We start from the raw sequence: 576,716 nt of genomic DNA on the forward strand, positions 1-576,716 counted from the left end.
TAGTTCAATGGCACAAAACTTCAGGGGAATACCTTTTTTATCCTCCAGATTAATCTAGAATGTAGATACTAACTGATAAACGCGAACAAACACGTCTGTCTGTACATTCCTTTGTTCAGATTATCTCATAACCTGGCTGATACCCGGCTGATAAACCGTCCAATGTCATAATAACCTAGAAAACGTGCTTTTTGCGTCAAATATGAAAATATTTACATGTTAATAAAAGATGATAATGTTAATTGATATTATCTACTTAGTTGGAGATTTTAGAACGATATGAAAATCTATCACCGGATAATCTAAGAAAATAAATCTATCAATTTGTAGTCCACTAACTGTTCCTTGCGATTCTGCCCGCGTCCCGAGAGAACTTCTTCCCGCATAGCTCTGAAGTGGACAAAAAGTGTTTTTTATTGAGTGCTTTAAAAAGTGTATTGTATTAATAGCTTCTGCCAGCGGTTTCACCCGCATCCCATGGGAACTACTTCCCGTACCGGGATAAAAAGTAGCTTATAGCCTTCTTCGATAAATGGACTATCTAACACTGAAAGAAATTTTCAAATCGGACCAGTAGTTCCTGAGATTAGCGCGTTCAAACAAACAAACAAACAAACAAACTCTTCAGCTTTATAATATTAGTATAGATAATTTGAAACAATGTTGAATTGTATAAGTTGTAATTTAATTATAATTAAATTGTAATAGACAGCCTTGTTGCTGGGAAGTTTGTTCTTCAGCACTTCTTCTTCCCAGCCATAACACTGGGAAGTGGTGAAAGGGGGGCGTTTTGGGGGTGCTGTCCTTTTGTATATTTGTCGTGAAAAAGTGCTAAAAACTAGCCTAGTTTCAATAAACGTTTTTGACTTTGACTTTGACTTTTTACATTACCAGCTGCAAAGTTTTTCCTCAATACCTGAATGGGTATTTGATCTGAATTTTATTGATTCTACATATAGTATATTTGACATACCTACTAGATATTACAATTTTCCTGTTTATAAAATTTATTGAATATGAAAGTCTAGTATTAAATAAACTAATCGTAAATGTGAGATGACCCGTCGATGACGTCACTGTTTTTATACATATTTTCTTCTAACTAAATTATCTGCATGCCATTGGCCTTGGTTTCCGGTATGTACATATAAAATTTATGAGAAAAATGTTATAAACATATTTTGTATTTAGTTGGGAATTTACGTTCAGTGATAATGGAAATTGGTCTTTTTGATTAAAAATATTATTAAGTTTGGGACTCTTAGCAGTTCTGCGTGGGCCCACCCGTTCCCTAATAAAAAGTCCTAGACTATCTGTCTAAGAAATTTAACTGAAATTGGGTCAGTAGTTTTGGCGTGAAAACCAAACAGTCAGACAGAATAACATTTCTATATGTAGGTAATATTACTGAGGATTACTGTAAAAACCTATTTTTTATATAAATACATACTGATATGATAATATAGCTAGCACACAATTGTCATGACAACCACAAAATCCTTATGTAATACCTATACAAACGTAAGACATATTAACAAGATAAATATGTCACTATCCGAAAACACTCTATTTTTACACTATCGGCCGTTCCGATATATATTTGGGTCACGAACAAATCAACCAATCAGAGTCCTTTATCGAATCACTACCAACAACTCGAATGCGTCTGCGCATACAGAAAAAAAAAACGGTTATTTTATCGCTAAAGTGAACGAAACGTAAACATGACATAATTGCGCTAAAAATATATTCATCGTAATTATTTGCGGTGATAAGATACTAGTAATTTAAAAGTTATTTTGTTACCTTCTTCTTATTGAGATGACTAGATATTTTCAAAATCTGTATTTTCTCTCCACTCCATTCAAAAACGAGAGCAGGTTTTCAAAACCTGGGTTAAAAATGGGCAGAAAAGTATTTAGATAAAAGCTGGACGTTTCCTGGCCAATTCCCTGTGCGTATAAATAGCAATGCTAATACTTTCTAGGTTTAAGAAAAAAAGTATTTAATCTTTATTTTTCTTTTATTTATTTTTTTCCTTTACGCACCCAGTCCTGAAAATCAGGTCATCATCCTCCGAGCCTTTTTCCCAACTGTGTTGGGGTCGGCTTCCAGTCTAACCGGATGTAGCTGAGTACCAGTACTTTACAAGGAGCGACTGAGCCATCTCTGACCCCCTCAAACCAGTTACCCGGACAACCCAATACTCTTGAAGATCATCAGGTAAACCACGGTAAATCTTATCTTTCTAAAGATGTCTTAGGAAGTTGTGGGAACAGAAAAAATCCATTAATTTTATTTCTTCTTATCGACCTCTATTCTTATCGTCTTCAAGGCAAAATCTGTGATTACGAGTGCCCTAGATTCAGTTAAGCTGCGAAAGTTATAGTTCTTTTTATGAATATACATAATGTATGTTTGTAGTGTGTATGATTTTATTTAGCCATGCTTTTTCTCACATACCTAATTGGTATACAATTATTGGCTTGTGAACTTTCATTTCATATGGTACTTTATTATGATAAAGCGATTTTTTATGATATTTGTTTCCTTAAACACACTAATCTGAGGAACATATTAGATAGCCCATCTACCGTGGAAGGCTGTAGGCTACTTTTTATCCAGGTAGCTACGGGACACGGGTGATAACGCTGGTAGAAGCTACTCAGTTATAAAAATGACTTAACTGAAAGATAAGATTTCGGATCGCTCATTCATTTGTCTTTATAATTTAGTCTTGAAAAATAACTACATATATAAATTACATACAACTGAAATAAACTGGATCTTCATTGCATAAAATTACCTCAATGTCGCTTTATCTAGGGTAAAGGCGGGATAGATGCCGCAGTGGGATAGATGCCCCATTTTTAAAAAACCTAACTTCCCATGCTCGCGATTAAGAAACAATCGTTTAACTAGAAGCCACAAGCACCCCGCACCTAAATTAGCCACGCGCCATCGAGGGGTGAGGTCGCGTTTCGCTCGTGTGTGAATACATCTCTGCGGCGAACTTACAGCGAGCGTAAAATTTTTAAAGGTGAGTATTTGCTGTTGTATAACTTTATAAGTAGATATTAATTCCATCAAATTTTTTATTACGTATGTATATTGGTTCATGAAGCATACATTTTAATGTAAATAGTTGCTCTATTGTATTTATTTATTTAAAAAAATACTAGGGCATCTAACCCTGTCAAAAAGGATAGTTGCCCTGATTTTTTACGGTATAGGTGCCCCTAGGGGCATCTATCCCTCCATACACCACGTGTACCCTGAATGTATTATGAGTGCTTTGAATATATGTTTTTCATGTGTTTATGTATAGGTATTTACACTTTTTATTGATTACGAATGATTTACAGTTCAAACAGTGAAGATGAAGACAATTCACCTAAGAACAAAGTTAAGGAATAGAAAACTAAAGGTTTGCCGGTGAAGAAGACTAAAAGAGATGGACAGGATGAGCCTAAAGATACAAATAAAAATAACTGCATAGAATGCTTTGAAAACTATGAACAAACAAAGTCTAAATCCGACTGGATTCAATATGTAATGTGTCAGTGCTGGTTACATGAAACCTGTACACTTTTCAGATTTTTTTGCTCGAGATGTAGAAAACTTAAAGCACTGTCCGGTTAAATATTATGATGCTAAGTATATTGTGTTATTTTGGTTTTTAAGAAAGAATGATTTTTATGATTTTGCATGTTGAAACTAAATAATTAATATTTTATAATAAGGGTTTAAAATATAAAATACATTATTTTTGTTGAACAAAGACTTTTAGAATTTTATGGTGTTAATTTTAATTAATCTGATAATTAATATAAAAAGATTTTAAAAACTGCAAAACACTTTTCATTTCAAATAAATTAAAGTCAAAAATTATATGAATATTATTAATATAAATATACTTAAACAGTATGAAGGGCATCTATCCCGCATCGTAGGCATCTATCCTCGCTAGTATTTTCAAGGTGGGGCAACTATCCATAGGGGTAGGCATCTATCCCCAAAAATTGAGGTCTACAAAAAGCTAAAATCTGCAAAACGTGTAGTATATAGGTCCAAAAAGACAAATCACAAATAAACATAAAGGATTAAACTAGTTACATTCATAGGTGTTATTAATGTAGAACCAATATTTATTAAATTATAAGCATATTTCAAAAAGTGGGGCATCTATCCCGCCTTTACCCTATTTATGCCACATCCTTCAACGACTTAGCCAATTAAAATATTATAAACCCTAGCCTTACGAAACAAGGTCTTATAACACAGACCTTGGATTCGCACTTATGACCATTAATTTGAAAAAAAAGGAATAAGGATGATAATGATGGCATAAGGTGAAATGTCGACACATTATCATCGACTCCCAAAAATAATTATGCCTGTTTACTCATTATGAAAAGTGCTGGAGTGGCGACCACGGACTAGTAAGCGCACGCAGCGTAGGACGTCCACCAACAAGGTGGACAGACGACCTTATAAAGGTCGCCGGAAGACGCTGGATGCAGGTCGCTTCCAACAGGTATCTGTGGAGATCAAAGGGGGAGGCCTATGTTCAGCAGTGGACGTCCTATGGCTGAGATGATGATGTTCATGACTCATTATGAAGTTCTAAGTAAGTCTACAATTCAGGGAACTAATTTACAAAACCTTATCAACAATAACAATCCAAATAATAACTTATTTTTGGTAAAACCAACAGTTTCGGACAACCCGTTACGACTGGCACAGAGATCAATTCTTGAACTCTACAATTGAATACTCCATCACTTTCTAGAACGATTGTATGAAAGCATGAAAACATTATTAATTTTGAACAACACATATTTTTGCTGTATTGTTTTATAATATCTAATGAGCATTCCAATCACCTAACATAATGTTAAAACGAAACAAAATAGACAATCGCTGTGGCATCTGAAGACAATTTGTTATTTAGTAAACTGATTCTATTGTCTATTGAGTGACCGGTCAACAGTGTTGTTTGTTGTTGACAAAACGGCTAGCCCTATTGTATAAGCCCTAGTAGGGTCTTATTCAAGTCCTGTTACATGCCTTACATTGCGTTACTATGTTGTAGTAACGATGACTTGGTAAGGACAATGTCGAGTAAGGCCGCTTACTTTGACAATAGGCGAAACGTTTTATTCATTTCGTACAATAGAACTACGTAGCTATTTCGAATATGTAACGATATAGAGTTTGTTTGTATGTTTTATTCTCGAGAACTGTGATTTCGATTTTTTGTGAGAATTCGTGAAAAGTAGCTTACGTCCTGTGATTGTATGAATACTATACTTATCTGTACCAATGTTATAAAAGTTAAATATACTTTAAGAATATTTCACTAGACAGGTACGAAAAAAACATTTTCGATAAGTTTTTTCTTAATATTTTCGTAACATGCCAAATCATTAACGTTAAATTAACATATTTTTAAGGCAGTTTTTACTTAATTTGGGTATATTTTTAATTAAGTCCAATAAATTATCGAAGTCACTGACATTAATTATTGGTGTTTTGTAGCACTAAATGTTTAACAATATATCTAAATTAAAGAATATAATGAAGTCATATAATCGGTGATGTATTTTTGTCCAGTTTGGAGGTTGCCTATGATATCTGGTTGATACCCATATTGGGTAGTTATAACGTAAATCTGTTTTCAAACAGAAACTATGGTCCTCATTAGTCCCGCCTAGGGCTGGCATCCGTCCGGGTTTCCCCGGATTTGTCCTCGTTTGGAGGCCGTCCGGGGGCCGTCCGGGCGGGGTTTCAAGAAGTGTCCGGGGAAAACCCGGACACTTTTCATGTAAGGAAACACCTCATTGAATTTAAGTATATGTTAATAGTAAATGGATTACAAAGTACCTAATACTATTTTGTAAAAAAAAAAATTGTACTCGTTCGGGGAAATGTCCGGGTTTTTTTAATGTTTGTCCGGGTTTGGCGAAATTTGAGCTGGCAGCCCTAGTCCCGCCTATATTTTACTAGCAGACACTGTCGAAATTACATTTCACTTTACTCTAAAATTAATAATAATTTCCAGTAATTCCCAGTCATTCCAAAATATTTCCACTTTCCATGGAAATTTGATTAAATAACCCACTATAAATGTCTCATCAACAATTAAAAAAATCCCCAGCATAGACCAATTACAAAGAATAAAACATACGAGAATCAAAGTGACGTCATTTTTCCAATATGGCGCCTAATGACATAACAAGAAAACCAGTATTATTTAACATTATTATATAACAAAATCAATTTACAGTCATTCACGTGTATTTAATAGGTTTTACTATTATTACCTTATTAAAAAAAAATCTCACGTGTTTTCTTGATTTCTTGTTTTTTTGTCTGTGGTCATCGACTTAGATATTTGGTTTTTTGGCGGTCGTATAAAGGTTTATAGTAGGTGTTTTCTTGCGGTTAATGACGTCAGTGGTCATAGACTACACTTCTTTGATGCAAATTAAAACGTAAGCAATAAGTTGGGTAACTATATAGAAATACTCCTGCACCCAGACAATAACTATAACATAAAATAACAATTAATAATAAATAACATATAATAACTAAACCTTAATAATTTCGAATTAAATATTTCGATAAATATGGGTCATGGAACATTGAAAGAATTTTTCAAATCAGTCCAATATTTTCCTCTTCAAAAATAAATGCCTAAACAGAAAGTCACGAAATTTCCTCGACCTTATGACTAAGACATTGTTTGTTTGTAAAAAACTTGAACACACACTTACTGCAAACCGCAAATACTACAGAATACTATGAAATATAACTATAGTAATATTATGAATGAAATTTTTCCCGAGCAAATGTATAAGGTAAAAATGTTGAGTAACTTTCAACTTGAAACACAATTTATTATGACATTTTATTACTATTATTTTTCGTAGAACATTTGCATTGTCATCACAACACACCGCAGAAATATCAAGCTGGTCACACTATTTAAATTAATATTATAAACCTTCATGTTTGGTTATGGGGAAGTTTGTTACTCTTTCACAGAAAAACTACTGAACAATGTTTTTTACCGAAACTACTTTACTTGAGACTATACTATGGTCACACAACCTGATTATTAGCAGTTAAATCCAATTTAAATGCCGTATTTTTCAATATTATTTACTCCTTCGTTCAAAACAACAAAATTATTTCAATATCCGAGTGGACTAGAAGGAGGATTATAATTTTGATCATATTTGTTCCTGAGTAACAAAAATTAATTAAAGTGACTGTCAAAACATTTTTTCCATAAAAACAAAGACATTTTACATAGCTTTTAATACAAAAAAAATAACTAAAGTGCATATTTTGTTCGCAAACACTACATCTATTCACCGCCAACGCCATCTATTGATATAAAAGTGCAAACTAAAATGAACTTCCAGTTTCCGTGAAAATTCCTACGTTATCGAGAAAAGTGATGAGATAATCACACTTTTATACTAACAAATAGTTATTTTAGATATTATTGAAAGATTTGGATTATTATTTTTTTATTAAAGTATGTTTTTATCAATAACCCGGTGATAGGAGCATTGAACTCTTCGCCGTTATAAAATAAAATCTTGTTTTCGTTTCTTTTCTAGAAATTACTATAGTTAAAATATTTAGAATGTCCTCTCATTATGTTAAAATATATAATTTATAGAAAAAAAGGGTTATCTGCAGTTCACACGGTAGATAACTAATTTCTTTGCCAACCGGCAGTAATTTCCGAAAGTGTTTATATTTTAACTAGCTTCTGCCAGCGGTTTCACCCGCATCCCGTGGGAACTACTTCCTGTACCGAGGTAAAAAGCCTATAGCCTTCCTCGATAAACCTCGGACCAGTAGTTCATGAGATTAGCGCGTTCAAACAAACAAACAAACTCTTCAGCTTTATAATATTAGTATAGATTATTATACCTGATAATTACGGTTATCTTGAGTCAAATATATTTAGGTAGGTATATAACTAACCTATTTGTTTTATCATTGTCTCCATGACAATTAGAGTAATATGTATAATCGAAATAATTAATTAAACTCACTATCTTAACAAAATAATATTATTTTAGTAACTTAGAAGCAAATTACTTAGTAACAGCCGCACGAGTCAGTAGGCCAGAGGTTAAGCAGCATCGACCGCGGTCAGTCCATGGATGGGTGACAAAGAGGGACTTTTTTGAAAAAAATAATTTGTAGATTTTTGACAACCACTACAAAAAAAGCAATAAGTCTATATTGAATGAAGTTAAGTACTGAAAAAAAAAAATTATACATTATAGGAAGCAGGAAAATGAAGAAACTAGTTTTTCAATAACAAAGTCTAAATAAATAACAGAAAAACTCTGAATGTTATGAAACGTTTCTCGGAATCTCGTGTTGTATTTGTATTTGTATTGAATACTCAACTAACTCACGTTAAAAACATACAATGTCAAGGCTAAATAATCTATACTGTATGTTTAAAATATTATTTATTATGTAACTAGCGGTTTTCCTCAGTTTTACCCACTTCCTTAAACTGAGACCTACCCCACACACTTGTAGACGCTGTTTTATACTTGTCATCGTCATCAAATCAGTTAAGCCGTTTAGTCTGACAAACACAATAAATATTCATAAAAGACATTGTTCATTGACCTTCATAAAATATTTCGATAGTGAGTCATCAAATCTCTTAAAATTAGAAAGTTCCCCGATTTTCCAAAAAACCGAAAATTTAATTTGACCATAATAATATTTCTAGCTACACTGAGTTTGTCAGGAAAAACCATACAAATATGCTTGGTATTACGTTATGTTTTTGCATTGATAACATTTTAATTAATTATTAATCACAAAAAGATAAACAAACGTACCTATGTTTCTGATTACTCATACTGACGAAAATAATTAAAAATTCAATAACACAAATATAGATAACCTTAGCCTGCAACAGAACCTCTTTGACCGATTGTAAATGTATGACGTGTCACGACTCACGCTTGACTGTTTCGCAATAGTTCCTTATTCGACGTAATAATTGTGAGTAATAGGGAACAATCTAGTATTGTTTACACAATCATTAAAAGTAAAGTCCGAACATGTACCTAGACTTATGTTTACCCCATTATGAGATTGATACTTGAAGATTAAAAATAATTTGTTTAATTATGTCTACGGCGTAGCAAGTTCGTAGCGCGTAGCCCCCAAAAGGACAAAACAGACAACTACGCATTATGACGATAAAATGCCATATTATCTTGTTTACGTATTGCAAACTAAAAATAAATGTAACAAAAACAAAGGTAACAAAGAAAGATTAAAGATAATCGTCAAAATAGAACAAAAACATTAACTCATGCTGACAATACAACACAAAACTTTATTACAACAACCGTCAAAATAATCGAAGCAATTAACAAATTCAAATTTACCCAACTACACTGTAATAGAAAAACGTTCAAAATCTTGTCTATTACTCTAAATTACGACACGTCATTGCCCAAAAGCGTACCGAGCGACTTATCGAATCAATCAAATAATTTCATGGAAAACTCAAAACGCGACAAACACATGACTCAATGAGCGAATTAGCTAAAAAATCGGACACATTGACTCAATACCGACTAAAGTTATTACACGGACACAGTCAGGTTACGTAAATAAACGAACACTAGCGCGAAGCACGCACACAGGCGCACGCTGACTCACACTCGCGCGTTGTGTCAGTGTGTGCGTGCTGCAGGCTGGGAGTCGCGCGACCCCACTACAAAATTTAGTCGCACTGTAGACTTCGCTCAGTACAGACCTGCCCAAGCGAGGAGTTACATAGCGCCATACGCAGTGGATATTTCGTCATAACAACATTTGTGATAGTGAAAAATCATTCAGGACGTGAAAAGTGGGAGTGAAACATTTTCCTAATATTGAATATTATTTACTGTTTTGAAAACTAACTGTGAACGGAAAGAACGTTGTGAATTTACTGTTTTGTGGATTATGATACATCGTACCCACAATTTGGATAATTCCGGATAAGGAGTGCAAAAACACCGCAAATATTTTTGTAAGTATCTCTATTGTTTTTTGATATTGTGTTTAGCAGGTTTTAGCAAAAACTGAATGTCGGATAATATTTTAAACTTTTCGAAAAAAATTACAAGTCCTTTTAAATTCCAATTTCCCATTTCCTATTTTGTTTTCCAACTACCTCCAAATTCAGAACTCCCAAATGTACCACAAATTAAAAAAGCGCGAAATAAAATTACAAGTAAAAATTTTCAGAAAATAACACAAAATCGTTATCGAGGGAAACAAACAAAATAAATATGTAAATGAAAACAAACAACATTTTCCGGCCTGAAAAAGAAAGTTTTCATCAAATGCGCATTTCAAACAGCCATTTGGAATATGATTCAAAAACCGTTCCTTTTTTGAAATTAGAACAGAATTCTGGAAATATTAGCTAAAATTTGAAATTCGAAGTGAGTTAAAATTCGAACACGGAATTTAATAGAATTCAAAGTTGGCACATAGAATTCGAATCTGGCAGTTAGAATTTTTTCCTCTTTCCTCTTGAAGTCATTGACTTGTGTACAAATCTGTTTACTCGTCTGCTAAGATTCGTGCCAAAACGGTTGTGTTAATCATTTTATTTGTTCAATACTTACGTTCTTGAAGATTCTCAATGACGGGCCAAACGTTTCACCTTGTTTTCATTCTTTTGTTTGCGTTTGTGCTTCCTCGGTAATGTTTTCGTCTTAATCTACGTATACATTGTTTTTAACGATTGTTTACGTGCCCTATCCTGTGGGCTTGTGATCTAGAAATTATTTATCTGATAAATGCGTTTAATTGCTGCGTCATTGGAAAAAATATATTTTTTTAGTTTTTTTTTTTTTGTATTTTTTTCTGGAAATTTCGTAAGTGTTTACAAAATTTATAAGTACGATTAATGCATGTTTTTAATTGCGGTATTGCGTTGGTTGTGTTGTAAGCTGCGGCTGGCACGGTTCTGTCGTAAGCTATTGTGTGGCGCTTACACAAGTGGTTCAAGGTTCCAATCCGGTGTGCATTTGCCGCGGATGTACGGAAACTAGTTTTTTTTGTGATGTTTGTTTTTATTAAATTAGTAGGTATGTGATTTTTTTAGATGGACTTATATTTTTACTTAAAAAAAAATAGTAGTTAGAAATAATATTTAAATCACTTTATTTTTCAGTGCAGTAAAATATTAAATTAATTCTAATCAACACAATTTTAATCATCTAAAAAATACAAAATGCAAAAATAGAAATTCAACAAGCAATAAAGTGCAGTTAAATCTGTAACAACAGCCCACATAATATTTTTTCTCGTTAAAAACCAAGCTTACAAACAACCATAGTACCTATACCTTCTACATCAAACCTTTACATTTTTAAAATCAAAACACGACCACCAACATACAAACTCGACTCATACCATAAACTACACATGTAGCTATTCCCACCCTCACAAACACATTTCCCTGCCACCTGTTCACTAGACATGCAGTACTAGTGCACCAATCGATCGCCACTAAAGGTCGCCAAACGTGACGTAACAGGGTGTCTATTGCGCAATAATCCGCAACAAAACGCCACACAACGCGTATTAACATTCACGACCATAAAACGAACGAGCCCACCAAAAACCCGCGAGTTCAACGAACCCACTGACAGATGTCAAACACAAAATTCTGTATTTTTCTTTTACATGACAGCTATCGAAGGTTGAATATGTTTTTGCTTTAGCTTTGTCTACAGTTTACAAAACTTCCGTAGAATGTTACTGAAACGTATAAAGCTGTAACTTATTGAACACAAAGGCGTAACTAACAGGCAAATAGATTTATCACGAAATGCATTAAAGGCATATGATGTAATACGGAACTCGCTGCAAGGTTGTACGGAAAGCAATATAAAAGGCCACAGCGTTTATTTAATCACACATCGGCATGAAATTATCTATATCCGAAAACAATTGAGTCATTCGAAATTGCGTATGAAAGATAAGTACACATTCCGACATTACTGAAGACCGTCACCTAATTAGCCGAAATGCTTTATAAATATTGGAATAAGATAAAGAAAACTCCAGCCAGGGTTACAAAACTTATAAATGTATGACATTGGGACATAACCCTCGACATGTTTGCCTGGATTATGCTTTTTACACAACGCACGGGTTACGTAAGTGAGTTTTTTTCACGCGCAATAACAAGAACGATAATTTCATCGGCGCGAGGACAGGCAAAGATAACTTGACCTATTTTTTTTATCTCGTACACTGCGTAACTGTAACCCACTTAGTGATGGACACGTGAGTGTATACGACCAATTGCGACGAAGTGGACCAGTGACGTGCAGCGTGGACACTCGCTCCCAAATATGAGTGATTGATGACTCCAACGCTAAGACGCGACACACGCCGGAAACTGGATCAAATCCTCCAAATTCCCAATGCATTTGTAATATTTTTTGTTGTTATTTTACCGGGTATTCCCTATGAGTCATGTATGATAATTACTGTCGATATTACGCCTGACCAATGCCGATAATACACCCGAACATTATCATTCGTCGCCTGACCTTACCGCACGGAGCACAACATGGCTCCTTAAACAATACTTCCGCGAAGGTTTGTTATGTAACACCAACCGCTATGTTCGACGAATCTAGCACAAGGAAATAGGTTAAGTTATTCTTAATAATCTAGCAATTAGCAGGTATGGAGCAAGGACAAATAACTAGGTCTCTTTGTTATAAAAACTGATTCACTTCAAACAATTGTTATCAATCCTTATCTTTTATTTAAAAAGACAATTTCTACCGGAAAAGCGGAAAGGCCTTGGCACGTTTATAAATCGGAGTTACGAAATGTAACCTTGACACCAAACCATTATCGTGAGTCGACCGATAGAGGCCGCATGTGCCGAAATAGCACTCCCGCCTTTAATTAGGTCTTACGCGCGAAAAATCGGTCAAGTATACATAAATTTTCTTGTAAAATGTTTGAATTGTATCCAGAAGACGCGACCTCGCCTGTAAGTCAAAATAACTTAAAGGATCCGCCAGTAGACTGCTTCTAAGACATAACAAATGACTCGGCGAGTACCAAGTTTTCAAAACATTCACATCTTGACATAATTCATAACCACAGACAATGAGCCATTGGCGCCAACGGCAACGTCATGCACATTATGCAACAGTTTTCTATTTCTTGTTAGTTTTTCACTAACACTTGCTCCGGGAAATCATAACAGTATTATTAACCTTATTCGATGGCCAACGATTCATTTACCTAATAAAAAATATGCCATCGTAGTCGCAGTGATAATCTTAATTGTGCAATTGCACAGCAATAATTCTGTTAAAAATATTTCTATCAATTAATGGTTGGCGGTAACCGTCAAATCAAACATGGCCGCCGTCCCACTTTTCCCGCGCAATAAACGGCAAGCGCGTGGAAAGTTACCGCTGTACTACTTTCTCTACTTTTTCCAAGATGGCGGCGATTATACATATTATTTAAAGTAAGGTCAAGAGAACAGTTATTTATTTGCAACCCGTCACGAATGCTACAACAAATTAAACTTGACATTGCAACGATTTATTGCGAGTTTTCGCATGATTTTATTGTAATGGCAGCGGTTCAAAGTTCTTAGTACAGTTGACATTGACTTTGCTAGTCATCAGACTACAAAATGTAGTTCCTCTGCAAGCGGGAGGGATTTTCCGCGCCAAATCATACGATTTAACGAACAAAAAAACAAATAACCGCGTTATTCATCAAAACAATAGCCCCACTGTCAAAGCCAAGGGCACCACCATTAAAGGCAATTAATAATTAAATTTCACGTTCTTCGATCACGTTGCAGTTTATATAACTATGTAGAGAGGAGCAAACGTGCTTGGGTCGGTTCGTTGCGCAACACAACGTGAGGTTCAAGTACAGTCGCCACACGTGCTCACGGCCGCGTGACCTAACGCGCTTTGGCACGTGTGACTCAGGTAGGACAATCACGTCGTAAGGTCACCAGCACAGGGCTGCCTGAACTTTGACATGGAACTCCAAATCACTGATAAAAACCTGCTATCAGAATCCGGTGAACTGAAATATTAGGAGGCCGATAAGCAAAGATAACTGTTCACGTCATGTGAACAACAAATACTGAGTTATGTTAGACGATTAGCGAGATTTATTTAGATTCAGTTTTACATTTCAAGTTGAAATTCCGGTAACAAAATCGGAAAATTATTTAAGTCATTCGTTAAGCAACAAAGACAAACATTAACATTAATTAGATTCAATTAATAGAAAATAACAACAGACATTTCCATTAACAGCACGAGACGCGTCTATTTCTAATTCATATGGCCGTTCTAATGACATAATCATAGACAACCTCGTGTCCTGGCACGTGTCTAGTCTATGACGCTAATGTTAGTGTGTGCAGCCATTTGCATCATTATGCAATTATTCGCAGAATTTAACAGGAACAAAATACTATATTATTTTATAATTATATGTATTAGTATTGTGTAATACTTTAAATATGGACAATGTAAATAAATTAGTATCAGTGTTTGTGCAATAGAACTTTGTACAATGAGTCAGTGCGACACCTCATCTCATTATGAAACGCAACTGATAACTGAGTTATAGGAAACGTTTTAGACGTTTTATTGCAAACACGTGAACAAATTCAATATTTATGATAATTTATGCGAACACTTGAGCGAACGAAATTGCGTCTTTTTGTAATATTAATTAAAACATGAGTTCAGGAAAACGTGGCCAAATATTGGTATCTTAAACAGCCGTAACCTTTTCAATGCCAGACGCGCCAACCATATAACTATGTTAAGTAGCTGATCAAAAAACAATATAAACTAAACTATACAGTGCACACGTGACGAACAAACTGACGCTTTTAGAACAACATAAAAGCTATTTTTATTTTATAAATGGAGTATTTACACGTGTGAGTGCGATCGGCTCCCTCGACCTACAACACGTGCGATATTGCGTAGGTCCAGCCCTAGATAGAAAAAAACGTTAACACAATTCGAATGTAGGTGTAGGTAGATAATATTAATGACGTTTGCAATTAACGAAACATTATACCAACTCGTTTTACGAACATAATCAACATTCCGATTCCCGTTACGGCATAAGTAACCAAACATACTTCGATGCCGAATAGTTCCCATGACTAGAGCTACATTTGATAACCGTTACACAATACGTTTACAACTATCAAAGCGGGTTTTGACAATCGACAGTTATTGCTAATCAAGTACTTTCTCGCGGTTACCGCTATCCGAAAACTGGGACCGTACGGTATTACCGAAAACGGTTTTTATGCTCATCACCGCTGTCTAAAACCCGTAATACTGTTATGAAACTACTATTAGTGTGTCGTCATCATTTTAGCGGTTTTTTTAGTTCGACGGTTTTGGTAATCTGATGAGTTGTTTGCAGTTGAAGTGGTAATTGGCCTGTCAAGAATGTTAATTTTTAGTTTGATATTATCTTTGCTGCTTAGTCAAAGTGTAGGTCGTAAAATTCATAATTAAATGGCCACGCCAACACAAGCTAGATAGAACGTGATATAAACAAATTTCCTCATTAAAAAGTAACGACAAAAAGTTAACAATGCATATATTTTTATATCCAATGCTAAATAGTAACAGTTCGTTTGGAAACGGTGTTTAACTGTCTGTGCTCCGCCAAGCGTCAACGATATAACGGACGGCAACATTTTTCTGTTAATCTCTTTGCAAATGGAGCAAAAACATTATAATTTACTGTATAACAAAATACCTCCATATACCCACCAATTTGCAACAAAAGAAGAAACATAAATTCCTAATTCGAATTTAAAAAGGTCAACCGTGTTCCGACCACAGATTACAACTAGGTGTATTTGTTTTAACGACCACATTACCAATAAAGTACCGTAATATAGTTATGACGAAACATTTCCATGTGTTACGATCACGAATACTGTTTTAAATTAACACCTAATAAAAAGTGGGCGTTCCAAACGGGCCAGCCGACAAAAAATATTTGAATAGTTATATGTAACTGTACAATATAGTAATATTGAAGTAACGGAACACACATACATCTTTTATTCATACGAATGTGTAACACATACCGCACCGATTACATATTTGTTTGAAATAAAGTCTCGTTTTCGGAATGACCTTAATCCAGTTTAATTAAGCTCAACAAAGATCCCACTGTCATTTTTCAATAACAATGTAGGTATATCAATTAAAGTTGGCGTGATTATTTGAACAGTTAGACGGAATAACGGAGCGCTGGCGCATCTGGGCCGACCTACTGACACCGATCTTGACGTGTCGTGAAACGGAACGTATCAATAACACAATCAGACTTTTTAGCAACCATGGTTGATGAAACAACTCATGTCACTTAAATTGTTAATATAATTTGACGTTTTGGTACTTATATCGAATGCACCAACGCAGACGTGTCAAAAAATAAGTTACCGAGCAGCCGGATGACAGTTCGAAATTTGAATTTCTGTAGGAGTAAATCGGTCAGCATTCGAAATTCAAATTCTCGATTTGTGTCCTAATAACGAGACCACGTTTTGACATATTTTTATTTAAAAAGTCAAATATAAACTTTAGAAAATGTAGATTTTCTTATAAAATGTCTCACATATTTCTTGAGTTCTGACCACGTGTTATCAAACGTGATCGACATTTTTTTCCATGCACAACCCAATGCAACTCTCATTGTTTTAAAATCATTTCAAAAAACAATCAAACTAAGTTGCCACAATAGGCACTTACAAATGATCCTTACCATTGTTAGTTTCGGATAATAAACGTGATAACAATGTGTACTGGTACATTTTTTTACACTTCCTGTGTTATTCGCACATAATTGATCGATAAAATCGAATAATGTCAGCGATTTATGTAAATCGATTGTCCTATCGAGAATAGTCGGGCGTTACATAAAGGTGAACGACATTGTACCGAGTGATGGTCCGGGCACATCACGCGCTCACTAATTGTGCTAAATATAACCCACGTTAGAATCAACGTGATTCTTACGAAATCTAAATATTATTGTTCACTTAACCCTAGTCAATGAAATTTATTAACTCCGTCACGTGTTTTAAGCATGGTAAGCTTATTTCGAAATACTAGCTTGATCTAAATTCGTCTTCATAAAAAGGGTTGAATCACTCTTGGTGTTTCTTATTCTCGCAATTTACTCGTGTAATCATCAACCGTCTTCAACTTTTAAAAGTGTTCTGAAATCATTCTATTTTTAAATATTCGTTGAAACGTTACTAAGTTACAGCAAAACTGAACGTTTGGCAATAGGAAGTGAGTTTTGTAACGGAAGAAATCCGGTGTAACCTTAAAATTGGATTTGTAACATTGTAACACGCTAAAATTAAGAAACACGACTTATTAATGAGTTTGGCTAACATGAAGGGAGTAAAAAGCGTTGAATGTGGCAACATTATTTCACAAAGGTGATCCACGTGCAACAACAGCGCAGCGGCGGGATCTTGCGACATTCAGTTTTTGCAACCAACCGATTTTGTAACAGCTACATTATTTAGACAACTGCAACGGTTAGCGAATTTTTTTACAAACTGTAACTAACGTAACCTTCTGCTTGTTTCAGAACCACAGTGATAATTCGTGCGGACCCATCGACGTCCGCCGAAACATGGTTGCCGAGTTCATCCTGAGTCAGCAGCAGCTGCTGAGTGGAGCGGGGGGCGGAGCCCTAGGCCCCGTACCGCCGCCCTCCCGTGCCCCGCCGCCTCCCCGCGGCCGCCACTCTGTGTCCCCACACTTCCCGATGGACCAGAGCCAAGGCCCCGTGGGTAGCCCTGGCGACCCAAATGACTACTCTCCCTTCGAGTTCAACAAGCGCAAAGAGTTCTTCGGTCAGCGCAAACAGAGGGAGTTCATCCCCGACAGCAAGAAAGACGATGGTTACTGGGACCGTCGCAGGAGAAACAACGAAGCCGCCAAACGCTCTCGCGAAAAGAGGCGCTTCAATGACATGGTACTTGAACAACGCGTCGTCGAGCTCTCCAAGGAAAACCACGTACTCAAAGCACAGCTCGATGCGATAAAAGAAAAATACGGAATATGTGGCGAAACTTTGATAAGCATAGACCAGGTGTTGGCAACTCTCCCCACTTGCGACCAGGTCCTCTGCGTCACAAAGAGGAGTAAGTTGACCACCAACACCCTGTTCCCCGCGCCGCCGCCGCCACCCCCGGCGCCGCCCGCGTCGCCGCCGTCGCCGCCGCCTCAGCGCCAGCCCGAGCCCTACCAGGAGAGGCTACCGGCCCCCGAGGCGTACTACCCGCACCCCGCACACTACGAGCCCCCCGGCTCCGTGCTCAACCTGTCCAGATCTCGCCGCGTGCCCTCCCCCTACGAGCTGTCCTCCCTCTCAGGCTCAGGGGACGAGACCGCCGAACAGTACGCGCCCGAAAACAACGGGCTGCCGCTCAAACTTCGCCATAAATCCCATCTCGGCGACAAGGACGTCGCCAGCGCCCTGCTCTCCCTCCAGCACATAAAGCAGGAGCCCGGCCCCCGCTCGTCACCCTCGTGGGACGGGGAAGGCTCGAGTGACGAGCGAGACTCCGGGATCTCGATCGGCGCGGAGTTCAGGCCGCAGCGGCCCGAGGACCGGCTGGCGGCCGAGGAGGAGGACGCGCACCTAAAGGCGGAGCTGGCGCGGCTGGCCACGGAGGTGGCCACGCTCAAGAACATGATGCACCAGAACAAGGCACGCGCGCACGAGCACTGAGCTGCCGCCGCCTGCGCCTGGACCGCGCAGCCGCCCCCTCCCGCCGCGCCGCGCCGCGCCCCGCCTCCCACTCGCTCGTACAAACTGTCTCCCCTCCCCAGTAGAAGAGTTACCACGTTGTAAAGAGATGAATATTATATTTGTATGATATGTGCAGCTGTAAGCGGCTAAGCCGCGACGCCTATTTGTAATCCTTCCTAGTAGTTGTATGTCGTGGTCGGTGTGTAGTCTGTACTCGTGTAGGGTAGGCAGAAGTAGTGGCAGGTCGTCGTAGACGCGCCTCCTGGACCCTTTCATATGAAAATGAGACTAATTATGTTCGGTTTACAGACTTTTCGAACAGATAAAACGTGTCTACTCAGTGATAGGATATAAAAAATGCATTTTTAGTGATGAGCTATGTATGTATATGTAATTAAGTTAAAGAAGTAGATCTGTTTCATCTTTTCGAAGACTCGATAGTGAAAAATCGATGGCTAAAGACTATGTTCTTATAAGTAGTTCGTAAGTTATGATCTAAGTAAATTTAAATCCAACTTAGATGGTTATTTATAAAAATTAATGTATATTTCTCATTTCGGATTGCCCCGTTAAGTTTTGAACCAAAAAGATGATAGGTCCTCTGGTTAACTGATGAGAAATCGCAAATAATTTGTAAGAAATAGATTCTACATTAAAGTCTATAATAACAGATGTAATTGATTAAAATCAAAATTAAGAATACCAGTGCCTTTGACAATCACACCTACATTTATAAATAGCTAACTACCTAAAGGAATATTTTTGTACACTTTTAACTAAAAAAGAAAATGGCGATTTCATGTTTCGGCAACCAACGGTCGCTACTACGGGTGCGGTAGTCACAACAACTCGACAGGCAATTGTTTCCTATCGACAACTGAATAGAGTGCGTAGCATTTGACGTATTTGTTCGAGAAAAGACTGAGTTGTTGTGAGTAGCAAGCCCATGGTAGGACGCAAGAATAAATTTTGAAATGTATCGAATCCTAAGAAAGCTAGTTGGCAAGTATTCAGTAATATTGTAAGTTTAACTCCTAGTATTGCTCTAAAGGGCATGTGATAGGACTGAGAGGAGGTATACTAAGTATTTATTTATTATTCGGACCGAGAAAGAGGATTTTACAATTTATTATCTTTGTATAAGAAACTCTATACGATATAAATAAATTGTGTACATTACAATTAACTTAATGAATTTTATTTCATCATTTACCTTACCCATATCCTATTTTCTAAACAAGCAAAAGGCTTTCAAGCAAATACACAAACACATACATATTTTGTCAATATTTCAATGATTGACAACATAATAATTAACACACATGGTGAATTACATAACTACAAACATACCCTCATCTGCCAGCCTGACTTCTACGGTCTAACTCCTGAACTACAAATGGCTAAGTATTGGTAACTAAGTAAGTATAATTAGTTATGGAAAAAGAAGGTTTATACTATAGTTCGGCCATTCAGAGAATGCGTTCCTGACACGTCGCGATTGAACTGACGACGTAACTTTGCAATGGCGTTGCAGTTACGATAAAAATATTTTTGCTGGTTGTTTACCGTTTTAACAATTGAGGAGCATTAAAACAACATTATTATATCAATAATCAATGAATGTAGTTACGTCGTCAGTTCAATCGCGACGTGTCAGGAACGCATTCTCTGAATGGCCGAACTATAGAAATATATCTTTATATATCTTTTATATATCTTTATATATCTTTTATTGACTTGACGAAGCTAAATGAGCTAATGTATCTTAGCCCCAATGGGGTAAGAAATCCTAACCCCGATGCATAAGCTCTATTCTATCTTCTGGGTATCACGAACAGTTTTCAACTACAAAAACTACATCAAAATAGGTTCATCCATTTAAAGAAATACGGTGCCACATAGTGACAGGCATAAAATACTAAAATCTCTTTTACTTATATAACTGGTATACAATGTACCTAAAAGATATTTAAAAATAACACTATAATCAAATTAAATCCACCTGTTAAGTTAACCTAGTTTCGAAAAACAATAAGTCAGTAAAATTGATCTCGACTATAAGAGATCGCTGATTAAGACTGAACTGCATTTCGTATCAAATTGTGCAATGTGCACGTTTGCTCAATACTCGTGTAATTATAAAAAATGCATAGTCTAAACTTGAATACAGACAGTGTAGGAAATTATATTTCATACTAGACAATTCCCCCGGTTTTACCTGCATATATTTGGGATCGGCGTAACGTCTCTTCTTATCTGACATCATCTTACAAGGAGCAACTGCCTATCTGATCTCCTAGGCCCTTTACCTGGGCAACCCAATACCCCTTGGTTGGTTATCAGACTTACTGGCTTCTGACTACCTTAACGAACCTGCCGAAGAAGTTCAATTAAAGCCGTAGCACCCACTACTTATACGCCCAAAAAGACCGCAATAGGTACTCAATAACCCCGGAAAAAACAAGAACCACAAAATCAGTTTAAATCAACCATAATAGTTACCGGAAACAACCATTACAGTTATTATCTGAACCATGTAACATAACTAATAACAAAGGATCGATGTATTCGTCATCATATGACGTCAGTTTATAATTGAATTTTCTTAGTAAAGATAAAAATAAATGGAGCGATGCGGTTATTATGAACGCAGGTATTTAATAGTATATAGTGGTTATGGGATGATACGCATGCAACAAAGTGTGTGCTAAGTATGAATGTAGATGGATGGAGAGGAAGAGGAAGACCTAAGAAAAGATGGATGGATTGCCTGAAAGATGATATGAATAGGAAGGGAGTGAGTGTCAGTATGACGAGTGACAGGGGAAAATGGAAGAAAATGACATATTGCGCCGACCCCAAGTAATATTTGGGAACAGGGCAGGAGAAAGAAGAAGAAGTGGTTATATGGTGCAAATTGCACTTAGGTTTTTTTGGTGCATCGTACTGAGACCCAAATTATCTGAGTACGTGTAGAAAAAACGGTAATGTTTTGATGACTATGTGTAGTCCCATATAAATTGTAACGTAGCTACTATATTGTTGACCCAATTTTAATAAATGCCATAGCAAAATCACCATTATGGTCTGGATAATGTAGGCAGGAAAATACGGTTAACCCAGATTGAATTGTAATCTGCTATTACATAAGGTACCTACATTAAAAGTAAAATAAGTTTTCGGCGTTTCAAATGCCCAATGGCGTTAAAAAAAAATAAAAAAACTCTCCGTCATCCTCCGAGCCTTTTTCCCAACTAGTTGGGGTCGGCTTCTAGTCTAACCGGATTCAGATGAATACCAGTGCTTTACAAGAAGCGACTGCCTATCTGACCTCCTCAACCCAGTTACCCGGGCAACCCAATACCCCTTGGTTAGACTGGTGTCAGACTTACTGGCTTCTGACTACCCGTAACGACTGCCAAGGATGTTCAATGACAGCCGGGACCTACAGTTTAACGTGCCATCCGAAACACAGTCATTGGTGTCTAAGATATACTTAGAAAGTACATACAAACTTAGAAAAGTTGCATTGGTACTTGCCTGACCTGGAATCGAACCCGCGCCCTCACACTTGAGAGATTGGTTATTTACCCACTAGGCCACCACGACTTAAAAAACACTCCGTATGTATTAAAAATGAAAATTACCAACAAGTTCTGTGACACAAACCTTCATCTACTTACACGGTGTTAATTACCAACAATTAGTGGATGTTATCTGTGAGAACACCACAGTAACCTGCTTGCCTCTTTGCAACCAGCGCGTGAAGGCAGCCTGATGCCATCAATAGAATAGGAGTATGAACACAACATGAAGTTTCTTGCCGGCTCTTCTCCATGAGAATAACTCTTTGGAACCGTACAACTAGTGTGACGTTTCATAGGAGTCTGCAAAGGCCTTTCCCTATCCCTACTATAATATTATAAATGCGAAAGGAACTCTGTCTGTCTGTCTGTTACGCTTTCACGTCTAAACCACTGAACTGATTTTAATACAATTTGATACAGAGATAGAGTTGACCTTGAGAAAGAACATAGAATAGTTTTTATCCCGGACTTTTGAAGAGTTCTCTTGGAAACGCGATATAACCGAACTCTACGCGGGCGAAGCCGCGGGCGGAAGCTAGTTTGAAATAAAAACATTTGCTAATCGCTTTGGTAACCCGTGACTTGCGAGTGCAGGATTTGCTTGTCCGAAGTTAGCTACAAAAGTATGTTACTTCTGCGTCCATAATTACGACAACCATTTTATATTTTCCACCTTACATTAAGTAATATGAATAGTTAAAATGTTATATTCGGATGCAGATGTGATAATTAATATTATACGAGATATTAAATACCAGTTCAAAAAGTTATACATATACTTATTGATAAAGGGACGCGGGTCACTACTAGACGCTAAAAATTATAATAAATAAATTCAATCTTAAACGATTACCTCAAGAATATTATGCTAGATTGTTCTCACACTAGGTATATTTTACCTATGTAATAATAATAAAACATTAGCCCAGTGATGTAAGTTTGTTTTGTCTACATTTCTTCACAAATGATTGCCTACTTCAGATTGAACACAAGGCCTAAGATGTGTAATCATCGCGTTTGTGTGAGCAAATGTTATAACGAGAACAATTTTATATTTGTTGCAATTACTCAAAAGTTACTCGTTTATTCACATGGAAATATTTAAATAGACTGAAATTTTTTTTTTTCGTGTTATGTCGTTTTAGGGTTTTCTGGTCAAATCTTAGTTTTATAATAAAGTGTAGTCAGGAAAACTAGGGGGAGATTTTTTTCTACCAAACTAAACTAAACCAAAGTGTGTAACTTCTCTGGAAGACGACCCCAATATAGATGGAAAAAAGGCTCGAGAGATGATGATGTAACCTCTCGGAAAAAGACTTTCACATTTTTATAATTTTAGCAAGCCTCTCTAAGTTTTTTTCTGGATGAGCCACCGCAAACATTTCAATATAACATTCATTCTAATTGAAACAGACTGTAAACACTAGTTTCGAACACTCTAAATATGTCACCTCTGTCTAGAAACTTGAATTATGCTCGTAAACAAAAATATAAAAAACTATTCACGCAAGAATACAATGTATTGTCCCCGAAAAATGTCTCAATTATTTTCAACTAGCTTCCGGCTGCAGTTTTAGATGTTTCCGAAAAAACGACCTATTTCAGGAGTACCGCCTAACCCTGCGCCAAAGTTCATCTCAATCTATTCAATGGTTTTAGTGTGAAAGCTCAACATACATACAGACAGCTACATTCGCAAAAAAAATATAAATACCTATGGACTTAAATCTATTTAACATAAGTGTCCACTTCAATAGACTAGACTAGACACAATAATTCGCAATTTAACTATTTTTTTCACAAAAAAAGTATTTCAGAACATATCGTAAAATGTTTTGAAAAAGATATCGGTCAAGGCCTGAGCCACTTTCTTCACATTATATTATCTGATCGCCAAAACCATTGAGGTCAGACGGTTTGTAATTATCTATGTTTGTTCGTTTTATTGGGTCTAGCATTTTTGAATCTGAATTAGGATAGTCTAGTCTAAGTCTGAATAAATAATAGGGTTATTGTGTGCAGGTAGATGGATTTTATCTGTGGACTTTCAAAGATTGATCGGTTGATACAAAAGTAGGTTTTACTAACACACCATAGTCCGACATTCTTATTTAAAATGAAATAAGCCACCGCCTTGTGGATTGCTCTTTCATTTCGCTAGGGGAAAAGGAAAAGATTTGCACTTTTCTTGATGTCCTTACACCATATTTGTTACCTAAAAACTGCGATTAAAAGTTAAATTAGGCCAAGTTAACTACTGAAAACTTTGACCCTCCCTCTGGTAAATATATTGGTTAGTTTGTGGTTTAATTAAGGTACAACAAATGCATGTTAGGAGTATGTTCTCCTGTTTTGTCCTACGTATGTTCCCCACTTTCTGTAATTTCACATTTCACCTTGTAATTGCAATATTGAAATTGCATCATATGTCATGCAACTTATCCTGTCCCCTTTCTATTGAGTAATATCTCCTGATTTATAGCATATGGGTTTCTACCCCAATCGATACTTTATTTGACGTAAAACATCAGGTGATCTAGACACACGGCAGTGTGTCCGCCAAGTTCGATTTAATTTACATTATATTTATCGTAAGGTAAACAGTATAGTATTTCCTTATTGGAAATTACTAAGTAGAAAAAAGAATAATATCCCTTGGTAAGAGGTTTGCCAGACATAAATCTTACAAGATATATCGCGTTATTCGTATCTTCCTGGTTCTTTCTGCCGGGTTCCCAAGTTATCTGGGGTCGGACCAGTATATTTTCCTTCCAATCCTCTCTGTCATTATTCATGTCAACTTATAGATAATCAATCTATAATCTTTTCCCAAAATTAGCCGTAATTTTGTATTATTCTACCCATTTATACTGGACACCAACAATTTTTTTTTCAACCCAAAAGACAACCCACGAAGACTAAACTTATCAGCATCACAAACACTACAAAGAACGCGTAACTAAACTCTGAGATAACAGTTAGTCACTAATCTAATATTAGTTGACATCACATTCCTGTTCGCGAATACCTGTGCCACGTAACCAGTAACCCGGTTACACAGAAATAACCACTACGCCTTTGTTCCTGCATTTAATTTCAAATTACGACTTGTCAACAAAATGTTTCAAAGACAATGATGGATTGCATGTTTTTGAAAACTGCAGAAAACTTTTCGTCGGGGCATGTGAATTTTCTCTAATTTTTTTTTTGTTTATTAAATTGATTATAAACATGGCTGACATTTGAACATCGTTGGTTGTCGTAACGGGTAGTCAGAAGCCAGTAAGTCATCAAATGACCCCTCCCGCTGTGGGTTAGCAGCGGCGAGGGAGTGTCAGACTCTTACTGACTAAAAACCGTCGTGTTCCTTCGTAGGCCTTTCATGTGCCAGGGCCGCGGTATCTCTTTCGAACAACCCGCAGCAAGCCAGTAAATCTGACATCCAGTCTTACCAAGACTTGAGGAGGTCAGATGCTCCTTGTAAAACACTGATATTCAGCTGGTTCTGGAAGCCGACCCCAACATAGTTGGGAAAAGATGATGTGATGTGATCATAAACACTTTTTTAACACAACTTTTACTTTAGCCCTTTTACATATCTGACAATGGGAGAAATAGTGATGTATCTAAAATACTGTTTTATAATGTTAAATATTCAAATAGCATCTTATTATCTAGTCTACATAATTAGCGTCTTAAAATAGATGACCCAGAAATCCTACAGACCAATTGTTATTATTGATACTACTACCAAGAGTTAAGTTAAAGGACAATAATTCATATAATTATCTATTTCCAGATTATAGTGGACATTGCAAAGGATATTTTGGTAAATAACCAAAATTGATTAAAATCATACGAACCAACAGCGGCTTTGAATATTTTCCATACAAATCACACTAGCTTTAGCCAGAGGTTTTCCCATAGGAACTGCTCTGCGCATTCGAATAAAAAGTAGCCTAGTTCTGCCTCAATTAATCGGCTATGTATCACTAAAAGAACTTTTCAAATCGGTCCCGTTATTCCTGAGATTAGCGCATTCAAACAAACTCTTTATAGATTGATTTAACCAACGACGTCATAATCTGTATGCAGTACAATTATATAGTGTTAAGTACATAAAGCTGATACATAACACATACATTCACAACGTCAGTTGTAAACAAATATTATCTATTAACATTACATGTATTATTGTTGCATAATGTTTTTAAATCATGTAAATACATATTGTCAACTCTATTGCTTTCAAAGTTAGGGGATTACCCTAGTCCTAAGGGAAACCTCAGTTCAGAAATACATAGAGGTAATGAAGGAATGGCACGAAACGGACGTGTGGCAGGATATCGTTCTATATTTAGTTATTTTGCGGGAATTATTCAAAACTTTTATCTTTTTAAATTTTTTATCGAATACTTCCTTAAACTGTTTGGTGGTTTCATGAGAATTCTGTCAACGGAGGCTTTACTATTATGAATTAATATAGGTACGTAATAACAATAATTTCATATCACTTCCATTAAATATGCGAGTTTTCTTCAATAGAACAGTTTGCAATTTTGCAGTTATGCTCTAATCTAGACACACGGCAGTGTGTCCGCCAAGTTCGAGCAAAAAAAGCGACACACCGGCCGTGGGTTATATTACACGAACCATTTCGGGCCAAATTCGACCCCCCTATAACTCAAAATCTATTTTATTTAAGCATATCAAATTTCTAGTATCTGTTGATACCCCCTCACTTATCTAAAATACAAAATTTCATTAATATACCTATTGTAGGTCTTGAGATATTGACGTCAGAAAATCGCTATTTTTACTATACACTCACTGACTGACTGACTCACTCATCAAAAACCTAGACCACTTCCAATGGTCGTGTTGACTTGAAATTTGGCATGGAGGTAGGTCTTTATGTCAAGGTAAAGGCAAGTTTTAATAGAAAATTAAATACTTGATTCATTGCGTTTAGTCGGTTTATAACAAGGTGCGTGAAAACTTGCCAAGTAACATCATTAAAAAGTAACTATTTTTAACTGAGGTATGTGTATGGAACTTGGTACTTATTCAGATCTCACTTCTTTTATAGGCGAAGCATTCCCCTTTTATCGAACTTGGCAGTATTTCACATTTTTGTTTTGGGTGGGATTCTATCTTTCTTCAAGAAGAAGGCTCTAAGAATAATAAGTAAATTGTGATCAATCTAACCAAGGGGTATTGGGTTGCGCGGGTAACTAGTCTCCCTCATCAATAGTTTTAAATTTAAAGTCATTATAACTCATTTAAACTTTATTCTACTACATAATTAGATAATGACAGTAAATTATATACATTTACAATATTATGAAGATCTTTTAGGCTTATTACACATTGAGTGACTTGTGCAACCAGTTAACATCATGTATTAAAATTAAAGTTAAATTTATTATAATAGAAGTGGTAGTTATAATATCTATTTTAGTGAGAAATACCAAGAATAGCTTCTTACACAAATATTTCGATAAGCCTGTCATGTTTGCCCTATATTAGGTAGGAATGACGTAAGGCCTAAATTGTTAATGAATAATTTACATACGTCATTATGTGAGTTCTAGATAATATCTGAGTCAATGTGTACCAAGCCTATCTATTATCAATAAATATCTGTTTAACCTAGCTTAGCTAGAAGATCACATAGTTTAACGATATTTTGTTTTATATTCAATAATAAATATTCATTGATGGTAGGCAAAAAGTAATTTTCTTCCACTAACACGTGTTTTGATAAAAGATAATATTACGTAATACAAGAAAATACACATGATGAAACATTAAAAAACAAACACACGATTAATATACAAAAACAACATCAATCTGCAACAGATTAAATAATATCTAAACATTAAATAAACGATAAAAGCTTCAGTTTAAATTTTATATTATTTAAACACTTATAAATATAGAGATACATTTAATGTTAATACAGAAGCACCTCTGCTTATCCCCGCGGATTCAGCTTGAAATAATCATCCGTCCATCAGAAACGACACCTGTTAAAAAACTTAACGCAAATAGCTGAGTTATGAGCGTTAAATTTGTAACAACACACGTCCATAGCGCGCGACGTCCACGCGTCGACTGAGGAAAATTTCACTGTCGAGCGAGCATACCCTAGTGCTGTCTCATTCACACTTCTTTAGTGAATGGGGTTGCTCGCTGGGGCAGTGAAAAGCATAGCTTCACTCGGTCGCTGTCGGCATCATCTCCCCGCAGCCAAGGTTGTGGGTAGCATCCAAGACTGGTAACGGTGCTGTTGGTGCTCGAAGACGAGCTGAACTCAGCTCGTTGCACTGTACCCACAGCTCCAACTGGAATTTCAAACCAAATAGCCATTTCAGTAAGAATTGAACATGTTTTTTGGCAATATTTAATGGTGAGTTGTCATATCGGGAAATTCATCAATATTGACTTACTTGACTCAGTTTTGAGCAATGGTAATCATTTTCCTGTTCTAACTAGAAAGAAATTAAAATATACTCTACAGCTAATCCAGTACCTACTTAATTATTTACAGCACCTAGTCCTAATAACTATATTCCCAACTAGAATCAATAATTTTCTCAGGCCCTCGTCGCAATAATGTTGGGTGTCTATCCATGACTACTCTAGCTACAGCCAAAATAATCCTATTTCACATTAAAGCTATCTAAAGTAAGTACTTAATACAATTTTTTCTGGTTATATAAGAGTTACCCACCTCATCAAATTACAGAAAGTTACGAGCGATATGGTGCTGACATATTGAAAGACTTCTTTATGTACTTCTTTCATATACTTCCTTGTATACTTCCATAGATTGTCCTTGTATTTATTAATGCAATCAGTAATCGAATTATTATCCAAGTCAGTTTGATTTGCCCAAATCATCTTTGAACGCTGGATCCAACCCGCTCATAAATCCTTAAGTTACTCAATTATATAAAATGTAGAACTCAACCCTTAACTTTTCAACCAGTTTCCAGACCTTTCATTAACCGTAACCTAACCTTCTTCAAAAGACCTTAAAAGACCAGTCCCTATTTTGATCCCTAACCCAGTTCTAAAAATTGCACCTTCCACGTACCTCAGGAGGCATCTTCTCCGGCGGATGCCGACAGGTGCCGCCACAGTGCAGCTGCAGAAGCAGTTCTGCTATAGCTGCGGCCGAGGTGTCGATGACTCGTTGCCGGCAGACAGCCACCGCGTGGACGAAACCACCAGGACCGACAAATTCGTGCTCCATGAACACTGTTTTGTCGTCCCAGAAAATCGCCTGGAAGGTATAAGGTAGGGAAAAAGTTTTAATTCTAATTCTAGTGTTATAAATAAAATTATGATGTTTTACGGTGTTTTCTCCCGAGCCCATATCCAACTATGTTGGGGTCGGCTTACAGTCTAACCGGATGCGGCTGAGTACCACTGTTTTACAAGGAGCTACTTAATGCCAATGTGACCTCCTCAACCCAGTTACCCGGGCAATCCAAATTATGGTGTTTTAGACGGTAGTGTTCTAACACAAATTATCTTGGGTCTGGGAAAATGTGCAAAGCAGCTAACCTTCATCATTAGTCTATCGACGGTTAGCATCTGTTGCAATTCATAATTACCTGTTTTTCAGATTGAAATAGTTGTGCAAACCCTTTTAAACATTGCATCATCATTTGCTAATAAGTAATCAGCAAGAATTCAAGTCCAGATAAAACAAGCCTCTTTAAGGGCTTTAAGGTTGGCTGTAAGAAAGCCCAATTGCGGGTTAAGCTCGCCGTTGTACATAACCTTTCCATATTTTTTGTAATATGTTTCGTATATTAAGTGTGCAATCAACAATAATAACAATAACGCCTCTCCGACTCAAACCTGTTCTTTCTGGCAGTCTTACCTTAGAAGTGATAGTGAATTTAGTAAACGGCTTCAGGAACCGCCTGTATCTGATGGTGGCAGCGGCTTGGACCACGGCGCCGCCCGCCGCTTTAATGTTCGCGTATAAACCGGTTCGCTCATAGAAGTCTGCCCTCGCGAAGTCCAGTTCTCGAAGGTAGCGAGCGTTGTTCATGTGGTAGAGAAGCGTGTCGATGTCGTTTACGAGGCACCAAGCTGGAATATAAGTAAGTATTGGGATGTTGTTTGTGCAGTTCTGAGCTTCTGAGGAAATTTTCTGAAGTGAGAGTTGTTGGCGTTTAAACAGCAACTGTCTTGTTGGGAATCTAGTCTAATCGATCTAGAAAAAGTAAAAGTACCATTTGAAATTTTGTACACCATCATAAGGCAAAACATGAGTTGATACTACATATTCTAAGACCTATGCTTTTTAACATGTTTTACAAAACAAACTATTTTTGCTCCGATGTTCGTTGAGACGTCGACTAAAACCTATTCTTCTGCATAACAAGGTGTACCAAATCACCGTATTCCTCAAGCATCTATTGAAGTTTACCTTCAACCTCCGTAGTATCCATGATGCAAACTTTCTTCTTGAAGTATCTCGCCTTAGCCACGGTGTACATCATCCTCGCGAAGTACGCCACGTCTATGCTGCCGTACAGCAGCAAGGCTCCGGCCACCACTGCTGCAGCCCATCCTGGCACGCATACTGTCCACATTGTTACTCTGGAACAGTGGTTTTGGAGATAAGTAAAAACTTCATGCTGTTCTGTTTGAAAGACTTTCTTGTCGATTTAGGACACTTTTTGGTACAGGAACCGTGAAAGTCGTCCATAACAAGGAACATAAGGATTGAGAACCTCCTTCTTTTTAGGAAGTCGGTAAAAAACGACTCTTAAATATTTGAAGAATAAATCAAAACAATTATAGTGAAACGTGGGGTGATTCTTGGTTTGCAAATGTTTTTTTATTTAGTTTTTGTTTTTAGTTCATTCTAAAAAAAATTGAAGAAACGACTTCGTGATATGATTACCTAAAAGTTACCTACTAGTGTACATTTGTTGTTTTTGGGACATAACATAACATAGAAACGGCCGCGTAAACATCCACCATGGCGCATCACGTAAAGAAGCCATTTCCAATTAATAATAAAAGCAATTCGATATAACAAATGGAAATGAGTTACTCTATAAATAAACGGCAATATTGTCAAGGGTAAAACCGATCGATATTGAGTGGAGCGTAAATTACTAATGAACTGTACGATCCCAATGTATATAACGATGTAAATAAGCATGTAGGTAGGTGATGGTGATTATTATTAATAACTTTCTTATCTACGCATTGCGTATTCTGTTACATATTACGATCATTGTTAGGGCTTTATAATTAACTAGATTACATACTTGTTGGCTGGACTTAAGTCTTATTTTATTGTATCACACCACCAGACCACGGGACTATAGAGTGCCGAATGTTTGGAAGGCGAACGTGGGGCCGAAGCCAACACGCTGAAGCCGCCCTTTTGAGACAACTTTAATGAAATGGTTTTGTTATTATTATTTGCATTCCATAATGGCTGGTATAGACGTTATAAGCAATACAGAATCCATGATTGCTTTTGATCGATTTACTCTGTTAAAGCTATGACCCTCTTATAGAGACAGCAACATAGAAAAAAGCATTCTATTGAAATAATCGTCATCTCAGCCTTAGGATGTCCAGGACTAGTGCTGAACAGAGGATTCCACCATTGTTTTCCAAGAAGACTGGTTAGAAGTGGATTCATCTAGCTCAAACTGGTGAAATCCTTACTAGATTTTTGTTATAAGGTGTAACTTTGTGGTATCTACATACCTAATGCCAAATTAAGATCTATGCTATGACCTGGTTTAGTACCCTACATTGTAATTGATTAGCTATTTTAATCATGACCTTCACGATATTATTCAATCACGCAGATATACATATTCACATGCTAATATATTAAAATTTTATGAATCATCAGAAAACTGCATCTTTATTAGCAGTTTGTAAACGCCTAACGGAAAACGTATAGCAAGGTGAATTTCGATAAAATTTTGCTAGGATGGATATACAAAAAGTGATTGTGTTTTGGTAGATGATATTATAAAGAAAGCCGTTAAGATTTAATAATTGGATCATTTGTATGTAATTTAACTTGTAGTGTGGCTAATACACGAATGAAATAAAATGTAAACGATATTCTATATAAAGGATTACTTCAAAGACTTACTTAAGTAGTTTCAACTCAAGGGTTTTATTATTTTTGGTAAAGCCTTGTTAAAATTAAGACATACCTACATGGTCTTATATTTTTGGATATGACCTTATAAGCACTTACCTACTATTTGCTTTTAAAAGAACGGATAGTCAGTTAATTTCGGAATTATTCGGTAGGCACATTCTTTAGGAGTATATTTCCATAGTATCTTTGTATGTTACATGCGTAATAAACCTAGACTACGGATAAGGAGGTAGGTACGTATTACCTCTATGGGAAGAAACTCTAGCTTTATCGATCAGCTGATTCTATACCTGACTATGACATATCCTGTATAATTCCTAACAAAAACTATAATAATTACGCACGTTTTACCTCTAAACCCAGTATTGTAACGCATTTGCTAAATACGCTAAATAATTAAACAAATATTCAACATACCTTGAGCCTCGAGCCGGCAAACTACACGTACAAAATTAAAACACCATATCCGTGAAAACTATTGTAAATTCATCACAAATCACGCAATTACTTCAAGAACAAGGTATTGAAATGACTATTTATCAATTAAATTGCATTTATTATCATTTAAGTTGATAAAATAACCTCGGCCGCGATGTCAGTAAGAATTTTTTCACCAAAGACTAGAAAAATTTATGACAGTTTTCCATGCGCGCGCATACCGATCGATACATTGAGAAACTGAAGTAGCCGCGAATTTTGACAATATACATTTTTTTATCTGGTAGGCTGAGGAATTGAACTTTGTATTTCGTACAAAGTCCGTGATTTAAAAAGTTTACAAGGTGATCCGCTTTAATTTTGAAAGTGGACCCTAGCTTCTGCTCGTTGACATCATGTAACGTTTCATAAATGTAAAATAGTCCCTAGAAACTTTTCTACTACTTTTGAGCACTCATTGCGTGTTGCATTCTATCCAGATTTAATCCGCAGATATGCTCAGAGATATGCTCGTTTAAGCCTTTTGAAACTTTCGTAACCTTTGTCTTATTCCGTCACAAAACTCATCTAATTCAGTTTAGCAGTTTTAATGCCAAAAGGTAAGCAAGACTGAAAATGCATTACGTAGGAATAGGAAAGTAGGTAATTATTTTTGAGTTTGAGTTAAGAAGGTATTTGTAACACTCTAGGGAAAACTTTAAGAAACTATTTTTTGCTAGCATCCTATTATTTGCATTTTTAGCAGCCTAGATTTTGAGTTTGCTTACTACGATTTTGGTTTTAAATTACATATTGCAGAGTAATCTGTGTGGCAATGTTAATCCCTACATAAGTCTTAATCTTACTTACCAAACGTTGACTCAGCACATTGTTGATTCGTTTGAGTAGGCACAAAGGTGACTATAGTCGAGTCTACCTGCAGTAGTAATTAGAGTACCGTTAGGTTACCTAGTGTTACATCCATCAATTTGTTAGTAGGTATACATATATCTCTACTTATAATTTCGATCTGTTCAATAATTTATTGTAACTGTCAATAGAAATAGATGTAGCGCCTACTGATTTTCATGAGAATTATACGTTGAAACTTTGAAGTTTAGGCACCTACTTAGTCACAATTATTTATTGGAACAGTTAAGTGCAAAATTTACAATTAATAAGCAGAATATAAAAAAACTTAATTAGGAAATTCGAAACTAAATGTTATAATAAAAATGATTAACCCGTTTTATGTCGGAGCGCAGATGGGAGACGGTTGATGTTCTATTGTTTTACAATAAGCTACATACAAGCGGTTAAACAAATTAGTAGCAGCAAGCAGCTAATATTCGTAGGTAGTTTGTTTAATGTACAGGTAGGTAATCTAAAAAAATACCCATTTGTAATCCATGTACCTAAGTATGTCTGTCTATTCTGCTTAGTTTATAGGAGGCGTAAAGTCCACAATCATACAATCATTCAGGTATGCAGGTACTTATCACCAAAAACTATTCACGGCCAACGAAATCTTACAAAATGTAAAGTATACAACCCCTCCTACGATTCGACATTTCGTCACAATTTCGTGCCGAACAATGAACACGACACTGACCAAAATTACTTGACCTCTCTGAAGTACACCATTTCAAACGAAATGAGAGTTCAACATAAATGGTAGTCCGGTACGTGCCGGGTGCTAGCATACGAGACGACACGCCATGTCGGTGACCTCGAATCAATGCTTTTGCTCTTTCACTCTTACTACAAAAGAGTGCGACAGCGCTACACTATCCGATCCGAGAAATGGATAACTGTAGTGACGTGTCAGACGAGGGAGTGTAAACAGCTCGGAATTATTTTATGTTAAACTTAGTCTTTGTTTAAAATAGTTACAAAATGAGGGAGTTTAAATATGATGTGATACTTTTGTTGCAATGTGTGAGAGATCGGCCGTGCCTATGGAACAAAAACTTAGAGAATTACAAAGACCGTTTGGAACGGAGGAACGCTTGGGAAGAGATTTTCAACATTTTGGATGACACTTACGAGGAAATGACGCCAGAAGAGAAACGCATCACTGGTAATGGAAACAAACATGTTTTGTATTGTTTACGATTTTTCTAGTTTATTTGTGAACTACCTAATCATATCTAAGTATGATATAGATATTAATTTGCCAAATATCAAACAGCTAAGTCTTATTTAAGGAATCTAATGTGTAAAATGTAATGACTATTTAAAAATTAGGATTACGATCGGGCAATACCGTGACTTAGTTAGCAGGCTCGTTTCAGTTTTTTTTTTGTTTGTAGTCATAAAATGTAGTTTGTTGTAAATAAAAGGTGTACCTATCACGGTACCTCTTACTTATCATATTCCTTGTTTTCCAGGAGAACTAGTTCTAGCAAAATGGACAAACATTCGAGACACGTTCTTGAAGAGTTTGAAAACGAAATTGGGCAAGCCCAAAAAGAAGTATCTCCTTCACGACCATTTAGAATTTCTGGTCACATTACTACCTGAAGAACGTCAGAGGCAAATTAATTCTGAACCTTTTATGAAGCAAGAACCAGAGTGTTTTAGTGCTAGTGCTGACCTGCAGCCAGAAACTTCCACTGGTTTTACAATATCCAACGTGACAAGTTATAGAGAAAAGGGCGCGAAAGATTCTGAATACGACTCTAATGAGCCTGATTACAGTCGTAAAAGCAATCGTGTTAAAAGAAAGGCCCACAGATTCGTCTTTGTTGACGGTGTAAAAGAAAAAGATGGCGAATATAGTAAAAAGAAGCCCAGAAAGAGTAGTGTGAAAGATGTTAATGAAGATGTTTCGGTTAATGATAGTTTTACAGACATAGATTTCGTGGAAGTCGATAATAATGATCCGAGGATTATGAATGAGGATGAGGCCTTCTTTGCCTCATTGTTGCCTACAGTTGTAAAGTATAATGAAGATGAAAGGCTGGAGTTTAGGATAGAAGTTCTTGGTGTTATGAAAAAGTTGAAGGAAAAGAGAAATTGGTCGACTGATTAGAACTCTTTAGTCTTGGTTAACTTACTATATGAGGAAAAATAATTTCATATTGCCCATCAGTTAGTTATAGATCATCATTGTTTAATTACTTGTTTAAAAAACAAAAAATTCTGAATGAGCCTCGAAGATTATTATTATGTTGATTTCTTGAACAAAAAGACTGAATAAATATAAAATTACAATTAACGGAAGTGTTATATTATTAGTATTTTTTTAATTAACCCCCTTAATGCAAATGAAGCTAAGTTATTCCAAGTTGAACCTATGAACATGTATGGTTATTCCTGGCAAGTTTAATAGTATAGGAATCTAGGGTAAATGTAATAAAGTCACAATAATGTTTAATAGATAAGTTTTAATGATCATTTCTTCTGTAGCACTTTTAAAAATAATGTTTACAATATGTAATCACAAAACGCAATCCAATTAATTAAAAAATAATGAAACTCCTAAACGTTAATTATTAGTTTCCCTTTACAGCTAATAAATTTAAAATTCTAAGTGAAAAATATAACAAAAACGCATCTGCAATACTGTATTTATTTCCGTTCGGACAATAATATCGAAGGTACGACGCTGCCTACAATATTATATGAACAATTAACAACATGTTGGAATATATAAAAAATTCGAACCTTACTTTTTAGAAATGGCAGATTTTTTTTCTTCCAAAACGAAATAATACATAGGTTTCAAAAACTCTCGGATAATATAAGTCGTATTATTGGATCTGTTAATTTTAGTGTCTTTAGCGGAGGCACTCGTGACGCAACCTCGCGACGCATCGGACGCGGGTCGTCCCGGCCGTCGCACGCTAATACCACTTACGACTAAATTAAGTTTTACTTTGGGTTTTACCACCCATCGAGTGCACATAATTACCCATTACAATTTTCACTATACGACCCAAAACAGGTCGAAACTCACTAAATTCACTAAAATTTAAACACCCCCATTCCACTATTTACAAATTCGGAATGAATCTTGCTTCTAAACGTCAAGAATTTAGTTTTTTTTTTTTTGAAAATTATTCACATTTTATTCTGTAGTAATAGAGACAAAAAAACATTATTCGTCATCATTATCTATTATGGCTTTTTATATACACAAGCGGTAGAATACTGCAAGGAAAATGAATGTTTCGGCTTTGAGCCGGTCCGGTGACCAGCGAGCGGCCGGCCTGCGTAACACGTATAACGCTATATCATATCGGTACTATAGTGACTAGACGGTCCCCTAAACAAAAATTGGGGATCAAAAGTTTATTTACATGTTTTACACTATGGATATCAAATTCACACTAGCTTAACACATTGCTACTATTAAATGTTTATATATTATTAAATACAGCGATAATAACGCCCTTTGGAAACGTAACGTAAAAGCACAGGTGAGTATAGACGCCAAGTAAACTATTGGCACCCAAGTATTTAGATAAACGAAATCTCAAAAATAATTCAAATCACCTGAAGTTAAAGCTCCCATCGTCTTTTACTTTATGAATAGTTCACTTTGTGCTGTGTCACATGGAAGTCGCTTACAACTAAAACTATGCGCATATACTACAATATTTAAAATCAAAAATATATATTGGCTCGAATCAAAATGACAACGCGCTAATGAAACAAATCGTTCGTCAACATCAGTCTAGCATCGTTATGAAGGGCTATGTTATCAATTAATTAATACATCTACACCGCTAAAAGACGATTAAATTCATATTTGAGTATGGCCTGTAATCACTAACGGAAACACTTACGTCTATTAGAGGTAACCTATAGAAATACAATATTATACAATTACATATCGATACAAAATATTATGTATATGGATATATTACAAGAAAAAAATAACAATACAAAAGAAATCGTCATTCGCTATAGAGATAAAAACGAATTTGAACTTATCGGTGACATAACTTAGAAAATAATAACACGTAAAGGAACTCACGAAGAATCAATCGATCAACTTTAACAAAAATAATTAAAATGGCGTATCGAATGCGCTGTGAACTTAGCTACCGGTTTTATTTTACTTATAAAATTATATACAAAACAATGTCAACAACGTTTTTTTTTTTTATAATACACCTAAGAAGTGAAACCTCGTCAGTGAAGAGATCGCTTTTCAGTCTGGCGGGGCAGACGGAGTAGAGTGCCACAGCCGTAAGTAGTAGGCAACGCCTCGCGCCGCGTTCAGTTGGCGGGCGTGAAGTCGAGGTTGGGGCGGCGGTGGCGCGGCTTCTTGGGGCGCGGCGGCGCGGGCTCGGCGGAACAGCAGTGGCAGCCGCGCTTCACCACGCCGCGGGCCGAGGCGCGGCGGCCGGGCGAGGCGCAGGCGGGCCGCCCGGGCGAGGCGCGGCGGCCGGGCGAGGCGCAGGCGGGCCGCCCGGGCGAGGCGCGGCGGCCGGGCGAGGCGCAGGCGGGCCGCCCGGGCGAGGCGCCGGCGCGGGTCTTGCCGGCCACGCAGGCGCGGGCCGCGGGGTAGGTGCGCAGCGCGGGCGCCGGCAGCTCGTCCGCCGACGAGCCGTCGCCGCTGCCGCGCCGCTCCAGCCCCCGCGCCTCCTTTATCACCGAGTCCAGTCTCATGTGAGCGCCTATCCCGCTCGAATCAGTCGAATTATTCTCCTCGTACGACGGACTCTTGCAGCATTTATCACTGTCGCTGCTGAAGTCGAGCGGCCGTCGAGTCTCTCGTTCTGATGCGGAGTTTGACTCCCAGAAAAGTTCGGTCCGTTCGGGGGAGGATCCCTCGTCTTCGACGTCGCCGAAGTCTCTGGAATCGTCGGCCATCATTTTGGCGTCTTCGCTGGCCATGAGGCCTTCGTCCATTAGGAACCTTGAGGTCTGTTCTCGTTTATTTCCGTAGCACACTCGTCGGATGACTTGTGTGGTGTTGTTGCCCGTCGCGTGGACGATAGCAGATGCTGTGTTAGAGAGGTGGAGTTCTCTGTTATCGTTGAGGATATTGTCAAATCTGGTTAAACCGTCATCTTTGACGAGTACTGAGGACAAATTGATGTTGTTGCCGTGTGAGTGAGGCATGGAGTTGATCATGTTGTCGATGTCTGCATACTTGACGTTGTGCGCGCCGCTGGTCTCGGCCGTCGCCTGCGAGATGACGGTGGTCTGCGGCGCCGTCATCAGTACGGTGCCGGGCGCGCGGTTCGCGTGGAATATTGTCGATGTTATGTGTCGACCTTTGAGCCCGCTTATCGTGAATGGTTGCACCTGCAATATGAAAATACAAACTTAAGTTGAAGTTCACGATTTCAGTAAACTGGATAAACATAAATAAAAACACTACTCACCACTCCATCATCAGTGGGCTCACTATGGAAGGTGGTGTTAGGATGTGACCTGGCGAACTCCTCTTGATCGAGCGCTATGGTGGCCTGCATGCCGTCCTCGCTGACGGTGACGATGCCGACGTCGTCGAGCCCCATGGCTAGGTCTTGTCGCTCGTCGTGCAGGTCTCCGCGCGGGAGCAGCTGGTCGGTGGCTATCTGATCATCCATGTCCGGCTGGGGGATGCTGCTGTGGTGAAGGAGTGGTTGTGCTGGAACATAATTTGGATTGTTTAGAAATAGCGGTGTTATACTGTGATATGATTACTTTTTTTCATTGCGAATCATTATTAGAATAGAATATTATTTCTTGTTCAACAATAGGAATATGTAGATGTAGAGTACACACACACAAACAGATGGTGCAATTGGCGGACAAACGCTGAAACATTTCGTACAGAAAACCTTTTATATATATCATAGTTTTTTTACAACCTTGAATAACCGTCAAAGTTAACATTTAAATATCGTTCGATCTACTGAATCGCAATAAATATCCCCTGTAAAAGTATCCATTTAACACCATTACACATAACCATCAACAGACAATTTCCTGTAATCTTCCTACTAGTGGACTTACGCGTATGCGAATGATGTGGATGGTCCTGCGTGTGGTCATGCGCCGGCGACGCGGCAAACAGTAGCTCGGCCTCCGGGAACAGCTCCGAGGCTGAGGGCGAATCCACTCCCAGGTCCTCGCACTCCTCCGACAGAGATTTCTGAGAAAGATACTCCTAGTCCATACATGCGTATTGGGTTAATAAAAGAATGAAATAAAGGAGAAATAATAAAAAGAAAGTGGGGAAGACAAGTAACATGAGAATGAAAGTAAAATAAGAATGAACATAAGTATGTGTGACATGTCATGTTTATTTGCAATAATCCGTGTGCTAGGTTTATAGATTTTTCTATCTCACATATTGTCGTCAAGATGCATCAATTGAATGTACACAGCAGTCAAACTGTGATGTCTTAATTTATTCAAACGAAAATTTATGACAGCATCTTTGGCGGTTATTAATATGGAACATCTTCCAGCCCAAATATAACACCAGAATCGCACGATGTTAAAACAGGACTATCCCGGTTTTTTGCTTACTAAATACATTTAAAACATTAGATTAGATGCAATTGTGATAAGAGTTTGATGGAATCTTTATATGCCTTTCACAAATATGGCCCTGTATGTCCAGTAAATGTAGGAAAATATGATAATTTACCTGTAGTCGCAGCTCATGTTCCAATATGGCATATTTATGTCTCAAGGCTGCTGCAGACACGTGAGTCAATCGGTGTTGTCTGTGGTGCGAGCCGTCAGACTTCTTCTGCACAACCTACAGCAGAACAATGCATTAGTGTCGTATTTACCATCTATAAATTATTGAAAAAATATTAGGTTTTTAGTTTAGGTTGTTTTTTTTTTTATATTAAGTAAGGGTTGTTTTATTTTTTTATTTTTACATCAATTTATTTTTTTATAACAGATATTAATTTTAAGCATGAAGCTACAGTGATGATTGGATTCCAAAGCCTACATAAATGATACCTGCCCAACATAATTAATGGTTCCGATGACGGCAAAGCAAAGCTTTCCATTTTAAACACTTCGTATTAGAACAATAATATACCTTAATACTATCACATTAAGATTTAAACTTCACAACAACTAATAACGATGAAGGAACATTTCCAATAACAGTAATGAACCGAATGAAGGGGACATGCGTAATGCGGGGAATAGACTTGACAATGTATAACATAGTTGGATAGACGTTTCTCATCATGCAAAAATTATAAACTAGACGCTAGAGAGTGTTGTTGAAATGAAGCTTACTCCGAGGTCAGGAGTTATGACAAAATAAAAGACAAAGACTATTTAATGAAGAGGGGAGGCAAGTTATAAACACCTATTAATGTTTTCTCCGTGTTCGAGTAGCGGCGGCGCCGGGTGCATCATTCAGATGTGACATTTGCTTTAGAGCCAATACAACAGGCCATTCATTAATATTTGACTGTTTGTAATAATTTTGAGAAATGTCACATCTACATGAGGCATAATCAAAACGGCACACCAACGAACGAAGAACAGCTGACAAAAATAAATCGATGCGTGCATTCTACTAAAGAGGCGACTAATCGGTATCAGCGTCGGTTCTACGATACGGTGTACCTGATGGTAGGCCTTATCGTCGCAATCTGACGCGTCAATATCGTAGCCGCATCGCGGCGAATCGTCGTGCGAATCGACCATGTAAGACTTTTTCGAATCGACGTCGAACATCTTATCAAATATCCTTTGGGCTTCCATATCGGGACTGTATCTATCTGGGATCGGGTCCTGAAGTGGCAAAATGTGTGTCATACACGATGTGGACGACTTTTAATACAATTTGGAACTATCAACGGATATTATACATATATTAAGAGATAATAGTTCCAATATAAGTAAAGAGGGTATACTTACAAGTACGGTTCGGTCCATGTTGTCGGTGCGGACGACCTCCTCGTAGCTGTAGTCGTGCGGGTCTGCTGTTGCCGGAAGATGCCAGGGCTCCCCCTCGGGACTGGATCCTCGCTCAGGCTTCACTTCCTGCGCCTCGCGGTCCCTCCACGGCGAACTGTTGGCTCTAGTCTCCACTAACTCGGGAGGAGTGGGGGCGGGGGCCGGCGAAGCAGTGCTGTCTGGTGGTTGCACTGTTGTTGCAGTCGCCAGGTTGAACGCTTGAAGATTATGCAGCGCCGCAGTTGGTAAGCGGACATGCCGAACCCCTGGCCGAGTCAGCACTGGTTTTAATCCAGCTGGGCCTATTAGTCGTTGCAACAACAAAGCGTTGGTAGCTCCGCCCTCGCCACCGCCAACTGTCAACAGCTTGGGGCCTCTGTTAGTCACAATAGCGATCTGCTGGCCTCCTTTTATCATGGATACTGGCAATATGTAGTTAGCAGGCATAAGGACAGCAGTGGACGGTTTGCCAGCCGTACCTCGAGCCACAGTGATGGTTTGACCGTCAGCTACGATGACGTTTCGTTGCGGCTGCGGCCTTGGTTGCGGTGTGGGCGGGGCTTCCTGTTCGAAGGTAAGCTTGCGGACTACTTTACGAGGGCTATCTTGTGGTGAATGACTGTCAACACAGCTATCGTTGCAGTCGCCCTGTGAAGTGCCACAACTGCTGTCTTCAGAGCCCATCGTTCTACATGAGTCATCTATAGGACTCATGTCCCGCCCTCGACGGTAGCTGGAACTCTTCTTGCGTTTCGAAGACCCTGGATTCGAAGGTGGGTTAGTTCTACGACGCGGTGCCGGTTTGTCTTTGTCCGGAGAATTTTCAACCTGCTCTTTATATTCAGCTAAGATGTATAGAATCCGTTGAGTTGTTTGTTCATCTTCTGCTGGTTTCTGAGTAGATGGCTTCGGAGGTGTTGTATTTAGTTTTAATGTGTTGGGAGGATTCGACGAAGCTTTTGGTCTAGATTTAGACTTTGAGCCAGATTTGGATTTCGATGTAGCTGGCGCATCAGATGTTGACGGTTCGCTGGTGACAGTGTGTGGGATTTGACTATGAGATGATGACGAAGGTGACGAGTCAGCAATGCCTGAAGAGTCTGGAGATCGTACGAAGGTGGTGGGAGTGGACGTTGATCCCGAAGCTTTTCTGTTAACATAAGCAACGTTTAAAGGTTGTGTGTTACCGATCGAGTACAATACTTGATGTTGTTTGTGTGGGGCTGGTTGCGAACGTGACGACTCCGCTCCAGCTGAGCTGGTCGAAGCTGTCTCCGTAGAAGCTTTCGAAGCTTTTTTACTCTTCGATTTAGTAGTCGGTTGTACCGTGCTTCTCTCCTTAACTTGCTCCAATACTAAATCGAACTCTCTCAGTTGTTCCAATGTTGAGGAACTCATAGACTCGGTTGAGGACTGACTTTCACTAGGAGTGGCTTTCACCGGTCTGCTGGTCGTTTGAGCTTGTGCAGGTAGCCTTATAGTCTGCTGCCCAGCTTGAGGTGCTGCTGTTAGCACCAGTTGCTGGTACACAGGCTGATTTGTACCAGAGATGACATTCCGCTGTATTTGGAAGAATGATGGCCTTACAAGTCTTCCTCCGGACACCATTTGTGGAGCTTTACTCAACATGGGCAATTTAATCCTCATTTGCGTTAACACAGGCTGTGGTTGCGGCTGCGGAGTATGTGCATTATCATTTGCTGGCATATGTGAATTATTTTCTTCAGAGGGTTCAGAGTTAGAGTTAGCTTGAGTTTGAGGCACAATCTTTATTATTGACGGCTCTCCCATCTCTCCTTGTTGTTTATTATTTGATTCATCAATAAGGTCCGAACTAGGAACAGTTATCAAGTTGATGGTCTGCCCACTAGGAAGGTTTACAGGTATTTGACGAGTGTATATGACCCCACCATGAATATTCATAGGAGATATTGTCTGCTTTATTTGTTGTACTAAGTTCGGCTGTGCTTGTGAAGTTGATGTTTTTCTCAAAAGCAGTGGTGGACTTCCAATCTGTGTTATATGATCCAAGTTCATGGCGTTATCATTGGCTTGACATTCTGGGTTTTCACTGCCGGGAGACATAGCGTTACCATTGCTGATTTCACTCTTCTGTCCGCCATCTTGATAGACTTGCTTGCCAAATGCTTGGTTAAACTTAGGCAAGCTAGTGCCTTTTTCAGGCACATTTGTTTTAGGTGAAGAGCTCTGTATGAATTTCGCGTAATTTTCTTCGTACACTGACCGCGATTTAATTTCTGAATCTTTGCTGTTTGCGTTATGTGTTGGACTCATTTCTTGTGACTCCATGTGCTTTGACTGAGTGGGTTGAAGATTAGGGGTCTCAACAGGCTGCAGTCTTAACACCATGCTTCGTTGATGTGGTCCATTCAGCTGTATAGGTTTTCCATCAGCTGATTTGCAGACAAACTGCACCATTTTTTGCTCGTTACCTCCTTGAACATTTGTAAGGTTCGTCAAAAGATTGACTCTTTTCAAGAGCTGTCCTGTATTTGCATTTTTCTGATTCCCTGCATTCACTATGTGGAGGAGTTGATTTCCTTGTTGTATTCCATCTACTAGGGATAGTCCGCTGAAGGAGTTAGTTTGGGATGCCGGCGTTCCATTTGAAGTAGGCCCAGGAGGTACAGTTTTATTCTGCACAATATGCAACACTGGAGTTGCATTTGGTGCATTTATTACGGATTGTTGAGTATTATCGACTAAAGTAATTTGTTGATGGTTGCCTGAAGCGCTTTTTCCTTGAACTATATGTAAAACCTGTGGTGTTACTTGCGTGTTGGTCGTTTGTTGATTGTTTTCTGATCCATTGGTTTGATTCAGAGGCGGTGGTAGTATTTGCGCTAAGGCCTGCTGTAATGCCATAGCATTAATTGATGTGGTCTTTTGAAAATTGTTTGTAGATGCCTGGCCAGAAGTAACGGTACCTTGTCTGAGTTTTTGAGATAGCATATTTACTAGAGCTTGAGCTCTATTACCTGATATGGTATCTGTGCCTGAGGAGATGCCTGCCGCATTCATTGCGTGGGCTATTTGATCTGTCTTATCTTGCGAACCATTCTGTTGCTGCAGATGTTGTTCTTGTTGTTGTTGCTGCTGCTGTTGTTGCATTTGTTGTTTTTGCTGTAATTCTTGTTGCTGTTGCATCTGTTGTTTTTGTTGCAACTCCTGTTGTTGCTGTTGCATTTGTTTCTGCTGCAGCTCCTGTTGCTGTTGCTTCTGATGCTTTAGTTGTTGCTGTTTTAGTTCTTGCTGTTGTTGTTTCTGTTGCTTAAGTTTCTGTTGTTGCGCCAGCTGCTGTTGTTTCAACTCCTGTTGCTTTTGTTGTTGTTGCTGTTTAAGCTCTTGTTTTTGTTGCTGCTGCTGTTGTTTTAGTTCTTGTTGTTTCTGCTGTTTCAGTTCTTTTTGCTTTTGTTGCTGCTGTTTCAACTCTTGTTGTTTTTGTTGCTGCTGTTGCTGTTTGAGCTCTTGTAGTTGCTGCTGCTGTTGTTGTTGCTTAAGTTCCTGTTGCTGTTTGAGCTCCAAGAGATGCTGCTGATGTTTCAATTCTTCTTGTTGCTTCAGCTCTTGCAGATGTTGTTGATGTTTTAGCTCCTCTTCTTGCTGCTGCTTCAGCTGTTGCTGTTGCATCTGCTGCAATTTAAGTTGTTCTTGTTCCATTTGCATTTGCTGCATTTCTATTTGCTGCTGTTGATATTCCTGTTGCTGCTGCTGCAACTGTTGCTCTTGTTCAAGTTGTTGTTGTAATATTTTCTGTTGTTGCTGATATTGTTCCTGTTGTTGTTGTTGTTGCAACTGTTGCTGCATTTGCAAATGTTCGTCCTGTTGTTGCTGGTGTTTCAAGTGTGGATATGTCTCAGGTTGCTTGTCCATGTAATTATAGAGCAATGTCGTATTAGGATTCGGTTCTAGTGGTGTTATATGAGAGTGGTTACTTTCGTAAGAATAATCAACGTTGTTCATCATATTCTTTTCGAACAGTGGTGGATAGTCACTATTTTCATAATTGTCGTTTACCTCCTCTTTGATTTCAGGCGCTTCTTCCATTTCTATTTTGATTTCTGGTTTTATATCCACATCGACAGTGTAATTACTGCCCATGGGATAGTTCATGGCTTCATGAGTCGGTACTGGCATGGACTGTATGTGCTGCACGTACTCTTGAGCTAAAGGCATACTTAAATCAGCAGTTGTTAGTTCCGTATATTCAGTTTTTATTACTGACTGCGGGTCGTCGCTGGGGCTGTTTTCAGCCGAACATTGAGATGGACTTACGTTAGAAACTTGAGTTACTCTCGGATCACAAGTCACTGGGTTCTGTGCCGCCGCACTCACTGGCAATTGACCGACTTGCACAACCTGGACAGTGGCATAAAATGGCGCTGGCTGCATAAAGTCCGGATCGGTAAGTCCATATGGAAACTCTGAATCAAACAAACCATCAGAATAATCACCTTTTTCTTGCTCTTTCATCCAATCATAAGTTAATTCAGTCATCGTCTTCTTAAAAAATGATCTTACTTTCTCTCTCATTTGAATGCATCTCATATTGCGTTGAATGAAATCAAGTTCATGTTTATATGTCGAGTTAATTTGACTATGCACACGTTTACAGTTACCATAATTTTCGGACAGTAAAAGCGGCTGAGTTTGTTTTACGTCCGACAGAGTCGCAGCCGAAAATTTTGTACCACATCCGTCCTCCAAATTTTGTATGACTCTGCCGGACCCCTCACCAAAACCCATATTGAAATTGGTTTCATTTATGTCGCAACATACATAGTCCGATTCTTCGCTATTCGCGGTGCTAATTTCATCAGCCAATGTCTGCTTACTTGGATCATAAATACTAACTACAGTTTCTGTGTCTCTGAATAACGTATTCTCGTTTTCAGTTTTCATTCGTGGAACATGGCATATGCCTTGTATGGGCCAAGATTTTAATATGTGATGCACGTCTATGTATTCTTTATGGAATGGCCGCGAATATGAAAATGTTACAGAACTACAGTAATCAAGCAACCGCTTAAATTCTTTGCTATAAGACGAGTCTCCCATTGTAGCGATTGTTATTTTAGGATAATCAATATTTTTGCCTTTTCTATACTTCTTCTCGTAGACCTTTACGTCTGTCATGTCAACCTTCCGTTTCAAGTTCTTTCTGTTTTTCTTGTCAAAATCTATTCGGTTTGTGAATTTCTTTGAATATGTTCTCTTTGGCATATTAAGTTTAACATCTATTTCTTCTATTTGATCAACTTCATCTAGCTGTTGTGTTACTATTATATTTTCTGCAGGAGACGAGGTTTCATCATCGTCGCTGTCACATAAGTTTGATAAAACAGAATTAACTGGAAACAGATAGCATTTTTCCATCTTTTCATCTTCGTACTCGATAACTCTTAGTATCGGGCCGGAATCATCACCATGAAGGGTGTTATTTTCGAACATCTGTAAATTTGTATATTTAATTGGTTTTTGTATCACTGACTCGTTTATTTCGTTCGAAGTACCGCCAAAAACTGATTCAGCGAGGTCCTTGTCATCTCCAACGTCAATGATGCCTTTTACAATGTATTGTTTTTCGTTTATCATAACAAGATCATCAACTGTCTTTCCTACAAAAATTTTAACCTCCTCTATGTCTGCAGAATCACTATTTGATGATTCTATACTGTTGTTAAGTACAATCTCACTTTCTCCACTCTGTGTCAAGATAACATTGTCATCAGTCTTATTTGCACTCTCTTTAAGTACTTTAACTGCCTCTTCTGTTTCTAAGATATCTTCCTCTGCTAAATTGCTTTCTTCGGGTTTCAAATTGGTGTTGCTAACATTTTCATTGACTTCCTCACAAATTACTTCTACATCAAAACCAGAAACATTGTCCATAACTTCAGAATCTTTGTTACTGTTGTCATTTTGCACTTCATAGCTGTTAACTGATGGAATTTCATTTGTAGCATTTTTAATAATTTCACTCGTGAGTTCTTCACAAATTACTTCTACATCAAAATCACTAACTTTGAGGCTGGTTACTTCACCGACACATTCACTGTTTGCTACACCTGTGTTTTCCGGAATAAATTCTGTCAGTTTACTCACCTCATTTGTGTAAGTGTTTGCTTTATCTATTTTCGTAATTTCTGGTGTTTTATATTTTACAGAAATATATTTAATTTGTTCTTCAATTATATGACTATCGAACGTATTTTGGTTACTCAGTTCTGGCTTTTCCAGTTCTATATCTTTGTTTTTGTCCGTTACTTCTGTTTCTACAAGCATAGCATTAAGTTGTTTGCGTGTATTGTCTTGATCATCGTCGGTTTGTTGAATGACAGAATTTTCGTCTAAACTAACGGACTCTGTAATGGGTTCTCCTATTTCACATTCTGCAACTTCCAGTTTAATGTCATCTTCGCAAATATTTTCCTGCGTTGAATGGTTGTTTTCCGTTTCTGTATCGACGTCAATGACTTGAATTGTGTCTATCTGCTCTAGCATAGTATCAGCTGTTTCTACAGAATTTTGTCCTACTTCATCAAGACAATTCTCCTGGTTGATTTCTGCCCCTTCAACTATTGTTTCACAGTCTTCAGACATATTCTTCGCAGTTATGTCTATTTGCTCTGATGTTGTCGTGATATCTTCACAGCGGTTGTGCATTGCTGTTTCTACTACTTCTGGCTGTTTATCAACTTCCACGCATATATTGTCCTGCGTCGTATTTATCGCTGTGATAGTCGTATCGTCTTCTACAGAGACGGAATCCATGGACACGGGTGTAACGTCTTCACAAATCATATCCTTGTTTATTTCAATCACAGGTTCAGCATTTGACGCTTCAGATAGATTGTTTTCTTGAACAGCCTCCGTTGTTTCAAGTGTGGTGTTATCTTCTTCACAAACATTTTGGTGGATAAGTTCAGTCTTTTTGCATTGTGTATCGATGTCTGCATTGTTATTCTCTAGGATAATTATGGAGTTATCCGATTCTGCATTAGCATCTGCGCTAACTTCGAGAGCTATATCTGTATTTTCCAGATCAATTTCAGTTTCTTCGACTACCATTTGTCTAACAGCATCATCATGAATATGTGCAACTGGCAATTCTGGCTCTTTTGAATGAGCGGTGGTAGTTTCGTAATCTTGTTCAGACTCTTTCAATTTTATATTTGTTTCATCTGAAGTTTCTATTGGTTCTGAAATTTCTAATTCTGTGCCAGCGTCTTTGATGATATTTTCAGTTATCACTTCGGACTCTTGCCGCTCATTATTAGTGTTTATACAATTATTAACAATAATGCTCTTTGTTTCTTTCAGCAATGTTTCTATGTTATTACACGTAATTTCAATAACCAATTCTGGCTCTTCATTACTTGTATCGATATCTCCAGAAATATTTCCTACGGTAACTTCTTGGTCTAAACAGTCATCATTACCAATTATCGAGTTGTCTGTCATCGGATTCATGTCAATATCTAGACAATTATTTTCTTCTACCTTACCTTCATCGTCCAGTATGGCTTCATTGTCAATGTCCTTGTTGTCGCTGCATATTCTTATCAGATGGCTTGTATCTAGTTCAGTGACTACAGTTGTTACTAGAATATCCTCACTGGCATCTGAATCTTTTGTATTATTTGAGTCGTCATAGGTGTTGTTGTATGTACTTTGTTCTGTCAGTGTTATTGTGTCACTATCTTCTTGAATATCTTCAGGATCTTCTATACAATTTTCAGCTATACTTTCGGATAGTAAATTAGGATTAGTAGCGCCTTTTGTACCTTCCGCATCTTCATATTCTACTTCAGATATTATGTTGTCACCGCCACTAATGTTTTCTGCGGTGATTTCGGTCACTTCTGGTAGTACGTCAGCATCAATTTCAAAATGTGTTTTATCATTTTCAATGTAAAATTCAGTTTGCGTTGAATCCGCTTCATGTAATATGGAAGAACTGAGAGACTCTGTTTTGTCTTCTACACAGGATAACGTAGAATCCGCTTCAGCTATGCTGACGTCGAGGTTCGCGTTAACTATTCTTATATCTGTATTGGTATCATCATGGTTTGCATCAGCGTTATTCTGTACATCCTCGATGGATCTACAGAATAGTGGTGAATTGTCCTGAGAATTTGTTACTTCCAGAATATGCTTATCCTGCACCTGTATATTTATTTCAACATTATTATAATCATATTCCTTTTGCATTACCTCAACTTCATCGGTGTCTTGATGACAATTTACTACAGCTTCTACTGGTTTTCTCGTCAATTCATTTTCACTATGTTCCTGGCTTACGTCACGAGTTGTTTTTGATATTTTGCATTCTGTTTCAATAGGGTCAAGACTCTTCCGTTTCAGGTTTAGTAGAGTCCTTCTCCTATGAGAATTTGCATTCTTGGGTTTAGTTTTATTTAATCTAGTAGATGTCACTTTATCTAAAATTGATTGATCCTCGAAAAGCTTCAATACTAAAGTTGTTAAAGGCTTTACTTTAGATAGATTTGTTTCACTTGAAGATACTTGAGAATCTGCATACGGAGCACATCTCTCAATATCTTTGATATGATTGTTTTTATATTGTAAATGGGTATTAGGTTTAGTCAATAACCATTCACTCTGACATGTCAATTTGTCTAGCGGTATTTGTTCGTTTTGTTTAGCCATTTCAGGTTGACTGCACAATGAGGCAATAGTCTCGTATGCTGCCATTACGGGGGAACTACTTCTGTCATTGAAACTCAATTTTTCATTTTCTTGTAGAGCATCAAGCACTTCGTAATCGGCAAGAATTGAGAATGATCCGCAACGCGACAACGGCACCACATCTATTGCAGCATCTTCAAGTACATGATCTTCCATATCTATAACGTCATCAGAAAGTTCATCAGTAACTTCAATGGGCCGTTCAGTAAAGCTTTTAACTATGTCATCACACCTGACTAATTTAATAAAGCATTTCTTCAGCATTTTCAAATTTTCGTATTTCCTTACTAGTTCGTCACACTTAGTCAACTTCACGAAACATTTTGGTAATATAGGGGCTGTCATAGATTCATTGCTAACAGAATTATCGCTTTCTGCGGCTAGAGGAGCGCCTGAGAATGAAAGTATCATGTCTCCAGACTGTGATGAATTTTCAGCAAGATCTTCAATACCAAGATCTTTGAAAAGTAGATTCTTGAATTCTATAATCTTTTCTTCGACTGGCTTGTTCGAATCAACAAGCGTTTCAGGTGCAGTAATTCTGTGTGTGACTGTAAACGGTTCAACGATGGTTTGCGCGGGCATCAGTCCAACTATGGTTTTCTCATCTCTGTTATTAAGATCTGGAACGATCATATCTTCATCATTGGATGAATCATCAATTTCAATGACTTCTTCAGGTGCTGCTGTTGTAGGTTGTAAAACTGGTTTAATAGTTTCTGGTACTTCGGTTATTGATTGAATTATATTTTTCACATCCGATTGAGTAGTTTTTAGAATTACTGTCTGAGGAATAGATTGGATATCCGGCAGAATTGTTTCTTCTACATTAAACAGAAGATCAGATTGACGATCAGATTGACGCTCAGATGGAATAGCAGGCAAAATGTGTAATGGAGCAGGCGGTACCATTTCCTCGTTTGCAGGTTGAATCTCAGACTGATTCAAAGGCTTAGCTGTCGCAGTAGCAGGTTGAATTGGCTGAATCACAGGCTTAGCAGTCTCAATAGCAGGTAGAATTTCAGAATCATCAACAGGTGGCATGACTGGTTGGATCACAGTCTGTGCGACAGGTTGAATGTGAGAACGCTTAGCAGGTTGAATAACTGAAAGTTTCACCGGTTCAATTTCAGACTGGACAACAGACTGAATCACAGACTGTTTAACAGGTTGAATAACAGACTGTATTACAGGTCGAATCTCTGATTGCACGACAGGCTGGATCACTGATTGCATCATGGGTTTATCACTAGTCTGGGTCATGGGTACATCACAAGTCTGGACAGAATTATCAGACGCACTGACAGGTTGAATATCAGTCTGAATGATAGGTTCGCTTGGTGTAGTAACAGGCTCAACCGGGACTTTACTGGTCTGAGCAGCAGGCTCATTCTGTTCAACATCACCAGGTATGTGAGAGACGGGTGGAAGTGAGTTCACCAAACCAGATTCCTCAACATTTACTGTCGTTTGACTTGATTCTAAGTGGTCAGGTGTTGATTCTTTATTTTGAACTTCTTTAAATTGTTCATTATATGAGGCGTTTGAATTCTCTCTTTTCAATTTCACAACACACTTTTTGTCGAGTATCTTCTGATGTTTTTCTAGAAGCTGCTTTTCCATATTATTCACTTTATATTTACCAAATTCAGTGTTTAAATGTTGTGCTATGTTCATTTTCTCCTTTGGACTATCTTCATCTGAATCGCTGAGTAAATCGATAGTTTCAACGACGTTATCTAGTTTTGGTTTAGGCGCCGCCAATCGTATTTCTTGTATACGAGACTCTACTATTTTATCTGGATTCGACTTATTGGATGTCGACATTTGTTTCACGTTTAGAGTATATCGCTTTTTGTTGGAGATATTGCTTAATAAAACTGCGCGTAATGCTGGGTCCTTGAACAATGTGTTAGTGTCTACATGAATTTGCCCATGAACAGTAGCTTTGAATACTTTTCCGCAGGGTAGTTTGATACGCACGCACTTCTTCGTCGGATCTCCCTTATTTAAATGTGGTAAGTCTTCAATTTGTATGGAATCCATGTAAGCTTTAGGCAGGTCAGTGTTTATGCTGCTGTTTTGACTCTTATTCTGATTGGAATTAGTATAACTTCTGTTCTGCGTCTGATTGGGGTTGTTTGTGTTTTCAGCGCCTTTAGTAACTTCATCATCCTCTTCATCGAGGCAAATAATGTCATCGTTCTCAGGTTCTTTCGATATCTTAGTATTTGTTTGGCTTACATTAGTTTCAGTTATCTTTACCGCTGTAGCTTGTGCTGCTTCAGGAGTCTTAATTACAGGCTGCGACGTGAAGCTTCCAGCATGAGGTGCTGATCTTTCAAGCTGGTTCGCGTTGACTTCAGACGATTGCGACGCGGGTATTTCAGGTGTCTGTGAGGCAGATCTTTCAGATTGCATCAACGGACTGGCATCGGTGCTAAACATTATTTCTTTGCACTCTAAATCTAAACGTTGGGTTTCAGCGGTGTCCTTTATTCTGTCTTCTAATTTCTTAATATAACTCTCAATTTCATTCATTATTTCGTTATTTGACGTAGATTTCACCGTCTTGGAAGCTAAATCAGAGGATTTGAGAGCTTCATTCCTAGTGGAAGGTTTCTTTATAGTTTCAATTATTGTCGGAACCTCATCTTCCTTTGCTTTCAGTACTAAACCATTACTGTCATTATTCTCACTACCGTATTCTTGAGGAATAGGAGGCACGTCATTATCAGGAGTATCAATAACCTCATTACATAATAGTGGTTTCAAAGAATCGTCTTTTTCTAAAATGCTTGGACTGGAACAGTAGTCACTTTTAGCATCATCCATGATATCATTATCAATGTTTCCTAGAATTTCTTCAACGTTCGGAATTTCCTCCAAAGGCGGCACAGGCCCGCTCAGAGACTTGGGTATTTTGCAAGTTAATATTTCTTCCTCAAGATCTGTTAGATCTGGTATATCACTTGGTAGATCAAGCGCTTGAGACTTTTCTTGAGTTTTAAGCTCAGTTGATGTCACTTTAGCATTTCTCTTAGGCTGAATTTTAATAGGTTTCTTCTTGATCTCAGTTTTCTTTATTGCTTTGTTCACTATCTTCTTTGGTGACCGTTTTTTAACTATGATTATTTTGTTTAAATTCGCTCCGGTGCAGCTGACGGTGTTGTTCACAGTTGCTGTAGTCGTACTTGAAACTATTCTAGGTGTGGGTTTTAGTCTCACTCTTAATTTCTTGACTGGAACCTGAAGTGACTTGACTTTCTCAGCAACTGCCGTGTTTAAATTAAGGTCTTTATTCGATGATCGTAATAGAATACGTCGAACTGGAATTTTATCTTTATTCTCCTTGCAATTTTCGCTGCCGACAGTTTTATCTGGTTTTTCAGTTGTGTTAGTTTCCAATGATTCTCCATTCCTAACTTTGATGTTCATAGACTCTAGTTTAACGCTTGGAATTTTATTGACAATGACATCTGAAGTAATTTTAATTTTCGGTCGTTTCTCTTGGGTTTTACATACAATGGGTTTAATGACAAGCGGAGCATACGTTAATGGTATAACTGTTTTATCGATTCGATGACTGATATTCCGATTAATGATAGACAATCGTTTCTTTTGCAGTCGTTCTTGATCTTTTAACACTTCATTGACCATATCTCGTTCGAAAGACATTTTTGATTGGCTTCTTGTTATTTTCGGTTCGGTTTTCTCAGCTGAAGCTAACTTTTGTTTTTCTTGTACTTCAGACAATACCTTTCTTTCACAAACATTCTTATTAGAATTAATATCCACTTTTTCCTTTTCCACCTTCTGAGTATCACTGGTTACAGTCTCAACTTTATTAGTCTTTGGCTCGGGTTTAGTGTCCTTTGAGGCATTGTTTGTCGTTTTATGTTGAAATTCTTTTCTAATTTCTTCTTTATTTGTTCTGTCACTATCGGCCCTGTGTTTGGTCACTGTTTGGACAGTAATTTCAGGTTTATTAGAGAGCGTTACCAAAGGTGATGCCTTCACTTGTGTATTAGGTGCAGGCACCGTGACAGCGTTTCCTATGATCAGTGGCTTCACAACCGGTGCAGCGAACTGCGTCGTCTGATATACAGCCACGTTTGGTTGCTTATTGTACGCCACATACGAACTCTGCGGGGCAGTAGCTTGACGAGGCGGGTTCTTAACCGCGCAGTGCTGGTACACGAGATCTGATCCAATGACTCCAATGACGACGTTCTTTGCCGCAGCTTGTTGCGGCACAGCAGCCACAAATGTATTCGCCTGATCGACATTACGCGTTTGATTTGGATTTATGTTAAAGCTTGGTTCGTTCGTTTTCGGTATCGTAACAACAGTTTTAGGCTGTTGGCGTAGGATGTCACCTATTTTCAGACCTACAGGATTTTTTATAACAGACTTCACATTGGCCGATTCCGATTGTTGAAGTTTTGTATGATCAAAAGCAGTCTTAGGAATATCACATCGTGCTTTTGGCGCTGGTTTCTTATGCACCGGTGTTGAGTTAATTACTGAAGGATTTATGAGCTTTTCCTCTAACATCGCAGGAGTTATATTATGCTTATTAATAGGGAAAGCTTTATCTTTCAGTCCTTGCATGGGTGTTCTGTAACTATCTTCGTCAGATGATAGTTCCCCAATTTCTTGTCGCAAATCATCATCCATTAATTCTTCAAGGAGATCGTAATCAGAGTTAGGAATACCAGAAATAAATGGGTCCTCTTCTTTATAATACGAAGCAGTAAACTGTTTCTCATGATGTTTGTTAGGTATTTTCTTAAGTACATCAATTTGGTCTTTTGAGTGGCTTGGTCTTTTCTCAGTCTGAATATGTCGTTTTGTTGTTTCCGTTTGAATCGGTCTAGTTAAGTTTGGATTGGCATGAAGAACACTATTGTTCATTAGACTTTTCTGAACAACCTTTTGTGAAGATTTCGTATATGTTTTATTTTTATTAGTCTTGATAACGCTTTCTGTGTTAGAACGGCTCAGAATTATGGGTGTGTGGGTTCGTTGCGGTTGATCAGAATGCAATGCCGGATCTGACGAGCCTCTAGATATCACTTCTGTAAAGGCTCGTGCATCACCAGAGGAATTCACTTTCACTATCCTTTGCTTTCGCAAACTCTCTGATAGCGATTTATCATAGGCCTCTTTGTTCAAAGCCATATCAAGGGCATTCGGTCCTCTGCTTGGAGTTTTATGAGACAAAATGGCGTCCATTACTTTCTCCCAATCAGTTCCCTGCTTATCCACGCCAGATTTGACAGCAGTTTTGTTCTTTGTCGTCTTAGTTTCACTGTTACTGTGAGGTTTCTGATCAACGGTCTTAGTACCATTAAGTTCAGTCTTGACCATGTTCAAAGGTTTTGTATGCGGTATTCGCAAATCGATATTATTTGCATTGGATGGTTTCACACTTGGACTATGTTTTGTTACTTGTTTGATGTTAGTGTAAGAAATGCTAGGAGCGTCTAACATGTTGATTTTGTTTGACGACTGACTAGTGCTAGGAAGAGAATAGTTCAATGGAGGTATGTGATTGGTAATCGTTTGTGGGGGTTGTACCCTCTCCTTTATATTTTCAACTTTAACATTTTCGACCTTCGCCGGACGATTATTTAGTTTAGTCTGTTGTCGTAGAAGGAGCAGTAAGTCCTGTTGATCTCTCTCAGTAAGTGACGAACATCTTGTAGGTGTCGGAGGATCCCGCGGTCGTTCTACTGGCATAGTTCTGGTTACTGGTTCCGGTTTAATTGTAAGTTTAGGGTTCGACTGAAGTATGTTGGCGATTATTGGATTTTGCTTTGCAGCATTACCAGGCTTTGATTTCTCTTGATTTTTCAGTAAACTTGGTTTGGTCCTTGGGGGCGGACATGGCGATCGGTCTACTGTAGACGGTACTGGATCGCTTTTTAAACTCAGGTATTTCGCTTTTGCAGCTTTTTGTTCTGATATAATACGATTAATCTCGTCTTCGTCAGGAGGGTGTTGCAGCGTTTTGCTCTGATATTCTATTAGGGCTTCAACAACGTTCTTTCCATTTGCTTTCGTGTCCATTTTATTTTTATGTAAATAACTGAGACGCGAGAATGTGTTTAAAAAGTTATCCGACTTCTTTTGGGTTTTGGCACATTGTGGAGATGTCTTGGGTTGAGGTTTAGCCGGCATTATAGGTGTCACCCTGTTCATAGGTTTCACTTCTTTCTTCACTGGAACGTTCCGAGTGGTGTCTACATCAGCCCCTGCGTTGATAGACTCTTGCAACTCTTTAAGGAATATATGAAACTTCTGCTGACTTGGCGAGTCAACAGATTTCGGTTTATTACTGGTTTGAGCAACATGAGAGCGTGACGGAGTGGTCTTCGGCTCAGCACTTGTAGCAGACCTGACGGGACTTTGAGGAATTTTATAAGTCGGCGGTTTCTGCGAGACTCCAGGGTTCGGTAATCTAACCCCACTTGTCTGGGCATTGTTCGTCAAACTGTTGTTGCTCTTAGGACTATACTGTATAACCGGTCTTGCAATACCAAAAGTTTTTGCACTGAGCAAGCTATTTACTTCATTTCTCAGTTCCGCGAGCTGTTCAGACTGTGTTTGGTTCATGAAGACTTTAGGTTTCTCTGGAACATTGACTGAGCTGACTTGCGAAGATGGCTGTGGACTTGGTACTTGAGGCGTTATAATAGGATTCTCAGCTCCTTGCACATAACTGTATGAATGTACGACATTTGGCTGCAAATTGATTCTCTTTTCATTCTCCAAAAGGGTTTTCTGTCTCCTGTAGTGTAGTAATTTAGTTAGGCTCTCTTTAACTGTTTGACTAGCTGGACTCAAACTGGAAGTTGGGTTGCTTGGTGAACTATCTCTCGATTTCGTTCTGCTTACCACAGTAGGTTTTGTAATTTCCATTCTGTTGTCATAAGTTGGCGGTTGAGTCGGCATGCTAACAGCGATTTTACCGTTAGCATTATGATTATCCATATATTTCACGAGGGGATTTTTACCTGGACTCTTTTCTGGAGACTTTAGTTCGTCCATAGAGAATAGGCCATCAAATAGGACATCAGTCTCGTTGTTTTCCGAAATGACGGAGCACTTCCGTTGGCTGTCATAATCACTATCACTGACGGAAGGAGTGTTAGCAACAGTGTTGGTACAGTCAGTTCCCCCGACTGCATGCTTAGTAATCTTCATACCAATAAGACTGGACAGAGAAGAAGTCTGAACCACACTCGGTGGCTCTTTCTCCTTCTTCTTCCTGCTTCGTTTCTCTTTCTTTTTGGGTTCTTTTTCTGTCTTCTTCTCTGTGCTGTGTTCTCCCATATCGAGAGGATCTTTCGGCTTCGGTTTTGATTTAGATCTTTTACGCTCTTTACTTCTTTCTTTGCTGTGTGGACGTTCTTTCTTTTTCTTTTCTTCTCTCTTGGCTTCTGCCACGAGGCTGAGGGGGTCAGAGTCATCTTCCGAAGATAGTGGTTTCCTGGTCTTTCTATTTAATTTCTTAGTTTTGATAGGGAATTCAGTGTCGTCGTCTGATTTGGCGCTTTCTGTTCGTTCGGGGTCATCTGCGTCTTGCCATATTTCCTCTGGTTCTTGGTATTCCACTAGATGCTCATAGCCTGTTGACAAAAAAAAACACATAATTAAGAATTGTTAGATAAAAAAAACAAAAACTACTGGACCAATTTTAGAAATGTGAGTACATAACATAGGCTATAAATTATTCGGGTACGGACAGTTGTTCCTTCATATAAATAACTAGCAACCCGCTCCGGCTTCGCACGGGATAATTCCTCTTTAATCACTCTATCTATTAAAAAAAACCGCATGAAAATCGGTTGGGTAGTTATGAAGAACTTAAGCGTAAAACGGGACGCTGGTACAGAAAAAGCTATTTTATTTTATACTGACTATTTTATATGAGAAATTTCTTATGAATAAACACTATTATTATATATTACCTTTCTCAATGCCGTAGTACATGTCTCCATCATCATCGTCCTCCTCTGGCAGGTGCTGGAACTGGCTGGGGTCCAGGTTGAGGTACTTGAGCTCGGTGGTGAGGGCGCGGGTGCCGTTGTTCGTACGCTCCATGTATGTGCGGCAGTTCGATAGCAGCACATCTCTGGAATTCATAATGTTCATGTTAAATAACGAAAGAAAATATAATATAATCATCCATAACTAATATTATAAATGCGAAAGTAACTCTGTCTGTCTGTCTGTTATGCTTTCACGTCTAAACCACTAAACTGATTTTAATAAAATTAGGTATGGAGACAGAGTAGACCTTGAGAAAGAACATCGAATAGTTTTTATCCCGGACTTTTGAAGAATTCTCTTGAAAACGCGATATAACCGAACTCTACGCGGGCGAAGCCCCGGGCGGAAGCTAGTTTATTCATATATCAAAGTGCGCCTTAAAATACAACACTATTTCTTTAGATCTAAACATATATACTACCATTATAATTGCCTGAACTAGGTTAAAAATGTGCACAGGTTATCGCCAAAGATGACAATTTATGAAGTGTGAACACCATAAATCAGCCTTATAATTGCTATCGGCCTATCCCAATATTCAATCTATCTTTTATTTGATTACTCAAATTACTACTAAACAGAAAATAGAGGAACAAACCTGTCAGTATCCCAAGAAAGAGTCTTCAGTCTAGGTCCAGACAGCAGCACGGCGATATCCGTACAAAGCTCAGGGCTGATGCCTAGGGCTTCGCCCTCGCTGAATATAGCCGTGGACAGCACATTCGCTCGATTCTGCGTGTGTTTGAGGTTGAGGGTCTCCGAAGTCTTGACGAAGTTGGTCTGCGAGCGAGAGTCGCTCGCCCAGCTTCCGAATTCTGGGTTCGGTGCCTCTTTTGTCTCGTGGACGTCCTGGAAATGAGATAAAGGCTCTTGAAATCATGATTATAAACACTTAACGATTTTATACAAAAAATAATTAAAAGGCATGAAGTTTATGGCTTCAAGGGATAAAAATAGTATGAAGGTAAGGGAAAATGTATATGTTGTTCTTAGTAAGTTAGTTAGTCAGAGGTCTTAGCGGCATCGGAACATCGCTTCTGACAGCCAGCTGGGAGCCACATGCGCGTATCTAGCTACTACCTACGAAGTAAGTAGCGAACTGCCATTTTAGCGAGAACTATACTCACTGGGAAATCGTGTGAAACTTTACGCAGTAGAAAACGACAGAAACGCACCGGTAACGCACCTGTATTTAGGCCTAAGTTCACCGATAGCATGAGCGTCAGTTTTCTTAAAACAACTCTTTCACATTTAATTTCCAAAGTTAATAGTCCTTTTAAGGAAACTGGCGTTTATGTTATCGGTCAACTGTCAACTTGGGCTTTTTTAAGTTACCAGTGTCCTCGACGCGAGTGGCGGCGCAGCTTTGATACGTTCGTAGCTGGCGGGAGTAGGGTGCACGGAGAAGGCCGTCAGCAAGCACTCGCAGCGGAGACGCTCTGATGCTGACAGTAATGCCCCCAACTGGCTGAACCATGACGCTAGTGTTTGTTCCGCTGAACGAGTCTCCTCTTCCTGTAAACATAGTATAAAAAGATAGAAGATAAGTAAAGATGTTACGTAAAAGTGAAGTTGTAAGAGTATGAATGCTGTAAAGGATGTTGGGATTAAATATGTAATATTAGTATAACCGCGATAAAATCCGTAAAAGTAATTTTATTTAAACGAGTATAGGAATTTTATACAAATAATATAAACCCAAATACGAGGCAGTTTAGATTCTCACAGTTGTCGAGTTCTCTCGACCTTCTCTCGTCTCCATCCTCGACTTGGACGATTGGATCGCCGACGAACTTACTCGACGGTTTTAAAGTACACGTACTTAGGGTGACACACGAGCGAAGAAGGTCGTCGAGCCTTAAGTTCGCATACTTATTCGCACGTCTATCACCCACTTTAGATTTCCCCTAATCTCTGGATCAGCAGAATACACTTTGAAAATTATGTTACCAATGGAAAGCTACATTATTTTCTCCTCTTTTGAACACCACTATACCTTTTCAGTCTTAAGTTTGAGCCTCTCTAGCTCATTCATGCCGGCGGTGATGGCTCGCACATACAGCTCGCATACAAACGGCTTCATGTCCTCCGTGCTCTGTAAAGATGGTTTCGTAAATTACAGTTTATTATTTTTATTTAAACGATAAAAAAATATAAGACAGGGGCTGTGGGATTGTTCGAAAGAGTTACCGCGGTCCTGATACGCAAAGGGACAAAGAAACATCAGTTGCAACTGATTAAAAATACTAGTATGCATCCGCCACCTTCTATGGTAACTTACTACAGCAATGTAATGTAATCGTTTAGGAGCAAACTTATGTAAGAGTGCTGGTACCCATAACACAAGTTAAATCTTAACATGGGTACCAGAGTTCACGTCAATGCTGTATTTAAATAAGGGATGAAACATGTTGTAAAAGTCTTATGTTATAGATAGTGTATGTCCAATTTTTGTGAAAATAAAGTTAATTTTTAATTTTATTATTTATTTAACTTCTCCAGCGGTTCGTGTATGTGCGTACATAGAACTCTGCAGTTCACAGTCGACAGCTTGACGCTGTCGCCCCTGACTGCTTCAAGCGGTCCGTGTGTTGGCGGTCAAAGGGCTACTGGTACTCACGTGCGCATCGACAGCAGCGGCGAGGGTGTGCAGATGGCGGGCGGTGGAGGCGGGCGCGGCCAGCGCTCGCGCCGCGCACGGCAGGCTGCTGCCCAGCGCCCGCACCAGCGACCGCGCGCAGCAGTACAGCGCCGTGCGAGCCGCGCCCGCGCATGTCGGCACCACCATGCACCGGGTTATTATCACCTGAGGACAATAGCGACCCATTAGAATGAAGTTCAGAAGTTCATTTTTGTAGGCCCTTAAAACAAAACTTGTGTTTCAAATAATGACCTCCAGGCCAATTGTCGGCTTCTACGACTTTTCTCTATCATCATTAATCAATCAGCCAGCCGCGCAGCTGGCTGTACTTTTCAGCTGATCGCTTGCTAATCGATCATAATATGATAGAGCACGAATATTTGCGCGGACACAAGTGCACTCCCTATTCCTTCGCTCTCATAACCCGATGTGACGGCAAACCAAAACGACCGAAGAGAAATCAAAAGTAGGGATAAAAAGTAATTGTGTCCTGCGTCCTACCAACGAGTCTAAGCTACCTCCCCACCAATATTCAATCAAATCGGTTCAATCGTTCTACATTTTCAAATAGTGCAACTAGCACGACTTTCTTTTATAAATACAGATTTAAATAAAAAGCCAATAAAACTTGCGTCAAATCTTTATTACAAACACTAAACTCAAAAAAAAAATTGATTCCCCAACAAATCCCAAATTATGTTGTTGATCATGCATGCAACAAGACACAGACGTATCGACCAGCCCAGTGGAGTTAAATCTAATGAAATATTAACAAATTCCGAGAGCTGTAGTACTGAAATAGCACCGTAGATGTCAAAGAGTGAATGTGTGGCTGCATTTAAAGGTTAATGGTACCTTGAAAGCTATTGATTGGGCTGTAAATTCTTTTAATGTTTTACCTAAATTTTGTATAAAGTTTGTAATACATAATTTATTAAAAGTTATGTTTGCCAAAACAAATAGGTTACAAAACATGATACAAGTTCTTCGCTGCGGTTTTGTCGTTCCGGAAGACACACTACCCGCAACCGGATTAAAAGCGTAACGTAAGTCCTTGCTGTGTACTAAATTTCATTTAAAGTGGTTCAGTAGTTTTGGCGTAAAAGACAGAGACACTTTCAGAATTATAACATTAGCAAGGTTGTTAAAAGAATGTCATGAACAAAAACCTGTAGTTACCAGGAGTTCAGGTGTAAAAGTTTTGTTTTTAACCAACTTCCCAAAAGGGAGGAGCGAGGTTCTCAATTCGGATGTTTGTATTTTTTTCAAAATGAAGATTTCAAACACACCATGAATCTGAAAACTCTGTTTTTATATACTAATTATCCGTCAAAAATTACATACCTGTGCAATAAGCGTAGCGACTTCTTTGGCGTTCTTCCATAGTTTCTTCTCGCGTGGCGAAGTATCGAGCCGGCTTTGTAACCTCTCCACCAGCTGGTAGCCGTTGCGGAGAGGAGTTTGCTTAGCCTGGAAATATGTGATTTCGTCAGTTTTTTGTCAATGTATATGCATAATCCGCCATATTACATTACGGCTAGCCGTTATCAAAAACGTCCATTTTGAAATGCGACATTTCAAACAAAATGATGAGAGCATTTAAACGGTAGTACCGTGAGTCTAATTCCAGTGTGCAATGCGCCTTTATAAAGACCTCTCGATAATAATTTCACCTGTAACTAAGTTTTGAATATACTATGTTTCTTGTTACATAAGCCTCGTGTAATATCCAACAGCGTGTGGCTATATACGTCTGTGAAAAAACATAACGATCCTTCTGGCGCAGTCGGGTAAAACGCATACTTTCTTTCACTCTCCTTTTTTTCAACTAATCTGTTATTTAGTTATTTTACATTGCGTTGTATATAATCGTTCAAAAACAATGTATAATACATATTCGTTATTTTACATGGCACTGTATATACTCCTTAAAAACAACGTGGTAATATATCTAGCTTCATCTAGTTTGTAGTCTAAACTTATTTATCATCTCGTGACCTTGTCGTGTGATGAGGTCACAGTTCCGTTCAAGTTCAAAGCTAATTGGGGAAACCCGAAATAAAACGTCATTTGTAAACATCGCTTGATATCTGCATATCAAATGCGGTTTTTTACACATTTTTATGAAGGCGGCAGTGTTTTATATTTATGTCTCGTTTACACGCAAGTATTACGGGTACTATCCACGATTAAATGTAGATTTTTTCCTACAGTTAAAGGGAATCCCTATCACCTTCCAGTCATGTGAAAGCATAACAAATAACTAATTTAAATACATTTTGACGTGATAACGTCTTTAAAATCGTTTTAGTCGGGTGACATATTCAGAAACTTGTGTCACACCAAAACCTCACGAGCGTGATCGCAGGTATAACGAGAGAGAGACGGACCGATCTCCCGTCTCATCTCGAGCGCTGCCAGTCATTCCGTGAAACTTGTCACGCGGAATCCTCACGAGCGGAGGCTGGCATAGCGTTCGAGTGGACCGATCTTCCGTCTCTCTCACTCAAGCGGCATACAAACGAATGGAGATTTTTACACCCGAAATTTATCATCAAAAGTGTGAATAAAACGATAGATGTAATTTAAAATTTGAAAAAATTGTTATCTTCATTAATTCCTTACTTCCCAAAAACTTATATCACCAATAAGACGTTATCACGTAAACATCTCGATCGTAAACCTACTTTACAAACAACCAATTTTTTTTAAAGAAGATGAAGCCTGTGCCCTGCAGTAGGACAGTTAAATATTTGTAAAATTCAATATAAGTTCTTTAAATGTCATCAGAATCGATTAGTTTTACCGTAAATGGGCAACAAACTAACAAAATCTCTTCTGTATTTTTAAGTTCGCTGGCCGCCGCTCTTTCCTTGAAAAAACTAAATTTGATAGAAACATCGCTTTTGTTAAAGAGCTAGGTGTCTATGTATTTTGTATTTTCTATTGTTTTATGAATATATTTTAGTTCGTTCCCAGTATTTGTTCGTTTAATTCTAACAGTGTACTCACCAGTTCGATACAGCGCGCACGTTTGTCTCGTTTATGTAGCAACACAAACTCTATGTCAGTGAGTAACTCCCACACGTCCACTGTAAACCCTGCTTCAGACTTCAGGATGTCTTCAAACGACGGTTTGTTATCCGCCTTCGATTTATCTGTAAAAGAGTCTATGTGTAAATCACTCTAGCTTTCAGCAGAGAAAAGTATTTCGTAGCTTATGAAATCGGAGTTAATTTTGTATGTAATCGAAGGTAACACGGCGAAGAGGTGAAAATGCAGCGACCCTATGCATGCTGCATGTTTGGCTATGGCTTGCCAGCATACTTCTTTGGTCATTCAGTGTCTAATAACTTTGTTGCTTTGAAGCATACATTGACACAAATTGATTTGCTGTGTCCTATAGGGTCCGCAATTGTACCTAGCTCTAAGCCATATTGTAACACCTACTCTATACATTGTGGAATTAAAATACATAATAATATGAATATGACCATTTCTATGTCACTAGTAGCCACTAAGTAGCAGCAACATCAAAGAAGCTCTACCATTTACCCTGTCAAATTAGTAGTGATAATTCCCCGTGCCTCAGAAAGCATGTTACTCTATGGCTCCTGCGTCAGAACAGCCGTTACGGCCGATTTATCAGCCTACACAACGACATGTACCAGGTACCTGTGACATCAGCAACTGGTTGAGTGTACCTGTGACATCAGCAGCTGGTTGCTGGCTGGGCGGCTGGTCGCTGCCGTCAGCATCAGCGGGCGGGCGGTCGCTGCGCACGCGCTGCATGACGGCGGAGGACAGTGCCAGCGCCAGGTCGTCGCACTTGGAGGCCGCCAGCTGCCGCAGCCGCGTCACGAACATCACGCCGCGCTCCTCCTTCAGCCATTCTAGTACTGTGGGCAATAAAAAAAATACAAGCATGAAAGGCTAGGAAGTAACAACATTTTAATGGAAGGCTAGACTAAAAGGGCAGGGGACAATTTTGAACTCAGTATTCAACTTCAAGTTCCTCTGTGTTTTACGTGAAGGCATTTTAAGTTGTGGGTACCAGCTGTCAGGTTACTGGTAGTTGTTACAGGTAATCAAAGGCCAGAAAGTCTGCCAATCAATGTAATGAATGGACATGGAGATAACTAGTTAGATGAGATCAGATAAGGATTGATCTATGTATTACATTGGTACTGAGCTGTTAGTGGTTAGACTATTAAGCTGACCCCTAGATAGTTGGGTAAAAGTAAGGTGGATGATTATGTGTCTTTACAACATAACTATGAAGGAAGGTATGCCCGCTCACCTTCCTGATCCGAAGGCGGTTCCCCCCTGGGGTCCAACAGTGCCCTAAGCACTGGATGTCCCCAGGGGTTCTCCAAGATTTTCTTGAACCATTCCCCCCGCGCCACAAGCTGCACCTCCCAGGGCGGCGGGCCCGCATCTCTGCTGCCGCCAGGGTGCTCTGAGCACTCCTTGATGAAGGCATTGATAGCTTCCTCAAGGCTACTGTGTTCTTCTTTACTTTTTGGGGATTGCCATTCCGTCTGTTGGAAGAAATTATAGTTAGATATGTTCTTTTTCATTACAATTATCAGGGATAATATACACGATAATCTACGCAAAAAGTTTCTTAGGATGCTAAGGAACTTTCCACTTTGAACTTTCGCTCGCTGTCCTGTTGAAATTCCATAAAATAACCACACACGGATTCACTTCTATAGGATCAACACCAAATATCGTTTATTCAGACTTGGCTGCAAAAAAACGCATTATGAACGTCAGAATTTAGAATTTACAAAAGACAGCCCTCAAAACGCCCACCCTTCACCAGTTCCTATGTGTTTTTGCTGGAAAAAAATGGCGCAACAAACTCCCCGGTAGTATTAAAGAGGCTATTGACCACTGATAACACAGTCTGTCTACTTTGTCATGAAGTGTCTCACCTGCAGCACGAGCCTCGCAGTGTGCCTCTGCAGCCAGCTCAGCAGATGCGGGTGCGTCGAGGGCGCCGAGTGCTGGCAGAGACTGTGAATGCGTCGCCACGCCTCGCACAGGTGTTGTGTGCGCTCGCGGAACTCACAGTCGCCGCTCAGCCCCGCCTCGAGCGACTGTGACATAGGGGTGAGAAAAAAAAAAGATAGAACAAACAAGTATAAAGGCACTGCTCATTTGTTAAGAAATCTCTTCCAGCGAGCCCGCTGTGGCAGAGTTAATATTCTTGTTAAACATGAGAATTGTTAAAGACATGGACCATCATAGGATAACTTTAACCAAATCATCACAAATTACTCATACAGTAATTTAATAACGAAAACTTGTATCAAACTGTTAAATGTAGGTAATCTATGTTAACAAGACAAGTTGATCTCATAAGAATTGGTTAACCTAAGAAAATATGAGTACCTAACTCTACTTTTTATTTTATGAAACCCAGCTTAAATATAAATGAATAAAATACACTATTAAGTTCATCTATTATTAAATTGCTTAAGATAACAATAGATTAAAAGACAGGAAGCTTCAAATGGTAACATTAAGTAAAATCGACAAAACATTACATGCACAGAAACTTATTAGAGTTCCACTTATTTATTTTTGTATGTAATTTACATAATATTTAGTTTCAAATAACGAATCCCAGGAGTTTTGAAACAATGAAATGGACTCATGTACTGACCTGCATCTATATAAAATAAAAAAATCATCATATCAAAGTTACTCTGGCACAAATACTTAAGTTCACTGTTCCAAAAAGAATACTAAGGAAATACAAACATTCCTATTGCTCAAATATGCGCCAACAAGTTTATAAAACAAAATGTCATTCACACTGTAATACATAACAAGAAACTCTGAATAGACATACAATAAGACAGCAATTAGAATGAAAACTACAGGTAACTTGGGTTCAAGTTACTGACTAAATATTATTTAGTCACTAACTTAGGTAGAAATCATAGAAGCATCGTCTTGAAAACTTCACTGAAAAAATTACAATTTTAAAGAAAGCTCAATACTATCATTCTGTCTCATATATCACCTGTAAATATTTGAGTCAGAAATTCTTTTAAGTCAGACTTAAAAATTAAATAATTATTTGAGTATTTCAGGTTTTAGGTTAGTATTTCTTTGATTAGCTAGATCTCTTCATTTTATAAAAGCAATGATGCTTCCTAAAGTTAAATAAAGTGCCTAAGTATGTCTCCTATACACTACATTCTTAGAAAAAAGATAACAAGTTGCTTAACCTAAAACATCTGTCATCAAATAACTTTTGTTTGACATGCAATGTCTACAAGTTTTCATATAAATCCAAACCTGCTGTACTGCAACTATGTTGCAAAATAACAAGTAACCAAGGGCCCGATTCTCCTAATTTTACTTAAGCGCCATACGATTCACGTTAGACTCGATTCGACTGAGATCCAATCCCGACTCGATTACGATTGAAGCGTATGTGGCATTCCGCAATTTTTTCTTTGAAATAAACGTTTTTAACCTTTTCTGTCATTCAATAATGAATCATTTTTTCTGCAAATGATTTACGATTGCAAAATGATTGTACAGCAAACTACCGTATAGACCAAAATGACCAAAATAGCAGACCAATCGCACACCAATCAAATGTCAATCGAATACGATTGGTCTTTTATTAGTAGCAGAATGCCCGATATGGTTAAAACTGCTATTGCGATCATATTGCGATTCGATTTCTATTCGATTTTGACATTATTAACTTAAGAGAATCGGAAGTCATAGATTACTTTACAATTGTCTATTGAATATAGATATAACTTTGTCATATGTGATAGACATAATTATAACACTAGAAATAAAAATAAGATAGCTATCCCGCAGTTTAGATTATCTAAAGTACATACATCTTTCATGGGATATTGTGTCAAATGTTATAATAAAATACCAGACAACATTCTGGAACTAAATGACATGCGGTTTAAAACTCATATAAAAGCCACACTTTGTAAGCAAGCATATTATAAATTAGAAGATTACATTCAAGATAAAAATGCTTGGAAACATGCTGGTCCTGCTCCATAGGACATACTGACAATATCTAATTAATTAACAAATTAAAATTACACCAGCAAATAAAATTGTATTCATCTTTTGATTATTTGTTTGTAACTTTGTACCAAAATATAAACCAATTTGTAAATGTGAACACCATGTAGCATTTTAATTGTCACTTTATCCTCATTTGTCTTTGCGATTCTACATGATCTTCGCATGCTTTTACTGTATGTATCAATACATACAAATTGTAATACTATATTATTTTTAAAAAGAGTAACCATGGAGTTTCTTGCCCGTTCTTCTCCATAGGAAGCTACTTTTGGAATGGGCAACTAGAATCAAACTTAGTTATAATTTTGACGTTCATAAGTGCTTGTAAAGGCCTAAAAGAAATAAATGATTTGACTTTGACTTTGTTATTGTACGCTTAGGAATAGCTTCGTAAAGCAGTTCTATCAAACGAAAATCTATCGATAATCTAAAATTAAAATTATTTTTCAAATCAGACTAACGGTTCTTGAGATGAGCAGGCCACAAACAGCTTTACTGTTAGTATACATGTATTGGTTGCATAATATCTCATTTGAGACTGATTACCATTACTTCCAAACTACCTAATCAACACTTTACAAAGACATACCTATAAAAAAACTTTTACAAAAACATCAATTTTGAAGATAAATAAGAAAACAGAAACAATAGAAAATAATCACTGAGTAGTGATCAATATAAGTTGTATTATCAATTGTTGAAGTGATCGATTATTTGTTTTGATTCCTCTCAAGCAATCATTCCATTCAAGTTGTTGTTTACATAGTTGATTGTACCATACATACTTACATGTAAGATTATATTTTCCTTCTATTAAAAGTGAAATATTACATCTTTACTAAGAGCCTAAAGAGAAAGGGACAGAAGCTCAATTTAAGACTGTTTACATCTCCAGAATATCTGATTCTGATTTATCAGGTCTAAGCGTTAATATTAAATTACTGTACTTAAATCAATACCTACTTACTTGCAGTTAATAGTTTATTAATGCTAACTCATTCCCTTGCTAACAAAAATCATACAACATTTGTTTAGCATCCAAATAAGAAATATGCAGTATGGCCCTCATAAGAAGTCAAACAGGATAAAAATATACTATGACTCACTTTACTGTTGAGTTGACAAAAAGTTTTAAAATATGTATGGCTTCTCAATTACTGTAATGTTTTGAAAGTTCAATGATAAAAATAATAATTTAACATGTAAGTATTTAAATAGCAACTATGTATGATAACCAAATAAATTATATTGTTAACATAAACCATGACTATAAAATATGATCTATGGATGAGTTCAACTAAATTGGGCAGCAGTAATCAGGTCAGTAATAAACATAACATTAATAGACAGGGAAAAAACTGAATTTAACAATTGAAAGAAACAATATAATTCCACAAATCACATGAATATATAAAATACATACTTGTGTGTAAGGATAAGTCATGTTAAACCCCAAATTAGACTATCACACATTTGTTACTCTAACCTAAAAGAAGTCAAGGTCATTCAGTTTGTCTTTAAAAATAAAAATAAAATAAAGTAATCTTTATTGTATTGACTGTGTAGGTTACAGGTGTTAGGTACATAGTTATAGTACAACAATCAGCCCGTTTGGGCATACAATAATTAAAGCCCATGCGGGCAGCTACATTATTATTTATTACATTTAACAAATTAAATAAATTACAATTTATCATTAAATCTAGAAATTTTGTTATTATTATAATTTATTACATAAATTCTAATTACTTATTTATCTATCTATATATACTTATTTATCTCTTCCATTATTATAAACCAGTTAGTCAGTTCATTTGTATTTAAAATAAGTAACTAAATATTACTATATACTAACTAACTTTATACCTAGCTAAGACTTTTTCTAATTGCTTACATATTAAATTACAATGAGCATCTATTATTTCATTCTGATTAGCACTGTATCTACTAACTGAAAATGCAATAGTATCATTTTTCAGTAATCAATTTGAAGTGTTTATTCTTCTTATCTTGCATCCTGTATCATTTTAGCATACCCTTTTATTGGTTACTATGAAATTCATTTACATATTATCAAGTTAACAACACACATGACTTTTATTAATCACACTAAACAAAGATTTGCTGCAAGAGATTTTATTAGAAATAAGAAGGAACTTCTTCTGCCATGTATTTACTTTATACATAAATAGTTAAATAAATAAGTACACCATCATTATTTATTTACATACTATCTGTACTCTCACAGTTTCACCCGTGTTCTGTAGGAAATACTGCCTGCATCCGGATAAAATAACCTGTTACTCTGGGGTTATGTAGCCTCTCAATTATTCAGTAGTTTTGAAGACTAGAGTATAAACAAAAAAAAACCGGCCAAGTGCGAGTCGGACTCGCGCACGAAGGGTTCCGTACCATCCAAAGTAATATTCTATATATATTTATGGATATCGAGCAAAAAATCACGTTTGTTGTATGGGAGCCCCCAACTATTTATTTTTTTCTAGTTTTCAGTATTTGTTGTTATAGCGGCAACAGAAATACATCATATGTGAAAATTTCTAGCTATCACGATTCATGAGATACAGTCTGGGGACAGACGGACGGACGGACGGACAGAGGAGCGAAAACAATAGGGTCCCGTTTTACCCTTTGGGTACGGCACCCTAAAAAGATTCTTCTTTATTATATGTACTACATGCATAAAACTAATACCATAACATTGTTATTTAACTTGAAACTATGAATCACCATAGTCACATAGTTATCAAGTCTAATAACATTAAGTAACAATATTATCACACAGGTGATAAAGAATTTGGCACTCAGAACAACCATTTGTTTTGCCAATTTTATATAAACATACAACTGTATATTCTATCTTGTTGATGTTATGATAGTTTTTCTTGTAACACCATAAACTTAAATTTTAATTTATGTTTTTTGTTTAGTGGAATGACAAGAATATTAATCACTGCCACAATCTACCTTTATTGCAGTAACTAGCTGTTGCCCGCGACTTCGTCTGCGTTGGCAGGATAGAATTGCCAAAGTACTACTCATCCCAAAGGTGTATTTTTTCACATGACAGCATAATAAATATGCAATGTGAGATTTTCTGTGTAAAGATTGATTATTATAGGCTGATCAACTAATATAAGTAGAACATTCAAATACTTATGTGTTATTATTGCACACGCTGTTACAGAAATGTTAGCAGAAATAATGGTTCATTGCTCATCCCCCCTAGGTGATAGCGTGATGATATGTGTAGCCTATGTCCTGACCCGACCTCTTAGCATGCTATTCATGCTAAATTTGAAATAAATCTGTACAGTTTAAACTTTCCCATAATTTTATAATATGTATAGATGTGATTTTGACTTCAGAAATGCGATGGTAGATTGAGCATTTGGACAATCTAATTTGAACAAGAATTATACTTATTCCGGGAAACCAAAAGAATCGATTCACCCAAGAGTAAGTCCAAGCTTATTTAGCTTTACAATGGATAATATTAAACTTAAAGGTTACGCTCACATGGCAATGGACATGAATGTGTTGGTACGTAAACATATTCTCATAATTATTAATGTTAACCGATGACCATGCATATTAATACTTGGAATATAACTTGAATAAGCTGTATAATCAAGATCAATTTTTGCGACTCTACCATGTTACAATATTTTTGATTCATAAACAGAGTATGGACAAAGTACACGGCTAGTATAAGCAAACAGCTGATGAGCATAACTTCACACGTTCATTATAATCAACGCGAAAATGAAACCGTCATATATTTTACTAAAATAAACATTCAGGAGCTACGTGACTCTCCGATATTATGATATGGCTGTCTGTCATCATTTAACTACTGATGATCACAAAGTATGTACATCATCAATTGCATCAATTAGCACTATTACATTAAATAAAGCCGCTACGATATGCTTATATGCTGAAAGTGATATTTTTCCACATAAATAGACGTAAATATACAATATTATTGAAGGAAAAGAACTCTGCCTACCATGATTTTTCACTGTGCATACACTTGCAGCATCTTCGGAAATTAATCATTTCAATAACTTTTTACGGCCTGTTAACCGTTTCTAACATAATATTCTTTACATAAACGTAGCTTTTTGAGAGAAATAACGAATAAATCACCGAAATATAGAAAACAAGAGTTTATAGAAGACAAATATGGCGGCCACAGTGAACTCTACCAGCACAACGGCGTCGCATTAAATACGCTAATCTTGATGAATATAAGAATAAAACTCACCTTGTAAAGTTCAATGTAATATGTTTTGCCTTTTGGGCCACTTGTTTGATTACTTTTCACGTCTTTTCCATCATTTGTAGAAGTCATTTCTTACGAAAATATCGCGGGGAGACATTTATGCGCTTGTTTTCGTAATTGTATGTACCATTAAGTATGTACTGTCAAAGTCAGTATTACAACACGAAAATATGCCACAACTTCTCTGTTGCATATAGCAACCCTAAATGCAAATTTCAAGGAGCAACCACGTGCGTTTAGCCAATAGAATTCTTTCTTACTTCGTGACGGCTTGCACTGGACTTAGAGATTTTATGAATATTTTCATAATGATTTGCGATTTGCATTTGATACATTCAATAAATTATCCATTATCTCGAAATCTGAGTATGTTTGATTGATCAAACCTATAAAGGAAGTAGTGATTGTTTTGAACGCCCGATTGCAAGGGGCTTAAAAAAGACGAGAGTAAGCCGAACTCGAAACCAAACTCCCTTAAGTCCTCTCATATGTACTCTCTTATGTAACAAAAAGATATGCACATATATTCGTCAAAAAGCCTATGATGTGTTTTTAAATAAAAGGAGGTAAACTCATTTCAAAATTGTCAACACTATCCATATGGAAGCATGGCACCACCAACGAGCTTGATTTTTTATTTGATTTCTATAATCACTGGATATTAACAACTTAAAAATTAAATAATCTGTTTCCGAAATCCCATACAAAGATAGGGTATGCTCAGATGCTCAGATTAAGTAATACCATTAATCTGTTGTGATGAGTTATGCTGTTCGCAGCAGAGCATTTTTATACAAATACTTTGGAACTCGCGTTCTTTTCGAATTATATTATCGAATCAGCTTGTTCGCGATAACATCATTCGATACAGAGGTTTTTGACTTGTTTTCGAAATAGCGTACGACGTTTATTTTTGTTCGTAATAGCGTGCGCCGCCGCGCCGCAAAAATGTCATTCGAATCTTCGAAGAACACTCTCTTATTATTACGGCACCTTGTATATTATACTCATTAATTATTTATTTATGTAAAGCCGTGTAGGCTTTAAAAGCCAGTTACATAAATCGTAGAACACATCATAAAAATATTTGGGTTCTCTGAATGGGTACCTTTCAGCGGGGCCCAGCAGGGCCAAGGTCTGTCGGGGCTGCGGGATTGTTCGAAAGAGTTACCGCGGCCCTGGTACATAAAAGGCCTCCGACGGAACACCTTGGTACCTTGGGTACCTTGGTAAGGTTCTCGGATTAGGGTTAGGGTTTTGGTAGTGATGTGCTAAGGTGAGGAATAGAGGAAGTAAGAAAAAAAATCTATTTCAAGGCTAATCTATATTCTATGGTGATAAAATATTTTTTAACGTTGGCAGTACTGTAGTACAAAGCAAAGCGAGTTGTGTCAAGAATTACTGCGTTTTTTACGAAAAATAATCTCAAAATATAGTTGTAAAATGTAGAATTCATTGTTCATGTAAAGTAAACTGAGTATGCAATTATATTTTACAATATTTCATAAGTTATCGTTCATACAGCCGATATGCTCGCTAATAAAAATTGATGTGTCAAAGTGCACGGGAATAGAAGAGACGATAAATTATCACTTTTTAGGCTTAATTGGACAGTGTACTTTATTGTTTAAGCATTATTTTGCATTCAAAATGTATAATGAAGTGTAATCGGTGGGTTTTGGAGACAAAGGTGGAATAGGGCGTGTGATCCGACTTGGCACATCTGGCGAGCCCTCTGGATCATTTCCCTTCCTTTCTCACTAATTGGTAGACTATTTACTGTTGTCTGAACTTCTTAACCCACACATTACCTATATTTTCACACAAAATCCTATATATATTGAGATTATCTTTCATCGCTTATAAAATATATTAGTGCTTTATCTCGATAATTTAACGAGATAGATTAAATTTCTAATTTCAGTGAATTAAAACATTAGATGTACATATTAATTAGTTTGGTGTTGATAAGCGAACAGTCTGCTTAGTGTTGTGATGTGTGTATCAAGTAATTATAATTTAATATCATATTGTGAACCAATTGAGTGATAAACTAGTAAAATGGCTAAGAAATCGGATAATACCGGCGGAAAGTTGGTCACCGTTTCTGTCGTTGGACTTTCTGGTAAGAAAAGCAATTTCATACATTTTTTTTTTTCACTATTCCTTTGTAACTTCTTAAAACCTTTGAAAATCAACCATTACTCATTATCATGCAGAGTTCTTCTAATTGAACTCAGAATAATCTTGAACTAGTGCAATAGTGACCTTAAAGAGTAGCTTGTGTTCTACCTTACAAGCTACACATAATGTGTTTTTCATAGTCAATTGTTTCTCTTATTAGAAATTTACTATGCTTAATCTGTAATCCTCTATAAGTCCATTATAATGGGCTATAGAACCATAGTTGTGAGGAAGTTTAAATCAAACCTTTTATTGTATGTATCAGTAGTTATCGTAAGTAACCAGTAGATATTGATTACTATACCTTTCTTAGTTGTATTTTCCAAAGAGCAAGTCAGAGCTTGATCTAAAGCACACCTTCAAATGTTCATTATATCTAAAATTCTATCAAGTAAGCAAATTCAAAGTAGTAAAACTATCTACCGGACCATAGACCATGTCAATCATCATCTCCCATTTCCTGAGCCTTTCCCCAACTATGTTCATGTTGGCTTCTAGTCTAACTGGATGCAACTGAGTGCCAGTGTTTTACAAGGAGTGTCTGCCTATCTGACCTCTTCAACCTAGTTTTGGGCAACCCAATACCCCTTGGTACCTTACACTATGTCAATATTAGTACTTAAAGATATTCAAATACAAGCATGGTTTTGCAAATCTACATAAATTCTAGAGCTGTTTTTTTTTTCTGAATGCTATTGCATACAAAGGCTTTGTATATTATATTTTTCAGAAAAGAAATATGAAAGGGCATTGTGTTAGGTTTAGTAAGAGACTATAAGGATATTATGATGAACCAACAATAATTGGCAGATATTTTATTTCTCTCTCTGCTATGGGTAAATAGCCATCAGCTTGGAGAATTCGTTCCTATTCTGTGCAAGATCTCTGTATCAATTTCATCACTATAAAATTTAGTTTTGAAATATTTTACAAGCATATGTTTTACAGAAGAATATGAATATATCGACGACTCCTAAGTATACTGAGTCAACTAACAAATTTTGCGAATTGCACTTTTTTGTGTATTTACAATATTGTTATTGTTATTTGTGTAAATACACAAAAAAGTGCTATTCGCAAAATTTGTTAGTTGACTCAGTATACTTAGGAGCCGTTAATATATGTAGTGGCCCAGCTGCAATAGTGTACAACAGTGGCTCATCAGCACCGAGAACTAGTCCTAGCTACTGGTGGTCGGGTCTCTCACAGAAATACATTGAACATACTGTGTTGATCTTTGGTAATTGCTGCTATTCAGAATGCCTCTAATCTTAATCTAAATCTAGGTGAAGTTTAAAATAGTTAGTTTGAGTAACACATACAGCATTCTCCACAACCTGTGTTGTAAACAAAACTAAGAAGAAACCTTGATGGGAAATAAGTTTATCTTATCGTTTATGTGAATTGTAATTATTATGCTCTGTATTGTTATTTCCTGTGTGATTTTCTTTCACATGATATTGTTTGTGTTCTACATCGTGAATCTATTCATAATAATGATACTTTCATTATCAAGAAACATGTTGTGGTGTTAAAATTACCACTAATGGAGACAGACCTTATCCATGCTGGTGAGATTTGCCCATACTAACTACACTGGGCATGTGTGTTGGTGAGCGGCAAAAGTCTTGTTCGATTTTTATAGTCAAAGTCATTTATTATTTGCAAGTAACAATATAAACAATTTTGATAGTATTTAACAAGCTTTCATTCCCCTTCTTCATATGTTGTTTCTATCTTTTTTGAGTTAACTTTGTATACAGATGACTTGTTTTCTTTCAAGATGTATCATTGTGTATGTTTGCTTCAAGTCCATCACATGATGTGTGAGGTAAATGTATTTGTAATACCTTGATGATTAACATGCTTAATTACATACTCCATGACATCAGCTGGTATTATCGCATACACATAGTATCTTATCTCTTTTGTTTTGCCAAGTACACTCATCCTAGGTTTTGTAGTGTGTAAATAGGTTTGTTTTTCGGATATTGTTACTTTTTGTTTGTTTCTGAATGATGCTTTTCTGTTTAAGAATGAGGCTTTTTGGCATACTCATAAGTACTTTTTTCTAGTTATGTCTGCAAGTTCAGCACTCTGAAGTGATTATCGCTATAGTATATACAGTACAAGTATTGGTTCACATTTTAGTTAGCAGCTTATAGGTAATTGTGTTTGCATGATGTCAACAGTAAGAAAGGCAAATCCTTAAATTACAAGAGACTAATATTCTATTCACAATATAGATGAGTTATAGTTCTTTAGTTTATTATGATTATTATATCAAAAATGTAATGAATGAAAGACAGAATTCATAAGTATATGAATGCCTTACAAGTTAGTTTGTCAATATTGAAGTACCTACATAGCAAAACTCGATTGAGTTGAGGGCCAGCGTTTTTTATGACCTGAGAGGCTACCCACTCGGTCTCTTAAATGTACGACTGGTGCTACCACCCATGTGTATGTCACCATCGCAAGGCTTTCGTCTTTCATCAAAATTCTTATTATTATACTAAAACAGAAAGAGGAGAGTTCTCTCAACTTTAATTTCCCATTTCTTTGCACAAATTAACGAACCTAGTTCAGAAAAAAACAAATAATATAAAACATGCTCGAAAAACTAGCAAAGTGTAGTCCAAGGGAACAGTGTTCTCAAGTTTACGGCCTAGAATCAATGTAAGCGATCTTATATTCAATAAAACTCTGTTCCATTCAAAGTATTAGAGCAAGTGATTGTCAATAGTTTGTCTATTGTTGCATTGTTATCTACCCAGCTTCCTGTTATCTAGCGTAGGTGTCAAGTACATCGTTTGTTTTGTTGGGAGAAAGTTGATAAAATTTTGTCATATGGGCAGTCGCCGTGTAAGTTTTATTGAGCTTGTGTTTATGTTTCTACCAGCTTCCGCCTGCGGTTTCACTCGCTTTCCGACGGAACTATTTCCTGTAACCAGAAAAAGTATCCTATTAGATACGATGTTACTTTGATTTAAGCAAAATAAAGCTACTGCTTAGTTTTATCTAAATCGGTTAAGCCGTTTGCGCGTGTGGAGCTGACAAACACATAGTTCATACATACACATTCATAAACATTTGACTTTACAAAAATATCAGTAGTGAAAATGTACCTTTGTTGTATACGCTTCCGAGAATTTTTAAATTGAATTTTGTGAATTAAGCAAATTCGGAATAACTAGTTGAATAGTTACTGAGCTACCAAGAACTTTATTTTATTCGTGCTGTTTTCTGCTTTAATGGTTAGTATGTACTTAGGAATGATGATGTTTTCCTAGCTAGATGATTGTCGGCCACGGCGGCTGTTCTCATTTAAGTACATTAGCCAGCTGAGCATGACATATAGTGCACAAGCATTTGCGAAGACATAGGTGCATTCCCTATTCCTTCACTCTATGAGAGTGACCCCAGACTTGAGAGAGATCAAACACGGGACCACCATTGACGTGCTCTCCGATGCACGGGTGTATCAAAACAAAAGTCCATACTCCGCTCTGCTTTGTAAAAGTTTCTAAAACCTACAAAGCTATTTCAGCTCGTCCCGGGAATCGAACTTGAGACCTCGTGTACACCAGCTATGCGTCAACTAGATCAACGAGGAAGTAGTATGTATAGCAGTCATATGTGACAAACGATGTCCCGGGCAGCGTAGACAACATCTGCAATTAATGACTTTGTTATTGTTATTAAATGTTTGTACGATGGATACTATTTCCTCGTTTCCTCATTGATGATGATTGTAATCACATGTCCGCTAACTTCTCCTCTGGGTGCGCTTGTAGAGATAAGCTACTTACTACGTAGAGCACCAGCCTCTCGATTACGAGGGTGGAGGGTCGATTCCAGGTTAATTTTCTAAGTTACATATATGTAGTTGCTCTCTGAGTATATCTTGGACACCGAGTACACCTGAATAAAAAAAAAGATAGGTTCCGGGTGCTATTGACTACCTAGCGAAAACATAAGAGAATCTAGAATTGTAAACAAATGAACCGTGAACTCCGCAATCTGTCTTGAGCATGCGTGGTAATGATATTTCTTCTTTGCGTGAGAAGATGCCTTGCTTATTTTTCCTTACTACTATTATTTTTAATGCGCAACTCTGTCTGTCTATGCCTGTCAGACTTTCACCCCAAAGACTTAACTGATTTAAATGAAAATTGCTAAACTGTCTGGGGCCTGTACGACACAGGCTACTTGTTATCCTGCTGCGGGAAGTTGTTCTCCCGGGACCTATAAATATACCGTACAGCATTCGGTTTTACCTACACTTGCTTCTTATAAGAAATATATTAGAATAAGACCAGTAGATTCTTTGATGAGACCCTGAAAATGGCATCACTTTGTCTTTGTTTTTATTCTGTCTCAAGAAATACGTAAAATAAGGGCACCGGGTGACGATCATGTTTTTGTAGGTTAATTGACTCACAGCAATAATTTATTAGCATTAATATCCGTGGTAAAATACGCTAAATGTCACAGCTTGCGAAATAACTGACATTAAATGGGGCCAGTATAATAATTACGTTAAAAACGTTGCACTTTCCCTTTCAAAGGTGCAAGTGATGTCTTTGGTATTAAAATGTTTTAAAAATCAAAACTTTCTTTATACTTACGTATTCAGTGGTTAATGATCTGTAACCCTTGAATCGATCCTAGTCATATTATAAATGCGAAAGTCTCTGAAGATATATGCACATTTCTATACATATTAATATACGATAAATTGGCAGCTTATACATCAGAATAAGATGTTGGCTTATTCTCCTCTTCTCTTTGTTCTGGAAGTAGTTCAACGGGACGCAGGTTAAACTTTTAGCGCAAGCTAGTAGATACAAATGACTGATCATCATCATCATCATCATCTCCTGAGCCTTTCTCCAACTATGTTGGGGTCGGCTTTCAGTCTAATTGTTAAAATAAATTGTTAAATAAATAAAAGTGTTGCATGCCAAGTTAGGCAGAAGACCTATAGCTAGAACTTTTAACCTCTGTCAAAACTGGTACCACCTGTGTTCTATGCAAATAAATGTTTCTTTCTGAGATACTAATGACTATTATGCAGAATAAATTATTCTCTCTCTTCTTCCCCAGGTACCGAAAAGGAGAAAGGGCAGCTTGGCGTCGGCAAGTCCTGTTTATGTAACAGATTTGTACGCACGCACGCCGATGACTATAATGTTGACCACATCTGTGTACTGAGTCAGGTAAATATAATTCAATAAATAATAATAATAAAAAAACGCAAAAAAAGAAACTATTATTAACAGGTAAATAACAATATCACGTGCTACGCATAATACATGCTATGTAAATTAAGTTCATTTAAGTAAGTCATTGGAAAATGTTATGGTTCCTGACATGATAACTGAATAGAAGCGAACCATCGCATCTATTCAGTTACCAATTGGAAACAGTTAAGTGTGCACTAACAGAGTACTGATTCCGAGTTATGTAAATTTACGCGCTCGATACGTAATTATAACCTGGCTGAAGTAAAGAGTCGTATGCTACATGACATGATTAGAATATAGCGCGTTCATTCATTTTTCCGGATAATGACGTTTACTATTTCACAAGTGAGCGCGTTTATAGTACGACCAAGTGCCGATGACAAAAATGAATACTACCTAATTAAGTTGTATGATAATTTACGCATCGAGAAAGTTAACTTGCAAAACTCGCACTAGGCACTCAGATATGTAAAATATATGCAATTTAAGAGTTACAACTTTACGTACCTACGAGATTATCTTATTAGTGGTAGTAAATGTAAGTAGCCCAAAATTTTAAAATTCAATTATTAAATGTATCTAAACAAATATCATATTGCCTTTAAAATATTCTGTCGGACACCTACTTGGGGTTACTTCGACCCCGAGTAGAAACTGGACAGTTCGATGCACGTACTCAGTCTCATGGAAAATTAAAAAAAAGGTACATTAAAAATAGAACTTCGTATAAAAAAGTTAAACGTATCGTCGCGCCTTTCTACCATAAACATTTTAAACGCTTTCGATCAGGGGCCCGATTCTCCTAAGTTAATAATGTCAAAATCGAATAGAAATCGAATCGCAATATGATCGCAATAGCAGTTTTAACCATATCGGGCATTCTGCTACTAATAAAAGACCAATCGTATTCGATTGACATTTGATTGGTGTGCGATTGGTCTGCTATTTTGGTGATTTTGGTCTATATGGTAGTTTGCTCTACAATCATATTGCAATCGTAAATCATTTGCAGACAAAATGATTCATTATTGAATGACAGAAAAGGATAAAAACGTTTATTTCAAAGAAAAAATAGCGGAATGCCACATACGCTTCAATCGTAATCGAGTCGGGATTGGATCTCAGTCGAATCGAGTCGAACGTGAATCGTATGCCGCTTAATTAGGAGAATCGGGCCCCTTTTTTTTTTTTTTTTTTTAGCGACGTAAAATCATCAAATGACCCCTCCCGCTGTGGGTTAGCAGCGGTGAGGGAGTGTCAGACTCTTACTGACTAAAATCGTCGTGTTCCGTCATAGGCCTTTTATGTACCAGGGCCGCGGTATCTCTTTCGAACAACCCGCAGCCCCGGCAGGCCTTGGCCCTGCTGGGCCCCGCTGGGGTTGCTGACATCTCTTTGAGGAGCGCGTGGAACAACGCGCGCCGTCGACACGGGTCTGTCGTCTAGAAAGACAGAGGGACGATGAGCCACCCGAACTCACCGCCCACAGACCCACGCCTACGGTGGCCGGGAGTCATCTCGCGACACCCGGCGCCCATGGTGTCTACCTGGTCCAGCGCGGCGGCCGGGATGAGAGGTGCGAACTCTCTGGCGTTCCGCCTCCTCCTTCTCGAGCATGACCGCTTCGCAGAAGGAGGCGACGGCATCCCATTCCCTCTCGCCCCGGACCATGGCCTGAACCAGGGCCGGACGCGAGAGGTCGCCGCCGCCCAAAGCCTCGACGAGGACCCGGCGGTGCCCTTCCCATGCGGGGCACACCTGGACTGTGTGGTCCACCGTGTCCTCGGGGCTGTCCGCACAATGGTGACACCCGGGCGCCTCCTCACGACCGATGCGGTGCAGGTACCTCCCGAAACAACCGTGTCCGGTGAGGACCTGCGTCATGCGGTACGTGAGGGCGCCGTGACTCCTCCCGAGCCACTCCTCAAAGAGGGGACTTACCGCCACGATGGTGGCGTGCCCTAGAATCGGGCCCCTGAACCTTAACTTTGTTAGGCTGGGGGTGCATTGGACCACGCACGACAGAGTACATATTACAATGTAAAGGTTATAGGTACTTCCAATAAGTTTTAAAGGGTTATTTACAATTGGTTGGCAATCAATTAAGTTTGGATATTGCATCCTAGGCCTCTTAAACGATAAACTACATGCCTCAAACTAAATTCCGGTTTGGTTCAAAATTTTCATTCGACATTTCGCGTGGTTCGTGCAATTATTAGACCTGCAGCCCACATGTTTATAAGGAAGAAAGGGGTATAAGGAGGGTCATTGCCACCAAGTCACCCCCTTTTAAATATCAACGTTCTACAGCTAAATTATTAGCCAAAAACCTGACTGAATACAACAGTGACAAGATTTATTTACTCGTACGAATCTCGATAAAAAGCGCCTTCACACCAATAGATAGATTAATGACTTGTAGATCTCTTGTCGCCAAAGTGTTACTTGTTTTTTCTTGGGGCTTATTAAATCCGCCTAAAAAGTAGTGACGGCCAAAATCGTCATTTGTTTAAATAGGATAATTATAATACTAAGAAAATGAGCATAATTTCTAACAATAATTTTATAATTGATAGTGCATTCTCCTTGCATATTTCGCCACTTTCAGTGCATATTAAGGTAATTCAATATATTTTTTCTAGAGCATTTTATTCAGGGGTCCTACGTTCAGCAATCAGTGACAATTGGCTGATTTAATTATAATCACTGAACAGATTATGAAGATGAAACTCTTTGAAATACTTATCGCAATATTTTGTCCTCAGTCTGACTTCAGCGGGCGCGTGGTGAACAACGACCACTTCCTGTACTGGGGCAGCGTGCAGAAGGAGAATGACGAACAGGAGTACAGGTTCGAGATTGTCGAGCAGACGGAGTTCGTGGACGATGCCTGCTTCCAGCCGTTTAAAGGTTCGTGTTTTAGTTTATCTTACGAAATAGGGCTCCTTTTCTTGAAACAGACACGGCGCATAAATTATTTCAATATGGCAATCATGCTTAAAGATATACAAAATACTGTAGTTAATCCTCTAAATGTTTGGGCAGGTTTTTTCATAGATAAATTCGTCAAAGTGTCGATTTCTTTATTCCGACAGTTGCTTATATTTAACAAACTTAGCTCACCCGTTTAAAAGTAGTCTATTAGTCTTCGATAAATGGGCTATCTAACACTGAAATATTTTTCAAAGCAGTGTAGTAGTTCCTGAGATTATCAAACAAACAAATCCTTCACCTTACCATTAATGTACTAATGATATTCCAAATTAACCCATTACTTCTTTTCCTTCCAGTGGGTAAAACCGAAGCTTACGTAAAAAGATGCGTGGCCACGAAGCTCCAGTCGGCTGAGAAGTTGATGTACGTGTGCAAGAATCAGCTGGGCATAGAGAAGGAGTACGATCAGCGGCTGATGCCGGATGGCAAGTTGTCTGTGGACGGCTTCCTGTGTGTCTATGATGTCAGTCTCGTGCCGGGACGGACTTGGGAGAAGCAGGTGGGTAGTCGCGTCATGAATATGGATGTTATAGTCATATTTATATAATGTTTTTGATAGGGTAGATAAACTTGTTACTTTGGGGGTGACTCTTTACAGTAAACAGAGAAAACTACCGATTCTCGTACGAGTGAAATTGACGATTGACAAAGACGAAATATCTTACTACTTACTAACTTACTATACTTCAATGTAATTTGTTTGTTTTCACATAGTAGGGTGCTTCTTGAATATTTAAAAAATATTTAAAAAATCACATAGTAACTACTCCCAAAGCAACGTATATTTTTTATTTATCAGTATCAATAACCAGACGTTTTCTTTCCCAGAATGAAGTATTAGCAGCAATCCTCCAGAACATTCTAAAGCTAAAGAAACCAGTGGTCTTAGTGACTTCGAAAAACGACGAGGCTTGTGAGCAAGGAGTTCGTGAAGCCGAGAGACTGGTCCAACGCAAGGAGTTCAAAGGCAGCATCCCTATAGTGGAGACTTCCAGTCATGATAATGTGAATGTAGACCACGCCTTCTTCTTGTTGGCGCAGATGGTCGACAAGTCTAAGGCTAGGATTAAGGTGAGTGTACTTGATAGTATTTGTAAACCCTTGTACCCCGAGGACACGGTGGATCACACAGTCCAGGTGTGCCCTGCATGGGAGGGGCACCGCCGGGTCCTCGTCGAGGCTTTGGGCGGCGGCGACCTCTCGCTGCTGACATCTCAGGCCTGGTTCAGGTCATGGTCTGGAGCGAGAGGGAATGGGATGCCGTCGCCTCCTTCTGCGAAGCGGTCATGCTCGAGAAGGAGGAGGCGGAACGCCAGAGAGTTCGCACCTCTCATCCTGGCCGCCGCGCTGGACCACGTAGACACCATGGACGCCGGGTGTCGCGAGATGACTCCCGGCCACCGTAGGCGTGGGTCTGTGGGCGGTGAGTTCGGGTGGCTCATCGCCCCTCTGTCTGCTTAGACGACAGACCCGTGTCGACGGCGCGCGTTGTTCCACGCGCTCCTCAAAGAGATGTCAGCAACCCCAGCGGGGCCCAGCAGGGCCAAGGCCTGCCGGGGCTGCGGGTTGTTCGAAAGAGATACCGCGGCCCTGGTACACAAAAGGCCTATGACGGAACACGACGGTTTTTAGTCAGTAAGAGTCTGACACTTCCTCTCCGCTGCTAACCCACAGCGGGAGGGGTTATTTGATGATTTTTGACGTCGTTAAAAAAAAACCCTTGTAGAAAGTTCTAGAATATTCGAAAGCTACAGGACCCATAGTCCTGGTGATGATGAGGTTTGTGAGCAAAGAGTTCGTAAAGCTGAGAGGCTGGTTAATCGCAAGGAGTTCAAAGGCATTTGAGGCTTATGAGAGCTTCTGAGATAATTTTGCCTGACTCCAAACATGACTATGTACTTGTTTACACACTTCGGTGTTTGAATAAATATGATCACATTAAGCTCTGATCTGAATACCTCTATACAACAAATAAAGGCTCTTTGTCCATAATTATTCTCTGCATTAAGATATATAAATTAATTCTAAAGGTGTTTTTATTTGAACTAGGTGGCAAACTACGCAGAGGCGTTGCGAATAAGACGAGAGACGCTGGACTTCGTGACTGAGGCCTTCACCCAGCTCATCAGGATGCATGTGCAGGATCACAAGTAAGTCCATTGATTGAATGCTGGCTGTTCCTCGCCGTTCCTCTTGCGTCCCGAACATAATTGTCGTATCTATCTATCTATCTAGATAAAAAGTAGCCAGACGGACAAAGTTACCTACTCTCGCATTTATAATATTAGTAAGAAGTACATTTATATATAAACTAGCCGTTTTCCCGCGGTTTCACCCGCGTCCCGTGGGCTGCTAGCTATCAGCTACTGCCCGCACCGGGATAAAATATAGCCTATGTTACTCGCAGATAATATAGCTTTCTAATGGTGAAAGAATATTTAAAATCGGTCCAGTAGTTTTTGAGTTTATCCATTACAACCAAACAAACAAACAAAGTTTTCCTCTTTATAATATTAGTATAGATATGTACAACATTGAACATTGCATTATTAGCTGTTATAACAATAGTTATACATACATATTATTAACAAGAAAACTATTCTGAATAGGGTTGTTTCCTTGTATTCATTTAGTTAAAATTAAATAAATGCTCCGAAAGTTCACAAAACTAGAAACACGATAAGCTATATTATATTATTTATAACTGACCATATATTTTTTAATTAATTTATGAAATTTTAATTTAGAGCCTGTGACGTCACGCCATTAAAAACGACGAGAAGAGACCGATGACGTCATCCTTTCTATATTTGACAATGACAAGTATTTGACAGTGACAGATATATCGAAATAACCTCAGAATTAATGTTTTGTTTATTTGCTTCTGTGAAGTTCTGTGTGTTAATTGCATTTAAGTGATACAACTGCTAAAAAAATACGGAGAAACGATTTATGAAAGCTGATAGTTCCAATCTGCCAAGAGTAGACTCTTTTATGGTCGCTCAATTCTTTACCAATCAATAACCAAGATTTTTATTCAGCGGTACGTGGATGAACAGTTTATTTAGAGCACTAATGGTCGTATTTCCACAGTCTCGCACAACACAAACCTTGTAGACATTCATTTAATTTAAGTTTTTTGAAAAAGCATCAAATCTTTTCGAACGCGGACACAAACATAACCTCAATATAAATAAACACAAACTTTACGTTTCTTTGCACCATTTCATTTTTCCGCGTACACAACTCAAAACATTTGAGGTATTTTATTTTTGTTCAAATGTATAAAAATAATCTATATGTATAAAATATTATAGTTTAGTAGCTATTTTATAAAAATACATTATTAAAATTAAGAAATCCATTAGTTGGTATGTTAGTTTTTTCTCGTTAGATGTGCTTTAAAATGTAAAGGAATGAACAGAGAACGTTGACGTCACAGTCACGTGATCTAGCGTTTTCTGAGCAATATTTTAAGACAAATAGAAAAACATGTAATACATAAAAAATAAAAAGATTTGAGACGAAAAATGAAAGAGAGGGTGATCTTAAAATTATTTAGAAGCTATCTAAATAGATTTCCGAAAATTGGAAACAACCCTATTTGTTACCATTGGCTAAACTTCGTGTAATTTTGCAGGGAAATGTGGTCTGCAGCTAGCAAGAGATTATGTCATTACCCGGAATGGATCAAGTTTGTGCAGCAGTTTGGAAACGACGGGACACAAGTAAGTAACAACTATGCATCTCTTCAGAATTGTTTTTTCTGCTTGTATGTTTAATTCCAAATCTAATCAACCAAATCAGAATCTAACAATCTATTTACATCGAAACACTCTCGAATTCACTTCATCTGACTTTACTTTTCCCAACTACTTTTTGTTCCTGATTACTCGTAACGACTGCCAAAGATGCCAAAGATATTCCAATGACAGCCTTTCGAAACACGGAAGAACTCGTCATGATAAGATGATAACCCCATTCACAGACCAACCACGCCAAGCCTTGCTGAACCCTATTATCTATAGACTCGTGCGGTTGTTTCTTTGCAACGACTCTTCCAACAAATTCTTAATTATTTCATTATATAATGGCGTTTGTGTAGGTGGTGTACCGTCGTCACATCCGAAGACTGAAAGAAGAAAGGGCAGCTAAGAAACTTCGAAAGCAGCTGGCTAAGTTGCCCCAAGTACTGTCGAGAATGCAGCTACCCACTGAAGACTTGCAAGAGAAGTAAGTCTGACAAAGATGTTATACAAACTAAGATATTATATCTTTGTACTAAAAACGACGTAGTAAATACACTTAAAATTCGGTCAATCAAAAATATTATTTATTTATTTAAAATACTTTATGCACATTGTACAACGGCGGACTTAACGCCTTAGGCGTTCTCTGCCAGTCTACCTTAGGGTGGTGGTGAAACAGAAATGGTAGTTTCAACACAGTTTGAGCATTAGTGCAAGATAATGAAAAAATAGAGAAGAAAGTGAAGAAAATGAACTAATGTAATGATTCCGCCAACTTGCCATGGATGTGATCCTCCAAGCCAACTATGTTGGGGTGGCTTCCAGTCTAACCGGATGTATGTATAAAATAAAAAATATCAATAAGGCCTAGCCTATGCCTTATATTATGTACCTACATGTTTTTATTCCAATGTGCATCACTTGCCTGGAGGAAGCATGGTGACTCGCTTATTCCTTGTCTGTGTAAAACATGCCTTACTGTGGGAGAATAACGTCCCTTTATCAATAACGTTCAGCCTTTTTATCTTCCCACTCCTGGGCACAAAAAAAAACAACAATACAAAGGCAACAAAAATGTGGGACAATAAAAAGCCTGATGATGATTGGTTGCTCAACCTTTTCTTCTCTTTCAGCGACTGGCCGATGGTAGTCCGTCAGCTGCGGTCCCACCGTGACTTCTCAGTGTACTTCAGCGAGGGTCGGCACCAGGACTCGGGCTCCGAGTCAGGGTCGGAGCTGGACAGCCCCCTCGCTATTGACACCACGTTGAGAGTCGGAGAGAGGGCTAGATATCAGGTATGTATTGATATATACGTTTATTCATGACATATTTTGGGTAAATAACAGTGCAAATAAATTGCGATCTCAAAAACAGCTGTTATTTATTTTATTCCATAAATAAGTAGCAACAATGTTATAAATTATATGAATAATATAACGTTTTCCTTCTCGCAAGATTAGTTTGGATGGCATTGTAAATTGAGATTAAATAGGATCCTTCGGGAATACTGACAAAAGTGATATCAAAAAGTGGGATGCACCAACAATAATCTTTAATTTTACCTATATAAAAGAAACACCTATAACAGTGTAGTAAAATATATCATATCATTTATTGCATTCCATAATGTACATTAGATGGAAAATGTATAAAAGATTATTTTAATCTTTTTAGACATTGGGTCAATCGCAGAAGATACCGTACGAAATACTGGAGTCTAACGAGGCAGCCGCCGTTTTCAAGACGTACTTACATGAGGCTCAGGAGGAGCATAGGAATTACGAGTAAGTTCATTCAAAAGCTATTCTTGAAGAAATTGCTTAAAGTTTTTAATCAAATTTCTTTCAGGAGTTATTTTTTATTTTACATATTTTTGCTAATTTCTTGTTTATTTGTCTGTGTGATAATATGCTTTCAGCTTCTAAGTGTTTTATTTGAGATATCTGAATTACTCTTATCTCATACATTGTGGACACACGATTTGTCTCCCAATTTCTTGTTAGATTTCGTATCAGATCATCGCACACAAAAATCTTTATTTAAGTTTCACATTTCTGTACCTTGTATTTAATAACTAAAATCATGTTTTTTTTTTTAATTTCGTTTTATTTCTCCCCTACACAGATGGTGCCAACAATTCAAGCGTCTCCTCGAGGAGACAGGGTACGTGACACCCGGCAAGCAGCTGTCGGAAGTGAGGGTGCTGCTGATGGGGCGCGAGTGCTACGAGGCGCTGTCGGAGGAGCGGCAGCAGCGCGTCTACGACCAGCACCAGCGACAGATACAGAGACGCGCTAAGGACAACTTCCAGGTGAGGCTACAGGCTACAGGAGACAGGGTACGTGACACCCGGCAAGCAGCTGTCGGAAGTGAGGGTGCTGCTGATGGGGCGCGAGTGCTACGAGGCGCTGTCGGAGGAGCGGCAGCAGCGCGTCTACGACCAGCACCAGCGACAGATACAGAGACGCGCTAAGGACAACTTCCAGGTGAGGCTACAGGCTACAGGAGACAGGGTACGTGACACCCGGCAAGCAGCTGTCGGAAGTGATGTATACTGGCGGTACTTCACAGTTTCCACCCACAGCAAAGAAACTAATGAATACATGGCATAAAATTCATTTGAGGCAATTTCTTGGCTCCTCAAGGAGAGCCATCAAACCTCAGCGGGGCCCACCAGAGCCAAGGCCTGTCGGGGCTGCGGATTGTTCGAAAGAGTTACCGCGGCCCTGGTACGTTAAACGCCTATACGCTGCTAACCCACAAAGTGAGGGGTCATTAGACGATTTCCAATAAAAAAAATGGCGATATCTTGACACATTATTGGAGAACGCAGTAAGAAATCCCGTAGCGGCATGTCTAGCAAAGCGCTCTTAACACTTGCACATTGTCTTCTAAAAGAAACTTAACTATAATTTTGTTTGCAGGAGTTACTGTTGGAGCATGCAGATCTATTCTACCACTTCAAAAGCATATCGCCAACCGGTACGATCACGCAGGAGGACATCAAAGAGATCACTGACGTACTTCAAGATGACTTTAGGTAAGTTTTTTTTTTTTCTGTAGTTCTGATGTTCATCAAGGGTACTATAATCAAGACTAATGTGGCAGCCGTTGAGAGCCAACAGTGTTTCTAAATTATAAAAATGACCTACCTGACGTCTCTTTTGGATCTGGTCTCCATAACACAAATTCTGTCTGGTGGTTTTTATATAAATCTGAGTATACAGACCTGAGTGCCAGCACATCAAGCTACTCTAATATGCATTTTTATCCCAATCAACATTGGACCTTGTAATTTTAGAGATAACATTAAAAATTCTGTCTGGTTGTTACATATTTGCTTTAGCAAATGTACTCCTTCAAAATAATTATTAGAACATTGTGTAAGGCTTACTATACTTTAGTCAACAACATTGGTTCCTTGTGAAAATAAACCTTAATCTGAGTGTACTTTCTTTTTGAGTCTACCACATAGATTCTTGACACTTTGAATTTAAAAATTGTGTGGTCCTGAAAACCTATTTTTATTTTCCCAGATACAAGATGCTGGATCGCATGGAGCAAGACCGAAAGCTGATGCTGTTCCAACATCTAGGCTTTGTGCACTGTCCGATGCGCGAGCACTGTCCAGCCGGCGCCAACTGTTTAGACGCCACCCTGCCTGTTATACTCAATACTAGAGTTGGGTGAGTTGGGAAAATTATTTTACATTATTAGATATTGGAGTATATATTTTGTACTAATATTGTGAAGAGGAGAATTTGTTTGTATGAGTCTCCAATTTCATGTATACCGTCACTGTTAGTTGTTCACTATGTTTTATCCGGGTGAGGGAAGAAGTTTCCACGGGACGCAGGTGAAACCGCGGGAAACAGCTAGTATATTATTGTGTAGGTGAAAGTATGTGTCTATGTTTGTTGCTTCTTCGAGTCTAACTAGAGATCCACGGATTTTGATGAAACTTTAAAATACTATAGTTTATTAATTAGAATAACATAAGGGATACTCTTTATCTAGTTGCGGGAAGTTGTTCCCCCAGGAAGTTGCTGGCGGAAGCGGTTTTGTTGTATAATTAAGTAATCATAACAAGTACAATAAAGATAATATTTTGTTGGCAGATCTTTGACATCGACTGGAGAGTCTCAGTGTCACGCGGGACCTCCGGCCGCGCCCTGGGCCCTCACTACGGACTCCAATCAGATCAACGTCATTATCTTAGGCGTAAGTATTTATAAAATTTAAAAGTTGTAATAATAATAGTGAAAGTTATTTATGTGGGGGTAGTATTTAAACGCAAATCAAAAAATATCCTTTTTCTATGCAATAAGATTCCGAATTTCCATCAAAATTACTGATTGCACAGCAAAATATTCAACTCAAAATATTACTAAACACACTACAATTTATTTTCGCAGCGTACAGCGATTTTTCCTAAAGCAAAAGCTTTTTCATCAATGCACAGCTAACAATCTTAATGCACATTAAACATGTTAACTCTTTTTCTTTTAAATATAGCTTCTATTTTTATATTATTTACAGCAGTTTTTCTGAATAAAACAGCATTTTATTGGTCACACTCATCTTATTATTTATTAATTCCCACATAATGATATCAGCAAAAAAATATAAAATTAAATACAAAATTGTAATTTATTGAATTATTAAAGCCAGTGATTTATTTATTTTTTTTGCCCAATAGGCACATTTTTAGCTTCTACAGGTGGCGCCACGTACTTGAGTCGGATCGCAAGTCCGATGATATGCTTGCACATATAGTTCTTAAAAAAAATGGGGCAGGTGCATTTTCAGTCATTGTCAGTACTTCCTTTTGGCATACATTTCATATAAGTAGCCATTAAAAGGCAGAACTATCATATTTCAGAATGTTTATAGTCAGAATCATCTTTTGGCATAGTTTTGGAATTTTCATTTTCCTGTAAGAAGCATGCAAACAAGCCTGAAGCATGCAAGCAGGCAGGTGTAAGCAGGCATGCAACATGGAAGTAAACATGCAACATGCAGCAAGCATGGCTTCTGGCACGGCTCCGGCGCTTCGTGGCTCCGGCGGTCCCATGCGAGCTTATCGTCGCAGATGGTTTTCACGCTCGCCGACGCGGCTGAGGCTGGCCGGCCCTGCCGGCCAGCAAGCCGAAGCCGCTACCTGCGCCTCAGCTCGCAGGCCGCCTCGCCCCTCCGCGCCTACGCGGTTTTGAATTGCACTCTAGGGGTAGGGCAGACAAGACTACGTGGAGTCGGTTTTGCAGCGATTCGTTTTCGTTACTAGCTTCAATTTTTAAAACAATGTTTTTTTTTATTTGAAGGTTATAATTGGCAAATAAATTGAATCTAAATAAAATTCTACCATCTTCATAGTACGCTGAATGAGATTTCAGTTCATTTGTTCTGCTTTTAGAAATAATGCAATGTGACAGGGTTTTTTTGTTATAATAATCATTAAATTTGCCGAGCATGGCTTCTTGAAAATTAAGACAAATATGATGAACAGGTTTTGTTGTACTTACTGGTTAATATGCTACTGGGATAGTTATTTTGCTATGAAATATGGAAAATTTGCTGTGCAGTCAGTATTTAATGCTTGTATGTAGTATTTTTGTACAAGAATAAATTTAACTGTATTGCATTATAAGGAAAAAAGTAATGTCATATTGATGTATAATTTCGAATTATCTGCAGTTTGAGTTTTGTTAAACATTTAGTTTATTTGTAGTGAAGTAAGTTATTTGATGTAAAAAAGAATATAAATGATGAGTATTTATTGATAGGCGATTATTTATTTGATATGCAATTTATAATATCCCTTTATGTGGCCGTTTTATAGTTACGTCAAAACGTGTATGTATGTATATTAAATAATTATTATATAAATTATTACACATACATATAATTTGGAACACACTATGAGAGATAGTACTATGGAAGTTGCTGGGAGTTTGTTGCGCCATTTCTTCTTCCCAGCAAAAACACATTAGAAGCGATGAAGGGTGGCTGTCTTTTGTAAATGTTGACGTTCAAAATGTGCTGTTTTGCAGCAAGTTTGAATAAATTATTTTGAGTTTGACATATAATTCGATGCGACGGTATGAGTATCTGTATAGTTCGGCCATTCAGAGAATGCGTTCCTGACACGTCGCGATTGAACTGACGACGTAACTTTGCAATGGCGTTGCAGTTACGATAAAAATATTTTTGCTGGTTGTTTACCGTTTTAACAATTGAGGAGCATTAAAACAACATTATTATATCAATAATCAATGAATGTTATAATTTTGTGCCAAACTGAGTGTCAAATAACTTGGTAAACAATATTTTTCTAAATCTATACTGCGCTATTACAAGGTTATGTCAGCGGTTTATATTTTGTAGTGCTGTGCTAAAAATAACAGGCAAGTATCGTAATCTGTTCTTATACAGTTATAATATAAAATAATACGTTTTGATTTTCTTTTTAAGAATTGGAAAATAATGGACTATAAGACTTAATTATAACGTTTATGAAATATAAAAATAAAACTATGACCAAACCGCATTTTTATACTTAGATTAAAAATGGTAACCCCAAATGGCGTTATGGGCCGCCATTTTGTGACGCTAAAACAGTCGTCCGTTGTCGTTTCGTGCGCATAGACCACGTTTTTCAAGTGTTTTCGATCTGTTTTTATTTGATTACCCGGCTTTTGTTAGACCGAGATATCAGGATTGATTCTGTTATTGATAATAATATAATTATACATGTAGGCGAAGATGATGATGAAGACACCACCTCCTCAAGCAAATCGGAGTCTGATTAATATTCTGTTCGCACATTCAATTCAATGTACTTGTAACAAAGAATAAATAAAACAATTTTATTATATGAATATTACCTTTTTTTGGTTTCCACTTAAATAACTAAAATATAAAACAAATGATTCCGCCAATTTAAAACGAAAATAATCTTAAAATAATGCGGCGGTTCATTTTGAAGGAACGGTAACGAACTCAGTGTTATGTTGTGCCCATCACTAGTCGTGACTAACTGATAGGTGTCAGGAACGCATTCTCTGAACGGCCGAAGTATAATGTTATTTACTTTATTTTTTATTTTTTTTATTTAGCCATTTACAGTAAATATATGAAAGCAGTAGAAGTAACATACAATAGTACAATAGGTACAGAGGTTTACTATCGCGGCACCCAAGTTAATTCTCACCTCTAACATTTCAAACCTCAATATAATTCTCTTATTCTTCCCCCAGTATTATTCTATTTAATCTTGTTTATCTGTCAGGTGGAAGGCATAGCGGGCGAGTTCGGCAAGCGGCTGCTAGCGGGCTGCGACTCGGAGCGTCGCGTCGGCGTGGCCGGGCACAGCTGGCGCGTCGAGCAGAGGCTGCGCACTGACGACTTCAGCGCTGAAACTACCTGCATTGATGATTTTGCGCCTAATGGTGAGTTGGAGTTACATATAGTAAGATATAGGTACCCCCTAATTATCCGGGAGAGGATACTTGTGATTTCAAATGTTAAGTATAATTGGTAACTAACAGCCTTTTCAAACTGGTAGATTTCGCGCTACACCGAACGACCGAACGATGGCACGCTGGCGTTCGATTTTTCGACTCGGAAAAGCCGCCAGTGTGAAAAAACTTTTCAATTTAACGCGCTGTATCTTCTGTGATTTTGTGGGAGGAAAAAAATACTGGTGTTTTTTTGGTCCCCTTTTCTATGTGTACCTGTGCCGCGTAAATTGATTAGTCTTTTATTGATCTAGATATCACTGCTGGATAACTAGCCTCTTCTCCCACGGAGAAGGATTGACGTTATGTATCTTAATTATTATATTTGCAGGATATTTCTGTGTCTACCAAGATCAAGAATCCTTCGAGTACATCAGAGGCTGTGCTGAAAAGACACTGCTTTCGAGCTTAGAACAAGAAGATAAACTGCCTTTCCAGGTAAAATATTACATTCCATAAACATAACTATGTATTTAATAGTTAACATAAAATCGATTAACACGTTTCTCCTTGCCATTCTAATATATTGTTTTTAATTCCACACATTATCCATTGCGGGTTTTCATAATCTATCCGTGTTATGCGATTAAAGATTCATGTATAAAACAGATAGATAATGATGTATGTATCTTTGTTCCAGGGCTTACCGCTAGTAGTGATGTTTGTGCAGGATGAGGGCATGGACAAGAAGGAACTTACGCGATTGCAGGAAGAGGGACAGAATCTGGCTGACAAGTTAGTATATTTTGAGTATTATTACTATGTGGTACATCTGAGCTAAATTGACAGCTCAAAGTTACTCTGTTGGTCTATTTATTGTGCTTTTTGGTACGGAGATATTCTCAAGCCTGATAAGTAGTTTCTTCGGGAAACGATTGGTACCGCGACGATTGGTTAAATAGCCGACTGGTCAAATCAAATTACATAAAAATCATCAGGGCATTGATGGAAATCACTATGGAGATTTTGTTTTGTAGAGCAAGCTTTTTAATTCTTTTTGAATTTGACATAAAGGTCTGATTTTAAAGCTTTTCTGAATATAATTGTTTTTCTCATTTCCAGCCTACACTGTTCGTACATGGAGGCGACAGTGAACGAGCTGGGCACGGAGGGTCTGACGTCAGACGCGGTGCAGGAGCTGGTCAGGGCGAACAGGGAGAAGGCGAGCTACGCGCATCTCTACAGAGACGTCATCGTCTGCTTCGACTCCGATATCAGGTAACTGTGTAGTAGCAGAGTTAGAGAGAGAATGAGTTAGAGAAAACTTAAAACATAAAAACGTTTATTCAAATTAGGCTGATAAATCAGCACTTTTCGAACGTCAAAAACAAAAGACAGCCCTCAAAATTCCTCTTCACTACTTCCTATGTGTTTTTGTTGGGAAGAAGTGGCACAACAAACTCCCCAGCAACACATGTCTGTCTGAACCAGAATTTATACAGAACAATTAGGGAGTCAGAAAGACAGTGAATAAGAGCTAGAAAGAGAGACATTGTCACCTAACAGTAGCCCTATCATTGTGAACCTTTTGGATGGAGCGAGCCATCATGAACCTTCGCGACAAACGAGCCCGCGCCCTCCTCGTGCAGCCGCGCGGCTTTCGGCACCATTGTCGACGTAACGCCATTCTACAGTCTACATAGAAGTTAGTTTTTGCACATAGAATGAATGCTTGAGAGAGATAGTGGAATGGAGAGGAATGGAAAGAGATATTTGCACTTCAAATAACTAACGTTACAAATCTATGTATATAAAAGAAAGTCGTGTTTGTCCACATTTTATAACTCAAGAATGGCTGAACTGTTTAATCTGAAAATTAGAGCGGAGACAGCTTAGACCCGTGAAAATGACATAGGATAGTTTTTGTCATCATCCAACTTCGGTAAACAGTCATATCGGGACGCGGCTATATTAGCTAGTATACAATAAAAATGACTTTCTACACTATTTACCACTTACCACTTGTCTTCAGGATAATGGTGTGCATGTTCTGCGACGACCCGTACTCCCCCGAGCGGGTGCTGAGCCCGCTGCTGCTGCACCGCGCCTGCTTCCTCACCGGCGACCGCTCCATCGTCATCGAGACCTTCCTCGGCGACTCCAAGCGGAAAGTCGAGGTATGTACACCAGGGGCCCGATTCTCCTAAGATAATAATGTCAAAATCGAATAGAAATCGAATCGCAATATGATCGCAATAGCAGTTTTATCAGGCATTCTGCTACTAATAAAAGACCAATCGTATTCGATTGACATTTGATTGGTGTGCGATTGGTCTGCTATTTTGGTGATTTTGGTCAATACGGTAGTTTGCTGTACAATCATTTTGCAATCGTAAATCATTTGCAGACAAAATGATTCATTATTGAATGACAGAAAAGGATAAAAACGTTTATTTCAAAGAAAAAATAGCGGAATGCCACATACGTTTCAATCGTAATCGAGTCGGGATTGGATATCAGTCGAATCGAGTCGAACGTGAATCGTATGGCGCTTAAGTAAAATTAGGAGAATCGGGCCCCAGCACAGCATACTCTGCACGAGTACTCCTCCGAGCGCGTGCTGAACCCAACTGAAGCCGTCAAGAAGACATCATCGTCATCAACCGTTTTATCGTCCCACTGCTGGGCTGCGGCCTCCTCTCGCTCGGAGAAGGATTGAGCGTTAATCACCACGCTTGCTCAACGCGAGTTGGTGATGCCAGATTTCATAGTCAGGTGTCCTCGAGATGTTTTCCTTCATCTTTAATCATTCACAAATTTGTAAAAGTTGAATTGGTACTGGCTTGACCTCGAATCCGCGCATTCATACTTGAGAGGATAAAAAAATACAAGACATAGATAATAAAATATAACAATACTTATAACATACAAAACAGTATGTTTTTTTTTCGGTAAAGGAAAGGTCAAGAACCTCGGAATATTACAAAACCATGTTTGATTATACAATTTGTCAAGTTACTAAGATGCTTTTGTAACAAAGGCCAATGTTTCGCAGGTAATAATCTCAAGCTTCCACGGCGCGAGTCAGTTCCGAGAGGAACTTATCCACGGCTTCATACTCATATACTCCGCTAAGAGGAAGGCTAGCTTGGCTACTTTGAAGTAAGTTTGTTTTGTACTAAAGAAATAGCTTTTAGCCTCTTTAAATAAAGGCTTATTTCGAAAGCCGATAACTTGAAAACTATTGAACTGAAAAATAAATATTATTAGCAAAAACAATAATTTAGTTACATGATACTAACTTCTAGAAGGTTTTATTGCCTAGTTTTTGTATTAATTTGATTTAGTATTAATTTGAAATAGTTTTTACGACTTATATTTTTATAATTTTCATGCGCCTTACAAATAAAGCTATACTCCGTTTGAGTAGGTAATTGATCATATAATTATTGGTTATTTATTGCATTTAATGATTTAAAACTGAGTTTATTAATCAAAAAGTCATATCAAGAATGTTTATCTTGAATGGAGTAAATAATAAGATTTTTCCTCATCCCCAGCGCCTTCTCAATGAACATCCCGAACCTGCCAATACAAATGGTAGCAGTCACCGATGGTGGAGGTTCTGCAGCCAGCACATTCTTCGGCACAGATCTGGGTCATGCTCTCATCACTGAGGGCAACGCGACGGCAGACCGCCTGTGTGCACACTTCACTACTTACACTTCTAGTGCTGAGAATAAGTGTAAGTTATCATCATCATCCTCCTGACCTTATCCCAATTTTATTTGGAGGTTCCTCTCAACATGTCAATGTCAAATGATGAACATCTCGAACCTTCCCATACAAATGGTTGCGGTCACTGACGGTGGAGGTGTGGACGGTGGACGGATGCGTTCGTGGCGGCTTGGATTGAGGGCTTATTTGACTTTACTAAATTTAGTAGCCTAATTAGGTTTGTCTAATTAGGTTTCTAAATGATTTAGTGGGTCAGTAGCTGTACTTTTTCCTAAATTTATAAACCTACCTTCCTAAATGAGATTACACTTGTCTGAATTTAGTAACTGCATCATTTAGACGACTGAAGTTAGTAAAGTGTAATAAGCCCTTTAGGCGACTGTGATGGCGGCCGAGCGGCCTGAGAAGCCGAGCGCCGACAGCTGGTCTCATGTAGTGCGCGCATGGCGACTCAACTTTGCGAGAGCGCTTCTATTACATCCAACCTTTTCATTGCGGCCGCTATACGAGTTTCAAGTTATATCAAGAATCTTTGTCTTAAGTGCCCACTCAAATGGAGTTTCACTTTACTTACAAAGTTGTTTTTCCCTTGCAGCTGCGTTCTACACGCCGTTCTTCAAGGAGGTGTGGGAGCGTAAGGGCGAGATCGAGCGAGCCTTCCGCATGGAGCAGCCGCACAACCTGCCCGACGTGGCCGCCGCCCGCCCCGCGCCGCCGCCCAGGAACCACTCCTACCATCTCAACCATATGTGAGTACTGAGCATGCAGCAGCCGCACAACCTGCCCGACGTGGCCGCCGCCCGCCCCGCGCCGCCGCCCAGGAACCACTCCTACCATCTCAACCATATGTGAGTACTGAGCATGCAGCAGCCGCACAACCTGCCCGACGTGGCCGCCGCCCGCCCCGCGCCGCCGCCCAGGAACCACTCCTACCATCTCAACCATATGTGAGTACTGAGCATGCAGCAGCCGCACAACCTGCCCGACGTGGCCGCCGCCCGCCCCGCGCCGCCGCCCAGGAACCACTCCTACCATCTCAACCATATGTGAGTACTGAGCATGCAGCAGCCGCACAACCTGCCCGACGTGGCCGCCGCCCGCCCCGCGCCGCCGCCCAGGAACCACTCCTACCATCTCAACCATATGTGAGTACTGAGCATGCAGCAGCCGCACAACCTGCCCGACGTGGCCGCCGCCCGCCCCGCGCCGCCGCCCAGGAACCACTCCTACCATCTCAACCATATGTGAGTACTTAGCATGCAGCAGCCGCACAACCTGCCCGACGTGGCCGCCGCCCGCCCCGCGCCGCCGCCCAGGAACCACTCCTACCATCTCAACCATATGTGAGTACTGAGCATGCAGCAGCCGCACAACCTGCCCGACGTGGCCGCCGCCCGCCCCGCGCCGCCGCCCAGGAACCACTCCTACCATCTCAACCATATGTGAGTCTTACCTTCCTCTGCTTGATTGTTCGAAAGAGTCATCCCGTCCCTGGTACATAAAGTGCTTACACTCTCACACGCTGCTAGCCATATGGGAGGGATCATTTGATAATTTCTCATAAAAAAGTCCGATTCCGATCCGATCATCGTAATGTACCAGCATACATTAAAATACATATTTACGGACTCTGGCCTTTCGGGCAAGTTACCTGCTCGTCTCGAGTATTAGATTGGAGTTATAAGTGACCTGAAACCACATGTTTGAATAAAGAAATTCTATTAAAAACTTCTTTCCTTAGGTGGAGTCTGGGCCATAATGTGTGTAAACATGTCTACCCACCATCAATCTGATGATGAACTTTTTACCTTCAAACGAGATTGGAACCTAACCATGTATTTTCTTACAGGAGAGAACATAAGCTGACGAATTCACTGGACCTACTGATCGGTCCCGACTCACGCGCAGACATCGATTCTGAATACAGCGATACGCTCAACAATTCTAAGAATAGAGGATTTCTTAAAGGTACAATAACTTCCTATTGACTTTTCAAAAAAGATGTGTTGTGAGTGTTTGGATTTCAAAGTGTGAATTTGATTGGTGGTTTTATAAAAAAAATCAAAACAATCAATTTTTGTATGGTGTTTATTTGCGATGCGTGTGTGTGCAAACCATGGGGAACAAAATGACAGAAATTATAACGGAAAATCTACTAAGAAAATGGCCAATGGGCGTTCGGGGGACGAGAAACGCCGTCTTTGGAACCCCCCCATTTTTGTAAAACCTAGAAGGGGCCTGACCTACCTGCCATACGGCATCTCCGCTCATCTTAGTTACGCCGTGGGAACTTAATGGTAAATACAAAAAAGTAAAGGGTTTATTTTTCGTAGGTTTCAGCGTATATCCCCCGCCTAGTACGCCACCGGAGCCCGCTCCCCCAGACCACAGGATGCATGCAGATCTATCACGTAAGTTGTACATAAAACATGTATATTTTTTACATAAGAGAGCAATGTCTGTTGTGGTTAATAAAAAACTTGGTGGGGCAACAGCAATATTGATAGTAAAGTTTTGTGGAGTCGCGGAATACATGTATGTTTGTCCAACGGCTATTTTCTTTAAGGAGATCAGCCAGCAGCACCGGACACGTTATCACAAGCATTATTGCTGAAACAGGTTTACTCTCTATTCCGACACTCCTATAGACCCATGAGACAGCAGACTAGAGAAGGTAGGAATAAATAAAGCGTATTTAACGTTTCTTGTTCTCTAGTCTTTACTTTTCCTTTAGTCTTTACAGCAGTAAAATGCATAGCAGTCTATTAAAAAATAACCTAGAGACGAGCTTTATTCAAAGATTTTTTTGCAAGTTGTGTTGCTGTTGCCTCACCAATAACATAAAACCTATTTACCTGAATTGTACTGAATATAAAATAAATAAGTAAATACTGTTATAACGCAGCGGATCTCAACTGTTCGGAGGATTCGCTCAGCACCCACGAGTCAGGTGATTGCATGACGACCGATAGTCGACCTTATTGTTAATGCAAAACGGTTTATTTTTGTGTGTAGCTGTAGATATTAGGGTTTTAATTGTAGATTTTTTGAGTGGTTGATTTTAATATTATGGTATGAGAGGTGTGTAAAGAGTACATTCTACAAGGAGCAATTTTTCAATCTCCCAGGTGATTTTTATCTTAAGAATATGATTGACGTTTTGCAGCTTTTGAAAGTATGTCAATCTGTCATATTTATTCCTCAGATAGAAATTAACTGACGATTAACTGATGAAAAATCGGCACTAAATTAGTGTAATTGAAATCAACCACTTATGTTTAATTTAGAACTTTTATGTACAAGGAATGTATCTTTTATTTTGCATGATTTATTATATTATATTATTTTTTTGTAACACACATTTTTGTTTAATTTAAGATATAGGATAGTAGTTTGTATTGAATATTGTGAAGTTTTCTGTTTGTAAATAGATTTTATTATGAAAATTAAAATAAATTAAACAAATAGACACATAATATGTGCATGCTGATTTACTATTACTTTAAAATTCAAATAATCGATAAGATTATTCACATAATTCTTAGTGTAACACTTCACACACACACACTCTTTATTCGATACAGAAGTAACTTGACGATTAACCGGCAAAAAATAACTTAGACTTCATACAAAAATTGAAATATCTACACTCCCTACCCTTAATTTAAAGCTAATGCCCATTTTCACCAACAATCTCTTAATCTAAGTGCCACTTAGAATAAGGGCTCTCCCAATTTTGACATAAATAACTATGGATAAGGGATACCGAAACTTTGGTGAAAACGAAATTCTTATTAAGTGTTCCGTAAATGCTCTTAGGGGATCCCTTAATTTAGGTATTTGTTGGTGAAAATGGGCATAAAAGTATAGTCTTTTCAAACGACACCATAAACATTTAACTGTAAATATTGCATCATTGGCAATCGTTGTATTTGTATAGCGCAAGGATTCCATTTTTTTTTGCTCGCGCGTGTATTTTCAAGTTACTTTGTCGAATCATTGAAACAAGAGTTTTTTTTTGTGTCGTCCGATTACCTTTCTTACATAAAGTAGTTAATATTGGTTGAGGATATATACTTGTCTTTGGTACATATATCTATGACAGTTGTTTGTTCCAATCATAGACATAATATTAGTAAACAGGACTGCGCATATAAACCCAAAAAACGAGCCGAGTGAAACAGTTAGTACGGAGGCTGTCTGTCCCTTTCTAATAGGGTGACTATGAGATTAAGCTATGTGAGACAAATCCGAATTTGCTAAGATTATTAAACACAGATTAGTATTGAAGTTTTAACTTACGCAGTTTATAACCTTAAGATACTAATAAAGGCTTTTAATAATTAGCGGAAATTAGCAGTATAAAAGCAGGAAGATTCGAAGTGAAGACTGTTTTTTTTGTATTTCTACTTCATATATAGACTGCTGAGCCATTTATGTCGCCTTTCTTCATTTTTTGGGAAGCTATAACAATAGTACAACAGTTTTAAAATCCATCACCCATATTTTGACTCATTACAAGAATTCATGGGCACCCTAGTTGTTTGGTTTACGAAAATGTTATTATTAGCTAACCTGTGGAACGATATATTGCAACCACCATAGGATTCACTTTTGCAAGTAGAAACGCAACACTTTTTCACCATTTTAATAGTTTAAATTGATTTAATACAAAAAAACATAAACAAAATTTTAAATGCTGATTACACGCCAAGAATGTTCAGGGTTACCGCTAGAAAATAAAAAAAGCAAAATAAAAATTTATGTTGTTTATGTTTTAATAATAAATACGAATAAATTAATGCGATTGTTATTTATTTGTTGACTTACAATTGTTAAAATAAGATAAAAATATAAGTGATTCAATTGTTTTTGGGAAGACAAAACTTTTGATCACAACATTTTTTTATGCTGGCAAGGTGTTAGAAAGAGACAAACAGCCTCCGTTCGAACTATCCCTCTTGGCTCGGATTTGCCTCTGTGTATTATGCAACCAATTTAGTACCTTATTGCGTTAGAATAGAGTTCATTTTCGTAAATATATATTTTGAGCGTGCGCAATCTTGTTTAGTAATATTATATCTATGGTTCCAATCTATACATGTATTGTTTTTCTACTTAAAGATGGCGGCGGTTTGTGGCAGCCGGCCAGCTACGGGCACCGCGCGTTCACCACGGGCCGGACGCGGCCGCACCAGCCGCCGCCGCGCGTCAGGCACTCGCAGACTTTGAAGGTAAAGAAGTCTTAAAAAACTTATAACGTTACAAGTTATTTTGTGTACTAATAAATTGACAATATCGTTGTAAGCCTATTTAAACCTAAAATACTCATTACAATATAATGAGCCATGATAAAAGATAACCTGTTTCACTCTCTGTAATTTTGAAATGTTATCACTTGTGCAAAAGTAAAATTATTCTTGGCAGAGTTTTTAGCTTAATGTAGTCCTGGGTATAAACAATAAAACATTAGTTTCCTATTTGTGCTTGCAGCGGTACATAGATTGTTCTTTTTTTTAATTTTGAGAGTAAACAATATTAGTTTACTGGTTCCTTCGGGTGATTACCAATTAACCCGTTCTACTTATTACAGCAACCGGGCAAGCTGGACATGAATAACTACACAATGGTTAGCGACGCGCTACAGCACATCACTATTGGACCTCCCGCCCATTCCAGATCTGATAGAAAGGTGAGACATAATGCTTGTTCATTTATAAATACATTGACATTTTCATAATTAAATTAGCAGCCCTTTTTACCCGATTGCGCTAAGCAAATCAGCCATGTATGTTCGTGGGTCTGTACCTTATCTTTGTGGTACCGTATAGTGAAGACCGAATGCATTGACCGATTTTTATAAATGTCACATTGTCAGCACAAGACTTCTTTAACAGTCGATTAATTTTAATACAGTCCACACTATCACATACAAATTAAATGCCATTTGACTTGTCACTATAGCAGAAATGTAATACTTTCCCCAATTGTATTTTAGTTTTTGTTAATATTGTGTTGTCGCCATAGACCCAGCGTACGGGTTGGACGCACTCGAGCGGGCAGCAAGGCGGACATCATCATCATCCTTCGGGAGTCAGCTCTGAAACTGAACTAGACGCGCAGTATGCACAGGTACTTAATAAAACACAATTAAATTAGTAATTTGTTTATTATAAATGTAATTTGTCACCTAGAAATGTCTCAATCTAGACGTGGTAGCTCAGTGGTAAAAGCTCTTGCCTCTCAAGCATAAAATATGTAAATATGCCAATGATTGTGTGAAGGAAAAATCTCCGAAACCTGGACTTAAAAGTCGGAAATCGCCCATCCGTCTTGAGCAAGTTTGCTCATTTCTTCTCTATAGAAAAAGCCGCAGTCCTGCAGTGGGACACTAAAAAGGTTGATACTGATCTTATGTACAGAGTAGTCATCATCATCATCGTCCTGCCCTTATCCCAATTTTATTTGGGGTCGGCGCAGCATGTTTTCTTCTTCCATACTCTTCTTTCTGCCGTCATCTCACAAGTAACATTCTTATACCATATCTACTTTCACACAATCCATCCATCGTTTCTTTGGTCTTCCTTTTCCACTATATCCGTCCACGTTCATACTCATCACCTTCCTCACAACATGACTCTCATTCCTCCGCATCACATGCCCATACCACGACAGCCGGTTTCCAAGCAGTTTTTCTGATACCGGCGCTACTTTCAAACTTCCTCTTATAAACTCATTCCTCACTCTATCCATTCGCGTAACGCCACACATACCTCTTAACATTCTCATCTCTGCCGCATGCAATTGTCTTTCATTCGTCGCTTTTGTGGGCCAGCACTCTTATGTACAGTAGTATAATTGATATAATTATTGTAATTGTTGCAGATCAAAGAGACTAACGAATATATGGAGGCTCCATCTATGATGAGATTAAGAAGACATCGACGGCACGAAAAGGCGCCGCTACATCAGCCATGTAAGAATTACTTTATATTGATTAATCATATTATTTTTTATCATCTTTCATGATTTTGTTGAATAATTTATTTTAATTAGTGCAACAATGTTCATTTGAATTTGGTGAAAACTCAGTAAACATTATAAATTCCCATTAAGAAGCAGTAACACAATTTGTCTGTTATTTAAATAACGTATAGCTAGACGTTTGATTGATCCACGATTAATCAGTTATCTGCGAATATACACACCATCTAACAAAAAAGCCATTATTGCAGCGTTCTCGGAGACGGACAGCTCGGGCTCGAGCTCGGGCTCGGGCGGCGGCAGCGCGGGCGCCGCGCGGCCGCACGCGCGCCGCCGCCACGCCGCGCACCACGCGCCCCGCCACTACAAGAAACGGTAACATGTATTTATTACAAGTATCTAGAACTAAACTTCTTATATGGGCCTTCTAGACGCTCTGCAGACCCACCGAGCTGCTACTTTTGATTACTTATTGTCCAATCAAGAAAAACTAGTTTTAAGTCTAAATATTTCTCAAATTATTACTGCGCATCTAGAGATCTGTTCTTTTTGTGCCACAACTTGGTAACAATAGGCGCCTTAACAATTATGGTTAACTTAATATTTTATTTTATATTAATAAAAACCTTTCTTCTATCGGTTATTGCAAATGGAACTTAAGTTCTTATTTAGATCAACTACACCGGCTTTTCAGCATTCTTCAAATGGCAACACCAAATCAAAACTGGCACTACTATCATGACTATTACTGTATACCTGTACTTTCCGCGCTTTGCTGAAATTACCTTTATGTTCAACAGATCGCTAGGCAACCTTGTAGCCGTCCAAAGCCCGCGCGTACCTAAGCTAGGCATGTTCGTGGGACCGCCTGAGTTACCCACCGGCTACAGAGCGAGGACGCAAGAAGATAAAGGTAGCATATATAAAGATAAAAGAGTTTATTTTAGTTGCTACAATTTCGATTTATTGCAGCGATAAGCTTGAAACAATAATTTCGATATGTTAAAACGATGGTTGACATTGATGATATAAAATTGCGGCTGCGATTTTCACTACCTTCCAATAAAAAAAACTGTTTGTGTGTTTCAGAGCATAGCCATAGCATAATGGCGAGTGCTCTTGACGTCATATTGAGAATAGTGTTTGTGCTCGAATATATCTCCGTCGAAATAAGTTGGTCACATTTGTCTCACCAGTACAATATGGTATCGGATCATGACGTCATGATAAGCACTGGCTATTATATAGAGTTATATTTCAGAACACACATATAGAGAATTGACGATAAACACCAATAATGAGTTGCATACTTGCATATCGTATTTAAAACTGTTTTCTGTGTCCTTAGCTGCAAGTGAATCAAGCGAAGGCAGTTCGGACGGCGAGACCCGGAGGCCCAGGCCTCTGCCACCGCCGCCACACCACGAACCTACACACAAGGTCTGTTGAACATAAACTTGTGATTGTAAAATACACAGAATAGAATAGAGTTTATTGTACCTTTAGGACGAAACAAACGAAACATGTAGGTACAAGTATAATAAATAGCCTTCCTTATCGCTAAAAAGCAAGTTCCATCCCAACCATCTTTGGATGAAAAAAAAAAAACAGTAAAAGATTATTTTTAATTTTCAATTAAATTAAATTTTATGACAAGTCAAAATATTTTAAAAGGTAATTTTCTATTTCTCTGTTTCCAATCCGAATACTTCTTCACTACTTGAAAACGGTCACGAAACCAAAGAAAATCAAATGAAGAATAAACTAATTTTATAATGATCATTCTTTCTACCCTCAGATGCTATCAGGCGAGTATCCATCGTCAGCGCAAGACAACTCATCGTCGAGCACGGCGGACACGCGGCGCCGTCATCATCCCTTCAGCAAGCACGACCGCAGGCATAAGGTAGATTTTTACTAGATTTGTTATACTGCCTGAAAAATTGGTCTTCTTTCAACAATGTATAAAAGCCGTGCGTTGTTAGGAAATAAATAATATAGGTACATGTCGACATATTTAACAATAACAATTACTGATTTTTATAACATTAGAAAAAATATTTTACTGCTTTTTATACACAAAGGGTTTATCGGGACTGTTAGTATGACTTCACTATCCATTTGTCGGTCTGTCGTGATGATGTATTTAATGTCTTTATTCTGAAAACTAGAATAAAGACTTTTCTTTTAAATAAGCACATTTTGTTTCAGGAGTTCTCAAAGAGCAAAGATTCAAAGAAGAATGCAGCACAAATCAACAACACGCAGTCAGTACAAAACTGGGGTCCACAGGTAAAAATATCAATCCTTGCTTATACTCTCATAATGAAAACAATTGAAAACTAGAAAAATTGTTTTGCCTTCGTCAGACTCTTTGTAGGACAGACAATCGGCCCGATTTTTGTAGGACTTTCCGAACAGGGGATTTCTGAATAACTTTTTGTAGGACGTGTGTATTGTACTTTTGCTATCAGTGTATTATATTTTTCGTTCCGATTATCGGAGTGGTATTTATTTATTTTATAACACACTTATTTTAGTGTTAGTTATTTACAAATTGAATGTAAAATGAAAGTAATTTATATTTAACTTATACAACTTCCCAACTAACTTTCGGTTTTTACCGCAGGGCGGTCACGGCATCCCTCTATTCGTGGAGAAGTGCGTGGAGTTCATCGAGCGCGAGGGGCTGGCGTCCGAGGGGCTGTACCGCGTGCCCGGCAACCGAGCCCACGTCGACATGCTCTTCAACAAGTTCTATGAAGGTAATGCTGGGAATTAAGTGGTATTATTTGGAAAATTTACAGGTTAATTCTCCCAAAAATGCAAATTATCCTAAATATCAGCAGGGTGTTTTTTTGAAAAGTAATTTTCACTCGGGGGAAAAAATAAGTATATGTGTGTCTCGGGACGCTCGACATTATTGAAACTTATATGTATGTAACAAGCGGTATAATGATACAAGCGTTATACACACATGTATGTAATATACCTACATGCAGTTGTAATTCTGTAGGGAGAGATAGGACCAGCCTGTCGTGGTTGAAAGAAATGGAAGCCAAATTATACTGCACACCATTTGCCCATTCGCGCGGGACTAAAATTACGTCACATTATCTTCCGTGTGAACAACTACATGGAAATACATTTGTTCTATTTGAGCGTATGTTTTACAAATATATAATTTAATACTGTGCGAATGGCTCTTACAGTTTTGAAAAAAACTTTCAGATCCAAAGGTAGACCTGGACTCGCTAGACATCCCGGTGAACGCGGTGGCGACTGCACTGAAGGACTTCTTCTCGAAGCGTCTGCCGCCGCTACTCGATGAGGCTAGCATGGCACAGCTTGAAGATATTGCCAGTAAGTATACAGCTTTTAGATTATAACAATACACTTTTTTACATTTTTAATGTCTTTTTTTATTTTTATTTAATGGCTGTCGTTGAACATCCTTGGCAGTCGTTACGGGTAGTCAGAAGCCAGTAAGTCTGACACCAGTCTAACCAAGGGGTATCGGGTTGCCCGGGTAACTGGGTTGAGGAGGTCAGATAGGCAGTCGCTTCTTGTAAAGCACTGGTACTCAGCTGAATCCGGTTAGACTGGAAGCCGACCCCAACATAGTTTGGGAAAAGGCTCGGAGGATGATGATGACTTTTTTACATTTTTAAATGAAATATGATTTGTAAAATAATGAAATAAAAAATTGTACTAAACGGGAGGAGTGCAACGGATCACATATAAAGACAACATTTAACACAAATTGCGACATCCTTTAATATAAGAATAAATTCGGATACTGTAGGATTAAGTGCCCTCAAGCTACTGCGTACGGGACCGTCTTGCTGGTCAGGTTTGATTGTTTCACAGCGACCGATCGTTGGAGGGGCTCGAGGGCTGTTGGCGACACTCGTTATCCTGCCGCGCAGCACTCGGAACTGCAGTTTCGACTGCCGCGCCTTCGCTGCGCTTCCAGCGCTGGGTTTATTATGTCATCATTTGCCAAGCCTTTTCCCTAGCTTTATTGTAATAAGGTTAACCTTGTTGCAGCGATGCGAGGCTGCATCGCAGGCGGCGTGGAGCTGAAGGACCGCAGCTGGCGGCTGCTGGCGCTGCGCTCGCTGCTGCACTCGGCGCTGACGCCTCTAGCGCGGGCCACGCTCGACTACCTGCTGCATCACTTCGCCAGGTGTGTACTGTGCCATGCAGGTGCAGCGACGTCACTCCCTGACACTGTGGGCATATCAACAGAACAGGCAGTTCTCAATGGGGATCATGTTCGCATGGGATGGGGATCGGGAGTCCATTCCCTCACTCTGTTAGTGGATGGGATGGCATTCCGACGCGACTGGAGAGAGATCAGGCGCAATTGCAGAATTTTGAAATTTGAGAATCTACTATTCACTATCTAATCTACTATAATATCATATGTCACTAGCTTCTGCCAGCGGTTTCATCCGCGTCCCGTAGGAACTACTGCCTGTACTGGGATAAAATATAGTCTATGGCACTCAGTGAAAGAGTTTTGAAAATCCGACCAGCGATTCCAAAGACTAGCCCCTACATACAAACTTACAAAATTTACTTCTTTATAATATTAGGTAGTATAGATAAATATAACATCCAACATTTCCAGGGTGGCGGACAACTCAAAACTGAACTCGATGGACAGCAAGAACCTCGCGATCTGCTGGTGGCCGACCCTGCTGCCGGTGCAGTTCTCGGATATGGGCCGCTTCGAGATGACGCGGCCCTACCTCGAGGACATCGTGCAGACCATGATCGACCAGCACCCCTTCCTGTTCCGAGGGCAGGAGGCCTTCGTCATGGTGTGAGGACAGTGTGTAAGTTGCTTTGTTTCTTTGTAACACTGTACTGGTGTATTTGTGGATAAACTGTAGGTCCTGGCTGTCATTGAACATCCTTGGCAGTCGTTACGGGTAGTCAGAAGCCAGTAAGTCTGACACCAGTCTAACCAAGGAGTATAGGGTTGCCCGGCTAACTGGGTTGACGAGTTCAGATAGGCGGACGCTCCTTGTATAACACTGGTACTGCGTCCGGTTAGAATGGAAGCCGACTCCAACATAGTTGGAAAAAATTCTCGGGAGATAATGATGACAATAAATAAATAAAATAAAATTACATCTTTGGTATCCATTATACAGTCGGAAGTCAATCCACCAAGAAAGTCTGACATCCAGTCTTACGTACTGGTACCGGATTGCCCATGTGATTGGGTCGATCATGTAAAATAATGGTAAAATATTATAAGATTTGGTATTCAAAGAAAACTCTTGGAGTCTTGACTCTTTGAATTTAAAATTCAGGTTCTATTCTTTTGTCTTTATTTAACTTCCAAGTGAAGACAACTTATAGCAGTATTATCATGAACTAAAACTTTTCAGGAACCCACAATGCAGGTTGCATTCGTGATGGACGACGTGTAACGGGCAGCGGCATTTGTGCGGCTCGCTTACCATACGATACTTAGCGCGTAAGTTCGCCTACACCCGCGCGTGACGTCACCCGCCCCGACGGCGACGGTGACGTCACGACGGACACAGACCCTACTGCGAGGTATTAGAAACTCTATTACACTCGCAGTAAAGTCTCACATTTATTGGCAAGCTATTGTTGTTCTAAAGTAGGTTTTTACTATATAAAAATGTCTGTTGATCGGTATTCCACGTTAGAACAATAACCTTATTTTTCCATGCGGTTTTTCATATCAATAAAGCTTAGAGATTGCGTAATCGTCATTGCTTGCATTTTGTGGACATTTGATTTTTATCGATATTAATTTTTAATACGATGGACTAGTGAATCAGTATTTTAAATAGATGTTTATCAAAATTGTACCGCATTTGTAATAGTTTTAAGTGGAAATGCACAAAAGTATTTAAACAAAGTGTTTTCTAAACTTAAGTAACTGGTATGATATTTAAACGTTTATATTTGTAATCAATTAATGGCAACACCATGTAATGAGCACATTCCGTTCAGAAATATTAAGTGTTAAATAATTAATGGATAATATGATTAATGATAGTGATTACATAACCATGGGTTAATCGGTCGACACTAAGGATTGGTATAGAGAAATGCTTAACGGCGCTTGTTTTTTAAATATTTTTTTATATGGCAACTGATTGTGGCGTCATGTGTCTCTTGGTCCATTAGCTATCGAGCCAAGTTTTTACATTTATTTTTTTTAAGATAAACCAAAATCCCAGTGTTAGCATATTTTAATGAAATTAAAATTTTATTTTAGAACTTGGATCTACTTATGAAATGTAGAGGACACATTTAATTTTAAATAACTCTAACCAAAATTATTTTTTTAATATTTGAAATTAAATAACGCTTACTGATTTAATTTTTACTAAGGCCGTTTACAAAATCTTGCCATTATTATAAAAAAATAATAATCAATTTTAAAATTAATAAGCATCCATTCATTGGGAAGTAGTAATCACAAGAATAAATATTATAGTTGGTGTATTTTATGTGGATATTCAAAATAACTATCATCACAATGGAATAAGGTCTACATTACAATGAATATTTAGAAAAAAAATAATTCAGGTCCGATCGTTAACCAATGAAATTCACACGAGGGAGAAGACAAGTTGTATATATTTAATTCGTAATGGAATTATTACTTGTTTTGTCAAAAATTCAGAAATATGTACCATAAAATTCATCAACTATAAAAAATAGTTTCAATACAAAAGGCAGCTTCTTTTTTCTTAATTTTAGAGACTGAATACCAGCTAGTTCCTTTGACACTGAATCCAAATTGAGCACTTAATTTTAAAAGAATATTACTTAAAATTAACTTTGATTAGCGGGTTTTAAGTTGTTTATTTTAAACACCAATATTTTAAAATACTTATGAAGTCTGGACTGGAAATAGGTATGGTAAAGATTAATTAACTGCGTTTTTTGGGGTGTATTGAAACCACTGTTTGGTTCTAATTTCACTTATCACTGGCATAAATTGTTTAACATCGACATCTTTTGCCATACATACAAATCGAATGTAATACTGCACCCTGAGTTATATTTTATCTATTGTATACTTTTTGTGTCGATGAAGTGGACCGAAATTCATATTATTCATGTCTATAAATGAAACTGGTCCTTTTATTAAACAATTGCCTATACATACCACCTGTGACGAATATACACAGTCAGTTGATTGTTTTACATGTATGAATTTTATCTAAAAATTGGTGTTTAAAATGAAATCAACAAACCAATGTATAGCGGATGGCCTATTTTGTATATTAAGTGTTAGATAGACTGACGTAGTATATGTGTATCTCACTATTATTTAACACCTATGTATGTACACTTTATTTATATCTTCCATATTTCCATACTAATCTTATGAAGTAAATAACCGTTCGTTTGTAAGTGATGCGTGGGGACGGATGAATTTGTAGTCGATAAATTGACATGTTTCCAGGTTCCGTATCGATAAAACGAGTTTGAAAAACATGGACCCGATGTCCGCTAATAATGATCACTGCATACAAAATGAATTACTCAGAATAACTGTACTTTTTCTGCTAATAAAACTTGATGTATTTATTAGTAAAAAGTCTGCAATATTATTTCTTACCAACGAACATAATGTATGATACGGAACCCCACGAGTATAACTCGTCCATTTGTAATGTAAAAACATATTTTTTTCATAACTTTAAATATGAGTATTACTTGTTGCAGTTCTTATGCCATTAGACATTAAGAATGTACGTGCACCTTTGTTTAATTGTACTTTATTCATTTCCAAAACTATATTTCTAAAAATATTCTTCTTAAAAAAACTTAATTTAAAAAATTGTATTTCATGATATTAGATATTGTAACGTGGATTGCTTGGATATTTTTTCAGTGTTTAAAAGTACTTTGTTGTATTGTCAATGTATTTTTTTAAATAAATAGGGTGAATGTTATATTTTGTGTCTATATCCATTTTGTTGGCATTTAAATGCGTCCAGAAATATACAAAGTTACTTGTAACTTTTCAATATTTATTTTAGAGATACATACATCACAGTTTGATATTAAATGATTGTAAAAGTTCTGAAATATTTAAATGCCAATGAAATGTGAAGTATTCTACCTTGATTTACGTCTTAAAATGTTTGGTATTACAATGTCTTCGACTATAACGAACTCTTATCGTAGATTTTACTCAATTCCATTACGTTGATTTGCAAAAGCAATTTCGGATTTGTACTAAGCATCGCGAGTAAAGTATATGTAACTATTTAATAAGTATATTTAATATATTAGGTGTCTTCAATAAGCATAGTTAAGAATGTACGTAAGTTTTTAACGATATAATGTCATTATATGATTGTCTCGCTCGCACTCGCGCGAGTTCCGTAAGCCCGAGCGCGTGCGAGCGAGACAACAGTCATGTCCATTAGGGGAATGATGTGAGGGAATTTTTTATATTTTACTATGAATCGAAAAAGACATAGAGCCTACCTGTGTTTGAATATTATTTTTCTAGAATTTTTCACCTTTCTTATAGATCTCACTTGCGGTGATACACCCTTTAATTTTAAATTATTATTTTTTTATCGTGATATTTCCCCTAATGTTTTTTTGAAAATGCAATTTCTATATAAATATTCGATGTAAATATTGTACATTCATTCATTTTTATTATTTTTCTTAATTTATTTATTGAGATATTGTTTTATCAAAGAGTTTTAAAGCCATATATTTGTTACTCCATGCAATATTATGAGTGTTTTTTTTTTAAGTTGTAACATTGAATTTGTTTAATTTTATTTTTGAGCACATGTTTTTCTAATGGATTTCGTGAACGTGCCATTTTATTTTAAACGTGCGGTGATTTCGGAGATTCCTAAAACTTTTTGTAATTGTCATTTTTGGTAGTAAACGCTTTTACGTTCGAAATTCTTTCCTGTAGGTTTCTCGAATGTTCTACAGTAGAAATCAATGTACGCTTAGCTCTGTGGCCTGGCGCCGCCCGTGTGCTCGTTGTGGCTAGGTATTGAAGTAGTGGGGGTGCTTGTGTAAGTTATCATCTAAGGAGTGAGATAATCGAGATTGTGACGAGCGAGGTAGCTCTCGCAAGTGTAAGATTAGAGTGGGGATTCTAATTAAACGTGAATCGCTCTCGGAAGCGGGGTTTTTATACAGTATTATTAAGCATTTAATCGGCTGACTGAAATCGTATAACAGTATTCCACCTAGTATTGATAGAATGGAGGTGTGTTTATCATATATTCATTAAATGTTGCTTAAGATTAAAATTTTACATCCGGCCTCTACCAAAGCGGAGACAAGTAGAGGGAGCGGAGCAGTGTTTTAATGAACTAATAGAATCTATCTGCTCAGTGAAATGTGATAAATGAAATTCTATTGATTGTTTAAAAACTCTGCTCTGCTCTTCTCGTCTCCGCTTAGGGTGGAGTCTGGTCCTTCTAAGTAATTTACTGTCGCTACAATAAATGACGGTAATAGTTAGGTATTTAAATACTATCTAAAGTTATTTTTCATTCGAAATATTCTGATTATTCAGGACTGTTCTATCAAAAAATCGTCTGCATTTAATTTGTAGTGGTTTTACAACATAGCAGCATTTATCCCCGCTTGCCAGAGGCAGTCACGGAATATTATTATAAAAGTAGTGTGATCAATGTTGTGATATTATGGGTGAAGTGAAGGGGGCGCCGGGCCACGCAGCGTGTCATATGCTATGCGTCTCAATTACTGAGAAACACGACTCAAAAGGAATGTGTCATATTTTATAATAAATAATCATCTATGTAATGAATTGGTATTTTTATTTATTTTACCCTGTTCCTTCAATGGTTTAGAGTTATATCTTAACTAACATCTAAAGTAAATAACTTTAAGAAAGTAAAAAATGAGCTTGTTAATTACTTAATTATCATTTTGATTTGCGTACCTACAAATACACACATACTAATTACACATGGATATAGTCTTACATATTTACTTTTCTATGACTAAACGGTGATAATACACCAAAAAAAGAGAAAACATCTAAAATATCAAATGGATAACAACGCCTAGTGCCAATTTATGAGTGACATACATTCTAGCAAACAATAACCAGTTGTTGCTAAAGCAACTCGATTCGCTAAAAAAATATTCAGTGCAGCAAGCAAAACTGCAGCAGACTTAGGATGAACATTTTAGCACTCAATCAAAATCAAGTAAAAGTTTCTTATTGATTACTAATATACGTACAAACACTGCAGGGTCCATGGCTACGCCCTAATGATATCCGAAGGGAAATAATTTTCACCATCTCAGTCCAATAACTAGCATTCAAAGGAGAATGAGTGAAATGTTTGGATGTTGGTCTACTTTTCCTCTATTATGAGTCGTATATCATTTGAAAGGTCTGTTTAAGCGCAACATTTCGTATTAACATACCTCTGACGAATTGTCAGTACTTTAGAAACGAGAGCTTATTTAAAATTAAACTTTCAACAAGTTAGTGAATTCCTTATAAGTCAAAATCTAAAGTCATTTATTCAAGTAGGCTGAAAATCAGCACTTTTTGAACGTCAAATTTACAAAAGACAGTCCCCAAAACGCCCGCCCTTCACTTCTCTAGCAATCAGTTATATTTAATTACTTATATAATACTTTATTATATACTCCCCTTATACAACATGTACCTAACGTAATTAACGCACACCCTCAAACACCCTAATTAGAATATTATGTTATAATCATAATACATACACTGAATTTTTAATTTAACATGTATATGCATTGTTATTTACTAAATTAGTTATACCAATTCTTGGAGAACTTTTCGGTCATACTACTACGCACGCAAATATCGCGCCGCGCGCCGCTCGACTCGTCACAACACAACGAAACTATGGAAAAAGCCGACAATACACGAAGTCTTATTATTTTGAGTTACGGTCTATTTGAATTTGTTTTGCCTGTACTGGGTTAATATGACAATAATTTCCGTAGTTTTAATAATTTTTGGGATAAAAAAATTACCTATATTAAAAATGATATAAATCGATTCAGTAAACGATTCTGAACAAACTAATTTCAGGATGTGCGTTAATTAAGTTACATGTTGTATACTCCCTTTATGTACTTCCTTTTATACTTCCTTATGTACTTCCCTTATGTACTCCCCTTATGGACTTCCTTATGTACTAATTCCATATATACTTTCTTATATACTCCCCTTATATACACCTCTTATGTACTTCTACTTAACTCATGTACTCAGCTTATGTATGTACTTTCTTATAGAGTGTGTCGTACCTTATCACATTAAATCCTATCACATATACTTTATGATATTCTATGGCGAATTGTTTACTTACAACATCATGTGTAAAGCAGAGATAAAGTTAGGAGTATCCGTATCTAATGTTTTGACCAGTTGACAGCTGTCAGTTTTCAAGGGAGAATTTTAGTTCCTTCTTTTTTATGACCGACTCTTAAATGGTGTTCTAATTTTCGCACATTTTTATTCTATTTACCTTCTTTGTTTGAAAAAAACATTATTTTATTTTTGCAAAGTTTAAAATACATGATTTTGAGTTTGAGTTTACACGTTGAATTTAACATCCATAATAATTCGACCACCCAAGGTACACAGGATGTTCGGTCGGAAGTGACGCTTCCTTGCGGAACAATAAAACCATAGAATATGTTTTGTGCAAAAGTTTATTATATCATTCAACAGGCATGCTCTTACGTCATACAACAGTTATTGCATCACAGTTAGACTTTATGTACATAAACGTGACAACTTATATTATCAATTATTTGTATTTTATATTAATTAAACTATAATATCATTGATAGGTACATCAGCAACATATTTTTCCATTTTGAACCTCAAGCTATCTTTGGTACATGCATATCTCAATCAAGGTTTAGTTAGAGTATATACCTCTATAGACGGATTATTACAATAATATCTGGAAAAGTAGTGCTCAAACCAAATGAGTAATTAGCCTTCTCTACAGCCCCTAATTAATTTCTTGATCTTACGACAACACTTACGTTGTATAGAAAATAATATGTTTACATTATCTGCTTTATGGAGTTCTAGGAATTATCAAAAAAATACATGCAAATTATAAAGTGTTGATAAAATATTTTTGATCCACATCAACGGAGAACAACCTACAAAGGATGTCTGGTACTGACACTAAGTTCGTTGTGCAGCTATAACAAGTCCAATTTATCAGAGAGTCCTTGTCACTGTTTCTTCACACACATCCAGCCCCCCAGCAGCCGCACCAGGGTATGGAGCCATCATTGATGGGCGCCGACAGCTTCCTGGACTTGTTGGTGCACGCAGACCCCAGGGAGTTCACCGACGAACACATGCTGTTGGTCCTCTCGTGCTCAGAGTGCGAAGTTGTCATCTCCTGGAGAAGAACATTGTGTTTGATGATGGAGAATTTGTTGAGGGTAAGTGATGAGAAGGTCTGTTTGCCACATGCTGATTTTCGATAAAAATTATTTTGTGTAAAAGCCTTTTATATTCTAGAATTTATTAAAAAAACAACGGATTTTAGTATCTTCAATTAAGTTCAGAAGAATTATATCAGCAGTGACAAACAATTGAAATATTATTTCGAAACTGTCGAGAAAAGTTTCTGGATTTTGAAATCGAAATCAAAATGTATGTGAGAGACTTTCCGAATTATCCAGATCAAGAGTCAACCAGTCCACCAGGTTTGTCCATAAAATAAAATAAAAATAGAATAAGAGATGAATAGTTTGACAATGTTCTAAGTAAAAATACTCGGTCTTTATTTTACCTGATAACTATCCCGCTTGTACCGCGGGCCTGAACTGGATGACGACAGTGTGTTCCTCGGCCTGTGTCTAGTGCAGTGCTTATGCTTGCCCGGCTCCTGAACCTCTCCCTCAATAAGTCTCTCGTTATCACTCTCCACGTGAACCGTCCCGCCATTCTTTGTCGCTCCATTCTTCATTTCCTTCTTCTTATCCCTTCTTTTTCTCTCCCTCTTTTTGAACGTCAGAGAGAAGCGTTTACGCTTCTTCATTTTTGGGGAGTCAGGTCTTTGAGGGGCTGTCGATTTCTCTCTGTCAGATCGACTCGTGTCGTCGTCAGGCGGCGGCGCTTGAGACTCGGAGTCAGTCTTCAATGTTAACTCCGTTCGAGTGGAAGAATCAGGCTCACCAGATTTATACGCTACTTCTTTCTCTAAGTTTGCTAACTCCATCCTTCTTAATCTCTTTGGTAATTTGTTAACTGTAGCGTATATTGGCTCTTCGTTTTCTCCGACGGGCGCTGATCGCGATCGGGAGAAGAAGTCGAATTTCTTTGGCTTAACTGGTATTCTTCTTTCAACGAAGACTACCGTACTAGCGACCTCTGTGGTGGTGGTTTGTACGTCATCACCAGATTTCGGACTGGGGCTGCTCGGAATGGGTGTTGCTCTAGGATAGTCATACGTAAGTTCAATATTTTTCTCAGTTACATACTTTTTCGGAGGCTCTTGTTCTTCAACAGTCGGTGCTCCTGACATTTGTACCCCTGTAACTGCTAAGGCAGGCACAGGTTCCTTTCTCTGACAGCAGCACTTCTGTGTGATGCGCCTCGTATTGCACATGAACACGGAGTTCTGTTGTATGTACGTGGTCTGTATAGTGGGGCAGCCCTGGACTTCTCCTAGTAGGTCTTCGACGTTTCCTCCGGTGTGGAATCGGGGAGGTTGGTAGGGGGCAACGACGAAACCTGGTGGAGGGGGGCCTGCGACGTGGTAGGGGGGAGAGGTAACGGATTGGAAGAACCTGGGTACCTCGGGTGGTGCGTCGTGAACCAGCACGTCCACCACTCGCTCGTGTCCACTGTCCGCTATATTTGGCTGCATAGTGTTCGCGCTTTGCGTCGTTTGTGCAGATTTCACTACGTTTGGGAGCTTCCTCGGAGCCTCCTGTTGGCATTCATCGCATGTGCATGGTGACTCCGCGCCGCTCTGGAAAATAACATTTTTTTTGTCAATTTTTTTTCACAGGAGAAAATTTGTTTTTGGCTGATAGGAACTTTCAATCAACACAAACTTTGTGTTTATAAAAGCGCTGTTCAAATACTGTTGCAGACTTGGCCAAAATAAACACAGATTCGTAACAGACGAGACTGATCTCGATAACACTCGGAACTACAGACGTTTCTTTCAATGTTTTATTTTATAGCCGTCTTTTCAGGTTATAAAAATACATTTCTTTGACGTTATGTTCAAAGCTGATAGAGCAAGGCTAAGTTTTGGTTTTCTCAATAGTAATATCTACTATAAGTATTTATTTAATGTTGTAAGTACCTAATACGTCTGAAAAAGTCCCGTCCCATATCTCAAAGAATTTTGTACTTGTATTTAGATAATTACTGACGAAGTACTTAGGAGACAGTAGGAGCATAGTTAACTTATTTTAAAATCTTATCAGTTTCTATTCTTACTTTAAAGAAAAACACCCATCCGCCCACTAGAAAGGACGGTAACATCTATTCTTACCAACAAATATTTTAGTTAAAATTAACAATCTACTAAGATATTTATAAAACAGAAGCTGGTCATCAAGGTCCGTGGAACATCTGTCGTCAAAGAATATTTAGTCATGACCCGATTCACGTCATAATCCCAAACTGCGTCGCTCTCGTAAATGTCTCGTGTTTATTTATTAACGTTTTAAATTAACTTAATTGACAGCCTGTATTAAAAGTGCTTTCACATTAGTGGTTTTATTGGAGTATACGCCCGAAATATCTACGCGCGGTAGAAAACCTGTTGTCGTTTGAAATCAATTGGTTTTGATGTAGCGCGTCGGTAACGTGTCTAGGAAACCAATTGGAAAATCCGTTAGTGTGAATGCGCCGTACAACTGATATACATAATGTCTGATTTACCTACCTATTAATTTTTTTGGTTTGAAAGTGGATGATAGATACAGTATCTACCTACAAAGTAGTGTAATTTAAAAATGTGTCCCGACATTATAGTTTAAATGTGCTTTTGTTCAGTTGTATATTGTTTATTAGCAACAAGAACAACAAAAACATATTGTTGGAAAATACGATAGTTTTAAAGCGCTGTTAATGCAATCTTGTCTTTAAACAAAAGTTTACCATGAAAACGAGGCTTTATACTAAAACAAATCGTTATAAAAGGCTATCAATATTTAGTACGGCTCATGAATACACAATTCTACGGAACGTTATGAATCTATAAACCGATTGTCTGGAGTTGGTACTGCAGACGTATGGTCAGTTCAAGGAGGCTATTCTGGTAGTGAAGCAGTACATAATATTAATGAGGAAGTATTTTAACAGAAGCCCGTATTGACTTCTCAATGGATACATAGATAGAAGTGAATATATAATATACATATTGATATCTATTGCATGCTATAATAGGTAAACAGTAGGACAGTTTCATTCTCGCTATTTTATTAGTCTGTGGATGTGTGACCAATTCATAATGCTAATGAGGGGTTCCGTTAATTACCGTAAAGCACATAAAACTTGTGATGTCGCTAAGTCATTGGTGTCCAATTTTAATAGATTTTTATGCTTAGATACACTTCTGCTTTCTTATATTTCTTCGACCGTCTACCAGATGAAAATTATTTCTAGTAGGCGGTAACTTAAAAGTCTAATGTAATAAATATCTAGGTAATTTACCTACATGTCTGCAGAAGTCTCTTAACATTAGCTTGTGACTATCGAACATTTGTTAAAAGTTAGTAGTTCACTGCTTCAGATCAAAACGCAGATACCAGTAGGAGCAAAACGAAGAAGGATACATAAATTCTGGGTCAGCACAGAATAATTTAGTTAGACAAAACTTAGCGACTGATTTGCAGCTGTGACCTAGCCGAAGTTGTTTATTGAATAAAACAAGGCCAAGCAAAATATAGTTTGTGTGAAAACAGCTGCATCTGTGCATCGGAAGACGGTAAACTGGTAAACTATGAGTCAGGACATACAAGAGCTTCGTCGAGAAAACATTTTGAATTTTGAGAAAATGTTTTTAACTACCTTACTGAGGGGTAGCCATGGGGTATTGGGTTGCCCGGGTCACTGGGTTGAAGGGGTCAGATAGGGCAGTCACTCCTTGTAAAGCACTGGTACTCAGCTACATCCGGTTAGACTGGAAGCCGACCCCAACATAGTTGGGAAAAAGGCTCGGAGGATGTTTTGATCTAGCTTCTGCCAGAGACTAATCCACGCATTCAGATTAAAGGCCCATATCCTAGCCTTCCTTGATAAGTGGGATATCTAATACCGAAAGGGTTTTTTCAAATTTCACAAACACCTGCTGTGTTAGGACTTGCTGAGGTTAGCTTGCTCAAGCGAACAAAAAAAATTATTCTCTTCAGTTTATACGATTAGATACGACGACATACAGTATACTATTAACGAATTGACCTAAATATGTCTAGGTATCTTACGTTTTATTTATTTTGCTGCCGCATCAAAAAGTAAAGAATAAAAGTGAATGCATTAAAATTGCAAGAACTGCAACATTATTCAAACTTAGTATTTGTGATTTTTTACATTATTCTAACTTAACTACTTAAAGAAAGAGCTACATTAGAAGCCAGAATTAGAAAATGTAGTTGATTCAGTCGTAAACCTAGACTTTACTCTCAGCACTGAAGTGTTACAATTGGAAACTATTCAATTCATGAAAGCGAAAGTACATAATGATTCATTGGTCTATTATAAACACGAACTCATTCAAGTACTTTATAATCCATCAATGAATGCAGACTCAAGAAGATATTATAAAAATAAGAAAAACCTTAATCATTAACTAATGTTATGATCAATGATTTAACTGAAGGTACGGTCAATTTAAAAGAAGTATTCCTATACACATGAAAAGGAAAAAAATACTTGCGACATAAAGACAAACACAAAGATGTAAAAACCTCATTAGACCCAAAAACTAAAAAACAAAAGAACGTTTGAACGCACGGGTATTAAAAATAAACACGAATCTTATGACCACAATACACTTTACAAACTGAAGCATAAAATCACTTATAAACCATGGAAATTCCTTCGAAATATGGACCTTAATTTCCAAAAAAAACAGTAAAAAATCAAGGTATACCTTCATCACAAACTGTCACCCGAAAAATCACGGGACGCCCAGCGTCGCACGCGCCGGCCAAAACGCTACTGCGTTTATTTATAAAACAACATTACGTTTGTACAATATTTTCTTACACATGAATTTTTTGGCCGGCCTTGACTCATTTCCTATCTATAAAGCTAAAATATTTTTTCGAAAACCACAGCATGGCTTCCTCAATTGTTAGGTTGAATTAAAATAGACTATAGGTAACAGTGTCGGTACTTAAATTGTCTTTCCCACCTTTGCGGTCTTCCCCATGCTATCTGTGGTTTCATTTACTGGATATGGGAATTTGACATTACATACTTGAATGGTGCTAATAACAAAATTCTATCCTACTAAGTAAATTAACAGATGGAATATCGGGAACGGTTGTAATCAGTCATACTGGCTGATATTTCAATGGTTAGTAAAATACCATGTGGATATAGACGAATTAATATAAGATTCATCGTCCTCCGAGCCTTTTTCCCAACTATGTTGGGGTCGGCTTCCAGTCCAGACGAAGAACATTAATAGTGGTAAACAAAAGAGAAAAGTAATGATCATTTAGTAGAATAATCGTTTCAATTATAATAATCCTCTTTAAGGATTACTTAAAATAATCGTTTACTTTTCTCTTTTGTTTTAGTCTAGTTATTATTTCCTTCCTAATCAATCTTATAAACTTACACTAACTTATCATATACTTAGGTACTTCTTCCGTTAAGTATATAGTATGGTTATAGGATTATGTACTCAAGTACAGAATAGTACATGACGAATAGGAAAGCAGTACCCATACTTCAAAATAGTTTTCTTTATCGACAAGGGAAGAAATGGCTCCTTAATCTTATAATATTCAAAATTCTTGCAATACACGATGTCCAAAACCATGACTAATTATTGTTATAAGCGTCCAGCCGTCCAGCATACTTGAGGAACCAGCACTGTTTGTCAGACGTCTATTTTGGTCGCGACGGCTATTCTTAACGAACCGTTATGGCTCGCGGAAACTGATTGATACGTCAAACATTTTGACGGATTTTTGAAGCTTCTGACGTAAGTAGGAAGGCTAAATGGAGTTTGGTGCTGATTTTGGCAGGTATTGTTTGACTAAAGGGTATTTTTAGTTCTGCCATGAGGTAATTGAAGATCTATATCATACCTAGAAACACTTCGAAACATCCTGGCTCTAAGTTTTCCTTTTTCATAACCACCATTATCCTGCTTCCTTTAAACCAATTTTATTTGGTTATTGCAGAAGCCTCCTTCTCCCATATTTTCCTGACGTCATCTCACTAGTGATATACTTTTTTACCTCTATAATCAGGCAATTAAAAAAAGGGATATAAATGTTTATTTTTCAGCGTATTTTGGATATTTTAAACGTGTACTCAATACAATAACCACGATTTTGATTTCTTGTTTGAACATCTGAACTATTTATTTCAATAAGCCCATTAGACTGCTAAATAAGATTTCTTAGACAAATAAGCAAAGTTAGGGCTAATGCACAATTTGATGAGCTCTAATGCATTAAGGATAACTAACAGCAATACAGACAGACTGTTTATTGTTATGTGTAAAGGCAAATTGAAGTTTGACGACTTCAGACTAAAGCGTGTGTTCATGGTAAACTTTTATTTATAAACAAAGTTGCATCAATACGTTGCAGGCAACACTGTACGTTAAGGTTGACAATGAAAGTTGAAAAGTTCTCACCCGACGCAACAGTTTGAATTCATCAACAATGTTGATCAATTGTTGCTGCAGAAATGTTTACCATGAATGAGGCTTAACTGAGTGTATAACATTTGACTAAAGTGTAATTATTGCCAGATATCCTACAAGAGAGATAAAAAAATAAGAGTTACATATTTGAAAATATTTGGAAAGATATAAATTAATATTCTGGACTAGCAAGACAAGGCAACAGACTTTCCCTCTTTCCCTTGTTATTTGTATTAGTTAGCCAGAAAATGACTTTAAAAGCGGCCTTTGACAAAAATTATGGCTGATGTAACAAACTAACTGATTGAGCTATTTACAAATATATATTTACTGTCTCGTCACGTATTGTTTTAAGCAAAATGAACCTCAATTCTTTTAGTAAACAATTAATCGCCAACAATGACAGTTTTCCGTGCCAGTTAAATAGTAGAACTGAATAGGTCATTGTCTATTTCGTAATCATATTGTACATAGATTACCTTAATTGATGAAATGATTGATAATTTTGTTAAATTATCGCATTTCATGAAATGTTCTACAGGCTCACCATTGCTGCCCAAACCACGAGCTAATGATAAGAAATATTTTCTCGATGTGGACAACTAACAGCCAGTTTCTTCATCAAAAGTTAAAGCCAAAGTAAAAGTCAAAGTAATGTCTAAAGTAAAAGTAACGGTCAAATTCAATTTTTCTATTAGTTTTGCTGTCACTTTAGCCTTGAAAAAACGTATTTGACCGTTACTTTTACTTTAGACATTACTTTAACTTTTGATGAAGAAACTGGCCGTAAAAGTAACATAATCTAAATAAAAAGGTTTTTTTTTTTTCGAAGAAAGATGAAAATTAGTTCTGAATTTCATATGGAATCGGACATGTTTCTCAAGTTTTATTGTAAAAGCCTAAATACTAGATATTTAGCTATTACTAGCTGATCCCGCGAACTTCGTATCGTTCAAACCTTCCCTGGACCTCTACAAACATTCTAAAACCAAAATCAGCTCAATCGACCCAGCCGTTCTCGAGTTTTAATCAGACTAACGAACAACAATTCATTTTTATTTATATAGACTACAAACATTCTAAAACCAAAATCAGCTCAATCGACCCAGCCGTTCTCGAGTTTTAATCAGACTAACGAACAACAATTCATTTTTATTTATATAGATAGATAATGAAATTGAATTGAATTTTGCCAATCATGTGTTTAGTGATAGATACTTTAGAAGAAATGCTTTTGGTGTTCGTAGTCTCCTTTACAATTTTTTGATGATAACTATCATATTCTATTTATTCTGCAGCTGCATCCAGTTAGACTGGAAGCTGACCGCTACAAAGTTGGGAAAAACCTAGGCAGTAGATGATCATGGTTCTGCATACCTTGTCCTGTTCTCCCTCCTCTGGCACGACGCTCAGGTCATGGAAGGCGACGGCTCGAGCTGAGCCATCCACGCTGACGCAGTCGGGGCACACGCTGCATACCGACACGCTGTCCTGCCAACCGATAATGTGCTTTATTTACTCAACATTTAAAGCTCATTATTGTGTGAAGCCAAAAAAGAAATAAATTGTTTTCTATTTAGTTAATAACTACTTCCTATCCGTGATAAGTTTGCTGGTAGTTTTTTCTGCATAGCAGGGTATATTTTGAAGAACACTAATTATGAATGCTTACATACCTACTCTTTCTTTAAAACTATTTGGTATTCATAAAGTAGAAATCATCAAGATTCAAAAGAAAACAAACCGTCAATGTCAAAATCAATTTTTCGGCAAAGTATTTTTTTATACAAATTTTTAGAAAGCACTCTTCAAAACTCACCAACCAAATGAATTTTTTAGATCTACCAGTTGAAGTAGGGGTGATAATATTTAATTATTTAGATACTAAGACGAAAATCGATGTTTACAATAGTTCTGTTCACATCAGGGAGTATTTTGCATCGGGCTGGTGTCATTTAAAGAATGTTATTCTATCCAGAAGCACCCTAGCAACTGTGAAGACCTTAAATGACAAGTTATTCGTAAATCTCGCAGAACACATCAGCTGTTTAAATTTGAGTGGAGTACAAGATCTGACCGTGCAAAACCTCAAACCACATATAAGCAGATTTGTGAACCTAAAATCTTTAGACTTAACTTTCACAAACATCTACCTATCAGACATAGGCGAAGTGTGTCCAAAAACTGTTAGAAACATCGGTATTAACTTCTTCAAATGTCCCAGCAGTTATAAAAATGAACGTATAAACGAAAAATGCAGAGAAATATTCAAAGAAAGACAGTTCAAAGTCATTCACTTCGTCATCTTCGAGTTTATTGTGTCAGCGTCTCCATTGAAGTTCTTAAATGGCGTTCCTCTGGTACAAGACTTGAAATTAACAGTGTCTGATAATTACAAAGACTTTTTCGATTTAAGTCATCATGAAACCAGCTACAGCAATCCATATGAAATTGAAACGAATTTCTCCAAGCTGACTTACTTATTCCGAGATTGTGCTGTGACTCATAAAATGTCCGCACAATTGGACGGAATATCGAGATTAAACTTCAACCAACTGGAGTATATTTTTGTGATGTATTTGGAGAAAATCGCAATTTATGTGTCGCCGATATTTTCCAGCATATTTCCAATACAGAATTACATGAACCATTGCAACGATTTCAAACTTGAAATCAGCTCTTACCTACCGCAAAACTTTATGCTGGATGGCAATATTATATTTAAGGCGTGGAATAAAGCCACTACGACTTTTGATGATGTTTTCTTCAAAAAGCTAATGTTGGAGTTAAAGGATTATTTTCCAACTTACATTTGTATGCATAATCAAACAAAAATGCAGATTGTCAAAGGCCCAAGTAATTGGTACTGTATCGACAGCTGCGAGAATTTTGAGAAAAAGTTGGATTATGTTCCAGAAATGGTCACTCTAACTGATTTCTGTCGTCGAGACGGCGTGGTAATGAGATGTCGACGACCAATTAGCTTATGTAAGGAATCTAAAACGATACGGCACTTAACATTTTTGAGGATAAACAACATACCACTTAGGAAGGATTTTTTTACCCACCTATTTACTGCTTGTCCCAAACTGGTAACTTTGGATATTTATGTTGAAAAACATGGCATGATCCGCGGCTACACACAATCTCTGTCGAAGGCGATTCATTTAGCAAAGTTAAAGAATTTCATGTTGACTTCCGAAGATGTTGAATACGAGATTATCTTTGAGATTTTGAGTCACTGCATCAGTTTGGAGAATGTGCACATTTGTGAATATGAGAGAGCTGCTAATGACGACGAGGTTGTTACCGCAAATATTGTTAAGTTTATAGAGCAATGTGTGAATTTGTACAGTTTGTTCATTGAAGCTGACATGTCTGGCGAGGGTCTAACGATGCTGATGGCTCCTTTGAGAGTAACAGCGCAGACTTTAGAAAGAAACCATCTCTGTATCGAAGTGTGTGAGTCTTATTGTGGTTGGAATCCATTTGTAGATGTTTTTAATCCAAGTCCTTTACATATTCTTAATTGATATTTTGTTTTATATACTGTTAAACTTTGATCAATAATAATTGTTAATGAATATAAATACAACTTTATCATGTTTCATGGTCATTTGGTTTTTCTAGGTATACGAGACTGACAATATCTTAAAAGAAAGGCCCCCATAAACTAATGTACCGTAAGTAAATTACTGCATATATTATTAGATGTTTATTGTTTAGATGTTTAGTATATTGCGATGAAATCAAAAACAACAATTATCTCTTCTTATCTTTTTTCTTTCATTCTTGCAATAGACGTACACCAACATAATTTAGAGAGGTTTAAGCTTCCCTTGTGGCAAACCGGGTTCCCAGTATAAATATAAACTAAACGTACGTCCGAGTGTTCAGGCGAAGACCGTCGGTCCCGCAGCATGCTGTCCAGCCGGTCATACTCGTAGCGAAGTGCTGATATCTCACGCTTCAGCTGCTCGTTTTCACGCTTTAGTTTTTTTATGTCCGATTGACCTGTGGAGTAAAGTGGGCAAAATTGTGAACTTTATTTCTATGAAAATAAAGCATGAATTGCGGGGATATCAGGGCTCAGGGAATCCTTCATGGAAGAGTATTCACTTAACTATAGGTCACGACAGGTTCATTCACATAGAACTTAATATTGACTTAATTGGCCCAATCCTTGTATAGTACACTACAGTGGTCATGGTGTATGCTTTATCAGATGGTGAACGGCAAATAACTGATAAGTCAATGATGATGACAACGCTTGGTGACTGTCATATTACTGAATGATTTGATAAAATAGCCTCGGAATCCATGCCCTATTATATTTAGGGTATTAATAAGCCGAGTGACTGTAAATTACAATTTTAAGTGTCAAAATTAATTAATTTGGGTTATATAATTAGTAAGTGAGCGACTGACTGTAAGTGACAAAAAATCAACAGAATAGTATCTTAGAAACATTAATTTGAGTTACTTAAAATATATATAAAATGAGCAGCTTCATAATATTTGAGCGACTTAATATTTGTTTGAGTGTCAACGTTACGTCCTGCATTTTTTTCAATATTTGGCAAATGTATTTTTTATACTGAGCAGCATTTTATCTTAAATGAAATGTTTCGAAAACAAAATGTGTGAAATAAATTACATTAGACACATTTCCTAGGAAATCTGTTAGGAAAGCTGCTTCTGCTAGGAAATGTATTTCTGTGAAACTTAATCAAGAACCATTTTTTTCAATAAAAAGTATGCACGTAAAATTACCTCTTTCAACTTCGGCATTGATATTGATAGTGCGCAGACGCAGCTCCTCGTTCTCGTACAGCATGCCCCGCGAGGACTTCCGATCCAACCTGCCGGCAAATTATTATTGTATCTCCAGGAATTAGTGGTTGGTCTAAAATAAATTTTCTCTAAAACACGTTTGTTGATATCTTAAACTATGCTGTAGGACTCAGGATAAGATCCGAAAAACAGTTTACAGTTCCTGGAGTTTAAAGAAATCCGTGATATACTAATTGCCATGTCGCGTGTGTAGAAGTTCAAAGTGAATGTGTGGTCATGACTGGATTATCGGAAATGTCTGTGTAGCGAAATGACACATGAAATGGGGAGATGATCTCTGCAATTTATTCATAAATTTTGCTATTGGGACATATAAGACGATTTGGTTCATGCTTTACGAGAAACAAGGAGATAGAAAGAAAATATACTACATAGATTTGGGGATTTGCTTTTTGTCAAGTGCCAATAGAAAGCAGACGAAAAGCGTAGACATGTTGATAATATATTTTGTGCTCCTCTGCTTGCTTTCTACGTATTTCTTCCCCAGACAAAAAAGAAGAATATAATAAAAGCTTGATGATGCGAAAGCGAGAAAGAAAGGTGTGATGCTCAAGATGACAATGCTTGAAATGAACCTTATAATTTTGAGGTTTACTTAACAGCTTCTACTGGACATAGTTCCTCGCAAACAAAAACCCTCGGATTATTTCTAGCAGAAGCTATGTCCAGAAGAAGACTGTTTAGAAGAAAAATATACAAAACTTAGTGCGCTCCAGCCTCAAGGGTGCTTACAGAGTCATTCTTCTTTACGCCATTTACAGTGCACATAAAACGGACACGATTACCTATCGTCCTCATCCTGTAACTCTTTAGTCCTGGCCATGGACCTCTTGATTCGCCACAACACGCGGTCTTCCGCCAATCGGAGCCAAAAGGTCCCACCGACCCTTCTGAGTTCCAACTGCCCTGGATACGCCCCATACACCTTTTGTCTGTCTAAGTTTATGAAAGTTAGGCACTGGAAATTTTCCTTGGTCTTCCCAATGTGCACTATAAACGGGTGATGTGATGGTGGAAAGTTAGAAGCTTCTACTGTGATCATGCGTGGAGTCAATGATGATGAGGGTGTGGTTTTGTATTTGTATTTAAGAAGTCTTTGGCTGAGAATTTGATAGACAATTGCGTTAATTCCACGCTAGAAAAAAATTCTTATAAAATATAGGTATCTGTCTACTTTTCGTCTTCCCCAAGGTCTTAAGGATGCGTCATACATGGGCGTATTAATGAAAACGTAAAGCGATTGGAAGAGTTTCCAAAAAGAAATTGAGTTTGTCGTTTTCGCTTCGCTTTGCGTTCGCATCCAGATCGCTCACATAGGGCACACCGTAAGTGTCAATATAAGGTGTATGTGTAGCTAGCACTCACTTTCGGTTGGGTTTGACGTTGACATCTTTTCTGCGCGTACGCAACATGCTCGCTCCTGTCATGCCCGACATCTTGCCGCTTGATAGCCATGCGATGATTAACACCTGTAACAAAGAACACATTTTTAAAGAACTAGGTTTAAACTTGATTTAAAGTATAAGGTCCAAGTTCACCGAAAACATAAACGTAAATTTTCTTATTCAATCCTCAAGTAAACTGTCGTTTTAAGAAAATCTGACGTTTATGTTGTCGGTGAACTTGGACCTTAAAGTTTTCATAGCAATTGTGTAAAATCGCTTAGCCCTTTGTTATTAGGTATGTTTGTGTTTATTATATCCTATCCATATTAATCGACAGAGCCACCTCGGAGCCGTTCAAGTTTGAAAAAGGAGTCAGGCAAGGCTGTATTCTGTCACCAATTTTATTCAATGCCTATGGAGAATACATAACAAGAAGAGCCTGCGAAAACTGGGAAGGAGGTATTGCCATTGGTGGCACTAAACTCACTAACCTCCGATACGCAGATGACACCACCCTTCTGGCCGCGAGTGTGGCGGAACTGGTAGGAATCCTGGGCAGAATGGAACGCATCAGTCTAGAGTTAGGCCTGAAGATCAATCACAGTAAAACTAAGGTCATGATAGTGGATCGCAGTAAAAAAGTAAGGCTCACAGGTGCTCTTGGTCTTGAGATTGTTGAAGATTTCATCTATCTCGGCGCAAGCATCAGCAACACCGGACAGTGTGAGAGTGAAATCAGAAGACGCATAGGCATGGCCAAAAATGCAATGTCTCAGCTGCAAGGCGTATGGAGAGATCGAAACATTTCCAAAAGAACCAAAACTAAATTAGTTACCTCCTTGGTATTTTCCATCTTCAGCTACGCCGCTGAGACATGGACCTTGAAAAAGGCAGGCCCGTATTGATGCATTCGAGATGTGGTGCTGGAGGAAGATGTTGCAAATTCCGTGGAATGTTTTTTGCACAAATGTATCAATCCTGCGTGAGCTCAACATCAAGACGAGTCTGTCGACCATTTGTATGCGCAGGATACTGGAGTTTTTCGGACAAATAGCCAGAAAGGAGGGCCACAACCTTGAACAGCTAATAGTCACCGGGAAGGTTGATGGCAAACGACCTAGGGGCCGTAGTCCAACAAGGTGGTCAGATCAGGTTCACTCCGCTTTAGACACCCAACTACACAGCGCTCTGCATGATGCGAAGAACAGGCATAGATGGCGGGACACCGTCAGAGAGAAGTTAATCCTAAGAGGACTTCACGACCCTCAGCATTGAGGAATACGACGCAAGGAGGAGGATCCATATTAATTTATATATCTGAAGAGTTTAGTTAGTTTGACCGTGCTAATCTCGGAAACCGATTTGAAAGAAGGTTTTTTGAATTTAATGCTCCGCAAAATTGGTAACATCCGTCGTATCGGGAAAACATTGTCAGTTAAAAACATAACCGCCTTTTGTCGTAGTCGGTAATTTTTTACAGTCGAGTAATGAAAAAAAGTTTTTTTTTTATAACTACACGTTCCCGACACATTTCCGTGGCGTAAAATTACTAGCATAACGTAGCAAAGAGTTATCACGGCCCAAGGTCGCTTTGCATGGCTTCCTGAAACCAATATGTGGCTTCCTACGATGTAAACAAACCTCTTGCACGATGATTTCAATTGTTGCGCAGTATTTATGTAATATTTTTTCATAAAAAAAGATTAGATAAATTATCTGTCTATAGGTATCCAAAATTAAGTCTCGAATTACGAGTGATTTTCTTACTATCTTATATAATAACATCCGCTCCTAATATACGATCTGTATTGCTAACTAAAGATATAATGTTGATATTAGCCCCATACAAGTAGATAATATCAAAATCCTACCTCTAAGCAAAAAAGATAGATGGCATATTGGGAATGGCAGTAATGATTTGTTTATCTGCTAGGTATTCTTTGCACTATCTATTTATCGCAGACTATTTTCGGGTAAGTATATCAGTTATCACCAGACTTATATTAATATCATAGCAATGTATATCAGAGCGTGTGTTAGTTATAACTATTTGGTTAGGCGCTAAGAATCAACGATTGACGACCAGCTAATTGTACCTATATTCTATCTTGACATGTAGGTATTTATAAAATACTGTTTCCCGCGGTTTCATCTGCGTCCCAAGGTAACTACTTAAAATAAATAACACCCAAAAGATAGTTTTCTATTGGTAAAAGAATTTTCAAAATCTGTTCAGTAGTTTCAGAGATTACCCCTAAAATGGCACAAACTCACAATTTATAAACTTTATCCCTTTACAATATTATAGTAAATACAATTTAATATTTAAGTCTACCTTTATTTAACTGAAGCTTCAAAACTTACGCAACAACTTATAGTTCGGCCATTCAGAGAATGCGTTCCTGACACGTCGCGATTGAACTGACGACGTAACTTTGCAATGGCGTTGCAGTTACGATAAAAATATTTTTGCTGGTTGTTTACCGTTTTAACAATTGAGGAGCATTAAAACAACATTATTATATCAATAATCAATGAATGTTATTACGTCGTCAGTTCAATCGCGACGTGTCAGGAACGCATTCTCTGAATGGCCGAACTATAGTTGCTCAACTTCAAAATGCTTTAATAACTGTCGATACAATTACTTAAGTTTCTTCTACAACCAAAATATCGACAAATATAGTTACAATTCAGGCTACAACTTACTAAAAATTCCAAGACAACACATTAACACGAACACAACTATCACTAAACTAAAGTAAGAAACTTAACAGTCAATAGAACACCGGCCTACCAGCTAATCCGACTTGGAATAAGCGGTAAATCGCCTTACCTCATTCGGTAATGCGATTAACTGATATGCTGACTTCGGCCGGTATACTGAACCCAACTTGTAAGAGCCACTCGGCTTGGGTCATGCGCAGTGGAAACTGCTGACGGACAGAAGTTAAGTAGGTGCTAAGTTCAAGATACAGATCATCTTGCCAGTGTCTGGGGTTTGAGACACTTTAAAATTTACAGGTTTTTACCTGGTACTTTGGTAAAAGTGATACCTGTACCATCTTATTATATTACGTATACTATTTACTCTAGTTAAAGTACTTTAGTTAAATTAAGTGTACCATCTTATTATAAACGTAGTCTTAAAAAGAACTGGCTTTAGATTTGGCTGCTGGATTAATTATAAACCATTAACTTTCTTCATAATGATGTTTTACATAGAACTTAGCATTACATTGTGACATTTTCTTTTCCCAGTAGTTTGTTAATATACAAACTCTTCATCATCCTCCGAGCCTTTTCCTAACTATGTTGGGGTCGGCTTCCAGTCTAACCGGATTTAGCTGAGTACCAGTGCTTTACAAGAAGCGACTGCCTATCTGACCTCCTCGACCCAGTTACCCGGGCAACCCGATACCCCTTGGTTAGACTGGTGTCAGACTTACTGGCTTCTGACTACCCGTAACGACCGTCAAGGATGTTCAATGACAGCCGGGACCTACAGTTTAACGTGCCATCCGAAACACAGTCATTGGTGTCTAAGATATACTTAGAAAGTACATACAAACTTAGAAAAGTTGCATTGGTACTTGCCTGACCTGGAATCGAACTTGCGCCCTCATACTCGAGAGGTTGGTTCTTTACCGACTAGGCCACCACGACTCCACGACTAATATACAAACTCCTAACACATGATAAATAACATGTAATCACGCTGTACCTGCGGATTTCCTCGAAATAGTAGAAAATACCGCACAGTGAAAATACACTCTTCCCGGGAATCGAATCCCGTACGTAGCAGTTGTATTTGCGCCCACAAAACTTGCGAGGCAGCCTGTTTATAAAAGTATAACCAAGAATAGGAAGTAAGTTACCTACTAACTTAAAAATACATCTTTTAATATTTAGATACATATTTTGAGGTGTAATTATTGATGTTAATTAATAAACAGAACTTTAAAGATTGGTTCCTTAATAAATTTCAACTACGACGAAATAGGGGCTGCAGCTTTTTGCATTAATGACTAATACAAACTACTAAGAATGAGTACGCTAAAAGTACTCTCCGTGAATGGGACTTTACAAACAACAACAATACTAATAATGTATTCAAGTTGCATCAGATTCTCGCGACACAAAATTCTTATCAGTTATGCAATGTACAAAAGTTATATATAAACTAAAAAGCTACTCAGTTCACAACAATTACTATAATACCTACAAAAATACTAATATTTTCCTCAATCACTGTTTCCCTACCTAAAATATTACGCAATGCAAATAAAGTTGGCGCAATATGGAGCCCGGACTGCGTAAAGGCTGATTTACATTGAGTCAGTAACTGACGTCAGTGTAGACGCCGAAAACTGACGCGTGCTATTTACACGAAGTCAGTGTAGTGTCAGTGTTTCGTCAGTAGTACTGTACTGACTTCAAATCAATTTACACGATGGCAGTACCGGGTCAGCACTGACTTGTCAGTGGACTGACGTCAGTCACTGACTCAATGTAAATCAGCCATAACATTGATGTCATCGACCGAACACTGTCTCTGTGTGCGTCAGAATACTCGCTTCTGATTGGTGGAGCGCCTCGCAGAAAGTGAACCTCGCAATATTGCCACCATTTTATGTTTCACCTCAATGTTGCGACGCAGTTGCGCACTACGCTCCGTGACGAACGGGTGTTTCATTTGTTATTTTATATCTGTTCTATAACGTTGTGATAATGGACGCGAAATACGACGTGTTTCCCAAAGTGACGGATAGGAGGGACATAGTGGATTTTGTGAAGGAAGTGGAAAAGTATCCTTGTTTGTACGACAAGACTTTGCCGGAATATGCTAATAAAGTGCACAACAGGAGAGCCTGGTCGGCGATAGCTAAACGTTCGAACACATCAAGTAAGTATTTTTTGTTTGTTTATTTCTCATCAGTTTTGTATTGATCTGACTGCGCAACTTGCAAGTGTTAACTAGGTCATTTAGCCATGTGTTGTGTTTGTATTATTTTCGCGCCATAATCAAAATTATTTCTTAAAGAACCCCTCTGGTTGGGTGTTTGCCTTTCAAGTAAAATAGTACCCTGTAGAGAATTCCATAGAGTTCAATTGTGCTCAAAATAAATTGTGTTGAATACAATAAAGCGTCTTTTTTTACTAATTTGAATAGTGTTGAAATAAAATATTGACAGATAGAGTTTATTGTACGGTCAGCATTTTTAAGTTTTATATAAATATTGCATAAGTATTTGTTTGTGTCACAGATATTTAGATTTCAACAATAGTTATTTACGTTACGGAATAACAGTTTGATGAATGCTGATGAATGCCTTTTACTGAATGTAAATAATTATTTGTCCTCGTTACTCATTAAATGCCCCCTAGACATAGTGACCTAAATTATTTATTGCAATGTGTTGTGTATTAAGTTAATAACAAGGAAGGAAGAAACCGTATATCAGAGTTTAATATAGTACAGAAAAAATACAGTTTCGGTAAAAACATAGCTGGTTAAAATGAAGCTAATATTAGCGGGTTAAAATAGATTTTACGGTACTATTATTTTCATGCGCAGGTAGGTTTTTGCCCATACTGAAGTAAAAAAAAAAAACATTTTAATCTCCAAAGACGCTGGTCTGGGAAAAATTCAGGAAGGTGATAATGATGATGATGAAAGGTGAAAGACCCTGGTCTTCATAAGATAGTCTACAAATTGAATAGAAAAATTATCTGAAAATTCCCAACTTTTAACATTTTTTTTTTTATCTAGCTTAACATCAAATTAATCCCATCGTCTTTGATATATTTTTTAAGATTAAAAGACAAGTTTTCACTTGTCCCAAATATCAGTTAATGTTGCAATTAATGACGTCACACAGTTTTCAAGATAAAATCATTCACCATAGTCATGAAATGTTATGAAATACCTAGGAAGCACTGAAGTTTATCGAACACTGAGTTTTTGTGTTTTGTTGGTAAATTGAATTTACTTAGGTAGGTATAAAGATTAATGCAAAAAAAAAACATCCCGACGAATTGAGAACCTCTTCCTTTTTGGGAAATCGGTTAAAAATAGCTCAATCTGTCGTGCTTTTACTCAAAATTACTGAACCGATTTAAATTAAATTTGGTACCAGACAGTCTAGAGCCTGAGGAAGTACACACAGAATACCTGTGTAAAAATATTACAATTCATCGTCATTCGACGTAGCGACGCGAAAAATTGCTCGTCACGCTTATTTTCTTCCTCAGGTAGGATTAGCAGAGTTGTACCATATATTTCTGCAATCTTTTTGAGCTTAACTCCATTCTGTTACAGCCTTTTTTATCGTCCCACTGCTGGGCACAGGCCTCCTCTCTACACTCTCAGGTGTCTAAGATTACTTAGAAATTACATACAAACTTAGAAAAGTTGCATTGGTACTTGCCTGAACTGGAATCGAACCCACACCCACATACTCGAGAGGTTGGTTCTTTACCCACTAGGCCACCACGACTTCGTCGAAGTCATTGTCGAAGTCAGCCATTCATTTATCATTAATAATAATTAATCAGAAAGGGTTGCCTATAACTGTGGGAACAACAATATGACACTACATATATATAAAGAATTCGAAAGAAATAATAGAATAACCGTGCAAGTTATTTAATATTTAAACAAATATTTTAATTTCTATTTCTTTTTGTTACAGTACCCGATTGTCGAGACAAATGGCGCAAAATACGAATATCTTACATGAGATCTCTCAAGCAGCAAGTTAGCGACAAGCCCCCAATGAGGCCGTACTACCTTACCGAGGTCTTGCACTTCCTCACGCCTTTCCTCAGTGTCCGGCCTAAACATAACGAAGCCAAGGGAACAGATTCCTACGAAGCTAAGGAAATAGACCCCAAAGAAGACATGATGGAGCTAGAAATAAACACAATAGAAAAGCAAGAGTTATCAGATACCAACAGTTCAGTGTGCTCCGACCCAGAGATAGAAGAACATAAAGTTAGGGAAATAACCAGAGTCACAATTAACGATAATACGATACCAAATATAATGAATGGTAGGATAGAAAATAGTCGTGTAAATCAAAATGGTGGTGGTAGAAATAGTTACAGTGATGATAACAACACAGAGTGTTCTCCAAGGAAGATGTTCCTATTGTCTATGTTACCTGATATAGAATCTTTTTCGGAGCCTGAAATGAGGGTTTTCAGACGGGAGGTGATATCAATAGTTGACAAAATAATAAGTCAGCGATATTAAATGGTTCAAATTTAATTTTGTGTTTTATTTTTTGGAATAACTGACAGATTTGCCACAGTTGAATGTAGTGGCTTTATGCTCATTCAAGAAGGATCAAAGTATCTTTAGAAACATATTACATATATTATTGCGTGCCTTGTATCGAGGGATTAGCCCAGTATTGACAACATATATACGATACAAGTGATTTATTAAGATTGGAACAATATTATACATTAGACCTGATTTACTGGACTGCGATAGGCTGATGATGATGATGATGATGATGAGACCTGATTTCTCTGTTAAACTAAAAATAACTATTTTTTGTTTTAGAAATTGTAACAAAAAAATTATATTAATCATGCCATCAAAATCGGTTTACGGGTTACGTATAATATCAATATTGGAATAAAGTAAGTGCAAGGAACGAAACCAAGATTGCCGCAGACCAAAAACTTTTTTCTCAATACATAAAACAATTTTTTTTTCAATAAGTATATTTCTTTAAGGACAAGATATTGGGAGTTTAAACATAAAGGTACATATCGCTGCTTCAATTCAAAACTACCATATATAAAAATTACACTTTTTTACAGCAATCGACTGAGCAAACGTTCTTCACCTAATTATAAAGCGTGGTGACTTGAAAAGTTCGGGTTTTAGTAGGGGTTTAGACCATTTATCTATTACTTTTTCGGGTCAATGGTTTAAGCTTAGCTAAAGCTGTTTTTAAGACCACATTTTATAATTAGTTCAACGATATAGGTACACCTAATTAATTAAAACATCCTTATCGTTATAATATTTTCCTGTATAAATATGTGAAACAGGCAAAAAAGCAGTACCTACTTTGTCCTTTGTAAGTATTTTTAAGTATTTATTATTTGGTTGTATCTAGTTATTATAAAATAAAAAATATATATATTTCTGATTGAAAAAGCGAATAGTTTCATTTTTAATCATTTTCCAATGCGGTTAGTACTTCAGACTGAACATAGGTGGGTAAGTATTCTTTCAAGACCGCGTTAGAAAAGCTGCAAAATCATACCAGAAGTCTGTAATCTGAAAAAAGGCCGTCTGTTTCACGCTAGAGGATTCACTTAAAATGGAACATTATCAGTACTTGACATATTTCGACAGACTATTCTTATTGCTGGTATAGTTATCGGCACAAATCTTGAGCTCTGACCTACATCTGCGCAGAAGTAATTTATTGGGTCCCTTTTGTGGTATGAAGTGAGGCGCGGGAGCGGGCTAAGCGGTGATTGGCCCGCAGCGCATCGCGTCATAGCCGTCACTCGGGATTGGTTCTTTGCTAATAAATCACTTCTGCGCAGATGTAGGTCAGAGCTCAAGATTCGTGCCGATAACTATATAAGGTTACTCTCTGCTATTTATAAATACTGCAATACATAAATATACATATTATTGATTATGTGAGAGGAGATGCTGTTTGTTGGAGAATATGATTTTTACCTAGAGTAAAATGGGCTATATCTAATTTATCTGGGTACGGGCAGGAGTTCCCACAGGTCGCGGGTAAAACCGCGGGAAAACCGCCAGTCTTCAATATAAACACCATGCGCAATATTGTACCATTTATAGCCAGACATAACCTTTGAGCCATTGATTTGTGTCTCTATTTGTGTCATTGATGACTGTCGTGAAAGCGTCCCAAACAAAATTGTTTTAACAATATTTATCCACGATGATTTGTGTCTTTTTATCTACATTACCTAATAAGATAAGAATCAAAAACTATTTATTTACATAATATACAAAATGTGTTTTATTTACACTTCAGTAAGGGTGGGTGATGCAAGACAATGGTTATTATAAGTCAGCATGTTACAAACATTTCAAATTTAATTAGGGAAGTCCACATTATTAGTTAATGATTACAAATATGTCAAATAAGGTTTGCCAAGTCATTCGTAAGGATTAAGATAATATCTTGCACCATAGATTGAAAGACAAATGATAAACAGGGATCGTTAATATAATACAGTAAACTTATTTTTTTAAATAACTTTAAGCTTTGTGGGAACCAAATGGTGGGGGTGATATTAAAGCCACGAAATTCGGAAATTAATTTTAATAAGAACAGTTTTTGAGCTCCTATTCTTTATTCTAATGAAGAGTTACTAAGTAATTCTTCTAAAAATATATTAACTCGATCTAATAATTACATACTTAGGTATAAAGGCGCGTCTAGAAGGGCTACATATCGTGCAAGATTTGGCTACAACACAGGCTCGTAACATTACAAGCATTTTCGGCCGATAAGTATTGTCCGAGAAATCATCAGCATCAGCTATCCTATTGTCGACATGGTTCAGCCATAGATTACTCGGATGTCAGGGTCCGAAAAACATTTTTTGTAATAGCCTGGTATTTTTTGCAGCCATAAATTGCACAGAAGTGTAGCTTGAGCTTGTTTACACGCGCCTTAAATACCTAATACTCATTAGTTGATGACATAGCCTGCTTTATTGCGAATTCAAGATGGCGTTGCTTTCACGCAAGTGTATCGTATAGTATCATCAGCCAAGCATTTTCCCAACTATGTTGGGGTCGGCTTCTAGTCTAACATGATGCAGCTGAGTACCTGCGTGCCACAAGGAGCGATCGCTTATCTGACCTCCTCAATCCAGTTACCCGGGCAACCCAAAACTCCTTGGTAAGTCTGGTTGTCAAAGTTACATATTGGCATCTGACAGCCGGGACTATAGTTTATAGTGCCTTCCAAAACATAGTCACCAATGGACACAAATCTCCAAGATAAACTTACTTTGAAAGTACTTACATACTAACTTAGACAAGTTGCATTGCCTGTCCCGGAATCGAACCCTCACTCATACTTGAGAGGTTGGTTCTTTACCCACTATGCCACACAATAGCATCCTTAGAAATAAATCCATATTAATTAGCTAAGCACGTTGTTGTAGTCTATTTGTGAACAAGTTCTAGTACATTATTAGTTACGCAAGAAACCGGGGAAGACAAGCTAGTCCTATAATGCAATAAAGGGTGGACTGGGTTACCATGCTACGTGATTGATTCAGGACATTTTCTAGGAGTCTGTGTTAATAAAAAGATATAAAATGAAATTCAACGGGCACATAGATCGAACCCTCTCTCGAGAACTGGGTGAAATCGCGTAGAGAAAATTGTCAAAAAATATTACTTAAACGCCCTATTGGTCTTTCCGATTGCAGTTGCAGCTGCTCAGTAGGTCCCTATCAAATTCCCCATCAAATTTTTCTTCGGCATTGTTTTTGTGTAAGTTAATTCGTTGGTGGGATTAGAAAGACTGCAAGTCGCTCCAAAAATAGAAAGTATCATCCTTTTTGAATTTCTTCTTGGCCCTCAAAAGTAATCTCTAGAAATCCTCAGATTTTCTTCTAAGATTGTTTCTATACTTCCTGGTTACCCTAGCTAGGCTTTCAGTGGTACAGTTTAAGTGTCAGTAACGAATGAATGCCATTGTGTGTCGGTCTGTCACTAACAAAGTGCTATCTTAGTGTTGTGACGTCATTGTACTATGAAAAGTGCTAGATTTTACCGCGGTTTTGTTCGTGTATGTGATCGGTATTGTTAGGGTTTATAAAGTGGTAAAAATACGATATTTATGGCGAGTGTGATACAAACATCACCCTTGCTTATATTGTACCTAAATGCGAAAGTAATGCTGTCTGTTTGCTCACAAACTACTGAACAGTTTTAAATGAGATTTGTTCAGACAAGACAGTCTTAAGTCTGAGGAGATAGACTACTTTTTATTCGGATGCTGAAAGAGGGGAGAGCTAGTGTTTAATATTTTGAGAGAAAGAAAGAAAAAACACTCCAAACTAACTACTCAGCTTAGTTCTAAACTTCAAATATTCTAGCTCGATTAATTATTTTCGAGCTTCGCAAAGTTTGTCTCATCGAGCCAGATGTTTTAAAACGTTAACTTGGCTACAAAGTTTAAAAGGCCTGATCTAGGGTCTAGTTAAATCATAAATTACCTACCTAATGCCTAAAATGAAATCGAAATCGGTTCAATAGTTTTTTTTGTGACAATGCGAAAAATAAGATGGGAAAATTACTTTCGCATTTTTATGTAAATATAGATATAGTTTTTTTATTTAAATATAATAAACTTACAGGTTTAAAATTGGAAATAATGCTGTTCAGATAAATCATGTATAAAAACTTTCGCATTTATCTTAAAGCCTTGTAAACTATAGGTACCTACTAGATAAAGTACTAGATACAAAAACAGTCAATAAAAAACTGAAAAATAAAATTGTATGATCCAAATGCAGATAGACAGGGCTGTCTAGCTAGACATAAACTGCTCGTTAAATATAGGAGTTATTAGTTTATGATATCATATCGAAGTTTGCATGAGTAACATAATTTAAGTAGTACATAATTTAAAAATAAATTGATTAAAAACAAACATAATGCACTTTGGACAAAGATTACATAATCCACTAAATGTAAAACTCACTCATGATAGTCACACTATAAATGAAGTATCTAAAGCTCGCTTTCTCGGCTTAATTATAGACAGTAAACTAAATTGGAAAGAACACATTGATGCACTATGTAAAAGAATCAGTAGTCAAGCATATGCTTTGTACCAACTTACTCCAATCATCAACACGGATGTGCTACTCTCGGCTTATTATGGTCTTGTTGAATCTATCCTCAGCAGCGGCGGCCCTAGCCATTGCGAGGCTACGTGCGGCAGGTCTATGCGAGGCCCTTTGTCCTACGTGAAAAGTATGTGTTGCGAAAGTAAGCTGGTGTTTTGATTTAGCTAAACGTCATGTTTGAGGAGAAATGCTTAAGTTAAACAAATTAATAAAATTTAATTTTACTACAGTTTATATTTAAAGAATCACAAAATTAACAAATATTAAAATGATCTGATGCTTGCGACATCTCTTAAGACTAAAATCTTTAATTAAAGCAGAATAATGGAATGTATGTGCAACGTCATTTTCGATCGAAGAATATAGCAAGGGCTGAAAGGCGATCTTGTGTTATCGAATTCCTTAAACATGTTTTAATAATTTTAAGCCTCGAAAAACTGCTTTTTCGATATGAATATTTTATTATTCGAATTCTCAAGACTATTTCGGTAGTGGGATAAATTTCAGTTAAATTATTTTCTAATATATATTTCAGCACCGAGATAATATTCAGCTCTTCGTATAACTGATTCAGGGCCGTCTCTAGCTCATGTAGCGTTCGGGTGCAATCATGACAAAAGCGCCCCCTATGTATTGAAAGATTGTGACTTGAGTAGTTCGAACGTCGTAAATAAGAAGGTTCATACGGAAACTAGGAGTTGTTTTCTTGTTAATAAAAGGACTTAAAAGCGGCGCTACCGTCTAGGTTCAGTTAAAAAAGGATCAATGAAAAAATAAATCAAGTAAAATTTTGAACTTTGGGTCACTGAAGCACCTAACCTTGTACAACAAACAGCAGCGGAAGGTGAAGCCGCGAGCGTAGCGAGCGCGAAAATTTTGATGTTTGGGTCACTGAAACACCTAAACTTGTATAACAAACAGCAGTGGAAGGTGAAGCCGCGAGCGTCGCGAGCGCGAAAATTTTGAGGTTTGGGTCACTGAAACACCTAAACTTGTATAAGAAACAACAGTGGAAGGTGAAGTCGCGAGCGTAGCGAGCGCGAAAATCGTAGTTTTGGGACATAAAACTACTCTAATCAAGTTAGAAGGAAAGGTACTGCGAAGTGAACAGTCGCGAGCGTAGCGAGCGCGAATTTTTTAAATTGTTTGTTTAAGGACTCTCAAATTAAACTCGGAATTAAGCACAAATAAAAAGAATTCGTGACTGGATCGAGAGCCAGTGGTTTTTGTTACTTTGGTGCCAACTTTTTGTTAAATTGAGGACTCAAAAAGTAAACGCAGAATGAATTAGAAGTAAAGAAAAAATGCACATTTTTTTTCTTGGACCAGATTTATATTTTTTAATAATTTTTTTTGTAGCGCGAGGCCCCCCCAAGCGCGAGGCCCTGTGCGATGGCACAGTTCGCACACCCCTAGGGCCGCCACTGATCCTCAGATATGGCATTATCTTTTGGGGCAACTCAACAAACAAAGAAATGGCATTTAAAATGCAAAAGCGATGCATACGTGCTATGTTTGGTATCCAAAGTACTGAGAGCTGTAAGCCATATTTTACAAAACATAAAATCCTCACATTACCGTCACTTTATATTTTGGAAATCGCTTTATTTGTTAGAAATAACCCCCATCTGTTTCCTCGAATATCGGACGTTATATCACGAAATAGCAGGGATAATAATAAACTCTGTGTTCAGCGAGCAAAGACAGCGCTACTGTATAAAAGCGTTGTATGCAGAGCACCAATCATTTATAATAATATTCCTAAACGTGTAAAAGAACTAAATACAGACCAGTTTAAGAAAACGTTTAAAAAAATACTGACAGAAAAAGCCTATTACAATGTCAACGAATTTTTAACAGACAAATCGCTCTAAATGCACCTTCTGAAGCGTTTCTATTTTAAGTATTTTGAATTGCATGACATTTATACCATTTTTTTTTATTGAAATTAATACCTAATTTTTGAGTTATTGTATTATTATTCTTTGTTTTTGTTGTTTTAATAATCTTATGGTAGTTTCAAACTAATTTGTACACCAGCTATGGTCAAACATGTTGAGCCAAAGAAGACTATGTAACACCTTTAATAGCATCACACTATGTATGTATATTATCTACACATGTTTTTGCAAATAAATGAATTTGAATTTGAATTTGAAAAAAGTAGGCTTTATAGGCTATAATAAGGCGGCCAACCGTCCCGCAATGCTTGACGAAATCCCGTTTTGAAATTATTAGTAAAATAGTCCCGCAAAACGTTGTATATGTCGCAGGGATATGATAAAAACGGGGATTTGATCAATTCCCTAAGGGATTTGATCAAATCACGGAGGATGTTAAAATAACAACACGATTTTATCTTTTCCCTAAACAAATCTAGTGAATTGAACAAATCCCTAAATTGGTTCAGTGAAATGACAAAAATAATTTTGCTTTGATATTTTAAAGGTTAATAGGTTAATAGTTTAAAGGTTACATAATTATGATAATCAGGTGTATGTAATACAAGGAAATATTGATATAAAAAATCACCATTACTCAGAACAATATTATTTTTGTCATTTCACTGAACCAATTTAGGGATTTGTTCAATTCACTAGATTTGTTTAGGGAAAAGATAAAATCGTGTTGTTATTTTAACATCCTCCGTGATTTGATCAAATCCCTTAGGGAATTGATAAAATCCCTGTTTTTATCATATCCCTGCGACATATACGTCCCGCATGTCCCGCATCCCTATTTTTCTACCACGCTTCTACACAACACCCACCTGCGCGCACGCTCAACAGTGCAGGAACACAGATTACTAATAATATAATCTCGTTCTCTTTATTTCTACTGAACTCGTGAGGCCTAATGATTTTGAAAATAAGACATTAGTGCACGCTGTGACACGATATTGATAGGTTAAATTATAGCTTTTTGCTTACGGTTTTTATTTTATCAGTTCCGTCCGATCATTTTTCAAACCCCCCCCCCCCCCTTTTCACGAAAGGTTAACTCCAGCATTCAGTTTTCGGAAAGTTGGCCGCCTTAGGCTATAAAGTTCTATCGATATTGAAAACATATTCTGTAAAAAGTGGTACGTAGGTGATAAATATATCCAAAATGGATCAATGTGAACTGTGAAGAAATATGGAATAGAATAGATCACCGGGGTAGGAGAATTTTTCTATTTCAAGAGGTAAACATATGGGTTAGTGGCTTGGGCGCTTAGCGGCCGAAGCACCTGTGGACGACGCCCTCGAGAATTGCTTTTAATTAAAAAAAATCCGAATTAAAAGTGTAGAACACTGGCCCCAAATGTGTATGTTGAATGCTTATAGCAGGTAATGTTCAGAAATTCCAAATAGACTGTTCTCCTCGATGTCATTAGAATGCATTAGAAGCTCAAACTAAAACACAATTTTTTTTATTTCAAATAGGCCTATGAAAGCTCTTTCGAAACGTCAAAGTTAAGTGCACCAGATAGATATCCATAGTTCTCTAAATAAAATATACACCAAACATTGAAAGGAAGGAACTAGAATGTACTCTTCAGAAGTGATGAAGGTGAAAAGTGAGTGATAATGATGCTGGACTTTAGTATCATCGGTGCATCGCTGCTCATCACTCGATACAGTTTCAAGCGCAGGGTAAGTTTTGCAGTATTTTCGTAGAAATTGCTAGATTTTGGGATACTTGAGTATAGTAGGAAGGGAAATTGCGTCCTGTTGGGCATGCAATTTTCTTTTTAGCACTAATTTACTAAATCCTTAGTCGGAAAGGGAAGTTTTTCAAGAAACATACTTTTTTCCAGAGTGTCAGCCTCTTACCGACTAAAACCCTTCATGTTCCTCTTAAGACTTTTATGTATCAGGGCCTCTCTTTCGAACAATCCCGCAGCCCTACAAGAAACACCCTCCGGTCGATTTAAAACGCTGCCAGTCATTTATGCTATTAATTTCCTTATATTCAAAACGATCTAAGATATCGTATAGAATCATTGCAAAAGCAACATAAAATCAAGGACACAAACATGAATCAAATCGTCTACCTATGAAAACTAAAATTCATCATCTAAATTAAATGCCCACACAACATCTGAGTCAAAAATCGCTAAATATAGGTGTCACACGCTTGGTTCGATAATAAGCGATTTGTATACGCTTTCAGTCCACACTACAACGTATTATTGAACGAATAATCCAACGCGCAGATCGCTTCAACTGCGACCATTGTTACTAACCGGTAACGACCACGTTATCACCACACCCTTATATAACACTATCGAATTAAATAATACCATATTCATTGCCGTGTAACTTCGCGAGTGTGTGTCTAAAGTGGAAAGTTAAAACGCAATGTATGGTGAAGTCTCGAGTGTTTGGGAAGTGTGGTTGTGTAGTAATGGATCGGAGTCGTCAAGGCGTGTCGCATAGAGAGGGGAGCGACGCGTCGAGCGAATAGGACAGCGATATCTCGGAGCGGGCGACGGAGCGAAGCGGACTGTCACCGGTGCACGGGAAGGGCGCGGGCGGCTGGCGTCAGTCCCGCGCCGCGCCTCGCTCGCAGCGCCCGTCCTCGCTGCCGCTACCGCCTGCGCGCCCGCTCCACAATGAAGGCAAAAGCTAAAGGTGCTCGAACCAAAAATATGGACAAGCTGATAGCAGCTGTCCAGGCAAGGGAATGTTTGTGGGACAAAAGTTACAGAGGTCACAGGAATCGGTTTAAGTTGGAGCGGTATTGGAACGAGGTGGCCGCGGAGGTTGGGACGACGAGTGAGTACAGCGTTTTGCGTTTCACTCGCTGAAGGTTAATGGCCGGTGAGCGGGCTCGCTGCAGCCCGCTGTTGATAATATTCCGTTTGTTGTGGTTTCGCGTCACATTGATAGCAGATGTGCGCGATAGATGGTTATGGCGGAATTACATTTGAAGCGACGGCCATTAATCTTCTCTTAATATGATGTTTACTTATATTCGTTTTGTATTGCTTTGTGATTTATTTAGAAAAGGTAGTTTGGATAAGAAATAATGTTGGAAACTTCGCAAATGTTGTTGGCAGTATTCTGAAATGGATACATACCTACATAATAGGAACTTTAGATCTCCGACCTTGACCTAAATAGAAAGTGCTTTCAAGTCCAAGGTTATTATGTTAACCGTTGTATTACTACGTCACAATTGCAGTACCCTTCTTAATAAGTAACATAATTTAGACAGGAAAATTGGTAGGAACATTCCATTAACGTATTTAGAAACTTACACAAATTATTATAATTCCTAAACGTTCGTTACAAATCTAAGAAAATATCCTAAACATTCCAGGTCTCAACTGCCGCAAGAAATGGAAGAATCTCAAAGATCAATGCAGGAAAGAGATGAAGAAACTACCAGCAGAATCCGAATGGCCACACTTCCAGAAGCTCAAGTTTATTCATCACCAATTCATGACTGAGGATGAAGAAGGTGATGGGGAAACGACCGCTGATGAAGTGTTTAACTCCCTTGATGAATCTATTAAAAGACCTAAACTAGGATATACAATGAGGAAGAAGTTATTAATGAATAAGAGAAGAACTATTGATGTGGATATGAATAAGCTGATAGAACTAGTGAGAGCAAGGGATATTATTTGGAACAGGTCTTTGAAAGGACATCATAATTGGTACAAACTTGATGAGAGTTGGAAAGAGATAGCTCAGGAATTAGATTGCACTCGTAAGTATTTTTTTTTACATTTTTGTAGAATTTTAGAGCTCTTCGAAATTAGTTTTTATGGGATACAGATAAGACGTAAGCTTTCTCTCATCCTTTAAGTTATACCTATAAAGGGTTACTAATTGTAATTCAACGTAGGTATATCCGGAAGGAGCTGATAGTATGGTTCAAATTAGGCCATTCTTATGTACGAGTGAAGTTCAGTAGTTTCCGAGATGTTTGCTAAAAGAAACCTGCCTACAGCGTATTGTTTAAAAGTTTCAGTAGTGTTGTAGGATTTGCTTACCTAGTAGGTAAGTACGTGGCATATAACGCCAAATATTTCACACACTATAAAGATACAAATATAGAGCCAGCGTTAACTTTCCTATAAGTATAAATAAACAAACAAAATAAATGAGTTTGATTTTATTTTACTCAGATGCTTAGTTTAGGAAACATTCAGACGCATTACACCGTTAATTTTTGACCATTTACAGCCAGTTTCTTCATCAAAAGTTAAAGCCAAAGTAAAAAGTCAAAGTAATGTCTAAAATAAACGGTCAAATTCAATTTTTCTAATAGTTTTGCTGTCACTTTAGCCTTGAAAAAACGAATTTGACCGTTACTTTTACTTTAGACATTACTTTAACTTTAACTTTTGATGAAGAAACTGGCCGTTAGTCATTGTCATCAAAGTTTGTATTGTACACCATGTAACTTACAATATGTTTATCAATTTCCAGGTGACGAGGCGAGATTAAAGTGGAAATACTTGAGAGACCAAGCTAGGAAAGAAGTCAGGAAACCCATGGGATCAGACTGGGAGTATCTGCCCAAGCTGCAATTCCTTACCAACCAATTCAACGATTACGAAGGTACAGAGATTCCTGAAGACTCATACACACAGGACTATGATGCTGACCAAAGCGGTAGTTTCTTCCTAGAACAACCAGCAGAAGTAAATGTCAAAGAAGATGAGTTTGACGAATTTGACACAAAACCTGTCATTATGGAGACAGATTTCTATGATGATGACGATGACGCTCAAAAGAGTGCTATTACTGAATCTAATGAGCCAACAAAGGATGAAGATATAGGTTTCTTTAATAGCCTTCTTCCTCATGTGAAGAAATTATTACCAGCCAAAAAGCTGATGCTGAGAATGAAAATTCAGGAACTAGTTTATAACACAGTTTATAACGAAACTTAGTTTTAAATACTACTATATAGAAGCTTATTCAGAAAAATAAGAATATAACAGGTGCCTACACAAGGTTAGCCTGAAGAATGTTATAGTGGTTAATTTTTGATACTTTTGAAGAAGTGCAATTTAGCATAGATATTTTTATTTATACCGCAGAAGCAATAGAGTCGCCTTTGAATGAGAACGTACAAAACATAATTATTGACATCTCTAAAATAAAAAAATAAATATTAAATGTGTAGTATGATTGTGGCCATTTTCCGATAGATGGCGTTGAAGTCAACGTTTGAAGTTCATTAGTTTTTTTGAATAGTTTGAGTTTTTTTGAATAGAAAGTTCGAAAAATAAGAAATTATTTTGTAGAAGTATCCTCAACTGTTTTAGCTAAAAATTGACAGTCTTACTTATAAACGTGAATTAAATATAAGTAATACTTAAGGGCTGTTTAAAAAATTCTTACTTATAAACATTGCTTAAGCATTTCTTAACTAACATTTAATCACTACTTAAGACTTTAAGTAGTGATTAGTTAAAATGTTGCTTAGACGGTGATTAGAGATTTTATAAGTAAGGGGGTGAGTCATTACATTTCCTTCTTGGGTTTAATTACGAGTTATACTTACTATTGTGGAATGAATCCGAAAATAAGACTTAATCTTACAATTAGTTTTTTTTTATATCATTGCAATTCAAAAAAGCATAATCAAAAACGTGTAAGACTGATTTTTTATTTTTCTGAGTAAGTTTAATATCTAAAATAAATACTTTTAAGTTCGAAAAATAAGAAGCTTTTAGTTTTTGATTCGTTGTACATTTCATTTTTATTTTATTTAGATTGAATGCTATTTATTAGTATTAGAGGATAGGTACTTTATGATTGTCCGGGAGAATGATGGTGATGATAAACGGCCGATCTCAGTATTTTATCTATCTGTGGTTTTATTTACTAGAAATCCACTATTGACATGAGCCCGATACAAGTTATGTCATATTCATATATTTACTAAGCAAAGTGTCAGATAGATAGAATATTAATGACCGCGAGTGATTACAATATGCTTATACTTTGGATATTGTAAAAAAATTGGATACATGCGACTATCCTGGTAAATTATAATGTTCTGGTTAACGTGCCGAAAAATATGTTTCTATAAAGATGATGAAAAGTCACAGACTAAGAAGGAAAATAAAAAAAGGATATTAAAAAAAATTGGATACATGCGACTATCCTGGTAAATTATAATGTTCAGGTTAGCGTTCCGAAAGATATGTATCTATAAAAAAGATGATAAAATAAAAAGTTGTAGACAAACAAGGAAAATAAGAACCGAATAAAGGTATCAACAGATCTGGAATATTTATTTTTATTGGTATATGTTGGAAACAAATCACAAAATATACAGAGTGTTACAAAAGCACCTGTATTCAAGCTTAAAAGGGGCTAGATAGCTCCTTGTAAAGAGTCAGTTAATCGTGTTTTGTTTTTTAAATCAAAATGTCGATTTTTCACAAATTGTTTGCTCTGTTACAATAATCTACATTGGATCTTATTTACATTTGAACGATTTTTTTGGCTGTGATAATTTATTGTATTTTTTGGATACTTTTGTAACACGCTGTGTAAACCTATTGTCGATTTTTATTAATGAAAACATCACATAATTTTATTTAAGTTAGAACATGACTGTTATTATATTAAATAGTGATAATATGATGATAGATTTTTCAATAAATACAAAAATATATATTCACAGCTTAAAAAGTATTTATTCAATACATACATCTTCGTATTGATCGCTATTTAAGACTCTTTTGTATAAAAGATAAGATATTCATAAGAAGCTTTACAATATTGTAATTTAAAAATATGTATAAGAAAGAAAAATAAACAACCTGGACAAAATAAGGTAGTGTTTTTTTTCATAAGTAATTAGGTTCTCTGAAATTAGAGAGATTTTACTAGGTAATAATTTCTTGAGCATACATTCCCTACCCATTGTTAACTGTTGATCATTAGTTACCCTTAACTGCATCTATTATAATCTAAATAAATTATTTAGACCGGCACAAATAGGCTGAAAACTAGTAAAAAATATTCTAATGGGTGAATGCTTTTTCTATCCCCATAATTTATTAAATTATTTTAGAGAGCATTATGTAATAATGCTCTTTGTCTGTTTACATACATTAAAATAATTTTACATATACCTCTAGGCAAGGGAAAACTAACTCGATGATTGAGAACGGACTTCTGTTGTCGTCCGCCATATTGATTTTAAAACACCATTGTATCATAACAATTGTCCGTTTTTATGCAAAATGGAACCACTCGACAAATTTCATTTTTTACTTTTTTTGAAGAATACTAATGTAAAAGTGGTCTAAATTCTTATACAAAAAAGAACCACATGATTTCCTCCTTAGAAAGAAGGTATATTAAAATTTTGTATAAGAATTTAGACCACTTTTACATTAGTATTTTTCAAAAAAAGTAAAAAATGAAATTTGTCGAGTGGTTCCATTTTGCATAAAAACGTACAATTACACTACAGTGCACAGTGCATATAAAACGTCACAACATGACGTGATTCAACCTGCACCGCCCAAGAACATCCGTCCAAACTCTAAACATGATTAAGGTGAATGCTTCAACTGGTAGCTGGAATTTCAAACATAAAATGGAGTACCTAAGTTAAAGGTTCAAATGTATTCCTATGAACTTTGTAATGCAAACTATAATCACATTTGAATTGTGAGACTTTTGGAATTTAATCTCCAAAAAAATTCAAAATAATAACACACACGTATTGTTAAAAGTAGATACTTATGAGGAGCTAACTTATCATTCGCGGTAATAATATATCGTTCTTTATTTATTATTTACGATTTCCCGCGATTCACAAGCAGCGTCCCATGAGAACTTCTTCCCGTATACGGACAAAATATAGCCCATGTTATTCGGGAAGAGTGTAGTTTACCAATCGGTTCAGAATGAGCTTTTAGGTAGTTTTAGGGTACAATCAAAAAATAAAATGATTCCTCTTTATTATATCTATGTATTAGTGTAGATTTCCCTTTACCATTCGCATTCACCTTAAAACCTTCGTAGTGTTTCCATTTGCACTGTTATGTGTTGCCATGGCAAAATATCCGGATGATTACGTATTGACCTGGGGCCCGATTCTCCTAATTTTACTTAAGCGACATACGATTCACGTTCGACTCGGTTCGACTGAGATCCAATCCCGACTCGATTACGATTGAAGCGTATGCGGCATTCCGCTATTTTTTCTTTGAAGTAAACGTTTTTATCCTTTTCTGTCATTCAATAATGAATCATTTTGTCTGCAAATGATTTACGATTGCAAAATGATTGTACAGCAAACTACCGTATAGACCAAAATACCAAAATAGCAGACCAATCGCAAACCAATCGAATGTCATTGGAATACGATTGGTCTTATATTAGTAGCAGAATGCCCGATAAGGTTAAAACTGCTATTGCGATCATATTGCAATTCGATTTCTATTAGATTTTGACATAACTAACTTAGGAGAATCGGGCCCCAGGATTGTAACGTCATTAGACCATATTAAGACCCGTGGGTGTAATTGTTTTGGATATTTTGGGAGATATGAGAAGGACTGTTGTAACACTAACCGTCAGTACACAAAGCTCCATTAAAATTAAAGCTTCATTAAATCTATTGCTAACACTTTTTATCATTTTGACAAAGAAAGAGTCAGCAATAGATTTAAAGAAGCATTAACTTTAATGGAACTTTGTGCAACTGACGGTGAGCTTATTTATAAGATAAAATAAAACTGTATTTTTACAGTAACTTACAAAACAGTTTTCACATACTTATCTCAATAGAAGTGATTCAATCACGTCATGAGTCTAAAAGAAAACTAGAACAGATACATACAATTTTGAAAAACTCATTTTTGGAGCGTGTAAACAAATGGATTTGGCACGTAAACAAATTAATTTGTATGTAATTGATTTGCTGTCTGTAGTGAGTAAAGTCTTTAATTATAGATATTAGATAGAGATAGATATTGACAATGTTCACTCGCATAGCCCGATTGGGCGGCAATTCGACACGACTGGAAAGAAATCGGGTACCTACAGGACTAATATTTCCGTGCTCTCAGGGTCATCTTCAAGGTAATTATAATATTTTTTTATTTATTTTTAGGCACAAGAGTAATAGATATAGAGATAGAAGTATTATACCAGCTGTCAATTTTTTCGATACTCCTGTATTTTGTCGGTTATTTCACATCGGTTAATGGAACCGTTTAAATCATCCATGATCCGTGGGAAAACGTGCGAAGACGGCGATCGCCGTCCGGGAAGCGATGATATGCACGCAGAATCGTTAAATAAGTATATTGTTTGTTAAGTTATTATAGAGGTCTGATATTATGAATTGCGCTTTTTTAGTAGCTCTTATATGTCTACTACTACCTATCTTAAATTATCCAAAATGACCGATTAGGAAGAAATTGAACTTCTGTTTTGATTGTACCTACCTGATAGTTTTGGCAAAGATTCGAAAATAACGACGCTTTGTAACAATATAAAAAGCTGTTCTTTATTAATTTAAAACATTCTTTGAATACTAGAATCAAGAGTCCTATCAATTTGCTAGACAGAACGAATAGCCTCCAAATTGGGCCGTTTAAAATTTGTAAACGGTGGCTTGATATATCCGTATTGAGTCGGATGCAACCCAATAGGAGAGATCGGAAATCAAATTGGGTCGATTTGCACCGATTACTAGGAGGCTGGGGCACGAACTTTCGATAGCTATTTAAACGACTTCCCAAAAAAGATTGGCTTTTTTATTTATGTCTATCGATTTTTCCACATTTTCCTTCGAAAGTGTTCTTTCGAAGTGGGCATATTCCTTCCAAGTTAGAATCAATAACTTTTTTTTGGCACGAATTTTTGCAAATTGTTTTCCTACTCCTTTGCGCGTTTATAAATACTCTTTCGAGTTGCTTCGATTCAGATAGAGTTCTAGAATATTATAACGTCACAGGAAAGCTCTAAATCGAGAGAGCTTTTATTTGTTTATATCTCAATTAAGATCCTTTTATCAATACTTTACTGAAGAAAGAAATGACTGAGTCCCGATGTGTTATTTGAAAGACTCGATTTCAAATAACACAGTTTTGAACTTGTTGAAAGAAATCCACATTTCAGAGGAAATAATCTAGTAAATTTATTCCTCAACAATATTTAAATAACACCTCGCAGTTGTGGGTAGTGCGAACATTACACTTGTTAACAAAATAAATTGTTGTTGGTTTACGCGCATCTATCATTAGGGGGTAAAATGTATGTAAACGTTTGTAAATAGTGACTGGTTTACAGGTTGAAATACTTACGCGAACATCTCGATTTTATGACGTGTTATATGTTGTATGACGTCATTGTACTGGTGACTCTTCTTAGATCGGTCTTTCAGACGGATCTAAGAATGGGAAATGGCAACAATTACCTAGGTATTGAGATGAAAATCGTTTTCATAAGATCAGTTAGATAGAAATGCGGACTTCTATAACTTATATGTCCTTTGTTAGTTAGTAAGTTATCTTAAAGAAAACCAGGTTTATTTTATTTAGGTCATTTAAAAAACAACGTAAGATATTATAGTACCTTTCGAGACAGAAATAAAAATATACATAGTGCCATGAAATATTTCCCACGGTCTGGCAAAAGCTACAATTTCATAAACAACCAATAACCGAATCCTCATATTTGATAATAGAATAAACAGGAACATTTCCTGCGAAAATATCTAAAACATTTTCAATTAATAATTGAAAAGCTTTCATTGTTGGCAGCCGTTAATTGAATCGGAACGGCGCGATAAAACCGTCCACGGCTCGCTTCTGGAAAACAATATTAAATGAAAGGTTCCTTCTAAGTTAGGCTCATATTTAATTTTATAAAAACAATAAGTTAATTAGTTATTTGACATTAAGTAAAACAGCTACATATTTCTCGGTTACTTATGCATTGAAACTATTTTCAGGGCTAAAGGTCAAAAGTTAAATGTCTTTTTTTTACGACATCAAAAATCATCAAATGACCCCTCCCGCTGTGGGTTAGCAGCGGTGAGGGAGTGTCAGACTCTTACTGACTAAAAACTGTCGTGTTCCGTCGTAGGCGTTTTATGTACCAGGGCCGCCGCGGTAACTCTTTCGAACAATCCTGCAGCCCAAAGTTAAATGTCTCAAGTAAGTAATTAAATCATGCACTAAGTTTCTTCTCTGCCATCCATTACCTACTCACATTGTCGTGGGAACTACTCTGCTAACCCGGGTGAAGTAATCTGCCTCGATCAATGGGTTATCTCAGACAGAAAGAAATTTTGGAATCGGTTTAGCAGTTCCTGTGATTAGCGCACAAACCGACAAACAAACCAATAATTTCTTTAGTTACATATCAATATTTCAGATGATACCCCAAGTCCATTGCATGAGAAGCAACTATTAATATAAGAAGACATTGTTTTCTACTCAACTAAATTTAAAAAGAATCCTCTTATAGTATATTGCTAAATAAAACTTAGGTATCGATCAATCGCGATCCGAATTCGCAATCGCATCCATCACTCGATCAGTGAACTGCATTATCCTGAACTCAGGTCATTCACCTTGAGTCTGTGTATTTCTGCACTGAAATATTAAAGGCTTTTTGTTGCCATGTTGATGGAAATGCATATAAAAGGACGGATTTATGGAAATTGTTATTGTTGTATGGGATTTAGGTCATGTTGTAAAGTCTGGGTTTCAATTGCACTCAACTTATTTATTGTTGGTATTAAATGCATTATTTGAGTGTTTATCTGTATATATGTAAGCAATATAGAAAGTAAACTTAAACTGAAACAGCAAATACAGTCATGTCCAGAAAAATCTACATATATCAAATCTAAAAGACTTCGATAAATTCATTCCCATCGCTGTCTACTGGGAGCTTGTCTAAGAGGCTGGTCGCATTGCCACGTTGAATGGCAATGCTTAGCTTAATTATACTCTGTTCAAAGCATCTAAGATACGTACTTAAATTTCTATGGGCAAATTCATACATGATTATTGCTAATATTAAGACGTCGTGAAACATTCTAAATTGTACTACTCTTAAGACAAAGCCACTCAAATATTATAGCAATCAAAGACAACAGATTATTGGCAAACTAATACTTCTCCTCAAGAATTTCATATTCTCAAGAAATGGCAATAAGACCAAATAAGCTGTATTTTCATTGCAATATGTAGATCATTGAAGCTCGCTTACATCTTAGATGCTTCGATACAAAAATTGCAAGTGGCAAAGAAATTGTAACTGTTGTTTGTTAGTTTCAAGTTATATGTTTTTTTTTACACTACGCTATAAGTTTTCTTCACCAAAACCTTTGAAAATATTGTACCTGCTTGCTTCAGTAGCTACCCTTTAAAATGAATGATTTTTAACTTTACTTTGAGTCATTGAACCGCTGAATTTAGAAGAAGTACATAACATTTATATGATTTTCTTTGTTAGAGTTCCGCGTAGAAACAAAATAAGACGGAGGCAATGTCACTAGAAGAAGCTAGTCTTCGATAAACCTTTCTTCCTAAGAATGTCGTTAATTGTATTCTTATGGGACTTGAAATAAATTTCAGTTTTGTATGCGAAACTTTGTACAAGAAAATCTTTGACCTCGTTTCATGCTTTACTAGCCGGTCACGGTTCGTTTATTAAAAACTTCCTGCAAGAAAAATTATGTGCTTCTTTGTTAAAAAACTTAATAAATCTAGTTTTTACTTAATTTTCTTTGATAGTCTTGGTCATCACTGCTTAAGTTTTAGGGTAGCAAACAAATCAAGTTATTGTATCCTACGTACGGTACCCTAAAACGTGTGCTTTATTCAGATGTAACACAGAACATAGATATAAAATCAGCATTATATTAAAAACCAGTAAGTCAGGGTTACCTAAAGCTGCATGTAAAACCAAACAATGACCAATTAGTCAGCTTTACGAGCAATTCCAATCATTTACCGACCCGTGACGTATGACAGACGCCTGTTATTGGAGATATTATAACGATTTACGTACGGAACCCGTTTGGCAGGAGCCCAACTCGCTGCTGCCACATCAAACAATTATAGTGGTCTCTTAGTAATGGATTATGTTTCTGGGTGGCAGACTGTTGTAATATAAAGAGACTTAAGTTTTTCGATTTATTCGGATAATATTTATTTAATAGTATAAACGCAAAACTGAGTAATTTCCAACCGACTTTCGATAAATGTTGAAGATTTGGATGTCTGTATTTTTATAGTTAAGTGTGTATTTTTTCACGCTAAAACGAGTCAAAAGGCATGGAGTTTGCTGGTATACATCGATGATGAAGGTAGTCTTTCTAACCGGTTGCAGGAGGTTGGTTTTCTAGGAAGTAAATGAAATTGCGGGGAATAATTTTAAAAGGGAGATGTAAACTAATGTACTTAAACATTGCCAACACGGATGCGGTGATTTTTTATGACCCATTCAAAGTTCTTTCATCTCAAAATTAATGCGATTATGTTTAAACGCGTTACTCTTTTTAATGTGTTTCGCCGATTAGGTTTTACACAGCCAACTTTGATGCTGAAGACTTTAAAATTATTTTGTTAAGTCATACTTATTCATGAGAAGTGTGTTAATTTTATAATGAACCATCTTCCATCAGAGGTTTCATCGACGTCGAGACTATTTACTGCAATCGGGAAATCTATTTCCCGCAACCGGGTAACAAGTATGACCTTTCTCAAGCTCTGGATTACCTGAGTATACCTGTCATTTTATTCGGTTCTATAGTTTTCGTTTTCTTGAAATCCGGCTTGACACGACATATAAATGTATATTGGCTAAACATGATTGATCAAGAGTGTTTATTAACTCGAGGAGACATAATTTGGAAAATTATTTAAATGCAAAATAGCCCATGTATCAAGGAATCTTATAAGCTTACTCATAAGGCTATCCTTTCCGTTAATATTAACATAGTTTCCTGAATACGCGAGTGAAACCGCGTAAGATATCGTTTACGGAACCCGATGCGCGCACGCATATCATCGAGACTAGCCATAGAGCACGATCATTACTTCTTGGCTCCTGTTCAACTGTCGATGAGTTATCGCGATCGTTTTCAACAAACTACGATTCCTGATAGGTGATGAATATAGTTTTTAAATGGTGATGGATATTCTTGATGATTCATGCCAATTTTTCTGTTGTACGTAAGTCAATTTGTCACTTATTTGTTGGCTGTTTATTGTAATTAGTGGGGATGTGTTGCTGTTTGTTCATTATTGTAAACACGTGAGTAATTAAGGACCGAAAGGGTGATTTTGTACGACATGATGAGGTCACATTTAAATACATATAGGTACATACATGTACCAGTAAATATACAATTTCTTATCCACAATCACTTAGTACTAGCTTTCATAGCAAACAAATTCTTCAGCTTTATAATATTAGTATAGTATTACTAGGGATTTTAAGACATACCTGTAATATAAATACAATAGTACTTAATAAGGCTATTCAAAGAGTTTATACCAAAGAGAAAACATGAATGTTATTCACAAATGTTATTTCGTAAGTGGCGTCCAACAAAAAACAGAATCGTTCTTCCGGAATTTATATTTAACCCCATCGAATTCCAGTTTCTTTATGTGACCTTACGAATTATATGCTTGTTTAAGAAAATTCTTCAACACGCTTTTAGAATGTTTGTTTGTCCTGTCTAATCTCGAAAACGGCTGGAACTACATCGAAATTCTTTTAAAGATTTATGGTGATAATAACATATTAAACCGAGTTTATTTAATTACATAATTTTTGAAGCGAGGCCGAGGAGATCGTGGAAAATGTATGCGGTCAAAGTCGGCAGCAATTTCAGTGTAAAAAAAATTATGAGCGACGTAAAATGCCTACTGAAAAAATATGCTTATTCAACGCGGCGAGTTGTGTCATCCGAAATAAAATTACCACAAAAACAAATAATAAAAAAGTGCCACTTTAACGTACGTTGTCAACGGGATTTAAAATTAAAGCGGTATACTATTTTTGTAGAAAGAATATTAGTCATAGTAGAGGGAGTATTCTGGATTCTCGATGCGTACTCGGTAGTAAACGTAGTTGATAAACAAAATACAGTCGACCCTCGTTAATTCGAAACTCGAGGGACTCTTAAAATATTACGAATTATCGAGTTTTTGAAATATTATATGGTTCGAAATTTGTGAGAAAAAATAAATAAAACTTCGAATTATTAAGTGTTGATCAATTATTATTTGTTAATTGCTATTTTATAAAAATGTCAAAAGTTTAAAGACACATTTGTGTGCATATACTTATGTATTCATAATATGAATGAATTAATCTTTCGAAACAGCTCCGTCATACTGCTTCAAAACAGATTGCTGCTACTCAGACTGCTCTCTGACTCTGACTTACAATCTTTCCGCCTCTTCCTCTCTGCAACTTTGAATTCTCGAGTGTTGGATGACTAAGAATTCAAATTAACGCGTCGTTTTGTTATATAGCAATGCTTTTTTCGTTCGAATTACCAAGTGCATAAAAATGTATTGGTTTAGTTCGAAATATAAAGAGATTTTGTAGGGAACTCGTGATAACTTTGAATTAACGAGAGGTTCGAAATATCGCAGGTTTGAATTAACAAGAGTCGACTGTATTGTAATTAATATGTCGAGACATTTATGTATCAGGTAAGCATTCTTAACGTTCACAAAAGATATTCAGAATACCAGCATCAGGTATTTTAAGGTGAGTATAGACTACAACACTTACTTGTACAGAACGGCGAGCCGCTCTAAGAGATGTTCTAGTCTAGTGTATCATCCTTTTACGAACAAAACGTCGAGCACGCTCGCCTGTTTGTTACAAACCAACGAGCATATTGGTGTAACATTTCGTCGAGCGTATTGGTGTAATTACATGGAAATGCTTTGGTGACTGAGTCAAAGTCAAAGTCAAAGTCAAAGTCAAATCATTTATTTCACTTAGGCTTTCACAAGCACTTATGAACGTCAAAAAATATAAATAAAGTTGATTCTAGTTGATTCTAGTTGCCCATTCCAAAAGTAGCTTCCTATGGAGAAGAACGGGCAAGAAACTCCATGGTTACTCTTTTTAAAAATAATAGGTATTACAGTTTGTATGTATTGATACATACTATAATAACATGCGAAGATCATGTAGAATCACAATAGACAAAGAATATGAGAATAAATAATAATAAAAAAAGGTTAAAATGCTACATGGTGTTCACATTTACAAATCAGTTTATATTTTTGTACAAAGTTACAAACAAACAATCAAAAGAATAACACAATCTTACTAGCGGGTGTAATTTTAAATTCGCAATAATTTGATACTGTCAGTGCGTCCTATGGAGCAGGACCAGCATGTTTCCAAGCATTTTTATCTTGAATATAATCTTCTAATTTATAATAAGCGTTTTTACAAAGTGTGGCTTTTATATGAGTTTTAAACCGCATGTCATTTAGTTCCAGAATGTTGTCTGGTATTTTATTATAACATTTGACACAATATCCCATGAAAGATGTATGTACTTTAGATAGTCTAAACTGCGGGATGGCTATTTTATTTTTATTTCGAGTGTTATAATTATGTCTATCACATATTTTATCAAACAAATGTAGGTTTTTCCTAACATACATGATATTTTCATATATAAATTGGCAAGGCACGGTCATAATATTAATGTTTTTAAACAGTTCCCTAAGAGATTCACGACCACGTAAGTTGTACATAGCTCTGACAGCTCGCTTTTGTAAGATAAATATGCATTCAATGTCAGCAGCTCGTCCCCACAGCAGAATGCCGTACGACATGATGCTGTGGAAGTAACTAAAATATACCAGTCTAGCTGTTTCTACGTCCGCTAGCTGCCTCATCTTTCTAATAGCATAGGCGGCCGAGCTAAGACGACCCGCAAGAGATGTTATGTGGGGTCCCCATTGTAGTTTTTTGTCAAGAGTGATTCCCAGGAAAACTGTCTGATTTATAAATTCTAGTTTTTGACTATTGAGTATTATGTCACATTCACTACTTTTTACATTTGGCAATGAAAATCGAATGCATTTTGTTTTTTTTTTTCATTAAGGGCCAAGTTATTTGCGTTGAACCAATTTTGAACCTGGATAATGGAATTGTTTACGTCGTCTAGGTTACGTCTACGCCGATCAATGTTAAAAATAAGAGGGGTATCATCGGCAAACAACACCATCCTAGGTTGATTATCAAATAGATAGGGCAAATCATTAATATAAACTAAAAAGAGGAACGGACCTAATATGGAACCTTGTGGTACGCCCATTGCCATCATTGAGCCCAGTGAATTTACGCCGTTTACTTGAACTTTAAGTTGCCGATCGTTTAGATACGATTTTAATAACTGGAGGGATGTATCTTTGATTCCGTAATGCTCTAGCTTCTGCAAAAGCGTTTCGTGATTTACACAGTCAAACGCTTTTGAGAGATCGCAGAAAATTCCAATGGAGTCTTCAGCTTCCTCCCAAGCCCTAAAGATGTGCTTGATCAAAGTTACACCAGCTGAGTTACACTGAGCTTTTGCCTGTATTGTACCATTCGCTACAACGTTATATTACACAGAAATGCTCCAGAAAATGTTGTAGTCTATACTCCTAGTACCTTAACATAGCAAAACAGAACTCCCCTTCAGTGCAAACTTAGGATATAAGTGTGTTATAAAAAAGTTGTGCAAATGTGTAGTGTTATCAAATTAGTCAGGTTTTTTGTAGTTTTTAAACGAAACAATAGGTTAAAAAAAAGATGTATTTTAACGCACATTAAACACGTTGTCAAGCAAGATGATAGATATTATAAATACCATACGTGTGAGTATTGATTTATTACATAAACAATAACCAGAATAATGGAAAACACACTCAAAGTATTGTGAAAACGGTTATTGTAGTGTTTCAACTATGTTTGAATTTCAAATTGTTTATTTGAAATGATTGAAAACTTACGTAATGTTATTATTTTACAGTTTGCTGCTAATGGAGATTATGTAAGCCAGTTTAGTTTATGAAAAGCTAATTTTGTTATGTAATAATATTGTACTAACTAACTCTTAAAATAGGAGCCGTGTACAAGTTTCTGGAAGCCCTATTATTGAAACGTTATGAAATTATGTAGGTTGATGGAAAGAAAGAAAGAACATTAATTGACACTAATCAGACAATATGTAGTAGGGAATAGAAAAAAATAACAAAAAAAATGGTGTTGAATAAATAAAATATGAAAATCTCCAGAATAAGGCCGCGTCGGTATTTTTAATCGAAAACTTGTAGCGGTGACAAATGCCAAGATAATTGCGTTAAATCATATTTTTAGAATAATTTGTGTAATAATCTGTATTTTAATGGAACAAGATTTTTAAATTGGCTAAAATATGTATAATGTTTTTGGATGACTGTTTTTTTTTTCAGTAATTACTATGCTGAAAATACATTCTTATTCAATGTCTTCTGTAGTAAAACACTTATCACTTGGCTTCTCCAGTTTTTTATATTACAAAAATAAACCTCCATCATGTCAAAAATCACGCGAAACTCTATACTCTAAATCAGTAGTTTTTTTGATTTTTGCGAATACATAGACAGATATACCTAACTTATACCTATGCAAATCCGGGTGCAAAAGCTAAGCCTACAGGAAACGCAGTTTTGCTCATAGAAATCGAATGGTGTTATTATAGTAAGTACAGCCGTATGGTATGAAATGTGTGTACTTTAGATAATTGAGATACCATGTGTGAGAGATAAAGTAGGGCTTTGTACTGAGCGATCTCCTCAAGTACCTACCTATATTGAGAAATATGCGAAGTAAGCATAGTAAGTAGGGCAATGGGATTATTAGTATTATATGATAATCATCCTCCGAGCCTTTTTCCCAATCATGTTGGGGTCGGCTTCCAGTCTAACCGGATTCAGCTGAGTACCAGTGCTTTACAAGAAGCGACTGCCTATCTGACCTCCTCAACCCAGTTACCCGGGCAACCCGATACCCCTTGGTTAGACTGGTGTCAGACTTACTGGCTTCTGACTACCCGTAACGACTGCCAAGGATGTTCAATGACAGCCGGGACCTACAGTTTAACGTGCCATCCGAAACACAGCCAATGGTGTTTAAGATATACTTAGAAAGTACATACAGACTTAGAAAAGTTGCATTGGTACTTGCCTGACCTGGGATCGAACCCGCGCCCTCATACTTGAGAGATTGGTCCTTTACCCACTAGGCCACCACGACTGCTTATATGATAAGATAACGATAATAATGCAGGTCTAGAAAAAAAATGTAGATTTCTATAAACAAAACGCCCAAAATAATAATTATCTATTGTTTGGGAGTCCCCTCAAATATTAATTTCATTTTGATATACTTTTACAGTGGGTACCTAAGTAATTTTGTGAATATTTCAAGTCTGTCTATTGGCGTTATCAATATATTGATAAAAACGAGAAAAAAGTACATGTGTATTATATTGATGAGCATAATATGATCATGTAACTCCAAGAATCAAACCTTGAATTTTCGGCTCATCGTATACCCATTTACAACCTCTATACCATCAAGACATTTTTAACCATTCCATAACACCAATCATTACGCATGCTAAAAACCCAAGTGTTTACTCTATGAAGGTTAACCGACCATTGTTTTTAGGGCACGTTAAAGAACTTCAAGGCGTGAAACGGGACAGATGGTGACGCTGCCATAAAATGCAGCAGACGTATAAATATAGCTATAGAACTGCAATAAAGTGCACTGGACTAAATGTAAATATAGCCAGCAATGCGCCTGTGGGGTCATTGGCGTGCATTCTATTCTAGTGAAGTGGTCTAGTAATGCTGAAATTTTCGTTTAAATATTTTAAAGTGTGTGTTCGATTTTAAGTGTTTTTTTTTTAAAAACTGATATCTAAATATGGTTTCCGAGGAGCGCAATTTTCCGTGACGGTAAAAAGTTTAGCGCTACCTATTCCTTACGATGATGGAGGGCTTAACGATAACTTATTTAACAAGAGCCTTTGTGAACAAAACACTAGGACAGAAATTCAGAAATTTAAAAAAGGCGGCAATTTAGAAAGGCAAAGTTATTTGACAAGAGCCGTAGTGTTTTGTTCTCTACTAAATTGAATAACTTGATAATTTAATAACTTGAATTCAGCTCACAGATGCCTTGCGCATTCGCATTAGTATTTTTCAGCAAACTTCAGCGCTGCAAAATGTATTGTCAAAAGCGGTATTTGTGGTTTAATTTATTCATATCAACTTTGTGGATACCGTAGTTAATAATTAATTTATGACACTGTTAAACATGAAAATGTCACTTGTACATAATATTCTCTCAATATTGGGTCATTGACGCATGTATATGGGTTACTATGGCTATTAACGCCAACGGCAGCTGATATCATTCACATATGTGCCAACGAGACGAATTTAGTTGCAAGTTCTGATTATTATCATAATATTTAGTTTATCATCAGGCACAAAAATATGTGTACTAGTTTTTCTATGATCATCAGCCTTTTTATCCTTGTCCCACGTAGGGCAAACGCCTATTCTCGTATAGAGATGGAATGAGCGTTAATCACCACGCTTGCTATAGGTGGATTGTCTATTTCAGACCTGTCAAGTCCAAGAGTCCTTAGTATACCTAAAAGTATAATGCAAAAAATACATAAAAGATCCAAATTCGTTTTAAAAATAAAAAAGGATATTCGAAACACACAGACTGACTTGAATTACAATTTTTTATTCAAACAATGAACTAAAATCTCTTTAAAAATCGACTGGCTGACTCATTAATGACTTTGTATTACCAAAAAAATAAATAATACAGTGTTGCCAACATCAAAACCAAGCTTCATACGAAAACACAGGTAGCATTCACACTCGCTCGTAAAAGTCGGATAAAGTAATTATCTCTGAAGATTTATGGACACTGAAATTATTTTAATGCACGGAAAAACTGTGAACATGGACTTATAAATTCGGAACAAAGAACTTTTCATAATACCCAATATTTTTATACTAGCTGATTCCCGCGGTCCCATTCGCGTTTTGAAGAAACTACTTCCCGCATCCGGATAAAAATTGGCTTCCCTCGATAATGGGTTATCTACGACTGAAAGGTTTTTTTAATGCTGGATATTAACACGTTCAAACATACAAACCCTTCAACTTCATGATACGTATAGTTCTCATTTTTTTTTTTTTATTTATTCCTTTCTATTAATATTTTCCTTTCTTTTTATTTATCTTTATATTTGTTATTTAATTGTATAGTTTTTCATTTACTCACGTGAATGTTTTGTGATTGCTTGACAAGTATTTAACTGTCACGGAGCTTATGTAGAAGCTTTACGGCAGTACTCCAAGGCGCATACGTTGGTTCCTGGAAATATATAAATAAATATATTGACTAATTACTCACAGAATCACTCTTATTATTGTATAAACATAATATTATTCTCCACTGCGTGGCTTCTGTACGTATTCGTTCACGATTGACTCAATAACTACTGTCAAAATTTTCCCCGAGGGATTCATGAAAAGGGTTTTTTATTAATATCTACTAATTTACAAGCTGTTAGTGGTTCACGGTTTCATCTGCTTTTAATTAAATAAAGAGTATAGGCCATATCATATTAAATATAAACCCAGGATTAGTAATTTAACCAAAAATAAATAATAATTGGTTGCATCTCTTAAAATTAGAGAAAATATCTCCAAAAATAATCTACAACAGCAAATCAGGTTATCGAGTGATAATGTATTAGTCAGAAATTAATTCTCTGCTCTATTTGCCAAAAGTCTACGAGCGTTAAATGAGTTCCTAATATTCTATCTGGCGAAACGTTCGCGTTGGCACCCTCATGAGTTTTCCTACTAATATTACCAGTTAATCTATATTTAGTTTGGATTTGTGTGATTTAATAGGTACATCTCCCTTTATTAATTTAATAGGCTATTTTAATTTTATTTCTTATTTCAAAAATGACTAGCTTGCGGCAGCGGTTTCACCCGCGTCCCGCATCCCCGTGGGAACTATATCGGGCAACCAAGTTCTTTTTCGATACTTTGACTTTCTAATATGAAATAGTTTTCCTAATCGACCCAGTGATTGTTGAGAATATCGCGTTCGAACAAAAATCTTTTTAACCGACTTCCCAAAAAGGAGGAGGTTCTCAATTCGTCGGGATCTTTTTTTTTTATGTATGTTCACCGATTACTCGAAGACGCCTGGACCGATTTGCAAAATTTTTTTTTAGCTTTATAATATTGTATAGATAGGACTGGTAAGTTAGGTGACATAAGAAGGTCAGAAGTGACAGAAAGAATAACCAGTGCCCCAATTTTTCACGACTTTATATTCAGAAAAAAAAACTTGTTCCCTAATGACAGAATTTGTTTACATTTTTTTACCACAGTTTAGACTTCTGAAAGCAAAAGTTATTTACATTTGCAGCCTTTTAATTGAGTTTGAAATTAATGTAAATAACATTCAATGTTTATATTATACAAACGTCAAGATATTTAGGTCAATATATATTATGGGTTTTATGCTGAAGTTTTTCTAAGGAATGATGCTTTTATTAGGTTTATTCGTTTTATTTGTAATAAACAATTTGAAAATTGGTTCAAATCTCTTTCGTGTGGATTGTATGGTAATATAAGTTTATGGTAGATACTAGACACTGATGTGGGTTTGTAGATCAACAGTGGGTGGGTACTATTACTACCTACTTATTAAAAGACGACTGTACCTATAGTTTGATAGGTTTTCTTTTTAGTGTGGTTTCTGGTAAATGTGCAAAAAAGTTCCAACCGCGTCTCGAGGGCACTATTTATTTCTCGGACACGGATAAAAGTGGCTTATGTTCTCCGGCTCTAGATAGTGTGTGAGAAAATTTGTAATCAGTTCATTATCATTTTCAAACAGACGGACTTATCTCTCCCCACCCTTCAAGTACGCTCAAAATATAAGGAACAGAGTCCAAAAAAAATATGAAGTCACTGACGCCCTTTCTTATTTCTTGATTTACTCGATTTCTGTATTGTAAAGGTTACAGAAGTGATTAATATGTCATACCACATTTATAGAATTTTCCATGGCCTTTAAAACTGGAATTTATATTTTCCGTTACGATGAATTATGGGATTTATACACAGATGATAAATATTCTAAATCCGCTCCAATCTGGCACAAAATCAAGGAAAAATCGAATAGCGATAATGGCTATTTAAAAAAATACTGGCACACGCTATATTTGTTTCATCAACATTCAATTTCGTCGTAAATAAGAGATAAATAAAATAATGTTGTTATTGGTGTTATTTATTTGGAAAATATTAAAGCCCAAAAGTTCACCGACAGTTTTTTCTTAACGACTTTTATTTGAATTTTCAAAGTAGCTGGTTGTTTATGCTGTCGATGAACCCTAAGTTCTAAATGTGGTGATCGATTTTTTTATTGTTTTGAGCACCGAATAATCAAAAAGCTTACTCGTCAGAAATCCTCTTTTTAATTATCTACAATTAGCGATCATCGTCTATTTGTAAGATGAATCGAACCTGACCGAACATTTTACGATCGAAAGTTCGAGAATATTAAGTACCTATGCTGTATGCACATCCATATATCACTGAAAATTAATTAGAAAATACTCAACTAAATATTCTAGAACATTTAAAACTTACATTGTATCATCAAAAGCAATAGGATTGTTTTATTGAACAGTAAAATTGGTTGAAAGCGGTGGTCGAGCAATAATTTTTAACGAGCATTGTAAAGCATGCGCTTAAACGTCATTAAAATATATTTTTAAATGCATTTTTATGTTGATCTGGCGTAAAATTATGTGGGACAGTGACTGTGTTTTATAATATATCCAGTCCAGTATCCAATTATGAGTCTTTCATAATTTTTGTACTTAAAAGATATGTATATTATGCGGTTAGAAATGATATTACGTATGGGTCCAATCCGAAGGTTTAGTTCACATCGAGAATGAAGGAGAATGCACATGTTTGCGAGAAAACGGCGTAGAATAATATAGAACAGAATAATACATAATATATATGTCGCAGGGATATGATAAAAACGGGGATTTGATCAATTCCCTAAGGGACTTGATCAAATCACGGAGGATGTTAAAATTACAACACGATTTTATCTTTTCCCTAAACAAATCTAGTGAATTGAACAAATCCCTAAATTGGTTCGTTTTTATCATATCCCTGCGACATATATATAAACTACTTTTAGAAGATTAACGAAATAGTTTTGACAGAAAATAATTTCTTTCACAGACAAAGATCATTTCCTCATTTATGTCATGAAAAATCCCTTGTAGATAGGTACATTTAACACGGTAAGCTTTAAGTACTCAATTATTTTTTAATCTCTATTTCATTATTATTCTTTATTATTCTTTATTGTACACAAAAACATATAAAAAAAAAAAAACACACACACAGAGAAGACATGTACAAAGGCGAGCTTAACCCAGAACTGGGTTCTCTGACAGCAAACCTTAGAGCGATAGAGAGATGCGATAGGGAAGAGAAAATTTAAAGTGCACAACATTAAACAAAACAAAGATGTAACTACATAACATAAAATATATACCTATAAATAAAACATAAAATATAATAAATAAATAAATACATACATACAAATAAGGTCATGTTGACAGGAAATGTTCTTTAGTTCGTCTCTTGAAGACATCTAACGACTTGCTCTCACGTATACTGTGAGGCAGAGCGTTCCAAAGCCTCACAGCGCGCACAGTGAAGGATCCATCATAACGGCTCGAAGTATGAGGAGGGATACGGACTAGGAGAGATACAGAGGAGCGACAGGGTTTGCCTCTGGGAACAAGGAACTCAAAACGTTCCCGAAGATAGCTCGGAGCGTTGGGATTATGAAGAAGAGAAAAGTATATTTCATCTAGAGTACTATTACTCCAAGTATAAAGTGGTGCTCCTACAAAAAGCCTGGATGCGTAATGGAAAATTCCATTGCGTGCTCACCATCGTGACAGGTCATTGAACTCGGCTGAAACAAAGCTGTGCTTTTTACTTTATCAGTGTTATCATTAATAGTACATAGTGTTATATAGTACTTAGAGATAGTAGGCAAGCTTTTTATTTTGTAATGTCACGCGTTTTTGTAAAGAGGTAGACTTTTCCTTGATCTAGAGAAGTCTCAACAATATGTATGTTTTTATTTTTTATTTTTATTTTTATTTTATTCATCATGGGACAATAAACAGCTACAATATAAATGTTACAAAAATAATTACTTATAATTATATAAACAATATGATAGAGTATCAGAACATATTTTGACCGATATCCTAATTATTGCAAAGCTATCTATATAATATCTATCTATATCTATATAATATTGTTTATCTAAACCAGTGGTTCTTAACCTTTTTGACATGAGGGACCACTTTAACTAAAGTTTGTCTTGCCGGGGACCACCTCATCGGTTTACCTAAATTAGCACTAATTTCTTTATTATTTATCAAAAAAAAAACTGAATTTTTGGGTCAGTTCTACTCAAAGCTAAACGTATGTCGGCAGTTGTGTAGGTAAGCAAATGCAAATAAAGAAAACTTTGCCTATGGAGTTTCCAAATGCGCGAGCGAAGCGAGCGCGAAATTTTTATCGGACTTAAACCAAATATTACGTAAAATGTAGCCCAAACGTACTTAACTTTTTGGTTCTTGACAAATGCAAAAATAATATGCTGAATACGCGAGCGAAGCGAGCGCGAAATTCTGTCGGACTTAAAACAAAAATTTCGTAAAATTTAGCCCAAACGTACTTAACTTTTTGTTTGTTGACAAATGCCAAAATAAGGGCATACAGTTTCTGAATACGCGAGCGAAGCGAGCGCAAAATTTTAACTATTTTTTAAGACTCAAAATCAAAATTACGTAAACTGTAGCCCAAACATATATTTTCGTGAACTAGGTACGACACACCCGTTATACGTCCATGCCAAAACCCCCGCTCGCAATTATAAGTCGATAAAAATTAAGTTAGATAACGTATAGCAACGTCGCGAAGCTAAGCTTCGCGGACCACTTGGAATGCCTCCAGGGACCACCAGTGGTCCGCGGACCACCGGTTAAGAACCACTGATCTAAACCAATCAAACTGCTTTTAAGATATTCCTGTGAATATAACTTCAATGTTGAAACTATTATTCCTATCAATACATGATCGTTCGCAAATCTAGGTGGAAACCTTCGCTGATTAGATCTAAATGAATGTTACAGGTAAATAGGAAAAATATTTGTTTGTGTCCTAAACGCTCGAAAACTACCTAATGAACAGATTTGATTTCTTTTGCTGTTGGGAAGCTTTCCTATCTCCGGGAAGACATGGGCTATATTCTATCCGGGGAAGGGCAGTAGTTATTGAGGGTTGCAGATAAAACCGCGTTAAAACTCCTAGTCAGAGATTTTAATTTTGCTCTACTAACCTTATCTGTACATTATAAAGGTTAAAGCTCCTATTTCTGTGTTATACAGGAAATGTATGAAATAACAAATAAACATTTTTGTAATATAAATATCTGCATAGCAGTTTTGGCACCTAGCTGATTTCATCACAGCTTTATGGAGTAATAAATTATTGGTTTTGTTTATGTTACAATTGGATACAATTATGCGTGCGTCAAGTATATCTTAGACACCAATGGCTGATAAAAAGGTGAAGGAAAACATCTTGAGGAAACCTGGACTATTAGTCTGAAATCACCAACCCGCATCGAGCAAGCGTGGTGATTAATGCTCAATCCTTCTCCGTGTGAGAGGAGGCCTGTGCCCAGCAGTGGGACTATAAAAAGGCTGTAACTGTAACTGTAACTGTATGCGTGCGTCGAACGAAAGAGAGCCCGTGCACTGCAAACTTTTAGTGAGCCGATAGTTTTTTCGAGCTCATAAAGACGCAGGACCGACATTTACGCGCTCTCCGATGCACTGGTGTATCAATCAGAACCGCTAGACTCCATGCTACTTTGTAAAGGTTACTAAAACCCATATAGCGATTTCGGCTTGATATGGGAATGATATCTCACCAACGAGGCAGTTAAAATTAATTAGTTTTGTAATAGGAATCTCAACGACTCTGAAATGATGAGATGTATAATAGTGTATTCTCGCTATATTCATGCATAGTGCCATCCTTAAAACCAGGTCAAGTTCTTATTAACAGTAGCTCGGGAATAACCTTCAGTTGAATGAGAATAAAAAGAGTATGTTGCGTAAAGAGTTCGATACAAAATAAATTATTTATTTATAACAAGGTATGTCGGTATTTGTGGTGTAAAAATAACATCAATGTTCAGTAGATGGATTGGCCACTTTATCTTGTTAAAAGTGATGAATGATTTTATCAGACAATGCTGGATTTCTGTGTTGTATCAATTAGGTACATTTGTCTGCTATATCTAGTCAGAATTAAGTGTCAGATAAGCCAATTAAAATTGGATCTTTTTGGTCCTATCTGTCGCGCTTTCACACCAAAACTAATTCAAATGCAATTTCGCACAAATACATGATTCAATTCAATTCAATTCTTTATTTGCGTTCCATATGTAATACAGGTGGTATTTTTATAAAGTTTAAACAATATATTAGAAACAACATGGACCCAGTAGGGCACAGCATAAAGAGGTAGGAGAGGTTTGCAGTACTTATCATTATTACAAAAAAAAAAAACTGAAATATATTAACATGTTATATTCTTATCTTATTATGTGTGCGTGTGTGTGTGTATGTGTGTTTGTTGTTATGATTATTGGCTGCAGGAAGTATTTCCCACAAGATACTGGTGAAAAAATGCAGTTTGTGTTTGTGGCCACTCTTTAAATTTTTAAACACTATTGGCATACTTAATTCAAAAATTTTAAACCATCAACCGAGTAATTTACCTCCTTCAACTTTCAGTACTTCTAAAGTTACTGTATTTTCTCATAAATACGAGTCTATTGGCGGCATTAAACAGAAATATAGCAAGCCGTAATAGTAATAGCCGTAACAAAGGGCCAGTTAAGGTTAGTTTAATTGTTACTGTTTGGGTTAAGCTTGTTATGGGTTTAACTGCACCTTTTGTTTGTATACCTTTTGCCTTTTGTAATGGCAAGTTATGTGTTACCTTAGTTAAATCTAAGTGGGCATTTTAAATAGATATATTGTTATATGTATTTATGGTTTTTAAAGTTACTACCTATTCCTCTCTTTTCCACCCATTTCCTCAGAGAACTACATTCCGGACTCAGATAAAAACTGGTCTTTGTCCTTTACCAGGCTCTAAGATTATCTACCTTTTTACCAGCGAGGTCTCATTTAAATTGGTTTAGCAGTTTTTGCGAATAGATAGGCAGACAGAGTGACTTTTGCATCAGAAGTTGACATCGATGAGAAGCTATATATACCTAGCTATGTAATACTAATTCTACAACCTAGACAAAATTGATTATACTATGATTTAAATTCGTTTTTAAATACACAGTATCAATGAACCTAATACACGAACAGACCAAACGTAGAATGACTAAGATTAAACGTATGTGCAATGAAAAGACTATAAAATCATGTTTAGACGTTCAATTACATAGAATCATATTCAATGATTACACTTGACGTCATCCTATTATATATTGTTATTGGATTTGAAAATTTTACGACTGGCAATGAGGCAAAAATGTTTTGAGTTCATTGGTGGTACACGTGGGTACATATTGTTTGCTCGAATACTAGGCTAAAAGATAAGGGTAATTGTAGGAAATGCAAAAACTATTATAAACAAGTTCCACATTCTTTAACCTCAAAAAACACCTTTCACCAATTTCTAGTGGTATGTTGATTGTGCAACTAAGAACACTTAAAATGTTTGGCCATATCATCCGCAATGAAGACTCAATGGAACGATTAGTTGTGCAAGGGAGAATAGAAGGACAGCGTTCTCGTGGACGATCGCCAACCAGATGGACAGACCTCATAAAATCTGTAACATCAAGCTCAATTGTGGAGTGCGCACGGAACGCCACCAGCAGGGAGAAGTGGAGAGAAATCGCAAGGGCAGCCGCCAGAGACAATCCATGATCACGACCACTCTGCCAAGAGTGTCCGATTAAGAAGAGAGAGTGTTATGTTTGGAAAGATGAAGCGACGATGAACAAACTTCCCGGCAATATAGCGCCTGTTACAATTTATTGGTTTTTGAATATTTACTTTAATATCTACAGTTATAGTTATTATGTATCTCACGCCCTATATAAAAATTATCCTATATTCATTTTAATCGTGCGTGCACGAGTACTTATACCTGGTTATGTTTCTAAATCCATACCTTCTACTGTATGGGATATTAGTCCACTAAATAAAACGATACCCATTACAAGCATATTAGTTCTCAGTAAGTACACTATAAAGTTCTCATTTAGTACAGGAAGAAACTCGTATAATCTTAATACGAGCATAACGTTTTCAGATTAGCGTTCTGTACCTTGTACAGGATGTTTGCTTTTCATAACGAGTTTCTTGTACTTGAGTACTTAAATCTGATTTGGTGCACCGAAGTGAATTAGTGAGTTTAATTGTGCGTGTGATTTACTGGATTTACTGAACAATTTTAAAAATATTTGACTGTTGGAAGGCTAATTTAAATCTTGAAATCTATGCTGAACTATTTTTATTTTTATAATATTGCCTCTATATTGCATGTCAATTGGTAAAATATGGCTGATCATTTAGATACCCTTATGTAGCAACATTATTGTACACATATTTGCAAAAATAAATGTCTTTGTCTTTGAAAAAAAAGTACACGATGTACGGTGGTATAGGCTATATTTTATTCGGATACAAGGAGTGTTAATTAAAAAGCTACTTGATATTGACTTTTATAAGATTTTCACAGACATTTCTTCTTGTAATTTTCAAATGCAACACTAAATGATTATTTACCATTATTAAATTTGAAACCAAAAATAATACTAATTGCCTTGATTTCAAGCATCATTAACCGATTTATACTGATTTTCAGTAAGTACATCTTAAATCAGTATCTACCTAAGTTCAGCTCGGCGTTCCGTGCGATAATTGGACCGTGACACTTGAGTTGAGCTGAAGTCAATTGCCTGTATGAATAGATGATCTAACTGAGAAGCTAAGATTAGACTTTGACACCTAGATGTACATACCGAGTGTGTACGTGCCAGAAGTGTCTCTAAGGATGTGTTTTAACGATTGAATGGTAAATTTTATCACCATTCTATCAAATTATTTTACAAAAGAAAGATAATAGAAAGTTTTAAAGCTATTTACGTAAAAGGGTCGATGGGTAACGAAAATGGTTGAAAAACACTTTTAACCTTTTTGAGGACTCGAACCTTTTGCTTTCTTTATTTAATAACTTTTCTTTTGCACATGATATAACAACCAATTCTAAGATGATAGAGATCGCAAGGGACTTTCAATTGTAGGTATATATATTTTTTTAATTTTGAAGTTTTTCCACAAACTAACACGACTTGGCGGACCTCCTGCTTGGGTTTCGGGTTTACTGCATTAAAGAATATGATAAAAAACCATCCTGCGAAATGATACCTATTAGTTACAATTATTCGTTACTTCAGTCTACACGCAGCCTTAAATTATTAAAATTAACTGTGACAAGATAACAATTGTCACATCAGCGCCACTCAAATGATGAGGAGTGAACATAATCGAGATATTAATGTCTGACATTTGTTTTGTAATTACAGAAGAATTCGTGGCTGACAGACAAATGGTTGTACCTATTGTGTAATTAACAGCCGTAAGGTTTGACTGATGAAAACTTAAGCGGTTCTTCGCTCAGTCAACCTGTGGATGGATTATCTTAGATTAGACCTTAGCGAGTTGACCATGCTTCGTGGGTCCCGGTTATTATTTGTATCTACTCCTTCGACATTGGTTACGGGCAAAAGTGTGACAACCTGTAGGTATTTCCAAGGGTTATCTGTATACCTAGTGATCTTTCAGTCGTTGTGTCGTGGAAATCAGAAGGTAGTCGCTGTTTGCAAAACACTGGTGCTGAACTCTATCCTGTTAGACATATTTAATCCGGGAGCTTGAAGAAGTTCTCTTGGAACGAAACCGTGATAAACAATTAGGTAGTTTAAAAGAATAAATTATCAATAATATGAAGTTTAACCAATTACAGCTGTACTAATCCGTCCCAATAACCCAGATGTTGTTAGGAAAACGCTAGGCGGATGTTATTTCCCGATGATTCATAATGAAATTGGCAGTGCAATTCATCGTAATAATATCTAAACAATATACCAATAAATACTGAAGCGATCTAATAGTTCCAACAGTTAGATATGTTCTGCGGCTGCCTGCCAGAATAGTGTGTCATTCAGTTATAATAAATATAGGCTGCATTGGAATTTAGAACAATACTTAACTGTTTTATACGACATTGTACCTAACTGTACATATATTATACTAACTGCTTTCTGCGGTTTCACTCGCGTCCCGTGTACTTACTTCCCATACCCAGATAAAATGTAGCCGTTGTCAATAAGAGTAGTGTAGCTTCCCAGGAGTGAAAGATTTTTTAGGGTTCCGTAGCCAAAATGGCAAAAACGGAACCCTTATAGTTTCGTCATGTCCGTCTGTCCGTCTGTCCGTCTGTCCGTCTGTCACAGCCGATTTACTCGGAAACTATAAGTACTACAGTGATGAAATTTGATGGGAATATGTGTTGTATGAACCGCTACAAAAATATGACACTAAATAGTAAAAAAAAGAATTGGGGGTGGGGCCCCCCATACATGTAACTGAGGGATGAAATTTTTTTTTTCGATGTACATACCCGTGTGGGGTATCAATGGAAAGGTCTTTTAAAATGATATAAAGTTTTCTAAAAAACATTTTTCTTAAAGTGAACGGTTTTTGAGATATCAGCTCTCAAAGTCGTAAAAAGTATGTCCCCCCCCCTCTATTTTTATAACTACGGGGTATAAAATTCTAAAAAAAATAGAGGTGATGCATGCTAATTAACTCTTTCAACGATTTTTGGTTTGATCAAAGTATCTCTTATAGTTTTTGAGATAGGTTGATTTAACTGTAATTTACGGAACCCTTCGTGCACGAGTCCGACTCGCACTTGGCCGGTTTTCTTACTACATAGTATGCAATATAAAGTAAAATCATCCTCCGAGCCTTTAAGTATCTTCTAGAAAAAATCTTTATTATAAAAATCTTTACTATTGTATACTATGTAGTATACAATATAAAGTAAAATCATCCTCCGAGCCTTTTTTCCCCAACCATGTTGGGGTCGGCTTCCAGTGACAATATAAAGCAAAATAATGAAATAAAAATATAAGATAACCAATTTTTTTTTTAAATGAAACTATATAGATATGAACTTGTGTATGTAGTACAGTAGATAAGTTTATGTCAACGCAGCTACGCACTAGGATTGAAACTTTAATATTAATCTTGCTTACATAACTAGATCAATACAGACAGACTGAAACATATATCGATATAACAGGTGAGAACTACGCACAAGTAAGCGATGGTCGCAGAATGTTAACTGTATACAAAAATACACTAGTCTAGGTATACAAAAATCTATATCATTTTAAAGCCGAAGGGTTTGCTTTTTTGCGCTAATCTCAAGAACTAAGTAGTTGTATAAAATCTCTATAAAATGTAATAAGTTTTAGATAAAAATGTTGATGTTTCTAAATTATGGCTGAATTATTTATATAGATATTTTGGGTCTATCCTATATTTACAAATCTTGACACCCATAAAAGATGAAAATAAAAAGTAATTATTCAAAGTAGGGTGAAAACCATCACTTTATGAAAGTCAATTTTACAAAAAACCGCACGTAAAATTGCTTTGCCTTCACCAGTTCCTATATATTTTTGCCGAGAAAAAGTAAATAGTGAAATAAACTCTGCAGCAAAATTATTCATTCTTTCCCTTCTGTATTTGAATTCTCCATACGCCTGTTGTCTAGGGCTGACACTAAACGCTATTTGTGTCTCAACCTTGACACCGCTTGCGACACGAAACTAAACGCGTTTCGTTTTATTAGCCATCCATATTGATACCATTACTCCTATAGGCTAAGGCTACTGTATTTTGTACGCGAAAATCTAGGAGTATGTTAGGGTGTTTTTCAGAAAAGAATACCCTGTGACGCACAGGAAATATTTTTTTTTTATTTCGTGAATTCTATTATATTTACTCTAATATTAAAGAATATATTGTTAACTAGCTAAATCTGCATTTTAAATTAAAATTATAATATGATTTTAAGAAATATTAAAGTTTTTCTGTCAGCGTATGATGCATAGTATTCCTGAACGTCACAAAATATAATTAATTAGAAATAAAACAAACAAGTATTAAAACGAAATCAACTTATGGTAGCATAAAGATATACTTAAAATCTTTCAAAAACAAACAAAACGATAGCATAATTCTATAAGATTATTAAATAATCAGCTAAATAATTTCACTTTCGTCACTTCTTGGACACATCTCACTAGAAAAGTTGTCATTACTAATGATACCCGCTACAATTTCCAAAATCAAGCCTAGTGAGAAATTTTAGATACTAACAAAATACTATGATGCCAAAATAAACGCTATAAAATGAAAAATATATATTTTAAAACCATTTTTATAACATTCAGAATATGGGACAGTGACTATTATGAAAATTTCGTGATGGATAAGAATAATTTGAGCAATGTCCACACTGCCGATTTCAAAACACAATTACAAAGAATAAAGTATTAACTCACAAAATTTTTAGATATAATCCTTTACACACACATATATAAACAAAACCGATTAAATGTAAGCCTTTTCGTTTGATACCTACCACACGCGCGGACAGGACGCTCCCATAAATTATTTAATTGTACACTAAGTTTTACAATTCAAGATCGTTACGATTTTGTTCCGGTAGTATGTAACGTGACGCACAGGAGGTGACGTTTTCATCTCACGAGACTTTTAAAATTGAAAATAACTAATATTTATTTAAACTACCTCGTTTTTAGCCTTACTAATCTAATAATGATGAGTTGTTTATGTTTTATACAGTATTATAGAGTTTAGAAAACAATTTATTAACCTTTTAAATACTGCCACTATCCGGAACAAAAATTTTGCGCACCGATGACACCAACATTGTCGTCACAGTTTTAGCCTTACCTGACTTTAAAACGGCAATGGCGGAATCCTAATACGATCATAAAGTTGCCAAGAAGGTAGAAAAAACACAAATTAGTAGATTTTGTCTTGAGTACGATATCAAATTCACCGTGACGAAACCGGATTTTCCGGAACAATGATTTTCGTAGGACAACATTAAAATAATGATATTTCTTAAAATAACAATAAATTTATGGCATAAAAATTAAAAATACGTTTTTAGAAATACAGAGACTAAGAGTCCTCTTCAGGTTTATTTTGAATATAAAAATAACTATCCACTTTTTATGCTACATATTGATTTAATTGTACATAAAAATATATACCTAAATTAATCAAAAACTCACTTTCACACGTTCCATATAAAAAAATCAAAATAAAAATGTTTGAATGTGTGGGACAGGTCGATTTTGCTAGGGTCAAGTTTTCTGAAAAACACCCGTTAATAAATTACATCATACTTGCGTAGATTGTGAAAAAGACAGTTTTGATGTGCATCCGTCTAGAAGTAATTATTATCATTACTTTTTCGCGCAAATTATACATAGCCGATGGAATACAGTTATCTGCCTATATAGCTTTTGCTGCATACATATTGACAACATTTCCACTGACTTTATCGTAACGAAACACATCTGTATTTATTATTACTCGTTTAAAAATAAGGCAGAAATTCACATAACAATGAAAATGTAAAAAAAAGAATAGTAAACAAAATTGACTCATCCAAATGATCCAGAAATACAGACAAACAAATATTCACAAAGATAAACACACAACTTTGTTAATGAAACATTTCAGTATTTTTAATTTTACAAAGATTTTCAGATCGTATTGTCTGGCTGGTGAAAGTTATGACGGCAAAATATTTTTAGAGGAAAAATTGCAATACAAGTTGTCTACATAATATGTTTTAAAAAACTTGTAAAACACTTGTTGTCATTGCAGCTACATCCTGTTAGACTGGATGCCGACCCCAACATAGTCAGGGAAATTTTAGGCCGATGATGACAGACTTTTCATACACTATTTCGTATTTTCATCATCATCATCATCAGCATCTCAGTCATAGGACGTCCACTGCTGAACATAGGCCTCCCCCTTAGATCTTCACAGATACCTGTATTTTACAGTTGACTGAATCACACTGTAACACTAATATTATAAATGTGACAACTTGTATGCATGGATGCTTGTTACTCTTTCATGGAAGAACTCCTAAGAAACTTTACATTTACTGTCTTTTATCCAGCCAGAGGAAGAACTCGGAATGGGGGGAAACCACGGGGATCAGCTAGTGTAGTGAAATATAAGATCATTGAAAGTACTGAAATTTTACAATGTCGTTATTCTGGTAAAGCCGGGTAAAATATAATACGCAGGTATAAATATGTGTCCACCTGCCAACCTTCTTCAAAATAAAAGCGTGATATTTTTGAATCTATAAGAGAAGTTAAAAGTATCTTTATTTTTAAGATGATTGAGAGTTCAATGACCCCGGTCATCTGTAGCATTGAGTTTGTTCACCTGAGTGACCTATATGGGATATTTTGTTTACTTCATTTAGATACTATGTTCTGTTTCTACGTTTATTTTTGAATTTTACCATTACCATATTATACATAGTTTATGGAAAATACTGCTAATAACATTCGTTTAATCTGCGTTCAGTATCTATTTTGTATTTTGAAGAGGCTACTGCCAACGGTATGACATGCGGAACGACTTCACGCATGCGGATAAAAAGTAAATGGGCTATCTAATACTGAAAGTCCTTTTCAAATCAGACCAGTAGGGTCCGATATATTATTTCAATATTTTTTTTTATTAATACATTAAAATGCACAGTGCATTCACACACTAAAAAGTACATGCTTACCAAATACATAAACCTATCTAAATTAAGGCAGACTTGTAGAAACATTGATTTACGTACCGACAGATTCATTACAATTCTGACCGTGTCAGACCAATTAACACAGACAATGCAACATACAAACGAACTTAAAAGTGAAAACAGTTCTGACCTTATTTACGCGCTTATTATGCAAGGGTCTAATTTTATGATTACGATTCACTTTTGGTGGGTTGATTTTAGAAATTACTGAAAATGATTTGAATTACAAATTATGTAAGGTGTCTGTCTTACTTAGTAGTTTAAAGGATTGTTTTGCATAATCCGTTATAAATATTAATGGGAAAATTGAAGTATGTATGCCTTTCTAAATTAACGTAAAAATACTTTCAGCTTCCTTTAAGCGTCTCCGCCTACCTCGAAGCCAGTCCTAGCAGTTTCTCCCGCATTCCAAGAGAACTATTTCTCGCATCTGGATAAAAGTAGTCTGTTATTTACATGTATAAATAAGCCATATTACCTACTGCTAAGTTTCATAGAAATCCATTCAGTAGTTTTTTCGTGAAAAGTAACAAAAGCATACACATTCTTACAAACTATCGCATTTACGTTTTATATTAGTATGATAGCCAGGATTTAAATGTATTCGTTAACTGCGGTACATAAAAGGCAAAACTGAAGAAAATTACCTCATATTTCTTCCACTATTTAAAGTACACTCACTAAACAATAAAATAGGTAGCACTAAAGCATTTCTAGTTATAAAAGGTAACGTTCATGGCTGTAAAACAGTTTCATAAGGTTAGCAACCCCATAGAGGTTTATGGCTAATAATCTAGGTTTGGGTGTAGGTTCATGGTGTTTCTGAACTTACTAAACTTAGTTATTTATTTATTTATTTATTTATTTATTTGGTTTATCAACAGATGTTACAGCAATACAAACATAAAATAATACACAATGGATCTTAGTTCTACTGCACATCCAATTACAGATAAACACAACATGCACATTTTCTTTTGCAAAGCACACTAATTTTACAATTCAAAAAGACCTAAAGTAAACTATATTATATAACCTATACTGTGTTAGTTTTACGGATAAATGTTGCCAGTGTTTCTGTGTGGATATCATTGAGGTCGCTATATGCATTAACTAATTTACACATCCGTGGAATAGGGGAGTTAGTACCAAACTTAGTTCGTCGGAAAGGGGGAACTAAAGGAGTAATCGGCTTCCTTGGTAGTCTACGTGGGACTCGAAGGGAGAATTTACTTAGGAGTTTAGGGCAGTCAATTTTATTCCTTAATAGTTTGAAGATAAACCTTAGGTCTAGGGTATCTCTTCGTTTTTCGAGGGACTTCATTTTGAAAAATTCTAACTTATAGTTATATGACTTCCTTTTAATGTTTTTCCCCTTTGAAAATCCGAGGTAATTTAAAAATCTTTTTTGTACTCGCTCTATTCTAAGGGAATGAACAGCAAAGTGAGGACGCCAGGCAGTACTGCAGTATTCCAGAACGCTGCGTACCAAAGTGCAGTAAAGTAATATTTTCGTTTCCGATTTCTGGAATAGTTTGCTGTTTCGAATCACGAATCCTAAAGCGCGCAGACTTTTTTTTATAATTCCGTCGATATGTGGTACAAATGTCAACTTACTGTCTAATGTAATACCTAGATCTTTGATACAGTTGGTTTCCGCTAGCGGGGTGTTACCTATGATGTATGTTGTATCAATGTTACGCAGTTTACGGCTAAACTTGATGTGCACACACTTTTCACAATTCAACTGCATTTGGTTTTGGGAACACCATTCGGATAGTCTATCCAAATCCTCTTGCAATAAGGCAGCATCTCGTGGGGATGTCACTGCCCTTACAATTTTCATATCATCCGCAAATAAAAAAGGAGTGGTATTTTGGAAGCATGTAGTGATATCATTTATGAATATATTGAACAGAATAGGACCCAGATGCGACCCCTGCGGGACACCCGATGCAATAGCGTAACGGACTGAGCGGAAACCGTTAATAACAACATAAAATTCTCGATCACTCAGGTAAGTTTCGAACCACTTCAGAAGTACGCCATGAACACCGTACATGGAAAGCTTTTCTATTAGAATTTTATGGGAAACTTTGTCGAATGCCTTGCTGAAGTCCGTATACACAGCGTCTACCTGAATACCAGTGTCCACCGCTTCAGATAATAATTCTATATATGAAACAAGATTTGTACATGTCGAACGAGCTTTAACAAACCCGTGTTGGTCCTCACTAAGGAATCTTTCAAAGTAACGCTGCACATAAGGACAGAGCAAGGATTCTAAGACTTTACCAAAGATGGACAGTATCGAAATCGGTCTATAGTTTTGAACTAAATGAATATCACCACTTTTAATTACGGGCACCACTTTAGCGAGCTTCCATGCTTTTGGAAATTGTCCTGAGCTAAAAGATCTATTAAATATTGCCGTCAGCGGAACCACAAGACTTCTTGCACATTTTACTATAAAATTTGGAGGTATCCCGTCAGGACCCGCACCTTTGGATGTATCCAACTGACTTAGTTTTTTTAATATCGCTTCGTTACCCACCTTTATGTTTGAAAAATTGTCATGAGTAATAACACATTGAGTATGTGCTTGATTAACGGTGTCTAGGGGTTTGGGGTTACTGTTATAAACCTCTGCATATGCGGTTGCAAATAAATTGCAAATTTCGGTGCCATCTGACGATTCAGTAAATCCGTTAGTAATGGTAGCTGGGTAATTACTCTCACGAGCACGTTTATTTTTTATAAACGTCCAAAAATACTTTGGATTTAACTTTATGGAATTTTCCACTTTATCTATGTAACATTTATAACATTCTTTAGAAAGTAGATCACAACGTTTAGCTAATAATTTGAATGATAAAGCGTCTAGCGGGTTATGATACTTTTTAAAACGTGTCCTAACTTTATTTTTTTCCTTTAGCATTTTTATTAATTTTACACTGAACCAAGTCGGGTACTTATTATTTTTTTTACGAATTAGTGGCACGTAAGACTTGATGGTTGTTTCCAATTCGTTGTAAAATATCTTAACCATATCGTCTACAGTCTTACAGTTTCCAAACTGTTTGTCCCAATTTATACTATTTAAGTGATCATTAACAAGTGCGTAGTCAGTTTTATGGAAATCCCTCTGTTCATTATTTTTGTTAGCTTCTAGTTTAACTGTTCTGATGTTTGTTAACTGTATTTCTAAAGCAGGGTGATGACGATCAATCGAACTTAATGGTATGGCTTTTTGTACACTGCAAGATGGGATATTGGTTAGTACGATATCCAGGATTCTGCCATTGTCATTGGTGACATGGTTACATTGCTGGAAGTTATTAACAGCGACAAAATCGGTCAACACATCGCCAAGAGCAGATGTGTTGCTTACTGGAAGAGAATTATTAACTGCGACCCAATCAATATTAGCAATGTTGAAATCTCCAATGACACAAGCATAAGCATCTGATTTGTCTAAAAAGTTATTACAATTTGCCACGAAGTAATCAAGTACTGATTTTGTGACCGGTGGAGGAAGATAAACTGCACATAATTCTATCCGGTGCGGTATATTAGTGTTTAGGTCGATAGATATCCAAATATCTTCACAATTGCTCTCTCTGCACGATAATCTTTGAGAATTATATTTTTTTAATACGGCAATCAATACTCCCCCACCGTCTTTTTTGCGACTAAAAGTTGCAGTCTCTCTATCTCTCCTGTACACAATATACCTATCATCAAACAATTCACTAGTATACACATTGCTATTCAGCCAAGTCTCCGTCAATATTATTAAGTCATAATTCGCTATGCTCACAGAGGTCAGAAAATTATGTGTTTTACTACGTAACCCCCTAACATTCTGATAAAATATATTCAGCATTGTTAAAGACTTAAACTAAAAAACATGAAAGTTGCACAGGCCAAATAACATTCACACGAGTTTTTCAAGGCAAGTCTTATCCTTGATAACCTTATACTCGGAAGTGCTGTCCTTACGCATTAAAATACGGCCGCCTCTCACCCAAACGAACATATATCCGAGGGCTTTAGCTTTCACTCTTGCAGCGGCATGAAGAGCCTTGTTAGACGGTGATAGGTGTTCTGTGATAAAGATTGGTTTTTTCTCACCCGCTATTCCCAAGTGAGATGAATGTTAATGAGATGAGTTATTAAATGAGCCTTCTTTTATTTATCATTATATTTGTAATTAAGTACCTACCTATGTAATTATTATAATGGTAGGTAAATAGGGTTTATTGAATTCCTTTCAAAATTGTATTTATTTGATTTGCAATAATCTTTGTCTATAAAAGTTAAAGCCCTTTCATACTGGCGGATTTTTTAGCCCGTCTACGTTAGACTTTTGACTACTTCCGATTGGAAAATTCGCTACTGTGAAAGCGCTTTAACGGCCGTTTTCAATATTCTATCTATCATTGTATGAGGATAATGTCCAATTCCTATCTCTAATAAGCAAATCCGCAGATAGATAGAATATGGGAACGACCGTTAGTGATAGAGATAATACTGACTGTAAAATTTCTGTCGTCGTTGATGATTTTCAGCACCATTTACACAATAAATAGGTGAAAAACGATGACGGCTTTATTACACCAGATCCCTAAGCCCTGCTTATCCGAAGTGTTAACACAAAACCGTAGATTAAACAGGAAGATAGTAATGATAAAAATCTTGAGTGACGCACGCGCAGCCATTCGGCCGACTACGTTACCGTATGTTTACAAATGTAATTCTAACATCGTGAACTATTCGGTTTCGTATACATGCTTCTATGTACGTACATACAAAAAGAAGAACGTTTTTAGACTAAATTAACTGTGAGAATAAAGTGTTATGGGTATTTGCTAGTTTTGTAAAGTTTTAACGTAAACATTCCTCTCCACGTATATACAGTAAAAAAGGAACGTTTTTAGAGTAAATTAACTGTGAGAATAAAGGTTTATATGCACCAGAAAGTGTGAAAATAACGTAACAGAATTTGCCATGAGGTGTCAAGGGAGCTCCAGCAGGGCCTAGCAGGGCCAAGGCCTGCCGGGGCTGCGGGATTCTTCGAAAGAGTTACCGCGGCCCTGGTACATAAAAGGCCTACGACGGAACACGACGGTTTTTATTCAGTAAGAGTCTGACACTCCCTCACCGCTGCTAACCCACAGCCGGAGGGGTCATTTGATGATTTTTGACGTAGTTCAAAAAAAAGGTGTCAAAGGAGCTTACCTTTTTCTTTATCAATAAATAGATCTTGTTCTTAAATGCTCTTATACTAATCTCTATCGTATAAATAAGTAGTCATAGGTATCTATTCAGGAAAAAGACCAAACCAACATAATTGTAGTTACTGAGAAAATTAATTAATGGAAGTACAGATCGTTAAGTTTATGCTCTAACTAAAGTTCTAAGTGCTAGTAACATTGCGTTTAATTGCCCTGTCTCGTTCCATAGCCATTTACTCAGATATTGATACTTTATGAACCCATGAACTAAGGCGTAAAAATCTGGAGCGAATTTTATGTTTTGTACAGACTAGTTCAATCTGTCTTTCTTCAATAGATTTTCAATCTTATTACGATGGTGGAAGTTTAACGTTAGATTGGTGAAATTTGACAGATTCGGGTAGGTTGACCTGCTGGCGTCTATACCTTACTGAAATTGATAATCCATAGTTTGTGATGACGGAAAGTTTGAGTCGCAATGAGCGGGTTGTTCGAAGTTCAAAACGCGGGTATTTTGTTTTTCTTTGCTTCGTAATTTTTTTTTATATTGTGATGGCACGCGAAACTTAAATTTTCTTACTTTAATGATTGAAAATAAGAATGTTCCATAAATAAATAACCATAAAAATAATCAAGTACGAATTGCGAAAGAATAAAGAAAAATACTTTTTTTTCAATATTAAAACTCTGTCACTAGACTTTTTGAACACAAATAAAAGGAAAATGTGTTGATAAAACGAGTTACATCTGTAGTTTATAATATCATTCAATTTTACCCTCCACGCATCAAATCGTATGTAAACAATCATAAAAGCATAACTAAAACAGCTGGCCTGAATAAAATTAACCGTACCTGAATGTTTAAGAAACTCCGCGAAGAACAGTCGGAGCAAAATCCAAATAAAACACAGAAAAAGCACTTTTTAAAACAACAATAAAAATTCACCACACAACCACTAAACAGACGACGATATAAAAAGAAGAATGGAACTTCGAGACATCGTTTTTAAAGACCCAGTAACCGATACGAATAAACTTTCGAAACCGCGACCACAACGTTACTGAACCAACTCGGTTGGTACGCGAAACACAGAATACGTTGGATTTTCACTCATAAAAATAACTCCGAGTACCTAAACGTTGATGAAAAACATCGCTTTTCCGTGTAAAGCTAATCAACGTGTTTTAAGAACGATCACTCGTCACTTTCCGTTCATTCTTCATTTACGCACCATTTTTTTTTCGTTCCAATGTTTTTATCAAAGCTATTTAAATCCGTAAATTGGGAGCAATATTTATCACTGAGCACAGATTAAATAAGAGTTCTAGAACGCGCGCTTGTTTTAAATTTTACAACTGTCATCGAGACATGAAAAATGCGCGCGCTAATCACTGTCATTTGTTTTCGTCAAGGTATTTTTTTTATTCAGCCTAGTTAAAAACTTTGTACGCGATAATCGTACGATATCTTTGACATCGCGTGTAAGACTGGCTAAAATTAACGCGTGTTAGTGCATCGCGTTCGGCCGTAGCCGGCATCGGTCGGCGATGCGCCTCGATCGATCGATGTATCGAAAGATCGATATTGTGCAGATGTTTTCTTTGGGTTCCGTATACGATAAGTTTTGGTGACGTTTATTGTGTGTATTTTAGCATTATTTCGCGTAGGTGCGGATTTTAGGATGAGCTGTCGATCAATGTGCGTTTCTGAATTGTAAGAGAGTAATGGGTGTAAATATTTTCGGGTAAGCATTTTTTAATAGCTTTGTTGCTACACATTTTTGTGCCAAATATGTTGTGATTTTTTTGTGAGTTTTCGTAGTAATCTGTGAGAGTAGCAATAGATAGTTTTGCATACAAATAAAGACAAATGACGGCTTCGAGAGTTGTCAGTATTATTGATGACCGCAGTGGTCACGGAGAATGACAAATGTTTCTAGTTCACACAAGCAAATGATCGCGCTATTTGGACATAACTATGACATATTGCTAACTATTTTTCATGTTTTGTATACAAATAAGGCAATATTACAAACTTTTGAATTTGAAATGACATAAAACATTTTTTTTATGATAGGTAGCGTTAAGGTTTTGAAATTATAAAAAGTTAAAATAATTAACACATTCTACATATACATAGGATTATTAGGTGAATTAGTTTTCATTATTTACCCAACTTTTCCTTTACATACATACAAACAAACACTCTTACTTCTACCCAGCGTCTAGACAAATTCTATTTCAGTAGCTACCAACTCCGCATCTAAATACAGACTTAAAGGGTTTTTAATTACATCACCGGTATGCGGAACTCTATTCACCATGAATGAGAACCCGTGATTGCACCATTTCTCTATGGGAATGACGAATTAGCCATGATGGATGGATAGAAGATCATTGTTATGGCATTTTAATGGGTAATTGTTCGTAATTGTATCGCAATTTGATTTGTTTGCTTTGCTATTTTACTGTGGGTGTTATGTGTGATTCATTTTATTTGTGTTCTAGCTGTTGGTAATGAGGAGATAATGCTGAATAAAGCCCGGAGCCTGGAAGTTGGTGATTGATACACCCGGGCCTCGGAGAGCACGTGTTAATGTCGGTCCTGCGCCTGATCTCTCTCCGGTCGTGTCGGATTGTCGTCCCATCGGGCTGAGTGAAGGAATAGGGAATACACCCGTGTCTGCGAAAATGTGTATAATAATATGTCCTGTGCAGCTACTTGATCTCCAGAGAGAATAACCACTATGGTCGACAATAGGTCTGGGTGCTATAATTGTTTACCCTTTTACCCTGTCTATTTACTTTAAAACTTAAAACACAAAACTCATAAAGCCCTATAAACTAGTAGGTACAAAAAGAACTATCTAATTATTAATTACATGAAAAGCTTCCAGCGTCGCCTGGATACAGCTGAATTTATATGTAAATGATATTAATAAAGTTCGCACGGCGGGCGTCAGACGCCATGACAGTCTGTCATTTGTCTTGTGAAGTTTTGTCGTGCTCGCTAGGTAATAAGTTTGCGGTCACCGACTTTTCTTTATGGGTATGATGAAGATAGCGTTTTTAAATCTATGTAGGCCAAAATGAATATAGTTGTCCAAAAGTAGTGAAAAAGTAAAGTAGTGCTGAAGATGTAAAAGGTATTACGATGAAGTAAAAGTTTTTAATATATGTTCCATTTTCATATTCTTAAGAGCTGCTTAACCGAACCCATTTTTTTGTGTCCATGGAGTTTCTTACCGGTTCTTCTGGGTAAGATCAACTCTTTGGTGCCATTTGCCTAGTTTTTACGCTTATTACTCCTCTTAATAGGTAAGTCTGTTTGGTCTTCGTAAACTATTTTTTCACTTTGGTAGGTACAGGTCGCCATGGTCGATCAACTCAAATATATGCAGCTAATTACGAATGAATCCCCTAAGAATAAATAAAGGTCAAATCCCTATCGCTTTCATTAGAATATCGTATTTCGTTACCGATGCCCTTCGAAGCAAACCATACCAAAATTGACACGTATTTAGGGCGGAATCATACAGGCGGAATGGCTTTCTGAATTCAGATTATTAGTCAAGCAATGCATCACAAATTTTATCTAACACGTTCTTATTTTAGCAGAATTAAACATTTTCAGATTAATCTTTAATGAAGTCTGTTCTGAATGCAGAATCTGAAAGAATTTGAACGTTCAGATTTCTATGCATTTTTAACTCAATTCTCATATCTTCAACATATTATAGAAGCTGTACCAAGATTTTGAATTTTCTACGTTGCACTGTATTGAAAGGGAAGAAAAGAGAGCCCTCTCTTTTCTTTTCGATAATTCTGGTTTCTCAATACGATTGCGATGCCCAAATTCCGAAATTTAATTTCAAAAATAACCAAACTCAATTGACGAAGACTTTCCGGCTGTATGAGGCCGCCCTTACGTGGGAAAACATTCAGCTGTTCCGATTCCTTGTTCTTAATTCAAAGAACGCTCCACAAATAAATTGTTTGGATATAATTTTCCAAATCTCATAATTGTATTCTGAGTAATAATAACCACGTCTTATATGTATGATTACAGTCTATTTTTGTTTCATTCATAAAAATAAGTAAGCTTCGTGATTATGGAATATGGCCAGAATACATAAATATGATTTCTTTTTCTTTATTCAAACGTTTACCGGATTACGGCCAGGATTTTTTGCTTTTGGATTTTCAAAATAAGAACAAGACTGCATTTGCCTGCCAGTTATTTACTCTTCAATGTAGTTTTTATTTAAACGTATATTTTAGTAGCACCCGCTGGACAGATATAAAATTGAAAGTTTTGAATTTTCCTATACCCTTGAAAATATAAAGAGGGTGTTTAAAAGCGTAGTGTAACAATGCATGTTTGTAGTCTATGGATATTGTCGATGGGGTTATTGAAGGGTTCTTCAGTTCCCCCTTTAACCCTTTAACTTATGAGTGCCAGGGCTTTCGACTAAAAATAGGCTTTTATGAGAGACAAGGCCCTTCTTGGAAGGCTGGTAAAAACTGACTTTAATTTTAATTACAAAAAAAAAACTGATTGAGCAAACCAAAGTTGTTTTATTTTTTCTACATTCTTTAAACAAACCTGGTGCTTTTTAAGTAACTTTGGCAATGTGTTAAAAACTGTACTTTCTTAATTTAAGTTCCTAAAGCATTGAAAAATCACATTGATATAATTTATGACTATATACATCATTATTGTACATTAAGTGGTAATATCAGGTTCTTATAACTTTTTTCAATCTCATAGGCACTTAAAAAAAACTACGTACTTTCCACGCGTGTCTAGGAATATCGTTGTACGGTAGAAACAATTTCAGTAGCATTTCGAGCGAGTAGTATCTACGGTTTGTAGACAACGTGCCTCTGAATATTCAGCAAGGAAATCCCGAGGACAGTCATAACTTCCACCTTAGAATATGATAAGCACTGGAAGGGAAAACTTGGGAGATTTCCTGAGACATGATGACACTGATGCAGTCAAGTAGGTGCGTTACGGGGTGCGATAAAAAGTAGGTATTGGCGGAATTTATAGCATTCCATTGGACTAAACGTTGTATGAACTTTTTTTTTTTTAAGTTACTTGCAACATTAAAATTTTCCCAGTAGCCTATCCTTTTTACTATCAACAAAACGGTAGTGGCAATAAAAGCTATAGGTATCTTCATTACTAATTTTCTGGCATTGCTGTCTACAGCATCTTTATATTATTTTTTGGTTTTTGTGGTATATAAACAGGCGCGTTTTCTCGTCATTCCCTCTGAAAGAATTTGATAGGTGGGTTTGACAGGCAGCATTGGCTGGTTTGATAAAAACGCTCCATTAGTAAAGGCTCGAACACCTGGAGTTTCGTATCCTGTAATCCCCTAATCCATGAACCCTACTATAGCAGGTCGTGTCACTTTATATGCGGTGTTGTTTTCCTTCGTACTTTTAAATTATAGAGCAATCTATATGTCTAGACGACCTATCATGTGAGTTCACAAAATAATTACTCAGTTTCTGAAGCAATTTGCGAGTCTACCCAATCTGTCGGTTGCAAATCTACTGCAAATATCTTCAGAACCAAAAAGCATCATGTTAAAATGCAACAATGTATGTTCTTCAGTTAAACTCGCAATCATCATTACAAATGTTAGATACCTACTAAGCGCTTATCGCAATTCCTTATTTGGTGTCGGCCTAGCATCTCTTCCTTTTCTTAGCTACGAAAGTAATGTCAAATGGGAATTTGACGTTATCTCATAAGAAGCACTTTTTGCTACCATATCGTCTTTCACACAATCCATCCATCCCGTTTTGCCCACATCCTTTTAGGAATTTCTTTGCGCATCCGAATAAAAAAAAGCCTACTAGCCTTAAAAATCCGAATGTTAGTTCCTGAGATTAGTGGATTCAATTTTAAACAAACAACACTATGGGAATAATGAGTAAAATATCTACTGGTCGTACAAAACTATCAAGAAACAGAGAAATTCTTGCTAAATATGATTCATGATGCATAGGTACTCCCATTTCCCTGAAATCATTATAACGGGGTAAACGCTTCGTCCTCCCCGGGGATCATGTATTTATCTGCGACGAGATGGCGAGACACGACGTAATAGCATTTCACATACAACATAGTTCGCTCATATCTAACGTATGTATGGATAAGCCCTAGCTTAGGCCTCGCCGGCCATTTTAAAAGCCAGGCTTATTTCGCACCTAACTTTTTTAGCACAGCCTTTTTGCCTATAAACAGCATTGTCTGCTGTGCGATTCTGTACCAAGCTTCGTAGGCCCCTCTCTGTCTGATATTTCCTACCATCTGAGTCTACATTATCGATTGTATTAATACATGCAACTGTACCACTCTAACTTGAACCTTACTACCGAGAATCGACACCCCTAATTGTACTGTTGAAGTACTAGAACAGAGAGGGACGCGAGGGTCAGAACAAGCTGGTAATGGTACACGCAAATCACGCACACATGGACACACCCCCGCGCAGCCGCAGAAGCGGCGCGCCACCCCACCCAGCGCACTTGTCCGAGCCGGCAAAATTCTTCTACACCCCCGTGGTGAACAACCAAACGCAACAACTTGTACGAAAAACAATTATTTAAACAGTTTAAAACGTATCTATTTATATTTATAAAGCAGTGTATAATTTCAGCTTTAATTGTTGCTTAGTGTTTCGTAGTTTTAGCTGTCATTTTCCAAAAGAAAACTCTTATTGTGATACGTCCAATCAAGGAATTCGAATACGGAAGGAAAATGGCGGATCGCGAGCCGCGCGTTTCATTTCGAATATAGAACCTAATCGATATCTTAGTTTTAGTTCTTTATTCAAATCTGTTTTCGGATCGAGAATGTTAGTGAGGACTTTGAATTGAGCTATTTTGTACGCGAGTGGTGGGACGTTTAAAATCGATATTTCGGCGATGTCGGTTTGATTCAAGGGTAGTTTTACGCTGTCCTCGTTCGTAGACTGTTGTACATGTCACAAAAGAAAGAAGAGGAGTAGACTGGCGTCGGTGGAGGTCGACATGACGACGGAAACTGCGACGCCGAACCAGGTGAGTGGTGGGATTTTGCCGCAACGTCGCGGCGCTGGCTTTGCTAGCTCGTGTCAAGGACATTGGCCTCCAGAATTGCCCACCTGGGAGTTATGTAATAGTTCACTATGCATATTTTTATTTTTAGAGTTACTTAAAAATAAATGCTGACATTTTGGCATTTTGGAGGTGTCCTTTTATTTTTTTTACTTAACTAAATGCTAATCGTATCTATATCTAAATGCCATTTTTCTTAGTGCATTCAGTACCTACAATGGCGAAATAATTAAAGACTTTAAAATATTTAATTTACATGTATTTTCTTTGAATGTAATTTATGTTTATTTATTTTTCCGTCTACTTTGATAGACAAAGAAAAAGAGAAATTTGGTGTATATAAGAATGTTGACCATTTATTAAAAATAACAAATAAGTAACATTTTTATCAGTTTCCTTTGAAAACTTTTGCTCGTGTGGCCGTACACATTTAATACAATAGGTACTATTATTAGATTACGTATATTTTCTCCATATTTGCATAAATGGTATTTGAGCCTTTAAAAATAAAAGCGCATATCTTATAAAAAAAATGTTTTTCACACTTGAGTCAACACGTTGGCCTTTTTACGCTCGTGAGACGCAGGCGCAACGTCATATATTAGTTATTTTACCAACCACAGTTTTCTGCTGTTGTCGCAAAATTAATGAAATAAACATAATTATTATTTATTAACGAAAGATCTCCGAAAAATGTAAGGTATTGATTATTTATTAGCTACTTATCCATATTGATCCATATTTTGTAAAAATAATGTGTAAAAGCAATATCCAAAGTTTTATTAAATCAACTAGCTTTTGCCCGCAACTTCGTTCGCGTGGAATAGTGACTACCAGCAGATTTTTGATTTGACCAATAGATGGCGCTATATGTCCGGAATAATTTTATTTTTATTTTTTTTGTAATAAAAACTGTCCTATGTCCTTTCTCAAGTTTCAAACTATGTCTGTACCAAATTTCACACAAATCGGTTCAGTAGTTTAGGCGTGAAGAAAAGACAGACAGACAGACAGACAGAGTTACTTTCGCATTTATAATATTAGTTTGGATTAATGTTACATTTTCTATATAGGTATCTCTCTTTTTACATTAAACTTGAGAACACTACGTTACTTGAGAACCTCCGTTTTTTGTCGGTTAAAAAGATTAAAGTCAGTAGTTAGGTACAAACATTGTAATTATGACAGAATTATTAGCTATATAAGTAACTTAGTTTGTTGTACAGTCAGTTGGTCACAACGATAGTTCAACGGATGACCTTTTAAGAGTTCAGCTTAACTCTTCAGAACTAAGTACATTTGACTGCGGTTTGTATTGCTGCGGAGCATGAAATGAATTCTGAAGAAAGCTTGTTTAGAAAGGGTTAAGACTTTTCACATTATTATAAAACCTAGTCTTTAAAGGCACCGGCTTTAGAGATTAACCACCATCTTAAAACCGTTGATGGTATGAACTGGTATGAACCCAGAGATAGTACTTTTTTAAACCACATTATTATATTAAAATACACACGATATTGAAATTACAGCGAGGACCCATCAATTTAACGTGCTTTACGAAACTCAGGAACTCGTCATGACGAGAGGGCGGAGAAGTCGGCGCTTCTTCTTCATATTATCATGACGAGCATTGCTTAACATAATCGTCAGACCTGTGTGGCTGTAATTTAAATTCAAGCCTCCTTCCAAAAATATCCCTAATTACAATATATCAAACCTATTAATAACCTTTAATAAATCTGAAGGTTTTGTAACCTGATGAGAGCCTAAGGGCACTGGGTGTGCGCTCATACAATTTGTCGGGCTATTAAATCCGGCCTTGACTCTTTTGTAGCTTATAAAGTATGGCTTCATGGCACATACTTATGTTCTTACGGGACTGGATTTGATTGGATATAAAAGTGCACGGCACAGGTATTTGAATAATGAGAAACTGTAAGGTTTGAACTGGGGTTCAATTATGTGTTTATATCTAGTTTATTTTGCACTTTTGATCAGTCATCATCAGCGATGTTCACTGAAATTTTTTACATAGCAAATACTATTTAGCTTTCGTAATGAAGAGTATGGAAAATGAACCGTGTTGCGGAGGGTTGTAAAAATTGTTGAAATTGTAGGTCCCGGCTGTCATTGGAACATCTTTGACAGTCGTTACGGGTAGTCAGAAGTCAGTAAGTCTAACAAGCAATCTTACCTAGGGGTATTGGGTTGCCCGGGTAACTAGTTTGAGGAGTGACTGATTATCTGTCAGTCACTCCTTGCAAAACACTGCGTACTCAGCTGCATCGAGTTAGACTGCAAGCCGAGCCCAACATAGTTGGGAAACGGCTTTCCAATTAGTCAGATAGAATGTGCTCTGAGCTGTGCTCAGCTCTCTAGCAAAATTAGCTATTACCAAACACAAACACCTCTAAAAACACAACCTTGAAAAACAAAACCTTTTTAACCAAACCAAAATACAAAATGGGTTCACCAAGCCCTTATTAACCACGTCACCGTAAGTTGACTGCTAACGACCCGTTTTAATTCAATTAATGCTAATATGAAGTCATAATTGGCGACATCGAGGTGTTGTCAAGGCTTTTAGGGTTAATCATCGGGAGACACGATACTAATTAGTTAGTTATTAGCTGAATAGCAGGCTTTTGGAAAATTGGTCTAGTTTTTTCTGCAATTAGTTTTAATTTTAGGTGTCTATTTTACCCACCTACATCATAATAGAGAGACAAATAGAGAAATAGGTAAAATAGTAAATAGTCTTGCTTGAAATCTAAGACTATCCGCATACTGCAAACTTGTATGCGGCCGATAGTTTTTTTGGGCTCATAAAACTCAGTATGAAGATGGATGGTAGTACGCACATTACAATGAGAAGATATTTAGTCGACATCATACCGAGTAAATACATTGATTGATTTAACTAAAAAAAATTGCCTGCAGTTTGTGGGGACTCGCAACCTTTTTTTTGAAAAGTTTTACTACAAATCATAAGTAGGTAATTTGTAAAACACTTCCCAACTTTTACAGCCCCAGCTTGACTTGCAAATCTTAATTTAAAAAAGAAACATTATAATAAAAGTCAATTTAAAAGTATGAACTTTCTCAAAAAACCGCATAACTCATGCATAAACCATGTCGTTTCCCTTTAACTGAGGTTCGTAACTGTTGGTTAGGGGTACAATCTCTCTAATAACGGAGGGTTAAAGTTATCGGGTTTACCATCTAACGGGAGTTTACTTGGTAGAACTTTTTAACTATATTTATTTAAAACTAGCTGCTTGGTGTCACTGGAAACGACTTTAAGTATCTACTTACCAATATTAAATCCAATTGGTACAACAAGAAACAGTGAACAGGCCACTCATTTTTTTAAATAAATAAATCAGTTATTAACTTCTTTATGTTTAGATAAAAAACAAGCTAACATATGACAAAAATATGGCCATAGTCTTGTTCAAAGTATTGCCATTCAAAGAATTTCAGAGTAAGTAGTTAGTTTTCTTTTCAACAAAATCCCTGTAGGTACTATTTATTTTCTCCTTTACAAAAACTTGATTGAGCTCTTATCAATTAAGTCAGCAGCTTGTAAACCCTAAATACACGTAGACTAAGTTGCAAATAAAATGCAAAAAAATCCATAAAATAAAAGAAAAACGCTAAATCCTATTTAGCTCGCTTACGTGTAATAATGTCGCCTGCTCTACTTTTACATCGCTGCCTCCCTGTGACGTCATCAGGGGGTGATATGTTTCGCATTGTCCCCGATCACTATATACAATAGAAATAGTCCCTTTGTCCCGTTGTGTCAGATATTATATTGTTATTGTTGTGAGAGGGACAACTGTTGTCATTTATTAGAAAAGTTTGCAATCCGCTTGCGCCCACGTCCTAGAGAAACTAGGTTCTTAGCCTAGAATAGCAACCGGGTAACATTAAGCTTGTGTCCAAAGAGATTTAAGGCAATAGTCAATGTCTTTGCCTATGTCCTTTCTCAGGCTCTAACTAAACTATCTGTGACTATCTAAACCGATTTAAAAGCTCAATAGTTTTGGCTTGGAAGCTCGACAGACTGAGTTACTTTTCCATTTATTCCTATTTATACGGGAAGGACCTAACTTCAGAATGGGGGTGGAATATTTAAATATTTTCTCGTCTATAGTACAGGACTGAAGCCATCAGCCATCTGATTGGATGTCTAACCACAAAATGGCTGCGCGTCGACGCGTTTGCTGGACCACAATGCGGTCTAGCAATAGGCATTCAAATAGGCTCGTTAATTAATTTGCTATTGAAAGTTGTGTTTATTTACGTTAGAACCATTTGGAAAGTTTGCCTTACAGTAAAAGTTTGAGAAAATTTAAGGTTCAAATTGTGAAATTGATATTTCTAAACCATCATTTTATTTTCACTTATTGGCAGAATTTGCAAACTGGAGTTCCCAAGTTGACGACAAAAAAATGGGCATCGAAGACCTAAGAAGAGTTTTGTAAGGACTCAACATTTTCTCATAGTCACGGCTTAAAAAACTACCTCTACTACTCTATTAAAATTCTGTGACATCCCTCATCTTATGGGGTGCATAATAATCGTGCTACCATAACATGCAGTATGCATTTATTTCAACTTTCCAGATATGTATGTAAATTAAATAAAAATGACGTGTTATTTTTACAGCAAATAAAATATCGTGATAGTAGTTCGGTACGGTCATTGATTTTTATAACAAAAACATTGATATAGTTTTTGTATATCAATGGACAACTACTAGTTTTTTCCTGCAGCTTCAACTCTGTCCTGGAAACTGCTTTCTGTACCCGATAAAATACAACATGTAACGTAATTAACGCACACCCTCAAACACCCCAATTAGAATATTATGTTATAATCATAATACATACACTGAATTTTTAATTTAACATGTATATGCATTGTTATTTACTAAATTAGTTATACCAATTCTTGGAGAACTTTTTGGTCATACTACTACGCACGCAAATATCGCGCCGCGCGCCGCTCGACTCGACACAACATAACGAAACTACGGAAAGCCGACAATACACGAAGTCTTATTACTTTGAGTTACGGTCTATTTGAATTTGTTTTGACTGTACAGGGTTAATATGACAATAATTTCCGTAGTTTTAATTATTTTTGGGATAAAAAATTACCTATATTAAAAATGATATAAATCGATTCAGTAAACGATTCTGAACAAACTAATTTCAGGATGAGCGTTAATTAAGTTACATGTTGTATAGTCTATGTCACACGGGGATAATGTAGCTTCCCAACAGTGAAATATTTTTTCAAATTGTTTCAGTAGTTCCAGAGTCTTTTTGAAACCAACAGACAAACTCCATATTGAGATTATTGTCGGTCGTATGAGGCAAATTCACTAGTTTGGTTTTTTTTTTTATCACAAAGTCGTTGTTAAATTCGTGGATTCGATCAAATCGACTGATTTTGATGTGTTCAGTTTTTGACAGACCCGGTACAAGACTTTGTTTTATAAATGTAATGATAGTAATATTCACACTTTTTATTGTGTTCGGCATTTATTTAAGTCTACTCTACTATTTAAGTGTCAAATAAATTTTGACTTATATAAATGAGTTCTTTACAATGACATAAAACGTATTGCTTTATTACATCTTTAAATACACAACTATTCGCAAACAACTTCGTGATTATTCCTCAAACAAAACCTATCAGTTCTCAATAGAGGATGCCTTGAGGCTGTGAGCTGCAGATCGATATCCTGAGAGCGTCCGGAGGAACACGTCAGCAAGATGTGACCCAGTTCGTTATAGATTTGTCTGCCTAGTTAGGCTTTCATTATGTGGCTATGACCTGTAGGTAGGTAGAAATCTTATGGCCTTTGTCTTTACTAATATTAGATTACGGAATCAGGCGTTACTTTGCGGAAATCCAAGGCATAAAACAATTGTATTGCGGTATTATCGCTAGGTACATATTTTTCCTAAAATTGTATTTATTGAACTGGGTAATGTCAGGATTTCTACTCTAGTGGACTGATTCCGCTGAAAGTATTAGATACATTTATTGGGAAAGACTAACAGCTAAGTTTTAATCACGTTTGAGCAACTTTTTTTCTGTTGCAACGATGTGCTGATGAAACGCTTGTCAGAAGCTAGTATCATTAAAATAAACAGTTACCACTAAATGAAAATGAAAAGTACAATATTTTACATTTCACGAAAAATTCTTTAAAAAGAAAAAAAAACTAACTTCAGAACAACCCAAAACCGCACAATACTTCGCCGTTAAAAAGAAAACATTTAAAAAAGGAATCTCTCACAAAACCGCCGCCGCCATTGCTGTACCATAGACAAGTATGCTATTTGTCAAGCGTCAACTGTTTGTAGTCTCTGGGTAGAAGGGGGAGTTTTGTTTGTCTACGGCCCATTTGCCTTGCTGTCTGTTCATACTTTGTTTTTTAAGTTATGAATATTAATGGCGGTCTTAATGAGAATTTTCTTACGAAAAAATGGTTAATGGTGTAAGATATTTCTCTTAAAAGATTAGCCTGGTTTTGTCTCTGCGTTAACATAATGAAATGATTACTACATACATACAGTAATGTTTTACAGATTTTTCCATGGAAAAAATGGTCTCATACCTATTTATTTTCAAAATTAAAGTTGTTTAATTTTAATAAGAGGCTTGTTTGAATAAGAAGCATTATACAAGACGTCTCCTTTGATTGATCAGTTAGACCCTCTTTCTTTATGTTTGTCTTTGATATTGAAGGATCGGCGGCATTATTATGTTTTGGGTTTTCATACTAGTCACAGTATGTATGAAAATTATTTACGAGTACATACATATTAGCGTAGCTTTATACATCGGTGTCATCATCATCATCTGCCTAACCTTTTTCCAACTATGCTGGGGTCGGCCTTGGCCTTGGTAGGACTGGTTGTCAGTTTTACCTACTGGCTTCTGACTATACGCAACGACTGTCAAAGATGTTCAAATGACAGTCAACGAAAAACTTTTTTAATCCCGAACCAATCTCGATCAGACTTGTGCACTAAGAATAATTGATTTTATCTTATCAAGTTCTGGGTATGTAAGATAAGTTGATTACTTTGTCCCGAAGTAGTGTGACCATGGGGCGTAATGAACGCCGGGACATTTTCACCCTATTACAGGAAATTGAACTGGGAACCCTTGACAAAATACAGACAGTCAGATTTCCCCGTTTTGATGGAACTCGAAATTCGTGGGGTAAGTTCAATGAACTGAAAGACTGACTTATTTGTTTGCATATGTTTAATTATTAAAGATTTTTTGTACCGAAATAGGGGTTTTTATATAATGTTGTGCCACTATTTATCAAATAGTCATTATAAGTTTTTACTTCTTTAAAGAATTCTATGTAATTAATTGACCCCTGATTGCAAAGTCCCAATCGACCCCCATCATCGTCTCTAATGTAAACATCTTAATATCAACAGACAGATGCAATCTTTCCAATGATACATAAATCTCAATACATTCAATCACTCAAAGTTCAGTAGAAGAAAACAACACAAACAAAAACATAATACTCCTTTTTACCTGACCCTTGTAAGTAACCCATATGAATTTGATCGACGATCGCCCAGTGACTTCGCATACACTACACAGCCAAGTTTTAAATACATGTCAAGACTTGACCATCCATCACTCCCCTTGTGACGTCACAAATGACGTCAGCAGTACTGAGGGCACTCACAGTGACATTTATAAACCCTTGGAGGATATTGATTTCAATGGTTCTTAAGGGTTGTATTTTGGGGCGGTTTTGTTGAAGTAGTAGCTAAATTTGACTCAATTGAGGTGCTTACGAAAGCGGGTGAGTTATACTCGTGTGTGTACAAGTATAAGAAGAATGTCTTTGTATGCTTAAGCTCGAACGCTTAGTAGTGACCGAGACGCCGCGTCATACGAAGACAATGTGCGAGTACTTTTACACACATAAGTAAACCTCCCCCGCTTTCGAAAGGATTTCAAAATTGAGTCTACTGCTATAGAAGTAATAATCTCTTTCCCCAATACATGGGTATTTTTCTTTGAACGCGAAAATAATTGACATTTTAGCTAGCCAGCATAAAAGGATAAGGGACATTCTGTGACCCCCGCTGATATTACCGATTTCTGTTATTCTTATAATGAACATTGGCCAAATCGGCTTTTTCCTAATGGCTATTTGTGAAGGGCTATTGTATTTATTGCAAATATTGATGAAAGATATTGTATTTATTTAGGCAAAATTGATTGATTGATTCAGTATAATTTTTTTTCTTTTGATTAATTTGCGCCTGAATAAAATACCAGACAACATTCTGGAACTAAATGACATGCGGTTTAAAACTCATATAAAAGCCACACTTTGTAAGCAAGCATATTATAAATTAGAAGATTACATTCAAGATAAAAATGCTTGGAAACATGCTGGTCCTGCTCCATAGGACATACTGACAATATCTAATTAATTAACAAATTAAAATTACACCAGCAAATAAAATTGTATTCATCTTTTGATTATTTGTTTGTAACTTTGTACCAGAATATAAACCAATTTGTAAATGTGAACACCATGTAGCATTTTAATTGTCACTTTATCCTCATTTGTCTTTGCGATTCTACATGATCTTCGCATGCTTTTACTGTATGTATCAATACATACAAATTGTAATACTATATTATTTTTAAAAAGAGTAACCATGGAGTTTCTTGCCCGTTCTTCTCCATAGGAAGCTACTTTTGGAATGGGCAACTAGAATCAAACTTAGTTATAATTTTGACGTTCATAAGTGCTTGTAAAGGCCTAAATGAAATAAATGATTTGACTTTGACTTTGACTTTGAAAATTTGGTAGAATTAGCTGTTTTCCCGCGGTTTCCTAGGGAATCTTGTTCTAATGCCCGGATAAAATAGGTATAGCCTTTTTTATCTTTCCTAAAGTAAAATAACTTTTCTAATCGTTTCAATGGTTTCGGAGCCTTCACGGTACAAAACAAAAAAAAAACCTTTATATTTGTAGTAGATATAGATTTGTGAATTCAATATGTATAACTATAGAGTGAATACATACAATTTCAACATAACTATTAAATAAGATTTAGGTACTCCTAAATTTTATAATCCATATTCACACATTTCCAAAAAATCCTAAAAAAATATACAACGTTACCCACATGCCTCGAAATATCGACATTTCCAAAACGAACGTAATCGAAGCAAACATATCTATTGATTCACAAATCACCATGGAACCCCTTACACCCCCGTGCATAGGGTTGCAACCCCAGCTCAGGGGTGTGATATAATTGCTCGCGTGCATTCTATGCTCAAGAAATATAGGGTTGCTGACTTTTTGTTCTTTGAATTCATTAGAGACATTTTTTTTTTTGAAAAAATATGACACGTGACTTTTGTAGGTGGTACTTGAGTTTCTATTGTTTTGATTTTAGATGATTATAATCATTTGTTTGACAAAAGCTGCGCTGTATATTTTTATGTGAAGTTTGGATGAGAGAAACATTGCACATTTTATCGTTTCTTTTTTCGTATTTTTTCATGTTCGAATTCAAGTTTTCAAACTTTTAACTGGGTAACTTCCATCGGTGACTATTTTTTTTTGTTAGTAATAAAAACAACATCTAAAAACATTCTCCAAATGCTTATTTGGTTGTACTTCAATAGTAATTTTTGGGAGATGTTTTTTCAGCGGTAAAGTTTCTACTCTAGATGGAATATTTTTAGCCATTTACTTATTAAAATGAACACGAATATTTTTCATAACCCTGTGTAAGTACACAGAACTATAAAACTTTAATGCCCACAACGAAAATAAAATGGATATTAATATAAATTAAAATGCTGTACTTCTTTTGTCAATTTCACCCCTCTAGACAGTGTTAAACTTTACTTGGTAAAAAATCGATGACAAATGTTTTGATGATTGATAGCGTTTACGGTTTTTTAGGGGTATGATTTTATACTTTGAGCTTTGTAGGATCATTTTCAGAAAATAATGGTTTCTTATTGTGGGTGTTTAACTGTCCTAATGACCATTTAATTTACCCACATTTACCTAGTGAGATTCATCTTTCGCACATCAGTATGAACCAAATTTTATTGTGATAACATAAATAATAAAAAACATGTTTACCGTCTCGGATGTAATACTCGTTATGCCAGTAAAGAAAAAAAAATCTGGTATCCACATTAAAACTATTCTAATTTTGTTATATAATTTACTCTATGACATATTTTTAACGAAATTAATATAGAATTCACAGCGTAATTGACGTAAGTCATGCACACACATAGCTGGATAGTATCATAATATCGTGATTAGTGAAATGGGTGGATACGTGAATTAGTGTTCTAGCTTGCGCTAGCGGATTCACTCGTGTCTTCTGGAATATAATCCGCGCACGCAAATTAAAGAAAGCCTATAGTCTTCCTTAATAACTGGGCTCTAAGACTGACAGTTATTTTTTAATCGAACTACAAGTTCCTGAGATTAGCGAGTTCAAATAAATAACTCTGTCTAGATCAACCAATAGCACTACGTAATATTTAATTGTATGATTCAATACTTATGTGCAGATATTAAAAAGAAAATATAACTTAAAAGGCACATTTTATTTTAATAATTATATTATAAATACATGTACCTACAAAAATATTCTCAATGGTTCGTCTTTTTAATGAGTTGCAAAGGGTTTTAACCCCTGCCATTTTAAGTATATCCTATATTACGTATAGGTACTCTTATTTTACATATTAATTAAAACCTTCACGCTATGCATTTCGGTGGTGAACACACAAATAGTATTCCACTCTTTTTTACAGCTCGTTGAGATTCATCAGAGAAACCACTCGCGTATAATGGTAGGGGGTAGGCAGCATTTGAAGTAGAGCTCAAAATATTGAAAATGCAGTGGTTTGAAGCCTATTGAGAGGGCTGTAATTACTGTGGTACAGATTTTAGGGGTCGTTTTAGTGGTTGTTAATTCGGTTGGAAAGTGTGGTGTGGAGAGAATATTTTCTGCTCTTTACTATTCATGGGCTTAGTAGATGAAAGAGGGATATAGCTGTTTATGTTAGTTAATTTTAAAAACCAAGCTGTTATGTATAGGAATAGTAAAAAAGACAGCATAAACATTGAAAATACTATTTGGAAACTATTGACTTTACTCATTAATTTGTCACGATATGGAGTGTAGAAATGTTCGGCACGTCTCACTTACGAGAAAAAGCACAATAATTAAAAAATGAAAAGGCTGAATTCCCTATTTTGCTTTCTTATTTAGAATCAAAGGAAAGCTAGATTGATCGTTTCAGATATTGGTTTTCGCACCCGAATCAATGTGGCGTATAAATGAAATCGAAATGAGATGGATTTCTCGTGAGAACAATCTGTCTAGGCTTTCTAGAAAATCAGCTGGTATAACCTAGATTTCCAAAGTTAGGCATAAAGTATTAAGAATTTGTATTTAGGTTGTATCAGAGAAACAGAAAAGAAAAACTTATACATCTTATGCTGTTGAATCAATCAAAAAAAACTTCTTCCCTGCTTTAAGTCATAGGCATGGTTCTTTTCATCATCCCCAATAAGAAATTGGAAAATGTACGAGAAATAAGAGAGAAATAAAAGTGTGATGGTAATAGGCAACTACATACTTACCTAATGAAATGAGAACTGGATTGAATTAGATTTTACCGAAACTACCTATGCCAGAAAAGGCCTGTAATTTCCACGTTCTACCCAGAAATAATAAAGGAGCCATTGAAGGAGTGATAATCATAATAAAACAGTTGCGAAGCGTTGATGACGTCAGACCCTGTGGGGGGGGGGGGGGATCTTATGTTTACACGCCCTAGTCTTGGGAATATAGGCACAAGTTTATGGCATATAAATATGTATTTAGATATCAACGTCTTCATGTACCTACATTAAAAGCTTTTATCTGATTTCTTGTGTTTAAGTGTCCCACGTTGGGCGCCAACAATAATTTCTGTAGACGCAAATTAAGTTTCGTAGGTAGCATAAAAGCATCAAAAAACGTTAGAATCAAATTAATTTAAATTCATAAACATAGCGTAAGGGTTAATTTAAAAACTGTTTTATTTTAATCACTGAATTATTTTTAGATGTCAAGTGCCTTAAAATAACTAGCTAAGTTATATTTTAGACTCAAGATATATTTCAAAAATAGGCCTATGTAATATTCCAGTCAAACCAATGTTTCTCAGAAAAAGCTAAACGTTTTATAATGTCCCTCGCTTCGGGGAATCCCTTTGAATAGAAAATGGCGTTAGTTATAAAAGGTACCATTTCTGGAATAACATAATTTGTTACTGCAGAATTTTGACTTGTACAAAAGTGAATTACATAATACATTGGCAGTTTTTACAAAAAGGTACGCTACACTTAAGAAACACCTCTTCTTGAACGTCTTCACTTCTTCTTTTGAGAATCTTCTTTCTTCTGCCTTGCTTCTTATTTATTTTGGCTCGGCGCAATATCTTTTACTTATATCTTAGCCTTCATACTAAAATTTACTCCCTTCTCATTCATGTTGTTCCATCTATTCTTCCAAAAGATCCATATTTTCTTGTTTTCTCTCTATTCATCCACATTCTTCTTCAAAACCCCTAAAAATACAAAACACATAAATTGTTTATTTTCCTACATTCATAATACTGTCTCCACTCTAGCAGTTTATGGCAAGATCGATACGAGGCTAGATTTATATCACATGGATTTAGACACAGCCGTTTTCTGCGAATCCATGTTAAAATACGTAGCATTGTCAATTTGTAGTCTTTGTAGACATGATTTGTTTTTTAAATCCGATACGATCAATCCAGCTTTTGTTTCCAAAGGGTATCGTGGTTTATTTTGTGTGTTTGTACCATTGTTTGTACACTGAAAAATACCTGTGTTTCTTTGTAATATAATCTTCTATGTCATCTACAGTCTACACTATCCTTATACTTATTATTTTTGATATGAAATAAAGCAAAAACAAATAAAAGGCCTAAATAACAGTTTTCTCCTGAAAGCAATGATGAGGGTCCAACTTATTGCTATTTGTTGACTTGCAAATATTTTTCGTACTCACCGATACTCTTCATTTCGTTTCAGATATACTTCTTCAAAAGAGACTAGAGCTAGTTGATGATGTAATCAATCCTTTTTACATATAGTTTTAGGATTAAGTAGCCTCTGCTAATGACGCAGTATTAAGTTCAATGATACATAACGAAAAGTGAAAAGTGATTATCCACGTTTATCTGTCTTTCGAGCGTTCGCGCCAATACTATAGAACTGATTCAAATGAAATACACAGAGAGTCCAAAGCCTGTTTAAGGATATAGTGCTATTTTTACGGAAAGTTGTCTCCGTGGAAAAAACAGGTGAAACTGCGAGAAACCGATAGTCAAGGAGAAGAATTCCCGGGAAGGCTGCCTTTAAAAATTCTTCTACTATAAAATTTGAACTGCCTACTCGTAGATTGAAAATTTTCATACTAGACTAGGTACAATTTCGTACTCCAACGCTTTTGACCTCCAGGCCCGGATCGATCCAGGCTTCAGACGTTTTTAGACAAGGCCGCTTTACAGGCTGACCTTTGCTGTACTTTATGACCGCAGTTAAAATCTGATATAGCTTCTTCAGGTTAAGTTAAAGTACCTACTTAGTTTGAAGATACAAGGAGTAGTAAAACGGTGTTTATTAATATAGGTACTTTGTTGTGAGAAGGTATAAAACCTTAAGTTACATTAAGTTAGTACTATTGCTGTATGCTAAGAAAATTTCGATAAATAAGAAACTACAGATTTGCTTTTTGACCAACATATTATTTGAAGACCGATGGGTGAGCTGTCATTTGATCTGGCATCTAGAAACTAAAAACTATTCCAAAAACACTTGCATTTGGAACTGTAGCATCATTAGATATACTAGTAAGGAATGTAAATGCCATCAAAAACTTATATTTTGATACAGGAGTGAAAATATTTTGGGTATGTGTAGACATCGCATACACATGTATGTATTTGAGAGAACTAGCAAGTGACGTAGTACTATATAAATCCCCTGTGACGTATGTCGTGACAGGCCCTAATAAGAAACGAAGGCTTATTTCAGCCTGCATACCTATCTTATACAAACTTTTCTTTTAGCTTATTACGTTGATCTAGATTCTAAGGGTAGAATTTATTTGAAAAGTTTTCTGTAGATCTCTCGCAGTAGACGTCCACCAACAAGGTGGACATACAACCTTATAAAGGTCGCCGGAAGACGCTGGATGCAGGTCGCCTCCAACAGGTATCTGTGGAGATTTAAGGTTGAGGCCTATGTTCAGCATTGGACGTCCTATGGCTGAGATGATGATGATGACGATGTGTCATCGCAAATGCTTGTGCACTAATATGTCCTGCGCAGTTGGCTAATCTCCTTACATGAGAACAGTCGCCGTAGCCGATAATCGGCTAGGAGGACATCATCACACGGATTTAAATTTTCTTAAAATTTTTTTTTTTCAACCTTCTGGCCAACTGTCTGCCGACTATTTAGTCTGTAGTATGCGCAAAGACTAAAATCGATACTTCCCATCCAATTTATTCTCTACAGAATACATAAAAAGTCAATACTTTGAGAGATAGAACCTTCGTGGACAAAAAAGGTGTCCCTTGAGACCTTATGTTTATAGCTGGGGTTGATGTGGATGCTTTTAGAAACTGTGAAAAAGGGATCGGGGATAATGGATTTGAAGTTGCAAAGACTATAGTAATTATGTAGGAAAAAAGTGCTGAATGTATATGTATAGATTTTTATGTATTCGTATTTAGAATTGTATGTTAGCTCACGGCTTTAATAATACTGCTATTTTTCTTAATTAATTGTATTTAATTCCAGCCATACCATTGTTATTCCCTTATCCATAACTTCCAGCAATTCTGTAAGCTCCTTTAAAAATCATACTTTAACACTTGACATAACTATGACCAAAACTGCAAGCTGAATTCAACTCTAATAGCCTATATTAAAGTTGTAATTGCTCTGTTAAAAGATCACATCAACAAGATCACATCAACAGCTTCCAGGCATAAGCACCAACAAAACTGCAAGCTGAATTAAACCATTGCTCCATGTATTTAAAGTTGTAATTTCCTTGTTCACAGGCGGACGCGAGCACCGCGTTCCTGCGGGCTGCGCGCGCCGGCCAAATCGAAAAGATCATAAGTCTCCTAGAACAGGGCGTTGATATCAACGTTAGCAATGCTGTAAGTATGTCTTTATTATGGATACATTGATATACAAAAACCCAAGATCTCGAATAAAAGTTACGCTCGAAAGTGTCCCCGAACACGAATTCTGTCTCTTTCTATAAGGTACAAGCATACGTTATTGCAAGTTCAACTTTACTCGAGTTGCTTAAAGTCGTTATTACAACGCACTGTTATTAAAGCAATAAATAGGACATAGAAAATGAGCGCACAATTTTGATGGTGCGCTCATTTGGTGAGGACGTATTTGAGACGTATGCATCTTGGGTTTTTTTTTTGTATATTAATGCATGGAGAACAAAGTAACTAGCGGAGGTGCCATAACAGAAAATCACCTAAGAAAGTAATGCGAAAGTGATGCAAAAAGCGAGTGAGCGAAAGACGAGGAACGTTACTGCTTTATTTTTAACGATTGTTTTATTTGCTTTATTTTGAACGTTACTGATTATTTTTTGTAATACCAAAAATCGTTGACAGATATCTCAAAGAGCCTGAAAGGCTCTTTAGTTCATTCGTAACTAATCGTTTTGGTCATGGCCACTGTACGAATTTGACCTGGAAGAAGGCGCCTGACCTACCTGCATTATGGCACCTCCGCTCATCTTTCCTTACTCCGTGGTCTTTATGGTGTCATTTCACATGATATTATGATATTAATATGGCGGATTTAATATTAACGAGATGATGGTGTGAGTTAACCAGATGTTTTACTATACTTGTGTGTTAAGCACATTGTCTTTGTATGCTTAAGATAGGGAGTGCTCATCCGCTTTCATGAAAACATACACATAGGTACATACATACCTGTAACATGAAACTTTTAGAAGTAAAATAAACGATTTTTTTAATTGTTTGCGAATAAAGCAAACATCAACATGTAAACATGTAATTCATGCTGTAATGTAATTTAAATAAAAATATATTATTATTATTATAAATGTATGTCTCTTCCAGACCTCGGGACTATAGAGTCCCGGATTTTTGGGAGGCGAACGTGGGGCCGAAGCCAACACGCTGAAGCCCTTTTGAGACAACTTTAATGAAATGGTGACACAAAACCGACGATTATCCCTGTATACACTATAGAAATGTACCCAAGGACAATCCCCGGTTCTGTGCTAAACTATTGCTAACTATAGATGAAAACTACTTAGGCTATTGTGATGGGATGCTAATGGACTAGGAATGGGGAAACTACGGGAGCTATGGCACCTGCCGATGACAATGTATTAAATACATGTTAAAATGGCAGGTGGAGACTCGCCAACTCACTTACTGGGCCCCCGGGAATCTGTCACTGAAAAGCAACAAGAGGGCAACAGGGACATGAGCGGCTGAGAAGGGTGAGGATACCTCGGCGGACTTTAAACGCAGATCACGCGCTCCCTGTGGGTCCAGCATCACCGGCCCACTCGCCACTTACCACGAGGCACCTTCCCTCCGAGCAGGACTAACCTTGCTCTAGCGACTCCACTCTGACCGGCCGATGAAGGCAAGCCAAGAGGCGGGAGACCTATCCCCAGTCATGCTTCACTCCGGCAAGCCGGAGGTGGGGGACAGTATACTCTCCCTGGAGCACTCGGATATATAGCCCCGCGGGGTCGCTACTCCCCGTCATCCGCCTCAGATGCCCTGCGGGGCTTATTATTATTATTATTATCGACTGACAAAAGCTTCCAAGCTCATAATTATGTCTAGGTAGGTAGACGTTTTTAAACTAATGCTTATGAAATTTGAAAAATCAAAATTGAATCGACATTTTAGCCATGTTTATAACCCAACATAGGATCAAATAGTACCTACATCCCTACACACTTACATTATGTATATACAGACAGTAGTATGGCAACACTGTGACGTCATTTGCCATGAGCATCACTCGAGACGTGGGCGGCGACGTCATTATACGCAGACTGTATTTACATAACTTTGTACACATACATAAACATACTTTCTAGTGTAGTATGTAATTCTGAAAGTTTCATGGATTTTTTGCGAGGTAGTTTTTTATGAAAGTAGCTGTTTCGAGGTGTATTAGTATTAAAGCAGTTTATTTTTGCATCTGCATATAGGTTTGATGTTTTCACATGCTGTGCCGACGCTTAATATTAGGTCTTTACCTATGAAATTGCCGTTCTGCGGTAATGGCCATTTCAAATCATAATATTTTTTGTTTGGCTAAGAATTGTAATTTCAAATTAAGTTTATTAAAAAAAAAACATGGAATTCATCTTCCAAAAGTAGTCATTAGTTTACTGATTAGTGCTACATTGTCATCGCATTTCAATCTTCTTCTTCATCGTGGATACGTTAAAAAATCAAGTTATTATGGAATATGAGTACCGTGGTGCAGCAACGCGGCACAAGCGGCACGTAACATCAACGACGTTTACGGAGCTAAACGTACCTGTTATTGGTGTGCTCGCTTCCGTTTTGGAAATTTCCATCTGAAAGTTGAACCGAAGACTGGTCGACAACGATGAATTAAAGGCGATTATGAATTGAAGCTGATGATACACAATCTACTGCTAAAGCTTTCGACGTTAGCGTCAAAACAATATTGATCCATTTGCGTCAAATTGGCAAGGTAAAAAAGCTTAACAAATGGGTGTCCCACGAACTCAATGAACACTAGCGCGAAGTACGCGTCGAGACGTGCCTTGCACAGCTCAACAGACACACAAATGAATGATTTTTTCCGTCGTCCGCCAGTCACCAGACCTTGCGCCCACACACTACAACTTTTTCCAGAATTTGGATAAGTTTTTATCGGGTAAAAAATTCAGTACCCGAGAGGCAGTAAAAAATGCCTTTGAACAAATGGTTGCCTCCCATCCAGCTAATTTCTTTAAGAAGGGCATCAATTTACTGCCACTGCGTTGGCAAAGAAGCATTGATTGCATGGGTAATTACTTTGATAAATACAAATAAAAAATACGTGTGGCACTCGGGGACTGCCGCGGTAAAGCTATTGCATAGCATTCTGTATCAACTTATGCAATTATAATTATTTATTTACACGTGCATTGAAGCCAGATGCATTACCAACTTGTAATAATTTTCTACACTAAAACAATGGTATTGAAATCGAATCATTCAGAAGCACGAAGGAAGGTATTTGAAAAGTCTTTTGTCGATAAGTTGAAGAAAAAGTGCATTATGTACTTAGTAATCCGATAGCGAATATCTTCTGTTAAGTTATGTCACCCTAGTACTTGTGACAAAAAATGATTCGATTTCAATACCATTATTTTAGTGTAGAAAATTATTACAAGTTGGTAATGCATCTGGCTTCAATGCACTTATGATTTCCTAGTACTTGCCCGTCGGAGTGGGGAGCGTGAGGTTTTTTCGTTACGGAATTTCTGGATTTGGTCTCCGCGCTCAAGGCCTGCGATAGAAGCTATGCAATAGCTTAAAAATACATGAAAAAAAAAACGTTTACATTTTTAACTAGGATATGATCTGGAATAAAAAAAAAGGTTGTTTGAGGGATCATCAGATAACGTGAATGAGATCAAGTGACTAAAACCCACCATGTTCCTTTAAAAAAATCCCGTAGCAGTAAACAATTGCCATTGACCAAAGATATTTTAAGATGTAATTTTACGAGGTCTCATCGCCACTACCAAAATAAAAAAGCGCAATTTCTGTACGTTAGTAAAATTATATGGTTTTATGTAATTTTGTTTGTCATTATAACTCCAACAAAAATATTTTGGCTTACATTACTAGCAATAAAGACATAACTAAAAATCGTAATCAGGCGTAATAATTTGCGAAAGTAAACCTGCAAAGTTTACCATCCTACAATGTACATAGAAAGAAAACTCTACAGCTCTTAAAATACGGTTGAGTTTTGAATAAACTTAGTTTAACATGTAAATTAGGGCTATTTTCCGTATATTTGAGGTACGCACGCGAAGCTGTCACGAATGGAGATATCATACGGTTTAAATGAACTAAAACTACTAAATAAAGTGTGCCAAATTCTGTTAGTTCGGGAACTAGCTTCTGCTTACATTTTCATCTACTTCCCGATGGAACTACTCGAGATAAAAAGCTAATTATCATCTGTCTAGCCTTTTCCCAACTACATATGTTGGGGTCATGACAAAGTGGTTACTCATCCATCGCGCTAAGCGTTGATTAACTTTATGATCAATCGATCTAGCCACGAGGTCTTAGGGGTTCTTCTTGAGTATCTTGATTTAGCCACGAGGTCGTCAAAAAACGTACTTAAATACAAAATAAAATCATGTTTTCTGTTAAAGAAGTAGGTGTTTGTGTTTATTAGTGAAACCGCATAGCGTTCAAAGCGAACAATCTTCGGTTTACGAGCTTGCGCACAGGTAAACAAGAGAAAGAGATTAGTTATTTTGTTTTAATAACCACGTACGATTTTCCAACAGCCGGAAATCAGTAGAAACACATTCTCTCACTAGAGTTATAGCAGCTAAAACCTAAGTTGGCGTGACAATTCTCTTGGCGTGCCAACACGGATTGAATTGCGTGACATTTTATACGCGACAGACCAACTATATTTTTTCATTATATTATATAAGTGTGATTAGGCTATGCTGTTTAATTAAATTCTTGCTTCGTAGTTAATTTTCTGACGGGACTGACGGCCTTAGTTATGTGTAGGTACTGGGAGATTTTTTCCGAAACACATTTTGAACTGATTTATGGGCGTTACAGAGTCTGAATTAGTCTAGTCGGAAAATAAAATATATGAAAATTACAATTATAATATATCAAAACTGGACTATGTTCAAAGTTTCCATTTTTTTGAAACGGAATAACCAACAAAAATACCAGCAGATCAATTGAACTACAAATTAAATCTCTTAAAATACAATGAAAAAAAAAAGCTTCAAGGTAATCGTTCACCCTGTGAAGCATAATCCTTACCTCTCTTATCTCAAACAAAATATCTAAAGTTTATTCAGCATCTTAATAATAAATCTGTCCTCAATAAAATCCCGGGTACAATATCCTGCAACCTGTATTTGAAGGATCTTGAACCAGTTTCCAATCCTTGACCTATTTACGGTACAAAGTGACCTATTGGCCTATTTTCCTGTAGGTGTACTGCTAGGCTCAAGGCTTCCGTGAATTGTCCTTGAATTTATTGTGAAATGGGAAATTTATTGAGATCCGGGGATAGTTATCCGGGTTTACATATGGTTTTAATGGGTATTTGTTAGCATGAATTTTTGTTCATGTCTGTTCGTGAAAAGGTTTAGAGTTTGCCCAAGTAATTTGGTTGATGAGATCAGATACGCAGTCTCTGCATGTAAAATACAGATAGAAGATGAAGCCGATCCCATCATCATCATCATCATGTCGTCCAAGCAAGCCGTATCCGGCAGCGGCGACTCCTAAATGTGTAACCCGGTTGTCGTTGTTATGATAGGCTCTAAGCCGATTCCAATACAGCTGGAAAAGGGCTAGGCTAATGATGATGTGCTAAAAAATGACAATACGTGTAAGCGCCATATTCATAACATTTTAAGATGTGTGAGAATAAGAAACTTATAATATTTTTACGGCAAAAAAATCATATTATGTACACAATTCAGACCGCGCCACAGCAACAAGTTCCATTAATATATGTTCGCCTTTATACATAATCCTATTACATACGTGACCCGAATAATAAACCAGACACACACAAAATGTATTCAGAATATGGTAATCATAAACTAATGGTTTTGTCCCACGCTATTGACACGCTCTCAAAGTAGGTCCTATATCAAAAATATACATAAGATTTTTCCTTCATTGTTACTAGGCGTTCGTTCCATGGATTACATCCACCATTGTATTACCAGCCTCATAGTTTCGGAAAATACGTTACAGTGTTGACTCGGTTGTTATTTGTACATACATACATCTTTGTCAGTCGTTGCTTGCAATAAGAAGTCAGAATATCTGAACAACAGTCTTTCCAACGGTTATGGTGTTGCTTGGGAGTCAGATAGGCTATCATCTTATACCAGCCTATTGGCATCCACTGTTGAACCTAGCTTCCTTAATAAGCGCCAATCAATCCGGTCTTGGACAGCCCATATTTATCGACTGCCTGTCTCGTTAAGCAGTTGTTCTTGTTAGTTTCGCTCAACTTAGACTGAAAATCGATCAAATAAAATTATATCCATGCCCCATACAGATGATGTCTACAATATTTATTCATTCATATTCATATCATTTATTTGCGTTCTACAAGTTTGTCAAGGTGTTACAATAAGCTTACAGCTACTTACATTTGTGGATCCTGTTAGTGCACAGCAACATTGGGCATTTAATGCCAGTACATTAAAACTACCTCGTTTGTCCCCAGAACGGTCTAAACGCCATACACCTAGCTTCCAAGGATGGGCACGTGGAGGTGGTCCGAGAGCTGCTGCAGCGCGGTGCAGCAATCGACGCTGCCACGAAGAAGGGCAATACAGCGCTGCACATCGCTTCGCTTGCGGGGCAAGAGGCAGTCGTTAAGTTGCTGGTGCAGACTTCAGCACAGGTAAGAATTGTTATTAGGGAATAGGAGATTTTTTTAGTGATGATTTTGAATATGTAGGAAGGCCCAAAGAGAATGGGGAGTAGTCTATATTTTTGCTACCATGCGTTTAGACTACCGTGTATTTTTATTTCTAAGATTTGATAGATAATGAAGTTAAAATTAAAAACATCATATTCGTTTGCATATTCGGTTAAGGCAACGAACATATTTCACAATAAATAACGTTTTACATAGTTATAATATTCCAAAAGTATTCGTCCAAGGTCTTGAAACACATTGAAAACTTCCCCAAAACATGTAACCCAAACACATAAAACAGAAAATGCAGCAGAAACCAAAGATGAAAGACTTTTATTACACCGAAACGACCTCAAAAAACTCAATAATGATAAACAAGAATACGAACATTGCCAAAAACACGAAGCCAAAGTAAAAGTTCAAGGGTAAACACAAAAGGAAAAGATAAATAAACATGCCATTAAAGAAACTGGAACGAGCAGTACAAACAGTGCTAAAAGGGATTTATCAAAGGAAAAGAAAATATTGATATTTATGTAACGTGTGGACAGCTGGATATGACACGAACTTGGGAAAATGTGATCAGTCATGATTATCGAGTCCAGAAGAATAAATTACTTTTGGTAGCAACAGAAGTTATGATATTGTAATTAATCTTCTCGTATATTGTTAGTCTGGCAACATTACACATAATAATATTCGAGTATTCCTCAGCTATTCTCTAATAAGTTTTAGCACTCCAAATTTTTGGGAACAGTTGATCAGAAAACATTATGCCATTAAAGTTTATGTCGAAATATCCACTATACCTAGTCCTGCCGGACTTTTTAAAGAGATGAGTACCTACGTAAGCGCTTGTCGTTATAAGACTATTTGAACTACAACGGTCCAGTGAGCTTATTACCATTCATGAACTTAACGAGCTTTCATCAGGGTGAATGTGAAATACATGTTACGCATTGCCCAAGATTTATGCTTATTGAGGGTGATTAGATACATTTGTTCCTTGAAGGGTGAGTGGACTCCCCTTTGCAATGCCTGCGATAAATTATGGTCTTTTATGGCCATTTCGATAGATTGTTATTGAGATTGATTTGGAAAGTGATCGTATTGAATACGAAAATAGTTTTTTTTCTTCTTCAAATCGACTTTATGATTTTTCTCATGCTGAGTCTTTGGCATAAAAAATATTTTTATGGAACTGCTCAGTTTCTTTTTTTATGTCGAGTGCGAGTTAAGAACTTGCAAATAAATTAGGCCGCCTGTCTTTCTTTTATCAGCAAAAATAACTCAAATTGAGTCCGATCATTAATATTGCTGCTCAAAATAAAGCAAATTGATCACTGTAATGTATTGTCTGTCCGTATGATATTTTAAAAGGATTGACTGACAGGTACAATAACAAATATAAGTGAAACACTTCGCCAATCGACAGTTTTAAAAATATTTTGATGTATTGGGGAATATAAATCGGTTGGCTTAAGTGCAACATTTTAATTTTGTGCGTTATTCATTTGTTGTAATTTTGGATGTTTTGGTTATTTCCATGGGTTTCGACAGGTCGTTTATTTACAGGCCTTATTACATTGTCATGTTTTGGGGAAATTTTGAAATCACGTGAATGATTATTTGAGGTTTCCTACTTACCTAACCTAACCTATAGACACACTCGGTTTAGTTTTGAATTTGGATTCTCTGAATCTGGGCAGTCCTTGTGTGATTGCATACTTTCCACTTTACCTTTACGATCTTATCTTGTGTGTTTAATCTAATTATTTATTTTGTTTTGCCAGGTCAACATCCAATCCCAGAATGGCTTCACACCATTATACATGGCTGCACAGGAGAATCACGATGGTGTCGTGAAATTCCTGCTTGCTAATGGAGCCAACCAGAGTCTTGCTACTGAGGTAAGCACTGAATATAAAGTACTCGATACTTTTATTGTTTTCCACAGTACGTATTCTTATGAAAAAGCTCATATAAAGGCCCGTTTTTGGAATCTTGTCAGTCGTTTTAGGGTGAAATGGCCAATTGCTAACTACTCCAACATTTTCGTTTTAAACACATTCGATGATGAAGAGAACCCGTTTCAAACCAGTACATTGTACCTACAGGAAATACTCGATATTGATTTCTCTTTCGGATCTCTGTTTCATTCTAGAATTAACTTTATCGGTTAAGTTTTAGGGTGTAATTTCCTCTCAGCATTCAATGTCCACTTGTCTTCTAGGATGGCTTTACCCCCTTAGCCGTGGCTATGCAGCAAGGCCATGAGAAGGTGGTGGCAGTTCTCCTAGAAGCTGACACCCGCGGCAGGGTGCGCTTGCCAGCGCTCCACATCGCTGCCAAGAAGGACGATGTTAAAGCTGCTAATTTATTACTTGAGGTAAGAGAAGTTAACTCTTTTAAGAGCTATCTAGTTCTTTGAGATTTCCAACTGTATTCTTCTACATGATCTAAGATTATCATGTACTAACTACCTACCACTAATGTGGTAACTTTAACATAAAGTATTTTTTTCTGCCTTCAATACATTCTTCTGCTCTGTGTTTTGAAGATTATAGAACTTGTACAAAGCTTTTTACCTAAACATCTTTCTGTATGTATACTTCACTTTCGGTTTCTGCAACAAATAAACTCTAATGTCAAATTTAGTTTTTAAAAAGTCTCAAAAGGTCACCTTTCATAAAATCACCTTTTCTCCAATCAGAATGAACACAACCCCGACGTGACTTCGAAGTCCGGCTTCACTCCGCTGCACATTGCTGCTCATTACGGCAACGAGGCAGTCGCCAGACTGCTGCTGGCTAAAGGAGCTGATGTCAACTGTGCTGCTAAGCACAACATCTGCCCGCTGCATGTTGCTGCTAAGTGGGGTAAGACCACTAATAAAGAAACTGTACCTGACGATGTTTTGTGAAAATCTCAACTGCGTATTACCCGTTATCTCGTTACTCTTGTTAGTTGTATTCAAATGGTTGCAGGAGACGTTTTAATTGAATGACTTAATTATGTGGCAATATGTACTAACTATACATTTTTAAATCAATTTCCTCAAGTTTGAGAGATTCTGTAAAGTTAGAAAGTTCACAAGACCATGATATTTGCAGCTTCCAAAATTATTGAAAGCAGAAAATCTATTAATAGATTATAATCGTTTGTAATCGAAATCTCTTCCACAAAGGTTTAATCACCTTTTAACTCAGATCAAGTCATTCAACCACCATTCTTGCAGGCAAGGAAAATATGGTGTCCCTATTATGCGACAACGGGGCTAACGTAGAGGCGCGCACTAGAGACGGGCTGACTCCTCTCCACTGTGCCGCCAGGTCTGGACATGAGAGGGTCGTGGAGGCATTGCTGGATAGGGGCGCTCCTATCACCAGTAAGAGTAAGGTAAGAGGGTGTCAAATTGATGAACTTTTTTAGTATAGGAAATATCAGTATCTATAGTATAGTTAGTAGTAGTTTTTTAGTATAGGAAATATCAGTATAGTATAGGTACTGAATTTGTCTACTTAAAATTGTTTGATGTCTGAAGTCATGCTGACTTTGATTTCTCACGTAGCATTCTAATTTTTCACAAAGTAAATTATTATAATTTAGATTCACGTTGAACCTCGAAGTCTTACCTTTCATAACAACCAGGACATTAATATTATTCGTGGCATAGATACAATATAGATTTCTCCTGGAAAGAAACCGAAACATTGTCTGTTAATGTTTCTGTAACTGTAACTCTGTTTTTGTTGGAAATGTAAAACTACGTACCTATCTTACCTCTGCCAGTGAAAATCAGCATAATTTGTTACATAGGATGGATGGCATTTGAAACAATTTCAAATTACGCTTATTGCTTAACAAGTTTAGACTCAGTCTTCTACACCACTAAAACCACATTCTCCCCCCACCAGAACGGCCTAGCCCCCCTCCACATGGCGGCACAAGGCGACCACGCGGAAGCCGCGCGCGTGCTGCTGTCGCGCCGCGCGCCCGTCGATGACGTCACTGTCGACTATCTCACAGCACTGCATGTGGCTGCCCATTGTGGACATGCTAAAGTCGCTAAATTGTTGCTGGACAGGTAAAAATTATTTAAAGTAAGAAATAGGTAGCAATTATTTTGTTATCTGATTTTAGGGGTTCAAAGTCATTCGCATGATTTATGAGGAGTGTGTACTACTGTGTACAATGTTCCTCTCACACAGAGAAGATGGAAATACAACCTCTTAAAAAAAAACCTCTGACAATTTACCTGATAATTTACTGAATTGTCGATCCCAAATAAATTGGGATAAGGGCAAAAGGCTCATGATGATTTTGGGGAATTAATCTCTTGCAATAATGCTAACATTACCTAGTACAAGTGGAAAGAAATCTCATTTTCTATTTGGTTCATAGGAACGCGGACGCGAATGCGCGTGCTCTAAATGGTTTCACACCACTGCACATTGCCTGCAAGAAGAACAGGATCAAAGTGGTGGAACTGCTACTCAAGTATGGTGCAAGTAAGTATACTAGCATTTTAACCTAACAGAAGTGAAAGGGAGAAGTGGAAAAACAATATATATCTTTGTTTCATCCCTCCTATTTGTGACCTTAATTTTTGACCATCTAAATTGTCTCATCATACACCGCTAACCTTCTCTTTTCTTCATATTTTACACTTTTTATTCAATCGTCATTTCCTCAAATATACAGTATACGACCTTCTTACTTAAAAACTCCTCCATCCACCAGGTATCCAAGCCACAACAGAATCAGGTCTGACTCCACTCCACGTGGCAGCGTTCATGGGCTGCATGAACATCGTGATCTACCTGCTGCAGCATGAGGCCAACCCTGACGTGCCTACTGTTAGGGGAGAGACTCCTCTGCATTTAGCTGCGAGAGCTAACCAGGTATGGTTACTTAAATTGGAATATGTCTGGGCCCAATTTTAAGGCGGCTGTTTAAGGGTCCAAAATCAATCAAAGCATTGACTATGAAGAGGCTTCAGATTTTTTTATTTACCTAAACCTACCTTTTTTTATTTACCTTTTTAAATATTCCATTTAAAAATCAGTCAGTTTCAATGACAAATTTTTCAAAGGCAGTTACTGGTAAATAATAAAAAAATGCTTACCGGATAAGAGCCCTTCAATATCTATTTCTGATCCTTTCAAATATGACATTCATATTTGTTTTTGTCTAAGAATATATGCAGGTCTATTATAAAAGTTTCAGTAAAAAAAAAGCCATATCATTAATTCTACTCTTTTTCCACAGACGGACATAATCCGCATCCTCCTCCGCAACGGAGCAGCAGTAGAGGCTAAAGCTAGAGAGAGACAGACGCCCCTACACATCGCCTCTCGTCTCGGCAACGTGGACATTGCAGTCTTGCTGCTGCAGCACGGCGCTGACGTTAGAGCTATGACTGCCGATCATTATAATCCGCTGCATATTGCTGCTAAACAGCATAATCATGATGTAAGTTAAGAATTACCAATTAAGTATGTTTTAGTAGTTTTGTCCAGATAAATTGTATAACTGGTTTCCAGCCTAGTCTATTTAGTATTGTTTTATATGGAGCAATACCGCTTGACTAGACTAATATAATCAGTTTCTTGGCTTCTTGCCTCTAATGCCTGACAGCATACGGAACAAAATCTTCTAAGACATTTTTGAATTTGTAAAATTACAGAAAAAGTATTTTGGAACTGAGCAGTTTTCATGACTCTTTAAAATAACCTGGCAGTTAGCGTTTTATATACTTATATTAATCAACATCGATTGACTGGCAGGTTGCAGCGGCGTTGATTGAGCACAACGCTCCACTCACGGCTACTACCAAGAAAGGATTCACGGCACTCCATTTAGCTGCTAAATATGGAAACTTGAAGGTAGGTTTTTGACGTGACAACGTCTTATAAATCGATGGAGCCGGCTGCACGCACGAAAAAACATGACTCATGCGGCGTTACCTCGCTCTGAGGCGTTCCATCGCACAATCGGCCTACGCGTTCGGCAGCGTTCGACATCTGTCTCTCTCCCACTTGAGTGAGCGATGCGTCCGCGTAAACAGCTGCTATTCAATAATATATTTACATATTTTCGTCAAGTATGAAGTGCAGTGAAAAGTGAATGTGGTGTAAATTGTTTATAGCAACGATAATTGCGACGATAAAGGTAATGATTCTTTCGATATTAAATATATGTTCAGTGATATATTGTCGAATATTCGTGCTTTCATAATTAAAATAAATAGCATCAGTCCGCTAGTGCAGCGATTGTAGGTTATGCTATAACAAAACTATAATAATAAGGTAATAGAACTATTTCACGATGAGTAAAAAATCAATAGGCATGATGACAGTAATCAAAAATCATTAAAATAATATATTTATTAAATTAAACTTGAAGCTTGGAATATAAAACGCGCATTGTTTTCTTTATTAATAATGTGATTAATATGTATTTTTATAAAATAAAATTACGAAATAAGGCAATCCGCCATGATATCTTGAACACCAATCAGAGCTCGTGACGTCATCTCTGAAAACAACTCGCGCGAAAGCGCGCGAACGTCACATTTCGCTATTGTGAACTTCCACTGCGATCTTTGTTTTTAATTAAATAATTGTTTATAACACGAGTTATGGAGCCCGGATTTATCAAGGCAAACAGCGCTAATTTGCCTAGAATTGATATCATAATGCTAGGAGAGTTTTTCGCATCAAATAAAGATTTTTGTTCAGCTGAATTTAGAAATGTTAAAAGTACAACGTAAGTATACTAGTTTAATTAAAAAAACTTCTATGTAAGTGTATTAGTTTAATTAAAAAAACTTCTATGTTAGAATATTAGTTTAATTAAAAACAATTTTAGTTATAAATAATTCCTTAAAATTACTTTTGACAATGTATTTGTTATCAGGTGTAAATGTTAATGAAATCTATTATCATGGTTCTACCCTTTATTTATAAATTGATTTTTCTTTTAGGTCCTCCAGGCCATCCTATGGTGATGACGCTGTGAGTTACGTACAGCTGAAACGCAAAAAATAAAACAAAAAAATAAAGTTGGTCCCTGGGCAATATTGCTTTTGAATCTCGCCTTGCAAGTTTAAGCCACTTGTTTCGTATTTTTTTATTGTGAGGAACGTACACAAATAACTTATCAGGAGTTGTTTTGGATGTGTTCTTACACTGGGGGACCCCACAACACCTATGCACTTTCGAATTCATATTTAATAACACAAAAAACTTAATTATTGCACGAGCGTTGTTTACTTGCGTCTTGTAATTTCAGTCGTGACGTCACAAGTGACGACATGACACTGACAAGCGTTTTCGCGCCGGATTCAAAGTGGACAGAGAAAAATGCAATTATTTGATAAAAAAACTTCGCATTTTCTTAAAATTAATAATTTTTCATATACAATAGACGTATACCTACATCATACAAAGGAATTTAAAAAATTGTCATCATGCCTATTGCTTTACTATTCGATCGAAATAATTATGGAGCATAGCCAGTGTTGGGCAAAATGAAATCTAACTACTGATTACTAACTACAACTACATATTGTAGTTAGTAATCAAAACTGCAAATTACATTAAATAATCGTAAAAAGTAGTTAAAAAATTTGATTACTAACTACAAATTGTAGTTGCAATCACGATTACGAGATTACTTTTTATAACTACCTACACATTTTAAATAATCAATCGCGCGTTCATGTACTGACTTGTCGTTTGCTAGTTAAGTACAGTTACCGGCACGGAAGTCGAGCCCTGACTTTCACCTGCGCAGAAGTGATTTATTGGGTCCCTTTAGTGGTATGAAGGGAGCGCGGGGGCGGCGGTAAAGCGGTGATTGGCCCGCAGCGCATCGCGTCATAGCCGTCACTCGGGATTGGTTCTCAGCTGCGGTTGACGTACGTCAGGACGACGAAACACTTCGGGCCAATTTAATTGACACCAATTTTTATAAAATATATTTTTCTTTTTTATAAAAAATGTTTTTCATTTAATTAAAGAATAAATTAAATTCGAGGTAAAAAATGTTAAAAAGAAAAGTACCAAGGTACGAAGTAGTTTTTTCTTGTCAAACCAGAAAACCTATATTTTAAATTAGAAACACTTTTGATTATCTAATTCCATCCCAATTTCCATTTCTCAATTAAATCAATCAATATATTTTTTTTTCTTTAAATCACTGAGCCAGTATGAAATTACTTAGGGAACTTAGGAAAAAATAAATAAATATATTTAAAAAAAAATTGACATAATTGTATTTATGCGTACAAATAAATGTAACTTGATCAGTTCAATTATGATTTCCATTAACCTCCTTCTCTACATCCATACAAAATATCTATCAAACAAATAAAATGAAAATTTTCTTTTGAAAAATGCAACCATTCCATCAGTATTTTCTTATGACGTTGTCACGTTCAACTATCGTCAGTAAACCGACTTTACAGACAACCAATTTTTTTACAAGTCTTAGCAGTTTAGGAGTACTTAAATCATTTTTAGGAAAACCTTCTCAATTGACATTTGTTGAAACAGTCTGAACTGTTCCCTTTTACACTATATTTATGTCATTGTAAAACATGTGTTTAATCGTAATGATCACAAATTATTAAATGCGTTTTCCCCTCCTAGGTGGCAAACCTCCTCCTAGCTCATGGTGCCTCTCCCGACCAAGCTGGCAAGAATGGCATGACTCCACTCCACATCGCGGCGCAGTACGACCAGCAGGCTGTCGCCACCACGCTCATGGAGAAGGGGGCTGATGCTAAGGTCAGTTGTAATCTTTTGTCTACCCTCGAGTTGTTTTTATAACCTCGTTTCTGCACATTTGGTGAGAGTTATGTCAGTTTAGACTATAAATGTAACAATATGATACTCATTGTTTATGAAGATACAAAAATCGCACCAGGTGGCAAATCTGCCCAGTCAAAACGGTAAGATGATAGTCCAAGTATTTTTTTTTATCAACCTCTGTGATGATGATCGAAATTGGGCAAGATGTTTATTACTCTTCTACTCAACGCAAAAGCAGAAATTGTCACTCTGTAATGAAACCATATCTACATACTCCACCTAATAATTCCATATTTCCAAAACCAGGCTGTAGCCAAGAACGGGCACACTCCTCTCCACATAGCGGCTCGCAAGAATCAGATGGAGACGGCAGCCACCCTGCTGGAGTACGGAGCCCTGACCAACGCTGAGTCCAAGGCTGGGTTCACGCCTCTACATTTGGCTGCTCAGCAGGTAATAGTTCAAAGCACATAGGGTCTATATAGGTTATTGGAACCATGTGATTTCCTCACTAGAAATAGTTTAATTTTGAAATTAACCCTTTATATGTAAAATTCAAAGTATTTGTGTCTCTGTTTAGTAAATAAATAGGTTGTTGAAATCCGCCCTTAGTCCATTAGATGGATTTGAGAAAACTATTATACATGAAGTTATTCCGTTAGCTATCTTTCTAAATGCCTCATAAGGAGAATTCGGTAAGCTGGATCTTTGAGAGTTCGTTAATCATGGTTGTATTAGGGTCTATTTTCTTGGACATAATATCGCATCACAAGTCTTCCGAATAAATATCATCCTTGATCTATCTATAATTATTTTTATCTATCAACATAAACTTCAACACTTTCTTTTCAATTCTGCTTATTTCTCCCAGGGTCACACAGAAATGTGCTCCCTTCTCCAAGAGCACGGAGCTGAAGTAGACCAGCAGGCGAAGAATGGACTGGCAGCGTTACACCTGGCAGCTCAAGAGGATCGAGTGCCAGTCGCTCAACTTCTCGTCAAGAATGGAGCTGAGGTACGATATTTATTTCATTAAAAAAATGGATAGACTTTTTAATTTCTTTGTACTTTTGTATGATATAATCTTGATCAGTCCACCAGCTTCTGCCCGAATATTCACCCTCGTCCCAAAGGAACTACCTATATACTTATGCGCCAGGCTAAAAGTTAGCCTTCATTTAATTCTTGCATAAAACCTATATTATACTCAAGTATTATCACATTTATCACACTTCTAGAAGAGACTGATCTTCAAAAAATAAATATTTGAGCGCTGGTCCTGATACTCTCCTTAATAAAAGTATTTAAAATCAACGACATTTGTATATTCCAATACCTTAATATCAATTCTTCTCATTATCAGGTGGATATCTGCACTAAAGGCGGGTACACACCGCTGCACATCGCCAGTCACTATGGCCAGGCGAACATGGTGCGGTTCCTGCTTGAGAACGGCGCGTCTGTTAAAGCTCAGACTACACATGGGTAAGATTTTAAACTACTTTAAAGCTTCCACTGCTCCAAGGCTGCCTATCCATTGAAGCGGATTGAGACTACGGTGTACAAAAATGGAGAAACATTATCCAACTTGCTGTTCCCGTGGTTCCACCCACTATCCGAAGGAATTTCATCTCGCACCTTTGTAAAATGAAGCTTATTGTACCTTCTCAAGCTTAAAACTAATTACCAAATTTCGGTTCAGTAGTTTTGAAATGAAAGCGCGTTAGATTTCAGAATTTTTAAGTCCTCAGCAAGTGCAAATTTTAAAATTTCAATGTGTTTACTACAGATATACAGCGCTCCACCACGCCGCTCAGCAGGGGCACATTAACATCGTCAACATTTTGTTGGAACACAAGTCCGATGCAAACGCCACTACCACGGTAATATACTAAGAATATTAAAGTAGATAAATAGATAATGCTTTATTGTACACCAGGAAAATTAACAACACAGGAAATCAGAACACAGTAAGAACAGTAAAATTGTCCTATTATGTTAAAAGTTAGCAAAACTAAAGATGTAACATATAATATTACCAAATACAAAAAATAATCATACTTTAACTAGACGTACGTCTTCTTGGATATGAGTGTGACATGAAAAAAATACGAAGATTTTGTAAACATTCCTTCATGAGCTCAACAATTTTTTTTACTTCCCAACAGAATGGCCAAACTCCTCTGGACATAGCTTCGAAGCTCGGCTACGTGACGGTCATGGAGACACTCAAGGAGGTGTCAGAACCATCCATAGCACCTGTCTCCCAGGAGAAGTACAAGGTGGTGGCTCCAGAAACCATGCTGGAGACCTTTATGTCGGATTCTGAAGAAGAAGGAGGTTAGTACAACATTTTCTTTTATTACACAGTCTTCGCGTTTATGTATTTACAACCATTTTATCTGATGACAGCACTAGAATCGCAATATGGTTAAAAATAGCAGTTGAGGGATCTCTTAGCTAGATAAGCAAGTGTTGCATCTAGACCAGTCCCCTAAATGTGATTGTTCCACTTGTTTCTGACTTTTTAAGCTAGTAGAGATTTATCACGCATGTCGGTTTTATGGTTTTGTTTATTTCATAAAGATCATATCAGCGAATAATACTGAATCAACGTATCTTTATCATCAAAGCATGGGCTTGAAAAAAGAAATTGCATTTGAAAATCTAAAGTAGAAGAACAATATAAACTTTTCTTGCACATTTCTGCAATAAACGACCGATTCCCCCATATCCTAAAAAACGTTCGCTCTACAAAGGCAAACAAAGAAATATTATAATTCCTTTTTTTCTTTTCAATCCAGGTGAGGACACAATCCTCAACGACCAGCCATATCGCTACCTGACAGCAGACGACATGAAGTCTTTAGGAGACGACTCTCTGCCTATCGACGTGACTAAAGACGAAAGGACCGAGTCTGCTATGAGTCATAAGAATATTATGGAATTGTCACAAGGTAAGATAAATGTCTACATATAAAAATACTTCTACTAGTGTCCTAAAACTTTTCTGCGAGTATTGCACCAAATGTGCCGTAGCCATTTGTTTAAATCACTACTCAAAAGAGCACTCAAAGGGTAATCCAACAAAGAAAGTTATGAAGAGGTAATTTTCCATCAAGTATTTGTCTACAGGCACCATTTCTATTAATGCATACCTGAAAACAATTGTGACACTGACAGTAAAATATCTATTCCAATGGCCTCTCAAGTATTACTAATTTTATTCTAAAGCATATTCCTCTCCTCACAGGCTCAGTGAACGGCATGCCATACCAACCACAACAAGAAGTGGTGGTGAAGAGCATCAGCCGCTACAGCACTGCGCAGGCGCCTGAAGGGTATTGCTACAATGTGGATCCTACGCAACCCAAGTCAGTATTGTGTTACAAACACTAATCATTATTTACCTAGCCTTTGTAGATCTATTTTGGAGTTGGACTCCAGTCTTAACATGATGCAGCTGAGTACTAGTGCTTTACGTGGAGCGACTGCCTATCTGATTACCTCAATCCAGTTTCTTGGCAAACCCTTAGTTATACTGCTTGTAACGACTGCCAAGGATGTACAAATGGCAGTTGTCACCCACTTATTTAATTAACATACCTTCCGAAACACGGAGGGACTCGTTAGATCAAGATGATCATTCATCTACAGATCGATCGAGCTCTTTATATCTCTTAACTTTTTATTGAAACCACTACAATACACAGAAGCTCTGTTCCCTGAACTAGGTGGTTAGCCAGTATCTCAGGAAACAGTTCCTTCCCCAAATACAGAAAACTTGAATACTGCTACACTATAATAAATAAAAATTGGAGCTATTATATTACTAAAGGTTTTTTTAAGTACATTTTATATTCCAAGCATAACTGATGCAATATGTAATATCGTTCCACAACGCGGAAGCTCAAATGTACACAAATCCGAAATAACAATAGTATAGTAATAACGCTTTTAGATTTCAATGAAACGTTTTACGATGGTAACATTACTATTTCAGAATGTAAACATTTATAACAAAATTGTTCGCTCTCTGCGCATGCTCACTCGGATCTACAGGAAAAAACTGCAGTGGAAGAAGTAAGTAAACAATTTAATATTTTTTTCCTTACAACCTTTATACAAACAAATGAAATATGATGCGATATTGTTTTCAATTATGCTCTTATGACTTTTTTTGTGACGTTTCGTCTTATAGAACAAACATTAATATCCATCCAACATAAATAATTGTTATGTAGCCATTTTTTGTCACAAATACCAACAACAACAATTTCTGGAGTGTGATGACTACAGGACTGGATTTCATCATATAATTTTTCTTCAAATATTCCAGCTTCCTAGTATCGTTCCTCGTAGACGCGAGAGGGGGTGCTTTACGCGGTTGCCGCGGGGGAGGGGTGCGGGTTATTGTGCCCCCACTCTCTGCACAACAGCCTACTAGGATTACTTGCAGGTATGTTCAATTGGTAGCTAATATTTATAAAGAAATAGTTTTAAAATAAAATTCCAAATAAGAATAAAACATCCAAAAGAAAATAGGTCGATAGAAGTAAAAATGGTAGTTAGAGCAGAGAGTAAGATAGAAAGAGATTAAAAAGCAAAGAAAGATATAAAGGAATTGATAGAGATTAAATAATAAAAACGTAACGGTAAAAAAAGCTACTAGGTACTACATAATTATGCTGAAATTCTTGCAGGTACTTGAAGCCATCCCGCATCAACCACATGCCGCCCTTGATGGAGGGAGAGGCGCTCGCAGCCAGGGTCCTGGAGATGGGACCTGTCGCTGCTAAGTTCTTAGGGTATGTTACATCCTCTACAAAAAAATATTTAAATTAGATTTTGTCGAAAAACATATAGACGATTCTAGCATAAACTTTCACATGTCAAACTGATAGATATTCACAAAACCTGTGGAACTGAAGAATATGTACTAAGTAGCTTGACTATGTAACTATGCAAACTTGTGTTTCATGCTCTCTCTTGAGGACTATGGCTGCCTAGTGTTTATTTTTACCTTGATTAGAAGTCAACATATTTTTAGTGCATGATATTCCATACATTGTGTCCTTTTAGAAACTTCCATATCTGATCAAAATTTTATTACACAGACCAGTGATCCTAGAAGTGCCCCACTACGCCTCCCTCCGTGGCAAAGAGCGTGAGATCGTCATACTGCGCTCAGACAACGGCACCAGTTGGAGGGAACATAACGCTGATGCTACAGACGATGTAGTACAGGACATCCTGCATGAGACTCTTGAAATCGAAGGTAGGTTTTTTTAGAATATTGTAGAAGTTTCCTCTCTAAAACAGAAGTTATAAAAGGAAATGAGTAACGTTTGTATGTAACCAGCTAGGAATAAAGTAAATGAAGGAAAGCAAGTTTATGTTGCTGAGTGTGCTGCAAGGATCTGATAGAATGTTGCTGATAATGATTTCAGTTCAACAATGGGTATCAATTAAATTCATAATTCTTAATAATTGACGTGAAAGTCGTAAATAATGTTTATACATATATATATAACAAAATAATTGGTTAACAGAATCTCAATATAAAAGACCGTACTATATTTTTTACAGATACGAACGAAGACGAAAAAGGCTGGGATGCTCCCCGCGTCACTAGAATCCTGACACATGACTTCCCGCAGTACTTTGCTGTCATATCTCGTATAAGACAGGAGGTGCACGCTATTGGACCTGAAGGTAGTTTAGTAACACAAAACAACACAAAAAGTAGCAAGAATTTTAACTTTATATTTGAATCGGCATCTCTTTTATGAATATAAACGGCATTTGTTCGTGTTTGGAGCTCCTATCTATACGAATGGCTCTATTTTCCGAACCACTTATTTCATGACTATCAAACAATTGCAGCCAATCTATTCAAATTTTAAAATGACACGGACACAGGTTACTTGCTGCATCAAAGACCTAATCTTCTATTACATACAGAAAAATAATAATTAAAATCAATTTCTTATCCATAGGTGGCATGGTATCCAGCTCAGTGGTCCCACAAGTACAAGCCGTATTCCCTCAAGGCGCCCTCACCAAGAAAATCAAAGTCGGCCTACAGGTAAACCTATTCAAACCACGAACAGGTGTTAAGGATAAAAATCTCAAAAAGATCACTGTCAATAACGTTTCTAAGAAAAAACGATTCTCTCTAATTTGGTAGTATTATAACCTTAATGTATACTCGAATGAATTTAATCTTTTAAGCTGACATAGTCAGACAAGCTTATGAAATGTAACGTATACTTTAGATAAGGATACAGTTTCACTTAATTCAGTGTTAGCTTTAGACACTGTGTTCATTAATGTATTATTATTTGTAAGACTTATTTGTGTTCTCATTGTAAGTTAGTCATTAGTTTTAGGTTCGGCAAAATATTTCTGATACTTGTTGCAATGTGGTGGTGGTAACATCAATCAAGTAATTTTAATCATCATCAGTTTCTATAATGCACAGATTACTATGTGTGACTCTCGAATTTGTAGCCTTAGTTCCATCTAGGGAGTTTCTGGAACTAAAACTGTCAGCCTCTCTTGATGATGTAAGAAAAGTAACTTTCTCATACAGAGAATGAACTTACAAGGGACTTAAAGGTCTAGGTTCTGTACTCAGTGATGGGTATTCAGTACACTTAGAAAATACATATAAGTTAGAAAAATTACTTTAGTGCTGGCCCGACCTGGAATCTTTTACTACTTGTACTTGAGACGCAGGTGATTTAACCACTACTAGGTCACTAGTGATGAATTATAATAGTTCCATGAGTGAAGTAGATGGCAATTGTTTTTTTCATCTATCGAGAAATACATTTCTGCTCATGTGGATGGGCTTGGTGTGAACTTCGATTACATTCAAGATCAGGTTCAGATAATTCAATTATAGTATTTGTTTTTTCAAAGAGGCTTGACTAAAATATGACTCCTCAAGAATCAGATTTATATTTTGCCAAACACAGTCTAGTCATTGCCATATTAAAACAAAAGTACAAATATGAATGCCAAATTTTTTTATTAACATTATTTTGTATCCGTTTATTGGTAAAGTATCTTTATTTAGCGATTTATATTATTATGATGTATCATCACATATCGTAGCCATACATACAGCTCATTTATATTTTAATAATTATATACGTGATTATAAACAATAATTAGCTATGACCTGTTTCATCGATTCTGAATCTAGAGAATTTTGTGAAGATGTTAGTGTCTTTTTAGAAGTTAAAGCTGATTTTGAAATTTAGAGAAAATCATAGATTTGATGAGACAGGTATTTTGCCACTAGTATAAGTTTCTACGTTACTCCTATAGGGATATGTCATACCCAATAAATTTAGAAATTCACTTGAACTATTTATTGTAGAAGGGAGTTTCAATAAACCATTGACAATTAATCTCGTTTTCAATTTAAGCAAAATTGAATTCTATGAAATCACAAGAGAGTCGAAAATCGTAGGTCTTTCTCACACTGCGAATGTATTGGATTTTCTCTAGTTGGTCTTTAGGCGACATTTTAAGCATGATTGAAATAATTAATGAAGAACTATTATGAATGACTATGTGATATATAATTATTTAGCTAATACCTATGTGTGTGTTATAAGATATTATTATGTATTTAAATAAAATTGGAGTGACGTAATTTAATTAGTTAAGTAGTATCTTAAGGATTGCTAAATTTATTGGGTAATGTCTTTCTATGCTTTATATTGAATTGTTACTTGGATTGTTATGCGAATTTGTACTTTATTTCCTAAAGACCAAACGTGAGACTTGCATGATGTACATATATTTTGTGTTGCTATATTATTTTGAGCTTGTTTATTATCAGAGTGTGTTGCATCTTGATTTAATGCGCATGTGTGAGAAATAGATGAAAGTCTGAGTTGAAATTATATAAATGTGTATAATTTAATTTTATGCTTTTCCTGTGATTTCATAATGTTCATATTTGCTTAATTTTGCACCGACCGCTCTTCACCACCCTCCAACCATTTCGTTTATAAGATTATAGCTGGTTTGTTAATACAGTACAAAATGAAAAACTACCACATAAAGTACATACGAAAATAAATACGTATGTGATATATTCTGCTTGAATTATCCTGTAAAGTGGTAAGTACTGATTTAATGTATTATTTTCCGACACCGCCTTTTAATTTAAAACTACACCAGCATGATGCTTTGGCGACAATTACGTTTGGTCTTTGGAATGTGATAAAAAATCTAGCATAACCTACATAACTCATATAGTATCTTATACATACATATCAGTGATATAGTTTTAAAAGAGTTATTAAACACTGGAGATCATCATGTGTTAAAAACGGTCAAAATATCAACTTTACAGGCACAAATAATCGATTCAGAACTTACTGCAAAGCTACTCGGTCGCGGAGTAGCGGTATCGCCAGTAGTTACTGTAGAACCGAGACGAAGGAAATTCCACAAAGCAATCACCTTGAGTATGCCAGCTCCTCGTCCTCATACCCAGGGTATGACGAACCAGTACAGCACATCTTCAGCTCCAACGTTAAGGCTGCTCTGTTCCATATCAGGTACAATTAAAATAGTTCGCTTGTATTTAAAAAGGCCAATCTGATTTGTTACTGAAACACTTGACTTGACGTAAGGTTTTCATCAAATACCCTTCGACATTATATTTCTGTTAAAATAACTACCAAGTCATTTTAATACATAACGATGGTTTTAAAAATATATATAATTTCAAAAAAATATAAAAACGTGTGTTTCAGTAATAAATAGATTAATGCAAATGTGTTGCAATGGAGAATGGCTTATGTTGGCTATATCGACGACATGCTTTGCCAAGGAAGGTAAGTGTGCCTACAGTTAGGTATACAGCTTACAAACAATACCCTATTGGGCTTTAATTTGTGTTTGAACATTATTGCAACTTTAAAATTATAAAAATATATTTTATATATTATTGGCAAATCAACACCATAAACTTCAGCAACAAATATCAATCACAAATTACGGTTTTGCAACGGGAATTGTGGACTTTGCTTTTAAGTTCGCTTAATATTAAATCGAAAAGGAAATATAATTCTAATACCAATATTCCATTACAACACATTGGTAATGTAGGATAGACAAACAGAAATCATTACAAATCGATTTGTAGGTAACGAATATAGTTCTACATGAGATCGGTAGACTATAGATTTTGACATTTTAAATTTTTAACTAGAGTATTGATAGTTAATCGGAATTTTATAGTCTTTTTTATCTTAAATCATATTGGTTAGTGTAGAACAAAGAATTAAGGGTTTAGTCTGACTCCCCATTTTATAGAAATCAGGATGAGCATGTTAACGAGAAATAGCGTAGTTTGAAATCATTTCATTCGAAACATACATGATAGTGGAAGGGAAAAGAAATTATTTAAGACAGTGCAAGAAAGCAAACGCTTATAGCAAATACACAAGCAGCTGTTGGGGCCACGTCCCTGTGTTCGTAATGTGCGTGTCTACATTGTCTTTGTTCTCGTGTGTTTGTGTGTGTTGCACGCTCACCGTGTGTGGCGCTAAATAATGTGCTGCCACCTATCGGCGCGCTTCAACAGGGGTATTTCGCAAAAGATCTCTCGAAGGTAAAAACATTAGAAATATTATACAAAAACAAAATCAAAATGTCGGTTTAAGTTTCGTTTGTTTTATTTGAACCGTTAATTTGTCTGAAACTCTTGAACTTATCGTGTTTTTATTTCTCATAAAATCATTGTTTTACGATACTTATACTCGGCAGTGTCGTCTGTTCGAGTATAATTATCAGATACATTATTTTTTTCCCTCTATCACTTTTTGAATGCTTTTCCATATCTTGCTTCTCATACATTCTTCCTCTATGCACGGGCTGAAATTTTTACGCTTTGTTAAGTCACGTGCACTCTGTATCATAACCATAAAATGAATCTTGGGACGTCAAGAGTTTGCACAGCAATACGATCACAGAAACATGTCGGTTTAGAACGAACTTTACTAACATATCTAGAACTCAAGGAACTGCAACTGTATTGGCACATTGTATATGGTTGAGACACGATAAATACCTGTTTTTAGTATAAGCGTAAAGATAAAATATTTCGATCCGGTGCCATCTTCATCCTCATGATCATTCGACGTCAATGTTCCCTTTTTCGTTACTTTGCTTGTAAGAATCAGAGATTTATTTCCAAAACGGCCTATCAGTTTTGTTCACATCATCTTCTCTTATTTTGTCTCGTTCCTATTTCTTGTCATTGTTTCACTGGACACGTTTTTATTTCCATGTTTTCGTTAAGTTCGGTTGGATTTTTGGATTTTATTTCAGTGAATGTCCTTCGAGAGATCTGTTTTCCGAAAAACCTGAACAGCAATTTTGATGATTCGTTTTTATAAAGTAAAGTAGATTTCATTTTCATTTTGTGAGACAACAGCACTATTTATAAGAAACAGGTGACAGTTCACAGTGTGCCACATTAGTCACTTTTTCATTTTATAAACGAATAAAATGGTACGTTATTTTATTATTTGTTTGTGTGATGTGTTGTCTTTGCTTGTTGTGTGTTTGCTATAGGCCGTTTTGGAAACATTTTATGTTTAGTTTTTCTTTATTGATTTGTTATTGACCTGTCTTTCTTATTTCTGATCTATCTTCTACATCGGTTATTTACATTACTTATAAAACTTCTGTGTTCTTATGTTTAGGTTTAAAATACAAAATTATCTTGACTTGAGACTTGAGCAATGTGAAATATGTATTTATTACTACAATTGAATCTTTTTATATAAGTAAATCTAGTCGATTTTGTAGAAAAATTAATAGACTGTATAATATCTATGACAAACATGTACTGTGTAGATAAATATTTACAAGCCTGCTTTGGCATGCATAATAAGGTAGACTCATCATCATGGCAGTTGGAAAATAGCGTATTAGCCGCAAATTACTGCCTCATAGCTTTCATCTGAACAGACAAAGAAAAGAGCATTATAATTGTAGCAGTATAAAGTATATAATTGCAGAGCATGTATTTAGTTGTATTAAAGCTTATGGGAGATAAAATGAAGATTTTACGATGGCAGGTGGAACGAATCGTGCGCACTGGGAAGATGTTACTGAGAATACTCCTCTAACGTTTGTGAACGACTGTGTTTCGTTCACAACTACTGTGTCGGCTAGATACTGGCTGATTGATTGCCGACACGTTGAGGATGCTACCAAAATGGCAACAGAGCTATACAGGTAAACACATACTCAAAAATGATCGTAATTAATATTCATGAATCTCTATTATGTGAAGTAGTTCAATGTAGTGCAAAATCTAGCTTTAAAATAGAGTTGGTTACTTGATTTCTAATTAGTACCTATGCTTCTTAAATAAGAGTAAAATGTTCACTAAAATCTTGGTTCAAAGGACCAAATATAGTATAAGTGCCTACGCCAAGTTACAAGTAATATTCAAGCTTACGAATAAAAATACTCAAGTTCAAAATAATTTCAGGGAAGCAATCCACGTGCCATTCATGGCCCGTTTCGTGGTGTATGCCAAGCGCACTGATGAATGTCAGGCGCAGCTCCGCATGTTCTGTGTCACAGATGATAAGGAGGACAAGACCTTGGAGCGCATTGAGCGGTTCATACAGGTTGCTAAGAGCAGGGATGTTGAGGTGAGAGAATTTTAAAGATTACTATAATCATAATATAAGTATAAAGTTGAAGAATTTGTTGGTCTGAACGCCTTAATCCATGGGTATAGCCAGCCCAGGGTGGTTCAATAGTCTAAACTAATATATTTAACTTGCAATGTACCCGCAGTTTTACCCCGGCTAATTTAAATTTATATAATCTTCTATCTTTTCTTGTTCTTCTATCTTTTTATTATAATAGTACTTTAAGTAGTTTAAGTAAATAATTACACATAAGTAGGTATTCTAGATTGTTACAAAACAAAGGCGATGCAGAAAAAAAGCTACTGGGTGAAACCTACATTTTCTTTCTAACCCTTTTCCGCAGGTCCACGAAGGTAAACCAGTGTACCTAGAATTTGGAGGCAACTTGGTACCAGTAGCGAAATCAGGAGAACAGCTGTCGATACCGTTCCGTGCGTTCCGGGAGAACCGCGTGGCCTTCCCCGTCATGATCAAGACGCAAGATCTGGAGCCTATCTGCAGGTGCCAGTTCATGAGGGACCCGAAGGTGCCGAAGGGTGAACCTTCGCCGGCTCCTGTAAGTTGTTTCATAAAATTGTTCATTTAGAAGGATGCGATTAATTTTTGTATGTTTTACCAGGTTAACCCTCACAGGCTAAGTCTCAAATGTTAATCTTTACTAAAATCTTTCTGTCGCAGCAATTTGCGTAAGTGATATAATAAAGTTAGTTACTTATTCCATTCTGAGACTACCAGAGGAATAATGATATTATTAATTTTAAAAGTTAGCGAAAAAAATTATAATTCTGTTAAGATTTAATCTTAATTCGATATAAAAGTTATTCTAGTGATGTTTTGTTCTTTAGAAATCTAGAAGAACTGTTTCTTCAAATATTTATAATTGTGACCAGATCGCTGTGCTCAACATTATGGTGCCCGATGAAGAGAGGACTTCTCCCATCCCGACAGAAACTGTGCCCATGCGCACAGAGGAACAGGAACTCATTTGGAGACAGAGGCTTAGCGATCCAAGGTTTGTTTGCATTTGAGTTAAATTTTATCACTTCATGTTTATTCTTTAGTAAAAAAAAAGGTTAGTAGTTTTGAAAAGAAGTAACGTTTGAAACTTAATTTGTATAAATGTCTGCGATAACCATCAAACGTAGCAATTTGTTCTAGCTAGGTGTGCAGGGGCTCAGCTCACTGTCAGAATCTTGAAAATTTCGATTAGAATTACATAGGTATTATTTTAAGCATCTATCATTACGACCCACGAAAGTAAAATAAAAACTGCACTGATTTTAATCCTCTTGACTAAACTCCAATTTGATAGAAAATTCAGCTTTAGCAGCTCATTACAAAAACCAAAACTAATGCTATCAATACCCAATTTTCACAGACTGGAAGACATCTGCAATCTCCTCGGCAAGGATTGGGTAGCGTTGGCCTACGAGCTTGGAGTCAGCGTGGCCACCGTCAACCAGATCCAAGCCAAGAGGATCACGGCGGCTGAGCAGGCGCAGCTCATGCTGAAGCTGTGGAAGACGCAGTCGGGAACTAAGGCCTTAGGTGAGAGGGTTAAGAATTTGGATATAGAATATGTAACTGTCTCGTTTATAGAGTGTTGGAGTCATAACTAAGGATGCAAATGCGATTTTGTTTGGTAGAGGTGAATGCTATTTTTTGAGTAAGTGATTCTAACTTATGTTAAGTGGATAAAGACGTTACAAGTACCAAATAATATAATTCTGGTATTGCAAATCGACATATTTTTCTCATTGTAGTTTTATGATTGTTACATAATGTGTAACTTTGTTTATAACAACGCCCAGAATTATCATATTCTCTAAGTTTACATTTTTTTACTGATTAGATTTATTTACTGACAAAATGATCTGTTGCAGATAATGCACTGGAGCTGGCGTTATGTCGTATCGGCAGAGATGACATCATTGCTCCACAATCAGAATTGACAAATGAACGACGAATCCAACGAAATATTTACCAGGAAAGACAAGCTTCTGAAGAAATCGAAGCTTACAAAGGTATCAGTTTGTTACTACGATTCAGTAAATTACTTATAAGAAAAAGATTTTCAAACCATAGACTTTAAGTACAAAGTTAAATCTAATTTATGTTTTGTAGCAGAAGAAGACAATAAACTCAAAGATAGGATATACGATGAAGATCAAATAGCTGAACATAGAGAGTCTGAGCACGATCAGGATGAAGCCAAGTATTCGCCTGAGGAGAAGTCCATAGTTGAAAAGAGTGAAGTTGAGAGAACTCCTACACCAAGCGAAGATAGTGAGGAAGACGAAGGTACATTTTATTTACCTACTTAAATATTAAAGTATGATTGTTAATTATAATTATTACAATAAAATATAAACCATTCACGAAAGGTATTAATGAAGTTAACTTTATTACAGACGTGAAACGCAGTGTAGCGGAAAGAAAAGAACAAATAACGAGAAAGTTGAGTTCTAGCAAAATACCTGCCTCAAAACAGAAGAAAGAAATTAGAGAAGAAATTATTGAAATTAAGACTCAAATAAAACCGGACATCAAGAAGTTCCAGGATATAGAACAACAGGTATGATTCCTTTTTTAGAATAAAGTAGTTAAATAAAAAAACACGACTCCAGTATTTGTATTATAGTAGCAGTATTTATTATCTGTTATACTTAAGTATTTTTATTTATTTTATAGGTAATGGAAAAAGAACCAAAATTAGAAAGAACACGATCAAAAACTTCTCCTGACACGGTTGAAGAAGAAAAAGATGTTGACGTCCAAGAAGTTGTAGAAGTGAAGAAGGAAGAGCCTAAGCCAGTAGAACGGCCAGTCGAACAGTTCAGAAAGTTCGATCCGTCATCACCAGCCAAGCCAACTCCTAAACATTTACAAAGACATATGAGAAATGAGTCAATGAGATTCCCATCAGGAGATTTCTCCAACGTTACCATCACTCCAAGAAAGTCAGTGACTGCTGAAACTACTGAAGTGAAGGTGACCGAAACGAAAGATACTTTTACGAAAGAAGCGATTTCCCAAAAAGAGATCGTCACATCAAGAGTTGAAGAGAAATTAGATGATGGTGATAAGTCTCCCGATTTAGTTGTGGAAGAAGAAAAAGATATAGCTGAAGCTCCATTAAAAGCTAAAATTAGCTCTTTCGAATCAAAAATGTCAAAAGAATCCTCAGTCGAATTACCCAAGACTACAGTAAAATTAACAAAAGAAGCGTTGAAGAAACATACATTAGAACAAGATCAGGGTATTGAGTACACTCAAGAATTTGTAAGAGAACAGTCCAAACAAATATCTAGTATGGAAACTCATGTAACTCACAAAGTATCTGTCGAGACTGAGAAACAGGTTGAAACGGTAAAATCTGTAAAAGAAACGATACAACATTTCGATTCCAAGATAAAACTAGAAGAAAAATCCAAACCATATCATAAAACAATGAGAACTGACTCTACTTTAGTACAAGTATCTTCAGAGGAAGACAGCGAGTTTTTGAAGAAGTCTACTGACTCAGAAACAGAGACTGAATCTCAAACTACCGTCAAGGTAGACAAACTAGAACAAAAAAGTAAATTTAAAATTGATAGAGACGTTTTTGATAAGAAGCCTGATGGCACGGGTGTGCCTAAAGACGCCAAAGATAAAAAAGATGATGAAGACAAAAAATCTGGGGATGATGATACGAAAGATGACCAACCTTCGATCATGAGAGAGCAGAAGTTAGAAAAGCAACTTACTCAAGAATTACGAGCCAAAGTCAGTGAAGAGGAGATCACGGAAACTTTGGAAGAAAAAGACGTTTCTGTAAGTGAAACATATTCTAGAGGTAGAGATAAGGTAAACCAATTTAATTCACATACCTATCTCTATATAAAAAATCTCATTTACCTTGCAAAGTTTCACATCAGGTAGTTTTTTTTTTTTCATTTATAAATTATAATTTCTTGTATTAATCCATTGTAGGTCGAACAGCAAATATCGGTGACGAGTATAAAATCAGACCTAAGCAGACACACTAAGACTGATTCCATGGGTTCTGAAGCTACTGACATGGTTAGTAAACTGACATCCCAAGAGTCGCCAGCACAATCAGCCATTGACAAGGCTGATTCATTGGCTGACATACAACAGAGTACAGAGAAAGATTTCAGCTTTGTCTCACAAACTGAATCTAAGGTATGTAATTTTTACAAAAGCGCTTATGTATTTACAAATATAATTTTAAATGTAAATAAATCTATATATTAATTGTGAACGAGTAGTGATGGCCACTTTCCAACATTATATTATAGATGAAAATATCATGCTATTAAAAAAAAATAGCATTTTATTTACTTTTCGATTTAAGTCAATATAAATAAAAAGTAGGCTCTTTTAAACAATATTCTGTTGTCACCAGGTGTATTCAAAGGATTCCAAACACCGCAGTGACTCATTAGACGAGGCGTCACAATTCTCAGACTTGGATGACCAGATTGGTACAAGTCCAGCTCACAGGCCTCACATAGACAAAGATTTAGAACAAACCATAACCAAAACTGAAACTATTACTGTAACTACTAGTCTAACAGATAGAAAAGAAACTAGAGATCAAACTTTAGAATTTTTGAAGTATGAAAGTGAACATAGTTCGCAAGTTCTTGAATCTGCTTTAGCGCCAAAGGAAGCAGAAAAGGTAATTTGTAGAATAATATTTTTTGTGATGTAATTTTAATTAGATTCTTAATTTTTGATGATTGTTGCAACTGTATACATTTTATTTACTTTTAGATATCACCAAAAGAATCACCAGTCATAAGTGCAAAAGCGCGACAATTTATTGAAACAGTTCCAGAAGACGATTCTGTACAAGAATGTTTCTTCTCGAAGCGTATCTATTCTGACTCCTTAGAAGACTCAGAGCATACTGACTCAAGACGACATTCAGAAGCTGAGTCACTAAAATCAGACCAGTCTGATGTGAAGGCTAAAGTATCTTCATCTGATTTTGATGAACGAGCAGAATATGAAGAAACTATTGACTCTGGAAGTGGATTTGGAGATGAGAAATTCGAAGAAAGTGTCGGCTTCACTTCTATGAGAATCGATCCTAAAGTGGTCGACCTTGAAAAACAAGATTCTGGGTCTGATAAGGCCGATGAGTCAGAACCCGTTTTCAAGAAAATGACACCAAAACGGTCTCATTCGAGATCTGAATCGATTTCAATAACAAAACTAAGCGATTTACAACTCGACTTGGAACCTAAAACGAAACATGAGTTCCAAATGATCGTGACCGAAGCTGAAGAAGTAGATCGATCAGACAAAGATGAATTATCTGACAAAATCTCTTCTGAGAGTAGCAGGGAAGTAGAAATCTCTGACAGAAAATCTTCAGAGGGTATTTCAGATAGAATTAGTTCAGAAGATGCTGTGACAGAAAAGAAGACTTCTTCTGAAGAGGATGCGACAAGAGAACGTGAACCTGTATTTGAACATGGAAAAGAAGTAGTGACGGCTATAATTGAGACTGTAAGAGAACCTGAAACTGTTGAAATGAGAACTCAAGTTGTGAAAGATGATGTAGCAGATAAAGGTAAAAAACAATTCAGTACTAGAATAAAAAATATTTTTATAATTATCACATTAAATTGACGTTGTTTTATTTCAGTTGACGCAGTGAAGCGCCAATCAGTCACATCTGCTGGTTCTGGATCTGTCAGTGAGCTACGTTTAGAAGAAAAACGTTTATCAGACGCTCACAGTCTGACTGAGTCCAGGGACTATACATTTGAAGAGTCCGAGGATGACATTGGAACTCAAGGAACTCACGTAGACATGTCCAAAGAAAAGGTTGAGATTAAACCTGAAAGTGAGACTAAGCCTAAGGCTGTCCCAAGTCAGTATCAATTCTAAATACCTACTGTCCTGGTAGTTAATAGAACTTCTTGTGTGGCAGATAATAATACAAAACTAATTGTTTTAGGTAAAGCGGAACAATTAAAACTGGCTAAACTGACTCATGGAGACTCATTAGATGACGTCGAAGGTTTCCCAGAAGATCACGTTACTGATTATGTTCATAAACTACCACATATTGCTGAAATGGGGTATGTGTATGTTAGTTGTCATAAAATGAATATTTTTGTAAGTGATTCATTTGTATCTAATTTATTTATACTTTATTGCAGTTCTGTCCAAGATAAAGACCTCACAAGCGATTTCTTGCGTAAAGAAAGAGAGGCGCAATTGAAACGCGAAACTGTAAAAGTAGTAGCAACGGCAGTTACTGAATCTGTATTACCACAACAATTAACACAAATCACTAGTGATGTGACCATACCTGCACCGCTAGACAAAGTGGAAACTACCACTGATCTAGAATCTATTTTACCCGAAAAAGTTACAAGTGCTGTAGTAGAGTCTGTTAAATCGGAAAAAGTACTGACAAGTGTAGTACCCGAACCTACACAGACTGAAAAAGTTGTAACTAGTGTTGTAACTGAAACAGTGCAACCAGCAAAATCTGTGACAACCGTCGTAACAGAATCTGTCCAGCCAGAGAGGGTTGTAACTACTATTGTTACAGAAACTGTGCAACCGGTAAAAGAAGTAAGAATAGTTGAAACAGTTCAATCAGAACACGATCAACATCCTAGAGAAATCGTTTTTACCACAAGACAAACTGAAACTAGCTACACAATCTCGTCTAAAGACGAACCAACTGTTGTATCAGAAGTCAAGACTTTTATCAAAGATGGTGCTACCACAACGGTTGAGGAAATCATCGAAACTAAACAACAGGTGATAGTAAGAGAAGGAAGTAAATTTGATGTATCTAAAATTAGAACTGATACACTTGGTCACTTTGATGTCGGAGAAATAGATCAGGCCAAGAAATTTGTGCCCAAAGACTTAGATCTAGAAGAAACTACCGAAATTACAAAAGAACAAGTAAAACCGGTGATTGATGATATTCTACATAAAGGCACTATTGCTGCTGCGGCTAGGAGCCCTGTGCTAGATAAAGATATTAAGACAATTACTAAAGAAATCGTAGAAACTGAGAAACGTTCCTATGATGCTAAAGTTCCTCACAAAGAGGAGCGAAGACATTCCTGTATTAGCCCAGCTATATCCCTTGAAAGGATTGCTGAATCTGAAGTTGAAACTGAGGAAGAACCTCCGAAACCAGTCAGCCTGGTAGCAGAGACACAAAAAGTAACGGAAATAAAGACTGAATTGAAAAAGTCAGACTCAGCTATGAAACAAATGGCTGATAACATAGAAATAATTATAAAACAGGCCTCTGAAGATATTGATCTTTCTTCCGAAGAGCATGCAGCTGATGACGAAACTCAAGATATCGCAGGCCGAGTATCTGTTGATTCTATAATCGAAGAAGCTGTGACGACTGTTGAAGGATATTTAGATGAAAAAGATGCAAAAGAACAGGAGATTGAAGCTAAGAAAGAAATTATATATGAAGAAACTAAGAAATTCGCTAAGGAAAGACCTGGCTTAATCAAATCATTATCAAGAGATAGTGGTGAAATTGTAATCATGCCAAAGAAGAAACACCCCAGAACATTCTCTGTTCAAAGCTCTCCTGAAGAAGTTGAAGAGCAGATATATACTGATTCTGAATCTGGTAAGTAAAAAATAAATTCAAGGCATATTGTTTAGAACGATGTCATACTTAATTTATGTGTGTGAATGTTTTCAGATATGGACAAAGCCAAAGTTCTAGAAATTATAGAACCCAGTTCAGATATTGATGGCAAAACTCCTGCGTCTAGCTTCGATACTAGGAAAATTCGTACTGACTCTCTGGATGACGCCGACGACTTCCCTGAAAAAGAGGTAAGCTGTAAGCCTTATATTAAAACAGCAAAGTAAACTTATGACAACAAATGAAAAAATCTACCGTTAATAATTGATGTTACAGGCTGAATATTTCGGTGAGGATGATAAATATATGGAAGATGCACCTGAATCATTCCAGGCAGTCAAATTTGATGATACAGCTGTTCATAGCGATATGGCTGGTCCCAGCACTAGTTCTCTTCGTGGATTAGATGAAGACGACAAGTTTACTGAAAAATTCGTCAAGAAAACTCATTTTGTGGATAGTCTAATGCGCTCAGATTTAGTATCAAAATCTACCACAGAGTCATCGGTTACCACGGTTATATCGACATTAACAAAATCGTCAGATGAAGATCAGAAGTCTGTTCTTGAAGATGGAACGTCTGCTGATTTCTCTAAGATCAGTGGAGCAGACTTAGTAAAAGATCCTTCCAAAACGTCTATGGAAGCTAAGGATGATTCTAAGTTTGAGGAACAAATTGAAGACCGTGGTACTCCTGACTTGTCCAAAAAATCTATAGACTTAACGAAAGATTATTCAAAATCCTCAATTGATAGCAAAGATACTTCCAGAGACTTTGCTACGAATGAGTTATCTAAAGACTCTACTGTAGATTTAACCAAAGACTTTTCGAAAGCTTCCGTAGAAAGTGTAAAGGAAACTTCAAGGTCCATTGATGAGAAAACATTCTCTGAAGACCATTCGTCTTTAGATGTATCCAAAACCCTAGCTTCTGACGCTTCAGAAGGTATCACAATAAGCAAAGAATTTATTGAAGAGGAGAGATCAGTTTCAAGAGTTGTGAGGGTTTCCACAAGCTCGTCTCAGGAAACATCCATTTTAACGGAAAGCAAATTATTCAGTGAACAAGACGAAAAATCATATGAAAGAGCAAAACCTTCCGATAGAACTGAACAAGATTTTATTGGGGAAATGGAAGAGAAGATTGCGCAACTGCAGTCAGAATTCAGAAAAGAAGAAGAAAGTATTAAAGATATGGCTGATTCAGAACCTGAAGTCAAGGTTGAGAAACATGTTGTTACCAAAGAAATTGTTGGTGAAGATGGAGTAAAACGGATTATTGAAGAGACACATGTGACAACAGAAACAGTTGAACATATAGTCAAAGATATGAAAGACCTTGGCGGAGACCAAATTAAAAAAGAACTTTTAGATGATCAGGTTGAAGATGCTGATATCCTGAAAGAAGCGAAAGACGAAGTGCCTGACATGAAAGAGCTAAATAGAAGGTGTTCTAATCTTCTCGAAGACATTTCACAAGGAGCTCTTATTAGGATCGACTCGACTCATGTCACTCACGGTGAGTGTTTTGTTTTCACTTACATCTGACAATTTAACATTGTTATGATTAATATTATCATGTACATAATAATTTTTAAGCAACATATTTTCTCGCTTATTATCTTTTGCATCTTTTTTGATTATAATCCTAAAAACCCTTCATTTTTATAGATCTTGTTTCGAAATTCTCCAAAACTCCACCACCGTCCCCAGTTGACCTGACCCTCAAAGAAAAATCCAAAACCGACGATGGTACTGGCGAAAAGCCTGCCGGGCTACAACCTAAAGGTAAGATTACTCGAACTAAATAAATAGAAAAAATACAATAATTAGTAACAAGCTTGTCAGAGATCATACATGTCAATATTTATATCGCTATTATATCTTTTATAGAGTATACAATTTTGCACATACGTAACATGCAGTTTAATACAGAAAACATTATTTCTGAAAAATACACTTAACGTATCATGATTTCTGACAAGTTTCCAATAGGAGTGGCGTCGTAGTTAGTATTTGCTACAAATACACTAGAGACCAGCAATCACTAAGTCACGATCAACAACAGAAAACAATAGTATGCTAATAACACTTCATGACATATCATCAACACGAATGAATAAGCAGACTTTGTCACTACTAAAACATTAGTGAAGATTTAGCTACAAATTGTGCTAGAAGTAGGTGCTAACACGACCCTTGAATTTAGGCTCCGATTCGTCGTTCCTGGACGCTAGCCGTCAGTCACCAAGAGCTTCTTCAGCCGGAGACAGTGTCATCAGCGAAACAGAAGCTCATCAGAGTGGTCAGTAACTTGTATTTGAAACATCCTATTAAAAATCAACTGTAACTTTAAAATTTTGAGTATTATCAACAATCTTTAATATAAAGTCCCTTAAAATGGACTACGAGTAAATTATTGCAAGCTTATTGCAGTAATGTAGTGGCAAAGTAGAGTCATAGCGAAACTTTACTCTTAATTTATGTAGTAACAACCATTATAGACTGCCTTATTTGCCACACTCTTTATTTGTACGCCAATTATCGCATGTGTCGTGGTTAATTTTGTACACTAAGAACTTGACTTTGTTTCTAAAGACTTAGGAACGAAGCCAGTGAACGGGCAGCACTAAAGTAATAATAGAATGCACTGAGGCTGAGCAACATAACATAGATTTTAATGCGATCCCATCGAAAATAAAAGATAAAAGAAATGAATTAGTTCAGTTGCAAAAGTCACTTAAATGTATGCAAATATTCGTCAGCACAGTAAATTTTACTTTCTTTCTTGCGGAGCCCTTACGTTGCAATAGGTAAGTGGACCCACAAGCAACCGAAACATCACTTTATTTTATCATTGCTTCTTTACCCGAAGAACAACTTAATTTCTCGTTTGATTCGCAATTTTTCATCTATTTATCATTCACATTTGAGTAACGTTTCGCTTTGAATCTAAATCTTTATTTATTTTTACCATTTTATCATCTTGAGCTTCCATCGCTATTTTCTAAATATCTTCATCACATTGACATTAATCTGCAACATAAATACGCTTTTGGTGCTTCTGGAGCATAATAAAATGGTCACTGTTTTCAAAATTTTGAGCAAAGTGCACACTAACTTCAATGTACGCGAATAAACATTCGGAATAAATTCAAATAAATATCCACCACGTTTTTAATGTTCAGCACAGACGATTTTCTGTTCAAACCAAAAAATAAATGATTGCTAATTTATTTTGTATTTTTTCTTTGCAGAGGTACTGATGGAAGCGTCTAAGGCACTCACTGCCGCCGCCAGGCCCAAGTCTCCAACTAAACATGTAGCAGATAATATGACTTTTGTTAATGTCGATCAACCGACCATCACTAGTGGCGCTATAGAACTTGTTGATCGAACAATTGAGAAAAGCATAGATGTCATAGATCAAATTAAAAAAGAGCAACTTGCCGTTCAAATGGAAGAAATGCAGAAGTCCACGTCAAGTGACACGTTCTATAGCGAATCTAGAGTTGAAACTTCATCTTCGTCAGTACATAAATCATTTGAAGGTGGCGAATTGAAGTTCCAATCCATTGATCCCGAAGCTGTTATGTCTGACATGGTTGCCAAGTTTGGCACCAAAGATGAGTACAGCACAATTCTAACGCACAAGGAAACTGAAACACGAAAGATTTCTGGCCAAGAATTCTTTTCTGAAACGAAGCAAGTCTCATCTTCAGATGATGACTCGCTAGTTATTAAAACTGAAACAAAACATGAATTAAGAGGACAAGAACATGAAATGAAAGAGAAGACAGTCATTCGGAAGGAAGGAGACCAAACAGAAACATCACAAAAGAAATTAGAGAAAGCTCATGAAGCTACAGCAAAAAGATCGGACACTGAAACAAAGACTGTTAGAAGTACAGATGACGCAGACATAATAAAAGTTGAAAGAGAGTTTTCAGAACAAGGACTTTACACTGGGCGCCAAACCAAATCTGAAGAAAAGATGACTGCTATTAAAGATGAGACAATCAAGAAAAAACATGATGTTAAAATATCCGAACGTGATTTATATCATGAACAATGGGGAAAAGAATATTTCACGGAGCCAGGTGAATTAGAAAATATCGTTGAAGATGATGATAAGTCAAGAGTGGCTTTTGTTGATTCTACACTTAAGATTGTTGAGAAGGATGAAGTCGTATCTAGTGTAGAACTCTCTGAAAAGGGTAAGGTTGTAAGTTCAACAATAGAACACCATAAAGAAGAATCTGTAATAGAAAGCAAAGAGCATGATGATCTTAGCTCTGATGCTTCCCATGCACCGAGTTTTAAGAGTGAACCAACTGGCAAACGAGATTCTTCGGAGGGAAGCCCCAAAAGTAAATCGAAGTCATTTAAGAAAGACGATGAGACATATGAAGTGAACTTTATAAAGGAAATCAAAGTAACTACATCTCCAGTAAAGAGCACATTCAGCCGAACTGGAAGTCAAGACACGCATTCAGAATCAGAAGCCGCACCTGAATTACCTCATGACGATAGAACTGGAGACACGCCGAAAAAAGAGAAACTTTCTAAGTCTCCCATAAAGTTACCGCAACAACAAATTCAAGATCAAGTTTGGGAAGTTTCTTTACAAAAAGCTGATTCATTTGAGGTAGCTGATGAGATACCAAAACCCAAAATAACAACAAGTGTGGAAACGTCAAGTACCACCACAAAGAGTTCAGACAGTGACACTATTTTAGAGATCCGAACGGTTGTTGAAACAAGAACTGAAGTTACCAAAACATCCAAAACTGACATGTCCCCGATAACATTTGAGCTATCTGATGAGATAAGTACGACATCTAAAGACATTATGATAAAATCTGGTGAAAGCGTTGATACGGAATGTATGATAAAATCCTTAGAGTCACATGAGGGTGAAGTTTTACAGAAATCTATGGATTCTACTGTAAGTGCTGAAACCCTCCATGCGTCCGAATTTTCCACCGAAGCTGATTCGGCTTACTTAACAGGAACTGATCATAGACGAGAAGAAATCAAACTAGTAAAAGAAAAAAGCCTGGAAGACATTTGCAGTAGTGGATACGACACAGATCTCTCCTCTGCCGAGTTTCATGCAACGAAACTCGAGTCAGAAAGGGTGGATTACGATTCACTCATGTCTGCTCAACCACTAACCGACTTGTCAGTTTTGGAAAAAACTATAGATGAAGTCAAGCAGTCTCTTGAAGCAGCGCAAGGCGAAATTATTAGTGAGAAAAGTGATGGAAGCAGTAAATACAAACAGTCACCCTCAGAATTCCAGTTTAAACTCTTGATAAGTCCCGATAGACCTGAAGTAATAACTGAAGAACAGCATGACGATCATGATAAAACAATTGTTTCTAATGAAAAGGAACATAAGGTACTGGATAAAGTTGACAGCTCGTCACCTAAGGTAAGCTCGCAAGATGATACCACGACGTCTGATGAAGAAAAGGACACTGTTCATATCAAAGAATCGAGTCCACCATTAGACAGTGCTGATATTTCAATCAGATCAGACAGTGGTCCTCACTCTATTATTGAGACTGATAGTGAAATTATTCTTTACGACAGAGATAAGTCAATCAGTAGTCTCGAAGTTAAACTAAGGGAACAGAAACATATAAAATCTAAATTGGGCGTAGGTGATCGGCGCTCAGCATCTGAAGTAGAAGGGTGGTCTAGTTCAGGAGAAAGTCACTACCATAGCTTTGAACATTCAGAGAGCAGGCCACTATCCTCCGATATTGAAGTAATGATGACCGCTCAAAGTGGTACTGAATTCGAAACTGCCATGACTAGCCATGATGTTTCATCGCAATCCTTGAGGACGTCTAAGGATTATTTCACAGCAGGCAGTTCACTTGCTTCTCGAGATAGTATGAAGAGCTTAGATTCTGATGGATCTAGCCACGTAGCCAGTATTGATATTTCTGATGCTTCGGAAACTCTCGTACCTTCTGCTAATGAGTTAAAAGAAGAACTAATGGAAAGTAGTACGTATGTTGAACAATTTCTCCATGAAGCAGAAAAAGATCCGGAAAAGATTAAAGACGTAAGTGAAGAGGAAGGGTCAGCCGATGAGGAAGATGGTAAAGTTGATGTAATTGAACCTGTCGGTAAGATGAAGAGATCACACGAAATGAGATTCCAACCTAAAGATTTAATACCCGAACATTTTCCTACTGAAAGCGCTTCAGAGAGTGTAGATATTGATGAAGATTCTATGAAAGACAAAGATGGTTCTGATACCACCATTTCAAGTCAATTGAAAACAGACGAGATTTTATCATCGTCCATATCAAAGTTAGATATGCCATCATCTCAATCAGATTTAGACCTAATTGAAAGTAAAGAAGTAGTAACAAAGGTAACAACGCATTCACAGGAAGCTATACCATTCTCCGTTACTAAAATAGAAAAACCCCAGAGAGAATTTGTTGATGTGGAGAGTGAAATTATTCCCGTTGGATCTTCCGAGTACGAGGACATCGTGAGGCACGGAAGCATTACACCAGAACCTAAAAAAGTTTCGAAAGAAGATGTTACTATAACAAAGAAAACTGTTCACGAATCTGAAAGTGCACCGGGCGGAGAATTACATGAAGTAGTTGAGGAATGTCAAAAGAAAATAGTAAAAGAAGTCAGTGTTATTCCTTTCCCGAAAACAGAAATACCACCTAGTCAAAGGGAGTTTGTTGATATCGAAGATGATATTATACCAGTTGGATCCAAACAATATGAAGAAATTCTGAAATCGAACAGTGATTCATCTGTCCCTAAAACCAAAGTTGAAAAATCGGTTGCCAAAACACCAGATTCTCAGCTGGACAGCAAACAGACTTCAACGTCCAGCTTACAGACTCATGACCATCAATCCCTTCAGTCTACACCTCAAACTCCATTATCTGCTCCAAGTCAAAGTTCCCTTTCTACAGATAATGGTAGGGAATATGTCCTAGATGACATGTATGATATATCAGAAACCCCCGAGCTTAGATCAGATCTAGCCGATACTAGTAAATCAGAATTAGTTATAACGACTGAAGAGAAAACACTACATACTTACGAAAAAGAACAAGAGTCTCCCACTAGTGATGAATTTGAAATGGTCGATAAACCAAGTGAAATGGATGACTTTGTAGTGATTGAAGAAGTAGCTAAAGAAGCCCAGGAAACCGACACTGAAGGGAAAAGTGTACAAATAAAAATGCAGAAGTTTGAAAAACGGCATGACACAGAGATTGAAGAATACTTGTCTAAAACATCCAAAAAGCAGGATAGCACCAGCAGTGCATCAGGGTCTTTATCTGATGAAGAACTATTACAATATGAATTAGAACAAAAGAAACTACAGGCTCAAGAATTAGCAGAAATAGAGGCTGGAAGGCGATGGATACAAATGCAATTCGAAGGTGATCCCAGATATGACTACGAAAGAGTACCTTTAGAAGATATCAAGGAAGAGGAAATGACTGATTTCGATGCCAGCAGAATTGGCAGTTTGACTTCCCAAAAAGAGTCAATAGGTAGTTACGGTAGTTTTAGAAATTCGTATGGAAGCCTATCTGAATCTGAGATGGCATCTCGAATAAGGTTTAGGGTAAGAGGCGATAATGATGATATTTCTATCAGTTCATTGCAAGAGTTTGAAAATCTAGAGAGAGCGTTAATGGAGCAATACCAGCAACATTCTTCATCTTCTCAAGAATCTCTCAACGGTTCTTTGCCAAGACGCTACATTCTTAGTAGGAGTCAAGGTGATGATATTTCAGTGTCAAGCTTGAAAGAATTCGAAGGCCTAGAATCAGCTTGTTTAGAAGCATTGAGGGCTGAAATACTTGCAAAACAAAAAGAGGCACTCCTAATGGCCGATCCAAAAGAAGTAAGTGGTAGTTTCTTGGAACGAGAGAAGCGATCGTATAGCGGAAGTTCGGAAAGTAGTCCTCCACAGAAAGGTGGTAGTCCTAGCCAAAAAAGTGGTAGTCCTTCTCAAAAAGGTGGAAGTCCTTCGCAAAAGATAGGTAGCTATGGAAGCCCAACACAAAAGGTTCTTACTGAATCTGCTAGTATAAGGAAACTGATTGATCAACAAATGGCTATTGAACAAAAATTACAGCAACAGATTACACCAAAAGTAATTACCGTCAAGAAATTCGATGATAGAGGAGCGTTCTTTGTCCCTGAACCCGAACCTGGCACATCAGAACAAGAAGGTGAGACTTCAGGAGAAGTTACAGAAGAGTGCAAGAAATCTTCATCTTTTGTATGCGCCGCAGCACCCAGTGACGGCTCTGCTGAATCAATACCAGGAGATTGCGAAGAAATGATGAAATTATTAGATCAAGAAGAGAAAACAAAAGAAAGTCAGGCGGTCACTAGAACATTCACAGACGGTGGTGTAATAGAAGTTGTTAGAACAACAACAGTTATTCAACAGCGATTTGTAGATGGAAAGAAAGTATCTGAAACTGTGTCTAGCACTGACGGTGAAGGTGCTGTTGACATACCCTCCAGACAAAGGGCTCTAGAAGAAAGTGCCATGTCTTATGGGTCAGAAATGTCCTCATCTATAACATCTCAGCCTTCAGAGATGGACAGTTTAATGACAGTGCTAGAAAGGCATACAGATGGGGAAGTGGTGACTGTAACTCATCAAACAATAACGTTGGAAAAGCCTGAGGATATTGAGTTCTCGAGGGAGGGAAGTCTAGTGCGTGAGCTGTCGCCCTCCTCTGGGAGATCGGTGGCTCACAGCGTAATCTCGTTCTCCGGTAAACAATTTACAGATCCCGCTAGTGGCTCGTGGAGCGGCCAAGATGAGGAGTTGAGCTCTTCTGGCAGTTTTAGCAGGTTCGTTTGTTTATTTACTTCGAAATTCAAATAATTAAACATAATCCTTATTCCAAGTAAATTCTATTTTGAAAGCGTCAGATCTACATTCCATGACTGTTTCTATCAGGGGCGCCCGCGCAGACCTGATGCTAGGCAGCACAGACAGCCTAGAGGCGACCAGTTCCAACGCCACGCGCGCCACCTACAACTATGAAGTCGACACGCCAATGACTGGCAGTCTCACTTCTGGAGGTGAGTGTGACGATTTGAATTTTAGTAATTTTCGTCATGTCCGAGATTCAGGGAAAGACTGTATTTTTGGAATTTTAATTTAATAGGCTGATAAAAAACTCATTCTCATTTTAATACCTGTTCATTGTTTGAATTGCACCCTACAACTGTGTATATCGGATGCATTTCTATATAATCGATAACATTTCTACATTGTATTTAGTAGAAATGAAATCTAGGTATTAAGGTAGTTGAATCTCGGACAATTTTATTACTAATATTATAAAACTATTTTTACTTTTATTACCTTCTTATCATGTCTTCTCCATTGGCTTCCAACTTATTTCTTACCTATAAGTGCCAAATATTTATCTATCCCAAAAAAACATTATTATCATTAGGCTTACATAAATCAAGATTATTTAATATTTCTGTATATTTACTTTTCCTTTATTTTACTAACAGCATGAGCTACCATATTCTATAATCATCTCTTTGTATTTTACAGAAAAGCTTTCCCCTCATCCCCGCTTTTATCTTTGAATCTTATCAAAATAAAATTAACTATCTCAAAAATGTTTCAAAAAATCTCGGCACTACCAAAATTTTAATGCCAAATTTTCCATCTACAAAATCGAAACTCGAAAATTTGGCATTTGTCATCGAACCTAGAAGTCTTGTGAAAACATTTTTGAGACACTTAAGTTTTTTGGAATTATTTTTTATTTATACATGTTGCTACCCCGCCAAGCTTGATACTAATCAGAAAGATAACAGCGGTGCCCCCTCCAGGGTCAAATACCATGGTATCATCCCTGGACACGTTGGATCCCATCACGGCTGTCCAGATGGAGAGCCTAGAGCACCAATCCACTAGTGAACATTATTCTCATGATTATGAAGTACAGGAGCCAGATTCTGACACTGAACGATTGGTAAGTTAAAACATATCAATTTATTTATAAGAAAAGACTGAAGAATTGGCTAGTTTTTTGTTTTTAAGAAAATTTTTGTGTGGGTATTGGTTTCTTTTTTCAGTTTTAGGTGGTTGTACCTAAGGGTAGGCCACAAAGAAATTTATTATGTAAAATGTCACACAACTACTTTTCTGCCTACCTGTTCTCTGATGCATGCTTTTAACAGCCTCAGAACCGAAACTTTTGTTTTGTTAGAATCACTGAAGTACTGAATTTGACAAAAATCATATAGAAGTTGAAAATACCTGTTTTAAAACAGAAAATTAGATCTCACTCATTGCAAATTCCACTCAATTTTAAAAACCGACTTCATCGTCACGATCATTCACAACATCCTCTCAATCACCTAAATTGTTCATAATTTCATCAGCTCACTATAGGTTTCTATTGATTTCCAGGAGTTAGACAGCCGGACTCCTAGGGCTAAGGAACGTACGATCATGTTTGACAGTACCGACACACTCAGTGCTGTCAGTGGTGACGGTTCTGTCAAGGAAGCTGCTGTGGAAACACCAGCACCAACTTTCTATATCGGAGACACTCCTATTATGAGAGGTATGTCTTTCATCATGAATTTTCATGCTAGAGTTAATATTACTTGTTATTGCATTAAAGACAGATGGACGAAAAACCAGGAAGGGAAGGAAACAAAACAAATAATAGCACAATAACATTTTACGCATTCCAAAATAAAGCTACTATACTATTTCCTGTATTCTTTGTCCTGAGTCGTTATTCTTTCTAGGAGAACGAAGAGAAGACGAAGACGGTCAACCAGCCCTTTCTGGAAGTGCTCCAGCATCATTACCAACTGCTACACAACCATCACCGCCCATTCCTGCTCAAAGAAGGTAATACTGTCAACAAATTCTTAAATTACTTCTTCTGCCTATATCAAAGCATTTCTTGCTTTCATATTTTGATTTAATTTCTTTCTAACTTCTGCCATATTTTATTTCCAAATCAAGCCTCTATTTATCATCATTTACGCAGAATTATTCTTCTTTGTCATTTCATACTTTATTATTGAAAGCTTCTTCTTTTACTTTATCATATTCTATACGATTTTTGCTTCTAACTTTATTGTTTAATAAGACATAAATATACCTACTTAATGTAACAATATTGTCATTGCAGCTGCTATTGTTTAAGTCACTCTCAAGATAGTCTCGAAAGAAGGAAATAGGTACACTATTTTCCTATTGTATTGCTTCTTATTTTCATTTGCTTTTTCACAGTTAAACATCACATTTATGACCATAGTATTATGGTTTGTTTTGCTTCATTCTACAATTCATTTGATATGATTTTTCAGTGTGCCATTGCTGTATTATTAGGTACATGTGTGGCATGTAGTGGAGGGTGAATTAATTCAGAAATGTTGAAGATAGTAGCAGATTATGAAGAATATATAAAAAAAATATGTTTTGTACAGTGGCGTAGCTTGCCTTGTCGGGGCCCCGTATAAAAAATTGTTTGGAGGCCCTTATATGGCACTTTTTTTATAACCTCTTCCCTTTTCTGTTAACTTTTTCTTTTCTCAGCGCCGCTGGGATAATCTATTTTCCTTTCACTCATTTAATGCACATTTATATAAAGCGCGTAAATAAACAGTGCACTGCACTCCGTGCGGTGGCGGCGTAGCATCGGGTGGCACCCGCGGCGGACTAACTATTGAGCACCCAATAATCATGGATTAAAATTGTAAATAAAAGTACTTAAAAATCGTGTAGAAATCATTCGTGGTGGTTTTTGCTAGGTTTAATTTAACGTAAAGAAACCGGAAACGGGTCATTGCAAACTTATAAAGAGCTATTTTTGAAATTTGGGATATAAAAAACCCAAACATGTTTTATAAAAACCGGCCAAGTGCGAGTCGGACTCGCGCATGAAGGGTTCCGTAGGTACCATTATTTATAAAACGGACAAAAAAATCATGCTTGTTGTATGGGAGCCCCCCAAAATATTTATTTAATTCTAGTTTTCAGTATTTGTTGTTATAGCGGCAACAGAAATACATCATCTGTGAAAATATCAGCTCTCTAACTATACCCTAAAAATCAGTGTGAAATTTTTAAGTTTTGAGAAAAAAATAATTTAATAAAATATTCCATAAATAGTCCCATGAACGATGTTTTCGTAACAGCGCCTAAACAATCTTTAAAGCATTTTTTTCATATGAAGGTGTGAAAAAAAGAAATTAGAGAGTATGCCATATTATTTTTAACATTTTTATCTTTTTTTTGAGATTCGTCACATTGTAATAGGACGTGGGGCAATTTTGTATGGATTGCGATCCGTCTTCTTTGAATAGCATGCAGTGACTGGTAGTGAACCTAGGCTTTGCAGATTAGAATGGCACCCTCAGTGACTTGTCCCTTCTGCCCGTGCCATCCTGGTCGTGCAGTTATGTGTCGACCGAGATGGCACCCCCCGAGACTTGGTACCAGTGGTGGACCGCCCTCTCCCCCCCCTTATGCTGCTACTAACTCCGTGGTTTAATATCCAATGTAAAGTACAACAACGTACACGTAAATCGCGATATCGATGAAGGATTCCCCGCTGAGTTGAAGATGAAGTAAGTAAAACGGGGAAGTCCCGCAGCCCGCCATAACGATGTAGAGTGTTGTTAACTTTTGAACGCACGCTTAAGGCGGAAAAAAAAAGAATTGCTTTTCAGAATTTTGATATTTGTAAAATAAAATAAATTAGGAAGTTTTTATTTTTTGTCCTTACACAGTTTTGGGGCCCCCGTGGTCCGGGGGCCCCGTATAATTGATACGGCAGATACGGCGGTAGCTACGCCCCTGGTTTTGTAGAAGCTAGGTATTAGTTGTATTTTATATTGTCATCACCATTTAAAAACTTTGTACAAGCTGTTGCACTGAATTCAAATAATTGAAACAATAATTTGTAGATTGGACGTAGAAAACTCAATGTCTACTAGTATCTTCTTCATTTCATCATCTATCGAATATTTTACCAAAAAAATATTAAATTTACTTTTTAATTTCAGATCATTATCAATGCTCGCGAAATCTCCTCCATCCAGCCTTGAAGACACTAAGAAATAAACGTTAACCTTGATTAGGATGACACTTTAATGTGTCTAGATGTTCACGCATAACACTTTTATTTCCTTTCAAGTTCCTAGCATTTTGTAAGCTCTTACTAACTCCTGCTTAGGCAACAATGCACCAAACGCTCAGAATTTTATTAACAGAACTTAGACTCCTTTTATTAGTTTTTCGATGTCCAGTTTCTTTTGAAACTTTAATGGTTTTAAATTACCTATATATAATGAAACCTATATCAATGATTACGAGGACCCAACTATTAAAAAGTCTGATAGACTTTGATTCCTATTCATTAAATGTGACAAATATCACCGACTGAGACTTGAAACTTTTATTGGTACAAGATAATGATAAATCATTATTAAGGACTTGTGAGCTTTAAGCTCAAATGACCCCATAAGTAAGACAAACGATGAAAACCAAGAATTGACGAAACCCTATACTGATAATACTCGGAAGTTTAAAAAAGATTTGACGTATTTTAATTACAAACTTATTGTACTCAAACTTTTCAAAGTAGACAAATATTTGACTCTGTACAAAGCGTCTGATGTGATATCTCCTAACTAAACTGACTTGTAGCACTCGCAATAAGTCCCGTCTGAGTAGTTGACTTCTAACAAAACAACATCGGTACATATGGCAAATATTTGACCAAGCATTGGCCATATTTACCGAACATTTTGGATACTATTTTGGTACTCAACTTTTGTACTAAAGCGTCGGCGACGACACGGTCCATCTTATTTGACCTATAAACCAATAGCTTAGCCTTAGACATCAATATGCTTACTCATGATGTTTAATGTAGAAGTATTACATATTTTATAAGTAAACTAAGTAGGTATCTGAGGAAGGATTTTGATAACGCATTGATTGGGAATTCCGTTCACGTGAAAATAGGCAAACTATAGGATCTACATATTCGATTCTTGCACAATTTCTTACGTAAGTAGATAGATAGAGATACAATATAGGCTAAGATTGCTGACTCTGCGGCCAACTGAATTTATTTAACTAGAGCGGCTGACATGCGATAGGAAGCAACCTGAATGAAAAAAGTTTTGTCGATTTTGTATTTTCATATTTACCTCGTAGGAGAACCTATTATAAATTAATAATGATCTCTTCATTTTCTAGTCACATTATAGTTTTTAAGCAATGATTTTATTAATTTTAGGGTTTCAAATCTTAATATTCTTATTTAAATCTAGTCCTTTGATTACATTGTTTGATCTTTTATTTATTCATAGATAGTTATTTTAAGATAATCTTCAGTTTGTTGTTATTGTTATTTCCATATAATTTATTAGACTAAGATTTGTATTGTATGTAATTAAGATTTGTATATCGATTAATATGAAAACATATTGGTAATCAAATGTAGTATAGAGTCGTAATCATTTGTCGTAAATGTATAAAGACGGTCGTAATTATCACGTGTGTTTTTATATTAATTAAGCGTTTATACATTTCAGTTGGTCGTAGATAAAATTACTTCAAAGTTAGAGAAATTTAACGGGGCTTGCTCACTTCCAAAATTTTATTATTATGGATTACGTAAGAACTATGATTTATAATTGTGATGGTAATGCTAGGTTTTTGACCTGAAGTAACATGTTTTGTATGAAGTTTAGCGGCAGGATAGCGTTTTTCATCGACAATACGACACTGTTATATTGAATAGGTACTACATTAGAGAAATGGTGTCGTGTAATCAGTTGTCGTAATGTTAACCGATTGTCGTATGGTGTTTGAAGGTTAAAAGTCTTAATTGATAGAGTATTTAATCTAGAACTATCGTCGATAGACATGTTATGGGATGAGACTGAGAAGAAAAAGTTAGAACCGAAGTGCTTAGCTAAATACACTGCGAAGCTGATTCAAAGCAATTGATTTTCATATCAGCTCTGAAGGTCCCTTTTATGATTAGTCGTAAGGGTTCGCTTAATGTAACTATTTATAAAAAAATAGTTATTTTTTTTTTAAGTCTGTGTGCTTAAGATGTCGATATTAAGAATTTTAAGCTAGTCTACAGTTGCTATGCTACATATATTAAGTTTAAAAAAAAGAATTAAGTTGCAATGTTCAATTGTTTCACGTTGTATTTGTAATATTGCTGAATATTCTATCGATTAAATAATTATTGAATATTAAATAAAAACGCTATGTCTCATATTTATATGCTGTGTTTTATTTATATATCTACCTTTCTTACCAGATGACTGCAATAGTTTAAGCAATGAAACACCATCTTTTTATAACTATAGTTTATTAACAAAAATATAAAAAAACCTAAACAAAAAGATACAAACCATTAACTACAGTGTGATATGAGTATCCACATTAGTTTTATACAAATTAATCTTTTTTTAATAATTGCCATGCTTTCTTTGCTCTAACATAAACACGAAATTTTGGATATTTGTTCCTCTTTTACGCAAAACTACTGAATGAATTTTGATGAAACTTGGCAGTAACGCATCTTATACGCGTATCATAATATCAGGCTACTCTTTATTAATGTAACATCGTGTTTTAATCAAAACTTTGATAAATACATAGATATAGGCTTCAAACATCGCATCTGGTACAATATACCTACCATTGATAAAATCTATTAAGAAAACATGGAGTTATTTTCTAAAACGACAAATATACAACACAATTTCTTCCAACAAGTGAAAATTCTTCAAATAAGAAATCGCTTTTTCCTACATAATTAAGTCTACGAATATTACTTGATTTCTCATTCAAATTATTTTCACTCCTTACAAACTAAAAATGCTTATATTTACTATGGCATTTTTTAAATAATTTCATTTAGTTTCGTTGGATACAGGTGAAATAACAATTATAGAAATTGAAATATAAGCAATTCAACAATTATTTAAATAGAATAAATAAGTTAAAATAAATTAGATAAGTCTTTACTTTGGTGGTAAAAAATATATGCCTCATGGATATTTTGTCGCCCTCCTTATAGCGATCTATTTAGCAAATTCTTTTATTTCATCAATTGAAGAAATAATACGAAAAGTATATTAAATTTTCGATCAATAAAAAATTTGCATCATTTTTAATAGTAGGTATTATGGTCGAAAATCGTTTGCTCATGAAAAGGGTAGACTATTTAATGCTGTTAGCACAAAGTAATTCTCGTTAAAATAATATGACTGGATCCAGATGTTCACAGGGAGTCGAATTCTGACACGTCACTAGTCTGAAAGGAAAACAGAAAAACATCATTTCGTAAAAAATGCTAGCTAGACAGATGTTTATTTTTACCGACAACATACTCAATACTCAATGACTTTATTGCATACTATAATGTGTACAGGCTGGTGGGTAAAATTAAAAAAAACAATTATGGACCCTGTCGGGCACAGCAAACATAAACGGACCTTTTTCTTAAAAAAACTGTTTACTCAATTTTATGAATTTCAAGAAAACTTATGTTTGTGTTGTCGGCGAACTTTTTTTTAAATATTATGTAAGAAAACCTTAACGCTTTTGACGAGAAAAAGGCTGGAAAGAGTGTAATTGGTCAAAACATTAGAGAAATAAAGCTTGGGTGCAAGGGGAACTCTTAGGTATAAGTACCTTAGTCCATGAGGAAACAAAAAAAAACTACAAAACAAGTGAACTACAAGAACAGTGCAGGATACCCACTAGGTCAGGTTTGTACAGGTGCACGTGCGGCAGCAGGAACGTGGAGCCCAGGTCGCGCTCAGCCATCGTGTGCTCCTGTCAGTGCAGAGGAAATGTGCTTCAGTTGTGTATTTATTTATAGATATAGATATATGTACCTATATAGGCAGTAGCATGAGAAACTTAAGGGGAAGTACTTAATTGTAAAGTATATATAATTTAGAATATAGTAGGACAATATAGTAGGGTAGGGTACTAAAGCAGAGTCTCTGGCTTTTTTGTAGCAATATTAAAAAAAGGAAAATGGGTTTGGAAATTATTTGCAAGGCATTGCAAGGAATTGAATTTATACAAATATCGATCTCTATTAATCTAAGACACAGGCTGTTATATAAGCTATAAACTATGTACAAAGGATAAGTGCGGATCAGGAATAAGTAACCAACATCAAAATAAACCTTCTTAACTGAATTGATTTCTAAATAAATAATGATGTGATGATGATGATGTCCTCCTAGCCGATTATCGGCTACGGCGGCTGTTCTCATGTAAGGAGATTAGCCAACTACGCAGGACATATTATAGTGCACGAGCATTTGCGCAGACACAGGTGCACTCACTATTCCTTAACTCTCATAGCCCGATGGGACGGTAATCCGACACGACCGGAGAGAGATCAGGGATCAGGAGAGATAAATAATGATGTACCTGATGTGTAAGACGCGTGGAAGAAGCCGCCCTACCCGTGCTAGCTGGTAAAGTTCCACCTACTGATCTGGCCTCTGATAAAGTCCTGGAAGAAAATAACAATATAAAGAAAAGAAAATAACATAATGATGTATCAATTTTTAGCAATAATTATCTTGAGAACATCGATCTGAGTTTTATCGGGCGCAGTCGTGCCATCTACATTGTGAATATCGCAGCTGTGTTGGTTAACGCGTTATAAGATAGGTGTCGCTGAATCGTAAAATTATAACTCTTCTGTGCAGTAGGATAAAAAGGCTGGCAACTTACAATTCACCCAGTCTTCTTTCAGCATCAGTCCATTCTGATAACTCTTCTTGGCTGAAAAACCATACGTTTCTTTCATTATCAAGCTTTCTTCTTAAAAATACATCTATCTTTTTAAGAGATTTGGCTGGACATTGGTGTTAGCAGAAGCTAGTACAAAATAAAAAAATGCATCTCTTTGTCGTGTGAGATTCCATAATATTGATACCGATGAAGAGCGGTAAATAGCGAATCATTTTATCTAACCTTTTAAGTAAAATAATGTTTACCTGTAAGACTTCCTAAGCGTATCAAATCTCGCTAGCTCTGCCTCCAGGTCTCCCTTAGTGACTGAGGACATGTCGTCCCTGTCTTCTTTCATGGCAGCCTCATCAGGTCTGATGGTAGTTGATACCTTGAAACCTGCTGATACTAACGCTCCTGAAATACGAAAAAAAAAATTACTATTAATACCTATTTATTTCTCTTATAGGTTATCGTGTGCCATTATGTATTGGGTCACATTTTTTTAGTATTTGATTGAAGGCTCATCCATCCGCCATGAGCATTTATTATGTTTTTGATAAGAACAATAAGTACCTTGTTTGTTATGTCTATCTTTATTCGCGCTGTACGAAGATTCCAAACTGTGCTTCCTCCTCATCTGTAACAATTAATTTCATGTAAAACCCTGGTACTCAGCTGCATCTAGTTGAACTGGAAGCCGACTCCAACATGGTTGGGAAACGACTCGGGAGATGATGAATGAATTTCTTTACCTCATCATTGGTGTTCGTTGCTCCAGATTCCAGGTAGCTGATGAGTTTGGCTTCATTACTCAACTCTAAACTTCTCTTCCTGGCAATGTTTTCACGGCTGTGAAAAGAGATAAAAAATCATATAAAGATGGTTCACCCAGCATCTTCGGTTGTTTGACTTTGAATTCATGATTGATTTCATATAAATGAAAAAAGTAAAGATAAAAGATAAAAAGATAAAAGATATTTTATTTGTAAAACATGAGTATACAAGGTGTTAAAGGTATAATAAATAAGAATCATCATGTTTTGCCGTTATTAAACAGCGTACAAATATGATTGTAATGATGCAATTATAATCGATAAAGAAAAAATGTCATAATATTAGGTGTTTAGGAAGTCTGTCAAGCTATAGTAGCTCCTCTCAATTAGATATTTTTTCAAATGTATTTTAAATAGTTTTAAATTCAAAGTTTTTATTTCTTTTGGTATTTTATTATAGATAACTGGGGCCAAACATAGAATGCTATTGTGCATTAGTGTTGTGTTTGATCGAACTACACATAGTTTAGTGTTATGTTGTTTTAATAATATTTAATTTAGATTGGAAGATAGGTGGAAAAGACTGTGATACTGAGCAATGATAACGTCATCAATAATTCTTATTAGGGCAAAAAGACCCGCAGTCTCTTCTTTCTCCATTCGATATGCTATCCCATTGATTTCAAATTATACCTGTCTCCATGATGTGGATGCAGCCTCGCCCTGGGTATCATGACGGCAGGCGCGGGGGGCGGGGGAGGATCGTGCGCGGGGGGGTCTGACATCACGTTCTTCTTGCTTGTTGATGGCCTCTGGAATGTTTTAGAAAAATAATAAGTGCTTTAGTAAATAAGTTATCAAGTAAATAAGTTAATATCCATTGTGAAATACATAGTAAATTGAAGCTCTAAATAATTTTGAAACCTTTTGGTTATAAACTGTATTTATTGCTATCCTTATTCACGATATTTTTTCTTGTCTCATAAAATAAGTATCAATTATCAAATTGTCTTACTTTAGCAGGTATATAAGGCAGCGACGCATTCTGTATACTAGAATTGTCACCCGACTCCCCTCGTTCGCTGATGAGAGCTCTCCTGTCAGCTCTCTGCTTTGGCATAGCACCCTGAAATTAAACCGTTGATTAATTAGCAGGTTTAAAATGGCAACTGGATTGGGAAGTCCAGAACATTTTTAATCACCTTTGAAGGCAACCTATTGATTATAAAATAGTGCTTGACGCAGGTTTTCAACTGGTTTTAGGAGTAGATGGTGTGTGAATTTATTATAGTTGTAGCTAAGTAAAGATTTGTTAAGTAAAGATCATCAAAGTGATCCTTGAAATGAGTACTTAAAATCTACCAGTGCACTAAGATTCTAAGTGCATACCTGATGCAAGCTAGGCATGCTCTGTATGCAGGCGACGATGGAGCGCTGCGGGCGCTCCCGGCGCGCGCGCCGCGAGCACGCCAGCACCGCGCATACCGCTAGCACGACCGTCAGAAGCGCGCCACACACCACCAGAGATATTAGTACCACTGGAAGAAAATGTCAAGGAGGTATAAGAATATGTACATATTCTTTTCTACTTTCATACATCAACATCACACATTTGAGTATGAAGTTGTAAGGAGAGAAGACCACACAGTTTTCAACTAATATACTGTAATAACGAACTTATTGATTGTCTTTATTTCTTTAAGTGGATGAAAGGAAAAATGTCATTAACTGACACGATATAAGAAACTACAGTCCTGTTCAACATTATGCCAGGCAGCCAGTGCCGAACGCTGGTTAGAACATTATTATTTTACCCCCGCACTCAGAGACATTTAATGATTACTTAAGTCAGATTCTCATAGAAATTCTGCACTAATTAATGGCTTAAGTTACCATTAAATGTCTCTGAGTATGTCCATTAGTTGTTTATGCTCTCAGAATGGATAATGAATACAAGTCTATATGGTTTTGCTGAATAGCTTTATAAAAGATGACATTTTAGCATAAAATATCCAACTATCTTTAAAGTTTACAATCAGAACAGATTCAAGTAACAAACCAACATCAGATCGTAATAGAGATACTAGGCTCACCTTTAAGATTGATCTGGCAGGAGCTGCCGGCGTACCATTGGAAGCATTCACACAGCACTCGCCTGTCGTCTCGAGAGTAACACGCTCCGTGGTAGTTGCATCTCTCACAACCAACAGGCTCAGCTGTAATGTAATAGATAAGAAGACTTTGAATCCTGAGAACTTTGATGGTTTTACTTTATATAAAGATATTTGTTATAGCTCTTCTAAGCAGAAATTACGCTTACCACTGCCTCATACAAGCTTTATAATATGAATGCAGAATGAGATAATGGGACCTGTCATTTCAGCTTAGACGAGCTCTCCAAATTCTTTGCAAGCATGTCAGAATGACCAAGCATGATCAATGATCGTAGTCTACCTCTATCTAACAAACAAGAAGGACCTCATACATATGCATAGGATGGTGTTTGACTTTCCGGATACGAAGACTTAAAAGTCATGATATAGAATGGGCCATAAGGCTTCTTGCCTTGTATATTTCAATCACCCCTCAGCTACTCACCAGAACAGATCCTGCCAGGATACAGGGCGTTGACACTGAGGTCAGCAAAGCCTTCAAGACAGCTGCAAGTATAGGTGCCGCGAAGATTGAAGCACTGCGCATGCTCGGAACAATCGTGGAACTGACCGCTCACACACTCGTCGAAATCTGAAAGAAATGTAGTTGAAGGTACTTCAAGCCTGTCAAAATTAGACCGTAATATTAAAATGAAAGAATCCAAGTTCTGATCATCAAAATACTCATATTATTACTTTATTTTTTGCTATTCAGGGACGCGATCGATCACTGAATGAATTCCCTACCCTAATTTGCGTTTTCAATATAAGCGTTTGTCCATTTTTGAACGTGGATCTTATATATAAGTTCCTATTTCCCAAGTGAAGTTCAAAGACGAAACATAAGGGGTATTTTTAGATTATGATGCGATACTGAAAAATAAATCATGAAGGTCTTACCGCTGACATCCAACCGGTCCATGAGCTCACTGGCTGCGTGCACCTCTGTTCCTCCCAGGCTGTAGTTATTGTTCCTCAAGTATTTCTCTATAACCTCCTTGAGCCGGCTCTCGTGAGCGTTGTCTGAGAGCTGAAATGTAGGAGTTTTGAGAGCAATCATGTTTTTGGACTGAAACTTACTTCTTCAGGGCCATTCTAATCCTTTTGGATCCGATTAAGAAAGTACATGAAGGAGTACATAAAGAAGGTACACAGGAAGGGTACACAGGGAAGGTACATAGGAGGAGTATAGAAGGGAGTATATAGAAAGATAACATTTAAAATAAAAAACCATGCATTTTCTATATTGGTTACCATTACCTGCACATAGAAATCATTCATGACACCCTGATACAGGTCTCCTCCTGTACTCTTCAATTCCACTGGATGGAAACCAGTGATATGTACTCCATGGTACACATCTCTCAGGTCTGACTGCATGATCATCCTGTTGATACCTTCATGAGTAGCCACTGCCAACTCCTGGTACTCCTTAGTAGCATTATCTGACAGATTCTGGTGGAATTCCAGACGCTCATTGCCCTTGGAGCCCAGAGCCAGCTTGACTGAGTAAGTATAGGTTGCTGTAAATGGACAAAATAATTCGTCTTTGAAACTTGAACAGTTCTATATGTAGAGTACTTATGTACTACATGATATGGTATACTGATAGTTAAGGACAGCAACAATTGTGACTCTGAATTTTTGATGATTTTAAGTTTTGAAAACTCAGTACTACGTTATATCTTTTTGTAAATACTTACGTTTACAAGGTCTGTCAGGGAACATCCGAGCAAAGCCAGGTCTGCAAACACATTTCATGATTCCATCTATCCTCTGGCAACGCTCGTTTCTGGAAGCTTTGCAATCCGGTTGGCATTCCTTTCCATATGCTACACCTATAAATTAAAAATTCTATTAGTGAATTAATCAATTTTGATAATGCTTAGTCACTTAGTAAAATTTTCTCCTTTCTTACCATTTGGATTTACATTTGTAGTCTCCAAATATGGAGTGCCTGCTAACAATATCTCTCCAAACAGAACTTGTGATACTCCATTGTTATTTACTTGCTCATTTCTCGTAACATCGTAGTCACCTGTCTCTATGTCAGTGTTAACAGGAGGCGCTTGACCACCGTTCTGAGATTTATTCATCACCACGAAGAAAGTATCATTGTCATTCTCAGGTTCATTCTCATTTTCAATCTTCTGGATAATATTGTCGGTTGTATCAGTATCTCTTATGATAAGATTGTCATTTTCTTCAGATGACATAGTTATATCGTCAAGTGATACTTTGGTCTTTGATACAATTTCTTGCACTGGTGTTGGCTGTACTTGTGGTATTGGTATGTGTTTAGTGACAGTTTCTATTATTGTCGTTGGCTGCACCTGCGTATGAACTTCTGTCACCACATCCACAATTGTAGATGTTTGTGTATTCGTTAATATCAATGTCTGTGTCACAGCTCCCTCTGATTGGCTGACTAGACTAGTCTTAGTGTGTGTGACTGTCAATGTATGAGTTAAGTTCACGTAACCAATACTTGATACTGTTCGAGGTGGTTCTGACAATGTCTTAGTAAGAGTTACTACAGTGGTTCTGAATTCGGTTTTAGTTGGTATAACTTCATCTGATATTTTAACTTCATTGCCAGCGTGGTGAGTAGGTTTGATAGTTATTACCTCATCTATGCTCGGAGTTGGTATACTAGATGGGACACTTACTGGAATGCTGGATGATTCTTGTTGCACCAAGCTTGTGACTTCTAGTTCAGATATGGTAGGCACAATATAAGTACTTTCTTTCATAACTTCCGTTGGTCTTATTAAATCTTCATCGATTGATGATTCAGAACTTTCAATAATACTTGACGGGACAATTGGAGGAACTCGCGTAATTGGTCGTACTATCTTTCTTATCGAAGTATGTCTTGTAGGGTACAATATCTCAGGGCGGGTTAATGTTCTGGTTGGTTTTATGACAATCGGTGTAGGCTTAGTAGGCAACTTGTACGAGTACTTGCTAGTGGTAGTTTTCTTCTCATCAATTCGTACCGGGTATGGTTTACGAGTTCTATTCTTGTTACCAAGAGGGATAACCTTCATTTTGTCTGTAGTTACTTCTTCTTGACTTGTTTCTGGCGAGGAATCATTGTTTTCAGTTACCGGTGTTACTTTGGTAGTAGTGGTTGTAGTTGAAGTTGACTCAGTGCTAGATTCTTTAGATGAAACCGCTTCATCTTCAGTAACTGGTTTCTCATAGCTAGTTTCATCTTGACGTTCTGAAGAAGTTTCGGTTTCGTAAGAATATGAATTTTCTGAAGAAGATATTTCCGAGGAATCTGGTGCTCTTGACGGTTCTTTTGTTTCGGGGAATTGTATTGATGTGGGGTTGAAATTGAAGCTTGATGAGAAATCAATGCCGGATGATGTCAACCAGCCTGATGATATTGGTGTTGGGAAGACTACATTAGGTACTTCCGGAATACTAACAGTAGGTTGTGGTAATTCAATAGGAGTAACGACTCTTGACGGGATATCTCTTGGAGGTGGAAGCAACTGCGATGAAGGTTGATCACGGTTGTAAGTAGGTCGCCTTATATTGTTCAAGATATCGTAAGCAGGTCTATAAGTCGATACTTCATCTCTATTGACTGGTTTTCTGACAGGTCTTTGAGTAGTTACTCTTGGTGGGATAGGCCTTGGTGCTTTCGTCCTATATGGTGGTGGGGTTCTAATCGGAATTGGACGAGGCGTCAAAGGTACTCTCGTTGGCAGTCTGATACCTGGAGGTGTTCTCGGCGGAGGAGGACTCATTCCCATTATCATCTCATCATTTGTAGAAGGCTTAAAGTTATAATCCATAGTTGGAGGTGGTGGAGATAAGTCAATGATCTCGCTTGAAGAACGATTCAGCTCTAAGTTGGATAAAGTAAACGTTGGCAGAGTGGTTTTCTCTGTCGCTTTTTCAACAATCAAGGGTTTTTTGTCTTGAATATGAACAGTTGACGTTATAATTGATTCATTATGCACGTGTGTATTATTGAATCTATTAGCAAATACTGGTCTAGGTGGCCGTTTATAATTAACATCTGGCACTGTCACATACGCAGGCTTTGAGAATGGAGTAGGTTTGAAAGTAGCTGGTTTACTCATTTCTTCTCCCATATTTAAGTCTAAATTATCTTCATATGATACGTTAGTGGCATTTTCCATCATATGATTGATTTGCCAGTGCGGTTGCTGTAATTGATGGTCAAGAACAACAGCAGTGTTAATGGTAAAAGGTCTTGGTTTATTGTGTGAATTCTGCTCATAAATTGGTTTCATTGTGTTTGATTGGAAGCCAGTTTGGTTATAAGAACTAAATGGCTTCTCCGTTTGTGTGCCAGGATTAAAGTTAACTAAAACCTTATTGCTTTCCTCTTTCTGGACGTTCTTCGGTGGTTTAAATACTTCATCTTGTAGAAGAGTTAATTCAGTTGATGTTTTCGAATTATCACTTGATGAACTGACTACAGGAATTTTCATAGATTCTGAACTTACTTCTCCATCCATTTCACCAGGGGTTTCTGGTTCTTCTTCGCCATCGTATATTTCTTCAGAATTCTCATACACTGGTTTTACTCTTTCTGTTGTCAGTTTAGATTTAGACGTGGTGGTTTCATCGCTATTATCACGAATTGGAATGTCATAAGCTGGCTGTCCCATACCTCCGAAATTGGAAGGAATGAAGTTAATATTAAAAGGCTTAGTTGTAAACGGTGGGTTAGTAGAGAATGGCTTTTCTGTTGATTGAGGTTTTGTGAATGGTTTGCCAATATTAAATCCTGAAACTGGACGTGCATTCTGTGTCCAGAACTCGGTGGGTGGCTTTCCAACGCTAGTTATTTTCTGTCCAAAATCAGGCGCATTATTTTTGTCGTTATAATCATGAATCAAGGGTATGATCTTGCGGGTAGTAACTTCTACTTTGATATTATTGATATTGTTTTCTTGTAAAACACTTGAATACCAACCATGAGAGTTAGTGGGAATATTTGGTATCAACTTTGCTGGTCTTTTAAGATCTCCAGATTTGTTGTTGTCTGGGTATTCAGTCACTGGCTTCACATTGTCGGTTTCAGTTGACGGTGTTGAGTAGTCATTCATCATGGGGAAATTGGCATGACTGTTTAGAGAAGGTGGTATCGATGGACCTATAGGGTTTCGTGAGATTTTGTCCCCATAATTCTGGTTTTGATTCCTGATTTCAAAGCTCTGTTGTTTGTTTTGGTAATTCTGATTAATGTTATCTTTATTTTTGTTTGCGTAGTTTTGATTGATGTTTTCATTATTCTGATTCTTGTTTTCATAGGTTGGTTGTTTATTTTGGAAGTTTTGGTTAATATGTTCTTGATTCTTATTTCTATTAACATAGTTCTGATTATTATTTTCATAGTTCTGTTGGGGATTTTGGTAATTCTTATCTACGTTTTGTTGATTCTGATTTGAGACACCATAGTTCTGATTTTTGTTTTCATAACTTGGCTGCTTATTGTCATTATTTTGATGTTGGTTTTCAAGCTTCTGCTGTTTATTTTGATTTAGGTTTCCATAGTTTTGAATGTGGTCATGTTTATTCTGTTCTTTATTGTCGTAGTTAAGTTGTTTATTCTCATTATTTTCTTGCTGAACTGCATAGTTTGGATTTTTATTTTCATAGCTCTGACTTAAAGTTATTTGACCACGATTAAAGTTCGCATAATTTTGGTTTGATTGTCCATAATTATTCTTATTGTTATCGTATGTCTGTTTGTTATTATAAATAGGATTGAAATGACCACTTATGTGTTGGTTTTTGTTTTCAGTGGTATCACCTTGACTGTCGTAATTCTGAGTTTTATCTCCGGTTTTTTGTGTTTTGTCCCCATAGTTCTGACTGTAATAGTTGTTACCAACTATCGTAGACTCCGCTATATCAGTTGAACTCTTATTCCATCTGTTGTCTCCAACGGATACTTGTGGTACTCGACCATTGTCACTAAATACGGGATGACTGTCGCCTTGTAAATTATATGTTTCTAAGGGAGTAGAATTATCTTCCACTCTAATAGCAAAGTTTGTACCAATAGGTATATCTGTATTGAGTTGGTTTACATGTGTAGAGGTTCCAATTGGCACGGCAACACTGGATCCAATTACTTGTCCGGCTTCATTGTTACTAGCCACGTTAGTAGCTGTATTCAAAGTCACGGTGTATGTATTATCTTTATTTTCATTTACTTGTTGTGTGACTGATTTGTTGACCATATTCGGAGAAGTTACAACAGAGAAAGAATTGTGTGTTGGACCAACAGTATTTACTTTAGGAGGCTGCATATTGTTCGTAGGAGAAACAAAGTTGTTATAACTGGGTGATGCTGGTGGAATACGAATTGTGTATGTAGGAGTAGGCTTGCTGTTCGGTATTTGGGCTGCGAAGTATATTTCAGATGTCACTTTAGGCGGCAACTGTTCAGGCACGGGGTGCTGAATATTCAGAAACACTTTCATATCCTGCACTGGTTTGGTATGAACAATAGGCCTTTGACTGTACGGCTTACTCTTATCATAGATGTCTTGACCGTAAAATTGCTTTTGCGGTGTCTTCTGTGGTGGTGGAGGTACAGCCAAGAAATTCTCGTACTCTTTGTCAATTACATCTTTTCCGTCCTTCTGTTTATCTTTATTCTTGACTTGATTATATTTATCAAAGTCACCATTCGAAGGGTTGTATACGTTAGGGTCATAAACCGTTATCTGAGGACCAACTTGGACATGAGTTTCTTGATTACTAGTTGGGGGCGGAAGTTTATTGAAATCAATTGGGCGCTTGTTATCCTTCCATTTTATTTTAAGGTCATTTCTGTGCGATTGATCCTTATAAGGTGGCAGATTGGGTTTGTAATTTTCTGAAATAGGATGAAGGTTAGGTTTTCCAGCATATTGTTTATTGCTATTAGGTGCTACATTATGTACGTTAGTCATCTGAGGCGCATCAATGCTGAAGCTGCCGAAGTAACCTGGTTCAGGATATGGTAGCGGATCATCGATGTAATCTCCAGTTTTATGAGGTTCCGAAGATCCAGCGAATACCAGAGCGGTGGAGCTGCCATGTGGAATCAAGACATTTGCAACCCTTGAAGGTTGAATGTCAACTAAGAAGGGTTTATTTGATTCAGTGTTACCTGACACCATATAACCATCCTCAGTTCTTATTTGTGTGTTCACAACTTCTGAGGAACTTGGACTGTTATCCGGTACGTCATCTGCGTTAGCTTCATTAACAGGCTTGTAGTCGTTATTATGTTGATGTTTTGGAGGATTTGTCGGTTTACCTAATGAAGGAATGTAATCTAAGAATGCTGGTCGGCCATGATTGCCTAAAACAGTTCCAGTATTTTTAATTTGCTCAGTCTTCATTAAATGGTCATGTATGCTTGCAGGCATGCGATACGGGTACTGGTCATTGGGAGCGTTGTTTTGAACATTAAACGATTGCATTGGTCTTGGCCTGTTTGGCTTAGGTTTCTGCTTTGGTGGTTCTGGTGGCCTCAGATCATAAGAATCATCACTCTGAGGTTGATCACCAAGGGGCTTTTCATTAACAAAGTATTGTTCATTAGCTGCTATAAAGCTGTCAATAGGAGGCGGGTTGACCGAGTTTTGTAATTTTATTCCACTTGCGGCCAAGGTTAAAGGTCCACCCACGGCTGGCTTACCAACAATGACATCTGAATTGGCCGTTATTATTTCGCCAGGACTAATGGGTATTCCGCCATTAACAAGTGGACTTTCGTGAACTATTTTAGGTGGGACGATATGGGCTTTAGGCTGCTTGTGTTCCGCTGCCCACGCCAAATTCTGATGCAATGTAGCATTAGTGAAAACCAGTTGAGATTCAGAAGTTTCAAGTTCATCTACTGGAATGTAAATAGGAAAGTTACTTTGTTTAGCCTCTAATTCACTGTCTACTCTCTTATTTGCATTATAAGCTGTTAATTTAACAGCGGGTTTGATAGTTGTGGTTGTAGTTTTATTGACAGTATCTTGTCGTTTTATGAAACCTCCCGTCATCTTTTCAATAACAGGAGCTAATTGGGTTAAACCTTTAATTCCTAGAGTTCCTAATTTTAACAGATCAGCAACAACAAACTTATTTTTATTCGGTTTTTGCGTTTTATCCGGTTTATTCTTTTCGGGAACCTTAGTGCTTACTTTGTTAGTTTTTGTTGGGGTAGGAGCTTGTTCGTTAGTTAGCAACTCACTTTCTTCAACTGAATTTGAATCTTTTTCATCTGAATAGTCGTTGATTACTTCAGTGTATTTTTCGACAACTTTATCAGTAGGAGCTAAATGTGAGTTACTTTCATATTCATAAGGTCCATATTGGGTTTTTTTATCCATAGCTTCTTTGTTCGTTGGCCTTAAATCTAATTTCGTGGCACCGTAATTAGTAGTTTTCATTCCATATCGGCTGGATGTTGCAGAGTAGTCTATGTTGCTGTATTTTGTCTGCAATCCTTCCGTTTTTGTGTTGCTGCATGAACACGAACTTGTGCAAGGAGGGTTACTAACTTCAGAAGGTTGAATGACATCAAAACTGTTGCTTTCATCTTCTTCGCTGTCGATACGTTTGTCGATCTTTGGATAACTGCTCATAAACATGTTGGTGACAGCTGAAGGTTGTATTGTCTTCACTTCCATATATTTGGTCTGAAAAATATTGAAACTTTCATTACTATCATGCTTTTCAAATATCACAAAAATGGTAACAATTTTAGGAACATTTTTATTTGGGCCCTCAGGATTTCAATCGTGAGAAGTTATGTGTGATCGTTTGTCATATGTACAGCACAGGACACTAACTACGTTGAAGGTAAGATTAAAGGAGAAGAAAAGTTAAAAAGAAAGTGCTAACTACTAAAGTAAAAGGTCTATCAGCATAGGATCCAATGGCTTGGAAATTTAGGAACTGTCCAACCAGGGTCCCAATTCTTACTTTTGTTGGCTTTAAGTCTGGTATAACGTCAGAATCGTAAAGATTGGTTAAAGATTCAGTTGTGACAACCGATACAATAGTTTCAAATGTGGAGATGGCACTTCTTTTATTTTGAACCACTGTGGTTAAGTATGTGTATGTGGTCATACATGTCTTGATGATATAGTTATGTTGCATGAGTTGGTGTAAAGGAAAGAGTGCACTGATTTGCTGACGGCTGACGACAGTAGCGACGGCAGATGATAGCAATTGTTTGGATGCTGAAGATGAACTTTGATGCGGTTGTAACGTAGTTGCGTGTATGAGCTTAAATTTGCGCTGAGAAAAAAGCGTAGATGAAGATGAAATGAATTGCAATGAGATATCAATTAACTTTAGTATTGCCAAAGACTGATTTATAAATCATGTGCAAGATTTTGAAAAATACTGCTAATTAATGTGAAAAAAAGTGCAACAAGCTATCTGATGATTTCTGAATTAATCTTAAAAATACAAATTATTCGTTATATGCTGTACCTGATCTGGTTTTCCATCAGCATTTTTATCTTTCACCAACACTTCCACACCATTAGACATGATCCTTGTAGCTAGATTCTTTAGTCTCCTTTCATCTTCTTCCGTCTCTTTTTCAGGTAATTCCATCTCTCTTCCAGGTCTCCATGGTGTATTGTCATATACTATACCATTTGCATTGAATGCTGAAATATTAATAATGATAGTTAAAATCAAGGATTTTTTTCAAAGCTGTTTCAATATTGTAGATATAAAAAATTACAATGGATTATATCTTTTTAATGAAAATATATGAAATGCAGCAAAAGTATATTGAAAGCTAAATGAAGATATTTATTTGATAGTTAATGAAAATAATCATTTTGCCAACACTGTACAATCAGGTGATACGCAAAGCCCTTTCTACAGCATTCAATATCTGAAAAACAAACAACATTTGTGCAAAGCGTTAGTAATAATTAATTTTCTACAATCTAACTATTTTTACAATTGTCAGAATAGAAATTACATAAAACATAACATAACGTGCAAAAAGGGATGATACTTCAACAAAAGTTCATTTGGACTAATGCAAATAAAATAATGTACAATGAAATTCAATTTCTTTTGACTTTAAAACCAAAATGGTCTAAATACTTGGGCTTAAAAAAGTCGTATTTCTTTTATTTTGGCAATCCATGTAACCAATAGATTTGCAATATCGTCATAGCTCTATTTCATTTGCTAGCATGCTACTATTGCAATTATGCGGAATCGCGTGACGCTTGCGTGCACCGGTGTCGTTTCAAACAGAAGTGTTTATACTTTTTACTGTAATATCTTATGTAATTTCTACAATGGATCAATTTTGTATGTCTATATCTACAGTTAATTTTGCAACGTCTTCATTACTCACTACTATGTCTAGTGCTGTTACTGTGTTAATTACTACTGTAGTGTTAATTTTATTTGTATTTACATCTAATTTGTTAGTTTTAATGCTAGATCTTCTTGAATGTTTTTCGTTTAAAAAATTGCTCGATTTTGTTTTTCTTCTTCAAAGTTTTTTTACTTACCGCAATATTGTGAGTTTCATTCAAGAACATCTAAGCTGTTATTTTAAATTAATGAAACACTAATTACACTCACCTCCAAATTGGAAGTCGCAGGATGTGGGTATGGAACCATCCGTCATTGGGAAGCTTCGGGATCTTCTAGTTTCTGGTGCAGTCCAGTCGAGGTCATGACGTCATCGCGTCTTTGTCAAGTCCTAGTCAGAGATTCTTGTCTGGAGTTGGAGTGAGGTATAAGTGGAATGGATGTGTGGTGTAAAGGTTTCTTTGTAAGTAATTTGGTTTATTGTAGCTATGCATGGTATTTGTCTTATGTGTTAATTATGTGGTACATTTCGTGATTTTTTTATTCTTAAAATTTAATTCGATAGTTGTGGCTTGTGTAAGGATTTAATGAATAGAAAACCAATTAATTTTTCAAAATGTTTATTGTTTCTAATTTTAAGTCGTATTTGCAATGTACAGTCGTAAGCGAAGGAAGAACGAGTATTAAAAGATATTTATGATAATCATAATCTAGGCTTATTCTTAGGCAGTGAGTAATCGTTACCCAACAATTTTTTTCCCCAACACATCGATTATGGTAACATAGGAAATAACATTTTTGGTGAACTTAGAATAACATGTTAATATCTAGTCAAGTACAAAAGAGTATTTCGTCCTTAAAACTAAACTAAATCTATAAGGCACTATTCCATAGTTAACTTACTATGATACAATCGAAATAAATAACTAAACCATTACTATACACCTAACCGTTTGTATCTTTCACGAGACGTCATCAATTGAGCTTTGCCTTAGGTCTCTAGTGGCAGATGGGCTTGCTAATGTCACGACATACGTTGGTGACGCGTCATACCTTATGTGCTTGCTTACTTCTCCTACTATACTCTCAAGACTTTGCGTTTCAACCTGGTTCTCCACCGAAACATTGTTAAAGTATTTATCTGTATCAGAGACTATACCACTATCTGAATAAGAGCCGGTAAGTTCGCTAATCGTTGGCAGTAAGGATGGCAATACTTGAACGTTATCGTAATATATGGCTTCACGTTTCCTTACTGTCTGTGTGTCATCTGACACAACTGTTGACAGGACTGTGCTGAATTCACCAGGATGTCTGCCTGACACGTATAAAGTCACTACACTGGTATGTTTTGGAGGGCTAGGAATAGCGGCCGGGGCAGGCTTGGGGCGAGACCTCCTACGAGAAGGAGATGCTGGCGGTGGTGGTGGAAGGTCTTCCTCATTATCTTCTGCATCTTCAGAAAAGTCCTCATTACTGTTAAGATCAGAAAGAATATTCGGTTTGGGACTGTTACTGAAGATGTCATTGTTCAAATTGTTTTGTTGGTTAAGATTTGGTGACAAATTAAGGTTGTTGAAATTATTTAAACCACCTAAAGCAGAAAGATCGCCTTGACCTAGACCTAGTAAGGGATTGGCTGTTTGTAGGTTAAGAGACGGTTGCTGCTGTTGTTGTTGCTGAAGAAGAAGTGGCAGTAATAGGGAATTTAACTGTGGAGCCTGAGCTAGTGCGGTGGGAGTAGTGACTACTGTATCAGTAACGAATTCGGTGGCAGTTATAACGTTAGTGGTGGGATCCACAATTGTCGTCAATATAGCTTGACCTCTGAACGTAATAGGCAACACCGTTTCCCTGGCATCAGTAACTGTTGTCACATAGGTTGTTGTACGAGTTTTGTATTCAGTAACTGGAGTTTGGGGTTGCTGGGGTATCAAGCCCTGACCTTGCAGTGCAAGGAATGGGTTGATCGCTTGTTGTTGGTTGCCTAACAACAGTTGTGAGAGCAGTAGGTTAGCTAAGGGAACATTGGAGTTTATCTCAGGTGCAATAGTCTGTGTAACAGGTTCTACGTTGTAAACTGTGCTAGGAAGTATATGTGAGAATGAAGTTTTGCGACCCCGAATAGTAGTAGGAGTAAAAATAACTGTAGTTGTAGGAGTTTCGTGTAGGACATATCTTATTATTTTAGTGGCTCCATTATCAGCCAGCTCGGTAGACTCTGCAGCAAGGACAAGCTGTTGATTACCCAAAGGTCCGACTGAAGTAGATACTTGGTTCAGTAGTAATGTTTCTAGACTAGGTGTTGCTGATAGCAAGTTTTTGTACTCTGTAATTTTTCCGTTCACAATTGGCACTGTCACTTCAGTAGGTATTTGATGAGTGATGGTGATCTTTCCATCGTTTAGAATATTTTTAGCGTTGAAGCGTTCGCCGCTGATGTTCTCGAAAGAACTCCTTTGCCTGCTTGAAGCTCTGCTAGTGGTAGTGCGTGTTCGCGATCTTGAACTTCCAGAGCTGCGAGAGGTACTGGTTCTAGACCCTGATGAGGGCTTCGTCAGTCTGGGAGCCTTCGGAGGTTTCGGTGGTTTTGGCCTTGAAGATGATGTCGTTGTCCTTGACGAGGGTCGCGACGACGACTTTCCTCTTCTATATGCTGGTGTTGCTGCCGTCGTAGTAGTTCTGGTTTCTCCGCGGATAATGAATGGTTGTCGTGCACCAGATTTAGGAGCTGCAGCAGTAGTAGTTCTAGTGCTAGAAGTGCGTCCACTATATCTGTTACCGGGCCTTACTTTTTGAGTAGTTGGTTCCTCGGTTTCAGGTTCAGGGCGTCGAGTAGTTGTAGTCTTAGCAGTGCCTGGTCTTCGGAAGTTGTTATACTTTCTACTACCGTAATCAACTTGACGCTTTGTACGTCTCCTGAATGCAAATGGCCGTATTTGTATTATGTTTCTCTTAGGAGCAGCAGTGGACGGTGGCTGTGCCACTTGACGTTCCTTTCTGTCTGACGAATCGTAATCATTATCTTCCTCAAATTCTTCTTCTTCCAATATTTCTTCGCTATCTTCTACCTTTTGTTCATCTTCCTTGATTTCTTCTTCAGGTTCTGGTTCGGGTTGTCTGAACAAGTTCCTTCTCGGGAATAAAGCGTTTGGTCTCTGTCTGCGTAATGATAATAGTGGACTGGCGGTAGTTCTGGTCGTGGTTCTCCTTGTTGTTGTGGTTAGTCTACCGCGAGGGGTAACCGCTCGCCTTGCAGACGCTGTAGTAGACCTTGGAGTAATAGCAGTACCAGGTTGTCTAGGTACAGGTGGTCTCCTAAACCTTAGAAGAGGGTTGTTTGTAGTTTTTACTGGTGATTCAGTAATCTCTTCTAATGCTTCTGTTGCATTTTCTTCTTGTTGTGTCGCAAAGGTTTCATCGTTTTGGTCAGGAGGGAATGTTATTGAAGCAGTTGGTCTTATGCTTCTACCAGGTGGAAGCCTTGACGAAGCAGTCGGTCTTATTCTTGGTACAGCTGATCTGCTTATATAATCTAAGCTGTTGGATCTCGCGGAACTTGATCTGAAACCAGTTCTTCTTGAAGTAGGTTGAATGCTTCCCCTTCCTCCAAATCCTCCAGACCTTGATGCTGATGGTACGTTAGCTGATGGGTTATTGGCGCTATTGCGTCCCGGGAATCTCTTTCCAGCATTTGCTGAGCCAGGGTAAGCGGATTGTTTTCTTCCTCCGCTGTATCCTGACGTTTTCACAGATTTCAAACTTGGAGTAGCAGTTATAACAGGTGGGGTAAAGTCTGCACGAGTAATGGTTGTAGCTCCACTAGATAATGGCACACGTTTTGGAATAAATGTCGGTCGATTACGTGAAGCAAATGGTATAATTACAGGTGTAGTAGATGGCTTTTTCGGAGTGAATGTTAGACGTGATTTTTTCCTCGTATTTGTACTGTCATCTTCCTCTTCTTCTTCCGATTCATTTGCGGATTCAGTCGTAGGCTCGGGTTCCGCGACAGAGCTCTCAATCACTTCAGGAGTAGGACTGATTATGTTACTTTCTGTAGTGGAAGATGCATTTCCAGCTGTAGTAGTTTCAACGTTTAATGATTTATTATCACTTGTAACAACAGTCGAGTCTCCAGATATAACAGCCACTTGAGAGAACAGGATCTTTTTATCTCCTTCAGGAGCTGCGGTAAATGGTTTGTCCTCAGGCTTGACTTCAGCAAACAAGTTATCAATGTAAGTGCCTAGAAGTACTGTTGGTGGAGCCGAAGAAGCATCAGGACGTTTTGTCGGTATTATTTCTTCTTTCACTAAAGTCGGAGCTATGTGTGGTTTCTCACCATTATCTTGTATTAAGTTTTGATCAGCAGCACCTACAGGTACCTTTCTGCCTAGCTGATTGTCTTCAACTAGCTTGGTGTTGTCAATAATATTAGTTACAGTTTCCAGACTACTCCTGATTTGAGATGTGTTGCCTGCATAGAAAGTAGTGAAATATGTGTATGTTGTGTAGAAAGTAGCTTTGCCATCATCTGGTTCCAGATTATCTGATACCGCAGAAGGTTTTAATTCTACTTCTAGTTCTTTGGGAGGCAAAACGGGTTCGACGTCAATAGGTGTTGTGTCAATAGGGCTTACGGTAGCTACTGATTGAGCAACAGGCGTAATAACATTAGAAACTATTTCCTCTCGACTTGTGATCGTTGTAGACTTGTCTTTGTAGAGAGTTGTCCAATAAGTAAACGTTGTGTAATATGTGATTGGTAGATTACTTTCTTCTTCAGGTTCCTTGTTAGGCATTATTGTTTCAGTAACGACGTTTGTTATAGTTTCTAGGCGACTCTTTACTTTGCTGGAATCTTTTCCAATATACATTGTTGTGAAATATGTAAAGGTAGTGTAACTTGTTTGCAATAATAGTGTGGGTGAAGGTAAAATTTCCTCTATGTTGCTCTCCGAGCTGATCTGATCATCTAAGATTATGTTGTTGCTATCAAGAAACTTACTTTCTCCTTTTGAAGACGATGATATCACATCAGTTACGAAAGAATTTTCAGATTCCAAAGGATTTGATTCTACACTAAACAACATATCAACTTCGATTGGACTCGGATCTGGCGTTTCGGATTTGGTCTCTCCAGAAGATTGGTTCTTATCTTCCTCCATACTAACACTAGTTTCCATAGAAGAGGTTTCTTCTTCTGCAGGCGGTATCGCCATTTTAACTTGTTTGCAGTTTCTGAAGTCGAATTGAGCTCTAGTATTTTCCATATTCAATGGGTTAGCTTTGGTGGGAATCAATTCATCAGGTCCAACGTAATTTGTGTATACTTCATTTCTGCTGCATACATTAGCGTCAGTGCCAACATAAATCGTTGTAAAGAATGTGTAAGTTGTGTAATAAGTCTTTACTGCATCGGGCTTAATGCTTGCGACAACATCGTCGCCTAATGATGGTGTGGGTGTCTGAGAACTATAAATATCATCTACTTCGACCGACTCAATGACGTCTTTATTCTTAACAAGATCGATGATGCTGTTTATCGCAAATGTTTCTGTCGGTCGGCCAATACCCACACTGGTTGGTGCAATCTCATCTTCATTGAACGCTCCTAATAGTGATGGATCCATTTTAGAAAGATCAATTGTCGATGTAATAATGTTTGTAACAACTGATTTATGACTAGCAACACTTGAAGTTTGGTCACCAAAGAATGTAGTAAAGTACGTGTATGTCGTGTAAAGTGTCTTGTAAATTACATCAATTTCATTTTCAATATCTTTTTCTTGTTGGGTAGTTGCTTTTTCTGTAGTAGTGGTTGTTTGTTCAGTACTAACTGATACTTCTACGTGACCTTGAGTTGTTGTCGTTCTTTCAGTGGTGGTAGTAGTACTAGTGGTGGTTGTGAGTTCTTTTTCGTCAACAGTCTCCTCAGTTTCTACTTGTTGATTTTCCTCAACAGTTGTACTGTGCTCTTCATGAACAGTAGTTAATGTAGTCTGTAGTTCTTCCTGTTGTTGCGGTGTAGTTTTAGGAGCTTCGGTTATAATCTCTGGTTCTACGGGTGGCCTGTCAGGTTCTTCAGGTATTGGTTCTGGAACCTTTAGTTTAGTCTCAGAGGAGTAATTAACTTCAACATTTACTACGGCAGTAGGTTCAATGTTAAGGTTGGTTCTACATACAACATTTGTTAGATAGCCAATGTTACTTTCAACAACAACGTCTGATTTGATAGACGTAGTTGTTTCAGTACTTTCTAGTGGGATGAAATAAGTCGTCAGATATGTCAACGTTTTGTAAGCTGTAGTCATGGTTGACTGTGTTTCCAGGCCTTCAGTACAAACTACTTCTTGAGTGTCTTCGTTTGTGTCCTCGTGAGAATCTTCTTGCGTGAATTCATCCATGTCAGGTACCGTAAATTTGGACTCAGTCGTCGTTTCAAATTCCTCAGAGGATTCTTCACTGTGTCCACTTTCTGTGGTAGTCATAAATTCTTGCGGCATTTCTGTGGTCACTTCTTCTTCTTCCTCTTCTTCTGGTTTTTCAGTAACTTCAGCAGCTGTGTTTTCAGATTCTTCCTCTGAATTCGTGAACAATTCAGTCATATCGCTTTCAGTAACTGGCGATTCTGTAGGCGCTTCAAGTATGGTTGAGGATGGGGACAATGTTACTAGTGGTTCAGTAGCTTGCGAATTATAATCATTGATAGGGATAACACCTAAATCTTCTGTAACACGAGTACTTTCTGTTGTAGTTACAGGTGGTTCAGAAGGCTGAATTACATCTACATTCAAATCAAAGCCATTATTATATTGAACGCTTATAGAGTCTGGTACCTTATCATCAACTTCATACAGAACCTTTTTCAGACTTTCCTCGTCATTGAAAAGAGCTTTCTCGGACCTGTTCTCATCAACAACAGCTGGGCCAGTAATTCTAGTTGTGGCTGGTGCTTCATGGGCCTTGAAAGTGGATGAAGCTACGGGGATATCAGCGGCAAGGAAAGTGATTTTGGTAGAGAGTTTGTCAATGCGGTTAGCGGATGGGAAAACATTAACTTCGTCAGGATTTTGGGGTCGACTTGTTTCGGTGTTAGGACTAAATATAATGACGGTGTCACCTACGACAGTCGTGAAATCAGCAAAGCCAGCGTAAGTAAATGTTTTCTTAGGTCTGGGTTCACTTTTTTGCCCAAACAACTTTTTAGGTAATTTCGTTTGCTGCGCCGCCTGCTGCTGAGGACGGCGAGACTCGACATTATCTATATAATAAAATATCGGCGAAAATTCGTTCTTAATCGTAAACGTCGGTAAATCGTAATTTGGCTTAACTTTAACTACGTTTGCTTCGTCTAAAACGTCCGGTTTTGAACGCGGTTCTTCTTTAATTGGTTCTGAGACCGGTTCGTATGCCTTACTTTGTCTGAATGTATTTACATTTTCAACAACGGATGGCTCTACTACAAATTCAAACTTTTTATCGTTCTCAATGGTTGGACCGTCAAGGTAATTTAGGAATTCATTTTGAACATAACGCGGTATTTCTTTTACAGGTTGCACTCTGCGTCCTACAGGCTCTTCATATATTTGATTATCAGCCTGACTTTCAGGAGCAGTAGGATTCCAGAATTTAAAACTTTCTTGTGCTGGTTTGCTAGCATATACTATTTCCATTTTACTGCTTGGTGCTAAATAGTCAGTGTTTTTGAGTACAAACTTTTCAGGGTCAATGAAGCCTAAATCTTGCTTGACGTTCCATTCGCCATCGAAAGCGGAATGAGCCCGAGTCGGTTTAACAATAACCGGGTCTTCTACATTGGTTGGCTTATTATAAAGTACGAGTGAAGACTTCGTCAGTAGCTGTGCGTATATACGGCCGTTATCTAAGGTGGTGCCCAGGATCTGGGTGGCGTACTCCGTGGTGACACCATCTTGGATGAACGTCCTCGCTGTCGATGTCAGTAAGCCGATGAGTGGTTTGACACTGTGGTACCTCCCGACCTTCGTGTTATAGTCGTTCCTCTTCTGGTTAACGAGGAGGACGGTTAAGTCTGCGGTCAAGAGTCATAGTCAGCGTCATGTGGGATAGTGTCGGAGGTGCGGTTTATTTTACAAAGTCCGTTTGAGTTGATCCACGACCCACAGGATTAGATTTGAAAGAGAAAGAAAAAACATACAATTAATAATGCAATTTAAATAGAATAGAAATAAAGATGCTAATAGAAAACAATTTGCATACAGTTAGCACTAATTTTGTACAGCTGTTTTTTGGTTTGAGGCTTATAATGTTTTTTTTTTGCGTTAAATCTTCAAAATTATTATCAATTGACATGGAACATAATTTTTTTTCTATACGTATATAACTCAGCCCAACTCAATGTTAATAATAACGGCTAAAAATACAACATCGACATCATAAACCACAACAAAATGTACACAACATATTTTGTGTTAAAATAGTTGAAAAAGGTTAAGAGTAGAAAAGGTATAATAGAAAATAGAATTGCAATATTATAGTTGTAATTTCAATACTTTTAAGAGATTTTATTTACGTAGCATTCAAAGAAATCATTCAAGCAAAGTTATTTTTACAGAAATTTTGTATACATTAAGGACGAAAACTCACCCCGGTTTTCGGGGACGCCTTCTCGTTTTATTCTGGAAGATTCTATTTGTTCATCTTGATTTATTTCTGTAACAAAGAAAGTATACACATTAGAATGATATACCGAAATATACGACGCATATGCACTAAGTTTCTAATAAAAAAAAATAATTAAGACTTCCAAAAAGCAATCAGTATACACTTCACGCATTCAGATAAAAAGTAACCTTAAGTAAGCCTTCCTTAATGAATGGACTATCTAACTCGAAAATATGTTTAGCTCCTGACAAACAAACAAACTTTAAAACAAGTAGCTTGATATTATTTATTTATTTGAATCAATAAATATACAATACATAATTATTATGGCAACTCGGCAAACGTAGTGTAGGACGTCCTCAGGCACGGTGGAGTGATGACTTGCGCAAGACGGCTGGCAGGAGCTGGATGCGAGCAGCCGAAAATCGATCTCAGTGGCGTGCACTTGGAGAGGCCTATGTCCAGCAGTGGACTGCTACAGGCTGATGATGATGATGATGACATAATTATTATAACATTGAATTAGGCACTAATAAGTAAATAAAAAACTTAAAGTATAAATTGAATAAATTGTGACGTAAACATAAAAACAATGTTGACCACCAAAGATTCCCAAAACAAAATGATCGGCATTGTCGCTTAAGCAACTGCAGATAATAAGCACAAAATGCACTAGTTCCATAATCCGGCTTGGCTCGGTTTCATAACAATTTGTTACGATAACCTAGATGTATTGTAGAAAGTGACTAAGTATAGCAAGGTTGGGCGGACTCGTGAATTGGTTGAACGTAAAAAAATGTGTATTGCAAATGTGTTTTGTTACGGTATTTTGTAGTAGTAATTTGGGAGAAAAAATATGAACATCTTAAACGAGAATCTCCTCCTTTTTGGGAGGTCGGGTAAAAAAATTATGATCGTCGATTTAATAACCTTGGAAGAGTAGAGTGGTAATAATCCCCTCCCCCCACAATATTTCAGCAAACGTATTCTATATATTACACATAATAATGTAGGTACCCATGTACATCATCCTCCGAGCCTTTTTCCCAACTATGTTGGGGTCGTCTTCCAATCTAACCGGATGTAGCTGAGTGAGTGAGTGTGAGTACCAGTGCAGCTTTACAAGGAGCGATGTGTACCCATGTACATACTACGAAATTAGTGTATTATGTACTCTATTCTCTCCAAACTTTTTGTCGTCACGGAAAGCGCGAACGCTGCACATAAATCAATTTTAGGAAGTTTAAATTAAGAAATATGATGACAACCTAAAAAAAAAACTTCTCGAAGAAAGTGTAGCTATAATTTTAATAACCATCACTCAGTTTAACGTTATTAATTCGTCGAGTGTAAATGTGTTGACATCCGACAGGTTATAAATCATCATTACGGCGAGTTTTTATTTCAAAACGAGTAAATTATGAAGTCAATTAACGTACAAAATTGAATTTATTATATATCTTCATGTTAACAACGTAATCAAATACACTAAAGCAATTTTTATTGACGAAGAAATGTTGCACACAGTTATTTAGCTAAATAACACAACGTTATGAGAGCATTTTTACCATACTTTTGCAATTTGAGGATCATTAAACCTTGACACTTATTTGGTACTTCTTATCTCACAAACCATTGATAAAAAATAAACCGACCACTGCTTACATTGGTGGAGGCCTACTTTCAGCGCAAAAATATTTTATTATCAAATACTATGACTAAGTCCCTGTTGATATTGAACATCCTTGGCAGTCGTTACGGGTAGTCAGAAGCCAGTAAATCTAACACCAGTCTAACCAAGGGGTATTGGTTTGCCTGGGTAACTGGGTAGAAGAGGTCTGATTGGCAGTCGCTTCTTGTAAAGCACTGGACGGTACTGGTACTGGTACTCAGTTGAATCCGGTTAGTCTGGAAGCCGACCCCAACATAGTTGGGAAAAAAACTTTTTTACAAAAAAATTAAACCGACTTCCCAAAACACTAAAAAGCAAAAAAAAACTAAATTTAGGTGCATCGGCCTAGAAGTCGGTGTCTAATGGATGTTACTAAGTTAATTTTGCCACCGACTTCTAGGCCGATGCACCTAAAATTAGTTTTTTTTTGCTTTTTAGTGTTTTGGGAAGTCGGTTTAATTTTTTTGTAAAAAAGTTTTTTTTGTAAACTAAATTTAGGTGCATCGGCCTAGAAGTCGGTGTCTAATGGATGTTACTAAGTTAATTTTGCCACCGACTTCTAGGCCGATGCACCTAAAATTAGTTTTTTTTTGCTTTTTAGTGTTTTGGGAAGTCGGTTTAATTTTTTTGTAAAAAAGTTTTTTATAGCTGTGTTTGTAAATAAATAAATAAATAAATAAATACATTATTTACAGCTTTTCAGTGATACGAATAGTTGTCACTATCCATATAAGTGGGAAGTTCTCATGAATACAAAGAATATAAGTCCAAATACGAGGTATTTTAGGTTTATTTGAGGTCAGCTCCAAACCTTCACTGTTGCAAAGGTCTTGTCAATACAAATAATTTAAGCCCAAACACGAGGTAGTTTACATATTCAGTTGTCGAGTTCCCTCGGCCCTCTCTGGTCTCCATCATCAGGTCAGCTCCAAATCTTTACTGTTGAATAGTGCTTTTAGGCGTACACCTGAGTGTCAAGTTTTTACCCTATGTATGCCTATGTTGCCCTCGATTTCTCAGGGTTTCCATCATCAGATCCTGACCTGATGACTATGGGACCAACTGGCAGCTATTCCGAGTCGAACAAAAAACGAATCACGTAAATCGGTCTATAAACCTCGGAGTAATCGATGTACGTACATAGAAAAAAAAAAAAACATACCGGCCGAATTGAGAACCTCCTCCTTTTTGGGAAGTCGGTTAAAAAGGCTCGGAGGATGAAATACTATGACTAAGTATTTTACATAAGAATTTCACTTACGAAAGTGCACATCGCAACCGCCCTTTGGGAAAAAACATCAACATTGCACAAAACCACAGACAAAGCCTGCGGGTAACCCAACTCTTCGCAATTTAAAAAAAGAAACAACGGCCAAGAGTGAATCGGAGTCGCACGCGAACGTTTCCGTACCTATATATATTTTTTTTTTTTTAACGACGACAAAAATCATCAAATGACCCCTCCCGCTGTGGGTTAGCAGCGGTGAGGGAGTGTCAGACTCTTACTGACTAAAAACCGTCGTTCCGTCATAGGCCTTTTATTTACCAGGGCCACGGTATCTCTTTCGAACAACCCGCAGCCCCGGCAGGCCCCTAAAAAAAAAAGAACTGTTACGCGCGGTTTTTTCTCACAATTAGCAGATGCGTTCAGATATTATGTCGTCTATGGTATGTCTTGTAGATTAGACATGGATAGTTTTAACCAATTCTTTAGATGTAAGATTTTCCGAGATGATTCGAGTTTGATGAAATGCTTTTAAGTTTATCTGATGATGGTAGATATAGCTTTATACATGGTTTTGGATTACTTAAATGCATCTAACCGAGATATGTTAAAGTGAAGGCGAGTTAGGAATATGGCCGGGTATTTTTTGAGATAACGGGATAAAATATGGCCTATTTAACTCGAGAAGAATGTAGCTTTCCAAGAGTGAAAGAATTTGTCAAATCAGATCAGAAAGTTTGGAACTTTTAGGGTACAAACAAAAAAATGTTTCCTCTTTATTATATGTATTAGTATACATAGAATTACTGACTAAGAAAGAATAATTATTACTTTATTTATTTGAAATTACGCATACTTCCATCAATTTCATAACCTGTCATCGTTAACTATTCTGGGTTGTTCCCCTTACGCACATTCCTATAGCGTTTTCACTGACACAGTCTATCAGGATGTCAGGAAGTACGCCTCGTGAATACAAAGCAGGACTCTTTGCAGGTCATTGGGGGGAATGCGGGTCAGTGGAGGAATGACCCAGTACGTGGGGTACTGGGTGGGGGAATAGCTGGTCAGTTTGGTGATATGGGTCATTTTGAACGGGGACACGTTACGGTAATAAGTCGTATTGGAATGCGTTAGCGTATTTTTGTATCGAAACTAATATTATACGCACTATAGACATACAAATCTAAGCTATGTGTACGTAAGATATATGGTATCAGGGTTGAGAAGGTCAGATAGGGCAGTCGCTCCTTGTAAAACACTGGTACTCAGCTGCATCCGTTTAGCCTGGAAGCTGACCAAAACATAGTTGGGAAAAGCGGGAAACCGGGAAAAAACGTTATAATTGTAATATTGAACAGTTAAATGTGAAAACTATCAACAGTTATACTTTCTACACAACATATTGTAGTTCTCAAGTTCATCGATTGTTGATCGGTTACCACGGTGATCGCATATTGAAGAAAAACAACACTATTAACAATATCGGGAGCTTATCTCTAGACTAAAGACAATAGTCTATGGTTAAACAGGTCACTCTCCATAAGTGTTGTAAGACTAAAAAAATATTGAGGTCGGCATAAAATCAGAGGTAAGTAAAAATTAAGAATGTTAAGACAAGGTGATGACGGATCCAACCATGGAAAAGCCACACGATTTGATCGACCATAAGGTTAAACAATAGTTCTTTACCATGGTCTATAAAATAACAATTTTACTCTGCAGTCCGTATTTTGGAAGGCACATGCAAATCTTCTTTGCGTCTACTATAGTTCGGCCATTCAGAGAATGCGTTCCTGACACGTCGCGATTGAACTGACGACGTAACTTTGCAATGGCGTTGCAGTTACGATAAAAATATTTTTGCTGGTTGTTTACCGTTTTAACAATTGAGGAGCATTAAAACAACATTATTATATCAATAATCAATGAATGTAGTTACGTCGTCAGTTCAATCGCGACGTGTCAGGAACGCATTCTCTGAATGGCCGAACTATAGACTACAGACATTATTCATCGGAATTTCCTCAAAAATCCAACAAAATTTTACGTAACAACTTAATAGCCGACAAATTGACCAAAACCTATATCCAGGCTTCATTAGTCACTTACATAACATCACCACGAAAATAAGAACAAGCAAAAATCTTCTAACTCAAACAAAATGCCATTTCCCCATTTCAACATACTTCCGCACTTCAATTTCGTCTCGGCAATCATTTTTTGACAATACACCAATTACCCGAAAAGTACAAGCCAATTTAACATTTACTTCTTACAATATAGAGGCTAAATTCCTATCACAAACATCACGTAGTAGTGTAAACTTGTGAGAACAGGTGTACTCTACAAAAGAACTAATTACGCATAGAACTGTCAAAACATTAATTATTTCGCACGCTCTCCTTTCTAAAAAGTTGATTGGCACATACCTGATGTGTAGCAGAGGCCCTTATTTCAAGGTGATAAAGTTCAAACTTGAATAGCACATGATTTGAAAATTGTTAAGTAGTTCTTAATTCAAAATACGTAGTGATGGGAATTTTGTAAACTTGGGAATGTAAATATGTTTCACTCGCTCTTTCATTCATGCTCGTTATACAAACTTTTTGCGCAATTATTTTTTGTAGGTATATATTTTTTAGCTGAAAATAAGCGAAAGTATACAAAACTTCGTGAAATATTAGTCTTGTAAATACAAACGAGTCGACAAAACTTTACATCACAAATGTTATCGATAAAACAGTTCATCTCTTTAGTCGCAATTTTCTTATTTCAGTACATTTCACTTTTACTTGCCCAAAAGAAAGTACGATGTTTCTTGTTTTTATCTGCTTTCGAAATGCCGGTTACTATCTTAATAAGATCACTCACTCAAAATTATGTGGAATAATGTAACTTTATGCTTTTGCAATTTGAAAATATGTATTTCATAAACACGCAATAACAGCCATCTTTGTTTTTCCATTATGGAACTGTCAAAGTTTAAATTTGAATTTCGCAGGTCTGAGTTTGAAATTCGAATGTCTGGAATAAAATGCGCCTGTTTTTTTTTTAATGATGAGTTTTTCATTCGAAATTATCGTAAAACTAGCCTCTTTCCCGCGGTTTCACCCGCGTCCCGTGGAAACTACTGCCCATACTGGAATAAAATATGTTATGCGGGAAAAATGTAGCTTTCGAGCAGTAAAATATTTTTTTAAATCGGTGCAGTCGTGTTTTAAGTTTATCCATTATAAACAAACAAAAATATTTTTTTCCTCTGTATTTATGTAGAGATGAAATTGGATTAAATAAATGGAAAATAGATATATCTTCGCCATTACTACACTACCGCTTCCTAAGTAGCTTAGCGTTTCGAAATGAGTCCTCAACTTTATGGCTAATGGCGGGAAAAGTGTCGAGTAAAAACTTGCCCGAGGGAGCGAGATGACAATGGCGTTTTATGTGAGTGTGAGAGAGAAGGAATGTGTGTCAGTGGGTGAGCAGGGCTCGAGTCAACGCACTTGCAGTTGCACCGCTGTGGTGCAAAAACAAGTGGTATATGTGTTTTTAATTATTTTCTTAGCTTTCAGAATAATTGAGTGAGGTAAAAAGGTGTTTATTGTGATTGAAATTTTCTCCTCGAATTAAGAATTTAATGAAAATCCAAAACAGTCGGTCAATCATTTAGATGGAATATATATGTTACCGTAAGATTACAAACATCGTTAGATTACAATCTATCTCGAGAGATTGTAAACTGTCGAATTATTGTGAACCGTAACATCTGATTGCAATTTAACGCATTATTTTTCGCTATATTATAATCTATCGATGAGAAATTGTCAAATTGTCAACTGTCCGAAAGCTCTCTCTGATTGGTCAGTCTTTTTGTAAGATCGACCAATCACGACCAGCCGTTCTGTTCCCATGGAGTTCCCGTAGAGTTAGGAATGAAATAGAGGTGTCAGTTAAATAAAATAAATGCTCTTCAAAAATTCTTCAAGTATTAAATTTATATAAAAATAACTCTTATAAAAATACAGTTAGATATTTTGTCTTCAAATACAAACTAATGTTTAAAAATAAAATAAAAGGGGTGCTAATTAAACAGGCTTCTTTTTAATATCATTATTCGCCCCCAAAAATGTATGTTGCCTTCTAAATTACTAAGTCAGCCACAATTAATAAAGCGTTGAGCATCTAAATAATACTATCTTAGCCACGAGTTATCTTCCACTCTAAATACAACTCAGCATGATGGTTATTTTTTTGCATCTAAATTTGTAGCATGCATTCTAACAGTAAACTTCTTAAATACTATTAAATGACATCATAAAAATATTTATTTACCTTCTAATTTTTTAACTCGTACCTACTGAGTTTTTTGTTTAAAATATAACACATCCCATATTAATTGACCCAGCATGGAAGTAAGCATGCAACATGCAGCAAGCATAACTTCTGTCACGGCTCCGGCGCTGCGGGGCTCCGGCGGTCCCATGCGAGCTTATCGTCGCAGATGGTTTTCACGCTCACCACCGCAGCTTCGGCTTGCTGGCCGGCAGAGCCGGCCAGCCTCAGCCGCGGCGGCGAGCGCTAAAACTACCTGCGCCTCAGCTCGCAGGCCGCCTCGCCCCTCTGCGCCTACGCGGTTTTGAATTGCACTCTAGGGGTAGGGCAGACAAGACTACGTGGAGTCGGTTTTGCAGCGATTCGTTTTCGTCACTAACTTCAATTTTTAATTCAATTTTTAATTGTGTGTAATTTGAGTCTTAAAAATTAAGTACAATTTTTGATTTTATAAAAAATTAAACCGTCACTTATTTTTGCACGTCAAAGAGCTGTGACACCGGGAGTTGCAAAGAACATTGTCTTTTTTGACGTTCTACCAATCAGCGCGCAAGATGCATTCCGTTCTACGCCAGTTGACAATTTGACCGCTCTACATCGCTCTCGATCTTACAAAAAGACTGACCAATCAGGGAGAGCTTTCGGACAGTTGACAATTTGACAATTTCTCATCGATAGATTATAATATAGCGAAAAATAATGCGTTAAATTGCAATCAGGTGTTACGGTTTACAATAATTCGACAGTTTACAATCTCTCGAGATAGATTGTAATCTAACGATGTTTGTAATCTTACGGTGACATATATATATGTACTCATGCACAGCAAAAAAAAAACAAACTATTTGATCGACATGGGAGTCAAACACAGCAAATTATACCTACTCTTAAAAAACATTTTAACAAGGTAAATTTTTTTTTTTATTGTACCGATTTGTCGGTCTCTTAAATGTCGCTAGCCTAAAAAATAGACAGACTGGTTAGCTTTTATGGTTTCCTACCATTTAAGTAATGGGTGCCCGTCTCAATGGCAATTAGCCTGAATTCCTTAGCTTAGCAGAGTAGGTACCTATAGATCAGGTTACAAGTTTGCAAGCGATACAGCTCTTGAAAACAGAGTAAATCTGTGAAGAATATGAGGATCTAGTCACGAATCAATCAATTTTGTAGGTATTGTTCCGTTTTGGATTACAACAACATTATGTTATTTTATCTTTGAATTACAATTTTACGAGTAATCGATGTCAACATAATACAAACTAACAAATAGAATTTAGATGGATCCTACAATGTAAGTCGCAGGTTAACACAACTTATGTTTTTACATTTTCGTGATTTGTACAAATCCTACTTATATTATAAATGTGAAAGTTTGTGAGAATGTATGGATGTATGTTTGTTATTCAATCACGCAAAAACGGCTCGACCGATTTGATTGAAAGTTGATATGCAGATAGGTGATACCCTGGATTAACACATAGGCTACTTTTTATCAACACACCACGCGGGCGAAGCCGCTGGCGGAAGCTAGTAAGTACATATAAACAATTTTAACTTCAACGCCATATACCACTGAAAAAGGTATCTTACCTTTATACGATAATCTCCCGATTGTTAATGCATGTAGGTTAATACTAAATAATAATAAAAACCTTCTATTATACTTAACCGAGAAACTAGCAAGATTAACAGTTTCTTAAGCCCACTCCAGATCAAATGATACTTAAAAATCTCCCAAAAAGCATAATCATCATATCCACATTAGCTTGTAAAGTTTCAAAATATTTTCTCACGTTTAGCCATATTTTAACGTTCCATATAATATACAAATTATTTTCACAACTCATCGTCCGTTGATATACTTGTTGCGACACCCTGACCCGTTCACATGTTATTCACGAAAATTTTGATTGTTTTAGCCGACTTTTGTTGAACATTTGTAAAGAGTTGGTATTTTAATTGGTGATATTTTGTAAGTTTAGCTTAGTTTTTAAAGTATTATTAAAGTCTAAAATTAAAAGTCTAAAATTGCTGAGGAATATCGCGCCAAGAACAAACCATTGTTCGTTGCTTTCTTGGACATGGAAAAGGCGTTTGATCGAGTTCCAAGGGATACAATTTGGTGGAGTCTTCGCAAGAAGAACGTCCCCGAACAATACATTAGTATCATTGCCGACATGTACAAGAATGCAAGATCACTGATACGAACGACGGTGGGGGAGACAAAATCAGTAGCGGTCACGGAAGGTGTTCACCAAGGCTCAGTCTTAAGCCCCTTCTTGTTCTGCTTGGTTTTGGACTCGCTCACCGAGGCAGCACAAAGCTCAGCAGCGTGGACATTTATATACGCTGACGATGTGGCCATCTGTACTGAGAGCCGTGTTGAGTTAGAGGAAGCGCTTCTGTCATGGAAGCATCAGTTGCAGGCCGGTGGCCTTGTGCTGAGCGTTGCAAAGACCCAATTCATGTCCCTAAATGAACCAGATCCTCGCGACAATAACCCAATTTCCATCGATGGGCAGTTGGTCACCATGTGCGATCAATATAAATATCTGGGTAGTATGATGCACAGTTCGGGAAACCTGGAATGCAACGTTCAACACCGAATAGCGGCTGCATGGCTGAAGTGGCGAGAAGTAACTGGTGTGATATGTGACAGAAGAATGCCGGTCAAGCTCAAGGGTTTAATCTACAAAACCATCATACGTCCAGTCCTTACGTATGGCAGCGAAACATGGGCTGCAACCAAAAGGCACATACATACCATCCAGGTTGCCGAAATGAAGATGTTGAGGTGGATGTGCGGCGTCACTAGGCTCGATCGTATTCGTAATGAATACGTGCGAGGAAGTTTAGGGGTGCGTGATGTCGCAGATAAGTTGCAGGAGAATCGGCTACGGTGGTATGGCCACGTAAAGAGAAGACCACCTGATTACGTGGGAAATTTGGCTCTGCAACTTTCCATCCCCGGTCGAAGATCGAGAGGGCGCCCCAAGACCAGATGGCGGGACGTAGTGTCGAAAGACATGAAAGAGTGCCAGGTGTCCGAGAGCGACGTCATGGATAGAGCGAAGTGGAAAAGAAAAATAAGGAAAGCTGACCCCACCACCATGTGGGATACATAGCAGGAAAGAGAGATTAAAGTCTAAAATTCAGTGAGGTTTGAGAGATAAACTTAATGTAAAGATGATGAACCTATTTTTCAAATTAAATTAAATAGTTAAAAAAAAATACTTTTTTATATTTATATCTGTTTATTTCCAAATCATAACACACAATGTTTTTACGATTTTTAAAACTAAACCATTAAGAAATCGACAGCCATTTCAGTTCAAAACTTGCTTCACATTAACCACGACTTTTGTTAACACAACAATTTGAAATCAATTAAAAACTAACAATGTTAACTACAAAACAAAATAATAATAACTAAACAATATTACGACCTAATTTAACTAGAATTCAGTTGCAAAATCGATACTAGATAGTTGAAATAACCGGTGTTTATACCGGTTTTCGATAGATAGGCTTTCATTTCACGTCACTATTCTGTAATAATTCACTGAGTATTGAGAAATGACCTTGTTCGTATATTTGTCTTGTCAAATGATTAATATCTTGATTGACTTGTAATTAGGTATCATACATTGCAGGTTACAAAGAATAGACATTCATGATTTACGGCGCTTAATTTATCATCTGCCTAGCTTTTTCCCAACTATGTTGCGGTCGGCTTCCCCTCTAACTGGATGCAGCTGAGTACCAGCATTTTACATGGAGCGACCGTCTATCTGATCTCCTTAACCCAGTAACCCGGGCATCCAGATACCCCTTAGTAAGAATAGTTGTAGGTCTTTCTGGCTTCTGTCTACCCGTAACGACTGCCCAAAGATGTTCAAACAAATGACAGCTGGGACCCACTAATTTACTTGAAATATCTACCTATTGGTATCTCCCAATGATATAAGTAATTAGAATATCAGTGAATCTCTTACATAATTAACCACATACTTAATTATTAAAAGGTCAATAGCAGAACATCTTATAATGTATGCAAATTATTGAAATCCCAACATAATTAGAGCGTAGAAAATCTAGTTTTTAGTTCTGATACAAAAGGTTAACAACATAAAAGTCCTTGAAAAAAGCCTAATGATTTTATGTCTTCGTAAATTAAGTTTAAAAAAATTATGAAATTTCAAAGTGCACCTACCTACCAAAACGAATACCTACATATTTTTAATCAGTGTTCCATAACTAATTGATGTAAGACAATGCTTTTGATTTTTAGCTCGATTATTAGGTTACCTACGCCCAATAAGTGCTAGTTATAGAAAAATAAATACAATAAAATTGGTTATTATAATGTCACGCTTTCCTCTTTTGGGAGGTAGTCAGAGCCGTAAGTTGGCGCTAATGATAGAATTCTGATATACTTTTGTCAGAATTTGGTGTCTTTTAAAAATTGTGTTTTTGGCAATAGCTTAAGGATTTAAAACACAGTACTATTGGATGTAATCTGTTAATTTATGAGTTTATTTTTATATGGTCTCGTATATAAACCCTTTGGGTAATTAATATGTATATCGTTTGTACTCCTTGGTACATAAAAACACATTTTTAAATACCGTTATTAAACAAAACGGAATTAATCAAATGTTATTTCCACCTAATAGTTAAAATATTCAAAGTTGAACTTATCAACCACGATTTTTGCCACAAAAACTAGTTTTTGTTTAATTAAAAAATCAATGGAGTTTTAAATAATTATTTTCGTAGAATATGGTTTTGATTCTCCACTCCTTAAAACAACAAATTGTTATATTCGTCATTTGTTATAAAAAAGATGGCTGACCTAATGCGGAAGAACAAACCAGTTGAACTTTTTACAATAGCTGACCTTTTTATGTATATATTTCTTCTATAGTTCAATGGAATATAAAAATAACTTGGCGAGTTGATTAATTCAAGATCAAAGCGTTTTTGATATAATTAAAAAAAAAAACATCACGCTTGATACACATCACACACGTCAATATCGTGGTTCAACAGTTTAGGTTCAATTTCAAGTTATAGGGAAAACTTAGTCAAAGCTAAACTTCATAGCTGTTTTAAGCCATCATTTTTTTTTATTAGTCTGTGTTATCCCACTGCTGGGCAAAGGTCTCCCCCATTGCCTTCCATCTGTCCCTATCGGTCGCCATTTGTGACCAGTCCTTATGGAAGTTGTCTAGGTCCTCTCTCCAGCGTTTTCTTGGTCTTCCTCTTGGTCGCCTACCAAAGCTAAGCTACCTACGCCTACCTAAGCTATCATAATTTACGAAAAAAAGTTACTTTATAAATTCCATGGGAACTAAATACAGAACCCTACACTTAAAATTAGAAATAATTATACGAGCTATCATCATCAACCACTAAACGACCGACTAAAACAGATTAGCTTTACACATAATAAGGCATTAAAATTCCCAGTTCCATTGCAACACTGATTAGCATTACTAAACCCATAACGACATTTGTGCGTGCACTCTTAGGTTGGATGTCGACACCCCATGTGACCTCACGATTAGTCATCTTAACCAAATCTAGTCAAGGACAAAATCGAGTTTTGAATTGCCATCTTTTGAGAAAAAAAGGTCAAGTTCCGGGTCTGTTTTATGATGTTTTTAGGTTGTGATGATAAACGTTCATCATTTAATTGAACTATAAGATATCATAAATCTTTTAGGAATTTTCCACGAAATAATATGGTTAGACTGGAAGCCGATCCCAACGGAGTTGGGAAAAAACTCGGAAGATGATGGATCCAAAAAAAATCACTATAAGACCTAACTACAAACTTTTAGTTGGTCGATAGTTTGATGGGACCGATAAATCAGTATAGAGATAATGGCACGATCACATTATTACGTAGGTATATCCGGCTGCTATTGGATTCACGATTACCTTCAAAATGAACTAACAGCTATCTACCTATATTATCTATACATATAGCTGTCAATCTATCAATCTAATAGTTTAGTGCTCGGGGATTCTAAACCAATGACCCCACTCACACCGGCGCGCCCCGTCCATTCACGCGTGCTGTTACAAAATTGCGAGCAACGCCGATAGGCTCCATTGAATGCTCGGAAGTAAACGCTTCCTACACTCGCGAATCTCTTGGTAAATGTTACGAGTTACGCAACGGTGTGATATAAGGTCTTGCGCTGGGAGCCATGAGATCCAGCTATTGTTTGGGGATTTTCGAAATAGTTATTAAAATAGTAGTTTGATGTCTTTCCCTGTATGACTCAATTGTTTGGATAGTGTGATTTTTCGTAAGTGATATTCACCTATGATTTTCTGTGTGTAATAAATGACCAACATACAAACACTTTTAAAATCGCCTATAACTATTTGTGCTCCTCAAATATTTTTCAGTCCCCTTTTTAATGTTCCTCTAAGCTGACGCTCAAATTACCTTTAACTGCTTGCAAATATGGTAAACTTCTATGTGTACCTATGTTATTTCAAAATATATATTATTTAATGTACATATATTAACTTAGAACCTATGTATCTACAGGTTATCTTATTATCTTGCAAATGCTAACTGCATGATATCTGATATCTACAAGATAAACAAGTTAGCAAAGAGCTGTGTGGGCAATTGCAGGTCATCATAGACTGGCCATAGGTTAAAGAGCTTTTCAATAAGTTATATAGACTTAGATGTTATTGCGAATATAAGCATAGACTAACTAACTTAGAATTGAATTGTGGATAGGCTTAAAAATTACGCAAAATAAATAATCTACAATAACATAAGTAATGTTTTATTTTAAATAAAATGAACTGCTGAAAAACTGGTTGCTAATTAAATGTTTAATATTATTAGGTAGCTTTACCATGTTTCCAATGTATGGCAAAAATTTAAATACAATTCATACCAAAGAATAACCTGTACTACGAGAAACCTTCCACATGATAGCTGTATGTGATAAAATAATGATCCCTATTAAATAATCAATAGCATTATATGCAAATAGTACAGAGCGCTTCCCATACACCGCCATTGTTCCAATGTGACCCAGAAACCATAGTGAGTGTCTGACTGACCTTCTGCAGTACAACACTTGAAAATATTCAGTCAGGTGAAACAGTTCCTGGCTGCTGCACTAGATGTTTCACATGGATTCATTTGTCTCTCGAGGGAATTATTTAAATTGTTTTGAGAAAAAACAGTAAAAGTTTTATTTACTCATAATTTAAATCGTGAATAAAAATTATGTAAATAAAAAAAACATAAAAATCATTTTACTACGCATTACAATTTTTTCATTTAGGTACCTACACAATTAATAATACGGTGCAATTTCAAGTTGGATTGCATTAAAAAAGACATCGAGTATTGCCAATTCTAAAAAACCGATTACTCCAATTTCCATAAAAGGAACTGACATTCCACATTTAAATCTATTTTATTCTATTCGCGTCACAGACTGCACACTGGTCAGAAAGCGACATCCAAGTGAAAGTAGACAAAAAACTATTTTATTTTAAATTTCACATTCCGAATAATTTCGTTCACACGCCTAATGTGATAATCTTGCGTTCATGGTCTGACTACCGCGAAATTTTGTTACTATAGTTCGGCCATTCAGAGAATGCGTTCCTGACACGTCGCGATTGAACTGACGACGTAACTTTGCAATGGCGTTGCAGTTACGATAAAAATATTTTTGCTGGTTGTTTACCGTTTTAACAATTGAGGAGCATTAAAACAACATTATTATATCAATAATCAATGAATGTTATAATTTTGTGCCAAACTGAGTGTCAAATAACTTGGTAAACAATATTTTTCTAAATCTATACTGCGCTATTACAAGGTTATGTCAGCGGTTTATATTTTGTAGTGCTGTGCTAAAAATAACAGGCAAGTATCGTAATCTGTTCTTATACAGTTATAATATAAAATAATACGTTTTGATTTTCTTTTTAAGAATTGGAAAATAATGGACTATAAGACTTAATTATAACGTTTATGAAATATAAAAATAAAACTATGACCAAACCGCATTTTTATACTTAGATTAAAAATGGTAACCCCAAATGGCGTTATGGGCCGCCATTTTGTGACGCTAAAACAGTCGTCCGTTGTCGTTTCGTGCGCATAGACCACGTTTTTCAAGTGTTTTCGATCTTTTTTTATTTGATTACCCGGCTTTTGTTAGACCGAGATATCAGGATTGATTCTGTTATTGATAATAACATAATTATACATGTAGGCGAAGATGATGATGAAGACACCACCTCCTCAAGCAAATCGGAGTCTGATTAATATTCTGTTCGCACATTCAATTCAATGTACTTGTAACAAAGAATAAATAAAACAATTTTATTATATGAATATTACCTTTTTTTGGTTTCCACTTAAATAACTAAAATATAAAACAAATGATTCCGCCAATTTAAAACGAAAATAATCTTAAAATAATGCGGCGGTTCATTTTGAAGGAACGGTAACGAACTCAGTGTTATGTTGTGCCCATCACTAGTCGTGACTAACTGATAGGTGTCAGGAACGCATTCTCTGAACGGCCGAAGTATAATCATGTTGTCATAGTAAATTGAAATAGACAACGTCAATTTGGCGCGCTTTTTCGACGCCATTTTGAACTTTATCGCAAAGAAGTAACGATGTTGCTACCAGTAAAAACAAAAAATATTGCACATGTTTCCTTGCTCAATTTTGATGGTTTCTTTTGTTGGTTTGTCTGCAAATCATTTCAAGATGGTCAGCAATCAAATTTTATTGTGTAACGCTGAGGTTTAGCTTGTAAAGGTCATTTACCTCTTAATGTATGTATCGAAGTCATAACTGATTTTATAACCATCATACTGTTATGAGAAATGCCTTACGCTAGTCATAGTTTTTACGGTTTTGAAGTAAAAAGGGGCCAACAGTCATGAATCACGTATAATTTATAATTATGTACCTTTGAGGAATGATTAATACCTTAAATGGAAAGTCAAACAGAGAAAGAAGAAAGTTCGTTAAATTTTATAAATCGAATCACATTCTTACCACGCCTCCGAAATTCAAAATGAGGTAAAAAGTGATCGAACTTAACCCATGCGCCTGCGATCGGTGTCGCATAGCAAATTCACATAACTTTGTATTTTATTATCATTTTGAACTATATTTGTATACATTTAAGGGGCAATTTCGCTTGTTTTTTACCTTCTACTTATAGAAGGCGACGTGAATGTCAAGTACATGAAATCGTTTATAGTGGTTCGCTAATTTTCGGTCACTTTCGAGGCCAATGGCATTGGTGAACATCATAAACTAGTCTATAATAATTCAATGTGTTTACACAAAGATAGACCTATTCGAAAAATGCTTGAAAAATGAAGTTTGTCTGGTCATCACTTACAAAAAGTTAATTCATTATATTCGGGTCATAGTGCCGAGTCGAGAGTGAAACTGCATTTTTGATGTACCCAGTACCCACCCACAGATGCCGGGCGTCTGACGCACAGTGCTTCAAACTTTACACTTATGTGGACAAAAATACTTTCGCAATGAGCTTTTGTTTTTTTAACACACTTTTTTATGACTTTCTTGTGTTATTGCGAATTTTGATACATATGTACTGTTTTTTTCGCTTTTATGATACTTAAACTTTACCTTGAATCCATTAACTGTGAAATCGTGCCGTTATTTTCAAGTTCATTTTAACAATTGAGTTTTTTTCTTTACTTACAAAATGCACATTGATCAACAATTTATTGGGGTTTATTGACTTAAAGTCCAAACACAATACTTACAACCGACATTATTTATAAATAAAAAAAACACAGCATCATGCAATTTCGATTACTCAACCTTAAAAAACACCTTGACAACAAATACTCATAAAAATCACATTAATTCAATAGTTATTTTTGTCCATAAAAACACACGTTTAACCACAGTGCATTACCAGTTACATAGTCTAGTTAATTACAGCGTACTAACCATAAGATTATTTATAGTTGGTTTGAGCATTCTGGGTCAATGCGGCTGATCAGCCGATGAACGAACGTGGTCATTTTGAACTGGCCATTGACTATGCCTGATTGCTGGCTTTACTTGGTACTTTGTAAGCCTTGATCTTGATTGAAAATTTATGCTACTACTTGATTATAGATTGTTCACTGTGCTGATAACTGGCCAACAGTGGGAAATGATAAGGGCTTGTTGTGGTAAATTGTAAAGATATGTCTTTGCGCCTTGTTTTGCGTCTGAGCAAAATCTCACAATTTAAAAATGGTACACATTATGTGATTATGAATATTAGTGAATCTAAGATTTTTTGCGCAGCTGGCTAATCTCTTAATATACGAACAGCTTTGGCCGAAAATTGATGTTTGACGATGAAAAATCATAAGCGTAGTGCTTAAGTATTATATTTTTTCTTCTTTATCGTACGACATTAAAAAAAGAAAGCCTCATTCACATGGTCATAATGTGCTAACTGTATAATCAACATTGAAAGAAAAACCGGTTCAAAAAACTCGAATCACGCACCAAAATTTACTTTCGTCCGATATTTTCCTACAGTTAACTATGAAGTGCTATAACACTAACAGTTAACTGAATAAAACCTCTGAATAGTGACGTATTCGTCTATAATGCCTTTCGTTTGTAAAAAAGAATAATATAGCAAACATTCTTTCACAACTCAACAAAATCGAAAGTGTTTGAAAAGTGTGAATTGGGAAAAAAAACTTGCGCTTGCATTGCCAATTGTCGACCTATGGATAGGGTTGCCAGATTCTTTAAAGTCGTTTACCCAGAAAATTGGGAAATGAGCTTATCCTGTGATATTTTTCTTCGAATCAGTATTTAACCTGCAAAAACATAATAATTAAACTATAATTCATAACGTACGATAGTTTTTTATGCTCTCTCATTATCAATAACCTTGAGAACAATATCACCATATTTAGCATAATAACCCAAACGCCCACTAGACTATTATCCATTGTAAATTGCTTAATAAACATACTAACGATATAATCTGATGTAACTGTACCGAATTATGAATACCAATATTGATTTAATACATAGATTAGTCTCGAAATATCGGTCAATTTACTTTTGATATGAAATTTTAATTGCGAGCTTTATGTTTCTTTATTATTTTATATTTTTTCTTGCTTAGTATGTTATCAAACACAGTGCAAAACATAATTTTTGATTTTGACATGAGTTTCATCTAAAAGGAATTATGACATATTTACTGATTCCTGACATAAATTAAAATCTCCCACAAACCGGGGTACTTAAGATTTATAACCAGGCAACCCTATACGATCGGGGTCATAATAAAAGCGAAAAGTGCCAAACAGGTTCTGATTCAAATTTGGGTTTGTGACAGGTTGTTTTCTCTTGCCCTGAGGAGGCGCGCGCGCAGCTGTGAGAAATAAATGCCAGGCACGAGTTTGGCAAACACGAACACTTTATTTATTTAATGTTTTCTCCTGAAAGACGTTTAAATAGTGAGTTAAACTGTCTTTAAGTTTACGTTGGTTAGATATTTTTATAGGAGGGGAAATCTTTTTATTCTTGTACGCGAAGTTGCTCTTACGGGATGAGGGTGAAACCGGTGTAATCAATATAGGGAAGCAATTTTTTGTTTGTATTTATTACTACGGGACCCTAAAACTGGAAATGCATGTTTTTTCAAAAAGTCAAAGTACTACAGACATACTTGCAGTTGCAACGCAATATTTTAAATCCTAGCAATTACGTATTCGTTTTATTGCGGCACCTGACTTCACGGATTTAAAATTTTATATATTGTAAGTTTTTTTATTTACTTTTTCCTTAACTTTAAAGACTACATCCTTGTTAATATGCAGTCGGAGCTTTTGTGTCATCAATGCTTTCATCTGGGAGTCTCGTAGACATGTTGATGACTTTTCTCTGAGTGACTTTCATCACTCTAACTTGCTACTCTGACTATCGTGACTTAGATTGCATATTACCTTACAACCGTTTAAACCAGATATTTCGTTAACCAATAACTAAATTATGACATTTTGCAGGAATTCCAGTAACAATTTGCTAACTAGGATTTATTACTAGGATAACTTATTTCCGAAGAGCTATGACTACCAAAAGTTGTAAAACCCTAAAGCTTATGTAAGGTTACATCCTACATCGATAAATGGGTATCCCACTAATTCTTTATTTTTCGAAACTGTTTTTGAGATGCACTCATTCAAGCCCACACTCTTCAGCTTTATATAATACTAGCTGTTGCCCGCGACTTCGTCTGCGTTCTCGTGCATTTAATCGTTCATTGCTCATCCCCCGTAGGTGATAGCGTGATAATATATAGCCTATGTGTTGAACCGGCCTTCAGGTAATAGTCATGCAAAATTTGATTTAAATCCATGCAGTACTTTTTGAGTTTATCCGGGACAAACATACAGACAAACAGACATACAGACAAAAATTCTAAAAACTACATATTTGGGTTCAGAATCGATTATGGATCACCACCCGAGTATTTTTTTTTAAATATTCAATGTACAGTTTTGACTTTCCTATCATTTTATTATATGTATAGATTACAGACAGATAAGTATCTATCTGTCTAACCTTCACATAATACATACTTATTAATACAGCAAAGCTTTAAAACAAGTTAACACACAACCACACTGCATCTAACGAGTACAATACGTAGGTTAATACAGAGCAGAACAGGAAACCCAGTTGATAGGAAAGTAAGGCCGACTCGAGGTCACAAGCAGACTGATCTTATTTGTGTTGCGTGTTTAAAGTAGGGCTTGTAGTCAACCCTTTTAAGATAAGGCTATATTGCCTTGCCTTTTGTCTATTGTTATAGCGGCTTAAAAAAATTAATGGTTAAAAACGTAGAAATCATTAGAAGAATTTTCTAACAATTAGGTATAAACACGGGTATGATATGTAGTTCAATCATGAAATTCCAGTTCATATTTTCCGGCTCCATCATCAGATCAGTTCGACAGTACCATAATATTGTAACGTCATCAGAACTACATATATACAGCTGCCAATGTTAATGGCGCTTCGGTCATTGGAAGATGGTTTAATAAATTTTCTTAGAACACATACCGACCTAATAAAATCATGTTAAAATAGTATTACCTACACCAACTGGAAAATTAAGCCACCTAGCACATCTTTTCACTACAATCCAGTCACCAATCATTATTCTCAAAGCCTATACATTCCACATGCCGTCTACTCTCTCCAAAACCATTAAAATACTATTAGAGGTTTTCTAAAACAATCTATCGGATCACTGATGAATGCCATGGGCAATTGACACATTCTATGGTGTATGTAGTAGGTAATAACGTTGGCGATTTCACGCGAAGTACCTAGTCTTATGGAAGATATTTCTCTAATAGTGGGTATACAGTTTAGCTTTTGAATAGTGAAGAATTTCCTGCAATTTTCAATGGGGGCTTTTCTGTATCATAGTTTAGCTTCATATACTCAGAAATAATTGAGTACTTATATTCTGCCAGCGGTTTCACCCGTGTCAAACCCGTTCAAACGAATAAAAAGTAGGCTTCCTCTACAAAGGGGTTAACACTGAAAAAATAATTGTAATAGGACCAGTCATTCCTGAGAATAGCTCCAAATTAAACAAACAAACTATTAAACTTTACAATACCTAACAGTTATGATCGTTAGGTGTAGATTACTTAATGCTGCGCAAGCTGTATATAATAACTTCTTTGCCCGGGTTATAAGTGACCCACTTTAATCAACGCCAGCTTTTCTTCTCAAGTTTCCCTCATTTCCTCTGACATTTCAATTTTCTTGCGACTTTCCACAACATCACCTAAGTCTTCGTCTAACAGTAATGATGATCGCCAATTGTCCCGTTGATCGGCGCGTGCGCACCTGTCCAACACAGCCATTAATGGCCGCCTGTCACACCGCACCGTAACAAATGCGTAGGGAATCGATTCATTGAACAATATAGTTGTGAGCACAAAATTATACGGACAATCTTTTATTGTGTTTTCTAATTTTTATTTATGTCTTGTGGACATCTTATAACTTTCACCAATGATGGGTTATTTTAATCGAAATGTTTATTGTTAGATTTCACAAATATATTTATTGGTAGCTTCTGCCAAGTATCGCCGTATTGTGGTTTTCTCATAAATATTATAACGAAAGGTGGTTAGAGACAGTTTAACTTTCTAGATTAAAGCTGACTTTTCACATATAAACGTGAAGAAGTATTTTTATGTATCTCTTTTAGTACGTGTTTAAATACCTGCATTCTAGCTATTTCTACTTCTTGCTGTGAAACTAGGTACTTTAAATACCTGACATATAGCCTACTATATTAATGTATTTTACCCGGAGACAAAGGATGAATTTTAAAAATCGGTTCAGCAGTATCAGAGCATTTATATATATTAGTTGACAGGACTTAAACTACTCCACAACAGATCGTCTTATCCGCCATATGATCACAAACTCAAGCTTAAACGCTACATAACGGTGTGATAGGAGGAAATGCGACGGTAATGTATCCAATACCACAGATATGTGGACCGTTTTGCTCAAGCATTTTCTATAGCCTAGCACATTGGTATGTAGAATATGCTGATATACTTAATGATAGAATGACAGTTTGATATAGATATACTGGTATTTACGGCGACTTGATACTTAAAATATTTGATAACTTTATAGGAAAACACTTTTAGAATCGCGGAAGTTTCTTTTAAGAATATAAACTTTATTGTTTCAGTTTGTTTGTAAAAAAATATGATTCATGATTTATCTCAAAAACAAATATGTATGAAAACCGTGGTTCTGGTGGTCCTAGAATATTATACGGAGCTTTTACGCGAAGAATTGCTAACTATAAATGACTAGCTTGTCCTCGCCGTTTTACCTGCATTTCATAGGAACTACTGCAACCGGAAAAAACGAAGTCAAAGGACTTTAACTTCTTAGGTTTTTGACTACCTTTAAATTAAATCGGTTTAGTCGTTTTGGTCTGAAAGAGCAACAGATAAAATTACTTTCACATTTATCGTATCACTAAAGACTGGCAAAATATCTCTAATGGTACTTTCCACATACTTCTGTAGCCACGCCTAGCCGGTCTTTGGGAAAAACCTATCATAATACAACATGATGATCATGACACAACAATGTGCCTTTCTACACGTAATCCTTCGTATCGAATGTTCGAGGCGCCTCAAATACCAAGGCTGAGCGACCTCAGTGCAAGGCTCTGAGCAGATAACAATGCAGTTGTGTTTTATATGTGTTTAAGATCATATATACGAGTTATATATGAGTCTGGAAAGTAAGGATGATATGTATAACTTAGCCTTTGTATCCTGTAGTTAAAATTCGGATTCATTGCGACATCTGCTCACCCTTTTCCCAACTATGTTGTTCAGGCTTACAGTTGTAGCTGACCAGTGTTTTACTTGGAGCGGCTGCCCTATCTGGCCTCCTCAGCCCAGTTATCTGGGCTGCCCGTGTGACTTGAGATAGCTTTTTCAGGAGGGTCAAAATCACTTAATTATTGACAAAAGTTACGGAACCGTATCGTGAAACCGTATTGCATTTGTTCTACCGTCACGTTGATTCGAGTTTATTACCTGAAACAAAATAAGCATATGATAAGTAAGGGTAAGAAATACACAAAAATGATAGCCGGGATTATTGAAAGTGCCTACCGAAACAAGTCTAAGCGGTGTTTAAAATTGATAGTAAAAGTATACAAAAATATATTCAGAGAGTGTTCAAAAGGCGATAACCTCAATGTCAAATGGTTTTAGAATAACAAATGAATCCTTGTTGGCACAATAGAAAGTTTAGTAAAGTTTGTTGATCTGAAGGAATGTGGAGAAGTTTTTGACCTATGAGTCATGTGATCATTGTTGAGAGTTTTACGTTTTAATTTACTTTACTACTAAGTATTTCTCTAGTCTTTTGTCCTCCGTGGTATTTCTAAATATTGTTATGATGTCATCTGCTCAAGCTAAATATATTTGGTTGTTTGAATATTTGATAGCCCATCGAGAAAGGCTATATCGGGTGTGTCGTTCACAATCACATTAAATGAAATGCGTTAATATACTGGTTAATATATGTCGATTAATAAAAACAAAAAAGAAAAATACGTAAAAATAAAAAAATGATTTTTTCAAACAAAGTAAATAGAATAAAAATGTGTGAAAATTAGAACACCATATAAAAGCCAGTCATTACCATAGATTTAATATAATAAACAAGATTGCGCACGCTCAAAATATATATTTACGAAAATGAACTCTATTCCAAAGCAATAAGGTACTAAATTTGTTGCATAATACACAGAGGCAAAGCCGAGCCGAGAGGGATAGTTAGAACGGAGGCCGTTTGTCTCTTTCTAACACCTTGCCAGCATAAAAAAATGTTGTGATCAACAGTTTTGTCTTCCCAAAAAAACAATTGAATCACATATATTTTTATCTTATTTTAACAATTGTAAGTCAACAAATTAATAAAAATCGCATTAATTTATTATACGAATAAATTTATATAAATTATTATTCATAAAACATAAACAACATAAGTTTTTATTTTGTTTTTTTTTTCTAGCGGTAACCCTGAACATTCTTGGCGCGTAATCAGCATTTAAAATTTTGTTTATATTTTTTGTATTAAATCAATTTAAACTATTTAAATGGTGAAAAAGTGTTGCGTTTATACTTGTAAAAGTGAATCCTATGGTGGTTGCAATATATCGTTCCACAGGTTAGCTAATAATAATAACATTTTCGTAAACCAAACAACTAGGGTGCCCATGAATTCTTGTAACAAGTGAAAATATGGGTGATGGATTTTAAAACTGTTGTACTATTGTTATAGCTTCCCAAAAAATGAAGAAAGGCGACATAAATGGCTCAGCAGTCTATATATGAAGTAGAAATACAAAAAAAACAGTCTTGACTTCGAATCTTCCTGCTTTTATACTGCTAATTCCCGCTAATTATTAAAAGCCTTTATATGTATCTTAAGGTCACAAACTGCGTAAGTTAAAACTTCAATACCAATCTGCGTTTAATAATCTTAGCAAATTCGGATTTGTCTCACATAGCTTAATCTCATAGTCACCCTATTAGAAAGGGACAGACAGCCTCCGTACTAACTGTTTCACTCGGCTCGTTTTTTGGGTTTACGTGCGCAGTCCTGTTTACTAATATTATGTCTATGGTCATTACAAACAACTGAAATTCTCCCTTGAAAACTGACATCTGTCAACTGGTCAAAACATTCGATTCTCCTAACTTTATCTCTGCTTTACACATGATGTTGTAAATTATAAAAACGAAAAATGACTCCTGTGGTTAAACCACTGAATGGATTAGGTTATTTTTTTTACAATTCGTCATAGAATATCATAAAGTATATGCGATAGGATTTAATGTGATTGTGAACGACACACCCGATATATTACTTTCTTCTTTCACATGGAACGATTAGAATCTGTAAAAGTCGAGAGGAGGACTAACATCGATGGAATTTGTATTATACAAGCATACAGATTATGTTAGTATGCACTAATATTTCCCGCGGTTCTATAGATTAGGATGTTCTTTTTCAGGTTCTGATCTATGTACCAAAATTTTCGATTGGTTCTGAAGTTTTGGCGTGTAAGCCTTACAGACAGATAGACATAAATACCTCTTAAATCATGAGCTATAGGTACCATGGGTATACTAGTAACATATATGAGAGCACACGAATGAGTTCATGTGGGATTGCCTCACATGTTATTTGTTCGCACAGTATTTCACATAATCGCGTGCTCATCTATCTACATGGTTGCGTGGGGCAAAGTATGAGATGTAAGTAGACCAGTCAAAGAACTATTGGTTACTGTTTTATCCTTATTCTGTATTAGCTTCGGCTAGCGGTTTCAACTGAATCCAGTGGAGATTACTCCGCAAACCTGGATAATAACTAGCCGCGATCAATGGGGTATTAAACACTGAAAGAACTTTTCAAATCATTCCAGAACTTCCTGAGATTAGTGCATTTTAGGAAACACAAAAACAAACTCTTTGAGAAGTTTACGAACAATTTCTAAGAACATGTCAATGCGTTCAGTTTTTAGAGAGGATAAAATTTGACCGCCAACATTCTTCAGGATTTTTATTGTACCTACATAGAAGTAATGACAAATTAGGACACAATTTCATAACTTATACCATAAACAACAGTAATCACTAGTTGTATCAACAACGCATGCGCAAGATAGTCCATTGGCATCACTCTCGCGCATCGCCGACCATGAAAATGGCGCCAATCATATTTTTTCTGGCGCTATCGGTTAAAATACATTCATAAAATGTAGAAAACAAGGTACAAAAAAGCTAAAAAATTGAAAGAAAATTCGCATTCATTCGACTTCAAAACAAGGGGGAGGTACGCAATTCGGAGGGTCTTTTTGTTTGTCTGAATAAATGTTTTATCTATCTATCAATTTGTCAAGTATTTTGTTAACTTGGTAAGAATTGTCGTATATAGACGCTCTGGTTTCCGACTATTAATGACATCCGCGACCCACCAATTTAATGTCATCCAAATGTTTGCCTTCCAAAACACGGAGAAATTCGTCATGACAAGCCGGTTACCCATCCATAGATTGACTGCACCAAGCGTTGCTTAACCTTCTGATTGATCGACCCGTGCTGTTGTTACTTAGCCACAAACTCCTCTACAAAATGAAATCTCATTCATACAAAACCACATTTCTACATCAAACATAATATCTAAATAACAAACAGACTCGGTCAACAGTGAATCACTAGTACTTTCATCCAAACCTGTAGGGTTAGGACTTTCACTTCACTATAGTAATGTTTGTATGGAAAACTAGCATAGCTTATGTGGATGCGTTTGTGTAAGTTAACTGTTAGTGTTTGGTTTCTATCTTAGTTTACAATATACATAGTAGATAGTAATTTGTAGATAAGACGTAGGTATTTTAGAATTTCGTACCCAAAAGGTACAAGTCCGTCCGTCTATCAACCGTGATGGTAATGAAGTTGTTTTTTTTAGAAGATATATATAATGCCAGTATAACAATAAATACCGAAAACTACAATAAAATGTGTAATTTACCTTACAAAAAATTAAATACTAACTTTGTTACTAAAAGTAAATTAACTAAGGCAGTTCTTACTAACAAATTAATCAACAGCTTCAACAAGATAATTATCAAGAAATGTTAACCATCACAGACTCAGTTACTCTGTCGCAAGACTGCACAAAGGAAGCGAAAGATTTTGAAACTAACTGCAGTAAAAAGTAAGAAGTCCGATATAAATATGTTGCTCAATGAACGGAAACAAAAACTATTGGGAGCGGTCACGAGCTACGTTTTACGTAAAAACTTATAGAATGATGGATTTCCGATGTTTTGATAACATTCCTAAAGTATCCATTGAAAAGAGAAGTGATGATTTTTGAAATATGTAATGGTATTTTTTGCCAGTCAACAGCAATGTCTTTTGGGCCCTTTGCGTAATTGTATCTAGTAAAATTTTATTTTATGTAAAATTAATTAAATATGCATGATTGTCAATTTTTATTATTGGCTGAACAAATTTTAATCTTTAAGAAGCCTCTGTATTTTTAAACACTAACTATTTATAAAGATTTAATCTTTAAAAACACAGTTATGTAAGTTAATTCGTTATGTATTAAAAAACAAAGATTTTAAGAGCTACTCAAAATAAAACTTCAGATCTTCATGTTAAATAAACGACGCAAAAAGGTAGAAAAACTTTAAGATCTAAAGCAGATAAACATAATAAATAATATCCTCGCATATCAAACCGCTTATTATAATTACCAAAAACGAAATCGTGACCAAAAACGACTAAAATAACGTTTCTATGAATCCATAAAAGATGAGTGTTATAGTAAAAAATATTGACTTTGAACCTCTACTATAATTTTATAATACTTTTTTGTCACTGACGTAATTTTAATAATGTTATTTTCCTTCACGATCCTAGGAAAATATTGTACAAAAGTTACCGCCATAATCCTATGAAATTAAGGCGACGAATTGGTCAACAATAATTCCATAACCGGCACGCGCATCTAAGGCGCCAAAAGGGGTCGGAGCGTCTGAGCGGGGCGAGGATAACAATACGCGCGCTAGCTTATAACTAAAAGTCGTAAGCGACAAAATGGTTTTGTAATTTTATTATTTAGAAATGATAATTTGATAAAAATTCCTTCTACAATTTTAAAGAGTATGTATATACTCAACTACTAAAAAAGTTAAGAGGCTTAAATCGGTCCCGTTTGCCCATAATATGTGAATCTCTTTTTAAAAAGAGGTATGTTTGTTATATTTTTCTCTGTTATAAAAGTTACCTAATCATGTTTTGAAGTCTAACAAAAAAAGGTTTATATCATGAAGTTTCAGGTAACCAAGTTGTATTTTGATCCGTTTTGTATTTACTGAGAAAAATTGAGATCCTTGGCGCCAAAAATTCCAATTCGTCCTCTTAATTGACAGGTAACAGCCTGAAATAGCGGTTTTAAAATACAAACACAGATAATATTTTTAAACTTACAAACACACTGCATGTATCGGTAACTTATTTGTTAAACGGTACCTAAGGCACGTCTAACAATTTGTAAAGCACTTAGCGGTCAAAGAAGTAGGGTTTAGAAGCATATTTTTTATACCAAAATACCAGACGAACCCATGCCAAAAAACTAGCGTAATCACACAAAAGATCCACCTATAGCATCATTCTTAAAAATAAAATTAAGGTTGAGTCTTCTTCGCATTGAAATCACGTCGCAGAAACTGCTAAAATATAAGTCCAGTGCGTTTTGTTTCACTCTTTTTATGTTATTTTAATAGTCTTGTATCTATTAATCTTTAGACGTAGAAAAATTAACAGGTTGATGCAATTTGCATTTTTTTGCATTACACAGTATAAGATGTACCATCATAATTTGTATTTTATTTCAAATAATTAACAATGAGTTAGAATGGTTTTCCACGCGTGTTATAAGCTGTATTACGTTAACACAGATAACAATATTATTATGTAAAAGGAAGACTAAGAAATATTTGACAACTTAAAAAAATAAACATATTTTTCCGTCAAAGTCGGTCAAATAACCACAGTAACCGAAAAACAAACAAACAAAATTAACACACTTACGCCGCCAAAGAAAACCCCAGTTAATTTACATAACAATTAAATAACACAGTTAAAGTCAAACTGCCCGTAACAAGGAGATTAACTAAGTATTACACAAATTACTTTTGTGATCTGTTTCAAGGTTAAAAACGTACCATTTGCATGCGTGTGCGCATCGTGCATGGATATGCATGCGTGCGTGCTTACATGTCTTTTAGACGTTTCACGGAAGCCATTTTGAAAATGGCGACTATTTAGAGTAAACGATTATTGTGTTTTAGAGGTGATCAACATTCGTAGATTCACTCACTTGTCGGGATAACCATTCCCGTTGCGGGTAAAAAGTAGCCTGTGTTCTTTTTCAGGTTCTAAATGACCTTTCTGCTAAATTTCATTAAAATCAGTTCAGTAGTTTTGGTGTGAGAGGTTGATAGATAAATTAGTTTTGCATTTACAGAACTATTTAAGGATTGTGGCGAAAAAACGGACAAAAAAGTTTATAATTTTTAAGAGTATTTTAAAACTCGATAGCCTTAAATACTTAAGAAAGGCTCGCTATTTAAGGCGATACTACTTGTTACCATATTAAGTGGTATTGTAAAACTACCAGGTCGTTGACCTCTCGGTACTTAAGTAACAGAACTACGAAATACGGTTTTGAATTCACTTTTATTTGTAACGGATAGTTGTTTTGGTGGAAATAAGGCGAAACGTTATTTTTGGAGAAAACGTGTGATATATGGAATACCGTATAAATTCTTATGAAAGCATTTTTTTATAACCTAGCCTAAATACTAAAGCGGAGCAGAGCGGAAAAGTTTTTGACAGCCATACAATTTCTCCGCTTAGGCATATTAGCTAACGAAACACCTTTCTGTCTATAAAACAAAATAAGACAAAAATCAACGAGTTGGAATTGCCTATGTAAGTCTTCCGCCTATCACATTAAAACCGGAATAAAATACACATTTATGCGTTCAGAATAAGAAAAAGTATATAATAATGCGCAATATATACTCTAAAACAATCAGAGTAGATAATGCGTACAGTGATCTAACTGTGACCTGATAACCCACACATTTGCGACATTCTTATTACATTAACACGATTACATAAAACAACGAAGATTTTTCGGAAAGGGTGCGGCGGTATTGCGAGCGGAGCGATTTTAAACCCATATTGATAGAGCTTGAAAATTTTATTTTGAGATTTCGATTTTCTTTTGTTTTTTAACGCTGTTTAACGCATTTAATTTAATGTGATTGTGAACGACACACCCGATAATTTAAATAAATATAATATTAATTTATTGTGGATTACATTTCAAGGTTTTCTCAGCATTCAAGGTTCCAACCATTCTTCTCTTTACATCTTTAAAGAAGTTGAAAGTCTTTACTTTCAATTACGAAATATTAATTAAATTAAACAATTTTCGAGTACAATAAAAACAGAAGCATAATTAAAGGACTAATCATAATATCAGAAAAGGTCATCTGGATGAACTATTATTCAATAATAGCTTTACAAATTTTTGCATCAATTTCACAAAATGACGTTTTAAGTAATAAAATTGTCTTTTAAACACTCGTTTAGCAATAACTTGAGCTAAAACACCAATATGTACAAAGTAGCATTTCTGAGTGGTCTTGTGAAATGCTTTAAGTATGTTCAAACAATATTATTGGTTCTAAAAAGGTGACGCTACAAAATTATACAACCTTTTTGCAATCGTATTAAAAGGAACATTATTGGCCTTACTACAAAAACTTTAACGCCTGGTTTACAGTTGTCTAAAAATTTTATGGCTGCAAAATGAACCATATGTCAACGTCATAATTTGACATTTTTTTAGACAAGGCTTAAACTGACGTTTAAAAGTTTTTGTGGTAAGACGGTCTATGTTTCTATGGTAGACAAATGTCAATAATTGCAGTTTCTATTTCACATCGATATATGTAAGTATATGCGATACTAGCTTCCACTCGTGGCTTGCCCGCGTGGTGTAAAAAGTAGCCTATGTGTTAATCCAGGGTATCACCTATCTACATACCATTTTCAACCAAATCGTTCAGCCGTTTTTGCGTGAAATAATAACAAACATACATCCATACATTCTCACAAACTTTCACATTTATAACAAAGTAGGATAACGGCCAGTTTCTTCATCAAAAGTTAAAGTAATGTCTAAAGTAAAAGTAACGGTCAAATTCGCTTTTTCAAAGCTAAAGTGACAGCAAAACTAATAGAAAAATTGAATTTAACCGTTACTTTTACTTTAGACATTACTTTAGCCATAACTTTAACTTTTGTTGAAGAAACTGGCCGTAAGTAGGATATAAGTAGGAATAAGATGTCAACGCTATTTTATGCCTGTGAATGTCTTCGAAAACCGCTCAATAATTTGGGGTAAAACTTGTGGATTAATAAAATCAATCTATGTTATGTTTGCTCCATAACACACGTTTAGTTTTACATTAGAATGTTTTGATGAAAAAAGAGCATACAATCTCCACATAACATTCAATAGATTTAAGCCTAAATGCCAGATATTTCCCTATCTTCAATTATTGCGTGTTTTCATAAAACGTTGATTCATCTTCCGCTTACATAACTCGATACAAAACAATTCAAGATGTAATGTTAACCTTTAGATGTATTATAAACACAATTTTGCAATGAATCCATCGAGTGTATGAGAAGAGTGCATTGACCTATAGTTTAAATGCGCTAATAAAGATATAGGTAAGAGAGTGGTTAAGGCAGTCGTATGAACGCGCAACGATCTCTTTTTAACCGACTTCTAATATGATGGTTTCGTAGACGAAAACCGCCTTAAAATTATATAACTACTTCCCGTACTAGATTTATAAATATATATTAGCTTTTGTCAGCCGGGATAGTATACTGAAAAACTTTTTAAAACGGACCAGTAGTTTCGAAACCAAAAGTATTAGGCAGTCTAGACAAAAAACTTCACTTTATAATATAATTAAGTACAAATACTTGTAGTGGAAATAATTGTATATTTGCACAGCACACACACAGATCATTAAATAAGAAGAAGATTGGAGATAGTGAAAAATATATTTCAGTAACCCGCTCACAGTGTGACCGCGCCTTATTTTAACTTGCATACCCGTTAATGGCGACATGGTTAATTAAATTACTGGAACGGTATTATTATTTAACTGTTTCAAATGTTTGTACAACATTTTACCGAGTTTGCAAAAATATTTAACTTGAAAGTTACGTTGAAAACGATCCTTAATATAAATTTTCGGTTTCAAGTAAGTAAAAGGTCGGTAAAAGTAGCTAATAGCCATCTTCGATGGTCTATCTGATGCTGAAATAATTATTAATTATCATGATAAAAAACAAAATACCATTAGAGATCATGAATGTGAAATTAATAATACAATCAATAAATTAATATATTGGCTTGAAACTAACCATTTAATGATAAACCTAAACAAGTCCGTCTATATACAATACAACCATGCAAATAATAATAAAAATAACATTAAACTTAATATAAATCAACTCAACGAAGTAACACATACAAAGTTCCCAGGTATAATAATAGATAAAGATATTAATTGGAAATTACATGTAAATAATGGTAGCACTAGAATTAATAAATTCGTATACGCACTGAAGCAAGTAAAAAATGTTACTAATATAAAACTGGGGCCCGATTCTCCTAAGTTAATAATGTCAAAATCGAATAGAAATCGAATCACAATATGATCGCAATAGCAGTTTTAACCATATCGGGCAGTCTGCTACTAACATAAGACCAATCGTATTCCAACGACATTCAGTTGATTTGCGATTGGTCTGCTATTTTGGTGATTTTGGTCTATACGGTAGTTTGATCTACATTCATTTTGCAATCGTAAATCATTTGCAGACAAAATGCTTCATTATTGAATGACAGAAAAGGATAAAAACGTTTATTTTAAAGAAAAAATAGCGGAATGCCACATATGCTTCAATCGTAATCGAGTCGGGATTGGATCTCAGTCGAACCGAGTCGAACGTGAATCGTATGTCGCTTAAGTAAAATTAGGAGAATCGGGCCCCAGCTCTTATATCATATCACGCCTATGTTGAATCGATATTACGATATGGTGTAATAATGTGGGGCAATAGCACTGATATGAATAGAGCATTCGTTGCTCAAAAAAAGTGCATAAGGTCAATTTGTGGACTAAAACCCGAAGAGTCATGTCGACCAATGTTGAAAAAACTTGGCTTGCTACCGCTCCCATGCATTTACATTTACGAAATATGCGTATTTAGAAAGCCGAAAATAGATCTCAATGGCGTGCACTTGGAGAGGCCTATGTCCAGCAGTGGACTGCGATAGGCTGATGATGAATATGCGTATTTGTAGTTAAGCACATACAGCTGTTTAAAACTGCAAATGAAATATGTTTACGGATCAGACGAGATCCTTTTAGATTAGTACAGAGTGATCCACCAAGACTGACCAAATATAATAAAACACTAAAAAGCAAAAAAAAAACTATTTTTAGGTGCATCGGCCTAGAAGTCGGTGTCTAATGGATGTTACTAAGTTAATTTTGCCACCGACTTCTAGGCCGATGCACCTAAAAATAGTTTTTTTTTTGCTTTTTAGTGTTTTGGGAAGTCGGTTTAATTTTTTTGTAAAAAAGTTTTTTATTTAAAGCTTTTTCAGTGATACGAATAGTTGTCACTATCCATACAAGTGAGAAGTTCTCATCAATACAAAGAATATAAGTCCAAATACGAGGTATTTTACATATTCAGTTGTCGAGTTCCCTCGACTTACTTTCTCTGGTTTCCATCATCAGGTCAGCTCGAAACCTTCACTGTTGCAAAGGTCTTGTCAATACAAATAATTTAAGCCCAAACACGAGGTAGTTTACATATTCAGTTGTCGAGTTCCCTCGACCCTCTCTGGTTTCCATCATCAGATCAGCTCCAAATCTTCACAGTTGAATAGTGCTTTTAGGCGTACACCTGAGTGTCAAGTTTTTACCCTATGTATGCCTACAACTTTCGAAGGTTGCCCTCGATTTCTCAGGGTTTCCATCATCAGATCCTGACCTGATGACTATGGGACCAATTGGCAGCTATTCCGAGTCGAACAAAAAAAGAATCACGTAAATCGGTCTATAAACCTCGGAGTAATCGATGTACATACATAGAAAAAAAAAAAAAAAAAAAACATACCGGCCGAATTGATAACCTCCTCCTTTTTGGGAAGTCGGTTAAAAAATTGTCTTGCAACATGTGTGCGGATATATAATAAGATACAAAGTAATTTTAAAGTATTAAATATAAGACTGTTGAAGATTGCATTATATAAATGGTTAAATGAATAATTTTTATAGTTTAAAAGAATTTATGGATTATAAATGTTAATGCCTTAAATAGTTTAGTTTAGTTTACCTAAAATTTTTGCGTGCTATGTTCATCTTAGCTAAACATGCTTGTACCTACTGTATTATTATTGAACACCTTGTATACCATGTTTAATGCAAATAAACGATTTATTATTATTATTTTATTTTTATGTGTTTATCTACCAGACCTCGGGACTATAGAGTCCCGGATTTTTGGGAGGCGAACGTGGGGCCGAAGCCAGCACGCTGAAGCCCTTTTGAGACAACTTTAATGAAATGGTGACACAAAACCGACGATTATCCCTGTATACACTATAGAAATGTACCCAAGGACAATCCCCGGTTCTGTGCTAAACTATTGCTAACTATAGATGAAAAGTACTTGGGCTATTGTGATGGGATGCTAATGGACTAGGAATGGGGAAACTACGGGAACTATGGCACCTGCCGATGACAATGTATAAAATACATGTAAAAATGGCAGGTGGAGACTCGCCAACTCACTTACTGGGCCCCCGGGAATCAGTCGCTAAATCGCAACAAGAGGGCAACAGATACATGAGCGGCTGAAGGGTGAGGATACCTCGGCGGACTTTAAACGCAGATCACGCGCTCCCTGTGGGTCCAGCATCACCGGCCCACTCGCCACTTACCACGAGGCACCTACCCTCCGAGCGGGCTGCTAACCCTGCTCTAGCGACTCCACTCTGACCGGCCGATGAAGGCAAGCCAAGAGGCGGGAGACCTATCCCCCGTCATGCTTCACTCCGGCAGGCCGGAGATGGGGGACAGTATACTCTCCCTGGAGCACTCGGATATATAGCCCCGCGGGGTCGCTACTCCCAGTCATCCGCCTCAGATGCCCTGCGGGGCTTATTATTATTCAAATCGTTTCAGTAGTTCCTGAGATTGACTCATTTAAACAAATAAACTCTTAATTTTTTTAAATATTAGTATATATTAATATCGTCTATGACAAACAAGAATGCGGCTACTAGACATCAATAATATACTATGACTTGACCCAGACTTGCTCGTGAACATGAATAAATTGTACGCATATTTTATATCATCTATACTAATATATCATTTATTGAAGTGACCTCAACTTTGACTTATATTAATACATTTTAAATGTGTATTGAATAGAAGTATTGTTATATAATTTTGTTTGATTCTTCAAATCGAAGGTATGTGTTGCTGGGGAGTTTGTTGCGCCAATTCTTCTTCCCAGCAAAAACACATAGGAAGTGGTGGAGGGTGAACGTTTTAGAGGCTGTCTCATTTGACGTTCGAAAAGTTATGTTTTTCAGCCTACTTTGAATAAGTGTTTGAGACATGAGAGTGAAGGAATAGTGAGTGCACCTTTGTCTGCGCAAATGCTATGCACTAATATGGCCTGCGAAGCTGGCTGATCTCCTTACATGAAAACAGCCATAGAATCCAATAATCGGCTAATGGCTAAGACCAACCACGACTGGAAGCTAGTTATTTTAAGATTTAAAGAGTGCATAAAATTAAATTAATGATCATTAAGTAACACTTATTAAAATTGAAATGGTAAGGCCAGTAAGTTAGCTTTTGATAAATTGTTTTAGAGCCAAAAACAGAAGTTGACTACTGGAAGAGACATTGAGTAATTGAGTAATTAAAATAAAAAAGATTAAATAAATTATCTAAAAACCGTAATATGTAATCATTTTAAAAATTATAATTTATAGACAGATGTACCTAAGCCATATTTCTCAAAGCCTCATCCTTACTGAAATGAATATGCATTTTGACCAACTTCAAAATATAGTGCTTGCAAAATGTTTGTCAGTCAGCTATGCTTTGAAAGAAATTAATAATGCACCATTATTGTAATAGTAGCAACAATTTAAAACAGGTTCATGGCCAAGTAATAGTTGATTGGACTTGTTTCATTTATTTTATTATTTACTAACTATAGCTCACGTTTTGACCTTAAACCAGCTTTAGTTAAAAAGTTCTTACTGCTCTGGTCCTCATAGTCAAAACATGATGAATATTTGACAACCTTCTTGGAAAAATAAACTATTTAATGTAAATAATGGTTTTCAAATCTGGTCAGTAGTTTTTGAAGTAAGGACACTCAAACAAACAATCAAACATGATTATCTACATACTAATATAGTAAAGAGGAAACAAATTTTTGTTTGTCTGTAAAGGCACCGAAATTGCTGAACCGATTTGTAAAAAACTTACACTGTTTTAAAGCTACACTCTTCCCGAGTAACATGAGCTATATTTTATACCTGTACGGGCTGCGTGAACACTGCTAGTTTGTTAATATACTAGTAGGTTACTTATAATTTATCTGTCTGCCTACCTACTGTCTGGATGTCAATGCAAATAGATCATAGTCATTAACACATGGAATATTTGCACAATTATTTTGCATAAAGTTTTGCAACACAACTTTTGAACTTGCACGACTTAATATTGCAGTTACATAATTATGTTGCTTAAAAACCAGTCGTCTTAAGATGCTTTAGGCAGTATTTAATTAGATTGTTGTGGCGTTAAAGAACTCGGCATAATTTTAAATACATTGTCCACTTTATTCAAATAAATAAATATTTATCCAAACCAAACCAAACCATCAAACCATGAAAACCAAAGTCATCGACATAGCCCACCGAATCAGCAAGCTGAAGTGGCAGTGGGCTGGCCATATTAGCCGAAGAACCGATAACCGTTGGGGTAAACGAGTTCTAGAGTGGAGACCACGCCTCGGCAAACGTAGTGTAGGACGTCCTCAGGCACGGTGGAGTGATGACTTGCGCAAGACGGCTGGCAGGAGCTGGATGCGAGAAGCCGAAAATCGATCTCAGTGGCGTGCACTTGGAGAGGCCTATGTCCAGCAGTGGACTGCTATAGGCTGATGATGATGATGAAATATTTATGACTACGATAAAACAATGCGTTTCGCAATTTTTAAAGCCTTTAAGTGCTAATATTATAAAATTGAAAAATCTCAGAAAATAATAGATTTATTTGAAAACAAATTCAGCGTTATACATTTAGCTGATTTATTGAGGTAGGCCACCTTTTATTCGGTTGCGTGAATTATTCCTAGATGTGGATCAAATCCGGAGGAAACTAGTATCTTTAATATTGAGGAGAAGTTTATTTTCCGAAGGTTGCAAGGGGAATATTATTGTACATATCTTTATATCGGCTTATATACAACTTTGATTCAGTCCAAGCTAAACATAGATAATTAAGGATTTTTTTAACCTTTAAAATGTCAATACATGGTCAGTCTGCCTACTCGTTGTATAAATACATACATAACTTGATATTTGTAGGTAGTGACATTCATAAGTACCAGGAAAGGTCAAGATCTTGAGACTACCTCTCAGAAATGTAAGTAATTAACTGTTGTCAATTATTATTTAAAATAAACAGTCTGTAAACCACTTTTACTAAGGGGTAACGGGTTGCCCGGGTAACTGGGTTGAGGAGATCAGATGGACAGTCGCTCCATGTATAAAGTAAGAATACAAGTCTACCATAGTTGGGTAAAGGCTTAAGGGTGGCTAATGGTATTTTTAGTTTATCACTTAAAAAACAGGCCATCAGGCAGTATTACAGCATGGTCGACAAAAATGTACAATACTTGGCTTAATAATATAGCTTATCGTTTATTAAAATATTTACCTACATTAATTTTAAAAAGTTAAAATAAACTTATATGTATACAACTTAAAACTAATACAAGGTGTTGATTTGCATTTGTGCCATACGTCAGGAGGAGGACATAAAATACGTAAATAATCGATTGGAATTACAGTAGACGGGAAATAGCTAATATGCACTGCTTTTTTTGTCATTGTAATGTCGTAGTATTTCAGAAGTAATCCAATTTTATGAATGAAATTTATGAATAATCGTTGCGTATGCTTTGTGTTTGCGTTTGTGTGAGGGCGCAGCACGGTTTTAAGGCCAGTAACACACGCGCCAAGTTTAAATACGGCTAGATGACATTGATGGAATTCCGAAAAAAAAGATTAAAAAAAAAAATGACGTACCAATTTTTTTGTTGATTTGGGTCGAGAATCATTAGCATAATTACGTCCTTGAATATGGCACGGATGCAAATCAACAGCTTGTATATTGCAATAACAAAATTGTATAGCTTATCATTCGAAAATACGAAGAAAATGATCATAATAAAATAATTAATTAATTACTACCTCTAATAAGTTATATGTTTATAACTCAGTAACTAATTTAGCAACGTGTGTAATTAACAGCCTTAACTGATAAATTCCTTTACCCATAAACGGTGAGTATATTTCTTCAAATACCCATGAAATCTACGAATGCCACAATACATTTAAAATATGTATACGTCAAGAGAGTGTTAATAACAGTACCTTACTGTTAAACACCTTGAAACCTGTAAAACGTACTTTGCAGTTTCGAAAGCTACGAGAAAAGACTGAACTTTGAAAAAATGTATGTCTGTGAAATCAAATCAAATCAAAATCAAATCAAATCAGTTTATTTTTCATCTCCACAAATTACAACAAGTTATGGAGTTGACAAGACAAATTGACGGAAAATTAGTAATTTGTGGGAGATCTGGAGTCTGGAGTCTGGAGTGGAGAAATGCGATGACACCTTTGATTTCTTTCCTTTTTCTTAATTCAGAAAATCACTGTTACACATTATCAAGCTTATATTGTAATAAACCCATTACTTTACTATTACTTTTTAAATCCCAGTGCAAAAAATACACTTATTTTAGACCAAAAGTCATCATTAACCTTTTTTATCGCCCCACTGCTGGGCACAGGCCTCTTCTCATACAGAGAAGGGGCCAAAACTAAGTAACAATTATACTTTTTTGCCCTAACTAAAGAGCTTAACTAACAAATGAACATTTTGTTAGTCATAGGATTAACACAAATGTCGAAACAAGTTTCCGTAATAAAATCCATAAATACTCAAATACAATAAAGGTATGTGGAGCGACTAACAGTTTGCCGTGGGTTGGTTCGTCCTTCAACGCCTACGATAATTCCAAAGTCGATTGCAGTATAACTGTACTTTTGTTATAATGCTTGGTCCTTTTAGGATTGAAGGACCATATTCTAAAAAGTATATTAAGTTTATGACTAATGTTATACAGCTGAAGATTTTTTTTGGACGCACAAATCTCAGAGGATCTACATGTCCAATCTAAAAAATCTTTCAATGTGAGATAGCGCGTTTATCGAGGAAAGCTATAGGTTACTTAGTAATACCAGTAGGCGCGGGTGAAACCGTTTGCAGAAGCTAATATAATGTAGTTTTATATACTTGTGAGTACATCGATTCGCAGCAATATTGTTTCATCTGTGAAAACACTCACGTAACGTAATCCAAATTGATCAAAATAATTGAGCTTTTACTTTAAAACGTTACAAAATACCTGAAAGGTTCTCGAAGCTTACTATAGGTGCAAAATATTGCAGTTTCTTGCATAACACTATTCGCAACTGTGTTACGTAATCCAGTGACAGATTGTAACTACTACAAGAAATAAGTGGTGCAGCCTCATTTTAATGTAAATTTTGCGAATAAATTGTAGGGTTTCGTTAATTTATTGGTTGGCAATTGATTAATTTGAATATTCTGCTTGTGTATAAAATTTTGATGGCCTATGTTGCGGTATTAAAAAAACAGTTTGACTCAAATTTAACATCAGCAGCTTCTGTCGCATCCCGTGGGAATTACTTCACGCAGCAGGATCAAAAGTATATTACGACCTTCCCTGAGAAATGGGCTACCTAACACTAGAAATTTTTTTCGAATCAGATCGGTAGTTTCTGAGATAAACACACAAACAAACCTTTCAGCTTTATATAATCAGCACATATTACAAAAAACACACATTTTTACTAAAATTCCTTGACTTTAAACCATCCAAAACATCCGTATTAATAAGAATGGCTTTACTACGTTAACCGTACTTTACCATGCTCAGGAAGATGAATATACAACGTATTACCTTTTTTGTGGACACCGCATTGGGTCATGGGAGCGACCGCGTGACACAATCTACGTGTAGGGTGACTATGTGCACGGAGAATGTGGGATAGCCGTAAATAATCAAGAAGCTAATTTTAATGTGATATGTGTATCAATTTAATCAAATGGCATAGGGATCTATTCGTTATTTAAAATAACTTATGGCCTGGTCAAAAAATAAATACGTTAATATAAAAAAATCATAATTTTGCTCAAAGCAAATATCACAAGTGACCGCTACGCTCGTTTACTCAAATGTAAAAAGTTGCAAATAAATTATTTTGCATATGTGACATCCATTTCGGCGACCAAAATTGCAAATTACGACAAAACAGGCTTACTTAATTCGCATACGAAACAAAAGTTGATGTACATGAACAATAAAACTATTAATTCATTTTAAATATCAAGGTTTTTTTCATCAGGAATATCCATAAAAATACTTAATTGTGGTCGTTATCGTGTGTCAAGTTTGGATGTGCAAGCGCAGTTTACGGCGTCTACGATCGTCTATTGTTCTATGCGGTAGTGATGTGCTTCAACTTTCTTTGTTACTATCGACAATTGTTATGACTTAATTCTGTTGTATTCTCAAAGTTTTTAATGGTTTAAATTAGTGATCTGCCTTGGCACAAATTAAATGGCAAAATAAACTTTAAAGTGCATCAAGCTGGGTTAAAGTTCAATACGATAATTTAAATTTTAAATCAGCTAATTAAGATGCACCGTTGCACATGCTGAAATTATTTAAATAATTTAACATAAAGTAGTACGAAATATGTTTGATATTCATTCAGTTTAGATGCTACCAAGACGAAAATAACAGTTATAAAGATTTACTACTAAGCATTAAAACAAAAATAATGATTTTGAATATACACAAAATATGGTATAGCCATTTTTTTATGAAGATGTGTATTTTATTTAAAAGTATTTTATTTTTGTACATTTTTGTTTCATTGTTCATTTTATGTACAAAAATAAAATACTTTTTCTGTGACTAAAAATACGTATTACAAATCTTATATTGTTAGGGATCGGACAAAAAATATAATCGAAAGTGTGTATTGTCAAGAAATGTTACAAGGACCGCTAAAATTGACATTGATCTTACCTTTTGGCCTTTATTATGTTAGAAAATAAGTTCGTGAAAAACTCAACGTAATCTGATAAGCTTAACAATGACAGTTTTTTACTGGTTAACTTAGTTTACAGAAGTGAATTAAACTTGATTCTGGAAGCCACGTGGAAAAATCTTTACTTCATAAAACCTACTTTTTTACTATTTAAATAATTTTAATTCATAAGTTATACAGAATATTGCAACAAAAATGTTTTTTTTTTTTAATTTTAACATTTTTATCGATAAATTTATCGATAGAAACGTTCCCTTCCCTAATAGGAAAGAACTTTATGGTGTTCAAAAGTGTTCCACCGTTACGTTTGTACGAAACGGACACACCGCACAAGTTAATCGGTTATGCAAATTAAACACGAAACAATTATTGTGCTTACCTTTTGTCGCGACTGTACAGAAGCTGCCGTCTGTAAAATACTTAGTAGTTTTGTTAATGATTTGTTTTTATTTACCTGTAACAAAAATAATGGTTTTGTTAATATACAACTAATAAATTATAGCACGTATTTCTTTAAAGGGTAATTTTAGTTAATTATTTATATTTTTACTTATATCATGATGACCTGAAATTAATTAACCTTACAAATAAAAACACTCAGACATTAAATATAATGAATACCTACAATTTTTTCTTTAAAATATTTGCTCAAACAAAAACACATTTACAGTTCAATAACTGTTAACATTACAAAAATATTATCTAACATATCAACATGATAACATTACCTATGACTTTCAACACAAATTGCATACGGCATTCACACAAGAATTACAGAGATTACTATCCCCAATCATTATGAAACAATTCTCCATTTCAAATCCTATACAATAACTGGATGATTAAAGAAATAAGATCATTATCATACTGACCACATCCTTTTCTAAAGAGTTCTGACTTCTAAAAAGGTTGAGTTTCCAATGACTTAGCAAATATATGACAGTCATTGTACATCTTGACATTTGGCCTACATTTTGTATTGGCTGTCTGAGCCAATGTTTAAACCAATGTTGGCGTAGTCTTTTGTTTTATGAGCTACAAAAGCTAAGAGTTGAATGGTCTAGTAGCTTAGGAAATAATTAATAGTGATTTGGAAATAATAAATAGGATTGTATTTGTATTTTTGCTGTATCGTTTTGGCAGATCTTGACATTTACTCTTTAGCAGTTTTTAGGATTCCGCAATTACTGAAACTCCACGGTCTGTCTGTCTGACTATCACCAGGCTGTATCAGGTATCTCATGATTCTCGTCTGTAATCTTTCTGATGGCATATGTATATTAATTTGTCCGCTAAAATATTCTTACTCATTTTAAATTTAGAGTAGCGTCTATGAATATAAAAAGCACACGACTTAATTTTTTATAGTTCTTTGGTTGTTGGTGACCAATATTGGATCCAACAACGTATAATATGCACTTGCGTCACATTTTAAAACATACAATTTGTGGTTTGGCGTTGCAAAATGACCCATAAGTTTATGATATAATTTTATTCATATGACCTTTCCTTTTAAGTATACATTGTGGTGAATTAAATTGGAACTAGAGCAACAAGACTTCTTTTAAATAACCTATATTTCCGATTGGAAATCGCTCCTATGCTTATTCACCTTTTACTAAGGGCAGATTTTTCAATCGCCAGATAACTTTTATATTTATAGAAAATATGTCAAACGCTATATTTATTCCTCAGATAGATAGTAACTGATGATTAAAAAAGTCCTATATAGCTTTTAGAATGTGAAAAACACACAGACGAACGTTAGATACTAAAGTAAATAATATTATATTACTTCAACAGAAAAACTCATCCAGTCTAGAAACCCAGATATTCAGAACGGCCTAGGAATTGTAATTAGTGGGACGTCCACTCCCCGTATAGGTTGGAACCTAGCCTTATAAAGCACTAGATGAGCCTAGATCTAGGATGCCTAGGTACTGTTGTGTCCGGCAAACTAACAGTAGAAAGTGTATCAATGTAAGTACGCGAATCAGCTTTGCCCCTGGAAAGGGTCTGTTTGGAAAATAAAGATTATTGACAAGTTGAAAAAAATATGGCAAAGATTATGCACGCGAGTGTAACTAGTAATAGTGTTTGATTGAGGAGAATTAACTTTAAAAATATAAATAATATAAAATTTTTAAACAAGCGATAGGGATCATAAAAATATTAAACTAGAAAAAATAACCTTGACCTTCGAAAGTGTAAGTAACACTTTAAAAAAATCAACAACAAGCTTAAAAATGCTCATCCAATCAACACGCATATAAAACAAGAAAAACATCTATCATCATCCTCCGAGCCTTTTTCCCAACTATGTTGGGGTCGGCTTCCAGTCTAACCGGATTCAGCTGAGTACCAGTGCTTTACAAGAAGCGACTGCCTATCTGACCTCCTCAACCCAGTTACCCGGGCAACCCGATACCCCTTGGTTAGACTGGTGTCAGACTTACTGGCTTCTGACTACCCGTAACGACTGCCAAGGATGTTCAATGACAGCCGGGACCTACAGTTTAACGTGCCATCCGAAACACAGTCATTGGTGTCTAAGATATACTTAGAAAGTACATACAAACTTAAAAAAGTTGCATTGGTACCTGCCTGACCTGGGATCGAACCTGCGCCCTCATACTTGAGGTTGGCCCTTTACCCACTAGGCCACCACGACGTTTCCTAAGAAAAACATCTATACTTATATAAAAATTCAATAGAAAACCATAGGAAACGGATATCTACTGATGGGACTTTCTAAATCCTTTTTAGTGAGTTGCAAAACTTGTTTCCGAGACGGCGAGGCGAAGACGGACACACATTACTAATGTTAATAGATACTCCGACTTTCTATTGTTTATTAGGTCCGATTTATGTTCGAAAATGGTCGTGGACTCCATTCTTGCGTCCAATTTTGATAAGCCGGTCCGAATCAGTATTCAAGGACCGTGGTTCATAAAAATGGATTTGGGTAGAAGATGGGTGGCAATGTATGGTAAGTCTACGTTAATATTCTAGACGTTTCTTGTCAGTTTATTTGTGTTATTAACAACTGAATTAAGCCTTCTTCGCAGTATTTCACTGTTTTAAAATAGTTTTAAACACTATAAAAAAACTTAATAGAATTAAGATTTCTCGAAAAACATATCAATTAATTTTTATAGCACATTCTTTTTAGGCTGAATTATACCAGTTTTTTTTATTACAAAAAAATTCGTTAAGCTGGTTCTACTACGCACTATCTAAATTACCTTTTGCAAACCAATAAAAAAAGCGAGAGACTTTTTTCTCATCCACTATAAGATCAAAACTTCATATAAAAATAGCAAGTAGAAATTCCGGTCTTTTTATATATTATAGATATTTTAATCTCGAGTCAAGATTAGCTTAACAAATTAAGAAAAAATCTCAAGGTCAATAGTGAAATTTGTGACCTTCAGACGAGTGAATCTTGAATGCTTATGCTAATGAGTGACCTTTGACATCTGAAAGCTAGATGTTTGATATCGTTTGTCGCGACGGTCGCCATTTTAGTTTGTTTTAAAGGTCTTTTAAGTTGTTTTACATTATTGACTTTATATAAATTTGCTTTTAAATTGAAACAATACAAATAGGAAGAGCATACAATAATTCTTCAAGCATGTATAAGTAGGTAATCGTTTATAAATAAGATATACTTACTACATAGATACAAAAACGTCTCGTAGTTAGCATATAAATAAGACGATATTTCTCTATGAAATCAATTTTCTTTCTCCCTTTTTCAATTTCATGAAATTCAGTCCCGGATCTATCATAATAAGAGCTTATTTCATCCTTATTCTACATGACTTTTACATTCATATAGTTCTAAACTTAGGGTACCTAAGAAAAAACAGTATCGGTGAAATCAGTCGCTTGAATGGAGTTCCGCATGAGGTCATTGAACCTTAGTCTGAGAAAGCGATTGTTGGCAAAAAAAATTGGTCAAGTACAACTCGCTCGTTAAGGGAACATTTCACTTAAATATATTGTGAGATGTGGACAATATATTCAAGTTAATTTCCCGCGGTTTCACTAATATCCTGACAGAGGGTAAAAGTGGTATAACTCTTACACATTTCCATCTTTGTCCGTGTATTTAAACCGCCGAATGCATGTTCCTGTAGGTAGAAAATAACAAACTAAGTTATAAGTTTGTGTATTTTTTCATAAATGGGAACAAACAAAGTAAAACCTATGTGAAAACCATAAATATTCTTCAACAGTTTAGATATCATTAAAACGAGATCAAAATCAGATTAATTACATTCAAATTAAAATACCACAAACGAGCAGTTAGTACTAAAATGTTAGTTTAAATTCAAAAACATTTAACAAATAAATTGCTTATACATTACAAATTACATGATTATTAACGCTTAAATTAAATGAATCGAATTAATTACTAAAACTGTAACAAAATATTCGTTTTAGTAATTATTTGGGAGTATACTGTATAATTGGGTTTAGTACGGTAATTAGTTTTGCGAATTTAAATATTTGTCTGAAACAATTGAAAATTTTGTTAACAAATGGTAAATAAAAAGTCGTGGTGGCCTAGTGGGCAAAGAACCAACCTCTCGAGTATGAGGGCGCGGGTTCGATTCCAAGTCAGGTAAGTACCAATGCAACTTTTCTAAGTTTGTATGTACTTTCTAAGTATAGCTTAGACACCAAAAGACTGTGTTTCGGATGGCACGTTAAACTGTAGGTCCCCGCTGTCATTGAACATCCTTGGCAGTCGTTACGGGTAGTCAGTAGCCAGTAAGTCTGACACCAGTCTAATCAAGGGATATCGGGTTGCCTGGGTAACTGGGTTGAGGAGGTCAGATAGGCAGTCGCTTCTTGTAAAGCACTGGTACTCAGCTGAATCCGGTTAGATTGGAAGCCGACCCCAACATAGTTGGGAAAAGGCTCGGAGGATGATGATGATGGTAAATACTACAAATGTGCATTTGTCACGCTACATTCTCTTTTGTTAAGATCGGTTTAGCAAGTTAGTCACCGAAATTACAATACAGTATGTCTGGGCTGCGGCCTCCTCTCACACGGAGAAGGATTGAGCATTAATCACCACGCTTGCTCAATGCGGGTTGGTGATTCCAGACTATATAGTCCAGGTTTCCTCAAGATAGCTTCTGTTTATGCCGGCAAATGTTTTGATCATTATTTTCATATTTCGTTACAGAACACAGAGAAAGAAATACCTGTCTTACAAAACCGCATTTAACAAGAAAAAGTTTTATCATAAAAAAAGTTTCTTAAACAAAAACCGCTTAGAAGAAAAGGCTTAATCGTCTCACATCATCGACAAATGACATAAAAAAGTAAGTCAGGCGTTTCTAACCCATTGACGATACCCATGAACCACTGCAAAGTGTCACTGTGTCACTACTGAGGAAAATTGAACCTTATGTCAAAGGCATATGGTAGGTTATGCCATGTTATGTTAGGGCACGTGGTCAGTGTCCGGTTGTGACTACTTTCGATTCGTGAATCAAGGCCGCGGGGTAGAAATTTACATTCTGTGCGTATAAGTATATAATATATTATTATGTATGTTTTATTATTAGGAAATTTTTCTAGAATTTTCTTAAAAACTAGTGTTTTGTTTGAGGAGGTCGTGGCTAAGTAAGTAACAGCCAAAAATCAACTCGTGTATGACCATCTTATCATGACGAGTTCTTCCGTGTTTCGGGAAGCAAGTTGAATTGGTGGCTCTCAATTTAACATCTTTGGCAGTCATTGTAAATAACATGGGTGGTGAATAGCCAGAAAGTCTGAGAATAGACTGGTTCTCCAAGAGGTATCGGATAGCCTGGGTAACTGGATTGAGGGGTTAAACTCTGTCACTTAGTTACATCCCGTTATACTAGAAGCCGACCCCAGTAAAGTTGGAAAAAGGCTAGGCAGATGATGTTGATGATAAGTAGTTGAGAATATCTTCTCATATTATCAACCAATTTTACCTCAAAACTTAGTACTATTTTTCGCACCAGTGTTTGTTTTAGTCTTTTTATTACAATCCATACATAAAACTTTACGTCTATTGAAGTGTCAAAGTAGTAATTAGGTTAGCGTGTCAACAGTAAACTAAGCAAGTTATGCACAATCGTGAGCTTTGCCGACGCATTGACACTGATTATAGCCTTTGTTTACATTTTACATGAATTGCATGTAAACAATACGTATATATACGTTGATTTAAATAGTAGGTAGTACTGCAGAAGCCGCAAGCTTTATATTCTAACTGTGGTATTCTATAATCTATCTGAGTATTGGGTTACCAAATACCCATCGAGCTATGAGAGCGAAGGAATAGTGAGTGCACCTGTGTCCAAGCAAATGTGCTCGCCCTATAATATGTCCTGCGCAGTTGGCTAATCTCATTACAAGAGAACGAAAACAGAAATTATTTATATTTAAATAATTTCGTAAAGTTTTTTTAACATACTTTACCATGACAGTTCAAACTGACAGTCATCAGAGGAGAGGTAAGTAGCTACGAGAAATGTTGGATAAGTACTTTGTTCTAACAACTTTTCTTTCCAACTTATAGAAGCCCACTCTTCTTTCTTATCATTATCAATAACCAACGTACCGCCCCCTAGTGATATCAATCACCCAGGTTTAACTACAAACCCGACAGTCTAGCGTTATTTAACGGAGCCACTAACGGACACCAGTGTACGTCTACGCTTATTCATGGATCTTTGTAATCAATTTTAATGATATTTACTGTAGGAATTTATGTGTCAAAGTTGTTGTAAATAGCAGCTTTATTAAATAAAGTCTAAACTGAGAACTATTACTAATTATACTAACTATTATTCTTCGCATATTTGAGTAACTATTTAAACGTTTCCACAGAATAGCATCATCTAGCGAAAAAGCTGCTAGTGTGAGAAGACTGTTGCTCTGTTGTTCGGGGCACAGAAAATGCAATGAAACAAAAATTACTTACTTAAGCTATTAGCCTATTTTGAGTAATACATGGTATAAACGTGTTGCCTTTATTTTAAATGCAGAGATTTAAACATATTTGAATAAACTCAATTCGACGCGATACTAAAACTTTTCACAACCAAGGGGTATTGGGTTGCCCGGGTAACTGGGTTGAGGAGGTCAGATAGGCAGTCGCTTCTTGTAAAGCACTGGTACTCAGCTGAATCCGGTTAGACTGGAAGCCGACCCCAACATGATTGGGAAAAAGGCTCGGAGGATGATGATGACTAAAACTTTTCACAACTACATCATACACAAGAAATACTACAGAAAAAACACACAAACGACGCATTAAAACATTACAGCTAACATTACATTATTTCCTTTATTAACAAAAACGTTACTAAACACAACTACACGTAATTATTTCATAAACACATTTGTTTGTTGCACTTTTCATTTCAGAATCAATTGCATCCTATTAAGATTGCATCTTGAGACTAAAAGGCGTGACGTTGCATGTTCTAAGATGTTTTTAAAGTTTCTTCTTGATACAGTTCAGCCATGAATTCTCGTAATCTTGGTAAACACATTCATTTGTATGTAAGAGTTAATCTCGGAATTTACTGAAATGTGAACTCTATATGATTTTTAAACGTCACATTTATCGTAATCGTTAAGGCGCGGCTCCACCGCAGTGCACGCTGTGCACGGACACGCGGCGCATTTTAGCTGCGTGTATTCATTTGTTTGTCAACGTGGGTCTACGTTTCCACTGAAGTACACGAATATGACCCACGACTATGTATAGCGTGGCACGGCGCACGGGTAGACCCACGCTGACAGCGTTGAGCTACGTAACCGCTTACAACAACTGCTCTGCGATAACCGAGCTGTACATAGTCGTGGGTCTTATTCGTGTACTCCAGTGGAAACGTAGACCCACGTTGACAGCGTTGAGCTATGTAACCGCCTATTCGAGCAAGCCACGCGTGTATCAATGACGTCAATTCATGCGTAGCCTCTCCGTGGGTTGCAGTGGACACAACCACATACATTTTCTTACAAAGCGAAGCTTAATACACGTGCGTAGCCTCTCCGTGCACCGCGGTGGGCCCGCGCCTTTAGTTCTCTTAGACCCAAGTATGTACATCGACTAACATAGCCGTCTGTTTTATTTTTAAATAACTATTTACTTTAAAGATTGAACTTGAAATTCATGAGTAAACAGTGGTTATAAGAAAACTGGCGTTTATGTTGTAGAAGGTGAATTGGGTTTTAAAAGCGCATATTTTATATGAGCTCCGTGTCACACACGTAAGTACACTCGAAATACTGATACCTACTTAGAAGTTTGAATTTACGTATGTGTCACAGAGCTTGAGCTGTCTTTACCTAGCTTTTAATGACAATAATTACCATGGTAATCACGCGCAGCCACTCCAACTTCGGCTACTACACGTATTCTTGGCTATTCTTATATACCTTAGTGCCCAGCTACTTCAAAACAAGTGACAAACAAACAAACAAGGTATGAAGCACATGACAGTCTGATCGGTTGCCAAACGGAACTAAGCACGCACTCAATAGAAAGCAGCTCACTGACCCCGTTGTACTAACTTCATTAACCACTGTTAACCACTGAACCATAGCTGCTTTGTTACTGTTTTTAATTTATTTAAGTAATCGCATACAATGATAAAGTAGTAGCTGTAATTTGCGGATTAACTAGCGTGATTGTTAATCTATGTAGGTATGTTATGAAGAGTTTGTTTGCTTGAACGCGTTAAGCTCAGAAACTGCTGGTCCGATTTGAAAAATCTTTTAGTGTCAGACAGCCCTGAAATTGAGGAAGAATATGAGTTACTTTTTGTACGGGTACGCGGACTAGTTTTCACGGGACACGGGTGTAACCATTTGCAAAAGCTAGTACCTATGCTAAATCATGCTTAAAATAAGACAAACTATAATCCGTGCAAATAGTTATGCAACTGAAAATGATATTAAAAGTACAGAATTACCAGTATAATGTATACAGAGTCAATACGTGTCATCTTTAACATTTAGCTGCATGTATGTTGAGGTCGGCTTTTAATGTCTTAAGCCGTTTGTACTCCCTATTTTGTATGTTTTATGCACAGGTTTTTCATTTATACGCTCTAACAGACCAATAGGACATAGGACTGTAAAATGTTCCTTAAACTCAAAATTAACAATTCAAAATCCGGGATCGACATTTAACAGGGTACCTAAACCACAATCTACCTTTATCACAGTCAATTGAATTTGTATGCATTATTACTTTATATAAATAAATAATCAAGTTGTCGCTTTGAGTTACCTTGAAAGTACTTTGAAGCTTAATTTCGGCCTTCGCTGTGTGTCAATTTGTAACTAGTTACCCCATTACTGAACAATTAGACTCGACGGCCTTAAAAGGATCTAGATACAATTATGTATTTTGTTTGTACGTATTAAGGGATTTATAGGCTCGTGGATAAGTTTTAGCTGCACGGCTCGATTGATTATAATGTTAAGCAACAGTTGGCGCATTCGGACTGTGACCATATTGTCACGACGAGTTCTTCCGTGTTTCGGAATACATGCTAGGGCATGAAGGCACAATCATATAGGTATAATCGCGTCCACGGTCGATTTCGGCCACGGCGGCTATTCTCATTTAAAGAGATCAGCCAGCTGAGCAGGACTTATTATTTTGCGTACGAGCATTTGCGCAGACACAGGTGCACTCCCTATTTCTTCAATCTCATAGCCCGATGAGACGGCAATCCGACACGGCCGGAAAGAGATCAGGCGCAGGACCGACATTTACGTGCTCTCCGATGCACGGGTGAACCAATCACCAACTGCCAGACTTTGTGAGTGCCAGTGCTGCTTTGTGAAAGTTTAAGAAAACCCACAAAGCGATTTCGGCCCGACCCGGGAATCGAACCCGAGACCACGAGCACAGCAGCCGCGCTAGCGACCGCTAGACCAACGAGGCAGTCATATAGGTATTTTCCAACTGCAAACTTCAAATTTCAATATTTAATCTAAAAACAACGTATGGATCGGTTATAAAAATCTGCAGTTTTTAATTTGTATTCAGTTCTATAAAAAGCATCTGAAATAATCTGTAACATACAAACTACAAGCAAAACAAATCACAATCGGGGTCGTAACACAAAACCACGTTTATTATACAAATTCGCAGCAAAAACTGGGTTAAAATAACAGTAACTACACATAGTTACCTATCTTAACTGCTACATTAACTATCCATTAACTTGGGTTCAGAGATTTTCTCCGTAATTGAGTCTCTCGTAATACAGGAAGATAAGCACTGGATCAGGAAGGCAAAACTAGTATTGGAAAGAAAATTCTTTGCATAAATATGCTTCCGATCAAGTGAGAGTGAAATTAAAGGAATCTTAGAATCGACTTTTACTATGAAGTAAGTTATTTTTCGATTATTCGTCTAGACTTTTGGAACTTGATTTGCAAATTATAGTAAACAAATAAAATAAAAGTATGTCTCAAAATAATGAAAATTTTTCGGACTACTCACATCGTCGTACTTATGTCAAAAATATATACTTTTTGAATAACATTAAAACATATTGTTTTCAAGGTTAAGAATTATTTAATCCTTCTCCATGTGAGAGGAGGCCTGTGCCCAGCAGTGGGACGATAAAAAGGCTGTAACAGTAACAGTAAGAACTATTGGGATCAGAAAAAAATTCAATCTTTTTGGTCAGTCGAGATTGTAAAGAAATCAAATATACCTATGTAGATGTTCTGCATTTATAACACCTATTTTCTTGTTATATATTTATACCTATAATTGATTCCTTTCTTTTCAATACGATTAAATAATTAATTAAAACATCACATTATAAAACAAAAGTCATTTAATGATCTACTCGCCCACGTAAGGGAAACCTTCATATATTAACATTACATATACTTACATAGCGCAGTACATAATTATGCACTTGCACATTAAACTCCGTATAAGGTGCGCAAGCGCAGACCATCACCGGTTTACGATTTCTACCCATTTCCTGCACCCTCTCACATATTTGTTGCATAGATATTATGTATTTTATATATATACTAGCTTTTACCCGCGACTTCGCCCACTTTCAAAAGGGATTTGGTGCAAAGAGAAATGACAAATAATAATAAATGTACCGTGTATACAAAAACAATAATTCTCCTATTAGATAATCATAGCATAATGATATATGGCAAAATGCCTTCACTGATAAATGTGTTATCTAAGAGCCCCTGCAAACTCATCCTCCGAGCCTTTTTCCCAATCATGTTGGGGTCGGCTTCCAGTCTATCCGGATTCAGCTGAGTACCAGTGCTTTACAAGAAGCGACTGCCTATCTGATCTCCTCAACCCAGTTACCCGGGCAACCCGATACCCCTTGGTTAGACTGGTATCAGACTTACTGGCTTCTGACTACCCGTAACGACAGCCAAGGATGTTCAATGACAGCCGGGACTTACAGTTTAACGTGCCATCCGAAACACAGTCAATGGTGTCTAAGATATACTTAGAAAGTACATACAAACTTAGAAAAGTTGCATTGGTACTTGCCTGACCTGGGATCGAACCCGCGCCCTCATACTTGAGAGGTTGGTCCTTTACCCACTAGGCCACCACGACTTTTTTTAGAGCCCCTACAAACTACGGACTAAATTGTTGGCCGTTAAATGACTGATAGTTAATTTTTAACTATCAGTTATATTTTTGTTAATAGCGGCCGGATACCTAATCGTCGCAATGTGCGACTACACTATCATTCATCTTCATACCGATTTGTTAGCTAACCAGCTGACAAAAACTTGCGGGGGTTCCAACACTGACTGAATTTCCAAGTATTTACTTCAGGTGATATAATTATTTAACATCTATACCGAATATTATCATAGTATATTTATATTAGCTTAATAAGTATACATATAAAATAAGTATTCTCTTATATCAAATATTAACATAGTATATTTTATATAATCTTAGTAAATATTTCAAAGTATCCTCTTCGTAGAGGGTAAGAAAGCTAACAAGTAGAAAGTGACCCCATTAGTACCTACCTACTCTGAATCATGGCTAAAGCTTGCCGATTAGATTATAAACTATAAACACGTTGTTTTATGGTGTAAGTTATGTGAAATCCGGTTTTTTATGACCGAACGCATTTTCACGTAGGTACATAAATATCTGTTTGTCTTTAAAAAAATATTATTGAAACTGAAAGTTAAAAATAAAAAAACTTTTTCGCTGATTTTATTAAATATTGCTGCATGATTAATGTAATAATTTAGTTATTAAGTTGTGACTTAAGACTACTGAGTATTTTTGTGAGTCAGATGCGAATAACTTTAATCTAACAAGCAAAAACATGACACCCGGATCATGTTCTCTAGGCCACACAAATATTTGTTCTAACCACTACGCCTAATAACTATTTGGCGACCACAACACTAGTTATTTCGTCAACATTCCGAATATATGAATGTATGTTTGTATATTACGGTAAAATGACAAAACTGAGGGATATAAAATACGTACCAACGGGATATGAGGGGATTTAGAAATGGCTACAGTCTACTTTTGACCCATGTGTGCGAAGTTATTTTCTCTTATAAGGGTGAAACCGAAGCAAACAACTAGTCAATACGAATATAATAATAAGTTTTTTTGTTATATTTATATTTTTGGTTAAAAAAAATACTGTTTAAAAGATACACTCTTCCCAAATAATATAGGATAAATTTAATCCCAGTACGGGCAGTAGTTCCCACGGGACGCGGGTGAAATCGCGGCAAACAACTAGCTATCAATATGAAATCTATAGCAATATCTTCTATAAGGTCAACATAATCAGAAAAGTAAGTAAGCAGGTTGAAGTAAAAGCATGTAATCGATCAAGAATCGAGTCATTGAAGTGGAGTGAGAAATGATGATTTCATAGAAACGAATCGATTAAGAACAGATTAGTTTAATGGATCTCGATTTGTTTTTGTGTTGTCGATAATCGTAATCTTTGTTATTGAATTCCGTACAAAATCCATGTACAATATATATTTTTTGTTTAAGAATATGGGAGAATATGGAGAAAATTTTTATACGGTTTGTGTGCATGTTTATTGATCTTTCACACTAAAACCAATGGAAGGATTTTCATGAAATTTGGCTGTAATAAAGCTTATAATACTTTTATCAAAATAACACATAGATATGCTACTTTTCATGAATTTTGCGGAAAGTAGTACCCTCGGTACGTGAGTGAACAAAATCTTTCATCAGCGCCGACGCATATCTTTAAATATACGCCAGTATTTTCTCGTAAATATCTCCATTGAAAACAAAAAAAAAACAAAAGAATTATTCAGATTCTTCACACAAGCTACGCTTTTACCAAAACTATGATATTACACATTAGTTTTTATTATATATTGTTTGTAATTAGCCGCGGTTTTCACATGTTTGTAGTTAAAAAGCTTTCGCTATTTAATGGGCTTAAATAACACCATGGCATACATATTTTGTACGATTTTAAATGAACATTTTTAAGCATAAAATTTAATTTAAACATAAAATAAAACGTTGCAAGTTATGTTGATGATTTGGATGAATCGTTTACTCTCTACGCATATGCAATGAAGTGGTAAATCCCCTTAACAATTTATTCGAAAAGGATATAAAATAGTACTTAATATGAAGTAGTAGAAAATTCCTTTTATAACTCTTAATCTTTTTAATCGTCCATTACAACCTAAAGCCCATTAGTCAACAACCAATTTCCTAACGACCATACAAAAACACAGAAACCAAAAACCCATCACAACAAACCACACCTTAAGGAGAAAAAAAAACGATAAAAACACGCAGCGAGACCAAACCTTAAAAAAAGGTTAAGATAAAAGATAAAAGACACTGATAACTTTCTCCGGAGAAAGTGCCATTTCGTCACCGACGGATCAACCATCACTTGCTTAAGGTCATTCACTTGTTTTGTGTCCATTGTGTGACGTCGAAGAATAATGTCATGTGTCAAATGACTTTGGATAGATGGCCAGTATTACCGCGAGATTGTGATGACGAAACCGCGGTTTTTTAATTACCGAGTCTTGTTTTTCCTTTATTCGAGATTGATTTTTTTACTGTCGAACTGTTGTCGTAATTCGACGACAAATATAAGTATTATTCACATTACTTTCGTGTTAAATAAATAAACTTAAATAATTCAATAACTATTTCGCGTAAGCTAAAATTGAAAAGACGAGCTTATTTATTGGTTGTCATTGTTAGTACATCAGAAAGTAAATCGCGATTTTCTCCAACGTGCTAAAATATTTCTGTCATATTTCAAAATATACATTACTATAACAAGAAATATCGCATTCCTTTCAACTATGCAAACCGCGATCTCTAATCGATTGACGGAAATAAGCTAATAGTCCCTAAGTGACAAGCTAAGACCTTTCACTGTTGCTAAATCTTTGCTTACCTAACTTAAGTAATACTTAACGTGATTCTAACGTTTAAATACCAGGCAAAGGTAACTTAGTTTACTGTGAAATGAATGTGAACCTTCAATGTGAGAAATTGAATTGAATTGAATTGACTTCGAAGTCGTGGTGGAATAGTGGTTAAAGCACCAACCTTTCAAGTATGCAAGTTCTATTCCATGTTCTATGCAAATTACCTAAGTTATATGTATCTTCTATTTATTTCTTGGAGACCAATGACCGAGTAAAGGTGAAAATCTCGAGGAAACCCGGATTTTACAAGTCTGAAAGCCGGTACAACTTGAGCAAGGGTGGTGATAAACGCTCATTTCTTCTATGTTAGAGAAGACGCCTGTGTTCTGCAGTGAGATTATAAAAAAGCTGATGACCTTGATTTTAATGCAACAACCAGGATAATCGTAAATTCTTGTTTTACATAAACTGATTCTTCCAGTAACCATAAACACAATGAATATAAATTATTATGCAGGCTTCAAAATACAGCCCTATAAATTACATCTAAAGTAATTTTAAATGCAAATTGTTCGCACAAACTATTAAAATACAACTTACTTAAATCTTTAGCCTAGAAATTCCAGGCAAAAACATAGGTTTCAGACAAAAAACAAGACGACAACAACGGACAACAGGTATGCTCATAAAGTTCTAGAATATATTTTCTGCTATATTTGCAAGATTGACATTTTATTAACCTACATACTTTGAGGTCCTTTTGGTAACTGAATTATTATTATCATTGAGTATAATATTTTGAAGAATTGTAAGCTTACAATACTTACCTATACATGCTATGGACGTTAGTTTTGTCTGCGGTGTACGGGGGCTGTAAAGGTAAGTTAATGAATACACTAAACATTCATCATCATCTGCTTAGCCTTTCCCTATGTTATATAGCATGAACACTTAAGTGTTGAAAGAAAGCTACAACTGTTGGGACGCCACACTATTCCCGAATGACATAGGCTATATTTTATCCGTTTACGGGAAACAGTTTCCAAGGGACACGCGTGAAGTGCTTATAAAATAAAGGACAACATTGTATAGAATTTATACATCGATGAAATTATACAGGTAAAGTCAAAAATAAAACCAGTATTTGCAAATTGCAATATCATCATTTTCAAGCATTTTCAGCATACAACCTCAAAATTCACGGAACCAAATAATTTCTCAGTTTTACGCAAATTGCAGATATGTAGGTGTGAACTAATTAGTACCAAAAACAAATCATATTACTGGCACATTTGGTGTACTAATCACTTAATAACCTTTCACTGCGAGGCACGCAACACATTGCCACACTATAATATTCATTTACTGTATTTCAGTAAGGCAGGTTTGAGTCAGTAACACGTCGATTGTTCAAGGTCGATGCGGTCGGTAGTTAGCAAAAATTACATACTTTTCTTTTTACATACGTCCGGAGGGACACTCCCAACAATCGGATAAAAAATTATGTGCTAATATGTCCTTTCACAGGCTCTAAACTATTGGTGTTCGCGACAGACGCATCCGTGCGCCGCGAGTGCAAAATCATAATGCCTGAGTGTTCGTGTATGCGCGTAACTATTTATACTCTAACAATTTTGTGATGAGGGTAATGAGCAAAAAGTGCCGTGAGCCGCGCCAAGGTATGTTTTTCACGTGCACCCTCCTTCTAAATTGTTATAGAATTGTGTTCAGATTTTGATAGTGATTTAATTTGTAAATTATAGCGTTTTTTGATACCAAATTGTAATAGTCTTGTAGCGGTAACCTTAACCTATCTAATTATGTATAATAAACCTAATAGTACTGCCGTTTAAGGCCTGATTTACCCATGTAAACATTTCTCGATAGCAGAAATCCTAGACTTTCATTAGTGAAATAGTGTTTAACTGAAAGCCTAGGTTTCATTGTATACAAAATAACTTAATTTATAGAAATATTGTTAATAGTTTAAGTTATAGAGCAATAAATAATGTCTGTGTTTTGACTTTCATTTCACATGCAAATTAACAATACTAGGGCTTAGGTCACATTGTTAGGATTACTATCGCCAGATAGCCCATGAAATGCCCTAACACACACTACCTTTCGTATTGAGATAACCCCCATAGTTTGTTTTTTATCTCAAGATAGTCTTCACCTAAGGGCCGATTTCACATAGTTTTTTATAGTTATTCGGTTATAGTATTTCAGCCCTGAAGGTATGCAGGGTGTGTGTGGTATAGTTCAGTAGCGCACTTCATGGGGCGTCTGACGCTATGTGTCCTGTAATGATATCATGTACCAATTGTTTGTAATACGGCTGTTAAATTGAAAGGTCAATAAAACTGAGTTGGTCGGAGGGACGAGAAATCGAGGTGCTCGTCACGGTAAAGTTTCGAGCTCATTCGGTGCGCAAGCGCCGCCGTACAATCGTAGTCATCGGTATAGATTTTTGATAGTGTAACAAGTAAATAGTGAAAAGTAAATAGTGTAATTGTAGTATGGTAAGTGCGTCGAAGCTCGTCCCTTCAAGACTCCTGAAAAATATATGAAGACTTATTATTTCACCGGCATCCCTGAACCTATAGTAGCAGAGAGCCTAAAACCCGTCTAAACGTATTCTTGTTTCTGAAATTCCTGTTTCTCGCCACATCGTAAATACAGTCCACTCGCCCAGACGTCCAAGAACCAGCGACCGACGGGGCGTCAACGTCTCGAAGCCACCCCATAGTACCTGCTTCTGAGCTACGTCCGTCCCGCACATCTGTTTGGTCCTTGCGACCCGGATCGCCTGGGAAGCGAGCCAGGAACTTCAGCTGAAGATACTGAAGAGTTGTAAACAGCAAGTATGCCTGTGACAAGATCGCAAGGAAGAGCCGCTCAAGCCTGGATCATCGACGCCAGACCGGGCCGCCGCACACCCCCCATCGTGCACGACCAGCCGCCGTTCTCTCCAACCACCACCGAGGGGAGTGAGCAGCCCCCCCCTCCCCCGAGGGGGGGTGAAGACCTACCCTGCCCCGCAGCTGTGAGGGGAAGTGAGGCGCCGCCCTGCCCCCCTGCCCCGCGGGGGGGTGAAGACCGACCGCGCCCCCCTACCCCGCGAGGGGGTGAAGAGCGACCAGCGCCGTCGTCGTTGATGCAGACTGAAGCGTCGTCATCACTGAGGCCGCCTGGAACCAGTGCTGAAGAATATAGTTCAGGAGGAACACTGAAGGCTTGCGACAAGACATACAACCGAGCTGTACCGTTGACTACCCGGGGTGACGCCCGTACCGAACTTAAGGCACCGTCGCACAGATCGACGGCATCAAATAGAAAAATTAGAAATGCGCGTGAAGACTTATTGAAGATTAAGTTGGAGCTAGCGCAAATAGCACTTCAGAGGGCCGAGGAAGAATCGGACGACGATTATATGGACGATAGAAATTCCAATGAAGAGTACATCCGTTCCTGGTTGGAGGAAGCTCCGGAACCAGACCCGCAGGACGCCGCCGCTGAGGGAGGACATAGACTACCAGGTACCCTGGACCTGCCCGAGCCCCCCCCCTCCGCGGTTATAGTGAATCCGGTCCTGCGTGGAATAAGTACTGCTCCTGGAAGAGACGCCGCCGCCGAGGGAGGACATAGACTGCCGGGTACCCTGGACAAACCAGAGCCCCCCCCCTCGAAGACCATCGATACTGAAGCCCTTTCATCAATGAAGAAACCAGCTTCTGACCCGGAGAAGAGAGCGGAAGATATATTACAACGCAGTATAGTACAGCTGGAAGATGGACGTCTTCAGACTGCGTTGCTATGGAGGAGTGACGAGATACAGATGCCGGACAGCTACGCGACTGCGATGAATAGACTCGTATCAATAGAGAAAAAACTCGACAAGAATCCTGCTCTGAAGACTAGATATATGGCGCAGATGGATTCACTAATAGAAAAGGGCTACGCAGAGAAAGCGCCCCTTGAACGTACACCGGGAAGAACGTGGTACCTGCCGCACTTCGACGTCTTCAACCCTATGAAACCGGAGAAGCTTCGTATAGTTCACGACGCAGCAGCGAAGACAAGAGGGATGTCACTGAACGACTACCTGCTCACGGGTCCGGACTTGCTGCAGTCACTGCCCGGCGTGATGATGCGATTCCGACGTCACCGCGTCGCCGTCTCCGGAGATATCACTGAAATGTTTATGTAGGTGAAAGTAAAGCCAGAAGACAGAGACGCTCTCCGATATCTGTGGCGAGGAGAGCGGCGGGAGGGGGCGCCGGAAGAGTACCGAATGACGTCAATAATATTCGGCGCAGCAAGTTCACCGTGTACAGCAATATTCGCCAAGAACTGGAATGCTAAACGCCATGCGAACGAACATCCAGAAGCAGTAGAAGCAATAGTCAAGAATCATTACATGGACGATTACCTGGATAGCTTCAGAAGTACAGAAGAGGCGACGCGCACAATCAAGATAGTACAAGAAATACATAGTAAAGCGCGCTTCGACCTAACGAAATGGGTATCCAACAGCGAAGAAGTGCTGCGTGAATTGGTACCGGGCCAAGAAACAACACAGATTGTTAATCTTGGAAATATAGAAAACACAGAGAAAGTACTCGGCGTGATATGGAAGCCACACACAGACGAGCTGAGCTTCAACTTAAAACTCGCGCGCCTACCTACTGGCCTGCTCGACAAGGAAACGCCCACCAAGAGAGAGGCGCTCAAGATAGTTATGTCGCTGTATGACCCGCTGGGCCTCGCCTCACCTATAACAATCAGGGCGAAACAAATACTGCAAGAAGCCTGGAGGCGGGGAGTCGACTGGGATCAACCTCTCGATGAAGAACTATCAAGCCAGTGGAGGGCGTGGATAAGTCATCTCGAACAGCTGAAGAACGTAAACATACCGCGCTGTTATCCTGGGTACAGTGAGGCTACAGAAATACAAGTACACGTGTTCACCGACGCCAGTGAGAAGGCCTACGCTACAGCGGTGTACTGGAGGTCAACGACCCGTGACAACAACGTGCACGTCAGCCTCGTCATGGCGAAGGCGAAGGTGGCGCCGCTGAAGCTGCTGTCAATACCGCGCCTCGAGCTGCAAGCCGCGGTGATGGGTACGCGCGTCGCAGCCGCAGTGATATATGAACACAACGTCAAGCCCGCCTCCGTGACCTACTGGAGTGACAGCAGAACCGTTCTGACATGGATAAGGAAAGGAGCCAGATCGTACAAGCCATTCGTTGCACATCGCTTGGCCGCCATAGAGGAAAATAGCAGAGTCGAAGAGTGGCGCTGGGTGCCTACAAAAAGCAACATAGCCGACGCCGCCACCCGCGACGTCCCGACGCACTTTCATACCGACCACGAGTGGTACTGCGGCCCTAAGTTCCTCTACGACGACCCAACGACATGGCCGACCGAGTCACCAGCTGACAGTCAACCGACAGGCGAGGAAAAAACAGTCACGCTCATACAAGCAGGCGCAACAAACCTCATAGACGTCGTTCCCGACCCCGCTCGATTTTCAAGGTGGGAGCGATTGCTGCGCGCCACAGCCAGAGTACTACAGTTTATATCGTTATGTAGAAAACAACATACAGAAAAAACGTTCTACAAGCGAACAAGGAAAAACAAAGAAAACGATCCTGATTGGTCGAGAGCGGTGCGAGCGCCCCGCGCGCCCGCCGAAGCTGCGCGCGCCCAAATATACACACGCAAGTTTATTGTATTGGACGCGACGTATATTCAAAGAGCAGAGAAGCTGTTAGTTCGTGTGGTGCAACAGGAAGCCTTTAAACAAGAAATAGCCAGTCTCGAGAGCAACAAAACAGTCGCAAGTAGTAGCCGGCTGTACCCGCTGCGCATAGAACTAAACGACGGAGTTATAGTACTGCGAAGCCGCATAGCTGCTGTAGATAAAGTCGCTAAAAGCGTGAAGAGTCCACCTGTGTTAGACGGCGATCACCGTATTACACAGCTATATATAGACTGGACACACCGTAGTCTACAACACAGCGGCACCGAGCTCGTCGTGAATGAGGTCAGACAGCACTACTGGATTGTGCGCCTGCGCCCGACAGTCAAGCAAGTCATCGCGCGCTGCCTGCACTGCCGCATACGTCGCGCGCGCGCGCCGACGCCGGCAACCGGCGACCACCCGAAGACACGCCTAGCTCATCACCGCAGGCCGTTCACATACACCGGGCTTGATTATTTCGGCCCGCTGTCAGTCACCGTCGGTCGTCAGCATCATAAGCGATACGTGGCGCTGTTCACGTGTCTCACAACAAGGGCAGTTCACCTCGAGATCGCGCACAGCCTCAGCGCGGACTCAGCTGTGTTGGCGCTGCGCAGGTTCGCAGCGCGACGCGGCTGTCCCACCGAAATCTACTCCGACAACGGCACCAACATGCACGGTGCTGACCGTGAGCTGCGTGAGGCCTGCCAGGAGGAGGCCAGCCGACGCGGCATCGCCTGGCGCTTCATCACGCCTTCCGCGCCTTTCATGGGAGGCGCCTGGGAGCGCTTAGTGCGGTGCGTTAAGACCGCGCTAGGCGCCACGCTGCACGAGCGCCACCCACGCGAGGAGGTCCTCGCGACGCTGCTCTGCGAGGTCGAGTACGTCGTCAACAGCCGGCCGCTCACCCACGTATCTGTGAGCGGCGACGACGACGAGTCCATCACACCGAACCATTTCCTGCTGGGCGGCTCGGCACGCCTGCCGAGCCCCGGCACGTTCGACGAGCGAGACATCGACAGCAAGAAGCACTGGCGGCGCGCCCAGATACTCGCCGACATGTTCTGGCGCCGCTGGGTGCGCGAGTACCTGCCCGAGCTCCAATACCGGCGGGAGCCGCACGCCCGCGGCCCCGCGCTGCAGCTGGGCGACCCCGTCCTCATCGCCGACGGCAACCTGCCTCGCAACACCTGGCCGCGAGGCCGGGTCGTGGCCGTCTACCCGGGCGCTGATGGTGAAGTTCGGACCGCTGACGTGCGCACCGCAGGTGGCATACTAAAGCGTCCGACGAAGAAACTCGTGCCGCTGCCTAAGTAACCGGGCAGTGCGGCATCACCGGCGTCGCGGCGCCCTGGCGCTATCACTGCGCCGTCGCTCACCGGAGATGCGGCATCGCTGCGAGCCAGAGCTACGAGTCATCGCTACGGGTCAACGCTTCGAGTCCCTACATCGTGTCATCGTGTCATCGTGTCATCGTGTCATCGTTTAATAGACTAAATAGTGATAGTGAAAGTGAAAGTGATAGTGCCTACGCTCTGCCGCACGGCGGGAGAGATGTTCGCGACAGACGCATCCGTGCGCCGCGAGTGCAAAATCATAATGCCTGAGTGTTCGTGTATGCGCGTAACTATTTATACTCTAACAATTTTGTGATGAGGGTAATGAGCAAAAAGTGCCGTGAGCCGCGCCAAGGTATGTTTTTCACGTGCACCCTCCTTCTAAATTGTTATAGAATTGTGTTCAGATTTTGATAGTGATTTAATTTGTAAATTATAGCGTTTTTTGATACCAAATTGTAATAGTCTTGTAGCGGTAACCTTAACCTATCTAATTATGTATAATAAACCTAATAGTACTGCCGTTTAAGGCCTGATTTACCCATGTAAACATTTCTCGATAGCAGAAATCCTAGACTTTCATTAGTGAAATAGTGTTTAACTGAAAGCCTAGGTTTCATTGTATACAAAATAACTTAATTTATAGAAATATTGTTAATAGTTTAAGTTATAGAGCAATAAATAATGTCTGTGTTTTGACTTTCATTTCACATGCAAATTAACAATACTAGGGCTTAGGTCACATTGTTAGGATTACTATCGCCAGATAGCCCATGAAATGCCCTAACACACACTACCTTTCGTATTGAGATAACCCCCATAGTTTGTTTTTTATCTCAAGATAGTCTTCACCTAAGGGCCGATTTCACATAGTTTTTTATAGTTATTCGGTTATAGTATTTCAGCCCTGAAGGTATGCAGGGTGTGTGTGGTATAGTTCAGTAGCGCACTTCATGGGGCGTCTGACGCTATGTGTCCTGTAATGATATCATGTACCAATTGTTTGTAATACGGCTGTTAAATTGAAAGGTCAATAAAACTGAGTTGGTCGGAGGGACGAGAAATCGAGGTGCTCGTCACGGTAAAGTTTCGAGCTCATTCGGTGCGCAAGCGCCGCCGTACAATCGTAGTCATCGGTATAGATTTTTGATAGTGTAACAAGTAAATAGTGAAAAGTAAATAGTGTAATTGTAGTATGGTAAGTGCGTCGAAGCTCGTCCCTTCAAGACTCCTGAAAAATATATGAAGACTTATTATTTCACCGGCATCCCTGAACCTATAGTAGCAGAGAGCCTAAAACCCGTCTAAACGTATTCTTGTTTCTGAAATTCCTGTTTCTCGCCACATCGTAAATACAGTCCACTCGCCCAGACGTCCAAGAACCAGCGACCGACGGGGCGTCAACGTCTCGAAGCCACCCCATAGTACCTGCTTCTGAGCTACGTCCGTCCCGCACAATTGGTGTATTATTTAAATCGGTTTTATAGTTTAAGGCCTGAACTGACTGACAGATAATTTATCATTTATGAACAAGGATGAAAAACTAATCAAAAAAGCTTAGCAGGATTTTTGTTAATTATAAAACTGTGAGAAATTCAAGCATTTATGATAAAGAAAGCTTTTTGCCTAAGTATAAATAGAGTACGTTTCTCCAAAACCCTTAATTTTATAAGAATAATATAACGTAAGCGTAGGCGTTTTTTATTTATAAATATGAATCCAGGACAAATATCGGTTGGCTGGAATGCAATCTGCAATTCGGAGCAGATGCAAATATTGTGCAACCACCTGCAGCAACTGTCAGATTAGATATTAATACCTAGAACCAAAATGCATTTTAGACATAAACATGCTATAAAACACAGTAGTATCTACCTTGTATTGTCAATTAAATATGGCAAAGTTAATTGAAAAGCTTTAAATTCTAAAATAGCTAAACAAACAAATGCCGTGGAATCGTCCTTTTATAGACTCAGCATCAATAGTTTTAATAACCTGGTTCCTTCACGCATCCGGATAAAAAATCAATAGCCTAAAGCATTCCTAGAAAGCTCTGTCTAAAACTGAAAGCATATACAAATCGGTCCTTCAGGTAGTAACAGGGACATTTATATACTACAATTGGAAAATATTCGTATTTTAATACATTGCCTAATAGTACACAAGATTACACACAAATTACTGAAAACAAAACAAAAAAAAACATAATTTATGTGTACATATAAATATGTATACACAATTTAACACAGTGACGGTTAAACCTCAAGGACCATTGCGCGATGACAACGGATGCCTCGCTTAGAGTCTATCTTGTGAAAGAATGCGGCAATGTAATATGCGTCATTATTGTAAAATGATAAGGTTTTGTAAGACTGAAATAAAGAGGGCCTGTGTGACCTTCGTAAGTCGGTAAGTTGTCATCCCAATTTGAATAGTTAAAATCATTTTTGGAACCTGACTTCCTTGTACTAAGTTAAAGGTGGGTTGCAGCCAACACACTTACACAATGTGTAGTATAGTTATCGGCACGGATATTGAGCCCTGACCTTCACCTGCGCAGAAGCGATTTATTAGTTTATTGCCTTATGTGTACAAAGCGATCCCCACTCTTCCGCCGAGAGCTCAATATCCGTGCCGGTAACTATAACTACAACGATAAGCAAATAAACAAAATTACTAATTGGCGACAATTTCACAGCTGGTTATAGTATTTATCGCATACATTTTTATTTAATAATTTATACAGCATTTTAAAATATGATTGGTCCTTAAGAATAACCATAATTCATCATTTTGTACTAACGTTTACCCTTTTTGTAGAAGTGAATAATAAGCGCAGAAGTCACGGCTTACCTGCAAAAAAGAAAATCAACATTAATAAATTGCTTTCAAAATATCATGTGAACTTTAAAGTGAAGATTAACTTAGGTATTTATCTATAATATATTGTGTTGTTAACTACTTCTGAGAAGAAGTTCAGAAGTCATCAACATTTACACCTATCACTTTCTTAATTTATTTAACAATTTATGTACACAGTTAATGAGACAGAACAAATACAAAAGCACTGCTTATTTCTTAAGAAATCTCTCCACCATGAAAGAAAGGAATAAAAAGAGATAAAGACAGAGTATGCAAAATGAAAATTCATTTAGCCTATGGCAAAAAAACAACAATATTTAACAAAATGGCCAACTTTACCGAGATAAAAAACTGTACCCAAACAGTTACTATATCTAAGAAATTACAGGATGCTGGTTTAACCGTAAACATAGTTGTAGCAGCATTAAACATAAACGTTGATGGTGTTAACAGTTTCATTGTAAGTTTCACCATTACTTACAAAATATTACTAGACAAAATAACTATGCCTATCGACCTCGATGGCGCAATGGTCACCATGCCGGACCGCCGAACCTGAGGTCCCGGGTTCGATTCCCGGTTCGGTCGACATTTGTGTGATGAGCATGCTTGTTGGCCGTGGTCTGGGTGTTACAATATGTATTTATAACTATGTATATATGTGGCTATATGTAGTTTATCAGTTGTGTTAGCACCCGTAACACAAGTTAATTAATAACTTACCATGGGGCTAACCGACCGTGTGTGAAAAGGTGTCCCGACATTATTTATTTATGCAAAGTTGCAATTTTGCAAAAGTTACAAGTCTTAAGTGGATATTGATGGCTAGCTTGTAAAGTCCTATATTATATTTTAACAGTAACTTTATTTGTCAAATCATATTCAATGGAGAATCTTGATTCTGTTTTGCAAAGTTCTGTACTTATTTATTTTTCAACATCGTAGGACCTCGAAAACGTAAGATTTAAAAAAAATATTCGTAGGATTTGAATCCGTTTAAAAGCGTATGTTTGATGTGCTTTCAGAACTAAACTACTGTCCTGATCCTGATAAATCCTGACTTGCAGAATGAAGAAATGCACGAAAGAGTTCTCTAAGCAAGAGAGAGAAAGCTTTAGAATCAGGTAATCAATTCACAAATTCCTTCTAAATGAACCAAAGTGAAAGAGAGAGTAAGAAATTAGCCAATACATAACCAAATATTTATAAACTCTACAGTTACCTTCCCACATTACCCGAACATATACATTGAGAAAGAACGAACACACACAAAGCAAATATATACTACATAAACAAACGATGCATAAATAGACAGACTTTCACCCATTACGAGTCATGAATTAATATCTTCATTACATAATGATAATTGCGTATCCATAGATAATATTGTAATTGATCATATCTTTTTAATTGAAGTTATGATCTTGCAATCGATTTTTTATTTAACAGCTGTTTGATCAAAACTCGTATTTAGAAATCTTCGCCATCAAAGTCATCGAATTTGGGCCATCAAAAAGAGTAGTCCTAAGGGTGCGTCCACATCTGGCGAATGCGCCGCGAATGCGCAGCACGCGAGCCGATCGCGAGCTGTCCGCGAGCTGCGCGCGTGCAGTCACTGCAATAGTTCGGTGCGCCTCTTTAACGCAACTCACGCAAGGCTCGTATAGAGCGCGCGAGCGGCGCGCGACCTGCGCGCGATCTGCGCGCGATCTGCGCGCAATCAGTTCTCGCCCTTACAGTTCCGTATATTGGCTCAGTACTATCGAAGATGGCAGACGTCGCGCGCCGCCTGCGCGCCGCTCGCGTGCGGCGCTTAGGTCGCGCGCGAGCTGCGCGCGTGCGGCGCAGAAGCGGCGCACGAACAAAAATGCACGCGCGCAGCTCGCGGACAGCTCGCGATCGGCTCGCGTGCTGCGCATTCGCGGCGCATTCGCCAGATGTGGACGCACCCTTATATCTCCAAAGATAGAAATAGGAATTCTACAATAAAAAGACTATGTATAGTGTTTTCTATGGGCCTTGATGCCTGATTTAAATAAATAAATAAAAAAATATAATTGGTAATGAATTATCAAAATCAAGATCAGGAAGAATGAATTAGAATTAATTATAGGAACCATTGCTCACGCTACTCTTATCTGCAAACAAATGCAAATTAAATAACGCAGCAGAGCGGAATTGTACACAACAAAAATCAATTAACAAAACTGTTAATGCCAGTGTTAAATTTAATAACCATATAAAAGAAAATAAATAACATTTAGGAGAAAACAGTGAACAATAAGAATATAACACACTAAAATAAAATGGCAAGGTAAGTTGAGCTGACATTGACAAGAAAGAAAACATTAAAAGTGAATGATGGAATGACGTTGCAGACGTTTAACTATGTTAAGTACAAAAAAAAACAGCAAAAACTCTAAAAGTAACTGAAAATGATAATAACATGCTTGACATTGCACATAAGAATGATAACAAGAAAAGTAAAATAAAATTTCTGAAAATATACTACGAAATAGAAATGCGAAAGTATGTAATGATGAACGATGGTCCATTACTGTATCTTTTCAAAATATATAACTAAATATAAAGAAAGGTTTCTGAGCTTTCTTTAATCACAATTTTTGTACCAATGCCTGGATTTAGAAACCACACTGAAGATACTGAAAAAAAGAATACTAACTATCGTCTTTAAAGCAGAAACAGTTAAAACTAACGGTGATATAGCAACAGATGAAAGCGAAGAACAATTATTATCAATACTACAAGTTAATTTAGAAGATATTCGCGTAGGGCCGTTTCTCCAGTCAAGTGGAATTCACTTTCACTGGTGTTCTCAATACTGAGTTCCTTATTCGCGCGTATCTCACTAGATTTTGATGTTTATCGTTATGTTTGTTTATGGCGTTTCGAAGAATAACTTCAAATTAAGATTTACATTCTCACACTTTTTTGCTGTTTTGAAAAATAAGTAAGTTTTTTCAATCAGATTTCGTGGTTAATTCTACTAATTTTTCGACTGTAAAAAATTCAAAGACTGTAAAAATTACCTACATCTATTTAACTCCTTTACGAAACTGTAAAATTGGCCTAAAAAATAAAAATATATAGAAAAAAAAACTCTAACTGTTACATTGAAAATTAAAGATGTAATGCTAAAAATAACAACACGTGTTTATCATGTACACAACACTGATATAATTGAATGATAACATACATCCGATCCAGCCCCTAATTATCTATTACGGAAATCTAAATTGTTATAAGAATAAAGGTGAATGGAAACCAAGAATATAATGTTACTGAATCTAGTTCAGTCTAATCCGAATAAAACAATTGAGCAATTTTCGAGTCACGCTTGCCCAAGCAGCAAGCCCTGGCTTCAATGGATTATATGTAGGTACTCTCATTTTACAAAATTTCTGGATTATTAAGTATTTTCCTTAAAACAAAAAAAATCGTATAAAAATCATCATCATCATCATCATCAGCCTATCGCAGTCCACTGCTGGACATAGGCCTCTCCAAGTGCACGCCACTGAGATCGATTTTCGGATGCTCGCGTAAAAATACTCCACTTCTATTCAAAGTCAAAGTCAATTTACGTCTACAACTATGGATTGTTTGATATAAATTGAAAATTACAACAGGTATCAAAAGCATACAAATAAAGCAGTAGGGTTTGGAGCCGATATAACCAATATGGATTTCAATCATCTGCCTAGCCTTTTCCAACTATATTGTACTCGGTTTCCAGTCCAACTAGATGCAGATGAACAAGACTAATTTATTAAATGACAGACACCAAATGCTTCTCATGATAAAATAAAATCTTAAATTCGATAACATAAACAGCTCTAAAACTAAATCTAGACACGGTCTAGACTCAAATGAAGTATATTAAGTTACATTAAAATTATAACAGCTGTCAAGCAAGGAATACGATATGTAATTTAATACCATCTTGCAGGATAGCATACCGTTCGCTAAGTTGAGCGCAGCCACGCGAATACACTAGTCTAAGCCGTGAGAATTGACCAAGACTGCGGGATTGTTCGAAAGAGTTACCGTGGCCCTGGTACATAAAGGGCTTAAGAAGGAACACGATGGTTTTAGTTTGTAAGAGTCTGACACTCCCTCACGCTGCTAACCAACAGCGGGAGGGGTCATTTGATGATTTCCAATAAAAAAAAACTGTGGGAATTAAACAAGAGACCGTAGCGACACGATTTGGACTGACAGACAAATTATTATTAGATTTTAATGATGGTTACTCGACGGAAAATTCGATTTTGTTACTGCTCAATGAAGTGTAATCGATTTTGTTATGGTACTGACTGTTCGATTTTGATAAGGAAAAGATTTTGTGAATTTGAGGAATTTAATCAATGTATTACGATTTCCGGTGATATATTTTACACCTACGTAACAATATTACATTAAGAGGACACTGCAGACTAAATTGTCAGCCGATACTTAGATAGTTAAACCGATGGTTGGCTAACAGGTTTTTTGAAGATAACCGTGAATCTAATTTTATTTAGTCGGTCTTATGGTGGTCGGATACCTAATCGTTGTAATATGTCCGTTATTATTCATCTCCATACCGATTTATGATCCCGATCAAACTAAACTTGCAAAGCTCATTGTGCAAAGCTCAAAGTCATAGCAAAGTTGACCTTAAAAATTTCCCCCAAAAAAAACTCGCATAATTCACACAAATTCATTTCAATTAAAAAACTACAAATGCAGTGAGCCATAAATTAAAAGAGTAATTATCCACTAGGTACAGTTAAGTCAGTAAATTGGCAACATAATTATAGAGTTGCTGAAAAAAATGGCTTTATGTCTACAAGGTTAGACCCACAATAAACTTGGTCATGCTGTAATAAATTACAGGTTTGATTATCACATTTCAGTCGGCCGACAGTTGACTCGAAAGTTAAATTTTTATTTTTGAAGATAATCGTTTTTAAACGGTTTTATTTAGCTCACCCCGTTTGTTTTATTTATTATTTATTCATTCTTGGGTCAAATTTAGAAATTAAAATTTCAGTGCCTTCCTGTTGTCAGATTGATCTGAAATTTGGTACACACCTTTAATTCCGATGACAATACAATATAGTAATATCAATAACATTGTAAATCCAAGATGGCCGCCGGTACAAAATGGCGGATTACATATTTTTCCACAACCCCCTCAATATGGGTATCAAATGAAAGGGCTACTCAAGTAGAATACTGTCAGCAACCCCAACGGGGCCCAACAGGGCCAAGGCCTGCCTGGGCTGCGGGATTGTCCTAAAGAGTTACCGTGGTCGTGGTACATAAAAGGCCTACGACGAAAAACAACGGTTTTTAGTCAGTAAGAGTCTAGCACTCCCTCACCGCTGCTGACTCATGTATAGAATGAAGAATATTCGGTAGGCATTTTCATTAAATACTAAAAACTAGATAATAAAAAATCGGTAAAAAAACTTTTAAGTTAAACGGTTTTATATCTTATGTGCACTGAAAAATAAAAAATAAAAAAACAGTTACTTACCTATAAACCTACGTAGGTGGTCCCGGTCATATAAGACTAAAATAAAAACGTGGGGCCCTCTGAAATCCTACTTATGGCTAAGCATATCTTTATACTTTGGTAGATCGTGAGCTCGGCGTTCACTGATGAAGCCGCTACGGCTGATAATTGATTGTCAAAATCTCCAGTTATGATTATAGTAAGTCGATGCAATCCACACCTATTATACCTCTAGCTAGAAGAAAGTATTACAACAATAGTTACGGAATGGGCCCCACGTTTTTATTTTAGTCTAACATGACCGGGACCACCTACGTAGGTTTATAGGTAAGTAACTGTTTTTTTATTTTTTATTTTTCAGTGCACATAAGATATAAAACCGTTTAACTTAAAAGTTTTTTTACCGATTTTTTTTCAATGATTTAGTCATAGCGGCTAAATTCCTGATTATTGCTGTGTGCGTATTGCCATTCATTTCCATACTGATTTATGCCCAAACAAACTATCTAATCGGTCGACTAAAAATTTGCACAAACGTAAGTACTATCGAAACTTATCAACTTTGATATTTAAAAAAATAGGTGAGGGAAAACTACACATACAAATTAATAAGGGAGAATAAAAAAATAAATTGGGTTGACAAGAACAAAGATATTATAACAACGACAGGCGTAAAAAATAGTTCATTGGAATGCCATAGGTATACAATAAACTGAAAAAAAAAAGAAACTCATCATCCTCCGAGCCTTTTCCCATCTATGTTGGAGTCGGCTTCCAGTCTAACCGGATACAGCTGAGTACCAGTGCTTTACAAGGAGTGACTGCCTATCTGATCCCCTCAACCCAGTTACCCGGGCAACCTAACCCCTTGGGTAGACTGGTGTCAGACTTACTGGATTCTGACTACCCATAACGACTGTCAAGGAAAAGAAAAAAAAGAAACTGCTGCAGACAATTACCGCCTCAAACAATTAAGTTATAAAACATAATTTAAGCGACACTTAATCACTACTTGTGTATGTATGTCAACAGTCAAACGACAACGACCAGTTGTGGCTACCGCCAGTAAGAAGTAATTGATAAGTAAAATAATCACGAGCAAGGTCGCCGATAAATTGAACCAGCTTTGATAAATAAAATTAATACTGAATTAGTTCTAGAAGGTGACTTTTAAAAGTCATTTAAATGTTGTGTTTTTTATTATAATGACTGGGTTTCTCCCTGTAGTATAAACAATATATTAAACTACACTAGCTTCTCCCGTGTGCCGATGCAATCACTTCCCACACATGGGTAAAAAGTAGCCTTTATATTATTTTGATAGATAAGCTATAAGGTAAAGGGTAAGAAGCCTACCGAATCAGCAAGCTGAAGTGGCAGTGGGCTGGCCATATTAGCCGAAGAACCGATAACCGTTGGGGTAAACGAGTTCTAGAGTGGAGACCACGCCTCGGCAAACGTAGTGTAGGACGTCCTCAGGCACGGTGGAGTGATGACTTGCGCAAGACGGCTGGCAGGAGCTGGATGCGAGAAGCCGAAAATAGATCTCAGTGGCGTGCACTTGGAGAGGCCTATGTCCAGCAGTGGACTGCGATAGGCTGATGATGATGATGAAAGGGTAAGAAGTAGGATTGTAGTAATTATCTAGGTACTCCTTAAAAAACAGTATTTGTTAAAATAATAACCATGAAATACACACACAATTATCTTAAAGGTAAGAGTTAATTACAACAATTAAATATTAACTTTTAAATAATACGTAATTACAATGTTAGGTAACATCTTTAAATTGTGAACAGGCTTTGGGATACTTCCTTTCCTATCCTTTTCCTCCCTATTCTACATCGTCACAAAGCACCGAACGCAACCAAAACTGCGCATCGAGCGCCATCTATGGAACTCATAGACAAAACTCCAGTTTCAAACTCAGCAATGGCCGGCCGGCATCGATAACTGCGCGCGCGGTGTAAAAAATAAAATAAAACCTGTGAATACGACTAAAAGTGCTCTGGTGTTGTGATCCCTGTGTTCCTGGCATCCTGTAAGTACTTGATCTTTCATTCATTTAATCTCACAGCCTGTTTCTAGCAAAATACCTAAATCAAGGCGTCCCCGGCTGGACGCCAAACTCAATCATATTTGTGGTCCATTTCGAGCGCGAATACCTGTAGATTACAGTTTATTCAAGCATTCTCAGGTTCAATTTCTATCGAAAACTCTGAGATTATCTAGATTTTTCAATTTTAAAAGTATTATCCTACTAAATATTGTTAGTCATACTCGCCGTGAGTAACCTATGCGGATTCACAGGTCATCTTCATTTAGTCGGGTTATATTACAATAATTTTCGTAACTATTTACAAAGTAAATTGTTTACTATCTTAGTATATGAATATAACTATTCACAATTAAAACTATTTCACCTAAACGTATTGATTTACACCTAATACAATCTCAACTTAGGTTCGCATTTCATACGTGATTAATACCTAGGTACATACTTTACGAAACAGAAACAAAATGGAGGAGGGCAAACTAAAACTTCTTCAATCTCAACGCGAATATGTCTATCGTGATATTCAAATCCTTTATGACTTATCAATAGCTATGATTCAAGATCATTCAAAGGTATCGTCGTTCAAGGCGAGATATTCTCGGATACATTCAATTCGCGAAGAATTTGTTTCGTTATGTAGTAAAATACAAGCATTGGAGTTAGCTATAAAACCTGAAGCACAAGTGTCCCAAAAATCTTTGAGTTCGTTTGATGATTTGTACTATGCCGTAATCAGTGCAGCGGCTAACTTGCCTACTACCGAGAAGAGCGGCAACGTCGACGGAACGTCCTCGCATACGTCATCGGTTCTAGAGCGAGCGGAAGTAAAATCTAACTCGGGACGTAACGCGCGGCTACCTAAACTTGAGTTGCCTAAATTCGATAGTAAAATAGAAAACTGGCAAACATTTTATGATATTTACAAAAGTTTGATTCACGATAATAAGTCGATTTCGGAAATAGAAAAATTTCATTATTTAGCGTCTTGTTTACAAGGCCCCGCTTTGTCTATTGTCAAAGGAGTTCCGATGACCGCCGATAATTACGATGTCGTTTTTAATAGTTTAATCGAGCGTTATCAAAACAAGCGTCTTATAGCTTTGTCATATCTTGATAAATTTTTCAACCTGCCAGCTGTAAAATCAGGCAACTTCCAAGATCTGCAAAAGTTAACAGGTGAGGCTTATGAGGCTTACCATGCTCTCCAATCAATGAAAATCGAAAACTTAGGTGATTTTGTTTTGTTTTATTTAACATCGCGTTCGCTCGATCCGGACACGCGCATTCGATTCGAAACTCAAACAAACATTTCGCAAATACCTACCTTTTGTGAATTGTTAAAGTTTCTTCAAGATTATGTTAAAATCTTAGAAACTAATCAGCTATCTTCTAAATCTACAAATAATAATAATTCTAGTACCCCGCGTAAACTCGCGTGTACAAAATTTCCGATCGCACCCGCACCGCGCGGGCAAAATAGCAGCGGACAAAAACGCTCATCTTATCTCGCTAAATCTAACTCGCTTGCAAATGTGGCTTGTGCTCATTGCAATAATGCGCACTCAATTTATCAGTGCCCTACCTTTCAATCTTTAGACTCTCGTGCTAGACTCGCATTAATAAAAACTAAAAATAATATGTGTACAAACTGTTTACGTACAAATCACGTCATAGAAAAATGCTTATCAAAAATGACTTGTACGGTGTGTGGTTTACGTCATCACACCCTGTTGCATATAGACCAAGCGCCATCCACTAGCGCCGGCGCGTCCACTGAAGCAAACGTTACAGCTCATTCTCACGCTGCAGTTCCCAACCGCGATATGGTTTTACTAGGAACCTGTCAGGTGCGCGCGCTCAACACCGCCGCCGGCACGCAATGTACCGTGCGCGCACTCGTTGACAGTGGGGCGCAGGATTGTTTTATTACTTCTGCATGCGCAAAAACACTTGGGTTGAAACTCCGCCGGTGCAATCTGACCATAGCCGGACTAGGACAAAACTCAGTTACACACGTAAAGGGGGTGACAGACTGCACTATACTACCTGTACATGGTGATGCTCCGCACTTTAATATCAAACCAGTCGTATTAGATAACATCACAGCTCTAATACCTAGCGTTAAAGTACCATCAGTCGTTCGAGAACGCTCCAAACATCTCGTGTTAGCTGATCGCGACTATGATGTTCCCGCCAAAATTGATTTATTAATAGGGGCGGAGCTATTCCACGATATTTATGACGGTCAACGTATCAATCTGGGGCCCGGTTTACCTACCGCTCTGCATAGCGTTTTCGGGTGGATTTTAACAGGGGCAGTCAATTCTAATTCTGTACCCTTGAACACAGCGTGCTCTTTAGTGGCCACCACATTTAAATTAGAGGAACAAATTCAAAAATTTTGGGAAGTGGAGGAACCACCACGCACTATTATCACCGTACCCGAGAATGATACCTGCGAACGTATGTACACAGATCTAACCTATCGCGAACCTAACGGCCGATATGTCGTACCTATCCTCTTAAAGGAAGGCGATCGGTCATTGGGTGAATCTTACAATAATACACTCTCGCGTTTTACTAATCTTGAAAAGAAACTTAATCGTCAGACTGAACTTAAATCCGATTATGTAAACTTTATGCGCGAGTACGAGAATTTAAATCATATGTATCCTGCACCTGACCCTGCAGTACCTACTCTCAATCGTTATCTCATCCCTCACAGTTGCGTCGTTCGCCCAGAGAGCACGACCACTAAATTGAGAGTAGTATTCGATGCTAGCTCTAAAACTACTAACGGTCTTTCTTTAAATGACATTGTTTATACTGGCCCAAAGCTTCAAGTAGATATTGTAGACATCATAACTGGCTTCAGATTACACACAGTAGTTGTAACGTGTGACATATCCAAGATGTATAGAGGGATCTTAATAAGACCGGAGGATCGGAATTATCAACACATACTATGGCGAGAATCTCCCAGTGATCCAGTAAAAGAGTACGAACTCGCGACTGTCACCTACGGAGTTAGTAGTTCACCTTATCTGGCCATCCGCACCCTCCACCAATTAGCTGTCGATCATGGCGCCGCGTATCCACGTGCAGCTGAAGCTCTTCTTCATGAGACATATGTCGACGATATAACTAGTGGCGCGCCCTCTGTACGTGAAGCTATAGAACTAAAAAATCAACTTATCTCTTTGCTAGGTTGTGCTCAACTTGAGCTCCGAAAATGGAGTAGTAATTCGCAATCGGTCCTTAATACTTTGCCAGTAGATCATTGTCAAAAACCTAAACTTTTTTCTGATGAAAGCGATAAATCAACTTTAAAAATCTTAGGAGTCCAATATGACCCTGTGAGTGACAACTTCAGTTATTCACACTCCCCTATCGAGGACGGTGAATGTACCAAGCGTTCAATCTTATCTAGCATCGCGCGTATTTTCGATCCTCTAGGGTGGCTTACACCTTGTATCCTAAAAGCCAAATTGCTCCTTCAAGATTTGTGGCGTCTTAATCTTTCATGGGACGAACCTGTGCCCAGGGATGTAGCTGTAGAATGGCAAACCTTTATAGCTGATCTCCATAACTTAAATCTAATACAAATCCCTCGTAGGATTATACCTTCTCAATCTAAAGCATTTCAACTCATCGGATTTTGTGATGGATCCACGAAAGCATATGGCTGTTGTGTTTATCTTCGTGTCGCCACCCCTCACGGTGTTCAAGTTTATCTTTTAATTGCTAAGTCCAAGGTTGCACCTCTGAAAGTGTTGACTGTTAACCGTTTAGAGTTGTGCAGTGCTGTATTGCTGGTCAAAGTAATAAATCGCATTCACTCCTTGCTTAGTTCTAAAATCATCTTAAATAAATCTACCTTGTTTACAGACAGCTCGACTGTATTGTCGTGGTTGAATACTGAGCCACACAAACTTAAGACCTTCGTTGCTCACAGAGTAGTCCTTATTAACGACAGTCCTGTGCCAACTGAGTGGCGACATGTGTCCACCCATGACAACCCAGCCGACGTCTGTAGTCGTGGCTTATCATGCCTATCTCTATCTTCAGCTCAAACTTGGTGGTCTGGCCCTCAGTGGTTGCACCACGAACCCTTTAACTGGCCTGTATCAGCAGTTGAAGTGTCAGATAACGTGCCAGAACTTAAGCCCTCATCACGCGCGTGTCACACAACTGTGACGCGTGAAGCTGACTTACTCGATTCCATCATGGAACGCCACTCCTCTCTTTCCCACGTGGAAAGAGTGGTTGCATGGATCAATCGTTTCATTAAAAACGCGAAAGCAAAACGTTCTGACCGCAACTTACTACCTTACCTCACAGCCGCTGAACTAAGTCAGTCTCTGGACCATCTAACAAAATATGTTCAACAGCAAAGTTTTAATGATGTCATATCTTTGATTGCATCCAATAGACCCTTACCTAAACATTTATCTAAACTCTCTCCTTTTGTGGACACTCGCGGAATCTTGCGAGTGGGGGGACGTCTTAAGCACGCGTCGTTACCTTGTCACGTCAAACATCCATATCTGTTGCCTAAAACTTCCCGACTGAGTACTCTTCTTATCGACCACTTTCATGCAACTTACCTTCATTGTGGGCCTCGTCTACTCCAATCTTTAATTATGCGTCGATATTGGATACTCGGCGTCAGGAATCTCATCAGATCGCGTTTATCAAAATGCGTGATTTGTTTTAAAATCAAACCGATTCCACTTCAACCTTTTCAAGGTGATCTTCCACCTTCCCGACTACAAACGGGTCATTGTTTTCAAACAATCGGCATCGACTTCGGAGGTCCGTTTATCATAAAAGAAAGTAGACGCCGTAACGCCAAAACTTACAAAGCATATCTTTGCCTCATAGTATGCCACGCTACCAAGGCAGTTCATCTCGAGCTCGTCACCGAGCTCACATCTGAAGCGTTTATAGCGGCCTTGGATCGTTTTGTATCACGCAGAGGACTTTGTCACTCTATAGTCACAGATGGTGGTACTAACTTCGTGGGTGCCAGACGTTATTTATCGGAAGTCAGCGAAATGCTCAACCGCGAACGCAACAGTATTTCCAATCAGCTCGCTTCTCGAGGAATTACGTGGAAGCTCAATCCTCCTTCGGGCCCTCATTTCGGAGGCATATTCGAGAGCGGTATAAAATCTACCAAATATCATCTCAAACGTATAATCGGATCGCAGGTTCTTACCTTTGAAGAATTTTATACGATCTTAACGAAAATAGAAGCCATGTTAAACTCTAGACCTTTAGTGGAATTATCTTCCGATCCCGACGAGGTTGACGCTCTTACAGCTGGTCACTTCCTCATCGGTCGACCTTTAATATCTCTGCCCGAACCGGTACATTCTGAAAACGAGACCTTACGTACTCGTTGGCAGCTCTTACAGCGCCTATCTCAGATTTTTTGGCGCACTTGGCAAAGGGACTATTTACATACGTTGCAACAGCGACTGAAATGGTTTAAACATGGCAACCATCAACCAAAGTTGAATGATCTTGTAACCATTTACGAACCAAACTTACCTGCTAACGAATGGAGGTTGGGTCGTGTCGTACAGCTCCATCCGGGTAAAGATAACATTACTCGTGTGGTAACAGTCAAAACATCAAAAGGCTTACTTACAAGACCTGCTGTCAAAATTTGTCCTCTTCCAATTGAACAAAACAATTAATTTAACTACACACATTTATTAATACATTATCTTAATTATATTATTAAAATTTTATTATTACTCACCTATCTTAAAACTTATACGTATCTATTATCTTATTATTAATCTATTAACTAAAAATCTTATAATGATGACATATGAATCTGCATAGGCCCTCGATTTTAATCTCAAATCTTAAATTTATCAAAACTTATGAAATCCCTGGGTGATTTCAAGTGGGGGGATATGAACAGGCTTTGGGATACTTCCTTTCCTATCCTTTTCCTCCCTATTCTACATCGTCACAAAGCACCGAACGCAACCAAAACTGCGCATCGAGCGCCATCTATGGAACTCATAGACAAAACTCCAGTTTCAAACTCAGCAATGGCCGGCCGGCATCGATAACTGCGCGCGCGGTGTAAAAAATAAAATAAAACCTGTGAATACGACTAAAAGTGCTCTGGTGTTGTGATCCCTGTGTTCCTGGCATCCTGTAAGTACTTGATCTTTCATTCATTTAATCTCACAGCCTGTTTCTAGCAAAATACCTAAATCAAGGCGTCCCCGGCTGGACGCCAAACTCAATCAAATTGTTAGTCACGCTTTTCCTTTCTATTTTTAATACAACTTTTTTTTTTGAAGATGACAATATTTATAATTGTTTGAAAAATTGCAATCGCGAGATGCTCGTTAGTTACTGATATAATAACTACTAATATTATCATCCTCCTGCCCACAAGACGCGGGTAAAACGGCTGATTTAAATAAAATAAGCCAAAAACTTACACAGCTCTCCTTGAAAATAAATAACTACCGACCAAAATCGAAAGTTTAGTCGGATTTTCGTCCAAAACGAGAAAATATATCCTAACTGCATCAAGGCTGGAACTATAAGGAAATAACAACCTGTTTTTGCTTTCTATAAACAGCTTATCGTAAGTTGGTAAGTTATCAAAATATTACGTCAGTGGAGATTGGAGCAGAAATATTATAAACAAAATAATTTCCTAAAGTAATTTTTCGAAAGCGGTGATCGGGCTAAGCATTGTCTAGGCTGAGCTTGCACTAGTTGATCCCCACAGTTTCATCCACATCCCAGGAAAACCATTTCAAGTCTGCCAAATTGGATTTAAATCGATTTATTTTATGGTTACTTTCGCAATTTAAGTGACATTAATTTGAAAGCACGATCAGGCATAATATAATTTACCTCTAAGTAAAAGGCAAAATTAATTCATGCAAACACTTTTAACTGTCGTAGTTAAACCATGTTACTTTAAATTACTATTCAATGTCAATCTAAAATACAGCAATCAAATTATCTTAACAGTTACAAAAATAACGCAAATGTCAAAAGCAGTAATCACATTACTCAATTAATATTACAAACGCAACAACTATCAATTTGACAAACCTTGCACATATAAATAATTGAATTAAAATAACTCGATCACTCGAATACCTTTCCGTGACAAAATAACTTCCTGGCTATTGAACTATGTGTAACAACCTTAATACGACCTTGAAGTATGAAATTGTACACATCGATTAAAAACCGTTCAGTCAAAATGAGTTTTTTCAAGGAATGCACTTCCCGGTCGCCTTGTCAATATATCTTACCAAAATATGACGACCACATAATCTTGATACTTACTTTTGGCGCCACTTGTTAACGAAACGTCCAAAATAGTACATAATAATTTGTAGTTTCCATATTTGTCGCAGTCCAAGATATGATGGGCGCAAATCTTTATTTTTAAGATGTGGTAAAAAATCTCACGCGTGAAGGGGATTGGACTATCCTTTTACAACCTTCGCAATTATATGCTGTGTGTTAATTGGCTAAGTCTGGGAAAAAATCTAGACTTTTGCGTCATGCAATACTTTGATATGTGCAATTGTAAAACCTGTCACTTTGATATCCTTTATAAAGTTTTTTGAATGATATATTAGTACTCGCTTATATTAATTTGGTTGTGCAAAAACTGCTATTGGTTCTTGCATATGTTTTTATTAAAGATTACATACCTACTCTTATTATAAAGAACTATTAGTTTATTATCTAGATGTATGAGTTAGACCATAAAATCAAAATAACTTAAGGCATATTTTTACATTTAATAAAAGCTACGTGGCCAAATAAAACCAAAATAAAATTAAATAAGTATCAAAACTGCTTGAAATGTAAAAAGCACTTGTAGTGTCAGTGACATAATACACAAAAGCGAGAGAGCAAGTGACCCAAATTCGCTGACAAAAGCTTGGTCAGCCCACATTAATTTGACAGTCACATTGTCATCTATAGTAGGCATACGTTACAAATTTATTTCTATTGTGACGTCATAGCTCTTAGAACATCTAGTAATTTAATTCTTATTACATCAATAGGGTTATTTATTTGCATTTTCTTCTTAATAGTCAAATAATACAGGTGGCAAATTTTATACAATAGATAGAGTATTTTAGATCGGCTATATTTAATTACCGTGAAAAATAAACGTACACGTTTTTTCATAGTACAAATTAGACTTGACACTTGGAATGAATGAGCATGAAGTTCCCTTAAAATGCTGGTGAAACTGCGGAAAATTACTATTAGCTATTATTTCTTATACCACAAATCTTATGTACAAAATAATTTGAGATGGATTCAGATTTCAGACATATTTGAGGACAAAATTACGGTGTCATTATATTTAAATTGCTCGTCTAGTTTACCTGTCTACTTACATAAGAGTGCATGAGAATGTCACGGTATTTTGATCAATAACTATGTATGTGTCATTGGTAGCTTACGTGGTTTAACTTCATAACTATAATATAAAAATAAGTTTATTGGCTATTGTTACCACAAGCATTATTAAAGCATTAATATGTATAATTTATATATCTTTGCTTCCTATGTTCTTTGTAGTCTTTTTACACAGTCTGTCTACTTCTCTATATTCTAACTCTCGTACTGCGGGTCTGCTGGAAGAGATTTCTTTAGAAATAAGCAGTACCTTTGTACTATTTTATATTATCTCTACTTCTTTCATGTATTCACTTTGTACCTAAATGGTTAAATAAATAAATTAAGCAAATGGTCATAGGTTGATGCTTACGTCGTTTTTTTTTTTCAATCCATGTCTGCCGGTCTATCCGCAAAATCAAAAACTACTGCACAGATTTTCACGTCATTTTCTTCCATAGACAAAGTAATACATGCAGAAAGTTTTTTATAGGTAAATACATACTCTAATCACAGCCCGTTTTATTAAAAATCCTACACCCATAATTTGAACAAGTTCTATCAACTGCTGTATTTTTTCTCACATCAACAAGAAACTCACTAGTCTGACCAGAACAAATACAACTTTCACTTTAGTGGTACAGCCAATAGCAACGCTTTAATTGACACCCTTTTGTACTCAGATTGAAGATACAACGTGATTGGAACATTAACACCGACTCGTGAATTGTAATAGAAACTGATAGTTGCATAAAAACATTATGATGTTATGAATTTTGGTAAAAAAAGTGCAAAAAGTTTGCTATAACAGATTTTATTAAATTCTGTTAGAATTGTTACTCTTAAATGACGGTTTACAATATAATTTTAATACGTTTTTTTTGTTACAGTTCGTTGGGCCTTCTGATTGCAAAACACATAGGAAGTGAAGGAGATTTGTGTTTAAAATTCTAATAAGCTTATTATGACGCTGACTTCTTCATTATTTAATTAATGAAACCCTATATTACCTTTAAACAATAAAATGTTAAGTACAATTTACATCAGGTCAGATTTAAATGCCAGTTTTTCAACTGAATTTAAAATTAAAAGAGGTAAAGTCTCGAGCTAATACTGGTCTCCAAAAATATTGACTTTCGTCTTCCAAATGATGTCAGTCAAATACGTATATAATGAATGTATGTATGACTTCATCCGCACTGTGTGTTTGACCTCTTTTACTCGTGTTTACTTATAAACTTTCTTAATTTCAAACGAGGTACTAAAGACTTGATTACTACAGGTAGTAATGTGAGTTGATTGGTTCTTATTAACTAGATTGTTAATTACTTGTAGATACTGTTAATTATCTTTAAAGCCTTTATCTAAAAGCGTAAGTGTGTGTATGTTGATTACTTCTTCTAAAAAGCTGACCGGAATTTAAGGAAACTTGTCAAAAAAGCAACTTATATATCAGAATAGCACATAGGCTATTTTTTTTTTCATATGCGCGAAGTACTTCCCACGGTATGCCAGTGAAACCGCTGGCATTAGCTAGTATTAATCATCTATAACCATTTAACACAGCAAACTAATTTAAATAAGATCGGTGAGTTGAGTGAGACGGTTCAGACGGTCAATACCCTTGAACTCTCATAATTAGTTACTATCCAATAAATCTCAAAAACTGAAACCAATACCATTCGAACTTTCACTAATTTCTAACTAAGAATATTCAAGTTAATTAACAAATATTTGCACAGCTTCAAAAAGGATTCTTTGAGAAAAACAATCAAAATGGAAAATCGACTCCTGCGCAAACAAAAACGCCTTCAAAACTAAGAAATAATATAATTAATTCACTTGTCAAAGCAAATCTACAGGTGTGTCAAGAAATATTTAAATAAGACGCCTAAACATGACCAAAAAAATTAGAAAGTCGATAACATTGGTTTATTAGCTGCGCGTACGCATCCACGCACACATTGACCAAGTTCTCACTCACACAGACGCAGTTGACCTTTCATCGGAGATTGTGAAAGCATAAGTTGGGAGCCTGGCCGTTGGGTATTGAATAACTTTAAGTATTAGGTAGTAAGTCTTTCCTTATACAATGTTATTTATTACTAGTATTCAAGATAGATTTTCAATGGCTGTGTTCTATTTGCGAAATATTTAGAATTATTTTCAGTAATTCACATGGAACTTAACTACTGTCAAGCATTTCGCTTGATTGAAGCCATTGTTGATCGAATAAGTAGGTATTATTTAGAAGAAATTACTTTCGCATTGTTTACTCAGTAGAGCTAAGGTTTTAACGAGGTTTATATAAGAGTTTAGATGCCTGTGCACTTATGATTCTAAAAGTACCAGCACAGGCACTAAGCCGGTATCAGATCGACTGAAAACTTTGACTGGAAACATAATTTTCCTATGTAAACTATGTTACTAATATTATGAATAAAGAGAAAAACATAGGCCTGATTATCCCTCTAACCACAATAATTAAGTAAGATTTATTACTAAAATCCTACAAGTATCAAATGCGTAATCTACGAAAGATTGCAAGCATAAAGGGCAAATGATTTGACACACAATTTGTTGCATCTATGCATTTTATTTATAACTTTAGCCTTGGCTAGCTATGAATAATTTAGCGATTGGGTATGTGAAACCAATGATGTGAGCTTTAAGTAACTGTTTTCCCGCGGTTCCACCTGCGTCCTGATGAAACTGCTTCTTGAACCTGGATGAAAAGTAGCTTATGACCTTTCTGAGGATCTAGACTATCTGTGTGCGAATTTTCATTTACATCGGTTCAGCAGTTTCAAAGTGAAAGAGAGACTAGACTTTAGCATTTTTCATATTGGTGGTAGGTACTGGTAATCATATTGGTATTCAATATCACCAAATTACAACCTTGTCACGCCATAGAAACCCTGCCAGTATATTAAGAATGTCTATTATCAATAAATATAAGTAATTTCCGCTTCCGTTATACCCGACTGACAAGATAGGGCTATGTGTTCGAGCTTATTTCCTAATTAGCTTCCGCCAGTCATTTCACCCACGTCCCATGGGAATTAATTATGTCCTCTCGATAATTGGTCTATCTAAAATTGAAGAAAAAAAATCAAATCGGTCCGGTTTACAAAATTAAAAGTTTAGGTGCTTAGCAATAGTAATAAAACTTTTCAATAACAGTCACAAGTTATTAAGTACAGTCAATACACATTACTATAGGTAACAAGTTTCTCACAACCGTTTGTTATTTTCTATTAAATTTCACCATTAAAGTACTGCGCTGTATGGATTTGAACCCGCGACCTCGCGAACGAGAGTGCACGCTACTCAAATACTTGTTAAGCTACTGCTATTTCAATTTACTTTTATTTCCAATTGTTTTTTACACTTACGTGTTAGCGAGTAATTTTATGAATTGTTACACTTTGATAAAAATTAACAAAACTACTGAATGGATTTCGATGATCCTCGGCAGTAATAACAGAATAAGATACAGGCAATTTTTTATCCACATGCGGTAGGTAGCTTCGAGTAACTCCGAGGGGTACATAAGTCGTGGATTTATTAATCATTTTAATTTTCTTCATTTCGTAAGCGCTTTTATATATAATTAATTACCTATATGGTCGATCATTTTCAGAACTAAACTTAACCATTGGTGGTGAAAAAAGGCCACATTTTTTTTTTTCACCTATGATTATATTAAAGCTTTTCATAATCTAAAAAAAAAGCTCTCGTCTCGTCCCAGAAAATACTTATGTTAAAAATATGTGCAATAAGGAAATGTGGATAAAATAATAACATTGGATATTGAACCGTAAAAACGATTTTTTTTGTGAAAATTGAAAGTGAATGCAGTTTTGTAACAGCTTTTCAGTTGCATTGTATTACGTGTTTTAATATCGTGGTAAAATAACTTGATGCGTAATAGATATTTAAGTTTATAGCAATGCCATTTCAAAACCAATTAAGTACTCTAAATGTTAAGCTAACATTTTACTAATGTTTCTGAATTTAGCTTTCTCATCTTGACGTAAATCAACCTGTTTTCAACAATAACACAATTTAACTAGAATCGCTATTTTTATTATATGGCTAACTTTTGCAAATGACAAATAAGTTAGAAACCAATTTTAGTTCAAAACATCACATCCCATTAACCCATTCTAGAGAAATCAAGGGCTTCAAACAGGTTCGATAAAAAACTCGCATACTACAACATGTATCTACATTTATCGATATATCGACATCCGCGCATCACTACACCTCGCCCAGTCCGGTGACCTAGTGAGGGACAGGTTTCGATAGCATAAGGTGGGGCAACGGCGTCAGCGAAAAAATATCGCATTGCTAAACTGATTTACGATAAAGATATGTACTTGAATTTCATTTTAATAGAACTTGTAAATGATATTGGTTAAGTCTTTCAAACTATTTCTATTCAAAACTAATGTTGCTTTTGGAACTCAATTTCTTCATAATTATTGTCTTGATCGAAAACAACACTTTTTCAGATTTTTTGTTCAAGTATTATTTACTAATTTATATTATAGATCCTAAAATGTAGAATGACGAAATCCCCGCTGCCTCTAAGACCACACACAAAGTAACAAATATCTGAGTCGTCCCACATTTAAACATATTACTTGCGGTCGTAAACAGACATACTGCAGTCTAAACTATCTTTAGATTACCTAAATACCTGAGATGAGCTGCAGATTAACATAGGATTTAAGCCAGGCAAAAACTTGATATGATAGAACCTTTAGCCTTTCGGTAAAGCGGTGCGAAACTACATATTTCGTATGACGAAATATGACGGGTTGGTCAGCGTTGGTCATCGGTTGGGCAATACAAAACATTATACTGAAGTTATGCGGATAATTATTACAGTGATTAACTATAGTTAAAATGCCATTGGATATTTGATTAGATTTGGTTAACATAACCGCGGTAATTTTGGGTAACGTTAATGTTTGGAATGCTTTAATTATGAAAACTTTGGTTTTTGCTCGTGATAAATCTAATCGTTTTGTCTATCAATTTTGGCAACAGGAACCTTCAAATGCTGATTAGATTCCATTTTAGGGTCAACGTAAGGTACTGGACAAATAATTATGTACCTAAATCATTAAAGCTCTATCCGATTAATTGCAAGGAAGCTAACTTCCTCCCGTGGTTTCACCCTTATCTCAGAGGAACTGTTTTCTACGAATAGATGAAAAGTAGCCCATGTGTCATTCTGGTATATGGCTTATATTGCTAACCCACGGTACATCAGAATCCACACAGCAGTTTTTGCGTGAAAGAATAAGTACAAACATATACAATGCACATGCTAAAACAACAATACTTTTAACTTACGATATTTTATTTTCGTTTCCACACCTTGCACAATAATAACATTTAGGCAATTTTGCCTATTAATAAATAACCTCAATTGACCGATAACGATCGGAAATAACAATCAGTAGGTTTGCCATTATTGCCCATAAATGGTTTTCGCGTCTTTTCAAGAATTTCCGTGTTTTTAGCACGAAACACGAGAACACGCAGTTTCGATTTCCGGCACATTTTTCGGTTATTTTACTTTAGAAGGACGGAAACAGTCTTAGTTACCCTCTTAAATTATTACTGTATCTCTGCTATTCTATGCATATACACATAAACCTTCCTCTTAAAACACTCTATCTGATCAAAAAACCGCATGAAAATCGGTTGCGTAGTTTTGCAGATATAGGGACATAGGATATAGGGACAGAAAAAGCGACTTTGTTTTATGCTATGTAATGATACAACGTGACCAAAATCGTGGCCTATAGGTTAAAGCACCTGTCCGTCAAGTGTGCGAGTTAGATTCTGTCAGACAAGTACCAACGTAATGTTTCTAACTTAATGTACTTTGTAAGTTTTATCTTGAAAATCTCTTTAAAACATTCATCCATCCTCCGAGCCTTTTTCCCAACTAGGTTGGGGTCGGCTTCCAGTCTCTTTAAAACCTTTCTCTATCTGTATAATATGACCAATTGCAGAAAACCTTTGAAAGGCATCACGCACTTTCAAAAACAATTGGTTACTTCCGTAATTTAAAAAATGTTATATAACAGTGAGTATCTACCAAAAACACCGGCCGAGTGTGAGTCTGACTCGCGCACGAAGTGTTCCGTACTATTATTTATATGAGCAAAAAATCACGTTTGTTGTATGGGAGCATTGGGAGCCCCCAAAATATTTATTTTATTCTAGTTTTCAGTATTTGTTGTTATAGCGGCAACAGAAATACATCATCTGTGAAAATTTCAGCGCTCTAACTATCACGGTTCATGAGATACAGCCTGGTGACAGACGGACGGACGGACAGACGGACGGACAGAGGAGCGAAAACAATAGGGTCCCGTTTTACCCTTTGGGTACAGAACCCTAAAAATAATATCCTCTTAGAATTGTATTCAGGATTCATTTTTTACTGGCTGTTGTCCCTGGGGAACTATTTACCGCATCCGGATAAAAAGTGCCCTTGACCTTTCTGACGCTGTACTATCAATGTACCAAATTTTATCCGAATTGGTAGAGTTGTGTGGAAGCCAGCAAACATAGTTAGGTATTTTTAATTTATATGTTAGTTAAGAATGTTTTTTTACAGTTAAATAATTATCAGTTACAAAACAAGATTAGTGACGTAACATAAATTTCACTTTTTAGAACTTCATCGTGACTAAGGTACACGACTATTCTGCCTATTGTAAAACCTCCACGATTGATCTGGTTGTTCATCAATCAATTAAAATGTAGTTTAAATATACTTAAGTCTTACTTAACTGTTTAATGTGTAGCAATTGGTATTACTAAGTAGTCAAGGAAGTGTGGTATGGAATCTTAGGCGTTTAACTCTGTTAAACTGTTCGTATTCTTGGGAGTAATAGATAAATCTTTTGAATTATACTGTGCTTTCTATGGTTGAAGAATGGATGGGTAACCGTTACTATATTGTATTGAGCCTGATATCGTCGGTCAAAGAGCTAATTTATTAAAGAAAACATATGTTTACGTCCGATGTCATAGAGTTAGTTGATTTCACAGTTTATTATTTAATTATAGATAAAAATATCAATAAAATTGCACGTGAGTGAAGAAATAGGATTGATGGTAGAAACTGCTAAGCTTAGTTTGATAAATATTGCAAACTCCGTACGTTCGTATATTGTGAATAGGTAAGTACATGAAATTTTAACACCTAACTAAATGACTATTAAACCAACTGTTAATAATGATTTCAAATAATTTGACGTGACCGTATATTATAATAATTATTTACTTTTGACAAAAGTAGCACAAAGCACCCAGCACGTATGTATGACAAAAGAAAGGTACCGCTATCTTATGATATAGATATCTTTTGTTAGGAAAGATAAAAGGAAAAGATTGACGTGTACAACTTTAATGGAAGTAATGATGAAAAATATACTTTCATCTTCTTCAAGGCATCGAGTACCTATACGATTTTTTATATGGTATTGCCGTGTTTAGATATTTTCTAGGAAAAACAGGAGTTCAAATTTGAAGTACTATTTTTAGAATGAGTTTTCAGAAGTTAAACTTTGGCACATATACATATCTGTTACATTTTGTTGTGCAAAACTTTATAAAAACCAACATATTGAGCTGACGTAGCAACAATGTGAGTTTGAAAAAGTTTTAAATTGCAGGTGATTGAATTTCCCATATATCAACTAGTACTGACCTAAATAGCTGTAATTCCGTAGTTCCTATTTTGTTCAGAAAACTACTTATTTCGTGGCTCTGGAAATATTGAAACTTACACATAGAACATTGCATATTATTTCTCAACTAACACTGCAATTTAATTACTTTAAGAAAGTCTAATTAGCTTACAAATAATTATTAACACAATATAACGACTTATTTAACCACTAATTTCTAGTCGTAACTACAGATTTCAACAGAAACCAGTTGTTAGAACTTTGACCAGTTTCTATTTGACCTCAATTAACCCTAACATGGATTAACAGCTGATTTAACCTTTCAAGTTACATGTTATGTTTGTAACTTAGGCCTAAGTATGAATTTAAGTAACTTGTCTTAGTTAGGGCGATGCCAATTGAAAATCATTACAGCGAAAATTGAACTTGGTAGCTTATTTATTTAACAGTTTATGTACACACACAGAATACAGAGATAGAGGAAGCTTAATAAGTATTGGAAACTAATTTAAAACTGGATCCAATAATCATCGTTTTTTTGTCATGGTGATAAAAACCCTATGAATCTTATCTAACAGGCCGCGGTTTCACCCGCGTTCCGTGGAATCTACTTCTTTTACCAGTATAAAATATAAGCTCTTTGGTAGTATTGAAATAATTTTTCAAATCAGTTTAGTATCATAGCCTTTAGGGTAAACAAAAAATCGTCTATATTAGTCTTGATATAGTATTTGGATCCTGAATCTACATTATAGTTCAATATTAAGGAAAAATCGTCTATATTAGTCTTGATATAGTATTTGGATCCTGAATCCACATTATAGTTCAATGTTAAGGAAAAACACAAAATAAAAGACATTTACTTTAATTATATGTTTAATTATTGTTGTATACAGTGAATATAAAAGTAGAAATAATGACATAAAATAGTATAAAGTTACTGCTTACATCTAAAGCTAGAGTTCGTGGTATGTAAGTAAATAAGATATGTTTACAATTTTTCAATAATTTTCTGTCACAAAAACATGTCCTAATAACAGTTACAAGCTATAGAAAAGTACCTTACTAATCAATTTAGGGCAAGTTTTGTCGGAAAGCGTGCAAAAAAATAATACATGGCGGTTTTGCTCACGACCAAAAGAATACGAGCGTGGTGCAGGTATATCCAAGTACATATATCCATACAAAATGAACCCTAAAGCTTGTCTTGAATTTTTGCAAATCAAGCGTCCTGAGATAAGCGCGTGCAGACCAACTCTTCAGCTTCATAGTATTAAATAATATACGAGTATGACAAGTAAATTAAGACCATATAGCTATGGACGGAAGACGATGGAGCTACTGGTGTCATTACCAGCTGCACCAAGGAAGGTCACTGGTTTGGAGGAGTACACAGCATTCGAGGGAATGATTGCAATAGGAGAAATGACTGCACCAGGTAAGATGGATGCCTCAGCAGGGATGACTGCGCCATGAGAGATGGTTACATTAGAGCCGATTTTTGCCCTCGGGCCGATGACTGCATCAGAGCCAATGACTGCACCAGGACCGATCAATGCTGTAGTATTGATGCGAGCACCAGAACCGATGAATGCATTAGAACCGATGATTACACTGGCGTTTACAACTGCACCTGAGCCGATAAATGCATTAGAGCCAATGTTTGCATTAGAGTCTATGACTGCCCTAGAGTCAATGACTGCACCAGAGGAGATAAGTACTTTAGAACTGATGACTGCGTAAGATTTGATGACTGCATTAGAACTAATGATTACACCAGAGCCGATTATTGCATTAGAGCCGATGACTGCACCTGCCTCTATCAATACATCAGAGTCAATGACTGCACCGCTGTTGATAACTGCAGTAGAGTGGATAGCTGAACGAGAGCCGATGATTGCACCAATGCCAATGATTGCACCTGTGTCAATGAATGCATTAGGAGCGATGACGGTCCCTTTGTTGATAACTGCACTAGAGTTAATGAATACATCAGAGTCTATAACTACACCGGAGCCGATGAATGCACCAGAGCCTATCAATACATTAGAGTTAATGACTGCGCCTTTGTTGATAACTGCAGTAGAGTTGATGATTACGCGAGGGCCGATGATCGCACCACTGCCGATGACTGCGTCAGAACGGATGTATACATTAGAGTCTATGACCGCAGCGTTAACAACTGCACCAGAGTGGATGAATGTCCGAGAGCCGATGACTGCACCAGACTTGATGGTTGCTCCAGGGTCGATGACTACATCGCCGTCAAAGACTGCACCAGAGAAGATTATATTGTTATAAAAGTAGGCATTATTTCTATTAGAAATATAATAATTATTGTAAAATCTAACTAATTTCAAGTTTCAAGTTTCCTTTATATGCTCTTAGTAAATTTTGAAATTTTGGCTTAGTAGTCCCTATTAGACATAGGGATGTATTATAAAATCATGTAATGTATTATAAAATCTAACAACCAGTCTTACTGAGGGGTATTGGGGTGCCAGGGTAACTGTGTTCTGGTGGCCAGATAGGCAGTTGTTTCATATGGCACACTGTTGCTTAGCTGCATCCAGTTAGACTGGAAGCCGACCCCAACATAGTTGGGAAAAGGCTAGGCAGACGAGTCCCTATGGTAGAGTACCTACATTTTGTGGTAATTATCCTTAAAGAATGTCCACCAATCAGAAATCGCAATGCAAAAACATGTATTTAAGTTATTATACTAAATAAATAGTGTATGTAAATAACTCTTTTATCTCTTTGGACTGGTAATTCCCAATATAAAGGTCAAATAGCAGTCGTTGGAACAATAATATGATTTCTTGCGGACTTTCCTCATTTAAATGATCAAATTCTAAGAATTTTGGATTAACGATGTCATTTTTAGAGAAGGGAAAAACAGCTTATAGACTACTAAAACCACATCATCATCATTAACTTTTCCCAACTATGTTGGGGTCGGGTTCCAGCCTGACTGGATGCAGCTGAGCACCAGTGTTTTACACGAAGCGACTGCTCTATCTGACCTCCTGAACCTAGTTATCCGGTCAACCCAATATCCCGAGGTAACACTGGTTGTCAGACTCACTAGCTTCTGACTACTGACAGCCGGGAATATAAAATCGAGATACCTTTCATCCACGGTCGATTAGCCCCGTGCTTAGCTATTGCTTGTATTATGGGCGCTAACACTATTGATAAACTAACATATATGTATACGTTATAAACAAAGCTAGCAATCATTCGATAAGAGGGAAAAATATCACAAATACACGAATTCGTAACCAAATCACTTTTATATTATCGTATAAAGTAGAAAAAAACACTAACCTTGACTAGTTACTAGACTGTAGCTTAGAAACAACTCGAAGAACAAAATCAAACTCTTGGAAGACATCCTGCAATCTCACAGTGCTACATAAAATAAAATTTTCGAAGAAAACACCGGTATTTTAACACTTTTTCTTATTTACAACGCACTCGCCTTGACGAGAATAAGTATTGTTCGGAAAGTGCACCTATATGTATTCAGGTTTTTATCGTATTCAACAAAATATCAGATGCACACATGCATAATGTTTGCATGTGTACGCGTTAATGTTGTACCAGCAAAACAAAACAAAACGAACTTCAGATTAAAAACGTATTGTGGTACCAACTTGACGGAACTTATGGTCATCTGGATCTTGCGTCGTATCCATGACGTCAACCTATGACCAGTTCAAGGTAAATGCTTCGACTTGTAGCGGGAAATTTAAATATGAAATGTGTTTTTAATATGAATTAAGTCAGAATCAGATTTAAGGTGTGTTCTTACTATTCGCGGTAACAATATATCTCAAAGTATTTTTTTTTATTTATCCGTTCTTTCAATTCATAAGTTCTTTCGATTACATTAAAATTCAAAGTAATCTAAAAATACTAACGTTTTTTTAATTGCAATAACGAGCAAATGTGTGTATAGTGCTAATTTTTTACTAAAATGCCCTCTGAAAACAGTCAGTGAAGAAAACATACAGAAAAAAACTGCTACCACTTATTCAAAGTCATTTCACTTTTTATCACTTTAACATCGATCAAAAGCATTTTAATATCTCTTGGTTAATCAACTCCAAAATAAAAATGGTTATTACTGATATATAGTAGTTAATAATTTCGATTAAAAACCGATAATCTCCTTTTTAAGGTCTGTTAAAAATGATTGTAGAGATGTGCTTTAAGATGATAGTTTCTATTAGATGAGCGGTATGTACAAATGAGTCGTATATCTCACAGAACCGGTGTCTTTCTGTAAAGAAGGTCAGGTGGCGGTCGTTTGAACTATATTGAAATAGTTGCGTCTGCAACGTCGTTTAGATTTGTTCTCAATATAGAAGTTTAATTTAAGTTAAAGTTCATTTATGGATTGGTGAAAAAACATTGTTAATTTCTGATTACTTATCAATTTTATTTTTTAGAACATAAAATAGAACACAAGTTTTGACAGTATAATAATAATATACCTGCAATATAACTGCAACGAATGAACTAATACTTGCAATTTAGGATATATTTTATCCGAATACGGGAAGTAGTGACAGCATTAATAATAAAAATAAAACCTTTTGCCATCAATAAAAATCCGAGCTTTACCTAGATCTAACCAAACACCATATTTTTTTACTACACAGTACATATTTTTTTATCATAACTTTAACATATTCCATTAAAGGGAATCTAATTAGGACTTTTACTGTCCGGGATACAATTCTCAACCATTTAAAATATTACCTAACTATGTCAGGTTTTAAAAATGGCAGCGTTAGTCCCCTATGACATTTACAATGCCTGACCACTCACCTACCGCATTATGCAAGACGTTTCTACACGATTGATTTATTGTATAAACTTATCATTATTATATTATGTATTACGTTCGTAAATGTTAGTATTAATGTTTACTTTATCCTTATAGGCTTATTTATGCTAATACTGCTCTAATTTCTTCATCTTCTGCAGATAAGGTATTGATCACCACTCTTAAACTTCGCTGATGAGAGATTTTGATACAGAATAACTCTATCCCTACTAATATTATAAATGCGAAAGTAGCTCTGTCTGCCTGTCTATCTGACTGTTACGCTTTCACGTCTAAACCACTGAACTGATTTTAATGGTACAGAGATAGAGTTGACCTTGAGAAAGAACATAGGATAGTTTTTATCCCGGACTTTTGAAGATTTCTATTGGAAACGCGATATAACCGAACTCCACGCGGAAGCTAGTTAATAATATTAGTAGGGATTATTTCAGTGTTGGCTCACCTATTTACCGAAGAAGACTGTAGGCTTGTTATAGTAGTTAACTGGTCGATATGTTTACCTGCAACATATGGATTGTTGATGTTGCAGGCACATCATATGTTTTAATAACACTTTAGAAATGTATAGAACGTAGTAGAATATTATATACCTACCATGTTATGTATAGGCATACTATTAACATCTGCCTGTAAGTTACATCATTTAAATATGCTTAGATACATGTTATAGTTACCGGCACGGATATTGAGCTCTCGGCGGAAGAGTGGGGATCGCTTTGCGCACCGTATGCATAAGGCAATAAGGCAGTAAATCGCTTCTGCGCAGGTGAAGGTCAGGGCTCAATATCCGTGCCGATAACTGTACTATTGTATAAGAACAATTTGAAAAGTGACAGTTATTATAAAGAAATAATAATGACAAGGTGCTATTATCCTGTCATTTAAGTAAACATTCTAAACTAAGCTACGGTGTAAGCTTAATAAATACGCAATTTATTTTGGTAATGTTACTAATTATTAATTATATATTTTTTCCTTTTATATTTATTTGTAAGTAATTACGTTTGTTCTTTAGCTTTGAAAAACTTTCTCTCTCCTATCCATCATCATTCAGTTTTACGTTCATATCATCTTCTCAATCAACATATAGTTTTCTGACAATCTTAAAATTGAATGTACAATTTCACTATTTATGTTCCCTCTTGCAATAGAGAAAGCCTTCTTTGAAAATTGAACACTTTCATCATTTGTCATAAATCTAGTACTATTTTATACAAACTTAGAGTCTTAAATAAAATAAAAATAATAATTATCGGAAAGCATCAAACAACTCTTCACGCAGGCTGCAATTTGGTCAAAAGTTAAGCAAAAGTTAAGTTAGAGTCAAAAGTTCAGCTTAATAAGCTTTCTTTTATAAAATGTCAGAGTAAAGTGTAAAACCTTTTAAAAATTGGCTAACACATTACTATGTTTATATGGTTCTAAAATTCATGATCTGCCAAATACGATAGAAAAACTTTTAAAATGCCAAATGCAAATGTTACATTGCAAATTGCATATTAAATACTTCAAAGCCAAAACCTTGGCATTAATAAGACTCTATTACCAAACTTATCCGTAATACTTATGTAAGTTCAAGTTAGTTAATAACTTAATTTCAAGTTAAGGTATCTTTGGGCAATCATCTTGACATGGTTTCATTTGTTCGTTGAGTGTATTGAATTAACATAGTTTTAATGAGTTTAAGTTACTTGGAAATTATCTCAAGTTATACTCAAGATCTTTAAGTTAAGTATGAGAATGCTGTCATTGGAAAGGAATTTCTGATGCCTCATAACTTAGGTTTCAGACATCGTTTATCTTAAAGCCTTAATGCAATGCTGAAAGCATTGTTTGTACAGTTTTCGATGGAAATGGGAAGAAGTAATTGATCTCATGTTTACAAAGATGTCTATTGACCTATATAGAGTAAAAAAAAGAACGGCAAATCAAGATATTTAGCTATTTTTACCTTATAGCTATTTTTATTCTTAAGATATTTAGGTTTTTGGCAAACTATATATAAATATAGTTTATATTTATTTATTTATTATTATATCTAGTTTATACCTACGACCACTTTGACTTTCAATATGTTAGCCATTCACGGACATGCTTTATATAATCAAATACAATAGGTAACAATACTGACCTTTAATCGAGAGAGCTTATATTAAATATAACACTTGTTTTTAAACTGGTTGAAATGAGAGGAAATCTGCCGTAAGGTCAATTTAAAAAGTAGCTTTTGATGTCTCGGACGCGTTTATGTCTTTTGTATGTCAGCGCATGAATACGATTTGTCACGTTATTTTTTTAAATACAGCTATATTTCTACGCATACTAAAGCTTCAATAACACCTGTTATATATATTAATAAAATTCTTAAAAATTAAATTGAGTACAATCACTTTTTTGTGCCAAAAAAAAAGATTTAATTTCAGAACGATTGATTACGATTTCTTTCATAAGAACTGTGAAGGAAAGGCTTTATATACAATTTTACGCAACATTCAATTACATGAGAGTATCACAAAAACACGAAATCGTGACCGAATCGCTTTGACATTATCGTGTATAGTAAAAAAAGCTTACCTTGACATGTTACTAGAGTGGAGCTTAACAATAACGCGACGAACAAGATCGAACTCCTGAAAGGCATCCTGAAGCTTTCACAATATAACCTGGGCTGCAGCATATTCACAGCACTATAAATTCATGTGTATATACAAAAAATGTTGTTCGAAAAAAAATCACTTCACTATTTTTGGCACTATTTCGTATTTAGAACGCCATTTCATTGGCGGTTGTACCGTTGTGAAAGTGCAGGTATTGGTAGGTCCGCTGTGGGGCGCTGGCGGCGCTAGACTGACGACGCTGCGCACACGCACCGCTACCGACGATCTCTTCTGTGTTAAAGTTGCTGCTTTTGAGGTGTGCAGTGGTCGTCAACGTTTTTTTTTTGAGCTTTTGTGCTTGTAAAGATATTTTGTAATTGTAATCCGCAACTTCCTATCTAAAAAAACGTAGTCTTTAAATAACATGTCCTCTGACTTTCAGGCATTTTCAGAATCAATCTTTACACACAAACAAGTTTTGGATTACATATATGAGTAAAGTTACGCAAGTAAAAGTAAAATCTTATCATCGTCATCAGCCTTTCTAGTGTCCCTCTGCAGGGCACAAACTGAGCTAGAGAGCACTCTTTGAAGAGGTACAAAAGAGAAAGTATCATTAAGGTAACTATCCTTCCCACTCAGAGACATTTAATGATTACTTAAGTCGCTCCTTAGTGACGGAATGTCATACAAATCCTTTACTAAGGAATGGCTTAAGTAACCATTAAATGTCTCTGAGTGGGGAGGTGTATTTATCAATAAAAAGCCAAATTGTCGAATAAAGTGATCTAAAAGAAAATAAATTTACAAATCGCTATATGGACAAAATGTTGTGTACCTCTGGGGCCGAACCCACTTCACTTTCAAACGCGGTCGTGCTTCGCGGACGTGGCGCTCGCAGCACCCAAATGGACACAGTACCAGCTTTCCGCACCATAGGTTCCGGGTTCTACTCCTTGACGCTGAACGAATGTGAATGAAGGTAGGAATTACGAGCAGCGGGATTGGACGAAAGTGTTACCGCGGCCCTGGTACTTAAAGGGCTTAATAAGGAACATGACGCTTTTTAACCAGTAAGAGTCTGACACTCCCTCACGATGCTAACCCACAGCGGGAGGGATCATTTGATGACTTTGAAAAGGTAACTAAGAGCTATGTTGGTATATCATGAAGAAAGAAAGGGGAAGCATTTATTGGCATATGAAAAGACAAAAACAAATAGGACGAAAAAGTTAATATACCAAATATAAAAAAAATACCAAATAGGTCCTCATCACCTAATTAACCTTTTTCTAACTAAACTTAAATCAAACCGCTTGCAGCAGAGTTTTAGATACAGTAAGTGTCTAGCTGACCTCTTCAAATCAATCACCGAGTCGATACCTCTCGGTCAAATTGTAATAATTGATGATAAGTTGTCATCCAAAATCCTTTCTCACTATAAGTTCCGCGTGAAGTCTTGCCAAGGGTTGCCTTCGTAACTAGGTTGAGGAGGTCAGATAGTCGCTCCTTGTAAAACACTGGTACTCAGCTGCATCCGGTTAGACTGGAAACCGACCCCAACATAGTTGAGAAAAGGTTCGGGAGATATGATGAGCATAGGTTCTGCGTTTAAATATCACCATATTCTTGGCCTTCTCTCAACTGTATTAGGATGCCAGCTACGTATTACTTAAAATAAATAAATTAACAATGTCGGGACACCTCTTCACACACGGTCGGTTAGCCCCATGCTAAGTTATAAGTTAATTACTTGTGTTATGGGTGCTAACAACTGATAACCTACATATAGCTACAAATATACATATCTATACATATAATAAATCTGTAAAAAGACTGTCTGTACATTGAATATATTAAAAAAATAATAATTGGGTGGGGTTTAGAAACAGTAATGGAGCACAAATCCAAAAAAAAAATTCTGTCTGTATGTCTGTATGTCTGCATGTCTGTATGTCTGTATGTCTGTATGTCTGTTTGTTTGTACACGCTAATCTTCGGAACTACTGGACGGATTTTAATGATATTTTCTTTGTTGTATCAGTATTAAGCCTGGTCAACATATAGGCTATAATTTATCTTCAAAACTTGAAGACCTGATGCAGAACACCAACAGACCAACAAAACTATAAGAGATACAAAAATGGTGCCATAGCAAAAATTGTTTCATGTGATGAGCATTTTTAGCTGAGATAATAAATTTTAAGATCTGGAACACCTGATGTGGAACCCCAAGAGCCCAGCTTCTCTGTACCATATACAGGTATGACGTTTTAGCAAAAGTTGTTCAACTTGATAAGCACTTTCTATTGACTTATACAAATTGAAGATCTAAAACACCCGATGTGGAACTCCAGGGGCCCAGCTAGACTATAGCATATAGAGGTGTGACGTTTTAGCAAAAGTTGTTCAATCTGATAAGCACTCTCTGCTGACTTATAAAAATTGAAGATGTAAAACACCTGATGTGGAACCCCAGGAGCCCAGCTAGACTATAGCATATAAAGATATGACGTTTTTACATAAGTGGTTCAATCTAATAAGCACTCTCTATTGACGTATATACATCGAAGATCTGGAACACCTGATGTGGAACTTCAAGAGCAATACTACACTTGAAATGTATAGAAAAGAATGTTATTAAATAGGTATGGTGACACAAAACCTACGATTATCCCTTTATACACTATAGAAATGAACCCAAGGACAATCCCCGGTGGACGTCGTTAAAAAAAAGACAATCCCCGGTTCTGTGCTATACCATTGCTAACTGTGGATGAAAACTACTTGAGCTATTGTGATGGGATGCTAATGGACTAGGAATGGGGAAACTACGGGAGCTATGGCACCTGCCGATGACAATGTATTAGATACATGTAAAAATTGCAGGTGGAGAGAAGTCTCCACAAGCTGGCGAAGGCCAGCTCTTTTACTGGCCCCCCGGGAATCAGTCACTGAATAGCAACAATAGGGCAACAGGGACATGAGCGGCTGAAGTGTGAGAATACCTCGGCGGATTTTAAACGCAGATTACGCGCTCCCTGTGGGTCACTTACCACGAGGCGCCTATCCTCCGAGCAGGGCTAACCCTGCTCTAGCGACTCCACTCTGGACGGCCAAGCCAAGCCAGAGGCGTGAGACCTAACCCCGTCATGGTTCTGTGAGGGAGAATATATAAAACCATGTAATCATCTAATAAAAGTCAGTATTTACTCATCAATTGTCGTGTCATTTACTCTCGAACCTTAACACAAATAGGCCATCCGTACATGGCGACCCTGCCAGCGCAGTAAGTGCGATACGCGATGTTTACATATGTTTGACCAAATCGGGACACTTAGCTTCACAATGCAGTGCATCAAATGCAATCTTTGTTCGGGACTTGCAATTATCACTACGTTCTTACTTTATCTTGAAAAATCTTTGAATAATCTGAAAAATGGGCTCCACTAACACCAAGGAAGAAGTAATAGTACCCCAGAACGCAGCAGGAGGTAATAACAGCGCGGACATCCGTCAGCTGGCTGTGCACGCCAGTTCGACCAACATCATCTTGTTGGTGTTATTGCTAATAATATCATTGGCGTTTTTGTATGGTGTCTTCACCCTATATAGAAGATGTCATCGGCGATGGATGGCTGATGAGATAAGGCGAGACAGATTACGATTCTCGCTATGGAGAAGAAGAGAAGATAGAGAAAGGGATCCGAGAGACCAGCCGGAGGCGAGACGTTACAGGAAAGGGACTGAGGACGTTATTTGAGTTACGAGGCGGAGAAAAATCAGTACAGTGAAAATACCAGTGCGTGATAATTTCGTGTTGTTTTGTAGTGCGCGGAAATGTCGTGTATTGTGTAGTGCACCGTAAATATGCATCCTACGTTATTTTAAAGGACTTAGTTAAGGGTAAAGTATATAATCATAGATGTAAGGATCACTAAAATGTATGCATATGATAGTACATAATTTTATAACCATGCTATAAATAATATATCTTAATGGAAGAAAACTTAAGGGGCTTATATGATAGTCTGTTTGAAATAAGAAAATACTTAATTAAGATTGGTCCAGAGAGACGAAAGGGTAATATTGTTGTAGTTAAATTGAAGGAAGCGGAAAAAATAGTAAGTGAATATAATCTATTTTTAGAGTATTATGCTTCAGCCAAAAAATCTTTAAGCACAACTGAATGTTCAGTCATTCATGATATATGTGCTAGTTTTGATAAATTATATAAACAAGTTTTCGATTTATGCTCAGAGAGACCCTGTGTATCAGTAAAAATGGCAGAGACTTCTAAGTTTGATCTTAAAGTTGCGTTAAATTTATTGCCAGTTTGTAAAGATGATGAGGCTAGTGTACGACAGTTTATTGAAAGCGTAGAATACTATAAATCCGAATTAGACGTAAGCTCGCAGGCAAAGTTGTTAAATTTTGTGTTAAAAAGTAGACTTTCCCCAGCCGCGAAACTGAAGTTATCTTCATCCTACCCTAATATTGATAAGTTTATAGCAGACATGAAAACACAATTATTGCCCAAAAAATGTGCTACTGCAATTCAACGTAGGCTTCAAAATTTTAAACAAAATAATTTATCCATCGACGAGTTCGGTAAACAGATAACGGAAATGTTTGTCGAATTAACAATTTCGCAATCGGATGGCAACGATGCAAGTTTTAAAGTCCTAAAACCCCTAAATGAAAAGCAGGCCATTAAGTATTTTGCAGACGGGTTAAGAAATCGCCGGCTAAGCACGATAATTTCTGCCCAAAAATTTACGTCACTAAAAGACGCCATACAATCAGCTGTAGACGAAGACGTCACAACTCCATCGACTTCCAATGAAATTTTAACCCTAAATTACAGAGGCAGATCATTACACAATAGGCCACATCGTGGTGGCCGCCCCTCGTTTGCGGGGAGAGGACGCGGGCGAGTTAGCTATCAACCGACTACTCGGTACGGTGATCAGACTCAGGTACGGAGAGGACCACAGGCGAACGGGCGCAGGGCTACTGGGACATTCCACGGAAACAGAGGTAGGTCCAATTTTTATTCACCAAGGTACCAGGTTTCGCATTATTCGCAAATACATACTTTGAGTAACTCAGACTCGCAGCAAAGTTCGAATACCACGGAGAATGAACAAGAAGAAAACCAGTTTTTTCGGGACATTATACTTCGGCCGTTCAGAGAATGCGTTCCTGACACCTATCAGTTAGTCACGACTAGTGATGGGCACAACATAACACTGAGTTCGTTACCGTTCCTTCAAAATGAACCGCCGCATTATTTTAAGATTATTTTCGTTTTAAATTGGCGGAATCATTTGTTTTATATTTTAGTTATTTAAGTGGAAACCAAAAAAAGGTAATATTCATATAATAAAATTGTTTTATTTATTCTTTGTTACAAGTACATTGAATTGAATGTGCGAACAGAATATTAATCAGACTCCGATTTGCTTGAGGAGGTGGTGTCTTCATCATCATCTTCGCCTACATGTATAATTATATTATTATCAATAACAGAATCAATCCTGATATCTCGGTCTAACAAAAGCCGGGTAATCAAATAAAAACAGATCGAAAACACTTGAAAAACGTGGTCTATGCGCACGAAACGACAACGGACGACTGTTTTAGCGTCACAAAATGGCGGCCCATAACGCCATTTGGGGTTACCATTTTTAATCTAAGTATAAAAATGCGGTTTGGTCATAGTTTTATTTTTATATTTCATAAACGTTATAATTAAGTCTTATAGTCCATTATTTTCCAATTCTTAAAAAGAAAATCAAAACGTATTATTTTATATTATAACTGTATAAGAACAGATTACGATACTTGCCTGTTATTTTTAGCACAGCACTACAAAATATAAACCGCTGACATAACCTTGTAATAGCGCAGTATAGATTTAGAAAAATATTGTTTACCAAGTTATTTGACACTCAGTTTGGCACAAAATTATAACATTCATTGATTATTGATATAATAATGTTGTTTTAATGCTCCTCAATTGTTAAAACGGTAAACAACCAGCAAAAATATTTTTATCGTAACTGCAACGCCATTGCAAAGTTACGTCGTCAGTTCAATCGCGACGTGTCAGGAACGCATTCTCTGAATGGTTATAACAAACATTATTTTATCATGTAATAGTGTAGGCTACGTGAATATTAAATCTCGTGATAATTACTCTTATAACTTGTTAGTTGACACCGGTGCATCCATTTCGGCCATTAAATATAAACATGTGCACGAGCAAAACATTCCGATCCATATCGAGAAAAGTTTTGTAAATGGAATTGGAGGCAAAGTCCAGGCAATAGGATACGTTTATCTGAACTTTGTTATTGGAAATCATACTCTCAACCATAAATTCTTTGTTTTTAAATCATTGCCATGTAAGGGCAGTGGTATTCTAGGGCAGCATGTCGATTCTATAAAATATCACAACTCACTTCGACATCACTCTCACTTCGACTTCGATCTAAAGGTAGAATTCCGTGGACGCGACAATAGTCAACCTTTGAAAATGTATGGCACCGTTGTCGAGGCCCGTGACAGTCGCGCGCGGCCGACGAATTTCGTAAGCTGCTCGCGGCATTGTCAAAAATTTAATTCTGGTTTTACTAAAATTCTATAGATGTTATTAAGCGCTAGACCATGTTGAGAAGCGTACGGCCGCGAGCGGCTCACGAAATTCGTCGTCCGCGCGCGACTGTCGCAGCCCTCGGCAGCGGTGCCATACATTTTCATAGGTTGACTTTTGTCGCGCGCGGCTGCGACAATCGCGACCCACGGAATTCTACCTTAAAGTTTCGTGATTGACATTGTCAAACTACACTAGCGCTTCACTATCGAGCGTGTTGACAAGTTGAACTAAATCAAAGTCGAGATTTTGACAGATTTGTCAAAATCTGTCTATCTATAGGGGAGGTAGGGGAGAGATGGGCAGTTGGGAGACATGATCAAATCAGAATAAAAGGGGGGTCCTTTTATTCTGATTTCTGATCATAGTTTTGTTTTTTTTTAATTGGGTAGTTTACGTTACCGACTGGTAACGGTGTTCATCCATAGACTATCTGTCATTTCTGTGAGTTGTCAAGAACAAACACTCGTAAAAGTACTTAAATATTTTGTTGCGGTTTCGGATCGTTATAAAGAGAAAACTAATGAAAGGTATGTGTATTTTCTATGATTAATTATTGATTGTCAAAATCTCCAGTTACAATTATAGTAAGTCGATGCAATCCACACCTATTATACCTTTAGAAGAGAGTACTACAGCAATAGTTAATGGGCCCCACGTTTTTATTTTAGTCTAATATGACCGGGACCACCTACGTAGGTTGACAGGTAAGTAACTATTTTTTATTTTCTAGTTTTCAGTGCACATAAGATAAAACCGTTTAACTTAAAAGTTTTTTTACCGATTTTTTTTTCATAAACTAAGTCAAAAGTGTCCAATGCTCTCTATGGTAGGGAGGCTTTTCTTCGTCAGTGAAAATTTGTGAGGTTATAAATCTGCGCGAAAAATCCTTTATAGAATCTTGTTTCAGGTACCGTTGCCAACTTGATCTAGAGACTATTATATTTAAAATAGTGTTTAAATAAAGTTCTAAGTGTTTTAAAGTGATTAAGTGCCTACATTTAACGATGGCTAGAATGTTTTTGCTTAAATCTTTATTAGAAGAAGCTCATGCTTTAGATAATTTAGAAAAGCGTCAACAATCTGCTAGAATTCGTAGTTTACCTTTATTAACTCGCGATGATGACTATGTGAGCATATATAGATTGTCAAAGGAGCTAATTGACCAACTGGAGTCTGATTTACTGCCCCTGATAAAGCCCACAAAACGTCGAGGCAAAGGACTTACAACTCGTGTAAAAGTAAGTATTGACACAGTTTATAGTTGAAAAATTGTAATCAAGCACACAATAATAAGAAAAACACTTAGTTCTTAATAAGGAGTATTCCCTTTATGTGGTTTCCCCGCCAGCTGATATGTTTTCAAAAGCCTCTGTACTTCAGTTATAATATTGGTATTCTCTTAAGCATGAAAATAACCAAATTGGTCTCAATTTTGTTTTCACTAAATCCAGATAAAGTAGGTATTACATTTTTTATTGATTTATTGTTTCACAGATACTATGTACTTTATCATTCTTGGCTAGTGGCAGTTACCAGAAGGTTATTAAAGAGGGCATCAGAACTTATTTATCGCAACCGTCTGCATCTCGTTGCACAAATGAAGTAGTGGAAGCTCTGAACAATCCGGCCGTAGTAAAAAAATATATCATATTTAGCTAAAATTCTGTGTCAAAACTGATAAAATTAAAAACTGATTAATCTCGGTTGACATTTTGTCGAGTGGGGAAGTCACTAGCACAGCATTGGTCGATGTCGAGCTCACTTCACTTCGCAAGTGATTAGGTGATGTTTACAGAATGCAAAATCAAGGTCGTTCTGAATCGAATGCGAAGTGAGAGTGAATAGCGAAGTGAAATGCGAGTTGTTGTTCGAATTTTATAGAATCGACGTGCAGGCAGGCCTTGGCCCTGTTGCGCCCCGCTGGGGTTGCTGACAGTATTCTACTTGTGTAGCCCTTTCATTTGATACCCATATTGAGGGGGCTGTGCCATTTTGTGCCGGCGGCCATATTGGATTTAATTAAAGGTGTATACAAAATTTCAGACCAATCGGTTGACAGGAAGAGGGTGAAATTTGAATTACAAAATTTGATCCAAGAATAAATAATAAAACAAACGGGGTGAGCTAAATAAAACCGTTTAAATATCTCGTAATGTTGAAACTGATTGTAATTTTTAGGAAAGCTCTTTCATTATATCTAGCCGAATATAAGAAATGGCAATAAAAGTTGATAATGATCTGTAAAATCTGATTTTTTATGCAATAAATTGTGAAAAAGTGCCCATCCCTCCCCTACCTCCCCTAAAGTATGAAATGACATTACGAATCGAAGTGAAATGCGAGTTGTTGATCGAGTTTTATAGAATCCCAGTACAGGACTTTTTAAGTAAGTATAAATCGGTGTTAAATTTTGGCAACCGGACTTTGTTACTATGGAATAACAATTTAAAGATATCTTTACCTTTGGTGATGACGAATAATAATATAACTATACCGGCGAGATCAGAGTCGATTCACTTTATTCCGGTATCTGAGACTGATGAATGTTTAGTCAATGCAACAGAACTGCAAGAAGGGGTCTTTATTGCCAGTAGTCTAGTTAAGCCCACAAATGGATTAATACCCATTCGCGTTTTAAATACGTCCGAGTCTGACTTAGTTTTAAATTCTATACAACCCACTCTTTATAAAGCGAGTGAATATGATATATGTTCGTTTCATGAAACCACTCATAACGCTGATCGTGTTAAGAAAGTATTTTCTTTATTATCGCTTAAACATTTAAATAAGGAAGAACAATTATCAATCGAATCCATTTGCGCGAAATATTCGGACATATTTTTTCTTCCGGGTGATAAGTTAGGTACTACGAGTTTATATGAACACACAATAACTTTGAAACCGAATGTAGCCCCCGTATATGTCAAGCCCTACAGATTGCCGCATGCTCAGAAAGCTGAATTAAAGAAACAGGTGGATAATTTACTGGAGCAAGGAATTATTGAACCTTGTTCTAGTGAATGGTCTAGCCCAGTTGTTTTAGTGCCGAAAAAATCTGACTCTAACGGAGAAAAGAAATGGCGGTTAGTCATAGACTACCGTAAACTTAATAACTGCATATCGGACGATAAATTCCCTCTGCCCAACATTTCTGACATATTAGATTCCCTGTCTGGATGCATTTACTACACACATTTAGATTTGAACCAAGGTTTTTTTAATGTAGGACTTGAGAAAAGCTGTAGAAAATATACATCATTTTGTGCGGACGGTCAATACCAGATGACTAGGATGCCTATGGGGCTCAAGACCAGCCCGAGTTCATTTTCGCGTATGATGACGATAGCAATGGCCGGGTTATCATATGACAAGTGCCTAGTGTACCTTGACGATTTAATATGTATGGGGCGCAGCCTTTCAGATCACAATAAAAATTTAATGCAAATATTTGAAAAATTGCGCAGCGCAAATCTAAAGTTAAATCCTTCAAAATGCGATTTCCTGAAGAAGGAAATTCTATATTTGGGCCATGTGGTGTCAGGCAATGGTATATTGCCCGACCCAGACAAAATTAAGGTTATAGAAAATTACCCAGTTCCCAAAAGTACGGATGACGTTAAGCGTTTTGTTGCCTTCGCGAACTATTACAGAAAGTTCATAGCAGATTTTGCAAACAAAACATACTATTTAAATTGTTTATGTAGGAAAAATTCAAAATTTGTTTGGGACGAAAATTGCCAAAAATCATTTGAAAGTATTAAACAAAGTATTATGTCACCACCAATTCTACAGTACCCAGATTTTTCGGAACAGAATAAATTCATTGTGCAAACTGACGCTTCTGGGTATGCAATTGGTGCTGTTTTATGTAATTCAGATGGCCGGCCTGTAGCATATGCTAGTAGAAGTCTCAATAAAGCGGAAATGAACTATCCCACAATAGAAAAAGAGCTCCTAGCTGTGGTTTGGGCCGTAAAATACTTCAGACCCTACCTATACGGTCGGACATTTATAATTCGTACTGATCATAAACCCCTAGTGTACTTATTTAATTTAAAAGATCCCTCTAGCAGACTGTTCTTTAGACTTATTTTAGAAGAATATGATTACGTAATCGAATATGTGAAAGGAAAGGAGAATGCAGCTGCAGATGCATTGTCCAGAATAAAAGTGACTTCAAAGGAACTGAAAGAAATGAATGAATGCTTGCATGCCATGGTCATGACGCGCGCTCAAAAGAGACAGCTAGGCGCTGCTCCTTCGGATGATATGGTACCCACCAACGATTGGCCTGATCAACCAAGAGTTGTGGAAACCCATATCAGGCCGAAAGACGCAGTAGAGCTACGATTTACTGACATTAGTAATTTAAATAAACTTCGAAGTGATCATTTAATAACATTTGAAAGTAATTTATTATTCTATGTTGCGCAACAGAAGACAATATTTATAAATCCAGCGTCTCAATCACAAATTACGCGAGCCGAATTTGCGAGAGACCTGAGCGATTTTTGTGAAAAAGTTAATATTGTTGAAGTATATTTTATTAGGAGCAAGCGCAGCGTAGGACGTCCACCAACGAGGTGGACAGACGACCTTATAAAGGTCGCCGGAAGACGCTGGATGCAGGTCGCTTCCAACAGGTATCTGTGGAGATCAAAGGGGGAGGCCTATGTTCAGCAGTGGACGTCCTATGGCTGAGATGATGATGATGATGATATTTTATTAAAAATCAAAATAACTACGTATTTGTAGAAAAACTAACAAGTGAAATAAAAAAGTGTAATAACTGGAAAGGGCCTAGATTATGTATCTTACAAGACGTCGAAAGAATAGAAAGCAAGGATGATAGGAAAGTGATACTAAATGACTTTCATCTTTTGCCCACGAGTGGCCACGCGGGCATGAGAAGAATGTTAACTAACATTAAAAAATATTATTTTTGGCCTGGCTTAGAAACTGACGTTCAAAATTTTGTTAAAAAATGCCCCCAATGTCAAAAGCATAAGTATACGTTTCAGGTGAAAGAGCCTATGACAATTACGTCAACAGCTCATTCGGCCTTTGATAAAATCTTTTTAGATATAGTAGGACCACTAGATAAAGACAGTTATGATTATACTTACATCCTTACATTACAGTGTGAGCTATCAAAGTATGTATGTGCCTATCCCCTAATCACTAAAACATCGGCTGAAGTAGCTCGTACCTTTGTGAATAATTTTATATTACAGCATGGCGTACCACGGGAAATAGCTACCGACAGAGGTGCAGAATTTATGTCTGAAACCATTGTACAGGTTTGCAAATTACTTAATATTAAAAAATTAAATTCAACTGCGTATCATCACCAAAGCATCGGAGCGCTAGAAAATACCCACAAAAGCCTCGGCGCCTATTTGCGAATCCAATTCAAAATCCGTTCTGGTGCTTTGCTTATAATACGACAGTTCACACTTCAACAAAATTCACACCCTTCGAACTTGTTTATGGTAAAAGGTGTAATTTGCCAAATAATTTGTTAAAACGTGTAGAACCTCTTTACAATTACGATAGCTACCCACTGGAACTAAAATACCGGCTTCAGGTTTCTCAAACCGAAGCGCGAAAAAATTTAGTTACTAGTAAAGTAGACCGAAAAAGTAGATATGACAGGTATGTTAACCCTGTACGCTATAAGCCTAATGACAAAATCTTAATTAAAAACGAAACTGGCAATAAACTTAAACAACTGTACTCTGGACCATATACTGTAATTAGAGATTTGTCACCCAATGTAGAAGTGGAAATAAAAGGTAAAACAGACATCGTACACAAAAACAGAACCAGATTGTTTTATGTTTAGAACTACTTAATGTTTAATATCTATTTTTAGACTGTATTGATAAATGTGTTGTGACGCATACCTACAGTATCAAATTGCTTAGGTTAATCCGTAGACTCAGTGGTAAGCGGAGACGGATCGCAGTCGCGAGATTGTAGGTTCGAGCTTGAAATGTACTGCAATGTATGTGTTAATCGTATGTCTAATTACTTATATATTAACTTGTGTTTATATTCTAATGTTATGTACGAGAGGAGTACACATCGTTTAATACTTATATAAATTGTACTCAATAAATTAAGGTCATAATATTGTGTATTTTAGTAATAAAATAAAATATATTTTTTATTTTATTTTTATAATATGGGGGAGATGTGAGGGAGAATATATAAAACCATGTAATCATCTAATAAAAGTCAGTATTTACTCATCAATTGTCGTGTCATTTACTCTCGAACCTTAACACAAATAGGCCATCCGTACAGTTCACTCCGACCGGCCGGAGATGGGGGACAGTATACTCTCCCTGGAGAACTCAGTATATATAGCCCCGCGGGGTCGCTACTCCCCGTCATCAGCCTCAGATGTCCTGCAGTGCCTATATCTCATTATTATTGTCGTTATTATCTCAAGAGCCTTTGTCCCAATTATGTTAGAGTCGACTTCCAGTCACGATGCAACTGAGTACCAGTGTTTTACAAGGAGCGACTGCCTATCTGACCTCCACAACCCGGTTACCCGCTCAACCCAACACCCCTTGGTAAAACTGGTCAGACTTACTGGTCTGACAGCCGGAACCTACAGTTTAACATGCCTTCCAAATAACGGTCATTGGTATCCAAAATATACGTAGAAAGTACCTACATACGAACTTAGAAAAGTTGCATTGGCAGGTACTTGCCAGACCTGGAATCAAAGACGCACGCTCATACTTGAGAGATTGGTTCTCTAGCCACTAAACCACCACGACTTCCACTAAGTCACCACGACTTTGTCATCTATTTAATGTTTTTTTACGTAATAATACGTGTAATATTTTTGCCACATACAACTTAAATGCGGACTAATTAGAATCACTACTATTATCCCTATGGTCGCGTCTATTGCGGTTCAGTTCTCAGCGTTTTGTTTAGTCTGCTGTGCTTTTGCCGTTGAAGTACAAAAATTAAATATATGGAACGTTTCTAATGCGTATTCCGTTGTTTTCAAGTCAACGGGCCCTTAAAATTCAATATCAGACGATTCAGATCATTGATTTTGGTGACCCCGTAGTCGCTGGCATAAGGGACAGGATCCGCGTACGAAGTCGCGGGCAGAAGCTAGTCTATAAATAAATATTGTAACACCCAGACCACGGCCATCAAGCATGCTCGTCACACAACTGTCGACCGAACCAGGAATCGAACCCGGGACCTCAGGTTTGGCAGTCCGGCATGATGACCATTGCGCCATCGAGGTCGTCAACTTGAAGCGACTGCCTATCTGACCTCTTGAACACAGTAACAACACCGATGCTGAACGCTCATACGGCAGAAAAGAAAACAGTTAATATTTCCCAGTTTAAAGCAGTTAATCTAGAAGCCTATAATAAATTAACAAAAAGTTAGCAAAAGCAAAAAGCTAATGAACTTTACAAGGTACGTTAATGAAGGTGACGATATACGATATTACCTACATTATGTTATGAATAAGCACAGATTGGCTAAAGCAAGAAGTGCGGCCCTAGTTCTAGTCGGTTAAAGTTAGGTGTAGCCAGCCAAATGCGGCTGAACTTAGTTTTATGTTTGTAGATAGACCTAACTCTAGCCACGACTATGTGGCTGCAGCTAATTCTAGCCACTATGATGAAGGCTTACGCCTAGCTCTAACCGAAGAAAAGAGGATACCTACAATTAAGTTTAGCCGTATGCAGACGACTACACCCAGCTTTAGGCGGCCAGGTCTGGCTGTAGCCGCACTTCGGTCTTTCGCCTCCTCCAGCTGTGGGTTAGCAGCTGTGAGGAAGTGTCAGACTCTTACTGACTCAATTCCGTCGTGTTCCATCGTAGGCCTTTTATGTACCAGAGCCGCGGTAACGTTTTCGAACAATTCCGCAGCCCCGGCGCGCCGGTTCATATCTACTGATATGATTTTGATCAAAGAAAACTACGTTATCCGGGTTTGGGAAGTAGTTTCCTCGGAACGCGAAGGGAACTGCTTATAGCCAGTAGTGTTAAACGAATGTGGACCTAATGATAATATGTACAACCTAGTTTCCTCAACCCTTACGTGCAGACAGCGACAAATATCTTAAGGGCTTGTTACACTTGACTAAATTCAGTCGTCTAATTAGGTTTCTAAATGATTTACTTAGAAACCTACCTTCCTAAACGCGATTACATTTGACTGAATTTAGTGACTGGATCATTTAGACGACTGAATTCAGTCAAGTGTAATAAGCCCTTTAGTAACAAATAAAGAACTTGAATTTAAAAAACTTTCCCCCGGATCTAAGTTACCTCCCCTCTAATTTTCATCCAAATCGGTCGAGCCGTTTTCATGTTATGTCAATCAAAGTTTTCAGTCGGTCTGATAAGCTAAATACCTTTCCTTTGAAATATGCGTACCTACTACCATTCATATTTATGGTGATTTATGAGTCCAAACAAACTATCGGCTACTGACATTTTAGAAGCTTTTATATTTATATGAATGTAGGTACATACATATGTGTGTATGCAACTGCCTTACCTACACAGAAATCTCGATCAGAAAACATGTTCACAATTTTCCGTCCGGCCATAAAGTTCCGGGTTCGGTTCCCGTACCGTTCTAGATGTAACTGCGCCTGCGACGGTAAGTGGACGGAAATATCTATAAGATTGATGGCGCAGTTCGAAGAAATACGGCTAGGATATAATGTGGTGGTTTTAGTTTGATTTGTAAATAATGTAGACATATAAATGTAAAAAGACATATATGTTACTTATTTGCGAAAAGATATAATTCTCATTTTGTTCTCTTTTCGGTACATCTGTTTTGTTAACATTGTCCACTGTCTTATTACTTATTACTGTGAATAGTTACTGAATCCATTGGTTTCATTGGTGGGACATCACTGTAATTGGTGTCTAAGATATACTTAGAAAGGACATACAAACTTAGAAAATTTGCATTGGTACTTGCCTGACCTGGGATCGAACCCCCTGAAATCTTTACCTATTAGGCCACGACTTTTCACTTAATATGTATTATATAAATATAATAAAACAGCTTCGTAAACAAATACATTCGAGGATATTGCGACTTTATTTCTATGCATACCTATTGCATATACATTAAACAATTTTACCATTTCGAATACTGTACACATAATATTAAAACAGCAAAGATTTTATTAGATAACAATAAGCTCCGGAAGGAACTACTGAACCGATTCGAAAAATTCTTTCGCCATTAGAAAACTACATATCTGGGAGTAACATAGGCTATTATTTTATCCCGGTACGGGCAGTATAATCCACGGGAAAACTGCTTGTACTTAATTAAAGATTTGGTTATTTGTTTGTTTGAATCGAATTGCCTCCGGAACTACTGAATGGATTTGAATAATTGCTGACTTTTAGGAAGCTACGCTACCTATATGTATTTATCTGGGTAGGGGAAGAAGTTTCCTCGAAACACGGGACTGCATGGAACAGCAAGAATGCAACAAATGAAAGTACCTTTATAAATGTAATCTACAGAAACGAAACAAAATACCTTTTCAACTTTTGTTACCATCATTACATCAATGATCAAAAGTTTACGAATAATGATGAATCTCATGAATGCTCTGCACTGACAGACATTTGCGTAATCTAAGAAGACCAGTCACGAACTTTATCGGGACATCATAACACGATATGATCTAGTTTTAATGAGCGAAGTCACGAACAGTTTACCATTTTTCGGTTACAGTGACATCTAGACTACGAGCTTAGTTTAATTATAGTCTTTTGAAAATCTTGGCGCTGTCTTTTGTTTCGTACTCATTGGTACAATGATCAAACACTAGATGGCACTACTAGGCGCATCCCATACTTTGTGAAGCGCCATCTAGTTATCATAACGGTAAACTTGTAAAGCTGAAGGCGATCGGATAGATGGCGCTGGTCAATGAAATTTAGTTTTGGAAATCGAAACTAGATGGCGCTGTACGTCACTACATCAGAACTGAAGTTACATTTCTGGGTTGAGAAAAATTCAAGATTTACTATCATAGATATTTTTTTTCTTTGTTATCGTTTTTTTTTTTACAGTAAATAATGAAGTTGTTTGTCACCAAACAAGCGTAGCGTCAGACTGCGAAGCATGAAATCAGATCAGTCATGGCAACTCGTTCTGATCTTGAATAGCAATCACGGTAATCGGTTGGAATTATTGAGCTGCAATACTGATTCGTTCACACGGTGTTCAGCTGATAATGGAACATACATTTTCATGTTTATATTTCGTTAACTGTACAGTAGTGAACAGTATTACTGTAACAGTATGGTTTTAAAAAATAACTAGTAGCGAGCTGTATATTGACTTGAGATTTGTTGAAAAGTTCCTAAAGTTAGACTTGTAATAACGCTGAGCATTCATGAAACCTAGCTTAACCGCCATTATTGTAGATGGAAAAAGAATAAAGAGTATGTCTAATTGTCTACTACGCTTCTACTTTTCAACTACCCACTCCAAGAAACGCTCGATTATTTCATGAAATATCTGAATCGGGGTATCATGAAATGCGACCGTTCCATAAAGTAAACTCATCTACCTACGATGTGAAAAAATAAGTGATGTATCTCAAACTAACATACGCAATATCAAATACTCAAACAAAAGTGATCGATCAATAATTCTTTTCACACAACACGCACCATTAAACTAATCAAAAAATCATTAAATAAAACAAAACTGGCCATATATAAACCATAAAACGAAAGAAATTCACGTGCGCCATTGAATAATGCCCATTTTAAATAACGAATGATGGGCCAAGACTGGTTTTGCGTGGCGAGCAATTATTCAGTCAAAATTCACTCATTGATCGGTGGGACGGTGGCAGAATGGTTGCGTGTCGTTGCCTCACGAATATCTTACCATAAATATGAAGGCTGACGATTTCGCGCGAATCGAGAGCGCTAAAAGTTATGGAGCTGTCAAAGACGTTATTTTTTAAGCACACTAATTAAATATGCATGTGCATTTAAAATTAAATATTGTGCTGTAACGTTTGTCCGGTAGTTAATTTAAGCGATTGGTTTGTAAATATTAAATGCAATAAATATGCGTTGTCGAGATGTCGTAAAATAAACACCTGTGTGGACTTGTGAAATTGTTACGTTGATAAAAATGCTCTTTGCTAAATGAGGTAATAGGGTTGTCAGGCATGTCAGCACTATCTAAAACATTTTCACTTGGCAACTTTATTACCCTTGTTTGAAGCACAGGCAGCTGCTTCAAACAGCCTACTTTTTTATAAGATATAACTAGATATAAATACTGAAATAATAGCATTTGTGTCAGAAAGTAACTATTTGTGTCCGCCTCCTTGATGCTGAATATCCCGTTTTATCTCAATAAACTATGACATCCGACTAAACTGAATAAAAAAGCTTAAGAAAAAAAATAACTTGCCATAGTTTGGCACTTATTTTTAGCTCAAAAATATCGAGTGAAGTATACAGAGTGTGTCGTACCTAATCACATTAAATTAAATACGTTAATATACTGGTAAATATACGTAGATTAGCAAAAATTAAAAAATACGTAAAAAAAATTGTTTTCCAACAAAGTAAATAAAATTACAATGTGCGAGAATTAGAGCACCATAAATAAGAGTCAGTCATTACATACGACTGAATTTCTCTCTTGAAAAGTGACAGCTGTAAACTGGTCAAAACATTTGATACTCCTAACTTTAACTCTGTTTTACACATGATGTTGTAAATAATGAAAACGAAAAATGACTCCTTTGGCTAAACCACTGAATGAATTAGGTTTTTTTTTTTATTCGCCATAGAGTATCATAGAACATATGTGATAGGATTTCATGTGATTAGGTACGACACCCCCGATATATCTTAACACTAGTCTTACTCTTGACATTGTTTTAATTGCTAGAAGACTACATTTAACTTAAGTAGTGGTGTAGACCAATACTCTTTAAAACATTGAAGCCCAAGCTCACCAACAAAAACGTCCCTTTTTCTTATAAAAACTGTTTAATTTGATAATTGAATGTAAAAGTCATAGTAAACAGTAGTTTTACTAAAACTGACGTTTATATTGACGATAAACTCGAGTCGAAATGAACTTTTCCTCACGTGACGTACCTTACGGAAATAAGTTATTGACAACTTATGTATAAACTTAAACTGAGAAAGCTTTTAAGCTTATCCTACTATTACTATTATAAATGTGAAACTTTGTGAGAATGTATGGATGTATGTTTGTTATTCTTTCACGCAAAAACAGCTTGACCAATTTGGTTGAAATTTGTAATGTAGATAGATGATACCCTGGATTAACGCAAGGACTACTTTTTATCATATATTATATATCTTTTTATCAACACACCATGCTGGCGAAGCCGCGGGCGGAAGCTAGTTAATCATAACTTCACCATAAAACAACTGAAAAACAGTTTTAATCACTATTAACCGAAAAGAAATTCTCTCTTCTGTTAATACTATTGTTGGCAGTTAATAAGTTAGAGTCACGTGGTCGCTGCGACTTGCGACAGATCATAATCGGCCGTAATGCGACCCGCCGACGGTCTAATGAAATCATTGTCGAGTTACGACAGTAGGCTTTTTGCACACTGCAAGACTATTTATGTTTTGAGGTACATTGTGTATCTTTTCGTTTTCCTTAAATAAATAATAGGAATTATAATCTGTATTTTGATGTAAACTTAGCTTTTTTTATATGGGAAAATGTTTATTTTTTTGTAATGCCGCAAAAATGATGGTCGAAGGCTAGCTTTGAATTGAACAGATTTTGTGAATTCTGTTATTTATTTTATTCTAAATCTAGATAAAAATTTGCAGTATGTACTCCTAATATGAATGCCTTGATCTATTGCTAAGTTTATTTAATTTTTATTTTGGTACCGACGCCCAAAAAAGCCTTAATCACAGATTATCCTTAATGCTAAAAACATGGTAGCCATTTCGTAAAAATCTTAACATGACAAGATATTGGAAATATAATGAATGGGTTACAACAAGCGAGGTGCTAAGCCAGGCTTTATAATGATGCCTGTCAATCTATCAACGTTTTTGTTATCGTTTTTATCTACTTAGATGTATCAGGATTACTAAACTTAGCTGGAATAAAATAAAGCCGAGGAGATGAAACTATTAATCAGATGATTTTTGATTACTATTAAATTCTTTCTTCTGAATGTAACAGCTTTAGTGAAAAGTAAACTTAAAGAAAGATGAAATTTGTATTTCATCTTAACTCAGAATTTAGGTACTTATGGCACACCTTTTTATAAGAGAAGAAGCAAAAATTGTGTGCTTAATTTATTTATTCTTTTATTTCAGGCAACTGGGGCCCATAAAAATACAAATACACATATATCATACACAATAAAAGTTATGAACTAGTACATACACTTATCTATATTAATGTATATACAACACTACTTATTTACCTATCTAGCCTAAAATTGCAATGAAAACAATTTGCCAACAGTTCAGTGTCCCCGTGTGTAGCGTGCCCAAAAGGGACTTATTGTGACACCTACGTGTTTGGGAGTTATGACATTTGACATTACCCGTGCGATGCGATTTATAGCTTGCCTGTGGCAGCACTGTGGGACACTGCCTTTTCATTTCGGAATATCGTAAAATGCAGTGAGATGCCTTGTTGCTTTTGGGAAGAATTATATTACTTATATTTTAAATTCTTACCTATTTCAAAGTAGATAAGTAAATAGGTAGGCATCTGATTAAAAAATATTACTTAACCATAACTTAGAACAAAATAGGTGCCTACCTACCTAAAGCTTAGAACAAAATAGGTAAGTAAGTACCTAAAAAAAAAACATGTGAACATATAAAACCTAAGGGAACGAACCAACCAACTTATTCAACTAGTCTACAAACTCCTAATTCCAAATTCGACTGCTGCACATACCTACCTATTAAAACTAATTGATTAGTCTAATTAGAATTTCATCAGCACATTTTATTCTAAGTAGTCATATAGTATAAAAAGTCGTGGTGGCCTAGTGGGCAAAGAACCAACCTCTCGAGTATGAGAGCGCGGGTTCGATTCCAAGTCAGGCAAGTACTAATGCAACTTTTCTAAGTTTGTATGTACTTTCTAAGTATAGCTTAGACACCAAAAGACTGTGTTTCGGATGGCACGTTAAACTGTAGGTCCCCGCTGTCATTGAACATCCTTGGCAGTCGTTACGGGTAGTCAGTAGCCAGTAAGTCTGACACCAGTCTAATCAAGGGGTATCGGGTTGCCTGGGTAACTGGGTTGAGGAGGTCAGATAGGCAGTCGCTTCTTGTAAAGCACTGGTACTCAGCTGAATCCGGTTAGACTGGAAGCCGACCCCAACATAGTTGGGAAAAGGCTCGGAGGATGATGAATGATTTTATTTTAAGTAGATACATAGGCACTCATGGTGTACTTACTTACGTAGTTAGGTAAGTAGCTAAAAGACTATGTAAGTACCTCTACATAGGTAAATGTTTGCCGGGTTGTATACCTACAGAGTGCAGTGTGAACTTCGTTCGATTCCCCGGTCAAACATTGCGGAAGGGGGTGGGAGGGATTTCATAAATCAGCTCCTGATTAAGTAAATACTTAAACCTACTTATAAGTCAATAAATTGTTTTGGTTAATTTCCTAACAAGGTACCTACCTATATACTTTACTTATTCTCCATTCACATTATTTATTATGTAGGTGTAGGTACGTTTCTCTACCCTACCTATTTAGTACTCTTCAATCTAATAAGAAAAATCCTCTAAAATTCAACATAACTTGGCAGATCCTTTCCAAAAGGATCCATAAATAAACAACAATACTACCTACCTGTCCACAATTTCTTCAACCTACCTACACGCAAGGATAATGTGGGTATCGAAACAGTAGGCATCTCTCAGCCCACGCAAACCAATATATATGTAGATACCCACACTAACATACTACTTCGCAACACACACTAAATTCTACTAAAACAATGTGTTAAAACTAAACGCACTCCATTCATAGTACCATTCACAACGGAGCCCGCCAAAACTATCAGTGTTGCCAAAATAACAAGCTGAACACAAAACAAACTATCAACATTAGCGATCATTATAATTTTATGTAGCCTCTGGCAAAACTGAGGCGTAAGGATTCGAGATGAGAAAAAAATGAACCCCTTCCGCAAAGAATTTAGGAGTGCCCGCAACCGGGACGAATACGACTTGCTCGTTATAAATTTTGTGTAAGATAACAATGCGTACGTGTGGGTGTGTGGTACAGTCGCTGACGAGTATAGTTACGGCACGCAATAACGCTAACAAGCGTGCGGGCGAGACGCCAGCACCGCTGTAGCGCGCCGTCCCGCTCGCCCCTCCGGCAACATGGCGCGCTGACTCGGGCGCAGGCTCGAATCGTATCGCCTGCCCACTCAAGGTTCGCTGACTGCCGTTCTTTTGTTTTTAATGTTGCCATGTGGGAATTTCTCCCCAGACTAGTGCAGTTTTGTAATTATTATTTTTTAAGAAAATTATCTTGAGTCATGTTGAATGGGTGTTTGTTTTGTTTCTTAACTGTAAAATTTATGTGAGTAAGTATGTTAACTGTTATGTTGGAAACACAGTTATCAAGTTTATAATTTTTATTGAAATAAAATTATACCAATGTGCGTAATGACAAAAATATGTGTCGTACTTTTTTTATATAAAATTCCATTAAAATATCGATGAAAATGTCTTGTTGTTAAACATTTTTGCTTTTGATAAAACAATTTCAAACAGTTATTATGAAAAAATAGCGTTTATTCAATATTAAAAAAACATTTTTAGGAAAAAACTATCAAAATGGCAAAAATAGTTTCATTTATTAGAAGACCTTAATTCATTTAGTTAAAATAATTTGAATAGAAGAGTCTAATTAAACTAAAATCAAACATAATTTACACCCACTAGCTTATTTAAATAAGTTCCAAAAAAGTTGTGCGTATAATATAAAATATGTGGAGAGTTTTGTAAGTATTTCGGGAACCCTGGGCCGCAGACGAAAACAGCGTCAAGCCGAGGACCTGCTCAAACCGAACGTCTGCATACCGATCGTTGGTTTTTTATAAGCGCGCGTCGGTGCACGCGGCGCTCCGTCTGTGTGAGTGAGAACTGCGCCAGTGTGCGTGCGGCTCGTTCTCGCGCGCGCCGCGCTCCCATTGTTGTGTGCAGTAGACTCGCGACTCTCGGCCCGCCGCGGCCCGTTTCACGCGCTCGCCAACAACGACTAAAACTGCCGGCGATAAACAAAATAATGACCAGTGTACCACATTACGTGCATCGCGAGTGCAACAAGCGACAACAGTGTGTGATAACGAGTATGTAACGTGCGTGTTGTGTCAAACGGTGTGCGTTTTTCAACGTGTTTTGGAGTTTGAAGGCGCGTGGACAGCGCAATGCACGTCGTGTTTAGGTATGTGCCGACCGATTAATTATGGCCCATCAGTAAGGGGTCGCTGGCCTGCAATTTCGCCACTGAGATCGTTTAGTGTATTTTTATAATCGGTGACAGATTTCACGACGGTACGGTGTGGCCACGGCGTGTGGCGAGCGTGCTATTTACACGTCTCTGTTTTCGTTTACATATACAGAACTGGCTGGCGTCAACGTTTTCTAGTCACATCCGTCGTTTCTTGTGGTGTTTTATGTGCATTTGGCGCCGTCGGTGTGTTATCAGTAGCCGGGAAGTGTGTCGAGTAATTTATAACGTAATTAATACGTTATCGGTGACGGTGAACCGATGTAGCCGCGTGAAATGTGAACTTTGCATCCATTTGTGACCGCCAGCACTGGACACATGCCATGCTGCTCATACGCTTTCAATTCTCACATAGACGCTCGTAAACGTAACTTATTGCCCGCGCCAGCCGTTGCTTGGAGATGCAAATGCCCGTGTCATAAAAAAAGTAATAAAAACATGCCTGATAAAGTCCGGTGTGCATCTAATCACCTCCAGTTGTAAAAGACAGATAAACGCTACACAAATAAACCTAAGTACATACCTATCTGGTTTGATCCTGATTGCTTTCATCAGCTTTATTCACACGTAAAACAAAAGTGTAGAGTTGATTTAAGACGGTAATCATAAGATGCCAACCTAACGAAACTTATGATAGGGTAAACTCAACAATTATCGCCGTTCTTAAGTCTTGAAGTGAACTTAATTTGAAGCTCAAAGTTTGAATCCAAGTTGGAGACAGTTTTTCACATTAATTAAGTAGGTAATTATCTAAGAGAGAAGATAGAGCCTAGCCTAGCCTAGTAGATAGTTCGGTTATCCGCGTTTACAAAAAGACAAACATGGGGAAAAACAGTGAAACTAATCTTATAATTAATCGGTTTAATCAACGAAGTTTTAATCCCAATTACCGAACATTTTTCAAGTCAATTTTTTACTATAAAACATCGGTTTAATGTAAATATCGTTTTTATTTCATTGATATCGTTAAACAAGAACCATTTGAATTAAGTGAATAGGTAACAAAAGCTGTAAAAAGCTTATATTTTATGTCGATGCAAAAAGTAGTTAGCGACATGTTAGTAAATGCTTGTTAATTCCAATGCATTTCACCCTTTGTAAAGGGCATGATATAGGTCCCTATCGTGGATAAACTTGCTTCTACAGAAACTATTAATTAATTATACTATGTCCAGCGGATTCATTGAAATGTTCATTGCAGTACTAAAATGACAACTCATGAGGAACAAAGTTGATAATTGTAATGCCATTTATTTTTTATGATCCACTGGACCCCAATAAATAACGAAATAGCCCTACAAATGTGTGCAAACGCACCTGCTTAATGAAAAACTTGGGATGTCCTTAATAAAAATATAGTTTATTGTAACGAAATTATATGCATTACGACGTTATTAAAGTTTTTCGAATTAAGAAGGGCTTGATCGGCTTAGTTGGCCGGTGTCTTCATCAACATAATTTATTACATTTACTGCACCTACTTCCTTGGAATTACGCATAAAACGCCATTGTTTAATCCGAAGGATTAAGTCTACAGAAAAAACAGGTTATGGAGAGACCAAAGTTATTCTACCTATACAAAATTTTTGTCTCACACAAACGAAATCTCTGTTCCAACCATTTTTCAAAGTTTGAGAGCAAAAAAGAATATTATTTATAACCCCTTTTTAAATAAAAATAAATATGTATACGTATTTTTTCTCTTTTATGGTACGCAGTTAAATGCGACAAGTCTGGGTTACGAACGGCCAGTTCGAAAACCGAATTTTGTTTCTTTTTTCCACATTTCAAAGGCTTTTTATACATTTTCATTGTGGCTGTTTTGCGAGAAAACTTTCAAAAACGTTATAGAAATTGGTCCCTTTATGTATTAACTGCGGGCAAGCTTATTTCTTATAATAAACCTTATAATTACTCTATAATAAAATTACGTCCTTGAAGCAGACTGTTGCGGTATACTCAATGCTCTGCGCGGGAAAGAGATCTAAACACTTATTCTCAGAAGCGAACAATCGTCTTATTTTGGTCGTTATCTCCAATGAATAATTTATATAATCGCATTTCCTACGCTCCATGGGTATTATAGGATCTAATTATTTTTATTCGTTAAATATCTACATTTTGTCGTTATAAAATCTTTGATTGAGTAGCAAATAGTAATTTTAACTACCTACTGCAAGTAGTAATTTTAACAATGATGTTATCGCAATACCTATTCGTTACTAATTATGTATGTGATGATAGTATTCAGTATTTAATTAAGGTCGTGGGATCATGATCATATCATAATTAATAGTATTCTAAATCAAATCTAATAAACAGAGCTAGAACTTTTAAATATTAACGTCACGTTTAGGCGCTACAATGAATCTTGTTTACATGTGACAAGTTAAAGTTTACAATTGAGATTTTCCTCAATGGAATTAAAAATATAAAGTTTATATTTTAACAACAAAAGCCAGTCGCATTTACAGAGACAGCTATTAAACGCGTGCGGCTTGCTATGAGAACCTGCGCGAGAGTTGAGAATGTTAATGCGCTCGTGTTGTTCGTTGGGCACACGCGGAATACTGAATGCGTTTACAAATATACTGTGCAACTAGTATAACCCTTCATAAAATAAGATTTTCAATGACGCGGCAGTTCCAATAATCATTGTCTAAACGTGTCCAGGGTTTTGATCGATCGATCCATGTATGATAAAGCCGGTGGGCTCAGAAGTCAGAAGTTGCCAGAATTCGACTAAATAACTCTATGCCTCTCTATGAGATAGATGCCATATTAATTACATTCCACTAGGAAATAATAGTTACTTTAAGGAACATAGTCATATTTTTACAATTTCGACTGCTTCTTCAGTGTTATTGAAATAAATAAATAAATCAATCATCTAGAACAGGAATTACAATTTCTATAAGAGTAATTCATAACAATCACAACTTAATTGACTTTTGATTGATAAATAATCAAATAATTATTTTAAATACATATTGTTTCGCATTTTCGAGTAGCCAGCAACTTTCAACTTTACCCTAAAAACCGCCAAGCTCACAATAGTACCAACCGCACGGACTTAGTTCAAAACATTTACGACCTATGGCGGGTCTACATTTCCATCCTTCGGAATTTAAATCGTTGCGTTCGGATAGTTTGTCATTGGAATTCAAATTGATTTCGATATGTCATCGAGTGAGATTTCATGGTAGGCTGTTAATCTCAGTTTATGATTAACATACGGGCCACGTATTCGTTCTTTGTCACTTTGCCCGTAGGTTATGGCATGTAATGCCTGTCTAAGTGTATCGTCGAAGTCTTAGGCTGATTGTAGTCTTTATTTGAAGTGAAAATTTGAATAAGTGGTCTTCCTATCACGTCAGTTATTCGAGAAAAAGCAACGTAGTAATCGAAGTCGGGTTGACAACGAGTTGAATCTGGCTGCTCACAGAATGGTTTATTAAGATAAACGTAGGTATTTTATCATAATATATTTTACAATAACCTTATAATTTGTTCGTAATGACTGCAATTAAGGAAAAAAGCCCATTAAAATAAAGCATACACGAGATACAAACCGTGACGATATAAATTTTGTCTCCCGACGCCGTAATGAGCATTTCCTAGAAGCGACACAGATTCTACCGTTCATCCAAAAAAGCGCGGCAAAAAAATAAAAGAAATGCTTTTATAAAATTGACCACTCGATCTTATTGTGCCGGTTTAAAGTTCAAATTCGTTTAAAATAAGTTTTAGTGACTAATTTAATAAAATTGCAATGGAAGACAACGCCATTTTTTTTTAAGTGAACTGTCCTCTGTTTCTTTTTTTGCTTGGACACGTGATAATGTACAATAAAAAAAAAAAACTATTATTAACACAAACTTAATACATATGTGTTATTATCCAAATCTTATCTCAATTAGTAGGTATTAAGAGGATAAACTGCATATCCGTTACAAATCTTGGATTAAAAATTTTAATTCCGCGCGTAATCGTATAGTAGTGATTTGGTTTTTTTTTCGCAATACTATGCACGCAAACGACGGCTTATATGGAAATTGAATGAGCTTGCTACAATGTTGTTAATTAAAAAAAAATATACTTAAACTGGTTTTTTAAACAACAAACAGGGGGACAATTCTTGTAATCTGTCGCGTTAGGTATCTTCGTTCTTACACTGTTTGAAATTATATGGTAAACTCAAAAGTATCTATCATAGAAATATCCATATAACTGGTACATCATATAATTATCTCAACCATATTTAAATAAGTTTTTTTCGTATATAATGCCTCAAAAACAATCCTATAGTTATACATATTAGAAACTTTAACGTTATGAATAGTATGTTTAATTAAGAACTAAGAAAATTGCAATCATTACAGGATTTTAAAAAAGATTTTGCTTACTCTTATCGCATTATTGTACAGACAAAATTGTTAATCAATTTATAATCCTATAAAACAAATTATCCTACTTCGTATATTGATGTCGCCGCTCGTGTGCCTGCAAGACGTTAGCGAGTCTCTGGTTGAATTTTTAGAAACGTAATTGTTATAGCCTCCTTAATTTTTGCCCAGTTCATCCTGAGATCAGTTCGTTAAAACAAACTTTCCAATTAAACAGTTCCCGTGAAACTGCGAAAAACAGGAATGACTTACATTAATAAGGTTCATTCGCGAGTACGTTGTAATTTATTTTTTAATAAAAAACGATTATTTAAGGTACAACGTCACTAATATCTGATTGAATTAATAGATTCAAAGATAAGCTGAAACTCACTAACTGACAGATATTAGCAGGGAAATCCCGTTTACCATTTACACTTATTACATGCATTAGATAATAGAAATGTTCTATCTTTTAGATAACTTAACAGATTATGAATGACTGAAGACTTTTCAGGCACTAAATAAACAAAAGAAGTAAATATTTGCTCGATAAGAGAATAATGTTCAAATTAGGAATCCGTCGGCTGTCATTTATTATTGTTAGAAATACATTCAGTCTTTAACCGTCAAATCCGTAGCGGACCCCAATCGGGGTCTGAACATCAATGTCACCGTAAGCTCGGTTTAGACCCCAATTGGGGTCTGCGAATCAGTCATACACTTTCCTAATTAATTACGCTCATATTTATTTTCTTTCCAATCAAACCACATTTGTGAGTACTAAATAAAATAACTAAATAAATTTAAATTATTATTACGCATTCAAACCTTTCATATTTAGCATCCCGTTAGAAATATACCTTTTTAAAATCCAATCGTAATTACCGGGAATTCTGATCGAACTCGCCATGTTTGTTTACATTAGTTGTTTTTTTAAATTTGAAGACGCATAGACAAGATGGCGACGGTGATAGAAGTTTTGCATCGAATCATCCGATTCGTTAAAATAAAGAATCGATTTAATAATTTTATATTATTTGATATTATAATATGTATTACTAAATTGCACTTTTGTATACTTACCATAATCTGAAAATAAATTAGGAAAAGTAAAATGACTTAATTTATTTTGAAAAAAATGCTAGAAAATCAGTGGTAGAAAATACGTTGTAGCCGGAATAAAAAAAATCTTCGGTTTTTAGGGTTTCTGAAGACGGCAAATGAAGACTTATTCTTCGGGTGTTTTATGTGCAGGATTCCTGTAGATCTGCCAAACTTAATGGCGATTCGTTACTTCCAACTTTTTAACTGAGCGGCAAAGCTATTTGACGAGAGCCGTAGTTAGGTGTAGTTATCGCAAAATTTTATGACGATTTTATTGCTTGAAGGGGCAAATAGTTCGCTGTTCATCGAAAGCTGGTCCAAGATGGAAAGATGGCCGCCGCCGACTTATTTTTAACCGACTTCCCAAAAAGCGGAGGTTCTCAATTCGACCGTTTTTTTTTGTATGTTTGTTACGCGATTACTCAGCCATTTATTTATCGATTTTGATGATTCTTTTTTTGTTTGATAGCGTGTACTTCCGAGGTGGTCCCATTATCATTAGGTCAGGATCTGATGATGGAACCTTGAGAAATCGAGGGCGACTTTCGAAAGTTGCAGAAATGCATAGGTTGAAATCTTATCACTCAGGTGTTTGCCTGGTAGCACTATTCAACAGTGAAGGCTTTGAGCTGACCTGATGATGGAGACCAGTGAAGGTCGAGGGAACTCGACAACTGAATATTTAAACTTTCTCGTGTTTGTGCTTATATTATTCGTATTTACGAGGCCTCTGCAACAGTGAAGGAGATGGAGACGAGAGAAGTACGGTTGTCGAGTTCCCTCGACCTTCTCTGGTCTCCATCATCAGGTCAGCTCCGAACCTTTACTGTCTCATAGTGTTATCAGATATACATCTGAGTGTCAAGTTATAACCTTATCTATGCTTACAATTTTCGAGAGCTGCCCTCGATTTCTCAAGGTTTCCATCATCAGATCCTGGACCTAATAACAAATATGGGGAATATACCCTTTCGACCAAAAACAAACATCCAAATTGAGAACCACCTCCTTTTTGGGATTCGGTTAAAAATATTTGGTGACTTTAAAATCAATCAATTATTATGTCTCTAACCGACCACGGGACTACAGAGTCCCGGATTTTTGGAAGGCGAACGTGGGGCCGAAGCCAACACGCTGAAGCCCTTTTGAGACAACTTTAATGAAATGGTGACACAAAACCGACGATTATCCCTGTATACACTATAGAAATGTACCCAAGGACAATGCCCGGTTCTGTGCTAAACTATTGCTAACTATGGATGAAAACTACTTGGGCTATTGTGATGGGATGCTAGTGGACTAGGAATGGGGAAACTACGGGAACTATGGCACCTGCCGATAACAATGTAATAAATACACGTAAAAATGGCAGGTGGAGACTCGCCAACTCACTTACTGGGCCCCCGGGAATCAGTCGCTAAATCGCAACAAGAGGGCAACAGGTACATGAGCGGCTGAAGGGTGAGGATACCTCGGCGGACTTTAAACGCAGATCACGCGCTCCCTGTGGGTCCAGCATCACCGGCCCACTCGCCACTTACCACGAGGCACCTACCCTCCGAGCGGGCTGCTAACCCTACTCTAGCGACTCCACTCTGACCGGCCGGTGAAGGCAAGCCAAGAGGCGGGAGACCTCTCCCCCGTCATGCTTCACTCCGGCAAGCCGGAGATGGGGGACAGTATACTCTCCCTGGAGCACTCGGATATATAGCCCCGCGGGGTCGCTACTCCCCGTCATCCGCCTCAGATGCCCTGCGGGGCAAATCAATCAATTATTATTATTGTTTCTCATCATCAAATAAGTACATACCTTTGGTAGTTATAAATTGCATTATATTTCAGAACACCCGCATACCCTCCGCCGAAACAAAAATGTTAGAATTGTTGAGAAATAATATAAGAATAAATTAAAATTCCGTAATAGGTAATAAAAATTCAATTAAAGTTAAAAATTATTACGAATGACGCAACACCAAAATAAATAATACATATAAAAATTTAATGCTAAAAACTTACATATCTTTTTTCTTAACAACAAAAACAAATTGAACCTATAATTTAAAATTAATAAATAAAATTGAAATAAGTTGCTATTAAAAAATAGGTATATATAAAATTGGTATTCGATTATTTATAATAAATTTCCGATTTAGGTATCGAATGCACACCGCTGATTGAAAAAAAAAAAATACTCCATTCCAAACTCTACTTGTCTGTGACTTGACTGATGTTGTAAATTGTTCATTTTTATTGTGTATTTTATGTGCTGATTTTTTAGTTATTGAACATAAATAAGGGCACGAAATGTATTGCAACGGATTGAAAATGTTATAAATATGACGTTTGTGTTGTGTTTGAGAAAGTGATGCGATTACTTATTGGTAAGTTTTCACCAAATTTGAAATGCCTAACTTTTCGATAGACTTAAAAACACCGTAATTATTATCTTTTTCTGAATTAACTGACCCCATTTGACCTTTGCACGTTGTTGTCAAATAAGTGAGCTCTAAAGTTATAGTTAAAATACTTCTGATCAGGCATTACGGACTTAGAATTCATGTGTTGAAAGTTAGTACAAATTTTTGACTTCCATGTCGCGATTCAAAATATCCCGCCGAATCAACGGTAAAGTCATATGTCAAAATCTTGTCGAGCAGAGGGGTTAATAATTTTGCAACTATTTACTATTGAAAGTAAATAAGACAACAAATACAAGTAAACAGTCTAATAATACATTTTAAGGAAATATCATAATAAGGAACTTTCCCTCTTCATGGCTAATCTCTTTATCCTTGATCAGATTGTTTCGTTTTATTCTCTTAGGGTAAACTTACTTAACATAGAAAAATATGATTCGTATGTATATCCATACGTAATATGATTATGGGATGACTTTGTAATATGCTAACTCAAGAACGGATGAATGCAGTAAAATCCGGTCACATAACATTTTTCATATGAATGCAAACAAAGAATGCACACTTGACTTAATTGTGATTTTTAAAATGGACGTGGTATTTTTTATTTAACAACGTACCGAATAAATTGAAAAAAAAAAACTACAGGTTTGTCGAGTGTAACAAACCCGCGGCATTTAAAATGGCTGGTCATGTTGATTTTTGTAAATTCATTTGCTACACCTATCTATTGCATAAAAATAATATTTTCACAAGCTTTCAATATGCACTGGTGAAGTTAACCTGCCGATGAAAAAAGTTCCTTTTGACTTACCAATTACTTAGGCGCGGTCAACCCTCCGAATTCCGACGCATTATATTCACGTATAAGTACAATAATAATCGTTTTTCCCAACAAGCTCACGCACATCTCCTTTGTAACCGGTTCTGGAACGGTCAAAACCTCCATTTAAATATAAACCTTAAATCTAATACTGAAAGGTCGGAGATCCAGAAACTTTCCTATTAAAGTTATCTTCAAAAAATACTGTTTGGACCGTATGTTCATTGACTTTTTCGGGTTATTTCGAGTTATCTCTTACTGTATTAATGTATCTGTCAAAATGCAAGGAGCGTGCCGTTTTAGATAAGGTCATATTATCAAGGATTGTAATTATATATAAACGTTGTGAAACTGAAATAGGATTAATTATCGTAAAAGTACGTGGCCTAAGGACGGACATCTACCATTCTATTCTAGAATCCAAACCTTTCAAAATGAATCAAAAAACTTATCGCTCAAACAAAGCTTAATAGTAAAGAAATAATACATTTAAAAGTTACTTAAGTAAAGCAAATAACCTAATCACATACTCAAAATAACAATGCTCGAGATAAATTATTTAATTACGAAATGATTCATCAAAATAAAAACAAAAGCCTGAACGTAGCCGCGGGGGAAACGCTGTTTAGCGTTTTTACGACGGCCAATTTTGAGAGCCGTGTTCTTTCGTCCGAGAAGGGTATAATAAAAGTGTTTTACATTCGGTCGGGTTACCCTGGTGTCTGACTGACTGGGTCTGAGGAGATCAGTAATTGGTCTGCTACTGGGTTTAATGGGACGCTAACAAATGTGGTGTGAATTGGCGGGCATGCGAATTTCGGTCCGATTTAGGATTTTGTGATTAGATTCTTTGATGAAATTTTTATTCCTGAACTTGTGATTATTAATCTGTAGAACGAAAGAAAAGAATTAAAGATTTTTTACAAAACCTTAACCCGTTGAACACGATGCAATTATTACAAGTTCTTGCACAAAAATTGGTCCACATGACCGTCATTAAGTGTTGCAATGTATAAAATGATAATTCTACTGTACATTTATGTAGTGAGGGCACTAAAGAGTCCAAACAAGGTTTCATTCAAGGCAACTCTACCTGCCTATGACTTAACGGACCAGGGAACAAAAAAAGTGAAAATGGCAGCCATTGTTTCTTGGGACACCATTAAATTTTATGTGTTATTATTTATTACCCTTTGTTCTAATGTTTGGTTTTGTTTATAGAAAAAATATTTTTGACTATGAATCAGTTTAAAAATAAACTGATATTTTATTTATTTATTTTAGCCTCGTTCCGAAAGAATTTCTTTCCGTACTTGAATCAAAATAATAGTCTATGCTACTCTTGAAGAGTGTAGCTCTCCAAAAGTGAAAGATTTTTTTAAATTGGTGCAGTAGTTTAAGAACCTTCAGGGTACAAACAAAGAAAAAATATTTACAGCCAGTTTCTTCATCAAAAGTTAAAGCCAAAGTAAAAGTCAAAGTAATGTCTAAAGTAAAAGTAACGGTCAAATTCAATTTTTCTATTAGTTTTGCTGTCACTTTAGCCTTGAAAAAACGTATTTGACCGTTACTTTTACTTTAGACATTACTTTAACTTTAACTTTTGATGAAAAAACTAGCCGTTAGTCTTTATTATTATAGATAGTATAAACTACAGTTGTAAGGTTAGATCTTTTATTTGTTTTAACAGCAGTTTGATGAGTGTGTTGAAACTTTACTCCTTGTTACAATATTCACAGTAATCTAGGCTATTTGACACTGAAGGTTTCCAATTAATTGGATCAGCCATTTTACATGATCCACTTTTAAATACAAAATGTGTGCTGTGAACGAATATTTCAAAACTAATCTTATCAGTTACATAGACTATTTTGTTCAATTTGCATTAATTAACGCATTAAGAATATATCATAATATTATTATTTAATGGTTTTCATTAATGATGAAAATTACGCATATTAAACGTTTACTGGAATAATTTCACTTTTTATTTAATGATTATTACTATGATCTTGATATTGCAAAAAAATAAATAACATGGGTTTAATGGCTTTTACAGGTTTTGTTACAATTTTATTTCTATACCTTAATTTACAATTAGAACTAAATGATCCGTTATAAATTCTAGGAATATTACTTATTTTTATGACAACACTTAAAACCATGCGAATTTAAAACTCTAATTTAGTTATGTTAGGTATAAAAGAATATTAGCAGTAAAACTTTTTGTTCTAAATAAGAATAAACATATGAAATTCTCAGAAAAAAGGTTTAGCATTTTTTCTACACATAAATCCTCCGTTAATGGCCATTAAACACATCTGATTAGCAGAGAAAAAAAAAATGTCTGAGCAAATGTTGTTCGGTCGGCCAGACCACCAATGGCCAGGGGCGGGTGAAGTAGGCGGTAGCTTAACTGTAGGTAGGTAATAGAAAACTGTAGGTATTTTACACGGAAAACTTGTAGGTATAATTGACGGTCGCGTTATGTTCAGTTTATTAGAAATCAGTTTACTGCAAAGAGACTTTAATTTTGACTCGTCCAAGCCCAGATACAGCTTGTATAAGTCAAAATTAAAATCTCTTTGCAGTAAATGAGACCAGTTCCACGTTTGAAAATGCACAATATGCCCACTAAGGATGAATGAGTTCAAAAATCGAACACCTTCATCATAATAGATCTTCTTTGAAATTACATGGTATTTAAATTAAGAACTTAACCTAAACTCTAACCGTGTTCTTTTTTTCAAATTATCCACAGCCCACTTAAATAAAGCGCGTTACACAATCTCGTTATTTTTAATGGCACAATATTTAGATAACAAGAATAAGTAAAATAGTTCTGTAGGCAACATTTAAATTAACACAGTTTCTCATAAAAGTAAATCATTAAAGCACAAAATGGAGGTGTGTGGCGTGCCGTGACGACCGCAGCGTGTATGCCTAATTAAATAATCGCTATTGTAAACCCACACTTAGCTATGTAAATAAAAATGTTCGCGACCGGTTTGACTTCGCACTATGCTATTATTTATAATAGGCAGGCATCACTTTTGAGGTTTTTGATTAGGAAAGAAAATTGAGCATAAAAATGCATCGTTGATCTTGTGATAGAGTTTTCATGCAAGTTTGCGCGAATATAAAAAAATTGGTTACTCACTAAATAAATGCATAATATAATTATGCGTTAAGGCTGATTTACATTGAGTCAGTAACTGACGTCAGTGTAGGCGCCGAAAACTGACGCGTGCTATTTACACGAAGTCAGTGTAGTGTCAGTGTTTCGTCAGTAGTACTGTACTGACTTCAAATCAATTTACACGATGGCAGTGCCGGGTCAGCACTGACTTGTCAGTGGACTGACGTCAGTTACTGACTCAATGTAAATCAGCCATCAAGGACGAAAACTCAACTCTAGACCAAACATTTCAACGTCAAAGCACTTTGAAGCACACTACGATGCAGGCCATTTTATAAACTTTCCAATTTATTGATTAAATGACTTCGCAGAATTCTAGCATTTAATTAAGTCTCCAGTTCTGAGTAACAGCACAGAAATGGGAAATGATTAGCTTATAACTAAGTCTAAAGGGCTCTAAACCTCTTCCTGCACTTAACAGCTAATTCCGTACAACAATAAAACCTCCATTGTATGTGTCCGGCGTTAATTATTTTTTACTATCGCCATACCTAGTTATTATTCAGCCTATACCAGTTAGTTACACTCTTTTACGACTAGCAAACGTATATCAAATATCATTTTTTATTATGTACTGACAGATCCAAAGATAACGTTTCCTTTATTTTTATGATGATGATATTAAATAAATGTTCAAAGGAATATTATTTCTGTTCCCATTCCCACTGCTTCTTACGTAATAATATGTTCGTTTGTAGTCTCAACATGGCCGCTCGCATGGAGAATTCTCCGAGTGTCCACCGATGATCCTTCATGTCAACCCATCTATTCACTGCCCACTATTTTTTAATAATCGTTTGTACGTGACCCATCGTTGTAAACTTGTAACCCGACACTGCCACATGCTACTGTATTCATACGAAATTAGGGCTGCACAACGATTCTAAAATGACCCGTGACTACCGACATAAAGCTTGAAGAATAGAGATCAAACTAAAATGGTTTTGAGTCAGAGACAAGGAGCAAAAGAATGTGACGAATTTGTAACGCGATATTAAACGCATGCCTGTGTCAATGCTTTCTTAAAAAAAAAACACATGTTCTCGGTCCGCGGGTTTTATTTAAAATTTCAAATATGGAATTTTGATTAGCATTGATGTTATCTTGATTATTTATTTGTGTTTTACGTAGTTAGTATAAGTTGAATTTGAACATCGTTTACGCAATAGAAATATTAAATAACCTAATAAAACCGTGTGAGATTTGAATTTGAGCCTATGAATGTGTAAATAATTATAGTTCGGCCATTCAGAGAATGCGTTCCTGACACGTCGCGATTGAACTGACGACGTAACTTTGCAATGGCGTTGCAGTTACGATAAAAATATTTTTGCTGGTTGTTTACCGTTTTAACAATTGAGGAGCATTAAAACAACATTATTATATCAATAATCAATGAATGTAGTTACGTCGTCAGTTCAATCGCGACGTGTCAGGAACGCATTCTCTGAATGGCCGAACTATAAAAGTAACGTTTATTTTATGCAACATTGTGAATTATTTGAAAAATACTGGTCATCTGCATAAAGTGGGCACCACTAATTGAATGTATGAAAGACATATGAATGCGATTAGTCTTACAATTACTCAACAAATCGCAAGATCGCATCTGTTGGGGCTGGCCGTCACTTGGACACTCATTAATCTGTTGTCCGACGTACTGGTGACAAACATACTAATAATAACCTGCGTGTTTTCTCAGCTTTTAATACTCTAGACAAATATTTGTTTATTGACTTTTTTGCTAATATTAGACGACACTTAAAGGTAGAATTCAAAGATGGTATACAAATAGTTCTTTGAAATTACTCAGCGAGTTTTAGATCTAAATTCTTGTTTGGGTAATACTTTAACAGGTATGTAGGTTGGATATCTACCTATTACTGTGTACTCATTAGAGCCTCTGTAGGTCTAAAAGTTCCCTTAAAGTTCTAACTAACACACGCGTGCTTATACATAGTTGTGATGTACATAAACCTAAACGCAACAATACTTTGAAAAGTAATCACAATAATTTTAACAGTAATATCCATGAACACTTCTTATTACTTGAACATATTGTTAGAAGTCGAGTTCTTATATTATGTATTAAGCATGTACAGTAGACTGCACGTCAGTGGTAACTGTCATGCACCTTAACCCAATAGTAATAAGTACGATTTTCCTATAAAACTGTTACCACTGACCTGAAGTTGACTGTACTACATTGAGACGCGGCTTGGACCAGTTGTAGTACTTTACGGGCAGTGTCATCTCTCATATCTTTGGCTTTCCAAAGAAGACTACAAATAACTCTACACAATCATCTACCTAGTTATTGCATTTGTTTAGATACATTCAATATCCATTGTATGACTTTAATTAGTGCTTAAAACGTACATCATAAAAGGTTTTATTACTAGATAAACTCTTTAGCAAGTTAAATTCTATCTGATGCAATTAACATCACTTGCAAAGGGCTCATAGTAAACTTAATTGAAGTTTTCAGTTAATAGCACATTATCACATAAGTAATATTAGTATTTGTGTAGACTTATCATCTGTCAATGTCTGTCGAACTTTCACCTCAAAAATATTAAACCGATTGAAATGAAATTTGATACACAGATAGTGTACAGCTTGAGAATAGTCGTAGGCTTGATGGCTTGACCATTTGCAGCAGCTATATGATGAATCTCTAATCACGTTAAAACAAAAATAGAGTCAACCACTTCCTAAAAATTCATGTTTATAAAATTGTACCAATTAACAAGGATTTCAAAGCTTATGTATATCTAGTATGAAATACATAATACAGAAGTGGTTCTAAAACTACCCAATTGTAACGAAACCAGTTTTCTTTGACGTCCGCCATTAGGAGATTTTTATGGCCTAAGAGCAAATGGGCGAGCAGAACTGTGAGTCAAGAAACCTATGTAACATCATACAAAATACCTCCTTGTGGAAATTTACTTAAAAATAAAGTTTTCGTCTCATCATCTACTAATATGTCTAATCTAGCCTAACTATGTTGGGGTCTGCTTCCAGTCTAACCAGGGGCCCGATTCTCCTAATTTTACTTAAGCAACATACGATTCACGTTCGACTCGATTCGACTGAGATCCGATCCCGACTCGATTACGATTGAAGCGTATGTGGCATTCCGCTATTTTTTCTTTGAAATAAACGTTTTTATCCTTTTCTGTCATTCAATAATGAATCATTTTGTCTGCAAATGATTTACGATTGCAAAATGATTGTACAGCAAACTACTGTATAGACCAAAATTACCAAAATAGCGGACCAATCGCATACCAATCAAATGTCAATCGAATACGATTGGTCTTTTATTAGTAGCAGAATGCCCGATATGGTTAAAACTGCTATTGCGATCATATTGCGATTTGATTTCTATTCGATTTTGACATTATTAACTTAGGAGAATCGGGCCCCAGATGCAGCTGAGTACCAGTGTTTTTACATGGAGCGACTGCCCTGTCTAAACCTATAGGTACCCTTACTAAGACTGGTTTTCAGACTTTCTGGCTCCTGACGACTGCCAAAGATGTCAAGCAAACTTTACGTCTAAATCCTAATAACAATGTTATACCAAATACTGTAAGCTTTCAAATATATAATACTAACAGAAATTTCAGCCGCACCTCAACAACGAGATGGGACTCACATAGCAAAATCGTAAAATACGTCATAAAAACGATACCTAAACAGGATCCCATTACAAGAGCCGAGTTGCCATTCTCAGTTTAACTGTTACCCGTCAGTTTACTACTCCGGTTATATCCTATTTACTGACAGAGTTTTGTTGAAATTACATTTTGTTGCCGTTTTATGGTCACACAATTTATATTATTCTTAATATTCCACACAGCTTAATTCTTATTGTTTTGAAGTTGATAGGTCTTCGTGTAAGTATGTGTATTTAATAGAAAGCGTTAAAAAACAGCTATGAATAGGTTTTGTGGCCAATAATCAAGAACAACAAAAAAAAAGAATTTCGAAATTCAAAACAACTTGAAAAGAACAGCTGGCCGCAAAGATTAAACTTTTTGAAATCAGAACAATTCGCGTCTGTTTCAGTTGATGACGTCACCCGACAACTTTTATAAATGGAAGCCTTAACAATTTCTTCTCTGTATGCAGAATGAATTTGTATAGCCAAGAAAGTATTAAATATTTCCTTGTACGCACAGCCACATTGTTAAACACACACATAAAAGATTGTCAACAATCAGTCCACATCTACATAAGCCATAATGTTTGCATTGTGTACCGCCGCCACTAATGAATGCGAGTCCGATGTCGATTATCGTACCGCGCGATATCGACCCGAGAATCGATTAGAATCGCTACGGAATATATGAATTTTTCATAAAGTATCGAGTAATTGGTTAAAACATGTTTGTGTAATGTATTAGGCACGGTAGATTGATTTGTTAGCAAAAAATATGTTGAGGGGATTTAACTTGTTTGTGTTTAGTTCCTGAGTGGAATAAATCAATAATATATCCTATTGCCACACGGACTTGAGAAATATGAAGTTAGAAGGCGAGTCAGCCATTTTAATATGGCGGGAGGAACTTTTGCGTTCTAGACCACAGAGCAAATAAAAAGGGGTTTGTGTCTGATCGGTGATAAATGGTTCTACTTAGACTTTTCTCAAAACTGTTTAAAAAAAAACAGCTTTAAGTAATCCACCGTGTGGTTATATTTTATGTTATGCATTTTTTACTTTTTGTCTCATATCAAAAACATAACAGATACCAACTTACACTTTGTTAGCGTACCCAGTCATCTTTTTATCTGTCATTGATCCGCCTACTTTTTGTCAGACTGAATTTATTTAGTGTAAAAATCTCGGTTAATTGAAATTGATTGGAGAGTTTTATCTCCAACCAATAAACCAGCGCTGGGACTCTATCTCGTTTCGGGTCGCAGCATTATGCTGAGCGAGGGCCGTATTGCGCGCTTTAGGACGCATATTTTCCCTTAAATTTGTGTTATGTTCTTTTTATCTTTTTATCCATATTATGCTCATTTTGTTAGGGGCATTTATGCGTCTTATATTTTGCGCAATTAAACTGATTTTCTTTCTTTCTTTCTTATCTCAAAAATAACTGATTCCTTCTAAGAATACTTACAATTTGAAAGCACTTTTGTGACGATCATTGCGAAACTTTGAAAAAAAAAACTGCGTAAAGAAAGTGTTAATTAATAAATTTATATTTTATGACTAATCGTTGCTATTCTGATCGATACATAACACAAAAAAAAATGATTCTTCTAAAGTTAACTCTAGGGAAAATGGCAATAACAAAAACACTAGTTAAGAAGCTCGGTCGAGATAAACTCAAAATGTATCAAAAACAAAAATATCGTTTATTTAGTTATCAGGGGACTAATTAATTAATCCGGTTGCCAAGAGTTGTAGATAAGTTATCATAATTAGTGTTAAAAACATCCGAATGTCCCTACAAAAAAAAAATCTTTGAAGTTGTTCCAAAGAATTCATTCTTACAAGATTTGAGTTCTTTAGCTGACAATAATTATGTAGAAACAATTAAAATTTAAAGATGAAAGACAACAGTTTAGCTCAAGAAAATAGAGCGTTTAAATCACGATATAAAATACAGCTTATTTGAATTGAATTCAATGATAACTCGCATTTGCGTATTTGATCTAGAATTCCGAGATTAACTGCATAGTTTTGAGTAAACTTTCTATGGTAAAACTTGTTTGTCAGGAAAGCTAGACACTGCAAAACCCTCTTGTTTTTGAAGTTGGTTAATAAAAAGCCGTGATCTGTAATCTTCAGTCAGAAATTATTTCTGAATTGACCTATTTTTATATCGCAATTCATCTTAGTCATCGCTCATATTTTTTTGACTATTTTTATCTTTCAACATCTGAAACTAATTGTGGAATATAGAAGCAACACTTATTTAAACGCCTAGCAGATTTACGTTAGTATCTTACTAAACCTTTCTAATCGTACTCTATTGATACAAAGTTAACACCTAATAAAAACAATCCATCAATATTCAGGGTTTGCTGTGTCAGCATTAAAAAATAACTCGCTCAGACTACGTTCTTCAAAATTAAAATCTATTTACCTAGTTATACACAGAGATAGTTTCATGGTCCCAAAAATTCGCAATTGAATACTAAGAAATTCCAAATATGTAAGAAGAAAATCTAGATATAAAATCTGTCATTATCTTCGCAAATGTCACACATGAGAACCGATAAAAAACGAGTTCAGGTATTCCACTGATAAAACATAATAAACAATATAATATATATTTTTGTAAATACATATATTACTGATGCAATATGGTCACTATAATGTTGTTAAGTATATTTGTTTTTAAAGATTATAATTTATTTAAATGATAAATTCTACAATAGGTCACACAAGTTTGCATGGTATGACCAGGTCAATGTTACAAATTTACAATAGTGTTCAAATTCATTATAAAATAAGTGTAAATACGAGTACAAATAGAAACTAGCTGTTTCCCCCTGTTTCACCCGCGTCCATTAGTTTCAGAGCCTTCAGCGTACAAAGAAACAAATCAGTGTTTTCTCTAAGAGGTATAGATTAACAAATTATACGTAATTTTGAGGTCATTACACTGGAAACAATAAAAAATAATCTTATCGTAGCTTTGCTTTGTAAGATTTTAATTCTTAGGCTTAATTATGCGTATGTCTTAAGTACTAAGTAATTTATAGTGCTTGTCAAATAAGTATGCTCCTCTAATTTCAGACGAGAGAGAGAGGTGTATTTCGTTGGTACTTTGACTATACCTTATACATAGTTAGTTTTTTAAGGGCAAATTATTTTTGACGAAACCTTTTTGCCTTTACGGGGCCATCTAAAAAAATACCAAGGTACTTTGAAACCTGGCTAGACGTTTCGAAGCTTCTCGAAAACGAAATTCGAAAAACAAACTCCAAAAATTCGAAAAAAGAACAGGCCCTCCAACTTCTACCATAAAGAAAAAAAAACTAAACAAATAAGTAGTTGTCACCGTATTCTTACGTGTCATATAATACAGTATATTCTTTCTATTTGGTTTGTAACCCTATCCGTATTGTCATGCATAGCTCAGGCCGGGCGTGTCCGTCGCCATTATTCATATCGCCTCACACCTTACATACCTGACAAATGCGACCGCATAGGAACGCACGCGCATTCGCGTTATGCATCCTGGTGATAGAGGTTTTAGTTTTAATTTGTGTTTTTTTTAGCGGAATTAGATTGATTGGCCTTAACAGTCACGTCAAGTTTTAAATAGGTCTTCCAGTAATAAACTTAAGTTATCTGAATCTGTTAAAATAAGCTGAAGTGTTGGTTTGCTTGAACGTTCTAATCTCAGGATTAGAACGTTTAGATAATAAACCGATTTGATAAATCTATCACTTTAGATAGCCCATTTATCAACGAAGAAGGCCTTTTTTATCCAGAGTTTTTCAGAGGCGCGAGCTTGCAATAATCTAGAACAGATACAAACATCATATGCACAATATAATACAGTGAGTTGCTTCTAAACAATACCCGCCATTTTTATATCAGTCTCACTCACGTTTGAGTCACGTTAGAGATAACCCATGAGGTCAAGAGATTGTGTAAATAACTACGAACGTCTACGTCACTATTATAATGGGCAATCATTTGATCCGACTCAAATATCTGGCTATGGAGTATTTGCTACTATCGAAATACCTTTTTTTGCTAGATACTAAGACGCACTTTTACTGACTAGAACACAGCTCTTTTTTCCTAAGTCCCTTCGTGTACCAAATCCGAGTTTACTATTTCAAACAATACCGTTATCACGGAGGACTAAAGTCATGAAATTAAGCTTTCACAATTTATTACGAGATACGACGAGTTCTTTGTGGTGCTACCAATGTCCTTAGGGAACAGCTTCACACATCCAAAAAGCAAGCTATCAGGCTTTCTTTCTAGCCAAAGTGATAGAGTACCAGCATTTAGAAATAGGCCACCAGATTACTATTGATTCAACTTGTACTTCCCTTATTTAATTGCAATTACGATACCAGATCCATTAACAAATATTCTGCTGTACAAACCACCTATGGCATAGCTGTCCATCTTCCTAAGACAGAGTCGAATGATCTAAATAAACTGCCGGATATTAACTATGATAATCACGTATGATAATGATTATATGAAGGTGTTTTATATGAGCCCCATAGGTTGATACTTTATAATATAATCGCGGATACTTCCGAGGTCGTTACATATAATGTACTTCACTGCTGTAAATATTATGATATGTATTTTATATCGCCAGATACAGAACTGATAAGACGATTTTTATAATATAATATGAGGCGTTTATATTGTTGTGCAGTTGTTGTTATACTTTCATATACACTTAGTTGTGTCCCGCGGTTTCTACTACTACTCCCCATATCCCGATACCTTACCTTGACACTGCCTAGGCCAGTAACCAGTAACCCTTTTTAGCTTTACTGGGCAATACTGGTCACACTTTGTAGTGATACTGGTAAGCTAAGCTATTTCTACTCCTTGGTGAGTTGATGGCAATCTTAAATTTTAGTGGCCCAATATTTTGCCACGCGTAAGGCATTATCAGCTAAGCTGCCGAAAAGAAAGCAACGCAGCTTTCTTTTGGTTGATGATTTTTTTTAATCGTATCAGTAGATCTAGATGTAACCTCTAAAACGTCATACCTCCATTCGCAAACTTTATCTCTTTATAATATTAGTATAGACTACTAATAGATCATTATCATCGTCATCATAAAGTGCTGAAAGACGTCAAACGATGATGGACATACGCCATTCCATACTACACTGTAATTTATGTTGCTCTCATAAATTATACATTGGTATCAAGAACTATGACGATTATAAAATTATGTAATGAAAATAATTTGAAGAAATTTATAAAAGTAAAGTAGTACGGCAATATTAATTTGCTTTAACAAAACGATCAGTAAGTCGTCAACATAGATTTATGGTTACCAAGAAATAGTAAAATACACGTAATATACAATACATTTACTTGAATTGTTCCTTACTCAATATTTTCCGAAGAGTTTTCTTAGCGTCACTTGGCTCGCAGCCAAGAGAGCTTGTTGACGTCCACTTGACAAGGAGCTTGACCTAAAAGATGTGTCACACGGCGATACAGCCACAATTCTTGCCAACCTATCGCATATTCTCAAGTCTCTAATATCAACCTTAATGATCAAGAAATAAGGAAGACCCAACAGTAATATATACTCTTGCATTATATTTAGATCCTCTCCTAATTAGTGGCTTACTGTTTCTAAATTGTATGGCATCATAATTCAACCTAGACCTTGATTACGCACCCAAGACCACGAACCGACTATTCAAATGACACTAATGAACCCTTTTCTTCTTTACAGGTGCAATCCAACGCAAAATATAACGGAACACCTCAACCTTAGGCATTTTAAGTTTAACCTGACAAAAGTTATCTGTGATCTCATTTTAGTTTAGTAAAAAAAACAATCGCCTAAATTAGTTACGAGTACATAAGTGAAAAAAAAACATTAGACTGAACAAACAAATGTCAATCCGGCGCGAAGGACCGTGAAGTTTGAATTTGGAAACAGACAAAATGGCGGTTCAGTGAGTGGTCATGGATGACAGATAGTGGATAGGTTGTGGTGTTAGTGGATGGGATAATGGAAGTTGGGGCGTTGGGTTCGTGAAAATGCCGCATGCTCATTCGAGTTCGGCGGCGAGCTCGGGCGGCGACGACCTGGGCTCCACTGATGAGGTCAAGGTCTTCAAAGACGAAGGCGACGGAGAAGACGAGAAGCGGAGCTCCGAGAATTTACTCGAAGAGAAGTCCAGTCTAATCGATTGGACGGAAAGTGAGGTGAGTGACTTTCAATTTTATTTTTTAGGTGTTACGTCATTGTTTACATAGTATAATCAATATGTAGTTAATACCTACCTAATTACCCATACGTGGTCCGATTCGAATTTTCAATCGCAAAGTCATTCATATTACGTATTTTTGAATTTGGACTTCTGATTTGAATTTAGAGCAGAATCGACACGATTGGCAACTACCGTATCGTATCGATCACGTCATAAGCCCAAGTATTGGGACATACGCGGTAGACACGTTATTTGGTTCTAGCACTTCATTACGGATGCACATGAGGCATTTATTCTGCGGATATCGCTTTTGGCAAGCCATAGTAACCGTCATACCGCAGTACAAATTACAGGAATTGTATTTCAATACATTGTTAACAGACACGTTTGCTGACATCGCTGAAATATTTTGCTTTACCATATTTTATGAAACGGATTCAATTTTACATTATTTCATACGTTTTATGCATGCGAAAATCGGTTTTTGTATTGTAGTTTTTTTTTTGTTTTGTTGCATGTGCTTTCCTTTATTTGTACTACTGATTCGTTTAGATTTCTCCCTTAGTTTAAATGGCATGGTAGACCTCGCCTGTCATATTTTCATCGTATTCATCTTCCGAGCCTTTTCCCAACTATGTTGGGGTCGGCTTCCAGTCTAACCGGATGTAGCTGAGTACCAGTGCTTTACAAGGAGCGACTGCTTATCTGACCTCCTCAACCCAGTTACCCGGGCAACCCAATAATCGTATTGTCACCCTATTATGCTGTATACTTCTTTATTTTCATCATGCCAAATATAATTAAAATCAGTTCAGTATTCTCGGCGTAAAAACGCGACTTTCGTATCCATAATATGTATTAGTATGGCTAGCAAAACACTCACTAGTAGAATTCTAACGTTTAAGGCCATCATCATCATCATCATCATCATCAGCCTATAGCAGTCCACTGCTGGACACAGGCCTCTCCAAGTGCACGCCACTGAGATCGATTTTCGGCTGCTCGTTTAAGGCCATATCTTTGCATATAAGCTGAGAAATTCAAAATGTAATACTATCCAAATATTGTTTCTCTAACTCCTTGATAAAAAATCTGGTATTCGCCATTACGTCAGCAAATACTGAGAATTAGTTAATGTAATCAAATCTCATTCGTATTACTTGACATAACGATAGTGATCAAGATAAGCTTATTGTGTTACTATTTTGTTGTTATTTTATCATTGTTTATTCATTTATATATGCTATTTACATTTTGAATTAAGTGGTAAGAGAAATATTACCTTCGTGTATTAGAAATAGGGTGCGGTTTTGATTAAAAGGTGTTGACTGTGGGTAAGTCTGAGTCCTTAATTTATGCCTTTAATTTCTTCATCGCCATTATTCCTCAGTTTTTAGTATTAATGTGCATTCCATTCCATACTGGTATATCAGATAGCTCTCATTATCTCAACAGTATTTATTTATTTCTCAGACACATCGCCTTTCACAGAATTCAACCATCTTTTCTCAGCTCTAAAATATATCATTTTCTCGTCCTTTATACTAATTGTTCTGTTTTTTCAGAAAATCAAATTAACAGTTCTGTCATTGCCAATGCAGCTTAATTCCAAAGACATCTAATTAAATCAAGTCCCGTATTAATCGTTGGTTAACCGCAGTTTAACTACTATAACTTCCGACATTATTATTTCAAATGGTTACTTATTTACATAGTAGGTACATAGCCGAGTACATGTTTTATATGACCCATTATCTACTTTAGTTTAATGAAAACAAATTTAAAATTAAAATATGCGGAACACGACTTCTATTTAGACATTGTTCGTGTGAATGGTGTCTTTAAGGTGGTCTTGCCAACATAATTATTGCCTAAAAACCCCGTCGTATTGAATTAAAAGTTTGGTCGGCGGCGACTTCATGCGGCGCCACAATTTGTTGCATTTATCCCACATACTGGCCCAAAAACAGTGTCCTACAAGTTAACAGCAGGTGTCAAACTCAGGTAGATGTGTATTCAACATATTCCTCGTATTAGTACTACAATGCATTCAAATACCATCACAATATATTCAACTGCACTGAATTCTATTCACGCAAACATTGCCACCGGTACCAATATCAACTTACAATGAAATATCGAACTTATTATGTGCACATCAAAGTATACAATGGCTCAATGAAACCTGTAAAGTTATGTTCGATTGTAACCATACATTTTACTATTTGTGCTCTTACTGGATTTCACACCTCCCAATATTCCCATTTTATTGATACATTGATCTCAGTTATTGTGCAACGTTAACTTCCCATTTGTTAATGTTTTAATGGAACGATTAAATATTTAAGCGCTAGTGTACGCTTCTCCCTTTCATAATACACGATAAGGTCCGCTTCACGCTATTAAATGGGCTCGTAAAGCACGACTTTTTACACCTTCGAAAATTCTTAAATATTCATAAGTTGACGCGCGGTAAATGAACTCATTATTGTACAATTCGATGGGTAGATTAACATCGCAGGCCGTAATAAGTCAACCACTCAATTATCTGTACCGCTACCACGAACATGAGATGTCGAGATGTACAAATAGACATGTCTTTATAATCGCAAATTGCCCGTAAAACAAACAAAAACAAGGTGGAGAACCGAGACGAAACACCATCCAAAACACCAATTGTTGAGGCGCCCTCAAAAACCCATACAGGTACCGAACGTTTCCGAAAATCATAAAATATTGTAATCCGAGCCGACATAAATTACTTTATTCATTGTATTATTTCCGAAAACTCTATTATTCGCTAGAGGGGTCCCGTACAATGACTTCTACCTGCGTTCAGGTATTTCTTATAATAAACACAAACTCCCACTGCTTTTGTCGAATTTACCTGTCGGCCGGTGAGGCGAGGGTGTGCAAACATCACCGAACACCTACGAACAGACCAAAATACAAGATGCAGCGTCCTTTTCTTTGTCATATGCTCTTCAAATTGCGGAAGAGAGATGCAGCAATGATTTGTAGAAGATTCCCAACGCCTTACAATCACGCTGGGTATAAATATTGGATTATACTTAGGTGCAATTCTCGTGTATGTCATAATAGCATCGATTATTGTACGTGATGCCATTACAATACACATTGTACGTTCAATTTTCGTTCGACGTTTCGATTTCTTTTAGATTACAGTGTCTGTATTCGTGAATTGGATTTGATGCGAGATTTTTTACGCCTGCTTGCCTTTTCGATATGTTTCTTTTAATGATTTTGTTGTTCTGTTTATTTGTTGTGTATTACCTTTTTGATTGTTGGTCAAATATTTTTATTGAGGCTTGCTTTTGAATTGAGATTCTTTATATTATAAACTTTATCATAACATTGCTACACATAAAACGAGCTTGAACATACGCTTACACATGTTAAAGTTCTCAGATATTTACCTATAAGCGGCAGGCTAATCCATTCCAGAAAATTGCTGCCTTTTAACGACATCCAATATCTTAAATTGACCATTTAACCACTTTTTAGCCCTTTTAAAGTGTATGTTAGTTGATGAGGCTGAACATTGAGATGCCTTTCACTAGGCTGCAGAAAAAGTCAATGGCTTAGCGATTTCCGTTGTGGTCTGCGCACGTATCAAATGGTCTGGGCAACATAGTTGACCATCTAAAGATGTTAGGCTTCCGTTCATACAAGTGTGTCTAGATTTCTTGTGTTTTAGGAATCGTATTAGGGTATTTAAGATATCGATATGGAAGTATGAGGAAGGAACAATGAAAAGAATATTGATTGATTTGAAAAATGATCCTATCGAGCTAATGAACAAAGAATTTGAGTCACTTAAAGCTTAGACGTTCGGCGATTCTAATAAGAAACTTTTCAGAAATACAACAATGATTCACACGAACCGTCCACAAAATTAGAAGCATTAATATCATAAAAGAGATACATCAACGCTCGCCCAACCTACCCTCAAAATAAGATAGCTACCCACATTCGCTACATAGTCTGGTGGGTTCTATATTTAGCCAACAACGCGTTCTTGTCTTGCTGGTCCGCTTCCGGCCATTCCCTTACTCTTAACCAGAGAGTGTTCCTGTAAATATCGCACATTTTATGGGCACACTTGTCGCCAAACACGTTTCGCTGCTGCAAATAGGTGCAACGATCCAAGTTGATGGCCGAGGTGTGAGGTTAGGATCGAAATACGGCAAATTAAACGCTATATTTAGAAGGGGACATGACAAAGTTGAAGATGATGTTACTATTTTTGGTGGTATAGGCCGGAAAGACATTGAATTAAAAAAAGGGGAAAACCGTGATGAATTAAAGAGTAGCACGATCGCCACAAAATTAATTAACAAAATTAATAAAACATAATCCACATTGTAACCGATATTCGTGCTTTTCAACTAAAGTATAACTTTAAACACGTCGATAAAACTGAATTTTCGTTTCGCAAAACTGCGTCCAGTCCCAGTTTTAATAACGAGTCCATTATAAATAATTTAATCAACGTATTGCCGATGCCATATACCACATGTGCTGGCAAATTAAAATTTATAACACTATAAACCACTCTACAGTTTTAATGGCTCCTTAACTCAACAAATCCTTATATTAATTCGGCCTTGTTGGTATATTTAGATGATTAGTGTTCATTAATACGTACGGAGTGGTCATTTAAATTTCGATCTAGAACTTAGATTATTTAGAGATTGTTTCCAAGCTTCAGTGCATTAAATTACTATAACATCACTTCAGCATCTTATTGTATTAGAATCGTGATGTTGAATAGAATCTTATTTGAAAGTTTTGGAGTAAGTTTGAATGAGCCACACAAATACTTATTAATATTATACCAATGAAATCAAACATAGACTTCAAGACCCTTAAAAGTTCTCAATTCTAAAGATTTATTCTAAACTCGTCAATAGATCGGATTTTTTCTTAAACTTTAACTAAATGAAGAGTCTTAACTTCAACAATCGACTTTGTCAGTATGTCTACAAAGACTTGACCATCGGACGCTCAAGTCTTCATAAACACTTGATCTTCAAACCGTAAATCCTATACGTCAGCATAAATGAATAATCTTCGTCACTAACAAAGCCTCAGGGAGCGAGTTTATTAAATTAACGATTCAGTATGCGGTCACCTGGCAGTAATAGACGGGAGATAAGACAAATAAAACGTTTATGATGGATACCGTCACAGTATTATGATTGAACTCATCTACAATTCAATGACAATCTATCTTTAGTCTTAGGGTCTCTTCATAAGAAACTATCAATATTTTACTATCTATGTCTTCCTCTAAACCATCTTTGATATCTTTTGGCTTATAATCCGCTTTCACATTTAATATTTCATATCTAATCTGATAATACAGTTTAGCCCAATTGGGTTTACTATGATTAATTAAACTATCTTTTCTAATGATTATTGTTTCAATTTCAAAATAAACAGATGACAGCGTGAATGTTGTATCAATTTACATCGGTCAACCACGAAATGTGTAGCTCAGTTTACATGTATCACCAATTATGCGAAAACCAATTTGAATTAGGAAAGTATTTTGTTACATTTAGCTGGGGAGTATATCTGTTGAAACGAACATGTATTCCTTTCAACAGCTAATTACAAATCATATATTAAACCGAATGTAATTATAATAGAAATCTAGTTTGGTCTTCCTATAAGTTGTTCGAATATAAAAGCTTTCATCAAAACATTATCAGTTTCATCATAATCCGTTAAATACATTCTATGTGAAAAAGAAGCAAACACACTTGAAGCGTTTTTAATATTAAAACCTTCGCGTTTTTAATATAAGTAGAACTTCAAAATCATTTGTTACAAACATTGGGTAGTATCGTATCTAGTATGGTTTTACTTATTTCCATCATCTGACCAACTTCATCAAAACCATGTTACCCATCAAACTCCACACCATAAACGAGGCTTTACGAATTATTAATTTCTACATCCATATTTGCTATATCGCGTGGGTTTAAACTTGCCTACTTCCTAATTACAATATGATGATAGGTGTCTCGCACGTGGGCTGTTGCATTGGCCTGCATAGCTGCTGCAGCCGTGAAGGTATGCTGCCTTGATTCATAAGTAATAGGGAAAACTTTTACTGTTTACGTTCACGGATTTTCTAGTGTTCTTGGATTTGCTTTGTTATGTTTTTGCCAAGATTTGTTAAGGTCCTTATATTCACACTTTCCTTTGGATCTCTCCAAGTTAAAGCTCCAGATGAGTCCAGACTGAAGAAGCATTTAGGTAGATTATTTAAGCCACATCCAATTGATTGTGAAAACACATCTGATCTCTGATATATGTTTCCACACCCAATTAAGGACACAATAATGACCACGAATAATAACGCTATGATTGGCTATGATGATACATTCATAATGAACACCCATGATAACTCCCAATCAGTTAAAGCAGACAGTCTAATTCTCTATGTCTCAAGTAACAAAGAGTTATAAAGTGTAGAAAGGTGAACAAACGACAAAATTCTCAAGACACATCTAGTCGCACGTCGGTTCAGCACCTTCGCGAATGCATTAGTTAAGCGGGTTTTGTGCATTTGTGTTCAACCATTTGTTGCTATTTACGAGCGCGCCGTGTTTCCGCCTGCTCCTAACATTCAATATGGTAATGACGCCTCTGTGAGGTCCACAGACATACACACGTACATCTACAGTTTACACCATATTTGGTTAACTTACTCTTTAAAAGTTTCGATTAGATTAACATTTATTACACCAATAAGATCCAATAAAACAGAAAAAAAGACCATTCATATAAAAATCTGCGCCTAGAAAGTAACCGTCGTTATCAACGAATCAATAATGTACTGCCCAATATCCGTGATAAGGTATCAGCTGCGCTTGTACAATCCTGAACAAACCCCACAGAATAAAATGTTACAGTAGCTTTGATTGTGCGTGCTGCGCGTTGGGGCTTCGCGTCGTGTGGACATGCCCTTATCTGTGGCGTCCACAAATGTTTGGGCTGTCACGTTATCAGAACACGGGTTGTCAGCCTTGCTCGGATTATTGGGGATAATGGCTTCGATGTTAATAATATTGATAGTAGATACTACAAATACTAAGGCAGGCACGTCAAAATCAATCTCCTGCAATAATATTATAGTACTTAGTAGTAGTATAGTAGTTAGTAGTAGTAGTTTTATTTCAGGAGTTTTGAGAATGCCTTTGTCGCTGTGTGTGTAATGTTTAGCAAAACTGCATGCTGCATTATTTGTATTATGCGTGGTGTTTGGTAACGGTTTTCAGTTGTGTTTCCTGGCGATGTATTTGACTAGCCATATTTTGTCAAAATGTAATGTTTTCGTGATTACATGAGGATTTCAAACAAGACAATGTGTTAGCTCGTAAATGCATTAGCTTCGCATACTAACCGCATCGGCGCACATTTGATCGGATCAGATCCAGTTCCTGATATTATCAATCACGTGTTCACTTCTCACGACACCTACCGCTTAATACTGCATTAAACTAGTAATGTACTCTTAGTGTCTATAGAATATTCGCGAGCTTAAAATCTGTGGTGAAGGTAGAAAGTCTTTACCTAAAATTGTGTTCATTATTTATGAATAGGTATGGGAAGATTAGTAGGCCTTCTCTGTACCTAACGTAGGCATCGAAGCTTCTAGAAATGAGGTCGTGCGTAAATAAACGTGGCGTAGGTCTTATGCCTCCCCTTTTCCTGAGCTTAGAAGTTCTAACAAAATACTCCTTTGATCCTACTCATCAAAAATAATAACGATTAAAGATTTTTCCTAGCCCAATAGTGTTCCACAGTTAACTGTTGTCTATAATCATTATTTAAGTTATTTTTAAACCATTCTTTGTTCGACGGTAGTCATAAAATTCGGTACATTGTTTTAGTAACGCGTAAAAACACTTTTATTGTTTCGTAAAAGTTGGTTTATATTGTCTAATGAAGCTGGTCCGCCATTGTTCTTTAAAAATAGTTAACGTTCTATGTAAAAAGCTTTTATTGACGGATCAAGATAACCCTGAAAGATTCTACGGCTATTTCTGAGCTTGTGATAAATATTACATTTAGTTAAAAACAATGTTCAAATCCTTCACATTTTCATTTGAAACGCTGCGTCTGCGCAGGAAATGTACAAGTAGGAAGCTATAAAATGTCCGTCAATTGCATGTCACCATTTTCAGTCACTGCGTTAGCGATTCCAGCTTATAAAACTCTATACGAGTGAAACTGTAGACTAAAAGCAACACAACGAGAAGAAAAGACTGCAAGTAATTAAACATTTTCCCAACCACGACGAACATATAACGGACAATAAAAACGCGAAAAACAACAAATTTCCCCATCTCGATTAAGACGTAAAATCGATTTGTTATACAGATAATCAAGTCCTCGATTAGTTCCGAAAAACATCGGATTAATCTAAATAAACTAATAGTTAATCTAGTTTTACAATCGAAATAAAAGTTTAACGATACGATACTGTTTTGTGAATGTATTTATTGTGACTTCGTCGAGTTTTCTATTCTCGTTCTTTCTGTGATGACTCAGATATTAAGGATTACTATCCTTCCGTAACTAGATTTCATGATAACATAACTGTACTAATATCATAAACAGTTCCCAAAAAGTTACTACATTCTCTAGTTCCTAAAACAAGATCTAGACTGAGATAAAGTCTAAATTGAACCGATAAATCTGGGAAGATGTATAAGGAAGTTAAGTTACCCATATTTGGACACGCAATCGCGCCCCCCGCTTTGAAAAATAGACATAAAACTTGAAGCACCATAAAATGATACCATGTGTGTACGTATGGATGATTTGAGATGGAATTTTGTAGTAGGGGAGGCCTAGAAGGGATTTTGGGATTTACTCAAGCGCGGCAGATTAGTATATAGGGAGGTACCTATTACCCCATTTAACACCTCCACCAAGTATAAGCCCTGTATATGTAGCCGCGTGTCTAGAATAAAGGATCAGATTAGTAAAAAAAAATATATCATCTGACATTCTCCAGCGCGTCAGATTAAGATAGGGTAAGTTAGTTATATGCTAAAAAGTGTATATTCCACTAATCTGACAATTTGCGATTGACGATAAGAAGTAGGAAGGAAGCAAACTTGTAAAAAAAAAACGTCATCTTGACTTTCTCGAGCGCGGCAAATTTTTTTTTTATTTTGAAGGGAATAATTCAACGTTCACGAAAAATATATAATCTGACGATTCCCGTAAGCCGAAGTAAGGAAAATTAATCGATAAAGTTTAAAGCGTGCAGCTACGTGATGCCGGTATTCTCCTCTCAGGATTCTATTCCTCTCTCTCTTTTTTCAATTCAATTCATTTGCAATAAGTGTTGGTACATTTTGGGTCTTAAATAATCTACACTAATATTATAAAGCTAAAGAGTTTTTTTGTTTGATCTCGCTAATCTCAGGAAGTCATACATAATATGCATATATACTGTTTTTAACGAAGACGATTCATTTTATTGGATACTTTCGTTAAATACGTGTGCCTTCCAGTTGCATTGTTTGTCTATCGTGATACCGAGAAATGCCATTTCGTATACTTCTTGTAATTTATGTCCTCTATAATTACTCTTTATAGTCTTCTTTTTATACAGTCGTGGTGGCCTAGTCATCCGGTTAGACTGGAAGCCGACCCCAACATAGTTGGGAAAAAGGCTAGGCAGATGATGATGAGCCTTATTTTTTTATCTATATGTATTAAATTGAATAAAATTAGTTTTTGTAAGATTTACACGTAGATAATTCCGTCAAGCCATGTTATTATAGATTCAATTGTATTGTTTATGTCACATGTATATTTATCAATGTCATTATAATTCAATGTAATTATTATAGAAATGTATGTAATGTATGAGCAGATTGGTACACTCCGCCAATAGCAATTTCAAACATATCATTGGATAGGCCTTTTTATCTAGAATAACCTTTATTATGACAGCTTTGTTGAAATGTTTGTCCGTTCTGGGATATAGATCAAAAAGTGTGTAAAAATTAAAACTAAATAATCTATTGATATCTCAAGTTTTAAAGGAATACCAAAGTGCTACAACGTGTATGTCTTGTAAGTACTAAGTACTTGCTGTGCAGACATTGGTGTCCAAGATAAACTTGACAGTAAATACAAACTTAGACAAGTTGCATTGGTACTTGCCTGACCTGGAATCGAATCCACATACTTGAGAGGTTGGTTCTTTACCCACTAGGCCACCACGACTTAGATAATGATTATAACAAAATTAAAAAACAACGACATTGGTGTTAATTTTTCAAAGAAAATTAGGTTACAGTATTGATTATTATTAGTTTTAAAAACTTTCCATTGTCAGATTAAGCGAGTCTCTCCAGATAATCGTCAGATTATAAGATGATTACGTTAAGGGTACATAAATGAACCATATATATCTTAATCTGACGCGCTCGAGTATTTCAAAATGGCGATTTTTTTTTGCAATTTCAAATAATGGCCACGAGTTTAGGTCACGTCTAAATCGTCAGATTATTGCATAAGAGACTTCGTTTTGGTTCACTTAACACCCCTTTTGAAAATCTGTCGCGCTCGATAAAATTATTTTTTTTCCCATTTTTAACCCTTACCTACGACCACCCCCACCATGGAAACAGTCAGATTAATATACGTATGTTTTCAAAATGACGTACGACGTGCATGCTATTAATATCTGACGCGCTCGAGTATGTCCACGCAACTGTTTTTTTTTACATTTTTGAAAGTTTATAGCCGCTCCACCCACCGATGAAAGTGTGTGTATGTCAGGACATTTTTTTCTTCTTATCATCTAAGCTTCGCAATCTAATAGGTCTCATTGACGCTCGAGTCACTCCCGGTTTAGCACTCTTGCCTCCCCTACTATTGAGGGTACGTGCCGAAGAAGTTCTCATATAAACACCGGTGTTCAAAAAAATAGGAAAAAAGTATGGAGCTGACGCAATTCTTGTACACATTTACGTTTGGCAGTGACTACCAGTAAAGTTTTACAGATTATGGGACCTAAATCTTAGATTTGAAACTCCAGTATTGTTGAAAGATGTTTGGTCATAAAGACCAGTGCAAGATATATTCTAGAAAGTACTTAATAACATCAAAACTTAGAGACATCATTCAGCGAACTGAATCCCGTTAAAACTATCACTATAATCTATGTCAGCAATTTCAATTCATCATTCCACGAAATTGTAACGTCTCGACCGTAATATGTGGTCGAGTCCCTTATCTTCGTATGCGCAGGAGCATTAGTCGGTGTTACTTTACGCTCACATAAATCGCCGGGGCTAGTCAATTATGCGTACTATAGTTATTTCGGGATGTTTAATTACCGTGCCCATGCGCAGTCGTCGCTTCACATAGCTTTACAGACGCCGTAGGGATTTTTAAATACCCACACCAATTACTGTTTATTTTACAATGAAAACTAAATCCGTTTAATTACGACGTTTTCTATTTTCAAATTTATTTGACAGCAAATTAAAGATGGTTGAATATTCATGGGAACAATGGATTGGGTTATGTATATTCATGAATGTTTTAAATGGACATAAGTTTTTTTGTTGTAATTTAAGATGATTTTTAGTGTCCTGTCTTGTTATTTAATGAAGCGTCTTCTTTTATCTTTGGGTCTTTAAATATTTTTTAAATATAGAAGCAATACTACCTCTGTGCATAAAAAATAATATTTCGTATTCGAAATTCCTCGAGCGATATCGATGTTAGCGGAAATCCAACTGTTTACGTCTCGAATCATCACTCGTATTTAAAACGATGCATACATCAATCTGAGCTATGCCTGAGCGACGGAAGGAACTTGGCTAGTCAGCTTTCTCTATTTTAAAATTCAAGGATCTAGATCTGCTACATCATTACATCTCGTTTGATTCAATCCATTATCGATAACGTGCCGAATCGATTACAGAATGTCGATTTAATTAAATTATCTGTTCGATTTTCGAATACTGAGAATTGAATTCTGTAAATAAGACAAATGGTTTTGTTTTTTTTTTAAGGTTGCCAGTCAGAATATAAAGCTCGTTTAACGTGACAAAACAAAGGTTTTATCTAAATACGTTTACGAGCAGTCGGCTTAGCGGGCCAAGTTGAATTCCACAAATATTAGCTTCTGTGAGTAATCTTCAAGCTTACACATTTAGGGTGTCGTCGGAGCATTTTTACGTCCAAATGCCGACGTTATCATACTTTTGTCACTTTAAAATGGCGTCCCGAGATTCCTGAAAGTTACGAAATCTTTCTCAAATTAAAACTGCAGGTTGTGTATTAAAATGTCGAAGACCATTGTCTACTTTTACGTAGCACTTCATAAAATGTCGCGTTTTATTCGCGGTTTAAATTTAGGTGTTATTCGAAAGACCCTTTTAAGCTTTTTAGTGCCGTTGCACCGAAACAAGGGGCTGGAAGTTAGTGTGGTTGCGATAACACAAATTGCTAAATTAACTTGACGCATTCACATTCCATGCGTATTAAAAATTCGCGGTCGAAAAAGTGTCAAGAAAATTGTAGTCAATAAAAAACACGTTTCGTTTCGGACTCGCGTTTTCTTTTTTTGCATTTTTAGTGATGTTTGCAATGGAACGCGACTGTGACCGAATCCCGTTCGCTGGAATCACTGGCCATTTGTTCGAAACAATTTCAAATTTCGAACATGAATTTACCGCCGTGTAAACAGTCGACCCGACCCGTTGACTCATGGTCTCGAACAAATGTTATCTGTCTTCTTTTGTTTGTTTCTCGAATATCATACAGCTACGGCCAGATAGTTTGACCTCCCGCTCTCCCCGTGCCCCTATAGAATAGTACCATAATAGGGGTGTTTCTTTAACTTAACAAGGCTCAGGATAAGGTGGATCATTTATTTCTGTTGTTATTAGTATTACGTCTCTCGGTTTAGAAATGGAATGATTCTTTTCGTCGTGTTTTTATAGCTTGTAGACGTTTTTGAACTTTTTCCTGAGGGGTCGTACTTATTACAATTTACTGTTAAGTATACATATATCTCATCCTAATAGTTATAAGAGTATTTATTTCATATCGACCGGTATAAAAGTTTTTTACTAGTGCCGAGTACTTAGTTACTATTTTTATTCTAGACTAACTTATCTAGACGGCGTAGTTTAATGGGATCGCGTAAATTCTGAGTCTAATCGCAGGTGAAGCGTTTATCCAATAATTGGATGGGTGTTCATTTGCGATAACACTAGTCTCCTAGGCTATAAATCTTGATATAAGTAGGTAATTACGTGTGTAACATTAGAAGACGGTAATGTGTGCGTTGTAATTGCTTGACATGTGTGAGAGTAATTTGCAAATTATTATAATATTCTTATTTGCAATAATTGTTGAGGGCTTGTGATATTATTTGGAGGTTTTTTGAAGACAATTTTGTAAACTTCTGCATCCAATTAGACAAACGGTGCACTATTTTTATCAGTATAACAATAATATATTCTGTTTTTAAAGCTGACACGGGTACAATATGGGACATGTTTTGTTCCTATAACTTATTTATAGGTACTTGAAGCAATGAGAAACTATTTTAAATTTAATGAATGATTCACTTAACATCTATAAAAAACGCAATAATAATTTTATTACTTAGATAACAAAGTATGGAGAGAGCGTTCGGTAATATCAAAAGATTCATTATACCATACAAGGGCTCTTTAAAAATGTCACCCATGAACCCATTTGGTATTATCATTAATTTAACTTATTTTTATGTGAAAAAGATAGGATACAAACAGCTCATTCATAGTATTTTTTATGTAATAGTAAGATAAGTTGTTGATAAAAAAAAACAGTTATTTTTCGTAACTCCTGACACATAATATACCAAGCAAGGATAGAAAAAAAATATCAGTGCCAATCATTTAACCATACACATTCCGAAACATCTCGTATTCATATAAAATCTTTTTTATTAATACAAAAATGAAATCAGCGAGTGTTATCAAATTAATTTTTCCAACATTGAGTCTGACGCACTGGCTGTCTGACGCACTTAGCATTAAATAGCCAATGACAATCACACACCATTACCAGCTGGCCGTTCTGTTGTGCATAAATTGAAAACGAATTAATTTACTATGTAAATACATAGCGGAGGGCATTTTTGCACTTTATTTTGCTGTGTAAGTTTTTCGTTTTTTTGTTGTGTTGATTTTGTGAGTCAAAACTTTTTTTACAAAAAATTAAAACGACTTCCATAAGTATATTAATATACCTAAATAGAACCTTCTATAAAAAGTGTGATATAAAGTATGATATATACTATTAATATGCTATAATACTATGATATATAAGTACTATTCTCAAAATCGCATCAAAATCAATTCAGTTAAATGAGAGATAATCACGTAACAAAAAACATGCGTAAGGTAAATGACATCTAAAATGCTTTTTATCAAAATTCTCAGCATGATACAAACTTTCTAAGTTATTGTATTAAATACAATAATTTGGGAACTATTTGAAATGTCATCTCGTAAACTCACATGCCCGATGTGTAACAAATGTGATTTTTATTTATACAATGTGTAGTGAAAGGTTCAAATGATCGTTTTTTTTTTTTTTTTTTTTTTTGTTAAGGGTGTTATTTATTTTATTGTTGGGTTCAGTTTATGTACATATTTACATGACGTAAAAAAAAAGCCTTATTTATACATATATACAACTAAAAAATGGCATCAAAAAACTCCTCATCGCTGCCCACCGGGAGTGTACCCAAGAGGCTGGCAGCATTGCCACGTTGGATGGCAATGCTTAATTTTTGACCAAAATAAAAACCAGCCTTTGGGTCACTTGAAGTGTCAGCAAGTCGCTTTGCCAGATTTTTAAAAAGCAGATGAGCACTTGGACCCCACGGCCCGAGGGTTTCAACCCCAAACGGCTCAAAGGTATAGTTACCAACCAGGGTGCTATATTTGCGCCGTTTGAGGTTCTCTGCAGCCGCAGCAGCGGAACCAGCACATCGCGCCGAGCTAGGAAGGTGAGATGGTGCAAGAGTATCGACACAAGTCGCGTCCCATACTAAAGACCTACCCATCTTCCACGGGAACAACGACATACCGTCTGGTCTCTTGCCATCGTCGCGTGCCAGACCACTGGGTTCTAATATGGCTGGAACGCCTACGGCAACAAGAGCGCGACGGATTATGTCATTGATATTCGCATGCCGTGCAAATCGTCCCGCGCTGCGGCTGCACGACAAGCCGTGGTGTCCAAGGCTGCTGACAGCTTCGCCACAGTGGCAGCGGTGAGGAGAGCAGCACGGAGCACCCAAACGCAAGCAAACAGCAAGCCGGAAAGTGGTGTCGTCAAACAATGTGCCTATGTTTGACGACGGAAGTGCCAGAAGCCATAGACCCGACTCCCATTCGCCCACAGCCAGAAGGCGCGCTCGCTCTGCAGAAGAAATTGACGTATTTAGCAGATTATTCCGTATAACTCTGCAGAGCGGCTCATCCCACTGTCTCTGGGAGGACGGGTTGACGGGTGGATCAGTATTCGGGCAGGTGATTTTCCAAGCCTCTACAGCTTCAGTCAGACATGGTACCTCGCAATTGGCCAGTGTGATAGGAAGAATTTTCCTGGTCAATTGCTCAGTACCATGGACGGAGGATATAAAGGCCGGTAGGCTAATACTTGAAATTTTGCGGACGCCAAGCCCTCCCATGCGAACGGGAAGAGTAGCCTGAATCCAGGCTCGGTCGTCCAAGGCCACATTTAAAATTGATGTTAATGTGTGTCTAATAATTTTGTCAAGTTGTTCCAAAAGGTTTGTGTGCTTCCATAGAGTGGAAGCGCGCAAATAGTATGTTAATTTTGGGCCAAAACAACAATATCTAATGATTGTGATGGCTGAGTGCATGTTAATTTGGAGCAGCCTTTCCGAAATATGATTGAAATTTTGTATTTTGATCGTTTGGATCTTAGCATACTTTATAGGAGTAAAGTTTCGACAACGAAGATTGATTTGACCGATTAATCCCTGTCTGTGAGATGTACGCACATACACACAACTTGTACGTGTCGATTCGGGATCATTGATTGACTGATGCTAGTTTAAAAATACATTATAATCCAATTCGAAGGTCTTTTATCCACCATCACTATTCTACACTCAGTAATATAACGAATGTTCATACAAAAATGTCTGGACTAAAACTAAAAAATAACATTAAGCAGTATAGCGAATCCACTATGAATCGATAAAATAAAATGCAAACGTATTGAAAACTTTTAACTCAGCATTCGGTATTAATTAACAAACTTTATCCGAAAACGAACGTCGTCTCATAAACATACGAGATACGATTGGTTTTTATAATATAAACGAGATTTTTATAATAAAAACTGAGAATAAACCGATATACACAACACCTGCTCCATCAAACACGAACGATGATCATTATGTTAATGCTCCTAAAATTCAAATTCAAGTTATCAACTCAAAAGGAACCTTAACCGTAACGCAATTTGATCCATACTCGTTTAGACGATGCGCAGTCAGGCCACAGAAAAAATTAACCGTGTCGAAACGAACAAGGTATCAAACAGGCGCCAATTATGCCAAATGAGCGCTTATTCCGTGCACCATAAATCGATATCACGCTATACTCGGAGTAACAGTTACGCCCTTAAAGGATTCGTCTCGATAAACTGTACACCGAATTGTATTTATACAATAAAGGACCTTGTTATGAAAGCTGAAAGTGTCAGAATTACGTAACGGTGGAAGCGTCTGTTACGCCCTGTTAAAACGCCCTTCGCACTAACAAGACGGACAGAGATGAATCGATGTGGTTTTTCTGAGAGCGAGTAGGGTGGAAGATAAACAGAACTCTTGAAAAACACTTGTGAGATAACAAAGGCTGGCTTCCACGAAGACGTCCAATAATTTGTCTTTTTAATTTTACGGCGGACTGCCATAGCTTTTAAATATATATTTTTTTTGTTTCTACACGACCTCGGTCAGCTCCATTAGGTCGGGAGGCTGCGTATTGGGGAACTCATTACGACTCTTTCGCTGTGGAAATTCTTTTATGACTTATTGTTTCTATAGCCTTGCTCGGGAACGAACTACATACGTGTAAGTCATTTAAAAACCTGTAACCTTAGTTTTGTTCCCTCGGCTGTGTAAAGTTCAGTCGTTACCACAGTAAGTGCTTAAAGACTCTTCTTTTTCGTTGGGTTCGTAATAAAAAACTTAAGAAATACTTTACAAATAAAAAAAAGGTTCGAAAAAAAAAAACGTGTCGTAATATAATAAGTAATATGAAATAAAACCCGAACTAAGCACAATAAAAATGAAACGGACGTAAAAGGAATCGAAACCAGTTCTGGCGTACCATCGGTTTAGTTGTAAAAAAGCTCGTTCCATATAATATAACCCATTACAACCCCGAGAATCACTGTTCGGCCAATCGTCGTGAGGAATTCGAAAATGGAACGCAAGTTCGATTTTTAATTGTTTCGGATGAATTTTATACCATTGCGGGCAGTGTTTTGTAACGAATTAAGCGGATTTTATTGTTCCAATTTGAATAAAGAATCCTTTTTATTGTCATATAATCCAAGCCATACAAATAAATAGACTCATCCATTTATAACACAAAAACAATATTTAGTTCACATTTTAACAATTTCATTTTGTTAACTCATCAATTAAAAAATATTTCTCTCTTTTTGCTAGTCAACCAAGTTTAAACTACCACCATCCGCCATTCCCTCTAGGACAAAATGAGAACAGTAGAGTTCTTAACCCGTACCCAACCGATGGGAAAAATTCTGACATGGGGTATAAGTGGACCCCATTCGGAGCGTGGCCGGAACCTGTTAATGAGCGATTAGTACTGCCAGTTGCGGATAATACCGCACTAATAGCTGGGGCGTGCATTTGAGGGTTAAAAATATTAGGGATGATTTGGATATTGATATTTTTGGGGTTAGGCGCGTGCTGATGTCCTTATTAGTGGTTCGTGCGCGATGCTTGACAAATTTTAAATTCATATTTTTGAAAAAAAAGAAAAAACTTGCAACTCACACTATTTTTTTTTTATTTTTATGAAATAGCCTTTCAATTTGATTTTGCGGGAATTTCATAAAAAAACCTAATAAATAAATAATTTACAACTGACTGTGTCCTATAATATTTTACGTCCAATTTGAAGGTTTTTTTTCATGGTGTTGGCTTCCCCTATTGTATGAAGGATTCCCGTGGTTAGTTATCGCTCCCATATAGTGGATTTGTTGTGAAAAAGACCACCCACGATCAGGGTTACCATTGGAACTCGATTCTAACTCGATATTTTCTATTGCCTGTAATATCTCATTGATTGATATAAATAAGCGTGATAAAAAAAGTCAATCATGTAAAAAAAACTCTCAACATTTATTAACTATTTATTGTATTTCTCTAAAATATTATGTTTCCTATAATCTCCATTTAAGTTGTATTCCTAGATACGAAGGTCATATCTTCTTTTCATTGGTGCACATTTTGATCCTTAGATAAATAATTCAGGTTTTTAAAAAGCCCAGCAAGCTATATGCAAGTTTATACAAGCTGTTGATTTACATCCGTGCCATATTCAAGGAGGTAATTATGCTAATGATTCTCGACCCAAATCAATAAAAAAATTGGTACGTAATTTTTTTTCTTTATTTTTTTTTCGGAATTCCTTAAATGTCATCTAGCCTTATTTAAACTTGGCGCGTATGTTACTGGCGTTAAAACCGTGCTGCACCCTCACACAAACGCAAACACAAAGCATACGCAACGATCACTCACATTCATAAAATTGGATTACTTGGGAAATACCACGACAGTACAATGACAAAAAAGCAGTGCATATTAGTTATTTCCCATCTACTGTAATTCCAATCGATTATTTACGTATTGTACGAGTATGTCCTCCTCCTGAACTATGGCACAAATGCAAATCAACACCTTGTATATTTTTTTACGTGATATCGTTCAAGCTTAATGAATCAACCATTCACAACTCATATAATATCAGAAAGATTAACGTGGTAACTTATCACTCCAATCAGACGAGTGAAAAGCCAGTGAACAATTTATCGAATGCCAAGTGTTGAATACCAGTACTTCTATGGGCAGGCAATACCAGAGGCTGGCAGGTGTATTTGAGACAAAGTTAAAATGTCTCAGAAGCCTGTAATTATATCAATACCCTTCAAACCGGATGAGAGAAATGCTACTTAATATGGCACGGACTAGGTCCTTTCATGTATCAAGGTAAATTCGACTCTATGCGTGGACCAGGATTCAGGTAGGTCCTAGGTCCCAGCTTATATATATCAAGGTAAATAAGAACCTATATAACCTACCTAACAAATCAGGGTTCAAAACTATGTGTTTATTACTTATTTTATTTGGCTCTTCAACAATTTCTTACGTTTAGTTGATGAGGATGCGGTTTGAAAACTTTGATTTAAGTTTTAAATGCTTTCGTCTACCATTTATGGGAAAATGTTTTGTTTTTAGTAAGCTTCAACTTTTCAAAGTAAACTATTTTGTTTTCAAGTCCTGTGAAATAATTAATATTCAAAGAGGAGGTCCTATCTAATAACAAGAAACTGCTGTGGACAGATAGACTAATAAGTCGACTAACTGAGAAAATAAAAGCTATGCGTGATGCACACACTGCCGGCGCACGCGCTTGTAGCGTTAGCAACGCAAGCTTAAGCAGAATAAAAATACATATGTTTTTATTTATACAGAGGTAATTCTTTTGATTTTACTAGTAAGACTTTATTTAAGTGGTAAAGAGCTATTTTTTTCTAAAATAAAAAATAATAATTGAAAGGCAAGTAATATGAATTTTACGTTATTTTCAATGTTATTTGTCGTTAACCTTAAAAAAACTAACAACTGAAATCAACACCGTTAGAATCATATTACACATTCCTAGCCCTAAACCAAAGAACCACATCAAAACCTACATTTCACGACCACTCAAATAAAATATGATCATCCAAACCAAAAATACTTGTATAACCAAATCTGAACCTATACATCAAAAATATAGAACTCAAAACTAAAAAAGTTGGTAAAAATTTATAAAATATTTTCTTTTTCTCTCTCCTAACCCTACCCCAAAAATCCAGAGAAAAGAATATTTGCTCTACAGACACAAACATGCGTGTGGGCAACACCGGTAGCTTCAGCAAACAGTTCTGTTGACTGAACATTGTAGAGGAATTTCCACTGTTTGACCTGTTCAGCTACCTGTAATAGATTTCGTGACATGGGGACTATTTTTGTGTATGGATATTTCCGGTAGGAGAGGGTGATTGAATGGGTAGTAATGAGTGGAGTCGGTTATCGCTAGTATAAGTTTTAGTTAGGTCGTTGTTTGCTCTGAGCTTATATTTATTGTAATAAAAAAATCTATTTATTTTTGTAATAAAAAAAATCTATATATTTTTGTATTAACAAAAAAAATCTTAGTTTATGGTTCATCATCATATCAGTCAATTGTAGTCCAGTGCTGAACGTAGGTCTCCTTGAAGAAACGCTAACCATCCTTATTTATTACGTTTTTCATATTTTTTAAACCTCTTGTACACTGTTTTATAGAAAAGAAACTGCTTCTAAATGTTTTCCTCCTACACAGTTAAAGATGGCCTCGTAGAAAAACAACCACACACGAACACACAAACATAAGTACCAAATTCTAACACCGATACACAGACAAAGATTGTTTTAAATTAACTCATATTATAAAGCAAAACACAGCTGCATAATGATGTCATCAAACCAAATTAAACAGCATACAGTCCCAATTCACGTATACCTATGCACCGAGATGCACCAAATTCCTGACACATTCAAGATGCAGGTTGCCAGTGACTTGCACTACTTATATCTATGTAATAACAGTCAGTCATTCCATTAAGTGTGATGTGGGAACCGAAAATTGATGGAGGTGGTATTTGTTAATGATTTACTAAGTAAGATTCGATTTTATTATCTTTTTTTATTGATAATAGCAATGTTTTAGTATTGTAGGAATCATGAAAGACCTTATTCCTTTCAGTCACCGAGGACGTATAGTTAAAATAACATGTAAACCAAAACACCAAGATGTCTGCTGAAATCTTTTGATGCACTTTTATATGCTCTTGAAAACTTAATTTATCCTTACCTTTACCTATTCCATCCAAATTCAGCAATAATTTGATCGCACAAAATTTCAGTAACATTTTATTGCAACGTCTCAAAAATTTTAATTGAAGACTTTCACAAGAGTCCTTAACCCTGCGACATCAAGTGCCGCATCCAAGCCATCTTACATTCGATCCGATGCTATCCGCTCAAGTCATGCACCCTAACGAACGGACAACAGTCCCTCTTTTTATATACACATACGTACCTACAAACATTCATTCTGTTTGTTTTATTCACTGGCAACACTGTTTCCATAAGAATTCATAGGTTTCCCTCTTATTGACAAACTTTTCTTTACATTAATTGGACCTGCGCTTCTATGGTTTTTTCTTTTAATTGTTTTGGCGCGAATTGTATTGTGCCAACTTTTTTTTTGTTCCGAAGAACAAAAGTCGTGGAGGTGGAAATGTGGAATTTGTTTTTTTTTTTTTTATATATATGTATATTTTTGTATTTGTGTGGCTTTGTTCATTTATTAATGTTTGCATTCAAAAGCATTGTGTGCGTGTACCATTGTTTTTTTATAATTGTAACTCAAGTATTTTCATAAGCCTTTTTCCTTGTACCTTTCACCTTATTAAAGCTTTGGTTTATTATGAGATAGCAATTGAGAATTAAAATAATTAATTGTTGTTTTAATAACTGTCAAAGCCATTGAACTTACAACTGAACATATCTTGATCAAACTGATTAAACATGCTGTGAAAGTCAAACATTAACTTTGTAGCGACACATTAGTTATTTATTCTGAAAAGGGCATCGATTACTTCTGATAACAATTTAAACAATCACATTCTGACACTTCGAAGTCATATCTCCCATAATTAATTTCGTTGTTAACATTTACAACCGCCACACAGGGCTTAAACTGCATTTAAATCCGTATAAGTATGTATTAAAATCGTAAATGATATGCATCCCACATATTTAGTGATTACATAACATCGTAATGAATTCTGAACATGTTTAATAAATGCTTTTAAGGTGTTTGTGGCGCCACCTCGGCGGTGGCCGATGCAATTTCGATGCAACGTGCACCAGGAATGCTCCACACGATCCCTGATGATTGATAGTCTATCAGGTTACAAGAATAATCGAGTTATGGATGGTGAAGACGAAAACCGAAAGGATAATGGTTGATTAAACTTGTTTAGTAGTCTGTTCGAAGGCGGATATCAGGATCAATAAATAAGCTTCTCTAAAAATGTGTGTACAAAGTTGCTTGTAATTAGGACCCAATTCTCCACACTCTTAAGTCTTTTAAAATATGTCGCTACTCGCATCACACAAGGCAGTGTTGGTTTGTTCGTCACTTCTTCATGATGTCTTTCATTTTTTCAATAGCCACAATGTAAGGGTAGTGTGGTCTACCACTGAATAGAAAACTCACCTCCTTATTCTGCTATCTGTCCTTTAATGAAAAACCCTTAGTCTACCAAGAAACCACTGCAATGCGTCATGAAAAGCCGAGGTCTCTTATACCCAGTTTGTAACGCAACTCTTTATTTCTTAAGGTTTTTAAGATTAATTTCCACGTCTTTGAGGGTTAGTTTTTTTTGTTCTCAACGCTGAGCTAAAACCTCAAGTGGTTGGAGTGTGCTGTTAGTGAAATTACTGAAACCGCCACTTGAAGCACTTTGACTGAGGGCTGGTTCAATACTTGAACATTGTTTTTTATGAGTCGCGACTGGATTTATGTTCTGAGATATTTTGTTTATGAGGACTGCGAATGTTTTGCAGTTCGAAACAGTCTTATTAAATACTGAAGTAACTTCACTTGGAGCCATTTTGTGGTATTTCTTACAATATTTTATTCCTTGCCACATTTTATTAAAATTGCATTCATCGTCCTTCTTTCCGTCTCGTATTTCAAAAAATCCACTAAATCTAAAATTTCAAGAAAATATTTAAGTTCAAACAATTTTATCATAATTCTTGTTTCCCAAGAAGTTTTTGTGACCATATCTGATGGTTCCCAAGTCTTAAGTCAGGATTAAGATAGCGTCAGTGTGTAGCGGCGACAATCTGTGTGCAATAAGCCTTATCTCCCCGTCTGCCCATCCCGTATCTTTTCAAAAGCATAATATTTGGGCACTTGGGATTTCTCAGCGGCAGATATTGATAGAGGGTTTTGTCAAATGTTTATGAATATTGTTTTGATTTATATACCTGAGTTTGCTTTTGGGTTTGTTGAAAATTTCGCTAAACTTAATGGTATAGGCTTGTTTGTTTGTAGTTTTTGTTGTTGTTTTGACTTGAATAGATGTGGCTGAGTCATCGGCGACAGTCTAGTAGTGAATACAGAGCTGACTCATGCGAGTCTTCTGTAGATTTCTTTATCATTAATGTTATTGTCCTTAGATTTTAATGGCCTCCTATTCAGTGCCTCACTCGTAGAAACTCTTCCTTAGAATTGTACATTCATCAGTCAGCACTAATATAATGTCATAATATCTTAAAATATCAGGATAGAAATACCGCAAAACTCTGAAACGATCATCAACCGGACCTAAACTCACACACACCTTAGATAAAACTGTTAGATAACCAGATCTAAATCTTCTCAAAATTTTACGCTTCTTATCTTTGCTCATCTTTTTTGTGCATTATTTTGTGACAAATAAAGGTAAACAAAACGAAGTGTGCCCATCCGGTGTCTTTGTGGTGTATTGTGGGCAAATCACGGGAAATCTCCTGTTGAGATTCCAGCATTGATTTTGATTCTATTGTTGGTAAAGACAAGTGGAGGTCATTAGTTTTGTGTGCAACAGGTATGTCTTTATTTCGGTTAGATTTGTTGCTTTAATTTATTCTTGAAGCATCTTTGTTGAATAGAACTTTCGAGTGATGTCTTTTTTCTTAGAAAGTGTTGTTTTGTCATTGCTGTAACGTGGTGTTGCTTTATGATCAACAATAGAAGTATTTACTTAAACAATTTAATCATTTTCTTTATCATTGTCATCTTTATCAGTAACTTCTAATACATCATCGATCTCTTTCGTCGCATTAGCACCAAAATCTTCACCACGATCAAAATAAATCCCACTACGAGAACAAATATCAAGTTCAATGATACCTAGTAATTAAAAGATCCAAGGCCTCATTCATTAAAGAAATATTAACAGTCAATTAGCAACATAATTTACTTAGAACCGCGTGGTCGGTTCAGTCAATAAATCATTTACAAATTGACCAAGTTTCCTGTCCTTCTGTTTTTTGCTACGAATGGCTTTGTCTGTGGGCTTTTTGCTTTTATTTCCAACCATGTTGGTTTTATTTGCGTGTCTGCTGAGAATATTTAAAGTAGGTAGAAGTGGATTATATTGTGTGGTTTTCGGTTCAGATTCCAGGGACTGTTAATCGATGATGACTTGGAAATTATGAGCAAGAATGTAGAATGTCGTTGATGAGATGAAAGGGATAATAATGTGGCAAAGGATCAAACTTAATATTAAATCATGAATGTTTGCATTTAAGAGGTATGTAGGTGTTTCTAAAGTGACTTAATCTAAGAGTTTTTCAAGTATAAAAAAAAAAATATTGGACCGTATCAAAGCATGACTCAAAACCAGTTTCCACTCTTATGCGGTTTAACATTGTGAAACCTCCACAAAAAGTTCCTTGGCTTGACCAAAAGATGTAATGGTGTAAAACCACAAAGTATTACATACTTTTCTGGTTTTAAGGCTTTTTGACCAAGGGAAATTCAACGAGCTATAATGAGGGAAACTAACAGTTATCCTAACAAGCTTTTTAATATCGAAACCATGTACCACGTGGTATCGAACCCCGAACGGTGCACGAGCCAGGCGCCATAAATACAGGCCTCGTCTGCGCAGACGCAGGTACGCCCGCCAAACGAGATCGTTCCTTTTTTAAAAAAACACCACCACCTCCATTGTACTTTCAACCAAATTATCAACGCTTTAGCGTCGCTTCTTGTGTGAGAGGAGTCTAAAGTCATTTTCATAATTCACTTTGGGCTTTCTCGCTTCTGAAATAAAGCTCCTTTTTGGGAGTGTGCGTTGGAAACTATTTCGATATTCGCCATTGTATTGTGTGTTCTAATTCTGTAAGCTTAAGGTCGTTTTTTGGTCGGGTGTTTGTGGAAGGTTTTTTCTCGCCATACAAGATTTTGGTTGTTTTAGTTGTTTTTTGTGACAGCGTAAGAGGAACGGGCGCGCTACGGTGGGTGTTTTGCGGGGTCACCGAGGATAATAACTGTAAATTATCGTATTTTGCTTTATTGAAAATCGTCCGGACGTCTTCTAATGGGGAAAAAAGTTTAGTTGTATTCTTAGCTTAATTGGAAAGTGAGGTTCGCCCTTAGAAATTGAAATTCTTTAGTCGTCTATGATTTTTGAGACGTTGCTTTATAAAGATTCAAGAAAACATAAGGATGCTCTTAATTGTTTTTCCTGAGAATGCCAGCTATGCAAGCCACAACGACTTGTATAAATCGCGTTGTGTAATATTTTTCCTCTTCCCTATTTAACATACCATAAACACCTTCACACAAACCTTCACATTAACTAACCAGCACCTCTAACACCAGAGGGCGCCACAGACACATGACACGTGACGTCACGGCCTAACTCCTCAAATTGCAGTCATTAGGATTACGTAGTCAAACAGAACTGGATATCTGGTTCTAAGTAATGAAATGGTGATCCTGCTATAAGCAGACAGACAGATCTTAGAGGGTAAGGCTTGGGTAAATGTGAACGTGGTATAATCTTGGTTTGTGGTGCATTTCGTAATTAGTGGTAAAGCTTCTTGAGTGTGTAGCCAGGATCAAAGGTGATAAGCAGTGTCTATATGATGCCTGTCAAAATTAATTTATGCCGTATATCTATGTATCTTGTTAGTTTAAAAGATTCCCTTTTCTTGCGATCTTGTTCAATGTCACACCAGAATCGCTTTTCATTATCTCCATCTATGAATGACTTCCAAACTAAAAAATTAGGAAAAAATTCTATACCCTTTGAAATGTCTTCTATTTTTACATCTCCTCAAAGTTTGAAAACATCATTGCCAAAAACGTTATCTCAGAATCTTCGGAAATATCTATCCATATCACTTTTGAAATGACCAGACATAAGTAACTGGCAGTTACACGGTTTGTCTCGATATTATCTGTCTGGACAAGCGTGCCAAATTATGACAAGAATTGACAAAAACATACTCAAAAAATGACCCTCTGTATTCTACCTGAACTTTAATTCCACAACAGTAAGATTCACCAAAGACTCGTTATTTCTACGTTCCAACAAATATCAGTCAGAATTCATGGAAAATCCAATACTAACAACAGAAACCTTTATTAGATACTCGTCTATAGCTAAACGATATATTGGTAGCAAGCCCCAATGGACAAACAGACAGAGTAAACTTTCAACACCAATCGTTTGATAGAAATCCGGAATCAAACGGCAGCTAGACAATCGAGATCCTCAATCAAACGGCTCGAGCGAGACCAAACTGCTAATTCCGTAAGAGTGAGCGAGACAAACACCGTTTACTCAGCCCGGCCTCGAACGCCGGTGCTAATGATACGGGAGGGGTTCTAATTGCGTGTGAACAAACAAACGATGTGATAATACCTACTTTGTATTACGTTTTAAAGCTGCTTCAAACTCATTTAGTGACACTCTTTCAATAATGCTCACACTCATAAAATAGTGATGTGACTTGTAATCGACAAATCTGCTATCGAAATAGAAGTGACGTCACCATCCTACTTCCACTATTTATCTTTCGAACAGATATTCGTGACCGAAAACGGAGGATGCGATCAAAAAAAAATAAAAGGTAAAGGCCCCTGAGTTCCAAGAAGTGGACTTGTTAGTACCACCATTTATTACACCACGGGTACCAATGCAACGATATTATATGGTACGAAATTGAAAAGTCAATTATTTGGTTTTCATTATAAAAGGTATCTGAATATGTAATAAGAATATTAATTATTATAAGGCTATAAAACAACCGTTGGTCTGAATTGGATGTTGGTCCGCGCGATGTAAATAATGTCCTTCTGGTGTCTCCAATTTATATTTATCACTCATAAAATATTATTGTTATGGCGTAACAAACTAATATAGTAAAAATTATGTCTGAATGAATCCTCGCATCCGGTACAAGATACTAAAAATATAATATTCGGTAAAGGAAATACCGAATTAGTGCGATCGGACTTCGTCATTGGTCAATGAATTTGCATTTCAATGGCACATGTTATTGTGACAAGTTTCTTAAATAATTATAGCGTACAACTACAGGCCAGTGATGACAGGTTGACAGGTGTTCTCGAGTGAGAAACACACGTATTTTCGGTATCGTATCACTGACAGTGATTATCGTGGTCTCCATTCGTACATTTAATTAGGTACCGAGAATTTACCGATACCACATTTCGGTACCCAATTAACATAAGAGATAAACACCACTTGTTCGAAGCATTTTAATTTCATAACGAGAAATAGCTCGATTTATTTACGTGTCGTTTTATTTTTAAATACTTACACGTTTTGAGATTAATAAAATCGATTTCGTGATCGGATACATTTCAGATTTTATGATACGTTTTGTACGACTGTCTTTTTTATCTTCTAATTTGAATTACGTCAAATATTTTAGATTGAATGACTATTATGACATGCAGCTATTTGGCGTATCTTTGTATATTATTAATTGGAATTAAGATTTATGTTCTCATCACACCTTTTAGGTACTAAACTTTATACGCTATTTTTCGAACACATATTTTTTCTGTACTCTTATATCTTATGTAACCAGTATTGAGTTTCCACGATGCACTAGATTATGACGCCTACACACTATGATAAGCTAAGTTATCTAAGTTATCAGTGCTCATGGATTTGTGTTGAGGTATAAAACCAGATAACTTCATATTTGTTAAAACATCGATCATTGCCGTCCAAGGATTAAGATATCGAGATTTAAAGATTAGTCCAACAATATGAACTCAAGAAAAATATTAAAAATAAACCTTGCACCTAGTAGCGATACTGAAGGTAAGATTAAAAATGAATTACAAGCAAACGATTTTATGTTCGATCTGATAAATAGTATTACATATTCGATTGTGATCTCGAGATTTTTATCGATATGAAATTCATGTGAAAATCGGCATTTTTATCGTGGTTGTCCCTCACTAACAGTAGCCAAGTTGGTATAGTGTGTGAATCACTATTTCGCTAATGACAAAAACATGTCGATGATGGAGATTTAAATTAAGTGAAGTTGGCAATAAGTTGATGATTTATGATCTTGAATGATTGATAAGGTTTTTGTTTTAACTACTTGTTTATTATGCGTTATTTCAAAATAATGTGGATTATTTTGTATTTTATTTGTAGTTGACTTTATTATTGTCTTATTTAGCTACATAATAATGAGTGTGTCGTGGAACTAATTGGCCAATTAACTGCTTAGATGCTACCTCTCGATATGCGAGGTCAATAACCTGATTAACGAGCAGAAGTACGAATTAGGCCCAAGTTCATCGACAACATAAACGTTAGTTTCCTTAATAGCGCCTTATTGAAACTTTTACAGTTTCTGTTATGTGTTTTGATAGCTCAAGTAATATAATATTTCATAAAAGATAGGATATACTGTGATGATGACCACACGAGTATTTCTCTAATTCTTGATATCTTATAACCATTTTCAGCTCTGCCAATTACAAAAACTAGTCGTAAAGGTTTCCCCATAAAACATAGAATACAAACCCCTATAGAATATTAAATACCCTTTATTAATTGACGACAATATTGAGAAGATACCCTCATTCAACGTTCAAGCTACATGTGTTCAAAAGGTGCTTATTTTTTGCTATTTACACAAATGTCATTTGATAGTTGTAATTAAAAGTGACTTTTAAAAGCCCTTAATTGCATATTATCTAACTTGCAGACACGACATGTGTCTAAAAAAGCAAAATAAGGAGACATGACGACAGTTAGGGCCCGTTTCATGTAAACTTTTTACTTGTAAAACTTTTTTAAAATTATCAGACGTTTTCATTAGCATTATTAAACTCATACATTACAATTTTGAGTTATGTAGCGACAAGTTTTTTTTTAATGTTGAACACCGAAAATGATGTTAACAAGCCACGAGTGAGCAGTCGCGTTTTTGCGAACCATCTATCCACGGTAAACTACAACATTCCCAAAACCGATTTGACGTTGACATATTCGTGAAAATTTATTCTGGGGTCTTATTAATTAATCAACAGTAAGTATTAAAAATAAATGTTACATAAAACGTATGTCAAGTGTAATTAATAAAGGGTAGTATGTATTAAAGTTTTTTTTTTTCGAATCATCGAACCTCCCCTTTACGGTCTAGCTATACGGTGACCATCAATTACTTACCTTAAAGGGGCTTAATTGCTTTTATCATAGCATCTAGATGTCGCTGGCGAGACGAATGTCAAACGAACCAGAATCGTTGAGCGTTTTTTTTCTTTTTCTACAAAATAATTTTATTTCTATCTGTTGATATCATGAAATTGTTTCAATGGTGTAGTTTTTTAATTCTTTTGTTTTTAAAATTTGTGATACACGTTTTATGGCGGAATTAAGCGCCGTAAAATATCGTCTGTAACGTCCCTTTTGATGGGTTTTTCTTGCGCGTGAGCAGAACTATAAACAGGTTCCAAAGAGTTCTATTGGAAACGAGTTTAGTATTCAATTACAATTTTATTTAATAATAACGCCAATTGTTTTTGTTAAACGATGTTTCTTGGAGATTGGCCTTGAAGTTTCGAAACGGTCAAGTTCACTGATGTTGCTGCGATATGGCAATCAAAAAGTTTTTATGTATCACTAGCTATTTTCTCATGTCATGTCGCTTGTTTACAAGCACTTTGTATCATGTTTATTCATTATCATCTCGGCTACACAACACAAAAAGTTAATATTTTCTTTTAAAAAAACTATACATTTTTCTTCAAATTATACAGAGTTAAGTAGAGGCGTATCTTTATCGATACCAATAACCGTTAATCGGACTTCGATACGAGTTTTCTGTAAGGAATTCCTCTAGCAATAATTATTATCAGTAATAGTTATCTACTAAACACTAAACATCGTGTGAATAAGCCTAACCAAGCCACACAAGTTCTTGTATATCAATTATTAAACTTGTTTTGACACTTATTTGACATGTCCCAAAACAGGTTCTTAACAAGAATTTAATCAACACTGTGGGACTTACAAAAAGTCCGGAGTAAAGTCAGGGTTGGCACGTATAAGTAATTGATATGAGGGAAATTCTTTGTAGGGTCAGCTGTAATTGGTGGCCTCAGGCAAGACAGCCCATTGGCCGTTTAACTGTAGGGTTGTCAAACACGAGTTCGGAGTTATCTTGTTATAATTTACAAGATGTAATTGGGGTATTAGGTGAGTCAGGTGGTTTTGTTTGGTAGTTTGAATTTAAAGTAATTTGTTTGTTACTTGAATTTTTTACTTCAATTTTTGCTAATTACTAATTAGCTACCCATCTTACACGTACAGAGTCTTACGAGTAATTTGACATAATTGGGTGATTAGTGTAAATTTATTATTTTTTAATAAGATGATTAGCATCAATTACACTATACTTTAACTCAATTAATACCACATTAACTTTTCTGCTAAAAAAATTCATACAACAACAAAACTGCCAATTCAAAGTTACGTTCAACCCTATCACGATTTACTTAATAATAAACCAATAATAAGTACAATTATTGTTTCAGCAAGTTTTCTTTGGTTATTTTATTCTCCTTGACAACCATAACTGCACGTTACACGTCCGGTTAAGCCGGTTAAGTCCGGTATCCGTCCATTACAGTAATCGTAAGATTCATCGGGTGTCAGACTTATCTTCACACTTTCTGACCTCCGTTTCTTTGGCACTTTAAAATATATTCGTCATATATGAATTTGTTACTTATGAAGTACTTAAGGTTCGGAAATAAAACATTTTTGTTGTGAAATATTGTTGTAACTTGTGTTGCTAATGAAAGTTGTGGTCCGTTTCTGTTTAATGTAAATTTTTGATTTACCTGTTTGGATTTTAAAACAGAAAAATGAATAATCCGGTGATTTTGTGGGATGATATTCTATGATAAAGATGCCACAGCCTATATTGTGATTGTTTAATCTCAATATACAGATGTGATGGAATCTTACACAATCATTTTAGTAGGTACTTAATGTATAACAATAGAATTATCATTGTATCATTTCGTAAACACGTGTTTTTCATATTTTCGATTATTACGACTACTAAATAAGGCTTCCATAAACGATATGAAAAATATGAAATAGTTTTCACAAAATGCCTGAACAAAGGTTCCGCGTAAAATACTCGATGTAAATATTTTAACTGGCTCATATTTTTGTTAATACCAATAATGGTGAATGGTTATTTAATTTCTATACATTTTAGCGTTTTCCTGGAAAATATTATAATATTAGTTTAATTTATATTCATTGTCTTTTTGACGTTGGTTTTTGTGTGGTTGTTGATTCTGTGGGACGACCTTATTCATAACGAGGTATAATTTCAGTTACAATATGCATTAGCTTAGAAATATCCAAATAAAATCTTTTCACAAAAGGTATTTCATATATTACTTCCCTTATAAACGAAAAATAAAAAGAAATGAATACCCCCAAGCCCTCTAACATTAAACACTCATTCTCTAGCAACAAACAAACAGACAAATAGTTGAACACAAACATGGGTAATCTCACGTAAAAATTACCGGGGAATTGGGGAAATCTATTACCCTTGATTTGGGGTAAACACGTATGAGTGGGGTAAACTGATTCTGACTTATCCAATTACGACCCCACGTTAACAGACGGACTTATTGGTTAGGACCCTATTCTGTGATTGCTCGATAATTTTGGAGTAGTGATCGTAGATTTAGAAAAAATTGTATACAGAATGTATTTTAGCTCAGACATCGTTATTTTTCTGTGTAAATACCTATTATGCATACTTTGTGATACTAGATAAATACTTAAAGTTACGAAGATGCGTCCGGTTCCTGCGTTTTCTTGCCATCTTATCAATACACGTGCGAGAGTCATACTTCAATATCGTGGAATAAAACCATTTAAAAAATACAAATAATAAAATATTCCCATAAGGACACTAAACATTTTAGTATAGATAGTAATAATAAATATAAATAATGGCGGGACACCTTTTCACACACGGTCGGTTAGCCCCATGGTAAGTTATTAATTAACTTGTGTTATGGGTGCTAACACAACTGATAAACTACATATATACATATTTATAAATACATATCATAGCACCCAGACCACGGCCAACATACATGCTCATCACACAAATGTCGACCGAACCGGGAATCGAACCCGGGACCTCAGATTCGGCAGTCCGGCTTGGTGACCTTTGCGCCACAGAGGTCGTCAAGTAGCAGATGACAACAAGAAAATTTATTTATCTTTTTATTATATTATGACTTTTCTCGCAGTCACATATTTACCACTCGACATACGACACATATCGCATGCCCCCACAATAAGGCACCAATAACATAAGGTGTAGTGATTTGATCGGTCTACTGGTTCCCAAACAGAGGATACCATAGCATTCCAACTAATAAAAGCGGAAATACCTTCTGTTTTATGGGGAAAACGTGCGATTAGATCACTTGATTGGATCTTTTTAGATATTTCGATTATCTTGGGAATATTTTTTTTCGTCGTTCTATTACTTTTTTTTATTGCCTTACCATCTTAGCATTTGTATGGAATGTGTGACCATATATTTATAGTGTTGTGTTGAAAAAATAAACTGCTTCGACAAAGCAATTAGGAATTATTTGAGTAAGATGCCGTTCTACTGTTAATGCATGTGATTAATTTAATTATCTTATTTCGACATGAATTAATTACTGCAAATGTTTAATAGAAGTGCCATTACCAACTTAATATTGCGAACTGTGCATGTGAAAGTTTCTTATAACATTTTACGTTTTTAAAGGGTTATTCTTAATGTCGTTTTTGTTCTTTACGAGTTTTTCTTAATGGAGTTTAACAGTGTTTCTGTATTTGTTTCAGGAGAAATCCGGCGAGCCTTACCCCGGTAAACTATCGGTAAAGTCGGACCTAAGCCCTGTGTTTGGTGAGTTTACATTATTTTTATTAAACACTAGCATTTGTAGCTAATTTTGTATTTAATGAAGGACACATAAATAAATCTTTTAAACAAGCCATACTGGATAACCGTCAATTAAAAAAAAAAAAAAAGTCACTTCCATTCATAGTAGTAACGGCCTAGCCCAATAATCATATATATATAGATCATTCACGCATCTTAAATATTCCAGTACAGCACTACGAGTTGAAACTGTTACAAATTTAATTATAAACTATAACTTTTATCACCGTTCAACTCAATAAATCAGAATATCATTAACTATTATTATATATTCGATCATGATTTATGATGAGAACTGATCAAAACACGAGATTTTTTTTATCGATATATTCTGAATCGAGTTGAGCGAAACTCTAATCCTTGCTTCTAAGTTTAGCTAAGTGTAAAACGGGTATTTTCAAATGTTTGTGTGTGTTTAGTTACAAGAATATATGGCTTCATTACCATAATGTCTGGTAACTAAGATTGTTTAACGGGAGGTACAATAAAACTCTTGGAGAAATTGCCTTGCTGTTTGTCCTGAGTACACGAAGTGCATATTTGTTCTTCTTCTTATAGTAAGTTAGTTCATCTGTCCCTACAACTTCAACCTCATTATCTACAAGAAAAAAATATGTGGTCTAAAAACCATGAACATAAAACGTAGCACTAACAAAGGCCTTTTTAATACTTTCGCTAAAATTATCCGGCCATTATCTTCTTAAAACAGTTCCTTCAACTCCACCACCATCATACTCCATAAATAAACCCATATTACACCCAAAACCTTACCATGTACAAGATAATCGATCTTATCCATAAATCGTTCGGTCTAGTGATGTGAAATTGATTTCGTACCAACTCTTAAGCCGAGTATTACGTAGAGTTAATGCTGTACCGCGCCCGCGGCCATTAACTGGGAATTATGTATGTTTTATCGCCAGCTTATAATCATCTGTCACTATCGTTACAATATTTTCGTATAATTTCATCTTGCTCCACCTCTTTAGGGATGTGGTTTGTCGATAATCGGTTGTTAATCGATTGAAATCGTGACCTTATCGTATATTGTGACGGGATATTCGATAATCATCCGCAAAGTTAGATCTTATTACTGAACGAACGTTAAGTATCATAATTAGCAAAGCATACGATTTGTATCTAAGTAATGCCATAACGGTTCAACCAACAATGTAATGACCGCGTCGATATACGTCTTTCAACCTGTCCACAAAGATTAATACGCAACAGTGACGACCACACTTCAATTTGAAACTTGTTAACGACCATTGTAACATACAAACATAAAGATGTCTTTACTACTTCACGTACTATATCTTGTCTCTCATCGCGAACGATAACGGCACATTACCATCAATCATGCTAACGTAATCTCACCTGACGTCACAAGCTAAGTTTTATCGATAACTTTTCTCACGTGAATATCGACACCCGTCCATCACTAGCCTTACCTCGTTATTTGTTGTTATTAGTGTTGTTTTTTTCGTTATTTTTTCTTCGGGATGTTTTCGAGAAACCGGTTACAGGTCCTAATCTGATCAGCTCGCCACGACCCTGCCTTCGAGACCAGTAAAAAGAGCATAATGAAATGACTCCACAATAAAAAATGTTGAATTGTTATAGTGCTTTGGAGTTTACTGCCTATTTCGTGGCTTAGGTTTTAAGTTTAGTGTTGGGATTTGAATGAAATGAGGATTATACGATTTTGGAGACGTCGTTATTTTGGGAATTATAGACTTATTTTTTTACCAGTGGATGGGAAATTAAATTCTCTAAAGATGTAAAAATCTATCTTAAACTGGGTATTAATATGTGTTTATAAGAAGATAAATTGCCTTAAATTTCGCATTTAATCTAAAATCTGCTAATAAAATAAACCGCCTTATAAAATACTAATAAATAACCAAATCCCAATTAACAATCAAAATCAAATCAAATTAATTGAGCATAACGGTATCAAACATGATGTTATCGGGTTTATGCATATTATTCTAACACCATTTTATTATGTTAAATAGGTACATAATGCTGCATTTAATAATCGACTTAATGTACCAATAAATTAGGTTTTGAACTAAAAGATGACAGACCGTTTTGAAGTTCCGTAAAAACGTTAGCAAAACGCTGGTGCATATTTTTAAAAAATGGAATAGTCATTCTAATTTAGAATTCCAGAATTCGAAATTTGAAGCTATTTGACAGACAGTGATTCGAGTACGCGGAGTCCTTATTTCCCCTCGAAGATGGAGGAAGAGTGCTTAAGTGTCAACGATCGTTCCTCTTCAGGATTTACCATCTTGAAATGTCAAAGTTGAGAATAGCAGTTGGTAGCCACTAGCCAACTATTACGCGAAGAATGAACGGCATACCCGACATCGATACCTTAGATATTTGGCGTGCTACGAACTCTGGCGCCGATTAAATCATCTCCAGCCTAGGCTGAATGCCAGGCTGAATCGTTGAAAAGAATTATCGTCTTATTGACTGAGGTATGGCTGAAGTTTTTTTTGTCGGCGATGAATTTGCTGATGTACTTGTCTTGTTGTTTGGTTTATATTAACTATTGTAGCACCTACAAAGTATGTTATCATTAGAAAAGACCAAATCGAATTTGAATCGTAAATAGAAATAAAAAAAATACGGAATAAGATCTCATAACACAACTTTTTCATCTTATAATTTTTATTCAAATTTAATTTACAGCTCTAATTCCGATCATAAATTACATAAAGAGTACGCTAGATTATTCAATGGAACAGCAACACTAAACCACAGAGGTTTAACTTGTCGGTAAATACGTCACATCCGCTCCAATAAACTCGTGTTCCATATTCAAAACAGGTGGAAACAACCATGTAGTCTTGTTTGTCAGTCTGTCGCCTGGTCTCTCATAAACTGGTCGGTTTAAAGTGTTCTCCAAACAGTTTCATGTAAGCAAATTGTGAGAATTACTTTAATGCCTAGTAAAATAGAGGATCCTGAGTTTGTATTATGTTACGCTTTTTATGGTCCAACCGTGGCATACTTGGCACTTACCAACTTCTGGGCGTAGCTTATGGCATTTGTAGCTATAATTGAATCTACAACTATATTGATTGTATCTTCTTCAATAGTTACACAAGTTTTGTCCCGAAATCACGAAAAATTAAGGTGTAAGTTACATTCCTTCTTCAGATCCCTCCTCTAACATAGGCCTTTAAAAGGCGTTACGGAAAAATCATTCAAAACTAAACAGTAGTATATCCAGTATTTCTAAAACGTATCTACCTTAATACTTCAGCTTTCCTTGCATCCTATTCCCTTTCATCTATTTTCCTCGCTTTGTCTTCCTCGCACAGTCAATTTGCGAGTACCCCGGGAGTACCACGAGTCCCCACGTCAGTACCTGTATTTTGTGTCATTATATCCAAGTTCTAATTGGAACTTGATATGCGTACACAATTAGAGTCTCGTCGTTTTGGATTAACGAGCTTTTTACACTTGCATCTGCCTCTGGTGTAGGTAATAAACTTACGCGATTGTAGACTTTTAAAAAGAAACAGGATTCAATTAAGAAGGAAACTTCGTAATCAAAGCGAAGTTATCAGTCAAGTTATCTGATATAAAAATATCATCCATAAAATGCGTCGGTTAGGGATTTAGTAAACTAACATTGATGGCCGATCGATCGACTTCTATCTGTTTAGATAAAATAATACATCCAGATTTTTTGTCTGTCGTGGTATTAAGATGACCAACAAATGCACGTGCTAGTATGAAGAATAAAGTCGTCTAGATAAGGACAGATCTTTCCGTTTTAAGATTGACGCATTTTCATTGCCATCCGCGGTGCTATCAAGTTCAACTATTCGTAAGCCTCTTAAAGTCTATATAAAGCTAAACTGGTATTGGTTACTGCGGATCTATAACAAATAGCTAGATTTTATTTTTTAGAGGGATTTGATTAAAACCTTACTCGCTATCTCTTATAGCTTGCGCTCTAGTGTTGATGATATTAAAACACATTTAGAGTTCCTTAGCTGCGCTACAAAATTATAATTTGTTTCGCTGACACTTCATACATATTATGATCGTGTTTGTGCTTCGATGTTCAGCTTTTTTATTTTGTGTCACATTACTACGTACTTTTTTGTTTGGACAAATATTCACAATTCCAGTCTATTTGCAACTACATCTGTAAGAAGTATAATGCTTTGTGCAAATGTCAGATTTAAGTACTCCGGTTTTGATATCTCTTAATAGCGCGAAAAAATGCGAAACAAAGTAATTTTTATTGGTATCAGCATGACACAAAATACTTCAAAACGTTGACTCTATTAACGACTCATATTTCCAGCCTTCGCTTAATCATTGATATTACGTTAACACCAATAAATGATACGTCAAAATGTCTTCCATTTACAATCGTAATGTATTTTACCCGTGATTTACTTACATCCAGTGACCTCACTTACCTTTATCAGTCCAATATGTCTCGCTCAAAATTATCAACAAAGGACAACAAGTCCATATTCGCAGCGTTACTTAATATCATACCATATTTATGCTGAACCCAGGGCACATTAACACCTACGTAAATTAAAAGTAAAACACGTTTCTTTCTCCACCCGTTTTTGTCCGTTCAATCCGATAATTGGTTAGTAGGTAAGCCCCAGATGTCATCAATCACTCGGGGAAAAACTTCGCCTTTGTTTTGAATTATAAATTAAAAAGTGAGAAATTAAATTTGGTTTTTTGTCACGTTGTTGATATGGGTCTGTGAGACTCACAACTTAATATGTAACCAATTATCACATAGCTGGAGTGAGCTGCTCTACATTTTTGTATAAATATGGAATTGATCTCGATAAAGAACCTGTGTACAGTGTATAAATAGCTATGATCCCTAACGAGTTTGGTTAAGCTGCAAAAAGTGTCAACGAACCGTTTACATTACAAAACCGTTTCCATAAACAAGATATTTATAGCAGTCAATAATCATAATCACTTAAGCTCTATTGAAATATATTTTAATTATGATAAAACAGTTTGTGATCAAAAAAGTAATGTTTGTATTAATCTCTTTTGCTGCCAGCTGAACTGAGAATTAGTGGTATGTATTAAATTAATTTTTGATCATAATATCAGTTAATGTTTTGCAAGCTAAATATTATGCAATATTAGTCCTTAATTCCGATAGCCGATATCAGATAAGCGATAGATATGCATATCCTGATGCAACTGCAAATGAAGGCTGAGTAAAGTACAAATATCGTCATAGGATGGAAAAGCTACGACAAAATCCGCTTTTGTAACGGCTTCAAAATAGAGTATTAACATAACTACCAACCCATGTTTAGCTATACTTAAATCCAAAGCAAAACAGGTAAAAAAAAACCCTTCAATCATTTGCGATCACACATACTTGAACCAAGTGATTCATATGGCCCATGTTAGAACTGACCACAATTTCAGGCCCCTAGTTATGCAAGTTTATAATACTGTGTGTTGGAGGTAAAATAAATACAGCACCTTATAATTTGTGACCGCAGACCGTCTTATGGGCAGGTAGAAGAGTTTTTATGTCCACTTGTGGCTGTGAATCATTGGTCCAGTGTGATGAATGAATGGACCGAATGGACCTTTAGGGTAAGACTTAGAACATGCTGCATTTAGGTTTAACATTTAAAGCTGTATAATTTTCAGTATTGATGAAATAGTACTTTTAACATTCTGTTGATGGTCTTCATTCTAAGCAATTTTGTTATCATCAATTGCATCCGCATCAATACATTTCATATTTTTTAAATACTAAAGTAATAATTATAACAAAAATATTGTCACTAGCGATATCGAATTATAACACCTGATAAGATTCCATCGATTATTATGAATGGATACGAATGATTGTTATCGTTGTTTTCAGAAATCGATTGTTTGTTCTGGATATTATCAATGCCATTTGCATATACATGGTTCCTATCAGTATCATTGCCATCTAGGTGTGGAATAAACCCAGACTAATTGACTTCTTAAGTGGCACTTTCGCTTGTTTTTTTCATATCTTCTTGCACTTGTAGACTTAGATTAACTTTTGCTTCATTTAGGGATATTATTGTCTCTACGACTAAATCTTGTCAATCCTGATAGACTATTTTATCAGCATCGTCGATATCTATAAAAGTATCTTTACTACTTCCGCTCTCAAAATTAACATGATTAAAATTTGAGTTCCAAGAATCAAAGTCCATAAGTCCACTTACATTTTCTGAGAAGTTGCGAGCTTTCTTAGGGAATCAGTATCGATCAATCAAGTCTGCCTATCGCCTTCCACTGCTGGACACTGACTGCCAACTAATTTGCACATCATTATAAATTAGTAGACATATCATTTTGTGGAAGATCTGAATAGTTATAGAAAGGTTATAAGAAGAGACACTTGTCTAGTAAACTTAGAACATAAATAAAAAAGCTAGGAGAGATAAAATCTTTAATCTTAAATTAAAAAGTTTTAATCTTTTTAGCGAAAACTATTTACAGCGCTTTAGATAAGCCGAATTTTATTTACTTATTATCGTTTCAAATGATGACATCTTTCCAAGCGTCATCCACGCATGGTGAAATTCGCCAGTTTGAAAGCAGTCGTGTTACTCAATTGAATCCTACTACGGAATTTAAAAGTTTTCCTAAACTAGTAGCTCTCATATCCAATACTAATACTAACACAATAAAAAAACGTGTGTGTGCGGTTGTAGTTACTGCACATTACACGAAGCATGCGGCTAGGGTCAATATTTGTGTAGGGTCTGAGACCTACCGCGGGACGTTGAGTTCTTAGAAACGTGCACACACACTTTATGAAATAAGGATCATGTTATAGAAGATATTTTTTTGAGTTCCGATATTCTATCCTTTGAATCGATCTTTTTTATAAGCTTGACTAATTGAGGTGTATTTTATTGCTTCGTGTTTTTTGTTTCTGTAGTTTTATTTGTGTTAGTGTCGTTGATTGAGTATATTGTGACATTGCCAATAGCTATTTGATCAATATCGGCTATCTCGATTGCAAGAGAATCGATTAAACTGCATTTAAAAATTTCACAAAGATAAACACCACTTTATGACCGAATTCTCAAGAATGTATAAATACTTTATTGAACACTTTATTTAACGATTATTATCGAATATTTAAAAATGATTAATTATAATCGTATCGGAATGCAATAAAAAGCAATATGATTTGCAAGATAACATTCAGTTAAATAAATAAAAAATCCAATTTAACACCTTGATTGACATTTGTTTAATTGGAGAACCATATTGGTTTTAAAACGGCTGCACTAAAAAAGATAATGCTGCGTTATAAATTAGTTTATGAGTAATGTCTTGGTTCTTAGGAACGGTCAGGTTTTAAATGGTTAAGGAAAACTATGCTTAGTTTATTATGAATTTCGATTTTAACTATGTAATATGACGTAGTCAATATGATCTTCTTTTCTAGTGAAAGAGATTTACGATATAAAAAATAATTACTTTCAAATATTTGTATGTATAAAAAATAAGGCTAATTTGAAGTAAGGAAAAACTAAATGGCATTACCATTTGCAATGACACTGCGACAATACCATAGATATATACTTTCACATTAGCATAGGCCCAGGCTAAGAAGAAGATTATTAGTTTACATTAAATGTTCCTCAAAACCATCACTAGAAATCACTTTCTCCAATCTTCCTCAAGGTGTACGAGTATAAGTGTAATAATCAGTATAAAACCAAAGTGTTAACTATTACTGGCGCTAGTAACTGGCATGCCAGTGCCAGCTCACCAGTACGGTACGCATCAGAATAATTCTCTCGTACTAACTAAATTGCCTACAAATTGAAAAGGCGTGGGACGCCCGTATTCTGGAAATATAATTCCATTGTAATGGATATATTTTTGTAATGTACCTATAAGAAGAGTTTTGATAGAGGAAAAAAATGTGTAAAAATACATTCGACCTAGATTTTAAATTTTTTGTAAGTTACAAAACCAAATAAATGCATTTAGATCGCAAGATAGAATCATTCTACTACTTACATATTAATAAAGATTATTCAGCAATCGAAAACCAAACAGTACATAATAAACATTAATAATTATAAATAAAACGAATAATCAAATTTGTTATACCACATAACGACACTATAGTACACTGAAATATAACAGACAAATATCCTGAAACAAATTACTCTAATAACTTTATTCGTATTAAATATCTCAACGGTTACATACGATAACATTAAAACATATCGGCCTATAAGCTGTGCAGTTTAAGATGATGTTTAGAGCAGTTATTAACACTATATCATCTCTATAGTGTATATAGTTAGGTGTAACTAATCTCAAATAGGTTGCGCTTGCACTAGTCAACGGGATGTGGTCGTTTTAATGATAAACTGCTTTAAAGGGAATTGGGGAGATAATTTTATCTACATTTTAATAGGTTAGAGATTGTTTTGATCTGTCTAGAAGGATGACTTTGCTATTTCTCAGGGTCGATGAACTTGATCTTGATCTGAATGTAACATAAATATGAAATATATACAATATATTGTCCGGAAACAAACACTTAGATATGCCACAGAATACAAATGTCTGAAAAGTCGTAGAATCGACTTTGTTTCCCAATCACTGACTAAATCTATCAAGTAAAAATATATCCGTCTTACCACAAAAACTTTTAAACGTCAGTTTAAGACTTGTCTAAAAAAATGTCAAATTATGACGTTTTTTTTTAGACAGGTGTTTTTGTAGTAAGGCCATATTGGCCTTACTACAAAAACTTTAACCACTGTTTTACACTTGTCTAAAAAAAATGTGGCTCCAAAATGAACCATATGTCAACGTCATAATTTGACATTTTTTTAGACAAGTCTTAAACTGACGTTAAAAAGTTTTTGTGGTAAGACGGTATATGTCTAAAATTTTCACACCTAATTTGTCAAGTTATTTATCGAAAATCATCCGAATACGGACATCTCGGCGCGAACAATAAAGTACAGTCAGTAGAATATTATGGGCACAATAAAACTCATAAAATTTTGATTGCCCACATAATTGTTTTACTATAGTGGATTGTAAACAATATGGTGTTAGAATCATGCTCGACAACCTTTATGGGATTCTCTGAATTTTATTTTGTTAATGTTTAATGAAGATTTTTGATGTCAAATCACAGTTCGATACCGCTAGACTATCTGATGGCTAAGTTACAGCTGCAAGAGTCGATTGATCATAAGGTTAAGCAGGGCTTGGTGTGATGAGTAAATGTATGGGAGACATCCGTGACATGACGAGTTCCTCTGTCTTTTGAACATGGGTTGCTATTGAAACAACCTTGGCAGTCGTTACGAGAGGTAGCCACTCCATGTAAATCACTGGCACCCAGCAACTTCTGGTAAACTTGGTTGGGAATAGGCTCTGCAGATGATGATTTTGATTGCTTACTTCTTGCTTCTGCTTTCCTTGAAAGTTTCTAATTTTCTTCATCTACGATTACTATAATTTCTTCGAACAAAAAGGCAGGTTGTTGCCAAATCAAGTCCCTATCGAGTGTGGGTACGTCACTAGTCTGCGCGCGCAATTACGTTAGTAAATTACTTCTCGTCGCGGTGTAATTTGTTCGTCTGCCACGCCCCGGACCATCTAGCGTTATGTTATGTTTTTCCATCTGACTGTACTTTAGGAAGAGTATTCTTTTGATGTTATTAAACTTATCTGGAGGACTATCTATCTGTTACAAGTTAATCCTTAACTTGATTATTTGGTTGGGTAACACTGAAAACAGAAAATAAACGCGTGCGCATGAAGTAATTTCCTTCAAACTACGTCAAAACTAGCCAGTGGCTAGACAAAACGCAATGATACCTACTGGCTACATACTTTTTTGATGTAAAAAATAGCTGTATTTACAATTAGTTGTACTATCAATATTGATACCAAATTACCCAGTCTACTCTAATTAAAACACCATAGGGTAAAATCACCACAAACTGACCGTGAAGAAAAATTATAAAATCCGAACGGAATTAAATTAAATGAATCGCGCAGCACTTTGCATAACACAAAACATTTTAATTTGTGCGTGTTATAATAAAAGGTTATCTGTTATATGTATTGTATTCATTAAACGGCCGCCGCCATGTTTAACAATGGTTTTGTGAAACCACTAGACCGTTTATGGGGTTACTGGAACTGTGAACAAATGAAAAGAAATCGTATGACTTTGTTAATGAAAGATAAGGAATATATTTAGAATGATAAAGGTTCTTTTGCCGTGAGTTCAATTGGAAGCACACTCCTTGCGCCTCTTCATATCAAAACAAGAATAAAAAGTATTCAATATTTAATGTACATATGTAGATAATGCACTGAAATAATGAGAACGATATGTTTAATTAGTTGAGAACATTATACTAAGGGGTATCAGGTTCCCCAGCTAACTAAATTGAGAAGGCCAGATAGGCAGTCGCACTATACTGCCATGTAAAGCACCGGTAACCAGGTGCATCAGGTCAGTTGAGAAAACCTTCCAATATTAATAAGAATTTCGATAAAATCATGTCACTAAAATCGCTTTAACTATTTCCAGGTAAATTCGAGCCGCATCCTGCTGCCAGTTTCAACATGGGTTACCTCATGGCGCCGTACCCCTACCCCAACGGTGGGGCGCATCCCCTGCCCGTCTCAATGGTGAGTTTTGTGATTTTGCATTAACTAAATCGTTTTAGAGAAGTGATGACAACTGGTGCACTCACCCCTTGACTTTGGCGGTGTTTTTTATCAATTTGATTTTAGAAGTGCATGGTATTGATTTGTTAAAATAAAATATTATAAAATACGTACATATTTCCATGAAAGTTATACACAACTTTTTTAGAAGATATTTATATGATTATTTTTCCGACCCAAATATCGACCAATAGAATTGCACCATTCGACGTCACGTGGTACAACCTACATGGTATTATACTGAAAATTTTTTGAATATTTTCTCTGGTCGTTGCTACGTCAAACTGACAGGTTGTGGCCGACATTTGGGACGGAAAAATAATCTCCCGAATACCACACGAGCTTCATAATTATCTGGCATTTCCCTCAAGGTTCCCTGCAAACAAATAAAGTCGTCAAGTTTTTCAGGAAAAATCACTCGCGCTTCGCGCTCGTTATTTTTTAACCTGAAAAACTTGACTCCTTCATTTGTTTGCAACGAACCTATCGGAAAATACCCGATAATTTTGAAGCTCTTGTGGTATTATAAGTGAAAATCGACAAAACTTGCTTCTCCGATAATAATATCAACCAAAAGCATAATCTCTAAAATAAACCTACAAATCTTGGCTTTCTTCAAAATCTATTATGTAAAACCTGAATTTCTGGAGATTTGGCCCTGCGGGGCCCAGGGAAAGAATAACCTCGGCCCTGGTATACAAAGGTCTCCAGAAGGAACTAAGATTGCCCAGTCAATAAAAATCTGACACTCTTTTTCACTGTACCCACGTCAGGATAGGTCACCTAATTTCCCATTTCAAAAAAATGGCACACTAAGTCCCAAAAACAGCAATATCTATAGCTTATCATTTAGATAGTTATTATCACTAGAATGTTAGAGACAGTTGGAAAGCGTCTACCTACAGATTGCTATCACATGCTCTTATCACTTCCATTATCACTTGTCAACTCTTGTGATCGTCCTATAATTTTACTTGTAACATTACTATCTTGAATTGGAGCAAATTTTCAAAATGGTATAAATGACACAAACTTTATTGGAAATCAGGAAAATCAGCATTGCTAAGTTACTTCTCAATCATACTATAAACATCACTTACGATTTGTAGACATAGGCAATGTCCATGGCCTGTATGAACCATGTTTTAAATCTTATCAAAACTTTTTGAGATTTGTGAACAATTCGATAATTTTAATCTATGCCGTTATAAATGATTTATCAAACCAAAAGTTTATGATGAACAAATGTAAAACGTCCACAGCGCTACATGTCATATAAAAACACAAATATAATTAGTAACCTGAAATCGTAATAATATACTTTAATTCCATCTCACATGGACCAGCTAGAGATAAACTCCGTATATTTACACTATCTTCAAATAACAAACATCAAAATGGTCTTCCACATCGTAATATAATCGTCCGTGATACTATTTTTATTGGATTATTTCCTCGTAATAACCGCACCACGTGTTCAGCCGGGATTCGAACCCGGGACGCGCCGGAAACGTTAACACAAACAGTTTTTATTTCTGACTCCATCCTGCTTCGATGTGTACAATCGGGGAAATAACTAAATTACACATTCATATTTTATTGAGCTTCCTTTGTTTGGGCTTTTTTTATTTTGTTTGAGATTTTTATTGGTGTATCTTACTCGTGCATACTACTACACAAACATATGTAAGCTTTGCCACTGTAGTTTTATTCGAAGCTTCTAAAGATCTATTGCAAAATATCTAAATCCCAGCCAAGCGTAAATCGCAACGAGAGAATCTAAAAAAAGCATAGCAAGTAATCCTTCAGCGAAGAATTTGTTCAAATCTAAAATGACCGAATGAAAAGCTTTAAAAATCGTACGTAGAACGTCGAGCGTCGTACGTCAATATCGTTCAATAGCTAAGGCTAGTACGCATGCACGGGTGCGCCATTCAAATCCTTTGGAACGCGGTAAGAAACGAAAAAAGAATCCGCCGCGAAAATATGAAACTCGAAACGCAACAGGTGGACATACAACCGTCTCATTCTTTTCTATGAGATTTTAAGTTTCGTCTCTTTTGTACGGAAGCCGCCCCTACAGTCGCCGCCCCCGCTCTGGGGCGGGAAATTTAAATGAAGGAGGGGTAGGGATGGAAATGCTTTTCTTTTTGCTCGCGGGGTGTATTTTAGGGCTTTTGTCTGGGTGAATGCGGCCGGCAATTTCGGGGTCGCTTGCGTTCGTTCCGTTTTGGGATTTGAAAATCGAATATTTTATTTTTTTAAATTGAATTTAAGCGTTCCGCAATTGGTAGTGTTTGAAGCATATACCTCTAAAGTAGAATAAAATAATGAATGACTAGGAATATTAAACGTTTTTCCTCAAAGTTGTTTCAAACGGAACTCGGTTAGAATAAAATGAAGCTATTTTTGAAATTGCGTCCGTCTTCCGTCCTGCTATTAAGATAACAGAGATGCGCTTAACTTAGTATTACTGTCACGTTTTTAACCATGAACGTTGTGATCATCTTATCAAGTTATAGCCATGGGACATGTAATGGCTGAGTGCTCTAATCACCCCTGTCAAGCGGACAGAGATGGCAGTTTTTAACTGTCTTGTCTGATTATATTTGAAAATGTTACCTTAAAAGAATCACTTATTTTAAAAATAAAGATATATAGAAAAAATGTAAGTAAAATCGTAGACGAACAATTAAATACATTCTATTCTTCAATTCAACCAATGCAAATTTTTCAACATACATTCCTTAAATCTGCAGAGCAATACATTAAAATTAATACAATAATAGGCAATTTATTTATACAAGCGTACAATCTGCGGTATTGCAATTAATACGGTAATTTTCCGTGGCGATTCAATTGTCAAGTGATAAGGTTAATTAATTGCCGTTGTAATTATTTGCGTTCGTTCTGCACTCTGCCTTATCGTAAACTACCCTTATGTTTTAAAATTATATTTATTTTATAGACTAACAGCCAGTTTCTTCATCAAAAGTTAAAGCCAAAGTAAAAGTCAAAGTAATGTCTAAAGTAAAAGTAACGGTTAAATTAAATTTTTCTATGAATTTTGCTGTCACTTTAGCCTTGAAAAAACGAATTTGACCGTTACTTTAACTTTAGACATTACTTTAACTTTAACTTTTGATGAAGAAACTGGCCGTAAAATAGATATATGTGTAGTTTTGCATGTTACTTTGTCCCGGTATCAACTATCTCTATGCCAAATTTCATATGAATCGGTTCAGCCAGTTTAACGTTTATAGTATTTGTGTATTGGTATGGATAACACTTGTAAAGTACCTAATCGTAAGAAATTATACATTTACTAATAACATACATATGAAATCTATTATATTTATTGACTGGCTGCTAGGCCTTCAGGTTCTACTTGTACTAATGTACTAAAGAAGAAAACTATTTTGTTGTTTATAAAAGCTCCGAAACTACTTGAGCAATTTGAAAAATTCCTATATTTTATCCCTGTAGGATAGAAGTTCCCCCGGGGCGCCCGGGGAGCTGGTATTTTATATTTCAAATACCTCAAAAGCCTATCACCATAACAGCTAAAACCAAAAAACATAGTTATACTATACCTGCGTTATCAGCACATATACTCTTGACTGTATCTTCACGACGTATCTCGACCACGTAGACGCGGCGTGAGCAGACAGCCACCTAAGCCAGATTAGGATTAAGCAGTAATGTTTGTTTGTAACGGGATTTAAGCTCCAAAATTGCTGTATAGGGCTTTTAAGGAAAAGATATGTAGATTTTTGTTTTGTGTTGGGTGTTCTATAAGCATTTTAACAATTGTAGAAGCAAGATCGTAGTTAATGGGTAACTTTGCATTTGGTTATCACCCTTGACTTTTTATTTAAATCAAGCTTACGTCCACTGCTGAACATAGGTCTCCCTAGTCATTTCCAAATGACTGGTTGGAAAAGCGTGTTAGCGTCATGCGGAAAATGAACCTGAAGCAATCTAAAGATTAAGACCAGATTCAGATAACCCTTTGAAATCTAGCTGAAAACTTCACTTTTGCTTGTTATTACAAATTGAAAATTTAATGTCATAGAAAGAATTAATCCAATACCGTGACTTTTACTTTACTAACAACCTTCAACTTTACATTTTATTAACTACCCTAATGACGAACACAGGTCATATTTACTTTATCAATTCAGCAGTAAATCCCTCTATCGATTTATGCAATTGTATGAATGTCGACCCATACAAAAGGGTACAGCCACTTGGTTCAGGGTTAAATGGCGTCAATCAATCAATCAGAACATAATGTGATGGCATCGCGACCAATACGATTCATATTGGTTATTAATAAATTATTGGGTGTATCATTTCGAATGGGGATTAATTTTATTAAAGGTTTTCGTGGTGTTTTTTTTTTCCAATGAAAGGTAGGTACTCATTTCTCCGATCTGTGTAGCTATATTGTCCTTAGCTCATTGAAATAACCTTGTCTTATTCCACAGGCCGTAAACATAGAATAAGCTATCAAAAATAAAAGCTTTTCAAATCTACAGATAAGGAAGTAATTTTGAACTAATATTCTGTACCCACAACTGGGTGTTTCCATCGGATATCCCTCATCTACGTAGCCATAAGACCATTAAAAAGAACATCCCTGTCGGTCCCCAATCCGTCGATACCTTCCATAATTCCGCCCGGGAAAATCATTACACACGCCCCGCTAATTCGGGTTTCGAGAGACCAGGGGGTAGGGAGACTCCCCACCCACGCTGCATCTCATTTTCAAATACCGTACTAAGGCGCGATCGCTGTACACCCGATCAACTGCAAGCCGAACGAATATAAACTCTATATCTTATATCCAAAGTGCATTTTGCTTAGTTAACAACACAAAGTAGTCACGCCAATTGTAACTTTGTTGACTGGACGCTAGAGTTAGAATTTCTTTGTGTTTTCTTCGGCGGCCGCGTGCGGATTTCGACTCAGTTCGCCTTGTGGTATGGGGAACGTTTTCCACTGAATAATAGAGGGGAGATTTCCTCTTATTTTTTCGTGAATTTTTTATTTAAGAAAGGGATAAGATTTTAATGTGGGCGCTCCGCTTTTATTACTTGCGATTGTGAGATACGTCCTATTGTTGTGAGTCTTGATGCGTATGAGGTTTCCGCTTAAAGTATTTTGTATGAGGCCCGAGGACGGAGTTATGTCTTTAATGACGTTTCACTTGACGTACTCTAGCAGTTTTTTATCCGCGGTTTTATCTATTGTGCTCATTGTATTGCCTTTTCTGTAATATAAGAAGCTTTGCTTTCTAAACAATCGTATATTTTATTGGTTTTCTCATAGCTTTAGACACTGTTATTACATTTAGGTCACATAATCAAGCCTTGGAAGACCTAGAAATCAAACCAAGCACCTCTTGTTCATCGGCTTGGCTAATAAACTATCAAGACTATTCACTACTCTTTTCTTTTCTGATAATATCTTTTATCTTTTTCACCTACCATTGCCTATAACATCATGTCTATCAGGTTGTCACATGTCTAATAAGTATTCCGCCCACTAAGAACTGCCGGAAGCTAGGAAGCGCACGCGGCACCGCTTGCCCTTGAACCTGCCTTCAACTTCGACAGCCTAACTTTAGTTATGTAAGACGCAAGTTTAGGCTGTTTATGCAAGCATGTAAATGTAAACAGTTTAGTTAACAATTGAAATCTTGGCATTTGTACGTGAAACTCACGCATTTTTTCTGGTGTAAAAATTACTAAACTAGGTGTTTCTAAGGACTTCAGAGTCCTACTTTATGAAGTTATAATGCCTCAAAAATCTGATTTGGGTTATAATTTTCAGCACAACTAAAAATAAAGCAATATACTTACTACTTTTAAAGCTAATTTAGTTCTACTGCAAATATGCATTTAAAGTTCTTTACCATCTCGTAAATCAAAACACTTCTCTAAAAAAAACTTCCTCTCTACATTTCCTTCTTTCTTTCAAACAAGTGTTAAATCAAAAATACCAGCTGTAATTACAATCATAGTTAGTACAATGACATATGTTCCCTTTGATGTTACCGCCGCGATCGTTATCAATTCAATGTTTATTGTTTCTTCATAAGGCGATACCTTGATAAGGATGTTTCATTGAAGTTATGTTTTTGAAGGTTAAGGATCTTACTTTGATTAGATAATCAAAATATTTAAAGGAATTATTGGTATTTTATTGAGGATTTTATTTTAGCTGTTTTCTGCGGTTTTAACTGCATCCCGTGGTAACTTCTTCCCGTTCCCTGATATAATATAGCCTATGACATTTGGGATAAAGTAGCTTCCCAAGCCATTACGATAAAGAAAAACCTCTGAATAATATTAGTATACAATACCAGCTATTTCTCAAAAAAGAAACAGATAGAAAAGTATCTAGACATATTTGACTTTCATAACAGATTAATTTATTTACCAGTCCCATTTAAGTGTAAGCTGACTTACCAATGGACCATAAATCCCAATTCTGCACTAAGTATCATTGTCAGCTTAAAACATGTTCTCCAAGGAATACCTATGCGGCTGCGCACCTCAACTTAATGTTATGGCAACATCTCACCATAGGCATACATATTTGTTCCTAAATAACGCACTAATTTAACTTAACGCTCTCATAGAAAATGCTTAAGCGGCGTACACAGCTTTAAGTTAACCATCTCGGTACTTGGAAATCCTTTTAAAACCACAACAAAATTGTCGAGTGAGGAGGCAACTATTTAGGTGTATGTTCCATCGTACCACCCATGGGATCAGTATTAGAACTCACACAAACAGTTTCTCACTGTGAATCCTCTCCCGTAGTTCAATATTCAACTACCCACTATAAAATAATCAAACACTACAAGGGTTGGGGTGTCATCACGCCAGTCGAGCCACCGGGGGGGGTGGACAGTAATACTTTTAAAAGCGTCATCCCGTCGGCACCCTCTCTGAGAGCTTTGTCGGATATCTCATTGTGCGTACACTCGCACAGAGAAGTCGTTTCGTAACAACACAGTGCTCCGGATGCCTTTTTTCGTGGAAAAAAAATGGTGCAAAATTTTTGCCCGCGAATTGAATTTTTTTGATTCGCTAGAGTCAACTATCGGATGCTTTTTTTAATAAACAACTGTTCATTTCGCTGTCTGTTTTTTTATGGAATGCTGTTACTATTATGCTGAAATTTCGTTAAACAATTACGGTAAAAGCCATTATAATTTCGATCGTTTAATGAAACGTGAAATGTGCAATGTTTTGATTTGAATATTATATTTCAAGCGAGTGATTTTTGGTAATTTCTGTACACCGATATGTACGATCACATACTAAAATAGTTCATATTGAGACGTGTATGACTAAGCAAACACAACAGAGAAACGTAACAATTATCCGCTCCTTTACACAAAGCTGGTATAAAGGAGTTGCATATAATATATTTTCAATAAGATCTAGATTCCAGCTATGCGAGTCCCAGCGGATGGTAATTGCCTAGAAAGTCCTATTTCCATCCCCCTTGCCTCCACCTGTTCCGTTCTCCCCCACCACCCTCTAGCTCCCAGTCTGGTCTAGATTTTAGATTCGAGACCTAATCTCGTTTCCAATGGAATTGCAAGAGAATGTGTACGTTTTCATTATTACTTGCTAGTGTGTATTTTACTTGTTATATTATTGTGACTGGAGATTTAAAGATTTATAGATTTGGTTTAGTGTTCTATAATTATAAAATCTTTTAGTATTTCTCAATTATCTTTAATCACATATTTTCCGCTTTGTTAACGTGTACAAGTTCATGATAATTAGAAGTTATGACTTAACACATTGTTGTACAGTTTTTTGTTCACAATCTTTAAAAGCTTATTTCATCTGTATGAATTGCCAGGATAACTTAGCGCTTGAACAAGGAAGTAAACTCGTAAGTCTATCTAACCGTTGGTCATAACCACCCATCGTCTATTCAGTACCTACACCTTTAGTTTTCAGTACCGTTTGCCATAAAATAAGACAAATGACTTTTTAACACAACAGTTTCATGGCATATCGGGGTTTTCAAAGTCATGTCTACACATTTGCCTTGCCTTTGTGTTCAACCCACGTGCCATAAACTTTCATTAGTAATAAACATTAGCATAGGTAATATACTTTTGTTGGGTTGGTACTGTATTTTGAGTTTGGCTTTTAAACATCGTCTGTTGTTTAAGTTTTCTTACCCATACCTTTCCTGTAACTTCATTTTGGAAAATGTATTGTTGAAAGTACCGTGTGCTAATTTATTCGTAATAAGACAAAACGCAATAAAACTTATCCCCATTATCAATAACCACTCATGTCGGATTAACCCTATACCACCCCATAATAACTCTTAAGCGAGCGTCCAATTTCACACCGACTGTTACTAAAGATGTAAATATTAAATCCAATTTACAAACTTACCCTTCACCTAACCCCCTCGATTATACACACAAAAAAACATGAATTATGACTATAATAACCTCTCCAAAACCATTGTGCGGTATTAATCGCCAATTCGTTATAAATAAGCACAGTGAGCCACCCCGCCTATTTGCGCGAACAAAAAAAATGTGAATATGATTTTATGGCAGGTTAAATCTATTTAAGGGGGATTAAGTTATGAGTAATATTTCTATTTGTAAGGGGCATTTAACGAGCTATTTGACGCCTTTTGGCATCGCGTGCGGTTCGCGGGGCGCCATTCAACGCGAGATAACCCATAATTATGATCCATCTTACCACTATAGCGGTTTTATAAATGTTTGTTTTCATGACAGGTGAATTATAATCATCGGCGCGATGATTAAATGATCGCACTCTGTTTGATGCGGCTTTTGATTCCAGTTTTATTTAATGCTAGTTTTAATTTAATGGTTTCACGGAATCGCTTTACGTAGTCCTCTAACCGATCGGATCAGTTTTATTTAAATCATGTTTACACAAACACTGTGACATTATTTTTTAACATCGTTTTTAATGTCATTTTTTCACATGAATATTTATAGAGTCCTCGACTGCAGCTTACGGCCCTATGTCGATGATATTCTATGTACATTAAATATGTACCCCGTATACGCGACGTATATTAATTTCCATCGAATCCGAAATCAAAGGCGCTCACGTCCCAGAGGACAGCCCACTGGTCTAATGTGCCCATTCTCTGGACAAAGCGGATTATTTTCGATGTTGTCATATCTCAAACCTATTAACATAATGTGGTGACGTGATTCCCTTGTTTAGGTTTTTTGTCTATTTTTTTCTCGCTTGTCACGCTGTGTGGTCTTTTAGGTATTATTATGTTGTGACGTACGGTCTTTCAAGTTTCTGAGAAGGCGTGACTTGCTTCGTTAGCGTGCTGTCGGATTATTTTACGTCATGCAAGATAAATATTAAGTCTTTTTATACATTATTGAATCGTCCCTAGCATAAACGCTATAAGTGCTTATTGTTTCTATGAACACACACAAAGCCTGACTAAACGATACAAACATAATTTTCCACTTAAAGCTAAATTATGAAACCGATTACTGACTCCCTTCGTTTGCCCACAAAATACTCAATTACGTAAACAAGGCAAAGAAAAATACAAGTAAGAAAATACTACCGTGTGCCGGCAATACCGTAAAAGTGAAAGAAAACACAACACACCATTACATCGGTAGCAGTTGCTAAACAAGCCAAGTTTTCCCACAAAACGTGGGTTTAGCGTTAATATTTCAAGTGTATTGTTTGAGTAATTGCTCGCCCCGCGAAATAACCTAATGGGCGTACTTTGGGCGCAGTGAAAAAAAATCGATTCACCCATATTTGTTGTTAATTATAGTCGGTTGAGCCGTCTTTCCGCTTCTGCTGGTTCGAATACGATTTAAGACCCTCCCTGGTCCAATTACAGAGTTCTCAAAAGTCCCCCCTCTTACCCTCCCCCTCTCATTTTTAGATCGAGCCTCGTTTTAATGACCTCTCGAGTTCCCGATGTTCATTTGTCGCGAGGGTTTTTGCGTACGATTATTTCACTTTTTCTTTTTTGCCCCGTAACGATTGGAGAGTGAAGCACCGTGGTGGAACGCACTCGAGACCTTAGAAATATTATAATATATTTCGCTTCAGTTTGTCGTCTAATGTTACCAGAAAATAATATTGCCAAAAAAATATTTCATACTGGAATGGAAAATGGTATCGTTCGAAGTTATGAGTGTCAGATATAGTTAACCATAACCAAATAAATTTTCATGATCTCTATATCATATTATTTCTATAAAATCACGATAAAATCTCCATCCATTCATTCAAGATTTGACAACTTTTCGCTCTAATTGTTTAAAATTCACTCCCCATATTAAAAATTTGTCCCCATTACTATTTCCATAGAAAACTTACGAGGGGTAGCTTTTGTGAAGCATGTTTGAAATCCTGTAATTTTCTATGATTCTGCAGTTTGCCCCAGTTTGCAGTAATTGTATGGGGACCGATATTAATTCCGAATTACTCCCTTTGCAGCCCTTTGTGAGCATTTTTTAATCTTTGCTAATATAGTCGTTGATTGTACAAATGATTACCGATGGATCACCGTCTATTGACTTTACTTTGATAGAAAATTGAGGCATGCTTTTTTCTGGATTGGTGATTGTTATTTACCACTGTGCGAAAGAGTCTGTTGGAAAAAATAATTTCTTAAGAATATAGTGCATACTTTTTCGATATATATTTGACATTTGATTTGCAATTAATTATTTTAAGCTAAATTAATTGGCGATCACTCTCTAAACATCAATCGTGTTTACATTTTGCAATGAAAAATATTTTATTGAAAAATTAAAACTTTTTATAACACCGTTACCGCTTTGATGTCCGCGTTTGTTGAAACGTACAAATAAAGCACTTTATAGATTTAAATATCGCTGAAACGGTCAACGATTCATATTTTATTTTTACTAATCAAATCATACGCCAATAAATCGTCTAAAACGCTTTTATTATTTACACTAGTTTTAACGTTTCATATTTCTATTTATTTATTCTAGTTTATAAAACAGCATGTGTATAACAAATTGTTGCAAATACAAACAGTAAAAATACTATTGATTACAGAGCAAACAAATTTCGCTCTTGACACGAGATGAGCAAACACAGACAGACATACAAAATACAAATACTGATCTTCATATACAAACAAAATCTACATTGTGAACTGTCCATACTGTACCTTCCCAGGCCTAACAAAATCATGAATTCACCTAAATTAACCAAAAATAGACTCTAAACACTACAACACTAGGGTGAGATCAACTGTTATCATCCACGTCGTGCACTAGACGGATTTTTAAAACGACATTTTAGAACACGACGCCACGACATGTGTCATCACATCATGTCAATGCAGGGATTATGATAACCATCGTACGGATGCCATCTAGCATGGGGAATCGCCCTTTGCGATCTCCGCATTACATTCGTACTGCGACCTACTCGACCAAGCGAAAATCAACCCTAATTAGACACGACAGAGTTGAAATTAATGTACGGCAACCACTTAAAATCCACTAGGGTGATCCCGAAAAGACAATTTAACCCTAAAAAATGGTGCATGGACAATAATCCGCATGTAATATCGCAAATTTGTCATCGGTTCGTCGGGCCGGGCTGGCCCATCTGTCAGTCAATACGCAATTCGATTTGCAGCTATTAGAGACGGGAGAGCAGTGTATTGCGCCACTTGATTGGATGAATAAAGACAATATCCCGCTTGAAATATCGTCCACCTGTTAGTTTTAGCCAAATTTTGTTTTAAAAAATCCTGGCAATTGTTAAATGGATTCAAAATAGTTTCAGAATACTAACACTTGTCGTCTTATAATTTAAATAAGTGGTCCTATTTTAATAATCCTTTCGTACAAATTGATATTCAAAGGATTCATATTCATAAAGCTACCCCATATCAAGTCAATAATAACACCCTAAATATGAAACGCTTAATAAAATCCGCATATACCATTTCGTTGAAGCGGTAATAAATTGCCCTTTTTGACGTCTTATTCAGAAAACTCAGCGATTCATGTGTCAGTGTCAGATAGGGGGTAGTGCGGATAATGAAAAATGTATTCGGATATATCGGATAGTCAATAGCGCCACGCGCACAACGTCTTCAGGTGACATCAACTGGGTCTTGCACCCTAATTTTAGGGACGTCCGGTATTTTGTTGCGTTATCATGTTGTTAAGTTTTGAGTAAGTAATGTAGTTTGACATGAAAAGTGTTCGCGTTTTTTGCCACTTTAGAGTTGAAATTGTGTGAAGGTAATCGTGAACCCAGCAAAGAATATAGACTATAATAGCAAATGGTAAGATATATTTCCCGTAACTAAAATTGATTGTCGTTGCTTACTAAATAATAATAAGAGATACTAATCTCGGAAACTCAACAAGAGATGAACTATTTGCACGTTAAACTTCACGAAAATCAAATTTTATGTCTTCATCGAAAACTATTATCCAATTCAAAGTTCTAAACATTATTAAGCCCGTCATACACGGTTAATTACCAATAGATTTACGACTACATAATAAATAATAATACCAGCGATAAAAAATAAAGCCGTTTGCACACCGTCGATCGCAGGCGCGTGCCGTCGACAGATCTGATAGCCGTGAGCGCATTGAAACTAATAAGGTCGGTAAGTAGTGTTTTGAAAAGTTTTCTGCCATATACAATAAAATGATCAAGACTAGTTGTCACAATATATTGTACAAGCTAGGGTAATAGGTGCCTAATGTGGTAAGAAATGGACAGATGACACAATAGAAAAAACTGCGGTAGAATTTAAATGATGAAGTCAATAAATATTTATAGATTGATCTCATGACGAACCTTTATAGTGTAATAGAAATTAGCAATCTCAGCCCTAACAGTTTGTTTCAAAAAAATATTTTTTGAGTAAAAAATATTTATTTAATTAAAAAGTCAATTTCTACCAATATTTTTTAATATCAATCTATACAATAAAATCAACACACTACTATATTAAAGCCATGTCAACCTGTATTGACTGCGGGCCATGTCTCTACATGGCCCGCAGTGTCGCAAGTCGCGTGCGGCAGACAGGCGCGATCGGCGTGTGCGCATCGCTTGTAAACGCATGATGCGCGCTACAACGCATTTGTCGGCTCTCGTATGTTTTACACGGTAACGTGTTGGGATTAATTTTTAATGGAGGCTTATTAATTATGTGTTACAACTTTTTTTTTGAGAAATGTAGTGAAAATGTATGTACAGGGGTTCGCTAGAAAATGGTTTACGATTCATCTTTAAAATAATGTGTGTAGGTTGAATTAAGTTATCATTGGTGTTAATTATCTTGAGTTTGAGAACAGCTTTTTGAACAGTTGATTCATATATATTATTGATATTTTGTTGAGAATTTCAATTTGTATATTTTACCCTTGCAGAAGTTCATTAACACTCGATCAAGGCTATGTAATGTTTGTATTATAAATAGCATTACATCATATTCAAACGGCAATTAAAAATAAAAAACTTAAACATCAAATCGAATCAATCAATCGTTCAGATAGTGTGAAGAAGATAATCGATTATGCGAAAATTGCGTAGCATCGTGATAATAATTTCCGCAGGAAAAAGTCTATTTATATCCTAAGAATATTTTGATACTTAGTCAGATTATCAATATTTGGAAAATTAATATATAGTATTGAAAGTACCTATAGCTACTTACACCTTTTGCCGCCTCTTCTATTTCAATAGTGTAGGTATTTTCGATGACAATTTATTACCAATAAATCAGAATTGGTTTAGCAATATAACAACCTCTAACCCTAAGCGACATCTTTCGGTGAACTCAAAATTAAACACACTTCTAAATTAAAAAAATTATTACATACCTATGCAGTCGAATCTTACAGTTAGCCTAGCTTCAAAGGAAGTTCACACAGGTAGGATAAACCGACAGACAGACAAACTATACATATATACATACGGCTGCGTCCGCCGGGCCAAAACTAGACTCCCGTTGACAGAATAACGATTACTTCCGTCTCATAGTTCGGCGCTTATTATTCCATTTTTTGAGCTATTAATAGCTAGTATTTGTGTGGCCTGAAATGACGTAAATCATATAGAAACAGCTCGTAGTAAAAATCTAATAAGCGAAGTAGTTTTATGCCTTATGAGGTGAGAAATAATCAGATGACATGTGATGGTGCAGCGTGAGGGAGGGTCAGTCAGACTTTGACTGACTAAAACCCATCATGTTCCTTCTGGAGCCCTTTATGTACCAGGGCCGCTGTAACTCATTCGAACAATCCTGCAGCCGTAGTTTTGTGACATACTTACAAATGTTACCATCCTTATTAATTCGAAAGTTTTTCCGCTTTCATTTGGAAGTTATTTAGTGGACTTCTACACAAAAACGAAGAGAGATATACTACACAGAAGACGAAACGTATTATCCGTTTGCGTACAGAACACTTTTTTCCTTCTTCCATGGTACGGGTTATACGCAACTTACCTATATCTATAAAGAATCTAAAACAGGTGCAAAAAAGAAGCATCATTTACACTGTGCTGAAAATAAAAATGCACACTGTTTATTTATCAAAATAAGCTGCGCAAATAAATAGCTACCGACGATAATAACGTGTTCAGATCATATCAATTAAAAGTATTATCGTGTTTAATTAATTTATCTCCTGATATATCTATTACAGTTATCACGTAAGATTAATATCTTTGTACGTCAGACGCATAGTCGCCAAAACAAAGTAAACATTAATATTTTAAAAACTTTTCTCTTACATGTTTCATATTTTATGCATGAATATAAAAATCACAAGCAAATCGTGTTTTGCAACTTTTGTATGCGAATATTTGTAAATTGCCACTTTTTTATGCATACAAATTACTCGGATAAAGCCAGTTTTTCAACGGCTGAATTTACGCTATGGTCCAAAAGGTATTTATTGTGGAAATAATCTAAAACTGTATTTGATATGCCTCGCAGTGAGAAAAGAATCATGCTTATTAAGGTATAAGAAAATAGTTTTGAATAGCTAATCACGAACAATATGTTCATTTTGTCAAAAGCTTCAACGGTGTCGTCTCTCAAAAATAGGGTTGTCTTAATTATCTTACGAACATTCACAATTAAGTATGTTTACTACGTCGTAAAGTGAGCTGGGCAAAAGCAGTGTAGGTTTTGCGGCAACTGACCTGACATTTATTTTAGAAAGTATGCTTTTTCTACACTACACATTTGAAACGTAAGTAATAAATAAGTTGTTCAATACATCATCAATTTCACTAAGTTAGGTAATTATCAATAATACGAGTATGTCATAGCGCTTCAAATAAAAATACATAACTTGCCATAACACCACAGCAAAAGGGCAGCCCTAATCCAAAAAAAAGTAGAAATAAAACCCGTACGAGTTACCTAGATTCGCGTCAAAGAGTCACCCAGTTCTTTTTACCTTGCGCCTTATTACCTACATCTAGACTTAAGAACTCTCAGTCTAGACTGAACGCTGAATGTTTGATGCATGTGCCGTCGACGGCTTTTAACGTCAACGGCTTTGGGATTTAGCAATATGGCGACACCTAAATCGTGAATCGGGGCGCACTGTATTGGGAATTTTTTAGAGAGTTGCAAGTGGTGTTGACTTTGAAAATGTAGTTTCTTTTGTAGGGTTTGTATTTGAGAATGTTTTAAGATTTAATATCTATTACCTACATACATAATGTCGTTTTATAAAGTAGATTAAGTGGTTATTTTTGTCTGTTAAGACTACTATAATTTACTACAATTATATTACTTCCCATTTTCAAACATCCCAAAATGTTTCTACGGTTTTGTTAACTTGATAATTGGGAGTTTAACCTATGCGTGATTAATTGTTCGTGCGTGTGTTCCAAGCAAAAACTCAAGAACCACCCACTGGTGCGTGTGTAAATAAATATTCATCTGAAATTACAATAGAAATTAATATTTTAATAACAAAAAGTTTAACGCTCGATTAGACGGCCCTATCTTTCCGTTGTGCACCCACCCTTATACCGAATTCGGGATTGCAAGTTACTCGTGCGTATTAAAAACCTCGATTATCGATATCTTTGTACACGTAGCCACACTAGGACTGTTATAACGGCTCATTATACGATAAATAATCACGATTAATATTCACTGGCGGCAGCCATATTGCGTATCGCGGTAGCATCGCCCCGCCTTCTTTTGATATTAGAATTAATTTAATTCGCAAGAAACGACGCCTTAACGGACTCAACCACGAACAACGCTCTCAGAACATCGCGCCAATCCACTATAACCTTTATTTCGAAAGCCACAAAACTCCACTAAAGTATCAACATAAATTGGTCGCATTGTACGGTAATTGCACATACGACCGATCATTGCCTTTTTAAACGAGTAAATAGAAATTAATAATTGGTAGTTTTTACAAAAGTTCTACTTATAAATTGCACTTGCCCGCCTCCTACGATGCCATAAAAGTGTGCAACTGTTGACGAACTGACATTTCAGTCGCAAAAAATACACTCGAATCGAAAAGTGATTATCATTAATTATATTTATAGGTTTATCGGACCACTTTAGTTGTGTTTTGATCGTAAATGTCATAATCGTAAAATTTAAATGGACAATAAAATCATTCTAATCGAAAATCAGTAATGTCAAGTATCATTTTATTTGTGGATAAAACTATTTTATTATTGACATTTGGTCTGTTTAAAGTAGGGTGGCCACAAAATCGTGTAACGAAACCAGACTACTTATAAAAAGCTAGATTTTATAAATAAAAGAGTGGTTTCAAGCGAACGCTTTAAAAGTTATTGCACCCAAGTTTGATAGGATCTTTCACAACCGTGGTATCTGCCTGCTTATAACGCTCAACTATATAATAAAATATTATGTATGTAATTATTATGTAAATGTTTGAGCTCAACAAACATTAAAAAATATTTATCACCCATTTTTCTTAGCTGGTCCGTCAAAAGTCTACTAATAGCGCATTTAAAAGAAAAAATAATGGATACAGAAGTAATTTTGCATTAATTACATATTTTAATCTTAATATAAATCAGAGGATACCCACAATAAAAACATAGTATTAAAAACGTATAACGACTTAAATAAATCTATTAAAAAAAATCACAGCGTCAATCTGATGCATAATTCATAATTTTATATCTTTCGGGACATAATACTGGATTTTTTTATCTTTAAAAATATTTAAAGAGCGATAGCAAAAAACCCTGAAGAGCTTCTTATCACGCCGAGTCAGCTTTGTGGCTAAGCTTAGAGACACGAGATTATATCCGAGATAAAAGCATGGATATTTAAAGTCATTGTTGAAAAACAAACGCCATTTATGTAACTCTTGAGTAAGGGAGAAAACAATCTTTGTTTTAATTTAGTCTAGTGGGTTCCAGTTTTGAAAGTGGCTTTTTAATATTAACTTAGCTGGTTTATCGTGCGTTAGCTTTCTGCTAAGTAGTGTTGCTGTAGGTTATAAAAATATTTGATATTTCTTGTAATTTTGAACGATTTGTTTCTTTAATAATTTTTAACGCTGCCCCTTCAGGTTTTAGAAGATTAACGGGTATAGCTAATATTTCACTTTATCATGTCTTATCGTTTCCTTAACTTAGAGATTTCGGCTGCATTATAGAACAATCTATGGTAGATCAAAAGCTTTATGCTCATTTTACTTCGAGCGTCTGAGATCTTACCATAAAACTTGGTACATCAAGCAATTTTCTCACAATTGATAAGAGTTTTATTATAGCTTGAAAATAACCTGTTCTATGTACATTTACACATTAACGTTTTTTGTCAGGAAAGTAATAGTTTGTAATAAGAGGTAACTTGTTGAACCCAGTCGCTGAAGCTACGCATAGACATAATATTATAGAATTAGAGAGACCAGTAGTACACAATTAGTTGGAAGCTGTTTGCTTATCGCTAATGTTATCTAAACGCTAGTTTTCCGTACTTAGGGCTTCTGACTGGAATTTGCTTACTCTTTAAAAAATAAATGCGTAAAGTTTAGCACTCAAGTGATGAAGCTCATATTCTAGAGTCCGCTCAAACACGAATATCACCCGACCGCGAGTTTGGGCGGTGGTTGTCACACTGGCCAGTGCAGTGTATCCGTAATTGGCATTAAAATATCGACAATATTTTTGTTTAAATCCATATTTATAAAAAAAAAATACGATAGCTTTGTGACAATAAAAGTGAAAGTACGACTTGAGCGTAAGCTATTTATTTTATTGAAATAAATACATTAAATCCTTTTTAGTACTCTGTTGGATAACTGTTCAAGCTCGTTTGGCTGCTGAAGTTATTAGTAATCACTTTAATTTCTTATTTCAATAAACACAGATTACTCCAAAATGAGTATCCATTAAATTGTAAAAAATGTGTGTAATTTGTAAAAAATATTTTGACAGTTATCGAAACATTGTTTGTATCGATTGTACATTATAATTTTGGTTGTAAATATTTTCGTTTCAATGCATATCCACGATTTTTGTAAGCGTGACAGATATTGTTATATGGCTTTGCATAGAGATGTCTGATTAAAAAGAAACTCATTTTTTATCGTTTAAAAATGGCACAATGAAAACAATACAGCTACATGATTTTTTTAATATCACTAACCAGTTGTTTATATTTTTGTTACAGGTACGTATCGATAAGCTCAGAAACATGCAACGTAATTGTGAGTAGTGTGACCACAAGTCCGGCTATAAAGAGACATGTACCGGGTAATGTGTCCGCATTGCGATGCTTCTCGCGTCCACCACACGTGACGGTCTCTCGCCCACAGCGGCCGAGTCTGTGCAATCTCGGCCATGTAATCAAATTGCTAATGCTGGGCGCAGTTTTTGTAGGCGGAGACTCTTATATCTCGTTCTACAGGATATGACAACTTCTAGCTATTCAGATACTCGTTAAAATCTGAGTGTTTTGTGTTTCTTGGCATTTTTACACCGCCCACGTTTACTAGGCTTGTTTTACATCGCAATTTTCTTGTTACGTCTCGTTTTATAACGTAATTGCAATAAAACAAGTGTTAATGTGTTAGATTCCGTTATTGAATAGCGAAAACCGTTGGAAACGTTTCCAGCAATTTAATATCATTTTTGTGTTGTATCTTTTATTAAAATTTGTACAGGAATATCTTATCAAGATAGTTTCATGTACCGTTTGTAATAAAAATATCAAACAGGTCAAAGGTTAACCGTCAGAATGGAGTAAGACATCAAAGAAAAACGTTGCTTTGAATAGATTAGTGAAATGCAAATTGGCAGATAATGTCATAATGTCGTAAGTCGCAATACGTCGTTTCACATGACGCGGTCGCCTCGATGTTTTATTTATACTGCGAGGGGAAACGGGCGAATTATAACGTGACCCTCAGGAATGGAAGGACGTTTTCCAATAACACGCCGTGTTGGGACAAATATATTGAGTTTTGGGACTGGGAACGAGTTTCGGAAAAGTTTTTTGAAAATATTTTTTTAATTGGTTCAGGGTTTTAGTTTTTTTTTAACCAATAAACCTGAATATGTTCTGGATTTTCGTAGATTTTTCTAAAACGGATGCTTCTGAACTTTAAATAATGCAAGTAAGGATTTTAAGAACATCCAATCGGAATCATCAATATGCAACAACGTGTGTGCCTGTTAAATATTTAACCCAACATATATACAAAAATGTTCGTCGAGAATGTAGAAAACATTTTTTAATTCCAAGCTCCAACAAACTCCGTGCACAACTGTGTCAACAGTGTTTAGTAGAAAAACATTCAAAATATTAGGTGTGCATTAGCATGTCAAAGGGCGCGATTGGCCGGACCGTCCCAAATCCCTTGCTCACCTGGACACCCTAGTGAAACACTTTCGTCGACAAAATTGCTTTCCAAAATTAAGTTAAAAACTAATTTAGTTTCGTGAAAAAAATTCAGATCAGGGCTGGCAAATTAAGATGTCTCGAACAGTAGTAATTTCTAAACGTCTATCATTTAACTAGAAAACAAAGCTAAGCATCGGTTACCCAGCTTTCGCTTACAGACGCCGGCGGCGGCAACTTCAAAGGGATCCCGACCGCACCCCCTCCCCTGTCGCTCGCCCCCTCCCCCCTGGCCCCAGGCGCGCTGTTGACGACCGCGTTTGTTCATTGCGGTGGCACTATGTATTTGGGAAACGGATCAGTGTGTGTTAACCTTAAACCCGCGCGCTGCTTGTGACAATTTGCGTAATCACAATTTTGACAGGCTTTTTACGTTTTTTTTTACGGCATGGGGTGTAGCGATTCCTGTTTTTTTTTTTGTTAATATTGCACAACCCCTGGAAAGTAAAAGAATTGCGATACATACTATAACACTTTATACAAAAAAATAATTGATTCTGTTAATTTTTCTTCCTTCTCAATTCCAAATATTCTACTTTCCTATCAAAATCTTACCAGATGTCCTCATAATAATAAAAAGTCATGCATGTAATATCTCAACCACGACGAGACTTCCTATTTCTAAATTAAAAAGAACGGGACTAAGAGAGACATTGAACTACCCTCCCTTTCGGCACGTGTCCATCACAGCTATGAATATTGATATGTCTCATTTGTGCTAAGTTTGCATTCAATGAGGACGCTCTAATATTTAAAACGCATTTTCTTTACAAGCAATTGAAAGGTTTGAAATGTATTTAAGAATTTTTGCTTGGAACTAGTAGCTACGAATACTATCGGCTACTTTTGCGACCTTCCTCAGAATTACCGTAAAGTTCCTGACTTAGAAATAATATCTAAAAATATATAATCTTGGTAATAGCACTCCAATTAGCATAATGTCTTAACGCGTCTCAATTTAGCCTCAATCTACAATAATTAGGGCGACATATTCAATATCACGCGCGGCCCCACGTTGGGCGCCAACACGTCTCTAATTGGTGGTTACATCGTAATTGGACGAGCCGGTTAGAAGAATTATTGTAATCGTCGCGTGCGGACGTCCTTATGGTTAATGAGGTGAACGGCAGCTTTATTATAAAAATGAAAAATATTTTAAGGGTTTAGGAGTACTTTTTTTTTTTTTTGTGGTTGATGTGTTAATGATTTATTTTGTTACCGTAGATGGCTACCTTATCTCCGTTATTCGATTATATCTGAATAAAATATTAAATCGTATGGTAATTGATTTATAACCTTCATTTGAAACAAATAGATAAATGAAAATGCATAACCAACACAGTAAGGGTAATACCTGATAAACTAAGTCTAGATTGAAACCATTTTGATCAAAACCGGAATATACCAGAATTCTCTTACAAAGCCCAAACGGAGGGTAGACAGAAATGTGAACAGACGAGTACCTACATATTAGTTAGTGACTACGATGTAGATCGAACATTGCATGGGATTGGAGGCTCAAACTAGAACCCCATTCATGAAGAACAAAAGCGTATATTTAGCCATTGATTTTGGTAGTAGAAGTATAACATGTATTTCTCAACTAAAATAGATTTTCTTTAAAGTAATAAAGAGATTCAACTAATCTTCAGATAGTAAAAAAACATAATTAACTTGACCCGTACTCGCTTTTGTAGGAACTACTTCCTCGTTCAAATAATAAGGTATATTTACTGACAAGTTTCATCAAAAGCCATTCATTAGCTCTAGCGTGAAAGAGCACGAAAATACATACTTCTTTACAAACTTTCGCATTTATAGTATAAGCAGGATTTTATGACTACCTTTCAACTACTCTTGATACTTACCTGATTCAACCAACCCTTATCGCAGAAAGCTGGGGAGCAAAGCAGCAAAACGAAAAATCTATTTGTGAATCAAAATGAGGGTAGCTGTAGTGCAACACTCGTACTTTATGTAGTTAATTAATAAGACCAAATTCAAACAAATCGCAAGTATTATTGATACACTACACTCAATGCTTAGGGACGCGGTTTTGTGGTAGGGTTGCCACTGTTGCTTATCTGTGGTATATTTGCTCAGTTTTCTTTGAGGTACATTAAGTAACTAATGGATATGTGATAGAGAGATCCGAGTATAATATTTGAGAACAACTGGATTTTGTTTATTAATTTATAGTGATACATAATTATGTATGTCTATAGGTACATCTCGCACTAAGACTTATCATTTTGTTTTACTGTTTTGTTAAACATAGTGACTTAGTTGATTAACTAATCTTATAAAAGTTTAGTTGATTTTAAAATCAAATTGTCAAATCAAGTCCTTAGTTCTCCGAAAACCAGCCTATTTGGTTTTAATTTACCCATCAAACGCATAGTCCCATAAATGTCTCCATAAAACAAATATCAAATTAAAATTCCATTCGAAAACAAAAAACACCAAGTCAACAGGCGAACAAATAAATAAAAATTCCAAATTCTGGTCACGAACAGCCCTGTCGAGTGGAGGGCCCAGGTTCGATCCCCATTGTGTGATTCTCCACTTGTTTTTTAATACGGGGGTAGTTTCTATTATTCCCTATTGTGCCCACTTGGTGTTGTCGTTCCATGACATCCACTTGGCTATTGTGAGATTTCATGGGGATCGGTGACTCGGGAACGGGATGTACCATGGGACATTTTGGTTTATTAATTCGCCATTTTGGGGTCAAGTGATTATGATATGCGGATTTGTTGTTCATGCCATGATCTTTTTTTGAGTTTTTTTGAGTGTTTGCTTATTATTATATATTAAATTTATTCGTTTCAACTAGACGTTATTAAAGTGCATCAATGTAACATTATCAGTCTAATAGCCAAGAAATAGATACACGAGTCAAACGCTAATAATTACTGGGAACTGTAAATAATAATCTATCAAACTGATACATGCTTTCTCATAAAATCTAATAAGACACCGACGTCTTGACCCTTGGCTATCTTAAGAACCAATATCTCGCTTCAACACCTATGTTTTATATAAACAATCAAACTACAAACAAAATGAGACCTTAAAACTGAAGTATTAGGTTCATTTCAGCTTTTCCCAGTTTTCCCTCAGCTTCTTTACTTTATTTGCCGTGTTCCAAGGAGATCTGACCCCTGGTCGACTTCCGTCAATGTCGCCATTACTTTACCCTCATTTCCGTTTCAAATCCGGAATTTTTGGCCCATTAGGCTTTCTGGGAGAACAGCGTTATTGTTTCCTTAAACAATAGAACGGATTTGATCCGACTTCTTTAGGTTACTTGGACATTTTTAGCTACAAATAAATTTTATGATAATAATTGTTGCTGAAGGATCATTTAGAATTTTTCCTATTGTTCTGTTGTGTTTGACCTAATTATTGCGAAATAAAAAACTGCACAGCACACGTCCTCTCCGGGCGTATCGCAAGCTTCAAGTGAGACGCATTTTTAATTAAACGCCGCCGGATGCCGCCATGTTTCCGCGCATCCGCTGCCGCCATCTTGCGGCACCCGTTTGACAAATTGGAACGCCAGAGTGACGCGCAATTTTCCCGCCTATTGTTCGCTTTTTACCGCGCAACAAAATGAAAAGTCGCGTTCCATTTCTATTTTTTTTTTTCGAAAAATGCAACGGTCCAGCGATGTAGTGCGGTTTATTTTTGTATTTCTGCGGGTGTTCGTTTCTCGACTTTTATTTGAATTTTGATAGTGCGTGCCTGAATTGGGTTGGCCTGAATTACAAGTGGAAAGGTTTTTCGGTTGTGATTCAGAATTGTGTATTTTTGTCACCGATGTCGATGGCACAGTAGGGACAATCCTAATTTTAGACTTGATTCTTTAGTTTAAACTTGTCAGGAGACCATTAATGAGCCATAGTAAATATTCTAAAGGCATGCCTACTATATCATAGTTTAGAAAAGAGCAATTCCCATCAAAAACGATCCAAATTCCCAAAACCAACGTACAAACGGGCTAGCCTTTTAAACAGCAATACAGAACGCAAAATAAACAAACAGTTTCGCGGCTACCCATTACCCTGCCATAAACAATTTAGTGAGAAAATTTAAAACAGCACTATGTGAAAAGTTAACAAATCGTTATTCCACTAACTTTGGACACTGGGCTAGGAACAATTCTAACTAGTTACCGTTTATATGCCCCGCCTCATTAAAGCCGGCGGCGAGATCAAAGGAGTCCGAAATACGCGCACCATAGACCTACGCGTCTCGTAGAATTGGAATTTTTCATACGTTTTCTTTGATGACAGATATTGTGCGGTGAAATAAATAATTTGATGAAAATTGGATGTGTTCGCTCAAATGAGACATTAGGTTATGTCTAAATACATTATTTTAGTAATTTGTAAAGTGTGAGAATAACTTTAATTTAAACAAAATTAAGTGTAACACAAGACTTTAAATGCTAGCAGTTGAAACATTTGAACAAATATATTTCTGTAAAATAATACCTATTATTGCACGAACGTTTTGATCCATTCAGATTTAACTAATGGACATGAGAGAAAAAGCTTTTTTTAAATTGAAACTGAAATGTGTAACGCATTTTGAACATTTTGGTGTTACGTCAACAAGTTATCGGTATGACACAAAAATGAAATTGTCCAGTACAAAAAACAATGTTATCTAAAATTCTCAATTTCTATGCTAACACTGCGTATCGGAATAGAAAATACGAATGATATAGTCCATCACTTTTTACACTGAAAAAATGTTTTCATATATTCATTTGGCAATTTATATTCCGAACTTTGTGTTTGTTTTAAAATTTATCGCTTAGAATTGCATGTTGTACTAAAAATATTAAAATAAGATTTTTTATTTAAATCTGTATTTTTCCTGTGCTTTTATATACAAGGTGTTGATTTGCATTTGTGCCATAGTTCAGGAGGAGGTCATAAAATACGTAAATAATCGATTAGAATTACAGTAGACGGGAAATAGCTAATATGCACTAGTTTTTTTGTCATTGTAATGTCGTAGTATTTCAGAAGTAATCCAGTTTTATGAATGAAAATTATGAATGATTGTTGCGTATGCTTTCTGTTTGCGTTTTTGTGAGGGCGCAGCACGGTTTTAAGGCCAGTAACACACGCGCAAAGTTTAAATACGGCTAGATGACATTGACGGAATTCCGAAAAAAAAATAAAAAATTACGTTCCAATTTTTTTGTTGATTTGGGTCGAGAATCATTAGCACAATTACGTCCTTTAATATGGCACGGATGCAAATCAACAGCTTGTATTTCAAAAAAATCATACACATAAAATATTAATTTCTAACACGTTCCCTGTCTATGAGTTGATTAACTCAAAACCTCCAGAAAACAGTATGGTCGTGAAAGAAGAGATTTATACCGGTGTCGACGCGCGCGCAGCCCGCGTTTTATTATCATATCGCCATTTCGGGGTGAGCAGTGTGCAGTGTGCTCGGAATTCTATGTATCGATGGTTCTTCCATTTCTGATGCAAAAGGACATCGGGATAGATTGATAGTTCGTAAATTGTTTGTCAAAGTTGTATATATGAATTGTAAAGTCAATGCATATGTGGCAAATTTTATCTCAAAGGCACACAATTTTGATATTTTGTCGCTCATTATGTAATCAATATCTGTTACATAATCCTCAAGAAATAATTACAAGTATCATCACATTTCCCCGTATCTATTAACAGACTTTAATATTATTAATTTCTCTTATCGATGCAATAAAATAATTTCCCATTCGACCACTTTATGGCCTTCGTAGTTCCATTAACTTGTTCAATCATAAATACCGTAGTACTGTCATATAGTTTCATATATTATACACCGACAATGTTAATGCTATATCAGGGATTGATTGGACCTAATTGGGTCGTTACGTTGAAGAATAATGACCAATTAGTAAATTAAGCGGGCGGTTGAGGTCGAAATAACAAGGTTACAACGATTTTAATTTATTCGGGAGACTTTTTAGAATTAGAATGCAAGTGGACCCAGTTTTGATCCTTGTGGAACCCCCGCATTCAATATAACTATGCAGGTATAGTTTTTTTTAATAACAGTTGATACTAAAGCTACGATTACTAGGAAAGTGTATTTAAAGAATCAACTGTTAAAATCACAGTCAGTTATCGTCTGTTGTTACTAAAGACAATATGAACACTGTCAATAGTGTTTAATGAATCTTTCTGCAATCACACATCCCTTATTTGAAGAACTATTAAAAACTGATCCGTAATAAAAAACACTTGAATCTCTTTACTGTGGCCTCCATCATCTATAAAATTAATCTTCAGCAGTTACTAAAAGAAACGGCTGGATTTCTGTTTTATGATGCGCCTATAAAACCGAGAGGTCGTTATCGCGTCTCGTCTTCTCGTCTCAAACGAGACTTTGTTCTCCAGAACCATTTTAACTTTCAACTTTTGCTAACTGGGACACATTGCTCAATATTCGTTATTTAATATCCATAAATCGATTGTCTTTAGCAAACAAATGATCATTAAATATGTGTCCTCTATTTTGGTTGTCTATATCGTGACTGATTTTATACTTCTTCTAATTAGGAAATCTTTGATCTTCTATAACTTTATTACAATCTTCAACAAAGTGTCTGTCTACGTCATAAAACTGTTTAATATTCTTCTCATTTCTTAGTAGTCTAGAGAAATTGATCAAAACTAATACCGATGGGTTCTGTCTTCACATTTTATTTTTACAAATGGTTTCAGCATCATTTGTGCGTTTATCATTCGTTGAAACACATTCCATGCTGCGTAGCAGTGCCCCATCAATTACATACTTTGACATTTTTATGCATATTTAAAAATTTGCTTTGAAGAGCGACGCTCTAGATTTATGTTAGATATGTGACAAAGAGACACAACGTTCATCCAATTAATATAATTCCACCATTCAGTTCATAAATAATTTTACAATAAAACTCACTTGAAAGAAAAAGACAAAGTTGGATGTCAACCTCTTTTGACCGATAATACGATTTTTAAATTAAAACTGGGAATCGTAAAAGCTTAAGTTCATTATAAGAGGAGTAATAATTCACTCGGTTTCGACGGAAACCAGCTCTTTTTTAATTTATTTCCACGACCACGACCATGAATTATATTTAAATATTAAACTACATACAATAGGCACTTCAGTTTTATTATATTGTGATGTATGTTGCATTTTAAGCAGGGCTAAGTTTGGGTCGTCTCTTGTCTCACTGGCCTAATGACAACAAGCATGTCTTTGACTCACTACTGAGAACTTGGGTGGTAATCTTAAGCTAGATAACAGAGTGCATTTAATGCCTAAACCTAGGTTTTGAGGAATATGGCTCTTCTAATGGATCTTATCATCGGATGGATTGATTCTAAAATAATCAAATCGACCCCAAAACTTTCATTAACGTTGGTTAAGAGGTTTTGTCAGAACCACGTTAAACACAGCAGACGTACCCTATTTACCCATATTTAAAAGGGCGTTCAAAAAAGTTTGCTCAGCATATTATTCAATCCTAATGGTTTATGAATTGCTTATTTTTATACTCACTAATAATCGCATTTATTTGAAACTTATTGTGGGCGTCGCGGGGGAAATGTTGATTTATTCGCATATATTATCCTTGTGACTTCTTCTGTAGCCGCCATTAAATTTGATACATTAGCAACGATCGAATGGACGAGAATTACTCCGCCTTGATCTATAATATCTTTAGTATATTTTGTGTTCTTTATCTTATTTTTTTTTTTTTTGTATCATCTTATCTAATATCAAGTATGATTATTGTAGGTATTTTGAGCATTTCGTTTTGGTTTATCAAATCTTTCAACTTTAACAGTTTATAATAAATCAGTAAACTAAACAACTATCAATTTCTGTCACCTCTATGGTGACTTGTCTCTTTTAATATAATTTATAGGTTTTGGAACCCAAAACAATTCATTCGGGGTTATCAAAAGGTTTAGACAGAGCTTCAACTCGTTAAGATTAGAATGTAATCTTCATTTGCATTTGGATGTATGGTGACAAAGCTTTTTTATTAGTTCTGTTAACACACACGACCATGTCTTTGTGTAGTATCTATATTAATATTATAAAGCTGAAGAGTTTGTTTGTTTGTTTGTTTGAACGCGCTAATCTCAGGAACTACTGTTCCGATTTGAACAATTCTTTCGGTGTTAGATAGCCCATTTATCGAGGAAGGCTATAGGCTACTTTTTATCCGGGTTCGTGCCGAGGTTCCCACGGGATGCGGGTGAAACCGCTGGCAGAAGCTAGTCAAGAATATACGAAACTGATTTTGCATATAATTTGATCTGGTTTCAACCTTGACACTAAAGCTAGCGGATGATTCAATATGCTAACTCTTAGGAAAAATGATATTATACAATTCAAGTCAATCCTATGCCAATTTAGACAGCAAGCAGAATAATATCATGATATGACTACCATATTCGCTTCTGATATCTGAGTCACACCGCTCACCTGACCCTTTGTCCCTTATATGGTGCAGGGTCTTGTTACAAACCTTCTCAAAACCATGTTTAACTTAATCATGATAGATTTAAGTGATACACTCAAGTTAGGTGACGTATTTACCATAAACTTAATACTGGTAAACGATATAGGCACAATGGGACATGAAGAATTTTGTGTCTGTGAGAACAACTGCTGTAGCTGGGCTGTTAGTCATTAGAATTTAGGAATTTACTATTGTAGCAGTTTATGTACTATTTAGAAGATACTAGTTAGGTACTTCCTGCACATGGGTAAAAAGCTATGTCGTTTCTTAGGACTGGACCAGAAATTTGAACCGGTTGAGATGATTTTTCGTTTTTAGTTACTTTCGTATTTATAACATTAGTAAGAATTCTATCGTATGCAATAACTATATGTATTATAAATGATCAAAATTCTACACTAATGTTACATCTTATTATTTTTCTTTTGCTTCAATGCTTGTACAAAGGAAAAATCGAGTCGTTATTTTGACTCAGTCATCCAACAAATTAGTATATATACCGAGTTCTGTCACATGTCGGATGCTTATTGAAGTTTTCAAGAATAGAAGCTCTATTGTTCTTAATATTTATTATAGTATGAACAAACAATTATTCCTACATGTCTAGATGTGCTTTATTTAGGTAAGACGTTTACGTTACCATAAATTGACAGTTGACTTTCTTTTAAGACACTTTCCAATTGGTACAGGAACATGGCCATACAGTTATTGATAGTCCAACGAGAATAACTTATTCCCAGTAAGACTTAACGTTTGAACTTTCAGCTGAAAATGACGTTTAACTCAAAATAACTTATTTATTTAACTAACGAGTAACACTAGTAAGCGAATCGTGTTTACTTTATACAATGCGAACGTGACGCAATTTGTAACACCCTGTAGAGGGGGGCGACTTCAAAGGGCCCGCCGACAAAGCGTTAAATAAGATGAAAAAAATTTATATACATAGAAACGACAATGGACAGGGAAATCGGGGCCTTTAGGAATTTTACGCGTTTTTCTTTTAGTTTTCGGACAAAATTGCGTTGGTGCAGCGCCTGCGATTCTTTCACCGTTGATTTTAACACGTTTCGGGGGAAATCTGAAGCTTTGTTATCGAGCTCCGAGTATTGGTAGATATACGGAGTACGGAGTTATGAAAGGGTTTGTTCGAAAGATATGCTTTTACGTTCCGCGTAACGGAATGTCGTGTCATCGAACGGTTTTAATTAAATTGGAGAACAGAGCTTTGTGATTGAGGAGGCATGTCAAAGGTTTCTAGCCTTGTACTGAATATTGTTTTGTCTTTCTGATATCTATTTTGGCTAGCTCTTGTTACTAATAAAATTCCGGGATACAATTTTTGGCAATTTTTACTCAGTCTTTTTCTTTAGACCCTCGCGAGTATTTATAGGTTCTGGATACAAATGTCATGTGATACAGAAGCTTCGCATTTTCTTTAAAATACTTGCCATTTACTCTAGAACATGATAATCATCATGACAGCACAATTACAGTGACCCACACGTATTTAATAACATTGATATGCGCAAGAGTGGCACTCCAAATCCTAACGGATTACCCGTTATCACCGGTTATCATCCGTTATCGCTCGTTATCAGTTAATCCATCGTACCGACACTCATTACACCTGTAGCAATGTGGTGTAATATTACACCTTTTGAATCTGACATCTTGTTATTTGTCGAGTAAATAAACGAGGTTTTAATGAGGTTCTGAGAAGATTATAATTAAGAAATATGTAAGGATTTTAGGCTGAAAATATCATCAGTCACTTGTTATATGCAAACTGTATTTTGAGTTCCCCTATCATCGTAATTTGCCTAGACTTTTCCTATCCATGTTGAGGTCGGTTTTCAGTGTAACTCGATGCAGCAGTGCTATTATTTACAAAGAGCCACTACCTGTCTGACTTACTCTAATTTTTATTTTTTCGGCACTGAATTTTGAGTGTCGTCAGGACTTTTGAGAGAGGCCTAGTGATTCAGCAATCTTCACAGGAAAAAAAAGCAAAACAAACAAACATAATTTTGCTATCTATAAAATCAGTTAAAGATCAGTATACGCACATTTAATCACAAATGTAAAACTGCCTCCCACTTGGTATCCGTTGCATATTCCATATAGAATTCTATTCATAAACAACCAATAAATTAGCCCTGTTCACTAGTTCAAGTATATGTTATCTACTAATATTATCTATTCATCAAACAGCCATACGTTTTATTGTGGCACTATGCTAATTATTATACTTGTAAAATCATTATTTATTGTTGTACCTTTTTGCTGTTTTCAGTGTTTCAATTTGTAAAGCTGTTTGTTCATGTACAGAGCTGTACTTAATCTTGCGTAGTTGGAAAGCTTAAATGAGTAAATAATAAATCATGAAGTATAGTGATAGATTGGAATATGAGAATTAGCTCCTTAAAAATGTACACACATTATGTAAATACTTTCAAAAAAATTCGTCTAAGTCAACTTTTTACCCTGAAAATATCAAGGCTCTTAAGTATTTAAATTCAAGGAAACAGCTACAAAGTAAAATAAACTAATTTAGATAGCCATATAGTATTGGTATCCTAGTTTATTACAAATACTAACTACGCTATCTCTTTAAACTAGATAACTGAATATAGGCATTTCTGAGTAAAGCAAACTGTAAGTACCGTGCTGACTTAATACAATGATTGCAACAAATTACGTCATTTTGTTCCATAAGTCTCTATCAGAGGTCATCTCTGTTTACTTCCTTTATCTAAATACATACATCACCGTCTCATTTCTTTAGTTGTCTATTCAAGTAGTATTTGCCTTTAAACCAAAACTTCACCTTCACTTTTGCCTTCACAATAAAATTATCATCCTTATATTCTAAATCAACATCGTAACCCTAATGAAACATCTCATAAGAAAACCACCAAAAATAGAAATCAAATTAATTAACTAATGCGCAAAACGTCATATTGAGGAAACAACATAAATCTTTGCAATTATCAAATTCTCGGTGCCGTCCTCATCTGCATACACACACACATACGTAACGTCGTACGCACGCGCGTCGGCAAGATCAAAGAGAACGCGACCCCTTTGTAGGTGCCGCGGTCGCGTGCTGTCTTTTTCCCGGGGCCGGTAGGTGGCGTTAGGGTGCACGGGTGCGAGCGAGACAGCCGTCAGCTGATTACAACGCTTACTACGTGAATATTTCACCTCGTTATCCAGTCTTGTTTGTGTTAGAAGTAGTGATGGGACGCTACTTATCGATGTTCCGATGTACTGATTGATTGACTTAACTAATGAATGACTAATGCGATTTTAGAATTCGATTAGGATTTTAATACTTTATTTTTATGTTGTGAATCAGAGTTTTGAATGTTCTCACATAAATTATGACGATATTATAATAATGTTTACTTATATGGCTTTATAATAAGCTCTATTGATCGGAAATCATAGATGGACTTGGATTTTTATAGATAAACTTTTGTTTCACCTTGACTGTTTAGGTTTACAAGGTTTATACTTATTATGTGAATATGTAAATGAATTTCCATATTCGTATTCTATCCTATAAACCGTCTCAATTTTTATTACATAGCTCGCTACCAATATGTCTGTAATTTGTAGTTACGTAGTACGTTCAAAAGGCAACCTAAATAACACGTCCTTTTCTTTATTCAACAGTTTATCGACAGCGGCATCGACCGTGTCCCATCACTACAGGTACAGCCCAGCTCCCGAGTAGGCAAGACGGGGATCTGCCGATATCGATGCTAGTAATTAAAATAGACTTACTGCGTCTCAGTTATGTATGCTACGCCATACTATGGTGTATGGGAGATCGTTTATGGTGAAAATGACGTGAGAAACTCGTGATTCGTAGGAGCTATCGTGGTTTATGGGACGGTAGTAAATGGGTGATGATGAAGCTCCGTGTAGCGTGTTTAGTTGTTAGAATGATGTCGGGGAAATTGAAATTAGAGTTTTGAGTTAAGTGCCTCTTTAAGACCAAATGGTACAACCGATTAAAAAAGGCACTTAGGTAAAGGCATGGTAGAAGAGTAATGTAGGCAATGAAACGAGTAGATTCGAAAGAATGCCAATGTTTAGAGTAAATTCGTTAACGAAAGATCTTCTTTCTGCCTTTTAACTCATGGGGTTCGTCGCAATAGCCACCTTTTGTAATAGAATAGTTGTAATGAAACACTTTAAACTTAATATGGAATATGAAATTAGAAGGTACATAAACAAAGAAAAATAATTATTTATTTGAAGGTTTAAGTTCTAAAAAGAGCCTACTAATCATAAAACTACAATAACAAGAAAACATGTTGTCTTCAAACGACTACAACCAACAGCAATTTACTACAAAATGAATAGGAAAAAGAACATTTTTAAAATACCCGCGAATCGAAAGAAAACGGACTCGTTAAGACGGATAATTTCATACAATCGTATAGTATAAAGAGAATACCGGTATTAACCAGTATTAACCCTGAAATGACAGGGCGCGGTCCCGGCGACCCCACGTTATTATTTTACAGGGAAATGACGACGTCAACCGACGGCTCTGCGCATTACTTTTTCCTTTTGATGTTCGCTCATGTCTGAAGGCAATATAATTTTGTTTATTTCCATTTAAACTGGGCGGTTTTGGTTCGATTTGACGTTACGCTTGTATTTTTTTTTCTGTTTTACTTATGTTTACAGGGTTTTTTTTCGGGTTAAGGGTGTTTTTTGGATTACGAAACTCTCACACAATTTTTTACTTAACATTTCATAAAAAAATACAAGCTACTTAAACCAATCACTATATGAATATGATATCAACTACAAAGCGATACACATCCATTACTAATCACTTAAAAACCCGCACTGACATATACAATTGCGACAGTAAAATCGCTGATATTCAAATTGCACAGTTCACCTGTCAGTTCTGATCGGTCCGATCAGACCTGCGTATTGGTCTGTCGGTGACAAGCGTGCTTAGCGTAATGATACGATGCCCCACTCATTACTGACAGCCTTCAGTTTATGCATTAAGAATTATGAAGCGATCACGTCAGTTTGACGGTGCTACTATTATGTAGTTGAACCATTTTGAAATCATTTGATGACATCTTTTTTTTGTTGTGGCAATTTTTTTTTATATAAAAGACATCGTTTTTATACGGAATTCAAAAATGTCATAAGGGAAATTAGGGTCCACTTCATTATGTGTATATTTTCTAAAGTTTTACGCAACAGAAAGTTATTTAAACGGTAACCAGTACAAGTCATTGTTAGTACTTACAGTAAACGCTTTTCCAACGAAATGCATAAAATATTTTATTGCTATTCCAAGCCAATACCGTTACGAATTTTCTGCAAAATACTTAATACTTAAAAGCATTGGGACTTACACTCAGGTAAAAAATACATTAAATACACTTTCAACCCTCACGATACCGGTGTAAGGTCTGAAAGACCCCGCGGGTGAATTTTCGCTAAACAATGCATACATTTATATTTCCTTTGAAGTGGCGCCGCGGGGCCCGCGTCATCTGCAGGGTTAACCCAACCTGTTTATTACACGTGGAAAATTGAATCTGCGCTGCCATGACGTTTTTACAATTTTCTAGTCGGTTTTATGGACATAATTAATTTTCTAGTTAGTGGAAAAGTCTATATTGTGGTAAATAATAAATTTACTTGTGGTAGCATAGAAGACTGATAGTTATTTATTCGAGCTTTCTATGCATTTCACCTTTAAAAGAAATACATTATTTTTTTATAAAATTTGGATAAAACATATATGGCCTTACTACAAAAACTTTAAACACTGTTTTACACTTGTCTAAAAAAAATGTGGCTCCAAAATGAACCATATGTCAACGTCATAATTTGCCATTTTTTTAGACAAGTCCTAAACTGACGTTAAAAAGTTTTTGTGGTAAGACGGATATTGTCAAACTGAAATGAAAAGTCGATAGAACATTTATCGACGAAATCCATAGGTTACTTTTGCCCAACGTAGTTTCTACGGTACGCGGGGAAAACATGTGTGAACATACTCTAGTATGAAGTAAGTTGAAGTTGCTTAACTTTTCAAACTGAGGACAAGGTCGCTAGGGTCATATAATGCTCATCTCATGATAAGCGGCCAACGACCAACCTGTCTAGTTGTGTGCCGTCGTGATCTTTGACCCTAAAACATAAGTACGTGACATAGACCCCAATTATCTCATGGATATCTCATGCTGGCTATGCGCAAATCATGCGGTCTTGTTGTCTCAAATCTATGTAGGCAGATGATTTTTCTGAATTTAAGACTGGACTAGGAAAGCAAGGTGATTAAAGCTCAATCCTTCTCTATGTGTGAGAGAAGACTCGTCCCTAGCAGTGAGACTGTAGAAAAGATGATGATGTTGAGGGAAAGTAGAAATATAGTCACTGGCATTAACGAGTTTAGGAGCAATGTTTGTGAACTCCAATGAGAACGAATTTAAGACTTCATTTATAAAATAAAACCTCTTGGAAGGTATTAATTCTATGCTCAAATCGCGGCCAATTTTTTTTTCAACCAACGCATCACAGATGGGCCTCTAAAATAATCATACAAATTACTATATCATAAAATCTATAAAAGCAACACTTAAAAATTCAACCCTCCCCAGTGCTCGGTCCAATCGGCCCCGTACAAACGAGCCGACAACCCCGTATTAACCCTTTGACGTGTCGTGTGGTTTAATTGGCCCCTTCGCCGTGTTTATTAAACGGCGTCTCGGACAACACTATTTGTCATGTTAGGCTGTTCCCATGGCCTTATTCTGAAAAAAAAAAAACTAAGGTTTTTGTTTTTTTTTTTTTGCTTTGAAGTTAATATAACTGGCTTAATTTATTTTATCGATTTAATCAGCTATAAAAACTTTAATGGAAAATATATAAAGTTTTCATTGAAGAAACAAGAAAAGAGCAATACTTAAAGGGTTATTATTAATATTAAACAAGAAAGAAAAAAAATCTACATGCGTCTTTAACATTTAATAAATAAACCACATATGAGAACTAACAAAAGAACCTATAGTTTTCTCTACAATTAACCCTTAACTGCCCACTTAATAATCTATAACAATCTAATTCCTAACCCATGCCCGGGGCACTAATTACCCATAATTCCTGATACTGTCCAGTAATTTGACGACACTTTTCATAATCATAGATGTCCCGATTAAAGCGGTTAACCCCCTAAGTACTAACAACGCCATCATTATATCTAATAGGCGCTTCAAGCCATTTACTGTAGTGTACGACAATTGTTCCCTGAAAAGAGCTTTCCCCTTACTTTTAAAATCTCTAATCACCTTCTAAGCAACTTTTTAACTAATCACTTCTTAAGTAGTGATTAAATGTTAGTTAAGACATGCTTAAGCAAGGTTTATAAGGAAGAATTTTCTTAAACAGCCCTTAAGTATTACTTATATTTAATTTACGTTTATAAGTAAGGGGGTATATTTATAAATATATTTTTAATTTTTCGTGTGTTTGGAAATTCTTTGAATTGCCCCTTTGATTTGGTATTAAGATATTCCTGTCGGTTTTTGGGTCTAGTCTTAATTGACAACGGTTGAACATTTTGGTGTCCTAAAAAAAAAATGAAGAAGTAAATAAAAGAAGCCTTTAATTTCATTCAATCTGCAGTCATAAATACATTAACAAATGCACTCGCTAACCCAAATCATTCAAATATCCATCATCACCTCATCTTCGAATAAACCATTATCTTACATTCACGCCATCTCAAACAAGGTTTTCAACACACAGCCCGAAATTCGCGCCCACAACGGAAATACTCGGCATATTTCGTCATTAAGACAAAGACAAAACATACGCGATTTTATAAAAGTGTGACAGAGATATCATGAATTCTTCCTTCAAATTTTTGAATCGTTCCAGTTTGGTCACTTTCGATATGGTCGCGTGATTCGATACCTTGTAAATTTCATAAGTGATACCTTGTTATGGTGATTGAGTCGTTACAAGCAGGATCTGATAATTATTGAGGAAAACTGAAAAAATACGGGCTTAAAATGCGATACAGTTGTTATCACAACTGGTGTTCTTCTAAAAAGCCAACGTAGTATTTTTATCCATCAATTTAGCTTCAATTCAGCTACAGCATCCAATAAGACAACCATAACGGCACTAACAAAAAGTACGATTAGCAAAGGAGACGATCATTGAAGCCGATTTAATTTTAAATCCCTGACCTTCTTACAATTTAGAACTCTATATCCTACAATTTAAAGTGCATATTTGTATGAAAAATTCCTGTTATTCCTGGCTTGTGGTGCACGCACATCAAAATGCTTTACATAGTGAAAGCTTGCAAGGAGAGATAAACAAAATCCGGTGGTACTGTGACCCGTCAACGGCATTATTGCCGTTCCGAAACGTGCCGGATCGTGCCGTGCCGTATACGTTGTTTTGCAGAGATTCGAGAATTAGACGTCTTTGGGATTCTGGGATATCATTGATTAGACTATACTAGAAGTCGTGGTTTAGAAAGTTACTAAAATATTATTATTAGATTTGTGTCAAACTAAGGTTGGATCGAATGCGTTTGTGCCTTTATTTCTAACCATCTTACCAAAAAGGAAGAGATTCTGAATGCGTCAGGATCTTCGTAATAGTTCTTTTCACATTTTCCTTGGTCAGGTAAATTGTGTTGAAAACTTGGTACCTTATTTCTACCCATTTTTTTATAAGTTTCTCTCAGTAATTTAGGTACGTATTAGCAATTCCAGTTTTCCTTGCAGTTATATTAAAACCAATATGACTCAGTAGACATTCAGTGACTCAGTAGTTAAGTGTCCGCTAGCAGATTGAGATGGATGCGCAAGCGCAAGCTTTTTGCTCTAAATTAAATTATTCGCAGAATCGGTGACAAAATGCCCACTTAGTATTTCTCTAAGCCGTTGTAATTTTTGATTTTGAATATCTCTTGAGCTTAGTTATTTGAAAGGGACTATTATTAGGTATGTATCTAATTCAGTATTGTGAAGGCTGGGATTGTGTCCTGAAAACCCACACAGGATTTCCTTTGCTTTCAGTATATTTAAATATAGAATACAAAAGAAAAATGTAGGAAGGTTAGCTGGCATTTTTACGAAATAATAAGGTGAAAATAGGATTGATAACATGTATGTAGAGAGTTCTATTGAACATAAAAATAAAATGTGACGCAAACATTATGTGAAAAATAAGCTTTCAAACTGGGAATAATCGTCATTGTGAAGAACATATTGGTACACAATAAGTGTAAGGTGTATTTTTATATACTGTCTATACATAATCCCTTATGTATTTTTTTCTTTGCTTGACTGTAAAGCCAATATAAATAACTATCTTCGTTCCTCGTATTCAGCTTTAAACAAAACAGTAACTTCCCTATAGCACGTCAATACATACCCGTAGTTACCCCTTGTAAATATTCCCTGGGAAAACAGCGGCTATTTCAATTTCCTACTGAAAGCCTGCTTCCTACGTCAAAAACATAATTGGCGTGCCCTTCACTGCCGATGAGCATTGAGCTAAGAGCACTGGATGTGGTATTAAGGTCATATGAGCGTAGTTGGGGGGACAAAGTGTATGTTTTTTTTTTGGTTTTTATATTTTGCTTTCAAATTATTGTAATTTTCTAAGAGTGTAGTCTACCTGCATCAGGTATGTTGACTGTAATTATTGATCTGCAGTTTCCTCCAAGATTTATAAGCTAATCAAACGTACATTTGTTTAGTAGCAATGATTAGCAGTTTATACGACGTAATACCGGTAATAACACCTCCCCATTAAACGAGAACATTAATCCATGATGGTTATATCTGAAATAATCTAACAAACTACCTATAAAACGATGCCATTTATTATTTCTATACTTCGAAAGCAAGTTAATTAACATCGTGTGTTTAGCAAGTTATAAAATTAATGCTCCTATTAGTTAGCTCTATATTTAGCCCGACAAATTGCATCGTATTTTATATGTGCGTATATTTTTTTAATACACACCTTAGTTTTAGTATAAGAAATGTCGATTAAATATAAAGGTTATCAGTTTGAATTTGCATGTGTGATGCACGGCTAGGCTTCATCCATATTCAGATTAGAAGTTTAATAGAAATATTTTTTTATACTCGTAAAAGGAAATACCCTATTTTAATACAAAGAACAATTAATAAAAAAAAATATGGGGAATTTCCAAGCCACATCCAGTACCAATATTTATATCCGTTCTATATATAGGTAAGCAGAGTCTGACGGAAAAGGTCAATAACCCCCAGCCTCCCGCTCTACCCTCCGATATTCAGATTTGAATATTGTGCCACCCTCCCAAATTTTACCATTAGATTTTCTTGAAACTCCCTCCGAAAGAAATGTACCTATAGAAAAAAAGTTTTTCCGATTATATTCTAAAAGAATGGCTCAGATTTTGTAAGAAGCTTTGTTCTATTATACTTTAATCATTTGTTTTTTTTTTTCAACTTCATTTGTATTTTTTTTTAATTGCTTCAATATATTTTTGCTTATTTTACGATATTCTCAAGAACGTTACCAGGAACCATTAATTTTGTTTAGACGTTAATACTAATTTCACGACCGTGGGAAACTTGAAAGTTTTTAGAACCAGTATGTGGCAGTTTGACCTGAATTTCAAACGATTTTTATGTACTTAAAATGCCTCTATGTCCTAATATTTTTTCTATTAATATTCCTAATCCATTCTCAGAAATAAAAATGCCATTGATACATTTTCCATCACACAATACTATCATAACCCTATTTCCTATAGATAATCTCTTCGAATGAAATTGTATGGAAAAGTAGATAGGTATGTAAATATGTATGTGTATGTGTGTGTGTGTAGCACAGCCTCCCTCGTTATATGGATCCGCCGGGATCGCATCCGGCTCGAAGGACCAATGCCGGAAATGGATAAGGAATGACGTCAAATCCGTTAAGGTAGAAATTTTCAGCTCGCTAAATATTTGCTGAACTGCATTATCTACCTTACAGTTTTTAAAAGTGGGTAGTTCTATATTCTATTTTTACTGAACACTCGCCTTTGTTCTCATTTTAATCTCCATGAGGAGCTAAACAATAAACCTGCTGCTTTTGTTTCAAATAAAAACATTCTTTAGTGTAACAAAAAAGTTATTTGAAAAAAAGTTAAATAGCTGAGATCTAAAACTAGACCAAAACTTCCAAGGTCGGTGGTCGGTGGCACGCACACAGCGGCAGTGCCTCCCCTCACACACACAGGCGCAGGACACGTGTACGATCACCCCTACACATGGTTGCCATAGCAACACAGCATCCTACTTCCACGCCCACTACCCCGGGGGCGAACTCTCAAGATATTACGCCCTACTTCGTTCGCATTGGTGAACTAAAGGGGTGTAGGAACACCGCGGCTGTGTGCGCCAGTTAGGTTACCGCTCTGACCTGACGGAATTCGCCAATTCCATTTTAAACCCGGTGACATCTACTTCTTGCGAACAGCTTTTCGATAGAAGTACCGAATTAAAAGTTAACTAGCAAAAATCGCGTGTATACAACTCGGTAACTGAATGCAAACCGAGCACTCAACTTTATTCGCAACATTCACCGTCCGCTCGTTAACAAACCTATTCAAATTTGAAGTATTAGTCGATTGAGGCAACATTTCTCGCGTCCTATCGCCACGAGTTCCAATTAGCGACTGCGGCTTGTCGCTCAAGTGGCGGTGACGTCACGCCGAGCTTTCATGCGGCTTCAGTAACTACCCACTCAGCGATTTCTTCAATAGCCGGCCACTCCACCTGGCCTTCATTAGGGACCTTCTCAATGTACACGCAAACCTGAAAAGATGCCTACTAATTTAAAAATGCAAGTTTTAACGAGAAAAGTTGTTTAGCTAATAAAGCAGCTTGCCTTACGCCTCGCGTTAAGTATTTAATAGCGCTATCTAATTGCGTGATATAATTTTGAATTATTACCGTCTGTCAACGGAACAAAGCGCGCTCAACTCTTTTGTTTCTACCAGTCGCGCCATAGACAAATCTTATTATGGAAATATTTTCAAATTAAGAACGCGCTGCTCCCGCATTATGCGTCTCGACTGTCATCATTGTCTATGGCTTCTTTTTGTTCGTTGCTCGCATGTCGAGGTTTTTCGACCACCGTTTCGGTTATTTTTTCCTTTTTAAACTGTCCCGAGCGTGAATGGAGGTCTTTGTTTGTTCGTGTTTTATTATTAATTAGTGGGGCTTCTTTGTTCGTGGTAATTATTGTCTTAATAAGCAGTTCCTGCTCTTCGACTATAGACGAGCGGAGGGATTGTCAGCCCTTTTACTTTTAAATTGCTTCGAATTATGAGTTTAGAGCACGTTTTCGGTCAGCGCTACTTCACCAGCTTTTGTCAAAACTGTTTTAATGAGACAATAGCTTTTCATAATTGTAAAAAGTTCATGTTGCCAATGGTTTAAATTAAGAAGACGTCGTCGGTTATATCGTAGTATTTTAGAGGAAAAATATTTATATAGTTCTTCACCAGTACCATCTTAAAAATATGAAGAAATCTTCAAGCTCGTTATGATCTCCCATAACAGAACGTCTTACAAATACTTGTACCTACAACAATACCTTACAAAATTAAATAACGCGAACGTGTACTGTCGTTTATATCGTATAATAAAGTGGTGAAAAGAATTCCCAGTTTAATTAGAGGTGAGATACTCTGGGTCGGAAGTGCGACGCGCCTCAATGGCCCTCGTTGGGCGCCATTTTGCATAATTGGGCGACGGCGAGGGTAGAACGAAATTTATACGTTCCAGGCGCCAATTTACTTGCTAATGACGCGTCGTCTTCCCATAGAGTAGTTGTCGGGTTTTTGTTGCCTTGGAACTCTGTTTTTTTAGGGTTGTGTGGAAGGCTGTTTGTTTATTTGTCCCTCTTTTTTTTTGTTAAAAAAGTAACTGGAATTTTCGGTGTCTGTGGACATGACGCCGGTACCGTTCGTTTTTGTATCTACCGGTCTTGACAGTGAAGTTATAATGATATGATTTTTTTGTGTCTGGATCTGAAACTACTTTTTCGTACGTTTATGGGAGTGATTTGTTTTCGGAATCATTTTATTTTGCAGAAGAAATTATGTAAGAAACTTTGTTTCTGAAACGTCGCCTGTGGTCATACTATTTTAAGTTTTTAGTACGTATTAATTTTACAAATATTATGTGATGTCTCCCTAAACAATGCCTTGTGTTCCTAGATTTTGTTATTAACACAATTGTGCTTTTGTTGCAGACGGGTAAGATGGGCCTGCCTGCGGGAGGAAGTCTCTCCCTCTTCTGTCCTGGTGGAGAACTGGGACAGCCACCACCAGCCCATATGGGCATACCCCCGCCATACCAGCTCGACTCTAAGTTAGGTGAGTAAGGTTCAAAATTGATTCGGAATTTTGTAATCTGTCATTATCATAGGTATAGATTATAAGCTCTCGTTTTGAAGTCAAATAAGAAGGTTATTAATAGCCAGAGACTGACAATCTGGACTTATTTTGAAGTCTTACTTTAAAACAAGGATATGACGAAGGATATGACATAAAAGCAGAAGCAAGGTTGCTAGGTTATGCAATAATTTAATAAAAAGTTCAAAACCTGATCAGTTACTTATCCAATTACTACTTCATCTTTACCATTCATCATAATCTACTCAAAGCATACAACAAAATATCCGCAACGATATAATAATAATAAATAAATTTTATTTTCTCTCCACAAAAGTAACACAGATAGTATAAGATATACCACAGAGCGCATAACGTCTAGACGCGTCATTAACTAGCTGCATGTTTCAGCGGCCGGTCTGGCGCGGACTCCCATGTACCCCTTCCCAGGGGGTACATACCCCTACCCCATGCTCAGTCCAGAGATGTCACAAGTTGCAGCGTCATGGTAAGTTTGTTGCTCTCTCTATGCTTTCATTTGTTTGTTTTTTGAATGGCGAATTGGCGGGTGTTCTTTTTTTCAATGTTTTTAGTTCGAAAGTTATAACAGGATGATTTTTAATTACATAGTAAAGAATATTGATAGATTTTTGTCTAGAAATGTACATTAAAATGAATTAAAGGCGATAGCCCTGATTCTTGCAACTCCGCCATTGCCTTTCGCAAAAAAACGGTTTAGTCTTCCACAATGTATGAATGATTGAAATAAAGCTTCTTTTGTTTAGTTTAATTAATCATTCAATATCCAAATAATTGTGTAAATGGAAGAATACTGAAACGTCCCAAAAACTTTGTGCTGCGCAAAATGTTATCTCTGTCACACTTACGTAAATTGCCGCTACAGATAGACTTACAGTTAACTAATGTTTCAGTATTTGGTGTTATTGATTCTTAATTCTTCTTCTATTAAATAAAGCCTTATATTTTCAGGCATACTCCAAGCATGTACCCAATATCTTCAGCGGCGAGTGGCTTCAGGAGTCCTTACCCCACGTCGTTGCCTATTTCTAGTTCTAGTCTATCGAGGTATGGTATCCCTAGGTACATACATACTTATTATATCACTCAGGCAAATTATTTAGCAGTGGCAACACTGGTTATTTGACTGACGTCTATTGTTCTCGGTGGAACTTACCTATTTACGAAAATTTGCGATTTCATTAAAATTTCATTAGAATTATGTTGGATAATGCTAAATAGTCTGCCTGTACTTTTATATAATTGCAATAGTTACTACTTCTTAAGTTCATTGTTTAGTCTCGAAATATAGCTTTCAGTCCTTATGCAATGACTTTGATACTGAATTTGATTAATCATTCAACCATTTAATCTAACAAAACAACTGTTGATAAATCTTACCCCAACTTCACTGGCTTTTCTTAAATTACAAAACTTAAAATTTGATCGAAAATTACTAACCATAAGAAATAAAAATTTCAAAGAAGTAGTAACTAAACTTCACCAAAGACTCAATTTACTGACATGCTCATTCTTCTTCAGTGAATTGTACCGGTTTTCTCCAACACTGGGCGGAGGCCTAGGGCTGGGCTTAGGGCCTGCGCTCGTGCCTCCTCCCCCCTCTAAGTCAGACCTCGACTCACATCATTCAAGATATGCAAGGTAAGATTATTCTGAACTTTCCAAGAATTGGTCCTTGTAGCCGTTTCCATTTGAGAACTTGGTTCTTCTGTTGTGTCTTCGGCAATTTGGATTAAAAAATAATTTTAGTTCATAAAACAAACAAACCAATAACTTTAAAATCACTGAACCAAGTTTAATGAAACATATCTATGAATAACTGCTGGTACACTAGGTTTCATCTACTTACACAAACAGACAGACGGCAAACAGACAAAAACTTCTTGCGTCTTTAGCTAGAAATAAATCAAGAACGAAAATCAAACCAAGAAAATATTCATTGACAAAATTGCACCAAAATACCAAATAATCCTAAATCCGTGTGAAAACCCTCAGGTTATCGTCGCATTCAAGTTAATATTTATGTCGTTTGTACAACAACAGTGTTGTAGGCACAAAAGTCATGTATGTTTCATGGCGCATCTTACAAAATGCTTTGTACAATTTCTCACCGATTTGTCTTATAGTTTATGAGCTGAGGTACCGCATACATATTAGTTGATTAGACCTTAAAATTCGGACTTTATATCGGAGAATAACATTTTTGAAATGTTTTGTAAACAATGTGTATGGCATACTTTATTATTAACTACTGTTTATTTTATGACGTACAAAAATATAGTAAATATTTGGAGCTATTTTAATTACTATTAGTAGGTAATTATAAAAAACAACAACATGAAAATACAAAACTTTAGTTATTAGTTACACAATCATTTACATTTTCAAAACTAAATAAACAATTTCACTGGCACGCACAACCATTTATCCGTTACACAATTAATTAATAATAACAGTGTAACTTAAACGTTTTAATCTACATGCGAGTATGTCAAATCACACCCTTTCTGCTAATCTACAATTTGTATCATAGCTTGATGGTATCGGGTCTGCTATTATACGGCTAAACTGCCCACCCCCTTGTTCGAAAGATTGAAGATAGTACGCGTAGGGGTAGCTAACACATGTCCATGTATATTGTGTTTTGAAAAATGTTATATAATATCAGTGTTTTTGGGTAATGATAGGGTCCTTAAATGGGACCTCAGATTTAGGGATTGAATGGTTTTGGCATTGTTTATAATGGATATCTAACGGCCGAATACTGGAACGCCACTCAATTTTAAGAACTGCTCAAACATCATTCTATATCATATCTGTCCCATTTGCAGTAATTTCTGCGACAGATATACTTTAAAATAGAATTTAAAGTTAAGTAGCGTTCAAGTACATATTTGGAGTTATATTCAATAAATATGCTTAGAAAGATGTAGGATAAACTAACTTCTGACGTCCAGTTTATCGTAATCTCTTTAAAAGGTCAGCTACATGAATGATCATTTCTGAAAAGTAACTTATTACATTACAAATTACATTTGCAATATACAATTTTGGGTTACCCACTTTTTCTGGTCCTTTTGTACAGTAACCAAAACAGCTTGGTAATTAATTATGCTACCGTAAAAAATACGAGTTTTAAATAAACTGTCAACAGTATTGACTGATCAGGTAACAAGAAAGCTGATGCTTGGCGACAAGTCACTACTTCAATGTAAAGTTTACATCAGTCAAAATGAATAATCAAATGAGCGAGGTCCCACTGTAGGCGATAAACTGAACTTATTAAACTGATGTAGTAGGAAATAATATTTTTATGTAGGTTTAGGTTCCATTTTTTCAATAATTACGTTAAAGAACTAGGGTCTGTTAGATGGTTGATTATAATGAATAAGACCAATGGACCGTTTCCAATCCTTTCGTAACAAAATGCATAAAAAATATGTAAATTTATATAGCGGGAAAGACTGGAAATAACCTCTTTACACTATATCATTAAAAATTATTTAAAGACTTGAGTAATTAAAATACTATTTGCCATAATCTTTCCATCCAAACAATCTGATAACTACAAGTACTATAACATCTTGTGTTCAAATCGCTACCCGCTCCCACTGCGACCTCACAACTACACACATAAAAGGTCCAGGTACAATCATGTAAATAAGTCGCTGGCGGAGAAATTTAATTAAGATGATATACGAGCAGCCCGGGTAACGGGCCGCGTCACCCGGTACAGTCGCCCGAACAAATGCTTACAGATATTTGTTAAAGATATACTTTGTATATCACGATAAGTCATGTAAGAAATTGGTCCTTGTATTCACTTAAAACTACTACTAAAAATGCATTGTATTTTTTACTTAATTTATGAATTTATCAATTTATGAATATATAAACTAGGCTTCCAGTTAGTATTTAAAAACATTTTTTATAGTCGTTTAAGTCTACGACAGCTGTGAAAGAGCGAACACTATTTTCTATATAAACCATTTACATGCATATTAATAACCATTTAAAATAAACATGCATTGGCATTTAATTACGAATTCATAAAAAAATATATAGATTCGTTAAGTTCTTAATCTACATTTTTATCGTATGTATAATTCTTTAAGTAATTAACACGTGGTTTTAAGCAGTTAATAGTTATTTTATTACTGCGTCGCATTCGTTAACTACTTGGTATTCGTTCTAAAACACAATCTTTTTAATTATCACATTTTTATGTATATCCGTTTATCATGTAATGAATGTGTTTTTTAATAAATGGTTTTATCTATGGGCTTGATCAATAAAAAATAATGATTATGAAAAATACGTACCAAAATGAGTGTCATTGTAATACAAATTCTCTGTTAAAATAAAAATATGAAACATGCCATGATTGTTGAAAAAATCATAAACATGTTCTGTTAACTTTTATAAGTTTATAAATCTATTCTTTTTTAAATATGTATATAAAAAAAAACTTAATTCAATTTGTGCTTTATATAAACAAACACCTAAACAACCATACATATTATTACTGCCTATTAACTAAACAAATATGAAGTTACAAATACAAATACTAATATTGATACAAACTTGTTTCGCCGACAGTACGTAACACATAATTACTGAGCGCCGAATACCTGGTTTGGCTGCGCACACGCATTGTAGCCGAGTTTTCTTTATCTTTTTATATCTTTTCCCATTTTACACCGCCCATAGGAAGTCATATATTTCCAACTAAACTAGCTATATTCAGAACTAATTTGGTGTATAAAACTTTTATATTGGACATACAAACCAACAGTTATATGTCACTGACAATGTATTTTATTAACTCTATTTATATCATTTTAGAATGGTGAAGTCAGGAAGTCGTTTTTTAACCGTTTGGCTTTTCTTTTTTTGATTGAATATAGTAGGGAGTTAGGCTGGTACAGTGAATATTTGTTTTGTAGGCATCTAATTTGATTAAGGAATAATTGTGGATAAAAATATATTTTATAATAAGTATTATTTCATCACTGCTGTGTATATTTTAGCAAATAACCATTTGTTTGTTTGTGCCCAATTGAGAAAAAAAAACATTTTTAAATAGACACTATTCATCGAATGATTCTTAAATTATTATTTAAGAATCATTCGATGAATCAAAAAATCAATTCGATGAAGCAATTTGATGAATTTAACAAGCAAATAAATAAACAGGATTTTGCTCAGCAACGTTTAAATTGGCAATTAATTAGGCAAAATCTTTCCTTAAAAAGCTAAAATTGTGAACTATCTCTTCAATCTATATGTACGGTCTGCACTAAAAACTTTAACATTTAAATACAGTCGTTTTGTGACTATACCGTTATTTTTCATATCAGTGGACTCATCTCTATCTCTTAAATTGTTGCTATTTTTGGAAAATCACGATTAAGGTCATATTTACTGTTTTAGTAGCAGGATGACATAATTGTTTGCTTTTTCTTCATATGAATAAATTGAGATCCTTGTGGCTCTGTATTTCATTTAAAGAATACATAGTTCTAAAATGGGATGATAATGGTTTAGTAGTAAGTGTAAGAAGATGTTCAATGGTTTGGCTGTCATTTTTTATCTTAAAATTCTGTTAGAATTCGACTGCTCCACCCCATCTCCACCAGTTTTCAATTTCACCAAATGTTTACCTATCTTTCGCCTCCTTACATCTTCAACGTATACACCAACAAGTTAAACTAGCCATCTAGTCTGAGCAGACATTAAAAAAAATCAGTATGCTTCCTCTATTCACGTAGCCGGGCCCCGCCGGGCCCTAATTCGACTGCTCATATCTCTTGTTTTAAGTTTAACCCCACTTTTTATATTTACTACTTACAACATTGATGCACTAAAGACAGTTCAACTAGCCATCTAGTCTGAGCAAACATTAAAAAAAAATCAGTATGCTTCCTCCATTCACGAGCCGGGCCCCGTCGGGCGCTCGGCTGCGCGCGCGCCGGAAACGAAGCGTCTATTTCCAACCGGACGCACGCTGTTTATTGTCGTCTGTCTGTATGTGTCGTTAACACCTAAACTAGTTATTAACATATTGATCCCACTGCTGTTGGTCAATGTATGGCTTTCGGTGAAGTATGGTTGGGGAAATAATTTTAATGTGGAGTTTTTTTTTTGGTATGTTATTTATTTTATTAGTTGATTTTTGAAGATTCTCTAATAAAAAAATAGTCTTATGTATGGGAACTATTAAGATCGCAAACACTATTAATAATAGTGTGATTTTTTCATTTAACTGAATTACGATCTATTAAGAAGACTACTAATCAAAGCTTAAAAATTATCTTAATACAAACCCAATTCTAAAGGGACAATTTGAAGTACCAGCAAAAATAAACTGAAATATGTACTTTATTCAACACAAATGCGCAAGCACTGATGAAAAGAATGTTCTTATCTCAAACATTTGTAGATATATTACATAAAATTTGATATATAAATAGACTAAGCTTAAGATAAAACTATAGAGTGACATAATCTCAAAGAATTACATAAAAGATATCAACAGTAACATTCCGTCAATGACTGACTAAACAGAAACTTATCAAAACGGATGTTATAATGATACCGATCTACTATTTCTATGTATTTTGAACTGAGTTAAATATCATTTAGAATCATGATGGATGATTATGAAAGTTAGCACTTTCTTCTTATGCTTCTTGACGGCGTTTTTTATGTTTGCTAACACAGGCAACTCTAGGGTCAGAGTTCACTGAAATAAGCTAATTTGAATGGCGACTTATTTTTATGTGTTGGCCAGTAGGCATGTTATGTATTATATAGCATTTCTCGGATTGCTACTAAAAATTTCAGGAGGTTTACAATCTCTGACATATACCGCTGTACCTTCCAGGTCACTAGAGAAAGGCAGCAGCAGTTCTTCAAGCGACAAGCCTTCAGACAGTTCAGCGAATTCGAACAACAAGGAACAAAACAAGAAACCTCATATAAAGAAACCCCTTAACGCCTTCATGCTCTATATGAAGGAAATGAGGGCGAAGGTAGTCGCCGAATGTACCCTCAAGGAGTCAGCAGCCATCAATCAAATACTTGGCCGACGGGTGAGTAACCATTTCCAAATAAACAGTAAAAACTCTTCACACAGAACTATTAGAATAAATTCGTTATTTTAACATTCCAAATTCAAAATTACACATCTAATTCGAAATTCAAATATCAAACTGCCAAAATTTGAAATGCGAAAATTTATATAATTTGTTTTTTTTTTTTTCTCTTATGATTTTTTTATTGTGTGAGACAGGTTGTTGTTGACGCTACTTCAATCCCGTTGTAGTATTCTGTTGAATGAGGCTTAATATCCGTTTTGCGGAATTTATTGTGCCACATTTTATTGAATTTATCGAAAGTTATGTCCACTGTTTAAAGTTTATGTTTAACAAATAAACAGCCTTTGAGTAACCAGCATACACTTATCAGGACAAAATCAGAGTCAGTCCTTTCAGAATCAATCACAGGGACATAAATACTAAAGTCAATGCATAAAGATTTATTCAACAGCGCTAAGCGTCTTGCATCGTATTGACTGTCAATCAACCCGGCCTTAAGTCGTTAATTAATCAATTAATTATGTAATTAACCGGCACTTATAACCGACGTCTATTCAACAGTAGAATACATCGGGATTGTATAAGACTGCTTACATGACGTCATCTAATCGCAATTGACCAAGGTTTAACTAAGCAGAGGTTAAATGGATGTCAACAACCTTATTTTAGCAGAACAAGTAGAGGCGTGATGTAAGCAGTTCGATTGTATCCAAACTTAATATGAATATTTGTCTGAACATATTGGATTGAGCCTTTGTTAATCTTGTTAGGAATACGATTGGTCAGGCACGTCCAGCTTAGCTTGCATTATACAAGACAATGCCGCCCTATCTGCCATCTAATAGATGTATTGAATAATAAATAGCTGACCGTAACGCTACCGAGAAACCGGACCGTTCACTGTAGTTCCCGGAACGCGATCTCATTCCTAACAAGAGTAACAATGTCTTAAACAAAAAATGAGTCGAGGCACATGTCGGCGACTGGTAACCCAATATCCTGGTATCATAATACGCAGTGGCATTCGTTGAGCCGCGAGGAACAAGCAAAGTACTATGAGAAAGCGAGACAAGAGAGACAGCTCCATATGCAGCTGTATCCCGGGTGGAGCGCCAGGGACAACTACGGTTACGGCTCCAAAAAGAAAAAGCGGAAAAAGGACCGCAGTCCCGCAGAGCTGGGAGGTACTGGAGCTAGCAGCGACGTCACGGGCTCGGGCACATGGACGCTTGAACACTGCTTACCCTCCCTGACGTGTCCCGCACCCCACTAACACAGGAGACTTGCTTGTTGTCCGGTGCCTCGTGTTAACACTAACGTCAGCATCCGTAACCCGCCCCGTCCCGTGTGTGTGTGTGCGTGTCTGTATGTGAGCGGTAGTGCGCGGCGCCGTGCTGTGCTAGAAAAGCGGCTGGCCGTCGTCGGCGCCTTACGTGTTGAGTGTTCAGTGTACTGTAGTCGTCCAGTGAGCGTTACCGTACACCCACCCCGACCGGAAACTATATTGGTTTGTTATATGTCTAGTCGAGACGCGTGAACCGACCGCAGAATAGGTTCTGGGAGGAACATCACAATTGGCCATTCTCATTCTGTAGGGGACAAAATTCTGTTTAGCTCCGCCGCTCGCTGCGGCTGTTTTTCTAGCACGTGGTTAGGTCGCGGAGACACGGTCGAGTCCACCGTCCAAGTGCATTTCTCTGTTTTGTTTCCATATTGGGCGCGTTCACGATACAGTGGCATGCGCTCGGGCGCGAGGAGCAAGCCAAGTATTACGAGCTGGCGCGCCGAGAGCGGCAGCTGCACATGCAACTCTATCCCGATTGGTCGTCTAGGGCTAATACGCAAAGGGGCAAGAAGAGGAAACGAAAACAGGAGACAACCGATGGAGGTACTGCCTTTACTCCGTCGACGAGCGCCCCCGCCCCTCCTCCCCGCCCGACCCGTCCTGTCCGTCGCGATATCGGCTGAGCAGGCTCGGCTGCGGCGCTGTGTCGTCAGTCGGCCACGCAGCGAACACATGTACCGGAGCGGCCGACGTCCCGGCCATTCAATGCGATACTCGCATCGGCTCATTAAAAAAATGAGGTCAATTAACGAAGGATTAAGCCCAGAGACGTTGGTAGCTCCTTCCCCTCCCCCCTCCTCCTTCCCCCCGCCCCCCAGGCCCCAATCCTCTCCCGCGAGAGTTCAATTGCTTTGAACTCCGCTCCGATCGGACCGAGCGACATAGTAATATTGTCTTGGTTGAAGGGGTACGAGGTTGTAGACATACATATATACAAGTATTTTTGTTTATTTAATATTTATCGCATTTATTTATTTGATTTAAACGCTATATTATGAGAGAGACCCACGCAAGTCCTTCGAAGGTTGTCCCGGTTTTATGCTTTCCGTTTTGCTCCTGCGTGCGACAGGGAGCGTGCATGTTAAAGCAAGTCAATATTTGAATACTTGAGTAATTGCTTTGCAGGGAGTGTAGTTTGATGTCGGAAAAGGCTGGGACAGCCTTCTCTCGGTACATATTGGAGTAGAACACCAGGGCAGCGAGGCCGCCGGCGACTAGACTGTACACAGCTGCTGATGCTTTTGTGTCTGCGGTGCAATGATACTGGCCAAATAAAGTCACAAATATTTATTTTTGATTCCGGAGAACCTATTCTGCTTCAATTTGCTTATAGTCGTCATGTTTATTTGTTATTTTTTCCGACAATAGCGTAGTTTTAGCATTTATTTTGTTCAAAGTTTATGCGTGTAGTATGTTATTTTTTAAAACCAATGTTTTTTCCGTTGTTCCCGTTCATTTGTCCCATCCCGCCCTGCATGAACTAACAGTAAGGGTTGCATGCTTTGCCTGCCGTAGTACCTGACAGTAGTTAGCTGATTGTTTTGATGCGCTTCAAATATGATTTCCGGTAAATTATCTATATTTTTACGCATCACGTAACGCTGCATTTCTTTTCATTTCAAACAGCAAAACAATTTACTCGACATCATATTTTTTTTGAAAATATTTTGCAATTTAAAATGATTTTTGCATACATTTTGGATTTGTTTATATAGTCAGTGATTTTTGATTGGTTTTGCAGTTCTAGTACTAAAACAATTTATGTAAAACTTTCAGGAAATAATTTGAAGAAATGTCGAGCGAGATACGGTCTCGACCAACAGAACCAATGGTGCAAGCCTTGCAGGTAAACATACATTTTATTGTTTTATATTTCTTTTCGCTTGTGCAAAATTGAGTCTTGATTAGCCGACGGGTTATAGTTAACCGTCAGTTAATACATTGTTTCTATGTGGAAAGACTCGGCTGTCTTATCTGACACCAGGCCCGGTCATTTACTTTGGCATTTTATCATTTAAGAAAGATCTATACTTACAAAAATTCTATGTAGTTGTTGTTTATTTTATGTTTTATATGGTTAAATTAAGGACTATATTACGGCGAAGCAGCTAATTCAGAAAATGTGTCTTTTCACAAAGAAATCAATTGTTTAGATGACAACGAATAGATTTTTTTGAAAGTAGCCGAAGTTTGTAGAGGCACAGGGGTTTAATGGCGTACTGAGGAAGGGCAATCATTTGTCGAAAGCTTTCAAAAAAATCTGGACACATTTTCTGAATTGGCTGGCTTGGTTGTTATTGTTGGATGTAAAGGTACATGTTTACTTATACAAATGTTTTTTCCACTCATGATTGCCGCTTCTCATGGACCCTGGATCGGCTGGCACTATTGGTGACTCATTACCCAACGTTTTTACATTATTTTTCATTATTTTTTTGATCATTTTGATTTTTTTCACCTCACGCCACTTGACTCGTGTTTCATATTTTGTTTTATAATGATTTATTTTTTGCTTATTCATTTACTTAATGCAATTTTTATCCCTTTAATATTTTTCACCCTGTATATTATTTCATTTATTTATTTCATTTTTTATTTATATATTTGATAATTGCTATAAAATATTTGTTTTGTATAACAACTACATAAACATACAATATGTTGTGAACCATCACCGTATCATCCCATGTCCACTCCCTGTCATTGCGGGCGCAGCCCCGAGTCAAGTAGCGTGATGGTATCGGGAGGGCTGGGCCTCCTGCGGCCGGAGCCGACGACGTCCCTCCCGGCCTCCAGCCTCGTCAGCCCGCAGGAGCCCACCTACGTTAACCTCTAGTGCCGGCGCCCCGCCGACGGCCACGCAACGGTTGGTGAATCACGGACGCGAATGTGTGTTGTAGTAGACATGACAGTAGATTGTTTTGGACTTTTGATTTCGATAAGCGTGTTTATTGGCTCAGAAACTTAAAGAAATTACTTATTTCGCCTCTCTACTTATTAATTCAAATTGCATAAAAAAAAACAAAGTACAATTTAATTTTACGTTGTAATAGATTGATTGCATAATACAGAATTTATTTAATTTCAAAGATGAAGCCTGAATGTTTTCAAAAGGAATGGCGTTATATGTTGTCGTAGGTAGACGTTTGCTTAATTAAGTTCGATACGATAATCAATTATTTAACAAACATTTTTTCAGCATGAGTGTTCGATGTTCTTCGTGTTTTTTTTTTTTTTCAGTTTTTAACAAGTTTTTAGCATGTACTGTTTAACATTATGATTTGTGTTACGTGTCATGTAGGATAGATTAGCTTTTATCGTGTGATGGGACCGTTTCGTAATATGACTACTAGGCCTTCTTATTAGCATACAGTATTAAATTACCAGTTGTTAAGACTTCATTACATTAATTTGGCAAGCAGTATTTACGAAACGGTCCTCAAACAGCCAAGTATGTGATTTGAATATTGACTAAGAATGAACTGTTTCTAGGCGGAAGAAGAAGTGCGTTCGCTACATGGAAGCGTTGGCGGCGGCGTCGGGGACCGTGGCGATGCCGATGGCGACGCCGCAGTCGCCCTGCTCTGAAGAAGACGTTAAGCTGGAGGAGATGTCGGACGCGTCGAGCTCGGGCGACGCCGACACGCCGCTGTCGGCGTCCAGCCCGGGCGGGCTGAGCGCGCTGTCGTCGCTGGCCTCGCCCGCCAGCGAGCCGGCCGCGCCGCCGCGCCACCCCGTGGGCACCAACCCGCGCGACGCCAACAACCCGCTGTCCGTGGGGCAGCTCACCTCGCAGACGTGGCCGCGCGCCGCGCCGCGCCCCGGACACGAGGTCATCTCGGTCTCCTAGTGCCGCGCGGACCTCGCAGTGCAGTGCGGGCCACTCGCGCCGCCTCCGCCCGCGGCTCGCGGACCTCACCCGGCGGAGCGCAGCGCGAGTGGTTGACTCGGGACGGGTGGCGCCACCTGTGGGACAGTGAGTGTGACGCCACCGCCACCTGGCGGCCGCGGCGAGAACGAGTGACGGTTGTGATAAGACGTTATAGTACCGATGTTGCTGCAGTTCTCAACTCGTTTGGAGGAATCCGTAGTGACTAACCTACCTCTGTTGGGCTTTTTGACGAGTATTGAATTTTAGGAATACCAGCACTTTTGTGAACTTTTTAATTTCGCTAATTGTATAGCGAAGTAAGATTATATTCATAAACATAAAAGATACCGTTTTTTCATGTAATAAAGTAAAAGGGCCTAATGTTTAACTAATGTAATGAAACCGCACCAAGTGCTGGGTATTCCCTGAAGTCAAGTCGTTCAACTTGAGAGTGGCTACAGCACTTCAGCCTAATTCTACAGTAACGATACTTTAAGTAGTCCATTCTTCAGTCGAAGTGATCTCAAAATTGTGAGCCCGAATCGAGTCATTTATAGTGCATTTTTATCAGACCCACGCTTTTAGTAACCGAATGTGAACAACTTTCTGTAATACTAGTCACATATTAATGTGCCATCATTTTCTATTTTTAGACACCTTTCACACAATTTTGTAGTCCAAGAGTTTCTAATTTTGATTCTTCTTAAGATATTTCCTTAGCCCGAATAAAACTGAAAATACTAAATTAAATGTAAGTCAAATCACATCACCAGTCAAAAAATATTCAGTCATTAATTATTTATTGTTTGATTTGCAAGTAATTTTCTATTTTACTTTCCAACCATTCTATTCTCACCAACAAAATAAAAGGGTTTCAAATTAAATTTTCATAACCTTCTTTCATAAATAATTTGGTTAAATAAAAGTGTGGGTTTTTTTACCACCTGTACCTTGAGTAGTCAACAATATTTTAGCCATAATATACCACTGATTTCAATCAAATTAATTAACCAATGCATCTTTTCAATATCACTGTTGTTTTAAAATCTAACTAATGTAAAAACATCGAAAGAAAAGCATGCTTGATTTCAACAGTTTTTGATTTTTAAATATTGTGACGAACAATTCTTTCTTGCTCTCTTGATATGGACATTTTAATACAGGCCTGACTTTCTTGGCGAAAAGGCATTTCTTAAACATTGACGAAATTATTGGTTTTTATCAATGGGACCTTAATTTTAATTGCATGTTATACAAAAACACACCTTACTACCCAGTTATATAATTCACTTTAAATTGATGGACACTAACTAAAATACGTACTTTGTTGAAAACGTTTAGACAGTGTTTATCAATATAAAGTGTACCATTTTACTGTATTTTAAAATGCAATGAAGGTTGTGTTTCTGTTTAAACTTACTGACTAAACACATAGTCAAACTTATTACATTATTCAGTTTATTTTATTCCACTATTCAAATTTAATACTGTGACTATCAACCGTATTGTGATTTTAGTAAAGTTCTTAATCATCTGTCTTTTATTGCATTAAGGACTTTATTTCAGTGGCAATAATGTTCAAAATATAATAAACTATTCGCCCAAAGGATTCAGAAATAAGGTTTGTTATATAATAAGGTTATAAAATGCATTCTCGTCATTTGAAAGAAAGGCTTGGTGTTCTTAACTTTCCTAAGTACGGCCTGCACCAGATAAAGGTTCCATAGCGATATAGAGTTTCAATTTAGTTATTAAAATGTTTTCCCTTCGCAAATGCTTGTGTATAAAGTTATTGTTAAGGCGAGCGGAGGGAAAAATGTTTTTCCGTTGTACGGAACTTGTTAGACTGTCGTAGATTAGACTAGGCACGTTGTATGAGTGAAGTATATCATAAGGTGTTGTGCCGAATGTGCTTTGTACAATATTATTAGTTTAAACTACAACAGAAAGTGGAAACATGAGATTTGTTATGATTTTATGATGTAAAGCAAGCGTGTCTTGCTAGTAAAATTGGTATTTATTGTATTGTTGAATAACACATCTTTACAATAGTAAAGATTGCATGTTGAATGTATTAATAATTTTTAACGTTGATGATTTTTTAAATAATTTCCCACTTTTTGTTCACGTTCATGGTCTAGTACAATTTTAAAACAGCGCCATCTACCATTGGACTCTATGCAACTGAATAGTTCAAGTAATTTCCGCAAGATGGCAGCCTACCGTGGCACTTCGGGACAACACCACTCTGTATATGTGTAAAGTACATACATGATGTAAAAATATAGCTATAATCTAACTGTGTCATATTAGTATATAAGTGTACTATGCTACTTACATATGTATACATTATTATTATATAAAGAAAGAAGTTTAAAAGAAAAAATATTAGTTAAATACTGACTCGAAACTGAAATGTTTGGTACATACGAAGACACAAGATATTTTATAATTGGCAACCCCCGATAGGAGTCAAATTTGTAAATAAATTTGTAATTCACGAATATATAGGACATTTTGGTATAAAAATATTGCATTTATATTATTATTAAAAGCGATTAGTGCCCTCGGAATGTTCTCGGATGGTTTGTTTTGTCCAACAAATGATTTTTGTTAATTACTTTTTATTGTTATTATTAAGAATTTTAACGTTGTTACTTGAAATGCCAACCCTACATTGATTGATTGATTTATAAATTCTGCTCTCGGTGATTGAAAATTAAATTTTAATCGGATATTATACGTGACCAAGGAAATGCAACTTATATTAACTGACGATGTAATATCAGCATGTTTACAATATGACAGAATTATCATGAACATTATCATATATTGATTATTCGTACGATTTTGCATGAAATCCGAATTTGTGCAATACTAAATAAATGGGTACTGTATAGTTTTCTAAATATTAAATTAGATTTTCTTAAAATTAATTAATAAGGTCTATTTTTGAGTTTTATAGAGAATGATGGATTTGATTTTTTATACTTATCGAAAAGGAAGTTTTTATTTTTAATAATGATTTTTATCCCGTGCCAAAACCATCTAGAACTACAGATTGCCAGGGAATAAGACCAGTTATGACGATATAATGTCTGTGCCAAATTTATGTACGAAACCCGCAGGTATCATACCTAACTTGTCTTTATGTTGATAGATTTTATAGGTTGTTTTTTATTGTTAAGAGGGTAATGACAGATGGCTCTTACGTTGGGCCAGTTATTTTTTGTAGAGAAAAATTGACAAATTAGTAAACTCAATTATTAGGTCTGGTCCCATGTCTTGTGTTCAGTTGAACGAATATTATTTTAATAAACAACTTAAAAATTGTATTTTGTGACGTTTTATTTGCCCACATCCTTCTTGTAGTCACTCTATTTACAACTGTGTTATAAAATGATTTATCTAGTACCACAAAAACTTTTAAACCGTTTTTTTATTTATTTATTTACAAGGCACACCAACAACTTATTTAAAATTACTTACGCATATATAACTTTACAATTATGGTTAGTCCTGTGTAAATAAGTTAGTTACAGGTGTGCACAGCGCTCACAGAGAATAGCGTGATCGGCTGTAAAAAACTTAAATACTTAGGTATTGGTCAATAAAATAAAATTAAAAATAACTGAAACTAAACCAAACCAAACTATAACGACTATACATAACAAAAAATAAAAAAAGAAGAATCGATAGAGGCAAATAATAAGAAAGTAATATTTCATAATACTATTCTAAACTGGTCAATATTGGACAAATTAATTTACTTTGCGCTTTTTATTATAAGGATCATGGAAAATGTCAAAATTGTCCGAGCTCCCGCACAAAGAGTTATATTCACTGCAAAATCGTGCCACAGGTGAGCGTTTACCAACATTGGATCTGTAAAATGGGATGTGGAATGGTTTGGTGATTGGGTATCGCGGTATTCTGGTGGGAACAGCAAGTTTAATGTGATTAACTAATTCGTTACAATCTGTCTTTCCATTAAGGAGTTTGTGTAAGAATAGGTCATGAATTTTGCGACCATTATGGAGAGTATAGTTATCGGCACGAATCTTGAGCTCTGACCTTCACCTGCGCAGAAGTAATTTATTGGGTCCCTTTTGTGGTATGAAGTGAGGCGAGGGGGCGGGCTAAAGCGGTGATTGGCCCGCAGTGCATCGCGTCATAGCCGTCACTCGGGATTGGTTCTTTGCTAATAAATCACTTCTGCGCAGATGTAGGTCAGAGCTCAAGATTCGTGCCGATAACTATATTAATTTTAAAGAAATTTAGTCTTTGGTAGTATGGGACCCTATGTGAAATTCCGGACGAGGTATATGCCAGATGTCTGGTAAACGCTCGTTGGACACTCTCGATCCTCTGAGATTGCACAGCATTATGGGACTCCACACTTCAGAAGCAAATTCCAGATGACTTTGTACAAGACTATAATATAATATTTTTTTTGTCCGTATGGGACGAAACTCTTTGGTATTTCTTTTTTAATGAATCCTAACATCCGAGCTCCTTTTTTTTTGCTGCCGCGTTAATATGCGAGGAAAGGGTTAATTTGCTGTCTATAATAACACCCAGATCTCTAATTTCATTGACTTCTTGCAATATTGTTCCGTCAATGTTGTAATTCGAGTGTATAGGAGCTCTTCTTTTTGTGTACTTGATGAGATAACATTGAGATGCGTTGAGTCATTGAATTTTTGTGACACCAGTCTCGAATTCGGTCAAGGTCATTTTGAATAAGATCAACATCGGATGTAGAATTTACTTCTCGATATATCTTTAGATCATCTGCGTATAGGGACAATTTTGAGTGTTTAATTTGATTCGTGATATCATTGATAAAAACAGTGAATAAAGTGGGTCCGAGATGAGAGCCCTGCGGCACGCCAGACATGGCAAAGTATATTTCTGAGTCATACCCCTTTACTGATACTGTTTGTGGTCTTTGAAATAGGTAGGATTGAAACCAATTTAAAAGACTTCCATGTATGCCAAGGGATTCAAGTTTACTCGGTTTTTTGAACACTTGTCTAAAAAAAAATCAGATTATGACGTTGAAATAAGGTCCGTTTTGCAGCCAAACTTTTTAAACAAGCGTTCAACTGATGTGTAAGTTTTTGTAGTAAGAATGTAATTGTTTAATTTCAAAAAAAGTAAATGAAAAACCACATGAGATTACATTGTTTATTCGTGACAATGCATAATAGAGAATATACATTTAGAAATAATGTAAAATGCTATAAAAATTGTGACGCCGTTGCAAAGACTAGTTCTATACGGAGAGATAAAAGAATTAAAAGGTTTTTGTACTGATCTTACGATATTTGGCCCCTAAACTGACCAATTACATCCCAGTTTTATTTATGAAGATTGAAATACTGAAGACGAAAATTGTAACAAAAATCGTACTCAATTTGAGAACCGAACCCACACTACTCTCTTTTATGTATGTTATCAAATATGCATTTAGTTGAAAATGGCTTAAAATTTTCAATAATAATTGTAATGATCTAATATACAATGGCTAAAGTGAAATATTTCAACACTTTCGACTTCAATACTAAATAAAACAGCCAGTACATAGGTGAGTTACAAAACAGTGGTTAACAAAACGTTTTTATCTATATCTAGTTTATGTATTACTTTATATTTATGTTCCACATAGACAACACGAAAGTACGATATAAACGATCGCTTTTCACTTATTCAAATGATTGTTATTTTTATTATGACTAATGACAGCAATTTTAAGGTTTAAAAGGGTCTTACAATTTAACTAATTAGTTTTTAATGTATAGAGAGATGGGTGATAAGTTTTATTTACTTGTAAGCATCAGTTTGACTTTTTAAAAGCTAGAGTTAAAATGTTTCTTGAATTAATTAATTGCATTCAAGTCTAGCTGAAGCTTACCAGTATATTTAAATGTACCTTACAAAATTAAATCAGTTAATAACTTAACGTTATATGAAAGAAAACATAAAATCTTAATACATGTATTGAAAACTCAAAACAATTTAAGATTAAGAATTTGTAGTAAAAATCGAATGAACAGATTAAAATATAAATGCACTTTGTTAAAAAAACATACACAACATTTTGACCCATTTTAGCAATAGGGGATTTGGAAGTCTATTCATTGGGGTTCTAAAACTAACTATTGTAAATGATTATAGTTTCTAAAACATTAATATAAAAACTTATAATAATATAATTATAACCAGTTAACATTGAAAATTTAAACAAATAATCAGTTATACACGATAATTCAATAATTATTAACCTGAATAAACAAGATTATAGGTACGCACCTACAATTTCTAGCCAATTGCTACATTGTTCAAAATATTTAAGCTACAAAAAAGTTATTATTTATCCTTTCAATTTTATTAGCGTGCCGTGCTTTGTGCCAGAATATTCAGAAATGAATTGTATAAACATTAAGAAAGATCAAATTAATTTATTTACACAAGTCATTTAAAATACAAGCATTTTCCTAGCGGGTTCGCCTTAACTAGTTATAAAGCATGTTCGGTTTAAGTATGTACCTATTGCTTTTCACAGGCAAAGTGTGAAAATCACGTCAGAATTCTACGAAGATTGTCTACTGTCTACCAGAATTCGGAGCACTTTCCTCCGGGAGGGTACTTCAAGTGTACTAGTGTCCTCTTGTCCCGACCCTCCGTCTCTTCTGTGAACAAACAGCTCGTCTAAGCTGAGATAATATACCCCACTACCACCGCTTTTAAGCTTTCAAATGCGTATAGGTTGGCTATGAAATTAATCTCATACTCTTAAATATAAGTGTGTTGGTGTCACAGTAGTTCTCTCAATCATGAGTGGGTTCAATTGCAGATCAGGCAAGTGCCAATGCAAATCTTCCAAGTCTGTATATATTTTCTAAGTATATCTGGGACACCAATGAATATAATATCACCAACCCGCGTTGACCAAGCGTGGTCATTAACTCTCAATTTTTTTCTATGTGAGAGGAGGTCTGTGCCTAGCAGCAGGACGATGAAAAGGCCGATGATGATGATACTGACCAGTGAATAAATGTGAAATTAATTTGGGAGCAGCCATAAAAATGCCCCTGGCTTTCATGCAAAAACTACCAAATAGATTTTGATGTAACTTGGCAGTAACGTAGCTTGTATATCAAAATGGTAGAAAATACCTATCTACGATTTTTTTCCGTGTGCAGGAAGTAGTTCCCTAGGAATGAGGGTGAAACCGCTGGCGGAAGCTAGTTGTGATATAAAGTACTTACTGCTAATAGAGAAAGTAGAAGTATGCATGTTCCTCTGTCCCGGCTCGCGCTGCTTGAGTCCCGTAGGCGAGCTGTTACCCGATACCGACAGTATTAGAGAGATCATGATTTTAATCAACTTCCCAAAAAGTATGAGGTACTAATTCGGATGCTATTATCCCTTCCATTATATAAGCGAACAATGCTTTGTGATATTTAAAAATGAATTGCATAAATAAGGAATATCATATTGAAATATTTACACAATTCACTTTCTTTTACAAACGTTTATAAATTTTCCTAGCGGGTCCGCCTTACCTAATATAGCGGTTTTAATAATTATTACTTTTCACAGACAAAATGTGAAAAAACGTGTCAAAAATTTCACTATGATTTGTCAAGCTATATCCGTTTCAAAATGGAGTTATTTTAATGATTCACGACAAAAAACCGCTATGAATTTAAGACGCCATACCATAATGTCTAAAATATTCAGGTTAAACATTTAATTTTCTTTTCACAAGCATAATCAACAGATTTAAAGCGTACTTAACAAAAGTTAAGGTTTTAAGTTAACTACGGCCCTACTTCACTGACAACATAAACGTCGGCTTTTCTTACAACCACTGTTTAATATGATTACATTTTCAAAGTAAACGGTCGTTTTAAGATAAACGGATGTTTAAGTTGTCGGTAAACTTGGGCCTGAATGATACGCTTCGTCAGTCTACATAACTGAAATAAATAACGTAATTCAATGAACATTGTTATTATGTCGTGCCTAATTAACAGTCTATGCTAATGCTTAAGCTTTGGCTCAATATTGAGTAGCTACACATTGGTTCTTAGCTGCTCCAAGCCTTTTAAACTTACTTGTGAACAAACAGGATTTTTTGATAAAAAAAATATTTTATCAAATTAAAAAGATAGTGGGATACTTAAAAGTACATCCGCCATATTGGATTATGATATTTTATAACCAAAAAGGTTATAGTCATCACCAGAGGTCTCCACTTGTCACATTAGTTTTTGTCGACAGTTCTTTAGCAATGTCTTTCTGTATAATTTACAGCTATCATTTTTAAGTTATTGCAAGGCAAAAATGGTTTTGCCAATAACATAAACACACATCCTTAAACCATTGTTTACTTTGAACTTGTCATTGGGCTCAAATAACGTAGGTAATATACAAAGTGGTGGTTTCAGACCTCGGATGACGACATATAAAATGAAATAAATAATGTAGACAGATGTAAATGTTCACAAGCAGCGGTGCATATCCGAAGCGAGTCTACCAGAGGCCGGAGGACTTCCCGCCGGGAGGGTTCCGCACGCGAACTGATGTCTTCGTGTCCAGACCCTCTGTCTCTTCTGTGAATGGAAGTTATTATGATTTAGATGTTTTGAGAAGTTATATAATAGTGAATTGTGTTCTCCTACATAGAACCTGAGAGTTTAAAATAACATATATATATCTCAGCTACAGGGTAAAAGTATATAGGCTTGCCGGGGCTGCGGGATTGTTCGAAAGAGTTATCGGGGTAACTCTTTCTCTCTCAAACTCTGGTACATAAAGAGCTTAAGAAGCAACATGATGGGTTTTAGTCAGTAAGAGTCTGACACTCCCTCACGCTGCTAACACGCAGCGGGAGGAGCCATTTGATCATCAGAAAAAAAGTAATCAGAAAGAAATAGTGTATTTTTACTCTCTTTTACACACACGATCGGAATTTAGTTGTGAATGGAGACAGATAGGATTTTTAGAGAGCAAGAACTTTTCTCGGAATGAGTCGCTCAAAAGAAGATTTTCTTCTTATATTCATTAGTTATCTATGCTGTCTTTGTAGGAAGTGTGTGAAGTACTCACTGCTGATGGAGAAGGTGGATGTCTGCAGGTTCCTCTGTCCCGGCTCGCGCATCTTGCGTCCCGTGGGGGTGCTGCAGCCCGACACGGAGACGCTCTCCATGCTCTTCGTCAGCTGGCCTAGATCTGAAGGGTTATAGAGGTGTTAGTGCAGGCAGATTACGGTAGAAAATCTTGGGAAATTAATTTTAATTGTATGATGAATGGTTTCGTCCCGAAACGTCGTCTAGGCTATAAACTTTGATCAACAGAAAAAAAAACATAAATCAATATTCGAGTAGGTACCTACCATATTTTATAGACTATAGAGGCACGCTAGTATAAATACCTAACATGATAGCAACATAAAATAAAGAAAACACAGTGAATAATTTACACAATTCCAAAAATAAAATGTTTTAATCGCCACAAAATCACCTTTCCAAGAACCAAAGATACATCCATCTACATGTCAAAAGAACCTTATAAATAAAAATACAAAATTCGAAAATCAATCAAACTCGCCAACAACCGAAACTGTAAATATTAAAACACCTTAGTAATGGTTATCAGACCTTGTGGCCTTGCAGTATTCCAGGTCGGGCAGCAACTATACGACATGATCTTAAGGTCTGCAAGAGAAATGTTCGGTTAGATCGGAATCTGCCGGTTTTATAAGCATTTTGAAGCTTTTGGCTCGGATTCCAATACTTAGGACAGCGATAAGCTAGCTTTTCATTTGTACTGAGAAAACTATAATGTACGAATGTTTTATTTTTTCCTTAGTACCTAGTTAGGTAGGGGTATTTCACAGAATTGAATATTATGGAAAATGCCTACGCCTACATACAGAAATAATGTAATTTATCGATAGTTGCAAAAATGGTGTTTTTCCACATTTACGATGTATTTATTAAATTATTTTTTTAGGGTCCCGTATACAAAGGGAAAATCGGGACCTTTTTATTTAAACTTCGCTGTCCGTCGGTTTAACCTAGGTAATCAAGGAGTATGTATGTGATTATTCAGTGAAATACCCATGTTTAAAATAAATTCAATGTCTACAAGAAAAATATGTAAATCAAATAAACAAAAATAAGATTGTAAGGTATTTACAACAGTCGTTTTGCTGCCCGCCTTTCCTTAGTCCTAACATACTTAAGTGATATGCATTTTAGCCTAGCTTAGCTAAAACAGTGCACCTAAGGTAAAGCATGCTTACGTGGTTGGTGGAAGCAGGTTTATAAACTAGAATCAAAAGTGTTCAAATATTACTTTTGCAAGAGAAAGATAACAATGTCGTCATCTAATTCCAGTCTTTTCTCGTATTCCAATGGGACGGATCGTAGAGAGCTCAGGCGATACAAAAAATATCCATCTTTAATTCATTTAACCTCATTAGTTTCCGACTGCGGTTCAAACAGTGTGGATGAAACTTAAATTTCAATTCGGACTAGTACTTCCTGTGAGAAATTTTAGTGCTGATAACACTGGTGTACAAAAAAAAACTTTTTTTGGTCTCCATATTTATGTTCTTAACTTTTATTCAGTGGAAAATTATTTAACATAAATTATGTAATAATATACCAACTTATTTTTGCCATTATGATACACACTTTCGACCCATTTGGCAAAGCGTTATCTAAAGCACGTGAAAGCATGCGTTTGCAAGCGTGTTACACCCACAAGGCGTCATCTGTGGGTGTATTTGTTAACAACTACTACAAGTAGTTATATACTACTATTAAAAGCACAATATCCACGTAGACCCACTGTTGTAGCAGGCTATTGTCAATTTACGATTGATTGCATCTCCCAATTAAATGAACAAAACAACGTTGCAACACTTTTTTGATTGTTATAATATATAGACAGTTTTCTAATAGCGTTTTCAAACTTGTGGATTATCCGAATAGTTTTCTTTACTACACCTGTAGTTCCTTGAACGAGGTTCATAGAATAGTGATCGAGAAAACTCTAATACCTTGTGTATTTTTTCTTATATTTTTAAATTATATTCCTATTGTTATTGACAATAGCGTACCCAAGACTCATGGTCTACTCCAACCTATGCATCTACATATACATAAAATGTCTCGGTTTTACATACCCGGGGAAGGAGTTCCGTTAGTGACTCGTGTGGGAGTGTCCAGGTACCCAGGTCTGTGCTGTACTTCCTCGTGGTGGTTGTTTGTCTCGCCGTAGACGATGGGAGCGTCTACCGGAGTCTTCAGGAATTTGCCGAAACCTGGAATAAGTTTTATTGATTTTAGTACAAAGTATAAAGAAAGTCTATATTTATAAGTATATTTTTGAGCAAAATCTTGATCACAATATTATTAAGATGAATTATAGTTTACAATATGGAGAAGTCATTCTTTAAGTTCAATATTGTCTGACATTCTCAGATCTCTTTGCACGTTTAGGCCAAGTTCTCCGATAACATAAATACAATTTGCTTACTATGAATTTTCATGTAAAATTTTCAGTGTTGTTTTAAGAAACACTGACATTTCATTTATGTTGCTGAACTAGAAACTTGGTAGGCAAGCTGTATCCAACATTAGTCAAGAGAAACTTAGAAAAGCCAGGTTTAGAAACTACTTTTCCATCAAGACAATAAATAGCTAAGTATTTAAACGGTATTTTACCTTCAACAACTCTAAGTTCTCCGTCGTCGAGACAAACGCGACCGTTGACAATCACGTACTGAGGGCTGCCCACTACGTGTTGGCCCTGGAATTGCAGGAAATTTAAGTTTAGACTAAGTTAAAATAACATAACTGTAAAAATTTGGTTGTATAATAATTTATATCGATAAAAATTATATAACTATCCATGTTATAGTTCATCTATGATCAAATCTAAGACCCATAAATAACTAAATTGTCTGTTACGGCGGTTACGGCCAAACAATAATTTACTGAAAAATTCTATAAAGTACCTTTGGCGAAAGGAGGTTGACACTGTTGACGAATAAGTAATATGGTGTTATTGTAATCTCTAATCGCAAATCAAGGAAAGCCAGATTATTGTAATCCACTGTTGATTGAAATCAACTTTGGTTCTACGAATTTGAACTTTAGGATTTTGATCCAAGTGAGTATACATTTTTACTCTTAAGTTCTTCCTTACCTCAAAAATATTAAAGTTAACAGCCTGCTTGTGTGTGGCAGCAGAGATGGTTCTCTCAAGCTTGGGGTCCCAGATGACGATGTCGGCGTCACTGTTCAGTGCAATCCGTCCCTTCTGCGGCCAGATGTTGAAGATCTTGGCAGCATTGGAGCTGGTCACTGCTACGAAGCGGCACGGGTCCATTATACCTGAAATTGGGGAATTACGGTTAAAGTACCTATATGATAATTTAAAAATATTTTGTAATGTTTTGGTAAAATTGGGGATTAGCATTTTAAATATTTAGTATTGCCCATTAATCCTGATTGTCCATTTTCAAATTATTTACATCACTGGTTCTAATAAATTGAATTCATGCAACAATACCATCTATCAAGATAATTGTTTAGTAAAGTTTCGTTTAACTGCATTAACATTGCAATTCTAATGTTTTTCCGCGCGGCATAACTCTATCTCTACCAGTAGCTATATACAAATAATAACACCTTAAATATCGCGACAAAATCCGTACGTGTGAAAGCGCTGTCAGTATAGCTACTTTTAACCCTTATCTTGAATGTTGAAAAAAATAACAAAGGGTTATAATCACCGGTGTTAACAGCATTCTGCCACAAAACTGCCATGCGATCCTCCACGCCGTTGACGCCGTTGGGAATCTTAGCGAAGTTATCCTTGCCAAGCTCCTTGTCCTTCTCGTGGAACGTGCAGTTGTCGCTGCCTATCAGTTGGAGATGGTCACTGGAATATGATGATGAAAATGTTATTTATATATTTTGTCATAGGAAGCTAGCGTGAGTAGTTTCACCCACTTCCCAAGGGGTCATTATCATCAGTATTTATATCGTCTTATTGGTGGGCGCAGGCTTCCTTTCTAAAGGAGAAGGATTGAACGTTAATCACTATGCTTGCTCAATTCGGGTTGGTGATTACAGACTTTTATAATCCAGGTTTCCTTCAGATTTCCTTCACAGCCATTGGTGTCCAAGATATAAAGTAGGTATATCTAAAACTACACCCAAACTTAGAACAGTTGTATTGGCGCCTGACCTGGAACCGAACCCTCAAACATTGAGGGGCTGGTGCTTTACCCACTTGACCACCACGACATTCATAGGCTACTTTTACCGGATAAAAAGATCCTTAGCGACGGGGATGGAACCACTGGCGTAATCTAGATTTTTCTTTCCTTCATTGCAATGTTATCTAGGGTGTTTTGGTGATATCTAGTTACGATGATCAATAGACCAAGGTTAGGCATATAGGTGAAAAATAAGTAGTTACTCAGCCAGCGCCTCGCACACGGCGCGTGGCGTGTCGGGGTCCGGGCGCAGCGGCGGCGACAGCACGTGCGCCGCCGCGTGACGGAAGCACGCGTTGCGGTAGTGGCTGCCTGCATACACACAGACAGACAAAATTATAATAACAAATTGGGTTTTCTGGAGAGTATAGGGAGTATACAAGGTGCTGAGGTGTAGATCAAATCAAAAGAAGGTCATTGTCTACTGACCTATCTTATGTATAATAGGACGGTATATGAAGAGTACATAGGCACACATTACATGATTATATAATCCCCTACACACTTCGTTATTGACTCATTTATTACTACCTTATATAAAGTATACTTCCCCCATGTACTGCCCCATCTATATGCACTTCCTCATATACTTTCTTATGTACTACCCCCTTTAACTTCTCCAACGCACTTCTTTATGTAATTTAATGAATATGAATTTCCCCTAAAACCTTTTTTCAAGGCCGAACCCAACTGATAATGAAATATCACTACGATCACAACCAGACCTAATAAAACACAGGTGATGGTGTGTGGTACTTACCATCGGTCCCCACAGTAGCGGCGAGGGTTTCTCCGAAGAGTGCATGTCGTTGCTTCCCGCGCGCCAGCTGCAGGTAGCGGACTGCGCTCTTGGACATCATGTGCACTATGTATAGGGGGCAGTTCGCCTGGAAGATAAGGATTATATGTTAAAGCTTGAAATTAATATAGTTAGGTCTTAGAAAAGAATTCATCAAAACATAAGCTAATAGTCATTGTATAGGTACTCCAAAAACCGCTGAATGGCACATATCAGGTGACCCAAAAGGTAACGTCAACTAGCACTTGAAGATACTTTTCGAGTTATTGACATTGTTACATCGACATGACTGTACAACCATTTAAATACAGGCTGAAACCACAGCACTAGTACTGGTGATCTTCAAGATTCATCATACTCTTGACCAGTAGCATCTCAGCATTGTAAGATGCAGGCTACATTATACAATCGCGATAATGACTCAATAGGTACTCGTAGGGCTTCATCTGTGCGACTATTTCTACACAATCTCACCTGGTTAGCGATGACACAGGCCCTGTTAACAGCCTCTCCTTCCACCTCCTCATCTCGGGACAGCTGGTGACCCTCGGGACCCGTCAGACCTTTGGCAAGTAACTTCTCAGTGTTACGGGCAATTATGTGACCGTTTTCAGCATGTACCTGTAAAAAAATACAAACAATATGTTACTAAAAAGATGTCAGGAATGAATAATTTGTTGTACGAGTATTGGACAGGACAACAAAAGTTTAGCCCAGCACAACAAAATTAAGATTCCAGCCATATGGCGGGTTGACATATTTTCCATACAAAAGCTGTCAAATCGTCAAACATATTCTTCAGATAAAAGTTATCTGGCGATTGAAAAATCAGCAGTAGTTAAGTAAATTTTCTTGATTAAAAAATAATTTGTTGAGTCTAAGCTATCCTCGACAATTCAATAACAATAACCGATTCATATCTAAGCCCATTCATTGAACAACGTCACAACATCTTTATAAGGACATACAATTAAATCATCTTCCTAACCAGACAAGCGTTAGACCATAATGTACCTATCAACCCATTGTATTTCTTTATAGCATGCTGTACTAGTGTTATGGTAATCGAAGATCTTATTGTCAGCATGCGTCCTGTTTGGGCGACTCAACGCCAATGCGAAGCGAAGAGAATTGAAGGATATACGATACGTAGGTCACTTCAAAAACACACTTATCATCATTTGCCTATGGTTTTCCCAACTATGTTGGGGTCGGCTTCCAGTCTAACCGGCTGCAGCTGAATTTGCATAGAGCGACTGCCTGTCTGACTTCGTCAACCTTACCTGGGCAACCATATACCCTTGGTAAGACCTCGTTATTTTCGAATAGCACCGCGTCGCTTTGCGTTCCCATTAAGATCGCTCACATAGGACACACAGAGATAAACTATGAGTCACGTTACCACGTTATGATCTACAGCAGATGGCAATGATGCTTTTAAGTTCAAACACCTGTGATATCATTGTACTGGGTTGTTATTCTTAACAGTAGTTATAGGGCTGGGAAGACATTATCTTAGAAGGATGTTAGTGTTAATGCCCATATTGGCATATTGCAAACATTATTTGATCCGGGATCGACATTTTACGAGAAGTCTTTTAGGAGTTCGATATTATAACCACTAAAATCTAAAGAATGAACTGAATCCTAATTCGAGACTTATCTTCAGAATTAATTATTGTTTGATGGGTTAATTGCAATGAGGAATTATTTGAAACTGTAAGTATTGCGCACATCTTTTCAGGAGATTTTTTTATTATGTAAGTAATTGGAATCTCACCTGGGGCAAAGCCCTAAGCTCAGCACATGCCTCCATCGCACAATACAGGTCATAGTCATCCAGCATCCACGCATCCTTATATGCCATGAACATCTTGAAGGAGTTGACTCCATACTGCTCTGAAGTCAACTGTTGCATCTCCTTCTTGACTGCGGGAGACCACCAGGTCACTCCTACGTGGAGAGCGTAGTCGCAGCATACCTTCGAAGAAGAGGGGTAAGGATATACATAGCTTTTTTTATAACTGTTGGTATTTTCAGGTTTGTTTATTTGACGACCAAATGTTGCGTTCTAGTTAGTGAAGCAGCCTGGCAGTCGCGGTTTCGAGTCTTGCATAAGTCAAACATGAACATAGGTGTTTGATTGAATCTCCTTTCGGTAACTTTGATAAGTGCAGTAGAACTCTGCAAATCCAGGAATATGGTAGATACATACCTTGTTGTCAGCTTTCTCCCTCCAATTATTGTACGCCTCCAGCAAAGACTGGCCCTTCTGCGGCAGTACAAAGTCAACTGAAATTCAGAAAAAAGACATGTTAATATGATTTAGACTTCTGCAATTTTCATGAAAGCATCTTGTGGAAACTTGGACGAGTCTAAATTGTTCATCCACTTTGAACGAGCATGGTGATTAACGCTTGTTCTTTCTTTGTTTGAGAAGAGGCCTGTGCCTTGCAGTGGGTCCCATCGGGCTATGAGAGTGAAGGAATAGTAAGTGCACCTGTGTCTGCGCAAATGCTTGCGCAGTCTGCGCAAATGCTTGCGCACTATCATATGTCCTGCGCAGTTGGCTAATCTCCTTACATGAGAACAGCCGCCGAAGCCGGTAATCGGCTAGGAGGCCATTTTGCAATGGGACAATGAAGAGCTGATGTGACACTACCAGATATTCTTCATATCTGCGTTCATAAACTATACTATTGACAAGATACTCACTGACACAAGTTGTTCCCCCAGCGATGGCCGCTCTGGTCCCCTTATAAAAGTCATCAGCGGACTTGGCGCCCATCATCTCCAGTTCGAAGTGCGTGTGAGGGTCAATGCCTCCTGGCATCACCAGCTTGCCAGTGGCATCGATGGTCCTGGTGCCTCCGGGGATGATGAGATTGCGCCCGATTTGTCTGAGGAAAAGAAATGATCGTGATAAGTTCTTTGATGATTTTAAGTGCTCTTGGTGTGTTCATTATGCTCGGTTCATAGCGAATGTTGTGTTATTTTTACTGCTGTCTATTTGTCTTGTTCTGTTTTGACAAATGTCTATTATATTTTAAGGCAACTAAGGCCGACTTTAATACTTAGCTCTTCTTATCATGATTTCTATTAATAGCTACGAACGTTTTAAAGATAGTATCATCATCTGATCTTAATTTTTATGCACAATTAGATAATAATCTCATCTGTTGATATCAAACAAGATACTTTATCTTAAAAATTCTCATGTAAACGATGGTCAAACTGTCGCAGGATAGAAAGAGCAGGTAAGAAATAGCCATGTTTTGCCAAAATATTTCTTTCTAAACAGAAAAAAAGTGCTGACTCATACCGTTTTAACTATTTAAGACCCATATTGAATAATACAAAGCAATCTTATTTAGGCAGTTAACTATATTGCGTTTAATAAGGTTAAGAATCTATTGACCCGGTGTTTTTCAATTGATGCGGGAACCATTCAGTTTGGTATCCCGTTTATTGATTCTGATTTAACGTTAATAGACCATGTGATTTATGGTGTGAAATATTTTATTACTCAATGCACATTTTTTTACTTAACTATGTTTGATAGTTATTTATGTTTATTCAAAGCCTTTTCACTGGTATTTAGGAAGTTCTGTATCCATGTATAACTTTGCAGTTATCTTTACTTTTTAACCGACTTCCCAAAAAGGAGGAGGTTATCAATTCGGCCGGTATGTTTTTTTTTTTTTTTTTTTTTTTTCTATGTATGTACATCGATTACTCCGAGGTTTATAGACCGATTTACGTGATTCTTTTTTTGTTCGACTCGGAGTAGCTGCCAGTTGGTCCCATAGTCATCAGGTCAGGATCTGATGATGGAAACCCTGAGAAATCGAGGGCAACCTTCGAAAGTTGTAGGCATACATAGGGTAAAAACTTGACACTCAGGTGTACGCCTAAAAGCACTATTCAACTGTGAAGATTTGGAGCTGATCTGATGATGGAAACCAGAGAGGGTCGAGGGAACTCGACAACTGAATATATAAACTACCTCGTGTTTGGGCTTAAATTATTTGTATTGACAAGACCTTTGCAACAGTGAAGGTTTGGAGCTGACCTGATGATGGAGACCAGAGAAAGTAAGTCGAGGGAACTCGACAACTGAATATGTAAAATACCTCGTATTTGGACTTATATTCTTTGTATTGATGAGAACTTCTCACTTGTATGGATAGTGACAACTATTCGTATCACTGAAAAGCTTTAAATAAAAAACTTTTTTACAAAAAAATTAAACCGACTTCCCAAAACACTAAAAAGCAAAAAAAAAAAACTATTTTTAGGTGCATCGGCCTAGAAGTCGGTGGCAAAATTAACTTAGTAACATCCATTAGACACCGACTTCTAGGCCGATGCACCTAAAAATAGTTTTTTTTTTTGCTTTTTAGTGTTTTGGGAAGTCGGTTTAATTTTTTTGTAAAAAAGTTTTTTTTTGAAGCTATAGACGAAATTTTATATTGCTTCTATAATTTATTGTTGTCTAATTTATTTCCATAATTACTATTTGGTGACCGATAAGTTTATTAGCTTTTAGTATTTATAAATGCAAAACTGGTCCAACGGATCCAATTAGATTTGCATAAAAGAAAAGCTGAGCATTCTAAAATGAATACCTAATATCCTTTATTTTCTCACGGTCCAGGGCTTCACAAATTCTATAACTATATTGGCTTCATACCTACCAAAGCTTCTGGTGTACTTTTGACTATTAATAGTGGGTTTTTTGAGGAAATCAATAAGCAGAAAACATGATTGAAATACCAAACTAACGTTACGATGGAATATTTTATTAGATGATCACATAGATTTACTTACGACCTTGCAATATGCCACTAATATATCATGCATTCAAAAAAAAAAAAACATTTAAAATTCCGCACGCGTCTTCAGCCGGCAAAACGTCGACATTATCAACAAAGTAAATAAATCATTCATGTATGTAAATATAGTTTGTTATGTAACAAATTAAGATAGCACTGGCCACCCAATATGGCGGTGTCGCGGATGTCGCCTCGTTACCGCATTAGTAACTTCCTGAGTGCGCACACGCATTCGAATGTAGCCAACGGAACGCGTCTGCGTTCGCAATTCAAATGTTCAAATTTGACACTTCCCTAACGGCTTCCAACACTTTTTGTAATGGCGGTAGTCGTTTATTCTTTGATGGATGGGAATTACTTTCTATGTTGTGTTTAGAAGGGCTTATTTATTGTAATTAATTGATATTTTTCTGAAGTTTAAAGTTCCGGGATTAGAGAACGCCCTTTTCTATTAAAAGCTATTCTAATGGACCAAGGATGAAAAGCTGTTGCCTGGTGGTCGGGCGATATAACCAAACGAAATTCAATTTCACGGATCATTAAATCCGATCTTATTTGGGCAGAAAAAATGTTTGATTTATCTACTGCTTACAGTTTTCATCCTAAGCGAGGCAGGCAAACAGATCGATGACTTTAATATTTTGGGAAGATATATTTAAACACCGATTTTGGAGTTTAGAAGAATTGCTGTAATAGGTAAGTACTACCTACCGTATACCTTTAACCTAAGATAGCAAGTATAGCATCAGCATTGAAAAGGAAAGTAAGTATTTACCCAAAGCCTTACAGTTCAGAAAATCGCTTTCTATTTCGGTTCAGGATGTCATTGTTCGAAGGATATCGCCTGAATGAACTAGGTAACCGTTTTACTGCTCATTGAACAAGGATCCTGTGAAGTGACCTCGAAAATGGGCTCAAAGTACACACTTAAACGGTTTCTGAAGCCTCTGGGTATTAATTAACAATGTGCAACAACACCGGTATTATTGTATTGAAGTTATTGGAGCATATTATGAGGAAGATTTGAAATCACCAAAATAGCTTGGCTTTTATCATATAGCATGTATATTTTCTGCGCGTTTGTTACCACCATCATTTTGCAGCGATGAAAAGGAAAATGTTTTGCGTTACAAATTAAAACCCACTGTTTTGTTTGTTGTCGAAATAAAAAGTTACACTTCACACGGGAATGTTGAATTATTTTTCAATGCAATTAAAACACTTTCGTTCCTATTGTTATGAAGACACGTAATAATAGAACACAGTTACATACAAATAGCAACTTTATGCCACAAGATATAAAGTGTAAAATTGTATGGAGTACAAAAAATAATAGCCTGAAAATGCAGATACGATCGCTAAGATGAAATAGCTGGAAGGCATTTGTTTGACTTATCGTAACCGTTGGCACGGTTTCATATTTACAAACATTGCATACTATGACGTAATTTGTGGTTACTGTCGCTTGAGATCTTTGAAGAGACGATGCGTCATCTTTAGACGGAGAAATTGGGAGTAAACATGGTATTGGTGTTGCGGAAATATGCTTCCTTATGTCTGCAGGCTGTGTTTGTGCTAAACCAATAGTGTTTTTAAAACTTTCTGATGTGATGCTGCTGCTGCGTGCAAAAAATAATAGTTCCTCAAACGTTTTTTGTATTCTACAATCCTACGACACACATACGAAATCGTCGTCCTCTTCATCATCATCAGACACTCTTGACATGAAAGATAGGTGAGTGAGGTGTCTAGCTTTCTAGGAGAATTCCCAATTTAAAAATAACCCTTTGGGCTTCGGGTATTGACGGGATGAAAATTCATGCCTCGCACACAGAATGACATTGTGTGTGCATTTCCTTTTTATCGAACTATATCTTCGGCTACACAGTCCGTTGATATACTACGCCGGATAAGAGCAATTCTACCAATGAATTATATTCAAACTGTTGGGTTAGTTGTTTTATAACTACTACGTTCAACACCCTAGTACTATATTAGCAGCTCTGACGGGATGTGGATGTCCAGTGGCTATCCTGTCGGAAACTGGGAATAGCTCTGAAATTAATGTTCTAAGGTGTACACATACATTGTTCGATATATGCAAAAAGTCTACTACTTTGAAAACATTTGATACATACCTATTGAAAAAGGACCTATTTTTAACCAACATCTAATGGATAGGCGACGATAGATCCAATTTAAAGAAATTAGCATCTTTTGGATCTATTTTGATACCTATAGAGTTAAAGGTAAGGTAGATAGGTAAAATATGATGCTTAATGGTAAGAAACCATAATTTAATAATATGTAGCTTATTTTTAAAAACAAGGAACAGTTATTTAGGTAACACCGCAAAATTGCAAAAAGAGCACTTTACTAGCAATACGAATACCATCAAATAGCGAAGCGTGAAGAATAATAGTATAAGATCATTAATCAAAGCACCACTGGCAATGACTTGGCAATTATTAGTATTACCTATATTAGTCCTTTATGCCTAGAAACATGCGATATCTATCTAGTTATTTATTGGCCAAGTTGAAGGTATAGATCAAGGATTGCCAAGTATGTTAATGTCAGGGTCTTTCTTATTATTTGTATGCCGTGCATCTTCTAATGTCAGTTGTGCTGTTTAATTAATCATATTAGACAATGATTGTAAGTAAAATGAATTATCTTAGAAGAGAAACATTTGTGTGAAATGAGAATAACAAGTTACTGTTACACGGTTTGTACTAAAACGCTGTTTTGAAAATTTATTATATTTTCTATTTTAGACCGGAGGAAAGCAGGCGATATTTTACTGATTTCTGAATTCGTAGGGCGTGGCTATACATCAATATTTAAACACATGTACTGATTCTGCGCATGAATTTTAGATACGGAACGCTTGCTCAAAGTGGCGATTCCAGACTTCGTTATTTAAAATTCAATCTGGACTGTCTCGGCTCTTTCTTGGTTATGTTTTCCTCTAACATGGAACTTATGACTTAGACATTATGACTAGAAGTTATCGATGTTTATCAGATTTTGTATGTACTTTATTAAATGCTATCATGCACAAAACCAAGATGAATATCGATATTGTGTGCAATATTGACTCAGGTGATGCAGCATTATAGATAGATAGATACTCTTTATTATGTACCAATTTTTACATTAAATTATGTAGGTTTCATTTCCGCGATGTACAATGTTATTAACCAGGTGATGATTGTGCTTTAAAAATACTCGTTAAAAGTTAATTAGAAAAATTATACCTACAGCTATATTCAATCAATTAGCTGACATTGACACCGCTCCCATTCGGAAATAGTTACAGAATAGACGAACCCGTCTGTGACCTAATTAAAAGTAAAGTAATTAGTGTAATCAAGTAGAACATGTTAGGTGTGGCTAATGTGACAACTTGTCACCTGTGTAATGTAACTATGAAGGTTTTTAGGGTAGGTTTTAGGTTGAATAGGAATTAAAATTATGCCTACGTGTTAGAAATAGGTCTTAACTTAATATTAACCAAATTAGTTGGACAACCAAGGTGCTCTTTCCCTGGTTTGACCCCTGATGGTTGATCATTGACCGTGGATTAAATGATGATGTAAGTAGTACGATTGAAACGTATTTTACAGCTATGGGATTCGCATATCCAGCATTCATAAATAGTTTCAGGTGTTAAGCAAACAACTCTTTTGATTGTGGATAGGCAGGTTACCCAGACTATACACCTTTGAGAAAATATTAAAGTAATATTTTTAGTAGATACAATTTTTTTCTTATGTTTGAATATTCTTATTTGAATCCGTCAATCTCACAGGTCAAACCTAATAATTAACCATCAAAAATAAACTAAGAATATCGTCTCCATCTTACCAAAGCTCATTGAACTTTGCCCATGGAGTTTGTAGCCATAACACGAATTTCAGTGCATTGGCCAGACACTGAATACCCCATGATAAATGTGAAGCCATTGAGCTGTCGCCATGGGGTTTGAGATGACGTCACAACGGACTGGTGAAATTTTATTCACCCCATGGCATTAGTCATGTTTTTATTTTGGTGTAGGTATTACTTTTTGGAAATCAATAGTTTGAATACGATGTATTAAACCATATATTGGTACAAGACATTTTGGTAGCAATGGTTCTGGTATGACTGGTCTTGCGGAAGAGAGAGATTTTTTACACATCGGTGTTCCTTGAGCCTTATGAATTTCCATCTACATTATTATATGGAATTAAAGCTTTACAATCAATGGTGTACATATTAAATGATTCTGCATTAGATGCAAGGCAGCTGTGGCTGTATCATGGTGTTTTGTCTGGATATAAATTTTATTCAAATAAACCTTGATTTTGTGTTAAGCTATACAGTTTCAGAGTCAAAAACTGGTTGAACATAGCAAACTTTTACCATGTGCGTGGCGAAATACCTACTAGACGTGCAAAATAAGTCATTTGTTATCGACTCGCCAAGGAGAAGAAGATACACATAAATATTGGTCACGGCAATACTGGTACTCGTTACAAGCTGTCATTACCAATTTCGCTGACAAATGACACATCATAAACAAACTGTCGTAGATAAATGACGTCACCATAATATTTTCGTTGATGTTTGTATGCGGGCGCGCAGCTGGCCTGTCGATCCATCATGGTGGAGCGATGGCGTCCATTCATTGAACACGTTCGTCTTAGTCAGACGTATATGGTTCACAATGATGATTTTGTATGTTAAAGGGAGTGGTAATAAATAAGTTTTTTGATATACATATAAATTATGTTTGTTCGTAGGCATAATGTATGATTTTCTGCTAGCTGCGCAGAAAATATTATAGTGCACAAATATCTGCGCAGACTTAGCTGCACTCTCTATTTCTTCACTCGCATAGGCCGATGGGAAGGCAATCTGACACGACCGGAGAGAGATCAGGCGCAGGACCGACATTCATGTGCTCTTGTGCACGGGAGTATCAATCACCAACTTGCAAACTCATGGCGGCTTGCTAAGTATAAGTTTTTAAAACCTACAAAGCGATTTCGGGGGATGCGAGTCTGAGACCCCGTGGACACCAATCATTTTATGATTCTACTAGATCAACGAAATAATACAGCACAGCTGATCTTCTAATCTTCCTATTAACCTCAGTATAAACTAGGCGAAGGTTATGGTTCATCTTCAAGGATTAGTCACATATAAACAACAGACAATTACAGCGCTTGATTGCCAATTTGCCACCCAGCGCTTTAGCCGATTATTTGGAACGATGTTGCTTCTACTAGCTAGATTTTACTCTCGAGTTTATCAAAGTCAAAAGAAATTAGATCCCGCATCTGAATGAAAAAGTAGGTATAGCCCCTTCTGGGGTACAACATCTTACTTCCGCGCAATCGGTTAAAAGCGTTTATTATTAGGTAAGAATTTTATATCGAACACCAGATTATTTTGAGAATCATAGGAAAACTTATGTAGGTAGGTATATAAGAAATATTGCAACTGCCTAAGTGTTTTGTGAGTAATATCATGAAAGACTAGTAAATTACACTTTTGATTTATGTGATCGGGATTCTGCAAAAGTTTATATGTATCTACTCAATACGAGTTATTTTTAGGAATAACTTTTTTGGCAGATACAGCGGCTATTTCATGAAAGTTTACACATTTGTTACCAAGTTCAGCCTTTTTAGACAGTCAAGTTAATAGCTAAAGAGTCATGTACACTTTTTATTTTCTCCGCAGACAAATATTTCAAGTAAAACTGCAGTTTGAGTTTAGGGTAATAAAATTATACTGCAGTATACATACTTAACAACAAATTTTTTATGAGTCTACGTATGTATTACTGAAAATACCGCACACAACATAAGATTTTGCAGTAACTATGCAGATACGAAATTTTAGTCTACAGAGCTATGAATCACTAGATTTGGCAGCAGAATGGAGATGTTCGTATCTCTAGCTAAATGCAGCGAAATCTTTGCCAAATTTTTATCACAACTGTCCGGGATTTTAAACTCATACTTGCAGTACAATGACCTCAAAAGCTAAAAATACGCTGCGTATTTTTATCTTCACTTTTTTTCCGGGAATTGAAAGTTTCTCGCTAAACATGTAGTCTAGTGCTGTGTGAACTTTTAATTAGAATACGAATGTAAAATAGATGTCAGAAAGTGTGTTTAAGACTGGTTTTGTATCTTTTAGGATATTTGGAATAATTGGAAACATATAGGTAGCTAGTCAATGATTTTTATTTTATGATCCCTCGTGCATTTAACGTGTTTTGAAGGGCGACAAATATCAAAAAGGTTTGTCTTAAACTGCGTGTAACTGTGTGTGTGCGTGGTGCATGCTCTACACTACTCGCGAAGTTCCTTGATGAAGTAGGTACATACATGGGAAAATTGGACGAAATGTCTCTCTTCAATCTTGTATTCGCTTCTGGCTTGATCTCTTGTACCTATTAACTTCAGTCAAATTTATAAGCAATGTAGAAGTAGCATAAACTGTTAAGTGTTCAAACATGTAGAATGACAAATACGGCAAAATATGTACTAGTTAGGGAGGTCCCACCCATACAAAATTGGATCGTGCTTGTAACGTAATTATACATTTCACTCAAAAAATAGGAATCAATTACAAAAACAATCGTGCAAATTAAGAAAATAATGCAGATTGCTCTAGATAACATGCAATCGGACTCAATCATGCCATTACAAAACAAACAAACGCGAATGCAGTGTAAACAAACTATAAATATGCATGACTGCACTATGACTGCATACAGAATGTCTTTGATTTTTAATGGCTTTACTACCAGTTCGCCTACCAACTTTGTACAAATCCGTGTATCCTGTTTTAATGGAAATTTTATCATAAAGTTTGGCTTTGAGGTCTTTTTCCAGAGCTCTCATATATAATACAGGGTAGGTATTGCCATGAAATTTCCTTAAATAGAATAGCTGTTTGTAAGCGAGGAAACTGTTTTTTTTTTTACAGTCATTATATTAAGATATTCTTCTATCATTTCATCCACTAAGTACTTCACGTAATGAGGACCAACCATCTGGGCTTTCAAAATGTTTGGAGAGCATTTTAATAAAACATATCTTTGGGTTTGGCAAGGGATTTGGTTCTCCAATCAAATGCAGACAACAGTACAGAATTATATGCTTTCGGTTTAATTAATGTTGTGCAACTTTACGTAGATACTTTATCTCCAATTATAATAGCATTTTAGTTAAAAAAGGACAGCAATCTAGCCTTCGTTCATAAGTCTGATGAAAATCCTAAAAAGTTAATTAACGTAGACGCGAAGGTAACCTTTGATTAAAATTAATAAAGAGCTTTCATTATTATATTTCAACCTGGCCACCGTGTTTCATTATGTTCAGTTAATATGTCCAATAACATTTTTGCTAAAAGTAACACAATTTTGTTGAATTTCGTTCAATAATCCCATTTGACGAATTCGAAGCAAAAATAAATAAGAAACGTGACATGAATTCATGCGAATTACGATCGTGTGCTTGACAAAAAATGATTTAGTACCGAGTAAGGATGTAATAATGCTGTACACTATTAATTTAAAGTCGATGTAGCATTTATGTTTATTCATTGTTCAGGTCAGTCATATTATATTAATATGCTAAATACTTAACTTAGGGCATATCGTTCCCCCACCGAGGGGGTCCCCACGTTGTCGTCGTGGTGGGGCTTGTGTGCCTCAATGATCCTGAAGCTCTGCCGGTAGAGATACTCATGCCGGAAAGGTTCAGGGGAGAGGCCAGACAAAGAGGGACCCAGGGAGGGGCCGCTCCTGACCAGTCCACGCTAGTGGACATGGCAAGGATGCGGCCATACCCGCGGAGGTGCAGGCGCACCAAAGCGGTGGTCGTTTGCTCTTCGTACAACGAAGAGCAAACCTTTCGGCGGGTTTGCTGAGCCGGGTTGGCCGGACAGCAGACGGAGGCATGCATAATGCCGCCGCCGAGGGCTTGGCTTAATCGCCCGGCCCAGAGGAAGGACACCTCTTGATAAAAAACCACCCAATCCCAAGTTTCGGGAGCGCGGCGAGGGGATGAATGGCCGTGGGGGACACGGTCGTTAGCGCTCCCCCCTGTTGGGGCCAGCCGCCCCCAACAGTATGTAGGCTTGCCCCGGTATGAGGCCACTGCCGGGGTCGACGTTTAGTGCTCTCATAATCGTGGGAACTGTATGGATACCTCAACAAAAAATAATAAAAACAATGATGAAAGGGAGTGGGACGAGGACTCGGACTCCGAGTCCGTGTCCAGCGAGGGGGATGCGGGGGGTTTTAAGCTCCCCCGCAACAAGAAGGACCACCGGGCCGACGCCTTCCTCAAGAGGAGGAGGGAAGACCCCGGGTCCTCCTCTGGTGGTCGCGGGGCCTCGGCCAAAAAGGTCGCCAGGAGGCCCGTCAGCGAAGGGTCCGCTAGGGCTTCTGGGGGTGGCGGAGGAGCGGCTCATCGGAGCTCCTCCTCCGAGGAGGAGTCGGCCATCGGCTCCGACCGGGAGCGCAGGGCGGACTTCGAGAAGACGGTGGAGTCCGCCATCAGGCAGGTGGCCTTAAAGAGAAAAAAGGCCAGCAAAGACGGCGCCATTGAGGCCGCCACCGCCTCCATCACCGCCGCAGCGGTGAGCAACTTTGGCCGGGCTCCCGTGAGCGAGCTGGCCAAACTGCAGCAGGAGGTGGGTCGTCTGACGGCCGCCCTGGAGTCTCTTGTGGAGGAGAACAGGAGTCTCCGGGCGGAGCTCGCTAAGATGCGCGAGCAGGGGGCGGAGCGCGGTGGGGCCAGGCAACAGGCGCAGACTGCGCCGGCTGAGAGCCAGATCCTGGCCCTAGTCCGTCAGGAGATGGCGGCCTTCCAGGCTCGCTTCTCAGTCCTGGAGGGCAGGGTCCTGCGCCCCCCCCTCGCGGCGTCGAAGCCCCCAGCGGCCCAAAGGGCCTCCTATGCGGCCGCGGTTGCAGCGGCACCCCCACCCAGAAGGGGACCGCCGAGCAAGCCCCCTGTCGCGGCGCCGAACGGACCGACCAGGAGGGCGCCCGCTCAGCCAAAGCCCAAGACCGCAAGGGCGGTCCAGGCGCAGAGGCCCCCGGTGCCACCGTCAGCACCGGCTCCGTCGTCGGCACCAGTGGCGAAACGCCCTCCAAAGCCGACACCGTCTGCGGCCCCTACCTCTTCTGCCACTGAGTCTGAGTGGCAGGTGGCGGGGGAAAAGAAAAAGAGGCGGAGGGCGGCCAAAGCGGCCAAAAAGAAGGCCCAGAAACAGCGGCGCAGGGAGCGAGCCGCCGCGGCGAAACTCCGCGCCCCCAAAACCGCGGCTGTAGTAGTCACACTACAGCCGGACGCGGTCAAAAGGGGCGTGTCGTACCGCGACGTGCTCGCCCAAGCAAAGGAGGCGGTGAACCTGCAGGAGCTGGGTATCGCCTCCGGCCTCCGGCTCAGGGTGACCGCAACGGGCGCCCGTATGCTGGAGGTCCCAGGAGCGGCCAGTGGGCCCGCCGCAGACGCTCTAGCCGAGAGGCTTAGGGCGTCCATAAGTGCGGACGATGCCCGAGTCTCCAGGCCCCACAAGTGTGCGGATCTGCGCATCATGGGCCTGGACGACTCAGTTACTGCGGAGGAGGTGGTGGCCGCCGTCGCTAGGACGGGTGGGTGCTCTGCCGACGAAGTGAAGGCGGGCACCATACGTCCCGACTTCAGGGGCACGTGCACCATCACGGTGAGCTGCCCCGTGACGGCGGCCAAGCGCATCGTAGACGGCCGAAGATTGCTGGTTGGCTGGGTGTCGGCGCAGGTCAAGCTGCTTGACCCCCGACCGCTGAGGTGCTTCCGATGCCACGTCGGGCATCATGTGGGTGTTCGTTGCACCTCAGAGGTCGACCGCAGCGCCCTCTGCTTCCGCTGCGGTCAGCCCGGACACAAGGCCGTGGCTTGTAGCGCCGCGCCGCACTGCACTGCGTGCGCGGCGGCTGGCAAGCCGGCCGAACACCGGGCGGGGAGCAAGTCCTGTGCCCCACCCGCCAAGACCAAGAGTAAGGGCAAGGGCCGGCCGTCCGTCGCCGCCACCACCGCCACCTCCGCAGTGGCCACAACCGCAGCTCCTGCGGCCGCCGCCGCCTCCAACGCTGCCGCCGCTGTCAACGCCGTCGCCACTGCTGCTGTCGCGGCGCCCGTGTCTGCGTCTCAAGAGGAGGAAGACGTGATGGAGTGCTAGTCTGGCTCCATTGCGCTTCCTCCAGGCGAACATCAACCACTGCGCCCGTGCCCAGGATCTGCTGCTCCAAAGCATGGCGCAGTGGTCGATCAACATCGCCGTGGTCGCTGAGCCGTACTTTGTCCTTCCCAGGGATGACTGGGTTAAGGACCTTAGCGGCTCAGTGACCATCATATCGTCGGCCGCCGCTGGTACTCCTTCCCTCGAAGGGGTGAAGAGTGGAAGGGGTTGCGTCGCAGCACGGTTCGGGGAGATAGTCGTCGTGGGGGTGTACTTCTCCCCGAGCCGAACTCTCGCCGAGTTCCACAACTCCCTCCTGGAGTTGTCCGTCGTCGTCGGAAGTTATTCCCTCCCTGTGCTAGTGTTAGGGGACTTCAACGCCAAGAATTTGGCCTGGGGTTCCCGACGCACAGATGCACGGGGTAGGATGGTGGAGGACTGGGCGCTGGAAGCAGGCCTGGTCGTCCTCAATCGGGGTTCTGTCCCCACGTGTGTACGGATGCGGGGCGAGTCAGTGGTGGATATCTCGTTCGCCAGCCCCGCTCTGCTACCGCGTGTCTTTGACTGGCGCGTGGAGGAGGGGGTGGAGACCTACTCCGATCACCGGTACATCCGGTTTGACGTCTCCGCCCAGAACCCTAGCGCGCCGGTCCTGCAGACCCCGAGTGGTCCACGTTGGGCGCTGAGGCACCTTGACCGGGAGCTTCTCCTGGAAGCCTCAGTCGTGCAGGCCTGGGTGTCATCACCGGACAGGCCCGCCGACATCAACGACGAGGCGGAGTGGTTCCGGGAGACCATGTCCGAGATTTGTGACGTGGCCATGCCCCGAGTCCCGCCAGGACGCGCCCGACGCCAGGTGTACTGGTGGTCTCGCGAGATCGCCGCCCTTCGAGAGGCGTGCGTCGCTGCGAGGCACCTGTACACCAGACACCGCAGGCTGCGCATCCGCCCTCCGGATGCAGAAGCCAGGGAAGCAGAGCTGTACGAGGGTTACAGAGCTGCGAAGACCGCCCTCCAATTGGCCATCGTCCAGGCCAAGGAGGTGGCCAATGCGGAGCTGCTGGGGTCTCTGGACAGGGACCCGTGGGGGCGCCCGTACAAAATGGTGCGGGGCAAGCTCCGCCCATGGGCCCCCCCGCTGACCCAGAGTCTTCGGCCTCAGCTGGTGGAGGAGGTGGTGAGCGCTCTGTTCCCTTCGCGCGGGGAACACTCTCCCCCGCCCATGTCTCTGCAACCCGCGGTGTCAAGTACGGACCACACTTCCGACGACGACGATGTCCCCGAGGTGACTGGGGTGGACCTGAGAGTGGCGGTGGCTAGGCTGAAAGCCAAAAACACCGCCCCAGGGCCTGATGGCCTGCCTGGCAAGGCCTGGGTCCTGGCCCTTGAGGCTCTCGGGCCTCGACTTAGGGGGCTTCTCAGCGCATGTTTGGAGAGGGGCCAGTTCCCACTTCGTTGGAAGACAGGGAAACTGGTCCTCATACGGAAGCCGGGGCGCCCTGCGGACTCTCCGTCCGCATACCGGCCTATCGTGTTGCTCGACGAGGTGGGCAAGCTCTTTGAGCGAGTTGTCGCACACCGCCTCGTCGCGCACCTTGGGGGGATAGGGCCGGACCTTGCGGACCACCAGTTCGGTTTCCGCAAGGGGCGCTCAACGGTGGACGCCATCATGCGCGTGAGAGCTCTCACGACGGGGGATGCTGTGTCCCGGGGGGGGGTCGTCTTGGCGGTGTCTCTTGACATCGCCAACGCCTTCAACACCCTTCCCTGGAGTTGCATCAGGGAGGCACTCCGGTATCACCGGGTGCCGACCTACCTTCGTCGCGTGGTCGAGGCCTATCTGTCGGATAGGTCCATCATTTACCCTGGTCACAACGGGGAATGGAACCGGCGAGAGATGTCGTGCGGTGTTCCGCAGGGGTCGGTACTGGGGCCGCTCTTGTGGAACATCGGCTACGACTGGGTGCTGCGCGCCGACCTCCCTAGCGGCGTCAGCGTGGTCTGCTACGCTGACGACACGCTGGTTCTGGCACAAGGGAGGTCGCACCAGGAGGCGGCCGACATAATGACGCGCGGGGTTGCGATAGTCATCGAGAGGATCCAGCTGCTGGGACTGGAGGTGGCCTTGCACAAATCCGAGGCCATGTGCTTTCATGGGCTTCGGAACGCGCCACCTTCAGGCTCCCAAGTCACGGTGGGGGGGGCTACCATCGGCGTCGAGAGGGCGATGAAGTACCTGGGACTCGTCCTCGACGGCCGGTGGAGCTTCGTCGAGCACTTCCGACGTTTGGGCCCCAAACTGGAGAAGGCAGGTGCTGCATTCAAGCGGCTCCTGCCCAACCTGGGAGGCCCGAACGCCCCCTGCCGTAAACTCTACGCGGGGGTCATGCGGTCCATGGCCCTTTACGGGGCCCCGGTATGGGCACGTTCGGCACGGCCGCGGGCTGTGCACTACCTGAACGTGCCCCAAAGGGTGATAGCCATTAGGCTAATCCGGGGGTACCGCACGATCTCCCGCGAAGCAGCTGGCCTACTCGCTGGACTGCCACCGTGGGATCTGGAGGCGAGGGTCTTCTTGCGCCTGTACGACTGGCGCGAGGAGGCTCAGCGCCGGGGAGAAACCCCGTTGCCGCGGCAAGTTGTCGCGCAGCGGGCGGAGCTCCGGCGCGATCTCATGGTGGCCTGGAGGGAGCGACTATCGCAACCCAGTGCAGGGCACGCCACCATCGTGGCGGTAAGTCCCCTCTTTGAGGAGTGGCTCGGGAGGAGTCACGGCGCCCTCACGTACCGCATGACGCAGGTCCTCACCGGACACGGTTGTTTCGGGAGGTACCTGCACCGCATCGGTCGTGAGGAGGCGCCCGGGTGTCACCATTGTGCGGACAGCCCCGAGGACACGGTGGACCACACAGTCCAGGTGTGCCCCGCATGGGAGGGGCACCGCCGGGTCCTCGTCGAGGCTTTGGGCGGCGGCGACCTCTCGCGTCCGGCCCTGGTTCAGGCCATGGTCCGGGGCGAGAGGGAATGGGATGCCGTCGCCTCCTTCTGCGAAGCGGTCATGCTCGAGAAGGAGGAGGCGGAACGCCAGAGAGTTCGCACCTCTCATCCCGGCCGCCGCGCTGGACCAGGTAGACACCATGGGCGCCGGGTGTCGCGAGATGACTCCCGGCCACCGTAGGCGTGGGTCTGTGGGCGGTGAGTTCGGGTGGCTCATCGTCCCTCTGTCTTCCTAGACGACAGACCCGTGTCGACGGCGCGCGTTGTTCCACGCGCTCCTCAAAGAGACGTCAGCAACCCCAGCGGGGCCCAGCAGGGCCAAGGCCTGCCGGGGCTGCGGGTTGTTCGAAAGAGATACCGCGGCCCTGGTACATAAAAGGCCTATGACGGAACACGACGATTTTAGTCAGTAAGAGTCTGACACTCCCTCACCGCTGCTAACCCACAGCGGGAGGGGTCATTTGATGATTTTACGTCGATAAAAAAAAAAAAAAAAAAAAAAAAAAAAAAAGGGCATATCGTTCGAGCATTAAAAAAAAAAACCTACGTACATCGAAATAATCATTACCTACAGTTAATCAAAATACAAAATAACTGTAAAACCACATCGCATTCAACTCAATCTTATCGTACTTCCAAAGGCTTTCAACTTTCCCCAAAAATAGATACATATATAGTCGATATCGATAAAGAACAAAAGCGTGCCCATCACTAAAGTGCGTGCTTATTTTCTCGAAATTGACGTGCCTTATAATAAGCATCGAATGTCACGCTAGGTTCGGTCACGATACGGCGCGTAACTTCGATATGCTCCGAAAACCGGTCAAAGTATTATGAGATTGCGGAAAAACTGATATTTATACATTTTAATGCCGATTTTATGTTTGTAGGTCGGTATAGTACGTAGATTTATTAGCTGTGTGTGTTTGTATGTAAGATTATGGTATAAGAAAGAGTATTGTTCATTTATGCGTGGCTGACAGATAGAATTAGCTCAATTTAACGCTTGAGTAGCCATAATGAACTGTTTATTATGTAATATTTATTTACAGCTGGTAGCTACGTAGCTGTTATGTACTTTGATATTTATTTCGACTGTTTGTATTTATAGGGGCAGTTATTTATGTCGTGTTTTTGACCTTTTATGAATGCTATGGTTGTGAACGACGATTTAAATTAAAAAGCTTTCGTGGTATGAAACTGATTCCATCTTTTTAAATTAACCGTCTATAACTACCATTACTATTTTTATCCAACACCAAATCAAATTCAAAAATAGAATTCCACAGCTCAAAAACAAAATTCCAGCCAGACACCACTACACAAACAAAATTCCATCACCATCCACAGTTAAAAACAAAAAAATCAAATTTAAAAAGAGAACAATGCGAAATAACGGCGCATCAAAACTCGCTTTCAATAGGTCCGCAGTTCGCACCGCGCTGGCACGAAGACTCCCACTAATTAGAGCGTTCAGGTGTTTGACCCACAGCTATTGTATGCAATTTACGCATGGAGAATAAAATTACTAGTGGAGGTGACATTACGAAAAATCTCATATTCATATTTATTTGCATACCATAATGTTACAATGATGTTACAAGGAGCTTAAAGCTAGGTACATATTATGGACCCTGTTAGGGCACAGCAAAAGAAGGCTATTAAGTTTAATTACATACATCTCCTAAGATAGTAGCTCACCAAAATGCGGGAGACGAGAAACGTTGCTATTTTCGCACTCATACGCCTTCTTTGGACCTGATCATTTTTTTGTAATACCAAAAATCGATTACAGATGTCACAAAGAACACGAGCGCTCCGTTAGTTCACTCGTGACTGAAGGATTTTGGTCTTGCCTACTGTACGTGTTTGACCTAGAAGAACCTGACCTACCTGCATTATGGCATCTCTGTTCATATTTTCCTACTTCGTGAATTCAGACAGTGAGAATGACAATACTGCCAGTGCATTTTCTAACGCACAAAGACATCACGCGACCGATTATATAATCAGTAATTACTGTTTTGTTAACTGTTTGCATTCGTTCAGTGAGATTGTTGTTTTTTTGTTGTATTGATAGGTATCGTTTTTTCATTATTGTTTTTTTTGTTGATGTGTAAGATTGATGCAAATGCAGACTTCTTGCAGAGGCAAGATGTTGAGGCAATTGTTTGGGACGAAACGAGAAGTGGTAACTGCGTGCTTTTGGCGAACCCTACGATTCCATAAAACCAACCACCAACTTTAGATAACGCCATTACTGACATCACAGATATGGTAATCAATAGAACAAGTTGTTGTGACCATCCCATTTATTTTACAGCTCTCTTTATTTAAGAGTATGTAAGGATTGATATCCTGAAATTCCTGATAGATATCCGCCAGTAGTACATTGTTATTTTTAGTCAAATTCGTCGAAATATTCATCTGCTATGTAGATGATCTCAGCTTCGATGGGACGTGAGTTAATACCACTTAACCCACTAACAACCGTGCCCAAGTGTATAAGAACTACGAACTAGTTTAATTTAAAAACTAGGTCTTCCACAACTTCATAAATATAGGACATGTCTCGACTACTGGGAGAGAAACAAGACTATGCAGTTTTTATGTAATTCTTTGTTGCTAACATTCTGCGAATCTGTGGAAAATGGGACACATACAAAGTGTAATACTACATGGCACACTATTTTCTCGTCTGTTGTCTCTCGTGATTGATAAAAAACTTTTCAACTGTTGGAAAGTACACATACACTTCGTCATCAAACAAAGTTTTGCTTGATCTTTAGAGACGATATGAACAGACACCAGTGGAGGCCAATCATTAAAGCAAGGCAATGCAAAGCAACCATCGATATCTACGGATGACTGCGATCTTCAGTCATGAGGGACCACGAGGTAAATTTACGCTGGGGTCTATGGGAAACTATACAACATGTAACTTAATTAACGCACATCCTGAAATTAGTTTGTTCAGAATCGTTTACTGAATCGATTTATATCATTTTTAATATAGGTAATTTTTTACTAGATGCCATGGGAAAGACATTTACTTTCTTCACTATTTCTTTCCTTAAAGCTCATTCCACAGCAACCATCAACAGTAATGGAATAACAAAGAAATTATGTTCTTGTGCCCCTTTTTATCGAGTCAGGAATCAAACCTGTACAGTGTACACATAAGTGGTTTATTTCCCGCCACATCGGTAACGTGGAAATGCATTGTTTAACCATAACTAATGTCTAAGTGGCAAGTTGTATAACTGTCGGTGACCCGGTTTGTCTGACGGCTATATTATATGATGTGGGTGGCTAGTGGCTACTCACATGCTATGTGTAAACTTGTGTCTATCCACGTACGGTTTTCGTGACTTTTTATTGTGAAGAATCGATATCTTTGACTTCATTTTTTGTACGTCGATTTCCAATAACAATTTGGGGTTTATGTGAAATATTCTTTGTTGTCTTTTATTTACATTGCACTGAACAAAACCACACGGGAAGACGAACATTATGTTCATTGAACGCTTAATACCAGCTTCAACTTTAATTACAAAACTTGTTAAAAGCTTTCATATCGCAACAAAATTAAATATGGCCTTCCAAAGACAGAACTTTGATTTGTTCAGAAAGATGAAAAAGTTTCTTTTATTTCCATTACCAACAGAACGTGTCATTAAATTGTGAATCATTTCATAATAATCTGATATACTTATGTGATATGGCATATGTATAGATGTATGATGAAGACAGACAACAGCAATAACTCAGGAACATCCTGTAGTCTAGCTAGCTAAACTAGGACCTAACACATGCTGAGAAAACTAAAGAACAGCCATTCTCAAAGCGGTCTCCTTTGAGCTGCGTACAAGCAACCTCAGTGCGTGTAATCACAATGCATAAATAAACAACCAATACAAGATAAAAACATTGGCGTAATGACAGGTTATCATCCAGTCGCTTAGGCGGCGCCCGCGCAGAACAACCGTAACGTGATGCACGTACGAGCTATCGCGAGAGTATTCAAGTGTCTAGTGCTTGATAAGTATATCTCTCAAGTGGGTGGAAAGGGGTTTTCCTTTAAACAGACTGTAAACATTTGCCTTTATAATAGGTTAGTTATTTTTAATTATTTGCTTGATATTTGACGAGGAATTCTTAAAAAATAATATTTTTGAAGATGGAGCTGAGCGTCATGTAAAAGGAATATCTGAAATTGTAATGAAAAACATTCCTTTACTTTTAGTAATATCCATAAAATCAAACAATAGATAACAAGACCTATTACACAAGCCTATAAAAAGAGTTAAATTCAACATAAACCACATTGAAGCTGATAACGATAAGCTTCAAACAAGAATCGCGAAAGTTAACAAACACTATTTATAAAGCTAACTGATATAGAACGAGGTTATCGTCATTAAGGATGCTATTATCGAACCATTGAACGACCTTGACCGTGAATCGAATTGTCATTCAACTTTCAAGGCTTGTAACTGTGTTAATGATCTGAGTATTTTTAGTATTGATAGTGTTGTTTTAATTGTTGTTAAAATAATTATCCAAGAAGACAGAGATTAAACAATACTAAAATGAGAGACTAATGAAACTATAGCTAACAAATCAAAACCCTATAATCTATGTAAGATAGAAGAAAAACTTGTGATCTACGTAAGAATGTAGTAAAGGCAGATGAGTGTAAGGGACTAATGATTAAATAATGTGTAATGATAAAGAAGCTAGAGTAACAAAGAAACAAAATTTTGTAGCATTTCATGCTCATTCCTAATTTTATGGAAAAGAATACAGCGGTGAATGCTCTGGAAAATTCAAAAGAGTACATCGCCCACGCTTTGTAATTGCAGACGATGAACAACATTATGACTCAATAAACGAATTTCCTGATCCATTCATAAACTTCATTATTTTCAGAATTTGTGTAATTTTACATACTGACTAATCTGATAAAGTAGATGAATCGGAGGATGTTACATACATAATAAGGTTTACATAGGAATTGAGAAGAACAAAACTACGATTGCCGAAATACAGACACCAAGTGATCTGTAATTACGATTTACTCCAGTTAAGAATCTCAAAAGGCGTATTATAAATCTTGCAAAATAACAAATTCTATACAATCTATCTTTAGAATCTCCAAATTACCGACCCAAGTGGAACGAGCAGTATTTCGTTAATCCATAAACCCATTTTATTTTGATCGACTCTGAACAACGTTCGCGTGCGTAGTAAACAAGGCAACTGTCGATGTATACCGAGGAAAGTGAAAAATTATCTGATCGCTATTACGTACACTTTTACTTCATGCACGACGTCGTTTCCTACATTTGCATGAATAATTGCTGTTAAGTTATATGGTGTAATATTGATCGTGTCTTTGACATGGTTTCGTTCTGGATCTGATGTGAGGTTTTTAGCAAATGTCAGTTGAGGCACTGGTGATTGTCATTTTCTATTTAGATCAAATTACAATGAATCTAGACCAGTAGACTCCAGATCCAGTACAGAAATCTGAGGGAATCATCAAATCTATTCATATTCTAAGATTTAAATGCTTCAATGATATTCCCGAAACTTACGACGTATTCGAAAATACTTACAACTTGTATTGCATATGCCTAAAAAGCCATACTCTAATAGTAACGTGTCCAATTTGTCGGAAACCATTTTGCTGTAACTGAATCAACTAATTCAATATTGTTCGACCAAGCAAAAAATGGGCTATTGGCAGCGACACTCCCAAATGGGATTGACTTTATCCGCAATGGCCATGTATTAATAAATACGTAGTAGGCTCATTATGACATTATGTATATTGTACAAAGTATATACCTCTAAAGGTTAACTTACCCTTAAGTGATATTATTTATGTACAATTGAAACTCATCCAAAATGAATAAATATTATTTGTAATCATAGTGAACTGAAGACACAGTAAGAAGTTCCCAAAGCCATTTAATATTGACAAAGTAACCGCCTGTTGACACTTAGCGTTTCCACCCGGTATAGACGCTATACATGTGTATACATCCGAAGCCGTCTGCCAAGTTAGGACTCCCGCTAGATCAATACACCGCACGGACCGTCTTGGGGAGTGCGGCAATCGAGCAATCCCGTTTCGCACTTGGATTCAATTTAGGAGATATCAAGATTTGTGAAGAGCAATATAAATCGTATTGATGTGGATTTTATTTTAAAGGATGAAGTTTTTAGTTTATTGGTAAAGTCATCGTTAGATTTGACAATATCGTTGAAATGTGATGGAGGAAATGTTAATGTACCTAATGGATTTGTTTTGACTAATACTCCACATAATTGGGATTTAATTAAGCCAATCTAATCGCCAGTTGGCAGTTAAATAGAGAATTCGAGATTTCCCAAGAAACATCCGATAGATGAGAGTTAAATCGAGAAAATGGGTTAACCAATCATGACTGCTTGAGCTAGGCCTGCAACCTATCACATTTAACATGTTTAAGCTCATAATGTATTAAGATTATGTCTGATTTGTTTAGAATACGAGTCTTGATTCTCTATCATTCAAGAACTGGAACTAGGAAATTTTTTAGGGTTTTGGCAGTGAGGAGTTATTTATTAGGCAAAATGAGCTTGAAAATACGATAAATGACTATCGGGTACATACAACTTAATTAGCACCAGTTGCCAAGTAACACCTGGTTGCATCGATTACATATTGCAGTACATACTGCAGATTCAGTGCAGATCTATTTACTTATTTCGCAAACTGTGCCATTCCTTAAGACTTGGAGAACAAGGAAGACGTAATATTGAAATGCAGTTTCAAGGCGACAGGATGGCTAGACAGGAAACTATCCTAGTAGCATCCATTACAGGGTTAAGATTTAGTGCAGATATTTATCAAAGTGCTTCGACTGACAGCGAGTTTTTGGCAAAGAAATGTATACCCTATGTTTGTTGACTGTGAAGGTGTATTTAAATTGAATGTATCAAGTACTAACTTGATGACGCCATCTTCAATGTAGACATCCAGATCTTCCATTCCGTCATCGTTGACAACCCTCCCATTTTTGATGAGCAGACGGTTTTGGGAGCTCTGGAAAGATAGAAAAAGAACACATTAAACACTGTAGTAAAAATAAAGCTTTATACTATGTTAACACGACCAACATATCTATAGTCCATAGTTAGCTAATACGTTAAGTAAATCGAGTATTGATAAATGAGAATGCATCAATTTATAACAATACTTTGACATTGATCACCTTGACTATGATATTTCTATAGCTTCGAACTATAATTCCACTTGTTTTACTACAAATTCAACCTTGTGTTATAAATCATCTTCAATGTGTATTTCCTTAGACATGACTATGTATTCATTACTCTCTATAGCCCATCATATGTCTTGTATATAAAAGGGTGAGTGACAAGATGACGGTTCATCCCCCTTCACCCTTAATCATGGTCATATTACACAGGGGTATGTTTACAATAGTTTCTGATTTGAGTCTAGGGAGCCCTTTCATTATTGCAAACCCTTTCACTATCTCCATATCCTTGCGATACACATGATCTAAGATTTCTTGGAGTTGAAGTACAACTTTTTTTGTTGCCAAATTCTTGTTCACATAGTAAAAAATACTTGATTGTTGAATTCTAGCTAGGTAAGTATTATGACAGTGTTATCTTCAACAAATAAAAGTAATCCGTGTTTAGTTTCTGACAAGGTGTGCGCAATGTTTCATCACAGTATTAACCGAAGGTTGTTATTCCTAAAGCAAGAAGTACTTACTGCAAAGTACGAAAGTCCAGACGGAGATAAATCTAAAAAGGACCTATATGTATATCCTTCGCGGCATTAGAGAAAACAAAGGAATTAGAATGGAAAACACTAAGAATGAGAACCCGTTTATGAATAGAAGAATAACGGAATATTATGCATCTCATACAAAAGGAACTTCATTCCGAAGTCAGACTCAACTTAACGTCCTATGAATATCACACTGAGACAGTCAAGTTCCAGTACTTAAAATATAATCCGAATAAGGATGTGCGCAAATTCCTAAATCGAGTTAAAAATGGACTTACTTTTATATTGATACCAGAAACCGAAGTCGGGGTGGAATCAACAGTCATTTTTCAAATTTCGATTGCAAAACTGACCAATAAGCAAGTTTAAACGTTAATTATTCGCGTTTTATGTTATGTTACGCCGAGAATGGCGACCGGCGCGCCGTACGCGAGACCGACTGAAACTGAAAATGTGATACCGAAAATAGAAGGTAGCCGTCCCCTCGCTTCAAACGCTGCGTGTATAACCGTAACTATGTATTTACATCAAGTAGAAAGTGATAAAAGATCTGCAGATAATTTAGCAGGCAATAATGATCAAGTTAACATTATGGTAAACAAAAACTAAACACTCCGACATTTAATTTTCTATTCAGCTCGTCAGCTATTTGAAATCCTACCTTCACGAGCAGATTTCCAAGCGTTTCCAAAACATTGTGGGTTGAGAGAATTTATGACTTCGTTTGTAGTCAAAACAGACGGAGATTAGGATAATATGTTTCACGACGGGAACTATTTATAAATTGAGTTCTTTATAGTAATTAAGGACAGAATAATGATTAGGGTGATTGCGACCCTAAGTCATGGGAATGTGGTTCTAATGAAACATTTCTAAGAAAAGTATTATATGGTGAACAATAAAATTAACAGTTCTTTGAAGTCCGCCATGAAACTTAACTAAAGTGGTTATTTCAATTGGATCAAACGATAGTTTAGAAAATTAAGTGCTACTAAAAGAAAGAACAAAATCTCAGCAATTTATCAAGTTATACGACAGAATTGACAATTAAATTGCACCATTATCGATTTAAAAACAATACGAGTATAAAACTTTTCCCATCACTTTAACAGCTTAAGAGCCAGAAAAACCAGGTTACGAGAAAAGCGCGCGAAACTGAGACGGCCATCTTGGATCGACTTTCCACGTCAATAAAACGGTTTCTTTCTATTGAGTGACATTGAATTGTTATATTACAATGAGCATTATAATTGCTAATTAGTAATTACATAATTGTTTTGTGATCATAATGGATTTGTTAGGTTTGTCACGGTATATAAGAATTCACATGATAATAGGTTTTTATTGCCGTTTCTAACGACATGCGATACGCGATGAGTATACTCATAAAGAGTACCTGAATGATTGAGTTTCATGGTCATGTAAAACCATGATTAATTATTTACTTTAATGAAGAATGGAAGCCACTGTATTATTTATATGTTCTTTATTTGTTCGGTGTTTGTTACATAACCTTGTATCATTTTACTATAAAATATTTCTTCAAAGTTATTCATGACATTAAATTGTGTAAATAAACAAATAAGTAATATAGGGTGTAATACGTATCTACTAATTCAAATTTACCTAGTGGAAGTGATCCAACTAGGTGTATTTATGATGGTCGCTAGACTTTTACATATGTAGTCAATTGTGCTTCTGTATTTGTAATAATATTTAATTAATTAGTTAAGCAGTTGAACCCTAATTTATACTTACAAACACGCTTCTATCTGGCCATCTCATGTGGGTAGTTTTAAAACAAAAAGCCATTTAAAAACAGAAACTTTAAGTAGCTTTGTTGAGCCTCACCCGCATCGCGTTCAATAAAGTCTTTGTAACTACAAATGGGAATAAAACATTCATCCATTTAACTTACTTTTATTTCACATACTTACAAATACTTAGTTACTTTATTCCAACTTTAACTTAAAAAGTTTTTTATCAAAGTAGAAATATAGCGTGCGTGATGTAGCGAAATGACGTAAGCAATAAAAAAGTAATCAATTACAAGGGAAGTAGGGTTGCTCAATGTCCATAGAAACTTTGCAAGGTGTAAAAAGTTACCTTAGAAAGTATTTAGTAATAAACTGCTTTTATAATCTACGCCATTGCCGACAAAGAGGGAATATTTGCAAGTTTGTATTTAATGGGGTGACTCTCTGATTAAGTAATCCTTCTATATCCCACTGCTATAAAACCGCGAAATTTTTTTTTTTGTGGTTGTTTCTCTCCCTAAGATAAAATTTCAGAATGGATTTTGATGAAGCTATATTACTAAACATTTTGCAAACCGCGTTATGTAGCAGACAGACATATTCTGTAACTGTAACTCATTATTAGCGAGCCAAAGATATACTCATCACCTTATTCGATAGTTTGCCCTAGAATGCCCTACAAAACTGGACACGTGGATTTCTAGCATTTAAAGGAAGTACTGTTAACGGCACAATAAAGACAACAACTCGATAAAAGAAATGCAATAAATTATGTATATCTACACTATTAGTCAGTTTTATTGGCAATTCAAACAAATCCGCCAGCTAGATAAAGGTTATCATTCCGTGAAACATTAAATAAACTTAGCCATATCTTTATCAGGAATGTTACAAAAGTTTGAACGCGTCAATATAATAGTTAAACATATTGTAAAACTAGCATTTACTAACGATTTTGCCAGTTTCCTTAGGGAACCACTTCCCGCTCCATAAGAGTAAAGAGTGAAGGAATAGGGAGTGCACCTGTGTCTGCGCAAAAGCTCGTGCACTATAATATGTCCTGCGCAGCTGGCCGATCTCCTGAAATGAGAACAGCCGCCGTGGTCGAAATCGGCCGTGGACACCATTATATAAAGCTAAATATATTAGGTAGGGTCTATTTCACGAAAGAAGTCCCGCAGACACAGCGCTAGTGTCTATGCGATAGCTCAGTAAATACGTACAAAAATTTTTCATGCATAGTTCCATAATTTTCCACTGGACTTCTTTCGTGAAATGAACTTAATTGCCAAGTTTCATCAAAATTCATAATTGTAGTTTTTGCGTGAAAGAAGAATAATAAATTAATACATACATGATTCAAACAACTACAAATAACAATATCAAGGTCATATAAATACTAATGGAGTACCTACGTTGTGTGGCGTTTGGTTAGATTATGATCTCAGAATTGTGAGATCATAAATAAGTTTATGGTGGGAACACCACTACTATGGGTAATGATGGCAAAAAAACTATGTAGGTATAGGAGTGACAAAACTAATATAATTTGCAAAATCAATCTTGCAATCCTGCTAAATTCTTCTAAATTCTAAATCTACGCATTTGGGTAAGTTTGTTACTCTTTCGCGCTAAAACTGCTTCAAGTATTTTGATTAAACTTGCCAATAATATACTATACTTATATACTTATGAAAGTAACGTGTGGTTTTGCGATTGACAAATATTATTACCGACAGTTCTAATAAATCATTATCTTAACAAAAAATGTTACAAAGCATAACAAGTACTTACAAATTTTTCTCACTCTTATAACTTGTAATAACAATCTTACTACTAATGATATCCGTTATAAAGGGAAATTGGTTAAATTGAATTAAGATAACATTCGATTTTAACTATGTACATAGGAAACTAGGTACATTTTAATTAAACAATTCACAGTTAACATGTAATAGTTTGATAAAACATTTCTATGATGTCCTTGAATTTATTTAATTAATGAAAACAAGTAAGTATTAAGTGTTTCAATATTTGATCTATCAATAACTAAGATGTTAGTCCACTCTATCTATTGTTTTTCAAGAGGTCTTTGTATACAAAGATATCTTATAATAACAATCAATCATAAGAATTGTTTAACAATATTTTTTTTCACAATTGTTTGTTTAAATAAGATTGCAAACACAGAAGAACATACAAATATCGATAAGTGAATGTTACTCGTGATAGAACCTTTAAGGTACATCGATACGTTATTGGAAAAAGGATAATAGATTATAATATAAATTTCACATGGATAAGAAGTATTCTATATCATGATCTGTGTAATCTTTTGCTAACTATGTGAGGGTCGGAAATTACAAATTACCACACAAAATTAAATCGAAATCGCTTCACTTTCTACCTTGCCTGTACATCGGCGACATTTTAAAACTACAAAACACAACTCTGAGCTCCCCAAAACCTAGTGTGATATTCTGAGATAAAACCAAAATGCATAATTTTGATAATGTCCAGTCCTTTGTAAACGAGAATATATCCGGCGATGTAATATTTACTTAACTAAAAGGAAAACCCAGCAGATATCGTGTTACTCGAGTTTATTGATCGCTTTCACCGCAACTTCTACATATATTTATATAAGGTTATGTTCAAATATGTAGTTTGTAATGCCGGCTATATAAGGATGGGAGCAAAAAGCGGTGGAATTCAGGAATACGATTTATGCTGTCTGAGGGGACTGGAAAAGCTGTGAATGTGGATTGTATGTATGCAAGTTGCTTCACTATCAGCCAGTTTCTTCATCAAAATAAAAGCCAAAGTAATGTCATAAAGTAAAAGTAACGGTCAAATTCGTTTTTTTCAAGGCTAAAGTAACAGCAAAACTAATAGATAAAATCGTGAAAAAACTAATTTGACCGTTACTTTTACTTTATGACATTACTTTGGCTTTTACTTTTGATGAAGAAACTGGTTGTATGTAAGTGTGGATCGACTTCTACTGAAGTACTCTTGACTGTATCAGACTTAATTTACTTTCGATCGCTATTTGTATTATGTTTCCGATTTCCTACAACCGCTTATAATTACTTTAATGACTGGTACGTGAGACCTCTTTTGACCTATTTATTTATAGACGCACGCTATCTTTACAGGATGACTCAATACAATAGTAGTTTACAATTTGTATCCCATACCCTTTACTGTTTCTAAATAGGTACCCTGTTTTGACTGTGAAAGGAAAAGCAAAAACAATTGATATACTTACCTCGTACCTACCGAACAAATATATAAGTACCTAATTTGAAAATAATGAATTTAGATAAGCTCAAGTGATAAATAAGAAACATATTTACCTGAGAACCATAAAGTTTCTTCTAACTTAACAGGCTTCAGATTCAAGACAAGTCCAAGCAAATATATTCACTAAACGAGTTAATCTACTATGATATCGCTCCTCAGTGTCCAGTATTATGATAATCGATCTAATTACGAATCAATAAAACGTTCGAGATCTATTAATCATTTTGTAGGAGTCGATGGAAAGTATTCCAAGTGATTCCAACTTGAGGTGCTTATGAAAGTAAGGAAACGTTGATTGCTATTAGTTTTGCAATAAAACTTATTATCTGTTCATGGTGATAAAGTAATAAGATAAACTGCAGATAGTCTTAATAAAAATAATTGTCTCTGTCTTTTTTATTAATCATCACTCTTTGTGTTCTAACACTACTGGCAGGATTTTTATGAAACTTATCAGTCGTAATATAACTAGGAAGTAGTTCCCTTTGGATGTAGCCGAATCTACGAGAAATAGCTCGTATAATCTATCTATTGTTGGTCACCTGCGTCTGCGTTGTTTAGGTGTACTTAATATTTTTTTTACACTCAACAAATAATTTACCTATCACTCTTTTCCAAACATTCAAAGATGACTGACCTACATAAACACAATTTCTTTAATTCATCTATTTATTAGTCAAACGGAAACATCGCCGCCTCACACATACAATAAAATAAAATCAAATAAAATAAAGTAACAGGTCAACGCAAAAATAATTTTCAAATGCAAATAGCCGTCAAGTAAAAGATGATTCAGCTAAAAACATAACTTAAAGGTCTGAAAAGGAAATGAGTACACTTGGTATAATAGTGAATTCAACATATGCTATGCAGAATAGTGGTGAATGAAGGTCGTGGGTACAATGCAGGTCGGTTGTATTATGCTGGACTAAAGCCGACAGGTACAATAGGATAGGTTATACGGCTTTTATGTGATTAAAATGTCTGTCGCGTAGTTAGGATTACTGTAGGTTTCCTACTTATTGTAGGTAGGTAATATATTAGGTGTTATTCTATTGTTGTAACGCTGAAGACTGTTTTGTTTGATCGAAGGCGATAAACTCTGAATCTAATGGTTCAATTTGAAATTATTTTAAGTATAGACAGATAGACAGTCCATTTATCGAGTCTACTTTTTATAAGATGCGTGAAAAAGAACGAGGTACGGATGAAACCGCTAAAAGAAAATAAATTGATTTCAAATGATGTGTTTGATTTGATGAACTATAATGAGATGGAAATTTATCAGCACAGCACAAATTCAAATGTTTTTTCTCCTGATTCCCTAAGGCGGAATAAAAACTGCCACGTCTCATTAACGAACAAACAGGTTCACTGGATAATAAGGGCTAATTATAATTAATGCTGATGCTGGCAATGAGCCAGGTTAAAAAAAAAACTAAGATAAATAAAAACAAAGATAAATAGAAAGTTATTAAAATGTACAAGACTGTATCTAACAGAGAACTTGATAGGAAAAGAATAATGAAGACATAGAAGTCAGCTTAGAAAAGATCCAAGTAAATGACGAACATCGTAAAATGATGAAAGATTAAAATCCAATACGTTGTACTGGACAGCATTGCCAATGATAAAACAATTAAAATTAGTCAATAGATATTACTTAAAAGCCGACCCCAACTTCGATGGGAAAAAGCTCGAGAGATGATGAGAAATTATTTGAAATGAAACCCAAGAGATAGTTTTAAAACCATCGATGACGTGAAACATTGTTAAAGAAGGAAATACAGTAATACTAGCGTGGGAAATGAAAATAAATAATATATCGTGAGTAACTATGTAAGTGCTACAACAGCTGAAGTAGTTTTACGATAAAAATACCGTTTTCTAACGTATTGAAATAACTAGAAGTAACGATGAGGTATTGTTTTGTAAAGGCCTAACAATGGAGGATGACCATGACCACCTTTATGACGAAATAGAACTTTAACGACATTTTGTGGCAAATGATGATATAATGTATTATAATGTTGGTGCAACCAAAACACCTGTTTTGAACAGGTTACTTGGAGGAATAAACACCATTAGGAGTATATTCAATTTTCTATTTTTAAACAATGCTTGTAATTAGATTACAGTTCATTATGGATATATTGTTAGTTAGGATATATTATAGTTTCCAAACAGCCTACAATATGATCCTGTATGATTTTGCGATCCAAAGCAGAATGGAGTGCATTGATTTCATCTGGAGACGACGATGACGACTTGTGAGGGTGTAGGGTATGGAAGAAGTCATGTTACACCGACCCTACATAAAAATATTGGGCAGGGGAAAGATGATAGCGGCTAAACGCCTAAATAATCATATTGTTGTCTCACCAGTATTTTCGCGAGGTGTAATGTAACAGCATACTTACCAGTATGCGTTGGTTCAAAACCATGACCTACGTGTCACAAGTCATTGCTGTTAGCAACTAGGTCGCGTACCATACTTTCAGACTCTTTTGCATGTAGCTGTCTTATTAAAGTATTACTGTTATTCCCGAGTTTGATATGACTATGACATAATGTTACAGTTAACAAATCATCAATATAAAAACTATTGTCAACAAATACATAATCATTAACGCATCTTCAACTTCAATCACCAAACACAGGAACAAGTTAAAGAATGATGTAATTTCTCCATTGAACCACCAAATCTCGAACTGTGGAACCAATTAGCATGACCCAATGTAAACAGCAGTTACGAAGCAGTTGCATAACCGGCTTAACGACAGCTCTAAAGATACACACATTGTGTCATCTAACCGAGTGACCCATTTCACAGCGCATTCAGATTTATCTAATGTTGGTTTTAGATAAGATTTTAGATTTTGTGCAGATCATCGTTGGAGTTGGATGTTTTAGTTTCTGCTGTATGGAGTAGTCAGGCTATAATTACAGTTGTTTTAATAAAAATACCTCTAGTATCTTTAATATCGTTTATACCGTGTAATTTTCTGATAGTAAATGAATATGAGAAGTACGCAGTAAAGTGCGATATGATATTCTCACCACACACATCTAGCCTTACAAACTTGTTGAAATGTATTTTGTATAAATCATCAACATTATATAAGGTCTAAACTAAAGTCTGCAATGGTTCAGATTCTAAATCAATTCTACAAACCTTCATAATAAAAATGCAGACGCGGGTCAATAAATTCCTTTCTTCCGAAGTCCTCAAGTATTGGAAATTCTCAGACAGACAGTTAAAACGTTTTGCTAAAACATTATTGTCGTAGAGATATTGATGGTATCTGGGATGTCTAGAGCAAGTTTCTATTAAATCTCTCTTAACTTGTCTGTCCTCATAGTTACGGTATGATACAGTTTCTTTTTTTTTAAGCTATGTGGACACAATAAAAAGCTTTAGAAACTTAGGGGAAAAGTTAGACACAAGACACCAAGAGGAAAGTGTTGTGGCAAATCAGACAAATGAAGTAACAATTAAAACATGTCTTATAACAGGATTTTAGAGAAAAATTGATCATCTTCACACCACATACTTGAATCCAAAGGAGGGTCGCAGATGAATAAAATAATTTCACTTACTTCTTTAACACAATCCATATAAAAACAGTCGATGCATTTCATAGTAAAGTTGTTATTCCATCATACTAGATTTGACACTTCAAATCCCTCTACATTCAATTTTGAAATCCTTCAATATCTGTCCCTGAACTTCAGCAAAGCTGTTCGATCCCCTATTTCCTGAGTCATAACGAGCTGTCTAGCCCCAATTATATTAGAAGGGGGACACGCAAACTATTTTATATTACAGCTACGCCATGGCTTTAAAATTCTGTCTGGCAATTTCAGAAGAGATTTCATGTCTGACTGTAGTTTTGAAGCTTGATGAAGTGGTTTATAGGATCATCATTTGTTTTATACAAAGATCTTAGACTAGCCTCGATTTTGACAAGATTCTTTAAGACAATTTCTGTGTTAAAAATTACATACTGCTCCGACTTCAAATAAAATTGGGTTAAGGGCATGAGAATGATGTCTTAGACCACATTCAGCTTCTTATAAGGAAATGGAGTCAGAACGCAATCCAAATCAAATGAACTTGTTATGCTTTCTGTTTTTTCCGCAATTTGAGGGTTTTTCCTGATTTCGTCATGCGTGTTTACGAGTAATAAAGGGTGAATTTTGGGGGGACTGTAATTTATTTTTACAATTTGCATTGCAAACCCTGTGCTGTTTCGGTTATATAAAATTTTGTGCGTCGAAATAAAAACGTAGGCGAAAATTCGCTAACAAAGCAATCTGTTGGAAACTCAGGTCATTATACCAGAATTGGTATTCAGCAAATTGTATTGTAAACAATTTTTTTTGAGTTCAGTTCAGATCTTTCTAACATCAATAACCTGGCCAGTATTAAGTGATCTAATGAACGTCGCATTTGCACAAATAATTAGCATTGTAACATACAGGCATATGCAAATCGTTGGTTTATTTTTAACGATATTTTTCATTCAAGATTAAATTGCAGAAGTTTTATTTTAACAACGGGAGTGCTTTTTAAATCGTGCCCTAGATTTTCTGTCTGGAGTTTAGAACGTTGGCTTGTCTTCCTTTTCTGCACTACTTATGTGCAGAGATGCTTGTTAACAATGCTTTTAATTCAGCTCTTAGTTTTAATTAACCAAAACCAGTCATTGTTTTTATAATCTATTTCTACAATGTACACACTATACATATATACAAACTTAAACTACTTATCTTTAAACAAAACTAAAAATAAAATACTATATACAAAATATATATAAACATAAAATATAAAAGAGCATCGATCAGGCGTCGAAGTATTCCTCCGCATCACTGTCCTCCGGAAACGTGCCCAGAAGACTGGCTGCATTGCCACGTTGAATGGCAATGCTAATTCTTTGTCCGAAGAATAAGCCAGCCCTCTGGTCACGCGAAGCGTCGACAAGCCTTTTCGCGATGTCCTTATAAAGTAACCGCGTACTCGGGCCCCATGGTCCGAGCGTTTCGACCCCAAATGGCTCAAAAGTATAGTTCCCAATAAGGTTACTATACTTGCGCCGCTTGGTGGTCTCTGCAGAAGCAGCAGCCGCACCAGCATGACCTGCCGTGCAGGGAAGATCCCACACCAAGGGCCTACCCAACTTCCATGGCAACAACGTCATACCATCTGGCCTCTTTCCATCGTCACGTACCAGTCCATTAGGCTCTAACACGGCTGGCACGCCGGCGGTGGAAAGAGCACGACGGATAATGTCGTTAATGCTGGCATGCCGTGCAATACGACCAGCACTTCTGCAGCACGACAGACCATGGTGCCCGAGGCTGTCGACGGCTTCACCGCAATGGCAGCGATGCGGAGCAACACAGGGAGCGCCTAACCGTAAGCATGTAGCGATGCGGAACGTTGTGTCATCCAGCATAGTGCCCATGCTAGATGACGGGATCGCCTGTAACCAGAGGCCCGACTCCCACTCTCCCACAGCCAACAAACGGGCACGCTCAGCAGCACTATTACACGTATTTAATAGATTATTCCGTATAGTGCTACAGAGCGGCCCGTCCCATTGTCTCTGAGAGCAGCGGTTGCCGGGCAAATCCGTATTGGGAGTAGCCATTTTCCAGGCATCAGGTCATTGTTTAAATGCTAAATCACTTTCTCAGTGGCGATGCAAGATGGTCAATAGAAATCACAGTTTTCACAATGATTTAGTAATTTTCACCTACAAACTAATTTCCCTAAAACTTGACCAAGCCAGATTCGTCAATAGATAGCTGATAAAGCCTAATCAGGTCCGGCAAACCACTCAGCGTTTATCAAGTCACGCTGACATCAGTAATGGGTTCATGTCAGCACGCATCATAATAACACCCCACTTCACTCGCGTGTGACGCAGATATACTCGCATCCGTTGATGTATTGATTTTAGCTTCTGCTGAAGAGAAAAGTAGGCAGTGAACTAGATAAAGTTTGAAATTATGTCGTATGTGGCTAAGGCTTTATGAAACAGCGTTAGAAATAGTATCTAAGCCATTCGGACTTTTAATATTTCTGTCTTCGGTTTATGATAATGCTTTAACCTTGTTTCTATACAATTCTACAGACAATGCTGCATCTCCTGTGCTGCCCAATGTGTCCCAACTCCTGCATAATTGAAGATAGGAATATGAAGTCACTAAAGGGGTATTGGGTTGCCCGGGTAACTGGGTTGAGGGGGTCAGATAGGGAGTCGCTCCTTGTAAAGCACTGGTACTCAGCTACATCCGGTTAGATTGGAAGGCTCGGAGGATGATGATGGTATGAAGTCACTAACAATACATAGCAACTAACTGAGCATCGAAAATATTAAGTCGTTTGCCATGAAGAATACTTTGAAGAATAAATATATTATTGAAATAAGAGGATAAGAAGTAGTTCAAATTAAAACAAAAGAAGAACTATCTATGGGATCCATGACGCGCTTGGGTGAATATGTGTACTTTATAAAATGTATGTAGTAAGAAGAAAGTACATAACTGTATGTCTGTATGTAGTAGGATATTCCGTGAGGTAAAATACAGTGTACCGTAATTTCCCGAGTGTGTTGTAAAAGTGGATTGTCAGTTTCAAGTACAAAGGTAATTCTGGATGTAGGTTGATTATAGGTCCAAGTAATATGTGTATGTGGATGATATTAGAGAATTGAAAGATAAAAAGAAGTCTTGGGCGAAACCTAGTTGCAAAATTAAATAGAAACTACATCTAGTTAAACACTATACAATAAAGAAAACAACGTTCTTATAGTCAGGGAGAAAAAAAAACTGTTAAATGAAAACAAACAAACATTCTTTATAAATAGAAATCGTTAACAGGCTGAAAAAACCAATAGTGTGGATAAATAAAAAGTTTCGAACGCTCACACTTAATAATGCACGCATGCATCAGACATTGTGGCGTCATTCAAACGAATACAGCGTAAATAGAAACGTTATGAGGAACAGTCACTAGAACGAATAGAAACGAAAGAATATTAAGTCTTGATTTTGATGGTACGCATTCTCTTACTACAGCAACGATGGAAGAATTCTTAGATCTAAACGCTATACAGTATTGTTTCTTTTAAAACACCAATTCCAGGTTTTCTATTCAAGTCCTAAAATCCTTGCCTATACATATATTAACAATACCTAGCGTGGGGTGATCAAGAATGAACATCAGACTTTTTTTGACTAAGACTGCTTTTGCCTTTGCTATAATTTTATAGAACCCTTTGAAACAATCTCTAGGTCCATACTCCAATAATCGCCGGTGGGGGACTGGATGCCATAGATTCCCAGACCCCCTCCACTCAGGCGAGGTCGGAGTGCCGCTGGGCCTTTTTAGTGGGTATACCGGGGAACGTCTTTACCGGGGAGTCCCGCATCCCCTTCCTGTCCCCCGACGGGAAGGGGAAAAAAAAAAAAAAGGTCCATACTCCAATAATAAAACAAGAATGTCTATTGCATTCTTCAAATAAATCTCCTTACACACCTACGTCATAACGTAAAATTACTACTTACATATGAATATTGTAACCACAAAAAACAAACGCATCATAAACTATTCCTGTGGTGTGGTTTCACATCGGAAATCCCTCCTCCAGGGCCATACATTATCGGAATATAATCCGAACTTGACATTGGCTATTTCGGTTCTCAGGAAATGGAGTCAGTAAACTCTAAAACAAACATGGAAGAACTGAGGATATTTGTATTGTGGTATGTCTTTAATTCAGTATTGTAGTAAACAAAAAGAGTAGATAACAGTGTGTGTATTAGTGTGCGTAGTTGAGTGTTTAGTGATCAAATAAAAGAAGGATAAAAATGAAGATTGACTAATTTCCTAGGCCCTAAAAATTGGGATATGTAAGAATTTTGAATACAAAATTCAAAGTTTATAAACTTCGTGTCATCAACATGAGTTATCAAAGGTACAATATCTTGTCGCTTTTTGGCGTATATAAGATAGGGTGCTGTCAGTTCTAAAAAGCAGATGCATTTACCAATGAAAATTGATATTCCATACATTCACTTATGTAAGGTTAAAGTTGAAAATTAACACACAGTGGCTGCAGTAGACAGGGAAATCGATGGCAAGACGAATACTTGTAGATACAGCAATAAGACAGATGAGCCGTCGTCTGTCTCGAAATTAAATCTATGGCGAACCCTGTGCCTCAGACTGCGGGAGGCATTAAAACAGCTTTCATGAATACTAAAGACTGTAATTAGGATTTTATTGCTGATAACGAAGTACTTGTGGTATAGAGTTCTTTAACTTGAGTACCTCAAGTTAAAGCCTGGTATAGAATTGTTACTTAATGAAAGCGCAATATCTTCTCTGTTATGAAGACCTTAGCAAGAATAAAGGCTTTGAAACTTTCGCACTGTAAGAGTCAACGATTCCGTAGCGTTACAGGATGAAATGATTTTCCTTTACTCAGCAATGGCACAATATTTACCCTTGGTCTTGTAAATCACAAAACAATAATGCTCAATCCTTGTTAATTCCTAATAACATCCGCTTGTTCCCTAAGCACGTCGTTACTACGCCTGACTGCCACAACCTGGTAACTTGCAAAAATATCCACGTATTTCACGGCACTAAGCTCATTAGGCCCCTCATAAAGCAGTTGACATTACTGCTTTCCATACATTTCCTCATGTTTTAGTTAAAGTGAAAACGACCGTTCGACAAGTAAAACTAATGAATAATGCACACGCGTGATGGTAGACTTTGTAGTTTTAGCTAGAAAACTGTTCGACAGTTTGAAATTTTACTTCATGAGAAAATATAAACTTGTTTGTACTGGGAGCTGATGCTTTCAGTAGGATGAAAGC

General features: G+C 36.7%; 14 protein-coding genes across 33 annotated transcripts in view; 8 read left to right on the forward strand and 6 right to left on the reverse strand.

Annotated features, from left to right (window-relative positions):
* Nucleotides 1-9,784: 9,784 nt before the first annotated feature.
* LOC124642660 (WASH complex subunit 3) lies at nt 9,785-20,077 on the forward strand. Its single transcript, XM_047181247.1, has 2 exons — nt 9,785-10,081; nt 17,722-20,077. Exon 2 carries the CDS (start codon nt 17,767-17,769, stop codon nt 18,868-18,870), a length of 1,104 nt encoding a protein of 367 aa, XP_047037203.1. The 5' UTR covers nt 9,785-10,081; nt 17,722-17,766; the 3' UTR covers nt 18,871-20,077.
* A 7,675-nt stretch (nt 20,078-27,752) lies between these two features.
* On the reverse strand, nt 27,753-33,288 carry LOC124642821 (protein THEM6-like). Its single transcript, XM_047181488.1, has 5 exons — nt 33,064-33,288; nt 30,931-31,103; nt 30,376-30,590; nt 29,581-29,769; nt 27,753-28,825 (listed from the first exon to the last, which is right to left on the reverse strand). The coding sequence occupies exons 2-5, from the start codon at nt 31,094-31,096 to the stop codon at nt 28,697-28,699; spliced, it is 699 nt and encodes a 232-aa protein (XP_047037444.1). The 5' UTR covers nt 31,097-31,103; nt 33,064-33,288; the 3' UTR covers nt 27,753-28,696.
* A 1,594-nt stretch (nt 33,289-34,882) lies between these two features.
* Nucleotides 34,883-36,551, forward strand: LOC124642722. The gene is made up of 2 exons (XM_047181327.1): nt 34,883-35,143; nt 35,454-36,551. The coding sequence occupies exons 1-2, from the start codon at nt 34,960-34,962 to the stop codon at nt 36,095-36,097; spliced, it is 828 nt and encodes a 275-aa protein (XP_047037283.1). The 5' UTR covers nt 34,883-34,959; the 3' UTR covers nt 36,098-36,551.
* On the reverse strand, nt 36,433-72,893 carry LOC124642720. 3 transcript variants are annotated; one of them, XM_047181325.1, is made up of 16 exons: nt 72,753-72,893; nt 66,322-66,486; nt 65,682-65,922; nt 65,086-65,280; nt 64,394-64,539; nt 62,726-62,851; nt 61,361-61,546; nt 60,737-60,835; nt 60,076-60,255; nt 59,339-59,589; nt 58,659-58,822; nt 41,908-58,316; nt 40,664-40,777; nt 40,024-40,162; nt 39,408-39,655; nt 36,433-39,327 (listed from the first exon to the last, which is right to left on the reverse strand). In XM_047181325.1, the coding sequence occupies exons 1-16, from the start codon at nt 72,837-72,839 to the stop codon at nt 38,293-38,295; spliced, it is 19,785 nt and encodes a 6,594-aa protein (XP_047037281.1). In that variant the 5' UTR covers nt 72,840-72,893; the 3' UTR covers nt 36,433-38,292. The 3 variants fall into 3 exon arrangements, with proteins under 3 accessions (XP_047037281.1, XP_047037280.1, XP_047037282.1); XM_047181324.1 differs by having other exon boundaries at nt 40,024-40,177; XM_047181326.1 differs by lacking the exons at nt 36,433-39,327; nt 39,408-39,655; nt 40,024-40,162; nt 40,664-40,777 and adding an exon at nt 40,847-41,781.
* A 1,227-nt stretch (nt 72,894-74,120) lies between these two features.
* Nucleotides 74,121-114,952, forward strand: LOC124642634 (rho GTPase-activating protein 190). Of its 3 annotated transcripts, XM_047181156.1 has the most exons (40): nt 74,149-74,238; nt 74,695-74,895; nt 80,064-80,176; nt 82,969-83,113; nt 83,494-83,696; nt 84,026-84,268; nt 85,247-85,347; nt 86,838-86,925; nt 87,303-87,430; nt 88,080-88,242; nt 88,622-88,731; nt 89,072-89,110; nt 89,286-89,433; nt 89,872-89,987; nt 90,484-90,633; nt 91,066-91,168; nt 94,236-94,395; nt 94,796-94,902; nt 95,105-95,199; nt 95,527-95,682; nt 96,437-96,581; nt 97,460-97,566; nt 97,965-98,149; nt 98,738-98,891; nt 99,992-100,110; nt 100,476-100,553; nt 103,267-103,376; nt 103,736-103,834; nt 104,170-104,274; nt 105,028-105,118; nt 105,378-105,501; nt 105,927-106,039; nt 106,475-106,566; nt 106,925-107,032; nt 107,338-107,418; nt 107,756-107,891; nt 108,358-108,489; nt 109,177-109,315; nt 109,763-109,970; nt 110,532-114,952. In XM_047181156.1, the coding sequence occupies exons 2-39, from the start codon at nt 74,832-74,834 to the stop codon at nt 109,959-109,961; spliced, it is 4,749 nt and encodes a 1,582-aa protein (XP_047037112.1). In that variant the 5' UTR covers nt 74,149-74,238; nt 74,695-74,831; the 3' UTR covers nt 109,962-109,970; nt 110,532-114,952. The 3 variants fall into 3 exon arrangements, with proteins under 3 accessions (XP_047037111.1, XP_047037113.1, XP_047037112.1); XM_047181155.1 differs by lacking the exon at nt 89,286-89,433 and having other exon boundaries at nt 74,121-74,233; nt 89,072-89,258; XM_047181157.1 differs by lacking the exon at nt 89,286-89,433 and having other exon boundaries at nt 74,132-74,247; nt 89,072-89,258.
* Nucleotides 114,953-116,835: 1,883 nt separating this feature from the next.
* On the reverse strand, nt 116,836-187,035 carry LOC124642583. 5 transcript variants are annotated; one of them, XM_047181034.1, is made up of 8 exons: nt 186,420-187,035; nt 165,475-165,567; nt 130,242-130,345; nt 128,796-128,884; nt 127,906-128,036; nt 125,400-125,513; nt 117,963-119,147; nt 116,836-117,566 (listed from the first exon to the last, which is right to left on the reverse strand). In XM_047181034.1, exons 3-8 carry the CDS (start codon nt 130,310-130,312, stop codon nt 117,405-117,407), a joined length of 1,752 nt encoding a protein of 583 aa, XP_047036990.1. In that variant the 5' UTR covers nt 130,313-130,345; nt 165,475-165,567; nt 186,420-187,035; the 3' UTR covers nt 116,836-117,404. The 5 variants fall into 5 exon arrangements, with proteins under 5 accessions (XP_047036990.1, XP_047036992.1, XP_047036991.1 ...); XM_047181036.1 differs by lacking the exons at nt 165,475-165,567; nt 186,420-187,035 and adding an exon at nt 132,971-132,986; XM_047181035.1 differs by lacking the exons at nt 165,475-165,567; nt 186,420-187,035 and adding an exon at nt 130,753-130,771.
* On the forward strand, nt 125,849-127,555 carry LOC124642584. The gene has a single exon (XM_047181039.1). The coding sequence runs from the start codon at nt 125,849-125,851 to the stop codon at nt 127,553-127,555; it is 1,707 nt and encodes a 568-aa protein (XP_047036995.1).
* On the forward strand, nt 134,899-137,534 carry LOC124642586. Its single transcript, XM_047181041.1, has 2 exons — nt 134,899-135,167; nt 136,957-137,534. The coding sequence occupies exons 1-2, from the start codon at nt 134,993-134,995 to the stop codon at nt 137,517-137,519; spliced, it is 738 nt and encodes a 245-aa protein (XP_047036997.1). The 5' UTR covers nt 134,899-134,992; the 3' UTR covers nt 137,520-137,534.
* LOC124642585 lies at nt 146,659-150,939 on the forward strand. Its single transcript, XM_047181040.1, has 3 exons — nt 146,659-146,907; nt 147,455-147,847; nt 148,573-150,939. The coding sequence occupies exons 1-3, from the start codon at nt 146,745-146,747 to the stop codon at nt 149,037-149,039; spliced, it is 1,023 nt and encodes a 340-aa protein (XP_047036996.1). The 5' UTR covers nt 146,659-146,744; the 3' UTR covers nt 149,040-150,939.
* A 5,129-nt stretch (nt 187,036-192,164) lies between the features above and the next one.
* On the forward strand, nt 192,165-258,060 carry LOC124642662 (ankyrin-2-like). Its single transcript, XM_047181249.1, has 52 exons — nt 192,165-192,649; nt 207,899-208,000; nt 214,350-214,529; nt 216,341-216,457; nt 216,781-216,936; nt 217,261-217,426; nt 217,786-217,946; nt 218,465-218,634; nt 218,952-219,058; nt 219,291-219,451; nt 219,819-220,022; nt 220,337-220,435; nt 223,205-223,342; nt 223,673-223,819; nt 224,238-224,381; nt 224,730-224,851; nt 225,156-225,249; nt 225,535-225,706; nt 226,171-226,323; nt 226,620-226,740; nt 227,429-227,449; nt 227,706-227,825; nt 228,070-228,174; nt 228,484-228,644; nt 228,956-229,081; nt 229,366-229,454; nt 231,744-231,951; nt 234,484-234,643; nt 234,903-235,068; nt 235,415-235,627; nt 235,962-236,083; nt 236,450-236,619; nt 236,955-237,095; nt 237,196-237,372; nt 237,483-237,646; nt 237,763-238,920; nt 239,047-239,259; nt 239,483-239,758; nt 239,854-240,658; nt 240,734-240,961; nt 241,049-241,172; nt 241,254-242,713; nt 242,789-242,925; nt 243,011-244,253; nt 244,406-244,522; nt 244,944-245,039; nt 245,992-251,611; nt 251,721-251,845; nt 252,602-252,759; nt 253,200-253,356; nt 253,547-253,652; nt 255,818-258,060. Exons 1-52 carry the CDS (start codon nt 192,620-192,622, stop codon nt 255,873-255,875), a joined length of 16,968 nt encoding a protein of 5,655 aa, XP_047037205.1. The 5' UTR covers nt 192,165-192,619; the 3' UTR covers nt 255,876-258,060.
* Nucleotides 258,061-258,133: 73 nt separating this feature from the next.
* On the reverse strand, nt 258,134-379,368 carry LOC124642696. Its single transcript, XM_047181298.1, has 20 exons — nt 379,074-379,368; nt 282,445-282,510; nt 272,959-273,140; nt 269,361-272,156; nt 265,394-268,679; nt 265,179-265,313; nt 264,736-264,998; nt 264,376-264,505; nt 263,921-264,067; nt 263,416-263,538; nt 262,712-262,860; nt 262,338-262,448; nt 262,016-262,134; nt 261,302-261,398; nt 261,123-261,186; nt 260,813-260,963; nt 260,547-260,597; nt 260,238-260,322; nt 259,551-259,625; nt 258,134-259,101 (listed from the first exon to the last, which is right to left on the reverse strand). The coding sequence occupies exons 1-20, from the start codon at nt 379,174-379,176 to the stop codon at nt 259,069-259,071; spliced, it is 8,166 nt and encodes a 2,721-aa protein (XP_047037254.1). The 5' UTR covers nt 379,177-379,368; the 3' UTR covers nt 258,134-259,068.
* Nucleotides 372,497-375,210, reverse strand: LOC124642756 (UDP-3-O-acylglucosamine N-acyltransferase-like). Its single transcript, XM_047181389.1, has 2 exons — nt 374,969-375,210; nt 372,497-373,910 (listed from the first exon to the last, which is right to left on the reverse strand). The coding sequence occupies exons 1-2, from the start codon at nt 375,033-375,035 to the stop codon at nt 372,955-372,957; spliced, it is 1,023 nt and encodes a 340-aa protein (XP_047037345.1). The 5' UTR covers nt 375,036-375,210; the 3' UTR covers nt 372,497-372,954.
* Nucleotides 379,369-401,970: 22,602 nt separating the features above from the next.
* Nucleotides 401,971-526,104, forward strand: LOC124642598 (protein pangolin, isoforms A/H/I/S). Of its 9 annotated transcripts, none has more exons than XM_047181070.1 (14): nt 401,976-402,258; nt 423,684-424,162; nt 457,573-457,636; nt 468,288-468,388; nt 500,634-500,672; nt 510,273-510,396; nt 510,826-510,922; nt 511,405-511,515; nt 511,975-512,094; nt 517,340-517,547; nt 518,572-518,737; nt 520,675-520,744; nt 521,614-521,764; nt 522,391-522,515. In XM_047181070.1, the coding sequence occupies exons 2-13, from the start codon at nt 423,995-423,997 to the stop codon at nt 521,732-521,734; spliced, it is 1,389 nt and encodes a 462-aa protein (XP_047037026.1). In that variant the 5' UTR covers nt 401,976-402,258; nt 423,684-423,994; the 3' UTR covers nt 521,735-521,764; nt 522,391-522,515. The 9 variants fall into 9 exon arrangements, with proteins under 9 accessions (XP_047037020.1, XP_047037028.1, XP_047037026.1 ...); XM_047181071.1 differs by having other exon boundaries at nt 401,979-402,258; nt 511,405-511,500; nt 522,391-526,104; XM_047181064.1 differs by lacking the exons at nt 518,572-518,737; nt 521,614-521,764 and adding an exon at nt 519,288-519,441 and having other exon boundaries at nt 401,971-402,258; nt 522,391-526,104.
* Nucleotides 526,105-527,945: 1,841 nt separating this feature from the next.
* The window catches only part of LOC124642647 (dihydropyrimidinase), a 57,306-nt gene continuing 8,535 nt past the window's right edge, over nt 527,946-576,716 (reverse strand). The window contains exons 1-16 of one of the 4 annotated variants that reach the window (XM_047181200.1): nt 563,037-563,190; nt 561,947-562,041; nt 539,593-539,777; nt 539,093-539,169; nt 538,658-538,858; nt 537,352-537,498; nt 536,839-536,965; nt 536,282-536,390; nt 535,590-535,738; nt 535,001-535,188; nt 534,517-534,601; nt 533,976-534,113; nt 531,890-532,012; nt 531,318-531,393; nt 530,044-530,114; nt 527,946-529,464 (exon numbers count right to left, since the gene is read on the reverse strand). In XM_047181200.1, coding sequence (XP_047037156.1) covers nt 529,385-529,464; nt 530,044-530,114; nt 531,318-531,393; nt 531,890-532,012; nt 533,976-534,113; nt 534,517-534,601; nt 535,001-535,188; nt 535,590-535,738; nt 536,282-536,390; nt 536,839-536,965; nt 537,352-537,498; nt 538,658-538,858; nt 539,093-539,169; nt 539,593-539,777; nt 561,947-562,041; nt 563,037-563,084 — 1,899 coding nt within the window. In that variant the 5' untranslated portion in view covers nt 563,085-563,190 and the 3' untranslated portion in view covers nt 527,946-529,384. Of the gene's footprint in view, nt 529,465-530,043; nt 530,115-531,286; nt 531,394-531,889; nt 532,013-533,975; nt 534,114-534,516; nt 534,602-535,000; nt 535,189-535,589; nt 535,739-536,281; nt 536,391-536,838; nt 536,966-537,351; nt 537,499-538,657; nt 538,859-539,092; nt 539,170-539,592; nt 539,778-561,946; nt 562,042-563,036; nt 563,192-576,716 lie in introns of those variants that run through there. The other 3 variants (XR_006985798.1, XM_047181201.1, XM_047181202.1) reach the window with 3 other exon arrangements.

The sequence above is a fragment of the Helicoverpa zea genome, chromosome 25 (genome assembly GCF_022581195.2).
Source record: "Helicoverpa zea isolate HzStark_Cry1AcR chromosome 25, ilHelZeax1.1, whole genome shotgun sequence".
In the NCBI taxonomy this organism is placed as follows: Eukaryota; Metazoa; Arthropoda; class Insecta; order Lepidoptera; family Noctuidae; genus Helicoverpa; species Helicoverpa zea.

Coding starts and splice junctions, on each gene's coding strand:
- LOC124642660 (XM_047181247.1), top strand. CDS start 17,767: ATGGTTGCCGAGTTCATCCTGAGTCAGCAGCAGCTGCTGAGTGGAGCG.
- LOC124642821 (XM_047181488.1), bottom strand. CDS start 31,096: ATGTGGACAGTATGCGTGCCAGGATGGGCTGCAGCAGTGGTGGCCGGA. Junction 29,770..30,375: donor AATTCACTATCACTTCTAAG/GTAAGACTGCCA, acceptor TATACCTTCCAG/GCGATTTTCTGGGACGACAA. Junction 28,826..29,580: donor CGGAGAAGATGCCTCCTGAG/GTACGTGGAAGG, acceptor TTGAAATTCCAG/TTGGAGCTGTGGGTACAGTG.
- LOC124642722 (XM_047181327.1), top strand. CDS start 34,960: ATGAGGGAGTTTAAATATGATGTGATACTTTTGTTGCAATGTGTGAGA. Junction 35,144..35,453: donor AGAAGAGAAACGCATCACTG/GTAATGGAAACA, acceptor CTTGTTTTCCAG/GAGAACTAGTTCTAGCAAAA.
- LOC124642720 (XM_047181324.1), bottom strand. CDS start 72,839: ATGACTTCTACAAATGATGGAAAAGACGTGAAAAGTAATCAAACAAGT. Junction 66,487..72,752: donor ATTACATTGAACTTTACAAG/GTGAGTTTTATT, acceptor CCTATGTCACAG/TCGCTCGAGGCGGGGCTGAG. Junction 62,852..64,393: donor GTGCGCGCTGTATCGAACTG/GTGAGTACACTG, acceptor ACATATTTCCAG/GCTAAGCAAACTCCTCTCCG.
- LOC124642634 (XM_047181155.1), top strand. CDS start 74,832: ATGGCTAAGAAATCGGATAATACCGGCGGAAAGTTGGTCACCGTTTCT. Junction 103,377..103,735: donor GGCACTCGCAGACTTTGAAG/GTAAAGAAGTCT, acceptor TACTTATTACAG/CAACCGGGCAAGCTGGACAT. Junction 105,502..105,926: donor CCCCGCCACTACAAGAAACG/GTAACATGTATT, acceptor TATGTTCAACAG/ATCGCTAGGCAACCTTGTAG.
- LOC124642584 (XM_047181039.1), top strand. CDS start 125,849: ATGAATTTTTTAGATCTACCAGTTGAAGTAGGGGTGATAATATTTAAT.
- LOC124642583 (XM_047181034.1), bottom strand. CDS start 130,312: ATGTCGGGCATGACAGGAGCGAGCATGTTGCGTACGCGCAGAAAAGAT. Junction 128,885..130,241: donor AACGTCAAACCCAACCGAAA/GTGAGTGCTAGC, acceptor ATTTGCCGGCAG/GTTGGATCGGAAGTCCTCGC. Junction 117,567..117,962: donor ACAAGCGGGATAGTTATCAG/GTAAAATAAAGA, acceptor GTTCTTCTCCAG/GAGATGACAACTTCGCACTC.
- LOC124642586 (XM_047181041.1), top strand. CDS start 134,993: ATGGACGCGAAATACGACGTGTTTCCCAAAGTGACGGATAGGAGGGAC. Junction 135,168..136,956: donor TAAACGTTCGAACACATCAA/GTAAGTATTTTT, acceptor TTTTTGTTACAG/TACCCGATTGTCGAGACAAA.
- LOC124642585 (XM_047181040.1), top strand. CDS start 146,745: ATGAAGGCAAAAGCTAAAGGTGCTCGAACCAAAAATATGGACAAGCTG. Junction 146,908..147,454: donor CGCGGAGGTTGGGACGACGA/GTGAGTACAGCG, acceptor TAAACATTCCAG/GTCTCAACTGCCGCAAGAAA. Junction 147,848..148,572: donor TCAGGAATTAGATTGCACTC/GTAAGTATTTTT, acceptor ATCAATTTCCAG/GTGACGAGGCGAGATTAAAG.
- LOC124642662 (XM_047181249.1), top strand. CDS start 192,620: ATGACGACGGAAACTGCGACGCCGAACCAG. Junction 225,250..225,534: donor ATGCAAACGCCACTACCACG/GTAATATACTAA, acceptor ACTTCCCAACAG/AATGGCCAAACTCCTCTGGA. Junction 240,659..240,733: donor AGATGATGTAGCAGATAAAG/GTAAAAAACAAT, acceptor GTTTTATTTCAG/TTGACGCAGTGAAGCGCCAA.
- LOC124642756 (XM_047181389.1), bottom strand. CDS start 375,035: ATGTCTTCCAAGAGTTTGATTTTGTTCTTCGAGTTGTTTCTAAGCTAC. Junction 373,911..374,968: donor CAGTCTAGTAACTAGTCAAG/GTTAGTGTTTTT, acceptor TCTCTGGTGCAG/TCTTTGACGGCGATGTAGTC.
- LOC124642696 (XM_047181298.1), bottom strand. CDS start 379,176: ATGCTGCAGCCCAGGTTATATTGTGAAAGCTTCAGGATGCCTTTCAGG. Junction 268,680..269,360: donor ATATAGCGGAGTCTACGATA/GTTGGTAACAAC, acceptor AACAAACAACAG/AGCTTTGAAATCAGGAATCA. Junction 265,314..265,393: donor TACAAATGTAAATCCAAATG/GTAAGAAAGGAG, acceptor TTTAATTTATAG/GTGTAGCATATGGAAAGGAA.
- LOC124642598 (XM_047181062.1), top strand. CDS start 423,995: ATGCCGCATGCTCATTCGAGTTCGGCGGCGAGCTCGGGCGGCGACGAC. Junction 457,637..468,287: donor GGACCTAAGCCCTGTGTTTG/GTGAGTTTACAT, acceptor AACTATTTCCAG/GTAAATTCGAGCCGCATCCT. Junction 510,397..510,825: donor CCAGCTCGACTCTAAGTTAG/GTGAGTAAGGTT, acceptor TGCATGTTTCAG/CGGCCGGTCTGGCGCGGACT.